General features: G+C 46.1%; 2 protein-coding genes and 1 long non-coding RNA gene across 6 annotated transcripts; all 3 read left to right on the forward strand.

Moving 5' to 3' along the window:
* The first annotated feature begins 2318 nt into the window (after positions 1-2318).
* KAT2A (lysine acetyltransferase 2A) lies at positions 2319-290706 on the forward strand. Of its 2 annotated transcripts, none has more exons than XM_069634476.1 (18): positions 2319-2585; positions 64651-64774; positions 114818-114963; positions 122252-122341; positions 165588-165769; positions 166026-166217; positions 167615-167721; positions 168047-168154; positions 225157-225293; positions 226079-226287; positions 263638-263764; positions 264207-264317; positions 265573-265716; positions 266405-266519; positions 266836-266872; positions 287997-288060; positions 288690-288774; positions 290169-290706. In XM_069634476.1, exons 1-18 carry the CDS (start codon positions 2355-2357, stop codon positions 290360-290362), a joined length of 2403 nt encoding a protein of 800 aa, XP_069490577.1. In that variant the 5' UTR covers positions 2319-2354; the 3' UTR covers positions 290363-290706. The 2 variants fall into 2 exon arrangements, with proteins under 2 accessions (XP_069490577.1, XP_069490578.1); XM_069634477.1 differs by having other exon boundaries at positions 168050-168154; positions 290169-290496.
* On the forward strand, positions 159695-161349 carry LOC138520641 (uncharacterized). Its single transcript, XR_011282832.1, has 3 exons — positions 159695-160480; positions 160572-160682; positions 161104-161349. It is a non-coding gene; the product is annotated as an uncharacterized lncRNA (long non-coding RNA).
* Positions 290707-471872: 181166 nt separating the features above from the next.
* DHX58 (DExH-box helicase 58) lies at positions 471873-545332 on the forward strand. Of its 3 annotated transcripts, none has more exons than XM_069634478.1 (14): positions 471873-471993; positions 475840-475920; positions 489490-489669; positions 494447-494651; positions 498355-498545; positions 499655-499771; positions 504416-504545; positions 514757-514948; positions 517089-517345; positions 521940-522089; positions 524168-524329; positions 526488-526678; positions 530337-530430; positions 540353-545332. In XM_069634478.1, exons 3-14 carry the CDS (start codon positions 489502-489504, stop codon positions 540527-540529), a joined length of 2034 nt encoding a protein of 677 aa, XP_069490579.1. In that variant the 5' UTR covers positions 471873-471993; positions 475840-475920; positions 489490-489501; the 3' UTR covers positions 540530-545332. The 3 variants fall into 3 exon arrangements, with proteins under 3 accessions (XP_069490579.1, XP_069490581.1, XP_069490580.1); XM_069634479.1 differs by having other exon boundaries at positions 471895-471993; positions 475843-475920; XM_069634480.1 differs by lacking the exon at positions 475840-475920 and having other exon boundaries at positions 471886-471993.
* The last annotated feature ends 31384 nt before the right edge of the window (positions 545333-576716 follow it).

The raw sequence follows: 576716 nt of genomic DNA on the forward strand, positions 1-576716 counted from the left end.
GGATAGCAAGATGGGGGCTCCGTCTGCAAGAGTACAAATTCATCATCATGCACAGACCTGGAAAAGATGAGAACCCGGCTGATTTTCTTTCACGGCATACCCTTGACAGACTACAAGCGACGAACAACAGGGCAGACGGTCACATCAACGATGTTGTTCATCATGTGGTGCCCCAAGCCATCAAAATGGCAGAACTCATAAGGGCAACCGCAGAGGAAGCGACATTGGCCCTTCCGACCTTGTGCATCCTCAATGGATGGTGGAAATCAGCAGGGGCATTGGTGGGGAGTAAAAAAGCACTGCAAAGCACTCGAAAGGTCAAAAGATTAACTGTCGCTGTCTACCTCAATGCTAATAATCAAAGGAGATTGGATTGTGATACCGACTCCCCTCCACCAACGGTTAATAAAAATAGCACATGAAAACCACAGTGGCATTGTATCTACAAAACATATGCTCCGGCAGAAGGTGTGGTTCCCTGGCATGGACAAATTGGTCAAGTCAACACTGAAATCATGTCATATATGCCTCAGTTGGCAACCCCCATCGTTCCCTGAACTGCTGCACATGACGTTGCTCCCGGAGGAAGTGTGGGAAGAGGTTGCTATTGACGTTTGTGGTCCACTGAGATCTAGTGAATATGTACTAGTAGTACTTTACGAGCACTCAAGTTACCCGGAAATAGAAACAGTACCTTCCACAGTCGAGACAACCTTGATCCCGGCACTCGACCGAATATTCTCAGCATACGGGGTGCCCAAAGTGGTCAAGTCCGACAATGGGCCTACGTTCACTGGAAGAGACTTTCACAACTTCTCTGGTTACATGGGGTTCCACCACAGGAAGATTATACCACTATGGCCCAAGGCGGATGGGGTGGCGGAACGATTCATGGCAAATGTCAAAAGGGCCATCAGGATAGCAAACATCAATCACATGCCCATTGAGCAATCATTGTACCAGCTAATGCGGGACTACAGGAAGACCCCCACGACTCCAGAGAGTATGCCCGGAAGAATTAATGTTTGGCCGAACCATGCGCTCAAACATACTTCACGAGAACCAGCGAAAAGAGATGAGTCCACAAGAGCAGGAAGTAAGGAGCAAGGACTACAGGTCCAAAAGCAAGATGAAGGAATACGGTGACCACAAGAACCGGGAAAGGCAAGCAAACTTAAGTGTGGGAGATCATGTCCTTGTGCGGCAGAGTCCGTCCCACAAGGACATGCCACCAGTGACAATCACAGACATGAAGAGATCGATGGTCACCACCAATAGAGCAGGTTGGTCAGTGACGAGGAAGTTAATTCTTCAGGAAAGTAGATCACAGCACATCTCAGGTTGACGAATTTGGAAGTGAAGCAGAATTGCGATTGTGAGAAACATTCGGATACTCAAGTGATGAAGAGGAGTCGGAAACAGAGGGAGAAGTATTGTTGGTAGGAGGACGAGGTGAAGAGGAACAACCACACGCTGAGAACAGGGCATGCCGCACTATCCGAAAGCCGAGAAGATGGATTGAAGAAATGGGGTAGGACAATATGATTTTCACGGGAGATGTAGCGTTGCACGTGACCAACTGACCTCAAGGGACACGCTGGGGCGCACCAGGTCTAGTCACATGATCAGCACCAATGTAGGCATGCAAAGCGCGCAAATAAATGAGTTCATGTTTAATACCCTACCTGTGTGGGCGTGTCTTCTGTCCCGCAGGCACACAGCTATCCGCCCCTTGATGGGAATCTCATAGTAGAGTTAATTGGCAACATTTATTAAAGTAAAGCTGTTTGTAATTTAGTTCCTGATTCACTGAAAACATTTAGATTTTGTTTGCATTTGGGATACACTCAAAATAAATGTATCATTCAAAGATGGCTACCACTTTCGCAGTTCAGCTGAAAGAAGGCTGAAGTGTACTGTCCAAGCCTGGTCCCTAAGAGGCTAACAGATTTTATTACCACTACAAACGTGCCATGCTAACGTTCTGGAAAGTCGAGATTCTATTAAAAACACAGTGACGAAGAATTCTGTTCCCTGACATTAAAGTAAGAGAAGCATAATACGAGCCTCCCGTTTTGAAGAAGAATCCAGTTTAAAGAAACTGATCGGATGGGATTGTTCACGTGAAGATAGCCGCCAAACGGACTTTCCCCACCACCTTCTCGGCGAAAAAGTCCCCTGGTTTTATTGTAACGGTTTTGTTAAAACGGGCTGACAGGGATCCTCAGTTATGAACCACACTTCCCAGCATGCACATTTACTTGAGCGCAGGCGTACTGAAACAACCAGGCCTTGGTTCAACAAAACAAGGAGATCTTTATGTAAACACGTGTGTGAACACTGACACCGTTCCTATGGCGGACGCAGCGCAGGCCTCTTCGGCCCCGCGCGGACTGCAGCCCCTGCCCGGGGGAGGGGCGGCCCTGGGGAGCGCGAGCGCGGGGCCCGCGGCCGCTTCCAGCACTAGTGACCCCGCCAGGCCCGGCTTGAGCCAGCAGCAACGGGCCCAGCAGAGAAAGGCGCAGGTGCGGGGCTTTCCCCGAGGACGCAAGTTAGAGAAGCTCGGAGTCTTCAGCGCTTGCAAGGTGAGGGGGCGGGGCAGGAGGGACGAAAGACTCTGGAGATTAAAACGGCATGAGAGAAACTCCCTGGGAGACGAGAGCTCCAGAGGAGCAACTCTGACAGTGCCCTATTTAATGGGGGAAGAAGTCAGGCTCTTGGACAGGGCTTGTGATGTTCGAGTAGGGGACCTGCATAAGGGATCTTTCGGAGTGTCCTGGGAGGACAGCAAGTCAATTGGTATACGGCAGATGATGCGCTTTACTTGAGTTGACACAGGCTCCGCCCCATTATTTTTGAGGTGGGGAAATCAAATCGGCGGCAGGAGGATTGGGCAGTGTCACATTTAGGTGTGTTTGTGCTTGACATTTTTAAATGAGGACTAAAAGGTGACCATATTACAGGATCTTTTGGAATGTTTCCTTAAGGAGGAACGTGTACAGAGCTCTTTGACCTTTCCAGTTGTTAGCTAGCTACTCTGTCAATACTTGCCTTTATGGTCACATCACCTTGCCTTCTGCTTGTTCAGGAGTTTGCAACCAGAGCTATCTGTAGGATGTGCGGGGCCCTGTATGTCAAAAATGTGTGTGGGCCCCCTTATTTCCATAACTAGTGATATTACATAAAATTATATCACAGAATTAGTCTTTTAATACGCAAAGGTATCCTGTAAAGTAAAATTAAAAACGTTGACAACACGGTACGAAAAAAACGATGACGTCCTGTGTATATATGGTAAAAGATTATTTATTTACATGCCTGTATGATTTGTTACTATTAACAATCCATATGGAATCTTGTATATGAAATATTAGTAGGCGGCCTAGTTTGCAAGAGATGATCTCTTGCCTTAGCTGTCCTGCCACCCTCATCTTGCCTGTCCTGGCATCCTCATCTTGCCTGATCTTTCTTATGCATTATGGAGGGTGACCCCACTCCCCCCTGGGTACAAGATATACCCAAGTGAGGATTCCTTCCACCTCAAATTCCCCAATGTTTGTTGGTAGTATGTCTGTTATTATAGGCAAAACCAGCATATATCAGCAGGCAGAATCGGGCAGTACATTAACATGTCCACAGTTGAGCAACATATCTTTACCCAACTTATCCCAGTAACGAGTCAGGTGCTGTGCAACATTTTCTAGAACCCCCAACAAACCGTGGCCAACATGTTCCCCCCCGCCACCCCCATGTATATGCTCATATTGGTCATCCTGGAATGTTGGGCCCCAATAGTGCCTTTACGAAAGGAAGGCTCAAGAAGCGAAGGAACAGTGGGACAGAGGGCTGGAGTGTTACTGGATTCTGAGAGGGCCGGGTTCCTTGAATATCTCCTGCTTACCCTTATCGTCAACCAGGCAATGTACAGTGCTCGCTGTGACCCACAGCTGGGGTCTGATTAGAGCATGTCCTTGAACCAGTCATCTCTGCAAGCGGTTGGGGTACAATGCATCCTCTCACTCCTGTTCTCCCCCTACCTTGCTCCCCAGCCCCCATTCACCTACCACCCCGGCCTATAGCTAGTAGTAAGTAGCATCGTCATAGGAGGGCTTCCGCCCCAGCCTTTCCTAGCCTGTTTTGGCAGATGCCGGATGCCGGATGCCCGATAGCATGGTGTCGGGAGCCATTGTGAGATTTGCGCCGTCTGTGTTAAACCTGGCGGTGTATCATGTGCCAATATCGAGCCAATTTAGGGCAAGACCACAAAACATGACCCATGGTTCCCATCCCCATTCTGTACATCTTGGCTGGAGTGTAGTACAGTTGTTGTATAATTTTGATTGAACTTCTCTGTTCTTCAAATTTAGGGATACCCCCAAAATATTGGTGAAATAGTCATACATATCACTGGTATCTATGGTCACCCCAAGATCACTAGACAAAGTGGTCGCTAAGGGGTGGTTCCTACCTACGTTGGTGGGGGTTAGGGGACACACATAGTGTAGAACGTCTGGAGACGCGGGAAGGTGGTCAGATTTTGCTCCATTTCTAACTTGCACGCCGGATGGCTGGCCTGACGAGTAGCCTCTTAAATATGTGTAGTGTAATGATCACGACTTTCAGCGTTCTATAAGCCTGTATCTACACCCAGTACCAGGCGTGCCGCCTGAAACGTCATTAGATTCTCCCCTTCGCAAATGTCCATTACCCGAATCTGTGGCCACGCTGTGTCTTGTCTGGGGTGCAGTTTATGATTCAGCCCCAAGGTTAGTATCGCCCGTATGCTTATCCAAGATGGGTGCCTCCTTTATGGACATGCCCGGCAGGAACCGAAGCTTATACCATTGTGTGATAGGCGGCCCTAGTATTGGCTGTGCCCTGTTCTGCGATGGTAGTTTGGCCGGCGGAATAGCCATGGCCCCCACCGGGGGGAGAGAGGGGCCATTCTAGAGAGTTCCATTGCCTTCCAGCTTTTGTCGTATTGTCACAGTCCAGCCACTGCTTTACCCAACCAGTGACGCTACAGGACTGGAATATAGCAGGTGAATACGTTTTATAAACAGCAGTGGAAAGCCAAACTCTACCAAGATAAGGAACATGAAATCCCATTGTACTTTATCAAAAGCCTTTTCGGAATCAAGAGCCCGGATTTCATCGTCCGGATCCCCAGCGAGAATATGCAGTAGCCTATGCACGTTGTCACACGAATGTCTGTTGTGAATAAAGCCTGTTTGATCGTTATTGACCAAAGATGGGAGGATCTCCTCTATTCGTTGTGCTAGGCTTTTCACCAATATTTTGGTGTCTCAAGTTAAAGAAATAGGGCGGTAGGAACTGCATTACTCAGGGTCTCGCTGCTTCTTATAGAACACAACTATATTGGCAGTGAGCATCGTGCATGGCAGATGGCCACGTTCTACCGCCTCCCCGAACACCGGTTCCTATCTGGGTGCCAGTGGGTCAACCATTGATTTATAAAAAAAGATGGGTAGGCCGTCGGGACGGAGGCCTTCGATGGGTAAGGGATTGGATCGCATGTGCTATCTCGGCTGCCGTTCTAGGGGCGTTTATCTTCCTGGGGGGAGGTGATCTTAGGCAGAGCGATGGAGGAAATTAATTTCCGTAACCTCTGTTCCGTGCAGCGGACAGCTCCTGATAATCCGCGAAGTGGCAGTGAATGCGATTTATCTCTTGTCAGAAGGGACCAGTGGCCTGTCGCCTTCCAAGTAGTATGTCTGGGCCCAGCTCGTGAAGGACTTCTGCACACGAGCGGAGGATACATGCTTGATTTCTGCCTGCAACTTGCTTAAGTGAGCATGGGTCTGAGGGTCACGCGTTTTTGTGTGGTGTTTCTCGGCGACGAGGATGACCTATTTGCCTGAGGTCCGAAGTTTGTGCGATCACCGCGAGATATTGACCGTGTATGAACGCTTTAAAGGTGTCCAAACGGGCGTGTGCAGTGTATTCTGGGGTAAGGTTGTTTTGCCAGAACATGTCTATATCTTCCCCTAGATGTGTAAGAAAGTCCAGGTATCCCAGCGCCCTCAAGTTGAGCTGCCACATCGGGCCCTGCGTACTGTATTAGGAAGTGTCAATCGTAAGCGTACTGGGGCATGGTTCGATAGGGTTGTGGGGAGTATCGTGCACATACGTGTCATGTATAGGAAATTGCGCAGGATCATCCAGTAATCGATCTGAGAATAACTGGAGGGCCGGTGAGAGAAGAGGGTGCAATCCCTTTGTCCCCTGTGTGTGCATCTCCACACGTCTTTTAGCCCTATATTGTCTAGTGGGGCATTAAGGACAGCACGCATTTTCGGGCCGTTGGGTGTACTATTGGCCGTGCTCTGACAATCAAGTGTAGGGCAAAGGGTCACATTGAACCCTTGCCCCCTACAATTGATAGGGTCCTTATGTGCCACACGCAAGTCATGAATGGGTGAGTACAAAATGAGTGTATCTGCTTTGGGCGCGTAAACATTTAGTTGGGAGATGGAGTGCTGGTGGATCTGTCCCTGCAGGAGCACGTACCTGCCCTCTTTATCCTTGACGTTTTTCTGAATGTGTATAGGGACCCGGTTATGGATTAAGATGGTCGCTTCCTGCTTACCCTGTCAGGGGGGAATGCGCAGCAGCGCCCACCGACCCGCGCTCTCATTTAGCTGATTCTGTCCCATTCAGGTGGGTTTCTTGCAGAAATATGATGCCCCCTGCAAATTTCCTCATATCGTTTAGCATCCACCTACTTTTAATAGGATGCCCCAGCCCCTGGATATTGATCTTTATCGGTGTAAGTGTAGCCATCTCATTCTATTCCGGGAGCCCTTCCCATGAGGGTTTAGCATCACTACTGCAAGGTCCCCTGCTTTTCAGCATACACCTAAGATTGACACCCCCCCCCCCCCCAACTAAACCAATATCCCAAACCAAGCCAAAACATGAATTGGGATATCTCCCAATACACGGCTAACAGAGCCCATACGTGGAGTTGGTTGGGAGAGGTCCATGGCACGACTCCATTCCTCACGTATTCCACCATTTCCTCCTCCCTCCCCTCCCCTATAGGGTGCCATGAAGAGTTTACTAAATTGGTACTTTGCTGGAATTGTGATGGAGCAAATGAGGCCGTGGATGATGAGCAATGCAACCATGTTCCTCCCCTCAGATGGTTTGCAATTAAGGTTCGCATTTATGCACCACAACGAAGTTCAGGGTGGGGCGAGGGCCCCTCGGTTGAATGTCAGTGTCTGAAGTCTCCAGGCTGTGCTCTGCAAAGCTGGAGTTAAGGCCATCCATGCTGTGTGATGGTCCAGAATGGTATGTCTTGGTCTGGGGTCTGCTTAATGATCACTTGACTGCCCTGCCGTGTCCATGCTCCGGGGCCCTTTTCCTGCTTTTTGCCATCTTCCCCCTCATCTTCGAGCGATGTTAAGGAGGTGGTGATGGCCATTCTGGCCTCCCTGACCTCCCTGTGGCCCATGTCTGTGGTCACCAGACTGCGCTGTTGTAAGAACCACCAAGCCTCTTTCGGCCCTTCGAAGGAGTGCCACTGGCGCTCGTGCTGCAGACACCACACTGCTGGAAACTTGAGGTAGTGCTTGTGCTCTGTATCATTCCGTCGCCTGACCAACTCTAAGGAGTAGTCATTGAAGATCCTAATGTCCACGTTGTCAACCGTCACCATTCCTGCCGCTCTTTAAGCATTCAGGATTGCAAGCTTTTGCACCCTCATGGTGATTTTGTTTTGCAGAAAGTTATAGATGTACGTCTCCAAGTCTTTACCTTCTGTTTTCCTGGAGGCCCACCGGCCGGAGGTCTTTCCGCCGAAACCTGTTTTCCTGGTCTTTGATTTTAGCCCCCAGGTGTTGTACATCTTTGATAACACCGTCCAGATCTGCCGCCACCGCACCATGGTTATCTTATAGAGTCCTGATGCACTGTTTGTTGTCTGTGGTTCTCTCCGCCTGTGCTTTCAGTCTAGTGTGGACATCCTCCAGATCTCGTTTGATGTCCTGGATGCTAGTATTCGTTCCTTGGTCAGTTGCATGATAACTTTCATCTCAGCCAAGATGGCCTGAGCTGCACTTGGATTTCCATTTTAGGTCGTCGTCTGGTGTAGCGGGGTGGTCAGGGGCCCTGCGTCTATAGTGTGATCTCAGTCTGGGTACGGTTTTGACTGTGGCCTGCCACTGGAGCCCCCCACGTCGCGGTGAGAGAGCTGGGATGCCGTTGCAGAGTGTAGACACACTTTATCTCCTCCCCACTAGAGTGTCCGGGGTCCTCGGCGCCGCAATGATGGTGTGTTGTATCGGTTGGGGGCGCGTATTACCTCCCAGTGGTGCGCCTTCGCACTTTCCCTGCAACAACCCACCAGTGAGTGTGCAGCTGCGTGGGCCACCACCTCGTTTTAATCTGGGTCTCCCTGGAATTTGGCAAGCGCATGGTCCAGTTAGGACAGTTCAATTTAACTTGGCACGGTACCCTGGACATTTCAAGCAGGTACAGGGACCCTTGTGGATGACTTGGTTCCTGATCTATTTATATTGCTGCCTCTTCAGGAACACCAGGACCAAAGGAATCTTCCTTTCCGTTCCAGGGAGGAACGGAAATGCTGCTGTACACCAACAGAACAGAGGAGGAGAGAACCAGCCTGAGCGTCAGAGATGGCATGCACGGACTGTGTGGCTGAGGAAGACGTTCCTGCACAGGAGATGGCAACAGCCACGCGGTCGCCATGGTGGGTGGAGACGTAAGGAGCTCTGCTACTTCAGAGAAGATATGAGCCCCAACCAGACAGAAACTGCAGAAGAACAAGGCGTAAGTGAATGCAACGGGACACACTGAATTCCTACTCTTAGAGAAGGGAGAGGCAATGTGGAACGGTCCTGAGTGAAATGTTTGTTTTTCTGTCATGTCCCTTCCCCACACAAGTGCACACAGGGGCTGCTATGTGGGGGAAAGTCCTATAAATGATGTACCTTTTTTTAAATTTTTTTTATTTATTTGTCGTAGGGATCGGGCAGGTAAATGTCAGTGCATTTGTGTGAGTGGGGGAGCATGAGGGGAAATTACTTTGCTGCGGAAGGGAGGCGGCAGGGGAAGAAAAGAGGGGGCTGGGGGTAAAACCCCCAATTTCCAAGAACGTGCCGATTGAAGCAAAAGCAAGAATGTGGATTTAGAGACTGCCTCCACTACAGAGCAGTGGCAGCATCAGATGAGCTGCTGGAGCATGGCGAGGCCCCTACCGAGACCATGCTGGGTTGAGCATACAAACCCTGCAATTGGGTAGCCACAGACCATATCAGGCTGAGCAGGCCCGAAACCCATATGGAGCCAACTACATTGTGCAGGGGTTGGAGTGACAGAAATAACCACACAAATGGGGCTAAAGAAGCCCACACAGGGTTGAAAACCAGACTACCCTGAGAGGGGGTAAGAGAAGTAACTGCACAATCTGGGCTGACCCGGCCCCTAACCCACAAAAGGCTAACTATCCGAATACCTTACAAAGGGGAGAGAAAAGTAACAAGACAAACGGGGCTTGGACGGCACTTAATCCATGCCAGGTTGAGAGTATGAACACCCCAGGATGGAAAGAGAAAAGCAATGGCCACCAGAGGGCTGAGCAGGCCTTTAGGACACCCGGGGCTGAGAACCATTACCCCTTGATGGCAGAAGGCAATTCGTGGAGCCTACTCGAAGGCTAAGAGTGTGAACAAATCAGGAGGAGTAACAAGTTAACTTTATTTTTGTAATTGCCGACCTATCCAGGTCAACAGAACCCCTTGCAGGAGAAGGGATTAACCAGGGACTATACAGACTACCTGACGAGACCATTATTTAAACCAAAGAACTATTGAAAGATGTTTTTTCCATGTTGGGAGCATTCTTAGAAACCAAAGCAACTGTGAGGACTCGTTTGGTGGCAGACAAGACACCAGCCACCATAAAAGGGGTGTACACAATACTAAACTGAAGATTAGATTCTTTCTTTTGATTGTTGTAGGTTAGCGTAGGTTTGGACAGAGGACCACGTTTATTTGTGAGACATCCTAACAAGCACACCTTTGTTTGTTGTTTTTTATTATAAGGTGTGTGTATGTATATGTGTGCGTATGTATATGTGTATGTGTAGTGGGCGTGTAGTTATGGTTAAGTTGCTGTTTCCATAGGAAGAACACTTTTTGGGCGGCTTATAACTTCGCTCCCCCTGAACGAATCATCACCAAACCTTGCAAAAAAAGTATATGCCCACTCTGAATTTTTGTTGCAAGGTTTGGTCCGGGGGGGAGGGGGAAGTTACAGTGGGGGGTCCCAAAATGTCTTTTTTTTCCCCATAAACATAATGGGGGGAAAAAACTTTGCTCACGCCTACAGCCCAAACCGCTGGACGGATTTACACCAAATTTGCGGCAGGAGCAGCGGCTTGGTCCCGAAAGCGTGCTTTTGTTAATTTGGTGTAAATCCGTCAAGTAGTTAAAATGACCAAAACGTAAGGCGCAAAAATTAGTGATATCTACGTCCGCCTCGCGGACACGGATGGCCAAGCGGCTTGCTTGATGTCTGCGGACATATGACGTGCTCTCCGATTGGCTGGAGTGAAGCGTGAAGTGCGTCAGATTTTTGAAGACGCCCGCCATCTTGGATTCTCGTCCAGTGTCCACGGACATCGCGGCAAAACATAAAAAAAAAAAAACATTGCACTCGTCAAACTGATCAAATAATGTTTGGGAAGGTGAGGGGGGGGATGAGGATGGTTATGGAATATGGCTGCAAGAAGCACAAATCCGAAAGCATGTAGCGGTGTAGACCACGCTCACGCAGCAAGGCGCATGCGCAGAACTACTTCACCCGCTCTTGACATACAACGCACCAGTCAAAATGCGCACACACTTTCTTTTTCAAACTCACACGTGTGCCTCACGCGTTGAAGAAAACGCGCAGAAATGATGACCGTGCACAGGAGTTAACGGAAAACACGTACTAGTGAAGAGCGTGCACACGCGCTGTAGATAACATGTAGCTGCAAAGACCACGCGCTGGCGCTTTAGATAACACGTAGTTGCGAAGAGCACGCACACATGTTGTAGAAAACACCTAGCTACAAAGACCACGCACATGTGTTTCCGAGCTCACACGCGCCTTATCCAAACACGCACACGCGTTGAACAAAACCGCACACAGGAGTTAACGGAAAACACGTACTAGTGAAGAGCGCGCACATGCGCTGTAGAAAACGCATAGCTGCAAAGACCACGCACACGCTTGCACTGTACATAACACGTAGCTGCAAAGAACACGCACATGCGCTGTACATAACACACAGCTGAGAAGACCACGCACACGAAGAAAAATGCGCAGAAATTACATGAATCCATGCTCACACGTGCCTCATTTCTACATGCACATGCGCTGTAGAAAACACGTAGCTGCGAAGACCGCGCACACGTGTTGTGAAGTGAAGAGGGGCCCTGTATGGAACCACGCCTTCCCTTTCCATGGTGACCATCTTGTTAAAGGATTTTCCTGCCTACACCGAAAAATCTTTTTTTTTTTTTTTTTTTTTTTTAGCAGCACCCCGGGTTCCCGCTTTGAAAACCTAGGGTGGTAATGCTCTTCATCCTTTTAAAAGGACGTTATGGTTACGTTGCACTAATAAAAAAACCTATGAAATTCAGTTAAAAAAAAACTTTAAGGGGACAATATGGTTACAAGTAAAATCGAAAAACCCCTGAAATTCGCCAGTTATGGTAAGCTAAGCCACCATAACTCGTGCCACCACCCTGCACTGCTAAGACTAACACCCAGGACATCAAAGATGACATCACAAATATCATTGATGACATCGCATGTCTGGCTCCTTCTTTTTTGTTTGCGGACATCTGGGCCAGGACGTTTTTTTCACTGAGTAATGAACGGAAAATTCAAAAAGGTACTATATTTGTAGACATTACCCTTCTCATATGTTCTTACACTACTTTCCTTAGTTCAGTCGCATCATATGATGCATATACATAGGGGAAGAAGCAGGACTGAAACGCAGCAATCATTTTTGTGCATGAATACAATCATGTATATAATACACAGTTGCTAATGATACTGCCTCTTGTATGCTTATTGTACTCTCCATACATATGCCCCATATTTGTATGCATTATACTGTATTTATGTTTTGTGTGTATTAGTAGAAATATGTATTAAGTGATGCATTATTAGCTAATTACTACATTTCACAGTACGGAAAAGTCTAATACAGAAGCATTCACTTTTTTTTTATATATAACTTTGCAAAATTACAAATATAGCACCTCTGTGGTGTATGCTGCAGCCAATACCTACATTCCTGTATGAATAGGTTCCTGAACTAGAAAGCACACTGCAATGGAATGTTCTTTAGAACACTACATTGCGTAATGAACTATGTAGTGTATTACACATCTCCTGATAATCCCTGATAGTTTTTTGACATTACATTAACAACCCCTTGTATGAAATGTAAATGCACATGTGAGGTCATCAGTGATGTCATCAATGATATTTGTGATGTCATCTTTGATGTCCTGGGTGTTAGTCTTAGTAGTGCAGGGAGGTGGCACGATTTATGGTTGCTTAGCTTACCATAACTGGAAAATTTTTAGGGGTTTTTCGATTTTTACTTGTAACCATACCGTCCCCTTAGCAAAGTTTTTTTTTTTTGTTTTTTTTTTTACTGAATTGCATAGGTTTTTAGTAGTGCAACTTAACCATAACGTTCCTTTAACAGTGTTTTTTTTTTTTTACTGAATGAATATATATATATATATATATATATATATATATATATATATATTTTTTACATTTGTATAGCACGCTTAACTCTTAGCTGTCTAGGTGCTTGTGGCGTCTTGGTGAGTTAGACAGTTAGCTGGAATAGTGCTGCTAAAGTGGACAGCTGAAAATGTTAGTCTGGTGCTAGTGAAAGAGGGATTTCGGCTTCTAGTGGAACACAGTGTAGGAAGGCTCAGATCTCAAGGCGGGTGGAAGGGTGTTCCACAGGGTAGTGGCAGAGACTGGGAAGCTGGAACCTCCAGCTTTAGTCTGCTTGAATCTCGGAATACAGAGGCGGTTGGCATAGGCTAAACGAGTTGGCCTAGTTGTGGGTGGTTTGGACAATCTTTTGTTAAGGTAGCCCAGGGCGGTGTTGTCAACGCAGTGGTAGGCGATGTTGAGGATCTTAAATTTGATGTGTTCATTGACTGGGAGCCCGTGTGCTGCTCTCTTGGCTGTGGTGATGTGATCACGTTTGTTGAGCCCTAGCGTGGCTCTCGGGGCATTGTTCTGTATTCTGGTATCAATCGTAGAGATTGGGGACTGGAGGAGGTTTTCTTAATTTCTGTAACAAATCTTTGAACAAAACATGTTCTCTTGTCTATATCTGACTTGCCGCAACCTTTTTATGACACAAACTCAATGACTCCTTTTTAGTCTACTCCTTTTTTTTGCGTAGGCTAAAGATGAGCAGGGAAAACACACCAAGATTCAGCAGAGCTTTGCCTCGGCGGCACTATGCAGCAGCCTCCCCTGTCCACGGGCTGAGGGGCCCTATTCATTCCGATTTTCCATCCTGCACCCACTGCTGGCAGTACAGTTCCAGATGGGATGTTGCCTTGGGCGTGATTCATAGTGTTACAGTCAAATTAGCCACATAACCTTTACAAGGTATGCCAAGTCCACAGGATCAAAGACCAGCGCCCCCAGGGATCTCCACTGTCGGGGCTTGTGCAGCTGTTGGGCAGGAAGCAGGTGTGGTGGACATTCCAAACACCAGTTTTCAGGGAGGGGGCTCTGCGCCCCTTACTGAAGGGGACAGACATTGCTGCACAGAGGCCTGGGCTTAACTGGGGAGGGGTGACTGGTCAAGTAAACATGGACCAACACCAGACTGGCAGACTGGGCAGTGGTGACCGGAGCACGTCATGGATCATGACAGGTTACAGGTGATCATAACTGACGAACCAACACATCTAGTGCAGACAGGAATATTCCATTCTACCCCACTTAAACATTATGCACACCGAGATGTAGGCTTATACATGTGCACACACAGTATCAGCCATTCGTTAGTAAGACGGACGTTTCCACAGCCTCTTCTTATATTGATTTTTATCAGCGAGGAGGTTTTGTCTTAACTTCGTGATTGGTCTGGTGCTATCAGTTTTGCCTGCCGGTTTCTAGATTGGCCCTTTTTGTTTTATTTATTTATTTTTTCCAATTTGTTTTTATTGACCACATACATATAGGGCTGAACGAAACGGTCCGTTCCACCAGTAAGGCACAATAATAGGAACTAGTTGTCGTTTTTTCCAATAATAACTCCCTTCCCACCACCCCACTCCCACCCCACCCTCGCCAAATTTCAACATACCAAGTTTTGAGGATTCCCGAAAAATAATAGCTCTGGGGAGAACGATTGCTTGCCAAATACCAATTAGACAAATTACTTGACACAGTGGGTTCAGATCATGAATTAACCGGTTGGGAAACAATCACAGTCTCAAGGAGGCATGGAGATGGACATCTTATGGAAACAACCTAAGATACATTCTACAGGCGCATAGAAATACAATCCTCATGGAGAAGAACTGCAGTCCATTCTTGCACAAAGTCCGTCATGGTGTCGTTCGTTATTGCGGTAAGCTTTTCATATATGAAGATTGACCTGAGTTTGCAGAGCCGTTCCTCTTTGGACGGGGCCAATGCATTTTTCCACTTTTGGGCGAGCGCTAGTCTCCCCGCTCTCAACATGGCCCCAATGACCTTAGGGAACGCATTCAGTTCTGTCTCCGGCGTGGGGATGCCCAGGAGGATTTCCAATGGCAGTAAGGTCGGGCAGAACCCCTCAATTTCCTTAATCCAACTAAGTAGTTCCGACCAATAAACCTGAATGACTGGGCATTCCCACCACAGGTGAAACCATGTGCCTCGTTGGCGACAACCTCTGGGGCAAAAGGGGGACACATCCCTAAACATTTTGGACAGGGTGGCCGGGGGGCGGTGCCATGAATGGAGAATTTTGAAGCTATGTTCCATAGCAGCAGTATATAGAGAACCCGTGAAAATGCATTTAAAGATTGCCCTCCAAGTATGGTCATCCAGGGGCATGCCCAGCCTAGCTTCCCAAATCTTTTTGAAAGGTTGTCTGCCCTCCAGGTCCGCTGTTATCAAGACACTATAGAACATAGATAAGGAGCCCTTCTGAGTTGTGCTTTTGGCCAGGATAGTCTCGAAAGGGATGAGGGGGTGTTTGAGATGATCGGCCCAGCGAGGGTGGGTCAGGATCCCCTTCAAGCGTAGGTATTCGAAGACCGAGGGAGGGTTGTCTGCCAATGCTTCGGTCAATTTGTCATATTCTATAAAGCCCTCCTCCCGATACAATTGAGAGATTCTCTCCAGGCCCATGTCTGACCAAGCTTGGGTGTCTCGGAATCCCTTGGAGCCCAGATCAATGGGGGGCCCCAGAGTGAAATCAGGGGGGATGGCCAAGAGGATAGCTGTTTATTAGCGGCGTTAGGCTTCAAGCCGCCCAGATGGCCGCCAAGGTGGGATGTGTTCTGAGATGTGAGGGGAGAGCCCTGGGGGGAGCCCACAAAAGGTCTCTAACTTTTCTCGGGTGGGCATGAATGTCCTCAATATATGTCCAATATGTTCCCATGTCATCCCTCATATGTTCCAACATCACTCAGAGCTGGGCTGCTTTATAATAAAGCCTGAAGTCCGGGAGACCGAACATCTGACTTTGGAAGGGTCAAGGTAGAAGTCTTGACTCTCGTCCTTTTGCCATTCCAGATAAATTGAGCACCCGGGACTGGAGTACCTCAAAAAAGGCATCGGGTATCACCACGGGGAGCGCCGCGAAGAGGTAAAGGAGGCGGGGCAAGATATTCATCTTCACTGTAACCATGCGCCCCAGCCAAGAAAGTGTAAGGGGAGCCCAACGTTTAAGGTCACTGCTAACCTGAGCCAAGATCTACGGGAAATTGCATTGGTATAGTTGGGAGAGGTCTCTGGGGATGGTGGTGCCCAGGTACCTGGTGGATTCCCGCTCTATTCTTACCCCCAGTATTTCGGTGTTGCCCTCAATATCTTGTTCCCCCGGACTCATGGGCATTATGCTAGACTTGGACGTGTTTACCTTCAGCCCTGAGAAGGAGCCGAAATAGTGTATGAGATCAAATAACCGTGGTAGGGAGACCTGGAGGTTAGGTAAGTAGCCCAGGATATCATCTGCGAATAAGGATAGTTTAAAGTCGCAGTCACCACACCTTATCCCCGTGATTCCCTGGCCTGTCCTGACTGCTACAGCCAGAGGTTCCATCGCCAAGGCATATAAACGGGGAGACAGGGGACATCCCTGTCGGGTGCCCCTGGAGAGGGAGAACGGTTCCGAGGTGTCTCCGTTGTAAAGTGCTGCGATCCACCCACAGAAGTTATCTCCCAACCCCATCTTGCGAAGAACTCTGCCCATGTAAGGCCACTCGACACGGTCGAAGGCCTTTTCTGAGTCTAACGAAAGAAGGTAGCCTTCCACCTCTTGTTTTGAAGCCTCATACATGAGATTGAGGGTTTTCCTAATGTTGTCTGATCCCTGGCGCCCCGGAACAAAACCCACCTGATCGCCATGTACTAGGGAAGGGAGGAGTTTCGCCAACCTATTGGCTAGGAGTTTAGCCAGGATTTTAACATCAGTGTTGAGAAGGGAAATGGGGCGATATGATTGGCAATAGGCGGGATCCTTTCCCTCCTTGGGGAGAACTACAATAAAAGCCGACATCATCGTGGGTGGGAGGGAGCCCTGATCCAACGCAGCATTGAACATCTTGGCCATGAATGGGGCAAGCGTGGACCGATACATTTTATAAAACTTGACTGTATAGCCATCGTCCCCTGGGGCCGTTCCGCTTTTCAGCGAGGATATTGTATCTATTATTTCTTGTGGGGTTATGGGCAGCTCCAGTGACTCAGCTTTGTCGGGAAGAAGGCCCGGGATCGGGAGGGAGTAGAGAAAGCTGTTGACCTCGTTCACATCTCCCACGTATTCCGAGCTGTACAGCCTTTCATAATATTGCCTAAATTGTTCTGCGATTTTACTATCCCTCACTGTCGAGTCCCCCTCTGGGGTGTAGATGGAATTCACCTTTCTGCTGTTTCTGAACTCACAAAGCCTCCAAGCCAATATCTTATCCGCCTTTTCCCCCTTTTCCATATATTTCTGTTTTAAGAAAGAGAGCCTCTTTTCCAACTGTCCCATGAGGAGGTCCGCCAACTTGGTTCGTAACCTCTGCAATTCCTCCCATTTCCCAGGGAACATCTGTGTTTTTAATTTCCCCCCTGGTTGTATAGATTCTATCTTTTCCCTTTAATGATTTCTCCTTGCGGTCTCTTTCCCTCTTTTTCCCCGACCCTGTCCCAATGAGGGTGCCTCTAATAGTTGCCTTAAATGCCTCCCATACTCCCATGACCCCAACCTCACCGTTATCATTGAGGAAGAAATAGTCCTCTATGGCCACTAGAAGGGATTGGCGAATCTCTTTGTCCTGTAGAAGAAGGTCATTACACCTCCACCGGGAACCTGCTGCTGGGGCAGGGGGGAGACCCAGTCTAATATTTACCATGTCGTAGTCCGTCCAGGGGACAATCTCCACTCCTGAGTCAGTGACCTCCCCCTGTAGCGAAGTTTCAGCCAAAATGTAATAAATACGGGAGAAAGCTGCATGGGCCCTTGAGTAAAAAGTATAGTCGGGATTCCGACCTTGCTTGGAGGTACATGTGTCACTCAGGCCCAGTTCCCCGTTCACTTCGCGAAAGGCCACAGCTAGTCTCTCGTGAAGGCGCATGTTCGGGCAGGGTTTAGCAGATTTCCTATCCCTCTCGGGACATAGAACCATATTAAAATCTCCGCCAACCAATAGGGTACCCTCCGAGAATATTATTTCTTTCATTCCAACCCAGAAGGCATCCTGTGCTTCATTCGGGGCATAAATACACACCAGAGTAAACAGCCGGCCCCGCACCTCCCCCTTAACCATAAGATATCGTCCATCTGGATCTGATTTCAAGGCTTTGAACACAAAGTGGGCGCCGGGGGATACCACCAAAGCTACTCCTCGCTTCTTTGCCTGAGAAGATGCTGTGAATACCTGTTCAATGGTTTTAGCTCGGAGCTTTGGTTCCTTGCCCCGAACCCAGGGAGTTTCCTGTACAAATAAGAAGTGAAGCCGGAGCCTTGCAAACTCCCGCACCAACAACGACCTCTTTGTAGGCGAATTGAGTCCACATACATTTAACGATCCCACTGTCAAGTATTGAAGCAAATCATCCATTAGTACTCTGATAAAGGCTCGTAGCTCCCCTCGACAAACAGCAACGGTTCTTGCTCCCACAGTGCTTGCCCACCCCATTAGAGGCTTGTGAAAGCCCTGGGGGTGCATAGACCCCAAAACTTGGCGTTCCATAACTGTAACCCCAACAACCCAACCCCCATACTCCACACCCCCCCTTCTCACTCCCCCTCCCCCCTGATCGCCTGGCAGGTCTTTGGTGTCATCATATCGCCAACCAGGCCACCATTGTCTCCCCCTCCGGGCTCAATAACTCTTCATTAATAACAACTGGAGTCCCCCCACCCACCCCCAAGGTCATCCCTGGGTATAAACAATTATTTCCCCCATCCACTCACAAAGTCAAATACGGGCTTTTTCATTGAACACCACGAGTCCTTTCATGTGTCCGGAAGCTCTGGGGATGCCGGGGCCACTCTCCTGAATTTCCTTTTGGCCACGAATCCTGCGTCTTTCCCTTGGGGCCCTGGTCCCTTTTGGGCCTGTCGGAGCTCGCTCACCTTCCTGGTCACCCAGTTCCATATTCGGACCAGCCAATAGTTTGCCTAACACCCTCTGGATGTCGTCCTCCGTCACCAGGGCATACTTATAGCCTTCAAACTCAAAAGAGAGTGAAAAGGGGTACCCCCACCTGTCTCGGACCCCCTTGGACTGGAGCATTTTTGTCAGCGGAGAGCATAGGCGGCGCCTTGCCAATGTGAAAGCTGACAGATCCTGATGGACTGAAATTTGGGCCCCCTCCCACTCCACTGGGCCTGTCTTGCGAGCCAATTCGAGAATCTTGCTTTTCTCGGCAAAATAGTGAAAGCGAACAAGAATGGACCTGGGGCCTCTGGAGGATGCGCCCGCTCTGTGGGCCCTGTCGATGGTGGGCTCATTCGTGTTGGCCCCTCCGAAAAGCAAACCGACCACTGCGCTAACAGCTTAATTGATGTCCGCTTGCGTTTCACCTTCGTGCTCCGGGAAACCTAAAAAGCGCAGGTTACACCGACGTTCCCTGTTCTCTAAGTCATCCAACTTCAAGGAGCATTTCTCTTCCCTCCTTTCAAGCTCCGCAAGGCGCATATCGAATTGGGTCTCGAAGATATCATTGGAAGCAGTGTTATTCTTGAGCGCGAGAACTCCATCGTCTATTTTGTCAACTTTCTTGTCCAGGGTGTCCAGTCGCAGCGCTATATCTGCCCTGAAGCCTCCGATTTCCTCCAGGAGGGCCGCCATGCCCCTGGTGACAGTGCTAGTGTACTTGGGGGGGGCCCGGGGACAGACGGCGAAATCTCTGTAGTGGCTCCTTCCAGCTCATAGGCCCCCCCCGGACATCTCTGACTCGAGGGGTCTGCCTCCAAAAAGTGCGTGTTCAGGGGGCCTCACCGCCGGCTTCGCTAGGGGCAGGGGCTGATCACTCTGGAGGCACAGGGAGCGAAGACGCTTTGCAGGAGGTCCTGGTCGCTCAAAGGCTCCCCCTTGCAGGTGCAGAATGCACCGCCACAGGTCTTCCACCTCGACTATCGCCCTCTATCCGCACTTCTGCGTCTTTCCTTGTCCTGCAAATGGGGTCTCCTGGTGCATGCGTAGAGTCTTGACGCACCACCCCAGCCAGGCGGGAGATGCCTGTAGGATTGGTCGCGGGGCCTCTGCCAAAGAGTCTATACTATCTATGGCTGGCAGTTTTCCCCGGGGGGGGTCCCGCGGATGCCAGGAGGCTCCCTCAATAACCCTCCCGGTTCAATGGAAGGAGTAGTGTACCGCCCCCTGTGATACTCTGTTTCCTCCCACAATCCTGGAGGCCCTCAGGGTGCCGTTCGGGCCCCACCATGATCTCCTCACCTCATGGGCTCGCTGGTGCCACCCCGTAGAGTTGATGCCGCATCCGATCTGAGCGGGCCAGGGGAGGGCCCCGCCCGCTGTCCTTGTGCCTTGGGCCCCGGTCCAAGCTCTCCACTTTCGCGCCTCTCACGGCGCAGTATGCCCTCGGCGGGGGCTCTCTTCCTCTGCCCGATCTCGCTCTCCACGGGCCTCGAGGCCGCTCTCCAGGCACAGGGGGACCCAACGGCGTCGCTCCGGGCCCTCCCCGGACGTTGCAGGGGGCTTGTGTCCGCCCCAAGGAGAGCGGGCCCAGCTACTTCTTAGGCGCGTCCTGCCACCACTAGCTCCCTCCAGGGAGAAGGGGGAAGGCGCCAGCCAGCATCGCTCGGCCTTGCCACAGGCCGCTCTCAAGCCTGGGCTCCGCGTAGCTTCTCGTGGAGCCGCGGCGCCGAAGGGGGGAGGGGTCATTATCCCTCCAAACTAAAACGGGTCGCGGTTTCACGGCGGCTCCACCACGAAAGTCCAGATTTCGGGGTCATGTGCCCACCAATGATGGCAAGGTGGGGGTATGGTCTACTCCTCACTCTGGGGTTTCTGGGGGGGGGCTCAAGACCCTCAAACGGTGCCCTTCGGAGGAGACGAGCTGAGATGCTTCATCACATCTCTGCGCCCCCTGGTAGATTTCCCCCCCCTTTTTGTTTTTACCGTACCATATGTACGGTTCTGTCTTCTCAAGTGTATCCCATCGGGACCTTGGATTCACCTCTTAGCTTCTCGCATGGTCCCTCAAGGACCTTCAGTTCAGCTTATTTTGCTTGATCCTGCCATGTTCTCAAATGTTTTTTTTCCAATCTCTCCTTGGGACTTGGGTGCAGTTCTATCTAACATCTCAAGAGTTCAGTTACTTCTTAGCTTCTCACTTGGTCCTTCCTTGTCCTTAAGTGCTGTTGTTTCTCAAGAGGGGTCCACACAGGAACCTTGGATTGGGACACTGTTGAGGGGTATTTCTAGCCCTCCCCCCGCTCAGTTTTATTTTTCCTAGCCAGTCTATATTCTTGGTTAGCCCAACTTCCATGGACTGTGGATTCTTCCCTGGGGTCTTAAGGGTGCTGGTGAAGGACTGGGTAAGTGGATGCCCTTGAATTCCCCAAGGTACTGGAATGTTTGCCAAACAGCTTGCCGAGCCTCATTAATCAGAAAGTGGTGGTAAGATTTCCTTTGCGCTTACAGGCTGTCGGATCCTCGCCAGTAGGAGCAGCCTCTCTTCAGGATACCATCTGGGGTGGTAGCGGGCCAATGGGAACCAGTTTCACCCAGCCTCAGGGAGGCATATTATAGGGGTTGAAATTGGAATTCGTGGAGCAGGAGCTGATAGTAGCTTATGGGTCAGGATTCGTAACGACCTAGGAGTTACTATTCATGAACCAGGAGCTATTAAAGGCCATCCTCCTGAATAGAGTGCCTGAAAAAGAGCAAATCTTGCTTTATTGCCAAACGGTGGCATGCACCATTCCTTGAACCGTTCTATTGTTACTATGTCTTGTACTTTATTGCTGTCTGTGTATGTTGAATCTTGAGTCTCTTGCCATATTGCTTTGCATCTCTTCACTTTTTATGTTCTCTTTAAATTGATTTCTTATGTTTTTCATTTATTTTTAGTCAATTGTTCCTTCATGCTGCTACCTGTGATTTAGTCTTTACCTATGTTTGCAGCTACTCCATAACTCTGCCACTACATCTGTTACTGGATTAATCTTAGTTCTTACTACAACAATTGTATCTCTGTTGCCACTGCTTTTCTGTGATGCGGCTCCTGCAGAATGAAGTGGCAACACGTAGTATGTAACACCTCTAACTTCAAGTAAGATGCAACTATAACTTTGCGTTCAGTACATATGACCATTCATGCTTTAACTGTCTTCTTTGGCACATTTAATTCCAATTCCTAAATCATAGTTGATGTCAGATGGGTATATTTGTATGGCACTAAGTTGGGTTAGGGAGCCAAACGAAGACCCTGCTAGCTGTTGGTGTCAAGCTAACTGGGCTTACTAGGCCCTATCCAGGAGCTAAATAGCTCCTAGCCCCCAGCAATTTCGAAATTTTATTAGGTAGCAGCCGAACCGACTCCATCCCGAGCAGCCCTCCACACCCACATAATAGTATGGGTAGGACAAGAAACTCAACCATATTATGCCCATAGCTCCAATACCACGTTTTTCTTTCAATCAATATTGCTGTTTAGCAGGCAATATCCCTTTACAGAGAAAGCTGCCTAACCATCCCTCACAGGTGCAATGTTGCAATGCTGGCTCTTCAGTAACTGCTTCTTTTAATTGGTGACATTACTGCTCCCAACAGAAAGGTGGCGGTGTAGTGCTCCCTTTCAACCTTTCTGTGCAGTGACAATAGGCTGAATCATGGGACACTAGGGCAGCACAAATGGAAGAATTAATGACAGAACAGTGGGAAGTAAAAGGAGGGTGCAGCCTCCTCCCAGGAGCAGCAAAAGGTGTTCATCAATATGTGCTGCTCTCATGTTCAAAAACTTTTTTATTGAGTTTCCTTTCCTTGAGGTGATGGAAGAAGTGTGTTGCTCACAGTTCTCGATGCCCGCTTCCTGAAATTGTAACTTTTTTTCTTCAAGAAATTTGCAAATGAGGCTTTTCATCACTTAATTGATACTATGGGAGTCTATCCCAGCAAGCATGATTGTGTATTCAACGTAATACGAGGACAATACATTGTTCCAACCCCCACAACCTTTTCCACAGAAGTCTTGCATTCCCGTTTTTCTTCATTATTTCTTAATTTATTTTTTCTGATGTGTTTGTTTGTTTCATAATCATGTTGTGCTATTGATAATCCTTAGGTGACTTGTCTTTTCACAGAAATGTCATGCTGCTTTGTACAGGGGTGTCAAGGGCTCTGAAGAAGCTGAAATGTGACATGTAGCACTCAAATAATACACATAAGTGACACTCCATTCATGAAAAGGGATGCAACCCCCTAAGTAGATATGCAAATGTAAGTAGTCTCTCCAACCTTTCTGAACCTATGGTTCCCCTGCTGCCCCTTATTAACAAGATAAGTTACCTGCAGCCCTTATTAAGGATGCTAGAACAGGCTGGATTTTGCAGATCCACTCCAAGGAGAACCCAATCACAGCCAAGAGAAATCCAACCTCCCCTACCCCTGCTACCATCCTCTTAAAGCTCCTAGCAGGCCTCGGAAATTCAAATTACCCGTTCCTGGGCCTTGCTCACAGAGAATCCACTGATCAAAATCCACAATCGTTTGAGTGCCGATAATTTCCCCTAGCCTCATACAAAAGATATATCGGTCGTCCCTTAAAGCATGAAGTGGATTGGGACTAATGTGAGAAATATTTATATGCCAAAAATATCCACTCTGCTGAAATGAAAAAAGTTTTTTACTAAAAGTTTGTTCAACCAACGTTAATATTGTAGTGGAAACAAGGAAATCACAAATATTATTTCGCCACAGTATTTATGCTCTGAAAACATTCCTTGTTTTAACAAGATAATTTAATTTGTATTATCAAAAAAATATATGGGTTAATAAATACAAAGGTTTGGAATTGCAGTTTGAAATAGTCAATTAAAGGTACAAATGCAAATTAGAAAGAGGTTTAACAGAGAAGCGAATTGATACAATTCTTGCAAGTAGATGAATGCAAACAATGAGTGAACCAGTACTTATTGGAAATACAAAAACATATATAATGACAAAGCAAAAAAAGGAGGCCAACTTCCCTCAACTCGAGGGAGACTTTCAACGGCCCAAATTTCAATATATAGGTGCTGCTGCTTTAATAAATAAATGAATGCAGGTCTGCCTCTAAAGACAGAGAAAACAAAAAGAAGGCTATATCCCCTCAAATAGGGGGAAACTTTAAAGCAGCCCACATTTCAATATACAAGTTCCACTGTTTTAATGAATAAAAAGATGGAGGTCTGCTAACGTGTATGTGTTTGATAAGAAGGAAAACTCCTAGACAAAGGCAAAAAAGTGGTCGTGCATAAGCAATGTTTCAACACTAGTTTGGAATCCGACTTCAAATTGAGTTCCAAAATCGAGTTTTCCAGTCAGTAAAGAAGGTTCAAACATCCATATCGCGTTTCGGATCTGCCCCCTGCTGGGCATGTGCATTTATAATGGAGCCTTCCTCAGGGCGAGAACATGAAGAGAAAGGGAAGTCAAACTTGTCCCTGTATGAAGGCAGACAAAGAAAAGAGGAATATCACAAAACAGATTTTATTTTAAGGAATGTTTTCAGCTATAGTGGCATAGGTCTGAATCAGAAGAAAATTATTTGCTTAATGATTTTGCAACAACAATTAAAAAACCCTAGTGGGAGCGTAGTCCTTACCCTGATTCTGGGCATGGACTGAATCAAGAAAACCCACTTGGCCTGGGATTGCGGTCTTCCACAGATAAGAGGGACGCAACTTGGAACACGAGGGCCCCAGGGCGCAGCTACCCGTTGTTATGTTGGCAATTAACTGTGGCAGGGTGAAAAGAAAGACCAGAACAAAAAAACAATGGGTCTGTCTTTCTAGCAATTCATATGTACTTGAATTGGAATACTGGAGAGAGATAAATAAAATGATTTTCACATACCCCTTGTGAGCAAGAATCTTGTCTGGGTGACTCTTTCTTCATGTGTAGGGCGTGAGGTTCAATTGTAGTTGTGGTAATGCACAAACTAGAGGAGCCCAAACCAAAATGAGGACGAAAAGCAGAATCTTAGATAGTTGCGTTATTTTAAAGTTACGTTTTACTGTGTCTTTAGAAGCCTCACAACAGAAGACTTGGTGCGGGTTTCTAACTGAAAAACAGACAAAGATAGATGCGGTCCATTTAATACCTTGATTTGGAATGGTTCGTGAAGTGTCCCGTTGCAGTGGAGATATCTTGGCTGTAGCCGTGAGTCCACGCTTGTCAGGCTGTCACAGCTAGCTGAATGCTGAGTCATAACTAACGAGCAAGCAGCGCCGCTGTTACTACTGCGGTGTGGCTCGTCAAGCTAGAGCTTGATTGGCTGGGTACGGTCCTGGAAGACCCTGCCTGATGGGTAAAGTGAGGGCGCAATGTGATGAGTGCGCTCGGGCTGTCAGTCAGCCAGTTCTGTGGGGGTGTGTTCCTCCAGCATTGGAGCTCGAACGGCAAGCAAAGTGAAAGCGTAATGCGCAGTCACCATAGGTGGAGTAAAAGCACAATGCAATAGGTGCATTAGGGCTGTCATTCAGTCAAGGCTGTGGGGGGTGTGTCCCTCCATCATTGGTGCTCGAGCGGCAACCTCAGTGAGAGCGTAATTTGCTGTCACAGCGGGTGCAGCTATCAAAAGGTGAGTCATCGGGTGTTGATTCAATTGAAAACGCCAAACACGGCGTTCATTCACAGTAAAGGAAAAACCACGTGTTGGATGATTGCTTCTCACACGGCAGCAAGGAAGGCAGCCGGATAACGTAAAACAGGGCACTGGTCACTCCGCTAGCTGTCAAAGAAGGAGGTCCTGGATACTTGAAAGGGTCCTGGGTGTGCTCTGGGAGGCCAGTCCGTTAATCACAAGAAAACAAACCCATTTAGGACATGCATCTATCCCTGACTGTCACGTTAGAAGAGGTATGCCCATTCGTGATGCTTTAAATTAAAGGAACATATTCTTCATTTAAACCACTCTCGTGACTCGAAAGTCTATGGATCCACCTTGCTTCTTTTTGCTGGAGACTACGTGGTATGCTGGCAGATCCCTTGACTACGTCCAAAACCCACCACTTAATGTCATTGGGGGTGTGGTGTTTTTTTAAAAGTGGTTCACAAGAGGTGCTGATGTGTTTTTGCATCTAATGCGGGATCAGTGCTCTGAAATTCTGGTGTTCACTGATCTGCTTGTCTGGCCTACATACCTGAGGCCGCAGGGGCATTCGATGAAATAAATAGCTTGTTTTGTCTTGCAGTTGGTCATGAAGTTTAGATGCCAGGTCTTAGTTCCAATGTCGAAGTTTTTAATTTTGCAAGTGAATTGACGCACTGAGCACGAGCCACACGGAAAGTGTCCAATGGTCGTTCTGAGGTCCCAGAGTCCAGTTCTGGGTGCTGGTTTTTTAAATTTCGAGTGTCACGTATGTGTTTTGCCCTTTTAAAAGCAAACCGTGGCATTGGGGAGTCTGGCAAACATAGTATTACAATAGGCCAATATTTGTGAATTAATTTCTTAATCCGAAAGGTGTGGGGGCCATGTGTGATCACACAAGTTATTTTGTCAGTCAGGGTGTTCCCGAGTGGTGTTATTGGATAGAGACACTCTTCTATCTGTAAATCTGGCTCGTTTCTTTGAGTTTGAATTCAATTTTTTGGGGTAGCCTCTGTCAAGCAGACGGTTTGTCAGGTCCTCAGATTGTTGGTAAAAGTCTGCAAGATTGGTACAGTTCCTCCTTATTCTGAGGAACTGACCGTATGGTAAATTTTCACGCAGGTGGCGTGGGTGATTGCTTGAGAAGTGCAGGAGGGTGTTCCGTGCAGTGGTCTTCCTGCATTTCAAGATGCCATCTTCGTGCCTGATTTTAAGATCAAGAACCCAATCACAGCCAAGAGAAATCCAACCTCCCACGCCCCCGCTACCATCCTCTTAAAGCTCCTAGCAGGCCTCGGAAATTCAAGTTACCCGTTCCTGGGCCTTGCTCACAGAGAATCCACTGATCAAAATCCACAATCGTTTGAGTGCCGATAATTTCCCCTAGGCCTCCTGTCTGTAGAACCTGGCTGTTCATGGACTTTGGAGCAGACAGAAGTGTGTGTGCACGCTCCTTTTGCATTGTGCATCGCTTGAACACACATAGAAAGTGCAGCGAGGACTCCAAACCTGTGCGTACGTTGCCGGACAGTCTCTGCATGCAGGCCTTCTAATGGACATTTGCCTTCCTAGGGTGTGTCTTTGATTATTGAAGTCTCCATTTACCTAACTAGCCTGTCATACATTATTTTACTAATGTACCACTAATTATGTTCTCTTATACTGCATACTAGGATAACACTCGACCTTTTCTCCACCTTAGGCCAATGTTGTATGGCTCATTGTGAGGGAAATTGTGCCACATTCTCCTTTTGTGTCCACCAGCACACATTCTACAAACTTTCAATTCTTGGCTCTGTCACCTCAGTCAGCGTGGTTGGCTTTACCAGAACCCCCTTCTGGCTATCAGCAAGAGGAATGCAATATGATTTTCTAGTTGCTAGCTTCCACGAACCCTAGACACTCGGGCAAATCTCTAGGCCATCGTGTGCCCACCACGCGGCGTAATGTAATTTTGGCACCACACTATTAATTTCCCCCATGAAGGTTCTGCTGGCCAGTAAGGGAGGCTCTCTCTTAACTTGATTTAATTTTGGTCAAAACGTCCAAAACTATACATGCATTCAATGACTATCACTTCTCTTACTGTTTTCCTTTATCAGCACATTGCGAGTCAATCTGTGTGTTTTTGTCAAAAACATTCTTCCTTTTCCATTTCTCCTTGGCGCAGTTTCCTTTTCACCCCGCAGACCATGGTCTGGGTTCAACCCTGTGCGTAGTCACAATTCGCCTCTAAACTTAACGAAAACGATGGTGGTGGATTGCACAGCATAAAAGACTAATAATGTAACGCCAAGCATACAACATTTTGAGGGATTGCTCTTTAAGTTCTCTTTAACAAATGTTAATATTCTTATATAATCGAAACCATTTAATTTCTTATCTTTAACAAGCAATCCTACTAAATTCTTCTAAACATGTACATTTACTACAGGGCATAGTTTCCACTTGCTACTACTCATTGGTTATTCATAATTGACGCTTGACAAGTAAGAAATTGTGTGCTGTCAGTATGTATAGAATTGAAGTTGTGATTAACTTTTTATGGCTGGCTGGTAGCTTGAAACGTTTGCCCCTGCCTACCATGAGGTTCTCTACCAAATTGAGCGCTTTTTGTTTTTGTTTTTTAAATTTCCAAAATGACATTGGAAGATTAATTATTCTGTATGGCTTTACCGTTTTGCCTGACCTTCCGAACATCATTCCTTGTCTTTAAAACTAAATGTCTAACCCAATCCATAAAAAGTGAAGATCTACTTTGCTCATTGTTAATTAAATTCATTTGACAATAATAAAAGGAATAATCTGAACCACACACTGTATTACCCCTCCCTAAGCAAAAATGATTTGTAATTGTAGTACTTCATCTAAAATGTACTGGAGCAGAATTTGACGAAAACTAACAAATTAAAAAAGAGGGTTTATTGAACATAAGACTGAACATAAGACACCATTAGCTAAATCTAGGCAGTTTGTGTATCCAAAATGATTATAGTCTCTTATCGCCTCCTCCTGAGAAATGTCATGGTCACCACAAACTCTTGAAACTGAAGTTGTGGGATAGAATGTCCAGCATTTTTAAGTGAATTTCAAATGGTCATTTAGAATGTTAATTCTGCGAACATTAATTATATGTTATCTTTTTGTACGTTTTATGGCGGTTCAACAAAATTATACTAAGCTAAATGGACATTTTGATAAAGTACACCATAAATTATGATAGTCATGGGTATTTGTCAAAACGGCACCAGGATGACTCGGGGTGCCCTTGAGGATTGTATACTTTCCTCTGGACCGCACCCCTGCAAACAGATATAATTACACTGCTGAGAGGAGTGGTCTGAGGGAAAGCAAAGGTATGATGGCACATCTCTCCTAGGCTGAAAAGGAACAAAGGTTAATGTTACTCGCCGATGTGGTCACACAACTCCCTCTCCAACCTATTCCCTTATCCTACCTTAGAGATGTTGATTGCTGATTGGAAACCTATATGCCTCACAAACTTGACCTGTTGCTGCCTGCGTCCAAAGATCCGATAACCTGCCCAGTGTCGGTCTGAGACCGTGAGGAAAAGGCTCCCAAAGCAAAGTAGTCCAGAGGGACATAACCGGGACGGCGCAAATATGGCAATGTAAGGGAATGCAGAAGAACGAAGATAAACCACACGCATCCAAGAGAATAATCCAGAGAGTGAAAGCTAAGTCAAAATGTGATGTTCAATCCAGATGTTGTAAACCAGCGTGGAAATCCAATGTCAAAAGTCCAATAAACACAAGCCAAGTCATTATTCCAAGGAACGCCAAAACACCAACCATAGCAGAAAGGGCTAATCCAATCTCTTAATCCAAAACATACAAATTGGGTCGAATCCAGGGAAGCAGCCTGCAAATCGCTGTAGCAAACCAGGTAAATTAGTTTGACTGGTCGAGTATGTAGATGAGAGGGATCCAAGCAAGCCGCCAGAATACAGAGTCAGAATGAAATGCTACTGTCATGTGACGATTCCTGATTGCGGACCTTGTGGTTGCCGCAATGCTAGATGTTTATTTCTGCATTGGTGCTTCACCTGGGATTCGCCATGGTGGATTGGCCGAACATCACTGAGCGTGATGACACATTGGGCACCATGGGACCCTCCAGGGCTGTCACTGTTGATGCCCGCCTAGCGCAGAGCAGTGCCGGGGCATGACCGTATTTCTTCCCTCAGTTTTGGTTGTCTTCCCCATTGCACCTTTTTAATGCTGTTCTACAAACTTCATGAATGAGCTGCAGTTTCAGTGCGTATTATGCTATTTTTAAGGGAGATTATCTTGGATATGTATCGTTGATCGAGCATACTTCTGCTCGGACAAAAGTCTTGTAGAAACTTTACAATCTGAAGTGGGGGCAGCGATCAATGGCACAACCAGTCGTCTAAGGATCCCTTAATATAATTATAACTGGACTTTGAGAGTTTACATTTTGTTTTCAACAAAGCACTAGTGGTCTGCATCTCACTAACCTTCTGGTGGGAAGCTTTGATTTCTTTTTTTTTTTTTAAAATGTCTGAGAATTTTATATGGATACAGAACATACTTTGATATGATGGATTGGAGAAACGCTACACAGCAAGGTTGATATCGATTTATACTATAAGGTTCATGTATCAATTGACATAGCTTACTGATAGCAACATCTGAAAATTCTTTCTCTTCAATGTGTATACTTTCTAATCTTATTCCTTCTTACATTTTCTGTAATGTTTGAATAAAACTGTTAAAAACCAACTGAATTGTTTTTGTAAAAGTGATCTCAAATATGTTGTGTACACTTTGGTATATGCTGCTTTTTGTATACAACAAATCTGTTAACCAGTTTTTGCATAGTGCTTTATGCCCCAGTCTTTCAAGCCCTGTAATAACGTTGCTATTGAACAATTTAAAAATAGTACATTTTTCAACCTTGAAAGAACAAAGGGCTTACCTAGATTGCTACCTGTGACTTCAGGGTGCACACAGACTTGGGATGCAAGTGCGTAACTTGCTGAGCTTTCTTAAAGTTGTTATTGGTTTGCAGTGATAAATAAAACCTACATATAAATACACAATACAGATGCTCCTAAAATACCTGCTCTGGTGATTCTAAATTATCAGCAGTACCTATGCAGCTGTTGGATGCTCGTTGCATTACAGCTAAAGGTAAATCTTTTTAGAAAACTAATGCGCTGACAAACCTTTACTTGAAAAGATGCAAAGGAATTGCGCGTGATGTGATATCATTTCCAGTGTGGACCGCACCAAAATGGATAAAATATGACCATCATTGTGTACTTAATGTGTTTGCATGAAAGTCATGGTTTGTGAATCTTTGTAATTCATTCTTGATTACTCAATGTTCTGTCTATTTCCTCGAAATATTGATTCTCTCCCTATACCTAACATATGTTTCACACTTGGTGAAACAAAGTCTTCAACAGTGTGTGTTTCTTCAGGGTCTAAAAAAATGAAGACCTTTTCACATGCTAATTAGTGCTAATATTTAATCAACAATGTGTTCCATATCAAAATTGTTTACATACTTCATACTTTCCAATAATATTTGAGATGAAATTGCGCTTAACTGAATTTGCATTTGCTATGACAATATTTGCATGTTAAAACTAAACTTAATATAATATTGTATGATCTAGTAAGATTTTTGTCTTCAACTGAAAGTTACCTCGTTCACTTGAGGGGAATTGAATCTGAAGTGGAAATATCGTCCAAGCATGGGAACTGGGTAGGTTGTTAAATTGGCTCTTGCCGTTTCATTTGATGCAATTATCAAAGGCAAACAGGTATTTTACCCTGAGAGAAACATTCTACAATTTGAAGTGTGTTGAAGCTACCACTGGCATCAATTGTAGATCTCAAATCATCACTAAATGTTCAATCTTACCTGTCCAATACAGAACAACGCTGTACGGTTGCCGCGTGTCTGTTTCTTGGTGCCAGCAGCTCTATTTTGGAAATGCTTTTAAATAGTAGAGACAATTGAAAACAAAACGTGGTCTTGATCTCATTTTGTTCCGACAACATCTTTGTTTATTGCATATATGTTTAAAATAGAAATGCACTTATTTAATCATTAGCTATCTACAGCCACATAAAGTATCAAACGGCGAATCACTGGAAGATCTGTAGACTGGTGGAGAAGCACCCTTTATGTGGAAGCTGGCCAAAAGCTATGGATTTGCTATTGGAAGGGGGTAGTGTCCCTGAAGGAAAATGGTCTCGCGATATTCTGTAGTGCAAGATGTTTTCAGGTTCTCTTCTCTAAACTCATGCCATTATCGGTTTAACCTCATGTCCACCTTTATAGGAGACTGAAATGGTGTGAGAACGCCTGGTGCACAGGGGTTCACAGCTCTTTTGATCAGATGTGAGAGCAATAGCTTGCTTTAGAGGGAATAAATTGAGTGGATTTCTGAGGAGTTGCAAAAAAATATTTCGTTGTGGGCCTATGACTCGCCAATACTTAAGGAACGTTTAAAAGACTCCTACCCTATGCAACTAAACGCAGGGCCTAAAAGACGACGTTTAGTTTTTGCACCTGGCATGAAACTGTGCAAAATATTTTTCAAGTCGGGTTAAAATAATCTATCCACAGCCAAAAAATAGAGAAAATGTAATTACTCATATTAAAAAAATCAAAACCGAACTTCAGTCAACATTCCTGTGTAAGTTCTAATCCTTCAATTCTTTGAAGCAATTCCCTGGAACTTGTGCTTAAACCATTCTAATGCCTGGACCTTGATGTAAAATCTTACATTCTCTATACTATAGTTACCATTCAACCTATAACTAAAGAAATAATGTAAAGCCAAACGTCTAAAACTGATGTCATAATCACCCATGTTTAGAATCGCATCTAGTCGGCAAGCGCTGTGTTGTCACTTTTCATTCATTGATTTAACACTGCTCGGGTCAGGGTGCCATGCAGAGCCCTAACGTGAACAAGGCCGATTTGGACCCTGCTAAGGCTTAGCCCTGGCTTGCTTAAAGCATCTTATGCTGTGCTGATCCAAGGTAAGGCAAACATTGCTTTATTTTACCCTGTGAATTCTTGTTTGCTCCAATGTGTGCAGGGTGCCAAAAGCCACACAAATGCCCTCCTTGAAAAGAAATGCTCCCCCATGCTTGCCCCCCCAAACTGGATGTCCCAGGACCGCAATGGGCGACTGATGTTGCAGCCATTTTACCAGGAGGATATCCGAATTGATGTTTATTGTTCTTAGCTACAATATTTTGCTATTTGGGTGAAAATTGTGAAAAACGTAATGGGCACCAAACCCAGTGTCCAGGAAGTGCTTGGTGATTCAGTCATACAACCCTTTTAGACCTATATGTCCACTGGACACCAGTATTAAGTGCTATTTCAAATAAAACTGTTAAAAAGCAGAAACTGCGAAAAGTAGCTAAGGTCAAAGTTACAGGTTTTGGGACAAGTACTGTAGTTTAATGTTGCTGTCCTTTGTCCCCTGTGATGAGAAGAACATTGGGAAACATTTACCTCAAAAAGGGACTCTTTACAACACACCAACCCAGTCCTGTGGCACTGAGCACATTGCATCCAAAGAACATACAAAATAAATCTTCACCAAGAACGCCCTCCCCATCCCAAAAAGGTTGGTTGGGGGAGGGGGCCGCAGTCGGCTAGTAAAGCAATGTGAAATGTCTCAATAATAGAGGCCGCACTAACGGGCCTAGAAACTTGTTAAGTCATGTTGCGGAAACCACTCTCAAACGTATCTGGAGGATCAGCTATGTTTTATGGCCAAGATCCTTTCGGCTGAACCAATGTTCCCACAGCTCATACCACCACATATTGGTCTGCAGGCCTTCTGCCGACTTCCAGCACCTGGCTAGTTACTCTAGTCTAGCAGCAGCAAGTTGTTGAGTAATGCCAGTCGCATTTGCACAGGGCATCCGATACACCATCTCTTGGATAGAACAACCATCGGGTCTGTGGATAACAAAGCCCCTGTTGTCTTTTAATACGTATCGGGACCGCCTTCCAGTATATTTGGGCTTTCCCACAGGACCACCAAAGGTGCAACAAATCCATGCGGGCTCCACAGTTCTGCCGTCATAGGGGGGATTGCAAGATTGAACTTTTGTAGCTTTGCCGTGGTCATATAACACCTATATAGGATTTTATACCCACATTCATTGTTGGTGACGCAAGTAGATGAAGTGCCCACTCTGTGCCAAATCCGCTCCTTTGAGACTTCCAATAGCGGACCCTGTAAATCCCTCTCCTATTGCTTTATAGGGAAATTTCTCAGGCGTGTCTACCCCCCAAGAACGTATGCATCATAGACATTTACTGCCCTGCAAACCCCTCCCTAATCCTAGTTTCTTGGCTGGCGTGTGCTGGCCCCGCGTGTAACTGGGTGAGAAGCCTAATGATGCAACTGCAAGCAACCGGTCGGGTTCTGTGTAGTGAACATTTTCTTTTTGCTCAATGAAGGTCAGAGGGACCCTTTCCTGGTATAATTGTAATAGGTGAGCAAGACCCCCAATATTATCCAGTCTGTTGCTCCCTGATATGAATCCAGTCTGATCAGGATAATTATTGGTCAGGAGCACCCCCATTAATCTGCGAGCAAACACTTAAGTGCAGATTTTTGCGTCACATCGAGCAAAGAAATCGGCTGATACGAATCTCAAACTGAAGGGCATTTCCCTGGCTTCGGGATGAACGTCGCCCTAGATTTACCCCACAGTGCCCGGTGCCCCAACTGGTCCCGGAAAGCCTTATAAAATGGAGCCGAAAACCATTGACCCTGGTGCCTTCGAGGGAGGAAGGGATCGGATAGCACTTTAAACCTCCTCTGCGGAAATGGGGCTCTCCAGGTCATCACCCACATGTTCATCCAAGGGTGGTCGGCCTCCTTGATTGATTCAGACTGTGGCTTGGAGGCGAGGGTCTCTGTGGTCAATGGGTTGTGATAGAATGCTGGACAGTCATCCAGCTTTGCCCCCTCTTTAAATTGTAGAGTGACGTTTGTGTCCATGATATTCCTCCCCAGTGCTCCAGATAGGATTTTGAGGTGGGAGTATTTTACTCCCTATTTTTAATCTTTGAGGGTAAATGTGATTTTTAAGGGTAAAAATTACTTTTCTCCTTTGCAAGAGTAAAATGTTTGCGACATCTAGCTGACGTGTGCAGAAACTGTATGGAAATCATAACTATGCGGCAGCTTTCTACATTTACAGAATACACCTTTCATTATTTCTCTAAGGTCTGGCCATTTGATCTCTCCTGTATATATTTAAATGTTGAAATCCCAAAATCCTAGCCAATTACATAGAACAGCAAACATGAATTGTAATGTGTGTTTTGAGGTTCGATAGCAGAATTTTCTTTTGATGTTTAACGAAAGTCCTAATTTCCTGGAGCTATTACTACCTAATGGTATGCCAATGTCATGATACATCAGTGCAGAGAGGCAAGGACTCCATGCTAAATTCTATATCGAATCTAATGGTCAAAAGGTTATTTATATAGTGCTTTTGGCAAAGCGCTGTACATGGAACATATTTATCGCAATTCTCAACAAAGCCGGTACTCCTTTATCGACCTTAAAAAGATTAAAGGCTGAGTTGGCATTGTTGGGATTTGAACCTGCAACCTACAGATTGCAGCAACGTGTGCTCAACCAGCTGAGCTATCTTATTGGCTAACATCCTTCAGAGGTCGTTTAACTGAGTATCGACTGAGGTATAATACAGTACCTAGATGTAGGACGAATCATTTATGAAACGCTACATAAAGTTAAATACCTATCTGGATTATCACAGGGACAGGTTTAGCTGAGTTTCTATTTCAATTGCCAATGTAACCCATTTGTTTTTGAACAGCGCTTGCACTTCTGAAGAGTCAGGTTTTGAATGTTTTAATTGTAGTCCTTTGGGATTTGGGAGACTAGAACGCCTGTGGTTGATGTAATGACAATCACTCACACTTGAGCAACGACTCTGCTTCCACTTACCATTTATAGTAATGTACCAAATTGGCCAAGGTTCAGTGGATGTAAACCAGACTGTGCATAGTCATCATTTTACACACTGTTTTTATAATTGGTGTAAATTAAAGTATTAGTGTACAAATGATCCACCTCTGCATGATTATGCACACAGCACAGGAACTGGTTTGCTTTCACTGGAAAATATAATTTGTTACAAAATATGAATTCTCAATTGCAACTTAGTTTTCCAACATATTAATTTAGACAATCCTAAAATTCTATGAAAATAAATATCCAGGGATTCCGTTTGCTTCATGAGCATCAACATAGCAGCAGCTGAATGGAAAGAAACCATTCCTTTTAATCAGTGTGCAGTTTCATTTTTTGAAAGGCTTCAGAGAAATACATTCTGTTTCAGTGGTCTCTTGCAATTACATCCACGTAGATAAAAATCAAAAGAAGCCTTCTGGTTTCTGTCAAGTAACCTGACCTTTGCGCTGCCCTCTGCTCTAAACCTTTGTGTAAATGTACACAAGAAAATAATAAAGCTGTCGTATTTACAAGATTTTCATGCGTAAAAAGGCCTAGTATGCAGCTTATCTGGAGGCCTGTTCCTCCCACAATTTCTTGATTCGAACCGACATAGCTTATATGCCAAATCCTTATTGGCCTTATTGCCTTGCGAATAGTAACACTTAGTTGGGAGGAGCGATGCTGCTGTATTCACCGCCAGATCCACCCATAGCCAATATCTCCCCCCTAGCCAATATCTCCACCCTATATGCCCTTTTGGTCCCCACTTGTGAATTGATTCTCTTTCCAGTGAATCTCGCCCTCCAGGCGTTGCCTTGCCACCCTACTGGAAATTCTGAGTGGCTGATCATTTTGCCTCTGACCACTGCCTTCAAAGCATCCCAAACCATTCCTGGGAAGGGGGGTGAAGCGAGTCTGCGTTAGCGTCGAGCCAGATCCTGAAGAGGAGGATCATCTAATCGCCCCTCTCTGGTGGGCGTATCACCCTTTGAATTCTAATCAAACCGGTAAGCTACGTGTGATCGAATTGTGGCCAAATAATAACTTCATCTTCATATGGGACCAGGGAGGAGGAAACAGGAAATGATAAAACTTGGAATTACCCCCATGCGTATGAGAGTAGTGTGTATAATCCCTCATGTTCCATGAGAAGCGCCAGACCTCCATCAAACCTAGTTCTTGCAGCACTCTTGCCAAAGCAATTGCATTGCTAAAATCCAACTGAGGGGGGGTGGGGGCAAGGTCTTGTCCAGAGTAGGGTCAGGAACGATGTTGAAGTCTCCCCTCATAAGACACACTCTCAACAAGAGGCTAGTGGAGGAAACACAAAGGACAAATAATCACTCTTCCTGCTCATTCGGGAGATAAATGGGTATCTGGGTCATCCGGTGTCAAAACAAACGGCCCTTCACTGCTAAATACCTAGCTTGAGGATCTCTCAGCATGCCTGACATGGAGAATGAGGTAGTGTTAGAAACCTGTACACTTCTTTGTGGAAAAACCAGAATCGAAGAATTGCTTCGGAGTATCGGCTATAGAGTCTTTCCATCCATCGTCATCGGGTGGGTTTCTTGAATACTATGTCCACCCCCCTGTGTCCGAACCTGTACAACAACAATGTCTTCTTAACCGGGGAGTTCATGGACATTAAGGGTAGTTAACAAGGTGTCAATCTGTGTCCCTGCAAGCTAGCCATTCCTGGAGCTAACCAAGCAAAATATCCCAAATTAACAATTTCCCCAACCCAGAGGCGGCTTCCTCCTCGCCCAAATCCCCAAGTGACATTTTACCAAACTAACAAATCCCCATTTAGGTGAGCTCTCAACAAAAACACCTAACCAAGCTACCAATTGCCTGTTGCAGCTCGGGGGCGCTGCGACAATCTAACATGTGGCAACCCGGGAATGCACCCCTCCTCACCACTCCACGAGGGCCCCCCCAACCATCCCTTAAACTCCCGTCTCGGGACCCCAGCATAGGCACAGTGCTGCATCGGTGTTAGCTATGATTAGGCTTTTATGGCTTGGAACCAGTGAAAGCAGGGCCAAAGTGCGAAGGATATCAATGTTCTGTATCACGGGTTGGGGCCTGCTGCGATGATCCTCAGACCCCACCAGACCTTTTCCGGCCTTTGGACCTGCTGACTCTGGACCAATGACCCACCTGCGGTTGACTGGCCCCAGAGGACTCCGAGGCGCCCAAGGTGATGGTTCCAGATTGGTGCAGAGAGGCTTCTATCGGTGTGGGATTCATGATCCGCCTAGCCTCCTTCATGGACCTGATCACTCCATTGGTGGCATAGATCACAGCACATGGAAACCCTCATCTGTACTATCTCTCACACAGACCTGTTGTGAAAGCACAAAACTCCCTCCTCTTTGCCAAAGTCACTTGAGCCAGATCTTGGAGGAACACCAGCCTATCTCCATTGTACGAAAAATCACTCTGCGAGCTGTATTACCTTGCCCTTTATCTCATAAAAGTGGACCCTCATCAGGACATCCGCAATCAGATTATTCTTTTGCTGAGCTGCTGAACAGATTTGGTGTGTATGATCCAGTTCCTCTACCTTCGAACCCTGGAAATCGGAGCTTGCAAGGATGGCATGGAATTAGTCCTGAATGCAAGACTGTAGGCCTGAGTCCTTGAAAGAGGACCCCTGAAATCTGTTATTCCTCCCCTCCGAGACCTATTCTCTACGTCGTCCTTGCACTCCTAAAATAGTCTGCTGTTCTCCGGCGCAGAAAGCCTGTTGTCAATGAATGAAAAATCGCAGCTCGCCTCGCATTGGTCCTTGACTTGGCATCCACTGCTATTTATCCATTGTTGAAAGTCCCTTGAGTGAATTCCACAACCAAGCTCTGAAACTCTTGTTTGAATTCAGCCAACATCTTCGCCAGATCCTGCTTCATAACCAGGGCATTATGGTCCATCGTCTCCTCCGAGCACACTCCGACTGATATTTCTGTGGAAGATTCTGTCTTACAAAGCTTTTCTTGAGCGCACATCATGGCCATCCCGTCCACCGTCCTTCCAGCCTTTGCGCCCTTGGTCTCTGCTCCCTTAGCCTGTTCCTGCTGTAGGAAAGTGCATCAGGACAAGCCGATGTCGAAGGGCCTCATACACATAGAGGATGGCCAGGTCGAGATAATAAAGATCCAGGAGGTGCAGGTGTTCGAGGCCTGAATTCCACCTGTGCCGGATGCATCCTAATGGTCCCCCCCACCCCTGCCCAAACCACACTCTTCATCCGATAGCCTTACTTAAGAGCGGGGCAAGAGCCAGAACCCATTACAAATCACTGTGGACAAGTTGGCTCCAGATCCCTTACATTGATTGCTAAAGGATGCCCCCCACCCTGAAAGGGCGAATCCTGCTCTGGCTGATGTGGTCCACCCAGATGACTCGGCCGTCCTCCGTCATGTTGCTCTACGTCGTTCAGAGAAAGTGGTCGCCATCTTGGTCTGCATCTGTTACTCTGATCGGGAGTCCCTGACTGCCTTATGCAGCTGCCCAAGCGCCTGGGGCGCGTCCCTCACTCTCCCCTGCATCTGGGCACCGGTGTAGAAGCGATGTGTGTGGGAATGGAACTCCATGGACAGCCGCGGGAAGGCTGCCATAACTGGTCTTCACGGAACTGGCATTGAGCATGTCCTGCTTGGCTCTAGGCCTAGCCATGCCTCTGTTGCGTCCCTTTTTAATGAGAGGTTTGGTCCTGGGCAAATTACCTCCGTTCCTTTTCTGCCTAATGTTTTGTTTCCTATTATTATAATTTATTAAAAGCCTCAAGTTCATACTCCTGATGGAGGCCTGCAAACCTCCATGCTGTCAATTATTTTGAAAGCCAGCAATTCTCATCGGCCCGGCACTATCTACAAGCAGTGGTGGACACAAACTGTTTGTACCAGTCATTAAAACTGTTAGCTAGACTGCCTTACATTTATTTAGTCGATTAACCCCTGCATGTTTTTTCTTACCTTGTGCCATCCCTTTTCTCACTGTAAGCCTGCACTCGAAGGGTTGACCAGCAAGAAACATTTCCCACAATGTGAAATTTCCCACAAATGTGTTTGTGGTGTGGTTTACACACCGAGAAGTAGTGACCGTTTGGCAATGAGATGCCTCTGGAGTAGTCTGGTCAGTAAGAGAAAAGAACTGGAGTGACCAAAAGTGTCATGTCTTAAATGAGGTAACAATGGCTCCAATGCAATGTTTCAAGTTGAGGTGGCGCAAGACAAGGAATTAATTTGGAGGGGGTTTCAACGCCAGTGGGCAGTGATTTTATATTCATGTGCATCATGGCTAACTTGTTCAGCATCGCAACCGGGTAAGAGTAGATGTGGGTTGGGTGCATTTTAATAAGCATAATTGGATAAGTGCATTTGGTTAATAACCATTCTTGGTAGGAGACCACAAATGTTCGCACTAGAAAAAAAGAGAAATAAAAAGGACTCCATGGTTTCTTGTAAAAGAAGCTAATGGAAACAAGCCCCAATCGGGTTTATAATTATCATTCAAGTCTTGGTATGTCTTTGCACTGCTCTATAGTTGTATTTTAGTGGATTTAAATTGGAGGATGTTTGATATTGATTGTAGATGATCCAACGTTATGGGCAAATGTCAATTGGGATTCAGAGATATCCAGTGTATCACACAACGATGATTTATGGAAGTGAAATATTTCATTTATCTGATGTCGTATTCTATCCTATAGAATACTATAGTTTAAAAAAACATATTTTCTCAGATGTATCTTCTGGACGAGACCTGTAACATTCTAATTAAGACTTTTAGAGACTACCAAGGTTGCAGAACCGTAAATTGAATCGATGTTGTGCTCGCACAACAGTATTTCTCCTTTTATGCAACAGTTGCTGCCCTAAGTGCATGGACTCTTGACAGATGGGTCCGATTTGATTTTCCTGATATGAGCATCTTCCTATTGGCCACTTTTTACTTTTCTCGTTGAATGCTTTGTGAACTTTATGGCAATTTACTGATTTCAGGGCATCTACATTGTCGCGCAAATTGTACAGTGGCCTCAGACTTTCCCAACAGTTGCCTTTGCTCTGGCTGCTTTGTTTTTGTGAATTACAGTAGTATATTACTGTATCTCCTCCAGGGCCTAACGTTGTTTCGTTTGCTGATGTATATTATCAAACAAGCTATTAAGACCTGTTCAAACGTTTAGTTGAAAGGTGGCTGCGAAACTGTTTTGGGGTGAGTAAGCAGCAACTCGGATTGCTCGATCGATCATGTTCACAGTTCATCCAGTTGGGTTTCTGCCCGACTGTGATGTGCTTGCCTTATGCTAAGACTGATTTGATGACTAAATGAGCAAGGCAAACTAAGAGCTGACATGCTGTACCCCCACCTGCTGCAATCAGTGGGAGAAGGACACAAAACCCCTGAGCTCCTGCAGCCTTCCTAAACCCGCAGCACACCTGCTCCCTTCCAGTGCTCCAGACAAATATTTTAATGAGGGAGAATTTGACTCCTTATGTTTGTTGAAATATAATCATATTTTTGTTCGAAGTGAGTGTTTTAAAAAAATCATTTAGGCAAGTAAATGTATTTACCTCTGTAGATGTCTTATTGTAACTCATACAACTTTATAGTAATTCACTCAAATTGTAAGTTTAATATATTGGAGCTCCTTCTTGTAGCACTATATTCCTCCCTTCGATATTGGATTCTTAGAACTGATGGGAGAAAGACATTCGGACTTGCATCTTACCAGGTTTAAGGGAAACCAGGCCCCATATTCTAGAGCGGCACAGGCTTTGTCACGGGGGGGACTGTGCTGCCTGCCTGCCTCTGCAGTGGCACGTCCCCCACTACGCTATTTTCCTTTTGTTGGAAAGTATCATGGAATAAAGGGAGCCGGTGGGACATCGGAAGACTGTCCCAAACGGCACTCGTTATTATGCCAACAGCGTACACCACTGCCTAACGGGAGAGGAGTCTTTCTTGTCAGGCAGTGTTGCTACGTCCCCAGAGGAGGGGAGGGTCATCCAGTCCTCACCGTGGCTGCATGCATGCAGGCAAGGTAAGTTTATTTCTTTTTTAAATTGAATGTGTATGGATGCATGTATTGTACGCATGTATGTATGCATTTTTGTGTGTGAGAATGTTCTGGTCAAGTGTTTGTGTTGCATGTTTCAGCCCCCCACCCCTAAATGTACGGGCCCCAATCAGCGCAGCCCTTGCATTTAGGGGTTGGAGCTGCTCTGGGCATGGCATTCTATTTTGATTTACCCTGGATGCACATGGTACCGTGCATCCAGGGTAAAGCAAAAATGGTAAGGGAAGTGTTATTACGTGGATAGGCTGACCTCATTGCTTTACCCTGGATGCACATTTACTGTCCATTAAATGTAAAGGAAATCTGATTTGACTAGATTGGCCTACATTCAGGGCCATCTTTGGGCGTGGACGACCTGCACAGTCACCCAGGACGCTTAACATTTACATAGGGCGCAATAGCCTCTGCCACGTGATAATGGAGGAGCTTTTAAAAAGCTCCTTTGTGCTGGCGCGGCTGTGGCACCCTATTTTAATAAAACTCCCTCCCACCCCCGATGCTGGCGCTCCAGTGGTGGCCCAATTAGATGAAAAGTCCCACCCCTGGGAGGGGAGCTTTTCACTTACTTTGGGTGCAACTGCCATTCCAGCATGGGGGGCAGATTTTCTATTACAAAGGGTGCCGCTGTTCCACCATCTCGGGGGAGGTGGTCAGTGGCTTATCCAAGCTGGCGGGACTCTAAGTGAAAAGCTCCCCACGCTGGTGCTGATGCCAGGTGCTACAGCACGTTAGCGGGAGCTTTTAATGACTAGGGCGCCGTTGCCATGCCGGCACAGGGAATCCTTTTGAATGGCTACCCAGAGCTGGCGTGGTGGCGGCCTCATATTTAAGTGAGCAGCTCTCTGCTCCCATGCTGGAGCAGGAAGCTTTTCACTTCAATAGCAGACTGCTGCCACACCAGTACAGTGCAGCCTTGTCAAGGTTTTCCCTGAGTTGTGGTGGTGTAGGGCCAAGTGAACAGCTCTCTGCTACAGTGCTGGAGCAGAAAGCTTTTCACTTTAATATGGGTCAGGTGCCACACAAGTGCAGAGCAGCCTTTGAAAGGCTTCCCGAGCTGGCGTGGTGGCAGCGCCCTATTAAGTGAGAAGCTCTCTGCTGTTGGAGAGGGGAGCTTTTCAGTGAAATGGGGGCCTGCTGCCCAAAAATAAAATACTGGTGGGAGGAGGTAGGCGGGCAGAGGGTTGTGGCCAAACCTGGCATTTTGCATAAATGTAAATGGTAGTTTGCTGACGTAATAATGTCTTATTTTCCTAAAATGCTCTTTAATATTATGGGCATTCATGTTAAGAATGCCCACAATATTTGATTTGAAACCGGTTTGATACATATTATATAGATATATAGATATATAGGTATATAGATAGATAGAATTATACCAATTTGGACAGGATGTGAGGCTGGCTGATTCTGCATTCAGTCTCTTGCCAAGTCTTCTGAGGCAGATCTGGGAGTTACTTGGGGCAGCCCTGGTCCTGAGGACAGAAAAGCTTCCAGTGCTGGTGCTGGGAGATTTTATTTTACATAGGGCACCTGTGAGGGGTCAGTAATGCGAGGTGGACAACTGCTTGAATATTTATCAAAATATGCCATTTAATTCAAGAAATATATAAAGAAAATACCTTGCTTGTTTAACTCTACAGAGGAATTCCCTACTAAAGGATAAGGGAACATTCTCTAGCGTGGGGAAATCTGGCCTTCCGACTAACCAACAAATATTCATAAGAAATTATATAGCAATATTAACAAAATGTCTGAATGGCCTTCTCTTGTCCTGGGTAAGGTCCCTTTCCCAGGATTCAAAGTTAACTCCAAAAGGTTCAGCAAAAGAAAAAAGGTTTTGAATGAGCTCTTGAAAGTTCAAAGTCAAAGAAAAAGGTTCATCAAACAAAAATCCACTGGTAACCAATATGTTCCTGGATGAAAAGATTGCCTTCCAACTTCAAGAAAAAGAAATGGCACCAACAGTAATCCTGGTTATGATGGATTGTCTCTTCCTTCAGATGAATGGTCACAGTTCAAAAGAAGGTGTAATACACAATTCTTTAGGATTTCTTCAGTTACAACTTTACATTTGGTATGTTTGTCAGCATGCTTTCTCTGGGCTGTTGCTTTTGTTTTCAACAACCACACTTCTACTTTTGGTACTATGAGAACAGCCACTTTTGTCCCACAGTACGTTACTGCTTCAAACCACTTCAATGTGACACCTGTCAACCTAATATAGCACCCCAGTTCAAGTATTACTACTACTGCTCAGTACTTTTGAATTGTTAGTCAGGATTTGACAAGCCACTTCAACCTCTTCAGGTAGGCAAGGCACTCTTCCTTTTAATGACTTTTTGAAGGGGCAGCCTCTTTGCATCTTCTGTCTGTCTGATTGCCACAGGAACAATCTGCTTCTGCCCATAACTCCCTTCTTTCTAGCATCAACCGTCTTTAGCACCATAGGTTGTGTTTTACTTCTGAATATCCTTCACAAGCAATTAACTCCCCTTCCCCAGCTTTACTCGCACCTTTCTGCCAGTTATCAGCCCCAGTAATTACCCAGAAGCCTTGGTGCCACTCTCGGCTTCAGGTAACAATGATATTCTTGTTTCTTAGGCCACTTAACTATTCACTTTACAGTGTAGTTGGATGTCTCCTTAGCTCTTGGCAAGACTGGTTTCACTATGAAAAAGGCCTCTTGGGTAATGTTTGTTCTCTTCATTTTAGACCCTTTATTTCTTTGAAATGAAAGCCAATTCTGGATACAGTTAGAGTTCAGTCTTTCTGGTGTAAATGCAATTGGGCACACACAACATCCATTTTAAAGTGAATTTCAAGGTTTTAAGTTGAATAATGAATTGTATTCCCGTGCTGTCTTCCTTTGGGAATTACAATTAGGCGCACACCGCCTCCCTTTTAATGTAGTTTTCACGCTTTGTAACTTATAACTCGTATATAGACCATGTTCGATATTGGTTTAGGGAGTGTTCTCTCGTTAATTATGGACACGCGACCACTGTGTTAGGCATGCGTTCAACAATGGTTTTAAATGATTTTAGTTTCTCACTGCAGTGTGGATCTTTAACTTTATACGCGAGTGCTACAATTGCATTGTTAATATGGTTTCAGATATAACTAACAGCCTTCACTCGCATTAAACAATATGCAAGTTACTTGGGAGCTGGCTACAGTTACCGGCAAGGTGTGTGCAGTGTATTTGAACGACATGCTTCACTCACTGGCTTCACACTGGTTTGGCGGGTTGCAATACTTTTCCCTACTTTCTTTACCACTTCCACCACTTCTGGCTCGGTGGGAACCCACACCCTTCTCTAGCGCGGGTGATTTTGGTCCGGCCACTTGATTTGGGAGTTCCCTTTTCCTCCTGAGACCCTGAACTTGCCTTCTGCTTCTGGCCTTAGACACAGCTCTGGAATCGCAGCATTCTGGCTCGCATGTGGAAAACCTAGTCTCCTGGACGTCTTCCGTTGTGCAGCCTCCGCACTAAAGATTTTTGGAAATCGGGACTCTCACAGTATTTGCACGTGAATCTGCTGTCTCCACTTTCCAGCATCCCTTCTGTTCTTCCACTTTCTTGTGATTTGCCAGCCTTGTGCTTCTACTCTGCTGCTACTGTGAAAGCCAGCATTCCAGCCCGCGCTCCTGCTGCTTTTGCTTCTTCTTTCCTGATGTGGCCTTTTATGCCTCACAGGTTCAGTGCTTGTATTCAGGTGTGTGCTAATATTCTTAATACAGCAATGGGTACTAGGCTTAATTTCCTGACTACTACATCTACATGCCTCTTCAGCCCTCACTCGGGTCTCAGTACCTCTAGGAATCTTTTTCTAAGGGGTGGCTGGTTGTATGCTTTGTAAGCTTGTCATTCTAGGGATTAGGGTATTGATGGTGCTTGCATGGGCTTTTGTCCTGTGCCACTGTATGTTTGCTACTGCCACGTTAATTAATGTTTAAATGTAAATAGTCTGCTTTCACAGGTGTTAAATCTGGTAGGATCTTGGTAGCACCCATTTCCCATCAGAGCCCAGAGCGTAGCGTAGCGCTAGTAAATAAGGCAGAGTGCTGGCTTCATCCTGCAACCTCCTTAAAGTGAGCGGCTTAAGCCCTGCCAAGGCATGGGCTGGCGCCTCCCTATTTGAGTGAAGTGCTCCAGTCCTGGTGCCGGGGGTGCCACATTTTGTTTTGCCCTCGGTGCTGCCAGAGCTAAGGCTGTCCCTACATATATTGAATGTAGGTCTGTCTAGCCACGTATTAACACTTGTCTTTGCTTTACACTTGATGCACAGACAGTTACTTGTGTATCCGCGCAGGATTGACTTTCAGAATTTAGCATTTATTTTTAACCCAGACCCACCAATACTTTGCATCCTTGACTCCAAAGCCTGTTTTTTTTAAGAGATGCGACAGCAAGGGTATACACTTCTGGGCTTCAAAGACTGCCAACCTCAGGTCAAAGCTGCTCATGGGTTTTTTGACAGCATAGCGGTCTGGAAAGATTTTTTTTTTTTTGCAGGCTTTGGGCTTTAGTCGCGCACGCGGCAAAGTTTACAAAAGTCCCAGTGTTCTATGATGGACCCGACGCGGGGATCGTATTTATTATCCCCCAGCCTTGGAGAGAGAAGGAAGGAAGCTGCGCTGGTAATCAGAATAAGACGGGCCTATGCTCTGCTCAGAGCGCAGGAAGCTGGTCTGTGAACGTGTGGCATGCTGCCAGCGGAGAGACAGAGATCCAAAATATGAGCAAAATCCAGGTGCATTCTGAAAAATCTCCTTTTGGTATCCTTGCATTGCAGCTCCTTGCCCCGCCGTAGAAAACTATTCCATGTGCAAGACCCCTGGGGAGTACGGGAAAGAGAAGGCAAGAATCATAAATGACTGGGAACTTAACGGCAATAATCGTACTCTGATGTGCTTACCTCTGTCATCGTTTAGTCAGAATTGCTGTGTGTCGGTGCACACTTAAACTCGTTTGGGGCACGGTGTGCATCAGAACCAGAGTACCGCAAGTAAGAAGTTTTAATGAAAGTTTCATCATACCGAGGATGTTACAATCCTGGAAGCAGATCGAGTCCCGGGGCTCGAGAGGCGCGTTGCTAAACACCATGGGTAAATGTTGCTATTAAACGAACAGAGCTCTAAAGCAAATCGAGACAAATCGTTGCATTGAGGATCAGCATCGGCATTAGGAAGCACGCATTGATGTGCAAAAGGAAAAGTCCGGCCAACATGCCATTCGGCAGAATAAGGAAGATTTGACAACCAAGATGGTTGAATAAGCTGTTTCTAGCGCAAAGTATGGAAGCGTAGGTCATTGTAATTGATTGAAAATGAAGCGTTGGTAAGTACTAAGGGGCCCTGTTACTATTGTGGGGGGTGTGCATCAAGCCAGTCCCATGGGTGCTATGGACATCAGCACCCTGGAGGCCCAGTGCCTCGGGGGGGGGGTTGCCGGGGAATACCTGGTCTTGGGGCAGGGCAGACCATGCGGACCCCATCCACCTTGCTGGCACGAGGGCCCCACCACATTATAGCCTGCAGGCCCCTGCTCACATGGTGTGGGCATGGGCAGTGCCATGCATGGGCTTTGGAGAGCTAAAGCCCCCCCCCCTCCCCACTTTGGCGCAGCAGGCATCACTCTGCTGTGACGCCCAGCCCGCGCTCGGTGCTAGAACCCGTCACATTTCTCTCCTGAGTATTGTATTTACTTACTTTTAAGTAAGCAAAGACACTGCTCTCCAAGGTGAGAAAACAGCCATTGGAGCGACTAGAGGCAGAGGACAAAAGCCTGCCCAGCGGATATTAGTAGACGCCCTCCTCCCCCTATGTTGTAGGTAAACGGTTAACTGCTGGCTCAGCTTTTACATGGCCCATGCTTTCAATAATTGACTAACAAAAAAAAAGTGTATTTGTGGGGATTTTATGCATGCATGTATGCGTGGGAGGGAGTGTGTAAGCGGTTATATGTTTGTATGCTAGGAGGTGTCTCCAAGTGCACACATATGAATGCAGGGTACATGGGCGTGGCTGTGCGTGTTTGAGTGCTGTGTAAATGTTCTGGGTGCATGCTCGTGTGAATGACGAATCAGCTGTGTGGGTGCGTGACTGGTGGGTGAATGTCTATATCTCTGCATCTTCGTGTGTGTGTGTTATGTAAGGAACTCATGGTGGCAACAGTAAAGACAGATACAGGTGATCACAGTTCAAGGGTGTTTATTAAATTCTATAGGAAGGTTGGAAAAACACCTAAATCTAAGATGGGAGCAAGCTACACACATTGTAAAAAGGCAGCCTTGGTGGCGTCTTGTCCTGGACGACTGGCTGATCACTGGAGAAACTGCCCATATTTGCAAACAAAACGCACACTGAACCATAGATCTTCTCTTCTTATTGGGCTTCTCGATACGAGGAAAAAGTAGAAAACACATTAAAACAGTTCCTAGGAGCTGTTATATACAAGAACAGGCTTAGCCTTTCCTACCATGGAAAGAGTTCAGGACATGCTTTGGCAAATACCCCAGTATCAAGCCGGTCTCCAGATATGCGTACGCAAAGCAATGCGTTTTGCTAGGTATGATGGCATTGTGCATATACCTAGTCCCACGTCTGCGCATGCAACCAATGCAGGGGTGGCTGGCGAAACAATGGTCTCGGGCAAGTGGTCAGTGCGACGATCCAGTGGTCGTTTCGCCGACACTAGTACAAAGCCTACGCTGGTGGTCAAGAGAAAATCTGTGGAAAACCCTTCCACAATCCCGAAGCGCAAGCGATTGTCACCACAGATGCGTCACTCTCGGGATGGGGGGGGGGGTCTCACTACCTTCACAACACAGCGCATGGTCTGTGGACTCAGGTCACAGCACAAAACCATATCAACCTAGTGGAACTACTAGCAGTACTTAAAGCACTGCAAGCCTTCAAAATACTACTATTGAACCATGCGGTTCAGGTTCTAACGGACAGCACAACTGCGATGTTCTACATCAACAAACCGGGGGGCACACACACGCTCCAAGTCTGTCCAAGTTGGCACAGAAAATATGTAAATGGGCACTCAGGCAGGGGATGTCCCTATCCTCCCAACACGTTTCAGGGGTATATAACACTTTAGCAGACTGAGCAGAGATCCCCCTACCAGAGGAACAAGAGTGGCAACTAGATTAAAGCGTCGTAGACCACATCTTCTCTCAGTGGGGTTACCCCACACTAGACCTGTTCGCCACAGGAGAAAACGAGCAATGCCCAGACCTTGTCATCCAGGTTCCCCCAGCCATGAGCTGGTCAGGGAAATTTGCTTACGCTCCCCTCCCTCCCCCCAGCCCAAAAAAGCTGAGGAGGCACAATTTAGTAACTCTGAGGCGGATGTCAAGGAGCTTTTATTGCACCTCAAGGCTGGTATAGGCAAACTGACATGAAGCTTGAAGCACTTACTAGTAAAGTGGTCTTGCTACAAATGGGCCTTGATAAACATGGGGCCAGACTGGATGAGGTGCAGACCCGGGTTTTCGGATTCCACGCCAACAACTGCATCCAGGCTTCGTGCATTGGCAGAATCCCTAAAGGTCATCTCGGCGAAAAATGAAGATTTGAAACGGTGCGATCGGCAGAATAATAGGCCTGTCTGGATACGAGAAGTGCAATTGATGTCGCGAATAGAAGTTTGTCAAAGCTTCGCAAAACGGTATTTGATCCACAAGAGATCTCCTATGTTTGTGGTGGAACATGCTCACAGGATTTCCTGCGTCCCGACCCATCCCTGGGGTCCCTCCTTGTCCAATAATTGCACATCTCCGGAACTATTTAGACAGAGATGCTAGCCTGAGAATGTCGGGCTAAAAGGGGACCTGAATTACAATGGGGATTCTATCCAGATCTTTCCAGACTTCTCTGCGGTCCAAGCGTCCCGGAGGATATTTGCTGCAAGACCATAACAAGAAGTATTCCAAGTATTCTCTGCTGTTCCCCGCTAAGCTCAGAATTAAAAATGCAGGAGCCTAATGTTTTTTTTTATTTTATTATTTTTTTTTTCTTCCAACCAACCCTCCCTCTTCCCCACACGTCACCGTTGGCAGCCAGTGCATTTTTGGAGAAGATTAGAAAGGAGTCACCCAGAGGGAAGGCAAGGCCTAGAGATGGAAATGATGGCTGCAATCACAACGGCAGTATAAAAAAAATGAGATCTGAACGTTGGTGCCGTAAATCTGGTTGATGGGTGGTGGTCTATGGTCAAGAATCTGCTCTTGAGGACTAAAGATGTATGATGGGTATGGGTGTTGTGAGAAACCAGAAGGTACTCTCAACTACTCCCCAGGGATCTTTTGCTCAGGTGACCAGGGAAAGGCAACGCTTTTGTATCCCGACCCTGGGAGTGGACAAGTGATGGAGGATCACCTGGGTGGTGGATGGTCCTTGGGGATTGGGGAGAGAGTGCTGGATGGTGAGACATGGTATTCTCTCCCCCCCCCCCCTTTCCTGATATAGACCCATCCCTCCTTCCCTCTGCTTTAGGGCTATGTCCACTCATTCCCTTTCTTTCAGTGCCGTAAAGGCCAACCAAGTACTGAGAAGAGGAAGAAGCAACTAGGATCAATGCACACTTCTACTACAGACACCACTGTAGTGCTGAGACGAAGAAGAGAGGTGTAAAAGCATACAGTACTGAAGGTCAGGCGCGTCCCACTAATTGGGCTCATTATAGCCAGGCAAATCAAGTCAACAGCACACACCTGAAATCCATTCATGGGGCTCAGGTGTATAAAAGGAGAAGCGACCACGTGCAAAGTGGAGGAGAGAATCCGCTGTGTTGGGACAAGACCAGGAAGTCAAGATGCCGGCAACGATCCTGGGAGAACTGCAAGCAGGACTTTGACTGTACATAATAGGAGTGAGAAAAGCTGTCCACTCCCAAGCCCGGGTGCAGTTTGAGCTGTGGAAGCTACTGGGACCAGAGGGGACGCGGACCACATGTGGAGTGGAGCAGAGAAAATGGTGTGTGTGCACAGACGTACCCAGTGAACTGACAGTCTGTTTCCCATTGGGGAAGAAAACAAGCAGGAACAGTGGAAGCCGTCTGGAGGAGCTGCGAAGAACCGATAAGTGTCAGAGGACACGGGGGAGACGGAGCACTCCAAAGGGACCGCAAATAAGTACCGGTCCACGAGCACAAGCTACTTCTACATCATATTGAATACTAAACTGAATGAAAAGTGCTATGACTGAAAACCAATAGCATTGAATACTGAACTGAATGGAAGCTGCTATTTTTCATTACGAACAAGTGATATTGAATACCAAAAGTTAAATTGACATAGTGAATAGTGCACTGTGTAAGCAACGTTATGAACAGAACGAAAGCATATGGCAAAATTGACGAAACACTTAGTATTTGAACCACAAATGTGAGGAAGACATATGAGCTTGTGGCAAAGCACTGATGCAGTAAAGGGTTGCACTAGCCAAAAGGAAAGCCAAGTGTGGAAAACCCAAAGCCCAAGGCAATCTGAGGGGGAGACTTATGGTTGCATGACCTGTAATGAGTGGACCGTTCGGTCTGACAACTGCGCCTAGACCAAAGAGCTCTCTGCTCTGAATATCAGACATTCTAAAGCAAGCCAAGCGGGGTTCCTGGTTGCGTGACCTGTGATGGATGGACTGTGTGGTCTGAGATCTGCGCCAAGACCAGGCAGCCCTAAATGATGATCAGCAAAAGGACATTGTGAGTAAACCACAAACACTGTATTGAAATTTTGGGGAAGGGAACCCCGAGAATCGAGTCAAGAAGTGTTGTCTTGGGGAAGGGAAACTCAAGGCCTGGTTGAACACTGGTGAGCTGAAGAGGGTTTGGAAATATATTGAGCCTGAGATTGAAAGCCCAAGAAGAACCTATGCTGAGAGCAGCTGAGACTTTACTTTTTAACACTGTTTTTGTTGAGAAGAAACCCCTACACCCTGTTTATTTCTAGATGTGAGGGCAAGCATAGGTTTTGACAGACTTTTTCTTTGGACTTGCAGACACGGACTTCCCTTAGTTTTCTTTAGGCAGGTGAAATCCCTACCTTAATTATAATGACATGCCTTAAACCATCCTGACATTTTAATAAAGTTCTTTGAAACCTGAATTCCGTTGTCTTCTCTCTTGATACCATGCCTGTCGGTGTCCTTGCAGGGTCACTGTTTAATTTGGACATTTCTGTGGAAGAATAATGGGAGGTGGCTTTAGTCCGAATGCCTATTTTGGAAGCATTGGTGGGGTAGGGTGTGCTGGTGTTGGGGTGAGGGGAATGGGGGGGGTAGGGATTCTGTTGTGGGCCAATTGGGTTGTCCCGTAAGGGATGATGTTATGGTATCGTATTGTATTGTTGGATTTTTATTTTCATTTCGAGTATGAGGATGGTTCACTGGATGGCTTGGAAGGAAGACTCTATGTGGGTACCCTCTTATGGAACTTGGAATTGTGTGGTTCAGGGTATGGTGGATATGAGTATTGTCCATGCCCTTGGGCACGGTGAGATACCGGAAATCTTATTAAAGTATATACCTGGAATATCGGGGGGGAGGAGGGGTGTAATCACCCTATTAAAAGCTAGGAAAATACTTCTGTACTTGAAACAACATGATATAAATGTTGCATTCCTGCAAGAAATCGTAATATCTCGCAAACCACTAAGACGGTTCATAGAACTGGGGAAATTGACTGCGCTAGAGAACTCTGCACTCTGTATGCAATGCAAAACTCACGTCGCCCAATGCTCCTAACACTGATATTGCCCACAATACTCTGGCAGGAATCCCAACGCACAGCTTCAACGAAAGTGTAAGAACTGATGTCACGGACGCCGAGCTAAGTCAACTCGGGACTTTCGTGGATTTGCAGTGTGCAAAACCAGTTCAAATAAATGCCAACGGATGTGAGTGGTGGCCAAAGTGATGCTGATGCCGACGTGACTAACTTTAAAGAGACTGCGGAGCTATATTTTGACTCGGTACCTCCAACAGTCATTTCAGCTACACCTATAACAGTGGATCTTCCTTCACATACTTTAATACCCCCAGACACGATCTCAGTTGGAATTCAACACGACCTACTTGGGGAGTTGCCCCAGGCTAATCTGTCTTGCTTTGGGACCTCAGAGGGGTGTGCCGTAGGCTCGTCTGTTGGCTAGGCGATCTGAGAGTTAGCCGCTGTCCTTGGCCGGGGGGTGGAGGGGTGTCAGTTGTATGGCAGAAACGAAAATGATTGAGGATGCAGTTTTAGGGTCGAGCGAGACACGGCCCGAGATAAATAAGAGCCAATTGAGTGCTGGTTCTGCTAGTAAGGTGGACGATCGGGTTCCGAGTGAGCTCCAAGTGAACCTAAACGAAGGAGAAAAAAAGAGATCACATCTGAACGGTGGTTCATTGGAATTCTTCAAGACAGACAGACAGACAAACAAATATGAATATATGCAGGGAATTGATGGACGCCCCACGAATGTGTGAAAGGGGGAAATTGTTCCCCACGAAGAAAAGAGCGCACAGTTCATTCACTATCCAACAGCGGAGAACTGGGTGATAAAGAATTTCTGCTCAGAATGCCGGCAGTAATTACAGACTCCTTAAACATTGTGCATTATTCGTTGAATGAAGATATTTCAATCAACAACGATGAAGATATATGGCTGGAAGACGAAACAACGGACAAAGAAAGGAACAAGTTTGGATCTAAACAATCAAAACTAACTATGAATTCCATCAATCACGTGGGAAAAAGAGCAATAACATGATCAGTCAACTCTTGAAAGAGTCAGTGTCTACCCCGCTAATGGGAGAATGAGGGAAAGCAAGAAATAAGTCTACACAAAGTATATATAGCAGAGGAAATTCGGGAACTTGAATGGCGAGACAGTTTTATAAGAAAGATGAAAGCCAGAAATAACATAGGCACAAGTAAACAGCATGATACGACCGCCAATGCTCATTTAAATGCAAAAGAAGGGAGTAAAATAACATCGCGACCAGATATGGTTAAAAGCACACATGCAGGCTCACAAAAAAATGCTGGCGATAAAGCTCTGGTTCATCACTAATGTTCCATTCCGGCATGGACAATCGCGGCCCATTGTTTATAAATATACAAGATGAGAGACGGAAAGAAGAGGGTGAGAAACAAAATACCACAGAAGCTAACAAAAATAGACGTGGGTAACTCATTCAAAATACCTCGACGGTTGCAAGCCATGTCCAGCGAGCTAAGGCAGCAGAGGAAGATGAACAGCTGTGCGAGATGAAATGCTGTCAACCAAAAATGTTCATACAGATCACAGTAAGAACCTGACGAAACCGCTGCCATTGAAGCAATGAAATGTAACCAAGAAGGGTCTTTACTCGGTATTCAAAACAACTGAAGGACCACTCTCTGAAGTTATAGCTCTCAAGGAAAGAACCTCGGACAAACAGATTGTTCAAAGCAAGACGATAAAGACTTGAGTTAAAAAAAAAAACACATTTTAAAATGGGGACACAGAAAAAGGCATCCAGATCCAGAGGCTTTTAAAGAAATATTCAAGTCTTGCAACCTCCAGAATTGTTTGAAAGAAAGAATTCAAAGAACAAGCGATAGTCGCTAAAGTTGTTATAGCGACCTAGAACTGTACAGCTGCAAAGCTATTCGGAGGAAGAAAGCGATAAAAACACAGACGAGGAAGAAATGGAAGTGCAGCACGATTTAATGGATGACGCTTCTTTCTATATCGAAGAGGCCCAGTCCGATTCAGACATTGATTCTTGCATACATAAGGGGAAAACCAGAGCGGTGACGTTAGAAAAGGTGCCAATTCAAAAACAAAATAATGTGATTGTGATCACGGACGAAGAAAGTGGCAAAGAGAAGATGATGTCCACTCATTTACAATGATGGAAGAGAAACTAAAAAGAAGGCATTTGCCTGAATCTAAAAATAAAGTGCCCCAGGAAGCTAAAACGAGGCAAATAAAAAGCCCAAAAAATTGGAATCCCAAACAACCAGCTGAACACACAAATAAATTACAAGAAAGCTCTTTCAAGGAAAGAAACGTTACTTCATCAGAGGATTGTAAACCAAGAATTATGATTTAAAACATCCTAAAAGAGAATGAAGACACCAATCTGAACAGAAAAAACATCCATTTACTTCACTGTGTGTCATCTCATAAGGGCATCATGTCAGATGAGATCGCGTTGGTGGAATATAGGGATGAAAATAGAGTTGATCAAGTGATTTTCTTTTTTTTGTTTTTACACCTTCTCTCCTTAAAAATAAAATCTTAAGTATACAAGTGAACTAAGAAAATTGGGCTAGGACATCATGACCACAATCTACTTCCAGTGGAGAAGATGAAATCAAAAATAAAAAATAGAAGTCAGAGGGATGATGAACATAAAGAGCCTAACAATGATGCCCTTGTGCCCACGATAAGAGATATCATAAGGTGAACGGTCAAAACCACCAACCAAGACCATGAGCAAACGAGGTTGCCTGTGAAACAAAACTCTACCTCTAACGACGACTGGACATGCATACCAAACGCCTTGACAACTACAAAAAAGCATTAGCATAGAAAAAAGATGATTTGAGGGGTGGGAGAAGGAAATGCTTATCTCATGGAATACCAGGGGATTCCTACATTTATTGAATTCCGTATATAAAGATCTGAAGGATGCTTCAATTGTTTCTCTAAGAGACCTGGATCCGGGAGTTGCCTGCATGTGAAAACTGAGGTCCACATAAACCCTGGTCAAAAAGGCAAAAATGGAAGACCGTACGGTGGCCTGCTGTTATTGGTTAAGCAAGGAACTGTATTTTCAGTAATCGACCAAGGGAACCCAAACCGATCAATACAATGGGCCTTATTAGAATTTAAAGAGTAGGAGTCGACACACAAACAAAGACTATTATTAATCAATCTATTGTAACCACCTGAAAATTACGACCTAAGCACTGCTGAAGATCATCAAAAATCTAATAAAAGACAGACATAAAGAACCTGACTTGGGTATCATCCTGAGTGGTGACCTGAATATCAAATGTTTGAACACCCTGGGACTAGCAACAATAGACACCTTGAGTCTGGGGAACTCGGATGCTGCAAAAGGGGTTCAGGTGGCCAATGAAAATAATGTAATCAAGTTGATTGGGCACGTGAAAGGGGACATCCCAGCAAAGTCAACTTGGATTATTGGAGTGGCTACTCCGTTATTAGACTATATATGGACATCAAAGAATATTCAACATCAGATCGAGCGTTTGAAGATACCACAACAAGTGAGCGATCATTATATCTTGCGGTTGACTTGGTTGAAGGAAATGAAGCCAGAGATAATGAAACATTTTAAACCTCTAGAACTAAGTCCAGGTGGAAACCTTTTGAGAATAAAGAGAACGGATATTCATGACCTATTGGTTAAATGCAGAGCTCAAACCTCAGACAAAACGGATCTTGCTTTTGACTTACTTCTGAAGATATGCGAAACAAAAAACTTGGGATCTAACTTGCATCAACTGATGCCAAAACATCAATATAGTTTTAAGTTGGTAGCCAGAAGGAAACAGTTAAGAGGGGAAATCTGACAAATAAAGAGAACTCTTGGCGGTGAAGAGCAATTGAAACTGGTCAGAAGCAAGATGCAGCAATACAAACAGTGGCTGAACGAATTTCTATACTTAAGAGATCAAGAACAGGGGGAAACAATGTTATGTGCAATGACCCAATCCACAACAAGAAACATGTGGGACATTATCAATAACAAAACATTAAATCAACATTGCCGTCTCATAAGTGGAGTCTCCGAACAGCAATGGATGAGGCATTATGAGCCGGTATTCAGAATTTCTGATGCGTTGACAAGTAGCACATCTCCAGGCAGGATCAGTCCATGGATCATTATGAAAGATGAGACATTCATTGAACAAATTATTAAGAAGCTGAAAATGTCGACAGCTGCAGGTCCCAATGGCTTTACTAATAGGCACTTGAAAACAATATTCAGAAAAATGGTGCAAGTTGATCAAAATTATTTTTTAGAACATTGAAGCCACAAAACAAATTCCTGAATCATGGATTAAAAGCATTGTGCTCCCGATATTTAAAAAAAGGCAAGAGAGATGACCCTTTTAATTATCGGCCAATATCCTTACTTGACACAATAGGAAAGTTATTTGCAGTAGACCCTACAAAGAAGAATCGGACTGGGCAGATGCAAACAAGATCATAGATACTCGCCAGACAGGATTTACTAAGGGTACTGGCACAGATCTAAACCTGTTGATTATGTTGATCATAAAACTTAATACCATCAAAGCAAAGGAGAAATGTCATCTAGCCTTTATTGAGTTAAGGCAAGCCTTTGACGGAGTAAACCGGGAGTTACTATGGCAAAAATTGAGATATGGAATTGCCCAGATGCGCTATGGCGGCCGATAAAACACCACCAACATACCTCAACTCGGATAAGGATTAATAACAAGGGCAACCTATCTGCAGTTCTTCAAATCAACAAAGGAGTGAAGCAAGGGTGTCCACTTGCGGCAACACTTTTTAAGCTCTACATTGCCGATCTGCCAGAGGCCTTAAAATACACAAGACATTTGCCCCTGAAAATAAACAATCAAGATCTCCATGATTTGTTATGCTGATGATCTCGTCTTGCTAGACCGTACTCAAATTGGTCTCCAACGGCTACTAACTGAACTTCAGAATTATGACCCAGAGCCAACTAGAGATTAATATCAGCAAATCAAAAATTCTAATGGGAGAATCAAAAAATTAAGTGAGAAGGTTCACTTGGAAAATTGGAAAGGATACAGTGGAAAAAGTAAAAGTTAAGTTATTTGGGAATAAGAGTGAATCAATCAGTCGCTGAGAAAGACTGGGAAGATGAACTACTCTCAAAAGCAAGAAAGTTGAGCGCCCAAGGTTCGATCTTAAACAGAAAATTTGGCGAATTCTCTTTATCTTCGGTTTGATCGTTTTACACCCAAAAAGCAACTCCTATTTTAACCTATGGTTGAGAGGCAGATTTGAACCTCTCGTGGACAATATGGGCAAGATTGGAATCATAATTCTGGAAGTCAATATTAAAGGTGCCGAGATGTACCCCAATAGCTGCAATCGGAACAGAGCTAGAACTCCAATCTTTGTACTCAATAGTAAAATGGAAGTCCCTATCATTATTAAGGAAGATCTCAGTGGATACCCCAGTAACTGGATACCAAGTGCTCGTATCACAAACCGAGTGCCACCTTGTTAAACTCATGGAAAACAGAATGGATAAAACAAATACATTCAACACTGCAAGAACTATTAGAGAATCCAACTTGAGTAAAAGAAAAACTCAGACATGACTAGATTCTCACAAGAGAGGCTAGACTTGAGTGCAAATCACAAAATCCTGCGGTACATGAACACAGAAAAAGACAATCCCGCAATATGTAAAAAGATTTCCGTCCAAAAATCTTCGTGAAAGGCTAATGCAAACCAGGAGTGTTGCCAACAAACAAATTTCAACATAATACAGGCAAACGTGGAATAAATGGAGTTTGTAGATTCTGGAATAACTGGGAAACATGTTATTAACTCTTTCATCAATTGTAACATGAAATTCGTAGTTTTTTGCATATGCAGTTTATTTGCGATTGGCAGTACAATCAGGCCGTTAAATATTTGCATTCAAGAACATCTGTCAACAATTTCAAGTCAGGAATCTAAATACCCCTTGGCGACACACTGGCAAACCTGTCACCAATTAGACAACACAAATGACATTCGGTTTACTGGACTAGCTCAGGTTTGCCTCTCCAAAAGAGGTGGTAACCTTGAACTTAAGCTAAGGAAATTAGAAGCGCGTCTAATCTGTAAACATAGAACGGTAACTAGGGGCCTTAATTCAGACAATGAATTCCATGTATTTATTTGAATCAGGATGTTTAGTCAGATTTTCTGTTTCTAGCTAGATTGTTACATACGTGGTATAGTAACAGCTGGCGAATGGCTTGTACTTACTGTCATGGTATATTGCAATGGCAATTCATATTGTACTCATTGCAAATGCTTGGATCTTGATAATTTGGCGTTTCTACCTAGTTGAACAATGGACTTTAAATGATAATAATGTGTAACTGATAAAATCTACCTGCCAGTGATCTGTTGCAGTCATACAGTGCTACTGCTTATTACCGCTTAAAAAGTAATGGAAACGGGGACAAGTGGTTCTGGCATCTGCGGTGCCCCATGCTTGTCTGTTAATGTGAGTCCCTGCTAATACCAGCAGTAAGATTATTAGTGCATTGCGCGCAACATGTTCAATTATCTGTTGTTTTTTGGCAAATTATATCTCCTTTAATAATGCTTTGGTAATTCTTAAATGTGTAATTGCAACTATAATAAGTTAATTCATATGCCTCTCGATGGTAATGTACGGTTTGGCTTTGGATACTGCATATGTAGGTGGATGCTTAATAGACATCCTCACCCAAGATGGCGGTACGAGCATCACAAAGCTGTACCTTGCAGCTAACGCGGCAGCGGTACCATATAACAAGGACAGACGCGCAATGTGCTCTCCCGAAGACAGTCAGATGCCGAGACGCAGGTAAAACTGAGCGCTACTAATTGCTGATAATGGAAGCAATTGGGACCCTAATACTAATTCGTGGCCATTATCTTGCTCTTTATCCATATAATTATGCGTGGATGCGAACTTGCAATCAACCACGTAAATCCTTCACATAAGCGTTTTTTTGGACATGCTGCAGTTAATTAAATCAATGTGAAATTACAAAATCAGCACCTGGTAATTCCTTAGTGCAATGTTTAACAATTCTTCTTTTCTCTGCCGAATATCCAGTTTAGTTACAATTGAAACAAATTTTGCAACTTTTCCCTTTCTTTTTTTCTCACGTTATAGAATTAAGTTATTCAGTTTATAAAATTGTTTAAGCAACCTAAGTTGTAAGTGAATACCAAATTAGATATATATAGTTAATCCTGACATGTAGCAATAATTAAAACCATGTGGTAAGGTGCAATAATAAATTACTTACTCTTAGTGTCCTTAACAGAACAGACCAGAATATTTGGTAAATATACAATATCTTTCCTAAATTCAGGTGCAAATGTGGTCGCACTGTAGATTATGACCGTGGTTACTTATATGCCTCCCATCGCTAACAGACGGTTATTTTTACTTTTGCTTTTTCGGTTCTGGACTTTCCTCATGCCACAACTTCAATTCGTAACACGCATGGTTAATTTCCTTTATTATCTAACAAATATGCTGAACTAATGTATGCTTTGTCCTGGACTATATATAATGGTTTATTAACATTTAACCATGACTGTATGCAATTGGAACATGTTTTGGAACCCCTAATGCTACCTTAGTTTGGTCTATCCCAAATTCTTATGGGAATGTATATAACTGTCTATAACTATTTTGATCAACTGCAAACTAAAATGTCTTAAATGTATCCGCCTCAAAGGAAGAGCCAAGCTTGAAACACGTGTCAGGCTGAATTGAAGAATAATTAAATATTGTGCAACTGTACACTTTGAATTATATGGTCTGGCGCAATGTAATTGTTTACAACCATCTCAGTAGATTCTGCAATATCTCATATAGTGCAGAAACTCCAAAACATCTTACTTGAATGAACCGAATTGAGAGTAGAAAGACTGCTACATCTTGAGTCATTTGGCATTACACAAAGAGAGGTCTTTGGACGTATGGTGGGAGCACTTTATACTGGACGGAACATGCGATTTACCTGCACTGGTATAATGTTTTTGGATAGCCTTCTAAAGAAACAAGAACACAGTTGTTCTGAAATGAATAAAAAAAAAAGAGTTTGACTATGTCAACCAAAACAAATCAAAGTTGATACCAAAGTTCTGGTCGCTCCGAAATAATAATTGAGGATTATTTTGTATGATTTATGATTGACTGAGATGAAAATGTTACTGGTCAATAGAGATTGAGAACAATTGGGCACACCACGGTCATCAAGGTGGTGGTGTTGCTGAGATTTCTCTCTATTTGAATATTTTGCTTTATCTCCCATTCGTTTTTTTTTTTTTTTTTGCCAGCTTCAGGGGATCCTTACGGAATTTCTATGGGCCAGTAAACAGGCCAGGGTCAAATGGGATATGCCATCATAGCTCCTTGCCAAGGGTTGGTGTTTCCGAACTTTGAGAGGTACTATCTGGCAGTACAGGCACTTTCTTTTATCCTTTTGGTATACTGTACAGTCAGACCACACATTCAAACAGAGAGAGTCTGTGGCTGTTCTGTTGCAGATGGCCATTCTGGCTGGAATTAAACATTAGCCTAGCGCAGTGAATGCGATATCCCGTGTTTGTGAATCCTGGTATAAGCTAGTGGCTAAATTAGGAGTCCTCTACTTAGGAGTAGTCCTCTACTCGCAGTAGATGTGGGAGGGGGAATCGCGCATGAGTAGATATACGTACATTTAGTAAATAAGCTTGCAATTGCTAAAGTTGGGAAGTATTGTCAATGGAGGCTTTCAGGGAAAAGAGGGGGTGGTCACCGCCTCTGGACATCATGTACTTTTGTATCGGTAACACATTTAAAGTGCGATTCTCTTCCTTTACACTACAACCGAAGACGATTGTGCTCTTGCATGATATACTTGATGCACGAGGTGAAGGGGGATTGGCATCACGGATATATTATGTTGGATATTCTGTGTGGGGGTGATGCACCCAAGAGAATGTGGTAGAATCGGCTGGGGAAGGAGATCCCGGATGGTGATTGAACATATATAATGGGTCAAGTGCTTCACTGCTGGCTCACTATGCAAATTGGGCCACTGAAATCTGTACTCCTATGATAACTTGGAATATTAGGACCTTGCTGTGCTGACTGGGTATAGTGTAACCTGTGCTTGGTGCTGTTGAGTCCTTGTTGTCCTGTAACTAGATATACTGGTATCTGTCCTCCATAGGCTCGCTAACTGTGCATAGCGGCAGTGTTGTACTGTACTATAAAGGCCCACTGGAATCTATCTGGAAATTCTTGAAACTAGACTCGCTGTAATAACTGAATATGCTGGAATCTATATTTATGGCACGAACTGACATACTGGGATGTCTCTGTTCTAACTGGGTATCCTTTACTCGGGCTGCACTATATTAAGTGAGCATTCTGGGACCTGCCCTTAATGTTGTTGGGAAGCGTTGTGGCGATTGTCCTAGGCCCCCGAGAGGTTGCAAATGCGGCAGAGGCCCAAGAATGTGCTGTAAATGCTTGGGGAGGCTACGGAGGGGTCGGGACAGGGGGGGGCACCAATAGAAGCTGTGTTTTGGGTAGGTTATTTTGGGACTGGGTGTAGATGGCACTAGAAAATGAAACGCCATGTTAGAAAAGAGCAGCCATCTTGAAATCGTGGCTTGGCGCTACACTGTAACCTGGATAGGCAAGGGCACAGACCATAGAGATATGCGTGTGAATGTAAGAACGAGTTGCAGCCTGGGCAGCAGTGGGGGAAAAGCCAACCTGCAGGGATTCTTAAACCTTTAATTGTCTCCTACTATTAGCACGTGTAACCCAGAAAGAATGCACCCTGCAAGGCCATGAGGGGGCCAAGAGCTCCATGGGCACAGCTATCTCACAGGAAGGTGGGCACAAGACTGACTTACCCTCACCCAAACCTTAAGATATAGTGTCCAGACGCTCTCTCACAAGACCCTAGCGTTCCAGAGTACCAGACAGCCTAAGACCACCGACCATAAACCTGTTAGAACACCCATTTCTCAGAATGATCATAGCAGAATATCATGGGCGCGTTTGATTTGTGCTGCAAGGTGGGCAAAGTAACACATTTAATTCCAGGGTGGGAAGAGTTGTAACAACGCTGATGTGTCTGGAATCGAGCTGGGGTTTGTAAAATAGTGTAACCTCGGAAGTATCCTCTGCGCCCATGTCTTCAGTACCAGGTGCACATTAGGTTACTGATGGGGATGCTGTGATTTGTGCTTTTGAATTGGCTATTGGGGACTGCTAGGCCTATGGCGTGCAAGGAAGAACCCCACGTGGAAGATGGACAGGAGATGCTGGGACCAATCACCTGGCATTCCGTATGGAGCAGGCTGCCTATGTATAGGGTCTAGGGTCGCACCAACCAGCGATGTGTAACCTATGCAGCTGTGACGTTCCTAGCCTTTATAAACTAACGTCATTGTTGATTTTGTCAGAGCGTTCCTTTTCTGGTTTGTTTTGTTTTTTTGGAAATAAAGCTTTGCTCTGCATTCAAGAGGTGTCCTGGGCATTATTCCCGAGTGAGTTTTATGTTTTTTTTTTTTTTCTGGTGTGAGCATTGAGGGGCTTCTCTACAGTGTGCAAATGGGTCCATGGAATATCTTAATGGTAACCTGACATACTGTATTTTGCTATACTGTGATGACTGGGCATATTTTAATCTAGCCTTACAGTGGTAATAGAGCATTTTGTGGTAACCGGGAACACTGGAAAGCTTACATTTTGTGTGAACTAGGTAATATAGGAATCTCGCTATTACTGTGCTGAGCATTGTGATGATTTGTCCTCGTGAACTACTTGGGCTGTTGTGATGTTTGGCCTCTGGGCTACCTTGGTTTCTGTTATGTTTGGCCTTGCTTTGACAGCTGGCCAGGCCATACGTGAATTGGCACTACTGTGCCAACCTGCCATGTATACGTTTGCCCATACTGTGCAACTGTATATTTTGAATGCTTCTTTGCTGTTCTAATTGCAATCGCTAGAATCTTGCATTACAACTCTTGTGGCTTCTCGGCTTATGCTAAAAAGGAAAACTTTAATTGGACAACCCGTTTCCACATTCCTGTAATAAGTGGCTTTAACAGACTTTGGCACTGCTGTACAAACTGGGAGCAATGAAAACTGCCGGTATTGTGCTATTGGGGGATTCTGGCATATAGTTCTACAGCCATAGCTGAAAGTAATGGCATCTGGCCTTTCTGTACTTATTGAGCATAATTCTTTCTGGTGCTACTATATTGACTGGATATATAATCGATCCCTAGTATATATACACTATTTGGCATACTGGAACCAGACACTGCTTTGCGGAATGAGTAATCTGGTGTCGTGCACTGCGGGCATAATAGAATCTAGCCTTACTCTGCCATATGTTTGTTGAAATAAGTCCTTATTTTGCTAGCTGGGCATAAACGAAACTGCATGGCTGTGCTAATTCGACATCATTTTGCACTGTTGTGTTAAGTGAGCAAAATGGAATCTAGTAGAACTACTTTGCAAACTAGTCTTAATTGAACCTGGCTATGTCTCACGAACAAGCCATATTGCTTACAACTTTCTGAATAGCTAGGCATTGGATGTGAATGGTTTGAATACCTAGGGTATTAATGGTGGCAGTCCTTGGGCTGCCAATAACATAACCTGGGCATTGATACCTAGGAATCTGATGGCAAAACCGGATATTTGATGGCAATATCCACCGTATGATGTCATTAACCAAGTGTATCTTGCCTGTATCCAATAAATGATGGCTGATAACTGCATTATTTGACAAATTGTGTAAATACCACGTCCTAAGCCTCTAATGGCAATACCTGATATCCTATACAATTCCTCTAAATCAGTAATAACTATTGTATTGGTCAGTGCTTGTTTTATAGATGAGGCTGCAGCTGTTTCTTTTCCTGGTGGTTGGTGCTCATCCTGCACAGGAGGCATATCTTTGGTCCACATGACAGTGGGTTGGTATTTGCTTAATCCTGTTTTCCTGTCTAAATATTTTACTGCATCAAATCTGAACTAAACGCCAATGAGTTCTTGTCTGTGATGTCTGGGCAGGTGCAAGCCGGCCTCCTCTAAAGCAGGTTCTGTATGGCAGGTTTTAAGAAAAAGTGGCAGTTTGATTCAAGTGTGATGCAGCACATTTACAATTAAATTCATGTTACGTTGTTTGCTGTTCCTCTTTTGTCCCAAGGCCAATGAATCGTGCAAGTGCAATGGCTGGAAGAACCCGAATCCGCCGACCGCCCCGAGGATGGACCTGCAGCAACCTGCCACCAGTCTCACCGAGCCTTGCCGCAGCTGCGGACATGCACTTGGTAAGCTTGCAACGCCTTTCTTCTTGGCTGCCAGTGGCTGATGACACATTCCTTGTGCTTATATTGCAGTGTATTTGAAGTTATGCGTGTTCTGGAGACATTATTTTCATTTTGTGCTATTCCACAAACTTGAAGGTATACGTTTTACAGTTGAAGTTATGTAAAACACAGTACTGACGAGAGTTGACCACCGGAAAGAGTGGTGGTATTTTGACAATGTTGTTGAGATGTGATGGAAGCAATTCTTTCAAAAAGAAACATTCTACTGGCTGTCTTTGGCGGGGGTGGGTGGCTTGGAGGGGTGAGGGCTGTTGAGATCATGTTTTAAACCTGTGTCCATAGAGACAGGTAATCATTGAGCATCAACACCTTCGTTATTGCTGGCATTTGAATGGTTGCATATCCAAATACTGAATGTATGTAATTGACATGTTTTTCAGTTGATATACATGCTTTAGATGTGAGCATCTAAGTCCTAAACTGTTGAGGGGTCTTAAACAGTCACCTGCCCCGGCTGGTTTGACACATTGACACATTCATTGCCTTATCTGTGAAGAGACTAAGATGCTTCTCGATCTTCTGCTCCCTCCGCCCCATACTCTCCTCCCTCGCTCCCATTGCACCAGATGAGATCTCTAGAACTGCCCACTCGATGAAAGTCTGCTCTGAACAGGTGCTACCCTGCTCCTCCAGGAAACCATCAAGGGCAACATCGACACTCTCGCTCTGTTCTGCAACCACTCTTTTGCCACATGCACTTTCACTCGAACCCCTCAAGCACTCTCCAGTACACCCTCTCTCCTAAAAAAGCTGTCTACTGACCCCGCTTACCTGGCTAACTATCGACCTATCTACATCACCCCCTTGTTGGGCAAACTCGTGGAGAAGCTGGTCATCCCCCCAAATCACCATCCACACTGAATTGCCGCTGAATCGCTCTCATGAATACCCGAGAAGACCTACACTCTTATCTGGACTCTTTACACTCCTTCTGTTCTGATCCTCCTCACTCTTTCCTCTCCTTTTGACACTGCCATCCACTCCATCCTCATAAACCGCCTCCGTGATGCCCTGGGGATCATGGACAGGGCACTGGCGTGGCTTAACCTCTTTCCTCTCTAACAGACCCTCCCAAGTGCAAATGGGTCCTTTTCTCTCCTCCGCCTCACTCTCTACCTGCGGTGTCCCTCTGGGCTCTATCCTATCACCGTGGGTCTTCAACATCTACCTGGCCCACCTGAACACCACCTACTCCCCTCACTTTCAGTGTTATGCAGACGACACTCGGCTCTTTGCAGCTGCCTTCCCTTAAAACCACCAACTCCTCTTCCTCCCCATACCTGACTGCTATTCAGGCATGGTGCTCTGCCAATGATCTGTGCCTCAATGCCGGCAAGACAGAGCAGATCCTCATTGGGATGCCTGCTCCTGGCTTCCCCTTCACTTTCTGTTCAGACTCCTTGGCTCCCCTCTCCTCACCCACTTGTGAGGCAAAAAAATTTGGGATAATCTTTGACTCCTCCTTCTCTCCACACATCAAGGACCTTGCCAAAACAGTTCAATTGTCAGCTTCATCTCCTCTGGGGCATTCCACCTTTCCTCACCTTCCCCCAGAAGTTCTCTCTAGGCTTGACTACTGCAATAGACCCTTCCTCTTTCCTCCCTTCGCCCCTCCAACATATTTAGAAATGGACTGCAAGACTTCTCCTTTGCCTCAAGCCCAGGGACTGCATCACTCCAGCCCTAAAATCTCTCCACTGGCTCACCGTGACTGCAAGGATCAAATTCCAGACTCTCAGCATCATCCACAAAGCTGTCTGGGGCCTGGGACCCAGCGTTATCTCCCGAAATATCTCATAGCCAGAGCACTTCGGTCTTCTGGCGTCAACTCTGCAAGTCAAATGTTTCTCAAAGCAGAGAGTAGGTAGGAGATGGATCCCTCTCCCCTGCTGGTGCTTCCGTCTGGAAACAGCCTTCCCCCCCTCAGACTCCAACCGGATCTTCTTTAGTTCCGTAAACTTCGCAAGACCTTCCTTTTCACCTCTTCCTTCACTCTCCCCCTCCGGTGCGAACTCTCCCATCTGCCGCTGGACTGGGGCCTACTCCCTTTGAAGTCCTACAAGGGACAGACCTGTCTCTCCCCCAACCCCCAGTATCATCTGACAGCACTTGCCCCTGAGCTCCCTTTCCTGGACTATCCCAATGTAGTCCTCTTGTCCACTGCACTCCTCCTCCCCTCTTTCCGCTGCCACTTTGCCACCTGTCCAAACAGCACTTGCCTGCCACCACCCATGGGGGCACCCCACTTCTGCACTTCTCCCTCTTTCCGCTCCCCCTTGCACTTTCACTTCGTTCATGCATTTGCACATTAGGATTGTCACAAGACCAATATAACTGTTTCTTTGTTTGTATTCTTATGATTTCCCATATCCCCCACAATCCTCTTGTTTGTCTTGTGGCATCTGGAAACACCGGTGTATAGGCATCATACAAATGTCCAATAAATAAAGTGTCTCGGGGTTAGGATGTCCCAAAGACAGAACTTTTTTCTGTGCAAGCAACCTTGTTCGCCCCACTGCTAAATGGCTGTAATTTCCCTATGCAAAAGACCTGGGGAATTCAGCTTGCTGTATCCAGTGTTCTGCTCTAGAAGGTTCCCTTGTGTTGAAATTCGGTACGTAGTCGCACAGCTAATTTAAAAAAAAAAATGTTATTCCTGGGAGGGATTAGGGATGCGGGTGTTTAAATTGGCGAGGAAAGCTTGATCTTTTTGCAATGTTTCCTCATCCAATGGTCACATAAGCCTCAGCAGGTTATGGTAATCTGAGTTTCCACACCACCCCTCTCCCTCTTCTGCCAACACACAGATGCTGATTTGGTTCAAGTGTACAATGTATCTATTTGAGAGAGAGTAAGAGATAGCCTTACACTACACACAAAACCCCACCCCAGGCCCATTTGTTGGTGCATCATTAGCCAAGCTATGATTAGGCTCTCCACCTTAACCCCGTTCCACTATCCCGCGTCAGCAGCTAATCCAATCCAAAGCATTGTAGTCCTTCAGATCCTGGTGCTCTTCCCTATGGATAACAACATACTGACTAGTTTCTCTACCAAACCTATAGAAAGCAGATTGGCACTCGGGGACTGGGTACTTCCAACCTTCACCCAACAACACCACAGGTTCTGTGTGTGCCTTTCCCACTAATGTACACCACCCCCCTTTTTTTTCATCTTACAGAGCCAAGGCAGCAAGACCACCAATGGTGGCAGACATGCACTACACAAGTCTACTTGCATTACATTAACTTCAATGGAGTCTCCTAATTTGGATTCTGACTGAGATGTTATGGTGAGGTCTGTGTAGCCTCACTCCCCTTTTCAACTTGCATTGTTCAGTGTGCACCGTCAGCGTTTACCAGTGCAGAAAGAGCTGCCCCATTTCCTCCCTTCCCCCCCCTAACCCCATCTTCTATCTTCTATGGAAGCACCAACCACCTTAAATGGAATGCTGCAGGGACATATTGTGTCCCCTTTCCTTTTCTATAAATGCATTTTATTTTCAACCCAAAGAGGAGGATCTGGAGAAATTCTTACTCGACCACTGGAGTCCACTAGCCCACTCTGACGGACAGAGGGCTGCTGCTACAGTCATTGGTGATGCCAAAAACTGTAACACAGCTCTGGGAAACCTCTGGAAGAGGTGCCTCCTTGCCTTGTACTGGCACAACCACTACAGAGTCCTGCTACATTTAAAAACAATTGGTTTGAAATTTCATTAAATTATGCCTTTTGAAAGGTTTTTCATTTGATCTCATATCGTCACCTTTTTGAATATTTGGCAAAATGTTCTAAGTGCAAGTATGCTTGAGTAACTCTACAAATACATTTTTTCAAAACTGCAACAGGAATGCATTCTTTGGCTGTGTTTACTTGGTAATCACAGAGACAAGTGTTTGTTAAATAAGGTCAGACTTCGGATTCGTAGCTAACCAGATCTGGCTGGATATATGAATGGGTGTCTGGGATTCACTTCTAAATCCTCATCACAAGTGTTCGTCCAGGAAGACATGACTTTCGCAGCCATCCCTGATTAGGTGGCTGCAAATGTTTTAATGATTCAGAGGTTAGATATGCATGCAGTCCTGAGAACTGTAAGAACAGGGCAGCTGCACCAATTCTTTGTTAATCACAGGGAGTCCTCTGAAGCACCTGGAAGAAGCACTTACCCAAGACAGTGGCTACGGTCCTTAACAGTACAATCAGACTTCTGCTGAGTCCTGTGCACACCAGATCCTATTTAAGGACCAGACGAAGGCACATCGTAGCTCCCTTTCCTTGACTCAGCAGGCCCATTCAAGGTTTCTACCTCCAAGGCTCTGGCTTCGATTTGAACAGCAGTTTCTAGTCCTTTGACTGGATTGTATTCCGCTCTCAAAGGCCCATCATTGAATAGAGACTGGAACCATCTATTGCTAGGGACCTACTTACTTTAAACTGCTTGGTCCATATTCACACCACTTTGTTCACCTAGGTTGCAACATCCCTGCTACCGGTATAGCTGCACCAAAACACAATATCTTGCCTGTACACTATCTCAAATCCAAGAGCCCTTACAGCTGTACAAAACTACTATTACTAAAGACTGTTTTATGCATACCCACATTTCTGCAGCAGACCACAAGCCCTGGGAACGTTTCTCCATTATTAAATCTGTGTTTTTGTTTTTTCCCAAAAGTATGCCACAAATGCCTACTTGTTGTCTTTCTTTATTTTTGTTTTAGTTGCGCATGCAACATTTCAAATATATCATTTTGACATCATTAAAAACAGGGTAATATATTACATGAAATATAGTCCTAGCTTCTTACATAAATAATTTCATGCCCAGCCTTTTTCAGTTGACAAAGTTTAAAATATAATCTTATCCTCTAAAGAGTCTTAAAATTAAGATTTAGTTGAGAGCGAATTCCCAGTTAGCCGAGCTACCAACTTACTGGAGCATATCCTTTGAACAGTTTTCCGTCGATGTTCAATTTCGCTAGGAATTTGATTGTTAAATTTACGGATATCTTGAATTTTTTTTTTTGTGTTGACTGACTGTTTCAACCTTTCAAATTAATTTCAATTTCATTTAAACGACATTCATACAATCAAATCCATTTAAAATATTACATAATGGTTTCATCAAACAATAAAGTGCAGAAGTATGAAAACAGTTGAAAACGAAAAAAGAAATACAGGTTGGGATCCTCAATAGAAATTGCAATATAAAGACAATATATAAGACAAGGTCCCAATCACATATAAACTCAACAATAGAAATTACACTATAAGAGACCATGTAAAAGACTTGGTCACATCTATAAGGCCGGGTGTTGTACAAGATGGCTCAGTGGACAAGACCACTTTAAACCCTGTTAAACATAACATTGAGCAACATGATGTGCAAGTCATTAATTTGTCATTTTAATAGAATTTCATACAATAGAATTTAAGGCTATTTTGACTAGGACTAGCTTGAGTGAGGTTTGACATAGATATATATATATATATATATATATATATATATATATATATATATATATATATATCTGGTAGATACAATTAAACAGTCCGGATCTATACATCTGAGCATCATCTTGTTGTACCTTCATGATCAGCGTTTGCAAATCTGCCTGCACTGAATTAATTGTCCAGGGTGGATGGAATTGGATCTTTGGCTTATCATCTAAGTGAAGGGTATCCAGGAATTTGATTTTTGCTATTCTAACTGCAGTCAACTTTGTACAAAATAAAAGCTGCATATGGTCTCTGGCAGTATTGATGTAAAATCATCAAAAAGGTGTTTCAAGTAGAGATTGCATTCTTTTGTCAACATGAAATACTCTTGTCAGAAAATGTTGAAGCGTTTCTGTTTATCCTTTTTTACAAAAACGACATATGTTATCACATATGGCAATTAAATTGCACTGGGGCCATTATGTCCTTTTTGTGTGCCATAAATTCAATCTGAACCTTAAATAGGCACTTCTAATATGGGGTGTAGGTGCCTTTCCCCGTTTTACTACGTGTGAGAGAAAAAGAAATGAAGTAACAGGCAAAACCCCTTGTGGGGGAAAGAGGCACTGAGACCCGGCTGCAAGAGTTCAAAGGATGGTTTATTTTTCCAGCTAGGAAATAACCCAAAAAACTCCCACCCTCATTACATCAGTACCAACATTTATATTAAAGTAACTAACAAAAAATATTAAATGGACCCGATTGGCCAGCCGGTGTGGTGCTGTAGGTGTGGGTAGCATCTCTTCCTCCTGGTTGGCTGAGTAGCTGACGGACGTCAAACATCTTGTGCTTCATGCAGGTCAGGGCCTGGTCACTGTGGTCACTACCTAAGCTAGTATTGTTGCATACTAAATGACAAATTATTTCAAACATTTTATGCTAGTTGTCACATTTCTACATAAGTTACACACAATGATTGTCAGTACAATTGGGTCATTTGTGGCTTTAATTGAAGGCCTTGACCTTTATTGTGCATGCAAAAGAATCAGGCTATGTTTTGCATCTTTTTCTAGGTTTCAAATTCATTAGTGCAATTAAAAGCATATATAATAATAAAAATGCTTAACGTTAATAGTGGGTGTGTTGGGTGGGTTTCGCAGCACAGGCGAGGGTCTGGCACTTGAAAGAAATACCTTACAGGGGGTGCAGGGTCAGGATGGTAATAAATTGTTCAAATGGGGGTGGGTGGCTTGCACGTTTATGAGGACGAATCGAGCAGAAAATGCTTAGCTCATCTTGGTTCACATGCCGGGTCTCAAACGAACAGTGATCACAGAGGAAGAAAACTGTAGCATATTGATTGTTGCAACTTTTCTCCAGCTTCAGCGTGAGAATGGAAGCGCAGAGCTTTCCTTCGCAGGGGGAGTGCAAGGGTGGGGGCCAGCCAGCTGCCTGCGCGCCTTGTGTGTGTCTGTCCTTGGCTGCTGCGGTGGAAAGGGGAGTTGAGGAGCTGAGCATTGCTGTACTATCGCATTGAGGCCTGTTTATTCAAGATGGAGTCGAAAAGGGGCACAAAAGATGGATGCCCCGTGTCCTGCTCAGTAGTCCCCTCTATGCAGTAGTCAACCGTAGTTAACTTTACATAAGGGCAAGGGGCAATTCCACTACCGGAGGCACGTGGTCCAAGCTTTGTACTGAGGAGCGTATGACGCGAGGGGGCCTGAGGACCCCTCGCTCCCATACATTCCCCCCTTTCGTTACATCTAAAGTAACAAATTACTTTATCTCGTTCTTTCCGTTCTCCCTTCGGTAGCGCTCAGCTTCAGCCACAGCCTCATCCCAAGCAGGTGTACCCTTTATTGGCATCCATGCTTTACACACACTTCTTAAGCTGTTTCCTCTTCTCGCATATTCTTCTGGGGTGACCATTAAGTTTATCCCACCATCCCCATCTAAATCTATCCATACCTCGTTATACCACAGCACATTTTTCGGTTCTCTAATGGTAGTGTAATGTAGATTATCAACCACGTCCCCATACTGCCTATAGATGGCAGTCATCCTATACTGTGGTGTGGTGTATTCTCCGGTTTGTACTTGGGCATGTATCATGGTAGCCACTGTTGTCTGTCGGCCCACTGTTACCATCCTTGCTGAATTAGGCATATTATTTTCACAGCATCTTAGTCCCAGTTGGCGCACACAGAATATTAAAAGAAGAAAGACTATGATGGGAATGAGTATCTTTGCTGCAATGTTCACCCACAATGGTATCCAGCTGAACAGATCGTCGAACCACGTGTTGTCTACTCGGCCTTCTGCTCTCATTCTTTCTCCTAAATTATGCACTGCTGTTATCACATGTGACAGTGTGTCCCGTTATCAGCATCGGAAATTGGTACGTGCAACACGTCCCCCCCCCCCATTTTATTTACAAACCCCAACGTCCATCGCTGTGATAAGATCTAAGACATATCTGTTTTGCATCGTCATCAGGCGCAGTGCACAAAGCTCTATTTTTATGATGTTGAATCCTTCTTCAGTGTCGTTGGCCAGCTGGATGAGCTCCCAGCGTGTTATCTGCAGCCATTTCGCGTTTGCCCTTGCTTGAACGCCTGGTGCTAGGGACGATGCAAAGAATGTTTCTGCAGATGAGAAAAGCTTATACTGTTGTGGGATTTTAGCAAGGAGTTCTGACGATTTGGCCGAAATATAATTGGATATTTTGCTGCGTGACAACTTGGTTTTCAAAGTTTATTCTGACAATAGTTCGTATGCTGGGGGCTCTGTGATTGTCTCATCGGGCGATGTCGATGGTTCAGCCGATTGCCCTGCTGCCGATGTGGCAGTCGATTGGCCTGCTGTCGATGTGTCAGCCGAAGGCCTTGCTGTAAACTGGACGTGGCTCTCTGGTATCACCATAAGTGCTGAGTGAAGTGTGGCTAGGGCACAAGTGCCCCTCCAGGATGCTGGGAGATGCAGGTAAGCTCATTTGCCACAGATCCAGTATATGTCCATTAATGCAGCAGTGCCTTTTTTCATGACTGGCATTATTAAAGTCTTATTGCACTGCCGCACCGTTCCCATGTTCACCTTCCCTTCTCCATGGAAGCAAAGTTTGTGCGGTATTTCCTTTTGAATCTTTATGGGTCTCTCCAGGGGTGTGACCCATGTCAGCTTGGTGATATGCTGTGTCCAGATGGGGATGCACGTTTCTTTTGCCCATTCGTATGTTTCATCTGGCAGCCCTCGAAGCCCCTCAGGTTTGCATTCAATCGTTTCATCATGCCACTTGTCATCTGCATATCTTGTGCCTTTTATAACGAAAAATGGCTCCTGGAGGCAGATTACTCCTTGTCTGCTGGTGCAAGTTTGTTCGTTTTCCAATTTTTCCATAGTGACTGTATGTGCTTGAAATGTCTTTTATTCTACACAGCATCAGATGAATCAAACATTGGGCCTCAGACAAGGGTACTTCCTGTGGGATTAACATTTTTGGGGTTGCAGTTGCGTGAGGAATAAGTGAGCAAACGTAACAACTTTCGTTACTTGCTTGCTTTGCTGCGGTGCTCATGTCTGAATACCATTTGTTTGATTGATCAGGGTGTCGGGGGTCCTCTATTCTACTGGCCCTAGTGGCATCCCTATTTCTATCTAACATTTCAGCTTGCTCAGCCATTTCGGCGCATTGGCTCATGTTGAACCTACGTGGGCGAGACAAATTCATTAAGCCATATGAAAAGAAACATAATTGCAATTATTCACTCTTTCATTTCTTACTCGGTTAGGAATATAACAATTCCTTTTCATTTCATCATGGAATAAATGAGGAAAAGATAGAAAAAACAACACGATTTATATGAAAAGAAAGGAGAGAGAGGGAGAGAGAAAAACAAAAATATATAAAACCTTTGCATTTCCCATATGCTTTCCCTATCTTAAGTTGCAATTGCCATCATGTCAACCTGTGCCAGTAATGGCATCCACACAGTCTGTTTCATTTTGTGGAGGTGTAACACTGTGTGCCCTTCTTATGTCTGAGAGGTGCACCCAGTATTTCAACCCTGTGACCTTGACTGCAGTTGGAGTGCTGTACACCACTGTATATGGACCATGAAATCTTGGTGAATTCCACCTTCTTACAAAGTTTCCAATACGAATTTGCTCCCCTGGCATTAAAGGCCCCTCTGGGCTGTCTGCATGGAGGTGTCTGTTGCTACATCATCAGTAAATGGTGAAACAATTTGTTTTGCTATGCTGCGTACTGCGCGTGTTAGCTGTGTTAGGTATTCCTTAAACTCTTCTCCCAGCACTGTGGCAGCCCTGTGTGCATCTGACGCCCTCCTAACAGGGGAGAGCGGCGTGTGCATTCTTCTTCCCGTCACGATTTCGTGCTGGCTTAAATGGTGATCCTTGCATGGTTGGTTTCTGAGTTGGAACAGTGCTAGGGGTAGACAATATACCCAATTCTTTTTCAACGTGCTGCATAATTACGATAAATTGCTTTTGAGGAGCGCGTTGATCCTCGCCACAATCCCATTGGCCATTGGATGATAAATCGAACATAGTTTGTTTCACCCCCAGAAGGGAGGTTACTTCTTTAAAGAGGTCATTCACAAAGTGCGTGCCGTTGTCTGAACGGATCACGTTACAGATTCCCCACCGTGAGAATACTTCTCGCACAAGGAACTTGGCAGCACATTTTGCATCAGGATGGGGACAGGGGCCCGCTTCCACCCACCGTGAAAAGGGGCATACCACCACAATCCAGTATCTTGCTCCGTTACATCTTTCTCCCATATCGGCGTAATCGATATGTAGTTCTCTAAATGGACCTGTAGGGCGTGGCAAAGTGTTATGGGTATGGGCTTGGCATTTAACCACCTCTACTACCGATGGTTCTGCTAAAGCTTCTATTAGTTAATTTAGCAATGTGGCATGTTGTACAGGGGACCCGTCTGCTCTTCTGAACCCTCTCCTTCGCCAACGTGATAGCCCTGAGTGAACTGTGGTGGTAACATAAGCTGAATCTGAATATATGGTCACGGCACAACCTTTGGCTGTGTGTAACTCGCTGATTAGCGCAGTCAGCTTGGCTGCTTGTGCAGAGTAATGTGAGGGGAGGCGTTTTTGCACAATCACTTCGTATGTGTCTTCTCCATGCGCACTACCGCCATCCCCACATGTTTTTCTCCTGTCTCTGAATTTATGGATCCTGACCAGTCTATGAAATATATTTCACCTTCTGTAAGGGCGTTTTCGCTTGCTTTGGGAATGTCATCGCCCTCTCCCTCGTATGTGCTACAATTGTGTTCCTGTAAATCCTCAGTTGTGCATGGCTATGTAATGAAGGTAGCTGGGTTCACTGTTTTGCATCTGACCGCATGTACATTTGGACTTGATATTATTATTTCATAAGCAGAGGCTCTGTGTTGTGAGGGTAGATTTTGATCTTTCCAAGATAGCAAATGAGTGTTCCGCTTATAGCGTCACTGAACATCCCATTACGATCGTGGCACCTTTCTCAATGGCGAAGGCTGCTGCAGCGAGGGCCTGTTCGCAAGCGAAATGTCCCTGCATTACTGGGTCCAATATTCCACTGTAGTACGCTAATGGTTTGTGGCCTAGCGATGTCTTTTGTGTCAATACTGCCGTCATCAATGTTCCATTGCTGTGTGAAAACAGGAAAAATTCCCTTTCATAATCTGGATTTGCAAGTACTGGGGCGTCTGAAATAAGGTCTTTTAATCGAGAGAATTCAGCAATTGTCTCCTGTGTCCATTTTTATTGGGGCTCTGTTCTTGTGCTTCTTGTAGTGCTTGTAGCATTGGCCGTGTGTATGCTGCATAATCGAGCATCCATGCTCGGCAATAGTTACATATGCCAAGAAATTTCTGCATGTCCTTCACTGTTTTTGGTATGATAATGTGTCGAATGGCTGCTGCTCTGTCTGGTAATATTCTTTTTCCATATTTAGATATTTGCTGGCCAAGATACACAACATCAGTAAGGCAGTATTGTAATTTTCCTTTGTTCACCTTGTATCCCTTGGCAGCCAATACGTTAAGCAGTGTTATCGAGTCTACTCTACATTCTTCTTCTGTTTTACTACAGACGAGTAAATCATTTACGTACTGTATAATGGTGCTCCCTACATCTATGTTGCCAATGTCTTCTCGTAGTACTCTGTTAAAAATGCTTGGGCTCTCGCAATACCCCTGTGGGAGTCTGCGATGTTCATATCTGTTTCCTAATGTAAAAGCTGTAAGGTACTGCGACTCTGGTGCGAGTGGCACAGAGAAAAAGGCATTTTTCAGATCAAGGACAGTGAAGCAAGTTCTCTTTTGGTATACAGCACAATATTGATGACGGGTTAGGCACTAAAGGGAACTCTTTTTGGATGACGTCATTGAGTGGGCGGAGGTCCTGGACCATTCTCCACGCCCCTCCTTTTGCTTTCTTAATCGGAAAAATCGCTGTGTTGCATGGAGAAGTTGATGGCACTAAAATCCCTTGGCTTAGGAGTGCATTCACTGTTTCTCTAATACCTTCCTCTGCTTCTTTGGATGTTGGGTATTGTTTCACTCTGGGTGGGAGTGCACCTGGTTTCAGTTTTATTTTTATGGGAGTTGCCTCATGCAACAATCCTACATCGTGTGGTCCTGTAGTCCAAATTTCAGGTGCTACCCTGGCCATGTCTTCTTCAAATATTGTCAGTGGGGCCTTTATGTTGGCCATGAGTGGGTTATGTATTTCTCTGTATTGAATCATAATGTCAAATGGTATGCTTATTTCCATTATTATTTCTCCATCCCCTTCGTAGTCCGTAAACAATTCTTCATCAGTAATATCTTTTAGCATTATGTTTGGCTCTATGCATAGCACACTTCTCCACTCGCGTCCTTGCGTGTCCAGGCCTATGACCACAATGCGTTTGTTGGAAACTTGAACTGCCTCAATGTCTATAGACATAATTGTACCTGGCACTACATCTGTTGGTGTGATTGGGCGGAATATGAAATCGGATGGTATTCTCCACTCTTTTTGTGTTATTTCAGGCACTACTCGGGCTAATGCCTGTATTCCATAGACGGACATATCCATGTCAATGGGAATCCCTCTTACTGCAACTTCCTTTGTAATCGTACTTATTAGCAAGAGTGCCCATACGGGGCATACCCCTGGCGTTGAGCACACTATTCCTCTTTCAGTAAAGGCTATGGTCATGTTTAACTTACTGAGTAGGCCTCGTCCCATCAAATTGATTGGCGCGTCTTCGTAATACAATAAGGGTGCACGCACTGTTCCCCCCCCACTGTTACATCAAGATCTTTTGTATAAGGAACTTTTAAAATAGCCCCAGAGAACCCCTGCGTCTCCAAATTTCTTCCCGAGAGCTGAAACCGCCCTTCTGTGAGGCATGATTTTTCTGCTCCAGAGTCTACCATAAAGATAAACTGCTTGTTTCCTATCTCTGCCGCCACTAGTGGTTCCTCATTTGCATTTTGTGTGGTGGATGGGACTGGACACGCAAGTGCTCCCTGTGGGCTGTCCTAGTCTTGGTATCTTTGCTGACCTGGCATTGAAAAAACGTTGTCACCCACGACCGTTACGCCGCAGTATGGGGCACCGTTTGCGGCCGCTGTAAAAAGGTTATTGTTTATGTTCCCTACTGGGTTTTGTCTCGCCATGGGCTGTAGTGCGTTTTGCTGTTGTGGCTGCTGCTGCTGCTGCTGTTGCTGCTGCTGTGGTGGGGCTGGCTGTCTCTGTTGCATTTGGGGGTCATAGCAGTATTGATCCTGTTGTCCCCCCCCCCCCCCCTCCCCATTGGAGCTCCACAAGGGCTACCTGGGTGTGGGCAGCCCCACCCCTGTTCATTGTTCATGGGCTGTTGCTGTTGAAAATACCCTGATGGTCGCATTCTACAATCTTGTGAATAATGTCCCCATCCTCCACAATTCCGACACAACCCTTGTTGTCCTCCCCTTGGTCCTTGCCCACCATACCCTCTGTTTCCCATTCCTCCATATCCTCCCCTTTGCCTGCGGTACCCACCTCTTCCTTGTGCCGGCCTGTTCTGCCACTGCGATCCTTGGCATGGCTGTTCCTCTCCGTTCCACTGTCCCTGATCTTCTCCAACCCACTGTGCTGCTATCCCAACGGGCCTTCCTCCCGCGTTTTCCTCTCCTTCGTTTCCTCTGTCTGCTGCTGTACTGGCAGTAATGGCGGCAACCTTCACTAATTTCGTCTGTACCAATTTTGCTTCGTCAGCCAGCCTCTTTTACGTGACCTCCTTTTCCTTCTCTTTGATCCTCCTCCAGTGGTGTACAATTAAGCTCTGAATTTCAGGCCACCCTTTGGCTTCGATCCCAGTTATTTTGTCCAAGGCCTTCTGCACCTCTTTCGGCAACCCCTTTTTAATGATAAAATAGAATAAAGCTGTTGAGTGATTCCATGCCGTACCAGTTTCACTTCTCCATAAATCTTGCACTCGCAAAATGAATTGCGCAGGATCCTCGTTCTCCTCCATTGTACACTGCATCACTGCATGTAAATCTGGAACGTCTGGAAATGCACGCCGCAATGCATCCCACACTTGTGCTCTAACATTGTTAAATGGTGATCCATCGTGTCGGTCACAGCTCATCGTTACTCCCGGGAACCCTGCCCTTTCCCAGATTGTGTCTGCTTGGTCCCCGATTGCTGAAACTAAGACTTTTTACATCACCTATAGCTAACGGCACACCTGCCGTGTTTTTCTCAAATACATGTATCCACTTACCTGCCCCTCCCATCAGCGGGGGGAGGAGTTTTAACAAGTTGGTTTTGTCCATTTGGGCCCACGGAATGTAATTTGGCCTACCTGCTCCTTTATGTATCAGTGACATTTGTAGTTTTTGTTTTTTTCCCGTTCTGCTTGTCTTCCCTTTTTTCGCTTTACTTACCAATATGTTTCCTATCCTCCCTGTTCGTTGTCTTAATCTACCTTGCCATAATGGTGGCGATAGTGTGTCTGGGTAACGGTGGTTCGGCAGTGGGGAACCCTCTGCGGCAGCTGCCTCTTCGTATTCATCTAAATCGTCCCATATTTCTTCTATTTCTGACTCTAACTCGTTATTATCCTCCCAGTTTTCCTTGTGTTCACTTCCTTGTCTTCCACTCTGGTCTCCATTTTGTTGACTCTCTGGTGTATCTGGGCGTATAATTCTCACTGGCTTGTTATTCAATTGAAACAGGAACTGTCCTGACTGCCACTCTTGTTCTTGCCTCTGTTGTGATGACGTCCCTTGCGATACTATAGACTGCCCTGATAACGAGGCTGCTGGGGTTGCATTGCTTGCTGCCCCGATCGGAGGTGTGAGATCTGCCAGTGACAGCAGGGGTACCTCCCCTCCCCCTGGTAGCATTTGCCCTTTGTCACATAAAGCTCTTAACCGTGTTATTTCCATTTGTGCGTGTGCTAGCTGACGGTTCAAATCCCCTGTTAAACATGCTATATCCATGGGAGGCGCACTCGTGGGGCCATACAGGCCTCCTTTGTCATATGGTGGAGGTTCGGGGGTTGTTGCCCCGCTCTGGGCAGTGGCGGTGGGTGGTATATATAGGGGTTCACTAAACCCTACCGCTGGCCTAGTCATTAAGGGATAGATTTTTGTTACTTCGTTTTCGGTTGTAGTTGTTGAGCATTCCCCTTTTGGTGTCCCACCTACTTATTCAGGGTTTTTCTGCTTTTCTGTCATTCAGTTTGTACCTACCTCTACCGTGGGGGAAACTTCCTCAAACATTCGTCATACATCTAACACTTCTCTCCGGTTCTGTAACCGTTTCCCTTTGTATCGGGCTAGCTTATGTGTTGATACTAAGTCCAATACTCTTTTGTCAAATGATCCTCCTTCTGGCCAAATTGGTGTAACCCCGTCTCTCTTTATCTCAGTGATCCACTGATCGTGATACTTCTGTATCCTGTCGCTATAAAGTGGAAGGTGCTGGCAAATATGTGCCAGTGGTGTTACTCCCCCCATGGCAATGTTTCTTACCGGTGTATTCTAGTACCTTTTGAATCCCTTCCCACCTCTTACTTGGTATATCAGTTACAATATGTAGAAATAATACGTTCTTTATCAATGCTCACAATTACCATATGTCACATTAGCTTTCTGAGATGTGTTACCTGATCACCCCTCACAGTTTTTCTTCTGCTTTACCTTATATCAATTACAAATTACTTGTGTTAAAATACTTTAGCGTGTTCAACAAGACATATACATAAAAGCAGACCAACGAACATATAATCATGCAACATACACATGCACTGCCTGCGCGCGTTTGTTCTTTCCCTATTCCTGTTACTGTCCCTGTTTTTTCTTCTTCCCTATACTACCTACTATTTCGCATTCACTCCCCACCTCTTTCACCTTTATTATGTCTCAAGATTTCTTACTTCCACGGAAAAAGAATATTCTAAAAACTACTCCGAGCCTACACGAGACCCCTACTATTTTTCTCTTCATCTCTATTCTGCACTTGGTCGGGACAAATGCTACGCGGCGCCGCTTTCTACCCCCTACGGTCTAGGATACCACTTCTCTTCTCCTTCTTACTGCTTACAACACCTAATGGCCATATAAAGGATGGATCAGAAAAGCCTCACCGTCACTAACGCAGACCCTATTCTTGGCTACCTTTCCTTTGTTGCTAATTCCCTTCTTCCCGTATTTGCCCCTTACCTTCCTTTGGGGTCTTTGCAACCGGGACTCCACATGTTCAGTCAGGTACTCCGAGGGTCGCTGCTCACGGCCGGACCTCGCTCAGGTCCGTCCCCCAACCAAGCCGTGGCCTGCCTTTGCAAGCAGCTTTTTTCGATCGGGTATTCGTCAACCGGGAACCCTTGACCCTTTCTTCTTGGTGTGCAGTCTGGTCAACCGCGGAGGCGATGGTTCTGCTGGGGGGCGCCCTGGATCTCGCTGCCGGGCGGCGCAGGCCTCAAGGCACCTCTGTAATTCACGTCGCGGGGGTCACCAAAAATGTAGGTGCCTTTCCCCGTCTTACTACGTGTGAGAGAAAAAGAAATAAAATAACAGGCAAAACCCCTTGTCGGGGAAAGAGGCACTGAGACCCGGCTTCAAGAGTTCAAAGGATGGTTTATTTCTCCAGCTAGGAAATAACCCAAAAAACTCCCACCCTCATTACATCAGTACCAACATTTATATTAGTTAAAGTAACTAACAAAAAATACTAAATGGACCCGATTGGCCAGACGGTGTGGTGCTGTAGGTGTGGGTAGCATCTCTTCCTCCTGGTTGGCTGAGTAGCTGACGGACGCCAAACATCTTGTGCTTCATGCAGGTCAGGGTCCGGTCACTGTGGTCACTACCTAAGCTAGTATTGTTGCATACTAAATGACAAATTATTTAAAACATTTTATGCTAGTTGTCACTTTTCTACATAAGTTGCACACAATGATTATTGTCAGTACAATTGGGTCATTCGTGGCTTTAATTGAAGGCCTTGACCTTTATTGTGCATGCAGAAGAATCGGGCTATGTTTCGCATCTTTTTTAGGTTTCAAATTCATTAGTGCAAGTAAAAGCATATATAATAATAAAAATGCTTAAGGTTAATAGTGGGTGTGTTGGGTGGGTTTCGCAGCACAGGCGAGGGTCTGGCACTTGAAAGAAATACCTTACAGGGGGTGCAGGGTCAGGATGGTGGTAAATTGTTCTAATGGGGGTGGGTGGCTTGCACGTTTAAGAGGACGAATCGAGCAGAAAATGCTTAGCTCATCTTGGTTCACATGCCGGTTCTCAAATGAACAGTGATCACAGAGGAAGAAAACTGTAACATATTGATTGTTGCAACTTTTCTCCAGCTTCAGCATGAGAATGGAAGCGCAGAGCTTTCCTTCGCAGGGGGAGTGCAAGGGTGGGGGCCAGCCAGCTGCCTGCGCGCCTTGTGTGTGTCTCTCTGTCCTTGGCTGCTGCGGTGGAAAGGGGAGCTGAGCATTGCTGTACTATCGCAGTGAGGCCTGTTTATTCAAGATTGAGTCGAAAAGGGGCACAAAAGATGGATGCCCCGTGTCCTGCTCAGTAGTCCCATCTATGCAGTAGTCAACCGTAGTTAACTTTACATAAGTGCAAGGGGCAATTCCACTACTGGAGGCACGTGGTCCAAGCTTTGTACTGAGGAGCGTACGACGCGAGGGGGCCTGAGGACCCCTCGCTCCCATACAGGGGTGACAGGCTTTTTGCTAAGTAATTTGCCATTGTGCAAATTGTTTTGCAGCCAAACAGGTTGGTTTTAATGTCCATGTACATGTTGCATCTCTGTTGGGTGCTAATCCAATCTGCTTGGTATAACTTGAGCTTCGCACGAATGGTATTGTTAAGCCACGTGTTCAGTGGTATATCTACCAACTCAAGGATGTTCAGAGTCCCTTCCTTCCATACGATTGGGAAGTGGTGTTCAGATTTTAGGAGGTAGGCTGCTAGTATATTAACATATTTGAAGTTGTTGCTAGAATACATTTCCTCATAATGGCAAATAATTTCCAAGCATGCATTGCATTTAGTGATATTAGACCCATTTCAAAACGTAACATGGCAACTGGCAGTGACTGTGGTAAGTTTAATACGCAACACCAAAAACATCCTTCTAAACGATCCCCAGATTCTTGTTTAAGAATGTGTTTGGTCTACGCGCCATAGAGAAGGACAGGTACCGCTTTGATTATATTACGTTACTGCTGGATTACATGTAAATTTGCCATATTTGTACAATATGGCTGTTGTCTGTGAAATGGCTGTATTAAGTTTGGTTTCAATACTTGCTAAGTACGGTTTGTCATTATGTTGGTTGTTTATATTAATTCCTAGGTATGTATATTGTGATACCGCCTGGAGTTTTTTTCTCTTAAGAACCACATAGGCTGTTTCTTGATTCTAGAGGACCTCTTATCACAAAGCATTATTTTAGTTTTTTCAAGTTAATCTGCATGTGGTTTAATTCGGCATAGGAGCCCAACCCATCATGTTATCTCTGGAGACCTTTAGGTGTTTAAGTGTAGAACAAGGTAATCTGCGTAAAGGAGCCAGCGGATGGGTTGAGCTCACGTTTTCGGAGCGTCTGTTATGATGGTGGCAAACTTATCTTGAATATGTAGTATAAAGAAATTAAAAAGAGTGGATGCCAAAATGCACCCTTGCTTGAGGCCTCAAAGTGGGAATAGATGGAGATAGACCAGCTAGAGTCATCCGAACTTGAATAGATAAGCAAGTCAATAAAGGCGGTGATGGAAGCTGGACATTTAGCTTTCTTCAATTTATGCAGAAGCAATACTCTTGATATTGAATTGAACGCTACAAACGCTCAAAGTAATGGTTGTTTTTGTAGAAAGCATTGTGTTTTGAGAGCATTAAGTGCCTAGGCCTGCCACAAAGCCATTTTGAAAGCTATCTCAGTGTTTTGTTTTGCTGTCCACTCATTAAAATCTCTTAATATAAAACGGGCCAAGGTCTTGCCTGGAGCATCGAGAAGGGGTATTGGTCTATAGTTTTCTGGTTCTTGCTGATCACCCTTCTTAAAAATTGGTATAATCAGTGTGTCGCCAGGTCGCTGGTATTTTACTTGTGCAAATGACTTGAATAAAGATGTGTAAAATTGCGGACCATGCCTCCGGATGTTGTTTAAACATCGCGTTTGTTAGTCCGTCAGGTCCTGGGGCTCTTGACTGACAAGATGTTTGTATGAAGTACAGGATGTCGTCTTTTGTAATGTGAAGGTTAAATGGTTTCTGAAAGACCGCTCTCAAAACGCTTTGCATGTTTTGGGGAGCGTATAATTCTGAGAAGTGATACACCCACTGTTACTTTGAGACTCCATTTATTTGAACTGGCAGTTGTGAAATAAAAGTTGCCTGGTTAAGCAAAGACCAGGTTTGCGCTGCGTTTTTATTGACAATAGCCTTCAGCATTGCTTCTCCAACATTTTGAAACATGTAGGCTTTGCGTGCTTGCAGGCAGTTTTTGTACCTTGTCTTTATGGTTTTAAGTGCTGCAAATCTCATATTTAAAGGTAGCAGTAGGGCACCTTTCTTATATTGTCGATACTTAGTTTTCTTATCTTTTATAGAAGCATCGTATGTGTGGATGTTTTTATAGATTATTTTTTTCTTTTCTCCTTTTAGAGTTTAGTTTAGTTTATTTTCTTATATAGCGCACCTCATCCAAGGGTTTCTGGGCGCTTATACTTAGACAATGAAGCAGAGTTACACACATCAAAGATACAAATCAAATACAAAGCCCGCCATGCGGGGAGGAGGTGAGTTACAGTTCACCTTATTGCAGAAATGGGTGCTGGAGGTGTGTTACAGATCACCTCGAAGGCAGAGTCAGCGAGCAGCAGATCCGAGCATAGGCAAGGTAATGGATTTAAACGAGCGGAGTACTGAGCTGGTTGATCAAAAGGCTAGGCAAATTACAATATGACTATCATTTTCAATGGTTACATTATACATAGAATTGGAGCATTGGTAAGTTTATGAAACCCAGCAGTGGACCACACTTTCAGGGCTCTAGGAGTCGTTTGGACTGAGGAGCCAGCCTGCTTTTTTGCTCTAAAGGTCAAAAAAGCAGGCTCTACTCTGTCGGATGGGAGGGAGAATTTAGCAGTCAGGTACACTGGAGCTGTGCTGGCTAGGCACTTATGAGTGATGACCAGTGAACGGAGAGTAATTCTGTCTCGGATAGGTAGCCATTGAGCTTCTCTTCTGAGTGAGATGTGGCTCGAGGGCTGATCTAAAGGCATTTTTTTGCAACACCTGGAGTTTAAGTTCTGAGCTGAGGTGCCAATGAAAAGTATGTTGCAATAGTCGAGCTTGGAGAGAATGAATGCTCTTGCTAGAGTGGTACAGCTAGATGTAGATAAGAAGGGCTTACATGCGTGGCTGCATTCGGTGAGAAGGCGGCTGCTGATGTGTGTTGTGTGAGGATTTCATGGTCAACCAGGTCGAAGGCAGCTGATAGATCCAAGAGCAGGAGAATGGCAATCTTTCCTTTGTCTTGAAGCTCATCCATCTGTATCTTGAGATCTAGCAGTGCCGGCTCAATACCATGTCTAGGTCTATATCCAGATTGACGGAGGCCTAATAAGTTATCTTCAAGGTGTTTTTGTATTTGTATATAGGCTCCGTGGTCCAAGATCTTTAGGAGAAACGGGATAGTTGTAACGGGCCTGTAATTTGTGGGCACATTGGGGTCTAAGTTAGGCTTCTTTAATAGGTGCATGACCCAATCTTCCTTGAGGTTGTTGGGTGCTGCACAGTTTTTGAATGATGCATTTATCAGAGTGGTGATAAATGGGGCTAATTCTCTTGCACTGTCCTTGATAACTGCTGCAGGGCATATGTCACCCTGACAGAGAGTTTAATTCCTAGAATAATATTTTCCACATCTTTGATGTAGACTTGGGAGAATAGAAAGGGGGCACACGGTGGAATATTGTGCTTAACGTCTCCGAGTGAGTGAGAATTGGGGAGCAAGTTTTTTTTTTTTTGGTGTTGATTTTGGATTGTAGGAGTGCTATTTTGTCTGAGATGTCCTTTTAGATGTTTGCGCATCAGGTCTCATTTTTGGAGCAGTCGTCGATGATGGGAGCAGGGGACTCTAGTTCCCTCAGGATAGTGAAGAAAGAGTTCCTTAGTGCTAGATTTAGCATTCTGGATTCTTTCATTATAGATTTCCTTTTTAGTCTTAGTGATGGCTGTTTTGTAGGCAGTGGCAATAGTCATGTATTTTTCTTTATTAGCTGGAGTGGGATTTTCTTTTCCAGAAGGTTTCTGCTGAACTTTTTTCAGTCTGGAGTAAACCAATTGTTTAAGTTGGAGGTGGGTTTGGCTTTTCGTAGTTTAAGCGGCGCAATCTGGTTGCTTGCTTCATTGTAGTGTTGAAGGTGTCAACTAGATCTGAAGGGTTAGTATCAACGTTCAGAGGAGTATTAGTGACAGGAAGCAGCAAAGAGAGAAGTAAGTCAGGTGTAAGGTTATGCTTATTTCTTACTAGTGTGGGAGGGACTGTAGTAGTATTGGAGACAAAGGTTTTTTTTTCCAAGGGGGCTTTTCCCTGAATGGAAAATGTGATGCAATGGTGGTCCGACCGTGCACAAGGTTCGTTATTGAGTATGGTGGTGGTACCACTTATATCATGTGTAGGTTTGAGGATGCGAGAATTAAAGCCAATTTGAGAAATGGCGTTGGTGTCTTTAAGATCATGGAGGCCTAGATTCATGTCTCCAAGGAGAATGATCTGAGATCCCGGCTTGGTATTTTGGGTGAGGAGGGTTGAGATGTCTTCCACAAAAGAGGAGATGGGGCTGGGTGGACAATATGAGGTGTAAGAGTGTAGTACTTGATTGGGATAGGGGTAGTTTGACTGAGAGCAGTTCTGCAGAGGGGGAAGTGCATACTTGTAAATTCTCAGTCCAAGGCGGGATTTAGCAATGAATGCTATGCCGCCTCCTTTCCCTGAAGTTCTGTCTGCTCTAATAATGGTATAGTTGGCAGGGAGGGCTAGTGCTAGAGCTGGCTCTGATGCCTAGTTGAGCCAAGTTTCAGAGATGGCTTGAAAATCCAGTTGGTTGCCGATAATTAGGTGAGCAATATTGGTGGAATGGGCTACTAGAGAGCAGGCATTGATCAGGGCTCCTTTAATGGCTGGTGAGGCAAGTGTGTTGTTTGTGCATTGCAGTGGGAGTGATAGCTGGACTGAAGGGCAGTGTGGTATCTGGAGGGTGTTTGGTGGGTGGGGGGTCGCCTAAAGCTGGACCCTAGTCTGGTATTTCGTGCAAGGGTGAGCATGGCACAAGCGGTGTGGCGAAACAGCGGATCCATTCTTCGGGGGTGAGGTGGCTGCAGGTATCCAAGTGGGGGGATGACCCATAGCGGAGGTGATGTGACTGCAATGCTTTTGAGCGCTAGATGAAGGAGCACAAGCGTGAAGGCTGCAAGGTGGGAACAGGCCATTCGGACGTGTAGCAGGTCAGTGGTAGAGGAGATGATCAGCGCTATGCTGTGGTAGACCGAGACAAATGGCAAGCAACTGGGATGAGGTGCAGGTGGGTGTGGATAGGGGTAGTAGTCAAGAGAGCGTCATGTGCAGTGAATGCAGTAGGTTATGGCCAAAAGAAATGCTAATCACACATATAGTAATCGCACACTTGGTAATGCTATAGGATATTGCGTGAGTACAGTACGGTAATTGAGCAGTAGTGGGTGCTAATCAAATATACATAGCATATGCACATCCGTTGTGAAACCCAGAAGATCAGATCAGGCAATCGGGTCTACTGGACAATAGGTGGAGCCTGAAATGTTAACGTTGCATGAGCTAGTAAGTACAGCGTATACGGTTTTACATGCAAATTACGGACAACAATATTTATACTACAATACATTTCAGGCGCAAGCAAGGAGCACTATAGTTGGTGGAGATACAGGAGGGTTCTGGATCCCTTCGCGCCATGGGGAGGAAGGGGGCTTCTAGTGCAGAGTTCAGTGCCGTGGTCCTGACGGTCCTGGACAGGCACGGACAGGTGAAGGTCTTGTTCTAGAGGCCTTTGCCTGGGGAGGCTGGCTTCCGCCTCCATTTGCGGGCAATTGGCAATAAAGCAGTTGTTCCATAGGTTGCTAGGCAATTGGTATCAACAAATTGGTTTCCTGTTAGATGTTGGCCATCTTAGGCTGCGGGATGTACGGGGACGCACCGCATGAACGATTAAAGGGCAATACGGCCCAGACGGAGGTGATGAGGGTGGTGTGTCAATCCCAGCTGTAGATGCAGCCTATGAATGCCACAGAGGGCAGCAGACATTCTGATTTAGCTGCGGAGGGGGAGCTGTCGTTGTGCTGACCCTGCAGCTCTGATGCTGCTCGGCAGTCGCGTGGAGGGCACTGCTCCTGCAGCACTGGATGGGTTGGAGGGAGCTTGGGGTGTCCTGCCTGGATGATGGCCCGTCGTGCTGCTTAGATCCTTAAGAGGTGTAGCACATCTTTATATGGGAGCTCTGCCGGATTTATTTGCTTGTTGACTTTATCATAGGTTTGCATCAGGGAATAGTTCATTATTTAACAAGTCTTCAGACCATTTAACTCTGTTTTGTGTTGAGCATTAGAGCTCCTGCAAAGTTTTTATTCTTATCGGACTTGATCACTATTACTGGCCATGACCATTTAAGGGTCAGTATTTCGTGATCACTTTATTTTTGAGCCTTAACTTAAAGCTATTGGCTAATTCAAAGATAGCTTGATAGATATCTATCTCTCTCCAGAGAGGACACCATTAACCATAATCATATTTCTTTGTTGAACGAAGGAAGACCATCTTAGAGTTCCTGTATCTGTTTGTTCAAAATCTTTAGATAAAAAGTGTAGATTTAAATCGCCAACAAGAATCGTATGGGTGATGGACGGAACTATTCCTATTAGCTCAAATATTGAATCTAAATCATTAAGAATTGGTCAATTGAGATACCAACAGGGTGCCAGTAGATCTTAATTAGTGCAATATGATAAGTATGGTTTTGGATCCTGACTAGCGGCATAAATAAATTTGGTGTGGCCCAAGGCTGAATTGTTAGGTCGGAGCTGATTTTGATGGCGGTTAAAAAACCAGACATTGGTCTTCCCTTAGGGGCCGTTTTGTACAGTGGAGTGATATTATATGGTTGTTCCACAGAGGAATTTCAGTCAACCAAGTCTCTTGTAATGTGATCATATCATAGGCGTCTAGTTGATTTTCAGTATTGCCCAGTAAATGTGCAAACCCTCTCGTATTTCAACTAGCGAGGGTTATAGTTTGAGAGGCTGTGGTTATTGGGAATTATCCTTGTTCCTTGGAGCAAGGGCGAAAGGTGGCTCTAGTTATGTAGCCTTGTGGTGTTTGTTGATTGTGACCTCTGTGATTTATAGAGTTTGGGAGCATCCTGTGCATTACAGATGGTTGGTTTGCAATGGATTGTTCTCCGTATGTTGGACCTGCTCTAATAGGTGTATCCTGCAATATTCCGAAGCACAAGGGGAAGAGTTCCGATTTAGCTTTCCAAATTAAATTGAGGACAACTCTTGATCGTAGCCATAGCCTGGAGATCGATAGGTTGTGCTCGTTGGGTATTTCGATTTGATCGATATCTAGGGAGCTCACATCTTCTAGGCTTGGGATGTCGGCAAAAATGGCCAAAATACTGGATTTAAGCCATAACTTATACACGGTTCAGCATGACATTTCATAACGAGCTGAAAATGATGGTGAGAGGGAAGTTTCGCTCGGATGTCTTTTTGACGAATATTTTTGTTATAACTCTGTTGTGTTCAAGGGAAATCCTTTGTGGTAATTGCACATTTTTGTCATGGTTTAGATTCTGGGGTAAAATTAGTTATGTAAGGGCTCACTATTGCATGTAAGAGGTATTGTGTTTGGTTCATAGTTCATGAGCGTTGGTTGAACTTGTTCAGAGGCCATTGTTAGGCAGAAACCTGTGCAGTTCCCTTTGGGACCACTGCAACAAGTTTAAGACTGCAGGAGTAAGCAGTAAACCCAATTGGTAGCCGTCTGCACCACCTAGATTTACCTGGTAGCTGTGGCTGAGCAGTCAGATTTCTCTCAAGAAGAGTTAGGCAGTATATAGAGTATACACAATAGGGCTAAAAGTACAGTAGCACAAGCAAACACTGACCAGAGCTTTGGTATAAAAGTATATAATTATTTATTTGAAAACACACTTGTAAAAATATACTGGCACTAATATGTCAAGCAAGCTCAAACATTCACTATAAGTATGTACACCTCCCTAGTCAATTATTCGACAAGTCTAGGTTAAGACACCATTTATTTAGCAAAACAGAGGTGAGCGCGTAACCGTAGATGACACTCCAATAATTGATTTTTAAAAAGGGAGAGAAAAGGCAGAATAGGAAAAAAACACAGTACCAACACTTTTAAGAAACCACAGCAAGTCAAGAAAGGCAGGGTCTGCTGTAGAGTAAAAAGTTCATAGGCCAGGCCCACTCTTGGAGGGAGCAAGGCGGAATGTGCCCAAGAACACACAGTGGAAATGCACTCGGAAGTCTTTGCAGAAAAGTCAAGAGGTTGGATCAAGTCAGAAAGGTAATGTTAGCAGGTCCGAGGTCACCCCAGGATAGAGAGTCAAGGATTTACGGGACACCTTGGACGGTCTGTTGCAAGGGAGACCAGGCGGGACACAGTACCTGAAATGGTGAGAAAGCTCCAGCGGGGGCAGTTGTTCCTGGCAGCGGTTGCAAGTCGGGTCTTCGTCCAGGGGAAGAGATGATCTCGACGTGGAGGAAAGCTGGGGATCGTTGCACTGCCAGGGAAGAAACCAGCCGAGGAGTTTCCCGGTTAAAAGGTACTACCCTTTTATTCGCGGTGGTGGTGGAGCGTGGCTATCCGGCCGCCGGGGTGCTTGGCACGGGCGATTCGACCACGAGACGATCCAGGAAGGCGAAAAAGGCGAACTGGTTGGTCCCATCAGCTCAAAGGGAAGAAGATAGGGGAAGTGGTGAGTTAGTACAGCAGGGCTCCACCGGTGGTGTCGTTGTTGTAGATGGCTCAGCTTCTCCCCTCTTTGTATACTTTAGGTCCTGTGGCGACTTCTGAAGTTCCAGTCCCCAAAGCCCTGCTTTTATGCAGCAAAACCCCCATTCATCAGCCTAGCTGTCACTCAAATATGCTAAGTGGTGAGCCGGGCGGCTCACCACTGGGCCAATCACACAAGAGTGCGACTTGAGTTGCCAAGGCAACTCAGTCCAGGGTGCCTAATCCCCCTCCCACACATCCTGTTCTCTCCAGACAGAGTGGCACCATTTGGAGGGCTTCTGTGGAGAAGCCCGCCAAAAAGTGGAACAAAGGGCTCGACTTGGGTAGAGTTTCAGAGGTGAACACGGACGCCATTTTAAAACCGAGTCCTGGCAAAAAGACCCAACCTGGGAATAAATATTAAATAAATAACCCGGCGGTATCTTTAACATTGCACCAAAAAGTGGTGCGTTTAAAATCAATGGGAAAATCCCATAGGAAATATTCCGGTGGAATATTTTGCGTGGTATCCATTGCCAACAGCCAGAAACTCGACAAGGGTGGACTGGACAGTGCCCCCTTGGAAAACGGACCCAGGGGCAATCGAATTACCCTTACCAGTACTTCCACAATATGATGGTTTGTACTGGTTCTGTTCACAATTTGAGACTAGTAAAGCCAATGGTGACTTTACATGCCCTGGGAGACAGTAGTCAGTCCCAGGGTATGGAGTCTATGTTTGGGGGTCACTATGACATCCCTGTGTTACTGCACTGAGGGTGCTGTGTAACACATATACCAAAAACGCATGAAGCCCTATGGAGTAAAAGACCCCATAGCCCATAAAACACATTCACAGTCAAAGGACATACTCGAGTCATGCCTAAGAGTGGGAGAAAAAAAGTCTCACTCTTAGCAGGAGAAAAAAAGAAACCCCAAAAATCCAGCAAAGCTGCTGGGGGACTCACGAGGTTTGGGAAATTAGCCTTACCAGAGAATTCTCCCTAACAGCCATATAGGCATCAACTGCTTTACGGATTTCCGCTGGTCTCCAGGCAATAGTCTTGTTCTGTGTTTACTAGCCTACTATTGGTAGGCTTTTTAGAGCCAATGTGCACCTTTATATGCTGGTTGGCTAAATCTGGTTGTGAACCGCTTGTTTTTTAGCAGCTAAAATTAGATCTAGAGGAGCGTAAGTTAAAACCGACTCGCTGGATTTCTTCGGATTGTCTATTTTTGTTTGTGCTATTTTTGAATATTTCTTTATTACAGCTGCAGAGGCTCTGAATGTTTGCTTTTTAGGAATCGTGATCGCTTTAAAGAATTGTTTCGCAATTGTATTACAAACATAAGTTATTCCGGTGACTACATTTTCTTTATAAAACTTTATTTTGGGTAGGAGACTTTTCTGTATTTCATATGGACTAGGGAGCAAAGTATTTGCGTTTTATACTTTAGGTCGTTTTTTTATATGGGACATCTGTTTTGTTGTCTTTCATTGACCATTTGTCCTAGGTATTTATACTGGTGTATAATAGCAACATTTTGGGTTCCCATCCTTCAGAATATTTCTCCAATCTACTTCAGGAATTTCACCCTGAACATCATTCGACCAAATTTCTTGCAATCTAGACCACGCAACTCAGAGTTTCTCATCAATAGGCATGAATTGCATATAAGTACGCACACCGTATTCCTGACCCTCCAACATCTCTGGTTTCTTTCCAATAGAACCATCAGCCATTTCCATCCTACTATTTATCATAGTCACTAAAGACAAATACCTATTCCTTTCACTTCGCCTCAAACTGAATCTATCCTGTAATTCTACAAAACTCAACAACCGGTCCAACGAATCCAATTCAAACATTTATTCTCAATCGGCAACGCTCCATTATACCATAAAGAAGCATCAGGACTGAAACCATAACTCTGTCCCTTGTCTCTAAAGCACGCCCCCATTACCTGTCTAGTTGCCACTATTGGAGTTAACTTCAATCTCCTAACTGGTAATTTATCCATACTGTATACATTCCCTAGGTCAAATGGAGCACAAATTTCCCTCTTCATGCGCCACCAAATTGGTTCATTTGCATTCCAGTCTCTAAAGTAATATGAGCTTTTTTTAAGCAAAAAGGCTTCGTAATATTTAAATCACGGAATCCAAATCCCCATCCTCAACCTTTTGTACCAGCATGTATTTCGGAACCAGAGGTCTTTTCCCAGAACCCCACAACAAAGAAGACATTTTTTTTTTCAATATGTAATAACTGTTTTTTATATAACCACAACGGGATGGACTGGAGAACATATAAGATCTTTTTAATCGCATTTATCTTTGCCCACAAATTCAATGTCAATGTCAATCTTTCCCATCTCTTAATCAATAATGACATATTCGCAGTTACCAAGTCCAAATTAAATTGTAGCAATTTCTTCAAATCCCCAATAATAAATATTTAACCCACCCCCCGGCGACCACTTACAATTCCACAAAATCAAAACATTACAATCACAGTGGCTAGACAAAGGAAAGACCTCAGTTTTATCCCAATTCACTTTCTGTCCTGATAAATCACCCACTTCCTGAACATTTTTAATTACCTCACCACATACTTCAGGATTAGACAACATAAGAAGCATGTCATCAGCATACGATAAAACTTTAACTTCAACTTTCCCAACCACAATTCCTTTAATAACCTCACATTGTCTGATATAAGTAGCAAGTGGTTCTAACGCCAAATCAAACAAAAAAGGGGACAACGGACAGCCCTGTCGCGTGCCCCTCAATAACTGAAATGAATCCGATACCCGGGCCCTAACATCTCTATGAACACACTCTACCATTGTCATGAAGATTGGGCCAAATCCCATTTTCATTAAAGTGTATTCCAGAAACTTCCAGTTAACCCTATCAAAGGCTTTTTCAGCATCAAAAAACCCAATGACTTCATTCGAGACCTTTCCAAAACGCTCACCAACCACATTTAACATAGTTCTGATATTGTAACGCTCACCTGATTCCCACGGAGGCGCTGATCCCGGCTGGGCTGCTATCGTTTCTTCAATTGAGAAGTGTAGAGCTCGGACGACTCTCAGGACTGGGCTTCCTCTTATCGAATGTCTGACTTGCAGGGTAAGTTTTCTGCAGGTGGAAGAAAAAGGGTTAATCACTGTTTGATGGGATTCCTTCTCCCACCAATCGCCAGTTTCTCCCACAGCCTAGCTTTCTACTTGTCTCGGCGAGCTCTCACCTTAGGCGTATAAATGCTGAGCTCTCCATCCTGCGTCTGGTGCAGGGGTGCGTGGATTCCAGTTACGTCACTGGATGAGTTCAGTGTTGAGGCTCAAGTCTTTTGCGGCCTTAGTTGTGGCACTGGTGCTGGGATGCCGAAGAGCGATGCCGCCGTTACTGCACGAGGTGATGCCTGTAAGTATACTGTAGTCTTTAGGCTTTAAAAGATGGGCACCTCAATAATGTCCCTTTTCCTTTGTTTCAGGCCTCGGGATGCTGTGGTCGTAGTTTTCCGTTGCCGCTGCACGTGCCGATGCACGTAAGTATAATGTTCGTTGGCCGCTTTTAATGGCACCTCTAATAATGTCCTTTTTCTAGTTTTCAGGTGCCGGGATGCTGCGGTTGATGCGGCCGCTTCTGCGCGTGCAAAAACTGGTAAGTTAAGATGAATGCGACTGCCTTCACCCGAACCCCTTTTTAATTATGTCCTTTGCCTTTCAGGTGCAGAGAAGCTGCCGAAGAGAAGGCCGCGGTTAGCTCCGTTGCAATCACAGATGGATCAGGTAAGCGGGCGCGGCTGCGAGCGAGTTGCACTTTTCTAACCTTATGTTTATTCTTTGCAGGTTTTGCCGGTGACTGGATTCCGGGATCTGGTAAGTATTGTTCTGTGTCTTTCTTCATCCACAGGTTGCTGCGCGGAAGCTGAAGATGACTCTGGACCTGGAATGCAGGAGCCAACTCGGTGAGCGTCCTGTTGCTGCTGCTGCTGCAGAATAACGCGAAGCACGTGTTTTCCTTCGGGCGTGGTTTAAATAGCAGAGAAGTGCTTCCAGTGTGTGTTCTTCCACCGGTTCCACCCAGGTAAGAAAAGAGTTCCTGAATGGAGGGAATAGTTCCTCCCAGCCCTGATGGCTGGGGACTTCAACCAGACTGGATTGTTCTGGGTAAATATGCAGCATGGTCTGCCTCAGGTAAGTCCACCTAAGCTTTATTACACTGTTTATCAATATGAGCCCGGCACCTATGGCGCCGGGACTGAAACCCTTCATGAGCCTGGCGCCAAAGGCTCCAGGACACGGTCCAAAAGGCCCCCTGTAGGGGTCTGCTGGGTCCGGAGTAGTGGAAGACGGGTCTGCTTCCGAGGGCGCTGGGCCAGTCCTGGCCCCTCGGGAGTAGCGCCCATGACAGATATTGTCATAGCCATACCGCCTTGGAATGAAACCCACCCGAGACCCATCAATCAGATCCACCACACAACCTCAATCTGTTGGCCCAAATTTTAGTGAACATTTTAAGATCTACATTCAACATTGAAATAGGTCTGTAATTTCCACACCTAGTATGATCCTTATTAGGTTTCGGGATCACAACAATCAATGCTTCTTTCATTGATTCACACAGCATACCCGATGCTATAAATTTGTTCTAAAGTTCACACAAAACAGGTGCTAATTGAACCTCAAATTCTTTATAAAATTCCGAGACTATACCCTCAGGACCTTGCGATTTTCCATCTTTCATCTGTGATATAGCCATACTAACTTCAGCAACCTCAATTGCAGAGTCAAGTAAAGTCCGCTTCTCAAGAGCTGGTTTAGAGAGTGACATTTTTTTCAAAAAACATTTCTAATCTATCATCCGTTGGGGGCACTGTCCTCCCTATACAAAGATTCATAAAAATCCCTGAAATATTCACAGATGTCTCTATTCCTATGTAAAGTAATGCAACCATCAGTTTGAATAGTAGAAACACCTGTATCAGTCACCATCCCCCTAAGTTTATAAGCCAATAATTTGCCATTCCGATCACCAGATTCCCAAAACCTCTGTTTCGAATAAAACATACTTTTACTTGCCAAGTTTTGTATGAGTCTTTAATTCCACTTCTAATTTATGCAATTTGAGCTTTTTCTGACCCGAAACATCATTAGCACAAACCCTCTGTAAAGTCTTGATCTCCGCCTCCAGATTACTAATCATTTTCTGATTATTCTTCTTTGCATGGGCAGACCTACTTATTCTCCCTGTAATACTGCCTTAAAACAATCCTAGACAGACTTAATACCAGCTGAACCAACATTTTCCTCAAAGTAATGTCCAATAAAAGCATCTAAACCCTCAGTAACCAAGTCATCATTTAGTGCGTTAGCTTGCATTCTCCATCTCCTTGATTTGGCACCCACATTGTCCTGAATGAACTGCAGATCCAATAAAGCATGATCAGAGATACCCCTTTCCAGTATATTTGTGGACACTGTCTGACTACTCAAGGTATCACTAATTAAGAAATAATCAATTCTGGAGAACGAGCCATGAACGGGTGAATAAAACGAGAATTCTTCATCGTGATGAAGTTCCCTCCATATATCTACAAGTTTATATTTATACACACGCCTTCAATTCCTCACTAAGCTTCTCATTGTAATATCTACATTCTGATTTTCGATTCAAAATACTATTCATCACTAAATTAAAGTCGCCACCGAACACAAATGACTCACCCTCCATACCATTCAGCAAAAGGCCCAATCGTCTAAGAAAAGACACAGCCGGTGAGCACGGTGCATATACAGTACCAATCGTCATTTTTTTCCCCATCATGAAGTATGTCAAGCAAGCAATAGGATTCTACCTTCCTCATCCGCAACCGTCTTTTCAATTTTAATCAGTAGGCCCTTTCTAAACAATATACTCGCCCCTCTAAATCTAGATTCATAGCAATTCGAGACAACCTTAGAGTATTTGGAATTGGTCAAGTATTTTTCAGTTTGTTCATCCAAGTGTATTTCTTGAAGGAAAACCACACCAGCTCTACTTCTCCATAATCGTGCCAAAACCTTGCATCTTTTCACAGCATTACCAATTCCCTTAACATTCCAGGAAACAAAAGTCAATGCAACCATAACCCTCAATTCAGGTAGGTTCAATGCATATAGTATACATCAAGTTCAAAGGCAAGGCTCCAAAAAATGAAAGGAACAAGTAAGGATAGGATAGACGCAACAACAAAAGACACAAATTCAAATGAACAAACATACAGCATAAGCATTGCACAACATTTCCAGACCGATAAACATCAGTCTTAAAATAAGCATAAATATATACAGCAAGTACAACATTCTGAACTATACCCACCAGAAACGAAACTCCATGCCCAAGTATCATAAATGACAAAGAAAATTGTTCCTACAATATTAATATGAATCATGTGAACTTCCTTATCCCTACTAACTATTCACGCCAATTCCAAATAAATCTATACCAATGGAGCATACATAAAATGAAATGTTTTCACACCAAACACAACCATTCAACTCACCTCACAACTGTCTAAAAGCAACTATGAAATACAGATGTCTCTAATATCCAACCTGAATCACCACCTCCTGAACATAGACAAAATATGTACACAACCCCATAACCACAATCCCAAGGCCTTCACTATTCTAACCACTAATATGTGATACTCTCACCGAAATAATCCTGCAAATCCACCCAAGTGTGTTTAAACAATCAGTTGCCCCCATGCCCTGCCAGACATACATTACCTAATGCATTACAGCACATTCCAAGTACAAGTAAAGGCATATCCTAACGTATAGTTTCCCCATCTGTCACAATAGTACCCTCCCTACAATACAGTACAGTAATCTTCAGCCTTCAGTTTTGTACAGGAAAACATGTCACCCCCCAAGTCCATCACAGAAAGAATCATCCGAGAACCTCTCTAAGTCATAATTTCACAAAGACATAAGCAAGTATATCATGCATATAATGACTGCACTTAGGTCAAACCTAATAGATCTATTGAGTCAAACATATAATAACATGTAACAACTGCAGACATTACCAAGGAGCCACCCCCCATGGATTATGGGGTATTGCAGACTAGTGTGTTCAAGTTCCTATTGCAGCCGTTAAAAGCAAAATGACATTGCAAAGTCAATCATCTTTCTTTCTTTCTCCCGAGCCCTTTTGTGCAAAGCCACAGGATGAATTTAACACAAGCGATGATGTGCCAGTATTGGTTCATTCATTCAGAAGCTTCCATATCTGTGCACTTGATTTTGATGCTAAGGCTGTTAGCCTTCGTTAATTTGCTTCTTGTGACTGAAGTTATTTGTGTTGTTTTACAAAGTTATTATACTTAGTACAGATCTTGGCGGCTTTCTTTGTATTCCTTAAAGTTGGCAGTTTTAATATTTTTTAATTCAACCCTCATTTTCGCTTTGGTGTTTTTGATAATTGGATGAAATGGATATTTGTGTATATTCCGGTCGAGGGGCGATGTCTAAAGAGCAATCTTCTTTTTGTAAATTATCTAGAAGACCTTTTAGTTTGTGAGCAGTCCATTTAATTCTGTTACAGCCTTCTGTGAGTTGGAACTGGGATGTATAATATTGATTTTTATAAGTGTCTGGTTTGAACCAAATTGTCTCGAGTATATTATGGTCGCTATCTGTAGTAGGCACGATTATGAATTTAGCTACAGAAGAGATGGCTTCTGCTGATATAAAGACATAGTCTAAGATTGCAAATGATTTGTCTCTTTTCCATGTCTGCTGCGGGGGAACATCACAGTCAACTGTTATTTCATTAAATTAACCACCTATGTTCTCATTTTTAAGATGTTATTCATTTGAGAAAAACACTACACATAAGATCTCCTACTACTAGAATTGTATATGGCGGTTTTTCAAAAGTAATCAAATCAAGCATCTGATTTACAAAATCGAAAATGTAATGATCCAATAGTGCTGGCTTCCAGTAAAGGTTTAAGATGGCAGTGTAAGTTGCCAGAGGACACATAGCATTTGGCAATATAAGTTTTGTCAATTGAATGCAAGGATGTGGGGAGACCCAAGCTGTAAGGCTACCATTCATATCGAATTTAAGGGCGATCAAAAGGCCCGCCATTTGGCCAAGGTGAACAGCCTAGAGAGGTCGTAATTTGGCCATGAAGGTTGTCGTTATCCACATTTCTTGTAGTATGATTGTCATAGTGCCAGAGGGTGGTTGTTATTTGCACACCTACAATGTTTAAACCCTCTGGTGTTCCACCCGGCCATCTTTACATACGGAGGGGTCAAGTTTGGTTGGCATTAATGGTTTAGGTTATGCTTTGTCTCCTTAATAGCATTCTTAAGCCACATCCATGTAGTTTCCTGATCTGCTTGGTTGTTATCAATGTACACTGCCCAAGTTAGCTGGCTTCTGTTACCCTGTTACCCTCACAGTGGATGATTAGTGGATCTACTTTTTCTGGACTGGCTGCCATTTTGTTAGGGGTTTTAAAGTTGAGATTTTGTCTGTCCGCTTTTGCACTTGAGCTTTGTGTATTTCTTGTGGTGTTCCATTGCTTGGTAATCGATAGTGTGAAACCTTTGTGTGCTAATGTATTTTTTTCTCTCTAAATAGTTTCTTTAACTATTTATGAAGGAGCAGTTAAAGTTACTGTATCCATTTTACGTGTTTTCTGAAAATAAACGGATTCAATATCATGGGAATCAATTTTTTAAAAAATTTTGGATGTTCTTAAAGACAGAGTTGTTCTATTGGGAAAAGTATCTAATTTTTGTCTCATTCATTTGTAAGTTTAACGTGTCATGGCGGTGTAAATTTTTTTTCTTTCGCCTTTGTGGAAACCCTCTTTGGAGAAGATGGTACGTGTGTGTTTGGTGTCTCCAGTACGTGAGGACCATCTCAATTCAGCGGTTTGATTTCTTTTGGGGTACCTGAACAGGATCGTGCGTGTGCGTGCGTGCGTGCGTGTGTGTGTGTGTTAGTGTTACGGCGTTTCTTTGGACTTACAGATGGTTTGTCCTTTGCTTGATTGTGAAATAAAAGATTGCTGTTGCAGCAGTTTGCAATACGTTCCCTTTTTTGTTCCATGGTGGCAAGTGTCATTTTTTAAGCGAGATATTTTCTGTCACATGATCGATCTACCTGGTCTTGTTCAGGGTCAGCTTTTGGTACCTTTTTTCTTCTTGATTTATTGCCAGTTGTTGAAATTGGTTACTAAGATATGGGTTGAGAAGTCGTTTCTGTTGCACGAGGTGGAGTTATCAACACATCTATAAATCTTTTAGATTTAGTATTGGATGTTTTGTTTTGGTTTTCTTTTCTTCTAGATTTCTGATTTCCTTATTTTTTTTTACTGTGTGGTAATTGAAAGACCTCGTATACTGGGTCTTGAGTCGGGTATTTCCATAGTAGAGGTCTGTAAAGCCAAATCTGATTTACCGTTTTTGTTTGCCGGGATCTCTAATACATCCCTTTTCTATAGATTTTAGACTCGCCCCGATAGTTTCTTCACGTTGCATGTTTTGATTTGAAATGTCATATGGTCGAGTTATCGATGGCAGAATTATTTGGTCATTTAGATAGCTAAGATTTTTCTGTTTTAATAAGGCAGCTATCCAATTGATTTTTGCAGAGTAAATTTAATAAAATGGTGTGCGTCTAGTTTTTTTTTTTTTTGTCCTGGGATTTATATATTTTAGTTATGGTATATACGCCATTATTCATTGACGTTAAAGTAGTTTCATGATTTGAGAGGGGTAGTTGCTTTAACCCAAAGGAAGGTCTCGGATGGGTTTTGCAAAAGACACCGCCGAAGATGCAGAAGAATTTATAGAGGAGTTAGGTGAATCTGGGTACAATATCAGCAAGTCAGACAGGTTTGTCACGTGCATCTTTGGTGATAATGTGTTTCTGGAATTATATTGCCATTATTACAAAACAAGGTAACCACTTCCTTCAGGGGTCTTCACTGCATCAAAACAATTTTAGGAATATAATTCATAATATTTTGGCAATTCACCAGGGATTCCATTTAATTTGAAGTTTGAAGATTCTTCAGGTGAAGATCCGCTACAGTTAATTCAACAGTCTCCTTGGGTAGGATATGCTAAAGGGTCTTAATCAGTGATTTGTAAACAGTTGTTTGTTGGCTCCAGCGTATCGTTCTGACAGTTGGTGCTTTTGTAGAGGGCAGGAGGTCTATTGCAGATTCGGCATCAGCTGTTATCATAGGATTTGAGTCTTTGGGTGTTCGCTGCCAAAAAATCCTAATATATATGTTCAAAGATTTCGATTGCTTGCTTTTCCTAGGAGTGATTTTGCACTGTTTCCCAGGTGACCTAGACAGTTCTTGTTACTCTGCGCAAAGAGAAACCTATTGAGTTCCAATTAGAATATTGGCATGGCTGGCCATAGCTGTTTTAGAGTATAAAGAGCCTTGCAATAGAGAGACAGAAGCACAAGCCAAGTAGCTAATTTAGAGCGACAGCGTTGAAAGCTTGAAAGAGAAAAAAACAAAAAGGGATGGGGGTGTAGAGTAGTGGTGAGGCTGATCAGCTCCTCAGCTGAACAGCCAACAACACTCTCGAGCACTCCCATAATGCGCGCACGTCTGAGTTAAAATAGGATTGCTGGGAAAAGTGGACGGGGGCCTAATCAGCCGCTGTAAGTGAAAGGATAGGCTTTGTTTAGATACTGAAGCAGTTTTCATAAACTATATTCAACGTTGTTTAGAATGATTTTAGATGTCCAGCGCACCACCAGTAGAGTATATGCAGACATGAGTAGATGCAATATACATATTTTCTCTGGTCAGGGAAGCAGGAGAAAAACAAAGATGAAGGGAAGTCCAAATAGACCAACACAAACAGCAGTCTAGAGCACTTCCACGATTGTTCTTTATAATAGGCCAATGACTTTAATGATTTTTTTCTGTGGCCAAGATTAAAACTGACCAACACGATCTTCAGACTGCAGCCCAGTTGTCTCCTTATGAGAAACTGGGAACAATGTCTATGCCAACTCCTTCAGTTGGATTCCTGAAAGTTTGAGGACCTTATCAACCCTTTGTCTTATCAGGTCTTAAACCTACCCAATTTAAGTTTCACAACCTCACTGCTATGACTGCATGTCAATTTGCAACCACTATCTGCTGCACTTTCTAATGTTGCCAGGCTCCTTTCATCTTTCCTGTATCCCCACTGCATTGATTTCTTCTGTACTAATGAAAGCTACCCTCGATCCTATGCTCTTCTCATCGGACCGCTGGCTCGGCGTGAATTGCCAAGATTGTAGAAAAGTTAGCAACTATATAACGGCAAGAGTATGAAGCCGGTCCAGAATATGATTCCATTCTACAATTTGGGTTTGGCACTTGCATGGGATCAATCTGCATTTGACTTTGCTTGGGACAATATTCTCTTTGCTGCAGATGACGTGTCATGATTTACATCATAACATGCATGCAAAGGCCTAACCTCCTCCCCAAAGATGGCCTAAATGACCACCTGGGGCTCTGGTGGGCTTTGCTGCAGAGAAACCTGCTGTATCCAAATCAAGTTTCTGTTGAAAGTTTGGGTCTCTGGTTTAGTGCAAGGGAAACTGCTACCACTGAGCAATTTACAGGCTTACTATGGGACAACAATATTGTTGAGTCTACCTTCTGGGTGAATATATGCATCAGGTGTTATTACCCTTGTGATGATGTACAGTACGTTATATGCTATCTAGGTCTTCCCTACTGTGTTATCACTAAACTAGCCAGTGTTTGCACTTATAATGTATAGTGTCTTTTATGCTTGAAAATAGAAGCACATTAATAAGGTTCTCACTCTCTTGGTTAGCATGTATGTATGGTCTCTTATAGATTGTGAGCATTAAAAATAGAATAGTTAATATACAGTTTCTAGTATTGGCAATTAAGTTCAGTAGATACCCAGCATCCTACTCTGATTTTCCCTTCTAAAATGTTAATATTCCCTCCACCAATTGTGTGTGGCCATTGTAGCCCACTGACAAGCCAGGGGACAGGCGACTTTATATGGGCCAACCTCTGGATAATCCTTTAGGTGGAACCTGTTAACTCTGTCAAAAGATCCATTGCTTGTATGGGCAGTTAACTAAAAACAAAAAGCGAACTACAAACATGTATAAAAAAAGATTACTGGTAAAGCATTTTAAATCCCCCTGCAAGGGATTCTTCATGCCCTTCCTCTGGGCTTTGATGGCGTCACTTATCGTAGCCAAAGCAGTAAGAGGGGCGACACATGTCATATGTAGTTGTGCCGAAACTCTGTACAGTGCTAAACTCATTGTTTCACCAGCACATGGCAAGCTGAAAGGCTAACCTAACAAAATACATTATGGTTTCTCTTAACTGCTCTCCCGTGGGAAAGAAAAATGTGTTGATAAAATGGGTACAAATGGCTCATTCAAGTTCCCAAAATATAGAAATGGTCCAAAAAAAATTCAGTTGGGAATAATTGGCAACACGTTAATTTGTAGCCCCATATGCAGTTTGTCTCTGGGGAAAGGCATCTGAAAGCTGTTTTCCGCTTGTTTCCAAGTCAGTACAGCTTTGTAATTTAGCTCTGCCTCCCAAGTTTTTAAAGCAACCATTACATATCTGAATTTGGATGAATTGGCAAAGTGCCAATGTTTAAGCTCGTAGACTAGAATTAGTCTTGACCTAGTCATTAAAGTGTCTGCTTGCTGCTTTACCCAGGCAGGGTCAAGTCTTGTGGCCCCGCAGTTGTCCTCCAGGCTCTGCCCCTCTGTGTCCACTGTTGTAGCATTATGTGAAATTTCAGGTAATCATCCCAGCCTGCTAAAACAGCTGTTTGTAAATGATGAGTCCCTCCCCAGTTTCCCGATTTGCCAATCCTAACAGATGATGATTTCATGCATGTAATCCTTCGAACTGGTCATCTTTCGTTACATTTGAAATTAAGGTAACTTTTCATTGATAATGTGCATGTAAACTGGCATTGTTTTGAACAATGACCTTTGCCAAATGTTACACGACACCACTGCTTTATCAAACGTTTTCAGCCATCAGTTTGTCCCAATTAGGCTTTGGCATTTGGTTGGTGTTTCATCTATATTAGCTTGGATGGTTTGCTTTTGTTGTTGTTGACAAAAGCAGCTTAAAATGTGTATATATGTACAAAAATCCCTATCCTGATATGCATTCCATGCTGTGCATGTTTTGCAGTGTCTTTTCAAAATACACATCTTGTGTTCAACAATTATCAATTTTGCATTGTTGCACGTGATGGTGCTGTATTTTAATGCTGATGACGGTGCTCATTATAGCAGAGCTGAAAGACCATTTGCTTGCAAAGCAATCTATAAATCGCATGCATTCAAAGTGAGGTATTTCCTTCAGTCCAATGCTCATCTTGTGCTTTTCCTATGAACAGAAAATGCATTTCTTTTAAATACACCAAGCTTTTGTGGCTTCCGGTGAACCAGTTGACCGCATCATGCTCTCTGTATGGTTCAATAATGTTTTGTGTACATTATTATTATTATTATTATTATTATTATTTTTTTTTTTTAAAGGAGGGACATTTGGGAAATGCATCTTCTGTCCGCCAATAAAAAGGTTACATTTGTGGCTGCAGGCCTTTGTGGCCTGGCTTGGATTGAAATTATAGGTATTTAATGCAATTTATGGCAGACGTCTGGCTACATGTCGTTGTTGATTGTTATCGTTTGCTTTCAATACTCTGGACCCCATGATATTATAATTTCTCAGGCATTAATGCATTACAACGTCTAAGGCTGAAGTTCTGCTGTTTGGTACCACACATCATTACCATCTACAATCTCCTCCCTCTGACCCTTTTTGGTCTCTCCACTTCTTTCGTCAGTATTGTTAGGAATTTAGGAGTGGTCTGGGAGCCATACATTGCTCTTACACTCAAGATGAACAAAGTGGTCCAAAAAGCATTTTCCCTCTTTGGTTGCTCACAAGTCTCACCATTTTATTCCAAAAGATCATACAGCTGTAGTGTGGGCCCTTTAAATTCTAACTTGGATTATGCCAACTCCCTGTACCCAGGTCTCCCTGACAATGTTTAACTGCCTCCATGCAGTTAAAAAACGCAGCTGTTCGACTAATTTCCAGATTACCCAAAATCTCATTGCTTTTCAAGCTTGCTTTCATCTATTCATTGGTTTACAGTTCATCAGCGTATCACCTTCCAAGATAATTATGTCTAGTTTATTTTTAGAGCCTACATTGTTTAGCAACTGGCCACCTTAATGCCAAGATTCAGCTCTCATTAGTCTAAAGCATTGCCATCTTTGAATAAAAACCTATTTGTTGTGCCTAGGTCATGCTCCATTTCAAGAGTCGATAGACCGTTTTTCACTGTGAGCTTGAGTTTGGAACCTTCTACCGTTTGAGTTGCGTCATCTAGACTCTTTCTGCTGTATTTCGTTAAAAGAAGTTTCCTTTATTATTTATGGGAACTTTTTTCTTTTTTGGGTCCTTCTCCATTGGTCGCCAATTTATGATATGTGCCCAAATGCAGGTTTCCCTGCCTAGTTTCCTTGGCATATGTGTACTACGAATCTACCAATACAACTTTGACAACTTTGAACCAGAGGGAAAGCATGCAACGCTCACCTGACTCCCACGGAGGCGCTGGCCTGGTTCGTGCTGCTGTGACCTCTTCTAAGGTGATGCGCAGGGTTCGGAAGACGGACTGGACCGGGCCCCCAAATCTGGCTTGTCTGGCTCTCAGAAGTATCCTTCTGTAGGCGAAAATAGGGGATTAACTGTCTGCGGGGTAATGCAATCGGCCTCCCGCTTTTCCCTCTCACCCTCCTCGAAACCCTTCTGTGATTCCCCGTAGCGTCTCACCTTGGGGTCTGGAAGGACGAGCTCTCCATCCTGCTTCTGATGCAGGGGCGCGTTGGTATCCAGTTACTTCACTGGATTTTCGGATTGGTGAGAACCAAACTTGCTTGGCTTCCAGGTAAGTTTTTTGATAAGAGGTTCCCCTTGTGTCCATGCATTAATGTACTAATGCTAGCGTCTTTTTCCCCATAGGGGCCGGGGTACGGAATGCCGGGGAACAGGCACTGACCCGAGATGAGATGTGAAATCCTTGTAGAAATCAGGTAAGTCTTTAATGAGTGTTTTTTGGTAATGTCTTTTCATTCGCTCATTAACGCTGATGTCTTTTTTTTCCCCTTAGGGGCCGGGGTCCGGAAATGCCAGGATGCGGCGCGGACCCGAAATGAAGAGGGAATGAATCAACAGGTAAGTCTCTAACATGGAGATTTAGCTTTCCTTATTCCCTTCTCTCTCTCTCACCTTTTGTTCTTGTCTTTTTCTCCCTAGGCGCTGGGGCGTGACTACGAATCCGGATGATCGCTGCTGAACATGGAGACGCCCTGTAAAGGTGAGTGGAATGCGGCGCTGCAGCGATCGACGCAATGAGCTTTTAAATAAGTTTTTTCCTTTTCAGGATTGTCGGCAAGATGTCTTCGGGATGCGGATTTAGCAGGTAAGGACTTTTCCTTCTTCTGTTCTCTTCTTCTCTTCCTTTGCAGGTGATCCAGGATGCTGGCAGGCGTGGCAGAAGTCAGGATGCAGGAGCAGACACGGTGAGCGTCCAGCTGCTAGATGCAGATCAACGCGAAGCACATGTGGCTGTTCGGGTGGGGTTTAAATAGCCTTGGAAGACGTTCCAGGTATGTATCCTTCCTCCAATCAGGTATGTATCCTTCCCCGACCACGCCCGGATGGTAAATTAGTCCCACAGGTAAAGTAGTTCCTTTCAGGCCTCAAGGAGGCTGGGATCCTGCAGCATGGTCTGCATCAGGTAAGTGCACCCAAGCACTCCCATAATGAGCCTGGCGCCCATGGTGCCAGGACACTGTCCAAAGGGCCCCTATATGGGGTTGCTGGGTCCTTCCTTGGGGACTGGATGTCCGCTTTCGGGGACGCAGGGCTTGAACCGGCTCCCCGGGAGCTGGCATCATGACAGCACTCCACCCCCCCCTCTCTCCCACAAGGCCCCTCCCAAGGTTGTTCCCTCCGGGGGTTTTGGTTTGTCTGGGAAGAGTCGGTGGAATTTCCTGACTAATCGAGGTGTATGCACATGGTCGCTGGGTTCCCACGACCTCTCCTGAGGTCCGTACCCCTTCCAATCAATTAGGTAGAACAGTTTTGACCTAAACATTTTTGAGTCTAAAATGTTCTTCACTTCGAATTCGGGCTTCCCATCTATTAGAATAGGTTCTGGAGGTTTGAGTAGTCGGGTTCCAGGTACCACTGGTTTCAGAAGTGACACATGAAAAACAGGGTGAATTCGCATACAAGCTGGTAAATCAAGCTTAACAGCCACTGGGTTAATTATTGCCGTAATAGAATAAGGTACCAGATATTTTGGGTTAAAGGTTCGAGGCCCTTTGAGTGGTAAATGTCTGGTAGCTAACCACACTTGATCCCCAATCTGATACGGAGGTGCTTCACTCCGATGTAGATCAGCATTCTCCTTGTATTTTCTCTTGGCTTGTTGTAAATGCGTAGTTGCCTCTTTGAAGGCTTGGTTAATTGTAGAATGCAGATGTTCTACTGCAGGCATTCCGAGGTTCTGAGGTGAGTCAAGGTTTGAGGTTCGAGGGTGATGCCCAAACAAAGTATAAAAAGGACTGTGGCCAGTTCCAGAGTGTACCGAATTATTATATGCGTATTCGGCTATCCAAAGAATGTCTTTCCAGTTGCTTTCAGATTGCTGTAACATACACCGTAAATATTGCTCATGGGTCTGATTTGTCCTCTCGGTCTGACCATCGGTCTGAGGGTGGTGACTGATCGATAATCTTACGTCGATCTGCGCCATTTGACAACATTTGCGCCAGAAGTGGGAAATGAATTGGCTTCCCCGGTCAGAGATTAGTGTAGATGGGAATCCATGTAGCCGAACGATATTTTCGAGGAATTCTTTGGCTAGGACAGAAGCTGAAGGTAAACCTTTCAAAGGAATAAAGTGGGCCATTTTAGAAAACAAATCCACAATTACCAGAATAGTATTGTACCCCGAACAAGGCGGCAGGTCTGTAATAAAATCCATTGATAGGGTGTGCCAGGGTGCTGGCGGTATGTCTAGAGGTTGAAGGAGACCGGCTGGTCTTTTCTTTTGACTTTTATTTTGGGCGCAAACACAACAGGACATCACAAAAGAGTTAACATCTTTTCGCAAAGAGGGCCACCAAAATTGTCGTTTCACCTTTTCCTCTGTCTTGGCAATACCGGGGTGTCCCTCTATTAATGCATCATGATAACCGGAAATAACTAGTTCGTGTAATTCCTTATGTGGCAGGAATAAGCGTCCTTGGAAATAAGGTAAACCATTATCTATGGTAAAGTCTGATCCCTTTTGTATCCAATCCTGTAAGGTTGTAGGGTCCAGGAGTTGTTTCACTCTGGCTTGAATGTCTTCAAGCGTCTGTAACGAAGTCATGCCTAGAATCCTCTATTCGGGAATTATTGGTACTGGTTCTGAGTTTGTATCCGATTCTCCCATTCCAATTCGGGATAAGGCGTCTGCTTTGCCATTATTGCAGCCAGGTCGATAGGTAATCACGAAATCAAATTCAACAAAAACAAAGCCCATCGGAGCTGCCGTGATGACTGAGCCTTGGCGGTTTTCAAATACTGTAAATTCCGGTGATCAATGATCACTGTGATGGTATGTCGAGCGCCAAGCAGATAATGCCGCCAGGCTTTAAAAGCGGATTTAATGGCTAACAGTTCTTTGTCAGTGATTGCATAATTAACCTCTGGTGCCGAGAATTTTCTGGACCAAAATGCTACGGGATGCAGTTGGTTGGTTTCGGGATCTCTTTGGGACAGGACAGCTCCCATGGCTAGGCTGGATGCGTCAGTCTCGACGACATAAGGGAGATCTGGACGCGGGTGTTTCAATATAGGTGCGGAGGTAAACTTAGCTTTTAAATCCTGAAAGGCCTGCTTGGCTTCTTCAGACCATTCAAAACGTTTATTTTTCCTCAAGAGTGCAGTAATGGGTTGTACCACGCGTGAAAATTCCGAGATAAACCTGCGATAGAAATTGGCAAAGCCGAGCATACTTTGAACCCCTTTTACAGAGCTAGGTGATGGCCATTTGAGGATGGCATCCACTTTTCTTGAGTCCATTCGGACTCCTTTGGGTGTCGGGATGAAACCTAGAAACTCAACTTCTGTGGTATGGAAAACGCATTTCTCCAATTTAGCAAATAGTTTGTGTTGGCGCAGTTTTTTAAGTACTGCCCTGACGTGTTTTCTGTGTTCAGATTCCGAAGAGGAGTACACCAGAATGTAATCGATATATACGACAACACAAACATCGATGAGTTCCCGAAGGACATCATTCATGAAGTATTGCAAGGCAGCCGGCGCGTTACACAATCCGAAAGGCATCACCTGGTACTCGAATAATCCGTATTTAGTACGGAAGGCAGTTTTCCATTCGTCGCCTTCTTTAACTCGTACCAGATGATAAGCCCCCCAGAGATCTAACTTGGTGTATATGCAAGCGTCCTTCACCTGGTCAAGGAGTTCAGGGATCAGAGGCAGAGGATAACGGTTTTTAACCGTTATCTGGTTCAATGCGCGGTAATCAATACAAGTTCTAAGGTCGCCTTCTTTTTTGGGCACAAAGAACAAAGCCGAGGATGCCGGGGACTTTGATGGGCGAATAAAACCATTAGCTAGGTATTGATCCAAATATTGTCTCAAATGTAGGTTCTCAGGTTCGGTAAGGGCATAAATCCTGCTACAAGGGGGTTGTGCACCGGGCACCAGATCGATTTGGCAATCGTACGATCTGTGAGGAGGTAAGGTGTTGGCCTGTTCCTTTTGGAAGACGTCCTGAAAGTCTTGGTATTCCGGAGGTAGTTGCATGGAGGCAGAGGCTACAGATGCTAGATTAATCTTCAGGTTTTCTGGGTAGCAGGTTTGTGTACAATCCGGGAAGGTTATTCTCTTAGCTCGCCAATCAATTTGAGGATTGTGTCTCTAACCAAGGGATTCCAAGGATAACCTGAAACTGTGGAGCCTTGATTACATCAAACACACCACCTTCCCGATGGCCGTCGGGACCAATAAGAATCACCTCAGTAGTGGAATGTGTTACCGGTCCAGAGGCAATTTCAGTTCCATCGACTGTGGTGATGACATCTTTGCTGGTTTTAGGGCGGAGAGGGAGGTTAATCCTAGAGACCAATTCACGATCCACATAGTTTCCAATAGCCCCACTATCGATGTATGCCTTTATTGCATGCAACCGCTTAGGCTGTTCTGGATTTATGAGAACCATTGGCACAATGAAATGCTAGGTCTGAGAGTTAGTTTTCATGCTCGGCAAGCGGACCCCTACGCTTGTCGGGCGGAGTCGTTTCCCGAAACAGTCTTCATGGTTTTTATCAGCGGCTCCTACCGCCTTTCGGGGCGGTTTTGCCGGGTGATCTCGTAGAAAGTGTCCAGAATTCCCACAATAAAGACATAATTTTAACTGCCGCCTCCTTTCTCGTTCCTTTTGAGTTAAGGGTCCTTTAACCCCTCCAATTTGCATAGGCTCAGAGACATCAACTCCCTTGGGATTAGCATGGGACTTGACCAACACCCGGGTCTCAAACCTGGACCGATCTGCTTTTCTGTTTCGAAGTCTGTGATCCAATTGGACCACTAAGTCTATATACTCTGTGCATTCTTGGGGCGGATTTACAACTTGGGCCAAGACATCTTTAAGTTCTCCGCGTAGGCCTCGATAAAACAACGTGACTCTTTTATCCTCTGGCCATCCCATTTCCACAACTAGTCTATTAAAGGTTGTAATATAGGATAGGAGGTCCTGATTGCCCTGTCGCAGGGATAGAAGTTCGTCATCCAGAGCCTGCCCCGGAGAGTGTCGAGCAAATAACCTTTCCATGCTTGCTTGAAACCCTTGAAAATCACGGAGAATCGGGTCAGCTTGAGTAACCAGTGGAACTGACCAATCGGCAGCGCAGCCGCTGAGATATGACAATACAAAGGCTACCTTGGTCTGATCATTAGGGAAGGCCCCAGGTCTGCATAGGAAGTGCAAACGACACTGATTCATGAATACGGCGAATCGTTTGGTGTCCCCATCAAAGCGTTCGGGTGGGGCCAGCGGCATGTTTCCAGGTAGATTAATCTGCACAGGGTTACTGGAAACCACAGGAACGGGGTTCCCTCTGGGACCGGGTAGAGGAGTTTGCCCAGCTTGACCTTGCAAAAGCTGTCTGGCCAGGTCATCAGTTCTTTCCTTTGATATTATTAATTCCCTCCTGAGGGCATTAGTCTCTTGACGAGCGGCATGTACTTCGGCCCGTAATTCCCCCAGTAATTGGGCCAACTGATCAGTCTCAGAACTTTCCATAGCGCCTGGGTGGGAATTTGTAGGAAGGCTTCGCGTTCTGTAACGCTCACCTGACTCCCACGGAGGCGCTGGCCTGGTTCGCGCTGCTGTGACCTCTTCTAAGGTGATGCGCAGGGTTCGGAAGACGGACTGGACCGGGCCCCCAAATCTGGCTTGTCTGGCTCGCAGAAGTATCCTTCTGTAGGCGAAAATAGGGAATTAACTGTCTGCAGGGTAATGCAATCGGCCTCCCGCTTTTCCCTCTCACCCTCCTCGAAACCATTCTGTGATTCCCCGTAGCGTCTCACCTTAGGGTCTGGAAGGACGAGCTCTCCATCCTGCTTCTGATGCAGGGGCGCGTTGGTATCCAGTTACTTCACTGGATTTTCGGATTGGTGAGAACCAAACTTGCTTGGCTTCCAGGTAAGTTTTTTGATAAGAGGTTCCCCTTGTGTCCATGCATTAATGTACTAATGCTAGTGTCTTTTTCCCCCATAGGGGCCGGGTTACGGAATGCCGGGGAACAGGCACAGACCCGAGATGAGATGTGAAATCCTTGTAGAAATCGGGTAAGTCTTTAATGAGCATTTTTTGGTAATGTCTTTTCATTCGCTCATTAACGCTGATGTCTTTTTTTCCCCCTTAGGGGCCGGGGTCCGGAAATGCCAGGATGCGGCGCGGACCCGAAATGAAGAGGGAATGAATCAACAGGTAAGTCTTTAACATGGAGATTTAGCTTTCCTTATTCCCTTCTCTCTCTCACCTTTTGTTGTCTTTTTCTCCCTAGGTGCTGGGGCGTGACTACGAATCCGGATGATCGCTGCTGAACATGGAGCAGCCCTGTAAAGGTGAGTGGAATGCGGCGCTGCAGCGATCGACGCAATGAGCTTTTAAATAAGTCTTCCTTTTCAGGATTGTCGGCGAGATGTCTCCGGGATGCGGATTTAGCAGGTAAGGACTTTTCCTTCTTCTGTTCTCTTCTTCTCTTCCTTTGCAGGTGATCCAGGATGCTGGCAGGCGTGGCAGAAGTCAGGATGCAGGAGCAGACACGGTGAGCGTCCAGCTGCTAGATGCAGAACAACGCGAAGCACGTGTGGCTGTTCGGGTGGGGTTTAAATAGCCTTGGAAGAAGTTCCAGGTATGTATCCTTCCCCGAACACGCCCGGATGGTAAATTAGTCCCACAGGTAAAGTAGTTCCTTTCAGGCCTCAAGGAGGCCGGGATCCGGCAGCATGGTCTGCATCAGGTAAGTGCACCCAAGCACTCACATAATGAGCCTGGCGCCCATGGCGCCAGGACTGATGTCTTTTATGAGCCTGGCGCCATAGGCGCCAGGACACTGTCCAAAGGGCCCCTATATGGGGTTGCTGGGTCCTTCCTTGGGGACTGGATGTCCGCTTTCGGGGACGCAGGGCTTGAACCGGCTCCCCGGGAGCGGGCATCATGACAAAGCATTGGGCAACGCATGAGCTCCACCATACCCTCTGCTGACTGCTAGTTTGGCTGCTGCGCATTTCCCTAACCATGGCGATTCACTGTTGACTTTGTACTATAGGAATGGTGTGGGTTTTCTTAACTTTTAAGAACCCATATACTAATCGAACCCTATTTTAGGGACGACGGAACCCATCACCTTTAAAACACTTAGGAATGGGATCTTAAGGGCAAGTAGCGGTTTCCTGTTAATGCTGGGGTCCTTCCTCTCTGACATCTTTTTCTCTACCTGTGGTGTCCCCCAGGGAATCTAACCTCTCTCCCTGGCTGTTCAACCAGTATCTGGCACTCCTTGCCCACCACATCGCTGCTCTCTGCCCCAACTTTCAGTGCTATGCGGATGATACCCAGCTCATTCTCAGGTTACCCTCAGCCTCCTCTTCGCCTTCCCTCATCTCTGACTGTCTTTCCGCTATCCAGAAATGGTGTGCCGCCAATTACCTCTGCCTTAATGCCAGTAAGACTGAGATTCTACCCATCGGCACACCCATTCCCTCCTTCCCTGCAGCTCTCTGGCCGGCCTCTCTTGGCCCTCTTCCTGCTCCTACGTGCAAGGCTAAAAACCTCAGGGTCATCTTCGACTCCACACTCTCCTTCTTTCCTCACATTTCTGACGTTTCTAAGAAGTCACACTACCAGCTGCACCTCCTCAGAGGTATCCTTCCTTTCCTCTCCTTCCCCCAGAAGCTCACTGTCTCCAGAGCCCTGGTTCTCTCTAAGCTAGACTACTGTAACAACCTCTACCTAAATCTGCCTGCCTCTACTCTCCGCCCTCTGCAACTCATCCAGAACAGGACTGCGAGACTTGTCCTTGGCCTCAAGCCCAGGGACCGTATCTCTCCAGGACTGAAATCACTACACTGGCTCCCAGTGGCTGCGAGGATTAAGTTCAAAACCCTCTGCATTGTCTACAAGGCCTTCTGGGGACTGGGGCCAAAATACCTTCAACTCTCTCTTCCCAAATATCTTCCTTCTCGAGCTCTTCGCTTATCCGCCTCCAACTCCCTCATGGTCATCCACTTCTCCAAGCAACGAGCAGGGGCCTCTCTCTGGAACAGCCTTCCTGTCTCCCTGAAACTTGTGGAGAACCATCTCCGGTTCCGGAAGCACCTCAAAACCTTCCTCTTTGCTTCTGCTTTCTCTCCCCCTCTCCCCTGCTAATGACTGAAACTGCACTGAATCTGCAACTGGGCCACTCACCAAACTCGGTCCGTGGCCCAGCCTCTCTCCCCTGCACTGCATCCCTGGCAACCCCTGCACTACGGGACTGTCTCTGTATCCCTACAGCCCCCCCTTCCCAGTACTTGTCTGCACTTATCTTGCACTTGCCACCAGCTGGCCCTTATTATTTATCTTGTATTTACTAACCCTGTACTGCACTTTCCCCTCTCCCTTTCCCACTTGCACTTTTCCCTTCCCCTCTACCCATGCATTTGCGCGATCTGAATGACACTTGGCCTAGTAGGATCGTTGTCTGTCTCCCCTTGTCCCCCCGCCCCCACCTCGTCACGCCTTGAAACACTTGTGAATAGGCGCGTTACAAATGCCAGATCATATCATACTTCTATAAAGAGTATAAACCTACTGTGGATATTTCCTTATTGTGGTGTTGCATGTTACCATGCACCCACCAGCTCCTCTTTTTAGTATATCCTTGATTTCTTTAGCACGTTTCCCCCTGAGAAAGTCGGGTCATCTACAGAGAAGTCCTGCAAACTGTGTTGATTCATTTCCTGAACCCTAATGTCTAGGAATATCATTCAAGCACCTGAGTTTGTTTTCACCTGAAGAATGCAGTAAATTTCCAAACCGAACAGAAAATTCTCTGAAAAGTAAACCTAGTTAAAAATAATCTCATCGTAGCCTTTACAAGGAGAGGCATCTTATATTTTGTGGATTCCACTGAACTGCCTTGTGGGAATGGTTTGGAATATTTTTTTAAAAAGCTGTGAAAGCTAGAATGCAGAGTGAACTCTAGATCAACATGTTGATATTTCCGTTTATTTCTTTATCCCATGCTTAGCTGACCATGTTTCCCACCTGGAGAATGTCTCTGAAGACGAGATCAACCGGTTATTGGGTATGGTGGTGGATGTGGAGAACCTCTTCATGTCTGTTCACAAGGAGGAAGATACAGATACAAAGCAAGTTTACTTCTATCTTTTCAAGGTGAGTTACCACACAGAGAGGAATGACTGTGCGTTTGTCAAAGCACCAAGTTTTAGTCCCATTCAGGTATGTTTCCACTCATCTGAAGAAAGTGAAAGGAGTACTGTTGAATTTAATGGATAATTGCTAAAATATGAATGACTGTGGGGGATTTATAGCATTTTGGTCTGTGTGCTTCTACGAGTGTTGTGGGCCTAAAATGAGGATCTCGAAGATGTGTTGAAATGTTGGATTATGCAACCTGATGTTGAGAGAATTGGTCAGAGAAAGGTACCACAAAAGTTTGCATTTGAGACTTGAACATCATCAAATGATTGCACTGGGCACTCAAAATAGGGAGCAGGTTTCAGGCCCATTCACAGCCAGAGGTCAGGTCCTTTTTCTTGCTGATAACCTGCAGATGGTTGGAGTCCGCAATAGCACATGCAGAATTTAGTGTGGCGCTCTGGCCATGATACAGTATGTGTTTTTTTTCCATCTTGAAAGGAGTGTGTGTGTGTGTGTTGCGTGTTGCTTTCTTTGCAGTTTGTGGCTGGGACCCATGTTTGGTCCAGAGAAGTAGTCCAGTATGAGTTGGTAATGACCCTGATATTGGGAGTATGGACAAAGGTACACCAAAATGGACCAGGCCATAGGTGCAACATAGGCTTTAGGATTACGGTTTGAAAAGTTACAAAAAAATATCTTGTGTTCAGAGACTTGCATGTATTATGTCTGTAAGGTTTTCAAAGGCCATGATGTACAAGTAGACATGGGTGTTTGGTGGAGTATAGTGGTGTGTCTGATTGCTAGTGTTGCTTGGATTGTTGCAGATATGAAAAACTGAGGGTGATTTGGATTATGTTAGTGGAACAGCTTGTTGGGCATAAAAGGATTAGCGCATGGGCACAGACTACCTCCTCATTGACAATGGTGTCTCAAGGATATGAGTGTATAGTCCCATATGTTGATTTCTTTGCTCTTTAGATTTAGAGGGTGGTCTTTGCAAAGCACTTTCTTCCTGTGAACCCTTGCTCTCAAAATGCCAATCTGTAGGTTAGGACAGTTATTTTCTGACGTGCTTCCCAACTTCATCAAACCAATTGATTGAGGCAGTACAAGACTCCACTCTTAGTATAAGGCTGTACCACCTGAGTACATGGTAGCGTAGACGGAGCAGCCAGGCTTATCTTAGGAGGAAGGGACGGGTGTAGAATCAGTACAAATGAAATTGTAAAACAAATGGTCCAAAGAAACACTGAAATACTATGTATGTAAAAATAAAGGATTTATTTAAATACAGGTAGGCCTAGATAAATCTAGGGGTAAATAAGTACTAACACATTATATGAAATCACAATTATAAAAACACAACACTATACTTGAAGGTACACAGACCAAAGTATAAATCTTATTTGGGACACCTAACAGTAGTTCTAGGAAAGTCAAAACCTTTTCATACACACTCAGTATAGGTCACACCTATTCTTGGGGAGTAAAAATCGATGGTTACTTTCACAATTGCATTCAGTTATGCAAGCGCAGTAGACCCTACCAGTTGTACAGTGACTCTCAGTACAAATCACATAATCAGTCAACTTTTTGTGAATAGTGGAACACTTATTCCAGGTACAGTAAAAACCTATAACTACTTTTCGGACAACGCACAGTTATACTAGGTGAGTAAAACCTAAGGAAGTAATATTCAATTAAAGGTGCTTTTGAGATCAGTGAAACAGAGATTGAGATGAGCAGTAACTCTGGTAACATATTTTTGGATGGCACACAGCTAATTTACGGTAAGTAAAACCCATACTTTTTTAATCTCACAAGAAGTTCAGGTTAGATCTCTCCCAACTATACAAGTGACTGATGTAGGACTTATAAGGGACAGCTAGAACCACAGACTCTGGGTTAGATAACCCAGGGAGAGTAAACCCTAATGTTACACTTTACTGAATGACTTAGTTATTCTAGGTAGGCAACAACCTAATACAGACTTATGCTGGATAGGCTAACAGCAAGTCGGGGGAAGCAAGCACCAGTTGGGGGACCCTCATACAATTACCCTGCAGGAATAATCTGGTGAAACCAACACAATACTTTTGGGAAGAGGCACAACATAATCACAGGCGAGTAATATATCTTCACATCTACTTTCTATTAGAATGGCAAAACTGTTTCTAAGGAAAGAAAGATGTTAACCATACTTTTACGAATAGTGCATTACAAATCCAAGGTAAGTAAGAACATTTGTAACTGTTCACTCTTAAGAGTTAGTTACCAACCAACTGTTACAAGTAAGTAACTTTTAAACACTTATTTTTTTTCTAGGCAAAAGGCCCAATCCCTTAAAAGTCTTTCCCTTATTCTTGGAGCATGAGTGTTCTCAGTAGCAGAACGGTGGGCACTAGGATCTTGTGTCCAAAAGACAGTGTCAGGATAGGTTCTTAAATAGCATAAGTCAGAGTTCCTTAGGAAGACTGGGCAAACCGATGAGTACTTTACTTCTGAGTTAGAAGAGGGTCCAGGGGCTTCACAGAAGACACCCTAGCAGGATTCTAGCAGTGGGACTGGGTGCACTGGATGAGAGGCCACCCCATCACAGAAAACACCCCACAGCAACACAGAAATCATAAGACTTAAGTACATATTCAAGCCAACACAGTACCTCAGCATTGAAGATTTTGCAGCAGGAGGACTTCAGGGTCTGCAGCCAAATACCGGGTCAGTGGATTCCTTGACGTGGTGACTGAAAAAAAGACACCAGAAGGAACTTTGCAGCAGGGATTGGTGAAGAAGGCTCTAGGCAAGGTTTTCCGCATGGCTGAATGCGGTTCTGCAGATTTGGTGCCTTTTCAAGGAGCTCAGAAGACAGAAAATCGTGGTCGAATTCTCGTCGTTACAAAGGTCCAGCACTCTAAGAGGACTTTTCAGACTTGATTAGTGTCTCTGAGATCCACCAGGAGGCCCACAAAGTTTCAGCGAGCTTCGGAATTTCGGAAGACTGCACTGCACAGTGGCTTGAGGTCCCAGGGTTTTGCGTTTTCAGCAACGCAAGGTCGCAGCAACGCATGTAATGGCTCAAAATGCAGGACTTCTTGAGTCTAGTGGGTCTCACCAGGCTCTGTGTCACGGTTGTCGTTTTCAGAGTTCCTAGGTCGATTGGAAGGAAAGGCTACAGCGTGCTCCGGTTACACACCAGGCTTTCCAGTGGATGGAAATCGTTTCATCCGCTTTTCCTTAATCATCCTCTTCGGTTTCGGTTCCAGTGGTCGACTTGTCTTCAGCTTCCAGGTTTGCAGTATTTAACAGGAACTAAGCACAACTTGTGCATTCTCTCCTTGCATTTTTCAAGAAGGGGCGGTCTGGTTGTCCAATCAGGACAGCCAGCCCCCCACTGGGATTTGTCCCCACTCAGGCAAGGAGGAAGACAAAGGGCTGCAGAGTTTTGGACTCCTCCCTTGCTTCCTGCCCTCCCAGACAGACCGGAGCCTGGGCGAGGGGGTCCAGAGGACTCCAGGAGAAGTTAAAAATCACACACAGGAATTTCCCGCCCTGGATGTCAGGGGAAGGAACAAGAAAGGACAAAAAACACTAAAATGGGTAAAAATGAAGACTGGGCCGTTTTGGTAAAATGAGCACCCTTAGGTGCCTGTACTGCATCAGTGAACACAGCCCGCGGTAAAGGGGCACCAAATTGATACAAGGTATTGCTGCCACTAGCTATTGAAGGTAAGCTTGTCCCCAACAGAATTGTTAGTTTTAGCTTGAAAGGGGATACATTGTCTCTCCCCAGAACTCCACATAAGGTGGGGTGTGCTGGTTTCACAGAATAAAATGTAAAAGGGATCCAAAGATCTTTTCTACCTTTGGGAACTGTACTTCTCTGAAGTTTAGCAAAAGAAAGTTTACAAGGGGAGCCCCTAGGGCAACCCAGCAACAACAAGCACTTATTGCCAATAAGTTGTTAAAGAGGATAACTTTAAACAGACTATATGGAGAGTTTTAAAAAAAACATAAAAAGAGAAAAGATTGTGAAAGAGTTTGGAAAAAGGTTCTCACTCAGAGGTATTAAGGAAAAATAATGTCCTACTAGTAAAGCAAAAGGTTCTGGGGTTGACCCAGGTCAGGAAGATATACAATTTCTATGAAAATCTTACCTAACACTGTAGTTTATGCCGAGCTTTGCAAGACTTAATATCATATTGCCACCCAAAAGGTATTGGTATTGCGAAGGCATTCTGAAGTAGACACAGACAACGCAATTCAAGTTTGGGTTATAAACCTTTATGTAAAAGAACAGAAGATTAGAAAAAGGCTTAACTTTCCCTATGCCAAGCTTCTTCGTGGTGTTTTAAGGGGTTTTTCCATAACTGGGTGTACAGCTAAGAAATGTCAGTGCACACCAATATTAAGGGATCAGAGTTTGATTATTTTTCTTATTCTTTGAAGAAGGTGCAGGGTGGGGGGGGGGGGGGGAAACTGTGATCCTGGCACAAAACCACCACATAATGCAAAGAAGAAAAGACAATACGAAAGTAGAATCCTCCCGTCCCCCGCACACTATCAAATGCTGTAAGAAACAGTCAAAATTCCTGTTGAAAAACTTTACATTTCACTGAAATAATTCATCAAAAACGACATGCCAAGTAGATTATAGTAAAATAATGTATATTTGATTTTGTATCCACAGTGTTGTACAAAAAGAAGCAAAATTGCAATAAGTCTCACTTTCCTGAGAAGTCTATGAAGACAGACCTAATCAAAGAGAGACGTATTGCAATTGGGCACAAAGGATAACCCTCTGTTAATGGTATCTAATTGGCCACTGGTAAGTATTTTTTTAGAGATGTTAATGACCAGATTTTCACTACTTATTTGTTCTTTATTTTTGTTTTTCCTCCCTCTTTGCTCTTCTCTTAGGCCTAAAAAAAACTGAGTTAGCGATTTCATTTTTTTGTGGCTCAATATTAACTCCTGGTCCACTACCTGATGCTTTGCTCTGCTTATTGGGTATATTGTTAGGCTGTTGTGGTCTGTCTTTTTGAATTGGTTCACCTATGCCGCTGTCGCTACTGTTTCCAGAGTTTGCTGAACCCGGTTGTTTTGGTCAGCCCCTGTTCAGATTCCTGTGGTGGTAAAATTCCTGTCAGTTATAGATAATATCATTGAGATAGTCAAAGGTATCTCGTTTAAACTTCCTCCGCTATCTGTTCAATTTTGGATTTGTAGCCAGACAGTTTGGTGTTCATTTCTTCAAGAAATTCTGAAAGTTCTTGTGCAGATTTGAATTTTGATAATTTGGTTTTAAGGGTTGTAATATCGGAATCAATGGTGGTGAGTGACTTTGACAGTTCCTCTATCGTGAGTAGGATGAGATCCAATGAACATTTGTTCAGGATTTGATCCCACTTGGCTACAAATGCTTTGTTCTGACAACAGAGTGTGGGTTTCGGGTAAACTCTCAGACCTCTAGGGATTTTGTGTGACTTATAATGCTCCACTAGTGTGGTGGCGTGGAGATTTTGGGAAATCTCACGTTGTATGAGCTTTTCTAATTTGAATATCAATTTGTCTGGATTCTCTTGACTTTGAAGAGCTTGATCAGTGTCCTTGATAGTGATAAAATGCGATTTGCCTCCTCTGTAGTGAATGCTAGCGTAGTCACATGTTTATCGGTAAGTTCATTAATTCTGGAAAATGACATCTTGTTATGATCTACTCTAGACCCAGTTGTTGGACCACACGGTCCACCCATTACAGGTCATGCAACCGACACACCTTATTTGCTCCTTCTCCGCTTCGTCATTCGCACGTTGCCACTGTCCTCTCTACAGTGGTGCTGGGTTTATTCATTTCACATCCTCATAATGCTTTACCATTGCTTGTTTTGCCCCCATGCACTTCTTGCACTCACATACGCTCAAGGCTCTTGCCAATGCCTGTTCTCTCAAGCTGTACAGTTCCTTTATATTGTGCGATTTCACTAAACTTTCTTTCAGAATGGTATTTAACCTTACTTGCTTTCATTCAGTTCGGTATTCAAAATGCTTGCTTTCATTTAAATTGAAATGCCTGCTTTCATTTAGATCGACATTCATTAACTTTTTTACAAGTCTTACATGCGCGCCTGCTGTCCCGGTGTCCCCCCTTCCCATGCTGACTCACCGGTTGGTGTTGCCGGCATTCCAGCGAGGCTTCTGGCTCCCACAAGCTCTCTATCTCGTGCAGTGCCTCGGTCTGTCTCAACAGCAGCTATCTGTGGCTTCGCTCCCACCACTGATACATCGCTTGCAGTTTGGGCCTCGTTCGCCCGCTTTGCCTGCTTCCTTTAGCCTTTCTTCTCGCTGCATACACTCTGCATCGTTCAGGGTTCCTCGAGCCCTCTGTCTGCCACACTGTGTTCCTGGAGAGGTCTGCTCTCATCCAGCAGTCCGTGGACCTGCTTCCACAGCCGACTCCATTCTCACCGTTCTTGCTGCTTATAAACTTCCCGCCAGGTTGATTGGTCCAAAAAGCACTAGACTGCTCATTGCCGACTTGGAAGTTATGCATTACTCTTGCTTGTCTCCACCTCGTCCCAGTACATAGTGTGTGTTTGTGTGTGAGAGTGTGAGTCAATAAAGAGAGGATGTTGGCTCTGGTTTGTCTCTTCCTCGTCTCAGTATTTGATTGTTGTTTACTCGTGGATTATCTATTGAAAAAACTGAGAAGGCACTGGAAATAGCCTACAAAGGATGTCGGACTCATTATAAAAGGTCAATGGGGGATACTGTGTCTCACCTAAAGGTGCCTCATCCCCATTCCTCGAGTCTCCTCCACCCAGGTGATCCTACCTCGCATATCCACACCCATAGTTAGAATCTGATAGCGGTAAGCCTTTCCCTGGCATGCTGGGAGGAGGATATTTTTGGGAAAGAAGTTATGACTCAAAGTATGTAAGCCCAGTGTTCTACTTTTATTTATTTTTTCTTCATTTGATAAAGGTCTTTAAAAATGGCCTTCAGCTGAGTCTGACCTATATGTTTTTGGTAATCTTTTTTTCTTTTCTTTTGAGAGATGGGTGAGTGGCTGCCACCATAGGTCATTGGTTCCTCCCCTTGCCCTGTTCCCTGATTATTATTTTTTAAATGTCCATTCTCATCAATGTATTTAAGTCAACTCCATTTTGGTTGATCTTCAGTAGAAGGGAGATTTTGAAATGATATTATGACATCTTTCTTTCTTCACCAATGTTCAGTCATATTGTTTGACCAGATTGCTGACTGTACCTTTTTTTCTTAACGATTGTTTTGCGTTTCTTTAGCTGTTGCGGAAATGTATTCTGCAGATGAGCAGTCCTATAGTTGAGGGGTCCCTGGGCAGTCCTCCCTTTGAAAAACCCAATATTGAACAGGTAAGCTACCTAGAATTGTTGCCATCTGATGGGTGTTTATCACTCATATTCAGGCTTTCTTTTGTTTATTCTTTTGAATTTGTATTGCAGACTGTTAAATGTTTCTTAACTATGTATTTGACATTCTAAGAACCCTCCACAATTGTTCCCTGACAACAGTGGCTTAATTGTTTGGCAACACATTTTCTGGATAATGTGGTTACTCAATCATGATGCATTGATAACGCCTGCTGTCCATAACCCGGATGTTGTAAACCCTCTATACAGCCATGAGGAAAAGCCTAATGAGCAACAGTGTTTAATTTTCTCCATATTTTCTTTTACTTGCTTCAGCATTTGAAATCCAGAACAGTTTGTTACCGTTTACATTCAATCATTTTATGAGCGCTCATTTGGACCGTTACCCTTTAATCTTTGCATTCAACGTGGGTCAACTACCCTGTATTTATATACGTGGTTGGAGATGCTTTGAACACATCTAAGAAAATGTGATTAATCCAATCCTGCCTCAAATGTGTGCTGCAACCTTGCTTCCAAGAAGGCGCTCCGATTTGGGGTTACAGTTCCAAGATCACGATCTCCCACATAGCACCCCCATGATTCAGGGTTTACTGACCTGCACAGGTCTTGTGGCACCTGGCAAGAGAAATAAATGTGTTTACACCTTTCAACATTTAATATGGATCACTGTGTGTGCTATTGTTGGTATCAGGTGTTGTTGTTTCACTTCAGGCAGCCAATCAATGTTGGTAAAGACTACACCATGGGCCTTCTTGGTGGGGGCTGCTTACAACGCTGGTCTTTTGGGTCAAAAGGATGACAAATAAAATGGTCACCCCCTATGTGAATGGCCTGGATGCAGTCTGCTCAGTTAGCTGTGTTTGGTAAAATGGTGTTGCAGGATTGAAGTGAAGTGCCACCAATGGCAGAATGTGTGTGCAGGTACACCAGAGCATGCTGAAAGGAGTAGCCACTGTGGGCAAGGTTTGACCAGCAGAGTTGAAGCCCCAAGCCATTGTGACATCAGAGGATCCCTGGTTGAAGAATTGACTCCCGGGCCAGAGGAGTGGGCAGTCCAGAAGAGGAGCAGAATGTACGCGCTTGTCCATGCCAAGCTTATTTTGCAACCCTGGGTGGAGGGAGATTAGGGAAGGAGTCAGCAGAACACCATGAAGCAGGACCACCTTGTGTATAGAGTGGCAGCATGTCATGGGACAGAGTACTCCTTTTGTAAATGCATGCGTTGCAATCCTTCATTCAGCACAATAAAGTGAGCCTGCCCAGCTGCCTGGTAAAATGTGCAGTCCCCCAAGCCGCTACTGAATGGAGACTGGTAGTAGGTGCAGATCATGACCGACTGTGGAAAGGATACAAGTTACTGGAGAAAGCCTTGAGATAACCTCCCTTTAGCAGGCAGACATTAGTTGAGGGTGTTGGGGCCCATAATGTATATTTATGTTTGTAGTAATGTTGTGTTGCTTTTAACTGACATTTGGGAAAGTATTGGCATTCGCTGTTGTGAGATGTAGTAGAGATATCCCACCCTCCCCTTTGGTTCAAGGCTGATGTTGCTGGATCTTGGTAATGAACTGGAAAGGAACTGGCCAGCCCTACTGCAGCCTCATCCTCTACTGCAGCCTCATCCTCTATTGCACCCACCCAGGCCCATTTCACCACCAAAACAAGACATCATGTCCTTCTGCTCCCCTGTCACAACTGATGAGGTCTCTAGTGCTCTCTGGTGCTGCCGTTGTGCTTTGGGACGGTATACCAGATGCCCACAGCCGGGCACATCACCTCCAACCTTCTGGAATTCTTGCTGGTCTGTGTTAAAGCTTTTCCCTACCAGGGAGCCCCGGCGCTGTGCCAATACCTCCCAGAAGGGAAAAGCTGTAATGCAGCCCATCCATAACTCCAGGACGGTGGCAGGTGATGTCCCCAGCCTTGGACATCTGTTTACCATGTGGGTGTACTGTCCCTAAGCACAGCGTCGGCTCCAGGGAGCATGTGGTGTTGGCGGTGTGTTTCAGTAGTTTCCAGGTGAGAAAGGTCTGAAAATTGAGGGGGGTGGGTTTCCCCTAAATTTGGGACTTTGCCAGAGCTTGTGGGTAATACATTCTAAGGAGCAAGTCAGACCTCTGTGAATTGCCACGAGTTTCCCTGTTTTTCCTTGGTGACTGCGACACCCCAGGCCCAAATCTCAGCCTAGTATGTAGCGCACAACTGAGATCCCTTTCTCTATATTTTTTGCGGATTCAATTTGAGATGGTATACAACTCATCTCGCACCCCCTTTTTAAAATACCCGGGCCACAGTGGACATGAACCAGGCTGGTTGGTGAAAATGCAATATTTTATTTACATTAAGATTCAAAGGAAATCATACAGTTTTAATATGGGGCAGAAATCGCCAATGGGGTGATAATTACAATAATAATGGAAGCAATGCACTTGGTTAACCTTCTCCTAGAACATATACAAAGAACAAGTGAATAGGAGCACTTTTTGAATTAGGATAGATGGCACCCAAGGTAAGGTTTCCCCCTGCAACGTTGATTTTAAACCCTTTGCAAAGGCATGAATTGACACTCGGAAATGGACAAATAATTAATGCGCGGTTAAATGTGTGAGGCAAATATGATTTCTCCCAACAACAGGAGTGCAGAAACACTAGCAATCGCAATGCAATGGATCAACAGGAAGCATACAACTCGAAAATGTGTGGAAAGTTAGAACATACTGCAGCCAAATGACACTTTGCAAAGTTGCAATTTTCTCAATTCCTGTTAAAAATGACCCACACATTTTTTTTTTTAATAAAAACAGGTGTAATACTGAAAATCGCAATGCAGTTTTCTGTCAGGGGGACATATGTATGTCACAGGGACAATATCAAAGTCAAAGAATGGTGGTAGCTGAAGATGTGAATGATATTTTCAGGGTGGAATGGGGTTCAGTTTTAGGAAAAATAGAGCAGTTAAAATGAAAACTTCGGTTTTGAAAGAAAGGCAAATGTTACTTAAACTAAATTGTCTAGACTACATTGTTAAAGAGGATCACAGTAAGCTCCAAGGTTGATTTGCGAGGTCAACCATATCACCCCAGTGCTCAACTTTAACTGAAAATGAGTTTGATTACTCAAAATATAACTGAGGGTTTAGGATTTACACCAGACAGAAATGATGAGAGATGGTGCTAGCACTTAGAAATCAAGGACAGGGTGCACAGAGAATTCTAACAGTTTTAACAAGTTACCAGGGTATAAGTAGGACTGCTAGAGAGTGTAATACAGACAAAAAGGTCAAGATGGAGAGACTGTGTTTCTCTGTGATGGGGAGATACTCACATTCCACAATTACAAACCTAAGCGTGGAACAGCCAACTAGTTCTGGTAACCACACGGTGGGCACGCCTTACAGCAAACAGCTGGGCAATTCTGGTCACTGGATGGCAAGGACAGCTCGATGGCAGGGTTGCAGCAGGCATGCAAGTAGTGGGCAGGAAGCTGGTCTGATTTCAGGATGCAAAAGGTACCACAGCTTTTCCTTTTTTTAATGGGATTTTAGTGTTTTTTTTCTGGATCAATGGCCATGATGGGAAAGGATCAGCAATGCTTTGGCCTTGTAGTAAAATCGGGAATCAGCTAGATGAATGGGGCAGATGAGGAACACAGTCGCAGGAAATTCAGGAGAGAGTGTGTAGAGTCCTGTCAGGGACTCTTATTTATAATGCATAGTGACATCATAGAAGTATATGGTAGGGCAGGTTTAGCTAAGCATACCTATAAAGTACTGGATTGGTCAGGGGTGATAGTTCCCGCCTCACTCTCAGCTGGTTGGATTTCAAGGGTAGGATGTCAGATTTATGATGTGAGTTTTACAATGTTCAAAACCTCCCACGGTAAAATCCAATTTTCCCACAAATGCTACATTTATACAGTTGAAATATCTTAACAAATCACATAAGCAGGTTACATATTTTATGCAGAACATACCAGTCCGACTCTGCAATCTGTAAGACATTATTTCGCCCTTCTAATACTTTTTAGTCATTTTGAGTATGAAATATTCAGCCTTAAAATTCTGTAACTTTACACGCGTGTCTGGATTATCGTGAGGCATGCAAGTATTAAAATTTGTAATGGCATCATTGATACTTTCCTTACAATACCCAATTGTGTGCCATTTCTATTCCCCATGTGTCAGTGAAGTCTTGCATCTTAAATTAAAGCCCATAAAATCCCATTTAAACGGATAGCTTTTCACAAGTCCTGCTGCAGAGTCTTGAACATTTTTATTAATAAATAGTCCTTGGAGGCAAAATCATTATTGTTCCCCATATTTGGGCATTCCTTTCCAAGGCTACCCCCTCAACCAAGGGTTGTCAGTGAGATTTCCTTTGAAGCTTCTGGTAAAAGTCACGAGGAAATGTGATTATTTTTCTTTTTTTCTTCACTTCGCACATCCATGTCCTAGAAGTTCCATTGTAAGATGGCTCAACCAAGACCCAAGTCTGATCAGTATGTGAAGTTTCTTTTTCTTGGTCAAAGTTTTCCAACCTAGCAATTATCATCCAGGTGTCCTGGAAGTTTTTGGTAGTTCCCTGTTAGGGAAAGCCTTAGCTCTGACCAACTGGAATAACCTTTTTTGGGAGCTTGCAAAATCCAGCCCATGCAGTTTAACAGTTTTATTTTAATTGTATTTTGTCCTGAATCAAAGCAAGCCTGTTGAATAAAACAGCCCATATATGTTTCCCCAGCAACAAACCCCTTTACATTGCTAGACACGGATAAGCTTTCATTCAACATTGTACTTGTTTTTTAAACAGATTTATTTTTCCTTCGGCGATACAGTATTCCAAACCTAGTAAGTGCAACATAACATTTCTTACAACATAGTCATATTTACTCTTGTTGCTATATCATATTTTGTCCTGTATCCCCAGGGTTTTCCCCTTTTCATGTTTTATTTTGCCCCCCTAGGTCTCCCCCCCCCCCCCCCCCCCCCCACAAACCCCCATCCCCCGTGGCCATTCTTGCTGGGTTCTTGAGTCCTTTGCTGTCTCCTTCTGGTTTTCTTGTTGTGCTCTCTGGTATTTCCCTCTTCTTATGGCAGTTACCTTCTCCTTTGCCATTACTCCCCATATTTTCACCCACCACCATGGTGTCGTCAGTCCCTCTAGCGTTTTCCACGGTTGTGCCAATGTCATTCGCGCTGCTGATAATAAGTGTGTTATTAGGGTGGCCATGTGCCCCGATGCTGCGTATAATCCCTCTCCCACCACTCCCAACAGGATCACCTTAGGTGAGAGCATTAAGTCCCTGCCAGTAATGTCTTTGATGTGTCCCAGTATCTCCTTCCAATAGGATATTGCCCTGGGGCATGGCCACCACATGTGGAATAGATCTCCTCTCCCTCCACATTGTCTCCAGCAGTTTGGGGGATACTCTGGGTTTATTTTGTGTAATCTGTGGGGAGACATGTACCATAATTTATATGCAGCTTCTTTAATTGCTGTACATTTGGAGGATCTATGGGCTCTTGTCCATATCTGGTCCCACTATTTCCGTTATCGACTCTCCTACATCTTTTTCCCAGTTCTCTTTATATATTAGGTTGTCCGTTGGTTGTGCCCCATCAAGCAGTCTGTAGATTCTTGATATCCCCTCTTTAGTTCCCCCTCTTGCATTGTTAGTTCCAAGCCTGCTGGGACTCTTGTTCCCGCCCTACTACTACGTCCCGTCTCCATTCCTCCATACTTATGGGGCATTCCTCCGTCCTGTGGGACGGGACCGGAGCACTTTGTAAAAGCATCAAAATTTTGCTAAAATGTTAGTCCTTCCTCTCTTTCTACGTGGGGTACTGCACGCTGCCGTAACCCGCCCATTTTAGCTCTGCATCGCCCATCTGTTCTTTTCTCCGCTCATTCGAGACTGGACGCACTTTACATCGGCGGAAGTTTTTTTTCCTTTTTTTCCTCCTCTCTAGCTCTCGCTAGCGTTTGCGTGATAGTCCGTCTATGACGTTTCAGCTAGACTTCCCGAATTGTTCTTCCCATCAGCGACGCTTCGCTAGGGCTGATCCCCATCCTCTGTGTTTGGAGTGTCTGGATCCAGATCACCGTTGGGACTTGTGTTTTTATTGCGATTCCCTTCAGTCCGAGCACTTCAACGTCGGTTAGAGCGGTGGGAGGAGGTGTTTCAGCGCGCTCCTCCTATGCATTTTCAAACCTTGATTGACGAAAAGAAGCAACGCCCGGTAAGTTCCTTACTTTTTAGGGCACCCCGGCCGGGGGACTCCTTCCCGGTCTCGCTTCTACACGTGTCACAGTTCAAGTGCTGTTGGCAAAATAGCGGCCGTTCCCGCCAAGACAACAGCAGCCATTTTTGATGCATCCCTTACAACTACGCCAACGGTTTCAGGTGTAGGGATTGGTTCTGTAGGTTAAAATCGGTTTCCTTGTGCACATCCGTTTGTCCAGTTTGACTGGAACGCCCGGATGCCCCTTCCGCACAATGTCTTGCTGCCTGTGGGTTCGGCACCTTTTGATTTATGTGGACACCGCTTGGGATGGGCCTTCTTGGCAACCCTCTCCCCTGCATTCCTGGAATTACCCTCCTCATGAGAGGCAGCCTCTGGCTGCTCCAAATTCATCGGCAGAGGACGCCAAAATGTATGCGTTCCCAGCCCATGAGGGAGTGTTTAAAGGGTCTCTTTAGGGAGATATGCCCGTCTGCGCTGTCGGTTCCTCCTGCGTCTTCAGTGGTTCCGCCGGCGCCACCTTTGCCTGTGGGGCCTCCCCCCTACCCTTCCGCCCTTGCCTCCGTTGTCCCCAATGGACAAGGTTGTTGTGGTGCCCGATGTCGTTCAGCAGGACCCTGACCTGTCGTATGTCCCGCAGGGCGTTCAGGACAGCGAAGACCAGCCCCGATTTATTAGAGCCTTTCATGACCTGGTTCTGGACATGTCTGTTGGATGTCCCAGTGCCCGAGGCACCCGCTCCGCAGGATGGTGTGCTTTCGGGGGCGTTCACCTTGTCTCGTTCAGGACGTACCAGCCTGTTCTTGCAGAAGGACGTTTTGGCCGAGGTCCGTAGAGTCTGGGAGAAGCCACACTCTGGACTGTTCGTCATTAAGAAAATTGATGCGCGCTACAGGCTGCATTCTTCGGAAAAGGTGGCCTTACCATCTTGTCTGCCCCCTCCTCCGCGTTGGTGGCTGCGGCCACCTTGCAGTCCAGGCCTGCAGCACCCTCTTCTACGAAGGCTGCTCAAGTCCTGGGGAAGGCTTCTCGACTCCCTTGGGAGGAAGATTTTTGCTAACTTGGCCCTGCAGCTACGGCATGCTAACGCAGAACTGGTGTTAGCGGGGGTGAATATGAAGATGTGGAAAGGTCTGTCGGAGTTCGAGGAGTTCATTCCTGTTGAGAAACTGGAGGACTTTAAGGCAGGATTGTCGGATGCCAGGGTCCTGGCCCAGGATCTGCTGAAGGCTGTGGCTCATCATGTTGACACTTCGGCCCGGGGCCTTATGCTTGGAGTTGATACCTCTCTGCAGGCTTGGCTACACGCCACCAAGTTCTCCAAGGAGGTGCAGGACAAGGTTTTGGACCTGCCGTTTGACGGCATGGAGCTTTTTCATTCCTCAACGGATGTGGATCTGACCAAAACGAAGGATAGCACCCAGCGCCAAGTCCTTGTCCGTCCTGGTGAAACTGCCTTTTGGGACACAGACAGTTGTAACAAGCCCGGCCCTCCTCTGGATTCAGGGGGTTTCTAGATCGCAAATCCTGCAGAGTGGATACCCCTTTGGGAAATTCCCGCCAGAGGCAGCAACGGACTGTTTTTCTCCCACTCCTCAGCCTCCTCCTCAGGTTCAGGTAGTAACCCCACCGGAAAACCTGCCAAATGAGGGTTCTCCACGCTCGCACAAGACCCCGGCTGCAGGACGCATTGCGTCTCATTGGGAGGCGTGGCAGACCATGACCGAGGACCGGTGGGTCTTGTCAGTCGCTCGGGCGGGCTTCCGCTTACACCTACCCCCCTCATCAACCCTACTTTCCAGCAGTTGGGTTCGCCCTCCTTCAGAGCCGAGATTCAGAAGTTGCTGGACCTCAGAGCAGTGGAACCTGTTCCCCCTAGGGGAGCGAGAGGAGGGTTTCTACTCCCGACTGTTTACGGTGCCCAAACTCAACCAGGCTGGCCTGCGCACCATCCTAGACCTTGCCCAGTTCAATCTTTTCCTACCCCAAGAGAAATTCAAGATGATCACGCCTGGCCAGATAGTCCTCTTTGCAGATGGGCGATTGGGTCAGCGTAGTGGACCTTCATATACTGATCTGGAATCCACACAGGAGATACCTCTGTTTCTCTGTGGGAGAGGAGCATTTCCAGTTCTGAGTGCTTTCTTTTGGCCTCATCTCAGCGCCGCGTGTCTTTACGAAGATGTCGGTGATTGCAGCTTATCTTCGTCTGCAGGGTATCCATGTGTATCCGTATTTGGATGATTGGCTCTTACGCAGCCCTTGCCTGTTGAAAGCCGCGTGCAATCTTCAGTCTCTACTCCAGCTCCTGCTCCATCTCGGGCTGTCGGTGAACTGGTCTTCCATGACGGTCTCTCAGGACTTGATTTTCCTGGGTTTTCGCTGGAACATGATCGACTGCAGAGTTTACCTGACCGGGGACAGAATGGCGGATCTGTTGGCAACGTGTCAGATGTTTGAGCAGTCGGAGTGCATGTCGGCCTGCTGGTTCCAGAGGCTTCTGGGCCTCATGTGTTTTGGCTCTACCTCTCGCTTGTCTCAAGATGAGGCGGACTCAGATGGCTCTTCAGAGTTTTTGGCGTCAGGCTGTGGATCCGGACTCCAAGTTGATATTGATTCCGGCTTCCATGAGAGCGGACCTGGAGTGGTGGTAGTCTCTCAGCAACCTGTCGGTGGGTGCGGGTTTTCAGGACCCAGCCCCGATGGTAACGGTCACGACATACTCCTCCCTTCTGGGGTGGTTGCGACGTTGGATCTTCTTCAGGTTTTGACCTTTGGTCGCCTCGGGACAAGTTCCTTCACATAAATCAAATGGAGCTTCTGGTGATTTTCCTAGCGCTCAAGGTGCTCAGACAAGTCATTGCCAACAAAGTGGTCCGTATCCGCACGGACAATGTGGTGTCAATGTGTTACATCAACAAGCAAGGGGCACCAAGTATCCCCCTCTTGTGGACCTGTCCATCGAGATTTGGGAGTGGGCGGTTCATCATGGTGTCTGGCTGGTAGCAGTACACATCCCAGGCCAGTTGAACGTTACGGCAGACACCCTCAGTCGTCGGATAATGGTCAGCTACGAGTGGGAACTGAAGGCGGAGACCCTCTCATGGATTTTCCTGCGTTGGGGCACTCCGGAGGTGGACCTCTTTGCAACGTTGGCAAACAAGAAACTTCTTCTGTATGCCTCCAGAAATGGTCTGGGTGCCTCCCCACTGTGGGATGCTCTCGAGATTCCTTTGCACAGCATGAGGGCCTATGGTTTCCCGCCTCTGATTCATCGGACGATCTGCAGGCTGAAGAACACTGTGAACTGTTCTCTTCTGCTCATAGCCCCGTGGTGGCCGGCCAGGTTCTGGTTCTCAGAACTTCATCACCTGTCGGTGTGTGCACCGATCAGGCTACCAGTGAGTCCCGATCTGCTTCACCAGGGGTATCAACAGCTGTGGCACCCCTCCCCACAATCGTTCAGCTTGGCGGCATGGTGCCTGAGTTCAGGTCCTTAGAACATCTCAACCTGTCTGTTGATAACATGTGCATTATCCAAGCAGCCAGGAAACCCTCAACAAGGTCTCAGTATAGAAGCAAATGGCTTAGGTTATGTCATTGGTGCTTAGACAAACAGCTGGACCCAGGGGCGGCTACGATTGACACCGTGCTGTCCTTCGTATCCCACCTAGCAGAGTCGGGCATTCACGTTCTGTCATGCAGAACTTATCTTTCGGCGGTAGCCGCCTACCTATCCACGGACCAATGCTCTTATTCTCTGTCTAATCTGCTAATCCAGTGATTAGGAGACATTTCGTGGGTTTGACGCGCCTTTATCCCCCGGTTCGCAAACCGCACCCGATGTGGGATCTGAAAGTGGTCCTTACGGCGTTGTGCCATAAACCGTTCCAACCAATGGCCATGGTGGACCTTAAGCACCTTTCGGGGAAGGTGTCTTTATTGGTTGCCGTTACTTCAGCAAGGCGTGTGAGTGAGCTCCAAGCTTTGTCGTTGGAGCATCCCTTCTTGGTTTTCCACAAGGATAAGGTGGTCCTAGGGACAAATCCTTCTTTCCTGCCAAAGGTGGTCTCCGATTTCCATCTGAATCCTGAATCAGTCAATCTCCCTGCCGGTCTTCTTTCTGAACCCTGCTTCAGAAGCGGAAAGGGTTCTGCATTGTTTGGATGTTAGAAGGGCTCTTAAATTCTATCTAGATAGAACATCGGAATTTAGGAGCTCTTCTCAACTATTGGTGACTTTTGGTAATCCACAAGGTATACAGGCCTCTAAGGCGACTATCTCCAGATGGATCGCTGCTTGCATTACGGAGTCTTACACTGTCCAAGGGTTGCAGCCTCCTAAAGGTATTCATGTACACCTGGTGCGGGGCAAGGCAGTTGCAGTTGCCTTTCAGAAATATGTCCCCTGGGAGACCATCGCAAAAACGGCTACATGGGCCTCCCCATCGGCTTTTTGTAAACATTGTCTTGACTTGAGCTCCAGATCTGATGCTCAGTTTGGCCAGGCTGTGCTGAAGAACCTGTTTCAGTAAGGGGTTTTCCATCCACCCGTAGTTCCTATAAGGAGTGCTTGGGAATCTCCCATAAGTATGGAGGAAAGGGGACGGGACGTAGGAGTATAACCAGGTTACTCACCGTAGTGACCACCTTACTCCTAGTCCATAGTCCCCTTTCCTCCATACGCGCGGCGTCTCCTCTAATAAGGTTCCTCTCTCATTGCTTAAAGGTCTCTGACCTGGTGATAGAAAAGGACTGATGGGCGATGCGTGGGGCGGAGCTAAAATGGGCGGGGTTACGGCCGTGTGCTGTACCCCGTGTAGAAAGAGAGGAAGGACTAAAATGTTTGCAAAATTTTTATGCTTTTACAAAGTGCTCCGGTCCCGTCCCACAGGACAGAGGAATGTCCCATAAGTATGGAGGAAAAGGGACTATGGACTAGGAGTAAGGTGGTCACTACGGTGAGTAACCTGGTTATTTTCACTGACTGGTGGGATTTCCAGTGTCGTACTTGCATGTATCTGAACCTTTCCTTTTCCCTCAGATCAAATTTCTTTTTGCATTCTAAGAAGGGGATTGGGTTACCGTTTTGGTACATGTCCTGCAGTATCGGGGTGTCTGCGCCCTTCCATCCCTGCCAAAATGTCTTCAAACCTGGGGTGAAGTCGATGTGTGCTATTGGGGATAATGGGCCCAGCCCTCGTTTGATCTTTTTCATTTGCATGGCGTTATCCCAGCTACTCAGGGCTGTTTTAGTGGCTTTCTTTTCGGATGACCGTTCCCATTGGTTGTTTTGGCTGCTAGGTGTGCTATTTTGTGGGGCTAGTTTTGGTTTGACTTTGTTCACCCTCAATTTGTAGTAGCGAGAGGCCTTCCTCACATGTACTGATCCTCCTTTGTTTCTCTTTCCAGGAGAAGGTTAGTCGAATGGGGAATGTCCATCTTAATGCGATTTGTTTGGCTTGTATCGCTTTTGTGATCGTTTGCATAAGCTTCCTCTTATGTAGGGTGACTAACGCTAGGTCTTGGTACAGTTGAATCCGCCCTCCATTGATCGTAAATTCTTTGAAGGAAGACATCTTGAGAGCCGCACGTACCCACAGACTATAGGAGGCCATGGCGATGAGAACATCTCTAGGTCTCACTCCTGGCTCATTCCTTTTGGGGCCAACATTGTACTTTTTAAAACAGACATTTTTTTTCTCTGGTTTGTAAAAGCCAGTTCTGACACGTGGTGAAAGGTGGCATATTCCTTTCAAATTCGGTTTTGCTCTTCCATCTGGATTCCAACATGGTTTTGTAGCTGTAGTCCGCTTGTTTTACACAACAGTCTGTACAAGGCAAAAGTCTTAATGAAATTGGCATGTGCACAGAAAGCCATGATTTTCTTTTCAAGCAGTGATTTTAAGTGTTTCCCGTGTAGCTGAACAAAAGCTTTTGTTGATTTTTCTCAGGTTTGGCAGGCACAGCCTGTCCTTCAGGAATAAGGCTCTTTTCTGATGGAGCACGATGTGAATATGCCTGGGCATGACAGGGTCTTTTTGATAAAAGCAGTTTGATGAAAACAGTGAAAAATAGCATCAGAGCTGCATCATTTTAAAGGTGAAATAAAATATTCCCTTTTTCAATGAGAATTTTGGGCTTGCAGCAAAACGGCGCTGCCTTTTCCCTCCTTTCCTTTAAGACAAACAAGAACACACCCCTGTAACCTTTCTCTGGTGGCTCCCTGTTCCAGCTTGCCCAATGGCGCTTTGGCAAAACAGTGCAGCCACCCTTTTGTCGCTGCAAACGCAGTTTGGGTGCAATGGGGCTCACAGGAGCCAACGCAGCCATTATGCTGGTTCTGTTGAAGTGCAGCTTTGTGATGTGGGGAAGACTGCTGAGTGGGTTAACATAATCCACAAAGTCCACAAGAGCAAAATCCCACAAAATGTGCTCTGCCGCAAGACTTGGGTTTACCAGTGGTTTAGCCTTTTCCCTTTGCTCCCAAGTAGGTGCAGCCCCATATGTGAGGTACCTTTTCCGTCGGGCACCTGTGGGAACGTGAGAAGGTAAGACATTTGTGTTCTCTTAGTTTTCATAACGTTTTCATACATTTACTGCTGCAATTTGTCACACAACCCTTTAATTGCCCAAATGTGAACTACATTTAGTGTACCATAGCTCTGTTTTTGGCTTGTGGTATAGCTTGTTTTGTGAAACATTACGAAACATGTGTGATTTCTTAACGGGAAGAGTCGGGGAATGTAGCAGGGCATTGCTTTTCTCAAAATTCATCGAAGCCTTTGCCTTAAAGGGCCAACCATGTCCACCACATACCTTTTTTCAGTAATTTTTCCAATTTCTAACCCCACTATGGGAATTTTCCCTACATAGTTGTTGCCTGACCTGTGCAAACCACCTCTTAACTTCGAATTTTGTCTACTTTTCAGAAACATTACAGCGAATGAAAAATGCCCTATATTAGACTCACTGCAGTTTCCTCACAAACCCTGGATGTCCATGATGTGTTCAAGTTGTGCCATTGTACATATCTGGTACTATACCGTGGGCTGCACCACCACAATGGGCCTTTTGTTTTTTGGTTAAAATGGCTCTGTAGTACTTACTTCATTTCACTAATGCAAGGAACACCAATCTGTGACACTTGCCGCAGTGGCAGTTTGGCCATAGCCCACAGTTAAAGTTAACTGACATTTTGAGTGTTCAAGGACGCTGCACCGAGTGACAAACGCCTAGCACCTGCCGCGGGGTGCACTTGTCCAGCAGAGTGCAATAAGTACTTAGTTAATAGTCCCTTTGCATTTGTTGATTTACCTGCACATTGCTGTGAGGGTGCTAAACGGCATTTGTTTCAGAATGATTGCCTCATGTAATGGGCACTGCACGAACTATGAAAAGTGTTTGTGAGTTTTTAAGTGTTCAGGTACACTGCAGATGACCAAACGCCTATTAATAATCATAATCGTGTCCCTGAAAAAAAATAGTTACACCACCATTTTTGCATTATAAAGAAACACATTTGATTCTTGAAATGTAATTTCTCACCAGAGAGCTGTTTTCTAAAGCCGGCCACTTGACCACCAATAAGAGCAAAACATGTGTATTACATATTTACAGTAAGTCTGGCTCCGTTTTTTCTGGCCCATTTGCCATAAATCTGACTTATGTTGAGGAGATTAAGCTTAGCCCCTTCCCTTGCCCTCAGCTGTTCCTCTTCCTCTGCACATGTTTTCTTGATATTCTTTTTGCCTCTTTGGCATAGTGCTCTGCCGCCAGCCAGGAATTGCGAGTGTAAATTTTGCAGTCTAGATTCACGTGGCTATAATGTAAATTTCACATGAATTCAATAGTAGCTATAGTTCGCATAGCAAAACCTCGTAGCGCAGCATGATCAAAAGTGATCACAACATTCAACCTTTGAACGTAGGATTTAAAGCGATCACAATGTGTAATCTCTGAGCGCAGCAAGATCCAAAGCAGTGGCAGGAATCCATACAGCAGCAAAATCTGTGAGCGCAGCACGACCCAAAACAGTGGCAGGAATGATGATTGATCTGCTGATGGAAACAAGGTGCTGGTAGATGGGGCTGGGGGGGGATGTCCATCCTCTCGGGATACATAAGAAGCCTTTAATAATATAAGCATTCCTGGCTCGACTTCACTGTGCTGCTTTGAGATCCTGGCATTTTACAGTGGATTCCCTTGTGTGTGGAAAGACATTTTCCTATCTCTTTCCCAAAATATGAGGAGTCAATGTTTTTTCTTAATCCCCTCTTTTGTTGTAATTCCATAACAAGACTTTGTTTTTTCTGTCTTGCTGTGATTGTCATTCATTCCATATAACAAGAAGAAAATTAAGTTTGACAGGCGCTACTAATGTCACTCCACTGAAGCCTGTCCATGAGCGGATTCCCTACCTGGGTAGAAGAGTTGGAGCTGAAACCAACCAGTGTCACAGATGGCCTAGAGAACACACCACCTCTCGAAGACAGATTCAGGGTTTTTATTACAATGTTGGTATAGGGTCTCACTAAGGACAGCCCCTCATCTTCCGTGGGCTTTGACATCCCTAAATATCAAGGTGTTGACTAGATATTGGTAACCCCCCCCTACTATCTAAAGGCCTGGTTGTCCAATGCGGAGGGCCCAAAGGCAACCACCTTATCTCTCACTCCCTCCAGGGTCAATATAGGTGGATCCTAACCTGGAGCCCCACAACAAGAAAGGTATCAGTAAGTCGTGCCAACTCTTGTCTCGCACACACTTGTGTTTCTTGCTCTGATATTTCCTTCCTTTCCCTTCATTCTATCCTTCTCATCTTTCTCCCACTCTTCTTTCTCTCCCTATTTTTCTGTCACTCCGATGTTCCTACATCTACCGCTACTCTCCATTCCCCTCTCTACTACTACTCTATTCCTCTGTAATATGCTCTCTGGATGACTGCTCTCCCCACACCAAAGTTACCACCAGCTAAAACCTCACCTTTCACACGCACTTCTTACTTGTACCTTCTGCTCCTCTAGGGGATGGAGTCATGCAGGGGAGAGAATTTGGTGCCCCTTAATCCCCCTCCCCCGCTTCTCAATCGCGGTCCACCTGTGTTTCAGGATGGCAGGCCGCAACCAAAATAGTCAATATCAAAGTCTTTAATCAGGCGGTTGAAGCGTCCTGTGCGTCGCTCTGCAGTTCATTCTGATCGTGTACCTTAGCCGCGCCTTTAGCTGCTGGTGATTTTTTTTTTTCATGTTTCATCCTCCACAGCAAGGACTTCTGTGCTCTGCAGTCCTAAAGAAGAGAAATACTGAGGAGCATTTTGATGGCAGGTATTGGGCGATCAAACTTTTAACCAGGCTTATGGAAAGGGGGCAGAGACTTCCCGACTTCCTCACCACGTCTCTTGGGCAAGACTGTCTCTATCAAACACCCCAGAGGGCTTCCTGCCCCAAGTTGAAAGGGGTCACCATCCCCTTTTTACAGTCAGGTCCCTGATCCCGTCATATAAGCAACACTCAAATGTGATCTTGACTGTAACATGATGCTTTGCACCTTTCTGGTTTTTAAATGCAAAAATATTTCTTTAATGTTTAGCATGAAAATGGATGGTCGCATCCTCGGACTAAATTTAATTTTATTTCAGACATATGAGGGAAGACCATAACTGGGCACACTATATATATATATTTTTTTTAAACCTTTTATTCACTAAAGAGAATATAAAACAAGGAAATACAATGCTTGCTGCACTACACACAGTGCAGACCACTGCCCTTCATAGAACATTCCTCCATATTTGTAAGCTGCCTATCCCATTGTAGAAGTAAACCAATGGTACCTGTGCAGTTTCCACTCACTGCCCACTAGGCTCAATTCCTTTCCATCTGACTATGCTCTGACTAATGTGCAGTTAACATCAGTTGGGAAGGAAGTGTGGCGCATAGTGCACTATCGACTAGCAGTATAGTTGTCACAATGATAAATAAGTTGTGTACTCCCATGTCTTGTCTCCGTGCTTGTAGCAGAATCTAAAGCAAGAATCAATTCAGATGGGTTGGTATTATGAGAAACCAGAAGGTGTCTCATTGACTATTCCCTGAGGATCTGTCATCCAGGTGGCCAGGACATGGCCATCGCATTTGGAACCAGTTCCTGGGGGTGGACCGGTGCTGGAGGATCACGGTACCCTCCATAACACCTTTTACTCCATTCTACCAGGTGGATACTAACTCGCCACGTCCCCCCCCACTACCCCCTCCACCCCCTTCCATACACAAACACTTTCACACAGACCTCCTGCTCTGGGAGAAAACTCATACCCAGAGCATTCTACCTGACATGTCCCACTACTATGGTCGGGCAAAGTCAGGCAATTACTGTTAACTCACACCTGACTCCCATTAAGCTTCCCCACATGTACAAAAGCGGAGCACGAGAGCACACTCTGAGCGAGGCAAAGCACACGAAGGAACAGCGTTTTACAGGCAGCAGCTGAAGGAGGGGAGAAAGGCGGCAAACCGAGAAGGGAGAGCAAGGAGGGAGATGATGAGAAACTGTTACTTTCCAGAACCCTTCAGATTAAAAGGTGGAAGGGCAGGAAATCAGACTAAAAAGGGAGATAATAAGTTCCGAGCCCCCGATCGAGGGAGACCAATTGTGAACTTGTGTTTAAGGGGGTCTGAGCCCGACTGAGGGAGACCCGGGGTGAACAGTAAACCTGAGAACTTGTGAATGTGTAAATCCTGATGAGAAAAGAAGTTTGGTTCTTGTTTGTTATGCCAGGCACACTGCAATAAGAGACTTTTATTGGGAAAGAGACTTTGGCGCAGAAGGCCCAGATACCTTTGTTTTGTACTGCATCCTCGTGTCAGAGGAGCCAGAGTGTGTGCGAGTGTGCCACCTTGTACTGTGCTGAAAATGTGGGGAAGGGAAGCTAGCTGCTCAACTATCCTGACATATTGTTTCTTGAACACTTTTCTTTTTGCATACATAGTTTCCCCACAACATTAGTATTTAGAACTAAGGATTGGCAATAGGTTTATTAGTATAAGCCCTTTTATTTTAACACTAGGACTGTGTTATTATTTGATGGCCGTAGCTTGCTCCCACCCTTAGATTTAGGGTTAGATAAGGGTTCAATCAAACCATTGAAGTTCAATAAACACCCTTGAACTGTGATCACGTGTATGTCGTGAGCGGGGTGTTGCGGCCGACACCCCTGCAGTGTTTTTTGTTTTTTTTAACATGCATGCCATCAAAGCTCCGAACTTGGTGTTCAAACCTTTGGTGACCTGAATTTATGACCTTTTTTGTGTAGGTCGAACCTTTTTTCTGTAATTTCTACCGATTCCTAGTTACTCAGTTACCTTGAAAATCAGCATAAAGACAGGATGAATTCAGTATCCCGTTTGTCTTTTTGTGACATAACCTCCGGACATTATCATGAGCCAGCCAATGCTTTATAAATCCTGTTTTGATCTGAATTTATTAAAGAGGTAAAAGGTCTTCCATCCGTTTGGCTAGTATACATTTTGGCATCAACATGAATTAAAGCAATCTGATTTGTGTAGAAAAAAGAGGGGGTGAGGCACGCACTCGGGTTCCCTTTTTTGTATACCGGATGCAAGTGGTAACAGGGTTAAAACCCATCTGCTGCAGTTCAGTTGCTCTTCTTCTCCAAGCCCTTTCATGTCTTACAATCTTCAGCAAGGCAGCCTTTTCAGGTGTTACTAATTAGTCTCAATTTAGGTCTCAGGGAATTCTGATAGGAAGACCAATCGTTGTAGCCTTAAAGGCATCCCAAGTTACCCATATCGCTGTCTTCCCCTCTCCATTAATATCAAAGAATTCTCTAATATGTTAAGCAATACTCCCCCTAATAACTTGATCTTGTGGTAATTCTGAGGGAAATGTCCATAACCTCAGCTTTTCCTTTGCAAGTTTCATCTCCATGATAATGGAAGCATGGTCTGGTATTGTTATGGTTTGTGTCATGATTTGTGTTATTCTTCCCAAGCGCATGAGAGAGGGCCAGATAGTCAATACGTGAGAATGAACGATGCATGTGTGAGTAATATGTGAAAACCCTATCCGTCCCTCCTAAGTGCCAAACGTCCACTAGGGAAAGTTGTGTGAATTTCTGTTGTAAGGCCCGGGGGGCGGGGGGGCTGTGTGGGTTGAGTATAGCTCGTTTGAGTGCTACGATCGCGCATTGGGTCCCATGTTATATTGATATCCCCTAACAGTAGTATTTCCCCTTCTGCAAACTCTTCAGCTGCCCGAGGGTGGATTTCTAAAAGCCTTCCTGACCTGTATTGGGGACATATAATGTGGCCACCGTCAACTTAACGCCCAGTTGCAAAAAGGAAAATCTAGAACTGCCCTCCTTGTGGATCCTAGAGCGTAGTACTTTGATTAAAGGTTCCACTCCTAAAAGCTATGAGCACCCCTGTGACCTTCTCTGCATTTGCCTGCAAGACTAATGGATAGTGACGCAGGCAGAGTTTACCTCTGACCCTGTATGTGGGTCTCTTGTAGCACCACCAAGTCCAGTTTATGGCACCCCAATAGACCTTCCAACTGCCTATGTTTCTGTGGGGTATTAAGCCCCATAACATTCAATGATCAACACCTGAATTACATGTATGTGGATCGATCTTCCGTGGGGTCGCTATATGGACATGTCTGACTAACATCACATTTACATACTGCTACTGCACCCCACATTACCCCCACCTCCTCCATTCCCCCACCTCCCCTTTCACTTCCCTTTTCCCCAACTTACCCCACACCCTTCCCCAAAGAGTTATATGGTGTGAACCTAGTGTTTGGGTACAAACCCCTGGGTGCGAGTGACATGCTACCCCAGGGGTGAGTTCAGGGCAGACTACCACCCTCATCTGTTACCTGAAAAGATGAAGTCCAAGATGTCACGCGACGTCTCCATTCCAATTAGTATCTTTGCTAGCAGTTTTAGCACAGTGTCAGTAGAGTCCCTTAAATGTGCCCTCATTTCGCTGTTCTCGGGGTTGGCCCTCGTAGTCTGGCTCTCCAGTCATCTGTCTGTACGCCTTTTGTTTCCGCTATCGTTTATCTATTGTGGACCATTCTCCAGATGCAAGTTTGATGTGTCTTTCCGCCTCAACCGTAGCCAACGCCGATGTACCCATTCCAGCTTCTTCCTCTATTTGAAGCAGCCCCATACCAGATTCTCTAGATGTTAATTATTTGCTGCCTGCCATCCAACGTAAAGAGTAGGCCAAATGGAAAGGTCCATTTATACATGATTTCACGTGCCTGAAGAGTTATCAATGATAAATCTTGATTGGCTTTCCACTCCATTATGTTGTTGGTGCAGACGATCGTGCTGCTCATAGTATCTGCTCCTTCTATGGGTATGAAGAGCAGGCTGCCAGCACATCCCTGGGGCGATTGCCAGGTTCCAACCTCTTCGGCCCTGTCCTGTGGACCCCGTCAAGTGGAACAGTTGTTGTTGCCTCTACTTCTATGAGGTCTGCAAAGATCCGTGATACTACCCCTTTAGGTTCTATATCGCTCACAGATTCCAGGAGATTCTTGAGGCGAATATTAGAACATCTGGATCGGTTCTCCAACTCAATCTCGAGATTGTATAACCCTGGCCAGTTCTTCTATTGTGATGTCTGATTGTTTACTGTCCTCAACCAGGCCCTGGATTGCCCTCTCGTTTGCATCCACTCGGTCCCCCAGTATGGAGATTTCTTTGCCAAAATCAGCCAGTGAGAGTTTGATTTCCGAAGTGAACAAGGTAAATTGAGTTTGAAAAGAGGCAGTGAATTTATCTTGGAAGTGCTGGAAGCTCTTGGTAACGTCTTCTCTTGATGCTGCCATATCTGGGTCCGCGGTAGATGGGGGCGACAGGAGTGTTTGTTCTGATTGGGACGTGGATTTAACAATCTCTGGATTCCTTACAAGGAACCTCTCCAGTGGATTGAGCTGTTTGAGATCTGATAGTACTTGCCCCATGGGGGTCTGCTTCTTCCTACCGCCTGCCACTTGCATACAGCTCTTAATCCTACACAAGTCCCACAATGCATCTGATGGCGACTTAATTTTCAACTCCTGGTTGAAAAGCCTCCTTTCCACAGACTGATCGCTCTCGCAACCGGGCCAGAGATTATCACTGGATTCTTAAGAGGAGTGTTTGCAGCTCCTCTTATTCCGCTTGCCAATCCCAGCACTTACTGCTTGTTGTCTTCACCAGGGGGTCTGCACTACTAATTTCACACAGGAGCCTCCCTCGTTGTCCCTCACTGACAGTCTCAGCATCTGCAGCTTTCTATTACAGGCGTTGGCCCAGAGAGGACCTTTCAGGAGGCCATTTCTGCTGTGGGAAGAAAGTCTGCTCTGCCACCAGGACAGCACCCAGTGGCATTTCGCTACCCCGTTTTATTGCTGATAACTATGTGCCACGCCCAGTGCCGGGGCCGCTGTCCTCACCAGGTGAAGAGGTGACTGCATCTCATTTAGATCACCTCTACGAGACTGCTAGGGGGGGGGGTCCCTCCGACATTCCCACCAATTCTGCACCAATGCCTTTCCCAGCTCTGCTATAACCGAGTGGGAGACGGAGAGCCCGCTCGCACAACCTATAGTGTGGCGGCCATCTTGGATTTGGAATCATTCATTAGCAGACATTTTTAAGTGTGTTTCAGCTTGCTGTATCATGAGGGATATCAAGAGCCGGGGTCTGCAACCTGAAGGTCTCTAGATGTTTTGGACTCCCCCTTTCATTGAATTAGCGGACTAGAGCTGGCAGTTTATCAAAAACATCTGAGGAGCGTCTAGAGGGTGCCCCAGTGCTAAAATGCAGTAATGTCACACATCTGAACTTTGTTCATGAGAAGTGAATCGGACACAGATGTTGCCATGTTTGTGAATGGATTCTCTCTGCCTGTGAATGGCAAAGGCAACATAGCCAACATCAGATTTGTCCGTATACCTGAATTATGGCTAGATAATTGAGGAAAATACTCCTCTTGTGTGAAAGCTTCGGAAGTGTAAGGGGAAGTATGAATGCAATGACTCCAGTGATTCTATAGCTGCCAAAAATGTGGAAAGTATGCATTCTTGTGTTTCAAAAGTTTTCACTGTGCTCCCAATTTTCCTATGTAACCTAGGAGACTTCGCCCATCCCTTTGTCTAACGCTAGTGTACACGGGAAGACTATGCCAATCAGAAGAGGGCTGTAGAGACGTTCTTCTGTATCCTGCATTTCTAACTGCAGAGCTTTACCAGTGTCTGAGGACACCAGGTTTCTCAAGAGATCAGAGGAAACTAGGTAAACGAGTTCTCTTTTTCCTCAACCCAATGGGACATATCTAATTGGAAGCCCCTTGAATTATTGCTTTCAGAGTGCGACTTGCTGCCTGTCCACTGCACACACACAAGTTGGAGTACTGGATGCCCTGATCGCCAGTTATGAACAGCAGCAGATGCCTTTTACAAAAGCCAAGCAACTACCAAGGAATCTAGAAGTGTCTTTGGCAGTTTGCCGTGTCCAAGTCTTAGCTGAACTGCAACTGCTGAACACGGATTTCACCTCAAGAACCATACTGTGCGATCTGTGGCCAGCTGCACTCTCCCCCAGCTTGTGCAGTTTTTCATCTCTGCTGAAGCTGCATCTTCTCAAGTATGTTTTCAGTCACCCTGCTTTCCTGTGCAACCTTGTCGTTGCCACAGGAACTGTTCCCATCTGGAGGCAAGGCCTGCTACAGTTGCCTTTTTATTATTATTTTTCTTTTATAACTTGCTTAATACCGGAGACCAGTTAGTAAGCGCGAGACTGGGATTAGAACCTGTATTGCTATGCGTTGTCTTGCTTCCTACATTGCCTGCATAAAATCACCATCTTAATGCTGCAGTGTCTTCACCCCCATCAGAAGCCAGTGTGCCTTTCCCATGCATTTCGATGAGATGCCCAAAAACGAATGTCCAGCCAAAGTTCTATTTAATATTAGGATACTTTAATAAAAATACAAACCCACCCAGCCCTGTAAAACAAGGGACAGAATATGCAGAATTTGTAATGAACGGGGGGCACTCTGGTTCGGAAGACAATGGGTACGCAGGCAATAATTTCAGCTAAGTCCAGTTCATTGAAGGCTTTTTTTTGGGTCTTGTGGAGACACAGTTGAAACAGGTCGATTAGATTGCTACCAGCTGGTTGAGTTGGTGTTCGAGACTCGATAGTTTCCACTGCGTCGGGTCGACTGTAGCGAATGATCAAGATGGATCCCAGCTTGTCCAGGTGGTGTTGAGATGAATTGGAAAAGTGGGGAATGACTGAGGAAGCTCTGGGTGCTTGCATTGGTTCGAAAAGCAACTTGAAGCAGTCAAGTTGGCGCAGCAGCACAGCTCAGTAGGCAAATCGTGCCCTAGGATGACCCCATCTAGGTTCTCCAGGGGCAAATTGAACCCTTGCTTTGCTCTTCCCCTCCAGAAAGGATGCCAGAGAGCACTTGCAGGGACTGTCTGTTGCAGTGTGCAGGTTCCTGGGTAGCCTAGCCCACAAAGATTACTCCCATTGTTCCTCCAGGCTGGTTAAGAGAAAAGGCTTGCTTGTTTCCTTGAAGTCTTTATCTTTACCTCTATGGCAGCAGACTTGTTGTGCAGTCTCCTCCCCCACCCCCCAGGTTCCAGGTGGATGACTTCTCTAGTCCAAAGAGGGTTCCTCATGGGGGTGGGAGGGTCTTGTGCCACAGCAGGTTGGCCCTTCTAGCATTCTGTAAGGGTTCCAATCCTGGCTACTGTGTTTATTTTGCTAGGCGATGTCCGTCCAAAAGTGATTTTCTTTTTTTTGCAGTAAGTGTGGGAGCCCTGAGAGATCCAAGAAGGTGAAACGCTGCTGTGGACTAGTATTCCTCTCCGCTACTCCTCTCCGCTACTCCTCTCCTCGTTACTCTAGCTCTACCCTCTGTTTGCATTGCTTCTAAATATGGCCATTACCGGGCTGGTGTGAACTCTGCATTGTCCTGCAAGTGCTTGCCTTTGAATTACTGGTTCCCAGTTAACCCACCGACTGCCAGGGACGTCATTTCACCAAAATGCCAGGGGTCGCGGAAGTGACATCACAATGTCACGCCCCATGAGTGATATCACAGGAAGTGGCATCACATAGCATTGTTTCTAAGTACACTACGAACTATATGGTCACGATAACTCTGTAAATTTATGTACATTTCATACAAGAATGGATCACCATATGTATCGTTAATATCGGTGCTTATTGGCCCATATTATCAAATCACTGTGATTGCAAGCAGATGTCCTAAGCCAAATGATAATGATGTTTTAATATATAGCACTTAAGCTTAGCAGTCTCACGACAGATAGAGCACAAATCAAGCACTTTCTCCAACGCATTGCTTTTTAAAAATAAATATTTATGTTGCTACTCGCCACACACAGCCCGAGCACGGTGGCACTCGGCAGCGCAGACCAGCCTTCAAGCTCTGCTGCCAGCTGCAGTTGCCGAAAGCCGGGCAATGCTCCGTGTCCCGGTGCGGGTGCCCTGCTTACAGAATATGCAGGAAACATAGCGGAGGCGAGGTCGGACAAAGTTCATGGTTGCTAGGCAACCATGACCTCGAGTGCCAGGCCTCCAGCATTTGAACACAGTAAGTAACCCTTGAGCGGCTGGGACAGGAAGAACCTCCCGCAGGCTTAAGCCACGTAGCACGTGATCTGAAGGGCCTTTCAGCACTCTGTGACCGAGATTTCTGCTCACTGGAAAGCCCTTCAAAAACACGCAGCAAATAAAACATATAGCGGTGACACTTGGACTTCTGCACTGCAGTCCGGGTTTCCTTCTGCTCTAAATCGAAACAAAGCATTCATAGTGTTGATATTCTCCCCAGACTCGTATGTTTAGCTTTGTTATACTTGCAAAGCGCCAATAGGCCTGTGGCCTCATAGCACTCATCCCGAAAGACCACATAGACTGATCTCCTCATGATAGAATAATGACACCAATTTCTGGCACACCCCAGAGCTGTCCAGTCATTTCAGCAGCGGCTGCACGTATGGTGGTGGTGTCTGCACTGATTGAGCTGGAGGCACTGTGGGGCGGAGATGGGGGGTGGGGGGGAGGTGGCGATTTGTAATGGGCATACAAGTAAACCGTGCTCCTTTTTCCCAAAGCACTGCTGGGTCAGTGTGGGGCTGTGCACTCGAGTCACATCCTGAAAGGACTTGCACAGCCAGAAGTGTAAGGTCAGAGTGACCCGTGGACTTGCTACTTACCTGTACAATTACCCCACAAGCCTCGGTAGCGTCCCCAGTCCCACCCTCATGTTGAAGCATGCAAACCTACCCCAGAATTGCACAGAGAAACAAAGGTTTCCAAGCATGCACACCCTCCATATTTATATAAAAAGGCACTTACCTAGAACATTGCTTCCCCAAAGTGTGGATACACTGCGTCACAGGAAGAAAGCTACTTACCTCACGCAATAGTACAGTTTTCCGTCCGTTCCTACGCCTTCAAAAAAGACCTAGTGGAGCCGCGCCCGCCCCCCAGGCTGGCATCATGGAGCCTGCCCAGCAAGTCACACGTGCGATTCAGCCTGCCAGTGACTTGCCTCATAATTCTTTTTAAAATAATCAGAGGTTGAAGGCACTGGCAGGTAGACTTGCGCGCACGGTTAACCCGCAATGCAAGTTCCATGACCTCTGCAATCTTTTCGCGACCCCTGATTATTTTAAAAATAATTATGCAGCAAGGCCTTAATCAGCGGTCGCAAAAAGATCACAGAGGTCGCAAGTGAATCGCTAGAGGTCGCAGTTGCAACCTCTGGCGACCCCCAAATGACGTCCCTGCCGACTGCCCCCCATGATGAGTGTTAAGACTGGATTTCTATACTCTGGCCTGGTGGACAGATGTATAGCAGGCCAACCTAGTTGATGAACAGGGACAACTCTGGGAGATGTAGCCAAACCAATCGCGGTTGAATGGATTGTGGTAAAGGCTAAGTCTCAGGAAGGGGCGAGCCACAATGAGTCCACAAGGTAAGTATTCAAGGATTAGAATTAGACAAGTAGTTATAAAACACTGTATTTATGGTCACGAAGCACTATAAAAATGATTAAAGCAGGTAGTAATATCACAGAAACTAAGAATAAAATACAAATATACAGCCCCAGTAGCCAGTGTAATGTATCCACAATACTAAAGGGAAAGGTAATGGTGAGATTGGCAATGGCAGCCCACAAGATTATCAACCATAACTTTAAAAGTCCAACACTAATTGACTGGGGCCTTGTTTCTTGAAAGTTCACAAAGTTCCAAGTAGTTTTGTAAGGCAGAAAAAGTTAGGAGGAGTGTATTGTGGATGGGAAAGCAGTTCCAGAAGTCAGGTAAGTGTCTAGAGAATATAACTGTCCCCAGCTTTCAGAGTGCTTGCGCGACCAAGCAATGGCAATGCCAAACTATTGTAAAAGTTAAGGTAAGTACAACTGCAACTCTCCTTCCACCCCTCTCGTACTCTGGTTTTTCTTGGTACTTGCAGGTCTTCAGATGATTGTCAGAGGTCTTGTTTCCCGCCAGTTTTCTTCTGGACCTTGGTGACCATGAGTTGCAGGATCAAGAGAATCCCTATTCTCCACAGATGCTAGTGCAACGAGTTCCAGTTGAAGAATGCAGTTCACTCGGGTGCAGGCCTCCACTCAGCATATGACTTTGTTTTATTTCTATAGCACACCTAACCCTGAGATATCTGGGCGCGTTGGAGCAAAAATACAATTGTTAGACATGGTCACAGTTACACTTACACTTGTTGGAAAGGTTTACATTCAAAACAGGGAAGTTTCCAGAGGCAGAGACACACGTAGGACAAGACAACAGATTATAAATTACATCATGTGCATCTAGTTTTCAGAGGCAGAGATACGTGAAGGACACGGCGACAGATTATAGGTTACCTCGTGCAGGAGGTTCAAAGAGAGTATAGTGGAGATGTTTATCTCATGGAGGCATAAATAGTTCTTACTGATCAGCCAAGAAATAGATTTTCTCCTGAAGTTGGTGAAAAGCTGGGCAATTTTAAGGGCAGGTGGGAGTGTTCCACAGTTGGGCCGCCATGGAGGGGAAACTACTGCCCTCTGATTTTTTTCATTTGTATCTTGGGACCACCAAACAAGACGTGTTAGCCGATCTGGTGACCTATGTGGAATATCTGATGGTGAATTCTTCAGTTAGGTAGGGTGGTGCTGTATGATACAAGGATTTAAATGTGAGAGACAAGGTTTTCAGGTCAATCTTTTCCCTTATGGAAAACCATTTGTATTGTCTTCTTCCTGCAGAGATGTGTTCTCCTTGGGATATTCAACGCAACCCGGAGTGCGTTATTTTGCAATATTTTAAGTTTGTTGAGCACAAACTTACTGGCACCCAAATCGTCTGTTAACAATAGTCCAGTTTGGATACTATGAGTGCTCTGGCTAGAGTGAGGCAACTTGCCGTGGAGAGCATCGGTTTGCAAGCCCTTATTAGTTTGCCCATAGAGACAGTAGCTGAAGCAATCACGTTAACTTGTTTGATGTAGAGTCCAGATAAAAACCCAGTGTTTTTACCTCTTTGGCCACTGGGATGTTGTTCCCATCTATATTGAATGAGGCATAGCTTGGGTTGAGCTTGTTCAGGTTGGCTGATGAACCTACAAGCAGGAGTTCTGTTTATCATGATTCAGGCAGAGGCCATGGGTGGGTATCCATGCCTGAATGATTAGATGCATTTTGTTCACAAGCCGTACATCAGAGTCATAGACATCTGTTAAAGGTAGGAGGATCTGGGTGTCATCTGCATAATTCATTTAGGTGACACCCAGACGGTCTAGATCGTCAAATAGCGGCTTTGTGAAGATATTTTACAGAGTTGCAGACACACAGGTACCCTGAGGTACTCCACATGTGATGGGGGTCTGGTCGGCCGCTGCGGACGTTGAGAAGACTCGCATGGTCTTGTTTAGGAAGGATTTGTTTGAGGGAATTGGGTCCTCCGACGTATTCCATATCTATGACAGGTAATGTCCACAGCTGTGCTGCTTCGGAAAATCTTTGGCGTCTGCGTCCTGCGTCGATGACGTCGATGCGCCCTCCCCGAGGACCTCCTCCGACGGCCAACGTCACCCGATGTGATAAGTAGGATGCACAACGCCCATAGCCTCAGTTCCGTTTTTTCCGCAAACGTGTTCGCTTCGTGAATCTCGGTACGCCTCGACTCGTTGGAGTTTGCTGTTTTCAATTCTCGGTTCGTTGAACCTGTTCGGTTTGTTGTGAAGACCTGTTTGTGGCGATGTCTTCTTCGTCTTCAACCCCGCGTCCGGGCTTCAAGAAATGCGGGGACTGTGGGTCCAAGATGTAGGTCACGGACTCGCACGACGCCTGCCTCTGGTGCCTCGGGGAGGCCCACGATACGGACTGTCGACTGGCAGTCGCTCACGGCAAAGGCCTTGCGGGAACGCAAGAAGAAGCTGTCGGTAGGTCGGGTGTCTAAGCCCCGGAAGTCGAGGTCTGCAGGGCTTTCGACGGATGACTCGAGGGGCGACTCTTCGCGTCGTTGGATGTCCAGTGGGTCTCCTTCCAGGAGTCGGTCTCGCCACTCCTCTGCCTCTTCGAGGCATTCCCGGAAGCGCCGGCATAGGTCGCCTTCCCTGTCCTCTTCCGAGGACTCCGCCCGTCGGCGGGTCGCTTATCCCTCCATGCAAGCGACACCGGAGGAATGGGCTTCCTTCGGGAATCGCAGGGCACCGGTCCGTCCGTACCTCCGAGTGGGGGTCGGTCGGCACCGGTCGAGAGACACCGCTCGTACGCCTTCGGGCTCGGGTGGTCGGCAACGCTCGAGAGACACCGCTTGTACGCCTTTGGGCTCGGGTGGTCGGCAAGGGTAGCCGTTCTCGCCATGCCCGTTCCAGGTCCCGGTCCTCGACGTGCTCGAGATCGCGTGATCCTGTGCCGTCGACGATTTCTCTCGAGGCTCGTCGCTGCCTAGGACGTCGAGGGACACGCTCGGAGCTCCGGCTTCGAGGCCTGTGTCGACGCAGCCGAAGCTGGCGGCGCTGCAGCTGACGTCGACGCCTTTTCTGTCGACGCCGACTCGTTCGGCGCCCTCGATGCCTTTCGAGGCAGTGGTGTTGGAGGGGCCCCGTGGCACTGGGTTTGCCCCTAGAAAGGCTCTGGCTAAGGTCAGGCACTGCTTTGGTCCCCAGAGGTCTTTCTCTCCCCGCCTGGAGTACATTTCAGAGGGTGATGAAGGCTCTGATGGCGGCTTGGTTCCGGTTACGGTTCCTGATGACCTTATCTCGGGTCATAGCCAGTTTGATGACCTGCGGCAGTCGCTGCATGATGCAGTGGACTGGACACCTCTCCGGAGTTGGAGTTTTGTAGGCCGGAGCCTGGCACTCATTCCGATTCTTCATATCGGCGCCTTATGTCTCGGGTTACCGAGTACTTGGGTTGGTCAGCTCCCCCAGGGGAGTTCGTTCAGGATGATCTCACGGACATCCTTGATCTCGGTCCACCCACTGACCCAGTTTTGCCTTTTCATATTGCTCTGCAGAGAAGGGTGGCGGCGGCGGCTTGGACTGCTCCGGAAAGTCTCCAGGCAGTGGGCAAGTCTTTGTTGCGAAAATACCGTTCAGCCAGTAGCGACCCCTGCTATTTGTCTAGGCACCCCACCCCGGAGAGTTTGGTGGTGCAGGGGCTACGGCCCCGACAAAGCAGGCGTCGTATCCTACCATCCCTCCGGATAGGGACGACAAACGTTTTGACGGCTGGGCGAAGAAAGTGTTTTCTTTGGGGGGGGGGAGGGTATGGCGCTTCAGGCGGCCAACTCCATATGTGCCTTGTCTCGTTTCACACACATACTCTGTGGAACTCTGTTGCATTAGCGGCTGATCATATTCCCAAAGGGGACGAACGGGATGGTTTCCTTGCTATGGTTCAGGATGGCAAGGATGCTATGTGTGAGGCCGTTCAGTTGGGTTTGGACTTGGCGGATTGTGTCAGCCGGTCCATGGCGGCGAGCACCGTAATGCGCAGGTTTGCGTGGTTGCGGAAGTCTGGGTTCGCTCCTGATGTGCAGTCCCGGCTCCTCAACATGGCTTTTGACGGTGAACACCTTTTTGGCAGCAAGGCTGACGAGAGCCTTGAGAGGTTGCAGACCTCCAAAGCTGCAGCGAAGTCGTTGGGCGCTGCAGTTCGCCAACCTCCGCCTTTTCGTCCTAGGGGACAGCAATGGAGGGGAGGTTCCTTTCGCTATTACTCGTCCTTCAGTAAAGCGAGGGGAGCTAGCAGTCAAAGAGGCCATCGTAAGAGTCGTAAGAGTGCCAGAGGTGGAAACAAAGGTACTCGAGGTGCCAAGGCCACTCGGGCAGTTGCCTCTTTGCCCTCAGGCAACGCCGCAGCCGCTACCACTCAGTCATGAGGCCAGGTCCCATGGTTCGCCGGTTGGGGGAAGGCTGGCGCAGCATCTTGTAGAGTGGCAAGCCATTACTTCGGATGTGTGGGTTCTGTCTTCCTAACCCACGGCTACTGTCTTCCTTTTCGGCAGAGGCCTCACGACAATCCACCAGGGAACCTCTCTTTGAGGAGTCCGGATCCGCTCCTTGCGCAGGAAATTCAAGCTCTGCTGGAGAAAGGCGTCATAGAACTGGTGCCTGTAGCGGAGAGGAACAAGGGATGGTATTCCCCTTATTTTTTGATTTCGAAGAAAGACGGGGGATTGAGACCCATCATGGACTTTCGCGGTTTGAACAAACTCCTCAGGAAGGACAAGTTCAAGATGGTAACTCTTTCTCAAGTCCTCCAGGCCCTTCAACTTCAGGACTGGTTGGTGTCTCTCGACCTGAAGGATGCTTACTTCCATGTGCCGATCCATCCCAAGCACAAGAAGTACCTGAGGTTCGCGGTTGGCGACTCGCACTTTCAGTTTCGGGTCCTGCCGTTCGGATTGACCTCCGCCCCAAGGGTTTTCACCAAGCTCATGGTGGTGGTGGCAGCGCATCTCAGGAAAGGAGGGATTCACATCTACCCCTACCTGGACGATTGGTTGATCAGGGGTAGCTCTCCCGAGCAAGTCCTGGATCATCTGTCCGTCACCTGCCACTCCCTTCACAGGCTGGGCTTCTCCCTCAATTTAAAGAAGTCCCATTTGACACCAACGCAGCGGCTCCAGTACATCGGAGCAGTGCTCGACACGTCCCTGGGGCAGTGTTTTCCTCCTCAGGTGAGGGCTCTTCACATTCAGCAGATGGTGCACAAGTTTCAGCTTGCCCAGAATCTCCCAGCGTCCGAATTCTTGCGACTGCTCGGCCTCATGGCATCCTGCATTCTTCTGGTGCCAGAGGCTCGTCTGCGGATGAGATCTTTGCAGTGGGCACTCAAGCTCCAGTGGTCTGTCCTCCGGCAGGCTGTCGGACCCTGTTCAGGTGCCGCCCTCGGTAGCCCGGAACCTTCTGTGGTGGGCCGTCGAGGGCAATCTGATGAAGGGGTCCCCATTTTGGCTGCCCTGGCCGGAGGTGACAATCGTGACGGACGCATCTCTCACGGGATGGGGAGCTCATGCCAACGAGTTGCCAGTCAGCGGTCGTTGGTCTCTATCGAGTTCAGACTCCATATCAATCTGTTGGAGCTGAGGGCCGTCAGGCTAGCCCTGAAGGCTTTTCTGCCGACTGTGCGCGGGAAGAGTGTCCTGATTCTAACGGACAACACGGTGGCCATGCACTACCTCAACAAAAAGGCGGGTGGCAGGGTCACTTCCGCTGTGCAGGGAGACGATGCAGCTGGAGTTCTGGGCCATCCAGCAGGAAGTTTCGATCTCGCCGGTTCATATGGCCGGAGACGACGACGAGACGGCGGATGCTCTGAGCAGGCAGAGCACGATCTCTCACGAGTGGGAGCTGGCTCAGGAGATTCTCCTGGAGATCTTCACCCTTTGGGGGACCCCTCAAGTGGATCTCTTCGCCTCCAGTGTCAACCGGAAGTGCGAAAGGTTTTGCTCGCGGGAATTTCCTCCAAAAGGAGCCTTGGGAGACGCGTTCGTGGTGGAGTGGTCATTCCCACTGCTGTACGTGTTTGCTCCAGACCCCGTCATCCCGCAAGTGCTGCAGAGGTTCGGTTCCCGGATGATCCTCATTGCTCTGGCGTGGGCCTGGAGGACGTGGTACCCGGACCTTCTAGACTTGTCCATCTGCCCTCCATGTCGTCTTCCCTACCGAGAAGATCTGCTCTCACGGGAGGGGGGGGTCAGGTTCTCCATCCAGAGGTCAGATCCCTCAATCTTCACGCTTGGCTTCTGAAAGGTTGAGGTATAAGGATTGGGACCTCCCTGAAGACATGATGGAGGTGTTGCTCTCGGCCAGGCGGCCGCAACTAAGTCTCTGTACCGTTGCCGTTGGAGAAAGTTCTGCGACTGGTGCAGAGTTCAGAATGTGGATCCTTTTGAATGTGACATTCCCATGGTTCTGTCTTTTTTGCTTTCTTTGGCCCACAGGGGCTTGCAAGTGGGGACCATTAAAGGTTACCTGGCGGCGCTGTCCATATTTAAGCGCTCGTCTGAAGAGTGTTCCTATTTTAAAATTCCTTTAATTTCGCAGTTTCTGAAAGGGCTCACTAATGTGTTCCCTCCGTCACCTTTTCTGGTGCCAGGCTGGGATTTGAACCTTGTTCTTAAGTTTCTTATGGGTGCTCCATTTGAGCCTTTACATTCTTGCCCCTTGAGGCTGTTAACTCAAACTGTGTTTTTGGTTGCGGTTACATCCGCTCGCAGAGTGAGTGAGTTACAGGCACTTTCAGTTAAGCCACCCTTCACTGTGTTTCACAAGGACAGGGTTGTCCTTCGAGTTCGTCCTTCTTTTCTTCCAAAGGTGGTTTCGGAATTTCATTTGAGCCAGAAGGTTGTTCTTCCGGCGTTCTATCCTCCTCCACATCCTGGTAAGGAAGAGGAGAGGCCCCATAGGCTTGATCCTCGGAGAGCGTTGAGCTTTTATATTTCGCGCATGTCCCGGGTCAGAGTGGACGATCAACTTTTCATTGGTTAAGCTGGAAAGCGTTTGGGACAAGCTGTGACGAAATAGACTGTCTCGTTGGATTATTTTTGCTATCTCCGAGTGTTACCGCTTGGCGGTTAAGGACCCTCTGGCTGGCTTGCGGGCCCCTTCTACCAGAGGAGTGGCTGCGTCTACTGCCCTGCAGAGGGGAGTTCCTATTCGTCACATCTGTGATGCAGCCACCTGGGCTTCAGTACATACTTTTGTACGTCACTATTCCCTCGAGTCCATCAGAGGGCAAGATCTGGCCTTTGGCAAGGCAGTTCTCTATTCCGCAATTTGTGTTGGGCATGCTAAATTTGTATTCTAAATTCTTTCCCACCTCCTTGCTTGGTACTGCTTTGGGAGTCTGTCATAGATATGGAATACGTCGGAGGACCCAATCCCCTCGAAGAACAAGTTACTTTCTTACCTGGTAACATTCTTTCGATGGGATGGTCCGACGACGTATTCCATATCGCTCCCCCCCTGCCTTCCCCGCTGCAGAATTTCTTTTGCGATTGCAGCTTGCGTTCCGCAAGGCTTTGTGTGTCTGACTGGCAGAAAACTGGTGGCACACGTTCTGGGAAAAAACTATAACTGAGGCTATGGGCGTTGTGCGTCCTACTTATCACATCAGGTGACGTCGGCCGTCGGAGGATGTCCTCGGGGACGGCGCATCGACGCAGACGCCAAAGATTTTCCGAAGCAGCACAGCTGTGGACATTACCTGTCATAGATATGTAATACGTCGTCGGACCATCCCATCGAAAGAACGTTACCAGGTAAGAAAGTAACTTGTTCATCTATGTGATTGTATTCTGGGTGAAATGGGCTGCTGTGGCGAGGTGCTTACAGAGAACTATGTCGGTCGACCAAGTCAGAAGTGCCCGATATGTCCAAGAGGAGTAGAATTGCAATTTTCCCTTTGTCTTTAAGTTTGTCAATCTGGTTTTTAAGTCGATCAAAGCCGTTTTCGGTACTGTGTTGAGGTCTAAAGCCAGATTGTCGAATCCCCAAAAGCTGATTGGCCTCTAAATAGTCTTGGATTTGCACATAAACAACCTTATCTAGGATCTTCAGCAGGAATGGGACCGTAGTGATTGGGCTGTAGCTTGTAGGAATGGTGGGGTCCAAAGATTGTTTTTTGAGTAGTGGAAGTGCCCAAGATTCCTTTAGGTTGCTGGGGACAATACTGAAGAGAAAGAGACATTAATTAACTTGGTCATGAAAGGGGCCAGGTCTCTAGCGGCATCTTTGATGATCTGTGCCAGGCAGCTATCTCCTTGGCACCTAGACTGTTTCAGGGAAGCAATTATTTTTTGTACCTCTGGTACAGAGACATTCGAGAATTTTAAACCTTGGGAAGGTTTGGTAGGAAGCTCTTGAGTAGGGTAAGTTGGAGCTAGGTTTAAGTTATCCGTTGTCCGCAATTTCCGTTTGCAAGCTAGTGATTTTATTGGAGAGAGCATTATGAATGTTCGTACACCAGAGTTTGTCTTTTAGGCATGAATCAGTAGGTGGGTTAGGCGTCTCCATTTCTCTCAAGATGATGAAGAGCTCTTTAGTGCTGGAACTAGCTTGGTTAATTCTGTTATTATACGTCTTGCGTTTGGTAAGGATAATCTCTTCTTTGCATTTGGCAGAAAGGTTAGTTTTGTTCTCTGTGGATGGGGTGTGTTTCCATAGGGTTTAGAGTTTTTTGTTTTAAGACTGTAAAGTTTTTAACTCCGGTGTGAACCAGGAGTTTAGGTGGGCTCTTGGTTTGCCTTTGCGCATTTTTAGGGGGGCGACAGTGTCTAATGCTTTGCTCATTGTAGAATTAGAAGTGTCCACTTGTAAATTACGGTCTGTAGTATTCTGTAGGGAAATTAGGATAGGAATCACAAGTGGCATAATGGCATCTGCGGTAATGTTTCGTTTGTTTCTGGTCAGGCAAGGAAGTGCTGAAGGGTTGGATTTGATTAACGGATTGTTTATTGCAAACTCAAATGAAAGAAGGTGGTGATCCGTCCATGGTTGCGGTGAGATATCGGTAATTGCAATGTCGCAGTTTAGATCTGCTACCCAGTCTAGGGTCCTCCCTTTCTCATGAGTAGGCTGGGTAACATTTTGGTTGAAGCCATGTTCAGTAAAAGTGTTGGCTAATGATAATGCTTGGTGGTCATTGGGATCGTTAAATCCTAAATCAAAATCAAATCTCCTAGTATTAGAATTTGCAGTGAAGTTTTGATATTGTCAGATAGTAGTGTCATCATGTCTTCATCAAATCAGCCGATGGGCCCTGGAGGTCTGCAGATTAAGTGGATTGTGATGGTACTTGTATGCGATACCGGTAGTTTGGCTGTGAGTAGTTCGCAGGAAGAGAGTGAAGGAGCAGTGGCTCATCTCAAGTCTGTTAGTTTTAGAAATGATGGCAATGCCCCCTCCTGTGGAGTCAGGTCTGTCCACTCTGATGATGGAGAAATTGTTTGGTACCGCGAGTAGGAGTGATGGGCCAGCTGCTGCGTGCAGCCAAGAGTCTGTTATGGCCAAGAAGTCGAGATTTTCGGTTCAAATAATGTTGGGTATGTCGGTTGCATGAGCTATCATAGATCTAGCATTTATTAGTACTCCCTTAATCATTTGGGGAGTATCGTTGGTGGTAGTGACAGTTGGTTTGAGCTTTTTTTATTTCTTATTTTGTTTTTTTTGGTTGCAACTGTGCTCTTAGTCTGGGAATTTTACTGGTAGTTGGTGTAGGTTTATTGTAATTGTCTTTGGTCAAGGGCTGGAGATAGGTTGCTAGTCTGGATCGGATCTGTAGTTTCTGTCTTAAGTATGGCACAGGAGAATAGTAAGTAGCCATGGTGTAGGGTCCAGAGACGTGCTCATTAGTTGGTGGTACGATGGCGTTAAATGGCGATGTCTTATTAGGGCATATGGGGTTTGGCCATAGCTTGGGTAGGAATTTAGTAGGTCTGATTGAAGCATTAAGTAGGTCAAGTTTAATCGATGGGTGGATGAGTTGGGAGAAGAGATTGATTGTGTCTGTTAGCAGCGCTGCTGTGAGAATACCCGGTTGGTGAGTCTGGATTGGGGCCTTAGAGCATCACAAACAAAACTGCTCTTTCGATCAACTGGGCACCTGCTAGGTTATTTAAGAGACAACTCATGGACAATGAACTCTGTTTGAAGTGCAAGGGTGCAAGAGGATCCCTCAGTCATCTGATCTGGGTTTGTCTTAAAACAAAGACATTCTGGGAGTGTGTATGTGAGAGGTTGGGGCTGGTTTTGAGCTGTACGATCCCCCTGTCAGCCACTTTATTGATTCTAGGGGACATATCATTGATAGATGACTTCTCTTTTGGGCAGATGACTTGGCTACTCCGTGCCAGTATGGTTGCTAAGAGGATGATATTGAGCTCATGGAAGTCAAACAACTCCTTTAACATCGCTGAATGGGTGGACGAGCTTTTAACTATTTCAACCTATGAGAAAGCCATCTTCAAGAATGCTGGTGATATTGAGACATTCTGGGACATTTGGAACAGGTTCCTGGAGGTTTACAGTTACATTCAAAATCCTTATACAGGATGTAGTGCCTCTGAATCTGATTAATGCTATTGCTATATTAATTATTTTCAAAGTTTGATCATTGTTATTTTTTGATTTTGGATTTGTTGGCTGGTAAAAATGCTTTCTGGTTCTCTGTCCTTTCTCGGTTTCAGAGTTCCTTTTTTCCTTCTATTCTGTTTTACTTTCTTCTTGAATTCTTTCAGTTATAGATTTCATTATTGTGTACAATGTTGATTATATCAACTTCAAAAAGCTACAAAAGTCCTCTTTTTAGGGGCTGTGAGGGTGAGGACAGTGAGAACCAAAATACAAAGAGTCCCACAATACAGCTTCCTTCCCTTGCTGATCAGAATGAGTCACCATAGATGCATGTCAACTTGCTTGTGCTCGCCCCTTACCCAAAAAGTCAAGCGGAAAACCATGTACTTATCAAAAATATACACCTATTTTAATGCCTATCAAAAAACACATCACATTCACAACTGAATTTTCTTAAAAGTAACACATCATTGTGGTCTAGACACATCATGAACCACATATATCCGTGTATACATATTTAATAACTGGCATAGAGACTGATACTTCCAGAGAAACCTTTTCTATGCCTCTATGTGGTGTATTTTTATGTTTTATATTTTAGCCACCGCTATTATTCATGCCCTCCTTAGTTTCTACGGGCACCAAGGCTGTGCCAACACTTCAACAATGTGTTTCTAGAACCAACATAGAATTGAACATGTGAAATATACATAGAAATTCATCCACTCTGTATATTCTGTTGGTGCTGTCCTCAGGGCACTCAGTCTTTGTATATGTTCTGGTATTCTCCCATCACATTTCAGTTTGCCAAAATCTCAACAATTCTAAAAAACAAACAAACATTGATACTTAAAAACATGGTTTCTATTCTTTTGTGCATCACAAGTAATACATAGCATCTATTCCAAATTCATCTCTATTTCCCATAAAAACCGCAGGGAATTATGATTTTGGGCTATTTCTTTTCTCATTTTTACTAAACGTTTACAAGTTTTGCATATTTCAATTTTCTTGTTACAACATTATTTAGACAAAGTGTTTGGCCAATTTACCTCTTTCTACACATTTAGTTTATTAATCCTAAAACGGGAGTTACCAATGTCTGTCTCTCAAAGATTTTTTGTAGACTATGCACTTAATTGCTATCTCGATTCTCCTGAATGGATTCTATAGGGAACAATTCTCATTCTGTGGTTCTCCTCGAGTAATGAGAAAGCAACTATCCCAACGATCACACTAAGTAAGAGTTTACCTATTGGGAACTCTGTAATTATATCCCTCTATGATCCTAGCTTCGAAGGATATCTGCTGTGCTTTTACAGCTGGATTGGCGGAGGAGTCATCTATCTAGACACCTTCACCAATCTATTATGACAAAACGAAAATGCGTTTTGAAAAACAGGGTTTTATTCCTGAATAATGCTGTAATTATACTTATTAACTCTTGGGGCTTACCTCTTAATTATTCACCCATAACCCTATTATCGGGAAGAGATATTAGATGACCCACTGCAGACTACGATATTTTCTTTGCTGCAAAGTCTATATGTTTTCACAAATGGCCTTAGAAAAAAATCGGTATAAATCGATAGAGGCTCCAAGATAGAGCCAATCGCTGCCACAATAGGACGTCCAGGTGGGACCTCCTTGTCTTTATGGATTTTGGGTAAACAATAAAACGCAGGTGTGACTGGATGTTGTTGTGTCAAAAATGCTTTTTCCTCAGAGTCGATCCACCCTTCCATTTCCGCATGATTCATAAGACTTTCGATCTCTTCACGGATTCTCGGCATTGGGTCACCAGGCAAGTTAAGTAAGCAGTGTTCCTAGTTGATAAACCCGCTCCAGCATGGCAGATGTAAACACTATAACAACATGGCTGCGGGTCACGTGAGCGGCACATATATGCTACTACGTGCGGACGCAAGTGAACGAGGCTGTCTATTTAAGACGGTGGAGGGCAGGTATCATTTGTTCGACCCCTCCGAGACGAGAGCTATGTGTGCGAGCTTAACTGCAAGGACACGAGTGAAAGTGCGAGGTAAGACGGATGCGCAATAAGGGAATACTTACTAACGTATCGTGTAAGGGAATCTAATAATCCCTGTTTTCCTTCTTCTCGTTTCTGGCCATATAGACTTTGCAGCAAAGAAAATATCGTAGTCTGCAGTGGGTCATCTAATATCTCTTCCCGATAATAAGGTTATGGGTGAATAATTAAGAGGTAAGCCCCAAGAGTTAATAAGTATAATTATAGCATTATTCAGGAATAAAACCCTGTTTTTCAAAACGCATTTTCGTTTTTGTCATAATAGATTGGTGAAGGCGTCTAGATAGATGACTCCTCGGCCGTCCCAGCCGTAAAAGCACAGCAGATATCCTTCGAAGCTAGGATCATAGAGGGATATAATTAGAGTTCCCAATAGGTAAGCTCTTACTTAGTGTGAATGTTGAAATAGTTGCTTTCTCATTACTCGAGGGGAACCACAGAATGAGAATTGTTCCCTATAGAATCCATTCAGGAGAATCGAGATAGCAATTAAGTGCATAGTCTACAAAAAATCTTTGTGAGACAGACATTGGTAACTCCCGTTTTAGGATTAATAAACTAAATGTGTAGAAAGAGGTAAATTGGGCAAACACTTTGTCTAAATAATGTTGTAACAAGAAAATTGAAATATGCAAAACTTGTAAACGTTTAGTAAAAATGGGAAAAGAAATAGCCCAAAATCATAATTCCCTGTGGTTTTTATGGAAAATAGAGATGAATAGATGCTATGTATTACTTGTGATGCACAAAAGAATAGAAACCATGTTTTTAAGTATCAATGTTTGTTTGTTTTTTAGAATTGTTGAGATTTTGGCAAACTGAAATGTGATGGGAGAATACCAGAACATATACAAAGACTGAGTGCCCTGAGGACAGCACCAACAGAATATACAGAGTGGATGAATTTCTATGTATATTTCACATGTTCAATTCTATGTTGGTTCTAGAAACACATTGTTGAAGTGTTGGCACAGCCTTGGTGCCCGTAGAAACTAAGGAGGGCATGAATAATAGTGGTTGCTAAAATATAAAACATAAAAATACCCCACATAGAGGCATAGAAAAGGTTTCTCTGGAAGTATCAGTCTCTATGCCAGTTGTTAAATATGTGTACACGGATATATGTGGTTCATGATGTGTCTAGACCATAATGATGTGTTACTTTTAAGAAAATTCAGTTGTGAATGTGATGTGTTTTTTGATAGACATTAAAATATGTGTATATTTTTGATAAGTACATGGTTTTTCGCTTGACTTTTTGGGTAAGGGGCGAGCACAAGCAAGTTGACATGCATCTATGGTGACTCATTCTGATCAGCAAGACAATGTTGATTATATGCCAAGATCATTTAGGTTTGTATTTTTATGAGTATTAATGATATTTGTCACGTTTGTATAATATGTCTTGAAAATAAAAATGTGAAACATGAAGTTTAATCGATGATAAAAAAACTAGTGGCTCTAATCATAGGTGCATGGATATTAGTATTAAACATATTTGTACAAGGCTAGTGCCCAATAGTTTGGTGCGAGGGTAAGGTGTACTAGTAAGAAGCACAAGTAGGATCTAGCAAGAATAGCAGTAGTGCAATCAAGGTGTATATGTTGTACACTACATGTTAATCCGTAGTGGCGTCTGTTAACTAGTGTGCGTATAGGTAGCATGTGGAAGAGTAGGGTCTAGTGGTATTCACTAGCACTATTGGAAGATCAGAGTGAATACGGTAGGCTGTGAATGGAGTGACTAGGGTATAGCTAAGCACATAACAGTTCAAGGTATACATTGAGGAGTCAAGTTATAGCAAACTTTGAAGTACACATGTCATTCATCTAGCAAAAGTGTATAGACCTTAGATGGAGATAGCTGTGCAGTACATGACTAACATACAATAGACCCAGCAGTGATGTAGTTGAACAGCAAGTAATCTGAGAAGGCCGAGTGGTGCAAATGTAAGCTAAGGAGTACTTTGGAGCATTGGCACATTACCAGTTGATACAAATCTAGCCAATGAAATCGGGTCAGACACTGATGGCCATTGGTTCGGAGTGAGCATAAGTTAGCAAAACTTGCAGAAACAATGGCGTAATGGGGCATTCAACAGGTACATAGTATTCATCTAGCAGGTAGCCTCAAAGGCTCATGCACTACGGTGGTCAATGGTGCATGCAAGCAGTAGTTCATAGCCATTGATGTTGAGAAACGTTTACGTGATCCTAGTCGCCGCTTACGTTAACTGAGGTGTGGTTGTTTTATGGGCAAGCTAAGGCGACAGCTGCTAGATACGCAAATTAAGCAGGCAGGTAACATAAGGGTGTAGGCTTACAGACAGCTGACGTTGCTAGGCGATTGCGTATAACTCGTGGGATATTGGGTATAGGCATTAAGCAGGTATACGAGAGGAGGTAGCCAGTATAGTACAATAGTCGTTTGGATCCCGGTCTCACCGTGTTAATGTATGAACGTTCATTGAACTATTCAGCAGACACCGGATTCTAGGTCAAGCTAAAAGGTCATAGGCTGTTGACCAGAGTAGCAGGTACACTTGTGAGGCTACAACTGGATGTGGGAAAGCAGTTACTGGTGATTACCTTTGCACAGCGACAGGCGGGGACACAATAGTCAGTCGGCGTCAGGGTCGTATTTCGGGTCTCTTAGATACTAACACTGACATTTCGCAGAGATGACTCTTGTAGAATAAGGTGGCAGTTCCTAAAGTTGTGGGCGAAAATACAGAACGGCGGCGTCTGCAGCGCGGTAGCCCAAAGTTCGAGCTGGCCAGCCACTGGATGATCCATGGGCACTTCTGAGAGCTCTTCTTCACCAGATACGGTGCCAATGTCGAGAATGCTTGGTTCCAAGGGTCGAAGCTCCTCTGAAGGACTTCTAAAGATCACTTGCCCTACAGGGCTCCCCCAGCACAGCAGCAGAAGTTGTTTGCCAGGCCTCCTTCAGACCGGTCCACGATTGCTTCACTCATCTTCAGCAATGCAGGATACTTCACTCCTTGCAGGATTTCTTCCAGGAACTCTGAGGCACGGTCTCCTCCTCCTCTTCAAAGTCAGATGAGTGTTCAGACTCAGTCCTCCAGTGGCATGATCTGCTCCACTCTTATGATCCAATCAAGGACCACTGTGGATCTCGCACAAGCATACCCACCAGACAGTCAGGCAAGACTATGCCCCTGCACTAGCGCGCGAAAACCAAGGCTTTCCTGGGCAAGTGCATGACCCTAAAAGGAATTGCCTGACCTGGCAGGGCCGGAAGAAGGCCACAGGACAAGATGGCGAAAAATAACAAACAAAAACCTTGTGGTACGGCCATGTTATGACACTAGCCATAGTTGGTAGCCAAGCGCAGTAAACGTATTGCAAAAATAGTCAAAATGCAACTGCTGTCACTATCTTGTTTTTTAGGCACACCAAAAGTAACCAGAAATTCCTTCTAGGGTCCTACAAAAAGTAAACCCATTGATATAAAGTTACACAAAAAATTGATGATATGTAACAAGAAAAGGGAAATTTTGTTTCCCAGTACGGACAGCCTTAAGGACTAGTCTGTTTCCCCATAACAATGAGCAAAAGTGCAGTGGAGTGAAGCTGAAGACTTCACTGTAAAGTCAGGGCATAGTTTAAAAAGCAAAATGTTTGGGGCTCCATGGAAATGGAGGGAAAGTTACTAAAAATAGAACATTCCTAACACTGAGCCAGACGAGCCTTCCAAGAGAGATCAAAGCAGGGTTTCCTGGTATCGGCCGGAATTGTTGTTTTGGGTGAAACCCAGTCCCAGACCGCTGATACCCATACAGCTCTAATAGTGAAGGAGTCTTTACAACCAAGCTGATAAAAAAAGTTACACCAAAAGGTGTTATCCCATTTAATGTGGATTCCTAGAGGCCGCCATGTCTATACTAGACATGGCTTATGCTTTTGATTGTAATCTGCCACCAGATGTTGGAAGCGCACAATTCCACAATGTTGGATCAGGATTGGCCACAGTTAAAGGCAGTCCCTGGCTGTTGAAACTTTGGGTTCCATCGGACTGTTGGCAGGACTGCACATGTCACTCAAACTGCCATGTTGCCAAACTACAAGGCTGCTGTTTCGGTGTGTCAGACTGGGTCCCGGGTATTAGCAGAGTTTGCGCTATACCTTGCAATATGAAAGTGGGATCTTATTAGCAGGTTTCACTTTCAGAGACCATTTACACATAATTTCATATTAAATATGAAAAATGCACAGGCTTTTCCATCACAGATGGCATTCTAATCTTTGAAGAGCACTATGCCTAAAGCACTGTCCCTTGACATCTGTTAAAATTGTACTGATTCTCAGTGTATTATTTTTTTGGGGGGGAGTGAAGGGCATTGTTGTGTTACTGTCCCTTGTATTCCTTCTGGTTAGTCCTCACAATCCCATTAGAGAGGCATGTTACTATTGAACCCCTATCATGACATTGAAGAGTTGCTCTTTCATAAGTATTGTACCATTCTGTTGATCGGTGGAGGGGGGTGTTGGTTAGTGGTCCTTGCATTGATCAGTCTTCTGTTTCCACTGATCACCAGAATTTCATGACGACTCCTTTGTTTTCTTGCATGAGGCACTGTGAAGATGCATGCTTCGCTTTATTTTCTGGACCTCTCAGTCGAGGGCCCTTTAGGAGTTTGTCCTACAAACGGAAAATACTTGGTTTAGCACTGCATTGTGTCAACCTTAGCCGCAAGTAATTGTAGAGTGAAAGAAGGGCTCAAACTTTGCACTCACCATTTCTGACACTTGGCGAGCAAGAAATGTTTTGTTGCGTTTGTGTAGAATTGAGGGGGCCAGTAACTTTTTGTGCTGGCGAGCAACATGTCATTCTTACCACTGGTGAAAGCACGTGTCCTTTAGTGGTTTGATCAACTAGTTCCAATAAAGCAATAAATGCCTGGTGGACACTTTTCTTTTATTTTTCTTTCTTGTATGCGCTTGCTGTGTGAACTATGTAGCATACAACAGAAGTTATGTAGTACTCTTTGGAAAAGGTCTGTCGCAAAAATCTCCCAAATTGTGTTACTTTTTAGCTTTTTAAATTGCCCAACATGGCATCTATTAATCTTGTCAACCTTCTGTATTTGGCTCTGCAGAGTAGGGTCTTCTCGCCAAAGGTAGGCGTGGCAAAGGCCCCTTAACTGACCATTTCGGAAAAAGATTTGAACAACTTGATGAACTGTATTTACATTGGTCTAGAATTTGCCTGCATATGTTTAATGTTCACTAGTGTTTTTTCTTTATTGCTTTTTAGGGTGTATTAAATTTTGTCCAATACAAATTTAGTCACCTGGCACCCAAGGAACGTCAGACCATGTTCGAACTCTCAAAGATGTTTCTGCTGTGTTTAAACTACTGGAAATTAGAAACGCCATCCCAATTTAGACAGCGAGCGCAGAATGAGGATGTGGCAACGTATAAAGTCAATTACACCAGGTAACCTCCAGGGCAAATTTCCACTTGAAAATGTTTTTTTTAATCTTTGAAGTGATTAAACATGTACTACTAAACTTAACATTCAAATAATGTCATGCCTGAAGGTTTCATTTGGAGATGGCTGATAAAATTAAGCAGCAGTCAATGTGTTGCAAATATGGTGGGTTATGATGTGCAGTGATTTTTTTTCTTTTTGTTTTTTTTCTTTTTCTGGTCATCTCTTCCCTTTTGATTTTGGTGTTGCTTTGCTTTTCAGGTGGCTATGTTACTGCCATGTCCCCCAGAGTTGTGACAGTCTTCCTCGCTATGAAACCACCCAGGTCTTTGGCAGAAGTCTCCTTAAATCCATCTTCACGGTTACACGCCGGCAACTCCTTGAAAAGTTCAGAGTGGAGAAAGATAAGCTTGGGCCAGAGAAACGGACACTTATCCTCACACACTTCCCTAAGTAAGTGTTTTTCACTTTTTCTTTCAATTTACTTTGGAAGGTTTGCATCTTCACACCTTCCTTGCATCTATCCTTCGTGGTCAGATATTCATACAGTGCAACCATATATTGGTATCTTGTTCAGTTACATCTTGAATTTATGTCCCTTGACTGGATGCATCTGGATTAGTAGTTTGGCCCTTAATGTTGTCTACTTTGGATATCTCTGCATCCCCAACCCTCAATCCCTAATCTGTAACCTATCGAGATTAAGTTCTTTTGTCATGATTGGTACTTACATTGCAGCTAAAGCAACCTTTATTCTGATTACATTTTATTTTGATACATGTTTCCTCTTATGCATTTATGTAGCTCTTTTGGTCTGTGGCACCGAGTGTTGACTTTACAATGTGGGAGACAATCTCCATGTGGAGCATCCTTCACCCCCACAAGGTTTGAATCTCCTGGTTGTAGTGTTAACCACTAGACTGTGGCCTGTATACTCCCACATTGATGACCGAACCATCAGAATGCCCCTTTAATCGATGAAATGCCTACAGAGAACTGCAGCAGGAAACCATGGTCTTTATCTTGAGATACTGAAGCCCTGTGCATTTGACTAAACTGGATGAACTATTGGGGTCAGTGGTGGATCCTGGCATGGTTATGCCATGCTGCACAGATTCAAGTTACAAGTTACAAGCTACTAGCTAGCCATAAGTCTCTCGCCACCTCAATTCTATACATGCAGCCCGTCATATCTTACTCGCCAAAAGTCAAATATCACTAGCCAATGGCATATTGGCGAGTGCAAATGTGCACCCTGGTTATGCCATATTGTCTGTGCCTGTCAATTTATTAACTCATATATGACTTTGCGGCCATCTAAATACATGCTTCTCTACCAAGCATATCTCGAGAGCCAAGTTTCAGTTTACAGGAATGTTCACCTGTTTGGCCAATATCTGGCTTGTCCTCTCACCAGCCTTCACTGCTTTATAATCTCTTCCTGTTCGGTGGGAGTCACGAGGAGAAAAATAAAGGGATTGGAAGCTAGTTAGCTATGTTACATCTAATACATAGATTGCACAGTGCATCATGTGTCCAGTTTCTATGATTAAACTAGCACTGTGGTAGTTCATTTGTGTGTTTTGTACCCTATTCCTTACTCCCTGACATTTGCACGGGATGTGAGGGGCAAGAGCCATGCATGCACTTTGGGAAAGGGCTGCAACCCACTGGCCTCCCAGATAGTCAAATGCTGAGACCCAACAGACCAATTCCAGTTCTGCCTCAAGGTTTTGTGTAATTGCTAACGCAAAGGAGTAAGACTAAGAACTCAAAAGTAACTTGGACTCACTGTAGGTATTTTGTTTCCTTATTTTCCTTTGGTTTATTTGTTAACTTGTGTTTCCCAGGTTCCTGTCTATGCTGGAGGAGGAAATCTATGGCGAAAACTCTCCTATCTGGGAGTCGGATTTCACTGTGCCTGCCACAGAAGCAACCCCGATTGTTACTCGTCCAGGTGTTGTTTTTCATTCTTATATAAGTACTGCCCTTAGAATGTCTGCAATTATCCTGGGTGTTCACAATAAACTAAACTGAGGGAATTGTTTCTGTGGTATTACTTCATCCTGATTTAATCTGGTTTTAAAATCCATCCAAGTGCCCCCTCCCGGTCTAAACATTGTCATTCTATTCCTTGATAAAACTTGTACAGGTGGAGTATTTGACCTAATTCGTTGTATGAGCATACCATGACTATTCAAATGGTCTCTTATTTGGCTGCTATCATTTTGGGATATACTGCGATATTCTGTGATGTCTGTCCATGTATCTCTCCTTTTCAGCAGCAGTTACCTCGGCTGCAGTCCCAAGTGCTCCTTTGTTCAGCAAAAATATTACTGCCAGCTCCCCCATATCTTCCATGGATACAAGTACTGCAGAGCCAACGCCTGGTAAGGTTCCATATAAACAGTTTCTGGTTTTGGCCATTCAGCCTCGGGAAGGAAGAGGATTCTGTTTTGTATTTGCATTTTCTACACCTTTCCTGCGATATGTGGGATGGAGTCAGACTGTGGACATTGTAACTGTTAAAACTATCCAAAACATTGTATGATTCGGCTTATTGAGTGGCTTAAATGTCCTGTGATTGTTTCCAGCTAGTGTTCCGCCAAAAGGAGGGGAGGAGGGTAAGAGGCAGGCATTATGCTCCAGGGATCTACTGCTTTTTGATACTTAACATCTTTATTCCTCTACACCCTACGATTTTGGACCTGTACGATTTTGGACCTGTAATCTGACCATGCATTAGTGAGTTGTTTAGTTTTTCAACATAAAATTAGTGACTGCACTAATCCATTGTCAAACTACAACTTATGTTGCTTAACTGCTTTAGTGCTAGCTAATTTCCTTCAAAAAAGGCATTTCTAACAAGGTACGACTTTTCTCCGTTCAAGAGGCTTTTCTAGTTCTGTTTCTTCCCTTCTTAGTTTAAAATCATGCACCAGATTGCTCATTCTTGGTATCATTAATTTTGTTAATTAATTTCAGTCAAACACTTTATTTCAAAATCTGTTTATTGGCATTTGTTATAAATGTAACAGCAGGATGAACAGCACATCAAGTACCAATAACACAACAAACATTGAACTAGGTGTTAGGGAGACTTCTCAATTCTGTGTTAATTCCCTTCTCCCTTTGAGACCCCCAGCTCTTCTGCTGGACTTTAGGACTTTTTAATTTTTATCCTGGAGTGAGTGAACCCCTTTTTTCACTTGCTCATGTATTTTTTATCTGATTAGTTTCTTTTGGTTTCGGTGTCTGACAAACTCCAGCGGCATAATCTTTTTTTTATTGTGACGCAGAGCACCCTCGGTGTCACAGAGAAATCCTTTCTGCCAAGGTTTAAATGCCTTCTCTTTAATGAACTGTTTTCAAGAGTAGTAAAGTGAAATTGACCTTACTAACGGGTTTCTCTTTGTGAACCCAGCACACACTACATAGAGTGCTGGAGGGGTTACTTTGTCTACCTTCTCATGTAACATTTTTTGTTACTTTCTACAATTAATGGCTGGTGGCACTGGTTTAATTGTCCTACTATTGTGCGTTTTTACCGCAGGCTGAATGCTCCGCTGCATTGTTACACCCATGAGTGCCCATTTCGTCAAAATGCTGCTGGTCTTTTTTCAACATTTCTTGTTGGAAAGGTCCTCCTTGAGATTTACTCTGCGTGCCAAACCAGGTTTGGTCCTTTTGTTAGTTTTGTCTTTGGCGGGATTCATTGGCGAAGCCCGCCTCTGGCTCCAGCATGTCTGGCAGGGCAGAACGTGAGGGAGGTGCTCGAAACGCCCTGTGATTAGTCTCCTTGGTTACAGGAATGCACCCAAAGGTGATTGGCTGGCTGGCTGTCCTTGCAGAAAAGCCACCCTTCTGGGTAAGTGACAGATAGGCTGTGAATGAATGGGAACGACTTGCATAAAAGGCGAGGTCCTTTGCAAGGAAATCAGGTGACCACTGGACGAAAGAACCGAAGAAGAAACTGGAAGAGAAGCTTGCTGCACCCTCCTGGGCCGTTGGTTTGCCTGGTGAAGCCCTGCTGCAGTGCTGAAGCTCCGAATTTCTAATCGACTAGAGAAGCCCGGAAAGGACGACTTTTTCACCTTGGATTGGTAGGACCAATCGGCCCCAAGACGAACTTGCCTGGAAACCTTCTCTCTGCTGGCTTTACTTCTTTGCTGCTGCAGGAACAGAGTGCCAGGGGGACAGAAACACCAGGACGAGTGCATCGCCTTTAAGCCGGACCCGAGCTCCAGGAAGATCTTCCGACTGCCTCGAAGCAGGACCAACAAAGCCTGAGCCACCTCCACAGTGCTAGACCTCAGAAGCAAGGAAAGTCCACAAGGTGTCCAAGAACCGCAGGGGTGCTATTTGCGAGTAGCTGAAACCGCAAAGTGCCGCTGATCTGAAGTGTGCCCATTACTGCCGCTGACCTTCAAACCGTAGTGCAGGAGTCTCAAGACGTCCTCCCTCCCACGACTGAGGCTCAGGAAGAACAGGATCTGTAGGACTACAACAGAACCCATCTGGAACCTTTTCTTCAGACTCAAGATACTGTGTAACCAGGGGTACTTACCTATTGTGTGTAGTTTGCTTGCTCTCACTGGAGACTTGCATTTGCTGCCTTTGCAGAGTTTCTTGCATCTTTGCTTTTTTACAAGCTTCCTAGCTTTTGGCCCAACAGTGATTCTTTTACTACACAAACTCTCTTTAACATTGTGCAAGACATTTGTGCCATCTTCAAGAAGTGCCTCAGCTCCCCTAGACTTTGCTCAATTGACATTGGCTGTCCTGGCTCCCTGAAGACTCTTCCTACCTTCTGACATTGTGTTTAACTGTCCCTCCAAAGTCATACATACCTCACTTGTATAGCTGGGAAGGGTTAACCTATATTTCATTAGGGGATTGTGAAGTACTTCTGTTGGGAGAAACTGTTAACCTTTGTTTCCTTCCCTAACCTTTTCCTTTTTGCCAGAACTTCAGTAGTGCATTTTAAGTGTAAACAGTGATATATTAACGTCCAGTGTCCTAGCAATTGAAGTCACCTCAGGGTGTATGAAGTGTCTGTGTGCCATCCCAAAAGGGTATCTACTTAACTTAACTGAAGGAGTTTATCATTGAAGTATATTTAAGTGTTGCATATTGCTCCCTTCTGAAGAAGCCTTATTCTAAAACTGACAGTTAATGAATACATATTTAATTAGGAAACAATGTTTTATTTGAATACCTGTCACTGTGAAACTCCTGTTACAATCCTACAGCTCTTGAGATGAGCCTGACTGCTCAGTCACTCTACCAACTTGTGTAGTATAGGCCTATACCAAAGATTGGGTTAACCATTGCCAAGAGGACAAGGCTGGTGTAGTCTCCCACAGGGTTATTACATGCATTCTTGCCTAACACTGGGCAACTGTATTTAATCGCAGAAAGCATCAACTGGTGCGTGATAGAAGTGAATCATACCGGCATTCACTATCCGCAGGGGGCAGAGAGCCGTAATGGCTACCACGACAGGGTGTACTGCATAGAATCTAAATCCCCACACAGGCAATCTTGCGGTTTCCCCTTATCCATGATCCAAAAAGCACATATCGGAGCATTCATCTAGGAGTGATCATGGGAGTTTGTTGTGAGAAGGGCCAAAAATTGTCAGCGTGCATTCCATCCCTCAATATACGTTGTGGTCTCACAGAGACCGCTCCTCATGGACCTAGCCCAAGCAGCCGTTTCAGCCATACTCCATCGTTCCAAGTCACTCTTCCACATCAAGTAACTAGGGCCACACTTTCTTTTCTATGCCATCGTAATTCGCTCTTCACAAGGGAACACACTAGGTCCATTAATTTGACAACCTGCTTACGTTTACCTGGTCTGTGGTGTATCCCCAGCAAGCACTCCATCGGGAACAGGTGTAGCTACTAATATTAGCTTTATCAACCATGAGTTTAATCTTCCCACAGAATGTTTGCACCTTCGGGCAGTGCCATAACAAATGTACGACGTCCGCTGTAAGGTTCCCACACTATGGACACTCAGGCTGCATGTTAAATCTAGCAATTCTACTGGGGGGGTCATGTATGTTCTATGTAGTACATTAAATTGTAGCAACTGTGCGTCCTACAGTGTACACACCAGGTCTCTGTCCCATGCCATCCAAATCTTACTCTCTTGAGCGCACACAAGTGATAACATGCAAGTGATGACATGCATCCATAGACACCGTGAGCACCTGCTAGCTGCCCCTTGATAACTGCCCTCACAGGACTCCGTCCCATTAGCATCCTCTGCAGTACACCTGCAGCAATTCCTGATGCACTAGATGCGAGAGTCTGCCGACCCTCACTACAGTCTAACCCACTCCTATAGTAACCCAACAACCCTTTGACTATATAGTCTAGTAAGTGGGACATCACCACTTAGCCTACTTATCCTACCGACAACCATGTCCTCTGCTTTAACAATATACCTGATTTACATAAGTCACATTATGACCCTCTCTAGCATCAGTCCATCACCATTCCCATCACAACTGATGCCTACTCTATTCAGCCTACCCGCCTCACATTCGCAGCGCTCCATCAGAACCTCCCGATGCTTTATGACGAGCACTAGCTGAGAACCAGGGCAGCCATGCATAGTCTCCACCCCACCAACAGCTGCCAGGCCCACTGCTATACAGAAATGCCAACCTTGCTACCAGAACCAAATCAACTAGAGACACAACAAGCACCACTTCCCCCACCACCCTCAAAAAATTCACATTACATTCCGCACAGCCCGAAATCTCACCCACCCTCACCAGCACACCCAACCATACAATTCGTGGAGCTCATCAACACCAGATCACTCCCAGCCCATGCACTAGATGTTGCAGACATCACATTACACAATCTAGACTTCCTAGCCATAAAATAATATTGGCTCCATGCTGCAGCGGGCCCTGCCTTCTCACTGGCTGTCCCAGACAGCTATTCCATATGTAGGAGGGACAGGCCTAATGCCGAAGTGGAGGAGTGGCCATCATAGCAAAAACATCCCTGAACTTGAGAGAGGTGTCTGCAACACTCCTTACCTTCTGTGAACCTCTATCGGTAAAAATGTCACTATCCGCAACAGCTACATTAAACATCCACCTAACCTACAGACCTCCCCTCCCCGCCTTCCCCCCCACCCCCCGGGCCTGTATTCTCATTTGAGAACGAGGTCGCACAAATCATCTCATCCAATGCCAAACCCAAATCTTAAACCATCATTCTGGGTGATTTCAACCTAGGCCTGAACGACCCCCTCAACAACCATGCTCTATCCTTGTCTAACACCATGTCAGCACTAGGATTCGTACACAGGATCCAGAATCCCACACATGTGAAAGGTTGTATAGTCGACTGGCTTGCAGACATCGACTGCAATTCCACCATCGCATCTAATTCTCCCTGTCCGTTGTCTGACCCCACCTTATCACATTCAATGTCTATACTAAGATCAGCCAAACCAACCTCCCTACACTAGCCCCAGAGGCACCTTCTAGAAACAAAAAGAATATCACGGCCATCAACCTGCTCCCTCTGTTGCAACCTGCCCTAGTAACACCACCCGATGACGTTGACCCAACCAAACTTTACAATGACACATTACAGGCCGCCATAAACAAAATATCCCTGTTAGTTCTACGTAAAGCCAAACAACCTCCCCACCTCAATGGCTGGCTCACCCCTGCGCTAAAAATGCTAAGAAAGGCTGAATCACTCTTGAAAAAATCACCCACAGTAACTAACAAAAATGCTTTTGACAACGCCTTCAATGAATACAAACAACAGGTACTCCTTACAGAAAGTAAACTCTACAACGATCGAATCTCTAAAGCCAGCTCTAACACAAAGAAATTGTTTTTAATCCTTGGAGTTAGATCCCCTGATCCCTCCAGTGGAAAGTTGCAACAAAGATGCAAGTTGGCATGAGAACATTAAAAAAAGAAAACGCTCTCCAAAACAAAATTAAGCACTACAATCCATCATCGTAGGAAAAAAAAGAACAGCATAGCCAAACTTCCCGAACCACCAACTTTCCCTGAGAATGCCACAATCCTCAAGGAAATACCACAATTTGAATTTACAGAGGTCACTAACTTAGAAGTCCTCCAAATCATCCTAAATCTTAAACCATCAAGGTGCCAAGGCGACTCCTGCCCACCTACTGTCATTAAAGACTGCGCACCCCAACTCGCCCCCTTCATTACCAATCTTATTAATGCCGCTTTCAAAAACAACTACATCCCCACGGACTTAGAAAACAGTTGGAGACTACCCCTGCTAAAAAAAAAACCTTGACCCCCCAACACCACAAATTACAACCCAATAACAACTGTTCCGTTTCTCTTGAATATTTTCGATAGAGCAGCATACTAGCAAATTCAGAAGTACCTTGAAGCCAATAACATCCTGGGGCTACGACAGTCTGGATTCTGCCCAAGACATGAGACGGAAACGGCACTCCTGGATTTAAAAATACAAATGGACAACCTTAGGGATAAAGGGAAACTAGCCTTGCTTCTTCTCCTGGACCTCTCTGCTGCTTTCGATCTGGTGTACCACAACATACTGTGTAAACACCTGACCTCAGCAGCACACTTCTCCACAAATGCTACACAATGGATGAATCTTTCCTTGGTGACAGAACAATGAGTCTTCTCCACTAAAGCGGAAGCACCGCCCACCATAGTGTAGTGTGGAGTACCCCAATGCTCGTGTGTGTTCCCAACTTTGTACAGTATTTTTACAAAGCCTCTATTTGATCGTTTGGACGACCTGGGTGCCACCTACACGAATTACGCAGGTGACACCCATATCCTCATCCCAATATCCGGGGACCACGATGCCGACAATGGCACCCTCAATGGCATTTACCTCACCATCCAATATTGGATGGCGCAACACAGTCGGTTTAAATGATGACCAGACAGAGTTGCTCCTCATAGGCTCTCAACACAGGCTCGCCAAACTAAATGCTACCGTCAACTCCTTCAACATTGACGGCAACACCTTTTAAAGTTACCAACAAGGTTAAAAACTAGCTTTCTACCTAGACTCCTCACTCACCCTCAATAAACAAGTCAATGCCACAACCTCAGCCACTACCTACACATGCAAACTCATCACAATTCCTCACACCAGACAGCTGTATGACTCTGGCCAGCGCTTAGGCCTGACCCGTCTAGACTATTGTAATGCCTTACATGCTGGCACTAAGATCTAGGATATCTGGAAGAAACAGGTCCTTCAAAACAACTCACTCAGAGCAGCACTGAGCATCCCAAGAACTGCTCACATATCAGCTCTAAGACCACAACAACACTGTCTACAGATACATGAACGCATCATGTTCAAATCACTCATCTTAACCCACAAATGTATTCACCTGCATACGTATCTAACAAAATCACCATGACATCGTGTGAAAGACCTACCAGAGCAGCCTACCAGTACCGCCTTGCTACTCCCAGGTTCAAACTTCAAAATGCAGGAGGTAGCAGCTTCTCTACAATTGCTAGCAAACTATGGAACTTGCTGCCGCTCCCACTCATCGCACAAGAATCCTTCAGGGTTTCCTGCAAACAGCTCCAAACGCACCTCTTCACTCTAAGCCTGGGTAACTAATGTACACCCTCCACATCTTCAGACTTCACAGCATACAGTTAAGTACTGTAATTGTAAATATTGTGTATATTGTTTCTTATCTGTAATGTTAATACCATGCATTAGGTCTGTTCTGTATTTGTCTATCTGTGTAACAGCCCCAACTGTAACATATGTATTCTGTAAGACAGCACCCAGATGCCTTTGGGCTCGGTACGCTATATAAGCTTCTAAATAAATAGAGGCGAAACACTGGTCTCAGTCATCTTCCAGATAATACATCAGTGTTACGAGCTTGTTTGGTATTGGTTCCGCAAGCCAATCGGGCAACTTCAACTTGGCGAATTGAGCAATTCTAAAATATCTCAGGATTTTACCTTTGTGTAACTACCAAATCTTCAAAGTCCATGAACAACCCATTTTTATACATATTCCCTAACAATGAGAGACCAACATTGTCCCACTGCCTAATACTCTCGATGTCATCTCGACCCAGACACTCATTAGCCGCCAGAAGCATGTGCGGGCAATAGGCATTGCGGATCTTAAGGATTCCATGAAGTCTACTCTAGATCTGCCATCCCAGTTGCAACATATGCGATTGTTCTCAAACCCAATTCACTCCAATGCAGAGGGCTTCCTTGAGCGTGCCCAGTCAGACACCCTCTGAAAACTGGTTGTTCAATGTCACATCATCTGCCAGCCAATCAAACACAAATCTTAGCTGAGTAGTCAAATAGTACAGTTCCTGAAGTTGTGCACCTCATCTGCATATCGCCGACTGTGCATAGTTCAAGTTTCCGCCTAGCATTTCCCCAAATAACACTCCCAGTAGCAGACTCTAGTGATTGAAAAAAATCTGCTGGTATGTTGAACTGCACATTAACAAAGTATGAGGCGAGGGAGAGCCATCTTCACCAGCGCCTTACGCCCTATTGGCGACGGTGGATGCTGTGTCCCGAATTTTGTAGACCGATGAATACAGTTTACAGCTCTAGCTCCGTTGTGGGCGGGCATATCCTCTGCCGTTTGGGAGATGTGCACCCCTTGAATATCGAAATGTGTGCATCTCACGCGAGTCCAAATCCGGCAGGCCCGTAGAATTAAGGTGTTGCATCACCCCTAATGGGAAAACGCATGACATTTCCATATTAAATGAGATGCCAGAGAGCCCAGCAAATTGATCAAGCACCTCAACGACCAATGGCAAATTGTGTTCCGGTTCACAAAGCAATAATAGCACGTTGTTTGTGCTGAGAGAGAGATCAGATATTTGGGGAGGCTGGCATAGATATAGCTGGGTCCAAAGTCACTTCTCAAACAAACCGCTAGCAGTGCCATTGCCAAAATGTACAGCATTGGCAAAAGTGGGTGCCCCTTTTTAATGGCCCACAGCTGCAATGTGTGCCGTCCAGTACGCACCCTAGCCCTGGGGTTAGAATACAGCAGTTTCTCCCAACAAATGAAACCCTCCCCAAATTGAAGTCCCTGCAGAGTTGCATAAATCCATTCCCAATAAACTTAATCAAATGCCTTTTATGCCATTGAGCAATACTACTGCATAAAGGGCTGTTTGGGAGTTTGGTCTCTTTATAACGTGTTGCAATCTACGCAAGTTCAGAGAGTTACTTCTGCCCGGGAACAAAACCAGTCTGATCCTCGTATCAGGGAGCACATTACATGTTGGGTAAGATTTTCATAATTATGATTAATCTTCCTGACCTGTCAACTTCAGATCTTTTTGCTTAGGCTTGGTAATTATTTTCCTTGACCTAGATGAGTGGGAATCTTTTCCCCCTCTGATCTAGTCTTTTACTCTTTTTATGGGTGATATTTTTTTTGTCCCTCCATAGTGTATGATTGGAGTTAGTTTCCTATAACTTTGGACTGACTGACTGTACTATGCCAGCACACAGCATTTATTTTAAATGCAGTGGCTTCCATTTAATTCTCATTATTTCTTGGGTGAACTACTGTTTCCAAAAAGTAAAGTGGAAATCACATCCCTGCCTCTTCAACCAATACCTCGCACTTCTTGCCCACTGCATCGCTGCTCTCTGCCCCGACTTTCAGTGCTATGCGGATGACACTCAGCTCTTCAGCCATCTCTTCTCCTTCTATCATCTCAACTGTCTGTCCGCTATCCAGGAGTGGTGTTCTGTCAATGATCTCTGGCTTAATGCCAGTAAGACTGAGATTCTCCTCATCGGGACCCCCATCCCCCTCCTTTCCTGTCACTCTGGCCGGCCTCTCTTGTCCCTCCTCCTGCTCCCACCTGCGAGGTTAAAACCCTCAAGGTCATCTTGGACCCCCCTAGCCCCCATCTCCTTCTCTCCTCACATCTCTGACGTCTATAAGAAGTCACGTTACTAGCTGCACCCCCTCAGGGCTTTTCTTCCTTTCCTCTCCTTCCCCCAGAAGCTCACTGTCTCGAGCTCTGGTTCTTTCTAGACTGGACTATTGCAATAGCCTCTTTCTAAATCTGTCTGCTTATACTCTCCGCCCTCTGCAACTCATCCAGAACAGGACTGCAAGACTTGTCCTTGGCCTCAAGCCCAGGGATTCTCTCTCTCCTGGACTGAAGTCTCTGCACTGGCTCCAAGTAGATGTGAGGATTAATTTCAAAACCCTCTGCATTGTCACAAGTCCTTCTGGTGCCTGGGGCCTCAATACCTTCAACTTTTTCTTCCTAAATATCTTCCTTCTCGAGCTCTTTGCTCATCTGCCTCCAACGCCCCCAGGGTCAGTTGCTTCTCCAAGCAACAAGCTGGTTGTAGATCTTTCTTCGGCTGGGTCCTCCATATGGAACAGCCTCCCTGCCTCCCTAAAACTTGAGGAGAATCATCCCTGGTTCTGGAAGCACCTCAAAACCTTCCTCTTTGCTTCTGCTTTCTCTCCTCTCGCCTGCTGAACTCCTGGCTGAGACTGAAACTGCACTGGTTACCTGGCCAACCTCTGATCTCGGGCCAGATCCCCTCCTCCTCCTCCTCCAGTTGCACACCTGCACTGCCTCCCTGGTAACCACCACACTTGGTGACTGTTTTCTGTATCCCTACAGTTCCCTACCAGCACTGACTCCTGAAGTCTGCACTTACTCTTGCACTTGCCACCAGCTGGCCGCACTTTTACTTATTGCTTATTTATATGCTATCTATCCCATGTATTGCACTGTCCCCTCCCCACCTTTTCCCTTTCCCCTTCTCATGCACTTGTGCGATCTGAATGACACCTGGCCTAGTAGGATTGCTGCCTCCGTCTTCCCTCTGTTTCCCGTCCCTTGCCTCGTCGCGCCTTCAAACACTTGTGTATAGGCACATCTATCAAACCATTTCTTGTCTGCCTGTTTCTAAGGTCTTCCCCTGACAGTTTAGGTGGAAATGACCTGGGTGGAAGTTTGGTCTTCGGCGGGAATCTTTTGTATTTCCTGCCAAGCCTCCAGAGTGTCTGAGAAGGCAGGAAGCGAGGGAGGAGTTAAAACAAAACTCTGCAGCCCTTTCTTTCACCTTGCCTGAAAGTAACCATGTCCCAATGGGGGTCTGGCTGTCCTGATTTGTAAACTGCAGGGAGAGTTTGCGGAAGTTGTGCTGTAGTTCTTGATAAATACTCTGAACCTGGAAGCTGCTGACAAGTCGACACTGGAGCTCAATCCGAAGAGGAAGATGGAAAAAAGACTTCAGTCGGTGGAAATTGCTACAGGAGAGCCTTCTGTGTAACCGGAGCCTGATGCAACCCTTCCTTTCAATCGACCCGAGGGTCCCGAATGCGATGACTCCTAGCCACAGACTGGTGGGATCAACTAGTCTCTAGAAGACCTGCATTTTGAGCCATTCCATGATGTTCTGTGATCTTGCTGCGTTGCAAACCGCCAACATACTGGGAACTTGAGCTGGAGTACAGTGCATGTACTTCTGAAGTCCAAAATGGCCTAAAGCTTTGGTGGACTCCTGCTAGATCTCCAGAGACACTATTCGAATCCCGGAAGTCCCCTCACCACAGTGAAGGGAATACGACCAGCAATGTTCGTTCTTCATCTGGCTGGTGTAAAAAGGTGCCAGATCCAGAGCCGTGAGAATCTGTGAAGAAACCTTTGCTGGAAGCCTCTTCTGCCGACTGCTGCTACAAGTTCCCATCCAGTGTCCAGTTCTTTCGTCTCCAGACCCAGAATCCTGAAGGCGTCTACCCAGAAGCTTTTCTTTTCTCCTAAAATACTGTGTGGTGTAAGAAAGACATGGTATCAGTAAGACACACACAAGTGACCACAGTTGAAGGGTGTTTATTGAACTTCAACAAGGGTATGATAAACGCCTATCTAATCCTAAATCTACAGATGGGAGCAAGCTACGGCCATGAAATAACGCAGTCCTAGTTGTGTCTTGTCAAAATAAAAGGGCCTATACAAAAAAAAACCTATTGCCAATCCTTACCTGTAAATACAAATTGTGTGGGGGTAGTGTTTATGAGAAAGAAAAGTGTTCACGAAAATATCGTGATGCTCAGACCGTTGGCCTTCCCCACGTTTTAAGCACAGGACGAAACGGCTCACTTGAGCGTGGCATAATCTCTGGCTTCTTCGGCACGAGGATACAGTTCAATCACTAGCATCAGGGCCTTCTTGTTAGGAACGATTGTATGTAGTAACCCTGTGGGAGATTACACCAGTCTAGTCCCCTCGGTATTGGGTAACCCACTTATTGGTAAAGGTCTGTACTACACAAGTTGGTAGAATGACTGAGCAGCCTGACCTATCTCAAGAGGGGGTAAATGTGAGCTGTAGAGCTGTAGCATCGAAATCCACACATACAAGTATCCAAATAACACTTACACTCAAGGTTTTCTAGTAAAATAATGATTTATTTAATGGTCGGTTTTAAATAAGTCTTTAAAAATACACTTCATAACACGTTCTCAGAATCAAGATAAGAAGTAGATACTGGTTAGAGATTCTTCATACACACTTCCTACACCCTGAGGTGACTTCAATTACAAGGACAGTATTGGCATTTATGTATCACTTTCTGAGGTTGTGAAAAAGGTTAACAGGTTCTCAGAGCATGTGAGCACTTTTTCAATCTCCGAATGAAGTCTAGATAGGATCTTTCCCAGCAATACTTAGTTAAAACACCTCTGAGGTACGGTTAGAATCAGTCAATGGGTTTGAAGAGTCTGCATGAAGCCAGGACAGCGAAAGTCAATTTGAGCAATGTCTATGGAGCTGAGGCACTTCTTTGATAGCACAAACGTGAGAGTTTGGAGAAAATCACTGTTTGGCCTCAAGCTCTTAGGCTTGTGAAAGTCAGAGCTGAGATCAACATTGCAAAAAGCAGCTACTGCAAGTCTCAGTGAGATAATGCGAGCTACAGAGTAAAGAGGTAAGAACCCTTAGTCAGCACAGTTCCTTGGGTTTGAAGAAGAGGATCCAACTGGCTTCTGTTCTGGTTGCAGTCTTGCAGATCATGAGTCTGTCGTGGTGACAAGAGCGAGGACGTCTGGAGGACTCCTGCAGTTCGAAGGTTGGCTGCGGCTATGGGCACTTTTTCTTTCAGCTGCACTTTGTGGTTTCAGCTACCGGCAAATATCACCACCATGGATGTTGGACGCTTGATGGACTTCCTTCACTCCTTGAGTCCAGCACTCGGATGAGGTGACTCGAGCTTGGGTGGTTATGCTTCGGGAGGGTCCTCCGAATCTTCCAGGCGCTTCGGTCCGGCTTAAAGACTATGCACTCCTCTACAGCTTTCTCGACCCCTGGCATTCTGTTCCAGCAGAAGCAAAGTACAGCCAGTTGGGGGAAGGTCTTCCAGCAAAGTTCGTCTTGGGGTTAGTTGGTCTCACCAACCCAAGGGAAGAAGTAGTCCTCTCCGGAGCTTCTCTAGTTGATTTGAAAAAGCAGTTTCAGCACAGCAGCAGGGCTTCACCGGGCAGTTCAATGGTCCAGCAGGATGCAGCAAGTTTCTCTTCACGATTCATTTGTCGGATTTTTCGTCCAGTGGTCGACTGTCATCCGTTCAAGAAGGCTCGTCTTTTATGCAGGTTTCTCCCATTCATGCACAGCCTGGCTGTCACTCACACAGCAGGGTGGCTGTCCTGCAAGCACAGCCAGCCAATCGGTGCTTAGTGCATTCAGGTAACCACAGAGACTAGGACAGGGAGTTTCAGGCACCTCCCTCGCTTTCTGCCTCGCCAGACACACTGGAGCTAGAAGCGGGTTTCAGCACTGAAGCTCGCCAAAGGCAAAATGAACAAAAGGGTTAAACTGGTTTGGCACGCAGAGTAAAACCCAAGAAAGGCCTCACTAACAATGGCCAAAAAATTAAGACTGGGGCTATGTTGACACAATGGTCACCCATGGGTTTTATACTGCAGCTGAGGATTCAGCCTGCGTCAGAAGCGCACAATGGTAGAAAAATTACTGCCACCAACCATTAAAAGTAGTTAGGGTAACATAGAAAATGTTACACAAGTAAGTAGAAAAAAAGGGACTACTAAGTAGCCCCCCCCCCCGCACACCACATAAAATGGGGTGTGCTGGATCTACATAGGAAAAGGGTAAGTAAAGTCAATTTCACTTTACCACTCTTGGGAACAGTAGTTCACCCAAGAGAAGGTATTTCAACCTTATGAGAAATCCAAAGGAGTTCTCTGACATTGCACTGAGGGTGCTGTATGTCACTATACAAAAAGTAGATGCCTATGTAGTTTGTCAGATGCCAAGAACGAAGGAAATACAGAATCCAAATCAGATCAAAATACTTGAGAGAGTGAGAAAAAGGACTCACTCACTCCAGGGTAAAAATTTAAAAGTCCTAAACGTTGAAGGGAATTGGCACAGAAATGAGAATTCTCCCAAACATGTCTGTGCCCAAGTCTCTTTACTTCAGTCTTTTGATTGAGGGCCTGATGTACCAAAAAGTTATTTTTCTCTTCAAAGTACTCAATTCAGGTTATTCACTCTTCACACTGGATCCCCCCTCTTCTGGGCTCAGATCCTCTTTCACAATGTTCACAGAATATTCATTCTCGGGTCACTCACAGTTCACCTTGGATCCCCCCTCAGCCAGGCTCGGATCATTCCTCTTGCACAATTAGTCTCCTTCAGCAGGGTTCGGACCAAATTCAGTTAGTATCAACTATCGAAGACTTTCCAATGTGCACAGGGTTTAGTTTGACCTGTTGCAGTACCACTTCGGTTTCACAATTCCTCTTTGCATTTGCAACCTCGAGTTGGATACCTAACTGAGACCTTCGAATGAGCACCCACGTGGTGCTGGACAACTCTGTTTTACGGTATCTACCTTTGCTTCAAAAGTTCAGTCATTTATCTACTGTTTAATTATTTGCGTTGCTCATCACATACGCTTCACACACTGTTCTCTTCAGATTTCTCTATACAATGTTGCTACTTGAAACCTTGGCTCTAACACAGACCGGTCTGGTTTCAGTCTCCCCGACTCACTAACTGTGCTGACTTTACTGGAACTGCTTTGTTATAGGAGCCAAGGACCGTATCCACGCCTTGGTTATCGACGCGGGAGAGCCCTGGGTACTTCTGACCTATAATGCAGGTTTCTTCAGCCTTGATTCCAGGTCTTATGTTTCTTCTTGAAGGATCATGAAAATAACGTTCTTTCGCTGAAGTCAAGGGCACTGCCCTCCTTGCAGCCCTCTCCGGTCTTGCCGTCTTTCTCATTTTAAACTGCCATCTTGGAACTGCTGCTTCCTTGTGTGCTTTGCCTTGCTCAGTGTGCATTTGTGCTCCGCCTTTTATCCGTGTGGGGAAGTGTGATGGAAGTCAGGTGTATAATGATCAGTAATTGCCCGAGTCTGCCTGACCATTGTGTTGGGACATGTCAGGTACAGGGCTTGGGTGTTAGTCCATTTTCTCTCACAGTGAGCTGTCTGTGAGAAAGTGTTCGAGTCAGGAAATAGGGGACCGGGGGGGGGGGGGTTAAGTTCCTAAGTATCCTATGGGGAAAAGGTGTTCTAGGGAAGAGGATACTGCGTCTCGCCATCAGGTGCCCCACTTCCACTATTCGAAGATCCCTCATGCAGGGGATCCTCCCGTATTGGTCCACCCCGAGGAACTGGATCCAAAAGCAATGGCTGTGTCCTGGCCTCCTGGATGACAGATCTCGGGGGATTAGCAGGTGAGACACCTTTAGGTTTCTCACAGTGGACTTGGGTAATATTTAACTTAAGTCTGGTGTTCATCCTGTGAGGCTTAATGGGTGATTTGTGTGGCTGAGAATTTGCCCATACCTCTTGCCTAGGCCTAATGCTGGAACACATATAGGGAGCCTTCTGAAGTCCCTGAACACTTTAAACTAACTCTGAAGCTAATACTTACTTGTTTAAGAAGAAATCCTCTGGAACTTTGACTTTCCAGCAACTGAAACCTATCCTGACCTGCCTGCAGCAGGCTCCTAGACTACTAGGGTATTTTGTATGCCTCTGAGACAAATCATGCCATAAACTAGTATAAGATGAGGATTCTGTCTTACACTTATAAGAAGTGTAAACACACTTGCTAAAGAAGTTAGTGTGGTAACTATCTCTGTGAAAGAAGAAATTACAAAGTAACATTAAGTTTATGCTTACCTGTTGAGTTGCATTCTGCCCCTCTAAAAAGTATATAACTTTGAATGGTATTTCCCCCTTCTGAAAAGTAATAAGTATTGGTACAGTTTTATTTTTCTTAACTGAATGAGTGTAAAAGTTCCCAATAGGGGTTCCCTACTTTGAATAGCAGTGCGTCATTCTTGAAGTGTATAATATGGGTTTTGCTTTCCCTGCTTGCTTTATATAGAGCTAAAACAGTCCCTGCTTTAATACTTCACTTTGTGTTGCTGATGGCCCCTCTTAAAAGTATATAGGTCTTGCTCACCTTGATTAGCTGCTGCCCTCCTAAACTTGTAACCCTGGGTTGTGCTTCCCTGAATTGCATTGGTGCTATTGTAAAATACTTTCATAAAGTTCTTACTTTAGAAACTGTATTATACACTTCTTAAAGGTATACTGGGTATAACTATCTATTAGATACCGCTAGTTATGTACCAATAGGTAAATTACTTGACTTTGAAATGTATTGTGTCTTTCTTAAAGCGTAATTGGGCTTTGCTTGCCCTGATTTGCTTAAGTAGTTATTGAGTGTTCATACTTATCATTAAGTAGCTTATGGCCCCTTCAGATAGTATGAGTTGTTTTACTAGTTCTGAACTAAGTTCTAAAAAGTAATGTTGCAAGGTGCGTCAACCGTCCTGCCTTCTGCATCCATATCCACATCTATCAACTTAAAAGGGGTATCACCATCAATCCATACCAAGACGTCCCTTGCAAACTTCAAATAGTTGGATCCATAGCCCACTCCTCCCAATCATTTCACCACCCGGTGTTGTGCCTCAGGCAGCAAATATGTCTCCTGTAATAGTGCTATTGGTATTTTATTTCCTGCATAACTAGGATGCAACCCTTTTACGCCTCAAGTGTTTAAACCCCTGACATTCCACGTCAACACCTTCAGTAGCGCCATATCACACAGAGGTTAGTCCACTCACCATCCATGCATCGCCTCCAACATCAGTACAGCACCACCATCTCTGTCGAGGCAGAACCAGGAGACACAAACATTTAGTAAACCAGTTTCAACCCACACAAGGCCTCATGTCCCCAGCTTCAATATGCCATACCTCACTTAATCTCACCATCGCAGAAATGCCCTACAAATAACAAATCAAACGTATGTAAATAAATGCAAACCAAGGCCCCAAACCTAGGGCCTCCTGGCGCTATGCGTGCTCAACAGCAACTTATCGCTCGATCCAGTCTGCCTCCACATGGTGAGGTTTCACCATTGGGTCAGCAGGCGAAGGAACCCACAGTGCGGTTTGCTCCTGATCGGTCAAGTACATCGGGTCGCCAGGCAGTTCCACACCTAGCATGGTCTCAAAGTGCCTCATATGGAGACTTCGGTGCAATCAGGTCTCTAGTGTGCCATTATTGAAGTTCTCATTCATGCTCCATCCAGCAACTACAGGGGCTCTTAGACTTTTTTCGTGTAGCCATGTGTGAGGCCTTCGGTGGTTCCAGTCACCAATCCAGTGTTGCCCATCCAATTGTTAGCATCATCAGGCGTTTCGCAAAAGAGAGCCTTCCCTTTCTAGATCACCTTGAGCTTAGCAGGATAAATGAGCATATATTTTAGCCTCAGTACACAAAGCCTCTTTTGACGGGACAGACATGTTCCTCTTTTCTGAGTCATCAGGGTGTAGTCAGGAAATACAGCAAGGTTTGTATTGTCATGCCGCATCAGCCCTCCAACTCTAGAATGCTGGAGAATCACTTCCCTATACCAAAAGTTAAGAACATGCGCTATGATAGGTTACGGGTTAGCGCCAGGTGGCTGTCTAAGCTGCAGCGACCAATGTGCTTGCTCGGTGGTTAAACACTGAGAGCCACTCCCTGGGCCAATTTCCTGGAGGATCATGTTTTCAATATACATGGTGGGATCATGCCCACCGGAAGGCCCAGCACACGAATATTTTTGCGTCGGGATCAACCTTCAGCCGCCTCCGAAATTTGGTCAGTACCATTTGATCAAATTAAATGGAACAATTGGACTAATACGTACCGAGCTTGTGGAGCAGTGGTGTCCCTCGCTCCCTATATTCGGTATGTATTTGCCTTGGGAGGGGTTGCAAGGGGGTGTCCCCTGCTTCCATAATATTGGAAGTGGGGGACCAGAGAGAAAAAAAAAAGAAACGGACCCTGTGGCATCAGATCCGATCAATGTTAGAGGGAAGGATCTGTCGCCTCAGGGTTGAAGTGCACCAGGCAGGCAGGAAAGAGGCAAGTACAGAAGGGGGATGGTGGGTGGGTGGTGCTGGGTGGGTTGGTTTAAGCGGGTTTCATCATATGAAAAGTAATCGCATGCAGTCTGTTTAAAAAAAAAAAAAGTTATCAGTTTGCCACATCACTTTTCATACAATTAAACGCCCCCAAACCAAAAACGCCATATCTGCATGCGCAAGGGCAGTATTGTTTCCTCAGAGTATGGAGGTAAACACAGTCCGGCCAATGAAGGAGAGAAAAAAAGAAAAAACAAATCAGCTGGCAGTTCCTTTAGCCCAGAGGTTCCACCCACTGTCCGTTCCAATGTGCTTTATGAATATTATGGTATTTCACAGCCACTCGTGAAGAGCACTAGGCAGGCAGGCACACCAAATCAAGGTTCTGCAAATGTGAGGGATTGCACCAGTGCCGTCCAGGGAGCCTTTGAAAACTGGGTCAGCACAGCTACAGGGCTTCACTGGGCACTTTGTGGTCCAGGAGGGTGCTGCTGGCGTCGTCTTTCGTTCAAAGCCCTAGGCTGTCAATCGGGTGGCTGTCCATTCAGGACAGCCTTCCGGCCAATAGGAACTCGGGCACATCTAGAGACAAAGGACAGCGAAGATTCTGGACACTCCCTCACTTCCTACCTTTCCAGACACACTGGAGCCTGGGCGGGCTTCAGGGATGAAGCCTGCCAAAGACAAACTACACAAAGGACTCAAACCTGATGCAAACGGATTATAAGCCTAGAAGAAACCAACAAGAAATGGCGACAATGGTCACCCTTGTGTGCAGCACTGCAGCTGAGGTATCCGCCTGCAGATACATGTCACTAGGTAGTAAAAAAAGAAACCACTGCCACCAGCCATTCAAGTTAGTGTAACAGAATGTTACATGAGGAATGGGTTAACAGAATGACTAGGTAATCCCCCAGCACTCCACATAGGTTGGGGTGTGCTGAACCCATAAGTAAAGGTAAGACAGACGGGGATCATCTTACTATTCTTGGGAACAGTAGTTCACTCAAGAAAATGTAGTTTAACATTGAGAGGTCCAAGGGACTTCTCAGCGGCACTGCACAAAAGCTGCTGTGTGTCACAATGCAAAAGCGGATGCCTATGGAGTTTACCAGATTCCATAAAGCAGTAAGCAACCTAGAAAATGAAAGCCTGGAAAACTGTGGAGTGAATGAGAAAATGGTCCCACCCACTCAGGAGTAAAATTTTAAAAGCCCAGAGTCCAGCAAAAGAGCTGAAGGTCCCGAAGGTTGAAGGGAATTGGCACAGAAATTAAAATTCTCCCCAACATCTGCGTCGGGTGCAAGGTCCGACTCACACGAATGGAGGAGATGGGGGGGCGGGAGGGGTCGTATAGGCACTGGAGCGCTCTGAAAACTTCTATGTACCACACTGTGCCCCACCCAAAGCGCTGGAAGGCAATTCAGGATGGCGGACACTGAAGGAACTGTCTCTATGGAGGATCAGGGCAGGAACTCACTCCAAGTAAGTCCTCGGGGCATGGTCTCTAGCCATGCAACCCCTTCCGTCCGACACTTGGCTTTAAACATGTACACTCTCCAGTGGTTTATCCAAGGTACTGAATGCCCTCAGCTAGACTTCAATACATTATTCAAATTCATTTTTGTTGTTATAGCATTTTGATTCATCACAGATGTTAAAAACGATACAACTGGAACCAATCTAATGTTATCCTTAATATAGCAAAATCCAGTGTCTGTAGGAGTTGCAAAATGTCTGAGCTGAAACTGGAATAGCAGGATTCTTTTACAGAATTTATTTTGCAGCTTCTGTGAATCGGCACCTGGAAACTCTGCATCCGTGGCCATATAACACAACTGACTTCGCGTTGGCCATATAAACAAGCAGCATATGTTTTAACGATTTGTTTCTTGTGTTAGCAGCCGATGAAAAAATACCTCGTATGGCCTGGGACATTTTGGTGGCATACGTCTCCACATAGGCATTCTTATTTAACGTCTCAGAGAAGATAACACCATGATACTCATATAACAGCCAGCCCTTCTGCAAAAAAACTTCGAATTTTCTTTGTGTGCCTTTTCCAAAAACTAAACATGCTGATTTTCCAATATTTTCTTTAAGGGAACAGTATTGTCTGTAGCATTCTACAGAGAGGACTTAACAAATCTGCCATGGTGGCATGATTTGTGAGCTTTCAAAGTCAAATTGGTTCACCCTTCAATTTATTCTACCCTATTGAGAATGCAAGGTTTAATGCCACGACAGCTTTTTATCTCTTGTTTCATTCATCCGAAACTCGCAGGCAGTATTTTTTTTATTTGGATGTGGGCTAACATGCATTACATGCAGTCGGGGTGGGGGGGGATCTGCATTGTTGGATTCATTACAAATACATCTGGACTACACCCCAATACTGGCTTTGCTGTGTTGACTGGACCTACCGAAGTGGCTAGTGAAAAAGAAAAAAACTCAGATTTTAAGTTTTATTTTTTTGCATTTATTTTTTCTCCATACATTTTATTTGCTTTCATGAAGCCCTTTCTAGCAGGGCTGCTTCAAAGCACCCGTCCAGGGAAGGACAAGGAAAAGTTGGGCGTGGCAGAGGGAGCTTCAGACTGTGATGAGAATTGATAACCCTCATTAATGAGGATCATTGAGAGAAGATGAGGGTAAGCGGGGATCAAAGAGGGCAGCAGACACAGGCGGCTATGCTGATTAAGGGTAGAGGCAGCCAGTAGCCACAAACCTGTGTTTAGGGGCTGTGAGTTGATTGGAATAAAATGACTTTCAAGCCTCTCTTGTGTGAGCCTTGAAAGTGGAGCAATCTATCCCCAAAATGTTGGTACTTTACTGAGTGAAGAGGACCACTTGGATAGCTGGCTTTAGTCGGTTACAAACAAGTGGACACCATAACCTGGGCCTCCCTCGTGCAGTGCTTTTGCGTAATAGAAAGTTTTGAAGGATGACGACTCCTTTATCAGAAGCCAAAGTCGGGGTTTCAGTGACAGAGAAGTGGAGTTGATTTGTTTGACTACATATCAGGCTTGCTGAATGATTTGGAGCATGTTGTAGATCTTAAGCTTACTTGGCAGTTGGGGTGATGTGCAGGGTTGTTAGTTCAGACACAACCAAAGCAAGGACTAGTGGTATTAGTTGGGCCATTTTGCTTTCACCGCTCACCCTCCAAAAAGTCCGATTGAAGAAGGCATTTTTTGTTGCTGCTTTTGAGTTTTAAAAGATGGGGACATGCAAAAATTCGCACGTTGGGACCCTGCTGTAGGTAGAGGACAGGCCAATGCAGACCAATTAAGTTAACTGTGTTTAGGTTGCTGATCCAATGAGCATATCTTGTTTTGTCCGGGTTTAGACAAAGCCCATGTAACTTCGTGTAGATTGGGATGAGGGCAAGGCAGGCTGCAGTGAGACGGTGACTGCCCTAGTCCGTTTGTAGTTTGATATAAATTTGGCTATCGATGGTGTACTGATTCCCGATTTCCTGATTGTCCAGAATACCTTCCAGAAGAGCAAAGTACATGATTTGCAGGATAGATGATGGAACCAATCCTTCCAGTATTAAGTGAAGTTGGAAGAGTGCTTTTGTGCATATTTAGTTGGAAACCTTGAGTTAAGCATGCATGGAACCGTGACGAGCATTATACCACACTTAATCTAGCCAAAAAAACTTCTTGTTGGGAGCCATTTTAGAATTAATATGTGCCCTCTGCAGCACATTTTCAAAGTAATTTAAAAAAATAGATTTAGTGGAGGATTGACAGTGGTCCTATATGAAGGTCCACAGTGCTGCACTGTACTATTGCACAACACATTTAAAACTGAAATTGGCCCTTGTGCCTAGTCCGTCTTTCACCCATTTTCAACCTCAGTATAGGCACATTTCAGCTTCACTGATAGTCTACTGTGTAAGCAGTGATGCAAAGTATTTGTTTTCAAACTGGAAGCACAGGTGTAGACTGGGACGGGCCTGAGCAACAAGGCCCACCCAAAATATGTAAATGCCCACTCTGTTGGGCATTTACAGATGTCAATGCCACTAGAATTAGCCTGTCTGCAATACTTTCAGGCATCACTTGTTGGACAGTCCTGGCTACGCCTCTGGCCGGAAATGACTTCAGATGAACAGTGACGGGTTTCAGCCCAGTCTTACCTTTGTGAAAGGTGCTGCATAGTGGTCACGATTAATTCTAAAATGGCTCCCCATTAGAGTGCATTCATTTTGGTTGCTAACTTGAATATTTAAATGTCAAATGCTAATTTTCAGGGTGACCCCCATGACCATCTTAATTCAACATACCATTCCTTTTATCAAGTGATGTGTCTTCCAGAAGACATCAAGGCTTCAAGACCCTAGTCTTTGGCTTTAGAAGTTTCCCTTTGAGGGCAGTGCTTTCCGTCCTTCGTGAGCCATCAGTAACTTGCTGAGTAAGGTTTCTGAAGATGCAGTATTGCTCTAAATCAGAGTTGTATTGTTACATTTATAGAGGGCTGATTAAGGCTCGAAAGCATCTAGGCGCTAAAAGGGGCACACAGTCCAGAAGTACAACCACATCATAAATATGTTAAAGATGTGTTTTCAAGACTTTGAAGAATTGGCGGTAGTCTCCAATATTAGGCACTGAGACTGTCAACTTGTTCCACAGGGTCGGTGCGAGAACTGAAAAAGAACCAGCGCCCTGCCGAGCTCTGATATCCTGGCACTTTTAACAAAACCGGACTCTGAGCGGAGCCACCTAGTAGGTAGATAATGCTCCAGCTTATTTCTCAAGTGAATTGCCCCAGTGTCATTCAGGGCCCGATGAGCGATACATAAAATCTTAAACTGCACTCTAGACTTTACAGGCAGCCAGTGCTGCTTCTGCAACATGCTTGTAGAAGGAGAAAGTCTAGGGGCATATAAAGTCAACATGGCTGTGGAATTCTGAAGCACCTACAGCCGCTGTATCAGTAATCCTGGGAACCCATGATAGCTGAAGTAACCACTTTAGCACTGCAGTCCGAAGGGAGAAATGGAAGGATCTTTCGCAGCACATTAGGTCTTACAAAGCCAGACTAAGGCTACCGATATGTGGGAGCCTGTCGAAAGAAGCCTGACAATGAGACTTTTTGCACAGGTACTAGGGTGGGCACAAGTTCCTTTTGCAATTTAAAAAGTCCTTGTGTAGAAGAAGCATCATTAGTGATACGGTCTGCAAAAAACCTGGCTTTTGCCTCAGCATTCGTTTATCGTGTTCATACATCCTGATCATATTCAGTACACCATCGGTGCTCAAGGCTACAGTATGCTTGTTTATAGGAATGCAGTTCAGCGGTAAACCAGGGTGCAGAGGGCTTAAATCGACATGCCCGTGTTTCCACAGGGGTGAAGTCTGCTACTTCGGTGGGAGCGTTTAGTAAGGCGGAGCATGGTCATGACCATCATGCGCCACAGCCTGGTTAGTAATAGTCACCAGACGTTCTGCCAGTATGTCAGTTCTGGTCCACCTTACTCCAAAATTGGTGGGTTTGTAACCCATTGGAGGACTTATGAGGGCCAATAGGTGAAGTGATGGCAAATGACAAGAAAATGATCAGTCCTAGCCATAGAGGATTAAATGTGGCAGTGAGTGCGTTTTCAGAGAAAACTAAATGGTGCATCACCACCACAATGAGTGGGAAGGTGATTTTGCAGATCCATCACAATACCAGCAAGGGTTGCAATAGATTCTGTGCATTGAAGTCTGCAGGATCATGAAGGTAAACAGTAGTCACCCATAAGGATCAGGTTAGGATGTTTTAAAGCCAGATCTTTACCAAACTCAGAGAAATCATTAAAAGAATTGGCTAACTCTTGTGAGGGTGCACAGTAAATCAATAAGATATGAATAGATATTTCAGGGGCATGCTGCAATCTTACTAATAACCCGGAAGGCAATGAATGTTCAATAAGGATTGAGGAGTATTTAATGGAGGCCCGGTAAATAGCAGTCAGCCCCCTCACCCACACACTCACACATTAGAGGGTCTATCAAGGCGCATTAAATTGTTGGACTCGGGGAACACCTGTTGCACATCCGCATCAGAACTTGCCGAAAACCATGATGCAAAGAATATCAGGTCATGAATATTATTACGGTGCGGACCTTCCATTCACCTAAGGGCAACTCCATCAAAGATATTCCCCTTATCTGATATATGAGCTTGACTTTTCTTATTAATATACAACAGGGGATTACTCCCTTCCTGGGCAGCTTTCAGTAAGCCCCCAGGAAAGACCGATCAATTGGGGCATACTTAAGCAGTTCAGCTCGAGTATACCGGATTAGCACGTTCTGAGAATCTATCCCAAATAAAACTGAGTAGAGTACTTTATTTTGGCAAAGATCAGGGGCCCACGGCTCCTCCAGCACCCGGTCGTAGCAATTAGATTGGTTGGAGAAAAGTAGGAATATTTGAGATGGGCCTGTACTTCAAAAGAAAAAAAAAGTAATCAATTGAGACATAAAACCAGGCCTTGTGATGCTTTTCTCTGGCTTCATTTTGACTCCTTTTTAATAACTTCAACAGAATAGAAACAGTTGTGCAATGCTGACATGCCAATGCTAAAATCATCTCATGTTCTGCTCTGTCCTCCATAATCTCCCCGTTTCTTTGCAAGGGGTGTATGCAGTGCATGAACATGCTCGAATGGCTGGACTGGAGATGGCTAGACCCTCTATGTTGGCCTACAGAGATCTTTACCCAGATGAAGTGCAAATTCTGCCCTGGATTTTTGTAATAACTTCAAGAGTGTGTTGGGCTCTTTCTGCTGGTGAAAACGCAATTTCCTTTTTGCTGGAGCCTTCCCTCTGGTTGGCTGAGACCTCCTCCTTTGCAACATCTAAGGCTAAACATCTGCAAAGAACACAATCGGGTTCTTATTGTAACGGACTTCCACTTTCTGTAATGTTTCATTTGTTAAAGCAGTACTCTGTTTAATCCCTTTATTGGTAGTCTTTTGCAGGCTACATGAGCTGAGGTTAAGAATATAGAAAATAAATCGGATGAATTAATCTTATCTGATACTCCAGGACCTAAGGCTTGCAGGGATTTGAAGGATCTTTACCATCTTTTGCTTCAGAAACAGGTTTGAACTCTGAGAAGATCTGAGCATGATGTTTATAATGTGTCGTCTTCTGCTGTTTTGGAGGTTTTTCACAAAGCTTTTGATGCTTTGGAAAGCACACCATTTAGTGTATGTGCAAGGTATCGTAGGGTCAGACATTTCAACATTCCCATTAACCACTAGTAGTGTGTTCATGTCTGCTCCCCCTGTCTCCCAGGGTTAGTCCAGCCCTCCAATCAACATCAGTGCTCCTTCCAACGTTTTGGCAGTCATCCAAACCGAAATGCCATCCAAAATCTACTTTCATGATCACAGATGGGGGAAATCTATTGAAGTGTTCCATTCACTCAGGGTTGCCTTTTGTGAGCTCTGCTCAAAGCTCCTTAAGACAAAATGACCAACATGACAGTTCTTTCATCTTAAAACAAAAACAAAAGGACCACCAACACAATGGCTGGGTCATGAAACAGACAACACCCCTTTGTTCCTATGCAGGAAGTAAGTGGCTACTATTGCAGTAAAAAAACTAAATGGGTTTGTGGCCAGAAGTTAAATAAAACGGCTGCATCCAGCCTACAGCACAACAACTTGCCCCTGGACAAAATGGGGTTCTCTGGGATTACCACTGTCCAGGTAGCCATATGGGCTACTAAGGGCAGCATTCCAAAATAATTTTGCTCCTTTCAGGGAGAATTCTCCAGGGGGCACCCCTCTGGTAGAAGATAAGTTAGGGCATTACTTTCTTACCCAGCACTTGGGAGAGTTGCATTTTATGCTTCGGGTTCTTGTCTAGATGTAGGTTTTTTTTTTTCTTTTCATGCTGCAGCAACTTGTGTATGTTGTGCACGCAGAAGGCGAGACAGCTGGCTGGGTAGTTTGGCTTTCTCCATCTTTTTCCAACACACTCCCTTGATATTTTAAGATTTGTAGTAATTGTGAATAGCATTTTAGAGGTTCAGGCTGCCTAATTTGTCAGTTGCTTGTGTATCGTCAGAGGTAGGGATTCTGGGATGGTTGTGGAGCCGGCTGTGGGTGGGTCAAGACTGCAAGAATGAAGTATTTTCGTCAAATAATATTTTTTTGGAAGAAAGGGGCTACAATGATTGAATTAGTTTATGATTTCCGTTCTGTAATGTAGCAAATCACACAGGGGTTGGACCAATAGATGGGCATAAGATCAGTAGTGTTCAAGTTGAATATCCGATTGAAGAGGTGATAAAGTTTAGATGCAAGAATGGGCAGCTTCTGCTGCCAACTGCATATGGAAGAGATCATCACGATTCTACTAGGGTGCATGATTGCAGAATAAAAGTTAAAACCACCTCTGTTTTTATTCTATGTAATTATATAAAAGAGGAGATCCTTTCTTCACAGAAGTAGAACATGCATTTCGTTTTCTGTGAACGCAGTCGAAAGGAAAGCATGCTGTTTCACAACACCTTTAACAATTGTGTGAATATTATTTGACTGTATACCGGTCTACAATCGAACCCTTGGGTCTAGGACTCTGAAGTTGCTCTGTGGGTAAATGTCAGTTATCGCACCTATAGAGAAAGTCTTTGACGGTGTTAGGATGTTGTTTGTGGAATAGGCTGCCCTTTAGATCAGGGATTGCCCTTCTACATGGTGGATGGCCCTTCCTCTGAGAAGTTGGTGTTTGGTAAATCATGTACACTTACTAGGAGTACCCTGAAGTAATGCAATCTGGATTCAAATGAGGGTTTCCTGATGTTTTAGGGTTGGATGCATTAGTATGTTTATTTGTGTATGACAGTGCTTTCTGGAGTGTGTGGTTTAGCTTAAACGCATGTATTATTGTGATGTAAAATTGTGTCAGTTGTTTAATGTACAGCACCTAGAAACTGGTTTCCGGTATTGTTGCGCTTAATACATGATTTTACAACTAACTTTGCGCAAACACCTAGTTGCTGTTCATGTGTTATGCCAGTATGTTTGATACGCAAGGTCTACCAGTCTCCTCTCTTCAGAACATATCTATCCTCAATAATTGCCTTGGGAGAATCAATGTGACGCGCTTCTTATTTCTGAAAACTCAACACTTCAAGACATTGATGCAGCTGTGTTTCTTTTCTAAACGTTTTCCTTCTTCTTTCCTTCCTCCACTAATCGCTTGATGAACTATCAACTTGTTCTTCTACTGCAAATTGGCTTCCTTTTATTTAGTTTAAACTAACACGATCACTTTTATCTTAAATCAAAGGTTATATTGGTGTTTCTGACTCATTCATTCGTGTCAACACTGAGCTCCATTTTTGAATAGTTTGCCAAAATCCACCATCACAAGTCTGATCCTGCAGCCATGTTCATTATGGGGTCAGTTAATTTGACGAGTAGGTAGGCAAACCTAGTTTGTAAAGGCACTGAATTGTGTTCCCGTCCTTAAGTTAGTTAGGAAGAAGGTCAATACACCTTGTCTTGGTTGCCAAATTTCTGTTTTTTATTGTGCACGTGAGCGCTTAACGGTTATCTTAGAACGTATAGTGCTGGTCACATGTGAGAAGCACCAACACATGTTTTGACCGAAGTTTATCAAGGCTGTACATGTCTGGTGATGTGCCAGTGTATGGTGATATGGTGAGTATGGTACGACGCAACACATACATGAAAAGAGCAGACAAAATTGGTATATACCTTGTGAGTGGTGATAGTCATCGGGGATATGTACCAAGGAGGAGGAAGAGGAAAAGAGATACAAAGTGGGTTTAGCTTGACATCAACTATAATAGCTGTTTATAAATTATTGTTTAGAAGTGGTCCTTACCAGAGTGAACAGATTGAGGAGGCCCTTGTTAAGGAAGTGAAATGCCACTAGGTGGTTAGGATATCTGGTTCTGCATAGGTGAGGCTGGCAAGCCACTGTGAACACAGCGAGAAGGGGCATCCTTTAGGGGTGGCTCATGGGTGCTGGTACATGGCTAGTATGTGTGCAATGTACTGGGGTATTAGCCATCTGTCTATGAGCTGCGGTGTGATGGGCTGAGCTGAGAGTGTGGACTAATGGCAAACGGATAAATCAGTTAGGAGACCTAAGGCGGTGTTCTGGTGTGTTGATAATGGCATGATGGCACGCTGCCATTGGAGAGGCCATGCCTGGGGTAGGTGACCCCCGCGTAAGGGACAGGCAGGAAAAATGCTGAGGCATGGGAAGGTGTGGAGGCACTCTTGTGTCGATGGACAGTTATGCAAGGAGAGGGAAACCTAGTGCGATGTCCTAGTGCGTGCATAGTGGTATGCTGGCATCAGAGAGGCCAGGCGTGGGGTTGGTGACCCCCGTGTGAGGGCCTGGCAGGAGAAGGTTGAGGCACCGGAGTGTGAGGGGGGCACTCCCGTGTCGCTGGACAGGTATGCCAGGAGATGTGGTCTGTTTGAATTAAACATGCTGCAGCCAAAGGCGGTGGGGGGGCCTACTAGTATCGGGGAACGTGTGGGGTGTCAGGGGGAGACCGCATGGGGGTTGCAGGGCCAGGTTGGATTGCAGTGTTCGCTGTTGTCTGCGCTAGAGCTCCTACATGGGGCGGCATGCGGGATGGAGAGCATGGTTAGATAATGGTGCTGGCTGTGGACAGGGCTTACTAGCTGGATAGCGGGCAGAGGTGGGGGGGGTTCTGAATTGAGGAGGGGGCAGGTCGAAAAGGCGGCCAAGGTGTGGGGGGCAATCTTAAAATCAGCGTGGACGGACTCAGGGTGTAAACGGTGCTGGCCGTGCTAGTGCGCATACCGGCGTGAATGATGGGGCACAACCTCTCATAATTGCATGTGCAGATGGTGCGTTAAGGGTGGGGGGGGAGGGTGGTGCCAGGTGGTGGATTAACAACGGTACTTACCTGGGGATCCAGAGGCTACCTGTGAGCTGCGCGTTGGATGCGCTCTTGGAATCTTGTTCACTGTGCTGGAATGGTTCATATACAACAAGCCCAATGATGGGGTGATACAATATGTCCATTGACCGAGACAGGTTGCCATGTAGGTGGCTGATTGGAGGTTGCCAAGGAGATGCATCGGACCTGGACAGCAGATGGTGCCTGATTGCTGTGGTCCGGCGAAGCCAACAGGCCACGAAACATTAATTAAAATTAGACCAGTGTAGAAGCCGTCACGCCAGGGTATGGCAGACTGGTCACAATGGGATCTGATTCCCTTACTGGTGGGTGGTCGTTAAAGAATGACCCGACCCAGGTGAGAGATGTGGAGTAAACTGGCATGGAGAGGATCGGTAAAGTGGGGAGGGAGTGTTGTTAACTGAGGTAGCAGGCAGTGCCAGTACCGCGTCATTACAGCGGGAGTGGAGAGTCAAGTGGGTAGGAGGTGCCTAGGGGCACGAGGCTCTGAAGTAGAAAGAGGAGAGCTGGCAGGTATCTGGACTGACTGTATCATGTTATGGTGCTGGGGCATATTGGCAGGTGGGGGCCATATCTGGACTATACCAGTGGCATGGTATGGCGATGGATAGCAGCCCGTAGCAGTGAGAAGGGGAGGGGGGCAAAACCAAGAAGGAGAGGGAGACACAGGAAGGGTCAAGCTGGAGTAGTCCTCGGTGATTTCAAAGAAACGCATTCAGTTTGTGATCAGAGTTGAGCCCAAGGCTGACACATCTATATTTGTAAAAGAGTTTTGCTTTGCGTTGTCTCAGGTTCAGTTCTGTCTCCTCCCCTGGGGTCAGGTTGGACGATTTCAAGTCCCATGAACATGATGTTGTATGTTCTGTCGAGCTGACAGTTTTCCTGCCACTGCAGGGCCAGAGGGTATCTTGCGTCTTGGGAATTCAGCAGTCCAAGGTGCTCTAATCCTCGCTCTTAGTTCTCTTACAGTGCTTCCAATGTATTTGCGGTTGCCGATGATGGCATAAATAACTAATTTGGATTTGCAATTAATGAATTGTGTGACTTGCTTTTCATTGGTGTCGTTGAACATTAGTGTCTAAGCATTTCTCGCATGTGAACACATGTTGCAAGTTCCACATTTGTGAAAGCCCATTGCTTTCTTGGAGCTGAGCCAGGATTTTGTGGTTGTTGCAAAGGGAGCCATATAAGATGGGCTCAGCATTGTCCGCTGTGTGTGCGCCTTGGTGTATGTTAGTAGTGGTCTCGGGGGGATGTGAGGGGGTATCCAGCTCTTGATATCTGTGTCTGTATTGAGGAGATGCCAATGCTGCTGTAAGATTCTCTGGACATGGTAGCTGTTCTGATTGTACCTGGTGATGTATCTGATTTTTCCATCAGCAGGTTCCCCCCTGGTTGACGTAGCTTTAGGTGTCAATAGGGTCCTGCATACTTTCCTCGATGCCATGGAGATGGAATCGATGGATTATTCGGGGTAGCCCCTCCCAGAGAATCTGTGGTGCAAGAGGGTGCACTCTGCTTTGAATTTTTCATCGCTGCTGCAGTTCCGTTTTGATCAAATAAATTCACCTTTGGGGATGTTGTTAATTACTGATCTTCTGTGACAGCTGGTGGCGAAGAGCACCGAGTTGACCTCAGTCGGTTTTCTGTATGTTGTAGTTGCTATTTCTGTATTGTTGATGCTGATCGTGATATCCCAAAAATCGATGGAGCCATCCCTGGAGGTACCTGTTAGTTCCAAGCCAAAATTGTTGTCATTGAGGTATTCTTTGTAGAGGTTAAGTTGCTCAGGTGTACCCATCCATAAAAAGAGGTCGTCAATATACCAATAACATTTATGAATCAGGTGATTAAAGTATGGATTCGATGAGGTATGGACCTGTTTGTACTGATTCATGAAGAAATTAGCCATGGAGGGGGGGGGTATATGTTCACCCCATGGCTATCCCCTTCGTTTGTTTATAGTACTCTTTGTTGAATCGAAAAAATAGTGTTGGTCATTGAAAGTTAAAGAAATTCTTTCGTAAGTTTAAGGTGGGAGAAAAATGAGACTGAGGCCTTGGCGAAGGTGAAGTCTATGGCCAATGGCTGTGTAAAGGACCTTGACGTCAAGTGTCACTAAAGAGTAGTGAGGTTCCCATATAACATCCTGTAGTACGAGCAGGGTGTGCATTGTATCCCTCAGATATGTGGGGATTGTTGGAACTTCCGGGGTAAGGATGTTTATATATTTACCAAAAGGTTCGGTGATCCATCATATTGCACTTCGTATCAGTCGTCCCTCTGGGATATTGAGAAACCTCTTATGGACCATAGGTAGAAGTAGATGGTGGGCATCCTGGGATGCTTGGGGGTACTTGTGCTCTTCATCATTTGAGTCCTTGTGTGTGCCATTTCTTTAGGAGTTTGTTGGCTGATTTGGCAATGATATTGGTAGGGTTGTTAGGGAGTACTTCGTAGCATCCAGGTGTTGCCAAATGTTTGAGCCATTAGTCGCATCCGACTATAATCTCAACATTGCTGCCCTCGTCGGCCTCCTTGATAATAATTGCCTTATCTCGTGGTACATTCAAAGTCAGTCGTGAGTTTGCCATGTCTCTTGTCTTGTTTTATTCTCATGTTGTGTTCTAGAGAATGCAAGCCACGGGTCACTGCTTGCTGGAAGATGTCGATGGCATTGTCTCCTTGTAAGTTAGGGGTGAAATTCTTTTTCCTCTTCATTTCTGATATTTTCAGATTGCTTTCCTTGATATTGATCTTTCAAGATGTCTCTTTTGGAGTGAAAGTTAGTAGCATTGTTGTTCTCCAAGTTGACTAGCATGTGTGTGATGTACAGATTCTCCAGGTCAATTTGGCCGATTGCTGGTTTGGTCTTGTTGTCAGAACTCCATCTTACTTATTTTGCAAAATATTTTTGAGCTTGAGCTTCCTAGTGTATTTATACAGGTCAATGTGTGCTTCAACCAGGTTGACTGAGGCTGTGGGACAAATGAAAGTCCTTTGTTGAGTACACTGGTGTACATGATTGTCAAAGGTTGACTGGAGAGGTTCATAACAAAATTGGGTGCCTCCGTTCCCTCTGCTGTAGCTGCGACTGTGAGCGTGTTAGTCTGATAGCGCTTTTGTATTCTTCCGTCGCGTTTCTTGTTCGCGCCTCTCGTCTCTTCGCGTGGTTGTTTTGTCCACTAGAGGTTCCTGGAAGCGTACGCGTTTTTGATTTGTTGTACGGGTTTCCTTTTTGTAGCATTGTATTTGATCAAAAAAATTGTAACCAAGGCTTCTATTGCTCGGTGTTGGCTTTTGCCTGGTTGGTTCTGGTTTCTGATGGTCCGGCCGCTGCTTCTTTTGCTATGGGGTCTGGGTCACTTTCAACATCTGAGTTGGCAGGGGAGCTGTTTGGAGTGCTATCTCTTGAGCTGTTGTTCGCCAAGTAGTAAAATTTAGGTTGAAAAGTAGAGACTTGGTCTTCTCTGTAATCTTTTGTCCCTTGCACATTTTCTACATTTCCTGATCTTTACTTCATCTTGATGATTTTTTAGGATTTCGTACATGAGTTTGTAGTTCCCGTCCTTGGTAGCAGCAGGTGAGTTGGTTGCTTCAATATCTAGTTTCAGGTAGTATATCTCTAGAGTGAGTCTTTTGTGCTCTTTATCAGCATGTTCGCTCAAGAGTTCAACATTACTTTCGAAACCCATGATGTTTTCTTCCCATTTTAGCCACCAAGTCGGCATCGTCTGGGTTATTAAAATCAGGGAAGAATATAATTCTAAGCACACAAGGGATTTCCTCTTGTCCGATATCAATTTGGAGGGTAAAATGTATTAATCTCCTTGGTACAAAGGCGTTCGAGTCTTATACATTTCTGCAGTCCCCTGCGCTATTGTTCATTCTAGTCGGAGAATTGGTTGCATCCTGCAGGCGGGTACTTGGTTTGCTTGGGAAAAGCTCAAAAATTTCCAAAGGTAGAAGTTACACAAGTAGGTAGGCAAACCTAGGTTGTAATGGCGCTGGATTTTGTTCCCGTCCTTAAGTTAGGGTTAGTTAGGAAGAAGGTCAATACACCTTGTCTTGGTTACCAATATTTTGTTTTTTATTGTGCACATGAGTGCTTAAGTTATCGTAGCACGTATAGTGCTGGTCACATGTGAGAAGAGCCCACATTTCGACCGAAGTCTTTATCAAAGGTGTACATGTGTGGTGATGTGCAAGTGTATGGTGACGTGGCGAGTACGGTATGACGCAACAGGTAAGAGCAAACAAGATTGGTATATACATTGTGAGTGGTGAAGTGCTGGGTGCAGTGACAGTAACAAGTGTAAATGCCAAGTAACCGGCTGCAGGATGCAACCAATTTTCTGACTATTGACCGAACAATAGCAGAGGGGTCTGTTATTCCTCCAAACTCTCAACCCTCCTATGACAGTTAAATTAAGCATAGTTCTCTCGTTTTAAGATTACTTGACCTTTTCCTTTTTTAAAAAAAAAAAAATGCCAGAAATCAGTTTGAGATCTCCTGCATTGATTACTGTTGGGGTAGATTTTCATTTTCATGCACTCTTCCACATGCGAGTCACCCAGCAATTTTTGCTGGACTTAGGATTTTTGGTCTGTTCCCCTGAGTGAGTGCAAACATTTTTCCACACTCACTCATTATTTTACCCTATATTTTGGGATACTTTGTATTTCTTTTTATAACTCTCTTGGAGAAATGCTTTCCTCAAAGTTTTATGGCATCTGTCTTTGAATTTTGCTACACACAGCCCCAATGGCTTCCCTTTTTATTCATTTTCCTTGTGAGACCTTGAGTTCCCAAGAGCAGTGGGGATATTTAGTATTCTTCTAACTTTTATATTGTGAGATGAGCACACTCCATTTTATGTGGAGTGCTGAGGGGTAACACGGTAGCCCCTTTCTCACTGCTTCTGTAACGTTTTGGTTACTGTGACAAGCGCATCTGAATGGCTGGTGGCAGTGGTTTTATCCTACCTTCTTTTGTTCCATTTTTACTGCCAGGCTGTACTTAAAGCCACGGTAGTGCACAGAAGGGTCACCATTGACCCAGGATGGTGGCGGCTTTTTTTTCTCCATTTCTTGTTTGTCCCTTCTTTGTCCTTCTGCCATGAAGGGTGGGAGAGGTCCTGGTTTGACTTTTGCAGTGCATCGTCTCACGAATATGGAATCTTCTTGAAACTTTGGTGTACTCCTTCCGGACCTCCAGATACAGGATTCCTCTCCTTTAAAGTCCCCTTACCAGAGTGCTGGTCCAAGAAAGTGAAAACAAATCGACCAGGCGGTAACTGTTCTTCATTGGTGCTTCGGAAAAGGTGCCAGAATACCAGAATTCAGAACAAATACTTTGCGGAGAGCCTCTGCACTCGACTGCTGCCACAAGATCCATTCCAGTGTCCCTTCTTTTGTCTACCTGACCAGTAATCCTGTGACCATGTCTACTGCTCCTCGTCACTTATAGGGTACTGTGAAACTCAAGGTAAAACTTACCTAGAGTTGTTTTGATGCTCCTGTGTTGCTGGAGTGCCAACTTCGTGTGTTTGGGAGTTCGCTCCGCCCTAACACCTGTGTGCCTTCAGGGAGCATTCTCGGAGTCCCCTGAACCCTTTTTCCAACACAAACTTTACTTGCTACTGAACCCTCCTCTGGTACTTTGGAACTTTCTACAGCTTGTGCCTTGCCTGTTTTGCCCTCCAATTTACTTTTAGACACTCCTAACAGGATAGGGGTGGACTTCTAAAGTGTTAGGCCTCTGTGAAAATAATTACAACAATGGATCTGCTTTGTTGGTTTTGTTTCATCCATTCTTACCTGAAAGATATTCTGAAAAATTACCAACATTTTACTTACCTTTGAATTGCATTGTGACATTCTAAAAGTAGTACAAATGTGATTTACTTACTGTAAATATGGATTGGTTCTTCTAAGTTACTCATTGTGTGTTAAAGTACTTAAATTTACATTTTTTGTGTCTGTGTGTATATATATTTTGTTCTTTTATGAGGCTTGTGCAATCTGCTTAGATCACATGCTGTGCATAGGTCGACATCTAGAAGAAGCTGTATTACAGTTTTTGTCTTCGAAACTTGAAAAGGGGCGTCGACAGGGCGTGCCAGTAATATAATCCCTAGTGTGTCGTCCACTGTACCCATGATCCTTCACGCGTCGCTCCCTCAGGTTGTTTTTTTCCTCCATTCTAGGCGGATGCTTATAGCGGAGTTCCTCTTTCGGCTTATAGCCATTTACTATTGTCATATTACCGATAGCTTCTTCTTACTATCCTTTATATCACTGACTATCGAAACACCAGATGCTGGTGAAGAACAAGAAAAACGACTGTCGAAAGACTCCCGCGACGGATCCGTTTTGGCTTTGGAAGACAGCTACAGGCTTTGGCCCACACAGTAGGGACCAAGGGGGGAGGTCATTTTAGAACGTAAATGTATATGCCCCTTTCCTTGCACTAGATACGCCTAGCTGCTGTCATTACGTTATGGACAAGACCCCCCTCTTTAATTTTTAAATAAGTGCAATAGGAAATTTCTGTGGGTCGATAAACACATTGTGTGTAACCTGTGTCTCCCGGGAGACCACGTCGAGGTTTCTTGTCGAGCGTGCAGACTCTTCAAGCCCAAGACTTTGAAGGACCGATCTACTAAACGCTGGGCCCACTACACCAGACAGCTGGAGGCCATGGAAGTAGAGGGTGCCTTCAGCAACGGTGGTGTCCGAAGGCGACGGGGTTACTCCGGTTACTCGTGCACAGGCCCCCGACCCCGGAAGACAGGCCGGCAGTGGAGAAACTTTGCTGAAAATGTTGGGGGGGGGGGACATGACCTCTGAAGAAAAGGTGCCCCATTCAAATGAATGGGGACAAAATAGTGTGCCGTGAAAGTTGGGGGGACAAACACCCCCGTCTCCGCCTAAAATTACGCCCATGCAGGCCGGAAGCCTTGTTATGGGCACAACACCCGGCGGCGGAAGCGCTATTGCTTCATCCTCCACTAAACACATAACCCACGGCTGAGATGCGACACATGTGTCGAGCAGATGGCAGCGCACTACGTCTGGGGAGAGGTCCGTTGAATCTCTGTCTTCCGGGCACTCTCGATCGAGATTGCCACATGACGGGCCCTGGCTGTCGAAGGACGGTTCAGACGTCGCGTGAAAAACCCCCACTGGGGGCCGATCCTCCACGGACGAGGCTCCGGTTCAGCCCGCACCAGAAATTTGACGTTCAGTGTCGATTCAGGTAAAAGACTCCATATAGTCGGGATTAGCCCACTTAGGCAACAATCGGGCCAGGGTAAAGAGAGGGAGTCCAAGAAAGTCCTCGAAGATCCCTCAGAGGGAGAAATCTCAGGGTGTTGGGCCCATTCAGAAGAGTAAAGAGCCTGTATCTCGTGATTCTGTCTTCCACCCTTAAAAAGAAGGCTCCTCCTTCTACCTTACTGCCTCCCACAAATGAAGATTTAGGGCTCCCTCTCGACCACTGGTCATCCCTAATTCTGCCCACTGGTCAGCTCAGGATGTAGACTGGGTCATGAGGAGGATGTCCTTCATGGCCAACTTCTATGAAAGGGACCCGACTCTTTGAAGAGCTTCCACTACACCCCTTGCCCCCCAACTACAGCACCCTCTGGGTCGCAGATCACTGCTCAACCATCTGCTAAGAGGTCTCGTCCCGAGAATCCAGTCCAAAGCAGTCATTCATCTCTGACCCACACTCAGATTATGAAAACCTCTCTGTTCAGGATGCAGCAGACCCTTATTACAGGGATGATTAGGAGCCTGAGTTTGACCCTGAGACAGATATGTATGTCATGGATGGACTCACCCATTGACAATCAACCCCTGCTAAATGAAGTGCTTGTCAAGGCAGCAGAGCATTTTCAGATGGCTACTTAGGAAGAACAACATGATACAGCTTTTGTAGATGAAATCTTAGGAGATGAGAAGGCTGTTACTGGTTTATCCCTCTCCTCAAGTCCATTCAGCGAAACATAAAGCCATCGCTGGAGACCCCTAATCTTAAGTGGGCAGTGAACCCCCGCATAGAGAAACTGTTTAGACCTGCCCCTTCTTACCCCTGTATTTTCAGAGGGCAACTGAAGCCTGATTCATTAGCTGTTACCACAACAAGGAAGAGGGTTGGTACTCCCCCTAGCTTCCTCTGAGGCCCCACCTGACGAGGTAAGCAAGAGACTTTACACAATGGGCAGAAAGGTGGCCTCCTCCGCGGCATTCTAGCCCAGGATTGCTAACAATTCTAGCTTGTTGGCCAGCTACAACTCCCACAAATGGGATGAGGTCTCGGCCTTACTATCATCGGCCCTGGAACCACTTAAGTCTCAGCTTGCCCAGGTGGCTGCAGAAAGCAGGGCAGTGTCAAGCTGCTTATTGAAAACCAATCTTGATGCCACGGGCAACGCAGGCAGGATAATAGCAGAAGGTAAAATTATCAAGCGTAACGCTTGGTTGCGCCAATTAGGTTTTAAACCAGAGACGCAAGCTACCCTTATTAACATGACCGTTGAGCCCAATGTGCTCTTTGGCAAGGCTGTTGAGGACGCCTTAAAGACCGCCAAAGAAGAATACAATGCTCTCAAGTCGATTAGGCCAATGCCCAATAAGCCTACTGGCCAGAGGGGAAACAGGAATTTTCGTCGCTCACGTGGCCAAAATTCAGAGTGGTTCGACCTATAACCAGAGCGAAGGTACTGCCTGGGGAAACAGTCAGGGTCAGTCCTCCCAGAATTACCCTAGAGGAGCCCGCAGTCGCTGTAGGGGCAACTCCTCCCAAGGTGGCACCCCACCTCAAAAGCGGTGACTATCCGCTCCAGGTGCCATCCCTTGCCTCTCCAGTTGGAGGCCGCATATCCAGCTTCACCCACACATGGGAGGAAATCGCCACAGACAGATGGGTGCTGTCCACCGTAACAGGCGGATATTGTATAGAGCTCCTCGACCAACCCTAGAACCACCCCCTATGACAAAAGACCCATTACAAGGAACACCAGCGCATCCTCCTCGAGGAAATCGCCACACTTCTACTAAAGGACGCCATCGAAGTTGTCCCGGCCAACCAGGTAAACAAGGGTATTTATTCAACTTACTTCCTTGAGTTAAAGAAAGCTCTAACAATGCGCCCAGAGTTAGATTTGCGCCCTGCAAACAAATATGTCTAGCCACAAAAGTTCTGCATGACTATGCTACAAGAGGTAATCCCTCTACTAAAGGGGGAATTCATGGCAACACTTGATATGAAAGATGCCTATTTTCATATTTCAATGTTCAGAGCACACAGAAGATGCTTGTGTTTCGAGATGGCGAACCAGCACTACCAATTCAAAGTGCTACCCTTCGTAATAGCATCTGCTCCAAGGGTATTCACGAAGGTACTGGCGGTGGTGGCAGGACACCTGTACAGGGAGGCAATCCCAGTGTACCCTTACGTGGACGACTGGCTGATTACAGGGGAGTCTCCTGTAATTTGCATGCAAAACATTCAAAGAACTATCAACCTACTCTTCCAATTGGCCTTTTCCTTCAATGAGAAAAAATCAAGCCTAGTGCCAAGCACAACCAAGCAGCTCTTAGGAACTATCATAAACCCACAAGAGGGGTTGGTCTTTCCATCAGAGGAAAGAGTCCAAAACATGTTACTGCAAATACCACATCATCAGGCCGGCCCGCAGATAAGGGTGCGCAAAGCGATGTGTTTGCTCGGCATGGTGGCATCTTGCATTTACCTGGTACCTCACGCGCGCCTGCACATGCGACTCATGCAGGAGTGGTTGGCGAAACAGTGGTCTCAGGCGAGTGGTCAGTGGGACGATCTGGTGGTCGTTTGCTGGTGGACAAAAGAAAATCTGTTGAAGGGGAAACCCCTTCTACGATCCGGAAATACAAGCGATTGTCATGATGGACGCCTCACTCGCTGGGTGGGGGGCTCATTACCTTCACCACACAGCTCGGGGTCTGTGGTCTCATGCGGCAGCACAGAAACACATCAATCTGCTAGAACTACTGGCAGTATTCAAAGCCCTTCAGGCGTTCGAGTCTCACCTAGCAAACCAATCTGTGCAAGTCCTGACAGACAGCACTACAGCGATGTTTTACATCAACAAGCAGGGCGGGTACATGTTCTCCAAATCTGTCCAGGCTTGCACAACAAATTTGGAAATGGGCACTCAAATGGAAGATATTCCTATCATCACAAAACGTTCCAGGGGAACTCTATTCTCTCGCAGACTCATTGAGCAGAGATCCCCTACCAGAAGAACACGAGTGGCAACTACACGCAGGGGTCGTAGAACACCTCTTCTCTCAATGGGGTTTCCCCACAATAGACTTGTTTGCTACAAGCGAAAACAGGCAATGCCCAGACTTCACATCCAGGTTAGCCCAGCCAGGCTCCAAGGGCAACACCCTATGGATGAAATGTTCAGGGAAATTTGCTTAAGCTTTTCCCCCAAATCCTGTGAGGAAAATGGTGAACAAGATCCACAAGGAACAGGTGACGCTCATCCTAGTTGCTCCTATCTGGGCAAGGCAACCCTGGTAACCACATCTTCACAAACTGGCGATCCCATCAAACGCCTGTGCCCGTACAATCTTCTCACTCAGCACAGGGGAATAACAGTGCATCCTCAACCTCACTCAATGAACTTGGCAGCATGGCTCCTAAAGTCATAGAGTTCGGACATCTTAATCTGCCACAGAGATGTATGGATATCTTGAAAGAATCAAGAAAGCCTAAAACTAGGCACTTTTATTATGACAAGTCGAGGGGATTTGTAATTTGGTGCCAGTCTAAACAAATTGAACCCATAGAATGTACTCCTTCCCACATTCTAACTTATTTGCTCCACTTGCTAGATGCATGGTTAGTATTCAACTCTTTAAAAGTCCACCTGGCGGCTTTGTCAGCCTATACCACTTCACATAATAAAGTCTCATGGTCGAAGGTACCTGTCATCCAAGCATTCATGGAGGGAGTAAAGAGACTCCACCCTCCAATTTCACAACCGCTGCCAGGATGGGATCTCAATGTTGTATTTGCTATGCTCATGGGACCCCCTTTCGAGCCAATGCACAAATCTAGTCTCAAACACCTGACTTACAAGACTGCCTTCTTAGTGGCTATCACTTCCATAGGAGGAGTTAGTGAAATACAATCATTGTCCGTGCAGGTTACTTTCTTTGTTATACTGAAAGACAAGCTGGTTTTACGTACTCACCCTAGGTTCTCCCCTAAGTTAATCTCAAATTTCACATAAACCGGTCTATTGAGCTAATGGCTTTCTTTCATGAACCCACACCTCAGCTGAGGTAAAACTCCAAACACTAGATGTGAGGAGGACGGTCCTCTACTATGTAGACAAGACCCGACCGCTAAGAATAACAGATCAACTGTTTGTCTCCATAGCAACGGGCAGAGAAGGTGACCGCATTTCAAAGAATGCTATCTCTAGGTGGATAGTAAGATGTTTACAACTGTGCTATTCCCTATCAAACAAGACACTGCCTTTTACAACCAGAGCTCACTCCACAAGGAACCACTCTTGCTTTCATTGCAAATGTCCCTGTAGACCGCATTTGCAAAGCAGCTACATGGAGCTCAATACACACTTTCACTCAGCATTACTGCATTGACACTCATTCCAAGACAGATACACAGGTGAGACAAGCAGTTCTAAGACATCTGTTCGCCCATGAACCTTCTCACATCCTGCCACCTTCTAACACTTCTCGCTAATCTGTGCACAGCATGTGATCTAAGCAGATTCCATAAGCCTCAGAAGGAATATATTACTCACCGTAATAGTAATTCTGATGCTTGTATGTGCTTAGATTCACATGCGCATAGCCTTCCTCCCCTCCTAGATAAGGCGCATGGATGCTTATGAGCTTGTGTGATACCTATCTGCTTGGATACAACTGTACTCGCGCTACACTTCATGCTACCTCCTGTCAGAAAAATAACAATCTGAGGGACCTCGACTCGTGAAGGATCATGGGTACACTGGATGTCACACTAGGGATAGTATTACTGGCATGCCCTGTCGACACCCCTTTTCAATTTTAGAAAACAACTGTAATACTCTGCAGCTGCCACTAGATGTCTGCCTATGCACAGCATGTGAATCTAAGCAGATACAAGCATCAGAAATACGATTACGGTGAGTAATGATCATATATATTATCTCTTTAGTGTGTCAGTGGGCCTTTGTATATACTCTGTTCTTTGTACCACCTACATCCCTTACTCCCTCCTAAGATAAGCCTGACTGGCTGCTCAACCATTGCCACTAAGATACTTGTGTGGTTCAGGCCTATAATAAGTGTTGGAGCCCTGTGTCCCAAGTGTGAGTCTTCTAAAGTCCTACCATAGGTGGACTTTTGTCAAACTCCCTAACAATTAGAAAGCAGATCAATTCCAATTCTGTTCGGCTACTAAATTGTAGTTGTCCGGAGATCTTGTGGTTTCAGAGGTCTGGCTAGATTTCTGTCGGAGGTTCCTACATTAAATGCCCACCATTTCTAGTCATGAATTCTTTGCATGTCCTGTTTTCTACTTCCCAATTTTTGCTCATTAGAGGTGGCAATTTACCCTCCTTTAGAAAATGGTTGAAAACCTGACTTTGGGGAGTAAGCGGCAGGTTAATTTGTTTCTCACCCTTAACCTTTTTAGTAATTTTGGCTTGCTTTCAGTTTGTTACTTTATAGTTTATATTTTAAGATTTGTTATGTAATGCATAAGTGCCGGTATTTTATAAATGTCTGTAATTTGTGTGTGTGTGTATATATTTTTCTGATGCTTGTGAATATGCTTAGAATGACATGCTGTGCATATAGTGCAACATCTAGTTCTAATCGCGCGTATTACATCTTTTTTTCAAAGATCGAAAGGGGACGTCGACATGGCCGGGACTGTAACACTATCCCTAACGTGACGTATAGCATACCCAAAATCCTTTATGCGGCGAGGTCCCTCAGATGGGTTTTTTCCGCCAAACTAGTTGATTGCCTTATGCAGAGCTTGCAAGTGTATATATTGCTTACTATTGTCCCACGACCTACGGTTGTCTAGTCTCCAGACTATTTCTTTTCGACGACTGCCTCGTGGGCTTTCTGCTCCCAAAGACATCCACAACTGCTCGGCGACTGGTGAACTGCTCAATGTCTGTCGTCCGCGTGGCCTCGACCCTCCGGCCAGGACCTTAACAGTAGGGAGAGGGGAGTCCTGGTTTTATTATTTTTCAAGAATGCATTTCCTTTACCCTTCTCTTTCCCTATTTGGTCTGGCTGCCATCACCCTCTGCTATGGAGAAGACGCCTTTTACATTTTGGCCGTCGTGTAACGCTGTTGGAATTGGTGTCTACCTCGAGACCACGACAAGCATTCATGGTAATCCTGCAAGCACTTTCATCCCAAGACGTTAATGGACAGGCAGACTAAACGGTGAGCAGCCTACGTGATGCAGGCCGAAAGCCATTGTCCCCCACCCATGCCCCCCCCCATTGGTGCCGTTGCTTTGGATGACGAGGAACCCATCGGCAGCCATGGTTCCCAATTGGAAGCCATCAACATTTTGGCAGAACCCTCAGGCTCCCAAATGCCCGTCCCTAGCCCTGACAGGCCACCGGCTCTGTTATGGGGAGTTCACACCCTCGTGAAAGTGGCCTCAAAAGACAGTTCGGACACTGCGCATAATCAACACCTCCTTTCGCGCGTCGAAAAGCATGTGGCGAAAGGCGCATCAGCGTCTCCCAAACATACGCTGTAAATGCATGAACTTATAAAAAAAACATATCCTTGCTTCCCTTTTAAAGACAAAATCGCTGAAAAAAGCAAAATACCAGACTCCTTTGTCTCTCCAGACCTCGGGCTCTCAAGGATATAGGTTCCTTCTCCCCAGCAGATACTCGCAGGAGCTGTGCAACCCAAAGAGCAGGCACCCTCCCATACCACCTGTATTCCTTCAGGTTTTCCACCCTTCTATGAGTGGACCCCTGATCAATTCAACAAGATTATGAAAAGGATATTGTGCTTTGACTTCATGGGCAAGTACCGTAAATAACTTTCGCCCAGGAACCTCCAGCCTCCCTTTATCAAGACTCATCTCAGGACATGAATGCTATCAACCCCTCGGGGGTCACAAGATCCCGGCTCGCAGGGGGAGACCAGGGAGATGAGTACTGTCATACTGTCAGGACCAGTACTACAATGAAGACATCTGTCATCCAGTCACCTGACCACCACGATCAGCCAGTAGCAGATTCACCTGTAGATAATCAGCTTCAATACAACAAACTGCTGCTGAAGGCTCCCCAACATTTCAATATTGACACCCAAAAAGCACAAGGAGACAAAAGACTTTGTGGAGGACAATCCGCCACTATGTTTATTCCACCGTTACTATCCATACAAAGACATGTAAATCCCTGCTTTCTTAAGCCTAAACTCACATGGGCGGTTAACCCTAGAATTGAAACATTATTCAGGCCAGCGCCCAAACTTGACTCACTTTTCGTCACTGCTACTAGGAAAAGGGCTGGCACTCCTCTGGCATCGGCTGAAGCCTCGCCAGATAAGGAAAGTAAAAAAAATCTACACTTTCAGAAGGGAGGGTAGCATCCTCAGCAGCATATCGGGCTAGAATTGCAAATAATTCCACCCTCCTACCTAGTTATGGCTGTCATAAGTGGGATGAGTTGGTGTTAGGTAAGAATTGATGCAGTCACACTGTGTGAGACTACACAACACTTACCTGCTTGGTATTAGGAAACCCACTATTTGGTATAGGTCTGTACTATACAAGTTGGTAGTGTGACTGAGCAGCCATGCCCATCTCAAGTGGGGTCAATGTGAGCTGTGGACCTGTAGCAATGAAATGCATAAATACAAGTAACACACTCAAGGTTTCTGTTATAAATAATTATTCAACATCCAGTTTTAAATCTTTCTTTAAAAAGGGAATTGTGTAACAATGTAAATACACTTTAAAAGTACTTGTCAGATTCTGAAGAAGTTAGTGGATAATCTTTGGATATGCTTCTTGCACAATTCCTACACCCTGATGTGACTTCATTCATAAGGACAGTAATGGCATGTATATATCACACTAGTTAATTTTCATATTGAGATTGCAGAAAGGAAAGGTTTAAGGAAGGAAAAAGGTTAAACATGTTCTCAGTATCTGTTAGGACACTTACATCTTCCAATGAAATCTAGACAAGCCTTTCCCAGCAGTAACAGTCTAAAACAAGTTAACACCTATGAGGGACAACCAATATCAAAGTCAATGGGCTAGAAGAATCTGCAGGGAGCCAGGACAGCCAAAGTCAATTGGGATACAGTCTATGGAGATGAAGCACTACTTAGAATCAGTCTTGCACAAAGTTAGAGAGTTTGTAGAACATCCCTTGTAGGGTCACAAAAGCTGTTAAGCCTGTGTAAGGAGAGTTAGAATCAACTCTAAAAGTAAGCCTCTGCAATTCCCAAATGAGAAAAGCACAGCTAAAAGACAATGAGGTAAGTAGCCCAAGTTGAAACAGTACCTCTGGTTTGGTCCAGCTGGATTCTGTCCTGTTACAGCGGCGCAGACCCTGTGTTCCTGAGCCTCAGTCGTGGGGACAAGAGGGAGGAAACCTGGAGGGCTCCTGCGGTGGCAGGCTCTTTTCGGCCCAGCGGCACTTTGCGGTTTCAGTGCTTAGTAAACGGCACCATCTCTCATACCGGTTGGGCTTCCTTCACTCCTTGGGTCCTGCACTCTGGTGAGGGGATTGGAGCTCTGGTTGTCCTGCTTCTGGAGGGTCCTTAGGAAACTCCTGGAGCTTCTGGCTGCATTTCAGACATTGCACTGAATTCTGGATTCCTCAACCCCCTGCACTTTATTATTGCAGCAGCAAAGAAGTACAGCCAATCAGGGAAGATGGTTGAGTGGAGTTCGTCTCGGGGTTAGTTGGTCCCACTAACCCAAGGGAAGAAGTCATCCCTTCCAGAGCTTCTGTGTCGAATTGAAAAAGGAGTTTCAGCGCAGCAGCAGGGCTTCACCGGGCAATTCAAAGGTCCATGAGGACACAGCAAGTTTCGTTCACCGTTTCTTCGGTGGGTTTTCCTCCCAGTGTTCGACTCTGCCTCTAGCCCCAAAACCGTCACCTTTTAAGCAGGTTTCTCCCATTCATGCACAGCTTAGGCTGTCAATCACACAGCAGGGTGGCTGTCCTGAAAGGATGGCCAGCCAGCCAGCCAATCGGGACTGGTTGCATTCAGGCACTCTAGAGACGAGGACAGGGGAGTTTCGGGAACGTCCCTCACATCCTGTCTTTCCAGACACACGGGAGCCAGAGGCAGGCTTTAGGGCTGAAGCCCGCCAAAGGTAAAATAAACAAAGGGCTCAAACCTGGCCCAACACGCAGAGTAAAACCCCAGAAAGACCTCACAAACAGAAAATGGTAAAAATAGACCGGGCCATTTTGACAAAATGTCAACCATGGGTGCTGTACTGAGGATTCCGCCTGCGGTAAAAAAAGCACAATGGTAGGAAAATTAAACCACTGCCACAAGCCATTTAAAATAGGTCGGGTAACATAAATGTTTTACATGAGAATGTAGAATAAGGGGCTACTAGGTAACCCCAACATCCAACCAACCAAACCTAAGATGGTGTGTGCTGGACCTACAAAGAGAAAAGGTAAGTAAAGTCAATTTCACTTTACTATTCTTGGGAACTGTAGTTCACACTAGAAAAGAAGAAAATGTAGTTGCAATTTATGAGAAATGTTAAAGGATTTCTCTGTGACTCTTCACTGAAGGTGCTGTGTGTCGCCATACACAAAGTAGATGCCTATGTCGGACTCCAAAAATGGTGAAAACTCATAATCCAAAGCAGGTCAAAACACATGAGAGAGTGAGAGAAAAACCCCTCACTCACTTCAGGCTAAAAATAATAAAGTCCAGCAAAAGAGCTGGGGTCTCCAAGGTTGAAGGGAATTAGCACAGACATGAGATGTCTCCCTAAAAGTTGGAACACTAAATGTAGGCGGTCCCACAACCCCTACTAAGGCGACTCAGCACCATTTCAGAAGGCAAGCAGTTATCTAACATATTGCAGAGGGCACACTTATCAAGTGCCGTACCTGCCTTAGTCTGGATTTAAATTAGAGACACAGGCCACCCTGCTTAACAAGCCGGTGGAACCTAATGCCCTCAAGGGCAAGGCTGTGGAAGATGCCCTCAAAAGCGCAAAGTAAGAGCATGATTCTCTGAAGTCCCTCCAACAACTAACCAACAAACACTACATCCAACAGGGTTCCCCCAACTTCAGGAAGTTTCGGGGACAGGGCATGTAACACTCTTCTGGATACAATCCGAGCAGCCGGTCTTCGACATGGGGTCCCTCACAAGGACAATCTTCCTCTTCTAAGCGGTCATAAAGGATCTAGAGGAAGAGGCAGAACCTCACCTGGGAGAGCTCCACCCCTCCCAAGCAATGACGCACCACTACAGGTCCCCTCTTATGCCACTCCAGTAGACTGTAGCATTTCACACTTCACCCAGGCAAGGGGCGGGGATAACGTCAGACAAGTGGGTGTTGTCCACTGCAAAAACCACTCAACTGCCCTCCAAGACACAGGAAGATGACGCCAGAAGATGGCACATACTATTGGAGGAAGTAACAACCCTGCTGGAAGAGGACGCCATGTAGATCGTCCCAACAAATGAGGTAAACAAGGGTGTTTATTCAACATACATTCTTGTGCCAAAGAACCCTGTGAACACACAGGTTTTGCATTACTACGCTTCATGAGGTAATCCCCCTCTTAAAACAGGGGATTACATGGCAACATTGGATGTGAAAGATGCATAATTTCATATTTCAGTGTTCCCAGCGCACAGAAAATACCTGTGATTCAAAATGGCGAGAGCTCACTACCAGTTCAAGTGCTCCCCTTTGGCATAGCCTCAGCCCCAAGAGTATTCACAAAGGTGCTCACAGTAGTAGCCGCACACCTCTGCAGAGAGTGCATCCCTGTTTACTCTTATCTGGATGACTGGCTAATCACTGGGGCGTTGTCTCAAATTTGAAAACAAAACACCCAAAGAACGATAAACCTTCTTTCCCAATTGCGTTTCTCCAACAAGAAAAAATCAAGTGTACTTGCCAGCCAAATAAAACTATTTCTGGGAGCCATTTTAAAAACAGGGAGCTGGCTTTCCCGTCAAACGAAAGAGTACAAAACATGTTGCAAGTACCTAATTACAAGACCGGTCACCAGATAACTGTTGTAAAGCAATGCGCTTGCTGGTGGTGATGGCCTCATGCATTCACTTGCTTCCACGTGTGTGCCTGCGCATGTGCCCAATGCAGGAATGGTTAGCGAAAGAAACAATGGTCTGCAGCAAGTGGTCATTGGTTTAATCTAGTGGTTGTTTTGCTAACCCTGGTAGTCCAGGGATAACCTGCTAAAAATAAAATCCTTTTGCATTCCACCAACGCAGGCGATCCGGACTACAGATGCCTCACTCACCGGTTGGGGAGCCCACTTCCTCTATCACACAGCCCATGGCCAGCGGACTTACACTACAGGCCAATATCACATCAATTTCCTAGAACTTCTGGCAGTTCTCAAGGCTCTACAAGCCTTTCAGCAACATCTTACAGGTCAAACAGTGCATTTTCTCACAGATGGCACCACTGCCATGTTCTATATAAACGAGCAGGGATGCCTACACGCTCAAAGTCTGTCCAGGCTATCCCAGAAAATCCAGAAGTGCGCACTCAGGCGGAACATATTTCTAACCTCTCAACACGTTCCAGGGGAACTCGGTGCTCTGGCAGACACCCTGAGCAGATACCCTCTACCAGAAGAACCAGAGTGCAACTCTACAGCGAGATTCTAGATGGAATTTTCTCCCAGTAGGGGCATCCTCTGTAAAGACTTGTTTGCCACAACCCGAAACGCACAAGCAGCAGCTTCAGGACAAATAGAGTAACATCAGAGAAAAATGGCAACCAGAGTACACGAAGTTCAAACAACAGAACTAAAAAACAAGGAGAAGAAAATGAAGCAGCAAGGTGGAAATGGTTGAAAAACCTGATTGACGACAAAATGAACACTCAATAACAAAAAACTTTAAAAAGTGTGGGTTTGTGGAGCCTTGGAAGCTGGAACACATGAGGCTCCAACCACCTTTTTACTAACGGTGTGCTTCAAAAAGAGAACTTTAAAGTGTTGTGCCTACAGGAAACATGGCTGTTGCAACCACCTACACTAGAATGATACGTGGTACTACTAAATCCAGCCGTAAAAGGCTTAAGAGGAAGACCGATGTCAGGTCTACTAGTAGCCATTAAAAACGACCTGAATTGGCAAGTGCTGGAGGTGGTAAACCCAAATCCATTTGTCCAGATGGTAATGATACAGCCAGATAAAGAAGTCAAGAGAGTACTAATACTGATCAATATATACTGGAATCCAGCCAACACTCTAAATGAAAATTTGCCGGATGAAATAGCAGAACTAGTAGATGAACAGAGAGAGAATTGGATTGATCCATCCTACATATTAGTTGGTGATCTAAACTGCACCTGTTTGAACAAGGAAACTCAACCATAGCACGATACATTAACAGCAACAGTGAAGGAAAAAAGAGGAACAAGGTGGAATTGTATGTTGCAATCAAGAGACTGCATCATACTAAGCGGAAAGGTGAAAGGCGATCTCCCAGCGAAACCAACTTGGAAGGGGGTACAATAACAGAGATCCTGGATTACATTTGTATCTCAAGCAACATGTCAGACAACATCCAGACCTTGGAAGTAATAACAGAAAGTGACCATAACTTGATGAAACTGATATGCAAAAACATCATCATCAACAAGATCAGTAGTTACAACCAGGACTTAGTCACAGACCAAAGAGGAACGAAACTAAAGATCAGACCGGAGAAAACTAAAGAACTAAACCATAAACTAAAACATATGATCTTGATGCTCGAAAACGAACAAGATCCACAAAGGATTGACTATACACCACTCTTTAGAGCCTTTGTTATAGAAGGAAAGCCTGGAAGCAACCATTTAACTAGGAACCACCAACATCAGTACGATAGTAGAATATGAGAAAAGAAAAAAGAATTAAGGAGAAACATCAGACGATTAAAAAAGATCAAATTCAACAACCCTAGTAAAGAGATAAATAAACTAAAACGGAGGTACCGAAACTGGCTCCACTTACACAAGAAGACCATGCTAAACCAGGACGCAGAAAGAATGTTAGAAAAAATAATAACAAAAAATACTGCTGAAATTTGGACAATTATCAACGATTTGGAGAAGCCTCAAGAGATGAGCCAAATGAATCCAATAAGCGCCACAACATGGTGCGAATATTATACACAGCTGCAAGGGGAAGTCTACAACGAACCCAAGAGGAAACCATTGACAAATAAAAAAAGAGGCAATAATAGACATTCGCATTGAGGCAATTGAAAACATCTTAAAGAAACTAAAAGATTCAAGAGCCCCGGGCCCTGACGGGCTGACGAACGTAACATTAAAAAGCAATGTATGTGAGTGGGCAAAGTTTCTACATCACTTGTTCAAATACATATTACAAACAGAAAAAATTCCGGACTCCTGGAGGAAAGCGGTAGTGGTGCCGATCTTTAAAAAGGGTCTGAGAATATCAGCAGACAATTATAGACCGTTTGCACTACTGGACGTTGTGGGGAAGGTCTTTGCGTCTACACTACTGAAAGCTTTGTACACCTGGGCAAAGCAAAGTGGACGACGTGATCCCTGGCAGTCGGGTTTCGTGAGAGGGAGAGGCACTGCCCTTAACATCTTCCTGATTAACCGAATGAAAGCAAGAACACAAAGGAATAAAAATCAAGAAATCTACATAGCTTTTGTCAAAAGCCTTTGACACAATAAAAAGAACTAAGCTGTGGGAGAAATTGGAGAGTTGGGAATGTCCGTAGACACTGGTGGAGAACATCAAAGATCTGTATACAGATACAAGCATCAGAGTCAGGCTGGACAAAGCAGGAACGCTAACAAACCAAATTTCGATAAGAATGGGCCTAAAACCAGGATGCACGCTGGCCCCAGAACTTTACAACTTGTTGACGTCAGACATTGACGAGTCCTTTGAGTTTACTCGCTGCTTTCCACCTAAAATCGCAGGGACTCCGATAGGGAGACTGCTATACGCAGACGATATCGTCCTGATGGACCAGACTCAAATTGGTTTACAAAGACAGCTTACAACATTACAATCGTATATGGATGCAAATGACCTGGTAATAAATCCAGAAAAATCCAGGATTCTAAAGCTACGTCCAGGAGGCAGAAAAAACAGACCTAAAAAATCAAGCTGGTCACTGAAAAACAAAATCTTGCAAGTGGAGGCGTTCACCTACTTGGGAGCATGCATTGATAACACGAAAAACAACGTGCCAAGAATAGAGGGGCTAAAAAGGAAAGTAAACAACTTATCCGCCCAAGGGAAAATACAGCTTAAAAGTTACTGCAGATTTACCTTAACACCACTGGTAACCTTTTACAGGATGAAAGTTGTGCCCATACTAACATATGGTGCCGAATCACCAATGCCCTTATCGCCTCAAACATGGTCAACTTTGGAGAGCCTGTTTTGGCGAAGTATTACAATTGCCCAAATCTGTTCCAATACAGCAAATAAGGAGAGAGCTGGCTTTAACCTCACTTAAAACCATAGCGGTATGGAAAATGTTAAGCTTCTACCGAAAATGTCTAGAGGAAAACACAACTGGAGGTTTCAGTGTGCTGAACAAAGCCTTAAAAGAACAATCCGACGCAATCTTAACAGAGTGGCAAAAGATGTGTCGAGTGACCTTGGTGAACCTTAACGAGTCAGAGGACGATCTATGGATCAATCCAGACAAAACCAAAAAAAAACTATACATGGCAGACGGCGGGATAGAAACCCAGGAAAACAATTGCAAATACAAAGGCTATGAAGACTTCTGGGCACAACCACGAAAACTGAACCAGATCCCGAGTTATCTGACCTTATTCCCGAACTGGTACTTCCGAGACCTTTTTCTGCGATTCAGACTGAACATCTTACCGACGGGAGAAATATTGCAAAGGAGAAAAAGTTTGGACAGTCACGAAAGCTGCAGAATGTGCATGATAAAAGGAGAGAAAGAATCTCTGAAACATCTTACACTATATTGCGTCGGATTAAGGGAAGACCGTGAGCAGTGCTTGGGGGAAGTCCTGAGAAGCTTCACGACAAGGAGCGCTGCAGAGTGGTGGAGGACTCAAGTGGAAGGAGAAACAATGGAGACGAACATAGCGCTCTTAAGACTAGTGATGTTAATACTTAAGAAATTGGAGGGGCTCAAAAGCGGGACGAAGCTCGAAAAATATTAACAGGCCCAGAAACAGACCAAGCCCGGTAAGTCGGACAATGCAAATCAAACTGTCGATAAACTATGGAAAACTGGACATGATCAGGTTAAAGGTTTCAAACATGGAAACCATACAATCTGTGTAAATATTTTTTTTTTTAAATAAACGCACAATTCCTAGGTTTCACCAACCAGGGTCCAAGGGGGAACGCCCTGCGGATGAAATGGTCAGGGAAATTTGCTTACGCTTTTTCCCCCCCAACACCACTTCTGAGCAGAGTAGTGCACAAGAAGTACCAGGAACAAGCTACTCTAATCCTGGTTGCTCCTATGTGGGTGAGACAACCTTAGTTTCTACATCTGCTCAAACTGGCAATGTGCAACCCGATCAAGCTCCCATACCCATACAACATGCTAACGCAACATAAGGGACCATATCTTCAACCTCGTCCTCAATCTATGCTTAGATCACATGCTATGCATAGGCGACATCTAGTGCTAGTCACAGAGTATTACATTATTTGTTTTTTTAAACTCAAAAAGGGATGTCGACGGAGCATGTCAGTAATACTATCCCTAGTGTGACGTCTACTGTACCCATGGTCCTTCACGCACCGAGTTCCCTCTGATTGTTTTTTTCCGCCATCATAGTCGGACGCAAGTTGCAGAGTTTCCTTCTTGCTAACAGCTTATTATCCAAGTTTAACTGTAGATTTCTCTTCATCGCTGTTACCACCGAAGATCTCTTCAACGGCTTTCGAGGACGGAAGCCGCGTCGACGACCGCATTTATCGTCTCGATGGACTTTGACTGCGGGGCTACACTGGGCTTCACTGGGCCTCAGCCCTTCACAGTAGGGAGAGTGGGGGGAGCAGGGGGGGGGGGGGAGTCCTAGTTTTCTTCTCTTCTGTAGAATGCCTAATCTTTCCCCCTATTCTGTTCCATCGCTGTGCTGCCATCACCTTGTATTATGGAAAATGCACCTTTTTAAATTCTGCCCTTCCAGTAACGGGAGGTTTCCCAGGAAAGATTCACACAAGGTGTGTAATAACTGTCTTCCTAGAGATGACCCCGAAAAAACACTGCAAATCCTGCCAGTTATTTCAGACCTAAAGGCCTAAAGGACCGTAGAACCGAACGCTGATTTTAGGGAGAATTCAGAAATGTGCGAATTCCCTTCTATCTTAGAGAGCCCCAGCTCTTTTGCTGGACCTTAGGACTTTTTATTTTGGAGAGAGTGAGACCTTTTTCCCACTGTCATGTATTTTACTTTGATTTGAACACTGTTTCTTTTGGTTTTGGAGTCTGACAAACTCCATAGGCGGCATCCTTTTACATTGTGACGCACAGCACCTTCAGTGCAGTGGCACAGGGAAGTCTTTCAGATTCCCCAAAAGTTTAAATACCTTCTCGTGGTTAAACTACTGTTTCCAAGAACCATAAAGTGAAATTGACTTTACTTACCTTTTTGTAACTTTGTAGACCCAGCGCACACTATCTTATATAGAATGCTGGAGGCGTTACTTAGTATCCTCTTTTGTCTACTTTCTTATGTAACATTTTTATGTTACCCTTTCTAAAATTAATGGCTGGTGGCAGTTGTTTACTTTTTCCTACCATTGTATTTTTACAGCGGGCTACAGTTGCAGCTACAGTAAAGCACCAATGGGTGCCCATTTTGTCAAAATGACCCCTGTGTTCTTTTTTCGCCATTTCTTGTTGTAAAGGTCCTTCTTGAGATTTACTCTGTGTTCCAAACCAGGTTTGGTCCCTTTTTTCATTTTGTCTTTGGCGGGGTTAAGCCTGCCTCTGGCTCCAGTGTATCTGGCAGGGCAGGAAGCAAGGGAGGTTACCGAAACTCCCTGGGCTTAGTCTCCTTGGTTGCAGGAATGCACCCAAAAGTGATGCCGGGTGACTGTCCTTGGAGGACAGCCACCCTGCTGTCTGAGTGACAGCTAGGCTGCGAATGAATGCGAGAGATTTGAATAAAAGGCAAGGTCTTTTGCAAGGAAGGCAGTCGACCACTGGACGAAGGAATCCGAAGAAGAACTTGGAAGAGAAGCTTGCTGCAACTCCTGGACCGTTGGTTTGTCCAGCAAAGCCCTGCTGTAGTGTTGAAGCTCGGAATTCGCCTCGACTAGAGAAGCTCTGCAAAGGATGACTTCTTCCTTTGGGTTGGTGGGACCAATCGACCCCAAGATGAACTCATCTGGAAATCCTCTCGAAGCTGGCTGTACTTCCATTGCTGCTGCAGGAACAGTGTGCCAGGGAGAGGACCACCAGAATAGAGTGCATAATGTTTAAGTCGGACCCGAGCTCCAGGTAGATCCTCTGGTCTCCCTCGAAGCAGGACTAACCAAGGTATCCAAGAATAGCAGTGGTGCTATTCGCGAGAAGATGAAATCGCGAAGTGCCGCTGATCTGAATTTTTCCCATTGCTGCCGCCGACCTTCAAACCGTAGTGCAGGAGTCCCCAGATGTCCTCCCTCTTGTCCCCACGACTGCGGACCAGGAACAACCGGATCTGCCATACTATAAGAGGAACAGAAGCCATCTGGAACCAATTTCTTTAGACCTAAGGTACAGTGAACTAAGGGGTACTTGCTGTGTAGTTTGCTTGCTTTCAGTTGAGCCTTGCATTTACTGCCTTTTGTAGAGTTGCTTGCAGCTCTGCCTTTCACAAGCCTCCCAGTTTGTGGCCCAACAGTAATTTCGTTTTCAACAAAAACTCTCTATAACATTGTGCAAAACTTTTTACTTACCTTCAAGAAGAACTTCAGCTCCCCTGGACTTTGTTCGATTGACATTGGCTGTCCTGGCTCCCTGATGGACTCTTCTAACCTCTGACTTTGGGGTTCGATCTGTCCCTCCAAAAAGCCATACATTCTTTATTTGTATAGCTGGGAAAGGGTTAATCTACATTGAATGGGGGGGTTCAAAAGTGCTTACCTGTTTGAGAAACTTGTTAACCATTGTTTCTTCCTCTAACCTTTTCCTTTTGACACCAAACTCTATATTGCTCTAAATGTGCCAATATCATCAATGGCTGCAGTGTCCTAGTTATTGAAGTCACCTCGGTGTGTGTACGAAGTGTCTGTGTGCCATCCCAAAAGGGGATCTACTGATTTAATGAAACTGAGAGTGGGTATTTCGAAGTATATTTAAGTGTTACATATTCTTGTTCCCTTCTAAAGAAGGCACCACAAACAGTCTGCACCAACGGAGGGTACCCCTACTCCTCACACATGACACCCCTGTTCCCTCAGTGGTCCCTAGCTCCACCCATTCAACCCCAGAGTTTTTACAAGGTGATGGAGAGAATGTCCTCCTTTGTGGACTTCTTTGACCGCCACCCTGATGCACTTACTAGCCTCAAAGGGCCCTCACAAGGGGAAGCATCTAAAGATCAAACAGCTGCCAAAAGACCACGGTCAGACACCACAGTCCGGCTGGAGCCTCCCTCTGGAGCAGCCTCCCTGCCACTCTAAAACTTGAGGAGAACCATCTCTGGTTCCAGAAGCACCTCAAGACCTTCCTCTTTTCTTCTGCCTTCGCTCCCCCTCTCCCCTGTTGATCTGTTCTCTCTTGGCACCGTGCACCTGGCCACCCTCTGTCCTCCGGGCCCAGGTACCTGCTCACCCTGCCGACCTCCTGCACTGCCTCTGTGCCACCCCTTGCACTGGGATCTGTACCCTACAGCCCCCCTTTTTTTCTTCCTGCACTTATCAGACCTACCCTGTCTGCTGCCTTAAACCGAGCACTTGCAAATTGCTGGCTGCACTAAAACTGTTTGTTGCCTTTATTATTTATTTATTGTTATTTATCTGTTTCTCCTCTGCTTCGCACTTTCCATTTCTCCCCCCATGCACTTTTCCCCTCCTCCTCACCCATGCACTTGCGCGTTCTCAATGTCACTGGGCCGAGTAAGATCGCTGTTTTGTTCTCCCCTGTTCCCCTCCCTTGCCTTGCCGCGCTCTGAAACACTTGTGTACGAGCGCAATAGAAATAAAATATCAATATCAATCTCACTCAACCCAGCACCACACAGGATGCCCCTCAGGACTTGTATTTCATAGACGCTTCAAGTTCTCAAGATGCTTGGTCTCAAGGGGACCAATATGATCCAGATCAGTATTATGACAGTGACGACGACTGTCATTCAGTCACCATACCATCAGGATCATCCAGTGGTTGACTTCCCTGTAGATAACCAGCTCCAGTACAACTAGCTCCTTCTCAAGACTGCAGAACATTTTAAAATCGACACACAGGATGCCCAGGTGGGGACAAGCAGTGCTAAGACATCTGTTTGCCGCCGTACCTTCTCACAACCCACCTCCTTCTCCAGAAAGTGTTCGCTAGTCTGTGCATAGCATGTGATCTAAGTAGATCCACAAGCCTCAGAAGGGATACATTACTCAACCGTAATTGTATTTCCGATGCTTGTACCTGCTTAGATTCACATGTGCCCATCCTCCCTCCCCTCCTGAAGTCGAAGGTGCATATGTCTTTTCTGGCTTTATTTCTATTTATCTGCTTTATTACATCTGTATTTGCGCTATACTTCACGCAACCTCGGGTCAGAAACCAAACAATCTGAGGGACCTCGAAGCATGAAGGACCATGGGTACAGTGGAAGTCGCACTACAGATAGTATTGCTGACATGCCCAGTCGACCTCCTTTTCGGATTTCGAAAACCAAATAATACTCCACGACTACCACTAGATGTTGGCCTATGCATAGCATGTGAATCTGAGCAGATACAAGCATCAGAAATACGATTACGTTGAGTAATGTATCCCATATACACACGCACACATCTGTAGTCTGTCATGATGTATTCTTGTTCCCTCTATGTGCTTGATAAATGTTTCCTTTCAGAGCGATTTGAATAACTTCAGGTTGCTATTACGCACTTCATGCCTAATTGTGGTTCAGTGGACTAATGCATCCACCACAGGAGCCTGTGTTTGACCTCGTCACAGGTTCGAATCCCGGCAGGTCCACTCTGCCCTTCAACATAAGTACCAATAAACATCTGTTATGTCACCACCTCACAGATACCCCTACAAATACACATGTTATGTTACATGCACCCTCACCAATTCTATACAGCTTGCCTACATATTGATGCTGCCTCTGGATGATACAAACAACCTATCACTAATTAAATGCATGGGACTAATTGTGTCACAAGAAGATTTCTTTTGTTGATGTCTGAGAATCATCTTTACTGTAAGAAATGTTACTCTTTATACCCATTGGTTCTACATTGCAGCAGGATACATGTTCATCATGGGAGCACACTGCTAGTAGATCTAGTGGGTCATGGTCCATGGTCCCGAAACTGTACGGCAATTAAACAGTATAAATAATTGGAAATTATTACCTTTTTATTTTCCTTTTCTATAGCAGGTTTGTTTTTACTCCTTCGGTGCATCTCCTCCTCACATGTGAATAACTTAATGTTTGAGGTGCATTAGTAACCTTTTTGCATTTAAATTTGGCATCTACTACTGTGGGGAGTTGTCTGACAGTCACTAATGAGCACCTATACTGCAAACAGGAGAGAAAAGAAAGTTTGACGAGAGTCTCACTTTAGAGGATGCCAAGAGGATCCGTGTGATGGGCGACATTCCAATGGAGCTAGTCAACGAAGTTATGCTGACGATCACAGACCCTGCTGCAATGCTGGGTCCTGAGGTAGGCAAAGTAGAGCAATCTGGCCACCATATCGAAAAATAAATATCTTTTGTGTCTGAGTTGCATGATGAGAACCTTATTACAGCACACGAATCCCAACCCCTTTTTCCTCGTATCTTTGGAATGCAAATAAATGGGAGGCAAGACTGTATGTGTTACTTCATTAATAAAGGATTAGTCAACTTGACAGCATTTTTCAGGTGGTATGGCTTGGCATAAAGATCCCATTGGAGATTCAAGCGTGTTGCACTTACTTTGATGCTTTGACCACTATGTTACAAGTTTGCATACAGTGAGACCATGCACATTTTACGGGTGGTGTGTTAAACCAAAGTGACAGATCTGGTCATTGGCAAATGTCTGAACCCTAATGTGTGCCGAAATAGTGGTTTTCTGCCATTTACTTTATAAGAGGCAATGTTCTGCCTATGTGGTAATGAGCTTTTTTCAATTGTGTTTAACATGGAGGTAGAGGATTTGGTGAGTTGGAAAATCGTCCGTTTTGGTAAGACGCCTTGTTCTGGAATGTCCCCGAACCTGTTCAATGAAACACATCATTGCTCACCCGTAGCTTGCATATGTTGCTTAGGTTGGGTCTATTGGTTTGTGTTCAGAGAAAATGAAGATGATCTGCCAACTAAAGCTTGTCTCCCACTCCTTTAAAGTCACTGGCTATTTGGAGGTGCTTTGAGACTGCAGTGGTGAGCTTGTGTTTTTCCTGATCAAATTGTACTTCCTTGGTTTATTCATTGTCCTTGTTTGTTCCTCTCTTTATTCTGTGCCAGACCAGTTTACTGTCTGCCAATGCTGCAAGAGACGAGACAGCTCGGCTAGAGGAGCGCAGGGGCATCATCGAGTTCCACGTCATTGGAAACTCCCTCTCTCAAAAATCCAACAAGAAGATTCTCATGTGGTTGGTGGGGCTGCAGAATGTGTTCTCCCATCAGCTGCCACGGATGCCCAAGGAGTACATCACCCGTCTGGTCTTTGACCCGTAAGTATTTTTGGATTTATCCTAGTCTGTATGATTGCTCTACTCCGATAGAACCTTTCTGATGCCTTATTAATCCTGGTTGCATGCATTTTAGAATATCTGACTCCTTCCACTTGAACCTTAAATTTCATATTCTGTGCAGTGACTGGTCACCTGTATAGAGACTGTAGAGTCTTTTGCACCCAAAGCTTTCCCTAATGCTCCCTCATACAGGCGGCATATACCTTCTGATCTTTTGGTAAAGAAGGGCAACTTTGAGGTTGCTGTAACACATCCTTTTGTTGAGTGGTATAGAGCCTGGAGTCAGGTTTGAGCTTTGAGTCATTGACTGCTGGGTGATCATTTTTTCAGTGCCAGAATTTACTTGTCTCACACTGTCTAGGTTAAGCAAAGGTTGCCTGTGTTTTTTTTTTTTGGCTGATGAAAAGGATTTTTTTAGGGAGTTTTCTGTTTTACGAGAGTTTAATCTTACTCATCTTGTGAATAGCTGAATTTAAGCCTGTATCGTCCCCTGTGTAACACTGCATGGTGCTTACTGTTTTTCATTTGGAGACTGATAATGATGGTTCCTTTCATCAGTAGGAAGGTTGTCAATGATTGTGTAAGTCATTTGGTAATTTGTCTGTTGGTAGCAGGCAGACTATTCCAAAATTTTGAAGCCCTAAAACTAAAGGTGTGACCACCCATATTTGCCTTATGAAACGTATGGATGGTAAACCGAGAAGAGTCTTGGGATCTTGGCGAGCTAAATAGTTGGCAATCTGTCAAAGATTGCCTTGGTGGCCATGTACAATTTTTGTTATGGACAGGCACATGCACATGGACATAATCCTCTGTTTGACAGGCAAACAATGTAAGGCACCCAGTTTGGGGGAATATGTGATCATGTTTTCTCAAGCAAAGTAAAAGTCTAGCTGCTGCTTTTCGCCATGCTGCAGCCTAGAAACATATTTTTTATGCAAAGGCCAGGGTAGTCCTTCTTACCAAATCTGACCTAGATGAAAGTAACCAATTGATTTATTGAAATGTTATGATTAAGGTAAAGCTTTGCTACATAGCGTTGGCTTAAAGAAGCCGAACTTGACACTGAGAAAACCTGTTGTGTGAGAGACCAAGCCAAATCCCAAGAAATTCCAAGATTTTTCACCTGTGATGTTAGCACTTGGCAGGGCCCAAACATCTCGGGGCAGAACGCATTATTCTGGTAGAGGCACTGGTATTAACCGTTAATACCTCAGTCTTTGTGGAAATGTTTTTGAGTTAGTTTTTGAGGCACTTTTTACATAGGCACATTTGTGTAGATGCAAGCATTAGCGCATTTAGTCTGTACTAAAACATTTTCACTCTTCCATCAGCTCATCCACTTGCACTTACCGGTACTGCTAGTTAGTTTGCACAAAGCCTGAGCATTTTAGCAAATTCACAAGCAGGGTTGCTTTGCCAGTTTAAGTCTTGGTGACTTGAATCCATTTGTTTCCATGTGCCCACCCTTCTTCCCCACATGGAAGCTGAAGTGCAAGCACTCACTACTTCTGTTGCTCACAGGTCTGAAAGAGAAGCTATCTGAGAAAGTTCATGTTTTCATCATCGTTGGTAAGTGTATCCGTAGAATAGGGCTAGTGCGACAGGAGCGCCAAGCTCGACAGAATTTTACTTTGATAGTAAGCAACTTGTAATACTCTGGACCAGCCACTAGTTCGCAGCCTAGGCAAAGCATACAACTCTAAATAAAAGCGACAAAAAGACTGTTACTCTGTAAGGTATGTCTCCCAAATACATTTACTATTGTAATAAGATTTAAAAAAAAATTAAAATAAGTACTGTACCAACAAACACAAGTACATAAATAGCAGTAATGACTTACACATTTATCCATACTCGCTCAACCGGAAGGAGGTTTAACAGGTATGGTATTAGGCGCGTTATAGTGAACAGAAGATGGCCCAGGGCAATGTGCTGGTCTTTGAAGCAAGACCACGCAGAGCAACAGGTTTGAATCCCTGATCTGTGCTTAGAAACCGGGTATGTTATTGGGCGTGTTAAATAAAAGAAAATGTAAAAAAAATTTAATAAAATGGGGAAACAAAAGGGCAATACATAGCAAATCAATAAAGTGGTTTCTGATGCTTGTTAATCTGCTTAGATTCACATGCTATACATCATAAAGTAAAGAGTGTTGTTGTGCCATGGGTTTGTGTTTTAAGAAAAACCGGGTGGGTAAGTATTATTCCGTGGCCTACCCTTTGTTAACCCAAAATTGTTGCAATAAATGCTGCAGTAAATATCACATCTAATCCTTTTGGCTAAACAGGTGGGATACCTGAAGTAAAAAGGAGGACACACAGTTTGTTAGTTTTGTATTAAAGCGTAAAGTATAAAGCAAAAAGATTTGATTTGTTATCCTTAAAGGCATACACAGAAAAAACAACAAAAAAATCAAAGAACAGTTGAAGAAAAACACACACCTTATACATTCATATTCCTTAATCATATGACCTGAAGGGGAAGCATGCATAGAAGGAAAATTGAGTGATAAGCTAAAGTAGCGAAGAGAGAGTATAAAGTCGTGGTGGCAGCAAAAAAGGTAAGACCGTCAATCCTGTCCTAACATAGTTCTACAAAAAAATCATTAGGCTAAACAATAATTTGTTCAGATTAGGTTAGCGAGTATCACTTTATTGCTCCCAATAGAGGTCTAAGTTGAAAATGCCGATAAAGTCCCGATGGCATTTTATTCTTCCTCGGATGTGGCTTCGTTTACCGAGGCTTGAATTTGCATTTGAGAATCGCATGCTGTGCATATAGTCCAACATCTAGTGGTAATCGCAGAGTATTGCATCTTGAGGATCGAAAGGGGACGTCGACATGGGCGCTACCGTAACACTATCCCTAACGTGATGTGTAGTGTAACCAAAATCCTTCACGCGTCGAGGTCCCTCAGATTGTTTTTTTCCGCCCAACTAGTCGGTCGCCTTATGCGGAGCTCGAAAGAGTTATTATTGCAAAATAGTTATTTCATTGTCCCATGGCCGATGGTCGTCTAGTATTGTACGACTTCGTCTGCTTCGTGGACCCATGCGCTGAAGACATCCACTGCTGTTCGGCGACTGGTGCTCGACCGACTTCTGTCGACAGTGTGGCCTCGGCCTGCCGGCCAGGCCCTTACAGTAGGGAGAGTGGGGCCCTGGGTTGATAATTTTCTAAAAATGCATTTCCTTTTCCCCTCCCTTACCCTTTCTGGTCTGGCTGCCGCCTTTTACCTCTGCTATGGAGAGGACTCTATTTAAGTTTTGTCCGCCGTGCAACGGTAAATACCCCTCGAAGGACACCAATCACAAATGCAATTTCAATGGGGCCTGCTCACTTTCGTGGTCTGGCGATTCCTTGCAACAGTCTTCTCGGCATGCGACTGGACATTCTACTCATAAGGGCATTTACACCATAAAACACACCAGTGCCGACACGCCATCCAAGAGCGCGTCAGCTCCTACGGTTTCGACGGAGTCGACAACTGCAACGGCGCCTAATGGCATGTCGAAATCCATCATACAGTTGCCTAAATTGTGCGAGAGTCACGCAGCTATTGTTTCGACAGCGGAGCGGCCTAAAAGCACCCCCTCCTGTCAAGAGGAGTACTCTGAAAGCCCCCAGCCCCTTTCTAGGGCTTTAACTGGTAAATCCCCCGCTCCCCCCCCCCCCCGAAGAGCCATTCCCTCCTTCAGACCCCTATGCTTCATCCTTATGAACTAGGCAGAGGTTTGAAAATGATATGGATAAAATGTCACAATTCATAGACTTTTCAGAAAGATTCATTACTCTCAAGAGACCTAGAGAGGACTCCTCCTGCCACATCAACCAAAGCTGCAGAAGCTCCCAATTCAGGCACAGACTCCTCAGGAGGAGGTATTCCAGTTTTTTGAGCCAGAGGAAACATATGAAGATCCTTTTAGTCATGAGAACAATTCCTTTGGTCAGGACAGAACTGACCAGTACCCAGACTGCGGTCAATATCAACCAACAGATGAAGGGTCTTGGATCTCACCCACTCCAACCCCAGACTCTGACGTTATTTGTCTGGACCTGTCTTCCTCAACTCAACAGAGGCAGCCATTGCCCATTGTTGATCATCCTTAAGAGGGCCGTGGACCATTTTCAAATCTCCACAAAGGAAGCTGTTCAGGACTCTGATTTTGTCAAGGATATTCTTAAAGAAAAACCTCCAAGTCAAGCTATTCCTCTGCTGAACTCAGTAAAGAAACTCCTTGCTCCTTCCTTACTGTGTCATTCCCTTACAAGGGCTGTCAACCCTCGGGTTGAGAAACTGTTTCGCCCTTCCCCATCTGACCCTATGTACATTTGAAGCCATACCACACCAGACTCTCTGGTTATTAAAAACACCAGAAAGAGGGCTGGGGTGCCACGATCTACGGCAGAGGCTTCCCCTGACAAGGAATGCAAGAAACGTTATGCCCTTGGCAAGCCCATTACCACGTCTGTAGCCTATTCTACCAGGATTGCGAATAAGCCCACCCTTCCTGCTAGTTACAGCGACGTACAATGGGGCCTGCTCCAAGAAGGCCTCCAAGAGGTCCGTGAAGCCACGCGATCACGCCTGCTGGCGGTCGTCTCAGGTTAGACAGGTGACCCACAACATCCTCAAAAACACACTGGACACTGCTGAGACTGCGGGACGTACTCTGGCACAGGGAATCTCCTCAAGAGACATGCTGGGCTGAAGAATTTGGGTTTCAAACCAGCGACTCATGCCTCCATGATAAATAAGCCTGTTGAAGAGACTAACTTGTTCGGTAAGGCTGTGGACAACGCCTTGGAAATGGCTAAAAAAGAGCATGAGACGGTTAAGTCCCTCAATCAGATCACAACCCAATGCCTTTCAACAGCGGGGCGGTGCAAACTCTCGCGTTCCTTTCAGGGTCAGTCCTTCTCCTGATCTCCACATGGGCAATATGGCACAGGAGGTAACCCACGGTCCTCCGGGCAAGGTTAAGCTGTCAATAGGCAATATCAACAAAGGGGATAGCGCAGAGGCAAGGGTAGAGGCCGAAACTCCACACCTAGAGGCTCCCCGGCCTAGGCATCAAAATGACTCGACATTCCGGGTCCCGTCCCATGCCTCCCTGGTCGGGGGACGGCTGTCCTCATTCATTCACGCATGGGAGTGGGTCACTTCAGACCAGTGGGTGCTCAAGACCGTCACCCACGGTTATTGTATAGCGTTCCACCGGCCACCTCGATACCATCCACCAAAGAGCAGACGCCTATCTCTAGCACACCTGCAAATCCTACTGGAAGAGGTGTAGATTCTTCAGGAAAATGGCACCATAAAGTCGTCCACATTCATCAGGTAAACAAGGGTATTTATTCAGTGTACTTCCTTGTACCCAAAAAGGATCTCACTATGCACCCTGTGTTATACTTGTGCCTAGCGAACAAGTATGCTAAACCGCTAAAGTTCAGAATGACAATTGCAGGAAGTAGTCCCAGGTGCAGGGGGATTACATGGCAACATTGGATATGAAAGAGGCATGCTTTCATATTTCAATGTTGCCAGCGCACAGAAAGTACCTAAGGTTCGTGATGGAGAACACGCACTATCAGTTCAAGGTTCTTCCCTTCAGCATTAACTCATCACCGCAGGTGTTCAGGAAGGTACTGGCGGTTTTAGCTGCTGACCAGCACAGGCAGTCCATCTCTACCCTTACCTTGTCGACTGGCTAATAACAGGGGATTCGTACGGAACATGCCTAACAAATACCCAAAGGACGGTAGATCTCATCTGGAGTATAGAGTTCTCGATCAATGAGAAAGACCAGCCTAGACCCCAGCCAGGTAGAAAGGTTCTGGGGGCTCTAATTTGGACCAAAGACAGGTTTGTCTTTCCCTCCACGAGGGATGCTGTTCCAGATCCCTCACTATGTAGCTGGTCGTGAGGTGACCTTACGCAGAGCCAATGCGATTGTTAGGGATGAGGGCCTGGCATTTACCTAGTTCCACATGTATGCCTGCGCCCCATGCAAGAGTGGCTCTCGAGCCAATGGTGTCAGGCCAGCGGACAATGGGACGATCTAGTGATTGTCTCGGGAGCCCTCGTTCAGTGTCTCTACTGGTGGTCATGGGAAAACCTTCAGCAAGGGAAAGCCTTCACCAACCCCAAAGTAGAAGCCACTCTTACCACAGGCACATCTCTGACAGGGTGGGAGTTGGCAGAGGGATGTCCAGGGGGGGTCACCTTCACCAAACAGCACACAGCGTGTGGTCCCCAGCGGTAGCATCCAACCACATAAACCTGTTGGAACTGCTAGCAGTGTTCAAGGCCCTGAAGGCATTCCAGACACACCTCCCAGGGGGAAGACAGTCCTAGTCCTCACAGAAAGTACTGCGGCCATGTATTAACTAAACAAACAAGGGGCACTCACTCTCCAGGGCTATCCAAACTGTCACAGAACACATGGAAATGGGCTCTCGAGCACAAGATGTTCCTCTTGTCACAACACGTTCCAAGGGAACTCCATCTTCTGGCAGACATACGTAGCAGAGACTTCCCACTACCCATAGAATACGAGTGGCGATTACACAAAGACATCCTTCTCAATGTCTTCAAAGATTTGGGCTTCCCAGAGATTGACTTGTTCGCAACTCTTGGGAATGCACAATGCCCAGATTACGCCTCCAGATACCTGCAGAACCGCTTCAAGGGGAACGGTCTGTGGATAACATGGTCCGGGAAATTTGTCTACACTTTTCCCTCCGACTCCCCTGCTCAACAGGATAGTGCACAAGATGCACCAAAAACCAGTCGGGATGATTCTGGTGTACCCGATGTGGGCCCGCCAACCTTGCTTCTTCCATCTCATGGCAATGTCAGTCTGCCCTCCCAGGAACCTGCCATGCCCTTACAACATGCTGTCGCAAGACCGGGGGGGGTGGGGGACACTACAGCCATGCTCTCAAACTCTCAATTTAGCAGCCTGGCTCCTGAGGTCATAGAGTTTGGGCACCTCCAGCTTCCTCAGAGATGTATGGACATACTCGGGGAAGCATGGAAACCCAACACCAGGCATTGCTACTCCAGCAAATGGAAACGCTTTGCCATCTGATGTAATGGCAAAAACGTCAATCCGATTGAATGCAAACCTACGCATATTGTCCTGTACCAAACTCATCTGCTAGATTCAGTCCTAGTTTTCAATTCCTTAAAGGTCCACTTAGCTGCACTTACAGCATACACCAGGTCCCAGAAGGTCTCCTGGTGGAGAATTCTAGTAATAGAGGCATCTATGGAAGGGGTAAAGAGAATTCATCCCCCTATTTCTAACCCAGCTCCCGGACGGGACCTGAAGTTGTTGTTACTAGACAAGTGAGGCCTCCCTTTGAACCTATGCATAAGGCTAGCCTTTTAGCACTCACCTACAAGACCGCCTTCTTGGTGGCAATCACATAAATAAGGAGAGTTGGTGAACTGCAAGCCCTTTCAGTTCAAGAACCATTTGTCACAATTCACAAAGACAAGGTGGTCGTGCGCACCCACCCCCGATTTGCGCTGACATTTATTTCAAAGTTCCATCTGAACCAATCCATAGAACTACCCATTTTTTTTCACGAGCTCCACTAACGTGGTTGAAAGAAACCTGCACACACCAGATGTGAGGCAAGCGGTCATCTAAAACCTGGAAAAGACACGACCACTAAAAAAACAGTTTTTTCGTTTCAGTGGCAGCTGGTAGAGAAGGGAACCCTCTCTCTAAATCAGCGATTTCAAAGTGGTTTGTAAACTGCATCACACTGTGTTTCTCCCTTGCCAAGAGAGATGTGCCCTTCATGCCTAGAGCACACTTTACTCTGGGCACGACGGGGGCTACCATAGCATTAATTGCAAATGTTCCTCGAGTCCATTTGTAAAGCAGCAACCTGGAGTTCTGTACACACCTTTACACAACACTACTCGATAGATGCACTCTAAATGCACTTGTGCCCCGCCTACAAACCTTGGGCCTTACCCTCACCCGCATCCGCTGCCCCTTTATCCACCTCTGCTCCACTGTGATCAGCGTTGCTTCAACCTTCTGGATCTAGTTCACGTTACTTGGCTGCAGAATCTGTCATAACCTACCTATTTCAAATGTCAATTCTCTATTCTTATAAGAAAGGTATTCCCCCTGTTACACTGTATCTGTTTATACTCCAACTATCCCTACCATTCTGTTACCTGCACTCACCATGTCCCTTGTATACTATAGGATGTAGCTCCCCGTAACATGAGTAGCTTTCCCAATCTGTATATCTGTACCTACTATGACTTCTGTATGCAACCTGATCTAGCTCCCTGTAACATGAGTAGCTTTCCCAGTCTGTATACCTGCCTTGTCCTATGTATACACTTTCTGTAACTAGTGCCTAGATGCCTCAGGATTTTGTGCGCTGTAATAAATGATGAATAAATCTGATTCTCAGGCAGGACAAGCTGTGCTAAGACATCTCTATTCTACTGTTCCTTCACACATCCCACCACCATCTCTGGGTACTGCTCGCTAGTCTATGCACAGCATGTGATTCTAAGCAGGTTAACCAGCATCAGAAGACCTGCATTACTCACCGTAATAGCATTTCTGAGGATTGTATCTGCTTAGATTCACATGCGCCCACCCTTCCTCCCCTCTTGGAGTAGAAGGAACATAGGCATCTTACACCTTCTCTCTTCTGTACTCGCTCACGCTGACCATAAGGCTCCCTCACAGCAGAAAAAAAACAGAGGGACCTCGACACACGAGGGATTTTGGGTACACTACACGTCACGAATAGTGTTAGTCACGCCCATGTCGACAGAAAGATGCAATACTCTGAGATTACCACTAGATGTTGGACTATATGCACAGCATGTGAATCTAAGCAGATGCAATCATCAGAAATGCTATTAGGGTGAGTAATGCATGTCCTAATATTGGGCAGAAGGGTGACTCACTTCACCCAAAGAAAGGAAACCACAACCATGATTTGCTTGTGTAAAACTATTCTATGAAACATTCAAAGAGTAAACTGCAGTGATTCATTACTAAAATGTATATAAGGTAACTACTACTAATACGCAATAGAGACTAAAGGGGAGTTTAACAAAATATAGGAATAATCCCCCTGTAACTAAATATAAGCACGCTAGTATTCCATAGGTTATGTATTGTGGACCAGCTTGCAGAGGAATATAAAACTTCAGAATCTTACTGCGTCTGATTCAATGTAAATGTTTGTCATTAAACAGTCTTGCACTGTTATTACAACATACAAAAAATGTTTTATTCATCACTGTTAAATACAAAATAGTTTTAAAATGTTACAATCTCAGCACAATCATTATTGAACATGTTTTGTGGAAAAAACAGCAGTAGTGTTCAACAAATGATAGCTACCAATTCTACCATTTCACCTGTTCATTAAAACTCTTCTCTCACTTTTTAGCGTGTCTTTAGGACATCAGTATGTAGTTTCCCATGTAGCTGTTACTGGCTTACCTGTGCCAACCGCCGAGTGTGTGATTCAATCCACTTCCACTTCTTTAAATTTTCCTTATTTCCTGATTTGTTTCTTGCAGCTCAATTATGCAATATATGTAGGGTTGGCTCACACCCTTATTCTTGGGTAGCTGTATCAACGGTTTCCTCGTATTGTTGCCGTCTTGTCTTCTCTGCTACGAACCAGTATAGTTCAAATTTTGCCGCTATATCAGTAGCACGTGCTTATACTATTCCGTCCTCATTTGTAGGTAGCTCTCATCAGATTCCTTGTATTATAGCAGTCTTGACTGCACAGCAATAACGCAGTGTTGTCTTTTCCCCGCTAGGTCAATCGCACGTTTTCACAAGCCCAGTGATCCATGGCGTCTCAGTTTCACCGGCGTCTCTTTCCATCTTCTCATGCAATGTACATAACTGCTACCTTCTTCAATTATACTAACTTTTCAGGAAACTCTTGGGACCCAACGAGGTCCAGGAAACCTATTCTAGTGAAGTACCTATAGGAGTTTGCAAAGTTTCAGAACGTTTCTCCTATTTTATTTTACCTACAGGTTTCAGCATGCAAACCAGCTAGGGAGTCTAGGGAACCTCTACAGAAAAGATCCAGTCTAATATTCCAGTTCCAAGAGGCTGGGGTGGCTTTCTACAGTGTGTATGCAATCATGAGGCTCGACTCATTTGAGTTGCGATGGGAGTGTGGGTGTTGGGGATGTGGAAGAGGAGAAACCCCCTCTGCACCCAGAGCACCTGGTCGCAGTCCAATTAACTATGGGATTGGGTTCCAATGACCAAGGGATGAGTAATCTATGCTGGCTGCTCCAAAAACGGCCCAGAAATGGTGGGTGCACTGGTGAGTTTGTCTATAGGGGTTGGGGTCTGGTTAGCAGTGGTTGGAGGTCTCTGGTTGGTGTGACCTGAAACCATGGCACTGCAAGGAACCAGATGGGGCGATTACAGGAAACACCTGGGCGAATGGCCCACAGGATGGAGAACGCTGCACCGTAGCAAAAGGTGAACTCTGGAGGGTCTAGCAAGGATCACAGGTCATCTTAGAGGAGCACTAGGGTAAAGGCAGTCTGGAAGGAAAACTCTTCCGCACTGGCAGAAAGTCACACATGATGTACTATCGCGGAGCTGAGATGGAGTAGCAGGCTGCCATTCCCATTCCAGGCATACGCAGGAGAGGGGCTACCACCTTTAAGTGAATAGGTTGGAAGTATTTATCTAGACTTCTCAGGAATTGAATGCAAGGAGTCCAGCAATGACGGCCTGACCATCCAGAAATGACGCCTGGTGAAAAAGACTGAAGTGCCCTGCACGGGATGCCACCATTACAGAGCAAGGATGCAGAGGCATAAAGACACATGGCCAATGCAGTGTGGTCATTCCAGGATGCTAAACCACTGCACATGTTGGAAGCAGTCTTCAGGCGAGTTCAGGAACGAATCAGAGGAATGAACATGGTCTCTAACTGATCTACTCCTTCCCTCTGGAGCTGGTTTAGCCAGCCCACCAATCTACAGGCCTCTCTTCTGAGACTCTGCAGTGCTGCTTCCTTACCACATCAACTGAACATTACACTCTGCAATGCTCGGTCTGTATGCAACAAAACATCCTTTGTCACCGACTTTCACGCCATTACGAAAAGGTTCTCTCTCCTCCTTCACACCCTATGCCTTTTCCACCAACACTGCCTTCTCCAGATTCCTATCCCTGCTATATGAATCATTCTCTTCACACTTCCCACTGCTAACTTTCACCCTTAAGTCTCTGCATCCTCAACCATGGGCCACCCTGTTCATAAGCTTTCTCCGCACAGACCTGTCGGCAGCTATGCAAATGCAGGCGTACCCAATCGCATGAGGACTACCTTTCTGCTCTGAATTCTCTAAAGTCCTCTCTTGGAGTGGAAACTGATTTCTACTGAACCCTCATTGACTCACTCCATCCAACCTTGCCGGCTACAGGGCACCCTAAACTCACTCCTGACCATCAACTCCACTCTTACAGCTAATGACCTAGCTGAATACTTTACTGCACACATTTACAAAATTAAAGGGACTCTCCTATTCTTACTCACACTCCCTCCTTCTACATTCATCTACTCTACCATCATCCGCTGCCTGCATCTCCCACTTTAGTCACACTTATACTGAAGTATTCTCTACTGATGAAGGCTAACTCCTCTTTTGCCCCATGAGACCCTCTTGCTCTTCAGCTAGTCAATCCCCTTTAATGGCCTCTCACCTCGCTGAACTCTTAAACCTGTTCTGTTGACTCTGCTTGCTTTCCCTCCGTTTTCAAAACAGTCACGTTCATCCCACTCCTAAAAAAGCAAGGTCCTGACCTGAAGCTACCGGTTAACTTTCGCCCTGTGTCTAGTTCTGCGCTTCCCTAAAATGCTCAAAAGGGTTGTGTTCAACGTTTTACCAATTTCTTAGACATCCCCAAAATCCGAAACCCATTCCGTCACTCCACAGAAACTGCTCGCATGAATGTCTCTGTAGAAAAGCAGCTTTAAACGTCACTCGTGGAGCCCACCCCCTCACCTCTGTCATATTGGAAGTGTTAGAGGAGTTTTCATGAAGTCCTACTGGCAGTAAGACTTGAGTAAGCTTATTTTAAGGGGAAGATGTGAGCTGTAGGTAAGAACACTGAATCTTAGCTAAACAGGCCCAACGAAGAAGCCCTTAACCATTTTTATGTAAAAGATATATATTTGTATTTACACCAGAACCACTTTAAATACTTCTGACGTTTACGATAGAACACTTAGGAATACTAGATAATACACTTCAAAGGGCACTTTCACATGTGTTTGTTCGCGGTTACATTTGTAGCAACGTTAGAAAGGGAAAAGACAAGGTTATCCTATTATCGGTTTCTATGCACTTGTGCGGTTTTTAACAGGTTATACTGTAATGTATTTACTCTGCAAACGCATGGAAAAGTCACTTAAAGTGAGAAAAATAAGTGGTTAGTGCAACATGAGCTTAGTTGAAGGTTCTAGAGATGGTTTATTCGCCTGGCAAGTCTTTTGTCCAAAAACACAACCCTAGCTAGAGGCAGTTCAGAGAGGGCTTGAAGTCTTGACAAACACCAAATTATGAGGAGTTCCTTTGGATTTCTTCAAGTGTCTAAAATTATTGAAGCAGCAAGTTAGCAACTAACAAAGGAGACCTGAAAACGGACTTGAGAAGGGGACTCGAGCAGTGGCTTGGGTCAGAGGTAAGAGGGGCTTGCCCTGACACCTCTTTGTGCACTCCAATGCTCTGGAGCAACTCCTTGGAATCAGGCAAGCACTACCCTTTTCCCCACAGTACATTTTGGTTTGAAGAAAGTGTTTGTGTTGGCTTCTCCGTAATGCGGCAGCTCTGGACCCGACCTCCTGATTCCTTGGTCTGATGACTGAAGGCAGGACTGTGGATGGTGTCTCTCGGAAGCAGTCTTGAGGGAGGACCTGTAGAACTAGTTTCAGCGACTTCTTGGTTCACTCTGCGGTTTTGGCGCCTTTTCAGCAGCACCAACAAAGGACATGGATCGCCCGGTCAATCTTCACTTCCTGCAGTCCCACTCTCTGGTGAGGGGGTCTGGGTGAGTTGGATCGGATCTCTGGAGTGTCCTTACGGGTTCAGCAAAGATTTGGACGGGTTCGGCCTTTCCATGACCATGCACTCGAAATGGGCAGCAGGTCTCCTGGTATTGGCGTTCCGCAGCTCTGGAAGCTCCCAGGACCTCGGGAGATGGCTTGTTTCAAACTTAGTCTTGGGACAGGTTGTTCCCACCAGATTAAAGGAAGGAGTCGTCCTCTTCGGAACTCCTCTTTCGCATAGAAAACGGGGTCAGGACAGCAGTGGTCGTTTCAGTCTTGCAAAGGGTCTGTAGGCGTCTCTGGTAGTCTTCTTCTTTGGTTACTTCTGTTTCCTGTGGTCGATTTGAAGCCTCACTTTTTATACAGTTCCAGCACACACTCCTCTGCAAACTCTCAGCATTGTACAGAAAGCAGCGTTTGGCTATCCAATCAGGACAGCCAGACCCCTGTGGGAGCTGGACCTATTCAGGCAATTGGGCAGATACAGGTCGCAGGGGTGGAAGACTCCTCCCCCACTTCCTGCCTGCCCAGACACTCTGGAGCTTAGGCGGGGATACCTACTGCTTCCTCCCAAAGGCAAAGCACACACGGACCTCCCCCTCCCAGAAAGGTGGAAGAAGGGTTAACAAATAACCATGCTAGTAATGGCAAAAAAAAGAAGGGGGGCCCCAAGTTGGTACTTGGTTGCCCCTATTGTGCACTACTGAGGCTATGGACATAGCCTGCGGTATATATGAAAAGAAATAGTTGGTAGAACACATCCACTGCCACAACTACGTGATTAGTCACATAGACAAAGTCACAGGAGCAGAGAGAAGGGGATACTAAGTATCCCTTCGCACTCCACTGAAGGGGGTGTGTGCCAATCTCTGACTATAGAGTTTTGGGAGAGATACTAAACTGTAGTTACTTGAGGATATAGAAAAATAATCTGAGGGTCCCCAGCAACACTGCCCATAAGGAGCTGTGTGCTGCAATAGTAAAACAGATGCCAGTGGTAGAAGGAAGTCTGCGGAAACCATTGGACGTAGAAAAACGAAGTAAAGTCTGACAAGTGTAAAGTGACATCATAAAGAGAAGGCAAGATGGCGCACTGAAATGATATACAAATACTTAAAGAATAATGAAGTAACAAAGTAAACGAACATGCAAATGCGAAGAAATCATATATACTGAGACGATAAGTGGGAAAGAGATGCAGTAGATGTATATATGCAGAAGCTCAAGATAGATGAGACGGATGGAAGCTTGCTACAGTAGAACAAATAACACAGGTAAAGCAGCCATGATGAGAAGATAGATGTCAGTTTCGTATAACAGTAAGCTGAAACCCCCAAGGAGAGAGACTGCGGCAGAAGAGCTGACTGGCACTGAAGTACAGATCCATGCAAGAACAAAGAATGTTTGTTTGGCTAAAGATCAAGGATGCAACAGTTAGAAGCAACTGCAAGGTACAAAAGGAGTCGGAGGATAAGCAATGCCGGTCCGATAGCACAGCGAGTAGAGCGCTCGCTTTGCCATCTCTGCAGAGCCAGCTGAAGTGGGTTTGAATCCCGGTAGGGCCAAACTCAGCCTTTCATCCTTCCGAGGTCGATAAATGAGCACCACACACAGTGGGTAATAATAATCAGAGCTCAGATGCCTGAGGGTTTGTAGCGCTATATAAATGCAAAATTATGTAAGACCTATTTCTCTGCGATTGAGCAACGGAGTAAATATTTGTGTGTACCAAGTATTGGACAAAGATGCAGAAAGCATATGCAAGACCGAGCATCCAAGCCTCCAGAGCCAAAGTGAGTAATTGCACCTAGCATAATTGAATTAATTGGTATTAAATGGGAGGACAAAATTGACAAATCGTCTCCTTACACGTTAGGTAAGACCAGAAAACAAGGCCTATTCATAAGGTTCCAGACGAAGATGGCAATGTGCCTTCGCTCCCTTAAAATTTGCAGAGAATGGAACAGTCATCAAGGTCAACTGCAAAGAAGAGGCTTTGGCTTAGGGCCCAAATGATGAGAGATGGTAGGTTAATTGTCCAAGTGGGCAGTTTTCTGACGTTGTTCCCCGCACCTGGGTTTCGTTTTGCCAACGTGTTGCTAACGAGCCGAACGTCCAAGGTTGAAATAGGGTACCAACCAATCAAGATATCCTATGCGTTGATGAAGCCAATCCTCTGCTGATATTCTAGTATCTGTATTATGCATAGTTGGAGATTGTTCCAGGCGTGCCTATTTGATAAGGGGCAACAAATGTTGTTCCTAACACCTAAATAAGATCTAGGTAGATATGTTCCCTTAGCCTATCCCTCCGCTGATAGGTTTTTACTATTTGATGCATAGGATGACATCATAGCTGGCATATATTGAGGTTTAAAGCCTTTGTGTAACTGAAATGTATTGGAGTGAGTAAGCTGCGACTTCTGCTTGCCTGATTTCCCTACTTTAAGTTGATAATAGAGTAGTACTTTGCCATATTCATTGAGTCGGTCTGGTTATTTGGGCACAAAATCAGTTATTGTGGTAATCCCATCCAGCCCTTGCTACGTTCCAGGTACTACTGCACATTTTGGGAGCAGTGCAGATGGTGCACGATCCAGACTCTCAGATTCTTGACTTCTTCCACCATCAGCCGGAATACTGCAGCGTTTCCTGTGGAGAACAGAGAGGAACACTTGTAACCAGAGACGGTCGGCAGGTGCCCCTTTGAAGAAATTCCTGTCTGGTTCCTGCAGACTCACGGTGGACTGAAGGGAAAAATAGTTGATTGGTGAAGAGTCGATACCGAAGGGCTCGAACTGTACAAACAGATATAAGTAGAAGCATCGAAAGTGGCAAATAAAATTGGAGAAGTTATATTTTTATTTTACTGTTTTTATTGGCATTTATATATAACAGTCGTACATACATCGGTTATTCCATATTGTGCAGCTTTTTCCATGTACACCTATGTACTTTTATGTACCAAACAAATAAAGAATAACAATCAAAAAAACTTTCTTCACTGGTCAAGCAGCATATAGTGTCACTATGTTGCAGGTGGGTGGGAGTTTTATTTGGGACAGACATTCTTTTCTGTGGGGTGGTGGGGGGGGCAGGCCAGCACCTCCCATGTATTGTTTCTTCCAGTGACCTTCTCGGGCAAGATATGTGCATGTTCACAGGGATTTATCGTCCGAGGGATGGAACATGTCCCAAACCAGTGACTTCCAAGCTTCAAAAGGATCACTTGGCGTTCTCCCCAGACCGAGCTATCCCTTCACCCCACACTCTGGTTTCCGCCTCTGCCCAACGCTCAAATTAATTTTGTCAGCTTACGTAATGCAGGCCCCCAATTGATTTACAAGCCAATGCAATGGTCCTCTTGGCCAGTATGCACGCCATGTCCATGAACTTAACCACATGCTTAAATTTGCCAACTCTGGGGTATACGCCCAGCAAGCATTCTTTCAGGGTCCAACCATATCTTGCTATGCCAGCTCTCCTGCAAGCCTGTTCAATTCTTGCGCAGACCCGCTGTACACATCCACAACCCCAGAACATATGTATCAGTCCTGCTTCCCACATTCCACACCAGGGGCACAGTGGCTGCTTGTTGCGGCTGATTTTAGCTATCCTGTGTGGCGTCATGAGGGTGTGATAGTAAATGTTCAGCTGGATTAGCCGAAATCAGTTTATTGACCCTTCCCAGGGGTATATCAGTACCCTCTCCTTCTGTTATGTCCTCCCCCAGGTCCTTTTCCCATCGCCCTTTCAGTGTTGTGCTTTTGGGGTTTGGCCTGTCTATCAATAGACCATATAGCCTGGACACTGGCCTCCAGCGTCGCTCAGGTTGTGCATTAGGGTCGTCAGGGGTGGGGGGGGTGCTCCGTTGGCTCCTCAGGCCACTTTTCCCTTTTGCCACCCTCTGGACCCTTTGGTACCACAGGAACTGCCCCTTAGGTAGCCCTTCCTTCTCCTGTAGGGAGTCAAACTCTCTGAAGACACCTTCCTCATACACATAGCCCCAAGTGTAGATACCCCACCTTTCTCAGTGCTTCACCGCTGCCATATCCATGCTGTCTTTGCAAACGTCAGCAACAATTGGAGTCTCGGGTGAGGGGGTGCGGATATTTTAGCAGTCACACAACTCTATGCCACTCCTTCCTTCCCAATGTTACGATCATGGGGACTCTTCCCAAACAACCCATAGAATCTCCCTCAGGCGTGCAGGGGCTACCAGTTGCCCTAGCAATACTGTTTCCGACGTTGCCTTGTCTGAAAACCATCTAGGTACAAAGCTAAGCTGTGCTGCAAGTTAGTATATTTCCAGGTCTGGAAGTTGTACACCTCCCTTCCTCCCTATAAGGTAGGCATAGTGTGTTGAGTGATCATTTATGCCGGGACGTGCCCCATAAGAATTCTTGTAGCAATACTTCCAATAAGCGAAATAAGTAGGCTTTGATGTAGCAATGGATGTTATTGAAGCAATATAAAAATCTTGGCAAAATTATAAGTGAAGGGGTTATAGTGTGTGTGTATATACTGGTGAACGTAATTAGATTTGATAGAGAGATGACTTGATTCCTAATCTCAAGGAGAATAGAAGGGACCGCATCAAACTCTGGAACAGTGTATTATTTAAGGGATTCCTGCGACTAAGAACGAGAGAAGGGTGCGCGACACACTCCAAAATGGAGTAAAATGGACATGAGCTACTCTTACTAGAGAAAGTAAGTTGATTTATTAGGTATTAGTTGTCATAATATAGGTTTAGGCTGAAACTTTAGTATAGTAATACGTTTGACTGGTTATTAGACCCTAAAAAAACAATCGTTTGGTGCCTATCCATCATAGGAGGGTAGCAGTTGAGCAAAAATAGAATAAAGTAAAGATTCTTGGATTGTCAATAAAAGCAGGATAGTAAGAATCGATAGAACTATAAACGAAGAAGCAAAAAGAATATTGTGTAGGCTTGCAAATTGTTTAAAGAACTGTTTTGGAAATTGGCAGCGATTGATGGTGCTTGCCCATTTGATGCGATGTCATTGGTTAAAGTAGTAACGGAACAAAGGAACTGGTAAGTATTGACAGTTAAAAATGACTTGTCATTATGGGGGACTCTGCCCTTTTACACTTGTGCAAAACACTACCGAGATGTGCATCTAAGATTAGGAAACACCAAGCTTAGTGGGTAAAAGGCACAGCTGAGATAATTTTCATGCTTTGGCCTCAAGAAGCTTCACTCTTAAGAACAGTATTGCAACACATGACAACATACTTGCATGCTACATAGTCAGGGAAGGGGTTACAGAAAAGGTTAGCTGTTTAGCTATGGAAAATCTATCTGAGCGAGAGAGCTTTTACTGCGTGTCATGATCTCTGCTTCCAAAAGGTCAGGGTTTTCCCAACTCCCTTGGAAGCAGATTCATAACCCAGGTTCCGAGTGCCAACCAGTCCCAATTGGGACCTTTTGGACCCAGTCCTGGCGCCAGTGGCACCAGGCTCATAAATATGCCCAGTCCCAGCACTGGAAGCACCGGGCTCATAATGCTTGGGTGGACTTACCTGCAGCAGACCATGCTGCTTACTTGCCTGCCAGTTGAGCCTCTGATCCTCTTCTGTTTGGAACTACTTTTCCTTTTGGGTGGGGCAGGAGCCACTCCCTAGGTTCAGAACACTGGAACTCTTCTGGAAAGCAGGAACTCTTTTCTTACCTAGGCGTGGCTGTGGAAGGAGACACCTAAGCACTACAGGAGGCTATTTAAACCACACCCGATGGATGAATATTGCTTTGCGTTATTCTGCATCCTCTGCAGCAGAACGCTCACCGTGTCTTCTGCATCTGATCCTGGGCCTAAGGAAAAAGGCTTACCATCCTGAATCCAGTCTTCAGCAACACCTATAAAGACAAGAAAGAACAGGTTAGCATTACGGTCTTCAGTGACAGCTCTTCACTTACCTGGGCCATCGGCTGTCACCAACGCCTCGCGCTGCATTCTGAAAGACAAAGGCTTACCTACTCTTCGTGCGCTCCGGAGGTCTTCACACTGCATTCCGGCATCTGAAAGACAAAAGCTTACCAACTCTTCGCACGCTCCGGAGGCCTTCGGCGCTGCATCCCGCATCTGAAAGACAAAACAAGGTGCGTTTAAAGACATTGGGGAACTTTAATACTCACGTGCCATTACTCCTTTCCACATGTAACCCAGTGGGTATTCCGGCACCCTGCAGCCGCTCCGAACTTGTACCTGCAAAATAAAAAGACAGTTAGAGCGCATCGTGAAGCAGGCAACAAGCGCTTACTTACGTGCTTCCAGGCGCTTCTATTCATCACACGGGCTCCATCTTCAACTCACTTCAGCCCGTCATCCACCATCGCCGGAACCCTGCAAAACAAGAGTCATCATTACTAAAGACTTTAAAGACATTAGAATTACTCGAAACTTACCGTTCGTGCAGTAAACGACGGACAGCAGTCCTCTGAAGTCAAGAGGCCTGCTCCCCTTATCCAGTGAAGAAACTGGTTACAGCACCCTGCCCCGAGGCAGATGGAGAGCACGGCGTTCACTTACCTAAGGTGAGAGCGTTAACCTTCGGGGTTCTACAGGAGAAGAGAAAGGGAAGAAGAGAGAGACATTCAATAACCCAGTTCATTAATCCCATATTTTCTATCTGCAGAGATCTTACCCTTTGAGTCAAACATACAGTGCACAGAGGTCCAGCCCAAAGAGCCAGCCGTGTGTTACACATCACCTTTGAAGATACGGTATACGCCCAGTCAAGACCGGCGCCTCTACGGGAATCAGGTGAACGTTACACTGCGTTTTGCCATTTTTCTAAGAGTTCTACTCTTTTTTTTCTGGTCAATCGAGCCTCAAGTTCCCAACGATCGTTCTTCCGAATTTTCGGATTCTTCAGCGCCCCTCAAGGGCGATTTCTCATTGAGTTTCTTCTCGGAGGATTCCAGAAGCTTCTTCAAGGCCTACCCCGCATGGAGATGGCAGAGAAGGACAACTCGACGCCCCTGTTCAGGATTTGTCCAGGATGCAGCCTACGGAACATCTACTTCGACGATGGGAACTCTGTGCCTCTACTGCCTGCATTCAGACCAAACGCACGTGGAGGATGACTGTGCGTTTTGCCAGGATATGGTCCCCCCGTACCATGAAGGACCGGCGTAGGTGCCTCACCGAGTGGCTCCAGGCCAAGGCCCCTGCTACAGGTGGGTCCCGGCAGCATGCCTCCCCCAGCCGCAAGAAGTCCCGGTGACAGGGGCCCAACAGAAGGCCAAGCACTGCGAGTCAGCGGGAACCGGGAGCGCCGTTGCAACGGGCTCCCCGGCGGCCAGGGTGGACACAGCGTCTCTGGCACCTTCGACCACGAGCTTCGGTTCGGCGAAGAAGAGGAAGTCTGATCACCCGGGAAGCCCCAGACGGACCAGTCCCAGAAGGCCAAGGGGGAGCGGGGCGCTGACCGACCCCCCCCCCCCCTCAAGGTGAAGGCCCCTAGCGCGACCAAGGTCGTGCAGGCCCACATTCACCCGGTGAAAACTTCCAATCAAAGGCGTGGTGGCGTCCCTAGCGAAAGCCGCTGACGTGGGTTTCGCAGGGTACAGTCCCCAAGGTGCGATTTCCCCTGCCTGCCAGGAAGGAATAGTCGTTTCAGCCCATAGAGAAGACGCCGGAGAAGGCGATGCCCATCATCTTCCCGAACCAGTCTACCCTGGTCGAGAAGAAGGGGGGAGGGCACGGTAGTCCTACAGAGCACGGACGACTCCTCTGAGGCGGAGATTTCTACTCTCAGACCATTTTGGAGGCTAAATTCGTTGAGGCCAAGGCCTATGGGAGGGATCCCGAAGAGGGAGATGTTGAGAGTGGCGACGAGACCAACAAAGAGGAGCAGGCCGTATAGTTTTTGGAGACCCCTACACCGCTGCCTCCATTGCTCCCACCTCAACCCCCAGCGGAAATTTCAGTGGACGTTCTCCAGGCACTCCATACCTTGTGTTCAGTGATTCAGACGAGGATGCCCCTTCCGTCGACGGAAGATCCCGCAGCCCCGGAAGATCCTGCGGCACAGGGTCCATCAGGTGCGCCGCCTACCAAAAAGAGGAGAGTTCACCCTCCACTGCCTTTTCACCAGTCAATTGTCCCTCCCCCCACCCCCTCCTCTCCCCGAGGGATGATACAGACCCGGGCACGGACGACGACGGCAGGTTAAGGGACCTTCCGTCTCCGCCGCCCAGAGCCTCACTGCCTGACCAGATCGGCTCGTTCCATGCCATGTTCTCTAGGGCCGCGGACCTGTTTCAGCTGACCACCCGAGGAAAAGAGGGTTTCCTGTACCAACGCCACGAGGCAAAGAGGAAGACCGTGCTGTCGATTCCTCTGTTGGATGACATTTGAGTTTAGGGGCTGTCCCTTATGAAGAACCCGTCCTCGGCCCTGGCAAAGAGGGACCGGTATGAAAAGAAGTACAGGGTGCTGGACTCTGCAACCAAGTGTTTGAGGTCCCAGCCTTCCCCGGATGCAGTAGTTTTGGCGGTGGCGAGGAAGAAATCCTCTGGCTCTGCTGCGTCAGCGACCCCCCCCTCCCCCCCCCCCAGCCAGCGAGGGGAATAAGTTGGATGTGATGGGATGATGAGTCATCACATCGGCAGCGACGACCATCAAAGTGGCCAACGCCCTCGCCATTGTGGCATGCTACGACAGGGAGCTCTAGGTTTAAAATTGCTCGACTTCCTTCCCGATGACAAGAGATTGGAAACGCTGGAGATCCTGCAAGCTGGCGAGGTGGCATCGGACCATCCTATTACAGTGGCCACGGACATTGCCGACACAGGATTCCGCCAGATGGGCAACAGCGTTTGCCTTTGTCGGCGGGGATGGTTGAAGGCCACCAACTTTCGCCAGGAGGTGCAGTCGAGGGTATTGGACATGCGCTTCGGGGATCATTTGTTTGGAAAGACCGTGGACAAGTCCCTTTAGGACATCAAGGTGGACACCGAGACGACTCGTGCCTTGGGCATGCTTCAACAGCAACGGACCTCCGGAGGGAAATCCCAAGGTTTCTTCAAGGGCTTCGGCGGAAGCTCAACGTCTTACTGGCAACCGTCTCGTTCATCGGCGGCCCAGGAGGCCTACAGGGGCCGCAGCAAGTCCGGAGGACGACGTCGTTGCCAAGGTCTCCAAGGCGGCGCCTCCATGGCGAGGCAAGATTGAACCGGCTGTGACATCGGGCCAAAACCCGCGCACCCCGGTGGTGGGCTGGCTGGCGAACTTGGTCAGCGTGGGGAAGTCCATCTCCATCTCCACCGACCGTTGGGTGCTGGATGCTCTGGCCCACGGACACACCCTGGAATTCTAATGAAAGTGTCTGCGCATACCACCTGTGGCCAGGCAGGAAAACCATGCTTAAGAAGGGTGCGATAGAGATCGTTCAAAGGAGGCTCCAAGGCTCCAGAGTTTACTCCCGGTACTTCCTCGTCAAGAAGAAGACTGCCAGTTGGAGGCCCGTCCTGGACCTCTGCCGTCTGAACAAGTACATCAGATCCCAAAAGTTTTGGATGGTCACCCTTCAGCACGTGCTGGAACAGCTGGAAGAAGGGGATTTCCTATCATCGCTGTACTTGGAGGATGCCTACTTTCACATCCCCATTCACAAGGGACACCAAGTTTCTGCGCTTCATGGTTCAAGGGCAACATTATCAGTTCAAGGTCCTTCCCTTCGGATGGAAGTTGGCGCTAATGATCTTCAAGTGCCTGGCGCCAGTGGCGGCACAGCTTCATCTACGAGGGATCCATGTTTACCCCTGCCTGGACGACTCGCTCATCCAAGTGAAATCGTGGGAGACCGCCGTCGCACACTCTACGGAAACCGTCCAGCTGCTGACAGAGCTGGGGTTCTCAGTGAACTATGCAAAGTCTTGCTTGGTGCCATCGCAAGACGCACTGTTTCTGGGGTCTCGACTCAACACGGTGTCTTGCCTGGCGTCTCCGTCGGAGGAGAGGATTGTGGCCATCCTGGGCAAGGTACAACAGCTGTTGACCCTGAAAATCACAAGGGTGAGGTCCACCAAGTCCCTTCTCTGCATATGATGCCATCATGCATATACCTCATTGGGCTGTGCAGGCTGCGGATGCGGCCGCTGCAAGAGTTCCTCGATGCTCGTTGGATCCAGGTATCAGGAAGCTTTGAGGACAAGATCTCTTTCAACAAGGATTTCCGTCGAGCGATACGGTGGTGGGGAGTCCGCACACATCTGTCGGCGGGTGAGGACTTCCAGACTCTACCTCATCAGGAGACGGTCATGACGGACACCTCCCTGTAAGGATGGGGCATGCACCCCGGAGGTCTCCACGCAAGAGGCTTGTGGCTACCGGAGGAGAAGTCGTTGCATATCAACGTACTGGAGCTATGGCAGTGTTTTGGGCCCTCAAGTGTTTCCTTCCGTCCCTCAAGGGCAAGGTGATACAGGTCTTCACGGACAACACCACCACAATGTTCTACATCCGGAAGCGGGGGGGCACCAGATCCCCAGCGCTCTCCAGAGAGGCACAGGACCTATGGCACTGAGCCGTTGCCCAGGGGATGTTCCTTGTCCCGTTGCATCTTGCAGGAGTGAAGAACACCATCGCCGACTCCCTCAGCAGGGAGCTGCGCTCTTGCCATGAGTGGGAGCTTCGGCAGGACCAGGTGGATCTTCTGTTCCGTTGACGGGGAAATCCCACATCGATCTGTTTGCGACGGCAATGAACACCAAGTGCCGGAGGTTCGCCAGCATGTTTCCCCAGACGGGAAGCATGGGGGACGCGTTCTCATTCCCCTGGGACGCCCTGTTTCTGTATGCGTTCCCTCTGTTGCCATTGCTTCTACAACTAGTCATTTAACTCGGACAGTCCCGGTGCAGGATGATCCTCGTCGCACTGGCGTGACCGAGATTGTACCCAGACCTTCTGGACTTGTCAGCGTCCCCTCCAGTCAAGCTTGCAGCAGCTGCAGATCTTCTCGCCAAAGAAGGAGGTGCGATCCTGCACCACAAGCCAGGGTCACTGAACTTGCAGTCCTGGCTCCTGCAGCGCTAGCGTTTGGAGGATACAATATTGCGGTGGACTGCAAGGAGGTGCTGGCCAAGGCCAGGGCTTCGTCTACATTAAAATGCTACGGACATAAGTGGAAGAGGTTCGCCGTCTGGTGCTGGGCACAGAAGATCAACCCTCTACGGATTACGGCTCCACAAGTGCTGCCCTTTTTGCAATCGCTGGCCCAAGTAGGGCTGGCTCATGCTTCCACCAAGTTTTATCTGGCGGCTATCTCCCGCTACACCAGAACTCTGGGACGGTTGTCGTTATGGTCACACCGCCTGGTCAAGGAGTTCATCAAAGGACTTTTCTGTTCGTTCCCGCCAGTGAAGGCTCCAACCCGGCGTGGGAGCTCAATGTGGTGCTGACTAGGCTCATGGGTCCTCTGTTCGAACCTATGCATTCTGCGCCACTGAAATTTCTGTTGTGGAAAACAGCGTTTCTTGTGGCCATCACCTCCGAACGACCAGTGGGAGATCCAGGCTCGATCTTGTAAGCCACCTTACTTGACATTCCACGAGACTAGGGTGGTGCTACGGACGCACCCCTCCTTCATGCCCAAGGTGCCGTTGGACTTTCATCTAAACAAGCCCTTGGTGTTACCTGTGTTCTTCCCGATGCGTTTGTCGCCGGCTGAGAGGACTTTGCACTCGCTGGATGTGGCTAGAGCGCTGAAGTTCTATGTGGACCGCATGAAGAGTTTTCGGAAGACGTCACAACTGTTTGTGAACTTTGGCCCTGTGAACCAAGGGAAGGCCCTCTGCAAGCCTCCCATTTCCAGGTGGCTCTCCGGCTGCATCTCCCATTGTCACCGGTTGGCAAACACACCATTGCCTGTCCAAGATCCCATTTGACCAGAGCGATCGCTGCAACTACAGCGTTCCTGTCTGGTGTGCCCCTGCTGGACATCTGCAGGGCTGCTACGTGGAGGTCGACGAACACCTTCACGAGATTCTACTGCATCAACTGCGATTCCAGGAGGAGTCCAGAGTCGGCCACGCAGTGCTGTGCAACCTGTTCGATTGAAGGTGAGCCTGGTGAGGAGGCATGCTTAATGTTGAGATGCTTAATGTTGAACCTTGCCACCTCCCGTGGTTGTGCATGAGTGTACTGCTATGTATTCTTTATTCATGAGCATGTGAATCCATGCCAGACGCCATGCTGGAGAAGGAACCAGTTATTTGCATGGCTCTGGCATTGATTCACATGCGAACCCTCCTGCCTACCCCTCTGCGGCTCTTCACTTGGTCATACTGCCACTTAACGTGCTACCAATTCTGAAGATGGCTGCCAGAGGAGGGGCTTAGGTAGAGGGCAGTCATTGGCTGGGGGTAGTATGAGCCAGAGACCGTTCAGAAGTGAAACAATTTTTTCTTTACCGAGGATTCCCAGCCTGACGGGGAATATTCATGAGCATGTGAATCCATGCCAGATCCATGCTGGAGAACAATAGTTACAGGTAATTAACTTATTCCTTATCATATTTTATGTCCGAGACTGCCCAAGCCAGTGCAACAGCAAATGAAGGTAAGGATGGAAGCAAAGCCATGGTAGAAATACAGTTGACTATTGTGCATACATCATTGTCGATTATTACAAGGGAAGACTAAGAAAAAAGCTGAGAATAGAGAGGAGGAGGGAGCAAAGTTAGTTCAGAAAAAGTTTTGCAAAGTTTGCCATAGAAGGAGCAGTATTGACAAGTGGTGATGGTGTGGCCACACAAGTTAAAACCAGCGCAGTCGAGCAATGCAGGGTACTCTACAGATAAAGGTGGGTAAAGTTGTGGCCACAAGGTAGAGGGAATGGTCCTAGAGGGTGAGGCAGATTTCAAAACCCTAGGGGATTTAATGAGGACAAAACTGCAGCAATGCTGGAACTGTGGGAGGACAGGACATATAGCGTGCATGTGTAGAAGTATAAGGGGCCTGCAGCAGAACTGGCACGCTCCAAGAGCGTGGATGGGCTATTCTCCAGCATAATACAGAACTGCAGGTGTATTCAACCCAAGATCACATCAGACACGCACTCTGCAAACGCAGCAAATCCTGCTGCAAACAATTGCCACAAGGGCAACCACTGGAGCGCCTATGCAAACGCAAGTATTCACACAGCAACCACAGTTTCGATGCAATTAACAGTGCCACAATGGAAGGTGAATGCAGAAACCCCACAAGTACCCACGCCCAGGGTAGAGAGTGTGACTGTGGTGGGAGGAAATCCTTTTACAGGTACAGGGATAAATTTATACCCATAATAGGAGAGCCCACAGAGCGACTTGATGTGTTCAGTACTATCTGCAACACCAGACCCGCAAGAGGAACCCAGGGTAGGGTAACGATAGGAGGCATACCTTTCCGTTCCTTGTAGACACAGGGGCAACTCTGTCCTGTGTTTGTGAAGGAACGTTACCAATGCCTGGTATTGACATGAATGCACAGGGATTCTCTAAGGCTACAAGTTTGGTTCCTTTTTTTTTTTTTTTAAACTTTGGTTTTATTTGCATTTTCTTAATAAAAAAACAGTTGGGCCACCTGGAAATAAAGAAGACAATCCGGAAACCCAAAGCCCCCCTCCTCCCTGGGCAGAGTTATTTAGCTCTCCTATCCTCTGGGTCCTCCCCTGCCATACAAACTCCTGCACCGCCTTCTGTAACTTCAGAAAGGTTTGGTCAAGAACGCATGATGGGAGTGCTGTACAGAGGTACAGCAATCTCGGCAGGATATTCATTTTTACCGCCGTCATGCGGCCATACCAGGACAAGATCATCCCATCTCCTAAGATCCGATGTTATCCCTACCAGTACAGGGCCATAATTAGTTTGGGCAAGCCTCGAAAGGTCCCTGGTGAGGACCACATCCATGTATCGAATAGAATCTTTCCCCTCAACAATCCCCTTATACCTGTCCAAAGGATCCAGCCTCGGGACCCGAACCGTTATGGGGAGAAGCACAGACTTCGATGTGTTTATTTTCAACCCCGAGAAACGCCCAAAGGTTGTCGGCAAGGAAAGGAGAGGGGGGAGCGAGGAACTGGGTTCTACCAAGTATGCCAAGATGTCGTCAGCAAACAGGGAAAGCTTGAACTTCACCCCGCCTCTTATAATCCCTTTGATCTCAGGATGGGCTCTTACCACAGGGATTCCATCGTAAGAACATATAACAAGGGGGAGAGAGGGCAACCCTGCCTTGTCTCCCGAGAGAGGGAAAAAGGCTCTGACAACTCTTTATTCACCTGCACCCTAGCCGTTGGGGCTCTGTAAAGCATGGACACCCAATTCCTAATGTGGACTCCGAAACCTATTTTCTGAAGGAGGAGTTCCATGCATCTCCATTCGACCCTGTCAAAAGCTTTCTCGGAGTCCAGAGAAATCGGGGATGCCTCAAGATCTGACTCTTGAGCATAATGCACCAGGTCTATCGTCTTGCGGATATTATCCGAGCCTTGCCTTCCCCTTATGAAACCCACTTGATCCCGTGTACCAGGCTAGCCATTATCCCTTCCATTCGCCTTACCACCACCTTGGCCAGAATCGTATCTGTGTTGAGAAGAGATATCGGGCGGTAGGAGCATTCCATTGGGTCCTTACCCTCCTTGGGCAACACTACTATTATAGCCCCCATCATAGATTCTGGAAGGGTCCCCCCCCCTCCAACACTGCATTGAACACCCTCACCAGGCGAGGAGCGAGGGTGGAGCGAAAACTTTTGTAAAAATATACAGAGAAGCCGTCCTCACCAGGGGACGTCCCCACTTTCATTCCATTAATCGCCTGCTCCACCTCATCTTCTGTCACCGGACCCTCCAAAGCTTCCGCCATTTCTCTAGTCGGGGCCGGAACCTGAATGGAATGCAGAAAGCCCTCAATCTGGGCGTCGTCCCCATCGTATTCTGACGAGTACAACTGTTCATAGTATCAACGGAAGGCCGCTCCTATAGATGGAGTATCATACCTCACCCGCCCCCGTTCAACCCTCAAAGCCTTCACCATCTTACTTCTCTGAACCTCCCTCAATCTACAGGCTAGAATTCTGTCCGCTCTATCCCCCTTCTTGTGGTATTTTTGTTTCACCAGCTGCAGACTCCTCTCTGTCCTATGTAGTACAAGGTCCTTCAATTGAATCCTGTAGCCCTCCAAGGTGGACATCCGCTTTCGTTCTAGGGGCTCCTCTGGGTGACCTCCCGGTTGGAATTGGGCTATTTTCTCCCGCAGAGCCCTCTCCTGGGCTTCCCTCTCCCTTTTTTTCTGGGCTCCCATTTTAATAAGAACACCTTGTATGGTCGCCTTAAAAGCGTCCCACAGAATGTGTGCCAACCTCACCATTGTCATTTAGGTCGAAATACTCATTTATGGCCCCCAACACCTCCTGTGCCATGGCCTCATCTTTCAGCAAAGAATCATTACATTTCCACCGCCCTCTGCGATTCCCCCCGCCATCCCTCCGCTATGGTAGCCCGGACCAAGTCATGGTCAGACCACGGGACTGGGTCGACCATGTAGCCAGAAACATTTAGGCGCAAGAGCTCATCTACTAAGATGTAATCAATTCGAGAATAGGAAGCATGGGTTGCAGAGTAGAATGTAAACTAGGGCTCTCCCGTCCTGGGGCTAGGGATAGTGTCTACCAGGTGCAGTTCCACGTTGACCTTCTGAAAGATACGTGCTAAGGCTTCGTCCGTGGCCCTAGTAGGCTGGGGTCCCCAGCGTTTCCTATCCATGACTTGGTCCAGGACCATATTGAAATCACCCTCCACCACCATTGCACCATGGGCAAAAAGTTTCAACCTGTTCCTTATTTCCTCCCAGAATTGAGCTTGGCCTTCGTTCGGGCTGTATACCACCGCAAGAGTAAGAGAGCCCTGCAAGGAGCCCTTTACTAGCAAATATCGGCCCTCCGGATCCTTCAGGATGGCCTCCTTCTCCAACCCCCTCCCTCCCCCTGCATTTTGGGCTCTCCCCTGTGCCCAGTGAGTCTCTTGTAGGAAGAGTAAGTCCAGTTTAGCTCTTCTAAATTCCCTACAGACCAAGGATTTATTGGTGGGTGTATTCAGACCCCGCACATTGAGGGAACCCACTCCCAGGGCAGGCAGAATTTCAGCCATTGTCTAAATTTCCTTTTTTCTTCGTCGGCCCCCACACGGCACCACATCCCTCCCACCCTGTTTGAGACATGCTGAGTGCCCTTTTACCCCCCCTTCCCTCCCCCTCGGGCGGGCCATAAACTTTTCCCCCTACTGCCCCCCGGTCCCAACCACAAAACAATGCCCTCAGAGCCGCCATGAGCATCCCTAGAAGAGACCATATATCCCACGCCAGACATGAAGCACGGTGGCTCCGGGTCAAAGACCGTATTACTCTGAAAATCCTCACCCTCACTCACAGGTGCATCAACAAAACCGCTCCAGCATACCTATCTGAAGCAATATCAAGGACCACATCCACTCGCCGCACCAGAGCTCAGTACACCAACCAGCCACACACGCATAAAGAGAGCCACAGCAGGAGGTCTAGGCTTCTCCTATATTGCACCGAAACTCTGGAACTCACTCCCTGCCACCCTTAGAGCTGAAACTTCCATCTGTCTTCCGCAACAACCTCAAGGCCACTCTCCTCAACTAGCAAGTGGAGGACTGCCTCCTCCACTTCTGCCATGTATATTGTAATATAACACAAATGTAATATAACTATATTGTAACCTGTAATATAACTATATTGCAACCTGTGTATATATTGCTAATGACCATGTAATGACCATGTAACTAAGCTTTGTACTGTAACAAGTGCCACAATGTCCTTGGGCTGTTGTGCGCTATATAAATACGAATAAAACAAAACAAACAAACAAAACCACAAGTTGAACAACCCAAACTTTCCCATAAGCCCCCACCGCACCCCGGCGTCCAGCCAAGACCGGACCACCAGCTAGCCGCCCTCGCCAGGCCATTATCAAGATGCACTCCTCTTTGAGCCCCCCCCTCCCCAACAGATCGCCTCCCTAGAAAACACCTTATACTTGCTGATCAAGGGGACCATACCCGCAACTGGACCCCCAAATTTCCAACTCCCACATCCCTGTGGGCCAAGGTGACCCGGACCACCTCATACAGGGTCATGGCGCTCTCTGTCCTTCGTCAGTGACGGCGTATTCAGTTTTTTGAATTTCCTGGAGCCAGTTTTCCTTCTCCTGTCTCCCTGGGGCGCATGGCCCCCAGCGACGCCCACGGCCATCCCTGCAGGGCCCCCACGGGGGGTCGGATCAGTCACATAGTCTCGGATGGCTCCCCGTATGTCGTCCTCCGTGACCAGGGTCAACCACTGGCCCATGTACTCAAACGTGAGGGAGAAGGGGTAGCCCCATCTGTAGCGCACCCCCAGCCCCTTTAACATCTGCGTTAGGGGCGACACATTCTGCGTTTGGCCAGAGTGTACGAAGAGAGATCCTGGAAGATGGAAACCTGGGCATTGTTGTACGTGATCTCCCGCGCCTTCCTGGCCTCTTCCAGCACCTTCGCCTTTTCCGTGAAACAGTGAAATCGTACCAGGAATGACCGGGGACCCCCCGCTCTACCTCCCGCCCTGTGCACCCGGTCAAACATTGGTTCAGTTGTCATCTTGTCAGCGAAAAGGAGTGCGATAATCTCTCTCACCACCCGGACCAGATCTTTCTCTTTCCCCCTCCATCTCCGGGACCCCAAAAAATCTGAGGTTGTTCCTCCGTTCCCTATTTTCAAAATCTTCCATTTGCCTAGCCCTTTCCTCATCCCTTTTCTCCAGGGCCGACAGCCTGAAGTCCGTTTGTATCTCTTGGGTCACCGAGGAAGACTAGTTGGTCTCTAGCTGTAATAATCTGTCCTCAACCTTGTCCACGCGTTGGTCCATTTTTTCCAACTTCTGCGCGATGTCCTCTCGCATATCCCTGATCTCCTGCAGGACTGTGGCAAAGCCTTTTTCCATCGCTGTGGCGGACGGGGACTCCTTCTGGGCCATTCCACTTCCTCGGGCCAGGCCACAATTTTCACTACTTGCCTCTTGGTATCGATATTCTTGCAGAGATATATTCCAACGCATCGGTGGGGAGGGAAATCAGGGGGGCCCCCCCCCACCCCAAATCCCACTGTCCGCACGACACCCGACAGGGGAGGACGTAACCACCTCTGGGCGGGCACACCCCCCACCAGCCTCAGACTGGGGCCTCACACCCTGGCCGTTCTCCCCGCATCCCTCTGGGTCCTCCCTGCACTCCCGGGGTGTCCGCTCCAGGGAGCCCTACCGTCTCGCTCCCCAGGCTTTTCCGGTTGATTAGGCTTCCCCTTGATTGTTAGTAGGTGGGCACACGCCCTGAGAGCCAAGCCAGGGGCCACCACCTACTCAGAGTCCGGGCCTCTCCACTTTATTCTCCCCCTTCGACCATGGGGTCCACTTTCCACCAAGAGCCCCTAGGGGGGTGAGCTGTGATCCACACAGGTGGGGGGGGTGTACCACGGACCCTCCCGCGCCCCAGACTGGGTCAGCCCACCGGCTGGAGAATGTCATATGGGATGCCTTTAAGGCCACCGTGAAGTGGGTCGGGGGGGGGGCGGAGATCTCGTAGCACGGAAATACCAGAGGGATAGACAACTGGGCATTCTGCTAAAGGAATTAGTAACCAAACTCAAACAGGTAATGGGAAGAATGGTATATAACGTTGGGAGTGCGTTGAGGAAAGAATACAGGCAGATAAGGGTCCAGTTGGATGTGTTGCAGACTAGAGCCACAGAGCGTGCCTTACTTTACCTCCAACAGTTATTTTGTGAAGGTGAACAAGGCGGACCGCCTCCTGGAACGTCAGGTTAGGAAGGAGGCATCAAGGACGGTACTCAAAATTAAGAAGGGGACAGGGGAAATTAGCGCTGCTGTGCCAGACATAATGTTGGCGTTTTAAGAGTACTACACCGCCTTATACTCTTCAGATTTCCCTGACGAAGCTGCCCTTACTGCTGGGGAAAGCCCCGGGAGCTTACTATTTCCCTGCAATCTTGTACAGGACCTTTCGGGAGGCATTGATCCAATCGGCTAGTCTCATTGTAGAACTCCTTTGGTTGATCTGGGCAAATCACTCCCTCCATGGAAGAAGCTAAGGTTTTTTACTCCCGAAGCCTGGCAAAGAGGCTACTCTATAGGGCTCTGCCGCGCTACAGCACTTATTGATTCAGACACGAAAATCTACACTAAAGTGTTGACAACACGATTGGAGAAACTCCTGCTCGGGCTGATCAACCCTGACCAGTCGGGTTTCATTAAGCAAAGGCAGACCTTTAACATCTGGGGGGTGTGCCGCCTAATACAGAAGGTCAACAAAGCCAAGTCCTCTGTGCTGATGCTAGCTTTGGATATGGAGAAGTCATTTGAGGTTGAATGGTCGTTCTCTTCCATACAATTGAGACCATGGGGTTTGGTCTAATTTCCCTTCATTGGTGAGCGCTAACTACCAAACGCATCTCCTACATCTGGCGATTAATGGGCACCTCTCCCGGGGAATACAAGTTTTCAGGGGCACCAAGCAGGGGTGTCTGACTTGCCGCTATTGTATGCACTCCACCTGGACCCACTCCTGGAGAGAATCAGGGCTACTCAAGACATTAGAGGGATCATCTTCGGGGGTGAAGAGCAAAAGTCACTTCCTTTGCAGATGACTTGCTCCTCCTGATCTCAGAGCCGGATACAATACTCCCAGCAATCTCGAGGTAAGCTGGGCTCTTTGGGGCAGTAGCAGGGCTAAACATTAATGCTCAAATCAGAACTGTTGGGCTTGTTCAACCAATCCCCCCAGGGCTCAGGGACTGCAGGGCTGCGTTGCTTACAGGCAGCCCGAAAACAGTGTAAAGTATCTGCGGGTACAAATTACAGGCCTTCTGTAGTCTCTCTACCAGGCTAGCTACATTCCTTTACTGGAGAGGGCGAGACAACTGTTAATAACCAAATGGAGCCCTCTGTCTAACTCTTGGCTGGAGAGGATTGATGTGCTTAAAATGGTGATCCTGCCCAGGATCTTGTATTATTTTGTGGCCTTTCCGGTGGCGGTTCTTCAAGAGCCTTCAAAAGCATGTGGGGCCTTCCTTTGGAACCATAAAAAACACAGGGCTTCCATGAAATGACTGATGGCTCCAAAAAAACGAGGCCTGGGGGTGCCAAACTTTCGTCTATACTACTTAGCTCAAATCAGAATGGTTCGAGACTGGTTTCTGGGCAGCTTCTCTAAACTCTGGTGCTGGATGGATGGGGCGGTGGTGGGTAGGTCACTGGAGGAAGGACAGACCTGAGAATATGTATTCAAGTCAGATAACAGCGCTTGTGGGGGACTCCGGGGATGCTCCGTTCAGGCAAGTGGCTCTCATGACTCTCCCGGCTAATGTCCCAGTTTAGGAACCCTCAGTTTAAGCAGGGCCAAGAAAAGGGAGCAACATCCCAAAAGAAATAAGAAACACTGAAGATCACCTAAAATTCAGGAAATCACTAAAACCTGGCTCTACAACACCACAGACTAAACCTGGAAACCAAAACTGGAAAAAGGATGACTAAACCGAAAAGACACGGACATCCCCGACCCGAGAGAGTAACTCCCACGGCACCTGGACGGGTGACACCGAATAGACTAGGAACACAGGCGGCATGCACGGAGACTGACTCAACTATCCCAAACAATCCCACCAACACTTTCGCCCGCCCCTTAATTACCGCCAGGTACCACAGTGGTTTGGTATCATCGAGATCTTGGCAATCACCCCACTACCTGAGAGGTTGTCATTGGCAGGTGCACTGGCCACAGGAGTATGAAGGGAGGATAAGGGGAGCTATCAGAGAGCATGTTAGAGATGGGGGCCAGAGGAGTAAGGAACCTGTATGCCAGTCGGACCCAGATCAGGGCAGAACCGCATCAGGGGAGACTACGCAAGCCGAGCGCATCAATTCAGGATAGAGACGCAAACTAACCAACCCTACTAACAATTTCCCTTTCTACATACACCTCTCAAACTCCAACCCAACCAAAACCTACATCGTAGCAACAAAACAAAAACACACATAGCCTTGCACAACAGTACACGACTACTGGCCGCAAACACCCCAGGCCCAGCCAACTGACCCATCGGGCTGAGGCCGCCAACAGCACATCACTGCTCTCTTGCACTTTTCCTGCTTCCTCCCACTAACTCAACCTCTCCTCCTCTTTCAGAGCCGCGAGGGGACCACTCCGGTGGTGATGGTGCGCGGTACAAATGTCCTTTAACATTAACATGTGGGAGAGGCTGCGGGCCATAAGCTATCGGTACTGTTTGAAGGTAGTGAAGTTAAACCCTTTGAACAATGCAAGCGCGATTTGGGGTTGGGGGAAGGCGACGGAACGCTATTCACAACTGAGACTTTGGCTCATGAACCTATTGATCAGAACCGTTGCTACTAGGGATCTCACTCCCCTCGAGAAGTGGGTCACGACAGATACAGGCAACAAACAACTGGTGAGAGCACTGTACAAAATTGTGACGGAGGAACCACAGAACTCAAAATGGCCCTACATGACCCAAATGGAAACCGTGGTGGGCCATCAGTTTGTGGGGTGCGGCAGGCTCAGCTGTGGGCATGTATTCCCAAACTTACAAGGGACATCCAAGTGCAGGAGCTGTAGGTTAAGGTGATGATCCAGTGGCACCTCACACCTGACAAACTGAACAAGCCTTACCTCTCAAGGTAAGTAGCAGGAACGAGCAGTCGGTTATCCCAATTGCGAACTAAGTCACAGTAATCCTAGACGTCTGGGTCATAGTATTTGGAAAATACAAATGCGCACCTCAATTGCTGTAGTACCTTGGAGGGGCGGGATCATTTCTAAAGCCCAATCAGAGACCACCAGAAGACAAGATACATTTAGGCTTAAAGCACCAACACATTAGACACCGTAGACATGGTGTAATCAAGCATTCACAATAGCAGAAGTGAAAGACATAACTTTAAAAATACATAAATCAGACTAAAATTCAGGTCGTTAGCCTTGAACTCGCTGCACCCAAACTGGATTCAGGAAAAATGTCCTAGTCGCTTAAGAAGAGTTTCAGATGAGATAATGTTCCCCATACAAATAAACAAGACCAAATCATAAAACAATCTGCATCTCTTGGGAGATGACAGGTAAGTCAGTTTTGCCCTACCGATGCAGGTTTGGCTGCATCCAAACTCGGAGGACACCGTAGACCGTAAGAGCGAGCTCCAGACACTGGTTTGAGAACCGGGAGCCCTGTGAGGAGATGAGGCAAAGTGTCATTTTACGGTGCAACATTTTCTGAAGCGTTGGTCCGGTTGAAACCTTGTGGGCATCATTCACGACCTGCAGTGACACTTTTCTGCTCCTGTACGTCCCCCTCAACGGAGTCGTGTACCGGGAACCCAAAGAGAAGTATACTGGATGACAACCGTCCCTGACACGAAGCTTGTGAAGGCCTCCAACGCACCAGTGCCGTGACGATTCACTGGTGGGCGTCCCACTGCCCGAGTGCATCAGTCTGTTTCTTCCAAAATTCCTCCTTCTGCCACCCAGGCCAAGAAACCCAAACCAGGGACAACTGTTGCCTCACCTAGGGGACCAACCTGCTGCACCAAGTTATTCATTCGAAAAGGTATTGTCTCGAGCTTAGGTGCTTACGTTGGTTTTGCTGCGTCGTTCTTGTGTTTGTAGAGGGCTGCAGTTAGGCGGTAACTTGCACCACGCTCCAGGGCACCTAGAGTACCAATTTTCTATGAACAACCAATTGGGCACTAAATTGCCAAACTGTTATGTACGAACCTGAAGTAAACCTTCTGTTGCTTTCCTGCCTCTTTCCTCCTCAGCCCTTGGTCACTGGAGCCCCAGTACTTCCCTTGACTCTGTGGGCATCATCTACTATAGGGATAGACTTTTAAAGATTGGCTAAGCAGGGGTTAATGGAAATTGCAAGAGTTGATCTAAAGTTTACTTATTTGTTTTAATAGTTTCTCACTTTTGTGTTGCCTAACATTTGATTTAATGTGTTACCTTTTCTACTGTGATATTACTGTGTGAATAGTACTTGCATAACTTATTCAAAAGCCTTAGTGTATATAAAGTGAATGACTGTTTTTAAAGAACTGCTAGTGTTTCCTTCAACTGATTTGTATGCTCGAAGTACTGGGTGCCTCACTTACAGTCCCTATCCCTCCTAGACTATACCTGGCTGCTCAGCCTTGGATACCAAACCTTTAGGATAGTTCAGGCTAAACCTAAGAGGTACAGCCCTGTCACCCAAGATGGCCTTTTCCAAGCTCTGCCTCAGACAGCAACTTGTGTAAAACTCTGTAACCTTGTATAAAAAGTACCTACAGTAGGCCCAAAAATGAAATTGCCTTAACTTATATCATAAAAGCAGCTATGAAAAAGCTTGATATCCATTCATTGCTATGAATGATGCGAAGAGGAACGACTTTAGGACACAAGTTGCTAAATATGTTTGCTAGGGAGTAACACATTGCTCTATTTGTGTGAATCTGTGTTTAGTCCTGAGCTTCAATTTCACGCAGTAGTGCATTTACTATCCTTTACACAAATGTCCCAGGACTGCAAACCTGTGCGTCCTAATGTCATGGCGCCATGTGCTCCATTTATTTTAGCTTGATGTGTTTTTTTTTTACATTTAAGTTGAATTAAAGAGTTCAAAGGTATGAAAACCCGGTCTCTTATTTATAAAAAGGTACATTCCTACAGCATTGTTGCATTAAGCCCTATCTTTTTATCGCTTCATATTAAGGTGTACCATATAGGGACTTAATATGCAGGCAAACCTGACCACCTTGCTTTATGAATGTTCAGAAAGTATGCTATTGGTGTTGGAAGTGGTTCTCGGGTAGTAGATTGTGGTTTGCACGTCATATCTATGTGACTGTCTTGACTGTGTCATTGGACTGTCCTGTGTCAGCCTTTTCCCAACAATGGGTCTTATTTGGGGTGGACTAGTAAATGTTGAGCTCTTGCCATTAATCTCATATTCTTGATATGCACCTTTAATGACCTTTAACCCCTTTGACTGAAAGTACCCCGACACATTTGGTTTTTGCTGTTAACCATTTTGGACACAGTCCTGGCAATGTTGTGTTTTTAATGAATCCATGTTACTTTGTCGTCCCTTTTAAGTAAGCACAAAACACTTGCTCTCATCAAGGATGGACGTGTTATTGGAGGGATCTGCTTCCGGATGTTCCCATCCCAAGGATTCACAGAGATTGTATTTTGTGCAGTGACATCGAATGAACAAGTAAAGGTAGGTGTTTGCCTTCAGTGCTGCTATGCGCAGCTTCTGATAATGTAGATTACAAGCTAAATGTGAACTGGGTAGGTGATGAAAACGGATCGTCATTTAACTCCGGCATAGCAATTTGCTGATGCATATCCAAGAGGATAATATAAATGTAATGATTACGAAAGCTGTTTTTGTGGAATATCTTCTATATACTGAGGGTAAAATGCATGAATGTGGCATGTCTGCAGGATCCAATCCCCCAGGTATTTTCTTTGTGGGAATGAGAGAAAATGGAAACATTCAATGCAAAATAACTAGTTCTCCAGTAACGGTGCACATCCCGTGTTTGCACAGAAAATGGACATACAATATAAAAAAATAATAACAAAAAGAGTCCAGTAAGCAGTTGCAACCTTGTTGCATGTCTGAGCTCACTACTGACTGCCTGTGGCTTCTTTTTCAGGGTTATGGCACTCATCTCATGAACCATCTCAAGGAGTACCACATCAAGCACAACATCCTGTACTTTCTGACATATGCAGACGAGTACGCCATTGGCTACTTCAAGAAACAAGTAAAGCTTTTGTTTTTCATGGTCTGCTTAGTCAACATTTTTGGGAAATGTCCGTTTTTATTCTAAAAATAGAGGTGACATTCTGAGCTTTTGCTTAAGGGATCGTTAAAGCTAAAACATTGGTTTCCCAGTTTTAATGTGCATGCCAGCCTTTTCTTTTCCTGTCTTGTAACATGTATTGGACTGCATAGGCTTATCAATGTTCTGCACAAAATGATGTGAGGAACGTAAAAGATTTAAGACTGGAACAAAAGTAAGATTTAAGACTGGAACAAAAAGTAACGAGCAGTAGTAGAATGAATTTGGAGGGTGAGAATTAACTTCCAAAACTTTTGAGCAAGCAGAGAGCGGAGAAAGGATGAGGAACCACTAGAAGGAATTGATATGAAAAGCAAATGCAGTGGAAAGGATTCTAAAGGGAAGTGAGGTTGGTAGGAGCAGACCACAAACAGTGGAATTCTAGTATAGCAGGAAAAATAACCCTCTGTAAAGTAGCGAGACGAGGAGAAATGCAGGGAAGAGTAGTACGTTGAAAAAAGACAGTTGAAAATTGAAGTGGAGGCAACAGCATTAGCAAGGTGACACAGCTGAACTGAGACTCATATTGACAGGGCTATTGCCAGCCCAAGAGAGAACGGATACGATGGGCATGATAGCCATGATGGAGCACCACCAGAGAAATTCCTTTAATAGAGTGCTGAGCTGGTTTGTGTTTGCTTTGAATTCCCTTTTCCTGCTTCTTTAGTCTGTGGGAAACTCTTCTTTGTATTAAGAGTGAGCCTTGTGCAGGGTGTAATCTTTAACAATGAAAGTCCTTGTATGCGGTTTGTGGGTTTGATGCATTTTTGGAAAGTAGGCTTCTTTTGCTCTCATCCTCGCTCCCAGACAGCCTGCAGTCTTCACATTACTATTCAACGGTCAGGTATGCTATCAATCTATAGTATTGGAGCAGGAATTGAACTCTGGGCATGTATTAGTTAGATGGCTGTCTGATTTAGCAGGGAGGGGGTGCAGGGGGGTAATCTTCTTGCTGTTTCATTTGGAAGTATTCAGTATAATTGATACCAGTAAAAGTTTCAAGTATTGATTGTCCGAACTACATCCTTTTACTTTGTGGCTTCCCCTGTTTCCAATCCCTAAAAATGATGTAAATGACTTTATTCATATGTGCAATGCTGACCAATACCTTCCATTCAGTGTACCAGTGCAGCGTTGACTCGTGCTAAAGCAATGTATCCATTGGTCCCATTCACAGGGGTTTTCCAAAGATATCAAAGTCCCCAAGGTTCGGTACCTGGGGTACATTAAAGACTACGAAGGGGCGACCTTAATGGAGTGCGAGCTGAACCCACGGATTCCATACACAGAGCTTTCTCACATCGTCAAGAAGCAGAAAGAGGTACGAGACTGGGGCGCTGTGAAGTGGCAGTGCAAAGGCTTGAGAAGGATGGGTTTATCTTAAAGTGAAGAGCAGCAAAGAGTAGTGTCCAGACCAGTGGGTGGGCATGAATGGGGTGGTCAGTGGAGTGTCTTGACTGTGTTGAGACGGAATGTGTTGGGCAATAAACCCACCAGTCAGCAGGGAGGCTTGGATACTTTGGGTATATAAACGGGCAGTCACTGTGCTGGCATGCAAGCGCTGTGTCTAGGTATAGGTGCCTGACTCACGCCAGCTTCTAGTCGGCGAGAAGGATGGGGTGAACTGGACAGGAAAGCATACAGCCGTTTCTGAAGATTAAATTGCAGATGTACAGCTGTTTATGCCTTCAGTTAAATTTGATGGAGTGGGGTTTGTATTTTTTAACTTTGATCGTTTATTTACCGACACCTCTTTTTACCCACATCATAAACATTTCGAGGGACTTTCTTCAGAGTCTCTTGTGGGGCCAGGGGCGTTACTTGGGCACAGAGTGAAGTGCCCAACAAGTCCCTTTCCGAATAGCATGTGAAAGCTACCTTCACAGCACTGCCTTGATCCTGCAGGGCGGTGTTCAATCTCTGGTCCAGCGAATATCAGAATGCAGGCAAAGATGCCTTGGCTCTGTACGTCTCCGTTCCTAAATACCCACTTTCTTGTCTCTAAACAGATCATAAAGAAGTTGATTGAAAGAAAACAGGCTCAGATCCGAAAGGTGTATCCTGGTTTAACGTGCTTTAAAGAGGGCGTCCGTCAGATTCCGGTGGAGAGTATCCCTGGAATACGTAAGTTGGGCCTAAAAGCACAGTGTCAGGCTGTTTCTCTCTAGCCACGTATTCGTTTTATTTGTCTTAAAGGTTTTTTTTCTGCCTGGCTCAATGCAGGGCAAAGCTACGTCTCTGAAGTTGTAACTCTGGATGTTTGCAGACGTACGTGCAGCTTCTTTTGCAGTAGCTTATCTACTGTCAGGGAAGTAATCTTCCATTTATTAGTGCCCCATGCACCACCTATCTGTGACCGCTACCTGGTCACCCAATATAAAACAATTGCTGTTTGAGATAACTTAGTAACGTGTCCTTGTCTCTTTTCCCCATTACTCAGGTGAAACCGGATGGAAACCTTTAGGAAAAGAAAAAGTGTAAGTGGGACGCTTGGCACATTTTGCATCAGAAATTGTAATGCAGCCAGCCACTGAAGTTTTGCAGATGTAATTTTCTTTATTGTAACAAACAACCCTTCATCTCCTGGTTGGGTGCATGGTATGACCAAACCTCCGAATTGGCTGCTTACATCACATTAGCGTGATGACATTAATTACAGCATTCTACATAAGTGTCCTATTTGCATACATGACATGGGGGGCTTGCAGCACTGGGAAAAGTGTAACTGGCGATCAAAAGGGAAGCTTGTTTACTGAATTATTTCCCAGAGAAGTAGTCTAGAGCTGCAACTATCATGATGGGAATAGAGTAGTAAAACTGTTTGGCATAGATGGGTCGATGACTGTGGTGCACTAAATTGAGGTGCAAAGGGGTGATATGAGAGTTTAAATATCACATGGCTGAGCGTATGAGTTTGCCTTAGCGGGCCATGCCAGACTACCCTCTTTAGAAAAAGGGTCGAGGGTACCAGAAAATCTAATTGCCCCTTCCAATCCCGACTAGTCTAAGTTTTGTATAACATACCAAAAAGTAACAAATTAGCTGCTTGGGTTTTCCAGGTGTCCACAGTAGCTGCCGTCTCTGCCAAGGGGGATAAAAGATCTGCTTGGCGAGACACTAGCTTCTGACAGATTGCAACATTGCTTGGTCCCAAGGTCTCTGGGCTGCAGTGGAGCAGGGTATCTTAGGGAGATGCGATAACAGATGGGTCTCTGTATCCTCCCAGAAGAGGGTTTCGCCTACGTGCAGAAATAGTAGCCTCTGAACTCTGACAACTTAAGCGGGAAGCATTTTCTCCGTTATTGGGGACAAAAGGTTACAGGGAAAGTAAGGGATTAGAGATATAAAATTACCAAAGTGATAATTTCATTGTGCAAAGTTTTGAGAAGGGTAGCACTTCTGCTGCCTTGGTGTGTATTTGTATGGCACTATCTGACTGTATTGGGCACACTGTTTCCAGGAGATTGTAGAACAGATATCATTGCTTCTAGTCTAGAAAGCATGTGGACAATCTTGCTGTTGTCGGGAGCTTGTAGTGACTAGCTCCTAAAATATAATGTGATTTGCTAGTTTTGTCTTGCCAGTTGTATTGTATTGGTTACTTATATAGCGCCTTTTCCCCATTTGTATGGCCTTAATGCGCTTTGTGGTGGGAACGCCCTCGGTGATTGTAGTCCATGTGCAGGAGGTTCTAGGAGTATAAATTAAAGGTGCTTGTTTGCATTTTGCTGTGTTAGGACTTAGGTGGGCTGGCTAGGCTTCAGTAAGCGGCCTGAAGGTCAGGCACGTGGGTGGGTGGTGGTGGTGGTGGTGTTGGTGGTTTAGGATAGAGTTCTAGTGCTGAATATTCTGTGTGCCCAGCCAGACCGAATTTCATTGGTTGTTGCTGTATACTAATGGCAGAGGTGTTGGTGTACGTCGGGGGTTTCAGTGAGACGGCTATATGTGCTGCTACACCAGAATACCATAGCCATAGCTTCATTCGAGGGTGCATGGATGGATGGCCAGGCTTTGGCCAGTTTCCAAAGACGTGCTGTAAGGTATATGTACCGTAGACTTGGCTGGAATTCGACTACAGTGTTCTATTTTTTTTCTTAGGCCAGAACGATTGGCTGGTCTCGCTGTTCATGGTCTCCCTGGAATGAAAATCTGAGTAGTGGGAAAGGGCCCGGCAGAATGAGGGTGCGGTGTGAGGGAGGACGAAGGTGTGTTACGGTGTACCTCTGCGAATGCTGCCAGCATCCTTGGGGTATTGTTGGGTAGAAGTATTGTTTAGTTAGAGAAGGGAAGAGTGTGTCAGTGTGCCGCTGCCTGCATCTGTGGGGTATTGGCAGAAGGGAGTGTTGTTGTGGTTGGATCAGTGTTTTCTGTGCGCCCATCGGGAGGGAGGGAAGAGCCAGGTTTTGAGGGCCTTTATGAATGCCGGGTGATTATGAATATTGTTCATGTGCAGGGGTAGGGAGTTCCAGATGATAGGTGCTTGGATGGAGAAAGAAGATTCGCTGATTCTGGTCGAGTTGCAATGTGGGACCTCCTAGGAGAAATGCTGTGCCAGATCTGGGAGTACTCGAGGGGCGGTAGCGGGTGACTTTGTCTTGAAGGGATTCCAACCCTGTGTTGTGTATGGCCCGGTGGGTGATGCATATGGCTTTAAAGCTAGTGCAGCCAATGGAGGGCTCTCAGTGTAGGGCTGATGTGTTTTCTCAGGTGTAGGTTAATGAGCGGGCAGGCTGCAGCTTTTTGGATTATTTGCAGTTTCCTTAGCTGAAACACTGTTGTGCCTAGGTAGAGGCAGTTTACGTAGTCTAAGTGGGAGAGGATGAGCGAGATGATGACAGAGAATAGGTGAGGTAAGGGAAGATATGCCTTAGGATGCGTAGGTGGAAGAAACAGGTTTTGGAAACAGAGTTTAACTTGTTGGGAGAGCGATAGATTGGTGTCCAGTGTGCATCCATGATTTTTCACTGAGTGTTGCCAGAGGGGGGCCCTAGGGATTGCGGCCAGGGAATAGGTTCGGGAAGAAGCAATATTTTCCTTCAAACTAGGGTTTCAGTTTTCCCAGGATTGAGGATGAGGTGGTTGGTCATCATCCAGCAGTCCATATCCGAGAGTCATGACAGATCTGGACGGTTGGGGCCTGGTGGTTTGGGATTTTAAGGATGATCCGCATGCCGTCTGCGTAGTTGTAGCAGGTAAGATTGTGGGAGTGGATGAGTGCAGGCAGAGGATTTAAATAGATGTTGACGAGCAGGGATTATAGGGATGCTCCTTGTGGGACCCCTTTTGTTACTGGTCGTGAGTCGGAGGCGAACGGGTGGAGGAGCATGATTTGTAAACGATTGGAGATGAGAGAAGATCCAAGAGACGGCTGTGTCTTTTGATTCCTAATGTGTAGCCTGTCTAGGTGGATGGTGTGATCGATGGTATTGAAGATGGCAGGGAGTTCAAGAAGGATGAGTACAGTGCAGCCTTCTGCATGAGCAGCTCTTTTTAGGTTGTCCTGGATGGACACTAGGGAGGATTCTGTTCTTCAGAGCGGTCTGAAGCCAGACTGTGCAGGGTCCATGAGGTTGGTGGCTAAAGCGCAGAGACCAAGCTTCTTGTATGCTGTGTGGTCCATAAGTTTGACCATGAAGCCAGTTATAGAGAGAGGCTGGTAGTTTTGTGGGAGGAGTGGGTCGAGGGTTGGTTTTTTGAGAAGGGGTTTGATGTAGGTTGTTTTTAGGGCTTCCAGGAAAATTCCCGATGTTAGGGAGTGGTTATGGATGGAGCATGCAATCTTTCCTAGTCATTTTGAGGCTAGGATGTTATTGAGGAGGGTGGGCGGCAGTGGTCCTCGGGGGAGCCAGATGGGGGGCTTTGTGCTAGGAGCGAGAGGAACTCCAGGTGTCTGATTGGAATGAAAGAGGTGAAAGTTTGTGACAAAGGGGGGTTTTGACAGGGGCGGGGAGGGCGCTTGGCTGTGGGTAGATGGGGTGAAGTAGCCTGTGTTCCAATTTAGAGAAGATGTCTCTCGATGGTGACCTTGTGGAAGTGTTCTGATAAGGAGTCACATAGGGATTTGGAGATCGGGGGGGCGTAGAGTTGAATTCGGAAATGATTCCGAGAGTTTACGTTCCTTTTCCCATAGAATGGTTTCTTGGTTTTTCTGATTTCTAGTTTGTATGCCCTGGTTTGTCTTGCTAGGGAGGTTTTGTTCTGGTTCATGGGGAAGATTCTCCAGGTCTGTTCCAGCCAGTGCTTGAGTTTTTTTTCTTTTTTCTTTTTGATTTTTATTGAACATTTGCCATTAGGCAATACAATGTGTTCCAAACAAAAGCATCAACAGTAGCATGCCCTTTTATCCGCCCCCCCGCCCCCTCAACCTCACTTGAGCTACCATGACCGCCTCTCCAGTGGGTCCTTAAAACTAGTAATTGAGTCCAAACCATCAGTTTTCTGGTGCTGTAAGCTCAATATATCATGATATCATGCCTGTGCACTACACATGTCTCCTTCAGCCTAGGAGACCAGTGGCTATACAAAAACCTGAACCCACCATTCATCTTAGAGCTTGAGACTCTTGCATCCCTCTTTGAGTAACACAGCGCGCCACGGCGTCAGAAAACTTTCCATATTATAGTTTACAATCACTGTCAACTTCACATACATAAAGATATTCCACTGTTTAGTTAACCATTCCTTATTGGGATGGGTTTGCTTTCCATTTTTGGGCCAATGCTACCCTTCCGGCCCTTAGCATTGCTTCCACAATATTTGGGTATCTAGAGGTTTTGGAATACCTAACAAGATCTCAAGGGGGCATAAAGGAGACACCAACCAGGTCCTTGATCCAGCTCAAGACTTCCGCCCAGTAAACCTGAATGGATGGGCACTTCCACCACATATGGTATCATGTTCCTCTGTGTCCACACTCCCTTGGGCAGAATGGGGAGGAGCCCACAAATATTATGGAGAGCCTCACTGGGTTGGGAGTGGAGGGGTGCCAAGAGTGAAGAATTTTAAAGTGGTGTTCCATCGCTGACGTGTACAGGGAGCCAGCGAGCATAAACTTATAAACCATCCCCCAGGTTTCGTCCGTTTTTTCTGCCCCAACCCCTGCCTCCAAGCATCGTCTAAAATAATGCCTCCACTCCAGGACAGCCATAACAATACTCTTCTTCGACAGGGCTCCCTTGTAGTAGCTTCACAGAATGTTCCCGAAGGGCGTAAGGGCTCGGGAAGCATCAACATACAACTTGGGGTCTGTCAAGATGGCTTTCATGCACAGGTATTCAAAGACAGAGGGCCTCTGATAATGCCTCATACTCGAAAAAGCCATTACACCTGAACAATTGAGCAACTCTCTCCAGACCCATGTCTGACCACTGCTGCATGTTGAGGAAGCCCTTGCTGCCCAGGTTGAGCGGGGGACCCCACAGCGAAGTCGGGGCGAAGGCCAGGAAGAGGTTAGAGTTTGCTTTATTACATTTCCACAGATCCCAGAGCACAGTCATAGTGGGGTGAGTTTTAATGTGGGGCGGGATCTCCTTGACATGTGTCCATAGGAGGTCTTTGACTTTTTTAGGATGAGTATGTTTGTCTTTAATGAATATCTAGTAAGTGCCCATGTCATCCCACAGGTCCTCCAACATTACCCTTAGCTGCGCCGCCTTGTAATAAAATCGAAGTCAGAGAGGCTAAAGCCCCCAAACTCAAGGGAGAGTCAGAGTAGTGTATTTAATTCTTGGCCTCTTCCTGAACTGGTACACCATGGCCTGTAATCTCACAAAGGTCTCTGTAAGGGGTGTGGTCGAGAGCCATGAACAAATCTAGAAGACAGGGGAGGGCATTCATTTTCACAGATACCATTCGGCCAAACCATGTGGGGGGTCCCCAGCGCAAAAGATCTGATCTCGTCCTCTCTAGGATAGTAGTGTAATTATCCTCTACTAATTTTATCAAATCTCTAGGGAGAATACCCAAGTACGGGAGACCTGTGCTCTACTCTCATGCCACCTACTACCTTCCTCCCTCTGGTCTCCCAGTCCTCTTCCCTCATAGGCATAACACTTGATTTGGGGACATTTATTTTCAAGCCCGAAAATCGGACAAAAAAACGATATGGTTTAGGAGTTCTGGAAGCGATGTCGAGAGATTAGTCAGCAGAAAATATCTTCGGCAAACAAGGACAGCTTAAAGTCTACCTCCCCACATTGAATTCCCGTAATCCCCTGGTTCAATCTAATGGCACTAGCGAGGGGTTCCATAACCAATGCATACAGCAAGGGGGAAATGGGACAGCCCTGCCTCATCCCTCTAGTGAGATGCATGGGGGAGGAGACAACGCCATTGACCACCACTTTTGCAGTGGGACCGTTGTATAGCGTTGCTATCCACTGCCTAAAATTAACACCAAGCCCCATTCTCTGCAAAACTGTACCTATGTACTGCTACTCAATGCAGTCACAGGCCTTTTCTGAGTCTATGGATATCAGGTATGCTCCCAGCCCTCTACATCCGGATTTGTGCATTAAGTTTAAGGTCTTGCTTATGTTATCTGCTCCCTGCCGACCCGGGATAAATCCCACCTGATCCCCATGTACCAGTGAGGTCATCTGACGAGCCAATCTATTGGCCAACAGTTTTTCCAGTATTTTAACATCAGTATTCAGCAGAGAAATAGGTCTGTAAGACTGACACAAGGCCGGGTCTTTCCCCTCCTTGGGTATCGCTACAATTAGGGCTGTAGCATGGACTGTGGGAGGAAGCTCGCCACCAGGGCACCATTGAACAGTTTGGCCATTAACAGCCCCAGGTTAGAACGAAATTTCTTGTAGAAGGACAATGTAAAATGATGGTCCCCCCTTTCATACCACTAATGGTATCTATTACCTCCTGGGCTGTAAGAAGCGCTTCCAGGGTTTCAGCGTTTTGCAGCGGGAGACACTGAATCGGGAGAGAGCCAAGAAAACAGTCAACCTCAGACCCATTCCCATCATATTCCGAGGTGTACAGTGTCTCGTAAAACACTCGAAACCCCTCCACTATCAGTGGATCCTCGAGGAGCCTCCCACCCTTGCTTGAACGGATCACGTCCACCCCCCAGCTATTCCTCCGCTCCTTCAACCTCCATGCCAGTATTTTGTCTCCCCTTTCTCCATATATTTTTGTTTCAGGAAGGATAGGATTCTTTCCGTTTGGCTGACAAAGAGCTTTCAGCTATGCTCTTGCAGTTCGGTCCATTTCCCTGGGAACATTTGGGTTTTCAGTTTACCTCCCTGCTGAATAGCCTCACTTTTTTTCTCTAAGGACCTTCTCCTCACAAGCCCTTTCCTTTTGTCTCCTTGACCCCATTCTTATTAGAACTCCCCTTATTGTGGCCTTCAATGCCTCCCAGACCCACGCTGTCCCCACTGTTGTCATTAATTTCAAAGAATTCTATGATTGCTATGAGGAGTTCATGGACCAGCTCTTTGTCTCACAGCAGCAGGTCGTTGCACGACCACCTAGTATTGTGCTGGTCCCTTGGGGGCACCTCAATGCAGATCCTCACCAGATCATGATCTGACCACAGGATTATCTCAACAGCGAAATCGCTCACTCGTTCCAACAGGGGGGAATCTACCAAGATATAATCTATCCTGAAAGTATCAAGTACATTTGAATAATATGTAAATAAAGGCTCCTGACCCTGTCCCCTCGTGTGGGTGTCTGACAATCTCAGCTCCGTGTTAACCTTCCGGAAATGAGCCGAGCATGGCTGCTGTGCCATGGTTTTGGAGTAGGGACCCTCTCTTTCTGTCACTCTCTGGGTGCAGAACCATATTTAAGTCACCGACTATTATTAAAGGTTTGACTTTTACCCCTAACCGATTCCCAGTACTGGTGTTGGGCTTCATTTGGACAGTAAAGGGAGATCACTGTGAGGGTACAGCCCTTTATCTCCCCTTTAACCATCACAAAACGGCCCTGTGGGTGAGCTGTGCCTTCGGCGCAGACTGTAGCCCACGGTTGGGCCCGACGCATGGTATACCTCCCTGATTGACCTGGCTTTCAACGCCGGTTCCCTTCCCCTTAGCCAGTGGGCCTTCTGTAGGAACATGAAGTGCAGTTTTAACCACTAGGGACCTTTTGTGAAGGGATTGAAACCTCTTGCATTCAGGCTCCTGGATTACCTGCAACATTGATCTTGACACTGGACCAGGCCCCCCCCAGCCCCCCCCCCCCGCACTCCCTCCCTCGATGCAGGAAACCCAACAGTGCCTCCCACTTAGGAGAGCTAAACAGCACATAGGGGCATTGCCCCACCATTTGGGACACGGATCGGGGTCAAAAGAAGCAGGAGAAAGAGTAACAAGAAAATAAACTAAGAAAACAGCATGTCCCTCAGCCCCTCTCTCGGTCAACTTCGTTTGATCCGCTGTGTCAAATCATGAGCACTTTCTTCTGACTTTCCCAAGAAGCACGTTGAAACACTTCCTTTGTGCACTCCCAAGAGGTCAGCCTCGGCCGTCATTGAGTGGCGGGAAATCCGGATTCAGTTTCTTAAATTTCTTGTGGCCACAGACTCCACGTCTGTCCACAAACCTGTTCGCCTTCTAGGATTCAGTCAGCTCTTCCCTTCCGGGCTGTGGGGCATTGACTGGAGTAGTTTTGCCCAACAGTTCCTGTGTCACCTTCTGGATATCATACTCTGTGACAAGGTTGAATTTGTATCCCTCATGTTCGAAAGAAAAAGAAAGGGGGAATCCAGCATTTAGCCATTTTGTTAGGTGTCCGCACAGCCGCCTTGTTGTCGGGATGAACGCTGAAAGATCCAGGTAAATCGTAATGTGCACATTTCCCCACTTATCGGGCCCCTTTTCCTCGCCTTGCAAGTTCCCCGACTTCTTTGAAAAGTAGTTGAACCTTGCAAGAACAGACATTTGCCCCTTAGAGCTCGATTCCGCTATGTGGGCTCTGTCGATGGTCGGTTCATTGGCGTTTCCCTCGTCGAGGAGCTTAACGACCACTGCATTGATGGCTTTCGTGATGTCACTTTGAGTTTCGCCCTTGCGCTCCGGGAAGCCGAAGAACCTCAGGTTATTGCATCGCTCTCGATTTTCAAAATCGTCCATCTTAAGGGCGCTCTTTTCCTCTCTCCTCTCCAACTCCGAAAATCTCAAGTGTCGATTGGATTTCCAAAAGGTCTACCAAGGTTCGGTTGGCTTCAAGATCTTGTGTACGATCGTCCATACTGTCTACTTTTTTGGTCCAGGCCATCCAGCCGCTTGCCAATGTCAGCCCGAAAGCCCCCGATTTCGTCCAGTAAGGCCGCCATGCTTTTACTTACTGATTGGGTCTCCTCTGTGTCGCAGCGGTTCCTGCTTACGTGTCTCCCTCATGATCTCTTCCCTCACTTGTGTAAGATGCACGACAGAAGACGGTATGGATGCTCAAAGAATACTTTATTCCTTTTATGCACAAAAGTCCTTGTTCCTTGCTTAATAAACAATAACTTGCTGGGAGGTAGTTCCTTCACTACACTCAAAGCCTTGGGGTTAGTCATTCTCTTTGTCTCCTTCTGTTCACATGAGCCCGGATAGGCCCACCATTCACCTCCTCTCTCCTCTTCTGGGGTCTGAAAACAACACACACAGAGGAACTTCCATTACTCCTTATATACTCTGTTATAGACCCAGGCCCCCACCAATCATAAGCACTTCCGCCTCCTCCCCAGCTGTGTCAGTTAGCAGGTTGTAACCATCCCCCCTAATCCCGTGTCTGTTCTGGCCTTGGGGCCCCTGTCGCCTCCCCACGTCTCCATTCCCAGTCGGGGAGGGTGGACTCCGGCCTACCGCCCCTCCCCACCTCCATCCGGTGTATCCCTGGCTCCGCCCTGCCCTTAATGGGCCGCTCTCTGGGATTCGCGGCGACCATGGAGGCCGTGGCCGCGGCATCATCGGGTGAGTTCTGCCGGTGTGGAGCTATTGGTGGGAGAAGGACCAGAGGGACTTCTCTCCCCGTGGCTCTGGTCCAGCGGTCAATGCAAGGGGCACTAACTCTCCCTGCTTGCGCCGGACCCCATCTGGTACGTAGGACAGTCCTCTTCTGGCCACCTGCGCCGGCCGCTGTGGCCGCGGCAAGAATGAATCCTGCTTCGCCTGCGCCGAATCCGGCCAACTGTCAGCTGCGGCCGTGAAGAGAGGGCGTCTCGCCCCGAGTTCGCCGCTCCCGGGTTACTTGATTTTGTTACCTCCCCGCAACCCGCCTTCTCGAGCGGGCCACCTCCCGCTCTGTCCACCCCATTCTCACAACTTGGTACAAGTGTACCCTGGTCAGGACATTCGGTGTGAGGTTTCTACTGAGTAGACATGACGAATACACCCAATGGGTGCAGTACTATTTCCCTGTCGCCTTCTCTGCCCAAGATTGATTGAAACGGGCAGCGCACATATTCCTCCAGATCTCGGTCCCCGATGGCTTTCGGGATCCCCTGATCCTTGTTATTCCTCCTTGATCGTTTTCTGTATCCTCCTGTTTGTCTAAGATATGTTGCATCTGTTTTTCCACGGCCTCCACACGTGACAGGATCTCTGGATCATGCTCATAAGTAACCGACACCAGCTCATCCACTCTCCTTTTTACTGCAATGACATTTTTATTAATGTCTGAGATAGCCTTTGTCAATTCCAATGTACTTTCCCTGATGTCTTTTTTTAGTTCCTTCAGCATCTATTGTAGATCCAATATACAGAGCGGGCGGGTCGTCCTCCATTTGGCGGGGTGCCGGAGGAGTATGAATCTGTGCGCTCGTTTGCTGTTACGCCCGTTTTGGAGTTCGGCACCCAACGTAAGTGTTTTAATTTCCCCCGATTGTGGGCCCTTGAGTTTCACTTGGTTTTTATTGGCCATGCTGACAGGCTGAGTGTGTTGTGACTCTCACTTTCTTTCCTTGGGACCCCAGAGTGGGGTTAACTGCTCGAGAAGGGCACTCCCACCTCCACCTCGTGGCCTTTGCTTCTGTTGGGCCTGTATGTAGACTTAAAGTTCTTGCAGGGCCCCCTCCAGAGGGGCGACAAGATTCTTCTCTCACACGCTGACAAGTGCCCATCCGATTGGTGCCCCTAGCACGGACACCTCTCCTCTGACCCTACCACCTCCATGTCCTTTCCTTTGTGTATTGCGCTTGCCTTCTCTGCTTCCAGGACTTGCGGGGGGGCAGCAATCCCCCCTTTTGTTTTCTGTGGCCGGGAGATGGGTTCCCCACCATTTACCCCCCTTCAGCTTTCACCTTCTGGTAAGGCTCTTAACTCTAGTTGCTCCAGTGGTTATGGCGCTTCACCACCCCCTAACCCTCCTCAGGTAGAGTGTGCGTGCCTCCCCGCCGCACTCTTTCCGTCCACTACTCACTTCGCTTTCATGTCTCATGGGCTCTTCTCCAGCTCCCCTCCCACGTTCCGGACGTAGCTTAAGAGTTGGTATTCTGCTCTTCCCAGGCTTCAATGTGGCCTGTTACTGAGGTCTCTTCCGTTCGTTAGGGCTTCCTTGCCGCAACAATCCTCCCCCTGTAACATTTTTAGTGGGCCTCCATAGCAGTCCCTATGGGTGGATCACTGCCTTGCGTCGTGATGAGTTTGAGTCCCCCGCCTCATCAGCGGGAGGGCTGCACTCCAACAACCTCACCGAACTGTTCCTTCGTGGTGTCGGTTCCTCCCAAAGTGCTGTTGCTCGTACTTTGGTGCCTGCTGGTCCGTGCCCTCTCCGACCCGGCAATTTACTTTCCGGCCAGCACACTTTTCTTTGCGGCTCCTCATCAGGGGCCCCGCTGGCGCAGTATACCCTTTTCTTCCTTGCCTTCGTCCCGATCTCAGTGGATGTGCTCCTCCTTTACCCGCGAGGTCGCGCCTGCCATCTTGCCTCCTCCGATTCACTGCAGGGCTTCGGCTCGCTGTCTGCTCCCTCACCGATATTCAGAATGTCCAAATTCCGGTCCACAAAGTCTCCCTCACTTGCGGAACCCACTCCTGCAGTCCCAGGGTTCCCACACCTCCAAAAGCAGGATTAAAATCTCCTGGACGGGACCATCGATCAGGAGCTCAGTGGAGTCGCATCTTGCAGCGTCTCTGGCTAGCCACGCCCCTACAAACTTTTTTTTACATTGTAACAGACAACGGACTAACAAGAGCCGTTTACCTGACATGTCCCAACATATGGGTCATGCAGAGTCAGGCATTTGACAATAACCAAGTACACCCTACGGTCCTTTACCTTCCACACAGTGATAAGGGGTGGAGCATTAAAGTACACTTTGATCAAGGCAGACCACACGACGACGAGGCTATCTCAAGTACGGCAGTTCAAGAGGAGGAGAAAGGCAGCGAGATCCAAAGGGGCGAGAAGGAGAGAAGCAACCTTGCCCTTTCTGACCCAGACCCACAAAGCCTCCCTGAAAGGAATCGTAAGACCGCGAACAATAGCCAGTGTGTGTTGCAGCAGATGTCAACGGTATATGGGGCCCTCCTCTGCTGATAACCAAGCCAGGGAGAGATACTTGCCACCATGGTACCGTCCTTGACGCCAGAGACCAGAAAAGCCAAGCGGTTCATCACAGCTGGTGAGTCGAAGGGAGAGCCGATAAGAAACCGAACTGTGTTGTATTTAAGTAGCAAACAGCTAATTTAGGAAAAGTACAAAAGTGTTATTACGAGAAGGGAAAACCATCTGCAGGCTAGTCCGGCACCATGTGGATGCTCACACGAGAAACTCTGGGCGATTTTTACCTATTGTTGAAACTACCGTTCCCAGAAGGCCTTGCGAACGGGGTGAGAAAGGATCAAAGTGGTTACACAGGGGTCTAGCAAAATCCTCTGTACAGTCGAAACTCTTTGACCGGCTGAAAATAGTAAAGCTAAGGGAAATGAGTCCTGCATTGTAAGAAAGTAGAAGAAATTGTGTGATGGGCAAAAGTTGGCAAGAGGGAACCTGATGGGCTAAGCCTAAAGTCCTGATTAACAGTGTGTTGACAAAGGTGAACCTAGCAGAGGAATATCCACAGTGAACTGTTTAAAAAGACCTTGAGATTTGTGAATGCCATAAGTGAAGTTGATTTGAAGAAAGCCATAGTGAACCTGACGGAGGGAGGCTGATATTCGAAAGGGTCTGAGCCCGGAAGAGGGGGACCCAGGGGTGAAAAGGCATCACCCAAAGTACAAGCAGGTAGGAATTGTTGATTATTTTGTGTCACATCAGCTCCTCGGAGGCCAGAGACTTTTTTTTATAGAAAAGACTTAACCACCGAAGGTTCGGGTATCTGAGAAGCAGAACTGTCTTGTGCTGGGGAAGGTCGAGCATGTGCTGTGCTCCTGTGCTGTGCTCAGGAGTCCCGCCTTGTCCCGTGCTCAAACCGTGGGCAAGGGAGACTCCCGGCTTCCACATCCTGACTTATTTGTGAACACTTCTTTCTTTCGTGTGAATCTTATCTCACTTTTTTGTATTTACTTTTAAGGATTGGCAATAGGTCGGTCTTAGTCTAGGCCCCTTTATTTAACAAGACGCCACTAGGATTGCATTATTATTTGATGGTCGTAGCTTGCTCCCATCTTAGATTTAGGTTTAGAATAGGCGTACTCTTACGTACCGTCCCCTGTCCTCCATACTGCATGGGAATCCCTTCCAAGGGACGCGGGACGGAACCTTTTTCACCAGAAAAAACATTCTTCCTCTTTAAATTTAGAGGCACGCAGGGGTGCGGCCCTGGGAGCATGCACTGCCCTGACTCTGCCCTCCGGTGCCACAGCTCAGTCCCATTTTCCACGTAGATAGGAACAGGCTGAATTCACCAGCGCTCCTGGGTTTGGCTTCAGCCATGTCATCCCATTTCTTTGTCTTTTTTGTCTTTTCTATCATTCAGGTACTCGGTCCTCCAGCGTCACGCTCCTCCCTGGCGCATGTCGACTTCCACAGGGTTCAGCAGGTGTCCATTCTGCGACGGGCTCTTCCCAACTTAGATCCCCACAGCCTCTGCCTACGTTGCCTTGGTCCAAACCACGGTTGGCAAGCTTGTATTGCATGCAATGCCCTGTCATCGAGTTCGCTGAAGAACAGACTTGGCAGGTGGAGGGAGCTCTTCCAGAAGTCACCTCCAGAGGACCTCAAGAACTTTGTGAAACATCGATCCAGGTCCAAGGTGGGGCCTCTATTTTCCATCGCTCCCCGCAAGGTAGACTCTTTCCCAAGGACTTGACTGCGCGGGTTGGACCGCTCAGGTTCTTGTACCAGCACGTGCACCGTGGCTGCTCCAGCTACCGGCTTGCAGGCCGAGGGATCCCTGGATCCTCGCGGTAACAGTGTGGAGGGACCGGAAGATTCTTTTACCAGGTCTTCACCCGAGGGGCTCCACCTTTTTACCGGCACTATGTCCGAGGGGCCACGTCCTAGTACCGGCAATACGTCTGAGGGGTTGCCTAAACGCAGCTCTACCGGCCTCTCGGACGAGGGCCTCAAACCTACCGGGTCTAGCCCCGAGGAGCAGAGTAAGCCTCACGATCCACACTCGAGAGTCTTGGAGGAGGCTGGGCCCAGCGAGCCGAGCAACACGACACAGGCACATGCTCGACAAAATGACTGCCGCGCCAGACATCGGCACCAGTCCGACGCCATTCCTGGAGTTCAGCGAGGAACAAGTGTCGAGGTGGGGCTTGCCTCAACCAGGTACGTGGCCTGCAGCCTATCCTTCATTTGCGCAGGGTAGGTTCCCGCTGCATCCGTACTGGCAGGGTATGCAGCGGCTCCAGCAGCCTCCCGCTACCCCGTCAGTATCCATTACCACGCCTCTGGCCTGTGAAGACAGGTTCCTTCAGAGGTTCCTCAGGCTCATGAAGTCCCCTCGGATGGGGTTTATCCTCAGGGATGCCATCGGGGATGCGCTCCCTCCAATGCTTCCGGCACCACAGGCCCCGGCACAGCCTCTGCCTCTGGCCCCCCAGCCGATTCAGAAAAAGAACCAGGCAGGCCTGAGATTTGTGCTGGACCTTTCCACCCTCAACCTCTCCTTAACGCTACAAAAATTCAAGATGGTTACGCCAGCTTTTATTGCGGAGACATTGTGCAGGGGAGACAAGATGTGCTCCCTGGATCTGAAGGACGCGTACGTACACGTCCCAATTTGGCAACCCCATCATTCTTTCCTATGGTTCAGGATCATGGGCTGCCATTTCCAATACAAGGTCCTTCCTTTTGGCCTCAACTCTGCTCCCAGGGTCTTTACCAGACTCATGAATACTGTGGCTGCCCTCCTCAGAGCGCAGGGCCTCCACATCTACCCATACCTCGACGACTGGCTCGTCAAGGCTACATCTCTGGAAGCGGTTCACCACTCTTCCCATGCCCTTATGAACACAGTGCAGGATCTGGGCTTTTTGCTCAATCTCAAGAAGTCGCAGCAGCAGCCCACGCAGACTCTGACATTCTTGGGCCTTATCTGGGAGACATGCTCCGAGAAGGTGTTTCCGTCGGAGGACAAGATCTCGGCCATCAAGAGGGCCACCGCCCACTTCCTCAGCACTGAGGTGACTTCGGCATGGTGGTACCAGCATCTCCTAGGTCTCTTGGCGGCAGTCCCACTAGCCATCCCACACACAAGATTGAGGAGGATTCAGCGGCACTTTGTGGCCTCATTGAACCAGGAGCGGGGCGCTCAATCCAAAATGATCATTCCTCTATCCCTCCACCAGGACCTCACACAGTGGTCAAGGGACTGCATCCTACGGACGGGCAAGCCCTTGTGGCCCCTCCCCCAGCCCCCCCCGGCAGGTCACCATCACCACTGACTCCTCGCTCGAGGGCTGGGGAGCCACCCTTGACGATCTCTCGGTCCACAGCACCTGGACTCAACAAGGGGCAGGAGTACCACATCAATTGGTTGGAGCTGAACGCCATCTGGCTAGCGCTCAGAGCATTCCTTCCACTTCTCGGGGGCAAGGTTGTCCTCATCCAGTCAGACAACTCTACCATCATGTACTATGTTAACAAGCAGGGAGGCACCAGATCCCCTCCACTGTGCAGATTGGCAATCAGCATGTGGGAGTGGACCCTGGAAAACATCTACCTCACAGCAGTCCACCTTCCGGGGGAATCCAACCTGGAGGCGGACAGGCTCATCAGGTTGGGAGCAGACAATTACAAGTGGCAGCTGAACTACTTCATTATTCTGAAGATCTTGAACAGATGAGGTCTCCCCCAGGTGGATCTCTTTGCCACCTGGCACAACAAGAAGTGCTCTCAGTTTGCCTCCTGGCAGGGACAGGGCCTGGCTCCCTCGGCGACGCATTTCGGATTCAGTGGAACGGCATGATAACGTACACCTTCCCGCCCACTCCGCTGATTCACAGTGATTTGCAAGATCCAGGATTCTCGCCAGCTCAACAACATTCTAATAGCTCCATGGTGGCCAGCCAGGCCATGGTTCTCGGAGCTGCTCAGCCTCTTGGAGATGCCACCCATTCACCTTCTGACGGGCCCAACATATCTTCTGGCGCAGCGGGCGGGGCAGGGTCATTGACCCCGCGCCACAGGAACTTGCCCGCACAACTTGGTTCCTGAGCAGGTAATGCTTAGGCACCCTAGCCTGTCCCAGGCTAATCTGGAAATCATACAGGGCGCAAGGCTACCAGGGCCCAGTATAAAAGTAAATGGACTAGGTTCTGCCACTGGGAAGACTCCAAGGAAATCGACTCCCTGGTATGTACTTTGGACGACGTCCTCTCCTTCTCTGGCACCTTGCCCACTCTGGCTTGCAGGTGGACACCTGCCACTTACCTCGCAGCCATCGGGGTTTACAGGAATTCAGAGGAGGGGGGGTCTTCTCCTCAATTCGATTGTCAAGAAATATCTGGCAGGGTTCGCAAGGCTCTACCAGCCCATCATGAGGCCACACCCTGTGTGGGACCTGAACATAGTCTTGGGTGCCCTGGCGCACAAACCGTTTTAGCCAATGGCGTCCGCGGACATCAGGCTGGTCACCATTAAGACTGCCTTACTAGTCTGCCTTCCTCGACTTGCAGAGTCAGCAAAATCCAGGCGCTGTTTGCCTCAGAACCATATACTACCTTTCACAGGGACAAAGTAGTCCTGCGGACACACCCAGCGTTTCTGCCTAAGGTGCCGTCTGCTTTCCATTTGAACGAGGAAATAGTCCTTCCTAAGTTTTTTGCTGATCCTAAAGACGAGGTACAGATGGTCCTGCACTGCCTGGATGTTGGGCGGGCCCTGAAATTCTTCCTTGACGGGACCAAGGAACTCTGCAAATCAGACACCCTGTTTCACTTTCGGAGGTGCAAGATCAGGCCTCCAAAGCCTCCATTTCCTGCTGGATGGTCTCGGCCATCAAAGAACCATACGAGGGCCAGCACAAGCCGCTTCCGGCAAACCTGCATGCCCACGCAGTCACAGCCAAGGCAACGGCCATCGCATTCCAGCGCCATGTCCTTTGGCAAGTCGTAAGCAGGGCGGCCACTTGTGCCACTCCCTCGGCTTTCTGCAAGCATTACTGTTTGAATGCCGGCTCTAGATCGGAGGCAGCTTTCGGCCAGGCGGTTCTCAGGAACCTATTTGCTTAAGGAGGGTCTCCTCTACACCCTGGGGCTACATTCAGTTGTAATTTCCCATGCAGTATGGAGGAAAGGGGACGGGACGTAAGAGTAATTATAAGTTACTCACCGTAGTGACTAACCTACTCTTAATCCATAGTCCCCTTTCCTCCATACGTCCCACCAACCTCCCCCCTAATAATACTGATGTCATTAGGCAATGTTAAATCTATTGTCGATGTGTCAATGGGGACTGAGTTGTTGCGCCGGAGGGCAGAGTCCGGGCAGCACATGCTCCCAGGGCCGCGTGCCTCTAAATTTAAAGGGGAAGGTTTTTTTCTGGTGAAAAAGGGGCTGTCTCCCGTCCCTTGGAATGGACACCCATTCCCATGGAGAAAAGGGGTCTATGGACTAAGAGTATGTTAGTTACTACGGTGAGTAACTTATAATTTTACATATACAGTTTAATAAACTCCCTTGAACTGTGATCACTTGTCTGTCTTTACTATTGCCACAATGAGTTCCTTACACTAGGCGGAACACTCGAGAAAGACTGGTTTCAATGGACTATATTGGTGCCCAACTTTTATCGGATCTGTTAGAACTTGCATTGCAACTGTTTTGGGATTTGATAACAGTGCTGGCTTCTTTCCTGTCAGACCATTCGCATTATGTCACACTGCAACCATTTATATCCAGTCAGAGGAGGCTTTCTTGTGTGGTGCAACTGTGCTCTGATCAGTCATCCCTGCTAACGCTATAACTTGCAACCTTGCAGACCTGATCCACTCTATTCGGCTGACAAATTAATATGTATTACTCGTTTTATAGGAAGGCCGGATTCAGGTTTGGAGAGGGCAAATATAGCGCAATGCTGTGAGTGCTTATTGGTAAGCTTTGAGTTGCATCTGGATTTTTAAATGTAGAGTGAAAGGACAGCGAAAAGGGGCATTGACCTTCTAGTAAAACCTTTCAACTGAGGCAGTATAAGACTGCACTCTTAGTATAAGGCTGTACCACCTGAGTTCAGGGTAGTGTAGACCGGACAGCCAGGCTTATCTTGGGACGGAGAGAGGGCTGTAGAATGAGTACAAATGAAATTGTAATACAAATGGTCCAAAGAAACAATGAAACACTATGTATTGTAAACAATTAAATACAAGTAGGCCCAGCTAAATCTTGGGGGAAATAAGTACCATCACAGGTCATATAAACACATTATAAAAACACAACACTATGCTTAAAGGTACACAAACCAAAGCATATAACCTTATTTGGAACACCTAACAGGAGTTCTAGGGAAGTCCAAACCCAGTTACTTTTAGATTACTTTCAATAATACCAGGGTAGTAGACCCTTTCAGTTGCACCGTGACGCTCGGCAAGAAATCACATATTGATATGAACTTGACAATATACTTTTATGATCTAGTGAAACACAGATTCAGGTAACAGTATAAACCTATAAAAGTGATTCAAAATAACAGTCTTATTCTAGGGGAGTTGGACCTTGTGGTGTAATATTCAATTACAGTTGCTTTTCAGTTCAGACTAAGGGAAGCAATAACTCTAACTTATTTTAGGATAACAGTTATGGTCAAGGTAAGTAAAACCTATACACTTTTACAGGATGTATAAGCAACTTAAAGGCAGGTATAAACGTAAGACTGGTTTTGTGCCTGTCTAAAACAGACCAGGGAAAGCAACGCCTAGTGTTACACTTCATGAATGACTCCAAATTATTCTAGGTTGGTCAGACCTAAGGCAGACTTATTCTGGACAGGCGAACAGCAAGTCGAGGGAAGCAAGACCCAGTTAGGAACACTCATACATTTATCCTAACAGGAATAGTGAAGTGAAACCAACAGCATTACTTTTGGGGATGAGGCACAACCAATTCACAGGTGAGTAACTTAACCTTATATTTACTTTTCAGAATAGTGCAACACACTTTCAAGGTAAGTAAGAACTTTTGTAACTGTGTACTCTGAGTTAGTTACCAACCAACTTCTTTTGCAAGTAAGTAACTTTAAAACATGTATTCTCTTTTCTAGGCAAAAGGCCCAATCCTTTAAAAGTCTTTCCCTTATTCTTGGAGCATGAGTGTTCTCAGTGGCAGAAGGGGGGGATCACTAGGGTCTAGTGTCCAACGGGCAGTGTCAGGATAGGTTCTTAAGTAACACAAGTCAGAGTTCCTAAGGAAGACTGTATTTTACTTTAGGGTTAGTTAAGGATCCAGGGGCTTCAGAGAAGACACCCTAGGAGGATTCCAGCAGGGGCATGGGTGGACTGGACGAGAGGACTCCCAATCACAGAAAACACCCCAAAACTACACAGAAATCACAAGAGACTTAAGTAAATACCCAAGCCAGCAAAGTACCTCAGCACAGAAGATTTTGCAGCAGGAGGACTTCAGGATCTGCAGCCAAAGACCTGGTCAGTGGATTTGTTGTCATCGTGACTGAAAACAGAAACTTTGCAGCAGGGATCAACAGGGAAGGCTCCAGGCAAGGGTTTCCACCTGGCTGGATGCAGCTCTGTGGATTTTGCACCTTTTCAGGAGCACAGAAGAAGACAGAATATTGCTGGTCGGATTCTCGTTGTTTGCAATGTCCAGCACTCTGGTGAGGGGACTTTCTTGACTGGAATTCTTCCTCTGGAGATCCAGCAGGATGCCCACGAAGTTTCAGCAAGATTTGGAATTTGGAAGACTGCACCGCATAATGGCTTCAGGTCAGAGTATTGGGGTGTTGCAGCCCTACAAGGTCACAGCATGGCATGGGATTGCTCAAAATGCAGGTGGTCTTGAGTCTAGTGGGCCTCACCAGGCTCTGGGTCAGAGTCCCCAGGTCGATTGGAAGGACGGGCTACAGCAGGCTCCGGTTACACAGCAGGCCCTCCGGTTTCTGGAAATAGTTTCAGCCGCACATTCTTCATCTTCCTCTTCTGTTTCGGTTCCAGTGGTCGACTACCTCTTTAGCTTTCAGGATCGGACTCGTATGCAGGAACCCAGGCAAATCAACAGCCTTGCAACATTCAAACCTGCGGGGTTCGCAATCCTTTCAGGACAGCCTGCCTTCCAGTTTGAACTGGAATCTCACAATCCAGCTGGAAGACAAAGGGCTGCAGAGCTTTAGACTCCTCCTTCGCTTCCTGCCTTCACAGACACTCTGTAGCCTGGGCTTGGAGCTGATGTAGATAAAAATCACACAAAGCAAGTTCCCACTCTGGATCTCAGGGGAAGGAACAAGAAAGGACAAGGAACACTAAAATGGTGAAAAAGCAAGACTGGGGCCATTTCGGCAAAATGAGCACCAATGGGTGCCTTTACTTGGGCTGTGGAAAAGGCTAAAGGTGCACCGAATTAATAAAAAGGATCACTGCCACCAGCCATTGAAGGTAAGTTTGTCCTTTTAACCTAAATGTTTCTTTTAAAATGAGAAAGGGGATACTCCGAATCTCCCCATCACTCCACATAAGGTGGGGGGTGCTGGTCTCACTTAATAAAATGTTAAAGGGATCCAAAGATCCTTTCTACTCTTGGGAACTGTAGTTCTCACAAGGTTAGCAAAAGAAAGTTAAAAAGGGAGCCCTTAAGGCAAACCAGCAACAATAGGCACTTATTGCCAAAAAGTGATCATAGGAGAACTTTTAAATGACACTATTAGAAGTGACGCCCATAAAAAAGAGTAAAAGATTCTGTGAGTGTGGGAAGAGGTTCCCACTCGGAGGTATAAGGAAAAATAATCCACCAGTAAAAGCAAAAGGTTCTGGGGTTGACACAGGTCCGTAAGATTTATCATTGCTATGAAAATCTTACCTAACACACAGTACTCTTGAATTACCAGTGGGGTATGTCCAGAATGTAACTTGACTGGTTCTGTACATGTGTGTTGAAGCTTTCTGTCCAATTTTAAAGTGCTTAGAACTTGTTTAAGTGTTGAGGGAAAAACAAAGATAAGTACTAAAGACCAAAGTGCAATTGTGGCAGGGAACAAATGTCATTGCCCGAAAGATTAATTGCTTACAGATATGTTTTGCTTTAATTGTAGAAAGGAATTTAAAGATCCAGACCAGCTGTATCTAACCTTGAAAACCCTGCTGACCCAAATCAAGGTGAGTGATGGCAAAACATTTAGTTATTCTGCAATCATTTGATGATGACATTTATTGTAAGGCTACAACACAGGTGAAATTTCACAGTGAAAGGAAAAATCCTCTTCCATCAGTGGCTTGACCCTCTTCATAATATACGCACTTGAACTCCTTTACAAATGGGATCTTCTTCCTGAAATTTAAGGCAGCCTCTTCTCCAAGATTGATATCCAATTGTTTGCTCTTATTCGTGTGCTAGTGCAGAACTTGAGTCTACTTTGTTCTGGAGGATACCTCGACACCTTTGGAAGTGATCATCAATTGGGGATTCTTGACTTGGTGGTACTTTTCTTTCACCCACGTCCTACCGCAGTAGAGCATGGGTTTGGTTCAGCGCATGGTGACTCTTAAGTTGTGCAGTTGGCAGGGTGGGGGCTGAAGGCCTGGGGGGAGCTAGTGAGCCCTAGCAGTACACTGATTTAGATCCAATGTGGTCCAGTGACAAAATGGTCTACTTGCCTCTGTTCTATTCAGACTGATGCTTTCTCCTAATCTCTAACATGCATTATCACTGATGGATATTGAGTCTTTTTTTGGGAGTTAGTTTTTATAAATGATGAACCTACTCTCTGTACGCCTCTTTCCGGCAGGCACATCCGAGTTCATGGCCTTTCATGGAACCAGTGAAAAAATCGGAGGCTCCGGATTACTACGAAATCATTCGCTTTCCTATTGGTAGGATATTTCTCTTTGTATGTTGAAAATGATACGTGATGAAAGGGGAGCTTTCTTTGGTTGCATTGGAAAGTATGAATTTACCAAGCTTTTTGCCTCCTCATGGTGGCATTTTTTCATAACTTGATTCTTTTATAACTTGATTTCATTACAAATGTGATGCCACATATCCTGTATGAAGCTGACGGTTTGTGCAAGAGATGGTCTGCAGCACGCACAGTGGTTGCACAGTTAACTTGTTAAGTAGCTGCTTCAGAATTGGCTGTAAACCCCATCTGCGTGCTGTAGACTGCCGGGCAGTTGGAAAACCATTTCACTATCGTGCTTCAGTCTAAATGCCTCTCCAGAACCTAGTTTTCTCATGTTCTCAACTCCATTTACCTTGCATTAGCACCCTGTCGGGGGGAGCCAGTTAATCCGGTGGCTAGGAACACAGGCTTGAGCCGCTGATGCAACCATGCGTTCCATGCCGCTCCCGACGGCCGACTCACTCGGCCGTCATCTCCCTCCCAGCACTTTTTTTTTATTTGCCCATTTCCCACCCCCACTATTTGTTGTGGCTGCTTCCCCGGCCGCCATGGCAAGGGAATTGGGGCTCAGAAGAGCCCCGCCTTCCCCTTCCATGGCGGCCATCTTGGAAAAGGATTTCATTCATTGAACGGGGCGCATTGCAGGGGCTGCCGGGGTGTTAACACCTACTCCTGCAACGGGTGCTTAACAGACACATTAAATGTATGATTACAAGTGCAGTATGCTACCATTTTTAAAGTGAGGGGTGGTGACCAGTTAATATGGAAGTTTGGCTCACAACATCAAGAGAAAAATGTAATGGATGAAGGAATGACACAGGTCTTCAAAAAGAACTCCAATAAAGAGCATATGTATTGCATGCCTTAGGAATTTAAAGGGGAAATATCTTGCTTTCTTTCTGTGAATTTTATTCCACGCACTATTCCAAACAAATGTTTTCTATTTGAAAACAACCTTAAGGGGAGTGATCACACTGCAATTATGTAGTGCTGGCGTGTGTCGAGCGTGCAGGGAGTGGGAGAGGGGGCCCTTCCCCCAGCCTTTGCAACACATAAAGCAACAGGCTGAAAAGCGGTAATCCCTGTGCAGTTTAAAAAACATGTTAACAAGTGAAAAGCTTTAAAGAGACAAATGTTTTATAAACTCCGTTTCTGTCTGAACCCATCGGTGGGGAGAGCTGTGTTTCCAGATATCCAGCCTCAGGATTTCTTTTGCCAGAAAATATTTTTTTGGTAGAAAAACAACTAAAACACTAGCTGAAAAAAAGTGTTATAACCACTTTCTGTGGTTTGTGGTAACTGCATCAGTTATGCCTTTTTTTTCCCGGTGCATTCTTTCTAACAGTTTTATTTTATTTATTTAAGACCTAAAGACCATGACGGAGCGCTTGAAAAACCGTTACTATGTCGCCCGCAAGCTCTTCATAGCTGACCTCCAACGCATCATCACAAACTGTCGGGAGTACAATCCGCCAGACAGCGACTACTGCAAGTGTGCCAACACACTGGAGAAGTTTTTCTACTTCAAGCTGAAGGAACTGGGTCTCATAGACAAGTGAAGAAGCGCAGATTCCTGTATTGGGATTAAATCGAAGCTCACAATCTCCTGGAGGCTTGGACCACTGTTAAGGAGCCCAGACAGGAGGGGCACAGTTTTTCTTAAACCAATTTCATTCCACTTTGTCCCTTCCCAACTGGGCCGATGGCGAGACACACAAAATGGTTAACCGGGAACTCCTTCATGCATGTGGTTTTCTGACCGATATGTATTTGCCATCTGGATGACATGTTGGAGCTGCCATACTTCCAGAAAAGGCAAACCTTGTTATTTATTTTTTCAGTTACAGCTTGAAGGACATTAAATTCGTATCCCAAGTGCTACTATGTTGGCGGTACCAAGGTGGTTAAGGTGTGATGTTTGTTGTCATGTAACTTCACACTATAAACTCAAGGATTGTGGCTGCTGTTGAGTGCCAAACATTTCAAAAACAGGATGAAGGGTGATCTTTCCACAGCAGTCTGCAATGAACACTTGAGGAGAATGTTTGTCATAGGAATGGTCTTATCCGTTTCTCCACGTCACACAAGACTGCATTTTTTTTAAAAGTTTGTTTGAGAATGTCTGTGATCTTTGAAGTTCGACAGGCCAGTCTAGTATATTTTCACATGCGTGTGGGTAACAGAAGGACCTAGGCACTATTATATTATATCCAAGATTTCCATTAGCACTTGAAATACAAACATTCGCCTGGGTACTTTTGAATAATCCTTCTCACATGCTCTTCAGGATATTAATAACATTTCTTGTAGCAGCCCACAAACGTCACTAGGAACTACTCATGATTTAGCAACATAATGTGTAAATGTTGCTGTAATCAAATCGATTGATGGTGCCAAGTAGCCGATGGCACCGTCGGTGTATCTAAACTTTTAGATTTTTAGGCTTGTGCCTAGGATTTCCATCTTAAAGCTACAGTGAAGACCAAATACATTTCTCTGCCTTAAAGAGTTGAAAGAAAGTAAAACATTGGGCAAGTACCATTAAGTGGGTGGAAGCCAGAATCAAAATGACCAAGATTGCCAATGTCACACGCTCTATGTAACTACAGGAGCTTCATGTCATAAATTGACCTATGTAAGACTTTGCAAACGTTAAGTGAACCATATACCTAGGTGGAAACACGTTTTTGCATGCATTCTACATAGTGTGCACATTTGGACTGCTTTCTTTCCACCCTGTTGGATTCACTAGCTTCGCCAAAAAAACAGTGTTTTGAGGGATCTTAATGAGGCATATCACATACAGTGGATTTCCATTACAAGAGGAATCCTCCTTGAAGCATAGCTTTCCAATTTTTTTAAGACATTTATGGGTTTTAAATCTTCAATGCCCAGTTATGGGTATAAAATCTTCAATGGTAGCCAGTCAAAGATTTGTGTTGCACTGATACCGATCTTATTTACTGCTCTTTGTGCGCCTACCCACGAAGAATCAGCACTTTATTTTTTGTAAGTTTTTTCTATTTTATTATTTTCCTTAAGCTTAAAACAGCAGCCTTTTAAACTTTCTTTTTTACTTCATGGAATTTTCTACAAAATAGATGTAGGCATTTCTTTCTCCACTGTTTGCTCCTTCCAGTATTATGCCTGTGTAATGCTGATCACGCGGTCACTTTAGCCCATTGCTTGAGACATCAGCAACCCACTTTACGCGACCCACAAATTCCCATCCCTGTCTTTATAGCTTGGGGAGGGGATGCACAGTCTCTTTGTGAGCATTAGGGTTTTATCTGCTTCACTACGACCCTATAGAAAACTAAATCCAACAACATTTTGAAGTGTTTTGTTAGCATAGCTTGCTCGGGCATATTCACAATTCAGTCCCTGCGTTCTTGTGAAAATTCCCCTCAGGACAGCTTTTAGAAGATAGAAGTTTTAAATGTATGTAAGGGGCACACAAACGTACTACCTTAAAACAATGTCAGGTATAATATGAAATATAAAGAGAGAACTTTAAAATTACCTCAGTGGGATTGATAGATTTTAGAAACCTTGAAATTCTAGTGTTTGCCTTTTATTTCTAGTATTGCGTCTTGGAAACCAAGGGTATGAAGGGAACCTTAACAGGTGGCTTTCTTGCCCATCAGTCGTGAACACACAGTATGAAGTTGAGATCCTCATGCATCCTCAATTTTTACTGCCTGTACAGTGGATATGTCCTTTTAATATTCTTCTCTTTTGCCTGAATCGAGCCACATTGTTTCGTCTAGCAGGACGATGTATTGCTTGCTCATGTTGTATTCATTCCTTGCTTCTATGTTTAGTTAGCCACTTTTTTCTTCACAAGAGTCATTGGCGTGAAATATCATTTAAAGAACAAGAGTGGAAAAACAATGTTAATTTTGTTCTTTCTTAAAGCTTAACGGGAACCTAGAATTGTCAACAGAGCACGTGCCATGTTGAGTTTGTTTATTTTAGCTGCACCTTTCTTGGTTTCAGAGGACTCTTTGAGACTGTATTGAAAAAAGCAACCACTGTGTGTGACTTCATTCCACTTCCGATGTCTCATGCGGCGGTGACAAGGTTAGTAGCATGCTCAATATAGTTTTGTAAACCAGAGATCCCTTCCCTTTTTGCCCAACATGTGCCATGTTGAAAGCAGAGCATTAAACAAGAAATATTTTAATCCATGCAATATTTGTCCATTAAATAGTCCTGCCATATTTTGCAAATTCTTTCCTGCTTAAAGGAAACATTGGATAAAAGATACATTTTGTCTTCGTGTTGCCTCTAACGTCCCGGTTTGATCTTTCTGGGGAAGGGTGCTTTTTTCAGTTTAGCAACAGCACAATTTCAGAAATGTACCAGAGGAAAGTAAAATAATGTTGACTGCTGGAAAAAATGCAATTGTTCCCCTTTCAAAGCTGGCAAATGAAAATATAAGCATGGACCAGTAAAGAGTAAGACCTCTTTACCTTGTAATTTGTTCCAATTAACGTTTGACTCTATCTTGCTTTAAAACACTTACACGCTTAATTTCCATCTTGCCCATTACACTATATTCCTTTTCATTCCTGGTTATCCATACAGCGTTTCAATGTGGATCGCTCTGCTGTGGCATTGTTATTTCAAACAATCGACTGCTCTGTCTGATGTGTGTCCCTTATGATTCATACGGAAGATGTTTAAAACCTTAAAAATAATGCGGCTTTTTCTGTTGGCCAACTGTTCATGCTGAACTCTGACCCCTATTGTGCTGACCAAGTACCTTTTAGGCACTCGTCTTTTTCCCTGAAAACTCCATGTGTCTGAACCAATTTATACTTGTTGGTAGTTTATGTAGCAAGGCCAGTTTTTGACTGAGGATGGAGAAGGTAAGTTCAAGTAAAGGTGAAGCCTATGCGCGGTGTCAGTAGGATTGACCAGGCATCTTGTCGACACTGTAGTGCTCTGCTTTTTTGATACGTAACGTGTCGGAAGATCTTAATCAAGCACCCTGCATGAGAGTTTAATGTCGACCTTTACAAAAGAATTTTCCCTGCAAGTAACTAGAAAAATCGACCTACATACCAAAAGCGTGATTTCTGTTTATTTCTATCATTCGCTTACGTTCCCAGATGCCGCACTGATGTAGGAAAGGTTATGTTGATAGATATATCTCGACTGGTGCATTTTAATCATAAAAGCAGAGCTTTTCCCTCTCTGGTCGCTGGTGTGTCTTTGGGGAAAAAACGTTTAATTTCACCTGTGCAAAATTGTATTTTCATCAGTGTTCTGGAATTAGTCCTGCACACACAGCCTGGGCAGGGCTGCGAAAAGGACAGTCTGGGCTGTTAGTGTGCCCAGTAGAGCCTGACATTTAGGGGAATTGAGTGTTATACCATTAACCAAACCACCCCCCTTCAAAACATTTATACATTCCCACCCTTTCAAAGGCACACCACTATAAAGTTGTAAAACATCAGTTTTCATTTTGGTATCATTACAAGTACTCCTGTTGGTGATTGACCAAGACCTCTGCAGCTCAGAGCCTGCTGCATACTAAACAAACCCCACTCTAGTTGTCTGCAAACAGCCTGCCACGCTTTACTGCACCTCAAACCCACCCTGCCCCCAAAACCCAACACCTTACCAGCATGGGTACAGCAAATACAGCAGGAATTGGTACTTGGCCACTAGCCCCCAAGACCAAAAACCCTAGATCACATTGCAAAAGACAAAAAATGCAATTGGCCAGAGGCTGTAGATCACTTCTGAGCACATGTAAGCATGCATGCTCATTCATGGCAGACAGAGCAGTTTACACTAGAGTGTATCCCTTATGCGCTCTGCGTTGGTTTATGGTCTACCATTTAGTAAAGGGAGTTGTTGGTTAATTACTGTAGTGTTGTTGTCAGTCTTGCAGTTACATAGATATGGAAACAGGTTTTGGTTTCCCAATTCAATGCTACTTATTTTGTTGACTGGAAGGATAAAATGCTGTGTTGGATGACGATTTCAGTACTGTGAGCATCAGGTTGCAAACAGATTACTACTGTAGAAGGCACATTACCCCACTGAGCTGTGCTGTTCTTTCATGCTGTAAAGATGTCATAGCTGACATTTCTACGCAGGATTTATTTTCTTCCACGAGAACCAAACCTTGAATTTGTGTCAGATCCCACAATCTTGGTCATTGATATTTTGGCTTTCTTTGCTGGACTTTGCTTGCCATATGTATATGCTGCTGTTTCTCTCTTTTGCTGGCTCAGTGTGTAAAATGTCATTGTGGTATTTACCAAGTTGGCTTATCCAAGCAGCACTGGGACTGTTGTGCGTGCCAACCATTGTAACATATGCACAGTAGCAACTTCCAAGCTGAGATTTTGTGCACACTTCTGTTGTATTTGTCCTAACATCTCTGCTACAGGAGCAGGATAATTGAGGGTCGGGAAGCTAGCCGTTATTGGCCTTCTGAACTCCTCTTCCTTCCGTTTTGGTACCATTCAGTTGGGGCAAGCGCTGCATAACAGCATTGTACTAAAGGTAATTAGCCAGCTAATTATGTACAACTGAATTCTGTTTTTTATTTTATGATCGAAGCCCACATTTGCGCCTGCTGTTTGGCACCTTTTACCCTGGACCTTCGTTTGTTAGCCTGCCTCCAGACTCCCGCACACGTCCATACACCCCACCCACCTTGTGTTGTTCCTCAGGGACACACCACAGGCTTTTACCACCTGGCATTATTGTTTGATAGATACATGTAAGGGTGTGCAGATGGTGGTGTGTGCAAAGGTGGTTTTTGAAATGCTGCTTCTGTATTCTATAGCTGTACAGGTGGGCATTAGATGTGATGGGCCCTAGCCTAGATAGTGCAGTTAGGGTCTGGTGTTATCGCACAATTAGCCCACCACACCACTCCTCTGATTCTGGTCCTGCAGCCTTTCCTGCTGCAGAAGAAGACTGTGACTCTCCTGATGCTGCAGGGGTCTGCAACCTTTTGCTGTCCAAATATTTTGGACTACAACTCGCATGACCTGCCAACATGGACTATGCTGGCTGGGGCTGATGGGAGTTGTAGTCCAAAACATCTACAGAGCCAAATGTTACTCTTGTAGCCTGTATAGCCTATGGTTACGGATCATGGGGAGCGGTCCAAAACAGCTGGAGAGCTGCTGATTGACTACCTCTTATTTCTAGTACACAGCTGGTGCAGATGGTCTGAAGCCATCAAATGATGTAGTCACTCTGCACCAATAGTGCAACAGAGCAGAAAGAACGTATCTAATTTGGACTCCACTACTGGAAAGTGTGAAACGTAATTGTCCATTTAGTGGCCCACGGTGCTCTGTTGCAAGGGCTATGGGATACCTGCAAGTGGTTCACCTATTCGTTATCCTACAGTTGCCCAATGTCTTTAAAAAAGATGTACGCACAAGTTCAGATGAGAAGTTTACACATTGTGATATAGTATTTCCTTTCTGTTTTGCTGATTGGTTTTTGCACTGCATATTGTGTGGTTCCTATGGAAACTAAACTAACACCTTTTTATATTTTTTTTAAGTGAACACAAACGGTTGTTAAGCGGGTTTAGACAACAGACTGCGGACCTCGCATGCTGGCTTTCTAAATCCATCGATCTCAAAAGAACAGATGTACGTTTTGAATTGCTCCCAGCATGCTCAGGTGCACTGACTGGTCTTGCTTTTTTTTCCTTTTGTTACATTGTGCTCTTAAATCAATGGTGTGCAACCAGTTGCGATCTAGATTTTTGGGACTCCAACTCCTGTGACCCTTTTCATTAACCATGGTGGCTAGGGCTGATGGAAGTTGTAGTTCAAAACTTCTTCCGAGCCAAAGTTGCAGAACCTTGTCTTAAATCGATGCATTTGTATGCACCTTGTGCACTTCTTGCTGCCTCCATGTGTCCCCTTGTAAAGTTGTACTGTTTTCTCTGCTTGTTCATACTTTTCTCATTGTGCTTTTCTTATATTTATCGTATTGTTAACCTCAGTCTATTAATTAACCTGAATAAACAGGATTTTTATATGAGCATAATTGAGTCCTGGTTCGTTGTTATGCCATTCTTCACCGGAGTACAGATTCAGTGTGCCTTGGCCACACCTAACCAATATTTTTGAACAGTTTCTATAAGCGAACAGGATACAAAGCTCTACGGGCAATGAACTTGCACTTCTAACCTGGCACAGAGAACATAATGCAGAATGCACTGCTTTCAATTGCTGGGTATTAAAGGTTGGAGGGGGAGGCGGACACTGAGGAAAACTGCAGAAATCTTCCTAGCACAAGATGTGCACCAGGTTTACAGGCACTATGATCTGTTTTGCTATTAGTTAAATAGTATGATGAATTGTTGAAATAACCTAATATTCAAACATAAGGTAAGTCCAGTCTCCTTTCCTACAAACTCTATTTCCCTGGGTATCTAGAAGGAACACTTGCTAAATATAACGTTTCAGCTACATGCCATAAGACTAACTCCCCTTACTCTTGCACTGCCTTATAAAGCATGGTTCTGACGACTCCTTGTGCGAATAACACATTTTACAGCTGTAGTCTTCTTTAACAGTAGACCTGTGCTAGGTCTACTGTTTCGGGACAAGGGTTGGGAGGTGGAGTATTTGCAGCTGCCAAGCTTGTGTGTCCTCTGGCTTTTTCTTGGGAGGATGCCAGGTATCTGCTAGAGCACTCAGACTCAGTACCCAGGATAGCAATTCTTGGGTGCTGTAAGTACAGAATAATTGTATGGGGTCAGACCTGATAGTTTTCCTCAATGATCCAATGATGTGTGGCCTACGATGCACATCTTTGAGGTGGAAACGCCACAATTCTGTCTCGGGTACGTTAGCCAACTGTAATTGGTCAAGTTGTGTTGTCTGCCACTTCCTATCCACTTGGGACTCAAAAACAGATAGGATATGGAAGTTTGGGACACCATAACTCAGTATTTATTGCAGACTTTGTTGTAAGTAGAAGGTAAATCAACTGTTGTATTTTAAATTTGGTAATCCACCTTTGCCTACTGACTTGTTTTGCGTGGATAGCTATGGGTGATGTATCGTTCAGCCGCTGCCTTATAAACCCCGGAGCTTGCTATAAGTTGTCATCATCCTTCTAATTTGGTGATTCTTCCACGACTTCGCTTTGGCTGGTCTTCTGGAGAAGGTCAGAAGCTTCAGCAGGATGTTTGAGCAGGAACTGGGACTGAACATACTTTTAAAACCCAAGGTGGCTTTTTCTTTCTGACATGATCTGGTAGCTTAATCCGAGACATAACTGTCACACTATCGTATCCCTCCAACAACACAAGATAAGGTCCGGCTAGATTTTGGAACTGCCAGAAGAAGAACGGCACAGTTTAGACTATACAGTGAAGAAGTGGCTTCACCTCTAGATTGACAGCCTACAAATCCCAGAGGCATGCACTGCTCGCACCATGCCAAGTCTTTTCATAGGGAAAGGCCTGTTGTCGCCTCTATACTTATGGTTGTCAAACATGATAAGGTGAAACGGGGTCGACTGTTGATGAAAGTTTGTTTGTAAGAATTTGGTGTGAGCACCTTTACCAAATATTATAGGTTCGTTTTGATGGAACAGCACAAATTCAGAGACCTGCAGCTTGTTCACATAAGTATGATTACCAAAAATGTTAAGCTTCCAATGTCCCATTATACTGGGGATGGCTTCTTGAATTGGCCCGTCAAATTTTTCACCGGCTGTCCGAAGATACTTGGGCTGTGGCAAAGGCATCATACACAGCAGGTTTCTCTGAGAACAGCCACAAACTCTTGAAATTCTACTCAGTGATGATTAACTTTGTACTACAATGGAATTGGCTGTTGCAGCTTTGCTCTACGAATGTCTTGTGAATTGGGTACACAAGTCTATTTCGCAGTCGTCTAAAATAAAGCTGGCAAAAATGTGCAATAACTGGCACATGTTCAAGTTGCTCTGAAGGCCGTTTGAATCCGTTTCACAGACCTCTTCTTTTCGAATGTTCAGTCCAAAAGAAATATTTTGGAAGTATCTTAAAATTACACTAGTTTTATTGGGTAATTAACAGAGCTGGTCTTGTGCATTCAATCTTTTCAGCAAAAGGATATACGTGAAAATAACTCATCTATCAGTCCAAATGCTAAAATATCAGATTTTTTACAATGACGTGCGAAAATAGATGTGGGGGGAGACCCCCACTTTAATAAATACCCTTATCCAACCCTCATCTATATTTCACATAATTCCATTGTAGAACATGCGATATTTTCGGATTTGCATTGTTGGTCTGTGCAGTAATGTGGTGATATCGAGCACTTTATCTGTGTGCCAAATGGAGTATCCATGTCCTTTCTTTGTTGTGTGAAATGTTGGTTGCCATTTGATGTGTTTATTCTGCTTTATTTGCTTATATTGGTTATCAATTTTCTTGTGCTCAGATTTCAGAAAAATAGTACAATTCTAGTTCACAGGGTGGTTTATTTTATTGTATGTAGGTGATTTCTGGCCGTTTACCAGGCCTTGAGCAAAATAAATGGCTGAACTGTCAGTTTTACTAAGATATGTGTGTGACAAATAGGTTGAAAATCAACTTTCAAGCTTAGAAAGTGTGCTCCTTAGTTTGCATTGCCACCTTTTGCAGCGTGTTGGTTTTCATTAACCAATCCAATTATTGGTGCTTTCCTGCCTACGTTGTAATTGATAACTTTAAAAACATGCGTTAAAGAAAAGGTAACGCTCAATTGGAACACTCCGTAGACCCCACCCCCCCATTGAAAAGTTAGAGCTCAATCACAACACAAGTCTCTAGACCCCTGCCATTTGGCCACGCCTCGCTGGCCAAGATATTTCCACTGTGTCCCCCTTGGGGAATACTTGGTAGTACCGCAGCTCTCTAGCCTGATGTTCAGAGGAGGGCACCTGCATACAAGTTTTGCTGCTTTGGGCACAGATTCAGATGGCTCCCCAGAGCACATCATTGGAGACCAGCATTTCCCTTGGGTGGTGTGGCTGGGGGATTTAGGAGCCTGTTCTGAAACCCACTCATTGTCTTGAGTACTGTCAATTCTCTACCTTAACATTTGCATCCGGTCACATAAAAGATCATCCCATTTTCACTTGGGACAGGAGTGTGTGGTAAAGTGGAGGTTGGAATAGTCTGTCCGGAACAGTTGGTCCTCTGCTGTCACTGTGTCCTGGTCCACTATATGCTGTACACCTTCCCTCCCCCAATGTTACCACTTCCTTCTTGACCCTTTTGGCTCTGACCACCTCTTCCTGCTTGTCACTGCTGCAACTCCTGCACCCTTGTCAGTCTCTTCAACCTCATGCTTCTTCCACAGCTCTCCAGCCTTCTCGACACACAAGCCTACTGCTCCTACAACTCATGCTTTGGCTGGGTTCTTTGTATAGTGTTGCCTCCTGCCCCTGGGTGGATTGTGAATTGTTGTCCCTTCTGCGTACATCTGAGGCTAAGAGCATAAGGGTGCGGGCTGTAGTTATGATTGGCCTGTTTGCCCTTGTGGGTTTGGATTTTTCCCTGCTCAATCTATTGCTGGCTACCCACGCTGTGCATAATGTGTCCCCAACATGTGATGCAAGGATTGGATTTACACTAGGTAAGCTTTTGGATCATTCTTTGTCTTTTATGTGGGATAAGCAACAATTTATCTCTGAGATATTTACTTGCCCGGAGACACTGCTGAAGTTTTTCTTTCCGTGCTGAATTCTAGTGTTCAGGAGTGGTAGAATTACAACATTGGGCCTCATTACACGGATGGCGGTAATGGTTAATGCCTTACTACGAGGTCCCTTAGCGGGTTGGTGCTTTAACGCCTGCTTTTTGCAGGCGTTAAAAACCAACCCGCTAAGGGACCTTGGTGCTAATTAAGGCACCGCAAAATTGCGGTGCTGTAATTGGCACCTTCCCCATTCCCATTATGCCCTATGTGGCAAAAATGGGAATGGGGAAGGGCAGTGGTGGAAGGGGGAATTACCGTCCCGCCAACCTTGGAATGGGGCGGTGAATCCCCCTTCCACCAAGGCGGTGCCGGTATTTTACCGGCATGGACCAAGGTGCTAGTAGCACCTTGGTCCATGTGCTAATACCGCCTTCCGTGTAATGAGGCCCATTGTTTCTGTATTCCACATAGTGCACCAAGGGTCCCATGAACCTCCGGCAAAGCGGTCCGATATGACTTGGTGCATTATAACAGTATCTAAGCATCTGCTATTGCCTGAGTGTGCAGAATCCCTCAGTCTAAGAGGGAAAGCTTCCCTTTCACCTGCCAGTGTTGGTTCTGCTCAAACTGCTTAAGGGCTCCTAGGGGGATACTAACATTACCCTTCATGGTTTCGGAGAGGATTTGGGCAGAAGTGGAGCTGACCGGATTGGGCTTCCCTAGCAGACTAGTGTATGGGTGTGGTCTAGATGTCCACTTTCTCAACAATGGTCTCTGTTACTTAAGACTTCCGCTAGGGCTGAGTGTAGCTTGATTGGGGAATGATAGTTAATCCCTTTAGCTCCTGGTGCACTTGCAGTTTTATCAGATGCCTGGCTGGTTAATCACATTCCCTCAGAACCCAAGCAATCTACAGTTAGGGGAAGCATGGGGGCATTTATCAATGTCAGTTTCAGTTGAGTGGTAGGGGTGGCCTCCGCTCAGAACTCGCTACCCACCCCCACCAAAAGGATTTGCGGGTGCTCGAACAATAGCAGTCACACGACAGAACAAGCTTTAGCTTGAAGCCTGATGCCATGGTCCTCACCCACAGCACATAAGTGGTCACAGAGCCTGCGGGAGAGAAGTGCAATGAGTGGAATAGCCCAATGAGTGGCCTACTAGCATTTACACTGATAACAATTCTGAGATGAGCTCCTGGCTTCTAAGGGATTGTCGAACCCCCATGCAGTGACAGTTTGGGCGGATTCCAAGTTCTGAACAAGTGTTTGAGGTATGCAAAGCAAAAGTAAGTCACAATTTTGAATTGACATTCCCAGAGCAAGAAGGGGATCACCAGGGTTCTGCTCGTCCTGGATGACAATTGCAGAGGGTTTGGGGTTATGAAGAGGAGATTGGAATGATAGCTGGGCTGAATTGGGGCATGGCAGCATTAGGCGAAGCTGTTATTTGGACATAATTTGTGGTAACCAGTTATCTGCATATTTGTTGGGGCCTCTGGCTAGCTGCAGTTCCCAATTGTACCACAAGCTCAGTCTGTATCACTTCGACAACATAGTCCACCCCAGTTTGCCATTTCAGTACCACAGTATGAGCAACCGTGCCAAAGTTACTTGGGCAACCCCAATCGGCTCCATTTTGGCTGTTGTCCTAATTGCTCCGATTGGAGTAACATCCTCTGATTATCGATCTCTTCCTCAGGCTCAGGAAAAACTGCATACACAATATTGTCATTGAAACCCAGCAAATCCAAGGATTCTAAATCCACCCCCATTAAAGATTTGATTCAGTCAGCAAATTGGAATAATTTGGACATGACGCTGCAGGAGGATAAGACCCTCTTGCCAAACAGATACACTGCATCAGCAACAAGAGGCAACAAAGCAAAGAATTAAAACAGGACGTCTCCTAAGCAGAAATTACGAGATTGTTTGACATGTGAACTATGTCAACGCAGTGGAAAAAAGTTGAAGAGCTGAAATTGACCTTCTGTGGGCAGAATTATAATGGTTCAGCTAGATCAACGTCCATGGATGCTAGAGGAACAGAACCAGAGCATAGAAGATGGGTGGCAATCTATCCTTCCTCCTTTAATAAGGCAACTATTATTCCTATTCTAAAGAAACCCCATCCTGACCCCTACCTACTGTCCTATCTCTCTCATTGCTTCATTCTAAGATTCTTGAACGGGTACTCTATACTCAAATCTCTCCCTAGCTCGACTCTAATCTTCTACTTCCACCTTCTAGATTGGGCTTTCGCCCTCTTCATTCAACAGAGACCGGTTTCCAACTTGACACTCCAAGCGATCCTCCGTTATCTTCCTTGATCCATATGCTTCTTTCAACACTGGATCATCCTACTCTTCTAACTACTTTCTTCTTTTGGTTTTTCTGGCTCTGACTTGAAACTGATTTTTCTCCTGTCTTGATGGTCGCTCTTTCTCAGTCTCTTGGTCCAGCAAAAACTTCCCTACTTTGCCTCTAATAAGTAGGGTTCCACAAGGACCAGTCCTTGGTCTTATCCTTTTCTCCCTCTATACCATTCCTCTATTGTCATTTCTTTTTCTGGGTTGTCCTCCCATTTCTATGATGATGTTGTTTCCTTTTCATCTTTCTCTGACTCTCCACTCAGCCATCTCATCATCTCTTCATGCCGTCCAGTCCTGGATGAATGATCACTTTCTTCATCTTAATGCTTCAAAAACGGAAATTCTCTTCTTCCCATCTTATGTCCCTCAGTGCCCCCCCATTTCTTTCTGCCGATCCTCTCTCCTTTAGTTCCTCCCCCTCAACTGTTGCCAGAGAGGGGTTGGGCGGATGAAAGCATACTTGCCAACCCTACTGATTTAGGCAGTAGGCTACTGCTTTTTAATTAGTACTACCGCCTACAGATTTGGGTGACCGATCCTACTGCTTTTTACAGGGGCAAGCAATGTATGTGACTCTAAGGCAGGCTGCTTGGTACCGGCCCAGGACAAAGCATGCAACGCAGTGCCTGTCTCTCGCCTGAAAGCTCATCTTGTCCGGAAGCCTGGAGGAGCAGGAGCTCTCTCCACCCACTGCAGGAGCAGTAGGCAACTGGATCGCTGCCCGTGCGCCCTTCCAGTTGAAAGGTAGGCCATATGCCTCCCCTAGCTGCATTCCTGAACCCTGCAGCGTGAATGCTTATTTTTTCAAAATCACAGTGATATAATTAATTATATCCGTGCCGCTCGTTGGATTGGCCCAGCTGCCCCTCTTGCACCAGGATTTGCCCCATATCTGCCCTGGAGGGTACAAGCCTCCATTACAAGCCACGAGGCTTGCCACCTTCCAAGATGGCCGTCCGCCATCCACACAGCCACCCATCCGGCCCCTCAGCTTTGCGCACGATGTGATTGGCTCATCTCACAGATTTACAGCCAACCACAAGCCGGCAGGCTGGGAGCCGGCCCACGTTCTAAGGCACACGATCGAAGGCGCAGTGCCCGTCTCTCGCCTGTCTACGCTGGCGAGCCCAGGGCAATACCCCCTACCCCTGCCAGGCCGTCCTTCAAATTTACAGGGTAAGCGTTGCGCTCTCCCCTACAACTTGACAATTTGCCTGTCTGCAGTGTCCTGAACTGCTCCCCAACTATCACAGAACCGCTGTACGTGCATCACCTAACTCTGCCACCGTTGCGCTCAGCATCTACTAAATAGCCTAATTGAAATTGCCATTTTCTGCACCCTGGTAGCCATATCGAATCTAGCCCATGCCTGCCTTGCTGCAGCTGAATTGTAATTGCCCATTCTCTGCATAATAATTAAGCAGCTTAGCCAACGCCGCATTTCCAACTATGCTCCCTTGGCTCATTGTCACCATGTTCCCTTTTTGCTTCATGAACAATAGCATTCAATGTAGCGGCAACAGCTACATACCATACAATAACGGACTAGCTAAACTCGGTTGCCCTAGGCACCATCCCATCCCCTTCCCTACACCCTTCCTACCCACCCTTCCCACACATTCACCAGCACCACACTGCTAAAGTTAGCGCCTCACCAGCTAACACCCCTCCCAACATTATCAAAGATGACCTCACTCCTAACCCTAACCCCACCAAACCATTAGGATACCGCCCCACAACCAACCCTACCCTCTCTGACCGTAACAATAGACTCGGCGCTAGACTCCATACCACAACCAGCGAGCCACCTGCCATACCCATGGCTAAGGCCACTATCAAGAATAGCACTAATGCCACCAACACGGCATCTCTAAAAGGAGCACTACTCAATGTTAGATCATTAGTAGCTCACCCCACTGAAATCGCTGACATCATCCTCTCAGCAGACCTTGACTTCCTTGCTACTACAGAAACATGGCTACATGAAGCAGCAGGACCATACCTTACTCTTGCCATTCCCGACAACTACTCCATCCTCAGAGCGGACAAACCCAATGCTCGCGGAGGAGGTGTAGCAGTCATATTCAATCCTCACTGGACCTCAGGCCCATCACTTCCCCCTCTCCCCCCCTAAAATCCTGCAAGCACCTCACCATCAAACTTCAAACTACCCCTAAGAGCACAATTACTTTGAAACTAATATACAGACCACCAGGCCCCACAGGCTCCTTCGAGGAAGACATTACCACCCTCGTAGCAAAGAACTCTAAGCCTCACTCCCAAAAAATCATTCTAGGAGACTTTAATCTAGGGTACAACGACCCTAACGACACTCCAGCTGCCTCCTTGGAGAACGCCCTATCTGAGCATGACTTTACTCAAGTCATTACACTACCTACCCACCAGAAAGGTAGAACTATCGATTGGGTCGCGACCCATAACTGCAGTATTACCTGCAAAGCCCCACAACCTCTTGTATGGACTGACCATTCCCTCATACTATTCGACATTAACCATAACAACCCTAACCCAAAGCAGCGTCCTCATGCACCAGCTTTCCCGACCAGAAACAAGTGCAACATCACTGCAGAGACCCTCACACCACTGATTCTCCCACTCCTAAACACACTCCCAGCCACCGCTGACCTTAACTTCCTAGTCCACGCCTATGATGATGCCCTAACTAATGCCATTGATACCGTTGCCCCACTAAAGCTACGCAAAAGTAAACCTAGAGCTAACCTGAACTCTTGGTACACACCGGAACTCAAAACCCTTAGAAAAAAGAAAGCCAAGATGGAATCCCTATGGAAAACTAATCCCTCAGCAGAAAACAAATCCAATCTCATGACCATCTCCACCCACTACAAGAAAGAGATAATCTGCACTAAAAAGGAAGCCTATAATGTTAGAATAAACAATGCACAATCCTCTGCCAAAGAACTCTTCACCATTCTAAAGGAATTAGAAAATCCTAACCCTCCGACCGACACTTGCGTGAAAGACAAGCCATGGTGCACTAGCATCTAAAGTGCCCTGGCCAACAAAATCACTGGCCTTCAAACTAAAATTGAGGCCAAAATACTACAACTCTCCAACAGCAACGCCTTCATACCCAGCACATCGCCCCGACCAACAACACCTCCGGCTTCACATTCAAATCTGTCACTATACCCGAAGTCCAAAAAATTATAGCATCCCTCAAACACTCTAATTGCAAAGGTGATAGTTGCCCCGCCAAGATCATCAAAGATGCTGCGAGAGACCTAGCCCCCTTCATCTCCAAACTAATAAACCATTTCCTTATCGTCTAACTCTGTACCCAACAACCTGAAACAGTCATGGGTTCTCCCCCCTTCTAAAAAACAATCCCTTGACCCCGCCATTCTCACCAATTACAGGCCCATTACCACTGTCCCCTTCCTGCTAAAAATCCTCGACAGTTGCCTACCTGCAAATTCAAGACTACTTAGAGTCCAACCAATTGCTAGGCCTACGTCAATCTGGCTTTCGTCCTCAACATGGAACAGAAACCGCCCTTGTTGACCTCAAAAGTCAGATTGATGACATCAAGGACAAAAACAAAGCAGCTATCCTACTCCTCCTAGACCTCTCAGCAGCCTTCAACTTGGTTGACCACAAAATACTCTGCAACCACCTTTCATCTGCTGCCCACTTCTCCCCCTCTGCTGTCCTATGCATTCAATCATTCTTAGCCAACAGAACCATGAGGGTTTTCTCACCTGTGGCTGCAGCAGACCCCATCAACTGTGGTGTCCCACAAGGGTCATGCGTCTCCCCCACCCTCTATAATATCTTTACAAAACCCCTCTTTGATACGTTGGGCCATTTGGGTGTCACCTACACTAACTACGCAGATGACTCAGATACTCCTCACCATTACTGGTAACTACGATACAGACTCCACCAGGATTAACAAAATCTTTGAGGGGATTGGGTCCTCCGACGTATTCCATATCTATGACATGTAATCACCACAGCTGTGCTGCTTCAGAAACTTTTTCCTGCGTCGATGACGTCGATGCGCCGTCGTCGAGGACCTCCTCCGACGACCTCCGACGTCATCCGATGTGATAAGTAGGACGCACGACGCCCGTAGCCTCAGTTCCGTTTTTTCCGCGAACGTGTTGCTTCGTGAATCTCGGTTAACGCCTCGACTCTTTGGAGTTCTGTTCTTCTCGGTTCTTCGAACCTGTTCGTTTTTGTGAAATTCCTTCGTGTAAAGATGTCTTCTACTTCGTCTTCGACCCTGCGTCCGGGCTTCAAGAAGTGTAGGTCCAAGATGTTGGTGACTGACTCGCACGACGCCTGCCTCTGGTGCCTCGGGGAGGCCCACGACACGGATGACTGTATCGACTGCCAGTCGCTCACGTCCAAAGCCTTACACGAACGTAAGAAGAAGTTGTCGGTATGTCGGGTGTCCAAGCCCCGGAAGTCGAGGTCTGCGGGGCTTTCGACGGATGATTTGAGGGGTGACTCTCTGCGTCATCGTTGGAAGTCTTGTGGGTCTCCTTCTAGGAGTCGGTCTCGCCACTCCTCAGCCTCTTCAAGGCATTCTCGGAAGCGCCGACACCGGCCGTCTTCCAGATCCTCTTCGGAGGACTCTGCCCGGCACGTCGCTTACCCCACCAGCCGTGCGACGCCGGAGGAATGGGCTTCCTTCGGGAAGAAAATGCTGGCGATTTTTGAGTCACAGGGTACTAAGCCGTCCGCGCCCCCGAGAGGGGTCGGTCGTGAGAGGTCGAGAGACACCGCTCGCAAGAGTGGTCGGCACGAGTCACGGGAGAGGTCCCGTTCGGACAAGGAGACTCGTTCTCGATGTACCCGTTCCAGGTCCAGGTCCCGGTCCTCGACGTGTTTGAGACCGTGTGCACCTGTGAGGCCTTTGAGGAAGACATCGACGTCTGAGGCATCGAGGGCGTCGACAGGCTTTCTCGAGGCTCCGGCTCCGAGGAAGTCGTCGAAGCCGTCGACGTTCAGGTCGTCGAAGGACACGCTCGGGGCTCCGGCTTCGAGGGCTGTGTCGACGCCGCCGATGCTGGCGGCGCTGCATCTGACGTCGACGCCGATTTCCTCGACGCCAATCCTCTGCGCCGATGCCTGTTCTCGCGACGCCGGCGCCGATTCGCTCGACGCCTTTCGTGTCGGAGGTACCCCGTGGCACGGGGGAACCCCCTAGGAAGGCTCTGGTTAAGAGCAAGCACTCTCGGGTGCCTTCTTTTCACCACCTGGAATATATTTCAGAGGTGGATGAGGATTCTGATGGCCTGGTTCCTAGTCAGGTTCCAGATGAAATTGTCTCGGGCCATAGTCAGTTTGACGATTTGAGGCAGTCACTGCATGATGCCAGTGGACTGGACACCTCTCCGGAGGTGGAGTTTTGTAGGCCTGAGCCTGGCTCTCATGCCGATTCCTCGTACCGGCGCCTTATGGCTAGGGTTTCTGAGTACTTGGGATGGTCTGCTCCCCCAGGGGAGTTTGTGCAGGATGATCTAACGGACATCCTTGATGTTGGTCCCCTAACTGACCCGGTACTGCCGTTCCCAATGGCTTTACAGAGAAGGGTGGCGGCAGCTTGGACTGCTCCGGAGAGTCTCCCGGCGGTGGGCAGATTCTTGTCGCGAAAATACCGTCCAGCCAGTAGCGACCCCTGCTACTTGACCTGGCACCCCACTCCGGAGAGTTTGGTGGTGCAGGCGGCCACGGCCCCGGCAAAGCAGGCATCGTACCCTACCATCCCTCCTGATAGGGACGACAAACGTTTTGATGGCTGGGCGAAGAAAGTGTTTTCTTCTGGTGGTATGGCGCTTCAGGCGGCCAACTCCATTTGTGCCTTGTCTCGTTTCACACATACTCTGTGGAACTGTGTTGCGTTAGCGGCTGAACATATTCCCGAAGGGGACGAACGGGATGGTTTCCTTGCTATGGTCCAGGATGGTAAGGATGCCATGTGTGAGTCCGTTCAGTCGGGTTTGGACTTAGCTGAATGCGTCAGTAGGTCCATGGCGGCGAGCACCGTGATATGCAGGTTTGCGTGGTTGCGGAAGTCGGGGTTTGCTCCTGATGTGCAGTCCCGGCTCCTCAACATGCCCTTTGACGGTGAACACCTTTTTGGCAGCAAGGCTGACGAGAGCCTTGAGAGGTTGCAGACCTCAAAAGCTGCAGCGAAGTCGTTGAGTACTGCAGTTCGCCAACCTCCGCCTTTTCGTCCTAGGGAACAGCAGTGGAGAGGTGGTTCCTTTCGCTATTACTCGTCCTTCAGTAAAGCGAGAGGAGCTGGCAGTCAAAGAGGCCAACGCAGGGGTACCAGAGGTGGACGACAGGGTACCCGTGGTGCCAAGGCCAGTCGGGCAGTTGCCTCTTTGCCCTCAGGTAACGCCACAGCCGCTCCCACTCAGTCATGAGGCCATGTCCCATGGTTCGCCGGTTGGGGGAAGGCTGGCGAAGCATCTTGTAGAGTGGCAAGCCATTACTTCAGATGTGTGGGTTCTGGAGATCATAACCAACGGCTACTGTCTTCCCTTTCGGCACAGGCCTCGCGACAATCCACCGGGGAACCTCTCTTTGCAGAGTCCGGATCCGCTCCTTGCGCAGGAAATTCAAGCCCTGCTGGAGAAAGGCGCAAAAGAACTGGTGCCTGTAGCAGAGAGGAACAAGGGATGGTATTCCCCTTATTTTTTGATTTCGAAGAAAGACGGGGGATTGAGACCCATCATGGACTTGCGCGGTTTGAACAAACTCCTCAGGAAGGACAAGTTCAAGATGGTTACTCTCTCTCAAGTCCTCCAGGCCCTTCAGCTTCAGGACTGGTTGGTGTCACTCGACTCAAGGATGCTTACTTCCATGTGCCGATCCATCCCAAGCACAAGAAGTACCTGAGGTTCGCGGTTGGCGACTCGCACTTTCAGTTTCGGGTCCTGCCGTTCGGATTGACCTCCACCCTGAGGGTTTTCACCAAGCTCATGGTGGTGGTGGCAGCGCATCTCAGGCAAGGGGGATTCACTTCTACCCGTACCTGGACGATTGGTTGATTAGGGGGAGCTCTCCCGAGCAAGTCCTGGATCATCTGTCCGTCACCTGCCACTCCCTTCACAGGCTGGGCTTCTCCCTCAATTTAAAGAAGTCCCATTTGACGCCAACACAGCGGCTCCAGTACATCGGAGCAGTGCTCGACACTTCCCTGGGGCAGTGTTTTCCTCCCCAGGTGAGGGCTCTTCACATTCAGCAGATGGTGCACAAGTTTCAGCAGGCCCAGACGCTCCCAGCGTTCGAGTTCTTGAGGTTGCTCGGCCTCATGGCATCCTGCATTCTTCTGGTGCCAGAGGCTCGCCTGCGGATGAGATCTTTGCAGTGGGCACTCAAGACGCAATGGTCGCAGTCCTCCGGCAGGATGTCGGACCCGGTTCAGGTGCCGCCCTCGGTCGCCCGGGAACTTCGTGGTGGGCCGTCGAAGGCAACTTGATGAAGGGGGCTCCGTTTTGGCTTCCCTGGCTGGAGGTGACGATCGTGACGGATGCATCCCTCACGGGATGGGGAGCTCATGCCAACGGGCTGACAGTCAGCGGTCGTTGGTCTCCGTCTGAGTCCAGACTCCATATCAATCTGTTGGAGCTGAGGGCCGTCAGGCTAGCCCTGAAGGCTTTTCTGCCGACTGTGCGAGGAAAGTGTGTTCTGATCCTGACAGACAACACAGTGGCCATGCACTACCTCAACAAAAAGGGGGGGGGCAGGGTCACTTCCTCTGTGCAGGGAGGTGATGCAGCTCAAGTTCTGGGCCATCCAGCAGGAAGTTTCGATCTCGGCAGTTCATCTGGCCGGAGAAGAAAACGTGACGGCGGACGCTCTGAGCAGGCAGAGCGCGATCTCTCACGAGTGGGAGTTGGCTCAGGAGATTCTCCTGGAGATCTTCGCCCTTTGGGGGAACCCCGCAAGTGGATCTCTTCGCCTCCAGTGTCAACCGGAAGTGCGAAAGTTATTGCTCGCGGGAATTTCCTCCAAAAGGAGCCTTAGGAGGTGCGTTCGTGGTGGAATGGTCATTCCTGCTGCTGTACGTGTTTCCTCCAGTCCCCATCATCCCACAAGTGCTGCGGAGGTTACGGAAGTTCGGTTCCCGGATGATCCTCATTGCTCCGGCGTGGGCTCGGAGGACGTGGTACCCGGACCTTCTCGACTTGTCCATCTACCCTCCACGTCGTCTTCCCTACCGAAACAATCTGCTCTCACGGGAGGGGGGGGGGGGGGGTCAGGTTCTCCATCCAGAGGTCAGATCCCTCAACCTTCATGCTTGGCTTCTGAAAGGTTGAGGTATAAGGATTGGGACCTCCCTGAAGACGTGATGGAGGTGTTTCTTTCGGCCCGAAGGCCAGCAACAAAGTCTCTGTACCGTTGCCGTTGGTGTAAGTTCTGCGACTGGTGCAGAGTTCAGAATGTGGATCCTTTTGCATGTGACATCCCCATGGTTCTGTCCTTTTTACTTTCTTTGGCCCACAGGGGCTTGCAAGTGGGTACCATTAAAGGTTACCTGGCGGCGCTGTCCATCTTTAAGCGCTCGTCTGAAGAGTGTTCTTACTTTAAAATCCCTTTAATTTCACAGTTTCTGAAAGGGCTCACTAATGTGTTCCCTCCGTCACCTCTCCTGGTACCCGGTTGGGATTTAAACCTTGTTCTTAAGTTTCTTATGGTTGCTCCGTTTGAGCCCTTACATTCTTGCCCTTTGAGGCTGTTAACTCTGAAAACTGTGTTTTTAGTTGCGGTTACCTCTGCTCGCAGAGTGAGTTACAGGCACTTTCAGTTAAGCCACCCTTCACAGGGTTGTCCTTAGAGTTCGTCCTTCTTTTCTTCCGAAGGTAGTGACGGAATTTCATTTGGCCCAGAAGGTTGTTCTTCCGGCATTCTATCCTCCTCCGCATCCTGGTAAGGAAGAGGAGAGGCTCCATAGGCTTGATCCTAGGAGAGCTTTAAGCTTTTATGTTTCACGCATGTCCCGGGTCAGAGTGGACGATCAACTCTTTATTGGTTACGCTGGAAGACGTTTGGGGCAAGCTGTGACGAAACAGACTGTCTCGCTGGATTATTTAGGCCATCTCGGATTGTTACCGCTTGGCGGGTAAGGACCCCCCGGCTGGCTTGCGGGCCCATTCTACCAGGGGTATGGCTGCATCTACTGCCCTGCAGAGGGGTGTTCCTCTTCGCAACATCTGTGATGCAGCCACCTGGGCTTCAGTACATACATTTGTACGTCACTATTCCCTCGATTCCATCAGAGGACAGGATCTGGCCTTTGGCAAGGCGGTCCTTTGCTCTGCTATTTGATTGGCTATTCTAAATTTTGATTCTAAATTCTTTCCCTCCTCCTTGCTCTGGTACTGCTTTGGGAGTCTGTCATAGATATGGAATACGTCGGAGGACCCAACCCCCTCGAAGAACAAGTTACTTTCTTACCTGGTAACGTTCTTTCGATGGGATGGTCCGACGACGTATTCCATATCGCTCCCGCCCTGCCTGCCCCGCTGCAGAATTTATTTTGCGATTGCAGCTTACGTTCCGCAAGGCTTTGTGTCTGACTGGCAGTTGACTAATGTCACACGTTCTGGGGGAAAAAAACTACAACTGAGGCTACGGGCGTCGTGCGTCCTACTTATCACATCGGATGACGTTGGACGTCGGAGGAGGTCCTCGACGACGGCTCATCGACGCAGGACGCAGACGCCGAAAAAAGTTTCCGAAGCAGCACAGCTGTGGTGATTACATGTCATAGATATGGAATACGTCGTCGGACCATCCCATCGAAAGAACGTTACCAGGTAAGAAAGTAACTTGTTCTTCTCCATCATTCAGGTATGGATGGCCACACACGGCCTCTGCCTGAATGATGAGAAGACTGAGCTCCTCTTGGTGGGATCCCCTCACAACCTGCAGAAACTTAGCCCTGAGTATTCCAATTTCATCATAGATGGCAACATCATCCCAGTCGTTAAAAACGTGAAAACCCTAGGCTTCTACCTTGACGCCAACACCAACCTCTCCAAACAAGTCAACATGACCGCCTCTGCATACACTGGGAAACTAATTAGGGCTTGCAGACCTTTCCTGTATACGAACAGCTGCCTCACTTTGGCCAGGGCCCTCATACAATCGAAGCTTGACTACTGCAACAGCCTCTACATAGGTGCCAACCAAGCTATAATTAATAAACTTCAGATCCTACAAAACAATGCGCTGCGAGCAGCGCTAAATATTTCCAGAAGAGAGCACATCTCCCATACTAGAATATCTTGCAAATGGCTATCCGTTCAACAAAAAATTGACTTAAAAACCCTTTGCCTTACCTACAAAGCCCTTAACCACTTAGCCCCCCCTTATCTCACCAACAAACTCACTCTGAAACCATGCACAAGAATCACTAGATCCTCCATTACCCTCTGCCTCACTGTGCCCAGATTCACCTCTAAAAGAGCTGGTGGCTCGAGCTTCACTGTCCTTGCCCCTCAGTTCCGGAACACCCTGCCACTGAACATCAAATCGACCAATTCCTTCCATCTGTTTAGGCAATTAGTCATTAGCTGGCTTTTGAATAAACCAACCCGAAGATGGACTAAGCACACTACAAACTGTATATATTGTACATATCTTAGAAATGTTTAATCGTGCGACCTAACTACCCTGCCTGTATATATTGTATATTGCATATTACCTCTACAATTGTATTACTGCATAATCTATGTATATTGTACCTATGTAACCTGTCCTTTAAGCGCCCATTTACCCCAGGGTCTGGAGCGCTATATAAAACAAATAAACATACTTGTAATTTGGGTGTCATCTTTGACTCCACTCTTTCCTTTGCCCCACACATCTCTGCTATTGCTAAAGCAAGTCGATTTCCACTCTATAACCTACTCCAAGCGCGTCCCTACTTATTTTCATATGATATGGCATTTGTAACGCGCCTATTCACAATTGTTTCAAGGCGTGAAGAGGCAAGGGAGGGGGAACAGGGAGAAGACGGACAACGGTCCTATTAGGCCAGGTGTCATTCAGAATGCGCAGGTGCATGGGAGGAAGTGGATAAGTGCGGGGGTGGGGGGACAGTGCAGTACATTGGATAAATAAATAGCAATAAGTAAAAGTATGGCTGGCAAGTGCAAGGGTAAGTGCAGACAACAGGTGTCAAGTGCTGGTAGTGGGACTTGTAGTGATACAGTAACAGTCCCAAAGTGCTGGGGTTGCCAGGAAGGCAGTGCATGTGTGCAGCTGGCAGGGGAGGGGACCTGGGCCATAGGTCAGAAGGTGGCCAGGTAACCAGTGCAGTGTCAGATTCAGCCAGGAAGTCTGCATGGGAGAGGAGAAAAAATGCAGAAGTAAAGAGAAAGGTTTTGAGGTGTCTCGGGGACTGGAGATGATTCTCAAGTTTCAGGGAGGCTGTTCCAGAGGGAGGCCCCAGCAGAGGAAAGAGATCTACCACCAACTAGTTGCTTGGAGAAGCGACTAACCCTGAGGGAGTTGGAGGCGGCTGAGCGAAGGGCTCGAGAAGGAAGATATTTAGGAAGAGAGAGTTTAAGGTATTGAGGCCAGACAAGGCCTTGTGGACAATGCAGAGGGTTTTGAACCTAATCCTTGCAGCCACTGGGAATCTTTGCAGAGATTTCAGTCCTGGAGAGATACGATCCCTGGGCTTGAGGCCAAGGACAAGTCTTGCAGTCCTGTTTTGTTTATGTTGCAGAGGGCGGAGAGTAGAGGCAGGTAGATTTAGAAAGAGGCGGTTGCAATAGTCCAGCCTGGAGAGAACCAGAGCTCTGGAGACAGTGAGCTTCTTGGGGAAGGATAGGAAAGAAAGAATACCTCGGAGGAGGTGAAGCTGGTAGTGTGACTTCTTAAAAACATCAGATGTGAGGAGAGTATGGAGTCAAAGATGACCCCGAGGTGTTTTGCCTCACAGGAAGGAGCAGGGAGAGGGCCAAGAGAGGCCAGCCAGAGAGTGACAAGAAAGGAGGAAGCGGGTGTGCCGATGAGGAGAATCTCAGTATTACTGGCATTAAGGCAGAGATCATTGGCGGCACACCACTCCTGAATGGCGGACAGTCAGGGATGATAGAGGGCGAAAAGGAGGCTGAGGGTAGCCTGAAGATGAGCTAGGTGTTGTCCGCACATCACTGAAAGTTGGGGCACAGTGCGGCAATGCGGTGGGAAAGAAGTGCCAGGTATTGTTGAACAGCCAGGGAGAGAGATTAGACCCCGGGGGAACACCACAGGTAGAGATAGAGGAGAGGAAGGCCCCAAGTTGAACCTGGGAGGGTCGATCAGAGAGGAAAGAAGTCAGCCATGCCAGGGCCTGACCTGTAATACCCAGGTTATCACGGAGACGGTTGAGCAGGATGGCATGGTTGACCGTGTCAAAGGCAGAAGAGAGATCAAGTAATGATGAGGACACAGGGTGTGTTGAGTCCAGGTTGGAGAGCAGGTCTTCGCGTATGTTCAGGAGAACAGTTTCCGTGCTTCTGGCAGCCCTGAAGCAGACTGATGATCATGGAGACAACCAACAGATTCAGTGTGAAGATTGAGCTGTGAGATGGCTAGCTTTTCCAACAGTTGGCCCAGGAAAGGAGTGTTGGAGACTGGGCGATAGTTGGCCGGGCAGGAAGGGTCTGCAGACGGTTTCTTGAGAAGAGGGTGCATGAGGGTGTGCTTCAAGGGGAAAGGGAAGGCTCCAGTGGCGAAGCAATGGTTGCAGAAGTCAGCCAGGGAATCAATGTGGTCCTTAATGGTTTTGGAGGAACAGGGATGAACCTGTTTTGACAAGACTTTCATAGATCGGACTTGTCTAGCAACCTAGTCTGGTGAGAAAAGGGGGAAGGAAGAAAAGGTGGGAGAAGAGGTGGCCAAAGAAGAGCCAGAAGAAGAGCAGGCAGTAAGGGGAGAGGAGGAGAGCGAGGACAGGATGTCCTGAGTTTTAGAGAAGAAATGAGAAGCCAGTGCCATGCAAAGGGCCTGGGAAGGAACGGGAGAGGTAGAGACTGCGGCAGGATTGGCCAGTTCTTTGCAGATTTTGAAGAGTTCAGCCGAGTTGTTAGAAGTCGCAGACCCACAGGCTTGGCTGTGAACTCTCTTCTTGGTGAGGATAGAGAGCCGGTATTGCCTTTGGAGCAGGCGACAGGCCAGTTTGTCAGAGGATGTATCTGAAGTACGCCATTTCCTTTAAGCCACCCTGCACTTGCGTTTAAGGGTGACTAGGTCTGAATCGTACCAGGAGTTGCACTTGGCTTTGGCCTTCAGGCGGATCCTCATGACGGGGGCAAGAGCATCTAGAGTTTCAGATATCATGTGAATAAACTTCTAATCTCTACTCTTGTCTTCTCTCAACTTGATTACTGGTTTTCCCTCTTTATTGGTCTTCCTTCTTTCTTGCTCTTCAGTTGAGATTTAATTCTGACAAACATACTCTGTTTGCTTCCTCCTCACACTTCTGTTTCCTCCTCGCTTCATTCACTTTCTTGACTGACTCTTGATAATCGTATACGCTTGCACTTTCTTACCATTGTGTACAACAGATCACAGTCTTGTTCCACCCAATATTTCATCTCTATTATAATTCCATATCTCCCTCGCTACCCCCCTACTCCCCCCCCCCCCCCCGAGGTCTCTTCAACATTGATCCTTTGGCAAAGTCTGTCCAGCTGAGAACTTTCCTAAGGCCCTTCATCCAATGCTGCCACCTCGGGTTCCTCCCTCTGCCCAGATGTAGGAAAAACCTCTACCGGTCCCAGTTCCGAAGGTCTCAGAACCAGTTGCTCCTAAAAATCCCTCAATTCCTCTCAACCTCAGTACATGGAGCAGCCTTGGCCTACTTAGCAATTTCAAGATTTGGACGAGTAGGTGAAAGACTTCCCCCTTGTCTGTCACATTGTTCTACAATTTCATGGCCAGCAACACTACATTCCTGGGTATCCCAACTCCCTTCAAACAGGAGCAGGATTAGTCTAGGCAGAGGGGTTGGCACTACAGTTGTCTGGATTGTCGGCACTCCTCTGCAGAAGGATTTACTGACCATGATCACCATAATTTGGGAGAGAAGCCACACTTGTATCCGACAACAAATAAGAAGGTTGAAGCCAGATAGCCTCTAGGTTGTGGCAGACTCATAGCAATGATCTACCCATCCATCCTCAGCCTCCCTAGGGGGCAATGGTGATGTAGCTTTGTTATATGGGAAGCCTGCACTGAGCTCCACTTCATTGCTGTGCGAGGACAAGTTACTGAGCATCTATGTAAGATGCTAATGCCACATTACAGCGTAGGTCAATGCAAACAGTGTTGGTGGTGGCTCCAAATCTGCATCCTTAATGGGAGACTGTTTTTATTTTACTGGAGCTCTCCTAGGACATACATAGAGCTTTAAGGTCTGTTCTGGTCTAGACTAAACAAGTAGCTCAAGACTAACTTGAATCCTACCATGTTGGCACAGCTACCCATAGTATGTGAATTGGTGCAGACAAGGGATGGTCGATGTAGATCTTTTCTGACTGATATGCCTCTTGTACTTTTGTGTCTTCTTTCAATGCCACTTACTTGGTTCACTTGTCTACATACTAGGAATTAAACCAGAAAAGACCAACTCCTTAACAGCAAAGTTGTTTGCAGTCTTTGCCAAGCCCACAAGCAAGTAAGTCTTTCCTTCAGCCATGCAAGATCAGACTTGAGGTCGGGCCATAAGTGGCTTCCGTGGTTTTATGTAAAGGTGGGCGCAGCAACTGGACAGGTCACCAAGCACATATCGCTGAACGTAAAACAGGCCAACAACCAACAGGGTTTACCTGCTCCCCTACTAGTGTGCTAGGCTGTCTGGGGCTTTCCAAAATGTTGCTAGTGTCAAACCAGCAGCATTCAACAGGGGATGATTAGCATGGTAGAGAGCCTTACCATCTGCAACTTTGTTCCCAAGTTGATCGCCAGTGGATTCATAGGGAGCTTGGCAACCAGAATCCCTGAAATGGGAGCCAGGATCTCTTTCCAGTAGCCTTGAGGAATGAGACCGATCCACCACATATGGTGTAGGTTGTCGATTTTACTACAGTTCCTCAAGCAAATTGGGTAATGAATCAGAGTACAGTCTGTGAAGCCTATTGGGGATATGTACCATCTGATTGAGTACAACATAGGCCCCGGTGTTCAAAATGAATGGTATAATTTACTTGGCAGAGGGAGTAGGGCTGCTGCATTTAGAATACAGGTTAGAGAAGAAATCTGGACTGAGTGCCATATTCACTGAAAAGGATTCTATTGCCATTTCCACCTATTCATAAAAAGTGGGATGTTTCACTTCCTACTTGTCCGTCTCTGATTCTAGGAAGACCTGCCATTGCTAGAAATGTCTGCTCTTCTCTTTTGGTCTAAATTGACCTCGGTCAAAAAGCACTGTAGTAAAATTTGGTTAGTTCTGTTTTATCCTCTTCCCTAAAATAACTGTTAGCATCTGCTATGTCACCTTTGAGATGAAATGCACGTTTTATTTTGGCAATTTGGCTATAGAATGACCTGTGCTGTGTAATTAGCTAAATAACGTTCAGATCAATTTCTGGCCATCCTGTGGGTCATTAAGCTTTTAGGGAACCATGTTTTGTCGCCTTGACCATGTCCTCTAGAGAATTGAGAACTGGCTCTTTTTATTTCTTTCGGTAGGCCAAGGCCGTGCTAATTATTTACCCTCACATGACTATTTTTTCAGCATCCCAAATTGTTCCCCACACCTGATATAAATGTAAAAAATATAATCAGGCGTGTCATTCTCCTGGAAGGATCGGGCCACGGCATCAAAGATGTGCAAATGAGCCCCATAGGTCCCACAGGATAATCTCATTCATTTCCCCTCTGCAATGGACAGGGCGAAGGCCTGAATCTGAGGGAAATAGAAGGGTCTGACCAATATGTTTGACCTATTTCTATTGCAGTGACCTGTGGAATTGGGCAGTAGGATACCAAAAACAGATCTGTTCTCGACTAATCCTTATGAATTAAACTAGCCAATGTAATTGCTCTAATCTAGCAGTAATGGACTCGTTGTGAGTAAGGAATGGTTTGTTGTGTGTTTGTATATAAATGATGTGGTGAGTGACTTTCTATGATTATCTAGTAACTTGACATTTTTACCTCTGGGTGACATACCTTTTAAAGAATTGGGTCTGTTTCTCATTGGGTGCATACAATGCTATGAAAATGAAAACTTGCCATTTGAGCAACCACTGACCCTGCATTTAAAAACCTCCTTTGTGGTCTCCCCGCCTCTTTCTTAGAGATTCATACTGCTACTAGTTAGATCCTTTGATATGTTTTTTAAATGTTTTAAATGAAGAGAAAATCAACCTTTCAATGTATACAAAACAGGATAAAAATTGTCAAAAATATAAAATGATCATAAATATAAAAATTCACCATTACATGAAATTTTAAACATAAAAACAAGCCATATTTCAGAACGCAACGTAAGTGTATCATAATTCCTTGGAAAATCAACTATTAAGAATGCAATTCGATCTTAAAGATAAAATCCTTTCCAATTCAGGGTACGATTTGTGTACATTTTTTTTGGGAGTTTTTACAAATCGAAATCAAGGATATAACATAAAAGATGCAGATGAATTGGGGTGGACTGAATTGGTCCAAGTTTAGGGACAACAAGAATTTGATATTCGCAATTCTAACACATGTACGTTGGCTCTTAAAGATTCTATACCACAAGGACTTGCATGTCAGAATTAAGTAGTCTCAAATAGTGTAAATAAAATATTTGTTTCTCTAATAACATTGCACAGAAAACGAGCAAGTGTTTCAAAGTTTCTTTGTATCTTGGCAAAATCTGCATATGTTACTAGATTTAGGCATGATTCTTGTATTTGTTAAAACACCCTTCGTTGACCTCATTCAGCCGGAATCGTAGGAATACATTCCTATACAGTGAACATGGAAACTTGATTACGATTCTGGGTTGTGAAAGTTATTTAAATTAAATTGTTCAGTTTTGAAATGTTAGGTGAATCATGCATGACTGTCGTGTGCAAATCCAATCATATTGCCAAATTTTCTGTTTGGCTCGGTTTGGATTGGTTAGTAGTAGCTCAGTGTCAAGTTGCCATAAAGTGATGTTTAGCAGAGCTCACATAAGTAGATGGGGCGTGTAAAAGAGAGGCAGAGTTTGAAGTTACCAAGCACTTCCAATAAAAGAAGCACAGCTTCCCAACATATGAGATTTAGTGACAGCAAGCCAAATTCATGCCTCACTATACACATTTGTTGACTCGGAGGCAGTGATCCAAAAAAGACCTAGTCACAGCCAAAATAATTTGGTTCTCCAAGCTCTGGTTTCAGCACCAATCATGATTATAGGAACTACCTTCTGGTTGTAGAATTTGAGTAGTGGTACAATAGAGTACCTAACGTATTTCACATGAATAATGTGAGCTTGGGCAGAAGCTGTCTGAATTTTCTTCCCTAGTTCTAAGGAGTAGGAGAGATCAGAGATATGATTGTTGGTGTTCAGACCGAAGTAGCAGTATTCATTGACCACTTGTATACATGTTCATGAAGGTGCCAGGTGTTGGGAGCATTTGTTAATCTGGCGCCTGGAGGCCAGATTAAAATATTTGTCTTTTCTAGATTGTGAGTAGGTTCGAATCGGCAAAGTTTTCTAGTGCAGTGAGGAGATTTTGTAAGCCCTTTTGGGATTTGGGATAAAAGGACCAAGTCATCTGCATAGCCCGGGCACAATTTGTTGCCCTAATTTTAGAGAGTCGGAGATGATTTTGGTGAAATGATGGCTCATGTTAGATATAAAGAAATTAAATAAGGCAGAGGCCAATATGCAGCCTTGTTTAAGGCCTCTAAAGGTAGGAATGGGGCCAAAGGTTTAGCATCTAATGGCAAACTTATTTGCATCGATGTATCTGAATGCAACTGTAGAATTTAGTGCTTGAATTATAGGTAGGGCATGCAGTGGTGTAGAGGAGGAGTAAAGTGCCCCACCACAACCAACTCGCCCATGGTGCACGTGCAGTACCAGTGAAAATAGTGATCCCTAGGAGAATCTGGGAAGCAAGGTTCCCATTGAGAAAGCCAAATCTACATGCACGACAGTATGATGGTCATTTGACTGAAATTCCAGAGGAAACGGGACAAATGAATGGCGAAGATTAATGGCGACGTCACACAACGCAAGACTGACGTGCATAGAAAAGATGCAGGGACGAGAGAATATAGGCAATTCTATAAGGCATCAAGAAAGTATCACAGATAAGGGTCATTTTGGGATCAAGATGAAGAAGCTTATGCAACAAAAGAGATGAAAATGTTAATGTTTACAGGTTTACAGATGCAAAGAAACGCAAGCAGACAAAGTATTCTTGAGGCTAGCTTTATGGTGAATAGATTGCGGCATGCGCCAATATACATTTCTGAGACTTGTGGAATCTGCTTAGATCACATGCTATGCATAGGCTGACATCTAGTGGAAGCTGCAGAGTATTGCAGGGACGTTGGCAGGGCGTGCCAGTAATACTATCCCTAGTATGATATCCACTGTACCCATGGACCTTCACGAGTCGAGGTCCCTCAGATTGTTTTTTTCCACCATTGTGAGTGGTCGCATTAAACGGAGTTCAATTTCGGCTAATGCCATTTGCGCCTGCAAAATTTAAAAGATAGTTTCTCTGTCTGTCCTTTTACGCTCGACGCCGTGCTTTCGACGCGGTGAAGAACAAGGAAAAGGACAAGCCTCCGTCGGACAAAGTCAACTTTTGCCAACCGCTTTTGGCCTTGGAAGGCCCAACGGGCCTAGGCCCTTACAGTAGGGAGACTGGGGGCAGTCATTATACAATGTATTTTTCCTCCCCTTGCCCTCATCGCCCGGCTGCCTTCCCCAGACATGCATAAGACACCCTTTAAATTATGTCCAAATTGTAATACCAAAGGTCTGTGGATCGACAAACGCAGGGTCTGTAACCTCTCTTTAAACCGCGACCATGACGAATGGCACTGTAAAGCTTGTAAGCTCTTTCGATCCAAGATGCTTAAGGATTGCTGAACCAAGTGCTGGGCCCATCACACCATGCAAGCCGAGGTCGCCATTGATGTGGAGGGAGCCTCCAGTGACGGCAGCGACGCTGCCTTTTCGGACGGTGAGGGTGATGGGGAACAGTCACGTTCCCAAGTGCTAGTCCCCGACCCCGGGAGACAGGCCGGGCGCTCTGTTCTGGGGACTACACCTGGTATCAAGAGCACTACATCTTCCCACCACACTAAACACACAACCTTTGGTGATGTGTCGGCTTCACCAGACAAATGCCGGGATTCAGTGTCTCTGGGCAGATCAGTGGATTTCCTGTCCTCTGGGCACTCCAAGTCACGGTTGCCTCATGACAGGCCCCATAAGACTAAATTTGCTGCCCAAAAAACTTCCATGCCGAATGTCAGCTGACGCGGCGAAGATCCTTCCCAGTGCTGAAACTCGACACGTTTCGGCAAAACCGGTTGGGAAACCTAAGGATTCAGGGTTATCACACCTGATTCAAAAACATGTCCCAGAAACCCTTATTAGAGGTTCTAATTCCCAAAAAATAAAAACCCAAATCATAAGGACAAGTCCCAAAAGACCAAGGTCCATAAAGAGAAATTTCAGCGGGTGGAGGACACTCTAACTGCCCCACAAGAGGAGGAAGAGTGTGTCCCACAAGATGAGGGGGAGGGACCATTAAGTCAGGCCCTACATAATAAAGATCCTACCCAAACACCTACTGTACCTTATTCTGGGGTCTTCCCCAGCTCAGCTAAGTGGTCATCAGAAGACATAGAGTTATGTCTAGAATGTCTTTCTTTGCAGACTTTTTTGAAAAAAATCCTAATGCTTTGGAAAGTTTTCAAAATACAGCTCCAACTGATCAGGCTTCAAACTCTCAGCCCAGGGCTTCCACTATTCAACCACTGTTTTCATCACAACCTCCAACTAAAAGGTCTTATACTGCAGACCTTTATGACATGCATGCAGATACAGAGGAAGATGAATACTATGATGGGGATAATAATGACGATGAGTCAGAGGTTTACACTCTTCTATTCCACAAGACTCCCCCTTACCCGATTCTCCAATGGATAATCAGCCTTTAATGATCTATTAATCAAAGCAGCTTAGCACTTCGGAATTGAAACCCACGAAACTCAGCAGGAAAAGGATTTTGCAGAGGATATTCTGGGGACAAAAAAGCTGCCACCCAGTTTATACCCATATTAAAGTCAGTTCAAAGGAGGATCCAGCCCTCTTGAAACGCCCAATCAAACCAGGGCAGTCAATCCACGAATATGAAAACTATTCCGGCCAGCACCATCTGATCCATTATATATCAGCGGACAGCTTAAACCAGATTCACTGGTAGTCACAACTACCCGGAAGAGGGCGGGTAGACCTCTAGCCTCTTCAGAAGCTCCCCAGACAAGGAGACCAAGAAGTTCTACACCTTGGGTAGGAAGGTGGCCACTTTGGCAGTGTACCAAGTTAGAATCGCCAACAATTCCACACTGTTGGCGAGCTATGAATGCAATAAATGGGACGAGATTTCGGCTCTTGGTGATTCTGCTCCAGATCCTCTACGAAGTAAACTTGCCCTTGTAGCAGCTGAAGGCAAAGCTACTGCCAGTAGTCTGCTAAAGAATAACCTTCACGCTACAGACAATGCCGGATTCATAATTGCTGAAGGAACCATTCTCAAGCACCATGCTTGGCTTCGCCAGTCTGGCTTTAAGGTGGAGACACGGGCAACGTTGCTCAACATGCAAGTGGAACCAAATGTACTATTCGGCAAAGCAGTGGAGGATGCACTAAAGTCAGCCAAAGAGGAGTATCAAACTCTCAAATCTCTTGGCCAACTTACCAACAAGCAAACTGGGCAAAGAGGCTGAAACAATTGTCGTTTTCATGGGCAAAACTCCCAAAGAGGATCGGGCTATGGTCAAAACCAGAATTCTGCATGGAACAGCAACCAGAGTCAAGCGTCCCAGGGCTATCCTAGAGGCCAGCACAGGGACCGTGGCAGAGGGAGAGCCTCCACTTACAGAGGTGGAGGAATGCCTCACAAACCATGACAACCCGCTACTGGTCCCCTCTGATGCCTCCCCAGTAGGGGGTCAAATTTCAAACTTCACCCATGCATGTGAGGGAATGGCCACGGACAAGTGGGTGTTTTCAACAGTAGCGATAGGTTATTGTGTGGAGCTCGTAGGAACACCATCAAACCTCCCTCCGCGCCAAAGGAAAACATCAAAAGAAGAACAACTCCTCTTAATAGAAGAGGTCAAGGTTGCTCCTCCTCAAAGACACCATCGAGATTCTGCCATACAACGAGGTAAACAAGAATGTTTATTCAACATACTTCCTTGTTCCAAAGAAAGATCTCACGATGCGCCCAGTATTAGACTTGTGCCTTTCGAACACTTATGTAAAGCCACAAAAGTTCCGCATGACAACGCTACATGAAGTCATTCCACTGCTAAAACGGGGATTACATGGCAACATTGGATATAAAAGATGCCTATTTTCATATTTCAATGTTCACAGCGCACAGAAGACTCTTGCAGGCCAAAGTAGCAGACCAGCACTACCAATGTGAGGTGCTGCCCTTTGGAATAGCATCAGCTCCAAGGGTATTCACCAAAGTACTGGCGGTGGTGGCGGTGCACTTGCACAGGGAGGCAATGCCAGTGTACCCCTATCTGGACGACTGGCTGATCACAGAAGAGACTCCCCACCTTTGCAGACTAAACATGCAAAGAACCATAGATCTTCTCTTCCAATTGGGCTTCTCGATAAATGAGAAAAATTCAAGTCTTGTACCAAACACTTCAAAACAATTCCTAGGAGCTATATTGGACACAAGTACAGGCTTGGCCTTCCCTTCCATGGAAGGAGTGCAGAACATGCTTGGGCAAAGTCAGTATCAAAACGGTCTCCAGTTAAGCATACGCAAAGCTATGCATTTGCTAGGCATGATGGCATCGTGCATATACCTAGTCCCACACGCATGTCTGCGCATGCTCCCAATGCAGCAGTGGTTGGCCAAACAATGGTGTCTGGCAAGTGGTCAGTGGGACGATCTAGTGGTCGTTTTGCCAGCACTAGTACAGAGCCTATGCTGGTGGTCAAGAGAAAATCTGTTAAAGGGAAAACGCTTCCACGATCCGGAAGTCCAGACGCGCCACTCTCCGGGTGGGGAGCTCACTATCTTCACCACACAGCAGGTTACCGCACAGAACCATATCAACTTGCTGGAACTACTAGCAGTACTCAAAGCACTCGAGGTGCAACTGACAAACCAGTCAGTTCAAATTCTGACGGACTGCACAACTGCAATGTTCTACATCAACAAACAGGGGGGCACACACTCTCCAAGTCTGTCCAAGTTGGCACAGAAAATATGGAAATGGGCACTCACACGAGGAATATCCCTATCCTCAAACACGGTCCCGGGGTACTCAATACTCTAGGAACATGAGTGGCAACTAGACTCTGGCGTCGGAGACCACATCTTCTGTCAATGGGGTTACCCTACAATAGACTTATTCGCTACAGGAGAAAACGAGCAATGACCAGACTTCGCGTCCAGGTTCCCCCAGCCAGACTCCAAGGGTAACACACTATGGATAAACTGGTCAGGGAAATTTGCTTACGCTTCCCCCCCCCCAACTCTATTAATGAGCAGGATAGTGAACAAGATACGCAGAGAGCAGATGACGCTTATTCTAGTTGCTCCTATGTGGACGAGACATCCATGGTGTCCACATCTGCTCAAACTGGTGATGTGTGATTGCCATCAAACTCCCGTTCCTAACCAACCTGTTAACTCAACACAGGGTAACAATAGTACACCCTCTACCACACTCAATGAACTTGGCAGCATGGCTCCTGAAGTCATGGAGTTCGGTCACCTTAATTTACCACAGCAGTGTATGGATATCCTCAAGGAGGCAAGAAAACTGAAAACTAGACACTGTTATTTGGACAAGTGGAGAAGATTCGTAGTTTGGTTCCAGTCCAAACAAATAAACCCCATAGAATGTACTCCTCAACTATATGCTCCACTTGTTAGACTCAGGGTTAGTATTCGACTCTATAAAGGTGCACCTGGAAGCTTTATCAGCTTATACCACCTCTCAAAGCAGGGTATCGTGGTGGAAGATTCCAGTCATTAAGGCACTCATGGAGGGAGTCCAGAGACTCCACCCTCCTATTTCAAACACACCACCAGGATGGGATCACAATGTAGTGCTAGCAAAGCTCATGGGGCCCCCCATTCGAGCCTATGCATAAATCGGGCTTTAAACACCTGATATACAAGACTGCCTTAGTGGCTATTACTTCTATAAGAAGAGTTAGTGAATTGCAAGCATTGTTCGTGCAGGACCCTTTCTTTATCATTCATAAATATAAATTTGTTTTGCCTACTCGTCCTAGGTTCTCCCCTAAAATATTTCTAAATTCCAAGTGAACCAATCTATTGAGCTTCCGGCTTTCTTTCAGAGATCAACTAGCTCCGCTGAGGTAAAACTCTACACACTGGATATGAGGAGGGCGGTCCTTTACTACATAAACAAGACCAGACCACTTAGGAAAACAGATCAACCGTTTGTCTCCATAGCACCAGGCAGACAAGGAGACTGCATTTCTAAAAATGCCATCTCCAGATGGATAGTAAGATGTATTCAATTGTGCTATTCATTATCAAACAAAACTCTGCCTTTTACACCAAGAGCTCACGCCACAAGGGGCACTGGAGCTACTCTGGCCTTTATTGCAAATGTCCCTTAGACATCATTTGCAAAGCAGCTACATGGAGCTCAGTACACACCTTTACTCAGCACTACTCCATTGACACACATTCCAAGACAGATCCACAGGTGGGACAAAGCATCTATTTGCCGCTACTCCTTCTCATGACCCACCACCTTCTCCTAACACTACTCGCTAATCTATGCATAGCATGTTATCTAAGCAGATTCCACAAGCCTCAGAAGGGATATATTACTCACCGTAATCGTATTTCTGATGCTTGTATCTGCTTAGATTCACATGCACCCCGCTTCCCCCCCGAGGGAAGGTGCATATATGTTTATGAGCTTTCTGACTATATCTGCTTGGATACAACTGTACTCACACTACACTTCGTGCAACCTCCTGTCCGAACAAAACAATCTGAGGGACTGTAACGCGTGAAGGACCATGGGTACAGTGGACATCACACTAGGGATAGTATTACTGGCACGCCCTGTCGATGTCCCTTTACGAGTTTCGAAAACAACAACTGTAATACTCTGCAGCTTCCCCTAGATGTCAGCCTATGCATAGCATGTAAATCTAAGCAGATACAAGTATCAGAAATACGATTACGGTGACTAATGTATCATATGTGTATATATATATATATCAGTAAAGAATGGATCTTTCCACTGCGTACAATAGCGGAGCTGAGCAAAAGAAGTAAGGCCTCTTTTCCAGTATGTCACAGTTACAAAAGCAAGTGAAATTGCACGCAAATCTCAGAAAGGCAAGACTGGATGAGCCAAGAAGCCAAGGCTGTATCAGGCTGGAGTGAGCTGACATTGGATACAAATTGTGTGAAAGAATGGAGCGCCTGTTCAGAAGGCATGGACAAAAACAAGAAGACATCAGAGGTTCATTAGAAAATAGTATTTTTAATACACTAGAAGCTTGATTTCATCTTCAGTCACGTGGGGAGAAATTGGATGAGCATGGTGGTCACACCTACGCACGAGGCCAGAGCGTGCCTTCACTCCCCTGAATTTCCCAGAGCAAAGAACACTCCCAAGGACAAGTTCAAAGTCCTAATTGATAGCAGACCACTGAGGTGATGATGGATGGATATATGAATTGGTGGGAAGCTATGGTTAAAACAAGCTCACCAGCACTTGGCCGTCCAGCCTGCGTGCTGCTGTACGTAGGTGGGAAGTTACTGACAGAGGTTAGAAACCAACCAATGACAAGGGGACCGCACGATCAAGGGTCCCATAGTTAATTAGCCAATAGAACGTTGTGTATTTAGTGACATTCATAGTGACCTGTTTGAAGGGAGGGCTTAGTTGCCCCACCTGATATTAAGAAACGAAAATCACCTTATTCTTGCTGTTCATACATTTTTATCGAGTTGATGGTTTGCAAATTGACCGCCTTACCCAGTCCTGGGACAAAACCTGTTTCAAATGGATCATGCTGATTTTGAGAGGCCATCCAGCAGTTGAAATCTCTTAGGATTAAACGGCCGAACAATTTGTCTGGAGCATCAAGTAAAGCGACGGTACGATAGTTCTCTGGCGATTGGCGATCACCTTTTTTGAAAATTGGAACAATGATTGATTTTCGCCATAAAGGTGGAATTTGATGACACTTCACAACATGGGAGAAAATGCTGTGCAGAACTCTGGCCCAAGCTTCAAAATGTGATTTTTAGAATGGCGTTACTAAGCCCATCAGGCCCTGGTGCTCTAGAAGAGTTTAACTTTCAGATGTAAAAAAAGAATGTTTTCTAGATTAAATGCAATGGTGATATAACTCTAGAGTGCTTGCCTGGAGTGTTGTCTGCAAACAGGGGTAGGGGCATACAGAGTGTGATAGTAGTGCTCCCAGACTTCTTCCGATACCGCCTTCATTTGCATTGGAGTTTGAGTGATGTGATTTGCCTGAATAAGAAGGCCCCAGATTAAGGCTGAATTGTTTTGGAGCCTAAAGCATGTAGCATTTGTTCGGCATCTTTCTGCATAACTAGAGCTATGCGTGACTTGATCCAGTTTTTATATTGAGTTTTGAGTTGCATCAATCTTAAGGATCTAGTTGCTGGCGGCAGGTTGGAAAGCTTTCTTTTGGAAAGACGAAAGGCGGTTTTCCTTTCGTGACGCCTGAAATCATATGCAGGTTGCAGTTTGAACATTTGCAAAGTCGCAATGTAAAGACCATCAGAGTATATTATCTCTGGATGTAATGTCTTCTAGGTTCGAAATGAGCTCATTTAGATTTTTCAGTGAATTTGGGGTCCATCCAAATCGATTTCTGCCACCAGACATGGCAAGAACAGGGCTATAAAATTGCAGCTGGGGAGGAGCTGAGGGAAGGGACCAGGTCCACATTAGAGATAGCAGCTCATGATCGCTATGTTTTTGGGGCTTTACTTGAAAACCTTCAATAACTGCAAAGAAGTCACGATCTGTGTAGACGTAATCAATGATAATTTTTTGATGGTCTCTTTTCCTAGTGTTTTAAGGTGGAATGTCGCCAGAAATTGCACCATTGAGCAGGATTAATTGTCTATCAGCCATCATTGAGGACCAGCGATATACAAGGGATAAATCTTGAGGGGCACCTTTGGACATACAATGTATGTTAAGATCACCAGCTAAGATACTGTGTTCTACTGAGAAGTCATTAATGATCAGATCCAGTATATATTCTAGACCTTACAGGAACGCATCTACCTCGATGCCAGCATGATTCTAGTATATGTTAATTAATGGTAACACTTTGGAAGGAGTCTTCATTTTTACTGGAGAAGCCCACAGTTCAAGTTGTAGGCCTGAGGCAGTTTTCACTGCTACTAGAAGACCAGCCATTGGTCTGCCTATGGATGAAGCTTTAGCTGGAAGTAGTTTTAGATTGTAGTTGTCCGAAATGGGTGGTTCAGTTAGCCACATTTCTTGAAGGGCAATGATGTCATAAGTAGTTAGTGGGTTTGAGGTAGTAGTCAGAAGATGCTTAAAGCCCTAGTATTCCAACTGGCAAAGTTGTAGGCATGGAGGGTATCAGCCTTGGGTTTTTAAATTCGCATAACACGGGTGTAGAGAATAGTTTGAGGTGGATTCTACCCGACAGAGAGTCTCAAATGCTCCTTGAGTGCAAGTTATTTTTAAAGGTAGAAGAGGCGAGTTATTATTATTCAGCGTGGTACACTCGTCTGAAGGTCCAGACCCTAGAGATTTAACCAGGGTTGCTAGGTAAAAAGAAAGCTCAATGGGGACAGTAAAGCTCTAGCATGCCATATGGTATTAAGTACTATGCCCGACTGTATCCAGAGTCTTGCAATCGACAAGTGATTGTCATGCAAGAACTCGATTTGTGCTATGTCAAAAGAGCAAAGATCTTCCAAAAGCGGAATATGACAAAATATGTTTAGGGGGCTGGTTTTATTCCAATCATAGGTTGGGGAAAAAGCCACCTCTGCATTGGAGGATTAAGTGATGGTAAGAGGAAGAGGTGTGTATGGCTTCATTGTGTTTGGGATCAAGTTCATGCAAAGGTCTCTGGGTCTGAATAGGAGCGATGTTGCTTGTTGGTAAGGATTGGGGCCACAGCACAGATTCAACTGGAGATGACAAAGGTTGTGAGTTGTTTGCTATAGCATGCTTCTGCATCGGTTTCTTAGAATTCCAAGTACGTACAGTTGAGTTAGTTTGTCTGATATGTGGCAAAGTGGTAAATAAGGCAATTAATTTAGCAATTTCAGAGCGCCTTTCTTCTAGAGTTAAGAAATCGTTACTGCAAAGAGGCAAAGGAGAGGGCTGATTGAGGGCACAGGCTCAGAGGCTTTTTTGTCGTCAAGTTCTACTTTTTGTAGAAGATCATCTAGTGGTTTGTATTATAAACTGTTGACAGCGGTCGAATGAAATTTATGATTAGCTAGCTTCTTCTGCGTTTCTCTCTTAGACTGAGCTAGTGTTGCATATTTTTTTTTAGTGATGGCGGACTTGGCTATCTCCGTTTTTTTGCTCACCAAGGTTAAAGAGTGAATTAAGTGCTGTGAGCCTGATCAATTTGCATTTGTGGAAGATTTCATGTTTTTGGTTTTTTTTCAATGCCTCTTGGGGTTTATTGAGTTTCTTCTATTTGGCGAAGATGGTGAATGCTGGTTTAGTCAAAGATTGGAGGATCAAGGGCTCCTCTTGAAATTGGGTATCCGGGACTATGATGAGTGAATCAATTAAAGTTGGTAATACAGCAGAGGTCATCTCGGAGGATGATGTCTCCCTCTCTCTCGGGGGATATCTCACTGGGGTCATCATTGAAGGGTAAAGGTCCATTAATCTGCTTCTGATGGAAAGTGGTTGTAGAAGTATGCGTGCCACGTTATAATTGCATTATCAAAGAGGTCTGCAAGCTTATTTTGGTATCTAAATTTTCAAAAAGCTTGGTTAAAGACAGTAGAGCAGTATTCATGGTGCTGAGAGTGAGCTCAACAAGAGGGGCAGAGGAGGCTCGAGGGGAAATGGACTGGTGAGTTTGCGAGAAGACGGGTCTAGGGGTTGGATTGGCAAAAGAGTGACGACAGATGAATTGTTGCATGGAATTTGTAAACATGACAGATGATTGGGATAGGTTGGTCAGACAGAAATTGGGAAGTGAAACTCGGTGATTGAGAAGGGACTACTATGTATGTGGGGATGAAGGGACGGGGAGGCATCATCAGTTAAATCAACAGCATCATGATAGGAGATAGATTCAGCAGCTAAGCTCTGAACAGCACTTGATTGATTGCAGCAATTCTGTGATTTTCGGAAATAGGTGGTTGTGAAGGACATTTATGCACCTGAGCTGTAGTTATGGTTTCGGTGCAAGCATCGGAGCTCATGGCATTAGAGTTGATTGAGACCTGAGGAGGAATGACTGATAAGCGCACACACATGTTGGAGGCTGAAATTAGTTTGCTGCTGACAGAGAGAAGCCAGCCACCAATAAAGAGTCTGCTGGTGTGAACAAATCATTTGGAGGCAGGTTGGCACCAGAGTGTTCAGTAGGAGGCTGGCGGTTGCTTTAAGAGTAGAGTCATTGCTCAAGAGTTTAGAAGTTGTCTTGATTGACAACGCAGATGTGCAAAATCCTCAGATGCCTGTAGTTAAAGACTGTAGGCCTCATTACAACTTTGGCGGTAGCCATAAGGGCATGGCTGCCACCAAAACCGGTCCGGGTTCCCTGAATGGGGAATTACCGGGCCATTCCAAGTTTGAAGGGCCCGGTAATTCCTCCTTCAGGGAACCCGTGCCCGGACCTTCCCCATTCCACTTGAGCCCCCATAGGGCTCAATGGGAATGGGTGCAGGGAGCGAACAACGGGCCGATTACGACCGGCCCTTTGTTAGCTCCCTGGTCCCCTCGCGGGACCCCGGTAAGGACGCCTGGTTTTACCAGGCGTCCTTACCGGGTCCCTCGAGGGAACCTCGTAATGAGACAGAATGGGTTTAACGGGTCCGCCTCCATTAATGGCACCCGTTAACCCATTCCGCTAGGGTCGTAATGAGGCCCTGTGTGTGAAGTCACGTGGAAGGATTACAACGTCAGGTAAGACTCAAAGTATGCTCGCATTGGAGTGTGTTTAGGTTGATTAAGTAGTTTGCTGATCTCCTTTGCAGGAGGCATCACCATTTTGTAGCGAATAGACGCCAGACGTGAAAACGTGCCTTGCAGAGTTAAAAGCACTGCAGCACAGCAATAGTTTGTTGCATTTTGGTAAATAAAATGAAAATGAGGTGAGAGGGGTACACTCACCAGCAATCGGCTGACCAGCTAAACAGCATTTGCCATAAGCACTCAACACAAATGCGCGCAACCTCTGTTAATGTAGGGCGTTTGGAACAAGTGGGTGGGGCGAAATTTCGTTCCTCAAAATGCTTTAAAAGGCTGTATAATGTCTAAGAAGTAAACCTAAAACCGGATCCAATTAGACTATTGTAAATAGGTGTTAATAGATAGTCCACAACATTCAGGGAGGCGGCAAGTTCACAATTGAATTGCCGTACCACTTCCGCTTCTGTAGATAGTACCAGAGCGAGGACAGCGAAACAGCACTTGTCACATGCACTTCACACATGCACTTTGTTCTTCTCCCTTGCCGAACTCCACGAGGAATAAAAAAAGTTATAGAAATGGAGAAATGAAGCAATAGTCCCCATCAAAAATGGCCATTTAAATAACACTGCTTAGTTACCACAGCCACAGAACACCCTTCTCCCCAGACCCACGATGGTTGCTGAATGTTACTCTTCTCCTGCGCCTTACCAAGGGGCATGGTGATGGGTGGTGCCTTTGGACATCAACGGGTTTCTAGAAGGGTAGCAACAACATGAAGATGTGTGGAGTCCAGGGTAGCTGCAGAGACAGGAGGATGGAGCTGGGATATTAGAGGCAGTATCTGGCAACTGGGCAACTTGTAATGCATATTATATTCAAGCAATTTTGCAGGGGTGGGGGGCATTATTGGGCCAGGTAATGCCCCGGAGCCATAGTTACAGGCCCTAGTGATATTTTTTCTCGAGTCGGGAAATGGCATGGGAACCGTTTCTCAACGTGAGGAAAAAAATGGCTGCCATGGATCTGGAGAAGGGACAACATGTAGTCCCTTCTCTTTTTCCATGATTGTCCTTCTCCGGGTACTAATTAAGCAATAATCCCGAGTTTGGGGGCATTACCGCTTTAGGTGATGCCCCAGGGCCCATTCACTCAGGATTAATGCGGGCCCTGGGGCATTACATGAAGTGGTAATGCCCCTTGAGCAAGGGGATTATTGCTTAATTAGTAACTGGCGAGGGATAATCAATATTTCCGCAGCGTTCAGTTCAAAGCACTAATAAGCACTCCAGAAAGTCCCTTTGTTTGGTAATGTCTTGTTGAATATGTGTCCTATTATGACCTAAGTAGAAGATGGAAGGGTGACCCAATTGGACACCGGTTTTCTGGTATATTAAAATAGAGGTGAGATGAGTCCGTTTGGAGAGAGGAGTAGGGGGTAGTCCACTTGCCCACTGCTTTTTAAGCAGACATGATCAAGAGCAGCCAGAGGGTAACACGAGAGATAAAACCAGTAAGAAGACAGTTTTATTGAGAGATGTATTTAAACCTATAATAAGTTAATACAACAATTATTTCAGCACATTGCAAACGGCACACAAGATGACTTCCCTAAAGGAAAAATATATATGCGGATTTGGAACTATGAAGGAGTGCGACTAAGAAATAACAGGGCAATGCATTATGTGAAGCATTTTACTGCTACAGGAAAAAAAACGACTTTGCGCAGCACAACCAAGTGTGTAATAAGTGAATGTATCAATTCTAGAACACCATATGTACGGTACTGTTATAATGTGTGTGTCTAATAAACATTCCACTGGGAGCACAATAATGCCCTTGAGAGAACTGGTGTCGGACCCACATGAAATGTGGATGAAAGGTAACTGATGGCATGACACTGGAAATCTTCAGATAAAACAATTATGGACATTACATTTTTCTGGGGTTTTATAATGTCAACAGACTCCCAAGAGGGGTAAACTAACGAAAAAGAGATTCTCGTATTCTTTGTGAGTGACCGACCGAAAAAGGACTAAATAGGCACTCAGACTGGTTTTGTATTCTTTTTTTTTTTTGTTTTTTTTTGTTTACAACCTCAAAGGTTTTTACAAAAAGTTGCTAGTTTCCGTTTAGATGCTTGGCAAGCTATGTAGCGACACCACTGTCAGAGGAAGAAGAAGCAAAATTTGTTACAGAATTAGTTGGAGTGTTGGTGGATTTTGATGGATTTGAAGTATGTTTAACGTGCGACTTTAGGCCGTGGAGACTTTTTTAAGAGCCACATCTAGGAATTTGGCCGCTGCCCTGGACCATCTGGCCGAGTCTCCTGCTATCATTCGACACCAACAAGTTTCTTCATCGAGGCTTGAAGACTGGCCGCTCAGTGGTGTCAAGAAGGCGTGCCTTTTCACTGTTAAAGCTGGACATGACATGAGGAGGTGGCGGATTGATTCCACTTCGTTTGATATTGTACAGAAACGGCAGTCTTGGGTCGGCGCAAGAGCTCTGATGTAAAGGATTTCTCTTGTAGGAAGTAAATTTAAACGAGCCTGCATGACATTTTTCCTTAACTCCTTTTCCGGGAATCGCTCACAGTATTTTAATGGGACTTTCAACCAGTTGTGCGATGTCGGTAGATGTTTTAGCGATTTGTAAGACTGGATTTTTTGAACTGAGTTTATCCAGTCTTGTTGCTAGAGTTTAATCTTTACTCGCCCTGGATTGTGTATTAGAGTTTCTTCATCGCACGCTACCTCTTCTAATTTCACTTGGATTTTTGCAACCCACTCAACTATTGGTTTACAGGATCCCTTGTCGATCTCAGAGGCGACAACCTGGAAAATTGGAGGTGAGTCAGGGCTCAGGATTTTTCGATACAACTGTGTAGCACTCTGAGTTACTGTCACCGCTAGTGATGACAGGCCCAGGTCTCTTCTAATCGCTGTCATCGGCGATGCTTTTGGCAAACCTAATACTGATTTCCAGTATAGACCTTCCAGCTGAGTCCATAGTTCGTCTTCCAGAGTCAAATTTGCCGCCATCCCATAAGTTACGGCAGGTACTACTTTGGATTTATAAAACAGGATTGTAGGGGTCCACGTAAACTTCCCAAACTTTGTCTATTGAATGTGCTTGTGCAGTTAAATTTCTCATTTTGTCCCAGAGTAATTTTTGTTGCGGGTTCTCTTTTAAGGAGTTGTCGAGCTGGATTCCCAAGTATCTGTATTCATTTACTTGCTCAATTTTTGAGTTTTCCATGGTCCAGGAGTTGTTAGTTTGTTGTTTCCTCGCTACTTTAGTCCATGTTAGGATTTTGGTTTTTGATATGTTTACTTTTAAGTTGTTACTTTCCATGTACGTTGCTAGGTTTGTTAATTGTCTTTGTAGGCCTATCAGTGTCTGGTCCATAAAAACCAGATCATCGGCGTACCACAGTCTTGAAACCTGATGAATGCCTACTTTCGGCGGAAAGGATCGCAATGTCCTTTCTGAGACTTGGAAGTCTCCAATGAACGCTATAAATAGCGCTGGTGCAAGTGGGCATCCTTGTTTGACCCCACGATCGGTTTGGATCTGATCCGAGAGCGTGCCTTGCCGGCTGAGGCGGACCCATTACTATGTTGAGGTGTGAAGGGCTATTATGGGCTCAAGTACCGGGCCTGGACAGTTCCACGTTGTTCGCTTCGACCAAAGTCGGTTCCGGTCTACCATATCGAACGCTTGGGATAGGTCCACCATCGCCAAGAAGACCTTGTATTAATTTAAAATGTAGATGAATTATTACCATAATTGTTAATGTTAAAGGACATTTGTACCGCACACTATCACCACCGGAGTGGTCCCTTGCCGCTCTGGCGGCTCTGAAAGAGGAGGGGGGGGGTTGAGTTAGTGGGAGGAAGCAGGAAAAGTGCAAGAGAGCAGTGATGTGCTGTTGGTGGCCTCAGCCCGGTGGGTCCGTTGGCTGGGCCTGGGGTGTTTGCGGCCGGTAGTCATCGTGTACTGTTGTGCAAGGCTATGTGTGTTTTTGTTTTGTTGTTGCAATGTAGTGAAGTTTGTGCGGTTTGTTGTGCTGTAGGTTTTGGTTATGTTTGGTTTGGAGTTTGAGAGGTGTATGCAGAAAGGGAAATTGTTAGTAGGGTTGGTTAATTTGCGTCTCTATCCTGAATTGAAGCACTTGGCTTGCGTAGTCTCCCCTGTTGCGGCTCTGTCATGATCTGGGTCTGACTGGCATACAGGTTTCTTACTCCTCTAGCCCCACCTCTAACATGCTGTCTCAGAGCTCCCCTTAACCTCCATTCATACTCCTGTGGCCAGTGCACCTGCCAATGACAACCTCATAGGTTGTGTCCTATGTAGATGTGAGAATGCAGACCATGAAAATGTGTTTGTAAAAGAGGTGTGTTACTTAAGCTGTTCCTATGCTGAAATGTCTTTTGGGCAATATTGTTTCTTCAAATTCCTTTGTCACATAGATGTAAAGTGAAGTATTAACTGTTGGAGTTTGTAATAAAATATTTGTATTTTCATGTCATTACTTTGAGATGCTGAAATATCTTCAGGTGACGGGTAGAGGTGAGCTGAAATTAAGGGCCACAGCATTTCCTTAAAACTCGTTCAGAAACACAATGAATTAAAAAAACTTCCCTGAATGCCAGGTTGCTATGAAGCTTTGGTAGCTTTAGTCCTCTTTCAATTATTATAGATCAATGCAAATCTTTTGGAATGCTGGCTAGATTTAAAAACCTTAACAAAATGGCAGGTTGCTATGAGAATTTAGTACCCAAGTCCTTGAACTGTTGTAAGAGGTCATGTTATGTTAATGTTAAAGAATATTTGTAACGTGCACTATCACCACCGGACCGGTGCCCTGGTGCGCTGGCAGATCTGAAACAAAGGGGATAGGTTAGGATTATGCATGTTAGTAGGACAAAGTTTGGAGAAGAGCAAGGGAGCTGAGAAGTACTGTTGGCAGCTTCAATTCGGTTAACACTGTTCGCTGAGCATATTGGTGTGGTATTCTGTTCCAGGTCCATCGTATGCTGTTGTGTCTGGGTCTGTGTGGTGTGTTTGTTACGGTGTGGTGTAGTGTGTGCAGATTGCTGCAGTTTTGAGAGGTGTGATTGTGTTTGGTTAGAGTGGTGAGGTTTTTAGTAGTTTTTGGAGTTGGTTAGTAGCTTTGTTGTTAGTAGAGATGCACACGCCTATTCTGTCTCCTTCGTGATTTAGCGAGGTTGTCTTCTTTTCTGCGATTAGGTTTCAGCAAGATAAGGATGGCTCATCTGTCATTATGCTAAGTCAGCTTCTCTTTCTGTTTCCCTCTTGGTGTTTGGCCCCCTTTATCCCAGTTTGTCCTTGCTGCAAGCCAGTCCTTTTGGATCGGTTTACTAGCGACCTATGCCAGTACCCTGTGTACTTTCTCAGTTGTTTGTTATTATTTTGTCCTCGTGGGGTTGTCACTCTCGTTCTGTTCCACCTAGGATCGTCTTTCTTGTAGGCGTTTCCCTCAGTCGGTCCTAGGTGTTGTCTGTGCCATCGTATATTCTATCAGTCTATTCTTGTGTTTTTACTGTTTGATTGTTTCAGTCATTTCAGTTTGGTTCTGACGTGTTGAAGAGCCAGGTTTTTAGAAGTTTTCTAAATTTTAGGTAGTCTCTGGTGTGTCATTTCTTTTGGGAGCTTGTTCCAGGTTTTTGCGCCTAGGTGCGAGAAAGGAGCCCCTAGTTTTTTCCTGACGGATGGTTTTGGTTCCAGGCGGATTTCATTGCTTGATCTGAGGAGTCTCGTTGGCTTGTAGATTGTTATTGTGTTTTGTAGGAATTCTGCTCGCTGTCCGCTGATTGCCCTGTGCGTTATGCACATTGTTCTGGACGTGATACAATGTTTGATTTGATGCCAATGTAGCATTTTTAACACTCGAGTGATGTAGTCTCTTCTGGATAGTTTGAGGAGTCTAGCTGCTCCCATTTTTGATGCGTTGTAATTTCTTCAGGAGGTGTTTCAGCATCCAGAGGTAGAGGCTCTTTGGGTAGTCAATTCTTGACATGATGAGGGCAACGATTGTCGTGTTCTGTGGTTGAAGGAGAGGAAAGGTAGGATTTTTCTTGTTTAAGGAAGGAGGAAGAAGCATTTCTTAATTATCGCATTTACTTGTGGTTCTAAGGTTAGAATGTTGTCCATTAGGACTCCCAGGTTTTTTACTACCTTAGATGGTGTGGGCGTGGTTCCCAGTTCCATTGGCCAGGGGATGTAGGAGGTGTTCTCTTGGTTTTTGGATATAATCATGATTTCTGGTTTCCTGGGTTGATTTTTAGGTTGGTGTTCATCCAGTCATAGATTTCTTTTAGACATTCTACTAGGGTTGAGTGATCTGCTAGTGTGTCTTCGATTTTGTAGATGCTTTGAGTGTTGTCTGCATAATTGTAGCATATAATGTATGTTTTTGAAGATCTGATTAACAGAGTCTAGTAGATGTTGGAGTATAGTGGTGATAGTGAGGATCCTTGGTGTACTCCACAGTCGTTAACTTGTGGAGTAGATTTGAAGGGTTTCATCCATACTGATTCTGTTCTGTCTGCTAGAAATGATTTAGTCCAGAGTAGTTCCATGTCCGTTATACCTATATATTCTAATCTTTTGATTATGGTGTCATGGGTTGGTGTTGAAGGCTGCCAAGAGGTCGAGCAGAATCAGGGCTGAGGTCGTGTTGGAGTCTGCGTTTGTTTTTAGGTTGTCCCAGATGGAAAGTAGTGCTGATTCTGTTCCTCTTGTGGGTCTGAAGTCAACTTGTGCTTGGTCTAGCAACTGGTGTTTTTCTACATGCTCTTAGGTTACTTTTTATACGTAGGTTTCTAGGAGTTTTGCTGGGTAGGGGATGTTTGAAATTGGTCTGTAGTTGAAGAGGTCTTCCACGTTGCAACTTGTGGTGTTTGGAAGTGGTTTAAAGTATGCTGATTTGAAGGATCGTGGTACAGTCCCTGTTGAGAGTGACTGATTCAGGAAATGTCTGTAGTATTCTGATGGTGTTCCTTGTGCAAGGCTTGATTTTGTAGATGTCAAGGGGGGCAGGGATCCATGGGTGATCCCGCTTTCTTGCTGTGTTTTACCAGCTTCACGAATGTCTCTGCTGAGATTTCCGGGAAGTTTTGGAATTTGTGCTGTGGCTCCTCGTCAGGTCCGGTTGGTTGAGTGTTAGGGTTGGTTGGTTGGTCTGTTTTGTATGATTTGTCGGATTTTGTTGATTTGTTGGTATTGGAGTGTTGTCGCAACCTGGTGGGTTTCTAATTTCGTTTGTTGTTGAAAACTTCTTTTTTTGTGTTGGCGGCATTGGCGGTTCTGTCATCATAGTGCCTTTTCTTTGCCTTTTGAATTTCCTTCTTATACGGTCGGATTTGTCTCTGCAACTGGATTTTCTTATCTTGGTTGTATTCTTTCCTCCATTCTAATTCCAGCTTCTTGTTGTTCTTTTTCATGGTGCTTATTAGTGAGGTGAACCATTTTGCCATTGCTCTTTTCCTTGGGGGGATAAATGGTTTTTCAAGGGAGATGTTTTCAATTGAATCAGTAATCCATTTGTGAAGTAGCTCCACTTTCCCGTCTAAGTCTGCCTTCTCCAGTTCTGCTGTTGAAGGTCTGGTCATCTCTAATTCTAATAGGCTGCTTGGTTTGACGGTTTTCCAGTTTCTTTTTGTGGTAGTTAGGAACTTGAGGGGCTGAGTGTTGACTTTTGTTGGTAGTGTGATCACAAATGGAATGATTAGGTGGTCGCTAAAGAATTTGTATAAGTAGGACAGTGGTGCAGGTTTTTTCTTGGCAAAAATTGCATCAAGTGTGTATCCTGTCGAGTGTGTTGCCCCTTTGACCAGTTTTTGTAGTTTCATGGTTGTTAGCTGCCTGATGAGTGAGTTTTGAGTTGGCGCCTTCGAACCAAATGTTGAAGTCCTGCAGGATTATCAGATGTTCCTGTTGAATGGCTATGTTGGTAATGGCTTCTATAAAGTTGTCGACAAAGGTTGCATCATATGTCGATGGCCTGTAAACCAGGATTAATTTAATGTTTGTTTTTGTATCACCGATCAGTGTAGGACCATGGATTTGCAGTTCACGATCTTTAGAGGTTCCTCCGTTTTTACTTCAGGTGATCTTTGTGCTAATGCAAGGCCGCCTCCGGTTTTTGTTTTTTCTGTTTAACTGAAAGCATTTGAAGTTGGTGGGGAGGCAGATTTGGAGTTTGATTTTGTAATTGTCGTCCAAACATGTTTCTTTGATGAATAGGATGTCAATACCGTTGTCGCAGAGGATAGCGAAGATCTCTGTTGAGTGTTTTGACATGGATCGTGCATTTATTAAGTTGCAGTGGATTTTTTTTTTTCACTTTATTTTATTTAGCATTTTGTTGTAACGCACCAAAAAAGAACATGGTACAAACTGTTTGAACAGCAATTAACATACCTTCCCCTGTTAACCCACCCCCACGCCACGCCACGCCGCCCCGCCCCCGCTTTAACACTACCAAGCACAACCGATTGTTGGGGACAAGTAACACCAAAGTAATGAGACCAAGTAATCCACTCGAGACTGAGATGATGAGATCGACAGTTAACACCAAAGTAAATACAGGTTTCCAAGTCTCGGTGAACCAAATGGGTTTTACAGGAGCAGACTATTAAAGTCTCACGGCACTGCATTCCTCGTTCCAAAGGACCATGTTCCTATTCAACAAGGAGTCCATATTGTTATGGTGGATTGCTGAATGTTTCTCATACGTAAAGATAGCCCATAACTTAAAGAGTGTTCTGGACTGGGTAGAAGAGTGCTTCCATTTCTGGGCAGGGCCAATCTCCCTGCTCTTGGCATTGCCTCAATCACCTTTGGGAAGGCGCTCAATTCCGAGTCGGGGGACGGAGTGCCAAGGAGAAGTTCGAGGGGATGTAAGGAGGGCGAGATGCCCACAGTATCTTTGATCTAACTCAAAAGCTCAGTCCAATAGATTTGGATGGACGGGCATTCCCACCACTTGTGATACCAAGTTCCACGCTGGGCACATTCCCTAGGGCTGAGAGGAGATGTCCCTGTGATCATCTTTTGAGAGTCTAGCAGGGGGGAAGATGCCAGGTGTTAAGAATCTTAAAATTGTGCTCCATAGTGGAGGTGTAAAGGGTCCCTGAAAAGTGTACCCCATAGACTGCCCCCAAGTTGCCTCATCCAGTACCGTTTCCAATTTTTCCTCCCAGAAGTGTCTAAAATTCTTCCTACCTTCTAGATTTGCTGTGATCGGAACTCTGTAAATCATAGACAGTGACCCTTTCCTCACAGAAGATTCCACAATTATTTTTTTCAAAAGGCTTGAGGGGGCGAGTATGCTCAGCGCACCATTTGGGGTTAGTAAGAATCACTTTGAGGTATTCAAAGATGGTAAGCGCTTTCTCCCCCATGACTTCAGCTAATTGGTCATGCTCAATGAAGGCATTCTGGCGAAATAATTGGGCGGCTCTCTCCAGACCCATATCCGACCATGACTGAGTGTCATGTAGACCTTTATTACCCAGGTCGAAGGGGGGGGCATAAGGAGGACAAGGGGATGGCCAGGGGGACCGGATCCTATTCGCTTTATCACTCTTCGAGGAGGTCCAAAGCACAGCAAAAGTCGGGTGGGTTTTAAGGTGACAGCGGAGGTCTTTAATTGGGGTCCACAGGAGGTCTCGCACTTTCCTAGGATGTATGTGGGTATCCTCAATATATGTCCAATAGGTGCCCATCTCGTCTCTCATGTGTTACAACATTACCCTAAGCTGGGCTGCCTTGTGCTATTGCCTAAAGTCTGGGAGACCAAAGCCTCCAAAGGATTTCGGGAGAGTTAAGGTCGCATGCCCATCTTTTCCCATACCAAATAAATCGTTGGAACAGACCTTGCAGAGTCGAGAAGAAAGTCTCTGGGATAATGATGGGGCGGGCTAAAAAAAGGTAGAGGAGGTGGGGGGGAATATTCATTTGGATCAAGACCATGCGGCCAAACTATGAGAGAGTTAGGGGGACCCAGCGTAAGAGATCTACTATTATCTTGGCTAGGATTGGGGAGAAGTTCAATTCAAAGAGGGCTCCCAGGTCTCTAGGAAGGAGTATTCCCAGGTATGGGGAGGCCTTATGGCCGATTCTCATTCCCCCTAGTTCTTTCACCTGATTGCCTGGTCGTTCACCCATGGGCATTAAACACGACTTGGAAAGGTTAATCTTTAGACCGGAGAAGACACCAAAAGTGCGTGTCAGGTCGAGGAGGTTAGGAAGTGAATCGTGTAAATTGGTCATGTAGGCCAGGATGTTGTCAGCGAAGAGTGAAAGTTTGAAGTAATGGTCCTCACAGCAAACTCCAGTGATCTCCTGATCTAGCCTGATGGTGATGGCCAGGGGCTCCATCGCCAGGGCATACAAGAGGGAGGGGAGACTGGGCAAACCTGTCGAGTTCCTCTTGAAAGGATGAGGGGGACTGAAACAGAGCGGTTTTCTGCTACTCTTGCCGAGGGGCCATTGTACAATGTTGCAATCCACCCACAGAATTTGTCACCCAGGCCCATCTTTTGCATTCAAGACCTTACCCATGTATGACCATTCTACATGATCATAGGCCTTTTCTGAATCTAGCGAGAGTAGTGAGGTCTCCAAGTCTTTACTTGAAGCTTCGTGCATGAGGCCCGTGGACCAGCAATGGGTGGTTCTGAGCTAACCTGTTAGCAAGTAGCTTTGCTAAGATGTTCACGTCTGTGTTTAGTAGGGAAATGGAGCGGTAGGCTTGGCACAGTGTTGGATCTTTTCCTTCTTTGGGAATAACCACAATAAGGCCTGACAACATGGATTGGGGCAGGGATCCTGTTTCCAGGGCTGCATTAAATAATTTGGCCATAACGTAGCCAGGGTGGAACAGAAAGACTTATAGAAGCCAACCATGAAACCATTGTCTCCCGGCGTAGTGCCTCCTTTCAGAGTTCCAATGGTGTCTATTACATCCTGAGGAGTAATGGGCAGCTCAAGGGGGTGAGCCTTCTCAGGGGGGCAGACGTGGGATTGGAAGGGAATCAAGAATGTGGTCAGCGTCGGTCCCATCTTCAGTGTATTTCCGCCTTGTAGAGTCACTCATAATACTGGCGAAACTGCTCTACTATGAAGGAGTCATTTATACATTTATCCCCTCCAGGGGAGCGCAATGAGTCTACTCTCCTATTTGTTCCTAAGTTCCCTCAACCTCCAGGCAAGGATCCTGTCTGCCTTCTCCCCCTTTTCCATATATCTTTGTTTTAACAAGCTGAGTTTCCTTTCTGTCTGTCCTACCAAGAGAACCCACAGTTTCTCCTTCAGCTGTTGGAGCTCTGCCCATTTACCTGGGAACATTTGAAATTTTAATTTCACCCCCCGGATGGATAGCCTCTATTTTATCTTTAAGGAATCTCTCTTCTCTTGCCTGTTCTTTTTTCCTCCTCGAGCCCATACCTATAAGAACGCCCCTGATCGTAGCTTTAAACGCATCCCAAACTCCCATTACGTCCACCTCCCCATTGTCGTTGATTGCGAAATATTCTTTTATGACAGCTAAGAGGGTTTGCGACAATTCTTTATCTTGCAGCAGAAGGTCATTACATGACCATCACAGGGCTTCGGGGGGATTCCTATTCGGGCCCTAACTAAGTCGTGGTCCGACCACGGGATAGGCTCTACATTGAAGTCAGATATTCTTTTCCGAAGGGAAGGGTCAACCAGAATATAGTCTATTCTGGAGAACGTGGCATGAGGTTTAGAGAAGAATGTGAATAAAGGGTTGTGTCCCTGCTGTGTCGCATGCGAGTCAGAAAGTCCCAGTTCCTTATTGACCCTTTGGAAAGTGGCGGCTATCTTTCTCTATGCGTGTGTGTCCACGAGAGGGCTCCCTGACCTCCTATCGCTCCCAGGGTGTATGACCATGTTAAGGTCTCCACCCACAAGTAACGTCCCTTCTGTGAATGCCATGATCTCGGTTTTTGTATCCTCCCAGAATTGGTCTTGAGCCTCGTTTGGGCAGTAAATGGAGACCACTGTTACCATGTTGCCTCTGATTTCCCCCTTAACCATTAGGCAGCGCTGGGCCTTGGGAGTAAAATGGGCCCTGTAAGACACCACGAGTGCTACTCCTCGTTGTTTAGCTGTGTATGGATTTGGCCCTAAGCAATGGTTCCCTCCCCTTCACCCAGAGAGTTTCCTGGAGGGGAAAGGAAGTGTAGTTGAAGCCGGTTTAATTCTCTTACCACCAGAGATTGTTTGTTAGGGGATTTCAACCCACGTACATTTAACAAGCCCAGTGTCAGTGCTTGGTTTGTGTCAGCCATGAGGGTATTGAATTTCTCTCAAGGACCCTCTTGGGGTGCACATATTACCCCATCCCTGCATTGTCTGAGTAAACATAAATTCTGCACAAAAGGACCTGCCCCCATAAAGGCCCAATCACAGCTTGATAGTTGGAAAAAAACATAACCCAGAAACAACACGAACAGAACCCCCAAAGAACCCCTATACCCCCTGAGCGCCTGGACTGTCTGCGACATAAAGATTGCCGCTGGGCCAGGCCACCAAGGTCTACCTCCTCCAGGCTTTTAGACACAATACATTACTCTCTGTGAGTCCCCCACCCCCTCTGCATTTAAACCAAAACATTGTACATTGTCACCTGCTCCTCCTCCCCACTGGAGAAGCTCCTGACCATCTCCATTCCCCCACCAAAAGGGCCAGCCCTGATCAGGGCCCAAAGTCCCACCTCGGAACCTCCGGTGTGGATGTTGAAATCGGATCTTCTCAACAAAGCCAACCAACACGAGCCGAGAAGGGGACACGGTTAGTCATTGGATGATCTGGGGGAGGCCAGAGCTACTCTTATGAATGTCCTATTGCCACAAACTCTACAGCTCTCAGTGAAGCCATTGGCTTTTTGGGATTCAGTTAACTCTTTCCCCGGGTTCGTCTGCTCGCTCCCAAAGATGAGCTTACCCAGGAGTTCCCGGGACACCCTGCATATGTAGTCTTCTGTGACTAGAGCATACTTGTAACCTTCATATTCAAATGAGAGGGAGAAAGGGTATCCCCATCTATATCTCGCTGCCTTGGATTGAAGCATTCTTGTCAGGGGGCCACATAGCCGTCGTCCTGCCAGGGTGATGGCCGATAGATCCTGGTAAATTGAGATTTGCGCATTCTCCCAGTCGAATGGGCCTTTTCTCTGTGCCGGTTCCAGGATCTTGTTCTTCTCTGAGAAGTAATGAAATCTCACTAGGACCAACCTGGGACCCCTGGTGGAAGCCCCCGCTCTGTGTTCTCTATCAATCGTTTGTTCATTGGTGTTGCTCTCATCAAAGAGTTTCCTGATCACGGCGTTGACGGCTCTTAGGATGTCTGCCTGGGTCACGCATTCCTGCTCCAGGAAGCCCAGGAACTTCCGGTAACTGCGGCGCTCCCTGTTCTCCAAGTCGTCCAACTTGAGAGTACACTTCTCCTTTCCAATTCGGAGAGGCGCATATCTATCTGGGTCTCTAAGAGGTCTACCAAGGCACTGTTCGCTTCCAGGGCTTGGACACGGTTGTCCACGGTATCCACTTTCTTGTCCATGGTATCTACTTTCTTGTCCATGGTATCTAACCTTTTGCCGATGTCTGCTCTGAAGCCTTGGATTTCCTCCAGCAGGACCACCATGCCCTTACTTACTGATAGAGCATCCATGGGTTCTGACTGTGCGGAGGCGGACATCTTGGGTGACACCAGTGTCGAAACTGCTGTGTGACAAAACTTTTGTAGGGATTCAGCCCAGCTCAGGAAGAATACACCAGTGCCAGAGACCACTCTGGTTGACCTGTGAGCTTCATCTGTGGAGTGGCCCCAACACCCGGTGCGGGAGGCAGGGGTGAAGTGAAGAGGGTCCCCGGGGGAGGTCCCACAGTGATCCAAGTAAGGAGGGGCTATACAATTTTCAACTGGGGCCGTGTGTGAAGGTGTCCTATGTGGCAGTTGGTAGCTCTCACTCCTCACTCACACAGAGAGAAGCTGCGTAGAGACCTCTCAGTTCCCTGGCTTAGATAGTTTATAGCGTGAGTAGGTGCCCCTTTCTACTCACTTCAGGGGGGTCCATCAGTGCTTGCCACCGGTCTAGACGCTGTGCAGAGCGAGTTCCTGTTTCTGCGCTGGAAAGCGCTAAGTGAGGAGCGGGCCGATGACACCGTCCGGGGAAGCGGGTGCCAGGTGAGGAGGGACATGAGTTTGTGGTGAAGGGTGCAGGACACAGTTGCGGTGCGATGAGGGCCCTTTGCGATGATCTGCTATTGTCGTAAACCTGAAGCAGTCGTGGAGGCACGGCGTCTGGAGGCTAGTTAGGTGTGCCGCATCATGCGGTGCCCGTGCTTCGGGTAGGTATGGCAGGAGGCAGCCAGTGGAGGCATTGGTTGCCTGAGTGGACTATTAAGAATTAAATTAACAGCATTGAGTTTGTTTGGGCCCTTGTGTGTCCTGGGGCCTAAAGGCAGGGGGTCAGGCTATGAATAGCTGGTGAGCACCATCTCCGGGGTAGTACTGGGTTGTAGAAATCACCAGTGCGTGACTGGGCTCCCCGAAGGCAGAGGCGCAGCGAGAGCCTGTAGAGTGGGACACCCCAGTGCAGAGTCCTGTGCCTAGGGCTCGCTTTAAGGACTTGACTGCCGAGAGAGTCCGGAATACAATTCAAGGGGAGAGCAATCCGAGGCCCTGCAGACAAATGGCGAGATCAAAGCCCCAGGACCCCCTGACCCCCGTAAAAGCTTCATGACAAATGGGGCATTCGCCCTTTCTGTTCCCCCTGCGGCCCTCCCTATGCAGGCACATAATGTGTATCAGTGCGGATCGCGCGCCGTGGATCCGGCGCAGGGATGGCATCAGCTCTGCTGCCTCTGTCGTTCTCTTCCCCATTCTGCGCCGGTGATGGAGGGGCGTGTGGTCCAGCAGGATGCGGCTGGGAATGGATAGTGGGGCACTGGCACACCGTCCTCCTCAGCGGAAAGCTCTTCTTAGCCCACCTTTCACCGTGAGCTCCTAAGCATGTAGTCCTGAGGTTTTGCAGGGCCCAGGGATCAGTGGCTGGGCGGGCTAGTGTAGTGGATTTTTAGGATAAAATTTCGATTGTACCTCATTGTTTGTGCTGTCGTCTGGCTGGTCTTTAGGTTTCCTTCCAATTCGATCTCTAGTTAATGTGTTAATGCAATTGTGTCTGTGTTTTTGAAAAGCTGTTCTAGGTGAAGTCTTGGGTTTTTGTTTTCCTCCAGCTCTTCTGAATTTTGTGGCTGTTGAGTGGAGGGTCCTCTTGTTTTGGTGATGTAAGGGGTTATAGCATCGAATATGTTCTGGTTATCTCTAGCTTTGTCTGTTCTTCGTCTGCGTGGTTGTGTTTGGTAGTTGGTTGTTCTCGATTTGTACGTTGTCGGTTCATTCCGGTGGGTGGTTATTTGCAAGGTATGGTGTTAGGTAAAGGGATTTCTCTCTTCTCTTTGTGCTGGTTCTGTTATCGTTCTTGTCTGTGGGAGTGTATTCTGCAGTTGTGAGTCTTCTGTGGTATTCAATCGGGTTTGTTCTTTCTGATCTTTGTCTTACCTTTGGTCCAATTTGTTTTTGTGGCCTTTTGAGTTTTGAGCGTTTTTCTGGTTGGTTTTGTTCTGTTTGTTGTTGTAGAGTCGGTTATTTTGTGCTTTTGGTTTGGCTGTCTTGTGATGTTGGGCTGGGTGTGGGGGATTGTCCGATACTAGTTTGGCCTCTGTCTGTTGGGGGGTGGTCTAGTCGGGTGAAATTGCCAGGGTGATTCAGTCATTGTCTCGAGTTTGGGCTGTCCAGTTGGGGAGGTCTACTAGGGTTATATCGTTAGGGTATTTCAGTGGTAGTACCTCATGTGGCTCTCCCTGGTAGAGACTTACATCAGCAAACAAGTCTCTGTGGTGCGACGCATGGTACTGTTCATAGCACCGTCGCCGAGTGCCAGGGTCAATGATCACAGTACCATCTCGGCACTGCAGGGCTAGTAGTCGCAGTGCTGTCCTGATGTGGTACCCTCTAGATGTGGTTTAAAGGCCTTCTTAGCAACTCTCTAATAGTGCGATGCAGCCCAATAGTCACAGAGCTATCCTAGTGTGGCACAGGCTAGTAGTCACGTTACTATCTCTGTGTAGGACAGGCTGATAATCACTGTGCTATCCTCGGGTGGCACAGACTAGTAATACAAGTACTGTTCTTATTGTGGTGTTTTCTAGATGTGATTCAATTTAATATCCACACATCTGTACAGGTGCTGCAGAGGCCATCAATCACTGTACTGTCCCAGAGTGGCACAAGCTAAGAATGCTGGTATTATCCTAGTGGGGGACAAGCTGGTAATCACAATGCTGCTCTGATGTGGTGCTTTCTAGAGGTGTTTCTGTTTAATATGTGGTAATATGTAAGGTTGCGGCACAGTCTAATAAACAAAGTACTATCCTAGTGAGAAAAAAGCTAGTAATCGCAGTACTGTCCTAGAGATACACATGCTAAGGCTCACAGTACTATCCTAGAGGGCAAAGCTAATCATTACAGTACTATTCTATTGTGGTGCTTTCTTGATGTGAATCAGGTCAGTGCGTGGTAATCTCTAGGTTGCGGTACAGTCTAATAAACAAAGTACTATCCTAATGAGAAAAAAGCTAGTAATCACAGTACTGTCCTAGAGATACACATGCTAAGGCTCACAGTACTATCCTAGAGGGCAAAGCTAATCATTACAGTACTATTCTATTGTGGTGCTTTCTTGATGTGAATCATGTCAGTACGTGGTAATCTCTAGGGTGTGGCACAGTCTAGTAATCACAGCACTATCCTAGATGCACCCGCTAATAATCACAGCACTATCCTAGAAGGCAAAAGCTGATAATCACAGTACTATCATAGAAGGCACAAGCTAATAATAACAGTACTGTTCTCTTGCAGTGCTTTCTAGATGTGATTCAAGTCGGTATGTGGTGAACTCTAAGGGTGCAGTGCAGTCTAATAGGCAAAGTACTATCCTAGAAAAGCACACGTTATTAATCACAGTACTAGCCTAGAAGGCACCAGCTAGTACTCACACCACTGTTCTAGTGTGGTGCTTTATAGATGTGGTTCAAGTCAATGGGCCTCATTACGACCCTGGCGGAATTCGCGGTGCTAAATGCACCGCGGAGCATGGCGGAAAGCCGCCGATAGCGCCATGGGGGTTGGCGGATTTACCACCCCATGCCGACCTTGGCGGAGCGGTAAATCCCCAATCCCCATTTTACCCTTCCCCATTCCCATTCTTGCCCCATAGGGTATAATGGGAGTGGGGAAGGAGTTAATTACGCCGCCGTAAAGTACGGCGGCGTAATTAACAACGAGCTCCCTTAGCGCCATGGTTTTCTCCGCCCGGTAAAACCAGGCGGAGAAAACCTCCATGGCGCTAAGGGAACTCGTAGTAGGGCGGACGGGTCCGCCGCGATTACCGCTGGCGGTATCCCACTCCGCCAGGGTCGTAATGAGGGCCAATATGTGCAAGACGGTAAGGGTGCGCACCCGTCTAATAAACGCAGTACTCTCCTAGAGAGGTACAAGCTAGTAATCACGGTACTGTCCCAGAGATACACAGGGTAAGACTCACCACACTATTCCAGAAAGGCGCAAGTCTCACAGTACTATCCTATAAGGTAACGGTAATTATCACTGTACTATTCTATTGTGGTGCTTTCTAAATGTGATTCTAGGCATTATGTGGTGAACTCTAACTCTAAGGGTGCAGTGCAGTCTAATAGGCAAAGTACTTTCCTGGAAGATACAGGCTAATAATCACAGTACTATCCTAGAAGGCACAAGCTAATGATCACAGTATGTGGTGAACTCTAAGGGTGTGGTGCAGTCTAATGTTCAAAGTGCTATCCCCGAGGCACAAGCTAATGTAACTAATTGAGAGTGCTGACTCTTAATTATGACTTTGCTGAAATCTTTTTAGTAATACAGTGAATACATTTTGGGACCGTAGCGGAATAAAAGTATTGTAGCTCAATCTTTGATTTAACAATAACAGTGAAAGACTGGTCCTTAAAATGAGCGGCGCTTGAAAGATGTACTTAACATTTTTCGAATGTGGTGGGTTACGGAAAACATTTAAATCCCTTGTTTATTTTTACACACCGCGCAGAACCTCAACATGGGCAGTGTTTTGGGGGCAGGGGGTAAACCCTGCTGAAACATAGGAGAGTTCACATATGACGACAGCACCAACGTTTTTGTGCTCCAAAACAACGATAATGTAGAAGGCCTGCCCTTCAAACCAGTGCATTATCTAATGAGCGTTTGCAGCAGGACATTTGGAACTTAGAACATTCAAGTATTGATGTAGAGCAGGGATTTGCAACCTTTGGCTGTTTTGTTCTACAGCTCCCATCTACCCTGGCCAGCAAGGTCGATAGTGAGGAATTACGGGATGTGTAGTGCCTGGACTCATGTGGACCTAAGGTAGACCTGGTGACACCACCAGGTTATGATGACTTTGGCAAAAATCATGGAGTGGCGGAGAGTGACAGTCCTGCGACCTGTATTTACGGTCTTCCTACAGTCTCTCTACACTCTCTACTATTGTTGGTGGAGGAAGTGCTGACTTGAACTGCTTGAAAGCCCATTCTGGTGCGGAGCGGACCGGAGTGGCAGCCCTGCAGCCATGACGGCAAAGACTGCAAGGGCCCTGTAGCCTATCCATGACCTTGCTCCGACATCTGAGGATGAGGCAGGACAATGCCTGAGGAGCTCTCGAGTTCGAACAGATTCTACACGTGACTCACAGCAAGCACTGTCAAACACAGGTAAACCAGCTGCTAAACTTAATGATCGTTTGCCGATCTCTAGGAGCCCACAGACTGCTAAAACTGTTTTAACAGCGTCATTAATTGATTTCTCAAAAGACGTAATTTTGTCAAAACACATCTATATTGAAGCGTCCGTCAACCAAAGGTCCACCTCTCTCTCGCTTTACAGCGAGACAGCCGTTTTACTGAACCTGCCCGCCCCTGCCCCAGCTGAGCCTTTTGACAAACCCGCTGAGCAAAACTCACTGCGATTTCCTGGAGAGGGGCTGGCGTTGAGTGCTACTGCCAGGGGAGTTGCTAGGTCTGGAAAAGACCCGGGGCTAATCTGATGTCCGAACTGTTGGGACTGGGGGCTAGCTAGTCTTTTGGCTGTAGCTCCTGAGATTCTATCCGGGGCTACAACCAAAAGATCAGGGGCTATAGTCCCCTTACTCCCCCCCTAGCAACACCCCTGGCTACTGCTCTGCAGTCCTCCACACAGATGGCCCTCGGTGGGGGTTGGGCTCCTCCTCTGTGTGACGGCCCATTGCAGGACTCGGCGGCGGACCACAATGGGGCATCAGCTTTAGGAAGAGGGCGAGGTGAGCCGGAGGAGGGACCGCCCGCCTGTGTGCCCCCGGTGATGGACCCCCAGCGGGTGCTGGGAGGCGCTGCTCTGGTGGTGCTATGCGACCTGGAGCCCTTGGAATCGACGGCCCCGCCCACAGGCATGGTGTCTGTCGCGGCACAGATCCACGCCTCTCCAGCGAGTCCCACCCCTGAGACAGGGGTTTCGGATTTGGCTGAAAAACAAAAGGACTCCTTACTAGATCCTTACCAGGATGTAAACACCTCAACAAACATGAAAAAAAAGATCAAGATCCTCAAGAGACTTTCCTGACTCAGCTGATAAAAATGTGACCGGTACAAAAACAACTAAAGCTCCACCACGGCGAAGAAAAACCGGGAAATCTGTTAACAACAAAGAAAATCGCCGGCTGGGGGACACTAAAAACGAAAAAAGTGCAAAAACTTCCCAGCCTCCATTCAAACTCCTGTCTGACTTTTTTTGTAAAAACTCAAGGGCGATTCAGGCCCGATGTGATGAACCCACGGACGCTGAAATACTTGAGGCAGCAGAAGAAAACACGCTGCCCCACAAACAATGTAAGACCATTATAGCTAGCAGTAAACTACCTTTACCTCGATCTGGAGAAACAAAAGCTGCCCCCCAATAAGGGTGGGAGTTCAATAAGGACCCTCTTGGTTCAGGTCTGGACCTAATTAGATCTTTGCCGCCGCCAGAAAAAGAAACTGACCTGACCAGTTCCACCCTGTCTCCTTCAACAACTTCACTGACCATTCCAGGTCCCAGTGAACAACGTTACTCTGAGAGCTCAGAACAGAATGCCCTCCCAAGCCATACTACAGGCATGCAATTAGTCATTCCTCGAAATAATCTTCGATCCAATGATAACACCCTTCCGGAAAGAACTGTTTCAACAAAGGCCACAAAGGCTCAAGCCTGTGTTCCGTCTCAGGCTCATAAGAAAGTACATTAGATGGTAAAAACCAGGCAATGGAACATAATTTCAGACAATTCTTCAAACCCAATTAATGACGAGAACTCTGTTCCAAACCCGGTTAAAGAGAGTACTAAAACTACCAACAGACCAGATCACTTACAGTCAAGACCCCAACTTCCTATGACTGTGAACTCATCTAGGAACAATACTCCTAGTCGCAAAACTTCTTATGAGAAACTGGCTGCATACAGACGTTCAAATTCAGTTTTTCCAACTTTCCAGGAAGATCTTTAGTGGATCCTCAGAATACCTCCCATGAACAAGAGAGATCTTTTTCATCTTCAAGTCTATCCTCACCGGCAAAGGCTAGATCCAATTTTTCGGACCCGAGCCTAAAAAAGGATTTGTCATCTAAGAAACTGGACATGTGCACTTTGATGTCAGCAATAACAATCGGCTTAACTCCCTTCACCAAATTATGAGACGATGAATGACACGTTAAAGGATCACACATCAATTCAAGCAATGATGCTAAGTAAACTAATTTTTTTGGAAGGATTTATTATGGCCAGGGACACAAAAGATAAATCAGTGCTCCCAACTACAGATTATCATCTAGCATCTGCTTCAAATCTGCAAGCATCATCGTCAACTTTTGACCATCAACCCATCATCATCAAAACATATAAGTCTGAAGGCTCACAAACCTCACCATTCATAGACTTGACAGCAACATAAATTCACTGATGCAAGGAAAACAACCCGTTAACAACAGGTTTTCTGCTAACTTAATATCATGCGACAAGCCTCTTTTTGAACCGATTTTCCAACATCAAGCGGCTACAAAATGTAAAAAGATGACTCCAGTGACTCTTTTGAAAGTGCCAACGACAGAGTCCACACAAAAAAAACACTAGCAAGGATAGTCAACCGCTTCAACAGAAGGGGCTCGTCTGTTCGAGTGGTTTGCCGATTTCAACTGAATACTTCCTAAGAGACACAGTGATGATGACTATCTCTCTTCACCCAATGGAGATTACTCATCTACCTTCTTTGGACTCCATCGTCGATACAGTTCCAAAAAATCAAACGGTTGCTCACTCTCAAGAGACAAGAAGGGAAAGATCGTCCCCAGAAGCAGCACCTTTCCGTACTCTTGAAGAAAAGCATTGCCTTAGAATATGTAAGCAAAACAAAAAGCCTTCCGAAAGGAAAAATTCTTCATCTGACTATGCCAATATAAAATGATCTGTCGGTACAAAAGACGACGGAAAATATCAACGTAAAAGATCACGAGTCTTAGAGCCTGAAACTAAAGAGTTCCCAGCAAAGCGAGCGTACCCACGATTTGAGACTTCTGGATATAAACATCAAGGAGCAGCTGATAAGTCTTCTCCAAGTACGCACTTTAGGTCAAGAACAGAAGCCCAACAACTAACACTGTCTAAAGATACCCAAACCAAATGGATACTAAAATTAGAACAGATACCGGGTAACCGAGATGGTGTAATACTGAACAGAAGATCAGTTATCAAACTATTCCATCACATTCCATCATTATGCAAGCTAAGGACATCTGATCTGAAAATTGTGGACCCAAGTCACCATCATCAGAAGGCGATTTCCCATCGTCACATTAATTCATCAACAGTGAATAATCTACTCAGAGCAGCAACAGAAGAACTACTCAGATTGGGCTATGACCTAACTGAGTCGACTAGAAAGATTAGAAAATGTTCATCAAATGATCGGGAAAGCGACCTAAAGATTCAACAAAGGGTCAGCTGTCAAAAATCCTCTTCAAGGTACCTAAAGACGTCAAACAATCACGTTAAACATCTGTCTGACAGGCTTATTATCAGACCTAAAGAGTGCCAAAAATCACCGGGAATCGGTGCCACATTGGAGGGAGGGGCACGAGCAAATCGTTGTCCTTCTCAAGACAAACCCAAACCTAATTCTATTAGGACCCTTGCAGCAGGTGAAACATCACCAACAAGCGACCAAACTCAAGCACCATTGACAAAATCTTCACTGAGATTAACAAGGCAAGTACAGAATGATCCTTCAATTGCAACCTCAAGTACGGAAAGCCGTCGATCGCTTCAAACCATGTGGTCATGGCTTCCAAAAGCATTGTCCCTCCATCATCAAAGATAGCCACCCAAGATTCCACAGCACATCTCTGAGCCTGACACCCGACTCGTCCCGAACCAACAAATGATCAGGATGTGCACATGGAATACTAGAGGGTTTTAGCACTTAACTATGCCAGGCAATATCCAACTGGGAGATTATGACATTATTTGTCTGCAGGAGCCTTGGCTTTTACAAATAACGACCCGGGACGGCTACGAAATCAGTGCTGTACCAGCAAAAAAAGGCATTGCTGGTCGACCTACCGCTGGCCTTCTAACAGCAAATCGAAATGGTAGTGGCATCACATTAACACAAAAACTTGAGGGAACCCAATTGATGCAATCAGTCAAATTAAATTGGTCAACAGCAAATGCCAAAGTGAAAAACACCACCACAATCAAATCCATTGTAATTATTAACATTTATTGGAATCCTGCTGCAACAGAAACAAAGAAATTCCTTACAATGGTGGAGCACAAAATTGATGAAGCCCAGGCCACTTACCAGGCTGATCATATCATCATGGGCGGAGATTTGAATGTCCAGAAACAAAAAGAAGGAGCTGGAACTACAGTGACTGTTAAGAAAACACCTTCTGAATTACAGGCTTTACTATGGATGAAGCTGATGAAATCAAGAGGCTTCCTTTATCTTGACTCTGTTTATCCCAACCAAAGTTGAATCCCATCTTGGGAAAGAAATGATTAATACTCAACGATTGATCACGTTTTTGTGTCAAGATCTTTACTTCAATCAATTTTAACTTTTGAAGTGGTGAGGACTGCAGCGAGCGACCATAACCTCCTCCAAACAACCTGGGCTTCACAAAGCGCCTTATATGCGAAAATGCCTACCTGCATCGCAATTAACAACCAAGGAACAAGGTTAAACTATCGGAGGGTGCAGTAAGATCCATGACAGTCGATTATACCAACTTAGCTAATAACGAAGATCAAATTCGGGTTGATTACACCCCATTATTAACAGCCTACAAAGATCAGCAGGGGAAACCTAACCAACTAGACATACCAACAAAACATGCCTTTGACAAGCTGGTGGTAGAGAGAAAGCGATATTTAAGGAGGTCTTTGACACTCGCCAAAAAATTAGACCAAACCTCCGCTTCAATTTCTTCTACTGAGGCCAAAAGAATCTACAAAACGTGGTTTAGAGCTCATCGAAGCGTACTATACCAACAAGACGCCAAAAGCATTCTTAAAGCGATAAATGGTAATCATGCTAAAAACGTTTGGTCTTTGCTTCATTCGACATCATCCAACCCCTTACCTTCACTTCAGAATTGTATAGGTGAAAGAACATGGGAGACCTACTTTACAAACCTTTTTTTACCACCAAATACGGAGTCTAATGAATACAAGAGCACAGAGTCGCTCTGTATACGACTAGACAATAAATTAGACAACTTGGACCTAATAAAAAAATTACAATCTTCACGGGCTCCGGGACCCGATGGTATAACTAACCTCGAACTGAAAACCCACCCAGAAGCCTGGGCTGCTCTACTAAGTAAGATCATTGGTAGATGCACGGATTCAAGAATGATTCCGTCGTCCTGGAATACGGCAAACGTAATTCCAATTTACAGAAAGGGTTACAAGAATGATCCAGCGAACTATCGCCCCATCGCTCTCCTAGACCCAATAGGCAAAGTATTTGGATCCCTACTCCTTTGCCATTTTACAACTTGGGCCTCCAACGTTGCTTGCCAAGACCACCTCCAAACAGGCTTCAAAAAGAACATGGGCACGGACGCTAATATTCTCGTTTTGAGCACCCTTAAAAGTAAGGTCCTAGAAGGCGGTCCCAGACTGTTTGCAGTTTTTGTGGATATCTCTCAGGCCTTCGACCGAGTCAATAGAACAAGACTATGGTTGAAACGGTCTTGTTGGAAGTGCCCTAATAACATCTTGGAGCCAATAAGAGCCTTATACTCAAACACTTTGATGCAAGTTCGCATAAACCACCAAGGGTCCTTTTCGGCGAAGATTACAACAGCCAGAGGAGTGAAGCAAGGCTGCCCTCTGGCTCCAGTCTTGTTTTGGACCTACTTCGGCGATATTCAAGAAGCAGAAAAACTAATACGTTCCTTCCCTCCAAAAAAAACTCTACACTGACGACCTAATTCTCATAGATTTTACACCAATAGGTTTGCAGCGCCAACTGAATAATTTACAGCTATATATGGGCACGAACAACTTGGATATCAACGAAGGCAAAACTAAAATGATGAATCTGGTCGTTATCAAGGCGTGAATCCAGTAGTAAAATGAGCAATTGCTTTAAATGATCCCCATAGTAACATTAATGTGTATACCCTCACTATGCGGGTATACACATTAATGTTACTATGGGGATTGGACTCTTTGACTGCTATTTTCATCTATGCTATTTCAGATTTCCTTACCATTTGACTTTTTCTAAGATTTTACCAATTGTTGGTATTTATCCTGCTTTACTACTTTCTAATCATTTAAAGCAATTGCTCATTTTACTACTGGATTCACGCCTTGATAACAACCAGATTGGTCGAAACACATGTCGGCTGTTTATGACCAATAAACCCTGCATACAGGCAGATGCAGGGTTTGGTTCCATATTCTGATGTGATTGAGTATCTTTTGGAACTGTGCATTGGATATACCTTTTATCTCATTGTTTCTGTATTACGTTTCCTGGTGCTTCCTAGGGGGCGCCAGAAAAAGGTTTCCATCGCAGCTGATCCACACACTTATATCAATTAGTGGTATTCACTAGCGCACTCCTACCTTACGACCCCCAGGTTTTTCTGCTGCATATATTTTTTAGGACTACAAATGGATTCAAGATCCCCAATATGCAGGAATGAATGAAAGAATTGAAATTGTTTTATCTTCAGCTTCTCTTTTTTGTAAAAATCTACTGTTAGATTATAAACATTTTTTTTTAAAAAGAATTGTGAGCAGGGCAATGGTGGGGGTGTAGCCATTATGACTAAGAAAGAACTTCACTTTTTTTTAATCCGCCATGGACTTCATTCATTTGAAGATTACCCTGAATGATAATTGCTGTGTGAATATTATACTGCTATGTCCCCTGTAAATAAACCAATCTGCTCTACCATAGTACTAGGTGACACCTTCGATAAGGAAGCATTAAATCTAGAGCAGTACCTTAATAACATGCACATCGTAGTACAAAATAAAGAACCTACCCATGTACAAGTTAACATCCTTGACTGAATTGCATGCCGGAACATTACCATAGAGACTGTTGACACAAAACCATGTATCTGGTATGACCGCATTTTTGAAGAATGCCTTCTCCAGTTAAAGCAGTACAATAAAGTAGCAACCCCAAGAGAGTTGCCAGTAGGAATCTAAACAAGATAACATCAGAGGACCTAAGCAGCTGCATCAAATTAATCAGGGATGCTATTACTGACCTTGATACCCCAAGTATGCTGGTGAATTCCTATGCTATGCACTTGAACACACTCATGGACAGAATTTCCCCCATGAAATCAAAAACCATAAGAGACAGTGTGTGCCATCAGAAATGGTTTACCACATATTTAACAGACCTTAAAAGAGACGGGCAGAATGAGCCTGGGCAAAAAACAAGTCTGGTAAAACTAAGACAGTTGGGAAACCACTGGAAAAAATGTACAAAAAAAAATATATGAAACAAAAAAGAACAACTTTATTTTTTTATTTTTTTTTATTTGAAATAACTACCGTTTATGCACAAGGCACAAACTTTTGTTTCAAAAAAAGTTCATCAAAATCTGCAAAAAAGAGAAAAAAAGAAAAAAAAAACAGTGAAGAGTACAGCGAAATGTCCATGCTGAATTTCATGACGTTCAATAATTTTCTCCCTCATTTCTTACACCAGGAGCATCAAAATGACGTCTGCTGCCAAAATCATGTCCAGATAATTCACAATTGCACAGACGAGTTTTATGTTGTTCCCAGTGATGCTTCTGGACCACCACTCATCCGTGTTGTTGTTAACGGGGGCAAACTTTCCAAGATGTAAAGAACGTTGTTTTATTGTCTGGGTGCATTCAATCAGCAGATGTTTCGAGGATTCAACACATAATCCACAAAAACGACAAAGATTGTCTTTAATAGATTTATCTTTTCTCAACTAAAGAATTTCTTTTGTTTTTAGAATGTTTATCTGAAACCTCAGCAATTGTTCGCGATGATGGCGAGATGGACAGTGCAGTAGATATCGTGCTTGATTGTTTAATTCTTTTGGATCGTTTCCCAGGAATGTTATTGGGTGCATTATTTGACGCTTATTTTGATTTGCGATCCAAGCCCAATTGTCAAATTTCTTTTTTGCGCATTGCGGGGGGTTTAAGATCTCTTGATTATTTATATCAGCTGCAGCCAAAAATGCCAGTAGTTTACGAAACCACAAGTTAAGTACATTTTGATTGTTAGGTGCATACTCGTTGGCAAAGATTTGATAGGCCCGCTCCGGAGACTTTGAGGCCATCTTGCGCATTGTCATAATAGAGTTCCAAACCACTCTGCTATGTAGCGAATTTAATGATAATTCATGTCGCACTATCGTCATTGATGTTGACTGAGGTAGCGTTAACGCATGTTGCCAAAAGAGCACTTCCAGCATTTGCCACGTTTGTTCGGATATATTCCATCCTGCTTCGGCCCCGAAAGTTATGACTGGAATAGCTTTTTGGAGGTAGAATCTTAAAACAGGTTCCAGTGAGATTTAGTTCCTTGACCCAGTGATGCTCGCAAATAAAGTTGCCGAATTCAATTCCTAAGTATCTTATAGAGTCCACAGAGGCGATGTTAACCTCAGCGATTTTCCATCTGAACGCCTTATCTCTCTTAGTTTTTAAATTTCCAATTGATACGATTTTTCTTTTTGATGTATTTATTACCAGTTCGTTTGTAGTCATATACCCCTGCAGCCTTACAAGCAGGCGTTGCAGACCTATTTGTGTTCTATCTATGAGTACCAGGTCATCAGCATATATGATGCATTTAATCGGTATCCGGTTGATTGTAGGCGAGAAACAAGGAACCTGCTCAAGATGGAGTGGTAGGTCAGCCAAGAATAGTTTAAATAGCTCTGCGGCAAGAGGACAGCCTTGTTTAACACCTTTGTGAGTCCAGATGGTATTGGATAACAGGCCGCTGTTGTTTAGTCGCACTCTATAGAGGTTTGATCGTGCAGGGCAATTATTGGTTCAAGAATAGATTTCGGACATCGCCATTTTGCCAGTTTTGCCCACAGCATGCCACGGTTCACGCTGTCAAAAGCCTGTTTCATGTCTATAAAGGCAAAATTAATTTTTCTATTTGCCCTTAAAGATTCCAATTTCAGAATGGTCAAAATTAGCAGATTTACATCCACTCTGACACCTTTCGTGAAGCCGGTTTGGCGCATGTCCGTGATCAGTGCGACTCTGGCCCAATTTGCAAGTTTTTGTCTTAGGTTTGACCCAAATATTTTGCTGATCGTATCCAACAGGGCAATTGGGCGATAGTTGTTTGGATCATCCCAATTGCCCCTCTTATGGATTGGGACGACTATTGCGGTAGTCCATGAATCAGGCAATTTTTTCAGCGCAGCAATTTTAGTGAATAGGTTCTCAATAAAGTGTGCCCACTCACTCAGATGTTTTTTAAGAGCTACGTTTGAAATTCGATCAGGTCCAGCTGCGCGCGAGTTTAATGCTTTTATGGATCTTACAATCTCATTGTGCGACATCTCTACGTCCCACTGCGTATCATCGGCAGTAGTTAGTTGACACGTCGCAATATCAGACTTTTGGAATACTTTGGAAAAATGTGAGTCCCATGCATCACCAGAGATTGTGTTCATTAACATTGGAGTATATCTTGAAAGGTCTGTATTCAGGATCCGCCAAATTTCGCGAGTATTTCTTGTTAGTAGCAGATGTAACAATAATTCGGCGCGATCCTGCTCAATGACGATTGCATGTGATTTTGCCCAATTTCTATAGATCGCACGTCTTGATTGTGTCGCGACTTTAGCTTCTGAACTTGGAAGGCTTTTTCCTATTGCTCTTAGGTCTTTGCGCAGTTCTTTTTTTGCTTCATGTAACACTTTACTGTATAAGTGTTGATGCGACTGCCCATAATGCGTTGACAATTTTACAACGGAGGTAAAGTCAGTTAACAGTGGAATGTAGTTATTTCCTTGAATAGCTACGGTCTCCTTTAGCCTCATTCCAAGCCCTTGGATCTGTTTTCCATTCAGTCGAAGGCAATTGCCTTTGGAATTTGTTTCCATAGCAATCTGGTGTGAAATATTAACTAGGGTCGTTGCCATCATGCAGCTGAGTTTCAAAAGGCAGTGGTCGCTGTGGTTCATTTTCATGACTTGGAGGTTTGACATCTTGGATTCAACATTTCTAGATACCCAGATATAATCGAGTATGCTGTGCATTTGTTCACGATGCCACGTTGATTTTGCAGGGACATCACCCTTTGTATTGCCATTAAGCATGAATAAATCACGCAACAACATTTCCTTCTGCCATCTCTGCCCTCTGGCTGCAACATCGACATCAGGTAGTCGCTTATGAATCTGCAAAGCTTGATCGAACTGGAACCAAGAGCAATTTAAGTCTCCAGAGCAGATTATTGACAAGTTATTATGCGCTAACATAGCGTCATCTATTAACTCTAAGATAGCATCCATTTATTATCAGTAAATGCTTTCTTCCTTGAGAGCTTTTTGCCATTGTATGCATGATTGTTCCTTGCACGTATGGATTTGGGTTTGTCATTACAGGAGTTGACCAAGTTTGTATTATTCATACCATTGTAATGAAGCCAGAACTTGGATGTCCTTTGGCATTTTTTTCCGCCGGATTTAGCAGGGTGGTAAAACCATCGCACATTGGGGCTTTGCGGAGCCAAGTTTCCTGTAGACATATAACTAATACATGTTTCAGTGGGATTTTAAAGTCATTGAATAAATGTTTAAACCCACGTGTGTTCCAAGATAGGAACTCATACAGGACCTCGTGTTCTATCAATCATGGCTTTTGGGAAGGCCAGTTTCTGCTCAAGTTTGCTTTTTTTGTTGAGGAATTTTTTGCCGGATTTCGTTAATGTTTTTGGTTTTGACTGGTACTCATAGACTGCCGTAACAATGCCGAGTCAGCCGGTTTTGAGTTGTTTTGGTTTGACTCTGATTCTTTGTTCTGTCGTGAAAAATCTTCATGATCCGGTTCAACCGAAATTTCGAAACCAAAAAACAAGAGATTATTGCTGGCACTTAACAGAGTACTTCGAACACCTGCTGAAATAATGTGTAGAAGGACCTGGTTCGAAGATTTTTCTGTAGGATATTCAACAATCTTTATGTCGTCTGATTCGATTGTACGCAGAAGTGGAATGCACTTGAACAATTTCAAGATGTTTGTTCGATTTAAATTTACTTCTGTGTCGTCACTTTGAATATTTTGTAATCGAAGTTTCCTGCACGTGAATGCCCCTTTGTTGTGTTTATTTTCATGAACCCGTGTTTTAAAATGTACATGCTGATTGCGTTGATTTGATGTGAATTTTGAGTTCAACAAGGGATCAATGCCCAACGCCTGGTTTGCGTTTGCTGCAAACACTGATTTTGTTGTATGTTGCATTTCTATGGATTTCCTTGCAATAGAAGTTACTTTACGTTCTTTCATCAGGTTGACCTGATTTGTCACTGGTCGATGGCAACTAGAGGATGAAGACAGATCATGCTCCTCAGGATTCGAATAAGTAGATAAGCCACATAGATTTATTGAGTCAGATGCACTTGAAGGGCCACTAGACTCAGAGTGAGAGATTATTCTTCGTCTTTTTGACGCTGGTTTTTGTTTGATTTGCATGCAGGAAGCATGAACCCCTTTTTTTGAGGCATTCTCTGATGGTTTGTTTGTTATTCCTTCATCACGTGTAAATAAACTCTGCTTTAACGGAGAAGATAAGTTCCTTATGAATTTCTTGGTTTTTGTGTTGTTGGCCGATTTGCCTTTCTTTGCCAGACTCCGAGCAGCGGCTTTATCGGCTATTTTGTTTTCAGCCACCATAGATGCGGTAGAGGTGGTTTTTGCAGCACCAGTGAAGATTCCAAACGATGAGAAAGGACTTTTGGTCATGTTCTTTTTTGCTTGAGTATCGTCTTGGCAAATTCTGTCATGTACCGCATTGTTTCCCTTATCACTGCATGTACTTTTCGAGCCACTAAACGATTTACCCTTGCTGGTTTGAGGTTCCTGCGCAGGCAAGTGAGGAGGCATATAATCGACCAAGATTGTAATGGAGTTTTTCAATATCGGCCGTAGGTTGTTTGTGCATGCTTTGCTCAAAGCGACATTGCTGGTCCCGGCCACGAGCACATTCGAATCAACAGTTTCTTGTGGCGTGTTTGAAGCATTCGTATCGTCTCTAAGCAGGCGATCTCCATTTTGAAGGCTGGAATTTGCGTATAGGTGTTCACGCATCCACTTAATGGTGTCCATCATACTTTCAAGCAGGAACTCACTTTGTCTGCGCTGTTGAGTGGGGATCTCGTGTTGCCTTTGTTGCCACTCAGCTGTTTGGGCGGCCTCTGGAAGTATTTTTTCTTTCAGGTAAACATTGAACTTTTCAGTTTGTTCCATTTTTTGGTTTAAATTTAGCAACATTGCACTTTGATCTTGAATCCTTTCATTTAATGCTTCGTAGAGTTTCACAAATGGTATTAGGGCAAGGGATGAGGCAGCCATAACGTTATTATGAATCTGCATTGCAGCAGCCGATGATAGACTGGCCTTTGCAGGTGTGTGGCCATAATTCTCTGCCACAGTACTCGTGTTTCTCAATATGTCATCAGTTGACATATGAGCATCCACTGCTTGTACATTATTTTGAATTGACACTGGTCTTTTAGTGTTGTTGCTTTTCCTTGACGATACCATTGGCGTACTTGTCTTGGACTTTGGATGCTCTAGCACTTGGGAGGGCATTACAGTTCCTAAGGAATTCATTATTTGCACGGCTTTGTTGTTTGGGCTTGCTTTTTTCTGGCCAACTGCAGGAGATTGAAAAGCCACATCCAGTGCAGTTGAAGCAGTAAAAGAGGTCAGTGTGCCGGTGCCAAGTGGAAATTTCAGTAATAGATTAGAGGAATCCCGCTTTGAGGGGATAGCATCCGATTGTGGATCAAGAGTTGCAGTACCCACGGAAGTCTGCGTGTGGTGAAGATTCTGCTTTCTAAGCCAGGCATCATCATATGCATTGTTCACACCGCTTTCATCCGGCAGTAATTCCGAGAGGTCTAAGATTTTTCTTATGGACTTATGATGGGTATCACAGGGCATCGCATGGAATCGTAGTGCCTTAGACCTATCGGGCACCAAACCCTCTTCAGTAGCATGTAATTGAATAACATGAGAGTTTTTTACGGAAGCGATTGACACGCCATGTTTGTTCCCACTGCATTCAGGCATAACATCAGGTTTATTTGCTGGATCGCTAGAACCAACATCTTGTAACAGTTCTGATGGGGCTCCATAGGGACTTTCAACTGCCCTGAAAGCAGCCAATAAACTTAACTTTTGGCTCATACATGTATGTGGTGCACAATCTTTTGGACTTTTCATGATGGTTTTTTCCGTATCATTCAGAATAAGTTCATTGTTTGGAACTGCCATCAACTCGGCATCAGTGATGTCAAAAGGCGAATAGAAGAGCTTGGGGGGTCCCTGGACTAGGAATGGACTCTTGTAATTCACATATCAATTTGGAAACTGGTTCCAAATTATTTAACGATAGCATTGGAAATTGTGGGAGCTCTGGTGCAAGCAGCGTTTCTAGCCTAGCTGGTTCGCTATGATTTCCGCTGACACTGTTGGGGCTGCTGTTTATTGCAGGCGTCGTATCAGGGAGTAATACAACTTCCGACAGGACAGCCTGTGGGCTAATTTCAACTAAATCAGCCACAACAGGCTATGTGCTGTCAACAGTGGTTACAATCATTGTCTCAGATGAAAAGCCAAGCGGTAAGGCAACAATCTGTTTGCTTACCTTGCACTTTCCGGCTGCTGCCTTATTTGCGACGGTCCAGGGATTCAGCATCCGTCGCTGTTGCAAAGTTTTATGTCTGGTCTGTGGGCCGGATTTCTTTAGCGGACAGTCAGGCATGGAAACGTCCTATTGCGGACTGCGGCAATGCAGCAAACAGCCAAACAGCAGGGTACAACAGAATTCGCCCTTTACGCGGCCGGGCTTCACGCCGCAAGGGTTTTTGGGTCCTTGTTTTATGCCCGCACTTCCTGGATGGGCGGGGCTTCACTCCACGGTGCAGAGGCGGTTCTCTGACTCGCTCGAGCTCTCACACGCTGAGCATGGGAAGCAAGGGGAACACGCCGATAGCCTCTGGAGAAGGAGTCTGTAGAGGAAGGATTGGAGAATAGAAGTCACAGCCAAACAGCAGGGTACAACAGAATTCGCCCTTTACGCGGCCGGGCTTCTTTAACAACCAAATCGAAAGTGCTGAGAACAATACAAAGAAACTCTTTGAAATCTTTAGAAAAGTTGAAAAGCCCAATACCCAGTCACAACTCGTTGTTCCCTACAATGAGGATTGTGCCAGGGTCGAGCAGACCTTTTTTAGATGGTCAACCTGGCTCGTACCAGAATAGTTACTAATGCAAGCAGGGAGGCAGAACGGGAAATGCTGGAGGTTGAGGAAAGCATAGAACAACCGAAGTTCCACTTTAAACCTGGTGGCAGAGATGGAGAGAACACTTAAAAGTATGTGTTGCACCACTTGATGTGTTTCCATCCAAACTTTTTCTGAGAAATGTAAAACCATTCATCCCTTTTCTTAGCATGCTTGTCAATGCATCCTTTAGCAACAAATCAGTCCCTGGCACAATTAAAGAAGTTGTGTTAAGCCCGCTGATTAAGAAACTGGCTTGAACCCTAAAGGAGCAACCATTCTGAGGCGCATACCAACACCCCCTTTCTCTTGAAGATTGTGGATAAGATCGCTGCTACCCAGCTTAAGGAACGCTGGGGTATTCTCCACCCAAAACAATCGAGTTTTTGGGCAGAACCATGGGACAGAAAGCGCCCTGTTTGATGTCCAAACACATGTTGGGACAACTTGGACAGAAGCAAAACTGGGCTGCTAACATTGGACCTATCAGCAGCGTTCAACCTTTAAGATCAAACGCCTGTTGAAAACACTTGCAACCACAGGAAACTGCTCAAGGGATGTTTTGGACAGGATCTGCTCATTCTTGAGCAATAGATGGTCTAGAGTGTGTTGGGGAAATGCCACCTCGAAATGGATGAAATAAATTGTGGAGTTCGGCAGGGTGCGTGCCTGTCCCCAGCCTGGTTTCATGAATACATCAGACCTCTCTGTGACCAACTGGTAAACATGGGGATATAGTTCACAAACTGCGGATGATATTCAACTGCTGATGGAGTTAAGCGGTAATTACATCAGGGACTCAGATAGGTTAACTAATATATATGAGTCTGTTAAGAACTGGATGTCAAAAAACTGGATGTGCTTGAAAAGTGCTAAAACCGAACTTATGATCTTCGGATGTACACAAACCAGGGCAAAATTGGATCCAAATGCTCCAGTCTGGATACCTAGAGCAGTTGTATCCCTGTGTAGGATAAGGTTGAGACCCTTGGTGTCTTCTTAGAAGCCGCCCTTGGAGCTGAAGCACAGGTGGATGGGGCTGTAAAGAGATCCCAGTACCATTTCAGAGTGCTGAGGCAAGTTAAACCGTTTATGACGCACAAGAATTGTAAAACCTTGGTTAGAGCCATCATATGCCCACAATAGACTATTGTAATGCTTTATTCATTGGTGCCAGAAAAGTTTGCATGCACAGGCTCCAGGTGATTCAGAGGCGGTCTGGATCGTCTGTTGTGTTCCAAGAAGAGAGCACCTCTCCAGCGTTAGGAAAGAATTACACTGGTTGCCAGTGGCTGCACGGGTACGCTTTAAAGTAATTGCCTTGATCCACAAGTGCCTCTCTGGAAATGCACCGTCTTACATCAAACATAGTCTTGAATTATATGAACCATGCAGACCTCTGAACTCAAGTAACATCCAACGCCTAATTAACCCTAGAGTTAAACGAGCGATGGGGGATGGGCTGTCCTTCCTGGTTCAAGTGGCTCAGGGCCGGAAACATTTTCCCATAGGCCTCTGCCATGAACAACACTGAAAATTAGTCTTCCGAAAATGCTTAAATCCTCTTTTTGAGAAATGGGCTTTCTGTGAATTGATCTCGTCATGTCCCTTTCTCTGAAATGTTCTTGTTTTGAGGTGTGCACTGATGCCTGCGGGCTATGGCACATGATCATAAAAAATAGTCCATAATATCAAAACCACCACTGGTAGCAGATTTGATAAAATATTAAATGGATGCAAACTATGTGATCCAAAAAACACAAAAAGCTAATTGGTTGAAAGTATATAGTGTGATGCTCGTACTACAACACAGACTTGAAGGCTGTTTGTAGATGCACACACTACTGGAGATCTAGCTAACCTATACATGCAAATTAATATTGCTGCAATTGTGTATTTGGTTGAATTAGCCATGACAAAGCATTTCAATACTAGCGAAACAGGTGTTGGCCATTTCTTTGCAAAAACAAAGGGGGTTCTGGGAGTTTCTCTACTACCGGCCTATATCCCAGGTTAGAGTCTCAACCAGAGTCTTTAGCTCACCATCCTTTCACAGAAGAGAAATTTCCACTACATATCAGCCTTTGTCCTGCCCTGGGGCAGTCCAGCACCGAAATGCCTGGCAATTCTCTTCTGAACAAGAGTACCAACAGCAACCCCAGACACGTGTTTCAGCCTGGTTCGGCCTCATCAGTGAGGTGGAGCTGTGCCTCTCTAAGAATAGTGAGCAACGGTTCCACGCCTGGATGCCCCTCATAACTTAGGTTTCTTTGCTACATGATCTAAAACAAAATGTATTAAAACACAAGACTCAGAAGATATGATTGAAGTAAATTAAATACCTGAATATAATAGGATTTGTGCTTAAATGATTTTGGTGTCAATTTTAAAATAAACAGTAAATTAAATGTGTGGTGCGTGATTTCAACAGGCTTTCTTTGGGAGCTTGTGGACTGCAGTTTAGCAATTGGGGGTTTGTGGTGCACCATTGACCCATGAAATAACCTAAACACAGCAGTGTGGCAAAATTAAAGGCTCAATCCTGTGATGTCAAAGATGGAGTGCGAGTCAGTCGCTTCCTGCAGAAAACTGTCGTCTGGTCATTGAAGTTGCTCCTGCGAGTCGGAACAGCATGTCTATGCATAGGCTGCTAGCCACACGTAGCAGTCGCCGGTTCTGGTTTGTGAACTGAAGGAAGGTGCACAGGGGCAAATGTGCACAAACATGTCAACAATGATGTAGCACTCCCATCAACCAGGATCCAGTGCACACAAAAATCAATTTGGATTGGAGGGCTGGTATTGAATTTGGTTTTCCTGGCAATTGATAGGAGGAGATACAGAATTTGGAACTAAGAGACGGGCTTGAATCCTGATGTCCACAGACCATCAAACTCATATGATCCTCGTCTAATCACCTCTTTGTATCTCTAGCCACTCAAGCGGCAACATTTGGTTAGCATAAAAAAGGGACCCCCTTCCCCCACACTTTAAGAAGTGCTAAAAAATAAACCAATAGAACTGTAATGTTGTGTTTCTGTCTGGGCGTGTTTACTACCGAACTGCAAACTGTTGAGCCAGGGAAGCTTGTCTCAAATTCCAGACGTCTGATCCTCAGCAAATCACTTTATTTGCCTCGTTTCCCCCAATGCTAAAACCTAGAAGGGATCAAGGTCCACTGGCCACCATTTCATGCCGACACTCACTAATGCCAGACTGTTATTCCACTTACCTTTGTTTTCTAAGGCCTGCGTCGGGAAACGCAGGCAGCATTATTGCCAGCGCTCTCCCACTGTGCCCTTGATTCATGTTTCCTTTTTTGGGGGGGTGGGGAGGGCTCTCTTCCCCGCACCTCCTTGCACCGCCTCACTCCCATCTCAAACCCATCCTTTCCAATCTTTCTTTGCCCCTCATTCACTGTGCCCTTCTTGCTGGACCTGTCTGTGAGCCCTTTCTCACTACCCTCAAAGCTCCATGTGCCCCCTGACGACCATTGTCTTCCTCAGCAGCTTCTGCTCCTCCTCTGTGGAACCTGGATCCCCGAATGCTGCACAAGACTACCGAGTCTGGCGTAGCGCTGCTCCTGGCATTCCCTCCAATGCGGACTTCTGCCTGCTGGCAAGAGCCTTGGGCTGCGGATGCGTTCCCACTGGCAACCACGACTAGAGGCCCTGCAAGATTACAGTATTGAGCTAGGCTTCAGTCTCCTCACTTACACCGAGGGCCGCGTTTACGTAGAGACATATGTGTAAAGGGAACTCCAGGGCTGGGCAAGCCGAATGCACACCGACAAGGATTCCCAGCTGTGCAGAGGCTGCAAGGATGGGGCAGCTGATGACATGGCCCTTAAGACAATATCGATTCATTATGAGGCCCTTGCCTCACTTAATCGGGCACTTTGTGGACAACTCCCTTGTCTTTTTCATTTTTCTTAAAGCACTGCTCTGACACTTAGAAAAAGTCTACCACTGGTAAATGTGTCTGGCTAATCAAATGCTAAATTCAAAGAGGCAGACACATTTAAAATGGTTGCACATGTGCCTGTTGGGCTTTCACAGGACCAGCCTATAAGTACTGAAAATTTCGGGAGCTTGCAAGTTGCAGTCAATTATGTCATTATACGCCTCAATTCAGTAGACTTGACAGCACTGCTTACTGCTGGGTCTAGCCTTGAACGGTTCATTGATTGAGTCCCACAGATTATAATTTAACCACGCATCCCTCCCACTGGGAGGTGTGGGGGTGTAGAAGCACTACCTGCTAAGAGCAGGGGTACCATCAACTATTGCTCACATGGGAAGAAATGAACGCATCATGGCGCTTTGCCGTCTAATCCTGGAGAGCCGGCTGATTAGTTTGCTCCTTACATTGTGTGCAGCCGGGTTGCATGGACCATGCACTGCAGCCAGGTCCACACATCCACTTCTATGGCCTCCATAACCAATGGAGGGTGCCCTGGGTGACTGACCTTTGCTAGAACTTGCAGGATTACTTTGACAGACACCTGCCCAACCCTGGCTCACCTTAGACATTCTGGCATCATGCAATTGCTGTGAGACTGCAGGGCCCAGTGAGAGCGGGGATTGACAGGAGCTACCGCACGATAAGTGACTGGGCTGATTCAGGCAACTGGCTTTGACTGAAGATTATATGGGATGGGGAGCCACCTGCTGTGCAAATAGACGCCGAGCATACCAGCAGGTTGACTGATTCCAGGTGCAGACCATTTCGTGCTTGCTTTTTTAAATCCTCATTTGCCAATGGTGAGTGCAACTTGTATGGCTGGTAAGAATCCTCTACAGGAGCAATGCTTTGTTTCTCTGGTTTGCATAGATCAGCTTCCGCTCTGTTCTACGTGAAGAAGCCTGATCGCAGATGCGGGTCTACATTTACACCCTTGCACTGATGACACTGAAATCGGTCCCTGGCTGAAAAGAGATTGGCTGAACTCACTGATGGACATCAGTTCCTCGGCGATTGGATGGATCATAGTGGGCTTATACAGAATGCCTCAAGTACTTAGGGCATTTTGTTGAGATCCAACTCTCTACCGCAAGGATCCATCTGTGCCCTGCCCCCCCACGCCCACCGACTACTTGGTTTTGAGACTTGCTTCAACAAAGCGAAGAAACTGTGCGGGTTCTGTGAATTGTATTTAGGCATGGATGCTCTGCTCCACTCTGATCTACAAGGAGTGTCTTTCAGACTTTCTCAACTCTGTTACACTCGTCCCTTTATTCCTGGAGATTGTTAGGAGCCTGGTGAACTGATGGTTACACTACACCAATGCCTTGTATGATGAACTCCCTGATGACGCATTAAAATGCCTGCACTGCGCTCAAAATGCTCTAGTGCATTTGGTTGTCAGGCGGTGGTGTTGAAACCATGTCTCAACTACGACATTCCCTTCATGGGCTGTCAGAAATCTCAATGTGTTTAAGATTTAGCATCCGACCTTCAAATGCATTCATGGCCTTGCCCCAATATATTTGTAGAGATGAGTTTGTTGTGGATTTTAGAAATCAAATCATATAACCGTGTGTTGAATGGCTTACACCCTCAGTTTAGGCCTAGTATGTGTAGGTCTCTTTTTTTTTTTTTTAAATATGTGAGCTATTTACAGACTAAGCTAAAAGGGGTAAATATTGAGTTTCACACATTACACACACAGATTATGGCTTTCAGGAAATGTGTACTTCAGGTTTGATGGAATCTGTTTTCCGAATAAACTTTATACTCACTGACTGAATGATATGTGACCAGTTTTGAAAGCACTACTTGGATAGAAAATCATTTTCTGAAGCATAGGCTTGGGGTCTGCAAAATGACATTTGTCTGCATAGCCATGCCATGCCAAGCCAAGAATTGGTGTATTCATTTGAAAGAATCTTGCCATGGCCTAGTGCTGTCCTGAATACCACCTGTGAATGCAACTGATGCCTGCATGATTAAAGGCAATGCCTTTCACTTACACCACATAATGCAGTTAAAAGCAATTCTTATATTTTGAGTTCAAGTACTCTAATTCACATTATTCATTGTAAGAATACATTAAAGGGTGGTTAAGTTTCTTTGCTATTTTATATGGTAAATAGACTGGGTAACTTTTTGCGAAGGTGCGGTTATTGTTTTCGTTTTCCTGTCAATCATTTGATTGTTTACACAACTCTGCATGTTGGGTATAAGCAGTAAACTACCAGGAAGTTTATGGGAGGGTATTATGATTTTATTGTATAACATCACGATATCGATCACTTACATTGTTTACATGAGGACCCATACTAAAATATAGGCACGATCAGCCATTCTCTCAAAGAGAAAAGGACAGAGTGACACTACAGACCAGGACTGGCTGTTAAGAGACATTTATTATCACATACACCTGAGACAAACCTATATAATACGTTTTAAATGGTTGTGGTAAAGGCAGACCTACCTGAACTCGTGGCGCGCATCCTTCATGCGAGGCAGAACTGAAACAAGTACTGGCTTGGGTAAGGAGATGGCAGCAGCTATTCTAATATAGTGCCCAGTCTTCCTTTGGTTTCTAAATTGTTGGCACTTGGTCACCTTTTCCAAATTCAAATAGTATTCTTGTTTCTGTATTTTGGGGCCTGTAGGTGCCCTTTTAAACCATTTCTTTCACATATTTTATTTTCCATGGTGTTTGAAAATCAAGAATTGGTGTGATGTAATTTTGCGAGGTTAGCTCTGAGCTGACATGGAAAGTAGGTTTAGGAACCCCGGTTACCGTGGTGCTGGATGAGGTGGTTGCCAGATGGTATGTTAATACCCTGTATTATGTCTCCAATAATTCAGGAAAGCATTGTAAGCTTGAGGTTGGTCGATTATTAATGGTTTGATGGTTTAGTTACGATATATGCTATGTATTGGCAGACATGATTGTGCACAGATGTATATACACATTTTGCTGTCAGGAGACAGGAGCCGACGCGTGTGATTGAGATTCTCTCTTACGTGAATAATGGGATCAGATCCAAGATTTAACTACCATAGGAATGTGTAACGACACCTCAAGAAATATGATTTTGCCCTGATTTGAAAAAGGCTACTTTCAGCTGAAATACATGTCATCAACAGGGGCACTACGTGCTACATGATCTCTAATACATTTTGAAACCTTAAAATTACTGGTGCAGATCTCCACCAACTCCAGTGAGACGCGACACACAACGTTCAACATAACCACGCACTTTGCAAACTAAGTTGGGTATTTAAGGAGTCGACAGCTAGACCAGCCTCAAGAAAAGCCAAACTTTGTGTAAAAAAACTCTTTCCTTACTAATCACCCTTCCCAGCTGCAACTGAGCTCTTTCTCCTCCACCCTCTCTACCTGTGGCGTCCCTCAGGGCTCTATCTTATCTCCATGGCTCTTCAATATTTATCTCGCCCCTCTTGCTCACCTGATCTCCTCCTTCTCTCCCCATTTCCAGTGTTATGCCGATGACACAGCTTTTCTTCAAACTTCCCTCTACCTCCTCTCTCATCCCTGACTGTCTGTCTGCCATTCAGGCATGGTGTGCAGCAAATGATCTTTGTCTCAATGCCAGTAAGACAGAGTTCGTCCTCATCGGGATAACTGAGCACTCTTTTCCTCCAACCATTTGGCCACCCTCTTTGGCCTCCCTACCCTCACCATCTTGTGAGGCCAGAAATCTCGGGGTCATCTTTAACTCCGCTCTCTCCTCCACCCCTCGCATCATGGACCTTACCAAGAAGTCTCACTTTCAGCTCCACTTCCTCAGAGGGCATTCTTCCTTTTCTCACTTTGCCCAAGAAGTTCAATGTCTCCAGAACTCTGGTCCTTTCCAGGCTGGACTACTGAAACAACCTCTTTCCCAATCTCCCTCTTTCCTCCCTTTGCCCCGTCAAGCTAATTCAGAATTGATCTGCAAGACTTATCCTTGGCCTCAAGCCCAGGGACCATATCTCCCCAGCCCTAAAATCTATCCACTGGCTCCCGGTGGCTGCAAGGATCAATTTCAAGATGCTCTGCACCATCCACAAGACCTTCTGGGGCCTGGGACCACTCCCCTGCTAGAGCCCTACGCTGCCCTAACTCTCTGACTGTCAAACGCTTCTCCAAGCAAAGAGTGGGGGGCAGGTCTCGGGTCTCTCTCCTCAGCTGGTGCCTCCCTTTGGAACAGCCTCCTTGCCCCTCTCAGACTTAAGCCGGACCTCCTTAAATTCCATAAACTACTCAAAACTCTGCTCTTCTCTACCTCTTCCCTCTTTCCCTTCGCTGCTAATTCACCCTACTGCCGCTGTGACCGGTGGCCTGAGCCACATGAATCTCACAGGATCCCAGGCCCTTCCTCTCAGTCGATACCAGCATCATCCCCACTGCACTGCCTTGCAGGCCCCTGCTTGGTGGTTCCACATCCCACCCTTGAGAGTCGCCTGTACTAGCACTTAGCCTGAGGTTCTCCTCCTTGGCTTCCTTAGCACTTCCCTCCCATGCCCTCCTCCAGCACTTGTCCACTCCTCTGCTCCTCCTTCCTTCCCCATCCCCTGCACTTCTCTTCAATGCACTTGCACGTCCGAATGCCAAAGGGCCTAGTAGGACCACAACTGTACGCTTACTGTTTACTTACTGTTTTTGCAATCGTCATTATTTCCCCTCCCATTCAGCCTTGTGTCACTTTGAAACACACTCCTGTTGTATACAGCGCCTTGTAAATGCTAAATAAAAGAAAATTAAAATAAATTCTTCACATCTGGTCGATATGTTTTTTCGTCGCTCCTAGGAGAAATTACATTTGTAGAGCTCACAGTACAAGCTTTTTCATTTCATTTCAGTCTGTTGGAATATCTGGGAACACGTTTTCTTTCAGAATATCGGTCCTATTACGGCCCAATGTGATTTGGGCTGAAAAAGGTAGAGCTATAGAAACTAGACTACTTCTTACTCATTTCACACAAGCCAAGGCATCATTTTATGCGTTTCTTTAACATGTCCCTGTCGCCAACATTTGGACCGACCTCTAAATGGCATGGAGAGGACTGGTTCCTTTCAGAATTACATGTGGTTGACCCCCCCCCCCCTCTAACCCGTTACTCCTTGGATGTCACATCCAAGGCCAGTGACCACAATGGCCAACTGATCTCTCCAGCGGGCTTGCTTGCCCCATACATGTCACAAGCAATGGCAAATGCCGGCTGCGTTGTCTGTGCATTGTGCACAGCATTTGCATGAATCCCAGTGGATTCCGCCTGGTCTGAAAAAACCAAGAGGATTCCCTTGTAGATGTCACTCTCCCTCTGCCTCAGTGCGGGTTGTGATGTATGTGCATTTCCTGCATAGAGCGGATGCTGACTTTACGCGTCCCTGCCTGCCCCCAACTCTATGTAGAAAATGCATACAAATTGCATTAATTGTATTTTTTTTTTATCACCCACTGCCCTTTCGGCCATGGCTGATATGAGCCCCATAGTGGCCAAAATAAGGGGAGATGGTTATTTCCTGCTTGGGTAAACTGAACAAAAATGCCTCGAAGGTCTTGAATGTATCATAAGCGCTGACATTGCGCTGGGTAAACCCCTTGGACCGTTGTTCTTCAGCCTGCCATGCCATTACACAAGGGTGAAGACCATATGCAAATCAGGCTTGCTTCCACCCTAGAAGGGGCAGCCAGCCCGATTCACGCTATGGCATCGCTTCTGCACGAAGCAGCAGCAAGAAACCTCAGACATGTTCCACTATCATCAGTGAGGTGTAGTGTCGCTGGGTTCTCCAGTCACTGCGGGCTTGGGGGATGCCCAGACGTTGGTTCCCTGCTTGCTGCACCATAGGATACCAAGCTTCACCCCACTGACGAAGTTCAACAAGGCCACAACACGTCTGGAGTTGGTTGGACTTCTGTGCAGTGGGAGCGTGGCCTAGCAGGCCATTCTGGTTTGCTCCCTTTGGTGCCGGTAGAAGGGATGGTTTGCCCCACTGTAGAAGGAGACCAGCCATATGCAGGAAGGCTAAAAATGCTAATGTGGAAGCAAGCCCAGCTCAAGGAATTTTCATCTGGGTGGGCCAGGTTTGTGATCAGGGAGGCCCAATTTCCATTAGGTGTGACTGTAGGGGTACCCTGGTGTTGAGCAAGATTTTTGTGATCCAGCAAGAAATGTCTTGGCAGATCTGGAAAACTCACAACCCATATTGTTAGGACCAGGGGTGAGGCACTTACCCATAAGGCCACTTAAGTGTCTAATCCGGATTCTCATTACGTTATGACTTCTTGTAAAGCGCACGGTTGCCCGAAGGCATCATGGCGCTAGAGAGAGATGCACATCCCAGCGGACATCGACCAGCCTTTTTAACAGAAAAGAAATGTTTTTAAGGCCTTCCTAAAGGCCAGATGGTTATGGATATTTTTCATTTCCGCAGAAAGCTTATTCAATAGCTGTGCTACTGCCACAGAAAAAGCACGTCCACCCAATCGAGAACGGCGGAAAGATGGTACACACAGCAGGCCAGCTGACTCAGATCTCAAAGAGCGCCTACGTAAATAGCCAGAAAATTTGACACGCAGATATTCCGCTCCTAGACCATGAAGCGCCCGATGTACAATACAAATTGCCTTAAATTCGATACATTGTGGCACTGACAGCCAATGTAAGCGGCGTAGGACTGGAGAAATGTAAGCACCATGCGGTGATCCAGTCGCTACCCAAGCTGCAAAGTTCTGAAGGCGATGTAATCGATGGATCAGCCCCTTAGGCTGTGCAAGATACAAAGAATTGCAGTAATCCAATCGACTGGCAACCATTGCGGACACAACCGGTGGCCGCAAGGCAGGTGGTATAAGATGTAAGATTTGTCCAAGTATTTTCAAATGGAAGAACCCAGTCTGGCAGACTGATAATATCTGGGCTTTTATCGAGATAGTAACTGTCATAATAACTCCCAAATTCTTTACCTTCGCTGCAGGCACAGTAAGAGAACCCAAGGAAGAGGGCCAGAAAGTTGAGATCCAAAGAGAAGGGTCCGGGGGGAGGGGGAACTGTCATGATCCCTGTCCCTAGCCCGCTTAGGCAAAACAATGGAACCAGGCCACAATCCCCAAAATGGTCCTTAAAAAGGCCTCCCCTTCTCATCTGAAACCCACTTGGCGTCAGACCTGGCGTCTGTGACGCCAGGCTCATACATGGCTCAGAGGATAGACTTGGCACTGGACTTCGTAATGCATTTTGGGCAATATGGATGCCCCCACATAACTCAGTTCGATGAACTGAGCTATGCGGTCTAGCTTTTTGGGTGTGGTTCGACCTAGGGATGCATGGGATACCTGGAGGCTATATAAACCGCCCCAGGCAGAGAAACACGCTTTGCGTTACTCTGCGCCTGCAGCATGACACTCACCGTGTTCGGCTCGGTCTCCTGAAGGCCTTCGCCTTTCCTCTGCCTCCCACATACCTGAAAGAACAAGAACAGCATTAACATCACACTTACCTTGAGGAGAATCCTGCTTCCATCCATCGCTCCTCCGGTCCTGTGGACAGCATTTCGGAGGTGTCTTCTCCATCTCGGAACGCCGCACCCTGGGAAGAAAAGAACAAAGAGAGAAGACATTAGTAAGCATGCTAGTATCCCCGATTCTTCTAAAACAGCAAGAAGAGTCAAACGCTTACCTGAACCCTAAGCCGCACAACACCATCACCGACCCCCTCCAATACCTAAGGGAAAAGAGAAGACATTATTAAGGAGCAAGAGACAAGAAAAGGACAGTTCACCAGGAATCAACAAACCTACCTTGTTGGGCTGGAGTTACAAGCCCAGACACATTGGGCCTGCACCAGTGAAGCAACTAGGTCGTGCAACGCCCACATCTACCGATGCACCCCTGCTCCGAAGACACAAGAAAACAAGGTGAGGAGAGGACATAGGGGAAGGTTGGTCCCCAAGGGAAGTGGGTGTCAAGCAACCAGAGACAATAAAGTTAAAATATGGAAATCCTGTATTTCAGGCCCAGTCCCCAGTCGAACAGATTCCAGGGAAGGGTTTGAGATCGTGAGTGGTCCAGACAGGCTGAGTGGCGGCTCCATGGATATCAGGTGAGCGTTACAGAACGCAAAGCCTCATACCATAATCCACCTGGACGTCATGGAAACGTCAGAAACCGACCAGTTAGCCCAAATGCTGGGGCAGTTACGTGCTGAAGTACATGCAGTCAGGCAGGAGACCAATACCCTGAGGAGAGAGTTGATAGTCACTAAAGAACGCACTGACGACTTGAGCCGGCAACTTCTCCAGTCACAAGCGCGACATGCACCGTTGCCCGGTAACGTGTCATCAATGCCAGTACCATCAGCCAACCCTGTACAGATAACCCTTCCTGGGGCAGTTCCTTTGGCCCCACCTGAACGATTCACGGGAGACCCCAAGAAGTATGGAACATTTATGAACAAATGCTGTCTGCATTTCCTTTGTAGGCCTGGGGCCTTTCCAAATGACTAATCACGGGTTGCTTTCGTGCTATCCTATCTGTGCGGCAGTGCTGCAGACTGGTCTGTACACTTTGGCAGTCAGGATGATCCGTTGCTACAAGACTTCAGGGGTTTTCAGCAGGAGATGGAGAAACTCTTCACTCGTCGTACCCATTGACAGACATTAGATAACAAACTTTTTTCCCTTCGTCAAGGAAACCAAGACCTATTAACATATATAGCAACCTTGAATAGACTCGTGGTTGAAGCAGGATGGTCGGAGGAGAAGGGAACCACGTTATTTCATCGGGGTCTACGGGGGGAGTTAAAAGATGTTCTTGCTCAAGTGCTGGACCCTCCGAAAGACTGTGCAGAGATCATTAACCTTGTGGTTCAATTAAATCATAGGTTGCAAGACCGAAGAGCAGATCGAATCAGACTGGACTGGAATCAGACTGGACACTCGCCCTATGTATGTACGATCAAAGGATAATGTTTCATGAACAACAGAAAGTTCAGGGGAAGCAATGCAGATCGGAGGGTTCAGGGCCCCCTTGACTAAGGCTAAAAGGGACAAGAGAAGGCAGCACCAGTTATGTTTGTACTGTGGAAAGTCAGGCCATTTCCTTAAAGAGTGTCCAGTAAAACCACCAAGGACCATAGGGGCCACGGACAAAGAAGATACCAACAAAGAATCGGAAAACTATCAAGCCCGGCAAGTGTAGGGGTCCATTTGTCGAGCAAAGAAAGTGAACTACAGACCTCCCATTTTCTATTGTCTGTGATCTTGATCAACCACCAACAACCATCTTGGATGCATGCCCTAAAAGCGTACATAGACAGGGCAGCAGTTGCAAACTATATGGACCAAGATCTCGCAGCAAAGATGGGGCTTCCTTTATGCCCTAAGTCAACCACTGACACTGTCACCACTGTTGATGGTACGGAAATAGCTTCTGGTCCAGTATCCCAATGCACTGCAGTGTTAACCCTTCTGTGCCAGGATGGGCACCGACAATCTATCGCTTTCGACCTCATCAAGGCGCCCCAGTTGCGGTTGATTTTAGGAATGCCGTGGTTGGTAGCTCACAACCCTCGAATAGATTGGCGTGCAAAAGAGTTGGCCTTTTCCGAAAGTTGTGCTCATACTTGTTACCATCAAGGGAGAAAGTCAACTGATACTGGCACCCCTGTTCATGGAACTCTGGGGGTAACCGGGACCCTACCAAGTGAATACCAAGACTTTCAAGATGTATTTCAGAAAGAACAAGCTAATACCTTACCACCACACAGACCATACGATTGCCAGATCGACCTGATACCTGGCGCACAGATCCCTTGTGGGCGAATCTACGCACTCACAGAACCAGAAAACCAACATCTAAAGTCCTACTTAGATCAATACCTGGCAAACTGATTCATCCGCCCCTCGAAGTCGCCCGCAGCCTCTCCTCTATTCTTCGTGCAGAAGAAGGAAGGGGATTTGAGGACTTGCATCGACTATCGTGCATTAAACCAAATCACTGTGAAAAATCACTACCCTCTACCACTCATTCCAGAACTCCTAGACCAGGTCAAAGACGCCCAGATTGACACCAAATTAGACCTTAGAAGAGCATACCATCTCGTTCGAGTGAAAAAGTGTGATGAATGAAAAACTGCTTTTCGTACCAAATATGGCCTGTACGAATATCAGCTAATGCCCTTTGGCCTTTGCAATGCTCCCGCTGCATTTCAATACTACATGAACGATGTCTTAAGGGAATTAATCGACGTCTGTGCCCTAGTTTATATTGACGATATCCTGGTATATTCCGCCTCAAAATAGGACCACGTCAAGCATGTTTGATCTGTTCTGGCAAAACTCTGCCAACATCAGCTCTATGCCGAACTCGAAAAATGCTCATTTCATGTCTCTGAAGTGGAGTTTCTTGGTTTCATCCTCACCCCAAAAGGAATTAAAATGGATGTACACAAGGTCGATGCTATCCTCAATTGGCCATTACCAAATTCATTCAAGGGAGTCCAGAGCTTGTTGGGTTTCGCAAATTTCTACCGCCGATTCATCCCAGGGTTTTCGCAAATAATGCATCCAATAACATCATTGCTAAGAAAATGCAATAAGAAGTTTCAATGGACAGAAGAAGCAGAAAAAGCCTTCCGGGAACTCAAGGTAAGGTTCACTTCTGCCCCGATTCTACGTCATCCTCGCCCAGACCTCCCGTACGTGGTGGAGACGGACGCCTCAAGTATGGCAATGGGAGCTGTTCTCTCACAAAAGGACCCAGAAATGGGTCAATTACACCCTGTTGCCTTCTGTCTGCATAAATTCATACCACCCGAGCTCAATTACGCTATCACAGACGAAGAACTCCTAGCCATCAAGTCAGCCTTTAAGGCCTGGCGACATTATCTCCTAGGTGCCCGACACACAATCACCGTAATAACTGACCATCGAAATCTACAGTACCTAAAAACAGCAAAGGCTCAATCTTCACGGCAACTACGCTGATCCCTTTTCTTCGCTGAATATGATTACGTGATCACGTTTTGACCGGAAGTTAAAAACGGAAAGGCTGATGCTCTTTCCCGTACGGGTATTGACGAACAGGTATACAAGACCCCCGATCCAATAGCCATTATTCCAAGTGACAAACTCCTGGGAATTACAGCAACCATGACTCAGAGCAAGTTACATGAAGAAATCTGAAGCTTGATGAGTCCCAAACAAATTATAAGAGTGGAGTACACAAGGAGAACATCACACAATAAAAAACCAACTACTAAATGTTTGTATTAGGTAGCACTTCAGCCGGGTGCTAATTGATCTAATCACACCTTTTTTCTTTCAGTGCCTTGCTGGAGCCAAAACTCTAAAGATGGGAAGGGCCAAAAGGAGCATTTGAAAGAATGAGTAGGCACACCATAGTCACCCTTCTTTTACATCACAGCGTGGTTCGATACCCTCACCGTATCAGAGAGCATCTGTTTGCCCAAAACGCTCTGCTATCAGGAAACACAATCCACGATTCTCCGTCTGGCAGCGGTGGCAGTTGCCATGGAGAATATCCACCCGGAAGAAGCAGCGTGCCACATGACTTAGCAGCCCGTTTCAATCTGTCACGTGACTGCAGTAGCCACGCCTCTGAACTGTTCAAAAACAGCGTCGGCAATTGCTCGGTGCTTCTAATTGTGGCGTTACTGACTACAGTGTGTTCTATTTACCTGACTACTGCTCCTTGTTATCGGATTCCTCTCTGCTCGACCCTTGCCTGTTGTGACGCTTGGACTTAGTGCTGTTACTTCCTTTCTGCACTATCCTTTACCTGTACTCCCTCATTGCCAACTTCGGACTGTGTAACAGACTGCTCCACCTTCCGATTCTGCTCCTGATTGATTCCTCGTTACCAACCTCGGATTACGAAACAAACCTCCCTGCCTGCCAATTTTGCTCCTGGATTACCGCACGGACTTCCTTGCTACTGACCGTGCATTTGCTTCTTGGACTCCTCGTTCCCTGACAATGTAAGCACACCTTTCCTTTTCATTTCCTTCTGCCTGTATCCTGTTACTAGCCAGTTAAGTGTGTGTTTTCCATTCAAGAACCACTGTGTGGGATTATTCACGTGCAACTCTTCAGAACCTTCATTTCGCTGCACACTATATTGTACATTTGGAACAATCTATCCTGTGAACCCGGACTCTTATACATTGCCACCAGTGCACTTCTGAATGCTCTGCTGTCCAGTGCACCAACCCATACCTAGAGCGTCCCTCGTGCCGCCCGGGTTAGTCACCTCTACTAATCTCCCTTTTTTTTTAATTTTAACCCAGTCGTTTATCCTTCTCTCCTGGACCATTTATACTATCTCTGAGGGTAAGGCACTGTTTCTCCTATCTCATTCCCGGAAAATAGGTTAACTCTCACAGGGTCTTTATTTACTATTGTTGTTCTTTAACAGGTTCTGTTTCCACAGGCCCCTTCACTCCAAATAACCAGGTAGAGCTATTCTTGTGTCTGGGGTGTAAGGTACTACTGTTCATTGACCAGCTATTCGTATTTGTGTGGTTTCTTTGCAGCATTGGTTTGGCAGTGCGCATGTTCCCTGCTCTTTTATGCGATCAACACCTCTGTCTGTCTTTGCTAGAATAGCAGAGGGGTAGATCGTAAAGAAGAGTAACCTCAAGTTGAGGGGGCCTTTATCCGTGCGTCTTGTCGGGATCCAGGCTGAAGTGGTGGTCCGGAAGGTCTTAATTCACTACTACACCAACACCCTGAGCTGATTCGGTGTGGTGAGTAACACCTTCACAGTGATTGTATACATGCATACTATACTTATGGGCTAGTTTTAGTTCTACAGCATTGGATCTTTCATAGATTCACATACTCTGACTATTCCCCGTCAGGCTGGGAATCCTCGGTAAAATAGAGCGGGTCTATAGTTGTTTTGGGTCATACTGCCCATGGACAATAGGAAACACTTCCTTAGCTCCTCCCTTGTCGGCCATCTTCAGATTTTTTGTGTTGGGAGTCCTCTAAAATCTTCTTCTACAATTTTCTATGATAACTTTGCATTTTCTACAAAAAAGAAGTGTTTTCTTTGACATTGTTTGACCGGACGCCAAAGTTCCCACTCCCGGTAAAGGTCGAAGACAAGTCAGCTATGCAGTTGGGCCTACCTCATGACGGAATCCATGATAAAGTGCCTGTTAAGGGCGTGTGCCCGTTGTGGGCTGAACGTTTATGTGGAGGATTACCACAAGGAATGCTTTTATTGCCTGCACCTTCGCCCCCAACATGTCATTAATGACTGTGAGATCGGCCAGTCTTTCTCGTCCAAGACTCCGAAGGACCGTCACCGCCGTGTCGTCGCTTGGCTGGAAGACGCCGGCGAGGCCTCTGACTTGGCTTTGTACGGGGTCATGCCTCGTTACGGCAGAGTAGGACGGCCCAGCGAACCACCTCAAGCCACACCACCAGACAGCCCACAAGCTTGTATCGGACAAACCCCACCTCACCCCAGACTAACCCCATGAGACAGCCAGACTAAGCACAAAGACCTACCCTGTGCAACGACAGCACCATGCCCACAATCATACATGCAAGGAAGCGAAGAACTGAACGAAACCAATCAGGAAAGCACGTACAACCATACAATCATAACAAAACCGAGCAAACAAGCAAAGCAATGCACGTGGGCTACCGCCCATGCAACCACAACCTCAACCCCGAAGGAAACTCAAAGGAAACATAAACCAACTACTTTACAAGGAACCTGACCCCGACAGCCCCAAAAAGAAGGGAGAAACAATTCCAACAACAACCCCACAACCTATCACCAAATAACACAAAAATATCATGAAAACAAATAGGACCACGAGATAGACAAATGGGAGAGGGAACAAACTCAACTGAACTCCACCACAGCTGCACAACTGTGGAACACACCCCCATCAACAAAATATCGAAAACAGAACTAATGCTGACAGAAGAGGAAAGTCCCTATACCTAACACCATACCTCACAAACAACCACTCACTGGAACAACAGACGAACAAATCAAGAAAAGCTGACAACAGAAAACAACCATGCAGACGAAGAATGGACAAAGCTATACCAAACAAGAACACAATCAACGCCCTAACCCCATATATCACCAAAACAATAGGACCCACCCTTCAACAGCCACAAAACATAGAAGATGAACCTGAAGAAAACAAAAAACCTAAGACTTAACCTACAAGAGCTATTCGACGACACAAACACAATTGTACCAACACCACAACCAGAGATCTACAGGGAGGCAAACCAAAACACCAAACGGAAGACAACACCGATAATAAAGAACAAACCAAATTATACAGTAAAAATCCACGGCAGCCTAATTAATACAAGATCAATGTCCAAACACTTAACTGAGATCTTTGACCTGCTATGCGACACCGGTATCGACGTCCTATTCATCACAGAAACATGGCTGTACAACTACAAAATCACACTCCAAAGCTGTCTACCCATCAACTTCAAATGCCTACAGTTACACAGGAAAAAAGAAAAAGGAGGCGGCCTCGCAATAGCATTCAAAGAACGACTGAAAATAAAAACAGATGAACATCTAAACATTGATAACTGCAAATCCATGGTCATACACTTATCAGCAAACCCAAAAACAAACATTAAATTCAAATTGGATTACGGACCACTGACATACGATGCAACCTTCGTCGACAACTTCGTAGAAGCCATCACCAACATAGCCATCCAACATGAGCATCTGATAATCCTGGGGGACTTCAACATATGGTTCGAAGAAAGACATGCCAACTCACAAACATTACTAATCGGGCAACAATGAAACTACAGCAACTGGTCAAATGACCAATACACTTAGCAGGGCACACACTTGATGCAATGTTTGCCAACAAAAAAACCCATCACCACTGCACCGCCAATACAGATACTTAGGAGCAACCATCTCATCATCCCATTTGTGAAGACCCTACCAACTAAAGCTCCCAACCAGCCCTTCAAACTCCCAACCACCACAAAAAGAAACTGGAAAACCGCCAAAGCAAGCAACCTAATAGAACAACTGGAGCTGACAAATCCATTCGTGACCAGATTAGAGAAAGCAGACCTAGAATGAAAAACAGACCTACTACATAAACGGATTGCTGACACAATTGAAAACATTTCTCTGGAAAAATCCCATCAAGAAAAAGAGTGTTAGCAAAATGGTTCACCCCACTAGTAAGCTCCATGAAAACGAACAAGAAACTGGAACTAGAATGGAGGACAGAATATATCCCAGGCAAGAAACCTCAGTTCCAGAGACAAATCCGATCATAAAAGAAGGAAATTCAAAAGGCAAAGAAAAGTCAATATGACGCCAGAATCACTATGTCATTATGATGACAGAAGCCCCCAACACACAAAAGAAAAGTCCAACATCATAAACAAAATGAGAAACCCACCAGGTTGCAACAACATTCCAATACCTTCACAAAAACTATGCAACAACCTAGCAGACCATTTAAAAAATAAAATCAACCGCATCTGACAAATCATACGAAACAGACCGACCGACCCTAACACACAACCAACCAGATCCAACGAGGAGCCAGAGCACAAACTCCAAACCTTCCTGCAAATATCAGTGGAGACATTCGTCAAGCTTGTAAAACAGAGCAAGAAAGCAGGCTCGCCCATTGATCCCTGCCCCCCAGACATCTACAAATCAATCTGCACAGAAGGAACACCATCAGAACATTACAGAAATCTCTTGAATCTGTCGCTTGCCACAGGGACCGTACCACAATCCTTCAAATCAGCATATATTAAACCACTATTTAAGAACACAAGTGGCCACGTGGAAGACCTCTCCAACTACAGACCTATCTCAAACATCCCCTACCCGGCCAGAGTCCTAGAAACCTAGGTATACAAACTAACCCAAAAGCACGTAGAAAATCACCAGTTTCTGGCCCAAGCACAAGTCGGCTTCAGACCTGCGAGAGGAACAGAATCGGCACTCCTATCCATCTGGGATGACCTAAAGACAAATGCTGACTCTAACACAACGTCGGCCCTGATTCTGCTCGTCCTCTTGGCAGCATTCGACACAGTAAGCCATGAAACCCTCATCAAGAGATTAGAAGAGATAGGTATAACCGACTTAGCATTACTCTGGATAAAATCATTCCTAGGAAACAGAAAATTAACTGTCTGGATGAAGTCCTTCAAATCTGCTCCCTGAGTTACCGATTGTGGAGTACCACAAGGATCCTCACTATCACCACTGTACTTCAACATCTACTAGACTCTGCTAATCAAGATCTTCAAAAAATACAATCTTACATGCTACAACTATACAGATGACACTCAAACCATCTAAAGAATCGAAGATGGACAAGAAGAACACTCGACTTTAGGAGAATGTCTTAACGAAATCTATGACTGGATAAATGCCAACAACCAAAAAATCAACCCGGAAAAGACAGAAATCATGATTATATCCAAAAACAAAGAGATCAATACCTACATACCGTGGCAGACAGAATTGGGAACCGCGCCCACACCATCAAACATAGTCAAGAACCTGGGAGTCTTAATGGACAACGCACTAACATTAGAAACACAAGTAAACACAATAATTAAGAAATGCTTCTTCCTCCTTCACTCAACAAAAAGAATCCTACTATTCCTGTCCTTCACCCACAAAACACTGACAATCATCACCCTCATGTCAAGAGTCGACTACTCCACCATCCTGTAAAAAAAGGGGAGGGGACCGAGAGGCGCGCACTCCAGTTCCCAGTCAATTATACCTGTTGTAAGAAGCAACTGGGTTAAATCCCAAAAATGAACAAGTATTAACAGGGTTGAATCCCATCTGCTGCAGTTCAGTTGCTCTGTTTTTCTTCTCCTCCAAGCGCTTTCTTGTCACAAACAATCAGGGAGGCTGCGTTTCATTGCAGGTGTTACTAATTCGCTGTTCTGTCAGTCCTTTCAGTTAGGAGGGGTGTTGGTTCCTGGTCACCTGATTTGGTAACATGTGAAAACTACAGCTACCAGAATCCCCAGAGACTATAAGAGCTGCTAATTGGAATCACATGAATACCAGCACAGCTTCCCTGATGATTGATTGTGACAGGAAAGCGCTAGGAGGAGAAGAAAAATAGCAACTGAACAGCAGATGGGATCCAACCCTGTTAATACTTTTTCAATGTTTTGGGATTCAACCATGTTAATACTTATTAAATTGTTTTTGGGATCTAACCCAGTTACTTTATCAGGTCTAATTTGACTGGGAACTGGAGTGCGCACTTCGCCATCCCTTTTTTCCCCCCTTTTTTTTTACTCCACCATCCTCTACCTTGGAATGCTGGAACACCTGCTGAAGAAACTACAGTGCATCCAAAACGCTGCAGCGAGTCTCCTCCTCAAACTATCGAGACAAGATCACATCACACCAGAGCTAAAAATGCTACACTGGCCCCCAATCAAACAATGTATCACGTTCAAAACAATGTGCATAACACACAGAGCAATCAGTGGCCAGGGAGCAGAATTCCTACAAAAGAAAATAACCATCTACAAGCCAACGAGACTCCTCAGATCAAGCAATGAAATCCACCTAGAACCAAAACCATATGCCAGATAAAAACTTGGGGGCTCTTTCTCACACCTGGCGGCAAAAACCTGGAACAACCTCCCATAAGAAACACCAAAGACAGCCTAAAATTCAGAAAACGACTAAAAACATGCCTCTTCAACACCTCGGAACCAGACGGAAACAACTGAAACAAAAAAGAAATGGAAAGAGAACCTTTTGACGGAACCCATGACGATACAGATAACACATGGAACAGACAGAGAGGGAGAACACCCACAATGACAAGAAAGACTATGCTAGGTGGAACAGACCACAAGCAGCATCCCAATCAGGACAGAACAATAGCCAAAAGGCTGACACAAACAACAGGCACAACTATCAACCCTTACCCACTACCATGCATCCCCCCTGACAGACATGATTACACAAACCTTCTGTTAACCCCAATCCCAACACAATTGTGCATCCACACTATCCAACTACTACTTCACGCTCACAGGACAACCATCCTCAAACCAACCCCTCCACATAAACTAACCCGCAAGCCAAATGAGACCACTATAGTCACATTAATAAACGTACACTGAAGAAAGTGAGTAGAAGACTGAATTCACTGGATCAATATACACGATACCCTAGCAGTACTCCTGGAGATTTACTGACTTACTAAAGACTAACCCAAACACAAACAACATAATTGTCAAAGACATAGGCATGGTTCTCCACGTGTGTCAATCCAGGCACCCTGGTAAAGACTGAACTGTACTGCGTCACACTCGAATAGAGCTATGGACAGAGGCATAGGTCACAACTAGATGGATCGGCAGAGACCAGTTACAGCAGGCACAGATTCGGATGTAGGGGCTGGCCTGAGTAGGAACAAAGATAGAATTGTATAAATTAACTAACGCAATGTATGGACAAAGAGATAAGAGACAGCCCTGTCTTTCTGAAACTAGTTCACTATAAGGAAGAAATGTTGTCTAAATCTAGAAAGACACACAATATGAGTGCACGTTTCTCTCCAGAAAACAATGCCAATAACCAAACCTTCTAAAACAATACCCCTCTTCACACACACCTCAAACGCTAACTAAACACAACCACATCTCTTAAACCACAGCAACCCGCACACACTTCACCACATTGCAACAACAAACACACTACACAGAGCCTTACACAACATCACACGATGGACTCCGACTGGATACCGCACCCAAAAGCTCAGCGAGCAGTGTTAACCGAACTGAAGCGGCCAACAGCACATCACAGCTCCCTTGCTCTTTCTCCAAATGTTGTCCTACCAGCACGACCTAAACTACCCTGCTTTCTTTCAGATCCACCAGAGCGCCAGGGGACCACTATGGTGGTGATAGTGCGCAGTATAGATATCCTTTAACATTAACATCAAGTAAGATGTACAGATCGCACGATGACCAAGCCGTAAGTGGGAAAAGGCAGAGGGAAGCCTCAGGCGATGGCTCGAGGTCGTCCCACAAGGACCGGGCCTCCACAAAGGTCAGTCACCAGAGAGAGGTGGGAGAAAGACCGAAGCCCTTTCCATCGCCCCAAGCATCTACCTCTAGGTCCAGCTCCAAGTCTGGTGAGCACTCCTCTCTGACCTTATCACAGTCGACTATGAAGCTGCCTTCATCGCACTACAGGGCATCTACACCAAAGTAATCGACCCCAACTTCCTCGTCGGCAGCTAAGTCTGCGAACTTATCATCATTGGCGATGAAACCATCTCAGACATAGTCAGCGATTAAATCTACTTCATCGCCTACAAGGCTGTCAACACAAGGACTGTTGTCAAACTTGACCTCAACCTCGATGTCTACAACCATGAGCGCTTCGTCGACCATACCAGGGGGTTGGAGACCCATACTAGACCTAAGGGTGCACAATAGGTTTCTAAAGGCACAAACCTTTCGCATGGTAATATTGCAACAAGTACTATCCCAGCTGCAACAGGGGGATTTCCTAGCGTCCCTTGACCTCGCAGACGCATACTTTCACATTCCTATTCGCCCTTCACACCAGCGCTGCCTTAGTTTCGTGATGGCAGGAGTGCACTATCAGTTCAGCCCCTCCGGTGTTGACCAAATGCCTCGCACTAGTGGTGGCACACCTGCGGTGGGGAGGAATCCAGTCTTCCCATACTTTGACGACTGGTTTTTAAGAGCCCCCTCCTACTCTCTTGCGGAGTCCGACACCGCCGTCACGATCCAATGTCAACAATAACTGGGGTTCTCCATCAACTTGCCGAAGTTGCAGCTGGCCCCCTCTTGGAGGGCCCTCCTTGGGGCCCTGCTAGACACCAGCACTTGCAGAGCCAGGCCCTAGGACGAGAAAGTGACGGCTCTTCTGCAGAAGTTGCACTGCTTCAGCTAAACCCGGTCAACCACAGTTTGCAGCTACAACTCTCTGCTGGGGATGTTCCCCAACTGCAGACCATGCATTCTTGGATGCCAGATGGGTACAAGCTTCAGGCTCCTGGGAGGACTATATTACGCTGACTACAGCCTTCAGGAAGGGCCTGCTCTGTTGGTCAGCGAGAGAACACATCCTGCAAGGTGCCCCCTTCAGACTCCCAGATCATCAGATCACCGTCACTACAGACGTTTCCTTGGAGGGCTGGGGAGCCCACTGTCAAGGCCAGCACACCAATGGTTTGTAGTCAGAGAGGGAGAAGACCCAGCACATCAACCTGCTGGAGCTACAGGTGATATTCTGGGCACTTAAGTCTTTCCTCCCCCTGAGCAGGGGGAAAGTGGTTTGGATTTACACAGACAACACAACGTCAATGTTTTACGTCTGCAAGCAAGGGGGGGGGGCAGGTCCCCACAGCTTTCCAAGGAGGCTCTGGCATTGGGCCCTGCAACAGAACATGTTCCTTATTCCCCTCGATCCGCTGGGTATCCACAACACTCTGGCGGACTCCCTCAGCAGAGAGTTGCGCTCTTGTCATGAATGGGAGTTGCACGAAGACCAGCATGCACCTATTGTTTCAGGAATGGGGCATCCCAGAGATTGAGCTGTCTCCCACCTGCGACAACAGCCGCTGCAAGACCTTTGCTAGCCAGTTTCCCGACCCGGATTGTTTGGGGGATGCCTTCGCGTTCCCTTAGGAGGGGACATTTCTGTATGCATTTCCCCCAGTTCCCCTGGTGTTGTGAGTCCTACACACTTTCACACAGTTTTGGTGCAGACTGATATTAGTGGACCCTGCATGGCCGAGACAGTATTGGTACTTGAGCTCCTGGCTATTTCGGCGACTGCTCAAATCAGACTGCCCTGGCACCAGTCGCTCTTGTCCGGGAACCAGGAAACGGTGCTGCACCACGACCCAGCCTCTCTCAATCTGATGGCCTGGTTCCTGTGTTCGGGACCCTTTCCCTGCCACAGGCTTGCCAGGAGGTGCTGGCTAAGGCAAGAGCTCCGGCCACTCTGAAAGGCTACAAGAGCAAGTGGAAGCATTTCCAGGTGTAGTGCAGGAACCATCCACTGCGTCCCCAGACCATCAGGCCAGAGGAGCTGCTGACGTATCTCTTGTCTCTGACAGAGTCAAGTTTGACACACTCCTCCATTAGAGTGCACCTGGCTGCAATCTCCACATACTGCCGGTCCTCGGGAAGGCCTTCCCTCTGGTGTCATCGGCTAGTGAAAGAAATTCTACATGGACTGTTTCGTTCATTCCCTCCAGTTCGCTGCCCCGCACCAGCCTGGGAACTCGGTGTACTGCTCACAAGGCTTATGAGAACCCCTTTTGAGCCCATGCACTAGGTGTCCATCAAGCAGCTGTCGTGGAAGACAGCGTTTTTGGTGGCAATTACTTTGGCAAGACGAATAGGGGAAATTAAGGCATTTTCTTCAAAACTGCCTTATTTGATGTTCGACAAGCGCATATTGCAAACTAATCCAAAGTTCATACCTAAGGTAACTTCATGCTTCCACCTTAACCAGCAGGTGGTGTTGCCACTGTTCTTTGGTTCTCCTGCATCTCCGGCGGAGCACACCGTGCACACGCTGGATGTGGTGCGTGCCCTCAAGTACTATGTTGCCCACACAAAGTCATTCTGTTTAACGGATCAACTGTTTGTCACATTCAGATCTACGGGGCCCAGCAAGGCTGTTTCCAAATCTTCGATTGCTAGATGGATTGCGGCCTGCATCTCATTCTGCCACCAGCAGGCGGGCAGACTGCTCCTGGGTAGACCCCGGGCGCATTCCACTAGAGCAGTGGCTGCGACAACTGCATTTCTCTCTGGGATCCCGCTGCCAGACATCTGCTGCGCAGCCACCTAGGGATCGATGCACACATTCACCAGATTTTACTGTGTCGACAGGGATTTCGCAGAGGAGTCTAGAGTCGGTCAGGCAGTTCTATGAAACCTGATCGCATAAGGTTGGTAAGTCTCCTGTGGTTAGTGATATGGGGTGCTACTCCACCCTTGTTTATTGGTTATTTTTACTGCTTTGTAATCTATGCACACCATGTGACTCTATGAAAGATGTAATGCTGGAGAAGGAACAAATTCGTTACCTGTAACTTCTGTTCTCCAGCACTGGTATCTTTCATAGATTCACATGCGACCCTCCTTCCGACCCCTCATAGCTCATCGTTTGGCTTTTACTGCCACTCATGTGTGCTTGCCAAATCTGAAGATAGTCGACAGGCGAGGAGCTAAGGGAGTGTTTCCAATTGGCTTTGGGCAGTATGACCCAAAACGACGACTATAGTGATTGAAATTTCTGTTTACTTTAAACTGCTCTATTTTACTGAGGATTCACAGCCTGACGACGGGGAATATTCACAGCATGTGAAGCTATGAACGATACCAATGAGGGAGAACAGGAGTTACAGGTAAGTAACTTGTTCCTTACTTGGGCCCTGCCCAACAAGTGACACTTAAGAATGCAAACAAATACAAACACTGCTATTATTGAAAAGTTTCTTTTCTGGTAATGGTTTACATAATCATCTTTCATAGACAATAAAGAAAAGAAATGGAATAGAGAACAGATATACATATTTTTTTCAAGTGCGTCTTTAAGTGTTTTTCTTGTCTACATAACTTTATTTATTAAAAAGGCAACTATTCAGCTCCGGCCGAATACCTGTCCAACTATTCAGTATTCGGCTGAATACCTAAATCTACTATTTGGTACACCCCTAGTAGAAATGTGCTGATGTTAAAGGGTAAGGGTGTCATTTTGTTTTGAATCCTAAATTGCACAGAGAAGACCACTCTTGTTTGCACTTTTTTGCAAAAGGGTGTCTATAGACAATTGTAATGCTTTCCACCAAGTATTGCAAAAGTAAAATGTAAAACACAGGCAAAATCGACTTTGCTTTTCACTTTTGCCCTACGTGTCTGGAAAACTGTGAATCCCTCCCCCAATTAATGATTGTGGGAGCCATCTACCATGGATTCCTTTGGAATCTGCCCGCTTTTACCAGGTGTAGACATCAGGAGGATTCCATAGGAATCCATTGGTTTTCCACCAGCAAAAGGATACATGCTGGTGGAAAACCAATCGGATTTGGTAGGGGGACCTATATGATGAGAAGAAGGCGTTAAATCCGCTCTACTCTCCAACTTTGCCTGCCAAATCCTACAAAATCTTGCAGCACATAAAAAGTGAAATTTTTATAGAGAGATCAAAGGTGAGTTCAGGAAAAAAGATGATTTGGGTGTTCTCTGCAAATAGTTGGTACGAGAACCCAATGGAGGAGATTAATGCAGCAAGAGCTTAAGTGTAGAGTTTAAAGAGTGCACACAAGACAGAGCCTTGTGGACCACAAAACGTTCGAGGAATGAGTTGAGAGGTTTTGTTGCTCCAGAAGACAGAGAATTGGTGAGTTGCAAGGTAGGATTCAAGCCAGGCAAGTGCTTGATCACAAATCCCTAGAAGAAAGAGAGTATTAAAGAGATCAGAGTTATCGGCAGTGTCAAAGGCAGCAAACAGGTCAAGGAGGATTAGGATAGAGGATAGATTTGAGTGCTGAAGTTGCACTCATTCATCAGAGCAGGAGTGGAAACCTGCCTGCAGGGGATCTCAAAGATTATATAAGTCTAAGAAATTAGTAAGACGGTTGAACACAACCCTTTCAAGCACTTTAGAGTATTGCGGAAAGGAGAAACAAAGGGTGAAAGTTAGCCGGTAGGTTCGGGTCAGCCCCTTGCTTTTTTAGTAGATGGATGACCATGGCTGTTTTGAAAACAGAGGGAAAGCAAGCGAAGTTAAAGGGCAGGTTGAAGAGTTCAGCGAAGTTAGAGGCCACTATAGGGGAATAGGGTTGACTAGCTGAAGACCAAGAGGGTCTAATGGGGCACAAGAGGGGTTAGCCTTCATCAGTAGAGATAGCACTTCATCAGTATTAGTGTGACTAAAGTGGGAGATGGAGGCAATTTGGGTGGGTGGGAGCAACCCTTCCATCCCGACCCCCTGCCAATGGTGGGATTCCATAGTACATTTCTGTTTCCGGCACAGCCTAAACACCCAAGAGTTACATCATAGTTTCCAAGCAAAACTCACAATAACCATTATATATTATGTTTGCATACATACTCTGTTATTAGTTACTCAAACTGTATGAGATTTTCAAGTCAGTACTTATCCGTTCGAATCATGAAAAGTTCTGACAGGCCAGGCTAGCCTTCCAGACAAAAATGCATTCTATTTGGTTTGGAACCCCACTGCTAAATAATCATGAGAAGAAGCTGAAAGTGGTCTATACTCCCCATCCTAGCCTTGAAAGGTTCAGGCAGGGCCATGTTGGACCAACTCAGTGAGGTGCTGCTTGATTCCCTAAGCGAAGCAAACAAGTCACCCAAATCTGGGCATATGCACTGCCAATTGGAGAGTCAAACTGAAACCAACACGCATTGGCAAAGCCAACAGTTTGGGCTTTTGAGTGGGCATGGCAAATGCCTGTCTAATACCTATACAGAAGCCAAAATCGTTGCCTTTGTAATTACTTGTTTAAATCAACTACTTGAAGACACACATTGTTGAGATATTGTTATTAGAACAGGAGCACATTTACAGAGGCAATTAGGTCATTAAATACGTTTGGTGTTCTTTGTGATAGAGCTTGCTCAAAGAGTACCCAAGAGGTTATATTTCAGCAGTGAGGGCAAGGTAGTTGGTGAGAATGCCACAGGGAATGGGTGGGTACATTATCAAGCCAACCCATAGGCAATGGGTTGTGTGTGACTCGCCTCAGATCACATCTACATCGTATCTGTATTCCAATGTAAGAGTTCTGGCTTACACCGAACAGCCAAAACTAAAAAACACAAAATAAGGATGGGTGTAAGTCTCTGTATCAATCATAACCACTGCCAGTGCGCAGGTCAGCCGTCCATACCATTGTTTGCTAATCAGCCTTGCCCTTGCCACTAATGTGAACAGCCCTGTCCAAACTGCTGGACCACAGGGCCCATGGATGCCCGCTTGGCTTGTGTTCCATGCACACACAACATGGCCAAGCCATTAGGATTGACCTTTATCTTTTGGTGACAGAACCAAGGTTCATTTGCTAATTGTTCCCATCTGTGATGACATAGTAAAGCATTATAGCATGAAAGGTTGCCCAGAGCAATGATACTGGTGATGTTTCATTCAAAGCCATGCATCCATCACTTTGATTTGACTACACACTCTCATCCAGAAGTACATTTATCAAACGACCAACCATACTTGTTCATTTATATTGAAGTAGTTAATGCAGCAGAACACATACTTTGAATGTAATTTGCAAGGGTCCTCAGTCGGTTGATGCACCTGCAGCATAACTGTATGCAAGCAACATCAGCTGTCATTTATTGTTGGACACAGTTAACAATCTTATTATGCCTGATGTGAACAGCAGCTACATTCCCACAAAATAAGCAAACATTAGAGGATAGAAATCAACTTTTTTAGGTTTGAGAAAATAGCTGGGCAGTTAAAAAAGCAACATATCACCTTGCTAGATCATTGTAGGCAGCATGCTTCAGCAAGTGTGCTGCCTCGCTTATAGGTGTGATTGGCTCTCCACCTCCCATGTCATTTTACTTGCCTGGCTTTGGGGCATAAGTCATTGGGCCTCATTCCGAGGCTGGCGCAAAGGGATTACGGGCACCGGTATGGACACCGGTGCCGGTAATCCCTTTGCGCCCTTATTCCGAGGTCCCTTTGCGGGTCCCGCTAAGGGTCCAGGGAGCAAATAACGGTACCGCAATTTGCGGTACCGTTATTTGCACCTTCCCCATTCCCATTGAGCCCTCAAATGGGAATGGGGAATGGGGAATGGTATTTTCAATGGGGACTTACTGGTCCCGCAAAGGTCCGACTAGACCGGTAAGTCCCCATTGAATGAGGGCGGACTCGGTAACGTTATTGGAGGCAGCCATGGTGCTATTAGCGCCATGGCTACCTCCAATCTCGGAATGATGACCATTGTCCAGGACAAGCAAACAGATGCTTGCTGGTCCTCCCGCATTGCAGCCACTTGGAATGCTGCAAGTGTAGAAAGAAATCTGCTCTGCCTGCCATACCCGCCTACTCCCTTACACCCAGTGGTGGTTAACGCCACTAACAAGGGCCCTCATTAGGACCTTGGCGGAGAACCATGGTGCAATTTGCACCATGGTCCATGGCGCTAAGCTGCCAATTCCGCCATGGTGGTTGGCGGACTTACCGCCCCATCCCGACCTTGGCGGGGCGGTAAGTCCCCAATCCCCATTTTGCCCTTCCCCATTCCCATTCTTGCCCCATAGGGCATAATGGGAGTGGGGAAGGCGTTAATTACGCCACCGTAAATTACGGTGGCGTAATTAACAACAAGTCCCGTAGCGCCATGGATTTTTCCGCCTGCAAAAAGCAGGCGTAAAAATCACCATGGCGTTACGGGAACTCGTAGTCAGGCGGAAAGGTACGCCATGCTTTACGCCGGCGTAAAGCCCTTTCCGCCAGGGTCCTAATGAGGCCCAAGGTCTCCTTTCTAGACGGAGGCTGGCCCCACCATGCTGGAGCTGGGCCTGCGTGAGAGGCTGTCCCGAACATTGCCAGCGGTTATGATTAAATCCAAAACCTTTCACCCATCATATGTTTGCGTAGATGTCCTGCTCTATCATAACAAGGTGGGGACAATGCCTCTGATGCAACTTTCTGAATGTTTACAGTCGAACGGAAATTCAGAGACAGCGCCTTTGTTTTCTGAGTGCACCGAGAAGAAATGAAAATGGAGCTCTTTACAGTTGCCAGTGTGCTGCCTGTGTGCCTTGGAAAGGCTTCGGAAAGTTAGCGATGAAGGGCCTTTGTGTTGCATTGTATAAAACGAACTGCCAAAAGGAAACAAGAGCCTTTGTTTAAACTAGCCTTTGCACGACAGGCAAATAAAATAGCTGTGTTTGTAAACTGGAATGTAAGTATTTCTCACACTTAATGTTGTTGCTAGATCTGGAAAAGATCTTGGGCTAAGCTAATGTCAGGACTGGCGGGACTCGGGGCTAGCTAGCCTTTTGGTTGTAGCCCCTGCCACACGCACGCAGGCAATTCCCCCCCCCCCTTTCCCTCCCGAAGGCCCCCTCCTTCCAACACCCAACACTGTCTGTGACTCAAGTGCTTTACGCCTTTACGCTGTCTGTACGTTGGCCCCCACCTTGTCAGACTGCCGTCCATGTTCTTAAGCTTGTCACTCAGCATACCCGAGTTCTGCTAAAGTCCCTCACACTGCTCGTCCATGTAGCTCAAACCCTGTTCATAGGCCCATAGCACAGCCAGTCGGGCACTGTTCTACCCCCGCCCCCCAAAAAACATATCCCACAATTACACTGTAGCTTACTTTGTAGGAATAACTAGGGCCAGATCAATCTCGTTTTATTATGGCAAAACAAGGCTTCAGTTCATTATGACATTTACAACCATAAACTTCCAAAAACACACATACATTTTTTAATAACACGGATGATCAGCAGCACCATTTGTTTGGTCTTCCTCTTCATCAGCACCCCCTTTAACCTTTGGTCTCTTTTTACTCTTCTCCAGTCAGCTCTCTTTTTCTCATTATCAACTCTTTACTAAGCATACTTAGGTCTCACTCCCCCAACCCACCTGAGCCCCCCGAAACCCCTCCCCCCCACCCCCCCCCCGCTCTGGGCGAATCACATTGACAGCTCCCTCTGTTAGGCTGCAGGGTGCACCATGCCAAGGCTGGAAGCTGACAACCAAATGGGGGCTGTACCTCTTTATCCAACCTTGCCACCCCCGCCGTAGTAGGCTAACGGGGCTACTGCCTCCATTCTAGTCCTCCGCCAGGAGGTTGGTTTTGGCACTGCTCGATCGTCTGAGTAACCGCATGTGACAATACAAAAAAACAGATGAGAAAACCCGAGATAGAAGGCATATTAGAGTGTGGTGGGTGGGACAAAGTTCTCTTTGCATCAGGGGGCGGGGGGTAATATGGAGAAAGAGATCACTCCCCCCTCTGCATCCCCTACATAGAGGCCTCTGATGTCACCTGTTGGAGGTGCAAAGATACTTCACCTCCAACAGGTGACATCAGAGGCCATGTTGGTGGGGTGGCAGGATGCCATGTATGCAGCTTGCGTTCTGGCTGTTAAGGAGTCAGGATGCCAGGTATGGGGACTCTGGTGGTGGGGAGGTAGGTTGTCTGGTATGGTGCATGGATTACAGGTGTTGGGTGTTGAGGGGTCGTGGGGGAGAGATACAAGGTATGGAACTTGGGCTCTGGTGGTGGGCTGGCAGGATGCCAGGTATGAGGCCTGGGTTATAGCGGTGGGGAGGCAAAATGACAATTTTGCAGCCTGGGCCCTGGGTAATGGGGGGCAAATAGACCAGGTTTGGGGCATGGGCTCTGGTGGTGGGAAGGCAGGATACGAGGTATGGGGCCTGGCCTCTGGTGTGGGGGATGTAGAATGCCAGGTATTCGCCTCTGGGGTGAAAGGGTGCCAGGTATGGGTCCTGGGATCTGGGTAGGCTGCATGGTGGGTGTAGAAGGATGCCAGGTAAGGGGTCTGGGCTCTGGAGGTAAGGAGGCAGGATACCAGGTATGGGGCCTGGCCTCTGGTGTGGGGGATGTAGAACGCCAGGTATTGGGCTCCTGGGGGAAAGGGTGCCAGGTATGGGTCCTGGGATCTGGGTAGGCTGCATGGTGGGTGTGGAAGGATGCCAGGTAAGGGGTCTGGGCTCTGGAGGTAAGGAGGCAGGATACCAGGTATGGGACCTGGCCTCTGTGTGGGGGATGTAGAACGTCAGGTATTGGCCTCCGGGGGGAAAGGGTGCCAGGTATGGGGTCTGGGCTCTGGAGGTAAGGAGGCAGAATACCAGGTATGGGGCCTGGACTCTGGTGTGGGGGATGTAGAACACCAGGTATTGGGCTCCGGGGGGAAAGGGTGCCAGGTATGGGTCCTGGGATCTGGGGAGGCTGCATTGTGGGTGTAGAAGGATGCCAGGTAAGGGGTCTGGGCTCTGGAGGTAAGGAGGCAGGATACCAGGTATGGGGCCTGGCCTCTGGTGTGGGGGATGTAGAACGCCAGGTATTGGGCTCCGGGGGGAAAGGGTGCCAGGTATGGGTCCTGAGATCTGGGGAGGCTGCATTGTGGGTGTAGAAGGATGCCAGTTAAGTGGTCTGGGCCCTGGAGGTAAGGAGGCAGGATACCATGTATTGGGCCTGGGTTCTGGTGAAGGGGAGGTAGAATGGGAGGTATAGGGCATGTGTTCTGGGTGGGGGGTAAGGAGGCCAGGTGTGGGCCCGTGTCAGTTTGGGAAAGCATACTAATAGCATTTTTATAGGTGGCCCCTGCTACTTTTGCCTGTGGCCCCCCTAAATTTGATTCCTGGAGTCGCCACTGGCCCCAAACTCTTCATATTACCTGTCCACGTGCCGTGAGCTGTCCCCTAAACGTCGATCTCTTCATGCTGCCTATGCAAGGCTGCTCAGGTGGCTGAAACGAGGTTTATGATTTGGGCTCTAGCAAGAAGTCCGCTTTGGAAGCTATCCTACCCTCACCCGCATATGAAGAGAGTAGCATCCTTGATTCCACAACCTGCACAGTGACAAGGATCGCCATCACGTTGCTGCAACATCCATGAATGACCTGATATGGGAGAAATGGTCTACCGGAAGTAGAAACAAATCGAAAATATTTGTTCTTTCCCAATGAAAAATGTGGATCTTGGTAGTACCGCCACTTGTAATGCTATGCAGTCTTTGCAAAGCTCCAGGAACTACCATTGGGAGGCATTGGACGCCCTGAGGCAATCAAGAGGTGTGTCACAGTAGATGCTTTTTGTGGTACTGAATTACAAAATCTTCAGGATGGTGCATGACGTAGACAAATGCAGTAGCAGAGATACGCCTTTGCAATAGGGATACAACTCTGTGTGTCTGGTTGGGATGGACTGTGTATTGCCTGTTTGGGTTTTGGTAATTGATTGCAAGAGGAGCATAACTGAACTTGTGGTTCAGTGGTGCTACGCATACACATGATGCATGTGTGGTCAGTTGACGTTGCACCTAGCTATCCTAGTCCAGCTGCATGCTCTGGGCAGGCTCGAAATGGGCAATGCCCAAACCAAAAACGCAAAATGTGGGTGTGGGCACTTTTGTTTGGGACAAAGTGTGCCACTTTTATGGCCAATGTGAGTCGGTTTGATGAGTTACTTCACTCTGCAGCCATTATTGGAAAATAAATATTCTTTAAAATGCACAATTTGCATCACATTTTATCCAAAAAAACTCAGCCTTGGGTACCCCTCAAACGGTCCCTCACAAAAGGGATTCATTGTCATTTGCAACTCTGGGACACTTTTTAATTGGTGCCTGAGACAATGTTATGCCCCAGTCTGACCCTGGCTCTGGGCACTTAGAAATCTCATTCAGTTGGATCTAAGAACTGTGATGGGGTCCCCTGCCTTGTCCTGGGGACGGCCAACGGAGTGACTCTGGCCAGCCTGGACCCAGTGTATGTTGGGCCTGGGGTTGGTCTATGGAGGATCTCCTGTTCAATATACAATAGTCTCCTTACATAGCAGGAGACCATCACAGTGCCTCAATACATGCCGCCACTGGGGGCTTGCATTCTTCCAACTCAAGTCTTCAGTTAGAACAGGCCAGCCCAAAAAGTCCTGACCATGCCCAACACCTTGTGAGGCCTTGCAGAGCAGGAATACAACACCCACTCCCCAACTGAGAGAGTCTGAAGCTCTCTGTGAACAGACTAAAAACTGCTGCATGAAAAGAGACACCTTCCCCTTAAAGGGGAAATGGTTTCCCTGGACACAAGGAATGTCCTGAGAGAGACCCAAAGGTTCAGTAGATCCTGTAAGGCCGCGTTACCTTGGTTGACTGAAGGCTTGGCGGCAATCAGGAGAGATGCTCACTTCTGTTACAGAAACAATGTCAGAGCTACCTACCCCCAGCAGAGTAGAGAAATCAGTGAGGCCGCAGAGGCTGTACCAGTTCCGCTGGGGGTGTCTGCCACGCGTGCTCTGGTGTGCATGTGCAGGATCTAGCCGAACGAAACTGTGGATCTATCTTTTAGCGGTCTGCATAGTGCGAAGAAACCATTAGACACAATAATATGACCCCGGGTGCAGAGCCTTGGAATTAGCCTGGCTTGGGGTGAGGGTCCAAAGGCCCACAAAACGCGGAAGGTCATGGGCGTGGGGTGTTTGGAGTCACTCAGGCGAACATTCCAGGAGAGTTGGAGAGCAGATCGAGCAGGCTGGGTAGGAGGAGTAAATATCGAGATTGGGAAGAGTTGTGAGGATGAGGTCTGGAGGAGCAACAGAGGGGAGAAGGAGAAGACTGGCGATGGAGAAGAGGAGAATCTCTGTATAAGTGGGAAAGACTGGACATAAGAAAAGTTGGAACACATCTGTAGGTCCCCGGAACAAGGCAGGGACTTCACCACAAAACGTACAGACATTTCAGCTTTCTCTCTTTATGTCTTTCTCTCGTCACACCTAGAATGGGTGGAACCTTCCCTCATGTACTCGTGGAAGCTTCCCTCACACAGAACAGATATAGCAGGGGCGGAATCAACAAAAGGTTCACTCAAGCACATGCCAGGGGCAACACTAGGGTGAGCACATTCCTCGTCACCCAGAAACCACTTTTCAAGCCCCTTCATTTACTATTCATTGGTATGGGTTTATTTGGAGTTAACGAACACTACACGTCCCAGAATGCATTATTTTATTGGGTGAAACACCAGTACTTGGAAACCTAATACAGAGCAGGCAGCAGCTGCCCAAGCTTCCCTCACATAGAATATGTAAAAGATATTTGCACCTGGGGAAGGGCACTCAGCCAATCAGGTGGCTGGAACAGCGGGTGAGAATACACAATCCCTGGCCAGTGTCCCAGCCACCCAATGCCCTTTTTTTCATCGTTGCAAGGAGGCAACAGTGAGCCTCGCCCTGTTGCCTCCCCACCCCCTCCACTTACCTGAGGGACCGGAGTATTACGCTCCGGTCTGGCCGCCATAGAAATGGAAAAGAGACTTTGAGCCTCATTAGGAGTTACCGGCAGACCTGCCGCCAAACTCCCGAAAATATCCGGCACCCGCGAATGGGCAATTGCTGGGGTATTCCTGCCCCGCCGGACCCGGTAATTGCACTTTCGTGGGCGCTGGAACCTGTAGATCCCCATTCCCATTTGAGCCCTATACGGCTCAATGGGAATGGGGATTCCAGTAGCACCGGCCCGGTTCATAACCGTGCCGGTGCTACAGGGTTGCTGTGCTCGCGGTTGCCTTTCATTCCGCCTGGTCAGACCTCGCGGAATGAAAGGCACCCGCGAGCACAACTCGGAGTTTGTCGGTCCGGATACAACGGTACCGACAAGCTTACCAGTACCGTTGTATCCGGACCGGCAAACTCGTAATGAGGCCCTTTGTCTCTTTTCCATAAAACAGCAGCCATCTTTTTTATTCTTTTCATTTTTCATCGGGAGATCGGCGCTAGCAGCGCTGATCTCCCATTGAAAAATGTTGAATGCCAGTCGCACCCCCGATGAACCCTGCGGTACGAATGGCTTTCATGCCCTGTCAGGAGGGCGGACATGGCCTTTAATGGCCCACAGCCCAAGCTGAGGCCGTTGCTTTGTTCGAGCCTACCTTAGCTCGGGCTGGTGGGCCGTTAAAAACCATGCCCGCCCTCCTGGCAGGACATAATTCATTGAAACAATCAAAATATTTGGTTTCATGTAGTGACATTACCAGCTTCATGGATAAAACAATGGGTGATCATGTGGTTTCAATCAGAAGTGCATGTATGCTAGAAAATATACAAAAATATGTTGCATATTTTGTGAAGCATTATTAAATACAAATTATTGTCATCTAAGCCGTAGTGGTCCTATTTCACCATGTATATTTCTCTGCCTGTTGCAGTACCATCGCTCTCTTGCTCCATCTATTTACTCACATTATGCATTTTGCAATAATATTTAAAAGAATATTGTGTGACGAATCAACTTCTGGGGCACCAGTTGCCCAGGGATGAATATCGGTTTCTAAACCATCAATCAGCCCCACACCTCTAGAACACCAGAAGGGATCTGAACAGATTGGAACACAAGTAAATTATAGACCTCCGATTTTGGTAACATGGACGGAACGGTAGCCTTATCACAGAAAGGTCGTAGATCTTTGGTTAGTTGCAGCACAGTGAAAATACAATTACCCAATAATATAAGGGACTGCCCAGTCAAGGTTGTCTAAAAATATCTACTTTGTTATTATCACAACAGACAGTTCTAGTACACAACGAAATACAACCCACCCTGTAAAGGAATGCAGAGGACAGTTTCAAAGAAGGAAAAGGGATGCACTCTGGATACTGACAGGAGGGTAGTTGATATAGTAAATAATTCTAACAGTTCAAGGATACTTGGTTTCAACAAAAAGGGAGCAATGGGTCGTAAAATGTCACTATGTGCCTTCAGAGAAGGACCAGGGGGACAGAACCACAATGTACCTTGTGCTGTAGGAGTTCTTGGTGCTCGACAGGGTTGAGTCGGTTTCAGGGCGCTTTGCAGCTTCTGCAATAAAGTTCACGCTGGGAGACCGCTGCGGGTATCAGGCGACACGAACGGCTGCAAGCTGGCCTACACGGCGGCTCAGGGTCAGGAATCGTTCTTTCAGTGCTAGTCGGTGGTTCCTATGGACTGGGTGAGGTGTCATAGACGGCTTTAGCAACCGTGGCGTAACAACAGTCAGCGGTGCAATTGATTGCAGTCCGAGGGACTTGACTGCCTCGAAAATGTCCTTTAAGGCAAACATAGGTAGATGCTTGTTGATGCACCCGTTCTAGTTTCTTCACTGGGTTTGTGCCCTCCTTTAATGTGCAGGTCCCAAAGCTGAGGAGAGTGTTGAAGGCAGCTGCCTTGTCCTTGGTTTGGTTCAGAAATTATTTGGCCACCTAGGAAGCTTGCTGCAGAGCCTAGCAGTGCATGCTGTGTGCTGGCTGTGTACTGGTTCTGGAGCTGCTGGAGGGTCTTCTGGATTTGGTATCTCCCTCTGTTCCCTTGGAGATGTTTAGGGGAGGGATCTTGCTTCCCTCTTGGAGATCCTAGCCTTCCGTCGCTGTTGGAAGATGTAAGGCAGGCTGTACCTTCAGTCAGGGTCCAATGCTCAGTTCTTCTTGTTACTTCTGCAAAGTTTTCAGATCTGCTCAAAAGAGCGGCTCAGCCTTCTTTTAAAGCCAAATGGACCACAGGGATTGGTGTAGGCTAAGCCAACCTTAATGAACCAATCCTGGGTCCCCATCAGCAATCTCCTGTATATGTGAGGTCTTAACCAAAGTGCTTTGCAACAGAAAAGGGAAAGGGGTGAAAACATGTAATGCTAAGCCCCACCTATCGCTTCCTGTCTGTTGTGGCTCAGAGGGTCTCTCTGGTTAATGGAGCTCTCTGTGGTTCCTGATTAAAGCAGCAGGCGTCCTTTGAAGCTGTGATGAGACCAGACTTTCTGGCACCCCAAAACAACATCATCGTACCTTCTGAATGGGTTCCCCTGCAGGTATGACTACCGTAACACAAACAGTCCTAGACATGACATTTCACGTTCAAACGATGCAGAGGGCCGGAGCTGGCTTCAGGTTGACACAGTGCATATTAAAGGGTGTTGGGGTTTCCTGTCTCCTTTGTTAACCTCTGCAGCCAGGCCCCATGTGGGCCTGTTTGAATTAAACTCTGGTTAGTATGCAAATACTGCCATCAGCTACAGAGATCCACAGAAGGACAAGGCAGATCCATGGCACCTTTGTTAGTTAATTAGGCTGGCCACGGCAGGGGGAAGGTGTTGCCCTCCCCCTTCTGGAGATGCACTGTGTACTCCACCTGTCAGATCCCAACTAATTATGACAGGGGGGTCTGCGCCTGTAGGCTGTGTCCCCCCAGAGTGCACAGGTCTGTGCATATGTCGTGCGGTGAGCATAGGAAAATGTGTACAGATCCGCCCACACATTTTCCAGAGGTTGATCTACCATCATTCAACTTCATTTACAATTTCCAAAAAAAGCCCCGGCAAGCACACATCCACCGTGCGGATGGTCGAATTCCTCACACATTGTCACAGTTTAATGTTTTTCGGTGCATTATTACCAAGACACATGCTTGGTGGACATCTCTGTGGACCAAGAACACAAACCCACAGGCTTCCGATATCTAAAAGTCCTTTTTCACCTTGGACAACCTCTGCAAAGCAAGGCCTTCTTGCCTGGGAAATGGTCTTAGGCGCCCACAAATCCCCATCAGACTGGACACCCATTTTAGCCGAGTGTGCACACCAGCTTTAATCAGAGACTCCAAATGCAGTCAAAGAGTTTCTTGAGGAATTCATGGGCCCATTACAAAATGCTCTGCACGTGCTTAAACACAATTCTACCTGCTGGAGATGTGCCATAGGTTCATCGTGTGCTGCATCATCACAGACTGGTTCTTCTAGTATCAGGATGGACCTTTACACTGGATTTCTGTGTAGTGACCCTGTATGGCTCATGCATAAAGGAACAGGCCTACTGAACATCTGTCCGATTGCCAATAGCGTGCTCTGCACATAATGGATTATTCTATGGACCTAGAAGGACAGATCCTCCCTAAAAATTGAAGATTGGCCATTGTGCCCCCCATGCAACAGGCCCAACTGGAGAAAGTGATCTACAAAAGGAAATACAAGGAAGAGTACTTCCGAGGCGTCTGGGAAAACACATTGACTTGCATGAACGAGTAGTTTTCTCGGCCCCCTTTATCCAGCATAAGTTGCCCGTATTCAAGAATTTCATTTTTATTATTGGCAATGTTTTGTACCCAACCGTACCGTTCTACTTACTACTAGACACAGTCATAGCGCCACTGCATTTACAAACTTGTACGTACCACTCTCCTTGGACTTCTGTCTGCTGTGTGTCTTCTTCTATCTCTAGTCTACTTATCTTGTAGCCGGCCACATCAATTGGTCAGTCAGTTATTATTATCCCCTCTTTTATATAGAGTGCCTGTTATGCGTTTTCCCCCTACACTGGTGTTTTTTTTGTAATTCTTTCTGGTGGAAACGAGTGGTCGAAGTGGTTGGGAGCGGTGCTCGTCTACTTTTTTCCATTAAGTTTGACTCTTCCCATAAAGAAACCGTACTGGAATGGTTTAGTTGTAAAATAAACGTGTAGGAAGACGTTGAAACTTGCAGTTCAGTGCACTGTACTGCAGGTGTATATGTTTGGGGGTCTGGATTGTGCATGGGAGGAGGCGTGGCGATGGGGTTTGTGGGGAGCAGGGGTTGCCAGCAGGGAACATAGTTCCACTACTTCTTTTTCGTACATGCAGTCTATTAGCTATCGGCACAAGGTGATTGGCATTGCCAATGCTTGTTTGTTTCTAGATGGCCGCTTGAGCAGTACAGGCCCAAACTGCTAGCGCTCCTGCGCATATACTCCAGCATCAAGCAATACTTGATGCCGGATATCAGTATCAGGTCTCCCTTGACTTCATGTGGTTTCTTGGAATGTTAGGTAGGACAGCTGTTTCCACCCACCACGCTGACCCTTAATATGTATGTGTTCCATGGTCCAAGACAGGACTCACAGTGGCACAGGACATCATGGAAGCGACAGTGGCGCACATAGATACCGCTAGCAGGGCAATCTGCATGCCGACTGACATGAGAAGGACGGCATGACTCAAGGTGATCAGATTCAACTCTGATGTTCAGGACAGAATCCTAAACCTACCTTTCGAGGATGGTAACTTGTTCCACTCCCCCACCGGCAAGGAACTCGATAAAAAGAAGAGCAGCTCTCAGACAGCCAAATCCCTGGCTATTCTCACCAAGCCAGCATCCAAAACCTTCACACAAGGCCACTCTCGATGAGACAGAGGGCGATCCTTTGGCAGTTTCCAGAGTTTCCGGGACCGCCGGGCCAGGCAACCAGACAGGTCACCCAGCCAACATAGGCGAAAACACTAGAAGCCTCTGGACAAGGGCTTTTTCAGTCTCCCTCCCAGTCATCTGCCTCTAACCTAAAAAAGCAATGACGGCTCTGCTCAGATCCATTGCACCACAGTCGGGGTTAGGCTGGCCCTGAACAGTCAATCTTGGCGCTCGTGTTTTACTGACTCATGGGTGATTTTGTTAGTCTCCTCAGGCTTCCGGCTTCCCCTGCAAACCCCCCTCACAGATCGGGGCTCCCTCATTCTTGGCAGAGATACGTTCCCTTGTGGAGAGCAAGGCGGTGGAGGATGTTCCTCTCCCTCAGCAGGGGCAGGGCTTTTACTCCTGCATCTTTGCTATTCAAAAGAAGAACCAGGTGGGCCTGCGAGTGGTCCTAGATCTTTCCTTTCTGAATCTGTACCTACCTCTGGAGAAGTTCAGAATGGTGATGCCAGCTCTTATAGTGGAGAAGCTGTGTGGGGGGGACTGGATGTGCTCCCTGGAACTGAAAAACGCATATTTACACATCCCCATACTGCAGTCTCATCAGTCCTTCCTCAGGTTTCCGGGTCATGGGGTTTAACTTTCAATACAACATACTGCCGTTTGGCCTGAATTCAGCACTGAGGGTTTTCACAAGACTGATGAACGCAGTGGTGGCTGTGGCGCTGCCCGATGACTGGGCGCGCACGCGGCAGCGTGACGTTGCACGCCGCCGCGTGCAACATAAATAAACGGGGCGTTCCCGGGTGCGTCTGAGCAACCGGGAAGCCCAAACCGAGAGGACGTCTCTGAGTGAGTCCTTCGGGGTCTGGGGTTTACGGAAGGTGCTGGGGGGTCCCGACCAACCCCCAACAGTGGCAACGAGTGGGGGAACAATGCCTGGGCCCGGCGGTGACTTGACCGGCAATTTTTTTATTATTGCAGCAAGGTCGTCTTGAGACTTCACTCCGGCCCGAGGCCGTGCGTTACCCACGCGGCTGGCGGCCATTTTGTGAATCAGGCCGTGAAACTTCTCCGAGCTCTGGTTTGAGCGGAGAAGTGCATCCAGGCCTAATTTTTGGCAATCCTGTCAGCAGGCAGTGATACCTGCATGTAATTATGCCCAGTTGGTGAATTTACATTTTCCTGGGTCTACAATGGCTGGGCCTGCACAGCCCACAGTTCTTTCTTGTCCTAATTTCTGGAGCAGCTGGAAGCTGAGGCTTCTCTTCATCTTCTTCATCATCAGACTGGTGGCCCCACTGATCTTTCATCCTCTTCATCATCACAGAGGTGTGGTGCAGTAGCTGTTTCTCCAATGGTGCAGGCTGGAGGTATTTGGACTTGGTGTTTGAGTTGTGGCCCCTGTCTTCCACACTGGGGGTGCCTGTGTGCTCGAACTGATAAGTGATACTGAGGACCAGGATGGAGTGGCGGTGCAGCAGCCTCCATGTGCGCCAGCAGCACCTCAAGGTTTGCTGCCTCCAGTGCAGCCGCCACAGCAGCCTCCAGGTGGTCAGGCAGGTCTTCAGGGTCCTCTACTTCCGGCACAGCCTGTGGCAGCACCTGTTGTTCAGCAGATTCCCCCCGCTATGGCTCAGGTACGTGCACAGGCGGCTCTGCAGCCCATCCCGGAGTTTGATGTATCGACCCACCTTCCAGTTTGGGGCCCAGATGGAGGAGGTGGGTGGACCGCCTGGACATGTACTTTCGGGCTGCCCAAGTGGTGGATGATGACACCCGGCTGGCAACTATGCTGTACTCGGCAGGTCCATCTGTCCAAGAGACTTTTGAGTCGCTTCTGCCAGGGGATGGATCCTACGATCAGACGAAGGCCGCTTTGCAGGCCTACTTTCTGCCTCTCGCCAATGCGGATTATGAACATTTTGTCAAGCTCTCTGCCAAACAGAAAGACGATGAGACTCTGGACACTTTCTATGGGCGCGTAAGGCGTCTCTCGCTGGCCTGTGCTTGGGGTGATGCTGAGGACATGATCAGGACAATGCTTATCCAGGCTTGTTCATCAGGCAAATTAAGGCGCCAGGTGTTAAGGGAGCCTGGAATCACGCTTCAGCGCATCCTTGAACTGGGGAGGTGCCATGAGGTGTCGGAGGCAAGGGCAGCTAGAATGGAGGCCGGGTCGCGCCCCATCAAGACCGAAGAGGTATGTGCGATGTGGCGAGGTGGCAGGGGCACCCGAAGACCTGGCAGCAGTCCCCGGGATCGAGCCGGGAGGGCAGGAGAAATCTGCCAAAAATGCGGGTATGACCTGCCCCACCCAGCTGAATGCCCTGCGACTGGAAAGACCTGTGGACGGTGTGGGCTACCGGATCATTTCTCGAGGGTATGCAAAGCAGCAATGCCGGTGCTGGTACCGAGAGGCCTGGGGTGGTCCAGTCTCAATTGCCAGGGTCGACCATCCAACGTCACTCAGGTGGATCAGACTGAGGAGGATGCACAGGTGGAGGAAGCGGAAGAAGAGGAGGAAGAGAACATCTTCTTTGTCTCGAGTGTGGGGATCCTGAGAAGTAAGAACAGGAGACAGCCAAGGTGCGTGGTCAAGGTGAATCGATCTCCAGTCCCGGTGCTCGTGGACACTGGGGCGTCAGTGAATGTAATGGCCCGTGGACACTATGATGCCATGGACCAGCCCCCCAAGCTGGCTGCTCCCAAGGCCCGCATCTTTGCCTTCGGTGGTGTTGACCCCATCCCTCTGGACGGTGTGTTTGTGGCAAAGGTAGAACATGAGGGCTCCCAAATCACAGCACGGTTCTACGTGACACCGGTGAGCACCAATACGTTGTTAAGTTCTGCTGCAGCAGAGGCCCTCGGCATCATCAGGTTCGCATACTCTGTCTATTTAGAGGACATTAATGACTTGCTCGAGAAGTATGCCGCACTGTTCAAGGGGATCGGGCAGATGGACGGTGACCCAGTAAGGTTACACATTGATGAGTCGGTGCACCCCATTATGCTGGAAGATCCAAAGTTAGCCTTGTTGGACGTATGGAGGAAATGTATTTTTCCTGTTACCAGAAGCTTTTTAGAGTAAATGGTGGCCAAACGCAATATTGCCAAGTAATGGGGAGTTGGGGACTTGCCTAGGATTGGTCAGTGGGAGCAGGACCTAGATTATTGAATGTCACTACGGCAGTGTAAAGGTAGGACCCTGGGATCACCACATAAATTCACCAAGATTTGGCATGCATGCAGAGTCATGGTTATTTATCAGTGTTACTGTATTGGATTGTGGAGGCCACGAGTGTTCTTTTATATTAAATATGTATGTGTAGTTCATGTTGCTGCTGGTTGTACGCGCTATGGTGGATGTCAGAGGATGATGTATTCTTGTTATTTTCACCCTTTGTGCTACTAAACATTTTGCTTTGAAATGTTTGAGTTCTCTGATCACCATGTCTTGGTTACTATTCTGTTCTTGTCTATCATAAAATCGATAAAAAGATTTAATGAAAAAAATACAATAAAACTAGATTTATCTAGAAGGGAACAGGTGTCTTCTGTAGGCTTCAAGTCTATACTCCACGACCACAAAAAAGAGCTGGGTTGAGAGAAGCACTACACCCACAAATACTGATAAAAAAAGGTGCGGCTCCAGTCAAGCACAAGGTGTGACCTATTCTAGTGACAGCCAGGAATTAATTCCTAACTTAGATGTAGGGTGTAGAAGGGCAGGGTACCATTGAGGCCACTGAAGCTATGAGTTGGCTTAGCCCCGTTGTACTTACAAAAAAAAAGAAAGAAAATCAGGAAACTGCACTTGTGCATCGATTTGAGAAGCCTAAATAAAAACATTAGAACTGACAGCTACCCTCTTCAAAACATATCAGAGCTCATGCCCCTGGTGGGAAGTGCGGTAGTGTTCACAAACTGTACATGAGAAATGCGTATCATCAGGTTCCATTGAGCGATGACTCCAAAAACCTAACAACATTCATAATGATGGTGGGGGTTTATCGATTCACCAGGATGCACTACGGTCTCTCACCGGCAGCTTCAGTATTTCAACTCCACTCAAGAAGATGTTCTAATACCCTGTTCAATTAATTTTATCCTGTCTAAAATCGGGGCCTTATTTTTGCTCTGCTGAAAGATGGCAGCTGACCAGCAAACTCTCAAGATTACAATCGCTAAGGTGGCTGAAGCCATCATAACCAGAAGTTAAATTATTAACCCCGTGCCCCGGGTTTCACCCGGTAATGGGGGCACATGTACAACCCAACATGATTCTGAAGGAGGACCCAGACCCAGTCTATCTAAGTGTGCAGTCCTCCTAACTGGAAACAAAAATCGATTCAAATCTTGTGCTTCGAACGACTTTCTGCGTGTTGAGGCAGTAACAGAGGAGGATGGTGATCAAGGCTTTACGAGTGGAGCAGCTGATTTGCGCCGGTACTCCGTGTGGGCGTCAACTGCGGCAGGTTCATTCCCCAGCCTCTTATATTAGGAAGAGCCACACAGAAATCCAGCCAGATGAGGTGGTATCTTCTGTGATATCATCTGGGGTGGCACTAAGACAGACGCTGCTGTCTCTTCCCCACTGTGGCTCTCCTCCTTTGAGCTCACACCAAAGGACTATCACAATGGACCAGGGGATGGGTCAGCGAAACAGGTGATCCTTCAAGGCCCGCGAACAAGCCAGGTCCCATGTGTTAATCCAAATCCCCCCAGCAACCAGCTGAATCAAAGTTCTATCCAGCGTGTTAGCGAGATCAACCCGGCACTGGACGGCTTGACGTTCTTGTTTAGGCCTCCATATAGAGGGTCGTTCTTTAAACCTACCTTGCATAAACCAGAAATCACAGCCTCATGAGGCGTGTTCCATTGGTGCCCACAAAAACCATAATGAGGCACAGGTAAACTATCTGCTTTCCAGGTCTGTGTGACTGGAGGAGCTTGCATCAAGATACGACAGTCCGTTTTTGAATCACTCTTCATTGTTGTCGATCTGTGGGTCTATTTCACAGCTATCCTCAATGCGCAGTAGCGACATAGCGTGAACCGAACTACCAAAGTGGAACATCACCCAGAATTGGGCTTTAATTGAACTTGTTTCACCAATGGCTGTATCACTATTATCTATAGCAGAGGAAATGTATTGTCAATGGGCTACGTCCTTTCAGTCTGCCAATTGCGGTCCTCAAATCTTTATTCCCCACAATGGCATGTGTGCAGCAGGAACGGAGGTCGGCTCCCCAAGGTGCCCCACCATACCTGCCCCGGTTTTTGTGTTGAGCCATTACCAGCATGTGGGGGAAGACCAAGGGAGATCTGCCAGTGAGTGCCTGTTGGCTACCTTCAGCCCTTGACCCTGAGCCAACCTAATCCAGAGGAATTTAATTGACTCGATCAAGGCGAGTGCTGTGAGAAACCTGAGGGTATTCTCCCAAGCAAACCTCGAGAATCCCTGATTCAGGTGGCTTGGGAAGGGCTGGCGTTCTCAGATCCCAACCCAGGGGGTGGACGAGCGAGGGAGGATCACCTGGGTAGTTGAGCCTGGGGTTATGCTTGGGGGAATGCCCCGGATGAGATGTAGTATTATACCTGAGAGAGGGACGAGGAAGACGAGGTCCTTGAGGCTTTTATAGGCTGTACCAACTCGGCCTCCCTTCCACCCAATGAACCTTCTTTACCAGAATATAACATCCCCTCTGCATCTGGTAAATCCATTAGAAAACCTTTTGCACTCGAAAACTATAGCTCCCAGAATCCCTGTTTCCCTGTTTCCTACCCGAATACTCCCAGTCATTCTTATCCACATCACTCTGATTATTCTTTCCCAAACTCCCAGTATACTTTGATAAAACATACCCTTCCCACAATCCCCCTATTCATTTTACAAACCCTATAAATCTCACCTTTCTGAGTTGACCAACCACTCCCTTCCTTATGCCATCTTTTCCCCATCCTACCCCGTAGGATATCTAGAAACTACCCCATCATTTTCCAACACAAACACTTTCTTACACTGTGTCAAACAATGGACTAATGTCAAAACTGTTTACCTGACATGTCCCAACCCAAGGGCCAGGCAGAGCCAGGCAATTACCAATAATTACACACACCTGACTGCTTTTTCCCTTCCCCACAGGGATAAAAGACAGAGCATAAGAGTGCACTAAGAGTGAGGCCGAAGGCACGAGGAAACAGCTATATCGGACCAGCAGTTCAAACGGAGGAGAAAGGTGGCGAGACCTGGAGGGACGACAAAGGGGGAACTGCCCTTGCCCTTTTCAATTCAGACCTGCGAAGCCTCCAAAAGGGAAATCATAAGACCGGGAAGTCCAGCAGGTGTGTGGTGTGACTAGTGTCAACGGCACCCAGGGCTCCCCCACGCTGATAGCCAAAGCGGGAGGAAGCGCTTGCCGCCGTGGTGCTGTCCTTGACTCCAAAGACAAGAAAACTCAGACAGTTCAGCACAGCCAGTGAGTCGAAGAAGATAGATAGTAAAACCGAGACGTGCTGGGCCCAAGGTGGCAGGTGGCGACCTTGTTGAACAAAGAACTTGTGTAAATGAACTTTAACCCCTTAAGTGCCAAGGTGGAGTATGTTCCTCCTTTTTGCTTAGACTTGCATAATAGCATGGCAGTTAAGGGGTTAAAGAAACCCCAGTAAAAGGTTCAGAAGCAGAGTGGTAAGGCATTGTGGTGCGCTCATCCGAAGGACTCTAAGTGAAGCCTTTTTTTTGGGTTATGTTTTGTTCTGTTGCTATGAAGGCCTTAAGAGAGGCTGGAGAGAGGTGTCAAAGTGGTCCTGCAAGGGTCGAGCAAAACCCCTCATGCACTCAAAAGGCATTGACATATTAGAGAAAGGTGATTGAACTGTGAAACTGGCAAACGTGAATCTGACAGAGGGATGCCAACCTGAATGAATTGTGAAACTGTCTTATGAACTGTGGCAAGTGTGAACCCGACGGAGGGATGCCAAGAGAAAGCTTGAGCAAGAGAACCCGGCTTTCTAATTAGATGAGCAAATCACGAACTGTGATAGTAAGGCTATGTGAACTCGATGGAGGGATGCCAAGGGGAAAGCTAACTGGAGTAAATTCCCCAGTGTGAGAAAACCAAGTGAACTGTATATGTGGCAAGAGTGAACCCGGCTGAGGGATGCCTGTGAATTTGGGTGAAGAGTAACACACCCGTGAGCATTGTGTTGATAAAGAGTGAACCCGGCTGAGGGTTGTCCACAGTGAATGGTTGTCTAAAGATTTGATAATTTTGAAAAGAAGGCCGTAGTGATCCAGACTGAGGGAGGCCCACGTTTCATGAAGAATCTGAGTCCGGCAGAGGGGAACCCTAAGGCAAAGAATAATCGCCCTGTAAAGATCTATTGAAAGAACTTTCATTGTTTTTGTTGATTGTGACACATCACGTCCTCTAAGGCAAGAGATCTTGTGTGAAAGAGACTTGGCCGCAGAAGGCCCTGATATATTGGAAACAAACTGCAACCTAGTCCTGACGATGTCCAGGAGTGTGCTGTCCTAAGGTGTCCCGCCTTGTCCCGTGCTAAAAACATGGGGAAGGGAAACCCAACCAAACCATCCTGACTTATCATTTTGTGAAATCCTCTTTCTTTCCTGGTGAACATTATCCCACACTATTTTGTAACTTAACAGTAAGGATTGGCAATAGTTTTTTTTTTTTAGTATAGGAGCTTTTTATTTGACATGACGCACGCCACTAGGACTGCCTTATTATTTGATGGTTGTAGCTTGCTCCCTTCTTAGATTTAGGTTTAGATTAGGCGTTTTTCTCACCCATTATACAGTTTAATAAACACCCTTGAACTGTGATCACTTGAGTCTGTCTTTACTGTTGCCACCATGGGTTCCTTACAGTGCACAGAGGGAGGTACCCAGGGATTCCGGCTGCTTTCCTGGAGTGAACAGGCAATTGGATCATCCTATGTGGACTGGTTTTATTGGTGGTTTTAATATAATGGCCTTGCAGGAGATGTGGGCCCTGGATCGTGTTATGTTATATGGCTTTCAGTTCTTCTGTATCCCGGCCACTAAGGGTCTGAGAGGCAGACCGAGGGGGGGCTTGTTGATCTGAATTGACTCTTCTATGGGTTGGGAGGTGAAGAGCATAGACACCCTGGCCCCAGATGTTCTTATGTTATATATTAAACTCAACTCTACAGAGACGCTATGCCTAATTAATATTTATAACAGACCCTCAGGCATAACTCGAATGACCTGTATCGAATCTGTTCAGAAGGCACTAGCTGCCAGTGAAGCTGCAGCGTGCTACATTCTTTTTAAATAATAGGGGGTGACTTTAACCTGCAATTGGAGCCGATGAAGTTGCTTGAAGGGCTGTGGCCTGACCAAGACCAAGCCTGGGATATCCCTGACTTGGTGGCACCCGGTCCAATCTCAGTGTACCCCTTGGCAGCTAATACTTTGACAATGTTGCATAATCTCTCGCTTAGAGCTTGCAATGGAAGGCTTCTTACCGACCAACCAACCGGCCACAATATTAATCTCAGCATCAGCCTGGGCATGAGCAGGTGAGCTCAGAGTTATTGATAGGTCCGAAAGTGACCACCGCCCGATGGCCATGCATCTAAAATTGGAAAATCAAGAGTCCGGAAGGAATGCCCCCATGTAGGGTTCCCATGGGGTTAATGACCCTGTACGAAGACCGGCGAAATGAGCTAAGATCGGAACCCTCGAGTTGAAGCAGAATATGTATGTATTCATTTTAGCTAATGTTAAGGTAATATCTAACCCAGAAAGTGGGTCTACTATGGTTTTGGATGAGTTTGAACCATTTAGAAATAATGTGCAACCGTATGTTTCGGGGACTGGGGCGAAACATAGGAGTAAACCAGCTGCAGGGGGGCATGGTTTGATGGCCACTGTAGAGTGGCAAAGAGAGATATCACAAAATGCCTCAAAGATCACTTGGGGGTTGATAGGCCCCTGCTTCATTTTTTTGAGAACCTATTACAAAAACCTACTCTATGATAGAAAGACCAAATATCCAAGAGGGAAATGGGAGGGACTGTATAAAGCTGTCAATCGAGGGATAATGTTTTGTTTTGGAAATTGGTCTCTGATATTGATCTTAAGGGGGACCACCAAAAGACAGATAGATGGAGGGCCCATTTGTGTGATTTTTATGCAGCAGACCTTCCTTTAATCCAACCCTTGATTATTGAAGGCGGAACATGTACCAACCCTTTGTATATTACTCTTCAGGATGCGGAGGAAGCTCTAGCCTCTTCCAAAAATGGTAAGGCGGCCAGTCCAGACTTAATACCATTGGATTTTTATAAGGATGAGAGTAGTATCTGGGCAACTACTTTGCTCCAGGTATTTAGGACAGCGATATCTACAGGCAGGGTCCCAGACTCAAAGTGCAGGGCAGTTATCATCCCGGTATACAAGAAGGGTGGCAGGGATAGCCCGGCCAACTTTAGACCTATATCCCTCTTGGACGGGGCTGGGAAGCTGCATGGAAGAATAATCTTGAAACATCTCCAGACTTGGGTGGACCAGAAAGGGATAATAAGTGTCCACCAGGCAGGGTTTCAAAAGGGACGTGGTACCATAGACCAGTGTTTTACGTTATTTCTATTGCAAAGGTTGGGGTTTTGGTGTGCCAGCTATTTTGGGCCCGGCGCCTTGAAAGAAGTCATGTTGATTTGGTGTTGCAGGAGTGTGGGAAAAGGGGAAAGAGGCGCAGACCCCTACCTCTTGTTATGACATGGAAGGAAACATTTTCTCACACTAAAAAACTGTGCCACACAACTGTTGAGATGTATACATTCCAAAATGTTTGTCATAATATATCCACATTAGCAAAAAATGTAAGAACAAAAAAAATGCCCAGTCGGATAACACGTGTTTTGACACTGCAATTGTCTTTTTCAAATCAGGGCCAGAGCTTCAAGGTCAAACAAGAAATCAAACCACAAGACAAAGTAATAACCATATATATATATATATATATATATATATATATATATATATATATATATATATATATATACATAATCCATTAGTCAATCATGGAACAAATGAAAAGAATGAAAAAATATAAAGCATATCACAGAGATATGCATTAGAGCTTTATCAAAGGCAGGCGGTCTCAGCTGCCCTCTATGGTTCAGAGCTATGGGGTATGAGAATGTTGAGACCCTTCTGATTGGGGAAAATAACTTTCTAAAGAAATTGTTACAATTACCGCCAAGTGCTCCGACTGCACTAGTGCATTTGGAATCTGGCACACTCCCACTGAGTCTAAATATTATGTATCGGCCGGTCTCCCTCTGGGTTAGACTTTGGACAAGAGCAGCCCTAGAACCATGTAGGGAGGCACTGGTATATATTATGTCACTTGAAGGAGCAAGTGGGTTTAAATTGCTCACACACATAAAAAATGTACTATTCTGTCTGAAAATGGGTGAGTTTTGGAACGATCCAGGCAGACTCAGTGATTTGAGCTGGAATCAAATGAAGCCTCTAATAAAACAGAGAGCCAGGGAAATGCTCCTTCTTGAGGCTTCAAAGCTAACGTTGGGAGCTGCTTACTTAGCTCAGAGACACATAAATGGCTTTAAGTCCTACCTGGATCAGATCAGGCCCGTCCATTCAAGATCTCTATATATGAGGGTAAGACTAGATATATTGCCTATCACCACTTTTACGTTTGAATTGAATGGCCTTGGTTCTGCTAGATGCCCCCTGTGTGGTACCCCGAGGAGACAATATCACATGTTATGTTATTTTGTAAGTCCTTCCAGTGGATAAGGTTCTTATACGAGAGCCCGTCCTGCTGGAGGTAGGAATTAAGTAATGGGGCAGTGCCATGAAATTTCTGGTTCACTCAACGGTGGATGATGTGGCCTGCTTTTTGCATAGAGCATGGATTTTGAGGAGGAAAATGGAAGAACTTTAACTGGGCAACAGGCTGCGAGTATTTCTCTCCTGTTGTCTCAGTAACCCCTTTGGGATAGCCAACTGCCATCTTGTTATGATATCTGTGGCCATGTGGCGACATGTTGGTATATTTTCTTTTAACAGTTATGTCATCTGTTTTATTCACCTTCATGTATTTGTGATAATTGATTGTGTGATTTTAATGTATGTTATTCTTGAAACACTTGTGTATAGGTGCGTTATAAATGCCATATCATATCGTATCACATCATGTAACCTGATTAATGCATGTCGAATAAAGGTTTAAATTAAACAAATGTAAAAAGAATTTCAACGCCTTATTCACCATATCCTTAAGCATATGCTGTCGTTTTGAAATGAATGAAATGAAATTTATTTGTACCGCGCTCCACTGACCCTGAGGCTTAAGGGCGTCGACATACAGACAAATAAAGAAGCACATTAACACAAACCCATATACAAGCATAAATAAACAAATAAAACAGTTACAAAGGGACAAGGACTTAATCAAAGTCGATGCTAGAACCAGAAATCAGTTTAGAACAATTCTTAAGTTAGTAGGGGAGGATGAGTCTTGTACTTTTACAACCTTATTCAGGAACATAGAGAGATTGCTAGACCCACAGACTATGATTATACACTTGGTGTTATCAATGGTGCACCAATTGTCAATCACAATTCTGTGCAAGACTTACAGGTCCTTAGTTCTAACACAATTGGGCCCCATTTTTGAATTAAGTCAGAATAACATTTTATTCTTTAGAGATTCCCTGGATTCCGGATGCTGAACTTGGCAACGTTGGTAATAATCATGTTCCTGGAGTCCAGAACAAAACGGCGTAAGTCTGGGTCCAAAATCCTGGCCATAGATCCTTTTCTTTGTCGAATATCCTTAGGCAGAGAGGGGGCCAGTAGAGCGGCCACTTTAGAACTGTGCCGAAAACCTTCCGATAGAAACTCACCCACTGGGCTATGAGCAGGGACTCTGGAATCTGCCTCTGCCTGCATGGCCAGCCCTACTACAAGAGTCTCTATGGGATTAGTTTGACAACCCACTTGGGACCTCTTCTGAACTGATGTTTGGGAGGCCTTTTCCAATCTTACAGGTACTTCTTGACAAGTCTTCTGGAAGGTTGACTGAAGGATTATTTTGGCCTAAAGAGTCCATCCATAGCTGAAATTCCCCCAGATTAGCACATTCTGCAAGGTCCATCAGCATCTGATTTTTACAGATTCGCCAGTTTTCAGGTGTCTTCGTGTCCACCAAGGGACTATCCAGACTTTGTACCATTTCTTCTCCTGCATACTCCCTTTTACCGCATAGCTGTACTAGCTGGATTTGGGCCCCCACAGGAACATTAACTTATTGTGTCACCTCCAGTATCCCTTCATAAGAATCTGGTACCTTTGGCAGTACTTGCAGGGAGATAGGCGAAAAGAGGCGCACAACACTCCCAAGGTCTGTTTTAGTTTACGGGAGATTAGTGAGCAGAAGTTGCTCCTTCTGGACTGTAAGTGATTTCAACCCAGCACTTCACTTCACCAATGCCTAGTGTGGGATGCACAATTGAAACCCTTAATTATATATTTTTGCCTATAAGTTCTTTTATTTCTGAATGATGTACCCTTATATCACGCCCCTCTCTTTGAATCCTCCCCGGTCTCACTGAACCAGGAAGCAGTCTGTTTTGCAAAGTTAAAAGATTTATTTTATGGATTTCACAATATATAGATATCACACTATTTAATATTTACACAAGGATCACCAATGGGGTGATGTTACAATCAACAAACTCTTTAATCAGAAGGAGTATGGATAAGAAAAATAATGCAGCATAGAATAAAACTTTGTTTGGGTTCAGTCAAATGCAATGTCACTCTTTCCCCCTGCACACTACTCAATCCCCCCCAATATACAAGATAAAGAGATGAAAAGAGAGAACACAGGTTTCAGGAAATACAGAATTCAACACATACAGTTCAATCCCAATTTCCCCCAGCAAACTCAGAGAGAAACAGGAATGATTGCAAACAGGTCAAATGCTTTTGAATGTGGCTTTGAATTAATGGTTAAAACACAGAAAAATAGATTGAATTCAATAAATTGGATTCAAAACTAGTGGGAGCCGCTTTGTATGGTATCAGATCAACATTAGCAATGATTATTGAGTCACTAGCAGATGGAAAACTTAAGTCTGAGGTCTGATGCAAAGAACAGCTGTTTTACACGTGATGAAATTGAGCCAAATGAAAAATGCGCTGCAAACTTTTCCCCGCGTGAGAAGCGCGTTTGCAGAAAAACTAGAAGGAATGGATTTGTTGGAAAGCTGAGGATGTTAGCTTCAATTTGACACTTACATTTCATTTCTAGCATATACGGTACGGATGTTATGGAGGTTTTAGTAGAGGTCGGTTTTTCTCAGAAAGAGTCAACATTTTCAAATGAAAGATGCGCTTTTGAATCTACACACAACATTTTCTTTACACTAGGGAGTCTATGAAGCCCCAAGCTACACGACAGCACAGCCACCAATCCAGCGATGTCTTCGGATGGTTTCTACCTGCCAAGACGCTTGTCTTTCTCCAGCAAATATATTAGCGCAAAGATGATTTTAACACTACTATTATCAAAGGACTATAGGGATGAAAGAAAGATTCAGGAAAACAAGAGAGGTTCTACAATGCAGTTCTGGATATGATAGAATGGGTTTGGATAGGATTACTTAAGGATAAGATACCTGCTAATGATAATTCTATGCTATAGCTACTCACTACTCCTGTTTGGAATGGGCCGGTCAGGAATCTGGTCAAAGATTTCTGGACTGGAATTCTGCTAGCCCACCGGACGGGATTCAGGGCGCTCGGGTTCTGCAGTCAGCACAGCACTCTGGACACTGCACGGCACTCTGGACTGGATCTGACAGGTCGGTTCTGGTTCACAGCTATCTGGTTACAGCTTTGCTCTACTGGTTTCGCTCACTGGATTCTAGCAAGAATTCTTAGCAAGAAAGCAGAAACAGCACAGCCAGGCTGTTTGTTTTGGTGCCCCTTGGAGATCTGGGGTAAAATCTGGTGTCAGGATTTTAAAAGGCCAGCTGAGAAGGGTTCAGCTTTGGAATTGGGCCTCTCTGCTTTCAAAGTTCTGGAGCCTTGGATATGGATTTTTCTTGCAAAGTGCTTCGCCAGCAATCAGTTGATGGGTGAATGTCTGTGTCCTTCTAGGTCCTAAACTCTTTCTATTTATGTATTTCCCAAAGGAGTGGGTGGGCTGAGTTACACTAGGCACACCCTCTAGGAATCCTATTGGTTAGGGTCTGTCCTCTCCCCTGATTTGAGAAGGAAATCTGGTGTCCTGACGATGCTGTATTTTACAATCCTGGGAGGACCTCCCCTTTGTTTCTGCACAGTAAATCTATTTTTCACATAAAGCATATTTACAATATTACCAACTTGCTAGCAATAACATATTTACATCACAGATTTAGTGGAGCAAGTATCCGTCCGAGTTCCATCTCGGTGAGAGCTTTAGTTCAGATTTCACAGTTTTTCGCGTTTTTGGTTGGGTAACCAAGGTCAGATTTGTCCACATTTTTATAGATGTATGCACATGACATCTGGGCATAATCCTGTGAAGTTTCATATTTCTAGCATCATCACAATTGCTACAAAATCACAAATTCTGTAGTCATGTCCCTGAACATAGCACAGAGTCCTGAGTAGTTTCAAAATGTGACCAGGATTTTCATGTTAACAACACTATATTTTACAGATTTTTACAATTTTGCGCAGCTCTCTGTGAGTCTTTTTCAAAAAGATACTTTCTTGTGGTTTAAGGATACACATATCTGTCTGGCCCGCCCCCAAAGTTTTGCTGGGCCAAGAGCAATCCAGGACTCTCTTCCTGCTGGCAGGGGTTTCTGTTGACACTTGAATTTTCATACCCTTTCAGTCCATGAAGCCTATTGTCTCTCCCCAGAGAAGCAGAGCAAAATCCCCTCCCCCTTCCATTAGCATCTGACTAAGAGTTCATGGGAAAGAGAGCAAAAAGAAGGCACCTTTGTTTGGGGCACGCTGTGGACTTTGCCTTTGAAGTTCTGTCACTGGCATCAGAGGTTACTTTAACACACTTTGTTTAAAATTGCCTTTGCTGAAATAAACTTTACATTTTCAAAAATAGACACACAGATCTCTAATTCCAGTCTTTTTACAACATAGAGATTGAATAGTGGCAACCTATATTGTTTTTGATGGCAAGTCACTGCTTTTCCACAATTTGATTTTAACGTACAAGTTTAAACTCCCAATATAAGTAAATGACAGCTTTGATACAGGCGGCCAGCGGTACTGCGCCCATATCTGACAGATTTTCCCAGGCAAGCACCTTTTTTTAATGTGGATATTCTTGTGATGAAATCTGCTTCTCCTGACATTGTGGGCTTATGGGGATTCCTTAAATAAGGTGATGGTTAACACCCAACAAGGATGTTGTCTCTTTTCTGATGTTTGGGAACCATTATTTTGCAATTTCAACGCCAAGGAAAAACGGATTTTAGAGCACTTCTGGGTTTCCTTGCAATGAAGCACTGCCTTTTCAGGTAGTTCCATTTCCCTCTGCGGGCAGCCCAAATGATAGGTTTTGGCAATGTGGTCTCCTGTTCTACCACTGACACAGGCAAAGTAGATTGGCAGCCAACTTTTCCGGTTTTACTGTGCAATTCTTCAGAGGTTTAGCGTGCAAAGGGCTTTTTGCAGCCATTCTGTCGCAGGGCAGAGCATAGTGCGTCAATGCATTCCACAAGCCCCCCCTCGTGATTTGGCATTAACCATCCGTCAAGAGAAGTCACGAGACTGGGATGATCAGTTTCTTTTCTTTCTGGTCCAAATGTCAAAATTTATCAGCTTCTCCCATCAGTGGTGGATCAACCAGTTCCCCTCGCCAAGTCCTGATGTGAGTATGGAGCGATACCCCGGGCCCCTTGGATCTTTCCTTCCGGTCCCTGGGTGGTCCTCCTTGGTTTTAGTCTCCATGGTTTCCAATTCTAGGATGACAAAGCAAAAGCATATTTGTAGACATTTCCCCACCACTATTTATGTAGTGGGGCGGACACATACATTTTGACAAATCAGGACACATTTTTCTATTTGCAATTTATTGACTATCTAGATGGAATATTTTATAGTTGGAATTCTAGGGAGCTGGAGTGACCCCCTCTGGGGTTCCAGAAGACTCCCCCAGTTGCTGCAGAGTGTGCTTAAGATGCCAACACTTCAGTTGGTTGATATGGACCCACTTATCTTCCCCCTCTGCCAAACCGCCTTTGGGGATGCAGATTTTGTAGGCGACTGGTGAGATTTTGTCTACAATTTCAAAAGGTCAACTCCAGCTAGTCAAAAATTTGCGCTGTTTGGCCTGGTTCCTTTGGAAATTGTATAAGTAGACCCAGTCTCCTACATGGTATTCTTTTGTAGTAGTCTTTAAGTCATAGTGGGTCTTCATGCTGTCTGCAGATCTCTCTAGATTTCGCTGAGCATAGGCAAAAGCATGTTGAAGGTGTTTTCTCAGATTTTCCACATACTCATGAGTTGTGGAGGCATTGATCAATGTCTGCTCTTGGGTTCTGTAGAGCAGATGCTGGGGAAGCACCATCCTGCGTCCAGTCATCAGCTCAAACTATGACATTTTAGTTGCAGATGAAGGGGTAGATCTGATGGCCATCAGGACAAGAGTTAATCGAATATCCCAACTTGGTCCAGAATCTGCCACAAACTTTTTCAATATGCTCACAATGGTCTTGTTGTATCTCTCTACTGCACCACTAGAGGCTGTTCGGTAGGCAATGTGTAATTTCCTTTTGACCCCAAGTATCTCCCACATCTTTGTCATTACTTCGCTAGTAAAGTGGCTACCTCGGTCTGACTCGATCCTTTGGGGTAGTCCAAAACGTGAGAAGATGTGGTTGATCATCATCAGGGCAGCTGCTGTTTCTGCCTTGCAATTTGGGGCCGGGAGACATTCCACTCATTTAGTAAACAAGCATGTCACGGTCAACATGTACTTATTTCCCCTAGAGGAGCGAATCACGGGCCCGATAAAATCGACTTGCAAATCTGACCATGGCAGTGTCATCCCCCTCTTTTGGAGAGGCGCACGGTGTGGGAGGGATGTTGGTAGAAATTGTGCACACACAAGACACCCCTTCAAGTATTGGTCGAGGTCCTGCCACATGTGTGGCCAGTATACAACCTCTCTTAAGATTTAAAGCGTTGTATGAAACCCCCTATGACCGGCTCTGGCCGCATCATGGGCGTGACTTAACATCAGGCTTCGGAATGAGGTAGGGACCACGGACTGATCATTGCCAACTAGGGATCTCCTTACCAACAAACCGTCTTGGATTCGGAACATTTTTGGACATGTCATCAACACTCTGAGGTCCTCTTTCCCTATGTAATCGGTATCCGTCAGGGGCAGGTTCTCAGGGTCCTCAATGTGTTGATAAAACTTACCAATTATTGGATCCCCTTTTTGAGCCGTAATCAGCATCTGGGGTCTCCTTACACCATTGTGCAATTGAGAGCTCATGTGAGCATTTGTCTGGGACCTAGTGATAGCAGTGACCTGGATTTCCCCCAACAGGGACTCAATCTCAAGTAGATCCCCTTGGGTGCTCCGGTTTTGGCCAGCTGATCAGCTACGTCATTTCCAGTTTTGTCTGGTCCCTCTACTTTAGAATGACCCTTGATCTTTTTCCAGTAGATGGTCATCCCATTCGAGGTGGCCAGATCATCAATATTTTGAATTCATTTTCCATGTTTCAATGGTTTATTATTAGCACATAACATGCCTCTGGTTTTCCAGTTAACCAGGTGCTCCACGAACCCGTTCCGTACATAATCCGAGTCTGTGATTATGACCAGTTCGCAGAGTTGGTTTTGGACAGCAGTGTGGATGGCTTGATGCACAGCCATCAACTCTGCCACTTGACTACTTCGGGGACCAATGTTGTACCGAGCGGAGGGTTCTGGGGCCTCATTCACCCATGCATTCCCTATGCCGGCCACAAGTTCTTTTTCCCCGTTGTTGTCAACATGGTAGGAGCATCCATCCACATAGACAGTGGGCATTCCCTCACACTTGTCTTCTTCAAAGACTTTGTGTGGGGAATTAAGGTATGCCTCCATGTTGTCCTTGATTTTAAGACTTTCGTCCTCGAGACAGTTTTCTCTGGCACAATCATGCAAGTCAGCTAGACCTTGCGCGAGGGGTCTCTGTTTTGGCCATATCTGACCTCCACAGGAAAGCCTTGCATTGACAGCATCCAGGAAGTAATTCGAGAATTTCTTACATTTCCGGCCCAGATTCTGTCACTTTGGAGATATTGCAGAGGCTGGTGTGGAGTCTCCACTATGATGTGTTCCCCCTGTATAAACGGGCGGTAATTCTTCAATGCCCACACTGTTGCCAGGAGTGCCTTCTCGCAATCGTTGAATTTTTCCTCCACAGAGGATAAAGTTTTACTCGCGTAGGAGATTACTTTATTGACCTTGTCATGCTTTTGATATAATACTGCAGTCAAGCATGTATTTGAGAACCCTGTCTCCAAGAAGAACTCCTTATTTCTGACAGGGTAAGCTAGGCAAGGCGCTTGTGAGAGGCTTCTTTTGAGCTGTCTTACTAGCTCGGCGTGTTCTGTACCTCACTCCCATTTGACCCCCCCCTTTCAAAAGATGAATCAGGGGTCTTGTGATCTCTGCGTAGTCCTCAATGAACTTTCTACTGTAATTAGTCAGTCCAAGGAGGCTCCTTAGTTCCCGCAAAGTTGTGCGGTCTTTCAATTTCTGGAGTGCTTCCACTTTCTTTTCCTGGGGACAGAGACCCTGAGGAGTAATCTCATGCCCCAAGAAATTGACACGGGTTCTACACCACTGTGCCTTTTGTGTCAGAATGTAACAGATCTCTGCCATGTGTTCCTCCACAGTTGAGCTTTTGATTAAAACATCATCTACATAGGCCTGGTTACCCCTTTCACCCAGGTCGGGCATGGCCTTATGTAGAAAAATGTTAAATTCATTGCCGGAGTTGATGTATCCGAAGGGAGTCCGGGTCCATGTGTACTGCTGCCCCCCAAAGGTAAAGGCCAGATTGTATTAGTCCTCCCTACTGACAGGTACAGCCCAGTACCCATTGGTCAGGTCTATTGCAGTGAATACCTGTGACCCCTGGATCTCGGCCAGCCCTTGGTCAATGTAGGGAAGAGGCCATCGGAAAGTATGGACTCGTTTGTTGAGCTCCCTAAGGTCGGTGCAGAGTCTCCACTGGCCGTTTGGCTTCAAAATCCCCAGCACCGGATTATTGAAGGTGCTGTGTACTGGACGTATTATTACCCGGGACTCAAGGTTCTTAATTATTTCAGTAAGGGACTCCATGGATGCGAGAGGCAAACGATATTGCTTCACAAACACTGGAGTCATTCCAGGGTCCGTGGGAATTGTTGTGGTGTGGATGTCGGTGCGACCACAGTCATATGAGTCTACCGCAAAGAGATCTTGGAAATCCAAGAAAACTTGTTTCAACTTTTGCTTCTGTTCCAGAGTCACACAGGCATCAGCTAGGTTGACTCTCTCTTCCACCATCTGCCTGAAGCCTGGAAAGACTTCTGGTTTTGCTATCTCAGCAACCTCCTCCAGCTGGGTGGAAAAGTCCCTGGTCAAAGTGCTGATTTGAACTGGTGGCTTCAGGTGGGGAAGGCAGTCCTCGCGGGCTTGGAAAATCACCTCATCCCTCCTGAAGTCACAGGTCACATCTTCCTTACCATAAGGGCAGGAAGTGTACACCAGGAAGTTCCCCCCATGCCGGGTAAAGATCATGTCTGGTGTTGTGTTGTCATCACTATCACTGTCAAAACAGTCCTTGGGGATTGGTCCTAACAGTTCATTGCCTAAATCTATGGAAAAAAGTCGGTCATCAACCGCCATTCCAATAATGGTGCCTGTGGCTAGAGTGATACTCTTTAAGTCGCTGTTATCCACCTCTATTGGAATGGTGTCATGTTCTATATTGACTAGTGGTGTTGGGTTTACCCCCAACCCTTGCTGTTGGAAATAAGCATTTAGATGAATATAGGCATCAGGGTTTTTCAATTTCTGTCCTCTTTTAACTTTCACTTCCAGGGAGAATTGTCGGGTCCTCTCCGGGATGGTGACTTCCTCTCCAATCTGAATTTCAACTGCATTAGGCAGCAGTTGAGCTGACCTAAATGCTTTCTCTGGGTCATCAAAGCCCATGGGATTATCTGCTAATCGGGACCAAGCTTTGAAGTTTATTAGGTGCAAACTAATGGCAAAGCGATTGAGTATGTCACAGCCTAAGTAAAAGGCGACAGTGATGTCTCGCACGACCCAACAATTATGGACTATGCTCTTGTTGCCTATGGAGATTTTGAGCATACACCTGCTTTGCAGCAGATGTTTGGAATTGGGTGTTTCCAGATCAATTTCCCATTTGTCTATCAGTTTAAATGTGGGAATGGCTGGATCTTTTGGGAGTTTGCGGAACATGGCTTCGCTGATGAAGATCTTACTGTTGTTCACACACACTCGGGCGAGAACAGAGTCCTTCCCTTCATTTAACTGAATAGGGATGAACAACTGCTTTCTAATTTGCTGATTATCAGCCAGGCTTTGAGCTGATTTCTCATCTTTCTGGACTATAGGAGTGGGAATGTCTGATTGTGAATTTGTAAAGAATTTCAGAGTGTTTCCTTCCAGTGTGGAATGCCACCTTAGACTGGAAGGAAGGTTGATTTTCAGAAATAGAGAGGAGCCCCCATCACCAATTTGTTGTCCTATTGCTATTACTGTCACGTCTGGGATTTGGTTGTTCTGGAAGTGAAATTCTACTTGGTCAGATTTTTGTTCAACCATGTGACAGGGGCCGTTTAAACTAACATGGTTGAAACTCTGTTTTAATTTTATCGGTCGGCTAGTCTGGGTCCAGAGGACCTTGTTTACACAATCTATTAGGGGTGACAACCTTTGCAGGAGGTCATTCCCTAGTAAACAAGGGGTGTCCTCTGGAGTTACAACTATGACCGGGTGCTCCACCTTGTGTCGCCCAATTTTAATATCCAAATCCGCAGTTCCCTCGACGGGAATTTCCTTCCCGTCGAAGTTCTGAAGTTGTCTAGCAAGGAGGGTGAGAGGAATTTGGTCATTCACCCCCCTTCCACAATTCAGTTTATCAAAGGCCCTTTTTGACAGAAGGGTAGCTTAGGATCCAGTGTCCACCAGTGCTAATATAGTACACTGCCCCTGTATCTGGCCCGGGGCATAGAATCTTCCCTCCTTATCGTCAAGGGGGCACATATAATGTACATGTTTGGACAACTGGTGGGTTAGCTTTCTAGCTTTGGACAGTGATAGAGAAGAGATTTGGGCAGAATTCTGTGGGGAGTCTTGGGAATCTGAAAAGAAAAGGTGACAGCTAGATATGGGGGATGTTTTGGGTTCCCCTAGTTCCAGTTCTTGCCCCCCCCTTTTTGGAGGCAGTCACCACAATGGGTTTGAACCAGGGGATTTTCATGTTGTTGGTTCTGGGGTGGGTTGATGGGCGGTGCTAACTCCGTCCTACCCAGTCTGGATTTGGATCCTTGAGGACCCATTTTTCTTTGGGAGGAGTTCCCCCATCTCTGAAGGAGAAGATCCTTTCCCCAGGATCCTCTGAGGATCCCTCTCCATCAAATTGGAAGATTTGTACCTCCTCCTAAAAATGGGTCTGTTTGGGTTCTTTGTTTCTCCTACGCCCCCCTCTGCTCCTTGGGTGGCAGACTTTCGGGGGCAGGAAATTTTGGTTCCGGTTACTGGGTTTCCAGGGGCTTTTTACAAGTGGGTAAGGAGGCTTCCTCCAAGGCTTTACACCCCCCCCCTGTGGAACCGGTGGGTTGTCGGGGTTCTGCCCCTGTCATTGCTCTGGAGCACCAGGTCCTGAGTTTGAGGCATTCTGCGCTGGCATGCTCATCTGAGGGTTCTGTTGAGCCCTCAGCATAAGACCCAGATCCTGTGTCATGTTTTGGACCTGGCACTCTAGTTGTGACACCTGCTCAGGCTGATACAGGGTTCTGTTGTCTCCCCTGGGCTGATCCCGGGAAGGGTAGCTATCCCTTCTCTGAAAATACCCCGGGTTTGGAAAATGTGGGTACCCCTCCACCCTTGGCCTCCCCTCTCCCGGATTAGGTTGTCTGGGCTCAGGAAAGTGGGGAATGAAGGATGGATTGTTTTTGGGTTGAAAGTTTTGCAGGTACATGGGAAGAAGTTCTGTCCAGAATTTGGGGAATTACTGCCCCCCTGAGGGAAGTGAGGAGGGAAGTTCCCTGGGTTACCTGCTGTTGGGTTGGATCCCCCCTTTGGCTGGAGGAGTCCACACATAACCCAGGATGGGTCTGTTCCCCTTGTACTGGGGACTTATGTAGTCAGGGGAGTGAGGGGTCCCATTTGTGGGACTACCTCCTTGGCTCCCTGTTTGTGACTGGCCCGAGGGCCTTCTGGGCTTGGGATTATTCTGATTCTGTGCAGGCAAGTTTTTAGGCCCCCCCATCTCCAAATCTAAAATGGGGGCAACCTTCACCTCTGCCACCTTAGCAGCAGCAGCAGGGGTGTTGGTTGGTTTGGGGCTTTTAGGATTATTTTTGATCTCTATGGGCTTTTGCACCTCATAAATTTGTGTGGCCTGTTCAATGACCCAGTCTAGTGATCTTTTCTCGTGAAAATCTCTCACTAGCTGGGTCATGATGTACTTGGGGAGAGCGTGGAAAAAAGTATTCACAAACTCTCTGCTGTCAGTGCGCACCCTTTTGGTGGTCTGCGCAAAGGCACGTTTTAATTCCTGAACAAATTCTTGTTTGGCCTGATCTTCCCCACATTGCAAGTTGTAGGCTGCCTTGTGAGCCTCCTGAGGGTTTCTGTGCACAGAAAAATGCTTCAAGATGGCCGCCCTATAGGTAGACCATCTAGAATGATGTTGGTCCTCCAGCCCCGCAAAGAAGCTGGAGTATTCTGGTGAGAAGGTCCATTTCACATATTGAATACAGCTTTGGCTGTCCTTCAAATGGAAAGTTTCCATCATCTGCTCAAAGAGCTCTAAGTACTCCCAAACAGAATATTTTGCGTTCTTATTATAGGGCGTGATGACGCTCCTTATCGCTTTGATTTGTTTTAGGGGATCCTTGAGCAATGCCCTTTTTTACCTTATTGGCCTTTTTGGTTCGGCTAACCCTGGTCCACTCCTCCTTTGACTCAGAGGCACTGCTCCCAGAGGTGCCCGTCTGGTCTTCTAGGCTCTCCCGGATTCTGCGAGCCTGGGAATGGCTGGCAGAATGTGGGGACCTAGTCTCCTGTGTCCTGGGGCGCTCAGAGGAGTCTTCTGATTCCTTCTTGCTCCCAGGATTCAATGAGTACCCCCCCACTGTCCTAGCTGGGCAGTGGTTTTCAGGATGCCCTTAGTGGGCCTATTCTCATGGAGTTCCCAACTAAATTTTACAGTACTTGGGAACCCATACCCAGATGCCCGGTCATCCATTCCTGGGAGGTGCTGGTCTATGAGCCCTATACTCCTTATTGGATTGAAGTCTGCCATCCCCGTGGCCCTTTGCTTATGTGCGCCAGTGGACATGGGGGTGGCAGAGTCCAGGGACTGGAATAGATGAAGGCCTCTGGTACTAGGTTTCCTGAGGTTATGCCCAGGTGTTTCCCTTTCCCAGCGAACCTCATCTCCCTCAGCCCCTGCTCCCTGTTGCCATGCAAGAATCTGAGCTTTCTGTTCCTCTATCAAGGACTTGCTGGTTTCTATCAAATTCTCCTGCATGGTTACCTGTCTGTGGAGCCTGTCATTGTTCTCACAGAGAGCCTCATTTTCTCTCTGTGCTTCCTGTGTTGTTTTAGAGTACTGGGCCAGTCTTTGCTGCAGGTGGGTTACCTCCTGAGTCCTGTCCATACTGGCCTGGTCCTTCCTTGCTAGCACATCTTCCACCCTCCTGGTGTGCTCTAACAATTTTTCATGGTCTTTTTGGAGGTCACCCAGTCCGTGAAGGGCCAGGTGATTTTCTTCTATCTTCTCTTTTAAATAACAGACTTCCTGGCCTAATGTGTCTCTTTCCTGAGCAAGAGCCTGTCTCTGTGCAGCCAGGTCGTCCTTCTGTCTTTGGAGCGCACCAGCTTTCTGGCGCTCTTCATCAAATTCCGCCTGGGTGTACAGGACTTTCAGGATTTATTTATTACTCTCTTCTTTTTCTCTGTCTAGGTGGCTTTGCAGGGTGACTACCTGCTCTGCGCATGCCCTGTTGAAATTTATTTTCTGTTCCAGCTTTTTTTGGCTCTGCAGTAGAGAGTCCAAACTTTCTTGGTACTCCTTCTGCAGGGCCAGCATTCTGGTATCATGTTCTGCCTTTTCCTGCTGCAGGATACCCATGTCTTCTTTTATTTTGGTTAGGTACTGCCTACTTTCATTTTCTGATTCCTGGCTCCTCTGTAGCCTCTGCTCAGAAGAGTCCAGATCAGTTTGGGCCTTTTCTAATGCCTACAGTTGCGTGTTTACCAGATCTTGGCCCTCAGCATATTTGTCCTGTATTGCTCCAATATGTAGGTATAGATATGCCACTATTTTGGCAATCTTGCTTTGCTCTTCCTTTGCCTTAGGGGCCATATATAGTTCACTCAGGGCCACATGTAATGGACCCTGGTCTTGTCATATGTCTAACCCTGTTGCAGTGATCTGTTCTGTGATTGTCTGCAACCACATATTCTGATCCTGCTCTGTCCATTCACCCCTTAGAAATAATTTATGCAGTAGGTGTTCTTTAGCCATATATATTCATTTCTACCAAAGTCGCCATTCTCGGAATATTAATTTCCTTCCTGACTTACATAATTTTATTTTATTTTTGCAAAACAGACCAATTCCTTAGAGCGTTACTATTGAGGGGTGCTTTTCACAGTGTAACGCAGCATGGTAGCCCAATAGGGATCATATACCCGTCAGTTAGCACACTGTATTAGACTGTCACAAGTGGTATATCTAATTCAGAAATCCTGTGATGAGCCCCCAATCTTGTAAGTGATTTCAACCCAGTACTTCACTTAAGTCAATGCCTAGCGTGGGATGCACAATTGAAACCCTTAATTATATATGTTTGCCTATAAGTTCTTTTATTTCTGAATGATGTACCCTTATATCACGCTCCTCTCTTTGAATCCCCCCTGGTCTCACTGAACCAGGGAACAGGCTGTTTTGCAAAGTTAAAAAATGTATTTTATGGATTTCACAATATATAGATATCACACTATTTAATATTTATACAAGGATCACCAATGGGCTGATGTTACAATCAACAATCTCTTTAATCAGAAGGAGTATGGATAGGAAAAATAATGCAGCATAGAATAAAACTTTGTGTCTGTTCAGTCAAATGCAATGTCACTCTTTCCACCTGCACACTACTCAATACCCCCCAATATGCAAGATAAAGAGATGGAAGGAGAGAACACAGGTTTCAGGAAATACAGAATTCAACACATACAGTTCAATCCCAATTTCCCCCAGCAAACTCAGAGAGAAACAGGAATGATTGCAAACAGGTCAAATGCTTTTGAATGTAGCTTTGAATGAATGGTTAAAAACACAGAAAAATAGATTGAATTAACTAAATTGGATTCAAAACTAGTGGGAGCCGCTTTGTATGTTATCAGATCAACACTAGCAATGATTATTGAGTCACTAGCAGATGGAAAACTTAAGTCTGAGGTCGGATGCAAAGAACAGCTGTTTTAAGTGTGATGAAATTGAGCCAAACGAAAAATTCGCGGAAACCTTTTCAGCGCGCGAGAAGCTAGAAACTAGAAAACTAGAAGGTGTTGGAATGGAAAAACACTTAAATTTTGTTTCTAGCATACACAGTACGGAAGTTACAGAGGTTTTAGTAGAGGTTGGTTTTTCTCAGAAAGAGCCAAAATTTTCAAATGAAAGATGCGCTTTTGAATCTACACACAACATTTTCTTTACACTAGGGAGTCTATGAAGCCACAAGCTACACAACAGCACAGCCACCAATCCAGCAACGTCTCCGGATGGTTTCTAACTGCTGAGACGCTTGTCTTTCTTCAGCAAATATAATAGCGCAAAGATGATTTTAACACTAAAATTTTCAAAGGACTATAGGGATGAAAGAAAGATTCAGGAAAGCAAGAGAGGTTCTACAATGCAGTTCTGGATATGATAGAATGGGTTTGGATAGGATTACTTAAGGATAAGATACTTGCTAGTGACAATTCTATGCTATAGATACTCACTACTCCTGTTTGGAATGGGCCCGTCAGGGATCTGGTCAAAGATTTCTGGACTGGAATTCTGCTAGCCCACCGGACGGAATTCAGGGTGCTCGGGTTCTGCAGCCAGCATGGAACTCTGGACACTGCACGGCACTCTGGACTGGATCTGATGGGTTGGTTCTGGTTCACAGCTATCTGGTTACAGCTCTGCTCTACTGGTTCGGATCTCTGGATTCTAGAAAGAATTCTTAGCAAGAAAGCAGAAACAGCACAGCCAGGCTGTTCTTTTTGGTGCTCCTTGGTGATCTGGGGTAAAATCTGGTTTCAGGATTTTAAAAGGCCAGCTGAGAAGGGTTCAGCTTTGGAATTGGACCTCTCTGCTTTCAAAGTTCTGGAGCCTTGGATATGGATTTTTCTTGCAAAGCGCTTCGCCAGCAATCAGTTGATGGGTGAATGTCTGTGTCCTTCTAGGTCCTAAGCTGTCTCTATTTATGTATTTCCCAAAGTGGTGGGTAGGCTGAGTTATACAAGGCACACCCTCTAGGAATCCTATTGGTTAGGGTCTGTCCTCTCCCCTGATTTGAGAAGGAAATCTGGTGTCTTGATGATGCTGTATTTTACAATCCAGGGAGGACCTCCCCTTTGTTTCTGCACAGTAGATCTATTTTTCATATAAAGCATATTTACAATATTACCAACTTGCTAGCAATAACATATTTACATCACAGATTTAGTGGAGCAAGTATCCGTCCGAATTCCATCTCGTGAGAGCTTAAGTTCAGATTTGACAGTTTTTTTGTGCTTTTGGTTGGGTACCCAAGGTCAGATATGTCCACATTTTTAAAAATATATGAGCATGACATCTGGGCATAATCCTGTTAAGTTTCATATTTCTAGCATCATCACAATTGCTACAAAATCACACATTCCGTAGTCATGTCCCTGAACATAGCACAGAGTCCTGAGTAGTTTCAAAATGTGACCAGGATTTTCATGTTAACAACACTTTATTTTACAGATTTTTACAATTTTACGCAGCTCTCTGTGAGTCTTTTTCAAAAAGATACTTTCTTGTGGTTTAAGGATACACATATTTGTCTGGCCCACCCCCAAAGTTTTGCTGGGCCAAGAGCAATCCAGGCCTCTCTTCCTGCTGCCTGGGGTTTCTGTTGACACTTGAATTTGCATACCCTTTCAGTCCAGGAAGTCTATTTTCTCTCCCCAGAGAAGCACAGCAAAATCTCCTCCCCTTCCATTAGCATCTGACTGAGAGTTCCTGGAGCAGAGAGCAAAAGGAAGGCACCTTTGTTTGGGGCACACTGTGGAATTTGCCTTTGAAGTTCTGTCGCTGGCATCAGAGGTTACTTTAACACACTTTGTTTAAAATTGTCCTTGCTAAAATAAACTTTACATTTTCAAAAATAGACACACAGATCTCTAATTCCAGTCTTTTTACAACATAGAGATTGAATAGTGGCAACCTATATTGCTTTTGATGGCAAGTCACTTCTTTTCCACAATTTGATTTTAATGTACAAGTTTAAACTCCCAGTGTAAGTTAATGGCAGCTTTGATACCGGCGGCCAATGGTAATGCGCCCATATCTGACAGATTTTCCCAGGCAAGCACCTTTTTTAATGTGGATATTCTTGTGATGAAATCTGCTTCTCCTGACATTGTGGGCTTATGTGGATTCCTTAAATAAGGTGATGGTTAACACCCAACAAGGATGTTGTCTCTTTTCTGATGTTTGGGGACCATTATTTTGCAATTTCAACGCCAAGGAAAAACGGATTTCAGGGGCACTTCTGGGTTTCCTTGCAATGAAGCACTGCCTTTTCAGGTAGTTCCATTTCCCTCTGTGGGCAGCCCAAATCACAGGTTTTGGCAGTGTGGTCTCCTGTTCTACCACTGACACAGGCAAAGTAGATTGGCAGTCAACTTTTCCAGTTTTACTGCGCAATTCTTCAGCGGTTTAGCACGCAAAGGGCTTTTTGCGGCCATTCTGTTGTTTCTGGTGAAAACAGCACACATTGATGTCGCTGGGCAGAGCCTAGTGGGTCATTGCATCCCACAGGAGTTTCTGTCTCCTTTTGGTGCTGAAATCCAAAACTTCAGATATGCGGCTGCCGCTTCTGTAGCTGCCCCGGGAGCGTGATTGTGGGGAGAAATCAACCCTGCCCGCAACATCATGCTGTAAACAGGCAGTCATTGCCATGTGTCCAGAGGCATTTTCAGGGGTAATGGGCATAGTGTGCGACATAATGCCAGGAAAGCAGATAAAACAAGTAGAGGCACTTAACATCCGTAGCAAAAGGCAACAAGAGGCTGTACAGGGCTCTCTCTAAGAGGATCGTGCGAACATAGGGCAGAGGCAAGCCCCCTAAGTACGGCTTGCAGAGGGTGTCCAGTTAAAGTACCAAATTCAAAAGGATCGAATGCCAAAGGTGAGAGTCAATTTGACCTACAACAAAAGAGTCGATTTTTGTTTTTCTTTTTTTTTTTGGGGGTTTCCGTTTAGGAAAAAAAAGTGGTTTATACCACAAAAAGGGTTAAAAAAATAAATCAATAAATAAGTTCGACCCTTTGGTTTTCGGTCCTTTTGATTCAATCCTTTGGTCATTCGATCCTTTGCATTCGAAACTTTGACCTAGAACCCTTGCAGAGCTCAAGTGACTCAGGCGGTCGTGCAGTTCACCAACACCGGCACTACTGCTGAAGCCGGCAGAAGTGGAAAATCACAATGGGGGTTGAGAAATGGTGACTACGGGTTCACAAGATGCCGAGGATGTGGCCAGTAGTAAACCTCACCGTCCTTTAGGTCATTTGTGCCGTCCTGCAGAACCCCCAGCCTCATGGCAGAGCTCGGTCGCGTCTTTTCTCGATTTCACTCCTCCACGCTGCGCGACGTTAGAGGAAGGCAACCTACACTGGGAGAAGGCTGCGTCAGGCTGCACCGCCTACAACGGCCGCCTTCCGACACCTTCTGGCTTCCGGTGTCAAAAAAAAGTACTTCGTTTAAACTAAGTAAACTACTGTGAGGTAATTTACTTTGTTAGAATTACTTAGTGGGGAAATAATTCTATAGATGTAATTAAGGGTTAAGGGCTGTAGGGCACTGGGGGCGATAGTGGGAGTTTGGAGCTGGGGACTCCCCATTAAAAATAAATTGGAAAGAAAATTCACAGTAATTTTGACAAAGTCAATTACCACAAAGTAATTTACCTCATTACAACTAGAACCATCCTAAAGAACGTCAACAATGTAATCTACTTTCAGGATGATGTCCTGCTATTTGGTGAAACAATTGCACTATGAGAAAAGCTGTCTTTGGGTACCAATGAATGAGTACTTGGGGTATACAATATCCAGTGAGGGCATAAGAACGAAAGAAGACCTGGTATCGGTGATCAGACAAGTAGCAGCTCCCAGCAACAAGGATCAACGTAAGTCACTCATGGGGCTGCATGAATACTATTCCAAGTTTTGGGAAATGCCTCAAGCAAAACAAAACCGAAGGAGCGCTGGCTCCAAAAATGGGGTGCCCTTCAACTGGACTGACAAATGCCAGAGCTCATTTTAACTGGCCAAGCACGAAATAATGGCTGTTCACTGTGCATTAAGCCATCAACACAAAACTTTGAATCGATGGTCACAGTGGACGTCAGCTTCTATCTCATTGAGGCAAAAGCCATAATATGTTCTTCCTGACCTTTTTGTTGTGCAAGCGTGTCCCCAAAGTCTGTCACGAAATCCAAATGTAACTATTCTGTCACTGGAAGTGAGATGCTGGCCTGCATGTGATCAGCGAAGCATCTCGGATACCTTTAGGGGAGGAAATGTTGCTTACTGACCACAATCCGTTTGTCAACATCTTGCAACCAGGAGGCCAGAAACCCTCAAATCCAAGATTAGCTATACTCGCTGGCACGATGCAGGAACACTCTTTTGAAGTGGAACATATCTCCGAATGGAAAAATAGACAAGTCGATTGCATATCACGGCTGCCCATTACAAATGCAGTCAGCAACGCAGTCTTCCTCAACCATGAGTGGATAGGAGCCTCTCTACAGGCTCTCTGAGAAGAATGGTACATAGACATTAGTGAAAATGCACGGAGGCATCAGGACGAGGAAGATCCTGACATGGAAATGATCCGGACCTTCTCGACCTCCCAATGGCCTGATGAAAGGCATCTACAGGCCAAGGGAAATTCGTCATGCACACCGACAGATTAATCCCACCCATGGCATGAGAAATTGCATCAAAGGCTCATGAAGATCTTCTCGGAGCTATGCTAAGAGAATAAGGGAAGGCTACTCGTGGCATGGTATGGACACCGAAATGGACTTAGCAGACAATAAGTGCCACAACCTTGCCATTAGTGACAAGAAACTGTACACCAGGCATGGGCCACTGAGAAGGATTGAAAGAGTAGGGCTAGATTTCATAGGCACACTGGATAGAATCGATGACGATAGCAAGTACGGTGTTGTGGCCATGGACTATATATCCAAGTGGATTGCGCTGAAATTCGTGCCAGATACCACTACCCGACCCATTATTGAGTTTACGGAATACATATCCAGGAGAGAGGGATGCCCTTCCGAATTAGTTACGGACAATAGGGTCCAACTCACTTTTTACAACAGCCAGAAAGATAGACCACATGGACTATATCTAGAGATTAGAAACAAAGCTAACAAAAAACAGGCAAAGAGAAAAAAGAGGTACAACGCATGTATTGCCACAGTCACCCCCACCATACAATCTGGGGATGTAAAGATCAAATTGAACTACAAGAGACCTGTGTGTGTGGAGAAGATGGTCACTGGCTATGTGATTACAGAAGATGGAAAGCCTTGGAACGTCTAAAGAGTGGCAATATTAATGATGAGACAAGATGGAAACACACAAACAAAGCGACAGTCAGCTTAGTAAAGCACAAGATCACCCAGCATAACAACCAGCAGAGATACGACCTATTGACAATGAACCACATGAACAGTAGCTCATGAAGAGTGTGAGACTCATGAGGGAAATAACATCATCTTTCCTCTATAAAAGAAGCGGAGGATCCTCCTGCGGAACAGCTGAAGTGCCTGAAGATCACAGATGGTCACAAAGGAACATGAAGGCTCCACTGAAGCTAAATGACTATTAACTTCCTTATTGTACCCAAGGCGATGTGCGGAGCGCTGTCCCCTTTCACGCTACCCTGCACACCAGCACGTCCCGCACAGGTGATGCGGAGAACGACGGAAGAGAGAAAGTGTGCCACAGCAGGATCATGGAACAAAGAGGAGCAGGGCATGTCAGAGGATCTCTCTGGTGATTCTTCCAGTACCTCTGCCACCCCCTCAATTATTATATAAATAATGAAAGTTCTTAAAGTGTACCATCAACTCGTATCAAGGAGCTTCATTTGAAGTGTTAGTGTGTACTTCATACTGCATGAGGTGATGGGCAGTGTTGGTGAAATCAGTCAAAGCTCTGAAAAAATATAACCCTAGGTTCCTTGGTGGTTCAACTGATTTTATGGAGTGGGTGTCAAAGTATATGACAAGGGGGGAGCAGGAGACTTCTGTATGCAAAAACGCATAGCAGACAATCAGCTTTTCTGCCATTGAGGTATACATTGTTGGATCTACAATCTTGGATTGTATAGGAGATACAGGAAAGAGCCCTCTTTGAATAGTTAATATAGGTATTCCAGATGCAAGATGGCTGCCGTTTTTGCATTCATCAGTGCTGGAATAAAGGAGCAAGGTGCACACACGAGGAGTGAGGAAATGTAGGTTCCCGAGCAGTGTGACACGAGAAACCAAGTGCTCATTTAAATGCAACTTTGCTCCTAATTTATCCTCATAAGCACCTTAAGTCGGAGGTGCCAGAGTAGTCACATAAGTGCCTTGTAGGCAACAAGTCTGCATGCCTCCCAACCAATGCTGGAAATGCAAATGATTAACTGGGGATCCTACCATGGATAGGGGGACGGGGCATCAGGGAGTTGGCAAACTAAATACACATTTTCATTTCAGGAAATCAATTAGTTATTAACATCTGGAAAATAATCCAAATGAGAAATGTTTCCTATGAAGCTGCAAGTGGGTATAAAATGTGTGCACCTTTTAAACCTGCAAAGGGAGATTACATTCGTTATGCAGCATGCACTACTAACTGGGATATTCACATGTTTCCTGGCAAGAAGTTGAAGTGCTCCAGTGGGAAAGTCTTTCGAGTTTAATCTGTGGCCCGGCTTCAGCGACAACAAAAGCCAAGGTAAAAACATTGAATTCTTTGAAGGGCATTGTCATGTCATGGTCCTTCGACGTCGTTGTGTGGGAGGAGCCATGCTTGGGCGTAAAGGAAAGGGAAATGATGAAGCAAGCCCGTGGAAATAAAGTGTTGATTGACCAACACCACTTATGTCGGTGTCTTTTCTTACAGAGTGAGACCCACTGTCTTCACGTGCGTCCCAACGCTACCGGGATGCTACATTGATGACAAACCGGTGTATACCCCATGTGGAGTGTGCAGGGCCTGTTTTGTGCTCTGCGTTCAGAGTCTGAGCCTGCCCCACCTCACAGCTATGTATGATCAACAGTCCGCGCCGGCAGGATCGGACAAGGATCGACAGGAGCCTGCAACTCGCCCCGACACGGCACGAACCGCAATGTGCGGTGGCAATGCCTTCCAGCGGTGGGAGCCACGACCGGCGGTGTGCACTCCCCAACGGTGGTAGTCTAAGTGCCCGGCAGCCACCGGCAACTAGGCACGAAAAACACACGAGCGCAGAGCTTGACTCATGACACACAACCTTCAGGGGAGCAGAGGTACTGCTTAAAGGCGTAAAGCTGGGTTTACCCACCAGGGACATCACCGCTGACCCAGCGGGGTGTGTAAGGGAAGTGTCATAAAGGAGGCCTACAGTTGGCAGGGCCTCAGGAGGGCTGAAATTAACCCAACACCACTGAAACACACCATTACAGAAACCCAAATTGTCTGGGGACTTTATTCCAGCAACAGTATCAGCAAGAGTATCCAACTACTTTTCAACCAATAGTCAACAATACACCTACCGGCAGCGTTTGACATGAAGAAACCAGCAATTTGGGACCTTGCTGGACAAGATGGCTTTGCGACTTCAAGGTTTATGTTGGGGCTACTGGACGATGAAGGAAAACAGAATATATTCTCACTTGCAAAAGGGCCTGCAGTAAGGGACATCCTGGATGAACTGTTAAATACTGGCAAGGCATACTTCAAACCACACACCAATGTCGATTACGAGGGGCACATATTTCATACAACAAAACAAGGGTGAAATTCTAGACAATTTTGTGACGAGGCTCCGTATCTGTATCAAGCTTTGTGAATTTCACAGATACTCAAACAATGAGGCTCTATGATCACAGGTGAGCGTAGGGTGCGAGTGTCCCACATTCAGGAAAAAGCTACTACAAAAACAAAGATCCCTAGAGGAGATTCTAGTCATGGCTCGCACAGAATCAACCATTGAGTGCCAGATGGAGAACATGGAATACACCCACCTACAGCCACCGCCTAAAGACACAGACAACGTCAACAAACTAGCACTGACACCAATGGTACACACCTGGAAGACAGAAAAATCATGTTTCAACTGCGGATACAATTATCCCCATGACAGACTCTGCCCAGTGCTGCCTGTGGGAGAGAGGGTCACTTCCAAGCAGTGTGCAGAAACGTGGCGACAGGCAGACATGGAAACACATCACCTAGGGAAGGGAGACGGTACATGTTCCACAAAAGCAGTGGACACAAGCAAGTGGGGAGTCCAGGAATCATCAACAAGCAGGAGGAGAACCGAACAAACCCCACACCAGGAGAGATCACCACTCACCTGACAGACAGGAGCACAGGCGCCCCAGAATGTACGTGCGCTACAGCAAAATACAGTCACTGTCTGGAAGCGAATCTACCTCCTTGGGTGATGAACGCAGGAAGAAAGGATATGTATGGGCTTTAGGGTACGACACTGCCAAAGAACACAGCCCAATCCCAGTGATCAAGTCAATGGAAACCTTGCTGAATTCCTCATAGATACAGGAGCAACAGTGAACATACTCCGCGTGAAAGCATACAATAAGATGTCATACACTACAGAACTGAAAGCATCCAGTATAGGCATCTACTCATATGGATCAACCACCCCTCTACCATGCTGTGGGAGTGTTAACCACCACATGCTTATTCCAGTCTCATTCCGCACATATCGAGTTACACGTCCTCAAAACTGAGACTGACAGTGGATACATTTTCAGTTTTCAAACACCAGTGAACATGGGCCAGGATCATGTACTATATAAAGTCATGGCACACAAGTCCATGGGGACAGAAGGTAATGTTGAAACAACATTCCCAGTGTTATTCAAAGGCATGGGCAAACTATAAGACTGTAAAGTGAGACTCCACATTGACCAATCAGTGGAACCGGTGCCCCAACACTGTCAGGACATTGTGAGAAACCAGAAGGTGTCTCACCCACTAGTCCCTGGGGATCTGTCATCCAGGTGGCCAGGACACAGCAATCGCTTTTGGATCCAGCTCCTGGGGGTGGACCAGTGTGGGAGGATCACCTGGGTGAGGGGTTTTCGGGAGTGGGACACTGGATAGTGAGACGCAGTATCCCCTTCCCTGTAACACCTTTACCCCATCCTACCAGGTAGGATATTTAGGAACTCTACACCCCTCCCCCTTATACAACACAAACACTTTCTCGCAGACAGCCCGCTATGAGAGAAAACAGACTAACACACAAGCAGTAAACCTGATGTCTCCCAATACAATGGTCAGGCGAGGTCAGGCATTTACAGACCATCACACACACCTGACTTCTATTAAGCTTCCCCACACGGATAAAAGGCAAGCACGAGAGCACACTCTCAATGAGGCAAAGCACAATTTGCGCCTTGAAACACTTGTGTATAGGCGCGTTATAAATGCCATATCATATCACATGAGGAAACAGCAGTTTCAAGACGGCAGCTGAACGAAAGAGGAAAGACGGCTAAACAGAAGGGGATCACAAGGAGGGAATTTCCCTTGACCTTTTCGACAAAGAACCGTTCGTTTCCAGAGACCTTGAGAATAGAAAGCCTAAGACCAGGAAACCAGGCTGATGAATCCTGCATTGTGTGTCGGACAACAATCGAGGCAGGGAGAAGCACCAGCCACCATGGTACCATCCTTGGCACAAAAACAAAGCAGTGTCAGTGAAATCAACGGAGCCGGTGAGTTGGGCAGACCAATCCGAGACCGGTCTGTGTTGAAACCAAGGTTGCAAGCAGCAACATTGTATGGCGAGCCCTGGAACGAACATTATTAAAACGCATGTGATAAGAGACGCAAGTAAAGTTGAACTGCTGGTGAGTGATTGAACTTTAAAAGCAAGATACAATACCTTTGACAGAGTGGTCCGGCACTGCGTGGGTGCTCAATTGAAGGTCGCTGTAAGGCAACCAGCTGAGAGGTGGCAAAAGTGAACTGAGAAAAAGGTTATATCAAGAAGAGAACGAGCAATTGTGACTCGAAGTGGTCCTGAGACTGGTCAAGCAAAATCCTGCGCACAGTTGAAAGTATTCATGAAGTAGAGAAATATGGTCAGAGCCCGGCTGAGGGAGACCAATTGAAGGTTTTGTGTTAAAGTGTGTCTGAGTCCAGCGGAGAGGGACCCAGGGTAAGCAATAAATCACCTGAGAAGTTGTATATGTGAAATACTAAGAAGAAAGGAATGTCTGCCATGTTGCATCAGGCCCCCTGAAATAAGAGACTTTGAATGGCAAGGAGACTTTGGCACAGAAGGCCCTGATGTTGAGGTTTTGAACTGTATCCTCATGCTAATTGTCAGGGCTGGGGCAATTGGCAGTGTTTTGGGGGTTTTGGGGGGAGTTAAGAGGGCTCTGGGGAGTCCAACCACCTTGTCCAGGCGTGTTCTCCTTCCATTTTGCAGAACAAAGGCCCAAGGAAGGAGAACCGCCCAGAGACTACATTGCCCAGCAGGCCATGCGCTTCACGGGCCTGCTGGGAGGAAAAGGACCACACGCGCGCTAATGCGCATGCGCGAGCCGCGCCCAGGGAGGAGCGCTCGTAATCCTGGCCATCGGCGAGAGAGGACGTGTTTCCCTCGAGCTCCTGCAGGCACGCCTACGCGGGGCACCGCCCGCCAGCTCTACCCCCGGCCCCGCGTACATGAAAGAGCTAAGTACAAGTCTTTTACTTAGACAGCTGATTTCTCCCGTGGGGAGTGAACGTGTTGCACGCTGAGGAATTATACTGTTGACGTTTTCGGAGGCACGACATTATTGCATGCAAAGCATGATACTAACCCAGAGTTGGAGTTAGCTTGGCGGTGAAGCAACCGCACCATTAAAAGATCTTTAACCCTTAGGGAACGTTCCGTTGGAACGGCAATTCCGCACGCACGTGCCCTGACTTTGTTTTGCTATTTTCAGCTCATTTGCTTGATCGGATCGGTGAGACATATCACGCCTATCAACCACCCGAAAAGGCCGAAGGACCTAGAACTCCACAGAACATTGAGCTAAGTGCTTTAGCACCTCGTGTGCATGCTATTTGTTTGTTGCGACTTTGCACAGGGTGTGGTGGGGAACATGTAATCTGCATATTGTTGGGGAGGCAACCACGATATGATGTGAGGTTGGTAGGGTTTGCCTTCATGAAGTAATGAGGGCACAGTTCATGTTTGCGAAGGCAGTGTGAAAATCAGTCAATACTAGAGAACACTGTTCTAGGTGCAAGCTGGTCAGAGGCTCCAGTACAAAGGCCTTCAAGGAGAATTTCAGTGAGAGTGATGTTAGTGTGAAAGTGTGTGTGCGAAGTCAACGCCTACAACCATCCGCAAGAGGAGCCTTGGAGCCGAGGAGCATGTTTCCCTGAAACCCCCTTTCCCATCCATTGTGATACCCTAAACCTCTCTCCGGTTATCCTGAACTCCCTCTACCCATCCATTCAACGAACCCTAACCCTCTTTCCCCAGAGGGTTGCGGTGGCCTGCGGTTATCATTTCCCAGGTGCCAAAACCCAATGGGGAGGGAGGAGTTTGTGCTGCCTCTGCGCCTGTCAAGAGGAGTAAGGATCTGACACTAATGAAGCCAGAGAGTGTGCTAAGCTCGAGTGTGCCGCCTTGTCCCGTGCTGAAAACATGGGGAAGGAAAGCCAAAGGCTTGACTATCCTGACATATAATTTCTCGAACACTTTTCTTTTGCATAACATTGTTTCCCACACTATTGGTATTTAGAAGTAAGGATTGGTAATAGGTGTATTGGTATAGGCCCTTTTATTTTGGACAGACTCGACTAGGACTGCATTATTATTATTTGATGGCCATAGCTTGTTTCCATTTATAGATTTAGGATTAGATGGGCATTTTTCAAACCCAATTGAAGTTCAATAAACACCCTTGAACTGTGATCACTTGTGTCTGTCATACTGTTGATACCATGCCTTTCTTACAGGCATACCATTTAATATTACCAGCAGTAAGACCCACCCCATGGGTCTCCCCCATAGTACCAGTCCCAAAGAATACAGCTCATGGCTCGATAAGGTTAAGTGTGGACATGAGAAGAGCAAACTAGGCCATACAACAAGAGATATGATATGCCATTTATAATGCGCCTTTACACATGTGTTTCTAGGCGCGACAAGACAAGGGAGGGTACGGAGGGAGGACAGGGAGGACAAGACAAACAATCTTACTAGGCCTTGTGTCATTCAGATCGTGCAAGTGTAGTATCATATAAGTGCAGGGGAACGGGGGAAGTGCAAGGGGGGTTGAGGAAAGCATTGCCCTGAGTAAGTGCAGCCAGGGTGAGTGGAAGGATGCGGGGACTGTTGAGTTTACAGTTACAGCCCCTAGTGCATGACAGACCCGGAGGCAGTGCAGTGGAGACTGGTCAAGAGGAGCCGGGTACCCAGTGAGACTCTGAGGGTAACCAGGCAACCAGTCAGCACAGCAGACAGGTAGGTCAGCACGGGAGTGAGAGAAAGCAGAGGAGAAAAGGAAGGGTTTGAGCTGCTTCCATAACTTCAGGTGGTCCAACTCATGTTTGAGAAAGGCAGGGAGGCTGTTCCAGAGGTAGGCAACTGCAGAGGAAAGTGATCTGCCGCCTAATCCCTGCTTGGAGAAGCGTCTGACCATCGGAGAGTTGGAGGCAGCAGAGCGAAGGGTTCGAGAAGGAAGACATTTAGGAAGAGAGTGTTGAAAGTAGTGCCGGCCACTGGCCCCAGAAAGCCTTGTGAACAATGCAGAGGGTCTTGAACTTTCATCCTTGCAGCCACCGGGAGCCAGCGGAGAGATGTAATGGCTGGAGAGATACGGTCCCTTGAGGCCAAGGATAAGTCTTGTAGTCCTGTTCTGGATTAGTTGAAGAGGGTCCGGAGAGTAGAGGAAGGCAGATTGAGAATGAGGCTGTTACAGTAGTTCAACCTTGTGAGAGCCAGGGCTCTGGAGACAATGAGCTTCTGGGAGAAAGTGAGAAAAGGAAGAGTGTCTCTGGGGAGGTGGAGCTGGTAGTGGGCCTTCTTGGAAAGTTCTGTGATGTGATGAGAGAAGGAGAGAGTGGAGTCAATGATGACACCAAGTTTTTTTGCCACATAGGAAGGCGAAGGAAGCAGGCCTATGCAGGGCCGCCAGAGTGAGAGAGAAAAAGCAGGAGTAGGGTTCCCAATGAGAAGGATCTCTGTCTTACTGGAATTAAGGCAGAGATTGTTGGAGATGCACCAATCCTGAATCGCAGATAGACAGTCTGGAATGTGAGAGAGACATCAACCACCCAGAATAAAATACATGGGGCCTCATTCTAAGTGTGCCAGTCCGGAAACAACTGTGCCGGTAAGCTTACTGGCACTGTTGTTTCTGGATCGGCACACTACAACTCTGTGGGCAGGTGCCTGCCTAGCCCGTCAGGTCAGACCTGCTGGGCGGGACGGCACCCGTCCGCAGAGTTTTCACGGGAGCACCGGCACCATTAGCAATGGTGCCAGTGCTCCAGTGTCCCCATTCCCATAGATTCCTATGGGAATCTATGGGAATGAGGACTAACGAAATTACCGGCACCTGACTTCCCGGCCGCAGGACTTGGATTAGCCTGGTGGCACCGGGAAATCAGGTGCCAGTAATTTTTTCACCGGAACCGTAATGAGGTCCATGATCCACCTCCTGCATAGAGCGACCGTCTTCTTCAAACTCAGTCTTAACAAGGGCTATCATCACCACATTTGTGACAAACTTGGGATTGTACTGCTAAAAGAGACTAAGCTTTGGGGTATTGTCAGCCGCCAAGATTTTCCAGGAGGAGATGCACAAGGTTATAAGGCACATACCCCACTGCTTAAATTATAGTGATGACATTCTGGTGTTTGGGAAGTCGATGGAGGTACATGATGCCACTCTACACAGTCTCTGCATGGCACTCGAGGAGCCCCGACTAACACTAATCAAAAATAAATACGAATTTCACAAGAGGTCTCTCAAATTCTTCGGAAACATTTTTTCTGAGCAAGGCATGCAATCAGACCCCGACTAGGTAGCGGCCTTAAACGAGTCGCCGAGACCCACCAACGTCTATGATTATTCCTGGGACTAGCGAGTGACTGCTCCAGGTATATACAACCGTAAGCGCCCCTCTGAGAGATCTCACCCAAATCAAGCGAGAATTCTCGTGGACATCGGAGTGTCAAACTGCATTCGAATGAGAATTGCAAAGGTCGAGGACATGCCTTACTTCAACGAAGACAAAGAATCGGAAGTAACCGTGGACGCCAGTCCGGTAGGTCCGGGTGCAATACTGACCTAGCACAAACTGCAGACACCCCACATCAGATCGGTGGTGCCATATGCCAGTCGCAGTCTATCTGGAACTGAACAAGCCTAGTCACAGGCTGAAAAAGAAAGTCTTCCTGTGGTGTGGGCCTGCAAGCATTTTCATCTATTCTTGTATGGCAAAGATTTTACAATAGCCACGAACCATCAGGCTCTCTCCTAACCATCTATGGGAATCCAAGGCAAGAATGCCACCCAAAATAGCGAGGTGGGGGCTGCGACTTCAGGACTACAACTTCAGGATTAAATACAGGCCGTGTAAAGATGAAAACTCTGCTGACTACCTTTCTCGCCACCCTACCATATCGAACGTGACAGAAACTTCCATAGCGGACACATATATCAATTACATGATACACCAAATTAAGCCATTGCCGGTCAACTGGGACATACTACAGAAAGAGTCAGGCCAGGATCCGGTACTTGCTATCATCATCATCCAGTGCCTCCAAAGTGGAAAAATGAAGCGTGCCAAGAACTTGGTCGAAAGACCTAGACAAGAGCAGTCAAGAAGAGATCCACAACCTCATTCTCATACAAGATGAACTTAACGTGAATGATGACAATATCGTCCTCAAAGGGTGCAAGATAGTGCTACCATGAGCTCTCAGGCAACAAGTGATTGAGCTGGCACATGAAGGGCACCTCAGAATAGTCTCAATCAAAAGGCTATTACCTATATACCCAGAAACTGATCTATGTGATGACTGAGCTGGTTTTACTGTGCCAGCTGAAAATGTTGACTTTTTTTATTTCCGACCCCCTTTTCACTGCAAATATATGCGGGGGGAGACACATCACCCCCCTATTTCCCATATTCCCCCCAACATTAATTACTGTACCCATCCCCCCACATATATAGTGAAAAGGGGGTAAAAAATAAAAAGGTCGACATTTTCGGCTGCCACAGTAAAATCGGAACAGTAATGGTATGATACCGAAGAAACAATACGCTAGTGCGCCACATGCTCTGTAGTGGCACCACCAACTCCACACAGCCCTCTGCAAATGTCACCAATGCCAGAAGGAATCTGGGAGGAAATAGCAGTTGATTTCTTTTGACCAATGAGGGACGGCAACCGCGTAGTTGTGGTATTCGATAAACACTGTAGATTCCCAGAGGCACAGATAATATCATCAACGGCAGCCACCTGTGTCATCCCAGCCCTCAGTCGCATCCTGACAGCCTACGGATTCTCCAAAGTCCTCAAATTGGACAACGGGCTGCCGTTCACGAGCCAGGACTTTGCAGACTTTGCACAGTACATGGGCTTCAGACATGGGAAGATCACACCACTCTGGCCCCAGGCGAATGGTGTGGTGGAACGCTCTATGGCCAATGTTCAGATGGTGCTATAGATTGCTTATGTCACTCAACGACCATTTGACCAAATGCTGTATCAACTCCTGCGTGACTACCGTCACACACTACATAGTACCACCGGAGTGTGCCCTGTGGACCTCATGTTTGAGCAGAGCCTCCGAACTCGGGTACCTCAAGGACCCGACATATGTAAACGAAATGAACTGGAGCTACAGGCCCAAGACAATGATGAGGCCAACAAACAGAAGATGAAGAGACATTCGGATGGTCCGCGAAAGGCAAAAGAAACAGACTTACAAGTGGGGGAGCGAGTAGTGGTACAGCGATAGAGACACAGGAAGGAACATCAACATTCAAGCCTGAAACGTTAATAGTGTCAAGCCGAAGTGGCAAAATGTTCCCAGCAGATGATGGAGGCCTACGTTCAATCACAAGAAACGAGTCTCACTTTAAGAGATATCCTAAGGGAGAAGGACACTCAGAAGCACCCTTGTACAGTGAAGGAAGAGAGTATGACTCTGGTAACTCATATCTCGGAAATGGGGGGGGGATTCAAGTGAAGTATGGCAGGGAAAACATTTAACAGTGCCCCTGCGACTCTGGAGCAACACTGTAATGGCAGACCGGTAAGAGCTCGCCTAAAAGCGGTGAGCCTCATTGAAGAGATGGTGTAACAAGTGGGACTCTTTATTTAAGAAAGGAGGAGATGTCATGTCGTGGCCTTCTGACCTTATTGTGTGGGAGGAGCCATGTTCAGGGGTGAAGGAAAGGGAAATGACGAAGCAAGCCAGTGCCAGGTCAGTCAGAAATAAAGTGTTGATTGACCAGCACCACCCGTGTCTGCGTCATTCCTTACAGAGTGAGGCCCACTCTCTTCAGGTGCGGCCCACTCTCTTCAGGTGCGTCCCCGCGCTACTGGGACGCTACAGGCATACATCGATTTCACTTCGAGATCGGGGTGTCATCTGCTATATAGTTAGTCGAGTCACGGACAAGCCCCTTACAGTGCCCAAAACAAAATCTACTGTTTTCGCCCACCCTACAAAAGGTTGAGAGCTATGAGCCTGCCTGACTGCAGTCCCGTCGCCAGAGAAGTTGTTTGTATGTAGGCCCATTAAGCAGTCTGTTCACCCAGGAAATCCCCGGGCCTTGATGACTCATTCTCACTCTATAGATATTTATAAACAGGAGAAGCCACGAGTTCCCAAGCAACCCAAGTGCCTATTGTTTTGAAGGCCGTTCTTAACATACCTTCAATCTTTACAGCTGTCAGCTTTTTAGGCGTGTCTGCCATTGAGGAAACAATTTGTCTTGCGAAAATAGAACGAATGCTGTGTTGGATGCTGTGTTGGAAATACAGCAGTTTTATGAAGGCTAATGCTTTTGAACAGGGGAGTTGCTAGGTCTGGAAAAGACCCGGGGCTAAGCTGATGTCAGAACTGTTGGGACTGGGGGCTAGCTAGTCTTTTGGCTGTAGCTCCTGGGATTCTATCCGGGCTACAACCAAAAGATCAGGGGCTAAAGCCCCCATAGCCCCCCCTAGCAACGGCCCTGCTTTTGAAGTTGTTCACTGCATTTTACAGTTATAGGAATAAGAACTGGCAAGTTCAAAGGCTGCGTCATCACGTGACCTATTATGTGAGCTGTTCGCCTGCTGGCAGATTAAAGACTTCTGGTGTAGTGCCTGCTACTGAGGCCCATCACTTTTGATTGTGGTACCAGCCAGGGGCGTTGCTAGGGGGGGCTAAGGGGGCTATAGCCCCTGATCTTTTGGTTGTAGCCCCGGATAGAATCTCAGGAGCTACAGCCAAAAGACTAGCTAGCCCCCAGTCCCAACAGTTCCGACATCATCGTAGCCCCGGGTCTTTTCCAGACCTAGCAACTCCCCTGGTACCAGCCCTCATGGTATTGTCAACAATGCAAAAACACACTTCCAAGGGGCATCCATGATGTCTAACAAAATGACATTAATCTAAAATGTAGGTCCCTGTCCCAGTTTACCAACCATGCCCATGCAAGGAAGGACTCAACATTCATGTAAACAAGCTAGTTAAAATAGATAGTAAGGAAGACCCGATAGCGATATGTCCATTTCTGGTCGGGAAACATTTGAAAACGGTTCACATTTTAACATTTACCTCTGGGACAAAAGAAGCAGCTGCACTTCTCTGGGCTTTCCAAGCAAGGCCGGCAATCGTGGAATCTAGAAACACCACGTGCATATACATAGGCAGGCTTAAGGGTTTGCTGTTCCAGCATAAAAGTGAAATCCATGTAGATGACATCACATTTCATGTATTCAGCATCCAGCCCCTTGCCATGCAGCCTGTAATTCTTTTTTTTTTATATATTCACATCTTCATTAGTTTTACTATAATACAACAATACATCAAAGTGTACACAAGCACAGGCCGGGCCGGCCAAGCACAAGTCCATAAATCATATTATCTCCAAGAACCTCCCCCATATTCCTTCATACAGGTTCATTTTCTTTTGTTTGCCAAGAATGACCCTCTCCATCAGAGCCATTTTACTTTAATCATCGATTCAGGCAGACCTGCAAGGAACGGTGACACTTCTCCAGTCCCTCAGAATGATTTATTTTGCCGAGAGTGCTGCCCTAAAGAAACAGCACCTTTGTGGTTAACTCAAATACTCCAAGAGGGTATCATCCCCCAAGATTACAGTTTGGAAGTCAAAATAAATATCTGTTATCAATGCTCTATTGATTGTTCTAGTCACTTCCAACCAAAACACCCTCACCTTTGAACATTCCCAGATCATGTGCTCGAATGATCCCTCCCTGTGGCCAAAGCCCCAATAAACATCAGCATCACTCAAGCCTCTTGCAAGCATCTTGACGGGAGTCCAGTATACATTGTTCAGTATTTGGACCTGACAGACTCTCTCCCCAAGACTCTGGGAAGTCAATGAAACATTCCCACACATTCTTTCCCATTTCCCAGTCGTCATCTCCATACCCAAGCAATCAGACCAAGTCCTGAGAAGCTGTTCGTTTGGGCACCTTCAAGTCCTGAAGAACTTGTACATACCAGAAGCGCAATGCCCTTTTGCTTTCAGTGTCATTAGATGTCTTTTAAGAACATCATCTTCCGACACTTTCAGCTTGCTAAATGCCAGTCTTAATTTGTGTTATTCACCGTAAGTGCAAAATCAGAGGTTTTGTTGGCAGCCAAAGTGTGGAAGGGAATCCATTTATTGTCCTTGATCAAGTCCCCAATCCATTGTGCTCCACCTAAGAACCAGGCTGGCAAGAACAGCGTTTTGCATCGACTCGTCCACTTGTGTTCATCCAAATAGCTGACCTCGCCATAACTGTGTCTTCCTCCCTAGCCAATTCCTCAAACTCCCGCCACTTTTCCTTACATAATCCTTGGCCGCCAGCACTGTATAAGCTTTAATGTGTATGGATGACAAGAGTGCCCGAGGAGACAGTGGCGTGCTCAGACTAGACTACGCCCTCGCTCACTTATTTGGGGATTCCTCCAGGCACGGTAACAAGTGCACTGCATAGAACAAAAGATGTTATAATGCAAAGTCAGGAATCCCAAGACCACCTCTTTCGCAAGGGACTTGTAATTTCCACAGTTTAAGTCATGGCTGTTTGTTTTCCCACAGGAAATGTTGCAGCAAGCCATCGATTTCTTTAAAGATTTTCTTCTTAACATGTAGTGGTAGCATACTCATCACGTAATTGATGCGTGGGGCAGATGATTTTGATGCCATTCATTTTCCCCCAAAGCGATAACTTCAATTCTGTCCATCTGGCCAATTCCAACTTCAATTTTGATATTATGCTCTTCGTGTTAGTATCCACCATTCGATGCAACATTTGTTAACCAGCCCCTCAAATATTTAATTTTCTCTGGACACCAACAAAATCCGAGCCTTGTGTCAAGATGTGCGTCCCTAGGACGCTGCGTACCTGTGTTTCCTGTAGGCTTGCGTGCCGGGGTCGCCAGGACGTTGTTTGTAGAAAAGAAGATGACAGAGTAACGCCAAGAACCGGCCCAGGTCCCGTCCTGATTACAGGATTGAAAATGGGTCCGATTCCTAGCGCCACGGATGGACACTTCCCTGGATTTACGTGGCGCCAGAACAGTGCGAGCACTGGACAGGGAAGGCCGGTAGATGTAGACAGCGGGCTTGAGTGCGTAGTTAGGATACTGCAGGAATCCTCTGAAGATGGTGAGTGAAGGCAGCCGAGACTGAGGTAGGGCAGCAAAGGCGGACAGCGGAATAGGCAGAAAAGGCACTGGAGGCACTGGCACCCAAGCACTGGGCTGAGAAGAATTCAGGCAAGGGGAGGATATGGGCAGGAAGGGAAAGGGAAGGTACCGGAGGCACAGACCAGGACCGGACAAAACCCCAACCCCGGGAAGCCAGACCCTAGACCTAAGGAACCAACCACCAGGACAAGGGAAGGCAGGAACCAGAAGGAAAGCAAGAAAGGACAATGAATCAGTAGCGAGCGGGAGGTCAGGACCAAACCGCGTTGAGACGCGGCGAGTACTGATCCGGAAGCGCCTTTATGGTGGCTCGGCATGGAAGCGAGGCTGACCCGCAATCTGAGCCGGCGCATGCGCGGAATCTGGCATTCACGGAAACGAGGCTTGAACCACAAGCCCGTTCCTGTTGCTTCCGCGTATGCCTGAATACACCCCGACTCGCCCGGGGTCGGGCACAAACCCCAAATGAGTGATGCGCACGGAAAGGGCGCCCACGGCCAAGGCGAAACCGCGGGTACAGCCGCCAAGCATCTCCCCGCCCACGAGGACACGGACGTTCCCGATCCCGGGTGAGTGTCCTAACACCATGCTCCCTCCCAGAAAGACCCGGGGCCCCCGGTTTACAAGGATGGCGTAAATAGAACTCACGCACCAAACGAGGAGCGTGGACATTCCCAACAGGTTCCCAAGTGCGGTCACAAGCCGAATACCCCTCCCAATCCACCAGGAGCTGTAATTGGCCCCGATGGAAACGAGAATCACAGATCTCCCGGACCTCATATTCAGGAACCCCCTGCACCTCAATGGCCGCAGGACGAGAGCCCGTGCGCCCATAGGGGTCATCCAGATAAGGCTTGAACAAAGAGACGTGAAACACGGGATGTACCCGCCAGGACGGGGGAAGATCTAGTTTGAATGCCACCGGGGAAATCCGTTTAGTTATTCGGAAGGGCCCTAGGAAACGGGGAGCAAGTTTCGTGGGTAGGTTGCGAACAGGTAAGTTCTTGGAAGAAAGCCACACCTTCCCACCAACCCAGAATATAGGTTCCGGGGTACGCCTCCTGTCTGCCTGGACCTTCATGTCCTCAGGTGCCTTAACCAGGGTGCCAGTCGCCTGAGCATGTAGTCTTCGGATTTCTAGAATCAGCTGATCAGCAGAAGGAACCGTGCTAGGTCGTACAGGAACAAACGGAAAAAGTCTAGGACTGAGTCCATAGGAACAAAGAAAGGGGCTTAATCCTGTCGCAGAATGGACCGAGTTGTTATAAGCCACCTCAGCTAAGTCCAAGTGCAATGCCCAGTTGGTCTGAGAGGCGTTGGAAAAACAACGCAGATATTGTTCCAACGTCTGGTTGGTCCTCTCCGTCTGTCCGTTGGACTGTGGATGGTAGCCAGAACTAAGTGCTCGATGTATGTCCAGGTGACGACACAACTGTTTCCAAAAGGATGAGATGAACTGGGAACCACGGTCCGAGATGATCTTATCAGGTAGTCCGTGTAACCGGTATATGTTGTGCAGAAATGCTCGGGCCATGGAACTCGCAGAGGGAATCTTTGCGAAGGGGACAAAATGAGCCATCTTGGAAAAACAGTCAACAACAACCATTATGCATGTGAAGCCCTCGGAAGGTGGTAGTTCCACTATGAAATCAGTGGCTATGGTGTGCCAAGGATAGGGCGGTGTCTCGATGGGTTGGAGTAGACCGAGTGGTTTCCTTCTGGGTGTCTTTACCTGTGCACATACTGGACAACATTCCACGTATAGTTTGACTTGTTTAGCCAATCCTGGCCACCAAAATTGTCGGGCGACAAGTTCTTGTGTTGCACGTATGCCTCGATGGCCCCCGATCTTTGAATCGTGGAATGCTTGTAAGATGGCAACCCGAAGAGAGATGGCGGGTACATACAATCTCCCACTGAAGAAGAGCAACCCCTCGTTCTCACTAACTTGGGGTAATTTCAATAGTTCCGGTCTATCAGGATCTGCCAATGTTTCCTGTAAGAACGTATCCAGGCAATGAGACACAGAAAACAAGAAATGTTCTGGGGCTAGTAATAGCTGATTCTGGCCGTCTTGCTTGATGTCTTCCAAGGAGCGAGATAGCGCGTCAGCCTTCAGATTCCGAGCATTAGGTATGTATGTGATTGTAAAATCGTAATGGGAAAAGAAAAACGCCCAACGGGCCTGGCGGGAAGTACGACATTGAAGAGACCGTAGGTACTGCAGATTCCTATGGTCGGTACGGACCTCAACAGGAAATCGACCTCCCAAAAGGTGATGACGCCATTCCTCAAAGGCTAATTTGATGGCTAAAAGTTCCTTCTCGATCACGGCATAGTTCCGTTCACTCGACGTCAATTTCCGGGAAAAATAAGCCACTGGGAATTCCACATCTGACTGCGGGTCCTTTTGTAGCAGAACTGATCCAACGGCGAAATTAGACGCATCTGCTTCCACAATGAATGGTCGACTCTCATCGGGATGATGTAGGATGGGAGAGGTGCTGAAGACGTCCTTAAGATGTTCGAACGCATTACTAGCTTCCACGTTCCACACAAACAACGTCTTACTGCTGGTTAAACTGGTTAGAGGTGCTGTGAGACTGGAAAAACCAGGTATAAAGCGCCTATAGAAATTGGCGAATCCCAGAAATCGCTGAAGGGCCTTCACATTATTAGGACGTTGCCATTCTTGAATTGCCCGTGACTTGGTAGGGTCCATCTGTATGCCAGAACGGCAAATCACGTACCCAAGAAACTCAATCTTGTCTTGATTGAAGAGACATTTCTCAGTTTTGGCGTATAAGAGGTTCTGACGTAAACGGTTGAGAACTTCTTTGACATGTATGATATGTTCCTTCTCATCTTTCGAAAAGATCAGTATGTCATCTAGATATACCCATACTGATATTCCGTATAGATCCGAAAATATATCATCCATCAAACGCTGGAAAACGGCTGGGGCATTGCATAGTCCGAAAGGCATTACACGATATTCATAGTGCCCCAAGGGTGTCTTGAAAGCCGTTTTCCACTCGTCTCCAGCCTTAATTCGCACCAGGTGGTACGCCCCTCTTAAATCCAACTTAGAGAACACACAGGCAGAGTGCAAGGATTCCAGGATATCACGTATTAGAGGCAATGGATATCTGTCTTTCCGGGTAAGATCGTTTAACTGCCGATAATCCACACAGGGACGTAACGTACCCTCCTTTTTCTTAACGAAAAACAGCGGAAATCCCGCGGGAGACTTGGAAGGGGTGATATACTGTTTCTGAAGACAGTCGTTTAGATATTCTTGCAAGGCTGTTCTTTCTTGTGGGGATAAGGAGTACACTCGTCCATGTGGAATCACAGAATCCGGCAATAGATCTATGGCACAATCAAAACTTCTATGAGGAGGTAATGGAATGTCCCCTGGTTCCGAAAACACTGAAGAGTAATCAATATATTCAGGAGGTATGGTAGACGTTTGGCATACATAAGACGTTCCGTTCACCTCTGTCTGTGTGGCGATAGTGGATATCCCAACAGATATTCTTGAAGAGGAACATTCCAACAAACAACGATCCGAATTAAACGTCAATGTCCGGTTTACCCAATTTATTTTAGGGTTGTGGTACAACAACCAGGGTAAACCCAACACAATCGGATAAGATGGTGACTTAATCACATCCAATGATATGTGTTCCAGATGTTCGTTGATCCATAACTGCAGGACTCCGGTGTGATGCTGAATGGGACCAAAAGACAAAGGTGTCCCATCAATGACCTCTATCGGTGTAGCTTGCTTCTTTTTAAGTAGAGGGATCTGGTTCTTCTTGACGAACTCAATATCGATATAATTGCCAGATGCTCCACAATCTAGAAGACCCATGATTACAGTTGACTTATCCTGCCACAGTACTTTAATTCGGAGGACCAAAAGGGCTGCTGGTGACATGGGCAGTAAGAAACCATCGGTATCCGGAAGGACTGGTTTGAACGATGGGCCTGTCATTGCCTTCCTTACATCTGACAGGCCAATTAGTTTTCCGACTTCCTGAGTGGACGTAAAGGACAAGTACCCAAATAATGCCCGGAGGCACCACAATATAGGCATAAGTTCAAGTCCCTTCTGCGTTTCCTCTCTTTCGCAGACAAAGGTCCTCTGAGTGCCCCTAATTGCATGGGTTCCGGACCCGGTTCCGGTGTATTGGAAGCACCAGCAGGTGGTGTAAAAGACCTGGAGTACGACCTCTCCAACCGACGTCTTTCTCCCTTTCGCTCAGCCAAACGGTGATCAATTCGAAGGACCTGTTCCTGGAGTACCTGTAAAGTATCCGGTTCTGGTATATGAAGAAGCTCGTCCTTGTACTCCTCTCTCAGACCTTGCCGAAAGAGCGTCTTTTGTGTTACTTCCGGCCATTGAGAGTCCGCCGCCAATTGGCGGAACCGACCGATGTACGAGATCAAATCACTTGAACCTTGCCTTAAATCCATTAATTGATTTTGTGCGGAGGCGGCCAAGTTGGGTGACTGGAATACTTCCAGAAACGCTTTCTCAAAGGCGGCAAAATCACCCAGTATTGGACTGTTTGCAGAAACCAAAGGAGCTGCCCATGCAAGCGCATTTCCGGTTAGATTCCCTAGAATATACCCGATCTTTGCCTTCTCATCGGTGAAATGGGAAGTCCGGAACAAAAAATGAATCCTGCAGTGGTTACAGAATTCGGCCACTCTTCTAGGATCCCCGTCGAACTTCATGGGTGTCGTCTGTGCCATGGCAGAATCAGCCTGAGTTGTGGTGCTAGTCCTATGCACCATCATCTGACGTAGAGTCTCGTTTTCTAGACGAAGTGCTGTCATCTCAGCCCTTAAAGACCTGATTTCGTCTCTCAAATCAGAGGTTCCCTCCATCTCTGGGTCCGAACCGGAGGTTAGGCGTCTCAATCTGTCAAGATGTGCGTCCCTAGGACGCTGCGTACCTGTGTTTCCTGTAGGCTTGCGTGCCGGGGTCGCCAGGACGTTGTTTGTAGAAAAGAAGATGACAGAGTAACGCCAAGAACCGGCCCAGGTCCCGTCCTGATTACAGGATTGAAAATGGGTCCGATTCCTAGCGCCACGGATGGACACTTCCCTGGATTTACGTGGCGCCAGAACAGTGCGAGCACTGGACAGGGAAGGCCGGTAGATGTAGACAGCGGGCTTGAGTGCGTAGTTAGGATACTGCAGGAATCCTCTGAAGATGGTGAGTGAAGGCAGCCGAGACTGAGGTAGGGCAGCAAAGGCGGACAGCGGAATAGGCAGAAAAGGCACTGGAGGCACTGGCACCCAAGCACTGGGCTGAGAAGAATTCAGGCAAGGGGAGGATATGGGCAGGAAGGGAAAGGGAAGGTACCGGAGGCACAGACCAGGACCGGACAAAACCCCAACCCCGGGAAGCCAGACCCTAGACCTAAGGAACCAACCACCAGGACAAGGGAAGGCAGGAACCAGAAGGAAAGCAAGAAAGGACAATGAATCAGTAGCGAGCGGGAGGTCAGGACCAAACCGCGTTGAGACGCGGCGAGTACTGATCCGGAAGCGCCTTTATGGTGGCTCGGCATGGAAGCGAGGCTGACCCGCAATCTGAGCCGGCGCATGCGCGGAATCAGGCATTCACGGAAACGGGGCTTGAACCACAAGCCCGTTCCTGTTGCTTCCGCGTATGCCTGAATACACCCCGACTCGCCCGGGGTCGGGCACAAACCCCAAATGAGTGATGCGCACGGAAAGGGCGCCCACGGCCAAGGCGAAACCGCGGGTACAGCCGCCAAGCATCTCCCCGCCCACGAGGACACGGACGTTCCCGATCCCGGGTGAGTGTCCTAACACCTTGTGACATACGCGCTGGAGCAGGCAGACGAAGCCGGTATCCCTTACGACTTTGTCCAATTGATCTTACACCCAGAGAAAGATTGAAAATTCTCAATTTGTCACATCACCACCGCCAATGAGGAGTCAGGGGTCTGTAGCACTAACAACATGTCATCTGCATATAACCACATCTTCTGTATCACATCTCCATACTGAACTCCTTTGATCTCCTCATCACACCTGATCTTCACCGCTAGGGGCTCCATCACCAGCACGAACAGCAGAGGCGATAGCGGGCAACCCTGCCTTGTCCCACAGCCCAGTTTGAACTCTTCAGACGACCATCCATTTGTATTTACAGCAGCCATTGGATTTGAATAAAGCAACACAATCCATTCTATGATATCTGCACCACATCCATAGCATCTTAGTAGAGCATGGAAACTCCACTCGATTCAGTCAAATGCAATCTCTGCATCCAATGAAAATACAGCCGTGCCGTGGTCCAACTTATTGCATTCTTTCAGCATCAATGTCAATTTCCGCATGTTAGATGAAGGGTTCCTTCCTCTCACAAAGCCGGACTGGTGTATGATAGATCCCTAAGTATTTGAGTCTGTCAGCCGCCCAAACAAAAGGAGCCTCATGTTTCAAAATGCTCAGATCCTCTACCCCACATGAAATATTCAGAGCCTCGCTTTTGCTAAGATTTACCTTAAACCCAGATACTGGGCAGAATGTGTTGAGGATCTCAACAGCATGGGGACTAAAGTTTCAGCCCTCGCCAGTGTCAGGATCACATTGCCCGCAAAAATTGCAATTGTATGTGCCTCTCCCTTAAAGGGAATGCCATAAATGAGTTCCTCTGCACTAATCCACGCTGCAAGCAGCTCCAGCACTAGCGCAAATAGTAGACACAAGATGGGACATCCCTGGCTTATGCTTTGAGAGAGCTTAAAACCCTAAGCCATCCCCCCATTAGCAGATATCCGTGCTGTGGGATAGGAGTACAAAGCAAACACTTCCTTGATAAAACCATCACCCAAGTTGCACCTCCGCAAGACCTCACGGAGAAAAGGCCAGTCCATGCGGTCAAACGCCTTCTCAGCATCTAGACCCAGCAGTATGGCCGGTGTGCCAGTATGATGAGCCACATCGATGAGGTTTGTGATTTTCCGAATTGTGTCCGCCCCATGCCGACCCCTTAAAAATCCCACCTGATCCTCCCCCACCATGATTGGCAGCACCTTATCCAGCCTCAGAGCCAAAGTCTTAGCATATATCTATATATCATTATTCAATACCACTACTGGGCCTGTATGACACGCACAAAGTGGGGCCCTTGTTCGGCTTTGCAATGAGGGTATCCTAGCCTGGCCCATGGTCTGGGAGGAAATACCCTGCGGGAACATCCCATTGAACAGAGTATGAAGGGGTGCTACGAAACTCCCAGAGAACCTCTTAAAAAAGGACGTTGTTGGGCCATCAAGCCAGAGGACTTCCCCACCCTTAGCGATGAGATTACCCGCAGGATCTTCTCCTTGATGATCTCCCTCTGCAGCAGCTCCCGTTGCTTAGCGGTCAGACGGGCCGGGGGCATTGATTAAGGAATGTCCCCATGGCGGACTGGTCTGGCTGGTCTGAGGTACATCATTTTTTGTAGAAGGAATAACATTCCCTTAACAATTCCAGGTTGCCATTTAACAACTTACCTGTCTCATCTCATCCCTGATACCGGCAATCCCACCCGAAACAGCTTTCTGTTTTAGCTTCCATGCCAGGATCTTTCCCGCTCTGTTCCCTTCTTCAAAATATGTTTGCTTAGCCTTCAAAATGCTAAATTCCACCCTTAAGGACTCAAGCATATTCCCCTGCCTGCACGCAGTCTGTAGGGCCCGGAAAGCGTTGCGCGTACCCGTTTCTCGATATTCCACCTCTCTATTCTTCACTTCTTGCTCGAGCAAGGTGGTCTGTTCCTGATATACCACTGCGGCCTTAGAAATAAAGACTGACTTATGTAAGCCTTGAATGCATCCCACCAGGTCACCTCCAGGACTTGTACTGCCGGTTTAGTCAGAAACAACTCTGCAATCGCCTCATTAACCTCTTCCCTCACTAAATGATCATTTAGGAGAGCGTGGTTAAGTTTCCAGCCCCTGTGACTTGCGTCTTCTGGGGGGAAAGTAAAACTCATAAAGATTTGGGCATGATCTGAGAAATCAATGTTGCTCACTTTGGAGATTGATCCCTCTCCTACCCATAAATAATCTATTCTTGAATATATATGATAGGAGTGACAGAAGAAGGTATAATCTCTCTCTGTTGGGTGTAAGTGGCGCCATGCATCGACTAGGTGCGAGTACGCAAGCAGCTTAAAGAGAGTGGCCGAGGGGAGTATAGATCCTCAATAGTCTTGCTTAGAATCATCCTAATTGGGGTCGATAACCAGATTAAAATCCCCCCCCCAGCATAATATGGCCCCTGGAGAACGCCAACAACTCCCCCACCACTGAGCAAAGGATGTCATTCTGCCCAGTATTAGGCCCATATATGGCAGCAAGCGTAACTTGAGATCCCCCCAGGAGGCCCGTTACAAAGAGCTACCTCCCTTCCACATAATATTTCCCCCCTTTAAGCTTGAAACGTGACCCTCTTTCTAATACGGATGCCCACACCCTGTTTTTTGAAGCAGTGAGTGGAGAAAAACTGCTGAGGAAAATCCCTGGTGCGTAGCCTGACTACGTCTAGTCTGTGCAGGTGCGTTTCTTGAATAAACGCGACATTGACCTGCGTTCGCTTCAGTCTGTGCAACAAAGTACTTGGTTCCTGGGGGAGTTCAGGCCCCTGACATTATGGGTCATACATCTCAGCTCCATCCCCCAGAGGAACTATCATGCTACCTGCAGTCTGCCCCGTAATACACCCAGAGAGTGACTTACCTGGGTTCAGCACCCATATTGTGACTCCTCCATCGTTGGTAGTTTCCAGAACAATATGCCTTATTGCACCCCCTTTTAATAAATCAGCAAAAAATAAAAAAACAACTGCAAAATCCAACCAATCCACAAAGTGTAGAGGCCGAGATGTCCCATAAGGAACCATTCCCTATGCCCCGACTGGGGCCACTTTTCCCAGTCGGGCAAGCCGCCTCCCCTCTCCCGGCCCAAGCACCCCCAACAGAGCCACCCATAGCTTGAGACCCAAACCAACAGAGAGGGCGGGACGCCCATACATCAAGCCCACGCTGAGGGAAGATCATCAATCAACCTGAGGGGCACTGCTCCAGAACCCCCTTCCCTTTCCAGCCCCTGTCTCGCACTTGCCTCCATCGTCTTTCAGCATCCTCATCCACAGGCCACCCCAATGTGATCCCTAGGGTCCTAGCAGCCTCATCCGGAGCCGTGCAGTGCCACTGCTTCCCCTCCCACGTGAAGAGCAGTCCGAAGGGAAACGTCCAACGATATGGTATCTGTTCCTGCCGAAGTTTCCCAGTCACATGCATGAAATCGGGCCTTGAAACACCTGTGTGAAGGCGCGTTATAAATGCCATATCATATCATATCATGAACGGGAGGTGCTTTTGGAGCATAAGGGCAGCCAGATCTTGGAAAATGAGAATTTCCTGAGTGCCATAGGAGATCTCCCCCATCGATTTAGAGGCCCTTAGGTTCTCCTCCTTGACCGTGAAAGTGAAATTTGACGAGGATGTCTCTGGGCTGGCCCTGCGAGCCCTTCCGGAGTGGACCAACCATGTGCACCCTTTCCCGAATTATGGGATCTGCAGAGATTCCAGGGAAAGTATATCTTTGAAAAAGCGGAAGACCCACTCATTCAAGTCCAACCCCTCAGCTGCTTCTTCCAGGCCCCGTATTCAGAGGTTCTCTCTCCTATACCGATTTTCTAAATCTTTGATGGTGGAGATCAGCTCTTCTATCTCCTGCTTGGTGCCAGCAAGTTGCCCCTGCAGATGAATGACATCTTCCGAAGAAAGTGTATGGAGTCTTCTGCATCGCCCACTCTCGTGCTGATTTGCTTCAGGTCCTTTGAAAGTACATCCAAGGACATATGTAGCCCCTTCGTCGCAGATGCAATCTCCTTTCTGATCTAGGTGGAGAGCTTCTCCTCCAGGGTGGCCATACAATCCAACAGGTCCTGTTTCGTAAGAGGCGACGCCCCTGTTCCCACTTCCTTTGCAGCAGCCATCTTCTGCCCAGCCAGCCTACCAGTCTACCAGGGCCACCTACCCTGTCACGCTTAGCCACAGGGGACCACAGGGACATCACCAACCTTAGCTTCTTCTGAGTTCTACAGGGCGACATGCAGGTAGAGAAATGTTACAGTGCCCCCACATCTGGGTAGAGTCACCCCCAAATGTTGTGGCTCCCAGGGTGGACCCACAAATCTTCTTGGCGGCAGACCCTCCAAAGCTCAGGAGGCACTCTCCTTACTGAACTAGGGGGGGGAAGCAGGAATCCCCCACCCAGGTTTTTACCCCAGTCTCATGGAGACCTCAGTGAAGGCCATCAACATCATTGCAATTAGAGCCGGCAAACACTAAGCTCATGGAGCCTGCTGGTGCTGCTCTTCCACCAGCGGGTCTGTCCGCCAGTGCAGGTCCGTCCAATGAAGCTGGCGCCCTCTGCTATGGGAGTGCTGGGACTTCTCTCCCCAAGCAACAGAGGCCTATAGGTGCCACCACACAAGCAGCCATTGACAGCCCCGCGGACCGAGACGTGAGCTGCAGGCCGCACAATGGTGCACCACTCGGACTGCCACCCCGTCGTCCGGGACCCCTCCCCCCTACTCACCGGAGTCACCGACACCTCAGGATGGCATCCGGGTGGCACAGAGCCCCACTGGCGAGGGCGCTCCGGGATGCACTGCAGCTGAGGTTGGAGGAGTCCCCCCCAGCACGCGGCCATCTTGGTCGCCACCGGCCGGAAGTCCAGAAGATGAGCCTTTAAGAGACAAACTGTTATGTGAATCTGATGTCTATGGTTTATGTACTTTAAGTTGTTAATGGGTACCTTACATTAATACAGTATTTTTTCTATAGAGTCTTTAATGTAAAGTTTTTGAGTTGATTCATTTTTTTTCTATCTTTTGGAAACCATTCAATAAAGCTTGATTGTGATTTTCTTTCAAGACCAAAAAATATTATTTTTATCTTTTGTTGCGGAGCCCCTAGAAGGAGTGGGGCCCATAGGCCGGTACCTACTTTGCCTATTGGGTAATGCGGGACTGGCTATGCCAGAGACTGAATCTAAAGGACAGAGACTATAACTGTGAGACTGACTGTTACAGACTTTACATAGAGAGACTATAACTGTGACTATAACAAGGACTGTGACTATAACAAGGACTGTGACGAGGGCTAGGTCTGTGACGAGGGCTATGGCTGTGATGAGAACTAGGACTGTGATGGGAACTAGGACTGTCACGAGGACTGTGACAAGTACTAGAGCATGAACTGAGATGAGGAATGTAGCAATAACTGTGATGAGGACTGGGAATATGACAATGAATAGGACTGATGAGATCTTGGACTAGCACTGTGATGAGGGCTGTGTGTGACAAGGACAAGCACTGTGATGAGGGCTGTGTGTGACAAGGACAAGCACTGTAATGAGGGCTGTGTGCGACATGGACTAGCACTGTGATGAGGGCTGTGTGTGACAAGGACTAGCACTGTGATGAGGGCTGTGTGCGACATGGACTAGCACTGTGATGAGGGCTGTGTGCGACAAGAACTAGCACTGTGATGAGGGCTGTGTGTGACAAGGACAAGCACTGTAATGAGGGCTGTGTGCGACATGGACTAGCACTGTGATGAGGGCTGTGTGTGACAAGGACTAGCACTGTGATGAGGGCTGTGTGTGACAAGGACTAGCACTGTGATGGGGAGTAGGAGGGTTATGAGTACTAGTAGTGTGATGACTGTGATGAGGTCTAGGACTTTGATGGGACTAGGAATGTGATGAGGAGTAGGAGTAGGGCTTTAAAGAAGACTAGGATTGCGATAATGGTGAAGACGGGTGATGAGGACTGTGGCAGTTATTAGGACTGTGGTGAGTAGTAGCACTAAAAAGCACTATGATGGTGGTGAGTGCTAGGGTGTTGATGAGGTATAGGACTGGCCATGACTAGAACTGTGAATTTCACTGAATCTGAATGACTACGACTGATTAGGACTGTAACTAAGAATGTAAAGCGGACTAGGATTAGAACTTTGGTCATGATTAGGAGTATGGCAAGGCCAAGGTCAGGATTAGGACTATGGCAAGGCCATGGTCAGGATTAGGACTATGGCAAGGCCAAGGATGAGGACTGTGACACAGGCGTGGTCTTGAGGAGGACAAGGACAAGGACGAGGACTAGAACTTTGGTCAGGATTAGGACTATGACGAGGACTAGGACTGTGACATGGACGAGGACCATGAGGAGGACCGTAACATGGGCAGGGCCAAGGAAAGCAATGAGGACTGGTACTGTGAAGAAGTATAGGGCTATGATTAAGTGCTCTGAAGTTTTATTTTTCTTACTTGTGCTTGTACTGAGACATTCTGCCAGAAGGAAGCATGGTGAGCATCAGGACACATATGATAAACTGTGATGTAGCTCATGCATGCCCAACGCATTGCCATGGCAACTAAATATTTAGCTTCTCAACACACTTTCCCTTCTCTGTAGCCTTGTTTTTTGCCACACAGAGGTGCTTTATCTGTGCCAAAGACAAAAAAACTATCAGTTAGGGTCATTTTTCATTACTCAATGTTTTCTATTTGTTGCAAAAAGAAATCAAGTTCATAAAAAGAGAAGATTTGTGATCAATAAATATAAAGGCTGCAGAAAAAAAACACCCAGGTGAGTGTGACAAATCAGAGCCATTTAAGTGGAGAAAAACATAAACTATTTGTGCTCTGCCTGTTAAAGTATTGATATGCTACGGAGCAACAGGTGGGCTCTGTGTGTGGTAGGAGGCAAAGACCTTAAGGTTCCGAGTGTCCCACTCTTCCTTCTCTTTATCGTCTTTCTGTATGAGAGTGAGTCATATCCAGGAGACAGGCTGTGCTGTGCTATCCTTTAAAACGTACCAAAATAAAATCTTTAGCCCCTCCCCCTTTCCTGGGCCCAGAGCACCAGAACAATCACCCATAATCCTATTCGTCTAACCACAAAGGACCCCAGCAGTGTAAGCCACAGGACTGCATGGGGCGCGTGGGCGCAGTGGCGCAGGGGTGCGGAGGTGCTGGGGCAAGTCAATCGAGGAATATGACTGGGAAGAGTACCAATAACTACAAGTAATCAGAGTGTTACCGGTTTATCCCTCTTCTTCGACACAGACCTTATATGGGGATGCGTCGAGCAGAGCCCAGCCCTCCATCACCCCACTTGGTAGCTGGTAAGGTGTCATGCAGCAATCATGACCCATGTGAAATACCTGTCCCAGTAGATGCTAGGCAGGAAAGGGAGTGAAATAACCACCATCAATTGGGGGCTAGACAGCTACTTCCCCCATAAACCCTAGTAGTGTAGCAATGACTCTGCTTCCCTCAGTGGAACAGTGTAAACCAAGGTGTGACGTAACATCCGGAGCCTATTCAAAGGAAACTTGGAGGTGGCAAAAAAGCACACAGACAAGACATATAGGCTGCCACCGAACCCCATTTAATATGAAGGAAGCAAGACCGCAGAAAACAAGCCCAGAGCTGGCAGGCAAACAAAGAGAACTAGAGAAAAGCATACAAAACCCGCAGAACAGAGTCACTGGGGCATGCAAGCAGATTGAATAGGTTAAAATATATTGTAGGAAAAAGAACCACCAGGTGAACTTGTGGGGCACAAAACTGCAAACCTTAACATTTCCAATATAGGGGAGAGGACCAACCAGTGACAAGCAATCCACCTGACCAGGGAAAAAGCAGCTTGCCAAATAAATCCAACAATACATGTGACAGGGTCAGGGGCTTGACCATGTCGGAGGGAATGAGGTCCCCTTCGAACCTGGCGGCCTACCAAGGTCAGATGAAGAACGATGGTCTGGAGGGTTGCCCCGAGCAATGTCAGAGGTTAAGATTCATTCTAAACGTTCCAGCCATCACCTCTTTGTTTTTGCTTTGTCACCCCAAGTGGGACGGGCATGCCCAGACTTGGATCCCATGCCTGCTGGGCCTAAACACCCAGGCTACTCCTCACTGATTAGGCCCAAAAAGGCCAAAACATGTTTTAGGATGCTTGTTGTGTTGTGCAGAAGGGATGTGACCTAGAAGTTCGGGCTGGACTGCCCCTTTTGGGGTGGGAACAAGCCTGATTTGCATATGGTCTTTCCCCTTCTGTATAATGGTTTGGTAGGTGAAGAACAATGGTCTGGAGGGTTTCCCAGAGCAATGCCAGAGATTAAGATTCATTCTAAACCTTCCAGTCATCACCTCTTTTGTCATGCAACGACCAGTGGGCAAATTGGGCTTTAGTAGCCCCCTCACACGAAATTGTGGGTTACCTTGACTTGCCCATCATTCACATAAGGGCTGTCGGCGGGCAGGACAGGACACAGATGATAAGTGGTGCCTGGGGCAGCCCGGCAATTACTTCTGTAAAACACTTCATTGCCAGCAGCAACTGTGCTTTTCACCTGCAGGCGTGTAGAGGTTGGAAGTGTTAATGCCACAGCAGCTTTATTTGCATAAAGTCTTGGAGTTATCTTACAGGCGATCCTTAATTCACCACACCACAGGTTCTTCTACGCTGTGTGCGGCTACCTAGGTATGCCCTGCCCTCCCCCCACCTCCTCCCATACCGTCCTCGTCCGGTGGACGCCTCGGGTTGAGCCCAGCCCTTGCTAGCAACTTCTCTCTACCCCTGGCCATTTGAATGTTCCCCTTGTGTCATACTTCTTGTCATTCTCAACCCCTTTTTTGGTTCCTATACAGACACCATCACCGGTGTCCCAACACAGCACATACCCCACATGCTTGTACTTTCTGGCCGACACCACCTTCCAGTGCCGCCTCTCCCCCCTTTTGCTCTAAGGTACCCATTGGTAATCCCCCCGCCCCAAACGCTCGTCACTGTGCCCCGCGTCTGGTTCTAGGTAAAACAGGCAGCCACCCGGTGCCTAGCTATTATTCAGGTTCCTATACAGCCACCATCACCGGTGGCCCAACACAGCACATACCCCACATACTTTGTACATTCTGGTCGACACCACCTTCCGGTGCCGACTAACACGTTTTTACCTGCCTATACAGTCATCGCTTTGCGATGTCCAGCTATCCTAGCGCACATTTCTACACAACTTTGTGCTCCCATCCCCAACTGTGCTGCTTCTACCCTAGCCCGACCTCCAAGCTTCAGGCCCCAGGGGTCCCCATTCCGGTTTGCTGTCCCCCGGCAGGACATCACCTTAGTACCCATGCTCCCAGTGCCCCCCCCTGGGCTCTCCTCCAAGGTTTTACCCAGCGCCCTCACCCCCGTCAGGTTCTGTAATCCTTAGCCCTAAACCTTTGATCCCCCCGACTTGCTCCTCCCCTCTCGAGATGCCATGTTCTTTTGCATTGCCCCCCCCAACAGTTCCCTGTGCTCCGTTCACCCCGAAGACTCCCACCCCCGTTCTCTCGTTTTCCCCCCAAGTATCCCCATCTGTTTGCCCCCCAGCCTTGCACTTGCCTCTCCCTCTTCACCTCCTTGAACCTTGTGCCCCCCCTGGTTCCCTCTTGTCACCCCTCGAGCCCAATGTTGCCCCTCCACATCCCCCTTTGTATCCTTCATTCCGTTGTCCCTTCCCCCCACCTATTTCTTTGGCAACCCTGCTTGTGCCACCATACCTTCATCTCGGCCCCCCCCAACTTCCCTTGTAGACCTTTGTTTTCACCTTGTTTTCCAATTTTTTCTTTCCCCCCCCTCCACCCCCGTATTGTTGGGGCTGGATGGCTTCCAAGCCCCCTAAACCCTCCCCTTTTTTCCCCAGGGCCTGCCCCAAGTCTGTTACTCTTGGGCGCCGTAGGATCTAAGCTGTTGGCTGAGCATTCCCCTATGGGCCTGCCAGTACTTTGCTAAAGGGATCGACCTGTGACTCCTCCAAGACTCTTTGCTGGAAAACCAAAATGCATTCTCGGGCGGGGGCAAGTAGTGAGGGATAGAGAGTGTGGTGCCTGTGCCCCGACCCTTTATAGGGCCCCCTCCTCCCTCGGTTCCTGCCCCGCCCTTCTTCCGGCGACCCTCCCTGCTTCATCCGGGGGAGGGCTTTCCCCCTGTTTAAGGAGCCCGCCCCCCCTGTAACCAAGGAGGAGGAGGAGGTTGGCTGGGCAACCCCCACTAAGGGGCGGCGCCCGCCATGCCTCCTGCGTCGGCGCGTTCGCCCGCCCGAGTCTTCATTGTGGGACTGTGACCACGGCCTGTGTTCCAGCCTCGGCCTGGGTGCTCACAGAACCGAGCCTGATCCCTGCTGGGTGCCCTCAGCACTGGTGTAAGGTCTGGTGCTCCAGACCTTTAATGGTGTCCCCTGCAGTCCGCTCTGCTGCGTGCTCGCAGCCTCAATAACCGGGTGATCCTGGTAATTGTGTGTCCCGCTCCGGTGATCCGGGAGCGGGCCATTATGATAATCAGTAGTTGCTTTCTCAGATCCCTTCAAGCGTCCCGTGCAGAACTGCCTCTAACATGTGGTGTGATTGAAGCTTGCGCTGCTGATGTGCCACAACAGCTCCACGGCTGAACCCCCTGCCATGATGCTGCATCTAGCGTAGATGTGGTAGTGGAGAAACCCGGCCCTTCAGCTCTCAGTGCTGTGTGACTATTCTGTGAGGCTGATGTTTGCACCGTTGTTGCCTGTACTGGAGCTGTTGTGGGAGGGAAGCTTGCAATGCTGTTATCTGCACTGTCTCTGGTGTGTGTGGGACACTGGCGCTAGCTTTTCTGTGCATGGGAGCCCGCTCTGTTGTTGCTTGTGCTGGATCAAAGGTGTATACACAGTTTCCATTGCCACTGTATCTTCTATGTGTAATGCAGGCGGGAAGGAAGGCTGCTTCTTGTGCTCTACTGAGTGTCTGCAAGGACGCTAGTACTGCTAATAATGCGTGAGCTCGCCCCCTTCAACGGGGGAAGTGTATACTGCTGGCGCTGTCTGTGCTTTGGGGAGCGATTGTACTGTTGCCTTTGATTTTCTGGGGGCTTTGCTACAAACCTTTAGTTCAATGGTGCGCTCAAACATGCAGCTCAGTAACAGAGGTGCCCAGACTGTCACAACTGTTTTTGTTGTGGGCGGGGCTCTTTTTTCTATCCCTGTCCTGCACAGAGGAATCGCGGCTCATTCACTTTCTTTTTCCTGGCTCGGAACAGCTGATTCGCTTTCGGTTTCCGAGTATGACACAGCTGCTGGGGTGCTGTCAGGGAGGTTCCAGACGGACGCGCCTCAGTGCTCACCTCGCCCTGCAGAGAATTGTAGTCCTGAGAAGTTATGATAATGTAAACTATTACAGCGAGATGTGGTGGTGTAAGGGAGAAGAGTGGGGAGGGGCCCCTGTCCCGTGGGGTGGGGGGAGTCAGAGAATTCTTGGGTGGAGCCGATTCAGAGGATTATCTTGTGAAAATAAATCTGTGGCCCTTTTATGCCAACAAAGAATGAAGACATGTCTCATTCTGAACCTTACTGGGTGGGATGTCGAAAGGGGCAAAGAGAATGAGCAAATGTGTTGGTACAAAAATGGACAAATGCCCAGGTTATGGCTTGGCTTTAAAAGAAGCCAAACATGAGCTGAGCAGCAAAAGACCCACTGCTTAAATCCTGTCTCCCCCACAATACAAGACCCAGACATGGCATCCTGCTTCCCGAACCAACAAGAACAAGGCCAACGCCGCTCGTCCGGCTTCCTGAACCCCACAACACCAAAACAATGTACCTAGCCTCCTGCCCCCCCACAATACAAGACCCAGACATGGCATGCTGCTTCATGAACCCCCAAGAACACAAGGCCATTCCACACATTACATTTGGCTGCAGATATATGTGGGGGCGGGGGGTTCCTCGCACCACCATCCAACTTCCCCCTATTTTATTTATCACAATTACCCACCACCCACATTTATTTCTGGCCAAATTCGAAGAAAGAAATGCGACAAATTTGAATTCCATCAAATCTCCTACGTTGTAATTTTCCTATCCACAATACAAGCTATACGTTGAATTCTGCTTCCTGAACCCCCAAAAACACAAAGCCCATTCCCGGCCTGCAGCCTTCCCACTCCCCCAACACAAAACCCACACCTGGCATCCTGCCTCCCCTCACCGACACCACACAACCCAAACATGGCACACTGCCTCAAAACCCTCCATAATACATATAGTCGGCCTCCCACTTTTGGTATCAAAGACACAGGTGGAAAACATTATTTGCCCAGAATGATTGCCTTTACTACAAATACAAACTTGGTGTATGTATTTAAAGAGATAAAATAATACTCGATCTATAGAAAGATGACATGAAAGGTACACAAATCACATTGTAAGCCAACCTGACAAATATATAAATCGTTCTGTTACTGTGCATGATGTAAATGACAATGTGACACTGCGCAAGAACCCCTGGAGACCATGCAAATAGCAGTGTTGTGCGGTATACATTCCATTAACATTACATAACATAACAAAACAAAACAAACAAGCAAACCCTTTCTTCTTCCGAATAGCCCACTTTTTATGCAGATTATTTGCTGACAGGTGGCCTGTCAGGAAATAGACAAGGCAATGAAGCAGGAAATCATGGAGGGATTGCTGAGGTGAGGGACAGGCATAGGTGGGGAACCAGGATAAGGTAGGGGGTAAGAACGGAGCGGGGGGGCAGGAAGAAGGGGGGTGGGTGGATGCCTGGGGTATGGCTGCAGCTCGTGTTTTCCAGCCAAGCTCCAGTTAAGCCAGCCAGCTACTTGACTCACGGCCCGCTAGGCTTGTCAACCTCTTTTGCAGCAGTACAGGAAACTGCTGGTAAAGAACACAGCCCTAGTGGAAAGCTGGTTCAGTAGCCCAGCGATGGTTTTTCCTCTAGAGGTGTGCAACCTGCAGTCCCAGTTTCAAATTCCTTCATCTTCAAGTTTCCTAAACAATGATCAGCAATGGGTAATTACATGTATAATTACAAATCGCAGAAGTCTGCTGAATCCCGTCTTGGCACTCTGTGTAAGTAGGTCATAATATCCCTGAGTAATAAACAGAATAAACTGCCCTACTGAGAAGCAGAGGTGACGTTCTGCAGTACTATTAAGATGTGACAGTAAAACGTTTTGGACTACAGCTCCCATCCGCACTAGCCAGCATATTAAAGCCTGAGGAGTCATGGGAGTCGAAGTCCAAAACACCTGTAGAGCCACAGGTTGAAGGCCCCTGACCTATTGCATCACAGCCAAGAAGCCCTAGTAAGGTGCCCAGCTCTCTGAGAAGTGCCAGGTAAAGGCACGGAGGCCCACTGGCAGGTACTGACAAAGTATTGAAGCTGAACTCAGATCTGCTGTTGAACTATTCCCAGCGTTCTTAGGAAGTGCTGCCACAGTACTGCAGAGCCCTTCTGGCACGGGATGCATTGCAGTATTAGTAAAGTAATGGGTTCTGCACAGAGGTTCTAATAAAGTACTTGGTCAAGTTCTGCAGCCCCGAGGACACGTGTTGTCCAAGTATTGTAGTCCTGTTGAAAAATGCAGGTCAAGTTCTGCATCCCTGGCGAGAAGTGCTGCAGAAGTAGTAGAGTCCTGCTGAAAAACGAGATGCTGTGGGAAATTCCAGCAAGTATGGGCCCCCAAGACTCATTGTTGACTTGAGCGCCGTGCCCCGCATCGTCTCGCGGTGCCTGCTTGTTACACGTCGGCGCACCCCCTTCCTGGGTGGGCTGGGCTTGGAGACATCCTTGGTTTCACTTTCGTGACCAGAAGGAAATTGCTGTCAGCGCCAGGAACCTTTAAAGGCTGGGGAGAGGCCAGTGCTCGGGGAGGCGTCCCGGTAGCCGAACACAGAAAAGCAAGGTAAGAGAAACGATGGCAGACTGCACCCAAATTCACCCAAATCCCCCATGACCCTCCTGCCGTCCGCTGCTGGGCATTGCGGAAAGCTGGCACTGGTGATTAATAAGCTGACAGCGGCAAGCTGGCACGGGTACGTGCTAGGAGCTAGCAATGGGAGGCAGTGGGAGGAACTGGCGCTGTAGGGTAGAGAGCTGGCACTTGTGGGGAGTTTGGGAAGCTGCCTCTGATTGACAGTGGCAGTCTCTAGGACGGGAAAGTGGCAGTGTGGTAAGCTGCCATGGGGGCAGAGGCAGTGTGAGGAACATGCGCTCAGGGGCAGTGTAGAGAGCTGGCACTCGTGAGTGGGAAGCTGGTGCCGGTGGCTAGTGCAGAGGGCTACACGTGTGGGTAGCGTGAGAAGCTGGCATAGGTGCAATTTTAGGTGTTATCAAATGGAGGCAGTGTAGATGGCTGCTGGCACTTGTGGGCAATGTGAGAAGCTGGCACTGTTTGACAGTGGCAATCTCTGAGACAGAGAGTTGGAGGTGTGACACTGACAAGCTGGCATGTGGGACGTTTGGGTAGGTGGCATGTGACGAGCTGGCATGGGGGCAGTTTTAGGAGCTTGCAATAGGCGGCATTGTGAGGTACTGGCGCTGGGCGGTAGGGCAGAGGGCTGGCACTTGTGGGCAATGCGAGAAGCTGGCATGTGGGCAGTTTTCGGAGTTAGGAATTGGAGACAGTGTGAGGAATTGGCGCAGGGGGAAAGGGGGAGTAAAAAACGGGCACTCGTGGCCGTGGGCAGTGTGAGAAGCTGGCTTTGGATGACTGTGCCAGACGGGTTAGGAGGCACTTTGAAAAGCGATGGGGGGAATGGGGGCGGGTGCTGGAGCCTGGTAGCTGGCTTGCGTGCCCCCCACACGCTTATCTCCGGTCTCTGGTGATTCAATGACTGTGTTTCATTACAGCCCCCGAACTGCCCTGCCCCCTACCCATGGATACCCCCGTGCAAGGTTCCCCACCCCCCAGCCCCTTCCTCACGCGATACTTAGCCTTATTGTATACTGGAAATACAGACTTGGGAGTAGGCACGGGCAGCGTGCAGGGACTATGCACGTTACACGTATAATGTGGCAGGAGTTTATTATCCATAGTCTTCACAGTCCCAGTATATTCCCAGTTTGCCAGTCTCATAATTCTGCCAGTTTCACACCCCCAGTAGATAGTAATAAAGAAAGAATCAGGGTGTGAGATGGAAGAACAACAATATCTGTGGATTAATTTATTTAATCTCAAAATGGTAACATAGTGTTAGGCATTGCTTATTTTGAAGCAAGCAGATAACGGACAGATTTAACAATTGGACAAATGGGGGTACTGCTGCGTACCAACCTCTTACATATTGAGGGTATTGGCCTCATATTCGTGCACAATCTCTAGAAGACAATTCAACATTACAAATATAAACAAGAGTGAGTGCTGCCCAGGGCTACTGATGGTCCATGGGTGTCATAAAACAGAACACACAACAACAAGTGTAAACGAAAAAGATGGGATACGCCGTTGTGTCGTAGATCGACACTGGAGTGTTTCGGCCACTTGTAGCTGTAGATGGGAGCTAGTTGATGGCGTGGCCTTCTTCACGATGGGGGGTGAATAGTGACTTTGTCCGTATGGTATCGTCAAATGGAATGATGCAGCGGTAAAACTATTGAGGAATCTCCCTCAGCGTAGTATGATGGAGACTGCTGGAGCTATATAGGACATACACTGCTCTGTGGGTAAGAGTGGTGGACACTCTACAAGTTCTGCGGCCAATTGGATTGGCTCCGGTGTGGCTGCGCCTATTAATGGCTCTTGGCTCTATTAGTAAACTTTTGCAGCGAGTCCAAGCTTCATCGCGGTCCGTTCAAGACTGTGGATTTAATACGCCATTTATAGGCGCAGCCACACCGGAGCCAATCCAATTGGCCGCAGAACTTGTAGAGTGTCCACCACTTTTACGCAGAGAGCAGTGTATGTCCTATATAGCCCCACCAGTCCCCATTATACTACGCTGAGGGAGATTCCTCAATAGTTTTACTGCCGCATCATTCCATTTGACGATACCATACGGACAGAGTCTCTCTTCACCCCCACCCTGAAGAAGGCCACGCCATCAACTAGTTCCAATCTACAGCAACAAGTGGCCAAAACACTACAGTGTCGATCTACGACACAACGCCTTATCCCATCTTTTTAATTTACACTTGTTGTTGTGTGTTCTGTTTTATGACACCCATGGACCATCAGTATTCCTGGGCAGCACTCACTCTTGTTTATATTTGTAATGTTGAATTGTCTTCTAGAGATTGTGCACGAATATGAGGCCAATACCCTCAATATGTAAGAGGTTGGTACGCAGCAGTACCCCATTTGTCCAATTGTTAAATCTGTCCGTTATCTGCTTGCTTCAAATTAAGGAATACCTAACACTATGTTATCATTTTGAGATTAAATAAATTAATCCACAAATCTTGCTGTTCTTCGATCTCACACCCTGATTCTTTCTTTATTACTAATTACCCCCCTGGGCATATCAGGACATAGCCAGGCACCCTATTTTAGACATTTCACACCCCCAGTAGATACCTGCTGTACGCCACTGTGTCACTCTGCTCTCAGTGTTCACCACACCAGTATAATACCAGTCCTCTCCCTCCCAGTTCATACACCCTGCTATGCTTCACTGTGACAGCCGCAGTGTGGCCTCGTAGCGCACAGGCCCGCTATAGCCGCGTTTGACAATCTCAGTTTACTCCAGGTTTGTAAAATGCCAATATATTCCCAGTTAGACAAACCAAGTATAACTCCAGGGGTGAAGTTCTAAACATTGAAGTGGGGGTGGGGGGGGACTCATGTTAAATGTGAAAGGTATTTATATCACGTACCGTCACAGCGTCACCAACGGTTGGTCCCCAGGCGCTGTGGTGGATCTGTGTAGAAAGCGGGCAGGGTTGGGTTAGTTGGGAGAAGAAGGAGTAGGAGAGTGAGAGAGGTGGTGTGCTGTTGGCGGCTTCAGTTCGTTATACACCGTGCGCTGAGCTTTGGTGTAAGTATGGGACCGGGGCGAGACCTTGTGTGATGTTGGTGCTGTTTATGTGTTATTGGTTTGTTGTTGAGGCGGTGTGGTAAAATGTGTGCGGTTTGCTGGGCGAGAGTTGGTTGTGTGAATTTTCGGGTGAGTTAGGTATGCAGAGATTTGGAGGTAGGGTTAGTGGGTGAGAATCCTGGTTGTGGCACATCCTGTTTGATTCAATTTGTACTACTATGGGTGGGATAAGTTGTTACTGACCGTTCTTGACCGTCTAACTTTTGTGGGTGTTAGCGCGGCGCACTCCCTGCTGTATTCTAGTGAACTTTGTATAATGTGATTGGGTGTGTCTATTCTCCTCCTTAGGTGTCGGAGCTGGGGGTTGGGTGGTCCCTATTCCTTGCTATCTATGTGAAATAGGTCTGTCGGAGCTTGGGTGTGGTTCAGGGTCAGGGTGCTTTTGATGAATCGTCCAAGTGCTTCCGTCTTGGTCAGCCTAAGTATCAACAAACGCAAAGGGATGTGACATCGCCGGGAATTAGAATATCAAGGTGAAATATGCACATTTCAATAAATTGGCTTTGCATACGCACCCAAATTGCACAGGACGAATGGCATTTTCCTTTCATAAAATCAACACACACAAAACCAAAAGAGGATATTTTCTTCTAATAGTGTTTTTGAAAACGTTAAAAGGTGTGCATGTTTTAAACTCCAAGAACCAATACAAATGTTCTCCCTGGGACATGCAGTACCGAAATGGGACATTTTACCTTTAGTTTTTCTTTTGTCAGCAGGTTGTATAGTGCAGTGGTGAAGTGTCTGGCCTACAAACCTGGCGACTGCGGTTCGAACCCTGAGGTCGGCTTTAATTCGTAAGTTCAAAGAGGACATTCAATGTTTCTCATTTTAACTGGGGGGAACTGAGTCCATTCTCTGAAAAAAGTGGGTGGACTCCATCCACCCCCGTGTCCCCTCAACTTGAGCTCTTTAATATACAGAGGTTGCCAAAAGGAGTGCACATTGATTTTCAAAGAGGTATATAGTAGGACGGTGATACTGGGAATATATTAGGATTGTCAAAAGTGGGAATGTGAAAATAAGAATATACTTTTCTTTTTTAAACCTGGAGAATTCTGGCATGGTTTATCCGGCACTAAAACAGGACTATGAAAATGCAATATATTTGGGTTGCCGAAATGGAGTAAGTATACTGGCATTAACAAACCTGCACAAACTAGGGCCATAGTAGGGTGGTCAGAAGTTTGCATCTAGGGCCACTTTTGTGGCAGCCCAACCTTGATGGTTGTACCACCAGAGCAGTGACCACATTTGTGCTTGTTTTAGAATAGTAGCGATGATTGGATTAGGAAATTCTATGTAACTTTGAAGCTTTCCTCCCTCTGTAACCAGCAATGAATATCTGTAACAGCGCCACGATGCCCAAGGGCTGACGAGCGCTTTAAAAATACGAATAAATAAATAAGGAGGACTATTACGCCAGGCACAGTGATTACACCTGGGCTCCTCAGTTCTGGCGGTTACAACTGTGCAAATGGTGTTTCTGCATCAGGGCTAAAACGGTCCATTGTGCTGGGTCTACAACAGGGCTCTACAAGGTTGGACTCTCCAGATGTTTTGAACTACGGTGCCCACGGCTCCTCACCCTTGACTATGGTGGCTAGGGATGATGGGAGATGTAGGCCAACGTATCTAGAGAGTCAACTGTTGCAGATCCCTGCACTACATCTGGCAAGGTGGAAGAACCTAATGTGTGTTGTCTTAGTCTTTGCACAAATACAGGAACTGTGTGTTTGTAAGGGTAGGCACAATGACCAAATGTGTGCTGCAGTTCAGGGCAGTGCTAAAACCAGCGGATGTGGACCAATATGCCAGTGCTTCCACAATACAAACCATGCCACTGTGCCAGAGTCAAAACGCCCAAAATGGGGTCATTTCACTGGTGCTAAAACCTGGGTGAGTCCAGCCATGGCTACAGATCTAACAATATTGCACATCAGGTAATTGCCACAGCTCTACGCCGTGGCAAAAAATAGTTGCCAGTTTAAAGAGCTGTTAGCATCCCAACCTATACCTTCATGCTATTGACTCGCAGAATGGCTGGTTCGTGCGGGCCAGGACAGACAGTCCAGCCCATCCAAACTAAGCCGAAAGCACACACTGTCCAGGGTGGCGCCATCTTTAGTGGCGTGTTCACCACTGGCTTTAGCTTAGCATTCTACCAGGCCCTAGGCCACCCTGAAAACTAGAACATCATTTCATTTCCGGTACCAGGTAAACAGAGAATAACTGAAATGCACTGACGGCATAATAGAAACGACCAACTAGTGCTAGCCACATTTATCTATTCAAACTTCCAGCCACCCACATTTCAGGTGGTTCAAAAAGTTCAAACCAAAGTCGAGCTTATGAAATGTTTGAACCACAAGTTCAAACCTGCTGGGTATACAAGTTACATACAAAACCGTATATATACATATATAGTCATACATACAAATGTGTTGTTTTCTATATGTTCTGGTCCCAGAAAAAAGTATGTTTTTTCTTTTCTTTTTTCAAGATTTTTTTAAAACTAAACATACAGGTGTTACTAGACTGGGAGGTTGGTGGAAACAGGGCATCAATGAAACTAGGACTGTGCACGGTGAGAATAGCATCCATTGGTGAGAGGTGCTACCTGGGTACTGGTAATCATGGCCTAAGTGAACATAATGGCAACACAAATTGATCTTCTAAGTGGGCATAATACAATGCAATAACTGGGCATAATGTACACTGGTATGATGGAATAAGTATTTTTTTTTATACAGGAAACAGACAAAGAACTCTCCACGCTTAAAATGATGTTAACCACAGATATACAAGAGATATGTTTAATTGAAGACATGGCAAAAAGCCAGAGTAGTCCAGTTGTAGCACAGTATTGGGACTGCCAAAATATGGTAGGATACGAGCCACATTTGAATTAGCAAGGCCCAAGACCGGCTCGCTCTTTATTTTTTAAACTGAGGGCAGGCATAATGGGCCTCATCACGAGTTGGGCGGTAACGCCGGCGCTATTAGCGCCAGCGTTAATAGCCCTACCGCCAACCCCCCCGGCGCTAATAGCGCGGGATCACGGGTTTGGCGAAACGGTATTTCCCATTCCCCACTGAGCCCATTCGGGAATTCCCCATTCCCCATTGGGCTCAATGGGGAATTTTTGCGCTCTTACCGCCGGCGGATTTCCCGCCAGCGGTAATAGCGTGAATTTTCGGCGGATTTCCCCCCAGCTCAGAGCTGGGGAGAAATCCGCCGAAGCCCTGATTTTGCGGACCCTTAAATCCGGCGGTAATAGCGCTACCGCCAGATTTAAGGGTTACCGCCATACTCGTGATGAGGCCCATAGCAGCATTCACGGTAGCCTGGGGGACACGTGGGACTGATCTATGTCCATCCGCATTGTGATAACGTGAGAGAGAAAGAGAGAGAGAGAGAGGGAGAGAGAGAGAGAAAGTGAGAGAGAGAGAGAGAGGGAGAGAAAGAGAGCGGGAGTGAGAGAGAGAGGGCGAGGGAGAGGGAGAGAGAGGGAGAGGGAGAGACTGTTATACGCTTCTTATTGTTTTGTCCCAAGTACAAGGGCCTAAGAAGATATTACTTAATACCGGTTCTGAGAGAGGCACATTTAGGTAGCCACCAACATGCCACTTATTTATACTGTAAACAGACAGTGAATGTGGCTTTTCCTTTTGCAGTAATCACTTCTATTTGGAAAGCCTGGTTGCTAAGGGAAATAGTGATGTAAATATTCTTCCTGCAGCTAAATCAAGACCACTAATAAAACATGTTTTACGGTTTTTATTCGCAAGTGTATATGTTTACAAGCCTTAATAAATGTTCAACCAATTGTAGAGCTGTAGCATATTGTATTTTAAATTGTATATTTGTCATGTTAGAGGTTTTACAATATAAATCTCATGAACGTCATCAGATTATGCAACTGATGGGAAATTCTAGTGTTTATATACAGATTTCGTAAGACAATTAATTTTATTTAAAACTCGCAAAAGTCCGCATACTTCACACGTGTTCTGTTGACAGACTTGATAACACTCTCATCAATTGTTGGCAATCACGGAGCAGACGTGGTGGGGTGGTGAGACTTGGCACACTGAGCATGATGGGATCTTCTGTGTGTTCTGCCCACCTGCCCCCTCACCCTGGCGCAGTGCAGTATGTTTCAGTGAGCGGCGGTGTGCAAATATCTCGGAAAGGTGCGTCGTAGGGCCTTGAAACCTGGTTTTCGAGGTCCTACAGGGACCTTCAAGTTCTGTTCCTCGCGTCCAGACGCTTGAAATGAGGTCTGCCCGGTCCTTCTACGACCACCTTGATGATTCGCTGCTTTAAGGCAACCGTCTCATGTGTGCAGGGGCTGAAATCTGAGAAAGGGTCCGGTCTCCACATGTCATGTAGCCAGCGACATCCGGAGGGTCCTAACAGGTAACTGTGCAACATTTGGTGCAGATTGGTGGAACGGTGTGGAATTGTATGAGGCATAGACAAACAAACATATTTCAGTTTTATATATATATATATATATAGATGTTTGTAAATTAGTTGGCATGACGCTCAATTCTTTTAGGTTTCAGTAATCCAGAAATTTAATATTGCAGTGACGAAGAGTTGGGAATGTCAAAGTCACCATTTTATGTAATTTGGCAATTTTTTTAATTGCATGGATTATTGGCAATGTTACTTTTGTATCATATCCTTACAAAGTAAGTGTATTGAGGACATGTTTACTTTTTTGGCAAAGTTGCCGAAATAAAGTTTATTGATTGATTGACAAATATGTGTTAACTAGTCATAATATGCTAGCTTCTTTCAAATTGTAACAAACCTGAGGGTATCCTCACACCTACTCCCCTTGGATCCTCTACTCAGGTGGCCAGGGAATAGCCATCACCTTTGGATTCTGACCCTAGGGGTGGAGATGCAATGGAGGATCCCCTGGGTAGAGGGTCCTTTGGGATTGAGGAGAGGATATCCACAGGCGAGAAATGGTATGCCTCTTTTCTATATGAGAACCAACATCACCCTCCCCCTGCCTTTATAGGTTGTTGTAAACCCTCTCTCTTTAATTCCTCCTATTCATTCCATTATAGTACCGGGACGAAGAAGAGGCGACTAGGAGTAATGCACAGTAACAGATCCTTTCACCTTTCTAATACTGAGACGAGGAAGAGACTGGTGTAAGGGTCAGGCATGTCCAGAATGCTTTACTAATTGGGGTCAGGCAATTGGGCCTGAAGACTCACACCTGCAACCTGTTAAACAGTTGCAGGTGTATAAAAGGTGTAGTCAGAGAGAACAAAGAGAGACCAGCAGGGAGGCCTGCAGAGGTAGAAATCCTGTGTTGTATGAGGCAGCCGAGGGTGGTCCTGTCGGGAAACCAGGACGCTTGTGAGAATCAGGAGAAACTGTGGCACCGGGGCCAGGAAGGGCAAGGCAAAGGCCACCGTATTGGGAGACTCATTGCTTGGTGCCTGCATCAGGAGCTGTGGGCGGGAGAAGAAATCCAACCATTGCAAGTCACCGGCAACCTCCGCGGAGTGCAATCAGAGCTGCCGTCAGCCCACACAGACAAAGAGAGAGGAGCAAACTGCGAGAGGGGCACGCCATCCACCGAGGACATTTACGCGGAGCAGCGCAGAAGGTGACAGACGTCCGGAAGAGACATCAAAGACGGGTGAGTGAGGAAACAGGATCACTCAAACTAGGGCGCTCCGCCGACTGTTACATGGCAACAGGGAATGCCAAATGAACGAGAAATAGGGTGCGCGATACAGTGAACCAAAGTAAATGGTTTTTGATGATTACTGCAAAGTGTGGGCAAATAAGAAACTGGAAACTATTGAATACCGAACTGAATGAGAGTTTTTGGTGAGCATATGAAAGCTTTTAAGAAACCAATGTGCAAACAACAAGTTAGCGTGAAGAACGAATACCACACATTGCAAGTTACGAGCAAATCTGATGAAACGCAATATAAAGCAAGTAGTGAACATTGCTAAAGAGTGTGAGAGTAACATGGTGAAGGGAAAAGAGCGCCACAAAGTGAGCTGCATATCTAAACTCATGGTGGCAAAGTCCAGAGACTGGCAAATATTGAAACACGTTGTGGCAAAGCTAAAAGGCTGGTAAAGAGAGAGCCAAGTGAGTGTGAACCAGAACACAGGTACAGCTACAGGAGATCCTTTGTGGGCAAGCAAGCCTAGGGTGACAGGTTGCGTGACCTGTAGTGGGTGGACCGTGTGGTTTAACAACTGCGCCTAGACCGGGTATACCCTGTCTATGAAAGCTAAAGAAATTACAGAAAGTAATTACAAGTGCCTGAAAGAGATTGCTGAAGTGAAGTGGAAGAAAGCAATCTGTATAAACTGTAACTACCTGGAAGGAGTATAAAGTCGACCCGGAACTGGTTTTTCAATATTGAGAGACTGACCTTATGTACAAGGTGACGAGCTGAGCAAGCTGGTGTCTTGGGGAAGGAGAATCCTGAGACTCATTTTGAACTGTGTTGTTTTCTTGGGGAAGGGAACCCCAAGATCTCGGTTTGGAACAGTGTTATCTTCTTGGGGCAGGGAACCCCGAGATTCCTTTTGAGACTTTGCAGAACTGTCCTGAACTTGGGGAAGGGGATCTGAAGAGTAAGCCAGAAGAATGAAGAAGCTCAGAACTTTATTCGGAACACTATTTCTTTTGTTATTGACATCCCTGCACATTGTCTAGCTTTAGTTGTGAGATAAAGTGTAGGTTTTAGACACAGACCGACTTTTAAGTTGAACTTCCTGACTCAGACCTTCTTTAGTTTCTTTAGGTAGGGAAATCCCACCTTAGTATAGGGCAAGTTAGGCCATCAACCATCCTGACATTTAAGTTAATAAACCATTTTTATTTGAAATTTGAATCTGTTGTCTGTGTTTTACTTCATGATGCCTTCACAAAATATCCATATATTAAAACTAGCGAGAATAACATTTAGTAGTCAAGACTTTTGGTGGCATTGAGAATTGCTTTAAACTTAAAAAGAAATTCAAACTTTCTGAATGGTGAAAAAAATCAAATGCAATTTTTGAGCTTTTGTACTTTATGTTAGGGAGATGATCCGTAGCTCCTGTGGATTAAGGACAAGAGGTGCTCAGCGGTGTAAATTCTGTTTTCAGGACACATTAACACTAAGGGCCTGATTCATTGAATTACTTGCATGGGAAATAGGGAACTTGCGCACAAAACTGTGTGCGAAATCCTGTTAGCTGATTCATGGAATCGAATACGTGGTACTCTTCCAGAACTTGCGTGGAGTTTGCACAGGCTCGACACATCTCTGTGAGCCATCGAGCGCCTTGCACGAGACACCACGCAGAGCATGGGCGTGGCTTGCGCAGAGGGCTGGGTAGCGGGCAGAACATAGAAAATGGGGAAGAACCTGCAAAAAGTGGGTGTTACAAGGAACAGGCCACATGCAGTCCCTTGCACACCCAGAATTGCGCCAAGAGACACGTTTTCATGGAATCACCCGTGCAGCCTCTCGGCAGAGAAATGGCAATGCAAATCTTTTGATCTCTGTGCCACCCGAAGGCAGGCAAAAGGGCACTTACGCATCGGAATCGCAACGTAGAGGTGGGTTTTCATGTCGAATTTCGGGGTGCATGTATGCAACTGGGGTTCTGATCTGACTTAGGGGTGCGTGTACACAGTGTAGCGCGGTGCAGGAACGGTTTACTGTGGGGTTCGCATGCAGATTCTCCAAGTTTTACCAGAGTTACAAAGTATCATATGCATGTTGTTGGGTGCCGGCAAGAGTTACGGGCGACCCTTCGCAGGGTTCACCGTATTTGCAGGCCTGCTTGCGCAGGACCCCACAGACTGAAGGGTGGAGCATGCAAAGGTAGCTGTTCTGGCTGTTTGTGCATTGCGTGGGGGCCTGACGGGTGCGTTCGCGGCGCGACTTGTGAATATGGTTACTTTGCGCAGTGAATTCCATGAATACGTGATGCGCGCATTTTTTATTCAGCGTGCCGACTCATGCAATTTAGTTCTCGGTGCGCAGCAATTTCAGGAGACATGCACACTTTTCCATGAATCGGGCCTTAAGTATTGAATACCAATGAGAGATGGCCGTACAAAGTGTTAGAAAAGAGATTTACCTACTTTGAAAGTATAACTATACAAAATCGAAATGTTCACCGTTGATGCCTTGAACAGACTCAAAGTTAAAACACTAAGGGCCTAATCCACATATGCTTTTTGTAATGGCAAAACCCCCATTGGAAAACGCTCTGTGAATTAGGCCCTAAGAGAATTATGTTTGTAAAGGGAACTTAGTTCAGCTGGCAGAGAGGCTGAGCTATTGGAGGCACTTTCTCAGTTCCAAGACCAGTTCTCTACAGGGGAGGGTGAATCCTATATCTTGTTCCCCAATCTCTGCCAGCGACATTGAATGGAGGACATTTGAGCTAGAGCACTTGAAGCTCAAGGATAACAGAGGAGAGAATAAAGAAGAGAAAGAGAAACACTGGGACAGAAAAAGGCAAGAGTTGACAGAGCCAGAGAGCTGAAACTACAACTACAAATCAAGGAGTTGGAACTTGAAGCAGCAAATTTCAAGAGCATCTTTCCCAGCAAGACATGTGATGCAAGAAGTCAAACCCTTCTCTTAGAATTCTCAAGGAGTTAGTGAGTGAATACAAGGATGGGAATGATGTCTTGTTGTGGTTAAAGCCCTTTGCAGAATGGCTGTCATGTCTGATTATGATCAGGCACCATGCGTGACATGCACACTGCCTCAAAGTGCTTTAGAAGCACTATTGGAACCGGGTGTCTCTGAGCAAGAGAATTATGAATGATTGAAAAGCAGAATAATTGCGAACATTGGTAAGACTCCCCTTCAATACAGTGAGAATTTCAGGGAGTATAAGGGGAAATACTGTGTGACTTGTGCTTTTCGGAGGCTGCTTCCTTTAAGGATATGGCCAGTTCGATAAGAGGTTACAAGGTGGACACCTTTGATGGTTTCAGATATTTGATGAGGCATGAGGACATGTAAAATGCTTGTCCCATGAAGCTACATCAGCACCTTGCTGACTCAAAGTAACTTGAATGAAAGAAGCTGGCAATAACAGCTGACCTCTGGGTCTCGCACAGAGTCTCCAGGAATGGGGCTCCTCAGAAGGCCGAGTAGCTCAAGCTTACCTGTGATAAACATCCCCCAAAACATGTCTGTAAAAGAGAAGCTGGTTAGTCCCATGGGGGTGTTAATAATGTTAGTGGGATGCTTACCCAAAGGTATGAGGTCGCAAAGCCCTTCCCTGGATGTCCACTTCACTGTGGCAAGTGTGTGTCTCAGGTCCAGGCCACAAGCCTCACTTTCCTGTCTGAGCCTGACTCCAATTGGACCTGCTATCAATTAAGCGTAGCCTCCCTCAGGGCCTCGGAAACATTCTCTGCCGCTGCAGCAGAAGTACCAAGGAATACTAGGCAATACACCCAGAGGGTCTCTATCAATGGCCAAGCGACCACTGGTTTTAGAGACTTTTTGTCTAGAATATAAGACTCTGATCCAGGCTAAGGACTATCTACCTATCAAGCCTCATATCACCAGACCTGCCATTGGGCCTCCAAGAAAATTCCCTATTGCCCAAATAACTGTATACATGGCTGCATTATCTGTTCTAAAAGTCCGTGGTGTATCCAGGAAGATGTCATACAACTGTCCTGTGGATGAAAGACCTTGAAAAGCTTGGCCCGGTGCGCCCAGGTCACCATTGATGCTACAGTGGTCATAAGATCATAAGCAGGAACAATCTAACAAGTTTGTCGCCACACCAAAAGGGCATTAGCCCTCTTAGGTATCAAAGAAGACTAAGGGGAAACCGAAAGCCCCCTGGAGAAAAAAGGGAACTTCATGTCATGTAGCTAAGGCAAGGCATGAGCCAGCACCTAGATAAGGGTGTATTCCCTATGGGGAGGTTCCCGAGTACCCTTTAAAGACAGAAACATTTGACATTGGAAACCACCCAGAGTTACAAAACCTTTTACAGGGTTGTCCAGCTCCAGGCCACAAGGGCCATAACCTGTCATATTTTTAGGATAACCCTCATTAATATTAAAGAGATAAATTTGCATACAATGATTCCAAATGGGGAGAAAATTAGTCTCTTCTAGACCATCGCCAAAGCAAGCCCAAACATGGCTCAGTGGAAGAAGCAACTCTTCAGCAGCAGGGAGATTTGAGAGCTTTGCTCCAACAATTCTCCACTCTGTTCTCACATAAACCAGGTCTTACATCTGTGCACCAACATGATATAGATGATGTGGACAGTAAGCCTGTTCAACACAGGATATACAGGATGTCTCACAAAGTAACGAGAGTCCAACCCAGGGCTGAGGTCGCAAAGATGTTGGACTTGGGTGCAATAGAGCATTCTAACAGTCCTCGTTCCAGTCCTGATGTGCTATCACAAAAAGCAGGAACTAAGGAACTAAGATTCTGCGTGGACTACCAAGCTCTCAATGCAAACACCAAGACTGATGCACACTGTCCAGCAAGAACTGATGAGCTGGTAGACAAACTAGGTGCTGCCACCTTTTGAGCACCTTTGACCTCACTTCAGCTTACTGGCAAATAGCCTTAACAGACGTTGCCAAGGAGAAAACCACATTCTCCACCCCAAAATAATTTTACCAGTTCAGGGTCTGGCATTTTGGCCTAAAGAAGGCACCTGGTACTCTTCAGAGACTGGCAAACTATACCCTCAGTCATCTTGAAAACGTCTGTATGCTTACCTGGATGAGATAGCTGTCTTCAGGGACTCATGGCAGGAGCATATAAACTACCTCACTCAGGTGTTGCTGGCTTCAACAGAGCCCAATTTACCATTTAGTTTCAAAGTGCTAGATAGGTCATAGTACAGTGGTCTACTTTGGTCACGATGTTGTGGCTGCAAAATGTAGCCTCTGCCCAGTGAGGTCCAAGTTGTCCAGGACTCGGAAACCCCAACAAATCAGACTCAATTGAGAGCCTCCTTGGGCCTCACTGGCTACTATAGGAACTGCATACCTGACTATGGCACCAAAACTGCCCCTTTGACTACTCAGACGTTCGTAGTGTCCCAGGCAAGGTATCCATTCTCTCTTACTCACATGGCAACGACTAGTGGTGGCTTTGTCGCCTGTGTAAAATGGTGTCAGTGGGTGGAATCCATTTTACCTGGCCTAGGTATTATGATCCCCTCCTCATTTCACCAAAATGGAGGTTTTCTTTGTTGGCTTCGAGGGGTCATATGACTATCCTTTGTTCCTTAGAGTATTTGCAAGAAGAAGTGGTCATCCTGTGCCACTGGATGCCTGTATCCCAGGATGGGAGGCTCTAATCTGAAACCATTTCTGCCATATGCAGGCTCTTGTTCGGGATAGTGTGAAGTCATTCCTTTGTGTGAGAGACCCTTCCAGAATGCATGAGCGTGTTTGGAAGGATCATCTGCCATTGTTTGACAACCCCTCTGTTTGAATGATTCATGGTCTGTGATTGGGTGCTGCTTTCAGTCACTGCCACCGGAGGGTGAAAAAGCAAACCACCTTACTCACTCACCTTGTATGCTCCTGGAACTATGTACCTGCATTCCTGGAAAGCCTGCTGCTGGAGGAAGGACCAAAGCACATGGAGCAGCATAATTTGGTGCTCTGGATAATCAGACGCAGACGATCTTCCATTCCAGAAAGACCAACGGAAATCCACTGCAGTGCTCCTGCTCGAAGGCCTCATCTCCCTGAAGCTCATGTACTTTCCAGCATTACTCCTTTTACTGCCAGAATGCTGAAGACTATCTGTGTCAGACTGACCACAGAATCATTGTCCCAGGACATCGAGCAAGCACACTGAAACCCCATATCCTTAAGTGGAGGCTCCACAGCCTTTGCTTGCTGCGTCCCTGCAATTCACTTCCTTGACCTTGTTACGTGGGTGACTCCTTTCCGGTGTGACTTCTCCAGCTTTTCTGCAACATTCGTTCTTTCGAGGGATCTCTCCAAGCCAACCCGATTCTCAGAAGCAAAATCCTCTGCCTATGGATGGCGTGGGGACAACTACCACTGACATCAGCTGACTCGCGTTTCCACACTTCTGGCCCAGACCCTCAACCTGGGAATCACCACCTCATAAATAATCAACCTTCTCAAGGTCCTCGGGGTAACTCAAGCAGCAGTGTGTCATCGCTGGAACGCAAGGTGGTTGCCAAGCAACGTGCACAGTGATCGCTTCTGGAAACCACCAACCACTTGCTGCAGAAATGCTTTTATCGGGCCCAGGGTGTTGTTCTCCTGGATCTCTGGAATTGCTTGCAAGCCACTTCTGTGTCTGTTTCTTCATCCTTATGCCCCCTCTTCATCATCAAGAGATTCCTGTGGGATTCTCTCCAACAGAACTGCAGAAACTGCTCCTAGGAATGCTTTCCCACCAAAGACTGCCTCGAATCCGCATGACTTGTGTCCCTTGGTCTCTTGAAACCTCTTGGCCTAGATTCTCCAGGCCCACACGTACTGCCTATGCCAGCCGCCTACGCTCTCCCTGCTTTAAGCGTGCCAAAGGCTTCCCTGTCTCCGCTGCCACGCTTTGGAACTCCCTCCCCCTGCCTTGAGATCCGAGACTTCCCACAACCTGTTCCGAAAAAGACTGAAAGTCCACCTGTTCCATTAGCAACATCACCGCCTACTAACTGTTGTTCTATCTGCATAAAATGTAACAAGCGCCTAGACGCCCACGGGTTAAGTGCGCTCTACAAATGTATAAATTGTCTTTTTTTTAAATAAATAGGAAATGTGTGTTGTTTACCTGCTACTGCATTTTCTTTTCTAGTAAAGACAATTTGACCAAACTCTGAAAACTCTTATTGAAACATAATTAGCATAATTGACCTAAAAACATTTGACCTAAAACATTTGACTGAATTTGTTTAACCTTTTTTTTCAGTCAAATGTAATTAAATATATATATGGGGGTGGGTAAGGGTATAGATTAGGTTGAGGCGAAGTGGAGAAGAGGGTTGCGGGGGGGGGGGTCTCCCCCTGCATTTTAGACCGAAAATAAAGGTCAAATGAATTCGATCAACTGTAATTAGGTCAAAAATGTTAGGTCAAATAGACCCAGACCGTTTACTTACTGATATATTTCGTCATTTTTCTTTTACAAAGTTTACTTACATGTAAGTGATGTGATTTTCCTCTTTGCCTTTACTTCCATAAATGTTATATTTTGTTGAACAAAATGGAGTGTGCAGACATTCTTTCATTGGGTTTAAATGAAAAGTGTGAGGAATGCACTTGCTAACCACCACACTCCTCCACATGAAAGTTAGGCCTCGGCTTCATGACTATCACTGGGGGAGCTTGGTGAGCTTGGAGAGCTTGGAGAGCCAGGAGGATACACCTAAAGACTATGACCACCGGGCTTAAGGAGAATATTCCTAAATTTTCCATACTTAGTGTTTTCAAACTCACACTTTCTCCTTTCAACTTTTATTTGTTACACTTTTTACAACCAAGTGCAGATTTCAAAACCGTGGGTCGGTTAACCCGAATGTTCTTCTCGCAAACCTTGAGAATAAAAAGGTGCAGAAGTATAAATCTTGAATGAAACATTTGAATCTCAAAAAGCAGAACTGCTCTGTAGTGAATTATACAACCACAAATGTCAAATTGGATGCCTTAAAACAGATTAAAATAAACTGCCACGTAATTAGGTTAACAAAAGAAATATCACCTGCAGTAACATTAAATGCAAATACATTTTATCCAAACAGAAGAAATGCAATTCTCCTATTTGAATAATTGCAGTTGAACAGGCCAAGTCACCAATGCATGAATCCATCATACATTGTCTTGTCTGCCCTAGGGCTGCTACCGCCTAACAATGCTGTTCCTAGCTGTCGCGCCGCCCTTCTCCCAACCTCTGGATCTGGATGTTCATTTTATAATTCAACTTTTGTATTCTGGATTTTGAAATTCGAGATTTTGGCGAGTCACTGTGTAATCTATTAAGTTATAAGTATACAAAAAATATTGTATTAAAGAAAGATGAATATTTACTACGTTTCCTTGGTTTACAAATTAAATTGCACATATTTTATTCCAAAGGAAAAAATAGAACCTCAAGTAGGATTGCATTTATAAATAGAAAATGTGCTCTGAAATTATTACCAAATTGGAAACAAATAGCTCCATATATGGCCAGGTTATTTGTGGATTTTCTGAAGTACTGCTGCTTTAAGGCCCCCCACGGCGTGGGTTATGGGGCAGGTTCGATGATAGAGGTGGGTTTGCACATATCCAAACAGACACATATAATAGACACCACTTGCCCTGATCTCTGTTGTGAACCCCTGCAGGCTCTTGTGAAGATGGATCTTTATGATTACCAGTGGGAGGTGATTGAGCCGGCTCTGGAGGGCAGGAATATCATTATCTGGTTGCCAACAGGCTCCGGGAAGACCAGAGCAGCGGTGTATGTGACCAAGCGGCACCTGCAGAACAAGCGCAACGCCAAGGTGGCAGTGCTGGTGAACAAGGTAGGTGTGATCACTGGTCAAGAAGTTAACTGTGCAGGACTGATTGCAAGACTGGCAAACCAGTTGACTGTGATTCTTGGACACTGAAGTAACTCTGATTGCAGGTCTGATGGACAAGGTAATTGTGATTACTAGTGAACTAAGTAACTCTGAATAATGGTGAACAACATAACTGTGATTGTAGTACTGGTGAACAAGGTAACTGTGATTACTGGTGAACAAAGTAAATGTGATTTCCGTACTGGTGAACAGGTAACTGTGATTATCAATGGCCTCATCACGAGTTGGGTGGTAACCACGGCTGTATTATCACTGGGGCTATTAGGGTTACTGCCAAACGGTAAGTCCCATTCTCCATTGGGCACATTCGGGAAATCTCCCTTCCCTATTGGGACCAATGGGGAATGTTCGGTGCTATTACCGCCGCCGGAAATCAGCTAAATCGCAGCAGATGTGCCCTGAGCTCAGAGCAGGGGGTAAATCCGGCAAGCCCATGATTTGGTGCACCCTTAAAAGCGGTGGTAATAGCGTTACCGCCGTATTTAAGGGTTACTGACAAACTCGTGATGGCACTAAGCCCATATGGATTTTACCTTCCTTTCATTGTGATCTTAGTGATGTTCTACTCTTCACACTTTGCCTTTTCCCCATTGCTGCACAGGCGCTGTATATTCTTTTGTTCATAAGCTCTTAGAAGTAGGCGTCCATTATGACGTTATGTAAAACACCCTAAAGAAATAAACAAGCATACACCCACTCCAAGACTCATCTGACAGCGAGAAACATGCCGGAAAGCAGCAGATGTGTTGTGCTGCCAGGTGGAAGTGTTGAGCTGACCAAACCCGCATAGCAGAGTTAGCTGAAGACCAGGTATTTCATCCAAGCCCGGCATGGGACATAGTTTAGGTTGAGAATTACTTGGCCACCTAACCTTACGTGGTGGGCTTATGCTCTGGGCCCCTCCAATAATTGACCTGCAACCTGACGATGGCTGGTTTCTGCCTTCTGTATTGTTGTTTTCCAAAGGATTGCCCCTGAACGCCAAACCCACAAGGCGCTTCACTAAATGAAGACACGGAGATGGAGCAACAAAATAGAGGTCTTTATTCTTCCTCCTCTGTCATGTCACTGCCCCCTCTTGCATCACTTCCTCTTCCACTGGCCCAAAACCCGTCCCGACTCCACCATAACGAGGAGGACGGCCTAAACACTTTTCAGGCACGACATTACAACCTACCCATTTTTAAACTAACAGACCCTGGTCACCCCATTTCTTCAATTAGTCTTCTGCACCTGGTTCTCGCTCGCTGAGGCTCCATGTCATAGACTTCGAAGGATCAACCTCCGTGACTTCACCATCACCTATGTTGGGTATGTCCGACTCATAGGCTCTTAACAAGGGATTCCTCTGGTGCTTCCATCACCCACTCACTTCCTCCTCGTCTTTTAAATTGTGATGAGTTTCTAGTCATCTGTCGCTCTCCACTTAGTGCCGTAACCAAAGACCCCTTCTTCTGGATTACTAGCAGCAAGGTCAGCATGGGATTCAGTGGTGTATTTGCGTGTCTTTGGTTGGTGAACCGATACATTGTCCCCTGTGGGCAAGGTCGACTCCTTCCACATGCCTCCTAGCATCCACGTACAATTTCATCATGGTTTTTGCTCTCGTTTCTCTATCTCTTAAATCCTCATCTTCCGGGAAATGTTCATTAGGCCCTGTGACATGAGGTATCCGTGTCCTGTTGTTTCCTCTGAACATTACTACGGATGGACATTTCCCTGTTGTGCTGTGAGGTGTATTCAGTTTGCGGAATTGTATGCCAGCTCCTGATTCCTGCCTGATTAAAGCACGGCAGGAATCAGGAGCTGGCATACAATTCTGCGAACTACGTACGTGAGCAAAATAAAGATATTAAGTTTAAAGGCACCATGTGTGCTGATAATAATGGAAACAAAAGAAAATAGAAAAAAATAGATGAAGTAGTGGAAGGAAGATATCTACGGGTATCCAAACAAAGAAAACCAGTATTCACCAAGATATTCCCATCCCGAATAGGGAGAAGTCATTGGAAGGAATTCTATTGTATGACCAGCAGCCGATTGATCCATAGATAAAACACAACAGGATCTGAATTTGGTCCTTTGACTCCATAACTGGATGACAAGACTAAATTGTTTACGTTAAAGTGCCTGTGAGGGATTGATCCCATTATCATCTTCATAACCTCCGTTAATCACACATGGAGATGGTGTGGCTCACTCCAGTCTGTTAGAAGCAAGAGACAGTCAGATCTTCGCTTCACTTCCTGATGAAGGTCTAAGTAACAGATGGGCATGATTGTTCATGCCCAGCATTTTATGACCGAAACACGTGTTGACCCAGAACACTGTTCCTAATTTAAACGGACAGACATTGACATCTGTACTAGAGAAAGTGCTTGAAAACTAGGTTAAAAATGTTTGTTTTAAAGATGGTGATATTTGAGGTATAACCTGTATAAGAAAGTCTAGAGTTGGTGTGTATATGAGAGTGTGTGTATGAATGAATGACGGGAAAATTGATTGTGAGTCAAAAATTGGTCTATAATTTGTGCAGAAACTGTTTTAATAGTGTTGAAAAATATTGCAGAATAATAGTTTGAAACATATATACATTTTTGTATTGATTAAATAAAATTACATGAAGAAACAAGAATAGAATTAGTGAATTATGTTATCCTTAATCTACTTGTCCATTATGTTTATTATATATATGTCCCCTTCTCCTTATACAGATCTGGATAGTAGCTGGCAAACTCTTCAGTGATATCTTCCCCCATCGGAGACAACTCCCCCCCCACTGTGCGGATTCCCTAACCCATCTGGATCCTTCCTCCTTTTTTTCTAGCAAGGCCAGCTGTCTCCAACATGTATCCCCCACCTCATACATAAACTGGGTATCACCGGTCAGGCCCTGGCATGGCTGACTTCTTTCCTCTCCGATCGACCCTCCCAGGTGCAACTCGGGTCTTTCCTCTCATCCATCTCTGTCTCCACCTGTTGTGTTCCCCAGGGGTCTAACCTCTCTCCCTGGCTATTCAAGCTATACCTGGCACTTCTTGCCCACCGCATTGCCGCGCTCTGCCCCAACTTCCAGTGCTATGTGGATGACACTCGGCTCATTTTCATGCGACGTTCAGCCACCTCTTCTCCCTCTCTCATCTCTGACTGCCTGTCCGCCATCCAGGCGTGGTGTGCCACCAGTGATCTCTGCCTTGATGCCAATAAGACCAAGATTCTCCTCATTGGAACACCTGCGCCCTCCTTTCCTGTCATTCTCTGGCCGGCCTCCCTTGGCACTCCTCCTGCTCCCACCTGTGAGGCTAAAAACCTAGGGGTCATCTTCGACTCCACACTCTCCTCCTCTCCTAACATCTCTGACATCTCTAAGAAGTCACACTATCAACTGCACCTCCTCAGAGGTATCGTTCCTTTCCTCTCCTTCCCCCAGAAGTGCAGCGTCTCCAGCGCTCTGGTTCTCTCTGGGCTGGACTTTTGCAACAGCCTCTTTCTAAATCTGCCTGCTTCTACACTCCACCCTCTACAACTCATGCAGAACAGGACTGTGAGACTTGTCCTTGGCCTCAAGCCCAGGGATCGTATCTCTCCAGGACTAAAATCTCTGCACTGGTTCCCAGTGGCTGCGAGGATTAAGTTCAAAACCCTCTGCATTGTCCAAAAGGCCTTCTGGGGCCTCATTACCTTCAGCTCTCTCTTCCTAAATATCTTCCTTCCCGAACTCTTCGCTCATCCGCCTCCAACTCCCTCAGGGTCAGTCGCTTCTCCAAGCAACGAGTTGGTGGTAGATCTCTTTCTTCGACTGGGGCCTCCCTCTGGAACAGCCTCCCTGCCTCCCTGAAACTTGAGGAGAACCATCTCCGGTTCCGTAAGCACCTCAAAACCTTTCTCTTTGCTTCTGCTTTTTCTCTTGCGCTCCCCTGCGGACTTCCTAGCTGTTACTGAAACTGCACTGGTTACCTGGCCACCCCCTGATCTCGAGCCCAGGCGCCCCCTCCTACCCTTTGCAAGTCGTGCACCTGCACTGCCTTCCTGGCAACCCCCGCATTTAGGGACTGTTTCTGTAGGAATCGTACAAAAATGTCGACCTGGGAACTGCAACGGCCGAAAATCCCGCATATATATGTGGTGTAAAGGGTTAAAAAAAAGTCTGCATTTTCGGCTGGCGCAGTGATCACATAGATCCTTTCTGTATCCCTGCAGTTCCATTACCAGCACTTGACACCTGATGTCTGCACTTACCCTTGCACTTGCCACCAGCTGGCCGTACGTTACTCATTGTTATTCTTTATCCCATCTACTGCACTTTCCCACTCCCCCTTCCCATGCACTTGCGCGATCTGAATGACACCTGGCCTAGTAGGATCATTGTCTGTCTTCCCTCTGTTCCCCCGTCGCGCCTTGAAACACTTATATAACCTTGTATAGGCGCGTTATAAATGCCATATCATATCACAGTGACTTCTGTTCTCCCCACTTGTTAATGTTCCCCTTATTGCCACCATTTTCCATAAAGTGCAAGGTACCCGGCAATAGGATTGCTACCGACATGCTTTGTACTGTTTGCAGTGCTTTTTGTCAAAACACGCTCTGCCGCCCTTTAAGAATTGTCCACAAAAATACAACCTTGGCTGCCTAAGTTGGCCTTCAACAGGTCTTGTCTTGTCTGATTAGCCCAATGCACACGATTGGAATACTGTCTCTTTCCATCCTTCTGCAGGTTCATTTAGTGGACCAGCACTACTCGAAGGAATTCCACCCGCACCTTAAGGACCAGTTCGAAGTAGCTGCCATCAGCGGGGACAGCAATGAGAAGTTCTTCTTCGCTGATGCCATGAAGCGCTACAATGTGATTATCTGCACTGCGCAAATCCTGCAAAATGCGTTGACGGCCCAGGACGAGGAGCGGCACGTGGAACTGACCGGTAAGGGAGCGTTGCACGTAATCTTTTGCCGAGAAGAATCATAACAACATCACCTTTCAACATAGCATCTCATGCTGGATTCCTCCTGCTGCCAAAGGCTATATTGTAGGTGTTATTGTTAGTATCCTATTTAATAGTACTCAGTTTGTCAACCTCAGGATGATGGCGAGCTCTGTCAGCCCTGCTGGGATTCAAACCTGGGAGTATAAGTTGCACAGAGATCTCTGATGCAAGTTCTTAACCCACTGGGCTATCCTATGGACTTCAGGACTCTGTGAGCTGAAGGACAGTTTACAGTCTCATGATTCTTTTCTGCTACTTATTCTAGATCAGAATGAAACCATATACCATAACATGCAATGTAATGTATGAGTTACAACAGCCTTTGGGGCACAATGGAGTTTGGGAAGTAGACAAGGCATTGGCCAAGCATTTCCAATAGGACTCCATGGATTGGGTTTGCCACAATCCCCGGCACCGGTGCTATCGGTGCAGGTAATTGGGGCAATTATTTGCCGGTAGGGGCCTGAATTCCCAGCAGGTCATGCCAGCCACTAGTTCATTGCCCCTACCAGCAAACTCGGAGCATGCCGGTCTGGTACAAATGGTGGATCTCGCTGCCATTTTTACCAGACCGGCTCATTCGTAATGAGGCCCAATGGGTTATGAAGGCCTGGTGGAAAATGCGTGTTTTTAGAAGCTTGTGTAACTGAAAGAGGAAACAACAGTGTTATTCATTACTAGGATGGCAGTGTGGTAAACAAGCAGCTTTCATGGAATTACCTCCACTTTTTCCTTACCACATTAGTACAAGGTTGCAGGTGATGTGGACAAAGCCCTCCGGGACTCCGCTGGAGATTTCTCTTGGTCACCCCTAATAGAGGATTCACTGCAGGCAAAATTGCCAACAGGGGTGCTTTTAGCGCTCGGCAAATGGGATACACACATTAAAGGCCCCAAAGCGTTCTAGCCTGCATGTAAAGGTTATCCCTTTTAACTGCAAGTGGAACCCAACCACAGCTTGTTTCATTTCAATGTCAATTAAAAGATTCAGAAGGGCTGTTTCTTCTATTACATAATTACATTATAACAAGAAAGGAAGGATTTGTCTGAGCCAGGGACAGAATTTCAACGTTCATCTCTCCAAATATTTCTAAATCTGTATGAAAGAAAACATAGCTCGGTTTGGACTATCATTTCCTTTAAAATACATGCAGTCTAAGTTCCCTTTGGACCAGGTGTTGAGGAGGTGTCAAGTGAGGTAATGAGATACTGGAGAAAGTTAGATGTTTCAGTCAAAACTCAACATGAACCATTTAAAATAGGTTATTGTTGTACATTGAAAGATACTTAAATGATCCAGCCCTGGCCCTGAAACCTACTAACGGATGCATACTAATTGACCTTTTCACAAATGACCTCAGGAGAATTGACCTCGGGAGAATTGACCTAATTTAAAAGGTCAATTAGGACATATATGGGGGGAACCCCCCCACAACCCCTCACCCAATCCAAAAACCCCCGTAACTCCCAACGAATCCCCTGATATTATTTTAATCCAAAACCAACCCAATACATGTATAAAATAACTAAAATAATATAAAGGTCATTTGTGCAGAAGGTCAATTAGGACCACTATCATCAGGTCAATTAGGACAAAAGGTCAATTGTAAAAGGTCAATTTGGGTAATACCCTACTAACAGCTTCTTGCGTCAGTTATCAGGGAATATAATTAATTTCTCTGTTTTTAACAGAATCATATCTGTTTTTAACAGAATCATATAGATTTTAGTTTTGCAGTGAAACACACTTCAACGCAATTACCTGTCCAGAGTAAATGTCTTTCTTTCCATAATCAATGCCTCCCTTTCTGTCGACAATGCAGAGTTTTCATACTTTCGCATCTCATATACCTTCAGGGTTGGAATTTAAGATTGGCCAGGCAAAGGATCGAGGTAGCTGCTGTGTACAAAGCATCATTCTGTAAGCAGAAGCTACCTTTTTTTGCAAAACATCGATATAGCCTTTACAGTGTTGTAAATCTAGCTTCCACAACAGATGCAAACTATCACTTTTTGTCCATTATATGCAGCCCATTAGGCTTTAGCCATCTTCTTCATGCGTCCAGAGTTAATGTTGTATAGATAGGTTTGCATGGCACCAGTTGGCTGTCACAGTCAAAAGTATCTCATGGAAGCTGTTGGTGTCAAGCTAACCAGGCCCATTTACATCACAGCCAGCGGAGGAAAATAGCTCCCGAGTGCCTACTATCAAGTCATCACAGTACCAGTAAAAATAAATCAACTCACAGTTAAAGCGGCACATTTATATATAGAAATCACAAGTCAACAATTATTCCAACATGCATAGAAGACATTTTCCTCAGGTTCTTCATGAACCCCCAACATATTTCAGTCCCTAATTAATGAATGCAATCTTCAGGGGATGGGGAGGAGAGAGGACACCTTGGTTTCAAGTCATCCATCTCATTTCCGGGTGACACTCTTATTGGAATGGACTTGGAGTGTAACCTATACATGGAAAGGAGAGATTCATATATGTAACATAACCAGGCAACCTTATTCATAGCTTGAAATCTTTAAAACCCACACAAATGACTGAATTTGGGAGTACATGCCTGGTTCAGGAAAGCACCCACATTGCATTTTGTGTAGTATTTCTATTCCTGCGGCTATCTCTGCTTTCATCTTCTTGGACTTAACATAAATATGGCTATAAACAAGTGCTATCAGTTAACAATATTGCATAACTCCAGGCGTGTCACTTGAAATTTAGATAGCTGACTGGAACCCAAAATCATTTTAAAAAAACATCTATAGTGAACCTTGTTTAGAGCTTGAAATGTTTCCAACCCATAGAACTGATCAGATTTGGCAGTACATGCATGGGCCAGGAAAGCAGACATACTAAATGAAATTCAGTATGTTAATTCCTGCAGCTACCTGTACTTTTATCTGTCTGAAATGAATGGAAAGTGTCAAACAAAACCTATCAGCTAGCAATATTGCATAACCCCATTCCTGTCACTTGGAATTTATATGGGTGACTTGAACCCAAAATGTCTCCTGAAGAACTTCCTTTATAATTAGGGACTGAAACGTGTTGGAGTTCATGCAGAATCCAAGAAATATATTTAAATAGTTATTGATTTGTGATTGATAAAACGTGTACATTTAAACATGAGTGACATTTTACTTTATTGTATTTGCAAAGTAGGAAAACTATGCATAGAACACAGATAGTCCTTTAATTGGAAAGAAGAAAAGTACTCTGTGATTAGTGGTGTCGAAAAGTGCTTTAATGCATAACCATACTTTAACAAAACAGACAAATAGATAGTATCCCCTATAACTGACATTAGAAGATACAATTTGTAGTTTTGAGGAGCAGGAGTTGGGTAATTATTTTGGTTTTAGGTTCATGTGATTCCTTGTTCCCAATACACCCATCTTTATTTACACTCTCCGAAGAACTATTGCGGTACCTTGAAAGGTAACCATTAGTCAGCAAATGTGTTCACAGTGTCTTAATGTGTAGGTTCTCTAGCTGATCTGGTTATGACCTTGGAACTACCGGTGCTACAGGCTATTGATTGACAAGTGGGCGGGCAATGCATGCATGGCAGAGTTGTTCAACCAATCCTGTTACGAGGAGTTCTTATATTTCATTTCCTGCCGGTAGATTTCACGCTGCTGGTGATTGATGAATGCCACCACACCCACAAGGACGGCGTCTATAATAAGATCATGGAGATTTACACTGAGAAGAAGCTTCGAGGGGACCGGGAGCTTCCTCAGATCCTGGGACTCACAGCCTCTCCTGGCACCGGCGGGTCCAACAAGTTTGAAAATGCCAAATTGCACATATTACAAGTGAGCCATTGGTGGTTGTACTTTCTCAATACACTCACGTCTACATACCTGTGCATTTTCACAATCGGCCAAAGTAACTTCACAAAGAAAACGCACGGTCAGAACTGTAGCCTCTCCTGTCTCCACTCCTCCACCAGTGAACCTTCAGAATCCTTATTTTATTTGGCCTTAAAAGGGAGTAGTCATGTGACCTACTTGACAAATGCATGCATTTTGGGACTCTCATGTGTCACATTGTGTCCACTTCATGGCACCAAATTCTCTGTTGGGTGTGGAATTGGACTTCAGAAAGGTCTGGCCCACCCATGTCTGTGCCAAGGACAGGGGGGTCATTCTGAACGCTACTGCAAAGTAGGACCCTGGCCAATCAATTCCATGGCATGATCCTGTGTGCTTGATGGGGCCTTGACTCTCCTTTGAGGATGCAAGGGTGGGGCCCGCTGGTTGGACATAGTTGTGTTCAAGACTCAGCTGAAGTTGGGGAGGTTAGTGAGGGGCTGGAGATGCATGTGTAGGGCACTCCAGATGCATGACCAAGATGGGTTTGCCCCCGCCACCTACCCATAACTCTAGTGTCAGAGATCATTACGCAACGCCTCGTGAAGTTGCAGCTAGTGGATGTATTTAGCTGGCCAATAGAGGGCACTGATACAAATGGGCCTGTTTCTGGACTTTAATTACATAGCGGTTACAATTGTATCCATACGTAGCGGTCTGCAACCTTTGACTCGTCAGACTACAACTCCCTTGATCCCTCACTATATAATAAGCTTCCAGGGGCTGATGAGAGTAGTAGTACAAAACATCAGGCAAGCCAAAGGTTGCAGACCCCTGAGGAGACTAAAATCAAAATCGCAAGCTAGAATTTTGTAGTATACTGCAAAATTTGGAGAATCAAGATGGTGGACAGTGAGCGAGCTTTAAAAAATAACATCCACAAATACTTCATTGCTTTGCCTCCTGTGAATTGTTTTTGCGCTTTTTTCACCTGGTTTGTACTAGGCAGTAGAGGGAGGGTAAGCTCAGGCATGGGCGATAATGTCTTTCTAAACGCATCAGCAGTCTTCTTGGTACTGACCGCCATATTTAGTGACGTGTCTCTTTTTCAGATCTGTGCCAACCTTGACGCGAGAAAGATCATGTCTCCGAAAACCCATCGGCCTCAATTGGAGGAAAAGGCCCCTCAGCCGCAAAAAGTGTTTGACCTGACGGACCAACGGGCCTGGGTAATGATGTGGACAGCACAGAAAACTGTGCGGTAGAACGTAAACCAATCAAATGCTCTAGACATTGCCTTGCAGTGTTATTGGTTGCTCGTACAAATGAGTCTTGGCTCCTAAGGAGGGAGAGGGAAATGAGGAGAAACCCCCATATATCATGGATGAAAAACTGGGTAATTGATGTTAGCCAATGGGAGCGTTTTCTGCTAAATGAGAAAAATAACCAAATCTTTAAAGTGCTCGTGTAATTGGGGCTTATTATAATCTTTATCATGCTTTCTTTCTTTGTTGCAATCTTTATTTTGTTTTCAAAAGATACAAAATCAGTTCATGTACACATTAATACTACCTATTCTATATATTATGGTATACATTTTCCGTGGCCTATGAACTCTCTGCGCTTACTAGTAGCTCCTTGTACGTGGCAAAATATTTTAAATGCATCATCATTCAACGTCACTTATTTAGGATATTCAAGGTAAATTTGTTTCAATTAGCGTATAGTTTAATTTACCATACATGTTATGTTATCCAACATTTATACGGCACCCATCGCTGGCGTAGTGGTATTACGGAGCCCGGCCTTTGTCTGAAAGTTGCCATATTGTGACCCTGCCAGGGTGTCGCCAGACCTTATGAAAAAGAAAACAAAAATAGTCAGAAGGGGTTGGGGGGACTAGAAAGAAGCGGGAGGCAGAGAATAGGGAAGGGGGGCGTGAGACTGGAGTCAAATATACTGTTCTAGTATTGGGTAACCACATACAGAACATCTGTCAGGAATATTGTTCCACAGTGTCCACGTCGTCTCATATTCTTCCAGCTTGCCCTTTATGTGTGAACAAGGCTTTCTCTTTGGCTGCTAGAGTTGAGATGTCAAAGATCCATTGCCTTAGTTTTTGACTTTTTGTTCGACTTTTGAGTTTTGAACATAGAGCCCTGTAAACTCACGAACCATTAGAGGCGGGAAGGCTCTCAGTGCACAATGCAGGTCACGGAGGCCGGATGGGACGCACAAACGACTGGACTCAAGGGTTGAGTATCAGAGTCTTTATTACAGAGCACAAAGGATCCACACAAAGGGCAAAATAGTCAATGGAAAGGTCTCCAGAATAGCCAAGTAAGGTCTCTCAACCTGGGTGCTTGGACCTCACATTCGTGTGGGTTGTGGTGCAGCTTGTTCTGAACTAACTAGTTGCAAGATTTCTTGGGTCTCCTATCCAGGACCACCGAGCACCAAGATTCTACACAAAGCTCTGGCCCTCGTTGGTTTTCCTTTTGTGCCACGTTGAGGTACTTCTGTGCCTCGTTCATTAGCTGGAGATAGACATCAAGCTTCTCAAGAGATTGGAGCTGGGGCGAGGGGTCCTCACTATCCATTTCTACATTCTTGGGGGCACCTCCACTTTCAGAGATGTATGTCTGGATCGCCTCTCAGCTCGACTCCTCTTTAGTCCTGCTTAGGTCTTTTACCACCTTCCATCCTCTTGACCTTCCTTGGGCTGACTTGACCTCCTCATTCCTCCCTGATCTTAATACATTCCACACCCCCTTCTCCAATTGATACCACCACGTCCAGTTCTTCTCCAACCCCAGTTGCCCTTCCTCCTGATCTTAACCCCCTTCAGTGGTTACCCCCGCAACCAGATGTTTACCACCTTCTAATACCTTCTCCAGCTCTGCACCGCCTCATCCTATTATCACCATCTCCAGATCTTTGCCACCTTCTTCAACCATCTCCTCCAGATCTTCACCATCTTCTGCTGTCACCTCGTCCAGATCTTCACCATCTCCTGCTTTCACCTCCTCCAGATGTTCACCACCTCCTGCTGTCACCTCCTCCAGATGTTCACCATCTCCTGCTGTCACCTCCTCCAGATCTTCAACGCATCCTTCTACTCCCACTTCCTTCAAATCCTCACCACCTCCTACAGCTATCACCTACACCCGGTCTTCACCTCCTCCTTCTCCTGGTCCCTTCTCCACAAAGCCTCCACTCCCTCACCATTTCCATAACGTGCTTCAAATTCCTGCAATTGCCATCCACAACTTGCTCCAACAACCCACACCCAGCAACTGGGGCTGCTCGGCTTAATGCTCTGCGTCACCTCCCCCTGCTGAGTGGACTCCTCAGTGAGGATCTGCACCTGGGCCAGATGGAGGCTTTGGGGACTGTGCTGAAATTACACGAGGCCCAGACACCATTTTTGGATTTTCTTTTACCTGCTCCATGCTTCCCATTGCTAAATGACCTGGACTGGGGCCTGAGGAACAATCCTTACATTAGGCCATCCACTTATTAGAGGTCATTACAGGTTTTCTGGTATGCCGCCGGTATGGCGGGATACCGGCAAACGTAATTAGCATTCCTTCCACCATATATCCCGGTATTTCCTGGATATTACAGGTTTGCGGGAATGCTCTGAATTCCTTATTCCATGGACTTCCATTGGACTCCATGGGGGGAATTACCCGAATTACCAGCACTAGAAGTTCTTTGCAAGGGAGGGGCCTGATTTAAATCAGGTAACCCCCACTGGCAAACCTATAGTTTGGCGGAGCGGTAAAAGTGCTGGTAACTGATTTACCATAATCTTGACCAGCACTTTTACCACTCTGCCAAACCGTTAAGTACCCCCATTGTGTCTCAGAGAGAATTTGCCAGAAAGAGTCTCTACTGCCCCACATCAGTGGCAAGTTCATCTTCTATGTGGATGCAAGTGGGAAGAAGGCGCCATGAAGTCTCCCTTAGGGAAAGGCGACCTGCAGCTCTCCAGATATGTTAGCCTAAAACTCCCATGATCACTCTCTGTTGAATGCACTGGCTCTGGCTGATGGGAGTTGTAGGCCAAAACATCTGTACATCTGGATATTGCCCTACCCCTGCTGATTTTCGGATATTAGCATGCAGCCTCACTGTGGAGGGCTGGGTGTTGGGTACTGTCAGAAAGGGGCATTACTAGGTAATTCATAAGCAACTACGTAACATGGCCACCCTGCCAAATCTAGGACATGGAAGAGGAGAAGAGAGTAAGTACACTTGGGGTCTGAAATGTATGGATCTCCAAATGTATTGGACTACAACGCCCATCAGCCTGATGCAGCTTAGTCAAGGGTGAGGGATAATGGGAGTTGTTGTCCAAAACATCTGACGAGCAGCAAAATGCGTGCATCTGCACTGCCCCCAGAAATGTGCAGGCCACTCCCGGGAGATCACCTTTGTGAATCGGTTGACATGCACACTTGTTTAAGTCACAGAAGTACGAAAAAGTGCCTGCTTTGCTTTTTGACTTGTGTGGCTTATATGACTGCAACACGATCTAGGAAATTAAAGATACCCCCAGCCCCCAGGCAACACTAGACCAAATTTACAGCAACAGCAAAATTAAGAGATGTGCTCCCTTTGCTCCCATACTTATCCCACTTCTTTGCATCACATGTTGGATTGGGAACTGCTTAGTGGCCATAACCACTGCAAGCACACCGTAGCCATGGCAACAGTACACAACCGGAGTGCCTGCACACCTTTGGTCTCCTGGCGAACCCCACATTTCTCCGTACACTCCTCCCGCCAGCCTTAACATGGCACATGGCGCAAGAAAAAGGCCCCCTTTGTGCTCCTCATGTCGAAAGCAACAAGTCTTTGGTGGTCATGCATCCCGTGTCACAATCCATGGAGATAGGTGGGCCCATTATCCAACAATGACCGCAGCAGAGGCTAATAGGCCTCCCGAGATCACTAATCAGTGTCATATTATAAAGAACGTCTACAGGCCTAAAGCCTTACCTAACAGGCCATTTAGAAACACAAACCTTGGCTTGATAAAGACCCTTGTGTGGTCGAAACACCCGTCGGCACCTGGAGCAACACTAAAAACCCAATGACAAAAACTTTGAGCAAGAGTGCTCTTTATTCATTGTGACAGAGCAGTCTCAAGTATCTGAGACTACTTGTAAACCTGATACACAGCTCCAATCACAGGGGATTCCCACAACAATTCCCTCGCATCCATGAAGACTGATTCCTTTTCCACCTATTGAAGCATTTTATATATCCTTCCTATGATTGCACCAGGTTCAAAGTCTGTGTTATGTTATGTAGTCAAAGGTCATGTGATGTCATTTCTTTTGATCTGAGCTCCAATGGTGGGGTGTAAAAAGTGCACAGTGGTTGTGCATGCTTGGGTTTGTAGGGTGCTGCAGTTGCTCTCAGATGTACTATATCTAAGAGGGAAAAAGGTGATGATAATGGACCTGTGCCCCAACTACTGTAAAATAAAGACTCCAGTATTTGTGTGGTGTTTATTCCTCTGGATATATCTCTCCAATATTCACCCCATTTCTCATGTATAAAGCTGGCCTTCATACTTGTCTTAATCCTCCGCCCCTCCCGTCTCACAGATTCCCTCTGCATCAAGACCTTGACCTTATTTCTGACATGTGGACTTTAGGAACATTGAGAGAGCAATAGATTGATGATGTTTGATGTACTGCAAATTAATGTTCAATCAAAATTGTGATAATGGGCATTGCATATAATGCTTACCTCTATACCCCAAAATGCATGTTGATCATCGTTTACGCCAGCTGCTTCCATTTTTTTAAAAGTATTCACTGGACGATTTCTAAACGTGTGGTGCCTCGTTCCCACAGGATCCATTCGAGGAAAAATTGAAGGGTGTCATGATGTCGATACATGAATACCTTGATGTCCCTGGATTGTTCGGAACAGAGCTCGGCACCCAGATCTACGAGCAGAAAATTGTTGAGCTGGAAAAGGAAGGTAGGTGCCTTTTCGCCAATAGGAAAGCAAGACCCATGTGATCCTCGACATGCAAGTGGGGAGGTCACATCTCATGATTGGATCGAAGTGCGAAAAAATGGGGGTGAATACAGAGAGAGCAGTAAACGCAAGGAACAAGTGCGCGTGTGATGGGGTAAAGGTGCTATATTTAATTTCTTCTTAATTATCGCTTTCAAGCTTCAAACTGCACATCATTTCCCAGAATTTTCCTGGGAAAAAGAAAGCATTTTTGTGAAACAGAGTTTGGCTAAAATGTCCACTTTCAAACCTTAACCCCATCAGTTTTCTTAGGATACATATATCCAAACATACATATTTCCTAATGGCATAGCAATGGTGTGGGAGTGTGTGTGTGTGTGTGTTGTGTGTGTGTGTGCCTAATGGCATAGCACTGGTGTGTGAGTGTGTGTGATATATGGCATACATGTCTTACCGTAATCGTACATTCTGATGCTTGTATCTGCTTGGATTCACATGCTTTGCATAGGCCTACATCTAGTACTAGGTGCATAGTATTGCACATGTTTTTTTCGAAGTTCAAAAAGGGACGTCGACTGGGTGTGTTTGTAATATTATCCCTAGTGTAATGTCTACTATACGCATCGAGGTCCCTCAGAAGGTTTTGTTCCTGACATGAGGGAGTATGGAGTGTATGCGTGGAGAATATGTAAGCTGTGATGAGGTGTGAAACATCTCTGATTTGCCCTAGAAGCTTCAACCCCAAAAGAGGAGGAAGGTTGGGCACATGTGAATCTAAGCAGATACAAGCATCAGAAAAACTATTACTGTAGGTGATGTATGCCTTATGAGGCTTGTGGATTTGCTTAGAATCACATGCTTTGCATAGATTCATGAGCAGTACTTGAAGAAGGTGGTGGGTTGTTAGAAGGTAGAGTGGCAAACAAATGTTTTAACACTGCCTGACCCACCTTTGTGTCATCTTTAAAATGTGTATGTAAACAGTAGTGTTGTGTGAAGGCTTGAACATAGCTCCAAGTGACAGCTTTGCAAATAGCATCCAAGAGGACATTGGCAATGAAAGCTAGAGTAGCCCCTGTGCACCAAGTTGAGTGTGCTCTGGGCTTGAAGGGCAATGTTCTCTTAGCAAGAGAATAACAAAGTTGTATGCATTTGATAATCCATTTTGAGATAGCCGATTTAGAGATAGGACTCCCCTCTCTCCCTGCGGCTATATATACAAACAAATGGGCTGTTTTTCTGAGGGGTTTAGTCTTTTGAAACTAATACATGACAGCCCTTCTGACATGTAAGGTATGTAGACTTCTCTCTGCTGCATTCTTTGGATTTTGAAAGAAAGCAGGAAGTTCGATGGACTGATTTACATGGAACTTTGAGATGAACTTTGGAGAAAAACCTGGATGTGTGCACAGTACTACCTTGTCTCTGTGAATAATGACAAAAAGATCTTGTACTGAAAGGGCTTGTAATTCACTTACTCTCCTTATTGATGTGATAGCGTCAAGGAAAGCAGTTTTATATGTAAGATGTTTAAGATTGGCTTTGTGCGTTGGCTCGAAGGGGTCCCCCATGAGCTTTGTAAGTCCCAGTCGGGAGTTGGATTTGCAACTGGTGTGTATCGTTTTTTAACACCCTCCATAAATGCTTTCACCACAGGCACTTTCCACCAGGAAATGTTACTTTGTGATGTGGTGTAGACTTAGAAACCCGCTAGGTGCACTCGTAGAGCATTAAAGACTAAGCCTGTGTCTAAGACATATAGTAAATAGTGTACTATCTGTGAAGTTGAACAGCCAATTGGGTTGCTGTTATGTGCTTTACTCCATAAAACAAAGCGTTTCCATTTGTTAAAGTGTCTTGTATTAGGTTTGCGTGCTTCCTTTAAAATGTCCATACATCTTTGGTTTAGGTTTAAATGACCAAACTATATGACCTCAGGAGCCGAGCTGCTAAATTCAGCGTCTGAGGGCATGGGTGGTGTCCCTTGGTTCTGTGGCAACATGTTGTATGCGCATGGCAGTTTCATTGGAGGCCAAAGAGACATTTTCAACAGGTGTGAAAACCGTGTTTGTCACACCCACATAGGAGCTATTAGGATTAAGGCTACTTGTTTCTGGTATAGCTTGTGGACTATCCTGTTGAGAAGTGGAGTTGGGGGAAACGCGTACGCAAATCTTCCTGACCAGTTCATTAACAGTGCGTTCACCTTTGATCTTGTATGGGGTAACCTGGATGCGTAATCATGGTATTGTGCATTCTCTTGTTTAGCAAAGATATCTATGTCTGGAAGCCCCCAGTCTGTGAAGATGCTGTGTAGGACATTGGCATTCAACTGCCACTTGTGTTCTGACAGGAGTTTTGCACTTCTGTTTAGTACGTCTGCTAGAGAATTTAGTTCCCCTGGAGCATGTGGTGCTGTCTGTAAGTATGAGCACTTTTTGTACTAGCTGTTGTTTGAATGCTTGTAGAGCCTTGAAGACTGTTGTAGAAGGTTGATATGCTTTTTGTTTGGTTAATGCTTGTGTTCACACCCTGTGCACTGTTTGATGGAGAAAATGAGCTCCCCAGCCTGTTAGCGATGTGTCTGTAGTGAGAGTGGCTTTGATTGCTGGGGTGCTGAACGGGTTGCCTTTTTAAAAAAATTCCACCACTGCATAGATAGAACCAGAGGATGCAAAATCACCACTAGATTGTCCCATAGACCATTTGCTTGCGACAATTGTTTAGTTAGCCACTCTTGCATAGGATGCATGTGCAACCGGGCGTGCGGCTCAAGGTAAATGCAGGAAGCCATCATTCCCAGAAGGCGCATGGCCTTTCACACGGTTACCTGATGACCGACTATGTATTTAGGGATTTGAAACAGCATGTTTTGTAAACTTTCATTTGAGGGGAAGACTAAGCCGTCTTCTATTCGAATTAGCGCCCCCTGAAATTGGGGGGGGGAATTGTTTTACTTGTCCGGTTGATGAAGAAACCTAATTGAAACAGCAGATTGACTGTTTGTTGAGTATTTTGCTGACACAACTGAGGTGTTGCTCCTGTTATTAGCCAGTCATCTAGGTAAGGGTACACTGGAATGGATTGCCTCTGTAGGTGTGCGGCCACCACCGCAAGGAGCTTGTGGTGCTGATGCTATGCCGAATGGTAGCACTTTTAACTGTTAGTGACTTTCCCACTTTGAATCTTAGGTATTTTCTGTGCACTTGCACCATTGAAATTTGAAAGCATGCATCTTTCATGTCCAATGTTGCCATGTAATCCCCCTGTTTTAGTAGAGGAATTACTTTCTGCAGCGTTGCCATCCTGAATTTTTGTGGCTTCACATACGTCTTTGCAGGGCGCAGGTCTAAGACTGGGCGCATTTTTAGATCTTTCTTTGGAACTAATACCTTGGGTTTCCTCCAGAGGTGGAACTAGCTCTATGACTCCCGTTTGTAGTAGTGTTAAAACATTTTGTAAAATCAAGTGATGTTCCGATGACATTCTTCTTGATCGAGGAGTATGGTGGCGAGGTGCTTGTAGGAATTCTACTGAATAACCTTTGGCCACAGTTGTTAGCCCCCAGCGATCTGACATTAGCCCCTCTCATGTGTGGGTGAAAGATGTTATGCAAACCCCTACTGAGGAAGCATGGAAGTGTACCTGAACCAGAGCCTAATTTGTTGGAAGAGCAGTAGAGCCTCTAGAGACTGCAACTCTGCTCCAACCTTTACCTCTCCTAAACCCGCTTTGAAAAGAGGAGGATTGGCTTTGGGGAATTCTACCAAGAAGATGAGGAGGATCCAAAGCCAGACATCGAGGACCTTGAGAAACCCTGGCTCTGAAATTAACACTGAGCATTGAAGGTGCCTCGATGGATAAAGGGTTTATTAGAAATTTGCCCAAGTGTTTTTAGGGTTTCATGCTCCTTGTTGGTGGAATCTAACTGGTCGTCTACTGCCTTTCCAAAGAGGATGGAATCTTGAATAGGCATACTTATTAAAGTTGCCTGAGTTTCGGGTTTGAACCCTGAATCCCGGAGCTATGAATGGCGTTTGAGCCGCGTGCTCTCAGCTATTGCTCTACCAGAAGTATCTCTGGAATCTAGAGCATGTTTAAAAAATATTCCGGGCTACTTGTTTCCCTTTTAGCTGAGATTTTGAGTAGGTGGGACGTAACTGGTTTGGGATGGAAACCTGTTGTTTGTATATTTCATCCCACTGAGTATTATTATAACTTGCAAGCAACGTAGTATTGTTTGCTATGCAAGTCAAATATGCCCCAGAAGCGGTTACTCTCTTGCCCACGGTATATCATCTCTTACACTCTATATTAGGTATTTAGCACTACACCGTGCACAGCCACCCTTTTTCTAGTGGTGGTGACAACTAGTGTATCAGGCTTTGCATGACCTTTAATGTAAAGAGGATCTGAAATGGATGGCTTAAGAAAATGTTCTATCTTGGGATTGAATGCACAAGTAATTGAAGGTGTAGTACGAGATGGGGTAAATCTCTTTTTTATAGACTGCAATAGAGGAATAGCCAGACTGATGGCTTTCCTCTCATTTAAAATAATATCTACGAAGTCAGGTGTAACATCAGGAGGGTCTATAATGGTGACGTCAGGGTCATCCTGATCATAGTTATAGGTATCATTTGGGACATCATACCAAACGTCTTGATCTTCCTCACCCCTGATCTTGATAAGAGTAATGAGAGACTTGAGTGTCAAGATGTGGTTGCTCAGGAATGTCCACAATAGTATGTGTGGGAGAAGGCCGACTCCTTGGGGATTTAGCTAAAGGCTGCCCCATTTAAGTCTAATGTTTTTTGCCTAATTGGGTACTTTTCTGTGAAAGAGGAGACCTTGTTCATAGTGGCCTCGAGACATTTTTTAGACCAGGAACCTGTCTTGGGTGTTTCATGTAGAGGGAACACAATAGATTCAGGGTCCTCCCTGGGCCTTTTCTTTGGAGAGACAGAGATAATTGGGATGTAGCCCCAGTATATTCTGGCACCTTTTGTGGGACAGTAGGTGTGTGTGAGATCTCTTCCTGAGACTTTACATGGTGTTTGTCCTGGCTAGAATGAGTTTTGTGTGATTTCGACGTGTGTTTCAACGTTTGTGAAATATCCATCGAGGGACTTTGATGCACGTCCACTGGTACCTGTTCACTGTTTTCCCCTTGTGCTAGATGCGGGTGCGGAAGCGCAGCCGGTTTATGGCGCTTATGGTCGGTAGGCTGTGAGGTGTCTTCTGCCGGAATGCTGCTTTTGACACATCCATCAAAGAACGGCTCATTGTTGCATGCTTTTTAAGTGTGTACGTGTGAGAGTCTTTGTCGCCAGTAGCCTTCACCATAGCAGAGTACTGCAACTGCCTTTTGGGGCTGGGGACTAACACACAGGAGCCAGATGATTCCCTTGAAATGTCTTTGGCTTCTGAAATGGAGCTGTTGCTGCCTTGGCCTCCAAGGCCTGACTCAAAGGTGCCACTTGGGGTCTCAAACTCGTCCATCATGGCGTGGGCCGCCCACCATTTGGTGTGTCGTGCTTTAACAGTTTTGGGCATAAACAACTTGCACAACGCACAACACTCCTCTGGGTGGTCTTGGGAAAGGCAGTGGTTGCACACTCGATGGGTGTCTTTCCACAGGTACTTCCTGTTGCAAGATGGACCGAATTTAAAAGGAGTTCTCTCTATTGCTAAATATTACTGAAAAGGCAGCTAGACAAAGGCAGTATATATGGGAAGTGGAAGTATGCATTCTCTAAGAAAGGTAATCAGTCCCCCCACTCTCCCCACTGCAAGGCTGAAGCCTGGTGTAGGCAGAAGCCTGTCGCCGGATCAGAGGACTCATCAGATTCGGCAGTCGGAAGGTGTTTGAATGTTCGTCGAAACGTGTGTCAAACTGCGACCGTCGAAAGAAGTTGAAAAGTAGCAGTGCTACAGACTGCGTGTAACACGTCCGACCACAATGGCAGAAAAAAACTATCTAATGGACCTTGACGCATGAGGAATCATGGGTATAGTAGATCTCACACTAGGGATTATATTACAAACAGGCCCAGTCGATGTCCCTTTTTGAACGTCGAAAACAACATGCGCGATACTCCACACCTACCACTAGATGTCGGCCTATGCAAAGTATTGTAAAGTTAGATGCTGGCTGAAATGATGACAGTTGAATTGATGTAGTTCTCAAGAAGTTTATTCCAGCATCATAGCATGATTGCGGCCAACCTTTTTCCAGGGGCTTCTCTCAACTGACTCAGGAATACTCAGTACTCATGTCACAACAATTCTACTGGATGTAATACAGATGGCACTACATTCTACATTCTAGGAAGATGAAACCTTTTCACAGATAAAACATGTTAACTATGTACAATGAGTATTACTTGACTCACATAGCAGAAAGTAATTAACTTTACAACACAACGCATGTGATTCTAAGCAGATCCACAAGCTTCATAAATATATATATTCACAGAAAACACTTTGTTAAAGGGACGTTATGGTTAAGTTGCACTAATAAAAACCTATGAAATTCAGTGAAAACACTTTGTTAAAGGGATGTTATGGTTACAGGTAAAACCGGAAACCCCCAGAATTCACCAGTTACGGTAAGCTAAGCATCCATAACTCACGCCTTCACAGTGCACTGCTAAGACTAACACCCAGGACATCAAAGATGACATCACAAATGCTTGCCTCCATCCCAAAATCCTAGGCCAAACACGCTAAAACACGGAAAAACACATGTCGAGGGAGAAACTGAAAGAGGGAAAAATTCAAATTCACATAGAGATTTAAAACTCACCATGGGACTCACTAAGAGATATTGTGAACTAATATCAAAATCAAGTCTGAATTAAGAGAACAAGAAGATGACAAATCAGCCATTTCAACAATAGGATTGTGAAATTGAAACAATACCTGGCACTTCTTGCCCCCTGCATTGCCGCTCTCTGCCCCAACTTTCAGTGCTATGCGGACGACACTCAGCTCATTTTCAGGATCCCTTCTGCCACCTCTTCTCTCATCTCTGACTGCCTGTCCGCCATGGCTCATCGGCACACCTGCTCCCTCCTTTCCTGTCGCTCTCTGGCCGACCTCTCTTGGCCCTCTTCCTTCTCCCACCTGTGAGGCTTAAACCCTTGGGGTCATCTTCTACTCCACTCTCTCCTTCTCTCCTCACATCTCTGACGTTTCTAAGAGGTCACACTACCAGCTGCACCTCCTCAGAGGTATTCTTCCTTTCCTCTCCTTCCCCCAGAAGCTCACTGTCTCCAGAGCTCTGGTTTTCTCTAGGCTGGACTACTAAATCTTCCTGCTTCTACTCTCCGCCTTCTGAAACTCATCCAGAACAGGACTGCAAGACTTATCCTTGGCCTCAAGCCGAGGGATCGTATCTCTCCAGGACTGAAATCTCTGCACTGGCTCCAAGTGGCTGCGATGATTAAGTTCAAAACCCTCTGCATTGTCCACAAGGCGTTCTGGGGCCTGGGGCCTCATTACCTCCAACTCTCTCTTCCTAAATATCTTCCTTCTCGAGCTCTTCGCTCATCCGCCGCCAACTCCCTCAGGGTCAGTCACTTCTGCAAGCAATGAGTTGGTGGTAGATCTCTGGGGCCTCCCTCTGGAACAGCCTCCCTGCCTCCCTGAAACTTGAGGAGAAGCATCTCTGTTTCCGGAAGCACCTCAAGACCTTCCTCTTTGCTTCTGCTTTTTCTCCTCCTCTCCCCTGCTGAACTCCTAACTGAAACTGCACTGGTCACCTGGCTTCCCTCTGATCTCGGGCCCAGTTCCCCTCCTCCGCCAGCTGCACTCTTGCACTGCCTTCCGGGCAACTCCTGCACTTGGGGGCTGTTTCTGTATCCCTGCAGTCCCCACCAGCTCTTGACACTTGATCTCTGCACTTCCCCCTGCACTTGCCACTAACTTGCTGCACTTTTACCTACTGTTTTATTTATCTTTTTTATTTAACTGTTGATCCTATGTATTGCACTGCACCCTCTCCCTCCCCCCGCACTTTCCCTTTCCCCCCTCCCCTGCACTTGTGCGATCTCAATGTCACCTGGCCAGGTAAGAAAAGTTAATGACCTGCCGTTCCAGTTCGCTCTGATGTTACCCCAGTGGAGCAAAATAACTTCCAGCCATACATGGGAGAGAATCAACACAGAGACGTGGGCTCACAAGCTTCCTCAGGAGAGTCTAACAATCATTTTCATTGCACCCATGTGGGTAAAAGTGTGGTACCCTCACCCCATGTGCCTCACACATGGCAATCGAACCACTGATCAAACTGAACCCAGTGCACAACCTGTTAACACATCTGGGTCAACAGGTAACACATCCAAATCCACAGGCATTGAACTTGACAGCTTGGTTTGACTCCTGAAATCATAGAATGCGGGCACTTAAACTTTCTTCATCATTGTACGGACACACTTCATGAGGCACAAAAGCGCGATACCAGAGCTTGTTCCTTTAACAATCGGAAGCAATTTGTTATATTGTGCAAGACACGCCAAGTGAATCCAATAGATTCTTCACCAGCAGACATTGGGCTCTATCACAACCATGGCGGTATGCCGTTGGTAAACCTGCCGGGATACCACCAATGCAAATAGTGTAACCGCAACTCGATCTGGCGCTATTAGCGCCGGATCCCAGGTTGTGGTAAGGCTGTTACTCTCCATTTTGTTACGAGTTCATAGGACGCTATGGAGCATGTTTGGCGCTATTACTGCTGGCGCTAATAGGGCTGAGGAAATAGCACTGCAAATGGGCGGAAAGTGGAGACTTTTACCTCCAGCAAAAAGCTGAAGGTAAACTTCCCACTTTCTGTCCAAACCCGGTATTGGCCGAAGCAGTAATGCGGCGGTAATAGCGTTACTGCTGCATTTTTACCGCTCCACCCAACCCGTCATAACCCCCATTGTCATTTTTCTACTTTACATACTGGAATCAGGGTTAATGTTTAACTCTCTCAGAGTGCACCTAGCAGCACTGGCTGCAGATGCCACCAGTTGGTAAGAACTGCTGGTTAATCTATGCACAGCAGGTGACACTAAAGCTGATTCATGCGGAAAAAGGCCAATGTTACTTACAACAACTGAATGTTCTCAGCCTGTCTCTGTTTTACATTCACATGCACCCTACCCGTCCTCCCCAACAGGTTTAATACAGTTGTTAAACAAATAAAAGAAGTTATCAGTTGTGACACAAATGTTTAATTTGGTATCTATATGTTATTTTCTGTGTAAAAAAAAAGCCTTTGTTTTATAGACATGTCGATTTTTATTTAAGTAAGTGTTTAAAATGTACTTCCTAGTGTTCCATAATGTAGTACACACACATAGGTGTAACCATTTAGTCCGGTGATGGTGCTTGCATATAAGGGCATTGTAGGGGACATATTGATATGCAGGTATCTAATTTCTTATACATCAATGCTGATGCCTATTTTTAAATTTGAGAAAGATTAAGTGAAACATTTTGGACCAAACGCTAGATAGCAACCTAAGCGCAGCATGCAAGTAGTAAAACAGACATAAGCTGCAAAAATACTGTTACAAGTAAGTAATGTCTATGATATAAATATATATATACAGATATGCATATTTATTATAATTGACATCAAGATGATATTTGCGCTTTCTCTCATAATACCATACATATGGAATGTATATAATTTGGCATGCTACTGATTATACACAGTATTATTGTGTTATAAGTGCATTGTAGACACATTGGCTTTGCTCTTTGTATCTCGAAAGTCTGAAACCAAGAACATAAATATTCTTTCAAAGACGCCTTAACCACACTGACACTTTGCACTTCTGTGGTGGCCATGGTTTTCAATTTGGAAGGCACATACACAGGCAGAGCGCATTGCATTAGTAACAGGAACATGCTTCATGCACTGAAAACATGGCACTCTCGTAGGCGTCATAGGTGGTACTAATCCTCAAGTCCACAGCTGAAGGCTATACCGGCTCTGGCACCTGGCCTATTAGCTTGGGTTTCCAGCTATAGCTACAAACTGCATCTACACACAATACGACTGTTCGCTGGTATTCTAAATTAATTCTGAAATAAAGCTTTATAGTCATTAATGGGCACATGATTTAAAGGTCCTCTGTTGCAGCACTAGAGCTTTGAGTCTTCAGCCTGTGAAATTACTTTGACCATGGATATCTTGTGTCTGTGCTCCTTAGGGGCAGTGGAGGCTTCCAGAAAGAAAAGGGTGTGTGCTTTGCACCTGCGAAAGTACAATGACGCCCTCCTGATCCACGACACTGTGCGAATGTTAGATGCTTTTAAGACCTTAGATATATTCTACACCTTGGAGAAGATCAGGAAGACCCAGAACGACCCCACCGAGCAGTTCCTCTTCAGGGTATTTGATGGTAAGGAGGTTTTCAAAGTGGACATTGATTGTTTTCAGCGTTTCACCAATTGCACATCTGCATATGACTGCAACTACTAAATGCTAAACATCTGCAATGTTTCTGAGAACACTGTTTACCCGGCACCATTCGTATTAAAAAAAACCTATAATGGTCATTCTTTAGGGGTAGCATCACTGCTATTTTGTTGATGCACCCAAATCTGGAATATTGACATATGAATTGCATGTTTGCCTTTAGCTTTTACTTGTTCTAGTAGCTAAATGCTTGCGCCTAAGATCAGTCACTGATTATGAACATGATGCGTCCTCAAGTTTCGAATAAAGATTGTTTTATAATACACATGGTGACATCATCACAGTGAATTATCAACTGTTGCCACTTCTTGTGGGCTTCTTAGCACTTCTGTTACTCCTATAATGTTTAGGAAACGAGACTTCTTGAACAAACTCCAAAGAACCCTTGCCTTAGTGGCTGCAATAGAAGGTATAATAGAGATGAAAAATCATGTGTAAAAACTCTCTGGAGGATTTTCTAGTTTCTTTCAATCGAGACAGGTGCATGGACCATAATTTACATGCTTACCATCTCCACCCCTCTTGCTTGTCGGAAACAAATACTTTTTGATCAGCATCTGATCTCCATGATGCCGAAAAAGAGTACAGGATAGTCAAAAGTTATTTTTATAGCTATAAGACCAAATAAAAAAAAAATAACAGGATTCCTATAGAATCTGCCAGCTTTTTGCACCTGCTCAAAGCTAGATGGCTCCCATTGCGATCCATTTTAAAATCCTTCCACCATGTGTACGTGAATGGGAGGAATTTACATTTGTTGCCACTACAAAGTGCAAACACTGCATGTAAACGGTACCCAGTCAATTTACCGAAAATATTTCAGAGTGGTACATTTCACCAAAGACCATAATACTGAAAAACACAGAAAATATTTAAAATATATATATAGGGTAGTGGGGTAAGGGGTTGGGGTGGCGTTTTAAGTGTAGAAAATCAGCGGGATTGGGAGGCCTCTACCAAATTTTAAAAAATCTTTTTCGGTATTTTGGTCACGATGAAATGTACCACTCTGAATTTTCTATCTGTAAAATCACATATAACCCATGTAAACGTGCTTCTACCAGGTTATACATACATTGTGTACATTACATAGTTAAAACAATGAACATTGCACAGTGGGGACTGCAGTGCAGAACATGATGGTGGTTCCCTCTGTGCAGTTTGCACCTTTTTCCAAAAGACCCCACCTACCCCCCAAATGGAACACTATTGAGGTGATTTTATAATCAGCGGATTGAGAAATGGAGACGTAAAAACGAAGCATAATGCTATCATGCCTCTCTATCCCACTGCGGCCCATTTTCGTGACCACGTGAGGTGGAGGAGGGCCAATGGGGCAAAGATAAGAACTCGGATTTGCTGTCCTCCCCCTATACCCCACCCCCCCTTGTGTGTGCACTTGCTTTTACACTTGCATGAAAATAATCAAACAAATGGACTTCTATCGAATCTGCCTCAAATTAGCACCTGCTAAAGAGCAGGCGAATTCCATAGGAATCCATTAGTAAACGCCAGCTGCACTGGGTAATTTGCAGGAAGCGTTTACTTTACTCGTTTACAAAATGGAGTATAGCAGAGAAGAGTGAAGGCATTTTCGTCTAGTTTTATTCTTGAGTTTTGCAGTTTGCCTTGTAAATGTGGAAAATTGCACGTAAGTGCTAACGTTGGTGGTCCCCTGCATGAAATTTGCATTTTTTGAAAAATGGAACCCAATATATATTAGCACTTTTTCTTGATAGTGCAGATGGGGTTAACTGTAGTGAAGAAGGGCATCAGGCCTAGTAGGCCCTAAACGTCCCACTGGAGTATGTTTTATGTGGTTGTGAATTGGGGTGGTTAGGTTAAGCGCCCACTACCTCTCCTCCTGATAAGGTGTCTGGGAGCCCATTTTCCCACAGATTTGTATACGTCTAGTTTCCTTTCTGGAGCTCGGGCACTGAAACAACAGGTCTCAGTGGAATCAGTGGGAAAGGCAAGAGTTTTGTTTGGCGTATGAATGACTCCTTTTAAAATCTGGAAAAGCAGCAGCCATGTCTTTTAAAACCCCTTTCTCTTTTTTCAAGAAAACCAGGGAACGCTGCGTCAGTTGGCGATGGACAAAACCAACGAGAACCCTAAATTGCTACAGCTGGAGAAGACTCTTTTGGAGCACTTTGGGGCGTCCGCAGATTCCCGCGGTATTATTTTCACCAGGACCCGCCAGTCCGCGCACTCGCTGCATGAATGGATGGGCGCCACTGGCGGTCTAGCCCAGCTGGCTCGGAAGGCAGCCGTGCTGACTGGGGCGGGATCTAGCAGCCAAACAAAGCACATGACGCAGGTAAAATTGGCGGTTTATATTTTGATTTTACTCTGCTCGTGAATAAAATCAACCAAAGAAAAGTCAAAGGTATAGGCAGCACTGCGGGAATTCAAGCAGGTGATTTACACATTGAACACAGCACTTAACTTACTGAGCTATGTGACCAACAGTTAATAATTAAGGGCTAGATTCATGGAATTTCTTTGCACGGTTCACAGTGACTGCACTGCTGAAAAGTGACTTTGTACTGTGACACAAACCCTGATTCATGGAAGTGTGCAAAGTGTATTTTTGCAGTGTAAAGTCAGTGCAAGTGGTCATTTATGCAGTACAAAATGACTATGCTCTGAATCGGGCCCTATTTGTTTTCCTGGCTGCAAGCCTGTATTAACTAGACATGTGCATAGATCAAAGTAATTTTCTCTTTATGGGGCGTTTGATTCTGTTTAGATTCACATGCTATGCATAGTCCGCCATCTAGTGGTGGTTTGGAATCAACCTTTTATTTGCAGCAATATTTACAGTGGGGCTCATTTTCGAAATCCCGAAAATTGTACACAAGAGGCCCGAATGCATTTACACTTATGTGCAAACTGGTTCCATCCATTCAATTTATGTCATTTGCACCACGAAGTGCAAAAAGAAGGTGTGAAGGTTTGGGAATAGACAAAGAAGGGTGCCATCTTGAAGAGTGAGGAAAGAAGTACCACTCGGGAAGCGAGAGAAGAGAGACTGTGAATAAGGGGGAGCTTTGGGGTGTTTGGTGAGAAAGGAAGTGTTGGTTTGGGAAGTGAAGTGAGCGGTAACATCAGGGAAAAAAGGCAAAAGTTAGATTACACTAGAGGGACATAGTAGGGGGAAGGTAAGAGAAGAGGACTTCGTAAAGCTGAACTTGTCTGTCCAGAGGGGAAGAATTGTGAGACAGACAAAGGGTTCACTGAAAAGACCACTGAGAGGGGAAGGACTGTGAGACTTGTACAGAGCGAGAGAGAGAGCATTGAGAGAGGACTGTAGATACAAGGAGACAGAAGGATACCACCGGGAGAAGAAGAGAGTGTAGGCACTGATAGGCAGATGTATAGAATCTGAACATTTCAGACTAAAAGGAGAGTTCACCTCCCGTGGAAGAGAGGTAGAGGCAGGGCCTAGGATTAGGCAAGGCATGAAAAGAACAAGGAAGTCTCTTGGGATGGGAAGAAGGGTGTGAGTGAGGATACGGCCAGGCAAGCCTCTCGATCAACTCTACCAGGGTCAGCCAAGCGCCCCAGAAAGCAGGATCCTAAGTCTTTGGCAAGTAGGTGGCTCCAAATCCTGTACCCCAGGAGAATCACCAGCAAGTGGCATAAGAGGCAAAGATCTGGTAGACACAACACCAGGCTGCCTGTAAGCTACGGGTCTTTTGCAGGGGACCTCCCGAGGGACAGAAAGAGAACTGTAGCAACAGACCACACTACTCTTGGAGTCGCTGGAGGGAGGACATATGACCTTCTTGAAGACAAAATATGTGCTTTGAATCCTTTTGTTTTGAACACTGGGAGCACTTTTGTTGCCGCCGATTTTGCTTTGGATTGAACCTTGGAAGCCGAACACGTTTACTGAGGGTCCCATTTGGTGCAAGAGGGGAATCTCTGTTCCTTAAGATCCTTTTGCTAGATATGGTTGCCCACCACTTCAGACACATAGGACCAGATTCTCAAAACTATTTTTGGTGCAAGTGATGCTCTAGCGCATCTCCTCACTTGCGCCCAAAAGTAGAAGCCCAATTCACAAAGCGCCTCTGAATGAGCGCATCACGGATGCGCTCATTCAGAGGCCGTTTCCCCCTCCCCCTCCCCCTTTGCACATTGGCCCAAATAATGGAGCATTTCAGGGAATTTAAAAATGCATCCTGAATTCACAAACGGGATGCACTGTTGAATGTCCCAACATAATAGTCATCCCCCTGCACCTTTCTAAACACGTGCAGGTGGAGGCTTAATCCACAGAGTGCACACTTGCATTACCAGCCCCCAAATAGGGATGGAAATGCTTTTTGTCCCTCTTGCCCTTCAATTGGGCCCTTTAACCGCCCTTCTCAGTGAAATGTGCTCTCAGAAACCGCGTGGTTGCTGGGAGCCTGTCATACATTAGTGTCGGGGGCTGGGCAGCGCATCTTTGCACTATTGTCCAGCTCCTCCTGAAATGCTAAGGTCACCTTGGAGAATAAGGTGACTTGAGCATTTCGGTCATGAGCGCAAATGAAAGGAGTGCATTCTCTGCAATCCCTTCATTTCCACTTATTTTTGAGAATCTAGCCCAGACACTTTACTTTTGACCATCCTTATCATCCTGACATCTTTAGAAGTGCTTTTGGCAAATCATCCTGATATTGTTATGTTGGGTAAGATTTTCATTTTAGTGCTAAATCTCCCTCACTTGTGAGACCCCCCCCCAAGACTTATGGATCGTTGTTCCTTGTTCCCCAGTGAGTGGAAACCTTTTCCCATACGCACCCTTTCTTTTACTCTTTTTATGGGTGTCATTTTTCTGACTCTCCACAGTGTACTTTTGATTTGATCCTTTTTGACAACTTTTTGACATCTAAATGTTATTGTTGCAGCACACAGCACTTTCTGTGCAGTGTTGCTGGGTTGCCCTTTTTTATTTTCTCTGGCTTACCTTCAGTGAACAACTGTTCCCAAGGGTTGAAACGATATTTTGATCCTCTCTGCATTGTATTCTGTGAGACCAGCACACCCAAACCTTATGGGGAGTACTGAGGAGGTATAGTGTATCCCCTTTATCACTACCCCTGTAACATTTCTGTTACAGTGACAAGCTTAATCTAGATGGCAGTTGGCAGTGAACTTTTTACGAATTCAGTGCAACTTACTCACAGGCTGTTTCCACAGCTGTGGTAAGGCATCCTTCGGTGCCCATTATTCCAAAATGGCCACTGTCTTCTTTTTTTGCCATTTTTCATTTGATTGTCCTTTCTTGGTTCTTCCGCTACTCTCCAGGGTGGGAAAGTCCTGTGTGCAAGTTTTGTCTTCGGCAGGAGACCTCGGGCAAGCCCGCCCAGGCACCAGAGTGTCTGTAAAAGGCAGGAAGCGAGGGAGAAGTCCAGAACTCTGCAGCCCTTTGTCTTCCAGCTTGCTTGTTTGGAACCAGTTCCAATTGGGAGGTTGACTGCCATGAAAGTTGCACACCTGTTGATTGGCTGGGTTACTGCATTAAGTTCCGATCCTGGGAGCTGAAGAGCTAGCCGACCACTGGTACCAAATTCGAACAGGAAGATGAAGAAAAGCCAGCTAAGGCAATTTCCAGCGACCGGAGAGCCTGCTGTGTAAGTGAGTGTATAAGTTCACCAACTGGGTTTTGCTTCCCCTGACTTGCTGTAAAGCCTGTCTAGAATATGTCTGCCTTGGGTTTTACCTACCTTAAATAGCTGTGTGCCATTCTGAATAAGTGTACTGTGGGCTTTACTGACCTTGGACTGCTTTGTGCAATCCTAAAATACTGTAAGGTGTTATTGCTTACCTTAGTCTGTGTTTCACTGATCTGAAAAGCAACTGTAATAGGTTATTACAACATAAGTTCTTGCTCACCTAGTATAACTGAAGGTTATCCTAAATGTAGTTGTAGGTTTATACTCTTCCATGAATTTGTGTTCCACTAATCAGAAAAGTATATCTGTAACAGGCTTGGTTTACTGTGTGATTTCTACAACTTAGTGTCACAGCATAACTGGCCGGGACTACTACCTTTGAATTGCTGAAAGGAATCTAAAAGTAACTTGTGGTTTTTCTCCCCCTGAATAGGTGTGTTATATTCTAAATGTGTATAATTAGGTCTGACTTACCTAGAAATACCGTTAGTTATTCTGAACAAGGTCTATGTACCTTAAGCATTGTGTTGAATTTTTATACTATGTTTATGATTCTATGACACATGTACTTACCCCCCAAGATTTACCTTGGCCTACTTGTATTTATAATAATCCTTTGTTTTGTATAATACGTCTGGGTGTAAGTGTTTCTTCGAAACCGTTTATAAACTACTGGTTCTTTGTCCTTTGCTACAGCCCTCTCTCCCTCCTAAGATAACCCTGGCCGATCTGTCTAGCTACAAAATACTCAGGTGGTACAGCCTTATAATAAGAGTGGAGTTTTGTACTGCCTCAGTGCACAGTTTTGTGAAGCCCTTAATTGGACTTTAGAAAACCGGCCCTAACGTGTTAGTATTTCCTTTGGAAAGCACCTTGAAACTTTAGGTTTTTTAAGCACATGTATAAACAAAACCTTGAACTGTATCCTTGTCCCCATTCTGACAACACAAGTGACAAGGCAGCAAATCCACAGTCCACAGTCCACAAAGTGGGGACCATTCCTTCCATAAACACAAAGGTTAGGAGCACCCTCTATTCTAAACATGCCATTGCATTAATTAACTGCCTCTATTTGGAATAAGCCAGTTCTATGCAAACAGCTAGAGACTGCAAAGTCCTGATCTTGGTTGCAGTCTGGTTATTGGTGCCATTGCAGGAACATTAAACAACAAACATCAGCTATATCTGCAATGAGATACCAGCCTGGAACCGTAGAATAACATGCAATGGTTTGCTTTCTTCTAGAATGAACAGCAAGAAGTTATTCAGAGGTTCCGCCAGGGCGAGCTGAAGCTCCTGGTCTCCACCAGCGTGGCTGAGGAGGGTCTCGATATCCCAGAATGCAACATTGTCATCCGCTACGGACTGATGACCAATGAAACTGCCATGATACAGGTACCTTACTGTTTGGTCATTCTTTAATCCGTAATCCTTCATCCTCGGTTCCGTCCCTTGGGCTCTCACCTTCCATTACCATCCCAACACACACACATCTCACGTATGCATGGGATCATGCTATGTTACTGGGACTTATACCATTCATTGCTACCATTTGCTTGGTCTCCAGTTGCTCCAGGGGATCTGAAAGTGGTGGGGGGTGGGTTTGGGTAATGGGGAAAGAGTGAAAATGCAAGATAGCTTTGCTTATGTGTGGATGCTTGCAGTTCGGAAGTAGCAGTATACTGCGTGCAGGCCTGATTCTAGGTCGTCTGTGCCGAGAGCATAGAGGCATTTGTGCCCAGATTGTAGCCTTGTGTGCCCGTGATGGTAGGGTGTATTGGCCGGGACTTTGTTGAGCTATAGAGATCTGTTGTTTGATGTCTGCCCTCTTGTTTGATGAAGGGCTCTTTGGGGTATAGGAAGGGTCAGCTATATGTTTGTATTTCCCTTTTTCTGTGTTGAGTGCCCTTTTTTCCTTGCTGATGGGTTCGGAGGGCTCCCACAACCTGTCTTTGCACTGAATACTTTCTTTTTTCCCCTATGCTAAAGAGAACTATCATAAGGCCCCCCAAGACCTAATGCCTGTAATTTCACGTCTCTTTGGATACACATTTTGGAATTCTCTCATGTTGAGGGCCTTGCTCTTGTTTTGTTTGGCACTTTAGAATGCTATAAATATTGATAAAAATAAAAAAAAGATGATACATTTATTTCAATATTTGTTTAAGCCTTCCAATACCTGAATGTTCAAAGAGGGCCAAAAAGGAGACATTCGTTCCAACAGTTCCTTGTGGAATGTTGCGTAGAATAATTTCTTAAACAAGGCCAAGTTTTCAAATGCATGCATATGCATAACTTAAAGCATTCTGGTACTTCGTCCAGACTAAGGCCCTCATTACGACCCTGGCGTTAAGGGATTACCGGTACCGGTAAAGGTACCGGTACCGGTAATCCCTTAACGCCTGATTACGAGGTCCCTTTGCGGTTCCCGACCTTAACGGCTGGTCTGTACCGCAAAGGGACCTTGAAGGTGATTACGGAACCGCATTTTGCGGTACCGTAATTACCGCCTTCCCCATTCCCATTGAGCAGCCTACAAGTCTAAGAGGAATAGGATGCAGAAGTTGCTAGAGTCTCTAATGGAACCCATTTGGATTTTAAGATCCAATAGGGCTGTTTCCGGACTATGGCTAGGCCGAAAACCTGATTGTATAGTTCCTAGTAGATTATTGGATTCCAAATGGGTTTGGATTTGAGAATAGGCATTTTTATCTATTATTTTCAAGAGAAAGGGGACTGTGGTAATGGGGCAGTAGTTGGTGGGTACTGTGGGGTCCAGTGAGGGTTTTTTCAGAAGTGGTGTGACCCAAGCTTCTTTAATGTTAGTGAGGACTACATTAGTTCTGAAGGAGGCGTTGACAAAATTGGTGATAATGGGAGAGATCGTGGGTGCACACAATTTGATTAGTTGGGCGTGAAAGCAGTCTCCTATTTACCCCTGGTAAACAGCGGGGGGATTCCATTGGAATCCATTATAAAATTCAGCCTGCAAAATTTATTTGCAGGCAGTGTTTTATTTCTCACAAAGAAGAGAGTAAGAGTGAAGAGTCATGGCCGATTTCTCCTTGATTTACTCTCCTGGTTTACACTCTGCTTTGTGAGTGTTGAAAATTGCATACAGCAGATCCAACAGCACGCAAATCCTTTAGTTGGCAGTGCCATGCATGCAATTTGTATTTTTAAGAAAGTGACTCTAAAGACATTTTCATGAAATGCTTTCAAGCAGTGGAGGGCAACTTGTGACCCTCTAAATAGTTTGGTCTACAACTCCCATCAGTGTTAGCCAGTATAGTCAATGGTGGTGGATCACAGGAGTCGTAGGCAACATCTTCTAGAGGGCTGCAGGTTGCCCACCAATGGTGTAAATACTACCGAAATGAATGTTGGTGGATATGACCGGGCACAATACTTCTTCAATGGTCATTATGATTTTGATTGCACCCTTTCATTTGTTCTGGTCTGCTTTCTCGAAGGCCCGAGGGCGTGCCCGAAAAGAGACCAGCACGTACTCTGTCTTAGCCAATAGAGGTGGCAAAGAGGAACGTCGGGAGCGCACCAATGAGTGTTTGGAGGAGCTGATGATACGTGCCATCAAAGCCGTGCAGGCCATGCCAGAGGCTGAATACCTGCTGAAGGTAGAACTATGAATGCAAATACTTCTTATTTCAAAATGTGTCAATACACGCTCATGACATCTTAAGGTTGGTGATAATAAGACCTACCCGTGTAGGGGAAACCTTGTAAAAGGTTTGTAGATTCCATTTTCTCCCCTGCACTTTTTTATTTTGATGTACAGACACTATTCTGAAATGCACACAACTACCCCATAAACCATTACTGCACATGGACATGGGTGTGAACTTAAGGTCAAGAGCAGACATCTAGTAACATATCAACAGCCTTTGGTCGGTTCATTGTTGGGACAGTTAACATGGCCAGCCCACCTTAAGGGGAGAACCACCTTAAAGGAAGAAGAGGGCAGCTAGGGACCAGGGGAGGAAGGAGGAAGAGGAGGGGCTAGTCGAGCCCGGGAGGCACAACTCTGTAGAGGGAATAAAGAGCGGTTAGAGATCTCCCCGTCTCCGTGTGTTGTGTGAATTGTATGAGGGGCCTAGAAAAGAGGGACTCCGCAAAGTGAGGCTAAACCAACCACAACATTCATCTCCCCCCAATTCCGCCTTAGCGTGTGGCATCATCCTAAAAGCTAGAGTGGTTGTTTTAGTTTCATCCGAGGCAAAGTCTCTGAGTTTCACTGAGGGCCTCTTGAGGATGCTCTCGGCAAATGTAGAGTTACAAAGCCGCAATACTTTAAGCACCCTACATACAAGTTATTATTATTAGCTATGGTAAATATGGGTTTAAATCCAAATAGCAGTCTGAGGATGATAGAAAACAGCGGTCTGCAGATTTTTTGGACTTTAACTCCCATGATCCCTCACCATTGACTATGCTGGTTACTGATGATGGGAGTTGTAGTCCACCAAGTGCGAGCATAATTCAGACCCTATATTCGTAATGGATGTGGCACTTTAGGTGCAGCGAATGACATTCGGTCACTTTTGGGTCATTCTCATGCCAGTAAAGTAGTGGAGCTAAAATGAGTGAGTTTGGCTTTTTGTAAACATCACACTGAGAAGCACTTTGGTGATTTAAGGTGTGTGTTAATGCTTGGGAATGGCATCAGATTGAAGCAATGGAACACGTGTCTTGCTTAGCAGGGTGAAGCTTCTTCCACGGCTCCTCGAGACTTAGCAAGCCCACTCGAAACACTGAAGGGGAGGCTGAACCCTCAACCTCGTACTGCATACATGCCAACATTCCGACCCACCTGGGAGGGACATTTCATCCGAGAAATTGGGAGACAACATTTTTGCCATAGGGATGCATTGGGCAGAGATTTATTTTTGGCTGGAGAACGTGAAAAATAACAATATTTTTCATGGAAAAATCGGCAGTCTCCCGCCAGTCGGGAGGGTTGGCATGTATGATACTGCATTCCTCTTTGCTCCCCCTCAGAGGTTGTCAATAGGCATCAAGGTTTGGGGGCCAGTTCCTGGGGGTGCTGTGTGGAAAGCAAGTGCCTTTTACACACAGCGTAACTGCTCTTCTGTTGCACTGACTGTATAGTTTTGGGTATCAGGTGGCGTTTGCGCCACCTATAAGCCAAAACTATTGCATTCAAGTACAGATAGGCAGAAATGGCGTATGAGGAGGGACACAAAGATAGTAGGTGTTGTTTGGCCACCCATTGTCTGTCCATGGCCAGGCTAATCTCTATTGCCATGTCCACCCAGTTCCTTCCCCTCAACTCCCAAAACACTGCCTCATCGAAACTCTTTGAGCTTGCCTTACCATTACACTTTGCACTCAAAGTGTTTCTTCAAAGCAGTATTCTGAGAGTTCATTACTTAATTGGAGCTGTAAACGTGCTTCTGGTGTAATAAAAATGTCTTAACCAGGACTGCCTTTAGCCACTCATTTTTTAAACACTATGCGTGTCTTTCAAAGTAGTCCTGTTAAAACAAGCATTGGCAAAGTCAACCCTTTTGACTTGTGTACAGGTATTAGGCATTTGCTAGGCACTACTATTAAGTGCCCAGGTACTTACACCTTTTTGCTACTGCTATCATCAATGGCCAGTGAATACCACTATAGCAATGCCCGCAAGTGCCTTTCCCATGGCTATACAAAAGCCCAAACTGCTGGCTTGTTTTGAATCTTGGTGTATGTATGCTGCTGTTTTGCGCATGCGCTGCACATTTTACAAACCGGTTGGTGACATTGTCTACTTAGATCGGGGAACTTCAGAGGGATTCCATCATTTCCAGGAAAGTAAAGCAACAGAAACTGGATGATAAGAAGAACACGTACCGCGCACAGGACGTCCGCATTCACTGCAGGAACTGTCACGAGCCCGTGGCCTATGGCGATGACTTGCGCACAGTGGAGAAGTCTCATCACGTGAACATCAAACCAGACTTCAAGTGAGTATCCCCCATAAGAGATGGCGCTAATTATGCAGTTGGCAGCTTTTTTGAGAGAATTTCCAAATCCAGTAATTGCTTTTATCACATGCGGTAATTCTGAAAATCCGCCTGATTATAGGTATACCGCCAATGTGGCAGTGATGGTTGATGATTTCCTGAAATACTGCATGCCTTATTTCAGAACCACTGCATCATTATTTTTGTAATCCATTCCACCCTTCTTTTGAGCATGACAGTGGATTGGGTACAGTAGTGTATCCTATGCTACTGTACCATGCTTAACAATGCACAGAAGGATAAATATTAACCCTGCTCTGAGTTACATTTTAAAGGCAGCGAGATCAGAGATGCCTACTTTTTCACCCCCTTAGGATCAAGGGCAGGAAAGTCATTTCCCCAATGGGTGCCGGAAGTGACATCACACAACTCGTGGCCGCTGGTGATAGCACCGGAAGTGATGTCATTTGACCCCGCCCCGAGTGACATGACGGGAAGTGATGGCACACAACCTTTCACACTTTGACAAAACAGGAAGTGGCATCACATAGTATTGTCCCTCAGTACACTAAGAGAAATATGGTTAGGATATCACTAATATGATATACATTTCATACAAGAATGGATCACCATATGTAGCATTAACATCAGTGTGTACAAGCCCATATGACCAAATTACTGTGAATGTAAGCAGACGTCCAACAGAACAACATGGACTATTGGACATCACTCGGGCTAAACTGTAAACAGACAGAGCATCTCGAAGAGGCCTAAACCCCAAAGTGCAAACATCCAGTGTCTGCCAAGTGTCCGGCCACAGAATGGAAACAGCAACTGACCAACACAAGTCCAACCAGAAAAACAATGGTCTGGAGGGTTGGCCATAGCTGTGCCAGTGGTAATGAATGATTTGAAACATTCCAGCCATCACCTTTCTGTTATGCTTATTTTGTAAGTAACCCACTGTTTTTTTGCTAGATGGGAGATGGAGGAAAAAGATGTGTTGCAGGTCACAGTAATTGCTGTTTTTTTAATTTTAAAATGTAAACACCAGCAGCTCCATGACATCACCCCTAGAAATGGGGTCCTTTATATTTTTCTTAGTGCCAGCCTCCTCCAACTTCTAAGCACTGGAACAGGAACTGCACCCATGTTACACTGCATCCTCTTGTTCCCAAAGCAAATGCGTTTCCCTGAGCTATCCTTCCAAATATATATATTTTTTGCTTGAGGAAGCAACAAATGCAGGGCAACTTCATGTACATTAATTATCTCACCTTGCGTCCATCTATAGTGTGCCTGTGATGCAGGTCTGGCAGATCAGGGTCAGGCCACACAGTGCACATGCTAGATTGGTGGTAAAAGCCACTGGGTCACAGCCCTCTCATCACAGGCCCAGTGGCTCGCTGGATGTGCAAAGCAGACAACGAGAAACACTAATGAGATTTTTGTTCATGCTGTGCTGTCACTGAGTACTGCTGTCTACTCTTACCCATTCCCAGCTAGCTAGACCTAGCCCCCATACCCTTCCTGTTGCTACAGTACTGCGTATGAGCTGCACAGACAGCCCCGCCTCTGAACCCAACCATCTAGGCATTCTTCACTAATGGACTTCTAACCTGTTAGTGATGGCGGCGTCATGGTTTGTTTCAGCATCCCTGTTATTTTCCCAGCTAACAGGATCTACATTCCAAGTGAAAACATCTCTGGCACATTTAGCTGCATTTACAACCGCCTTTTTCAGGTGCAACACAGATATCAGGCTCTTGGCACTGCCTCTTGTCCAGTGGCCCAGGGGTCACAAGGTTCGGTCTAGGGGTAGCAGAGGGGAACCCCCAAATGACGTCCCTGATCCAGGGGCAGCAAACACTGGCAGCAGTCTGAAATACAGTTTTTACCATTCTCACCAACCTCATTTTGGGGCCCAAGTGTGCGAGCTAAACCACCCCCACAGGATTAGTACTTGCTTGAGATAAAATATTTGCAGGAATGTAGCATTATTTGTAGCGATATTTACTTGCAGGGGGAGGGTTTAAGGAGGGGTGTTGATGCTGGATGACTGCAGAGGAACAAGCGCATTTATGACCCTAGATAGTGCGATAGGAGGTTCCAGTGGAAAGGGGCCAGCAATGTGCAGACACAAGCGGCAGCAGAGTGGGTGGGGCCCAGATAGATTCAGCAGTGGCAGCGAGAGGGTGGTGGTGAGGGAGTATCACGCAATAGAGTTAGTCAGATGCTGGGGGATTTAAAGAGGAAAAACAGAACTTTGAAGCGGCATTAATAGAATTTAGACACAAAGCCTGCTTGGAGGCTGTGGGTGAGGGGGTGGGTAGTCTAGAGGGTGGAGTAGCAAAGCTCAGTACTTTATTGAGAGGAGCAATGGAGTAGAGGGATAAGCCCAGGAGCAGGTTAGATAAGTAGTGAAGATGACTAAGGTCAAGGACACAGAATACGAGGATGAACGGCTGGAGTTTGAAGCCACCGTCGATGAGAACCCAGAAGTTGTGAGCCTCAGGTTAAGGCATGAGGAGATCCGGGGAAAGAACACAACTCCCAAAATCATCTGACACATGGGGTCTCATTACATGCCTGGCGGTCTGGAAATGAGGGTGCTGGTAGCAGCGTACCGGCACCCTTTCCGGACCGCCAGACTTCAAATATGCCTGCAGGGGCCATTGCTCCCGGCAGGTCTTACCTGCCGGGGCACCGACGCCTTCGGGCATAGTTTTCACAGAAGCACTGTTAGCAACGGTGCCGGTGCTTCTTTGTCCCCTTTCCTGTGGAGTTGGGACTCAATGGGAATGGGGACTTACACTTTCCACTGCAGGACATCCCGGGCCATGGTGGCACCGGGATATCAGGCGGCGGAATGGTGTTATGAGTTTGGCAGTTGCCAAACTCGTAATGAGGCGCTTCCCCAATGAGAAGCTGAGGCTTGCTGCCACATGTTAATGAATTCAACAGTCTGGCCACTTGCTGCCACATGTTGAATGCGTTGAAAATTGCAAAATATGTGCCTTTATGAAAACCCTGGTACATCCCATTCAATTGTGGAAGATATAATTGTAATTGGTTATTTATAACATGCTTAATACCCAGAGGTTTCTAAGGTCGGACTGAACCTGTGGGGCTCCATGTCATCATGCTTCCAAGACGAGCGAGTTGCCCCTGAGCTATCCTCCCGAGGTTCATGATGGTAATTCTTTGGCCTAGTCACAGAAAACCTATTGATGCAGTGTTTTCAGATGGCTGTAATAGTGTCCTCTAATTCTATGGTAAGGCTGATTATTTCACGAACCCATAAAGGAAGATGACAAAGGAAAGGGGGTGAGTGGACAACATTGCAGTAAGGGCAATGTTCATTTGCAATCGAGACGGAATGCAAGGAGTAAGGCAATGCCCAGAGTATTGCCTCAAAACCAATGGGCTCTTAATCCATCAATGGTTGGAAGCAGCCTTTGAAGAAACATTCAAAATGCCTTCGTATGTCATAGAGTTGCACTTTGGGAAACTGGATAATCTGCTGGACTATTTGGTGTATCTGGTGGGGATTGCCAAACCCTTGCTTTTGCTGAAATGGCTTCCTCCAGCCCTTTGAAGTGACGCTCCCCATTCACGGAAAATTCATCTAACGGATGTATTGTCGCTCTCTTTGCAGAATCTACTACCGTGTATCCGACACGCCAATCGATTTTGGAAGAGAAATGATAGACTGGACTCCTGGTGGATCGATAAGCTGCCACTGTGGTCAGGTGAGTTCCAAATGTTGGAATCAAGAGCAACGAGCATGCATAATCCATGGACTTTGTATTTTGCCACATCCCGGCAGGGGTATATAAGATACCGTCTCAGGGCCGAGACGAGGTCAATAACTATTTCTCAGCATGGTTTGGGATTTATTTTTTATTTCGGTAAAGGTAGTGGCTGGGGTGTTTTCTAGACTCTCACAATGCTTTGCCTGTCCAGATACCCTTTTCAAACCTCATCAAATGACTGCCATTGAACTTTGAGTTTATGCTACATTGTCGTGTCTGATCTGGTCATGATCTGATCTGATCTGGTCATGAGGCTTCTACACTGAATAATTAATGGGCCTTTGGCCTGATTTCCAGTTTTTCCCCTTGACAGTTTTTCAGGATGCCAGAATACTTGAATGAAGTCAACTCTGTCTGGCATAATCCCTTCTTGTGCAGCGGTCCCTCTAATTAACAGAAACCATCACCAGCATTGCCTGGTCCTGACATCTAGTCCTAGACCAGATAGCACTTTGGAACCTGGTTGTTGCTACTGTAGCAAGTGATCAGTCATCTCTGATACCGGCTTACCCTCGCACCCTCGCTACCTCATTCATTGAACCTACTGTGCTGCTGGCCCAATGGCACGCTATTAGCCGACTTCCAACTGCAAGTCTGGTTCTTTAGCCTAACACAGCTTACCCATTTCACCTATGTCCTAAACTATGTTTACCAATGTAATGCAGTTCTATCCAGTTTTGTACCAATCAGATGTAGGTGACCAGGCCGGTGTCATCTCGATAATGTGTTACTTGCTTCCCTTAGCAGTAAGTATGCCACTTGCAATTTGGACTCTATCCAATTCAACAACTAAATAGCGAGCGTGTATTTCCAGTATCCTAAGTGAAACATCTTATATGGTCAGTGTAAAGTCTATGCTTCAACATATCCTACAAACATTTAGTTTGATTGTCCTCATGCAAGGAGGAGAGGGGCGACTTGCCTCAGAGCTTTGTGATATAAAGGCTATGACACATTTTTCATTGGAGATAGGATGCTTCTCAGCTTAGGCTAATGAAAATAATCAAAACTTTACTGGCCTCCGAAGCACAGGGGACAATCCTTTTCATTGCTAGTTAGTAATGCTGGCCACACCCCAGCTGCGTTCTACCTCTCCATCTACACGCCTCCTCTCCACCCATCATTTCTTTCTAAACTGTACTTCCACACATGACTTGTGCAGCACTGCACTCTACAGCTGTTAAACTACTCAATTCCAGATCCAACCTGTGACACCCCCACCCTGCATTACCACAAAGACACTGCTCCACCTACCACCATCTGCTTCTTGAGTTCTAACACTTCATTGTTCAACACTACCTCTAATACTAGATTCTCTTCTGGTCAATCCTACCACGGTTGGCATTGCAGCCTTCCCAACCATGCACTTCCTCCAACAAAATACTACCCCTCAACATACCTCTATTCGTTTAACCCACAGCACTTCTTTGCCCTGTGATGCTGCTGTCCCTAAGGTGTCACACTGCACACAGTACTACTTTCTTCATCTCTATCCTTATAAAGTACACAGTGAACATACCTCAGCAGAAATGTAGAATATTAAAAAAAGAGGTAAACATAACTTCTGATACGTCCCGACACCTTTCCTCCATCCTTGTGGGTGTCCCCCAACATGGGGACGGTACCAGAACCTTTGGCAGCGCCTCACCTCAGTTCCTTTTTCCGCATTGATGGTGTCGGACCTGGCAGCCAGCGCATAAACCTTTTTAGCTTTCTGCTTGCTCCCTGTTTGTTTTTTCCGATTCATATTTATCTTCCTTTCGGTGCCTTGCCTCCCATGGCGCACGTCGACCGCATGAGGCTTCACGAGATGTGCCTCATGCGGCCATTCATTCCCGGCACACTGTCTTGAGTGCTTGGGGCCCAACCACTGCTGAGGCTCATGTTCGGCTTGCAGCTCTCTTGGTCAGAGCGCACTGAAGAATCGTTTGTTGTGGTGGAGGGAGATCTGCCATACTTCTCCTCCACCCCACCTTAAGGACTTTGTCTCCAGGACCTCTCATCAAGACAAGGTAGGCCCTCTGCTCAGCACAGCTCCACAGCGCAGCAACTCCTTCCCCAGGGTTCCCACGAATTAGGGTTCCTTATATTCAGGTTCTGGCAGGCCGAGGCCTCTAAGGCTACCGACACCCAAGCTGAGGGGCCCAGTGCTCTTCCGGGCAGGACAGGGACAGAACTGATGCCTTCCAGGCTCCCAAGCTGAGGGGCTCAGGGGCCCTACCAGGCTGTTCTCGTGGGACGATCAGGTGTGTCCCCTTCTTCTACCCCAGGGGGTAAGTGATTGTCGAGTGCCACCTCCAAGAGTCTGTCCTCGGCTAGATCCAGCACGCCTACCGGCACAGGTGCCAACGGTTCCCATCCTACCAGAGCTCCCTCCGAGGCCCTGAATCAGGGTATTATGATTACCGGCCAGCCGGCTGAGTGCTCAGGCCTACCAGAGGCATCTCTGAGGTTGACGCTTCTGCTTCGAGTGCAAGACCCAATCTGTATCCTCTCGTGTCTGAGGCCTCTCTTGGCTCAGGGCCTTCATGCCCTCCCAACTAGGGCGTGGCGCAAGGCTTCAAAATGGTGGAGCAGCACATGGCAGAGCCTACCAGGTAGGTGGCCATCTTGGTTCCAGCTCAAAGCCCTCCAATGCATTCGCTCATCGAATGGGCTTTACAGGATGATCCAGCCCCCTTGCCTCTGGAAGCGGCAGCAGATCTTATGGTGCAGATTTTTGGTCTCAGAGGGATACATCTACCCATCACAGCAATATAGGCTACAAGCACCAGGCGCTTACGTGCTTTGACCAGGAGCAGAAACCCAGTACCTTGAAGGGCCTGGCCCCTAGGGACCAGATGACTTTTGAGGACCGTTTCTTTGAGCGCTTCCTCCTCCTCATGTGTTCCCCTCAAATGAAGGGCCTCCTGAAGGACATTGTGAAGGAGGTCATACCGCAAGTGGTGCCACCTCGGCCCCCTCCTATGGGTACTCCTCCCGTTCCTCCAGCGCTCCTGGTCCCGGTGCCAGCCCCTCCTCCGGTTCAGGCCCCACCGGTTGTTCTGACCTCCCCACCTCCTCCTGTACCACCAACGTCTTCCCCTCAACCGCCGTTGGACCTGACTGCAGCTCTGGACCTGTGGGGACTTTGCCGGCACCTGTGTCCCAAGCCCTGGATTCCCCTCTGTTAAAAAGAAGGGGGGCGATGGAGACAATGACAATTAATCCTCGGCATCGGTTAAGGTCTTTCATGAATGCCTTCAAGGCCTGGCAGAGTTCCTTGGGGTCCCTCTTCCCGAGAAAGTCCCCCAGGAGTCGGGGGTGCTAGCAGAGGTCTTGGTAAAATGCACCACTTTCCAGTCTGGCATTCCCTCCAAAAGGATGTCCTGCAGGTGGCGCAGAAGGTCTAGGAGAAGCTCAGGGCCAACACCCAGATGGACAAGAAGTTGGACAGCTGGTTTAGGCTGATGGATGGGGAGCCAATCCTCCTGGCCTCCCACACGCAGCCCCATTCCTCTCTGGTGGCTGCGGGTTCCTTTCCTTATATTCTAAACCATTGTCTTCGTCGTCTTCGTCATCTTCCTCCACGGGAGCAGCCTCCAGTTGCCTCTCCAAGGAGGACAAGGTCCTTGGATCCTTGGGAAAGCGCTATTATTCCAGCTCAGGACTGCAGAAACCACTTATATCTTCTTGGGTGCGGCTAACCAGAAGCTGTGGTAGCAGCTTGGGGAATTTCTGCCCGACCTCCCTTCGGACAAGCAAGCCTCCTTCAAGGCCAGTCTGGCTGATGCTGCGGCCATTGCGCATGACCTCATGGAATCCTCGGTCGCCCGCATCGACACAGCCAGCATAGGGCTGTGCCTTGGGGCCGAGATGAGAAGGACAGCATGGATGCACGCCACAATGTTTTCGTCTGATTTGCAGGAGCGAATCCTGGATCTGCCCTTTAAGGGCATGGACCTTTTTCATTCATCCACCGATGAAAAATTAACGAAGAAGAAAACCTCTACTCACACCCCCAAGTCCTTGGCCATCCTGATAAAACCAGGTCAGAAATCCTTCCCTCAATCCCAGGGTAGGACTGAGTTCAAACCCAGTGCTTTTTCCGGCTTCAAGGGATTCCGAGACCGTGGGACACAGAGGCCTGACAGGTCGCCCAGCGATAACAGGAGGAAGCAGCAGAGGACGTTGCGCTGGGTTTTCTGCTCCCCCTCCTTTGCCCCCACCTCTGATGCCAAGAAGCAGTGATGTCAAGGCCGGAGAACACAGCTCGCTTGTGGGGGGCCATTTGGCCCTGCTCCAGGACACCTGGAAGCATCTTTTCAGTAACCCATGGATCCTATCCATAGTCTTCACAGGCTTCAGTCTTTCTCTTCCTTTGCCTCTACCATCCTCTCCTGCTCTTCGTCAGATCGGTTCCCTTGCTCTTTTACGGGAGCTCCTTTTTCTCTTGGAGATGCAGTTGATGTAACCGGTTCCTCTTGTAGACAGGAGCTTCGGTTACTATTCCAGGATTTTTGCAGTACCCGAGAACAAGGCTGGCCTGAGAGTAGTCCTGGACCCATCATTTCTAAACCTGTCTTTACCACTGGAACGTTTCAAGATGATTACTCCTGTGCACATAGCCGAGTGTCTGTGTGCCGGGGACTGGATGTGTTCCCTGGACCTCAAGGATGCGTACCTGCATGCACCCATATATCAACCGCTTTCGAAGTTTCTGTGGTTCATGATTATGTCGTACCACTTCCAGTACAAGGTGCTGCCATTCGGCCTGAACCCGACCCCTAATGTCTTTACTAAGTTAATGAAAGCAGTGACGGCCCTTCTCCGCTTGGAGGGCCATCATCTATATCCTAATATGGACGACTGGTTGGTGAGAGCAGGGTTTCCCGAAAAGGTGGTGCACTCCTGCCAGAGATTGGTGGATACCCTTCATCAGCTGGGGATTTCCCTCAACCAGAGGAAATCACAGTTATGCCTGTCTCAAGAACTGATCTTCCTAGGGGTGCGTTGGAACACTACCATTCAGCAGGTGTTCCCCACGCCCGAGAGGTTTATGTCCCCCTTCGCAAGGCAGTGGGACACTTTATGGCCAACTTGACCACCTTGGCATGGTGGTTCCAGCACATTCTGGGCCTGATGGCCTCCTGCATGCTCACTGTACAGCACGCCTGCCTCAGGATGAGCTGCCTCCAGCTCTACCTGGCGGCCATTTGGGTTCAGGAGACGGGGTCTCAGTCGGCCACAATCCCAATACCACTGCTCCTGCTGCCTGATCTTCGCTCGTGGCTGGTGGCTGATGGAGGGCAATGCCTCAGTGGGAGCCCTCTTCACCTGACCGTAGCCTACCCTGCTGGTGACGACGGACACCTCTCTTTCCAGCTGGGGGCTACTCTGGAGGGCAAATGATTCATGGTGCATGGTCCAGGATGGAAGGCCTCATGCATATCAAAATGCTCAAGCACAGGCCATTGGGCCTGGCCCTAAACGCATGTTTGCCCCTGATCAGGGACAAGTCGGTTATGGTCAGGATGGGCAACTCTACTACAATATTTTACCTGAACAAGCAGGGAGGCACCCGTTCCCCCCTACTCTGCATGGAGACGGTTTCGATCAGGGAATCTGCCCTGATAGAGGGGATTTGAATCTCTGCTGTCCACCTCCTGAGGGACAGCAATGCAGAAGCAGACCAGTTGAGTTGCTTGTGGTTCAACACCTTCCAGTTGGAGTTGAACAACAACTCCTTGTTGACCCTGTTCGAGCATTGGGGGTTTGCGGACCTGGATTTGTTCACATCCCCTTGGAATGCCAACTGCCCATAGTTTGCTTCATGAGCAGGTCAGGGGTCACTGGGAGATGCCCTCCAGATCTGTTGGCATGGCTGCCGGTGTTATGCATTCCCACTCACCCCTCTTCTCCTATGGACTCTCTGCAAGTTCCAGGCCTCTGTGGGTTGCCCCCCACTGGCCTCTGAGACCCTGGTTTTCAGATCTGCTACAGGTGTACATCTGGACCCGGCAATACTGTCCCTGACGGCCTGATTCCTGATCAGCTGAGCCTTCAGCACGCTCAACTTTCAGATGGCAAATGGGACATGATTCAGCAGGCCAGGAGGCAAGCCTTTCAAGCTAATTGCTTCTGCGGACATCCACTTTGCGAAGTTAAAGACTGTTTTATTGGTGGCCCTCACCTCTGCGCGCATGGTTACTGAGTTGCAGGTGTTGTCTTCGTGAAATCCATTCAGCACATTTCACAACAACAAGGTCATCTTGCGCACTCACCCAAATTTCTTGGCCAAGGTGGTTTCTCCATTTCATCTGAATCAGGAGATCTGCCTGCCAGTGTTCTTCCCAAACCTTCTTGAGGTCCTGCATTCCTTGGACCTCAAGAAGGTCCTCAAGTTTTATCTCTCTCGGACAAAATCCTTCTTCAGGAAGCCTGAGGCATTGTTCATGACTTTTGGGGGCTCCTCCCCCGGCTCTCAGGCTTCCATCGCCCATTGGATGGTGCAGGCCATTTTGGAGCAGTATACGCCCATGGGCAAACCTGTTCCTAAGGGGATTCATGCTCATGCGATCAGAGCCAAGGCCACGGCCGTCGCATTTCAGAAACACGCTTCTTGGGATGTCATCAGCAAGGCGGCTCCTTGGGTCACTGCTTTGGCCTTCTGTAAGCACTACTCTCTGGACACCAGCTCGATGCGCGATGCAGAGTTTGGTCAGGTGGTTCTGAAGAACCTTTTTGCTTCATCCTAGTAATGAGGCAGGTTATCACAGTTCGACCGTGTGTTTCTTGTTCGGTGGAATCACTCACACAGATGGAGGAAAAGGGGACGGGATGTATGAGTAATTAAAGTTACTCACCATAGTGACTGGAGTACTCATAGTCCTTAGTCCCCTTTCCTCCATACGTCCCACCCACTTTCCCCCACTAGTATGCCAAGGGCTAAAATTGTATAAGTGTAGCCAGGTATCTAAGCGTCCGATGTGTTCAAAGGGGACTGAGGTGAGGCGTTTCCACCCCCAAGGCCACGCGCTATACTAAATTTAAAGAGGAAGCTCAGTTTTTCACTGCCAAAGGTTCCGGTGCCGTCCCCATGTTGGGCGACACCTACAAGGATGGAGGAAAGGGGACAAAGGACTATGAGTACTCTAGTCACTACGGTGAGTAACATTAATTTTTACTGTCATAAAAATCACAAACATAAAAACAAAACTTAAAACAGATCAATACCCAACAGAAAACATTTCTGTGGTATGGTTACAGCAAGTAAGAAGTGCCATTTTGAAACTGTAGCTTCATGGTTGGAAATGAGAAAGTGCAAATATTGGGGTGCGGGTTGAGCTAGAGCGGTACAAGTAGTTTCTGCCTATACTACCAAACCAACGAGAAACCAAAAAGCCATTTTTAAAACAAAACACATATATTTAGAGTGCATTTTCTTTTTTTGTTGTAAAAACTAGAAAAAAATAAATGTACTTCTTTTACTTTCTTTCTTTAATCTTACTGTATATATTTGTTTCAATGTAAAATGTGTTGTTGTTACCTCTTCATTTTCCCCACTTCATTTTCAGTCTGTCTAACAATTTCAGGGATGTTATAATACAAGTGTTTATACACTGTCACATAGGGGATGAGATCCACAGACCAGCAAGACCACAAGTATACAAGAACTGTTTTATGATTTGTTTCTTTGTTTGTGAATTGTACAATAGAGTAACGGTTATTTTTACCTTGATTTTGAGTGTTCTTCACTTTTACTATGTGCTGTATTTAGGGTAAATGTAGAAATGTGTGGGAAAAATAACAAAGGAAAATGGTCAGGATGGGTCTATTCTCCGGGTCCGGATACTGTCTCTCGAGTTCAACCAAAAGAAAACATCTTTAGGGAAGAAATGTGTTCAGCAAAAAGGTTTCTAGTAAGTCTGGGACTGGAAATTCTTTGGTCGTCTTTTGTGGGTTTCCAGGGGTTCCCAGACCCTTCTCTTGAGATGGACTCCATCTTAGGTTTTAGGGCTCCCACGCCCCTTCTTTAGGCTTTCTAGGTAGGTCTATCTCTGACCTGGCAGTTTCACCAGCCTCCTCAAGGGGTGAGAGGTAGAGTTTAAGTTGCTTCTTGATGAAAGTATCCACCTCTATCCGTGGTATCTCACCTTCCCAGGGAAGCTGGCTGGTCCCCTGGTGTTCGGCAGAGCCCAGTAGGAGCTTTCCAGAGAGATGGCTCTCCTACACCTGCCTACAGATCTTCCTTTCCAGACCTTCCTGGTTAAGGTTTGGAAGGCTCTCTACATACCACTTCTACCATTCTATTGAGTTTCTCTCACTTTTTTCTTCCTCTTGGCTCTGACCTCATTATTTTCTCTACCATCCTTCCCCTTGCTGTATCCAACCACTCCTTATTATCACCAACATCCTCCTGAGTATCTCCATATCCTCCTCATATCACCAACCGCTTCCCTAGTATCACTAACCTACTTCACAACCACACCGTCCCCCCTTTTATCTCCCCAAACTCTTCCATGCTCTTACTGTGCTCACCACTCCCCTAGAAAATACTCTCTCCAAATCCAGCACCTTCTCTGAACTCCACTTACTCTCTCCAAGAATAAACCCCTTCTGAATGTGGTCTCTGGGTTTTATAGTGCTGTTCCTCCTCTTCCCCCTGGGCTGGGCTCTTGGTGAGTGTCTGCGCCTGTGCCCTTTAATTGGAGACAGCGTCGGGATTGGTTGCTGCTCTTGGGTTCATCTGTACTTACTCTGGGCTATAGGGACCGCCCCAATCGTTTATCTGGCCTGTCCGCCACCTTGGGATCTATTTCCCCCTCTCAATTAGTAGTGTTTAGGACTGCCTAGGAAGGATACAGCCCCCCTACTTTTTCAGCTAGTAAATATGCAGTTGGTAAAACCTCTGAATTTCTTTCTAACTCTCCTGAAGGTGAAGGAATTTATGAATGCCGGTATCATTGTAACTTAATAGCTGAGTGACTGTTCAGTCAATAGATAATGGGTTGATATATTTGTATTACCCACAACTTTTCAGGGCTTGAGAAATCTTTCATAAAGCCTTTGAAGTGAATTTCTATCTACTGTGGGAATGTTTAGGTTTTATGTGTGTGGCAGAGTGTATCTCTATTTCTCTAATGTTAAATCTAACTTCCTTTCTACTTCCAAGGGTTTTACATCCATACCAGTAGCTACTCTTTCCATGAATTATGAACATATTTGTACTGCTAAAGGGTTGAAATGATAGCAGCATGAGTCTTGAGAGGTTCTTGAGGACAAAGCTGCTTGTTCATAAAGAACATGTTTGGTTTCTCCCCTTGGGGACCTGTGTTTAGCCATATCGACTTTTATTTATTCTATCAATTGGAGACTTGTTCCAAAGCAGTCCTGTATCTAACTGTCCATTGCTACCATGGGATGGTGACCAGAGGGTCCTCCCTAGATCGCCTTAGGGCCAATCATCCACTAGCACTAGGAGGTACCCATTCCCCAGAGTCACCATTTTGGTGATCCGTAAAACAAAGCAGGGGACTTCGTTACAGCACTAAAGTGGCCCCTGTGTGTCCTGCACCCGCCAGCCATCATTAACTGCGTAGCCCGTCACACTTCCTGTCATACCTCTTCCTATAACCTCATACCAGCTCTGCTCCCTTCCACCTCCTATATCACTCATCTCACTAACAGCCCTTCCGCCACTAAGCTCAAACCTCCACTTCTCTAGTGTTTTCTCAACTTGTGTTTAGATGTTGTTGTTTTTCTGCCTAACCTGTCTTGTACTGCATTGCATTGTGAGGTGTATTATTTGGGCCTGGCACTGTATTTTATAACCAAGATGAAGCCCATCTCTCACAACCTTTGCTTTTTCATGTTGCAGGAATGGGGCATGGAAATGATCTATAGGGCAGTCACTCTCCCTGCCATCTCCATCAAAAACTTTGTCATGGAAGCATTGGATGGAAAAAGGTTTACACACAAGAAATGGAAGGATGTGCCCTTTGCCGTTGAAGAGCTGGACTATGCAGAGGTGTGTGAGATGCACTTTCCCGAGTAGGCCGACATTTGACTGATTTGAGGTTTACTCACAGGAATGGTATAACCCGCAGAGGGGGACACATGCCTTCTGTTGGCACAGCTCTGCCTTCCTTGCCCTGGAAGACGTAGATCCATTCATCTGTGCATGGCCATGGTCGCCAACCCTGGAAGGAGGTGGATACACAAGAACCTTTCCCCAAATACACTGGCATACACTTGGCTGCCGCCGGGATGGTGACGCAAAATACCAGCTCCTACTGCAAATGAATTAATCGATGTAGCATGAAGAGTCATATAGATGCAAGGAGAAGTGACGATCCTCCACCATTGGAAGACCTCAAGCTCCAGCTTTTTTTCCCTCGTCACAAGCAGGGTTCACAGAAATTCTATCGCAACATCTGTATGCGCCTCTTGTCGTTGCAACGTCTATTAGTCATCAGGGGATATGTGGACTTTGGCAGCGTGAGACTTCTCAGGTGCATGTTTCTTGGCCTCCATGCTACGAGAGCAAGGAAAGGATACAACAGGGAAGCTGTGGAGAATATGTAATCCCCCTAAAACAGGGTGGTCCAGCTCCCGGCATCACGGGCTGGAAACCTAACGGGTTTTCAGGATATCCCTCATTAATATTCATGATCAAAAATGTGCATACAATTTGAATCATTGTATGCAAATTTATCTCATGAATATTAATGAGGGGCATCCTAAAAATCCAACATGGATCTGGCCCTCGAGGCCTGGAGTTGGACAACCGTGCCCTAAAACGTATCAGAGCATCTATTGGGTTTTGATTTGTTTCGTGTGCACTTCCTCAAGATTGGTAAAGCTGCCTCTGGGGGTTTATTCCTAGATGTCTACATGGGATGGGTGGCTTTTTTCCCAGCTTCAGAGTTGATCAATTTATTTCTGTCATTTCATTTCATCGCATGACTGAAGATAGACCCAGAGCGGAGAGAGAAATCTTGCCCAGCTAATCTTATAGACTTGCCTTGGCTGCTCACACACCTCATACTTCCGCGTCTGCCAAGGTTGATCTGGAGCGCCTGTGTGTCCCGTGCTTGATGCACAGCAGGACAGGCAGAATTTGTAAAACCTGTTTTTCATGTGGCTGCTTTGGTTGCCAGACGATGCAAACATTCGAGGGCACCTGTTAGGCCGCTGCATTAGTTACAAAGGCCACAGGTCTTTTAAATGGTCTCCCGCCACTTGCGATTCTTGGGTCGCCTCAGATATTTCTTAGGGCCTGCCACCAAGCATTGTTTTGCGGCTTCATAGGCCCCCGTTTGAGTTCTTATCCCAATGAAAGAGCTGCCTGCCTGAACCCCACATATGCCTAGCACCCCGATCTCGCTTGGCTGGTAAATGCGGTCTGACCTCGGATTAGAAATGGCCATATTTTAAAGACTTTGATGTCTGGATCAATCGCCCACAGGCAAGGCCAGTGCAAAGGATCGAGCCGCAGTTGGCAAGTGACATTTGTTTTCTCGCCGTCACACAACGCAAAGGCGATATTTCCTTCTGGTGGCAACCTATTGGCCTCCGAGCCTTTGTTTACCCCAGACGTGGTGCTCCTGGCTGAATCCTACAACATGCTGGGAAAATGTGCATGACTTGGGGTAGACAGGAGTGGTCCCAGTCTAGTCGGGGTAATGGCCTAGTCAGCCTTGCTCCTGCAGAAAGGGATGGCTCCTCTGACTGAACCCTCTCATTTACAGGGTGGCGCCCCAGTTAAGCCAATATAATTGAATCAATTCAGACGAGCACCTTGATGCAGTCCTAGCTTTTTATCCAATGGCTCGTTGCACGACAGGATTTGTAGTATTGCGTTTTTCCTTCGAAACACCAGGTTACATGTGGTGCAAAGTGCTGTGGCTTATGATATGATTGGCCATTTATAACGCGCTTCATACCCAGAGGTTTCTAAACGCGGATCGAACCTGTGTTGCTCTGTGTCGTCTTGCTTCCAAGGCGAGCACGTTGCCCCTGAGCTATCCTCCCGGGCAAACTGGAAGGCTTGGTTAAAAGCGCTCCTGGTGACATGGATATAGTCAGCAACTCTGTAGATTGAGGGCTCTAAAATCACGGGCTCGTTCTGTTGGGAGAGGCCCTTGTTTGGACTCAGCGGCTTGATCCCTGTTCAATGGGGACCTCAACACCTTGCCATAAGGTCAGCAGTAAAAATAAATGGATGAACCGAAAATCTGTGCATGATCCCAAATCTATATTTGTTGTTTGAAGCACTTCCTCTGAATGCACACATCTTTTCTAAGGGAGGAAGAGGGAGGGGGGCAACAAAGAAACAATTAAAGAAAAAACAATGAGAGTAAAACATGGGAAAAGTATGGGGTAGACTTAGAGAATGAGCAGGGCCTTCCAGTGATATAATATTGGAGGAGATGGGTAAAGTAGATGTGATGACTGGTAGCTCTTTAATAATAGTGTGCTATATACCTTGATATATGGGCTACCAGCGATGAGACAGTGGCACGCAGCGGGATGTTGGGCACTTGTTTAAATTGGCATCCTTTACCAAACTAGCAAGGGCCTGATTCACAGAAGCTTTTTATAATGGTGCAATCCCATTGGAAAACGCCCTGTGGCTCAGGCTGCAAATGTCAGCTATTATACAAATAATTCATGGAACATAGCACCCTGATCATCATCTCCATGGCACATCTCAACTATACAATATGTACGAATTCTCCACTTGTGATGCTCTGTATAGGGGGCAGCTCTGGTAACACCTTACGCACCTCCTAAGGGACTGTGCCCATGTGCCTTCTTGCAGACAGCTGCACTTTCTAAAAATAAATCTCCACCCTTACCAAGAATCCAACATTTTCCAAATTCAATGCACTCACTGACTGCTTATAATAACTGTGCTTGTGTTCAATCGTTAAGTGCTTTTTAAGTGCATGATAATTCCCCTTGGGGTCCTATTACTGTATAAAGCACTGGGCCTGTGGTCTTGTTCTTTACCTCACACCAAACCTCTCGTGAAGTAGAATAGCCGAATGATGTACAGTTAAGGGTACATTATTCTGTATATTAGATGCACAATAAATATGAATTCACAACGTCTGGATAATATGCCTAGAAAACATGAGAGTCATTCTACGACATTCCTGCTCTTTAGCATCCCACGTTTCCATTGCAGGGAGCGAACATGAGACTGGATAAGCAGGAGCTAAAAGCAGCTCCTGTGTATCCAGCATTAGCCAGTGACCAGGAGTCACCACCGTGGGACAAGGAGCTAATACATAGTGTTCCAGTTATCTAATTTCCACATAAGATGTAAACTTATCGTGTTCCTTATTTATGACCCATCATACTTTAAATGTCCTATAAATGTGTCCTTATGGTTATTTAATTCACATAGGAGTGCTTGTTCAGCATCAGTTGGCCTGAGGAGCCAAAAGTAGCTCCTTGTTGCTGTTGGTATCAAGCTAACGAGGCTCTTCTAGGCAACAAGCAGGAGCTCTATAGCTCCCAGCTCCCCTCAATTTCGAACCTGCATTGTTTTACAAGGTTACATAAAAGTACAATTGTTACTGGCACTTCACCGAATGATGGTGGCACTTTATTTGTATCTATGCGTCTGGATCCATATTTAGTGGTTTACGAAGCCTTGTAGTGGTCTTAAATCCGTTTTAAATGCTTAACCACATTACAGGGCCATTTTCCAAGTCCCTGCGGCATAAATAAAGGTGCTAAAGACAGGCGTCAGTGTTTACGTCTTTCTTAACACCTCTACTCATCTCTTCATTGATCATTTTTGTGTTTTTGGATGCAGGAGGCATTGGGGAATAACGGGATCACATTTCCAACTCCCTTTCTCCCTCTGCTTCCAAAACCACTTGGCTTTATGCCTGTTTGACATTTTCATGCTGGCGTAAGTTAAATGGATTCCTATGGAATTCGCCAGCTTTTTACACCAGCTATAAGCAGGCGTATTGCGTGGACAACTATTGTCAACACTTCCTGCCATGCATACGTGACAGATGGGGGTTTCTATGTTTGCACTGTGAAGTGCAAAAACAGAGCTGCTCAGGTGATTATGCCTGCATTTGCATTTTTCTTTTGTATTTCAAAGTGCAAATGACGAGAAGTACTCGAAGAGGACCTGTTTGCACCTAAGTGCAAACGTAACAGATCCCGTCCCGGCAATTTGCACTTTGTAGCAAAATGACCTCCGTTGGTTTCTTAAATAAGTACAATAAATGTGTGGTTGTTGCAGTGAGTGTTCGCTAGTTATTATTAGAGTTGAGAGAGACAGAGAGAGAGAGAGAGAGAGAGAGAGAGAGAGAGAGAGAGAGAGAGAGAGAGAGACGGTGCGCGCGTGAGTGTGTATGTACGTGTATTTACGCTGATAGTATATATGAATTTGTTGTTAATATTCCATCCATTATTTTCTACATTGAAATACGCACCTTGGAGTCTGGTTAAAAAAATTCTGTTATTCTATAGTGTTAATTGGTCGGGTTATGGCCAGATTAAGGAGTGTAAATACACATTAGGGTGAGGGTTGAGCATATAAGAAGAACATTGAAATGAGTTTTTAAATAAAGATTATATTTGCTAGCAAACTTCAAATTCCCCTCCTCTGTGCCCCTCTGTATCTTACCCCCGCTGTATATCTGTTCTGCTGTAACCTCCGAAAAGCGCTCCATTATGCGTCTGTACTGTTTTATACCTCTATAGAGCGCTCTGTTATGTAGCTGTATTGTTGTATACCTTTGTAAAGCGCTCTGTTGCTTCTCGAAGCTACGTCTGCACTCAATAAATACAATAATAAAAATAAAAATAATACAATTAAGAGTTCTATGTTAGTGTGCTATTTAATTCTTTCTTCAGACTCCTCACAACAGTGCACATGCAGAGCGACCACCATGTCATGCAATACATTTTATACTGCAGCCAAACGCATAATAAGTCTGTGCTGGTGGAGTAGATGTAACCCAGTGCACACACGCAGATGTTAAAGATATGGGTACATAGCCTATATAGAAAGAACCAACATGATAAAACACGGTTAAGAAAAAGGGCATGACAATAAAGCTGTCCGTGCACCGTTATACAGCCTCAGCAGTGAAAGTTCAAATGGAGTTTTTCATTACGCCTTTAGAGGGCAGCAGATACGCAGAGATTATCATGTTTATGATTTTTTCTTTATAGCACCGCAAGCAAATTCACTCATGGGAATCAGCCTACGTGCAGAATGCAGACATGAGCTGGTGTGCCACGGAGCAAATTGTCTGGGTGGATAGCTCACGAGTAAGGAACAAGTTACTTACCTGCAACTGTTGTTCTCCAGCATGGGTCTGGCATGGATTCACATGCTCATGAATATTCCCCGCCGTCAGGTAATGAAAGAAAGCAGTATTGCTTTAAAAGCTTGAACACTGCCTTTCGTCTCATTATCCAATTACTGGAGACTGGGTCATACTGCACCCATCCAATGTCAATCGTCTCCCTTAGTCAGAGGTCAAAGTGGGTGGGAGCGGTGCTCCCATACTTTTTATTTTTAAGTTTCACAGTTCCTATACTTTTATTTTAAAAAGAAACTGTTCTTGAATTGTTTAATTTTAAAATAAAAGTATAGGAAGAAGTTGACGCTTGCACTTCAGTGCACTGAGCTGCACATTCACATAAATAGCAGGTGTGCTTCTTTGGGGGGTTTGGATTGTGTGTGTGAGGGGGCGCAGGGATGGAGTTTGTGGGTAGCGGGGCATACCAGCAGAGCACATAACTCCACTACTTCTTTTCGTACACCTCGACCACTGACCTTAGTTCCACCCCTGACGGCTATCTTCAGATTCAAAGCATGTGAGGTGCCTGTACTAATCCGAAGAGCCACAGCGGGGAAGGAGGGAGGGTTTGCATGTGAATCCATGCTGGAGAACAACAGTTACAGGTAAGTAACTTGTTCCTTCTCCAGCTTGGGGTCTGCCATGCATTCACATGCTCATGAACACGATTATACAGCAGTAAACACATACACAACCACAGGAGGTGGCAAGGCTCAACAGAAGTACAACACTTACCCCTGGAACGAACTCACCTCAAACAAACAGGTTGCACAGTACAGCTTGGCTGACTCTGGACTCTTTCCTGGAATCCCAGTTGACACAGTAGAACCTTGTGTCGACCTCCACGTAGCAGCCCTGCAAATGTCCAGCAGGGGAACCCCAGAGAGAAACGCTGTAGTTGCAGCAATGGCTCTGGTGGAATGAGCTCTAGGCTGGCCCAGGAGTTGCCTGTTGGCCAGACAATGACAGTGCATGATGCAGCGAGAAAGGCACCTGGATATGGAAGCCTTAGACAGGGCCTTCTCTTGATTCACTGGACCAAAGTTCACAAAGAACTGTGAAGTCTTTCGGAAATCCGTTGTGCGGGCCACATAGAACTTTAAGGCTCAAGCAACGTCCAGCGTATGAAGTGACCGTTCAGCAGCTGAAGCAGGGTTTGGTAAGAAGACTGGAAGCACCAATGGTTTGTTAAGGTGAAACTCAGATGTAACTTTAGGCATGAAGGATGGGTGAGTACGAAGCACCACCATAGTAGCCTGAAAAGACAGGTATGGGCGTTTGCAGGAAAGAGCTTGAATCTCCCTGACCCACCTGGCCGATGTGATAGCTACCAAGAACGATGTCTTCAAGAAAGAAACTTCAGAAAAGCCCGATGCAAAGGCATAAATGGCGAACCAGGAGCTTGGTGAGGACGATGTTGAGCTCCCACGTGGGGCAGGAGACCTTTCATAAATTCCTTGACAAGTCTGTGGGACCATAAGGATGACCTGCCCGGCGAGTGGGTGTATCAAGAGATAGCTGCCAAATGCAGGCAAAGCAGGCCCCCGATGAAGGCAACAGACAAAGGTTCCTCCTGACTGAGCCTGACCGAGCATTGGTCGTGCTCGCCGTGCTATGGTGCTCGCGTCAACCAGGTGAGATGCTCACCTACTCATACGCCCTCCTGTTAACCTCCCACCACCTTACAGTAAGTCAACACATTGTGCGCGTTGCTTGTGGCCTGATCCCCACCCCTCCCAGCTACAGCACAGCCCCACTCCCTCAAGTGACTTTCTTCACTGCCAAATAGCACACAAGCCAAGTACATGGCTGCGGGCGTGTCTCCCGCAAAAAAACCAAAAAAAACTCCTCCCTCACCAACCCCATGCATGTACGCAAAACGAAACTGAGTCCCGTGCTCCACCAACGCCCGGTACTCCAAAGGTACCATATGCTATCGTGCACGGATCTAAATGACATTTCGCACTTTGGACATGCTAACTTGCCCATCATATGCGCATTGTAAGTATAACTCTTCATGCCATGCCTTGCCTCCTCATCGATGTTGAAGTGTTTTACCTGTGTAGTGATACACAAAATTGCAACCTTGCCAATCAGGGCTTAGATGACAGCATTAGCCGCTGAAAGCCAATAGTGTATTCAAAGTATGTGCTAAAAATGCTGACAGTAGTCTGTTGTAGCACTTCCATTATGCAGTAGTGAGCTACAAGGAATATGCAGGCCTAGTATGAGTGATAGGTCACATTATGCATTGTTGATAGACAGGCAGGGAGATGGCCCTAGCTCTGTAGCTAATAGGTATTTTTGGAGTGTTTGGAACATCATGGCACCTATATAGCGCTTAGATAGCCAGTCTTAAGTGCTATAAACACTAAGCTATGAGTGCATGCCTTTTAGAGCTTGCAGATGGGGTTAATACATCCCTGCTTCCCTTAGAATATTCTGCCTCACTAACGGTAGCCCTGCATGGCCCCAAGCTAATCTTCCTTTTCTCTGGGAAGGCACTGATAAGACATTCCTCAGCTTTCGCGCAGATGGGCCAGGGAGGGGCTCAGAAGAAGCACAGTGGAAATTAACAGAGCTGGGTTTTTTCCATGAGCCAGCCTATATTTTGCACAGGGAAAGTTCTGGAACTGTGCGTCACGGACGGGCAGCACGAGATTATAAAATACACATGCTCACATGACTCGGGTGGGAGATCGTCCTGTGGACTTGGTTCGAGCAGATCAAGTGCCCGGAATTGGAGCTCTGACGGCACTCCTTCAGCTCTGTCCTCTGAGCGGGGCTTGACAGCTAGCTTGTGAGGGCCAAGGTCTCCTAGTGCTGATTAAAGGGGCGTAAGACTGTGTTTCTCTATATTTCTCTATGTTTCTCTATGTTTATCTAAGTTCCATGTTTCTCTATATTTTGCATTTCTCTAAGTTTTATGCTTTGTAATCATCTCTAACTTGAATCCCAAATGTATATGAAATTCACTGCTTAGAATAAAATACTAAAACTTATTGAAGGTGTCATTTGTCACTAGCATGAGATCACTGCTCAGCACAATAGAACCTGTATTTTGGGCTGAATTGGGTATTTTTTGCTCTTAAAGGGCTGGCCCCGAGGAAGATTTTGCCCATATCAAGACACTCGCTTCGATGATGGCTAGTGCTTCTTTTATATCTCAACAGCTTGGTGCAAGGCTTGGGAAGTCGAAGAAGGGTGATGAAGACAACGGACCAGTAGACACACAAACTCCTTAAAGGGCCTCTTCTGTACCCCGGCGACCGGGTATTTCTCAAGAATTTCATGAGGGCATGGCACAAACCTAATTTTCTAGGCCTGTATACAATAGAGCAGGCAACTGACAAAGCAGTTAAGTTGATAGGAAGAAAAGCCTGGAACTATCTCAGAGACGGCAAGCTCTGCAGAGGTGAGGCTGCCCAAGCCCAGCTCGCAGATGATACACCACAAGAAGAAAAAGAACCACAGTGACAGATCCAGACCCGATCAAGAACGAGAGCTAGACAAGAGAATGTTGAAAGCTAGATTAGGCACACTGTCTTTCATCACACTAGATATTCATTGTGAACATTTCAAACATACTATTTTGCAAAAGGGCTAAACCTGTGCATGAACTTTAAAGAACACTAGTGGACTTTTTGTATCCCTTAGACAAATGATACCCACAAGAATCCTCTTATATGCTTTTATTCTCTACAATGCTCAAACCTACCCAGCACTGACAAGAGGGGGCACCCCTGCTATTGCACTGCTCAACAGCCCAAAAGTATGATTTGTTTGGGAGAGATTGTTTCTTGCATCATTGGCTCAGTATTACCGCAGGAGAGCTTGATTACTCTGATGAGGGACAACCATGAGCTTTAAGGGTCTTGGGAAGTGGTTGTGTGGAATCCAAATACAAAACAGGGGGTGTACAGCTCTATCAGATATGGACGTCACAGCTAAAATGATTGTGTTGTCATTTTGTGCATTCTGCTGGCTCTACCTCTTTACCCTTTTCACATTAGAAAAGGTTGAATTGTCTCACACACACGTTGAAGCCTATGTTAACATAACACCAATCCCTACTACTACTGAAGTTACACATGTACCAGTCACCAGTGTTGCCCAAGAAGTAAAAAGAAACAAGTGAAGCACAGACACAGATGTTGAACATGTAAATGCCTATTTAGCTGATTCAGCCCATGTGCCCAATAATGTATGGTAAAAACATATGATCCAGATGGGGAGAGAGGCAACAAGGGAAAGCTGCTACGTGTGTTCTCTCATCCCCTAAGCCATGAGAGCTCCAGAACATTCATAGCCACAGATGTTCCAGCAGCCAGAGCACAGTACCTTATGCATCTAGCACTCTGTTCTATGAAGATCTGATTCCAAGGGAAATGGCCCACACTGCGATGGATGTCACAAAAGACTTTCCCGTATGAAGAAAGTTCCATAAAGATTAAGGTAATGATAGATGACTATTGGAGCTCAGACGAGACAATTGAATGCATCCTGGATGGCCCAAAATAAGAAGAAGCAAGGATAGGGACTCAAAATGAGCTGCGATGTCCAAAGACAGGGAAAAAAGAGATAGGAGGACTACCAGGATGCTGGGAGAGACCTCGGTTGCTGGTGTAAGGACAAGTGTACACAAGAGAAGGAGGATGGAAGGAATGATGGGGAGCAAAGCACATACACCCCAAATGGTTCCAGTGGAAGTGATGCAGAAGGAAAATGATGATTGTCTCAAGGAATGGGCGTCAAGTGCGAAACTGCTCACATAGGTATAGAATGAAGCTGGTACTACAACAATTATACCACTTGAAAGTGCTTCCTTGTGCTTCCAGAATGATGGCCCTGTAAAGGTTGGGGAAAATAAAGGTTCCAAGTGGATATCAACGATACCGGGAATGAAGGTCGGCACAGCAGCAATAATGGATCACTATTGGGCCTGCGGTTCCAAGGCCTACATGCAACTACCACCCAGCTGGGAAAGAATATGTTCCTTAGTGAAGTTGAACACACCAGCATTAGTAGTGCCACGAAAAGACATAAAAGTAGAAGGATTTCCCAAAATGAATGCACACCAGAGGAAGAAGAGATCTGCAGAGCTGACAAGAGTAAAGAAAGGGAACTACATATCACCAAAAATGGAAGACGCACTGAAAGCGATACCACCAGAGCACAGACTGTTTAGCAGAATTGAAATTTTCTCTATGTTAGTAATTCCAGGAGTTCACGCCAATATGAATGCCAACATGGTCCAAATTACTAGGTGGGAATTGTTGCAGACAATAAACTTGACAGTGAAAGGGTTCAACGCTATCAAAGAAATGAGCAGTGCACATTGTTTATGGTCCCATCTCTTTCATCGTCGATGTACCGCAGGCGCAGGTGTGGGAAATGCTATTCACTCAGATAGCCATTCAGACCATACCCTGATGGCGTAGCTGAGGGCATAGGCTTGCAGTCAATGGAGCAGATCAACTGACTGAAACCATGCAGGATCTGATGACATCACAACAGGTCTAAGACAGATGCGTTAGACATGAAGCACTTAAGCATCTCTGCACAAAGCTACACAAACACTTTAGATCAAATTGCTGGCAGACTCAAAGAACATGCTTATGACTCTCTTAGATAGAGGATGCACACATACTTTTGCTGAGCAGAAACTGCAAGTCACATACACATACATATGACCTGCTTGCTGACCCTAAACGCAGCTAACATGGGCAGCCATGTTAATTAAAATGGAGGCCACAAGCACATTGATGTGAATGGGAGACGCTGAAAGGATTCAAGAATACAGAGAAAGGCAGATGCGCTGATTCCGCTGAGACACGCAGACCATTTTTCCAGTGCAGTTACTGAGCACAGCGTTGCCAGGGACACTGAAAGGGAAATGTTTCATATTAACAGACAAGACAGGACATGCATGAGAAAAAGCCAAAAGTCCTCACGAATACAGACGGACGAAAGTCAAATTTGCGGTCCACGCACACGTGATCGAGACCTGAGAAACAAAGTCTATTCATTCGAGTCAGATAGGGGCAGTTGTTCCCATCCAACCGAAAGTAGGGTGATACAAACTAAGTACCAGGTTCAATGCTTAAATGTTCTGTCTCAAGGCCTAGAGGATTGGAGATGGTAACTTATCAGGAACATGCAGCACCTTCGGGGTCGTTCTCACTACCTTGAATGGTTGCACATAGCTGGTGACTTTCCACAGCGCCAAGGCTAAGAATACACTCTCTGACTAATCCTTTCTCACCTTTTACGTTAAGCTCATACTATGTTGCAGTGCCCAATTGCAACACACTAACCTAGTTATCATAGTTGAAACATTTAGAGGGTGATCACAGGAGGAGCCACCAGATATGTTTGTTCAATCGGTTAACTAACACCCTATATAACATATACATCACTGACCCTACTGACCAATCCCTCTCCATGTTAGGTTTTTTGGTGTATCATTATTTTGTGACTTTATACAGTAACAAAAATGACTGACGAGCTTGACATCGTTGGAAGAAGGCATGGCAAATTGCTGTATTGTCCATTGCTGAACCCCTGCATGAGAGCACCCTAATAGAGCAGTTGAACTTTGTTACATTGTTGGACTTTTCTGCTCTTGAATGCAGGGGATTTCGTCAGGCCCAGTTAATCTTTCGGGTAATTAGGGAGATTAACAAATCCCTTTCTTGTAGTTCACACAAGTTAGCCAACTACAGGCATTGTCAGGAGACAAACCCATTTGTCACCATCCACAAAAACACAATGGTGTTCAGAACACCTACACGTCTTTCCAAAATACATGTCAGAGTTCCATGTAAACCAATCAGTTGAACTGCCCACATTTTATCAAAGGACAGAAACAAGGGCAGGAAGGTCCTTGCATTCACTTGGTGTATGAAGGGCAGTAATGTTCTATATGGAAACAACCAAGGGAACACGAAAAACAAGGCAGTTTGTCATGTTGTTTGCCACAGTGGAAGAGTGCAATCCTGCAACTAAAGCTAGCGCAACTAAGCCAAGAGATCATTCAACTTGGGAAACAGAGGCTATCCCAATCTTTATGTCCAATACTCCCCTAGTCACCAGGTACAAGTTACATGGGCTTCCATACAAACATTCACCTAACAATATTGCACAGGTATTCAAATAAAGGCAGATGGTCAAGTGTGTCAGGCCAGTCTAGTTATTTGCTTACTGGTCATGTATCATATCAGTGACAGGTATCAATGATCAACAAACACAGAAAAATGAAAGTTCAAATTGGTTTATTAGGAAACTATGACAATGTGGGTCTAAAATAATATACAGTAGTGGCATACAGTGTAGTTTAAAATGTCAGGATAAATCAGTCATTTTTAACAGAGCAAATAAAATGTCCTGTAGCTTTAGAATGTGCCTGGGCTTACTTCCCGGGTCAACAGTTCCTTACAAATAAATGAGTCCTTAAGCAAAGTCTCTGGTTATTCAATCTCTGGAACTTGCCTTCTCATGGATAGTCCTCAGTAATACTGGTTTTCATGGGGATGTCTCTTCTTTCTTGTGCCTCTATTTTCTTGTCCTGTTCTAACTGGCCACTGGTCTTTCATGTTACTTCTGTGTCTCAGGTTTTCGCACCTTAAGGCACTCTACCTCTGTGGCACTGTACCTCAAAGCACTCTACCTCTGTGGGTGCCGTTGATTCTTGGGTGCAGGAAATGGTGCCTTGGGGAGCAGGTGTGGTAGGCGCCAAAGTGATGGATGTGGACCAGGATAGCATTGTAGGACAGGAGGGTGGCCAACCTATCTGAATCTCCCTTTACCTCTTGCCCCCCTCCCCACCAGCCCTTACCCAACTCCTCTTATCCTCACATTCTCTCACTCAGAACTGGCCTAGCTCCTCCTCTAACCATTTCCAGACTTTTGACTCCTCTGTCTTTTGTCTTAATTCCTGCACCAAATTCTTGGGTTCTCCTAATTATCCTCTAGCTCTCCTCCCCTCCACTTTATTTTTCAACTCCTGTACCAGCTCCTTTTTCGTTTTCCTCCAGTTCCTTCCCACTTCATAACCACATCTCACTGCTGCATTCTCCTCTCCATTCTTTATTCTCCTCCATGACATCCTCACCCATCTGTCACCACCAGTCTTCTGATTGGCACTCTCCTACTCACAATGGTCTTTTTCACCCCCTTAACTGCTCTGGGCACCACCCTTCACTTCAGAATTCTTCAATTGCCAATTAGTTTATACACCTTCAGCCATGTGTGCACCACCCCTCTCCTAAATGGTCTTCCCTGACTCATTATTGCCTCTCACATCTTTTCACCCCTATGACCACCACCTCTCTCCTCAATCATCTGTTCCAACACACAACGATCTCTTGGACTGTCTTCACCCATCTGGGCACTGCCCCTCTCTGGCTACCTACTTACTATCTTTGGCTACCACTCCCTCGCTCCTTACCAGAAGCCCCAATTCCTTTGGCTCTTCACTTTCATTTCCTATGCCTACCCTCTAGCTCCAAGGCTCAACTGTGGCTCAACCCTCTGGACCTCTCCTCCAGCCTCCTGGGCTCTGCTCCCTCTCCAGGTCTTTTGGATCTCTCCTCCATCTTGCTCCCAAACAGCTTTGGTCTTCTGTGTCTGGTCTGCAGCTCATACTCCAATGTTTTCTACTCACAGACTGAGACCTTGGGCTTTATAGGGCTTTATCACCTGCCTTCCAGCCTCTCCATCGTGAAAGGGGATTTAGGGGAGTCAGCTATAATGGCGGTTGGACTCTGCCCCTTGGGATGACTTACAGCTCAGCTGTTGGACTTAGAATGCCCCACGCCTCTCTCAGATGGCCGACCCTCTGTCTGCCATTCCCTGCTCCTGTCTTCTAGTCTCTCTCTTTTGGGAAAGAGACACAGGTGTGACTCTTCAAGCAGCTGGTGTAGGCACAGACTTATGGACTCCATCCCTGAGGAAGGGTCCCAGGTCTGATGTGAGATTTTGGGCTGGCTAGTCCCTCGTCGTGGGTGGTCCTCTCTTTGGTTGTCATGGCTGAACACTGACCCCTGCTGGACTACCTGGGCCTGTCTATTCCTAAAAGTAAAATAGTCAGGCAATGGTTGGCTGTTTGACTGCCAAGTTTGTTCTCCTAATTATGACTCTCGCTTTATTTCTATGGATGGCATTTCTGCACCAACCCACATGAGGGGAGCTGAGTGTGCAGCACTGCTGGTGTACCCTTACTCAGTTACCTTAAAGGGCCTGTAGCGATAGAGCCTTCGGCTTCACTAGATCTGAAAGAACTGTACTATGGGACGAGTAGAGTCACATTTCCTGGATTCCATATGGTCTCTGCTTCCAGGGTGTAGGAGTTATGGTCCTTAGAGTGACCTTGTTCCTAGTTGATGCAGTGCGACTGTCTCCTACCTTAAGACAGGGACTGAGTGAGGGTGAGCAGAGCATCCACCCCCTAGTGATCCCAGGCCCATCATTACTAACTTGATGAGGCATCCAGTCCCATTAGTCACCTCACTAAAGGTCCCCAGAGTAAGTCACCCTTGCCACTTACACACCCACGACAAGGAACATATACTGCCTGCTATTTTATGCATATCATCTGAAACTATGCTGATTCACAAGTCCCAGAAGACAAACGTTAATTGCCCCATAATAGTCTTTCTGGTGCTTGTAACTGTATGTTTATGATAGAGTCAGTGGCAACAACTACATAGTTATGGGTAAGTTGGTATTTTCATAGGAAGAGACATTTTGTAGATGTTTAGTGCGCTGATGCTATTCAAAATGCTATTCAAAAGATCTCCATAAAACCTTGCAAAACAAAATGTATACATGCCCCTTTAAATTATTTTTTAAAGGTTTGTGAAGTTCTGGCAAGGACGGGCCATAGTTAAGGGAGATGGTCTCAAAAGTTGCATTTGCCATTCAAACACCCATAGGAAAATGTTGTTCTCACCTTCTCACCTACAGAAAAAACATTGCATGGATTTGCACCAAACCTTTACAAGGAGCTTTTGCCTGGCCAACTTGAGTGTTTTGCTGGAAATACATTTTTTTTAAACCTCCAATATCTGGAGCATTTTTACTTGTGTATATTTTGGCAGATGCATTTGCGGATCCACAACTTTGAACCAAAAGCTTGAATTTGATTGGTTATATAGAAAATAATTCATTGTGATTGGATAGGCGCAAATCTGTGTATAGCTGTTGGAATCCACAGTATCAGAGCATTGGTATGAAGGCAGATTCTGATTTTCTGAGCTCCGACTGGAAATTTTGAAGTGGCCCAGAGAGTCCACAGATAAGTTCCATTCTAGTGGTTGCTAAGGATCTCCTTGGTATTTTTACCAGGGTAGGTTTTCCTAAGGAGTTTATCTCAAACAGTGGGACCAACGTTATGTCCCACTATATGCAAGCCATGTGGAAAAACTGTAGAGTAACCTACAAGTTCTCAACAGCCTACCATCCCCAAGCCAATGGGTTGGTGGAGAGGTTTACAGAACTATGAAGAGCATGATTGGTACTTTAGAGCAACCCCTTAGAAGAAAGTGGGACCTTCTACGGCCATGCCTTCCCTTTACTTATAGAGAAGTCCCTCAGGAAGGGGTTAGTTTCAGCCCCTTTGAGCTCCTCTGTGGTCATCTGGTTAGAGGTCCATTGGCCCTAATCAAGGAAGGGTTGGAGAGTGTTCCTTCCCTCAAGCCAGTGAGAGTCACTGACTATGTGTTAGGTCTCAGAAGGAGAATGACATAAATGATGACTGCAGCTTCAGATAACTTGAAAGCAGGTCAGGCTCTGGTCAAACATTGGCATGACCAGAAGGCCAACATGGTGGAGTTTACTCCAGACCAGTTAGTTCTACTTATGGTACCTAGCAGAGGGACCTACAGGACAAATGGTTTGGGCCCTTCAAGGATGTGGGCAAACCTGGAGAGGCCAATTATTTGGTGGACTTGGGCAATCCCAAGGAGACCTCCAGGATCTTTCACACCAACCGCCTAAAGGCATATGTTTCCAGACCAGAACTAGGAGCTCTGCTTTTAGCATTTGATCAAGAGGAGGAGGAGAGTGAGCCTCTACCTGACCTCCTCAGGGGACAACCTTTACATGGAAAGATAGAAGGAATTAATCTATCTTCTGATCTGATTCTGATGCAACAGGAGGAGTGCAAAGTTCTGGTGAATCAGTTTTCAATGACACCAGGCTTGACCCCTTTGGGCCAGCATGATATACTCACTGGTGACTGTCTCCCTGTCAAAGGCAGGGGTTACAGGATGTCAGACCATGTAAGAACCCACATAAATGAAGAGGTCAAGAAGATGCTTGATCTTGGGGAAATAGAGCCATCTGCAAGTCCATTGGCTAGTCCAGTTGTACTAGTGCCAAAGGCAGGATCCAAGTTTGTTTGTTTGTTTGTTTGTTTGTTTGTTTTATTACTTGTATTGTGCACCAGACCTATCGGTATCAGGACGCGTTGCATAAGAAAACTCACAGCTTAGCTGCACATAGCATAGTAACATTTACATAATACAATTAATTGTACATCAAAAATATATGCATGTAACATTTACATAATGCAGGAGTTGAGATTCTGTGTGGACTATAGAGCTCTTAATGCAGCCACCACGACTGATGCCCATCCTTTACCTAGGACAGATGAGCTGGTAGACAAACTTGGCTCAGCCAAGTTCCTCAGTACATTTGACATAACATCAGGCTATTGGTAAATAGCTCTGACAGACATTCCAAGGAGAAAACTGCATTTTCCACGGCAGAAGGCCACTGCCAGTTTATGGTTATACCTTTTGGACTACAAAATACACCTGCTACATTCCAAAAGATGGCGAATCATGTTCTGGATGGGATGGAGGACTTCTGCGTGGCATACTCGGATGATATTTGCAGTGTTCAGCCCTACATGGGAAGAACATCTTCACCACCTAGGATATGTTTTGCAGGCTCTTGAACAGGCCCATCTGACCATAAAGGCAGGTAAATGTCAAATTGGTCAGAGTAAAGTGGTCTATCTTGGACATGAGGTAGGAGAATGTGAAATAAGGCCATTCCCTAGCAAAGTACAAACTGTACAAGACTGGGCCACCCCTACTACTCAAACCCAGGTGAGAGCCTTTCTAAGTCTCACAGGTTACTATAGGAACTTCATTGAAATCAGAACTATGGGACCATAGTTCCTCCCTTGAATGTGATCTCCTCCTCCAAATTCTCCAAGAAGGTCAGGTGGATTGAGGAGTGCACCAAGGCATTTGAAGGACTTAAGAAAGCCAGTTGTCAAGCTCCAGTCTTGAGAGCTCCTGACTACAACCAATCCTTTATTGTACAAACTGATGCTTCAAATACAAGAATAGGTGCAGTTCTGGGCCAGCTGGATGAGAAAGGCAGGGAACACCCTTCTGATTCATCAGTAGGAAACTGAAGGACCGTGAGACAAGGTGGACAACTATTGAATGTGAATATTTTGCCATTGTGTGGTCTTTGAAGAAGTTTAGACCTTACTTGTATGGATCTACTTTTGTAATTCATTAGACCACCAACCCTTGAGATGGTTAATGAAGATGAAGGGGGGCATCCTAAATTGTTAAGATGGTCAATCATCCTTCAGGGGTTTGATTTCACCATAGAACACAGGTCAGGGTGTAATCACCAAAATGCTGATGGTCTCTCCAGAAAGTCTGGGGGGACGAGTGTCATGGAGAATTCTCAGAAAGTGTTAATTCCCTTCTATCTTAGAGACCCCCAGCTCTTTTGCTGGACTTTTGGACTTTTAATTTTTATCTTGGAGAGAGTGAGACCTTTTTCCCACTCTCTCATGCATTTCTGTTTAATTTGGACTTCTTTTGACTTTGGAGTCTGACAAACTCCATAGGCATCATCTTTTACATTGTGACACACAGCACCTTCAGTGCAGTGACGCAGGGAAGTCTTTCAGATTTCCCAAAGGTTTAAATACCTTCTCTTGGATAACTACTGTTTCCAAGAGCAGTAAAGTGAAATTGACTTTACTTACATATGTAATTTTTCTAGACCCTGGGATTCACTAGTGAAGCGTGTCTGAAACTCCCTGTGCTTAATCCCCTTCATTACAGGAATGCACCAAAAGGAGATTGGCCAGCTGGCTGTCCTTGGAGGACAGCCACCCTGCTGTGTGATTGACAGCTAGGCTGCGAATGAATGGGAGAAACCTGTATAAAAGGCAAGGTCTTTTGGCTTGGAAGGCAGAGTCGACCACTGGACGAAGGAATCCGAAGAAGAACTTGGAAGAGACGCCTGCTGCAACTTCTGGACCGTTGGTTTGCCCGGTGAAGCTCTGCTGCAGTGCTGAAGCTCAGAATTTGCCTAGACTAGAGAAGCCCTGCAAAGGACGACTTCTCCCCTTGGGTTGGTGGGACCAATCGACCCCGAGACAAGCTCATCTGGAAATCCTCTCGGAGCTGGCTGTACTTTCATTGCTGCTGCAGGAACCGATTGCCAGGGAGAGGAACACCAGAATCAAGTGAGTGTCTTTAAATCAGACCCGAGCTCTAGGAAGATCCTCCGGACTCCCAGAACGCAGGACTGACCAAGCCTGAGCCACCTCAACAGAGTGCTGGACCCCAGATGTGAGGAAAGTCCATAGTGATATCCAAGAACCGCGGTGGTGCTATTTGCGAGAAGCGTGAGAAGCTGAAACTGCGAAGTGCCGCTGATCTGAAGTTTGCCCATTGCTGCCGCTGACCTTCAATTTATAGTGCAGGAGTCCCCAGATGTCCTCCCTCTTGTCTCCACTACTGAGGCCCAGGAACAAAGGATCTGCAGACCAACAACTGGAACAGAACCAGCTGGAACCAATTTCTTCAGACCTAAGGTACTGTAAAGTAAGGTGTTGCTTACACCTTGTTGTGTAGCCGTGCTAGATCTCAGTTGAGACTTGCCTTGGTTGCTTTTGCAGAGTTGCTTGCAGCTTTGCCCCACACAAGCTTCCCAGCTTGTGGCCCTACAGTGATTTCATTTTCTACAAAGACTTCTAAAACATTGTGCAAGACTTTTTACTTACCTTCAGAAGAACTTCAGCTCTCCTAGGCTTTGCTCAATTAACATTGGATGTCCTGGCTCCCTGATAGACTCTTCTATCCTCCGACTTTGTAGTTTAGCTATCCCTCACAAAAGTCACACATTCTATAACTTTAATTTACTTTGCATTGGGGGTTCAAAAGTACTTACCTGCTTCAGAATATTTGTTAACCATTGTTTTATTCCCCCAGCTTCTCCTTTTGACATTAACCTCAGTATTGCTCTAAATGTGTCGGTGATATATCAATGTCCACAGTGTCCTAGTTATTTAAGTCACCTCAGGTTGTTGGAAGTGTCTGTGTGCCATCCAAAATGGGAATCTACTGATTTATTAAAACTGAGTGTGTTTGTTTGAAATATATTTTTGTGTTACATATTTGCTCCCTTATAAAGAAGGCTTATTCAAACTAACTGTTAAATAAGAAAATCATTGTTTAATAAAGAAACCTTGAGTGTATGAGTTTATTTGAATACTTGTCACTGTGAAACTCTGTGTTACACACCTACAGCTCACACTGACCTCTCTTGCGATACGCCTGGCTGCTCAGCCACACTACCAACCTGTGTAGTACAGACTTATACCAAAGGTCGGGTTACCTATTGCCAGGAGGACAAGGTTGGTGTAGTGTCATGTCCTCTGTCATGTCCAATCGCTCACCTGCTACTGTTCCCAGTTCCCACAAGCACTCCCAACGGCAGCGACAGCAGCAGCGGCACAGCCGCAGAGGTTTCCCGGCTGGCGGAACAGTGTCTTTACGCCCCTTTCCACGCTGGCGGTTGCCATGCCGACTCCTTCATGCTCTGCGGCGAAACAAGGGCGTAGGGAAACCCATGCGTCACATGCCCGGAAGAAGCAGCTGCGGTCACGTGACCGAGTCACACGACGATGCTCGTATTGAAAAAGGGCGAGCAAACACGGAAACATTGCTTCACAGCTTCTTCACGGAGAACTGCTTGGCGTTTGGATTACTCTTGTTATGTACGTACTACCTTGATCACGGAACGTTTGCTTGGACTGTCTTTGGATTTCCCCTACCTGGATTTTGGTGTGCTCTCTGATCATCTGGACTTTTTGACCACTGGCTTGGATACTGGACTTGGTATTTGGATTTCCCTGTCTCCAGTTCTGTCTCTTTTCTCCTGACCTCGGATTGTGTTTTGGATTGATCACGGATTACGTTCTTGTTCCATACCTAACTCAGGTGTCTCCCAGAGTGCCATCAGAAGACCTCAGCCTGCTGCTGCTGTCAGCATACTACCTGCCTACGCCTACAACTTCCCACCTGTCCGCTATAGGTAAGCTGCTGTTACATTGTCACTACTGTCCTTACCATTGTTGTCAATTATCCCTGCTTAAACATAACCCTTCATTGCCTTACAGTGGTCAGAGGGTTCTTCTGGTGTTCCTGGTTCCAGGCTGATGACGGTCTACACCTGTGGCCTCAAAGATTGCTCGAGTAGTGTTTTTGCTCTTACTCATGCGGTACTTGGAGACGGAGGTATTATTTATCTATACGACCATCAAGTCAGAACATGTAGTCTCCGACAGGGTCCTGCATACAATCCTGCCTAACATACTCCTTTGTGGGTTTGGGGGGGGACAGAAGTTACATTCTGGACAGTCTGGACAGACCTTCAAATGAATCATTCAAGCTACTCTTCACGCTCTTATGATGGGTTCAATAACGTTATGATCAGTCCACTAGTATGAAGCCCAGTGCATGATGCCCCAAAAACATTCATTCTGGAACCGCTACGATGCATCAGAAAAGGCGATTCATACAGAATAATATTGTCAATAAACAAAAACATCAAGCTTTCTGAGAACATACCGGCCAATAGGATCACCAAGAAAATAAATAGATTCATGAAGATGACAAAGGATTTGTACCGATAAAATCCTTGACAACCCTAATACGCAAGTTAATAAGTGCCTTAGATATTGCAGGAACCTGTAAACATCCATTAGCAATTTTCGCAATCGACTCAGAGGAAGTATTCAATGTTGTGAATTGCAGGTTTCTAGGGGAGTGTTGGGAAGGTTGGGCTTTGGGGAGAATATGATTCCGAGCAGTCTCTGGGAATCCTCTTGCCAGAATACCAGTACCCAAAAGTATAGAGGTACTGAACAGTCCACTGCACTGTTTGGCACATATATTGTGCCGTTTGACCAAAATAATCAAGATAGCTGTGGAAATGATGCCTTTCCAATAACACAACTGGACTAAAAAAGTGTCTCTTTGATGATGTTGCAATGTAAACAGAAAACCCTGCAAAAACCTTTCCGGGATTAGTAAGGATAGTGGATATGTTTGGTGAAATGGCAGGATATCTTAGAATAGTACGAACATGGATATACTGAAATGTCATATGAACTATGATGCCCAGATTTAAAGACACGGCTCAGAATTGGAGGTAGAGAGGCTGTTGAGCCAATGGATTGGAGTGGTATCTATTGGGAATATCAGCACTTTTACTGCACCACCATATTCCAGTTTTGTATGGAAAGTAGAGTACATCCAAACAAACTCTAGCATTTGTTTGGATGTATTTCCTGCATTTCACCATCAAAATTCCCAACAGAAATTTACGGCTATCAATAATTCCTCCAGAAACACAATGGAGTCCGCTGGGACTCCATGAATGAGTAATAACACCGCCTTACCACTACTTGTAATTTGACAGATTTACCAGCAATACCAGTGACATTAACTGAATATGGCAGTATTACAACTGGTAATGTCAACATCCTTGTAATGAGGTGCAAGGTTTGAATTTCTCTATTACAATCATGAGCAATTTTTGTGGTACTCACCAGGAATGTAGGAATGCCTGAAGGAAGGTTTAAGTGCCCCCTTCACCGAAAATAATAGAGGACCTCCGAGATAATGAGGCACTAAAGTCCTGGGTGAGTTTACGGGACTTGGAAAATCTATTGAATTGTAAAATTGGAACTCAAGTCTAAGATGAAATGGCCAAGATTCAGTTCAGAGGCAACAGGACTGGAGGTGGAAATCATTCAGTGGGACAATCTTAGACAAGAGTCATTGAGCTGGTAAAAACTATTGGAGGAATTTGAAGAAGACAAAATTAATTCACTGTGGCAACCATAGCGGCGCACTCATTAACGGCGGAGCTGCCAGACCTATGGCACGCATCTGTAGAGCTGTTACAGTTGATCAAACATGCTGCCCAGAAATGGAATATTTTTTTTGACCAAAAAGAGGTTATTTTGGACGCAAGTAAAATTGTCCACATTTCGAAGAAGCAAAGTCCCAATAAAACACACGTGCCATTGAGAGGAGGCCTATGACATCACATCCACATGTCCTTCACCTGCTAAACATTCAATACTTCTGAGAGGTACTAAGTGACTTTTCCCCTCATTACACATTTGCTTGTATCTGGCAGGTAATTCCGTCAGGATGCAGGAAAATCGTATTACCGGGATATTCTAGGTGCCTGCAACGGCAGGCATTCCCCATTGCATGGAGACCCAGAGTACTCCATGGTGGGGATTGCAGGTATACACAGCACCTGGGATACCGGTGCCAGGAAGACAAGCTGTTTTATGCGGATGGGGGCCTGATTTACCTACAGCTCTTGGCTGGAGGTTAATCAGTGACCCCCACCTGCAAACTTGGACTTTTTTGGTGCGGGAAAAGTGGCAGTGATGGAATTACCACCACTATTCCCGCTGCTTTTCCCGCACCACAAAATTTATAATGGGGCCCAACTTCTCTTGCAGATGCTCTCTGTAATTGGAGAGGCGAGTGACACCCTGGGTATTTCTGGGATTCATGTAAACAGGAAAGAGTATGAAAGGGACGGATTCTTTTTTTTTACTTGAAATTTGTATGCAAAGGGCCAAAACTGTGGTTTGCACAGGAGACAAACCTCTCCAACTAATGGTTTGCCTGAGTGAAAAGATCATGGAGTCTAGGCCGAAAGCCAGGCCCAACGATTGATCTAGCCTAGCTCAGATTCCAAGGTTTGGTGCCTGGTACAAAAATGGTTTCAGCATGAGGAAGTAATCCACATGGGGGCAGATTTTACTTCAAACCGAGAATTACTTGTGGCCTGTCACTCGTCGAATAGAAGATTGCGTCTCGTAAGTGACAAGAGATGAGCGGTTCAGCTGCTGCGCCCCCTGCATGCCCTCTCTCTGCCGACACAGTAATGAGGACAAGAAATAAAAAAGACGACGTCACAGCACACACGCCAAGCGAGAGACTGTTCATCCGCTTTCCCTTGGAGCTGTAGTTCTTTCACACCTCGACATGAAGACGGGAAACTGAATTAACTCTGGTCCCTGCTGCCAGCAGGGGCACCGGGTGGGCCCAGGAGGAGCGCTTCACCGATGTCCTGTTCTCCAGAAAGCTGCTGCCCTTCCTGCACAGGAAAGGACTTCCCATGACTAATACAATGACATGGCCTCATTACGAGTTTGGTGGTAACTCGTCATTAAATCCACTGAATTACCGCCAAACTCTATTTCCATTATCGCCATTTGCACCAGTGGAGTTACTGCAGCCTTACAAGTGGGTAATTCCCCACTCTGGTGTCCATAGGACTACAGAGCCCTCATCATTGGGTTGTGGGAAAACACACCGGTAGGCATGGGGTTTCTGGCAACCCCCTAACAGCCGTACCGTTGCCTGATATCCAAGTGCCACCAGGGTATCACAAGGGCGGCTGCAACGGTTACTCCCCATTTCCATGGAGTCCCATAGGGCTCCATGGAAATGAGGTCACAGAAGGACTGGCACTGTTAGCAATGGTGCCGGTGTTTTTGTGACAACCATGCCGCTAGGGGCCTGAAAACCCAGCAGGTCAGGCCTGCCGGGGATCTGTGGACCCTACCGGCATCGTTGTAGTAAAGAGGTCCGGAACGGGTGCCGGTACGTTGCTACCGCCACACTTATTTCCAGACCGCCATACTCAGAATGATGCCCCACGTGTATTTTTGGCAGTTTATCACTAGCAGAATTACTGCAGTGTAAATCTGCCGATTTATGGAGGTAAAGTGGAGGATTTTTCTCCGGCAACAGCTGGAGGGGAATCCGCCACTTTCCTCCAAAAATCTGTGGATTTACTGTGCAGTAATTCCACGAGCAGTAAATCTGCCAAAAATCATAATTTGGCAGTGCAGGAAAAGGGTGGTAGTTCTGTTAGAAGTAACGGAATTACCAACAATGTTTTCCTGCGTCGGCAAACTTGCAATGATGCCCATGCTCTTTTTTTAAATTACATTTTTATTGATTTTCTAACTTGTAGATGAAGACCCTTGAAAGGTTCCCAACACATGTATACAGTATTAACACCCCAGTGGGGGTGTCAGACAGCCTCCCAGACAATCAGAGAGCTTGGAGCATGGGCTTTGCCATATGGTATTGCCCGTGTTCTGAGCCCCCGAGCAGCAGACAGCATGTAAGTGGGCCTGCACCTTTTTCCCCCACTTCTTCCAAATTCCACCTCCTCTTCCGCACTTAGCTACAGCTGCCTCGCCCCTTGCCGGTGCCTGGAACCCTTATTGTTCTGGCACTTCCGTGCCACGGCAATGGCTATCATGTAAAGGGAGAAGGCACTATGTGCAGTTCCCTTATCCCTTGCCTATGTTGACCATCTTGTTTTGTAATTTCTTTAAATTAAAAGTTGAGAATCGGAAACCACTCTGTTTCTCAACTTAAGAAACTAAACTATTAGCACCCCACAAAAGCATGCCATGGTGCATTATCAGATAATGTAATGGCCTGGGGCCAACGTTAAGGCCTTTACTTCGCTCAGGGCTGTAACTCGGTGCATGCCACTTATTGCTTAATTAAATATAGTGGTGTAGTGTCAAGAGTAAAATCTCACAGATAAGAGAATAGGACATGACCCATGATTGCATAGGGGACTAGTAAACCTAAGACAGGGGGGCAAATCAAACATAAAACACCACAGAGCCTGCACCCACGGGACAGAAGGGGACAAGAACGGAGGAAGGGAGGAGGGTTGTCATGGGCCAATTAATTATGGTGAGCCTGCTTGTATTAAGAGGCGTACATCTTCAGAAAGGCAGGCCAGAGTCCCTCATACTTCTCAAGATGCTATCACTCAATGCCAATCTTCATTGAAGGTTTGCCAGTCTTAAGAGGTATGGCAAACATGTCTCCATACAGGGCCATCTCCTTCTTTCCTAGTACCATAACATCTCCCTTTTGTCACTTCTTTAGCATCCATATAAATGTGGCATGACCCAAATTATCCACAGAGAACTTCAATCCCAGAATGGCAAACTTGGTATTGATCTCAGGCGAGTGTCCACAAACTGGCCTATTTTGGGCATCACCACCTCTCCTCTTTGCACAGTCCCATTTCATGGAAGCAAGTTTGCAGGCAATGTAGTAGAGTTCCAGCATTCACTAGACCTTTTTTTTTATCCCAACCTTACACATTTTTTAGGGGACCATTATACATGGTCTTTCTGCTCCATTAGTCTTATTTTTGGGTCTCTTGAACACATCCTGGCATTGCCCAGGATAAGGTCCCATTCCCTCTCTGTAGTTTTGCAGCCAAAGCCCATTCCCCACTTCCATTTCAGGGGCGTGGTAGTATTTTCTAACAAGTTGGGCATGAAGCTAAAGTAGTTGGGCCCACCCAAGGGGTACCACAGAGGAAAGGGGGTTTGTTCTGCCCCTGAGCGAATGCGAAGATGTGACCAAGCTTAGCGAGGGATGACAAACCAACCCAAGGTCGCTCAGTGGGTTTCTCTCCCCCATAAGAACATTTTTTAAATAATGGGTTAAAATGGTGGATTTTACAGAACACTTTCTGTAACAAATTGGGTAAAAAGTCACATTGATTAGCATCAGTTTTGCAGGGTACGACATTAAAAAAAATCCATTTGATGCCAAGTCACAAACACTGCACAGGAGCGTTTTCTAACTTATTTTCATAATGCCTTTGCCCAGTGTATGTCAGCACTATGACAATGTAAAAAAACAGTTTCATGCTGATTGTGCCCAAATATGCCCATGCTGGTGCACCTACTTATGCCAGTATTCCCACATAACAACACACTTAGGCTTGCTTTGCCCATACTGCAAGTAATGCTTCTAAAACAAAACATGTCCATGCTGGCTCTGGCAATATATGCCAGTATCCCCACATAAGAACATACTCTTGTTGGAATTGCTTTAATGCCAGTGTAAATGAAGCCATGCCACAGTAAGAAAACATGTCCTTGCTGGCTACACAAATGCACTTCCCCAAATATGAACACTAATCACGTTGTATTTGCCCCCTAACAGCAGTAAAAAAAATACAAAGCCATTGTAAGGAAACATAGCCTTGCCGGCTGCACAAATGCCCTCATTTAAGAATGCTCATAAAGTTTGCTTTGACCTTGACCTCAGTAAAAAAAGGCCAAGGCACAGTAAGGAACATGCCCTCACCTCCCCTATGTAAGAACAATCATCATGTTGGCTTTGTACTTGATGCAAGTACAAAATTCTATGCCACAGTATAAAAACATCCAGGCTTCCAGCTGCACTGTAGAGCCCTCCCCTCTCCCCCGCCTCCTCCACGTAATAATATCCATCATGATAGCTTTGCCTTGTCCACAAATGGCTGTAAAACATGCCATGCCCTTGACAAAAAATGTTAATGCTCCAAAGCCCCCACAAGGCCCCTCCCAAGCATGCGTGCGTGCATGCACGCACTCTCTCTCTCTCTCTCACACACACACACGCACACGCACTTGCCCACTGCATTTATTTATATGTGTGCATTTACAGACACTTTCTTGCGTACATACATACAAACATACACACACTTACGCAGACACCCCCTCGCATAAATGCATGCTGTGAAGGCATCATGAAGCAAGACACAGACAGCAGTTTCAACGTTCAAACAGAAATGATTTATTAAATCAAATGTCAGGATGGTAGAAGGCCTGTAGAAGGCCTAAATTGCCCTATGCTAAGGTTGGATTTCCTTACCTAACCAAAACTAAGGGAAGTCTGAGTCAAAGAGTTCAACTTAAAAGTCTGTCTATGTCCAAAACCTATCCTTGCCCTATCCTTGCCCTAACTAAAACTAAACAATGTGTTGGGATGTCAATGATAAAAGAAATGGTGATCAACAGTTCTGAGCTTCTTCCAACTCTTGGCTTCCTCATCAGCTCCGCTCCCACAAGTTCAAGATAGTTCCCCAAAAGTCTCAAGATTACCTTTCCCAAGTTCAAGGCAATATAGTTTCACACAATTCTCGGGGTTCCTTTCCCCAAGTTCAATGCAACACAGTTCAAACGAAAAAGGGGTCTTGAGGCTCCGTCCTCAAGACAGTACGTGCAGTTCATCCAGTCTCAGGGTTCCCTTCCCCAAGACTTCATTGTAGCAACTTGTACTGGTTTCAGTCTTTCAAGTTTCAACACTATCTAGGACAACTTGTTCTTCCTTCTGGGTTGTAATTCCAGTTTACTCACAGTGCTCCTTCTTGGCTTATTTCACAATGTTTTTAGCTTTTAGAATTCAGGGCTGCTTTGTCTAGGTGCAGTTGTCAGACCACACAGTCCACCCACCACAGGTCGCGCAACCAGGAACCCTGGGCTCTTCACGCTACACAGGTTTTTCTGTACTTGCCCCTGTGTACAGATCCACATTCACTTGGCTTCTCCTTGTTGACATCTTGACTTGATGTGCAGGTTCACACTCTCCTGGCTTCTTCTGGTTAGCCTCTTGATTTTTGCCATTATCTGTTACACATCTTATGCCAGTCTTTGGCCTTGCCCGATTGTATCCATTCATACAGTTTACTTTAAGCTGGTTTTTATGTATTCCCCACCTTTCTGTTACACTCTTTCACACTTGCACTCTTTTCAGTAGACTGCTTGCAAATGGGCACTTTCCCTTTTGGCTTTCACCAGCTATTAGCTTTTGTCCATAAATTTTCATTCAGTTTGATATTCAAAAAACGTAATTTAGCTTTGTTTCAAGTTTTCATTCAGTTCGGCATTCCACGTGCACGATTTAGCTCCACTTCATGTTTTCATTCAGATTGGGATTCAATATGCACAATTTTACTTTGTTTCAGGCTTTCATTCAGTTTAGGATTCAATATAACTCATACAGCACTTTGGTGCTTATACGTAGCCCCATAGGAGTGCCCCGCCACCAAGTGCCCTTCCTTTGCATTCACCGGTACTTGGCATTCAGCTACTCTGCTTCCAGTCAGCTTCACAGGCTGGCGGGCCGGTCTCTGCGAGCCCCGCTTGCTCTCCGGGAGGTTTCTGACACATGCCGGCGGCTCCGCTTCTGCTCCACAGACGCAGACAGCGTCCTCTCCCCCGCTCCCCTCTCAGCTCCAGCTGCTTTCCCTTAACCATGGAGGCTCCCACACTTGTGGCAGCCTAACGGCCTGATTCGGTCTGAGCTCCACAGGATCTCTGGGACATCTGCCGGTGTCCTGGCTTCTCCTCTGGACCCACCATCGCTGTCTCCTCACGAGAAGGACCCCTGCTGTTCTCTTCCACGCAGACCTCCCCGTTGCTCCTCTTGATGCTCCTTTGGTCTCCATTTATACACCTACAACTACTTGATAGGTTACAGGTGTGGACTCTCAATTGGGTTTGCCTGACTATATTTAAAGGGACATGTCTGACTTTTAAAGCACTCTGCACACATCTTCCTCGTACCAGTACTAGAGTAGTGAAATGAGGTTATAGTGTTCATTACTCCGAGTCTCCTCTTCCTCGTCTCACTATTGTTAGAGGTAAAATGTGTGGAAATGAGGGGAGAGTTTTTACAACAGCCTATAAAAACCAGGGGAGGGTTAGGTTGGTCCTCAATAGGAAAATGGGGATACCATGTCTCGCTTGTGTGTACCCCACTCCTAATTCCCATGGACCCTCCACCCAGGTGATCCTCCCTCGCTTCTTCACCCAAAGGGTCAGGATCCAAAAGAAATGGCCTTTCCCTGGCCACCTGAGAAGAGGATCCAATGGGAGTAAGTGTGAGGATACCCTCAGGTTTCTCACAATGCATACATTCATACATACATACAATCCTCACACACGCATACGCACAGAAAAATATGTTTTTTTCCTTTCCGATTCTCCCTCCAGACTCGACAAGACACCACCTCCTTAGCTGCTCTCTAGGCCTCCGGCTTCCACGCTCCACACAGACAGGAACCAGGATGCAGGTTTGTGGTTCCTGATATGCGCATTGGTGCCGGATAATACTCCCTGCTAGCGTGTACTTAAATCCTGTCTATTTTATGGAATGTCCTCTAAAATAAACCATTTGCATATGATGTTTGCAAATATTCTTAGGGCAACAGCATTATTAATATTGATTGGAAATCAACAAATGGTGGTTTATCTCAGCATACTTCACACTATTTTACATCGATCTCAATTCGTATATTCCATATTTGTTTTCTTGTTTTACCAGGGATCACAACCCTTAAAAATACATTTCTGCATGTGTGCCTGACTTTAAACCTATGAAGCTAAATTCAAATACAGAATAACATCTGTTTAAAATAAAATATTGTATTGTTTTTAACCATAAAACAAGACTGAGCACTGTTCTTTCAACAAGCATTTTAGGTATACACATACAGTAGGTAATCAAATCGAATATATGACCATACCATCCACTTCCAGAGGTTGAGTGTGTAGATAGACTTTCAACTGGCATCCTCCCATTTATTCCAAATTTTATGGAACTTAGCGGGGCAACCCTGTTCATTATAAACTCTCTTCTCGAGTAACATACATATGTCCATGTCTAATACCCACTTGTTATACTTGGGATTCTCTGGGAGTCCCCACATCATGGCAATATTACGCTTTATTTGAAAGATAGCAGCAGACAGGAATAGTTTTTCTAAACGATTAAAAGAGGTTTCACCCCATATCCTCAAAAACAACAATTTCAGTTCATATGGTTTGGCTGCCCCCATAACCGTTTCCAGTCTATCAAGGGTCAGTATCCGGAAACAGTGTTTCCGTGGGCATTCCCATAAAATATGGAAAAACATTCCATCCAAACCTTTTCATCTGAGACACACCAGAAGAGCAGCATGCGTGGATAGTATATCAGATGTAGAATTTTTAAATTGGGCAAGGCAGCATTTCAACAAGACCACCACCTCTCGCGGGAACATCAATGCCTCCATTCATCCTTCGGGATCCACAGGGCCTACATCTGTTTCCCATTTAGTCCTGAGTTTGGATAAATCTTGTGTTGTAAAAGAAGTTATAACTTGGTACAATGTAGAAGTGACCTTTGAGGTGATCCGCTCCGGTAGAATGTTGGTCTCGAGAGGCGAACAAGAAGGGACCTCCTGATAGTCCCTCATCTGTGTGTTTAGGGCATGAGAAAATTGGACTTAATGGTATTGCTTGTTATCGGGCAGTCCATATGTGTACTGCAGATCATGAAAGGAAATGAGACATCTTTCGGAACAAGGGGATTGCATTGAGTCAATACCCTAAATCTGCCTATCTTTTTAATTTCGGATAACATTGCATTGTGCCACAATGGTTGTGCAAGTGTAGGTCTGTCACCCCATCCAATACTTTTGGACACTTCATTCCATCTCCCAATGATGTGTCATGTTGTACCAGGCAGGGGAAGGTCTCAAGTCCCCCGTACAGATCCTGGAACACCATGAGCCATTTCATCAATGCCCTTTCAGCCTTAATGTGAGGTAGTCGGGGGTCACCATGTAGCCAATCCTTTACCGCCACCAATTGGCTCGCCCAGTAGTATCGTCGAACATTGGGTAACCCAATGACCCCCTCCCACACTGAGCATTGAAATGTAGTCAGGGCAATTTGAGGCTGCAATCCCCCTGCCATAGATTCTCTAAGAGCCGAGTAGACCCTATTGAATTCCAATTTAGGGACTTTATGAGGAGCATTAAGCAAAACATATGTGTATCTGGGTGACATCAGCATTTTAAGTAAAGTAGTTCTACACAGCACTGTTATCGGGAGAGCCTTCCAATGTTTCACATCTCCGTGATGGGATGCAGTTTACGAGGAAGAAATCGTGTCTGATCAAGTTTATGTGAAGACCCAAATATCTGAATCCGTCCTGTGATATATATGATAGGGGCAGTCAAGAGGAAGTGCAAGATCTCCCCCTTGTTTTGGGAAAAATATTGATTTCTGCCCGTTGACCTTGAGCCCACTGAATATCACGTAATACTGAAGTCTTGGTGTGACTATCGGGCAAGAGTGTACCGGGTCTCCAAAAAATATCAGGTCATCCCCATAGAGTGACACTTGGTCTTCATGCTCCATCAGCCAACGAAACCCTGACCATGTTGGATCTGATCTCAATTGTATAGCAAGTGGCTCTACAGCCAGGGTAAACCAAAGGGGGAGAGTGGATATCCCTGCCTAGTTCTGTGTTCTAAGGGAAGGATCTAATCAGATACTATCACACTATTTAATCCCTCTGTTGAACTGATATCTCACCTGAATCACATGTAATCTCTAATAGAGGGTGTAATATACAAAAACCAACCAGGTGAGCATCTCCAATCTTATCTTTCTCCAGTTCAACAGAGGTGTTTTGCCAACAGTTAAATAGCTTATACTCAATCTGTTAATAACGGCTTTATAACCCAGTTCTCAAATTGTTTTGTAGTACGCCTAATCCATATATTGGAACAAGATTCCGACCTTACTGGAAGCTCCAAACCAACTACTCGACGGGGGTGAGTTGCCAAAGAGAAAATAATATCAGCATTAATTAATGGTGGACATGTCCTTAATAAGATGTTGCATTAATGAATAGTCCCTAACATTTATAATTGAATCAGCATCTGCTATAACTTGATCAACCAATATAGTTGACTTGGCAATATCTCTGTTGAATGTATAAGAGAACACAAAAGCATTCACTAATATATGTGTTAGTCACTAGTGCTCCTGGGGTTATCCGAATAATGAGTGACTTTGTGCATTCTTGAATCTTCGGCCCGTCATATTCACAGGGATGAGGAGGGCATTCCTGGGATCCTCTATTCAGTCCCCCCTCTGGTTGACATGTCGACCAATCCTCCATACTTTGTCACTCTTGCTCTTGGTAGCTATATCTTTGTTACTTCTTCAAGGTGTCCATAGTAATTTGCATGGTCATCAAAACTCCAGGTCAGCTGCACTCTCCTTCTGGGTTGCACCATACCTATTTCCCGCTGTATCTGTTATTGTCGAATGGATTGTCGAATGTTATCATTTCAGTTGGGAACATCGGACATTCCTTTATCCTTGCTCTTAGGCTATTTCTTTCTTCCATATCTTGTCATTTTGTTCTTCTCCATTCACATTGTGTAATGCAGATCTTCACTACACACAGTCCCACTAGTACTAATATTAGTGTTCCTACTAACACTTTCAGCCTATCTGCTACCCATGATGGCATCCAGGACCATAAGTTTGACAACCAGCACTGGTCCTTCACAGCACCTCTGGCTTCTTCCTCCATCTTGGCATGCATTTTTGAAAATCTTGTTATTGCTTCTGTCCATGTGCTGTTCTCTCTGCCATTTGCTGGGCCGAATGTGCAACAGGAACTCCCGATCTTGGCACAAACTCCTCCTTCCTTTTCTGTGAGAAGGTCCAGAACATATCTGTTTTGGAGTGTCATTAACCTTACTGTTCTGAGCTCTTCTTTTATTGCATTGAAGCTATTTACTGTAGAGTGTATTGTCTGCATCAGATCCCATCTGGTTATCTGTTCTGCTAAACAACCGATGTTCAGGTGGTACATCATCTAGTGACGCTTCGGATTCCGATAAGAAATAGTTGCCCTTCACTTCTACTGATCATTTCTTTCTTCCCTTTTCTTCCCCTTCTAGCAACCTCTTCCTTCTTTTGTCAGTCTCCATCTTAGGGAAGTCGTCTATCTTCACGTCCTTTTGTGGCACTACCAGTGCTGGCATATTGATGTGTACCAATGAGCAAACGCATCACCAGTTGGGTGGCAGCTTCTTGTATGCCTTGGAGCCACACGCCCAATAGTGGTCCATTAATACTGCTGTGCCAGCCTTTTGTTGCTGGATGCTTCTCTGTGTATCTACACTCTGTGTTATATCCAACCTCAACTGCACCTTCATTTTGGTACCAAAATGCTGGTTTCTTCAGTGGTATTATGGGCATTGGCCCGGCTTCATTGTCTACCCAGGTGATCAACTTGGCACTCGCATCCCATTCTTTCAGGCACTTGTTTTCTACTTGGACTGTGTTTACTGGTGCTTGTACTTGGGTGTGTGCTTTACTTCCTACTTCTCCCTCTTTCCATCCTTCTGCTGTGTATACTCGGCCATAAACGAGCATCTGTGGTCTTTCCCAGCATCCTGATTCTCCTCCTATTTCCTTGACCCCTCTAACCCCTTTGGGTATGGTAATTACTTCAGTATTATTGTTCTTGTCTCTCCGTTCTGTGGACCATCCGTTATGTATTGGATAGCTTGGTCTAATTGCCAGTAATGTTCATCATGTCAACAGTCTTTATATAACTGTCTTCATAGCAGAATGTTGCCTGAGACATCCATCTCAATGCTGCGGTTTTCACTTGGAATCTTCATTGTGTTGTAACCATGGATAGGTACATAAGGCATTGTGCCCTTACTGCTGGTATTTCAGTTGTTTTAAATATCCTGGAGGCAATCATGGCAGAGGGGATTAGTGATCAGACATAGCAGCTCTCCCCAGTGGTTTCTTTACCTACTTTGGGCATGTGCGTGTACCACTTATTGTTAGACACTCAAGCAGTGTCAGTGAGATATAAGTCCATCCCTCTCAGGTCTTTATCAGCACTGTGCTTACCTCTCTTTACTGTGCTTACAGTGCTCCCTTGGACACCTGACATGGTTGTACCACCTTCTGAAGTTGGGGTAATGTTAGTAGAGGATATAGTGGTATCACTGGCTAAAAAGGATATTCGCCAAAACAATAATGCAAAACATCACTTGGAAATAGGAGACAAGACAAGATAAGCATATTTTTAATAATTCCCCCCTTTACCTGTGCTGCTTGGATCATGATGCAGCTTGCAGATATCAGTTTCCCATCTGAAATACACAAATATGAGCGTTAGTGTGTTAATGTTGTAATAGTTCAAGCCCCGTTAATCATGTAATCTGTCATAGCAAAATTGAATAGTGGTTCCCACACAGCCCAAATTCTAGGGTCTCTAAGGATTGCAAGGACAGATGGGTCTCTCGTTCTAGTTGTGCGTAAGCTTGGGTCAAATATGCTATGAAGACATGATAATACACATTAGGAGGATGTGCTTGGAACCTGTTGGACTTTCTAATGAATTGTACAAAATGATATTGGAAGGTATCAGGTTGATGATCAATGGGTAGCATCGAAGAAATGCAATAAAAGGCAGTCGCACTTTCACGATGAATGTATGTGGAAAGAAAAATAACAAACAGACAGTGTACCCTCACTCTGTATGTCTAGGAAGTCCTTGCTCTAACTCTGACCAAGTAACAATTGGTTGTCCTCTGCTCAGCAGTGCTGCTTCTAAACTGTCTCTTCTTGTTGAGGATCATTGGCCCTGTCAATGTTGTTGCCAGGTGAGGCCATAGCTTTGTAGGGCTTGATGTCTCCCAAATGATGCCAGACACTCTTGACAATTAGTTTTATAGCTCTTTCAGTCACTGTTTCTACTGTATGGGGACCCGTGAACCTGGGTGCATCCCAACGTCTGGTAACATTTCTCAGGAGGAATTGATCCCCTGGGTATACAGGTGGCTGCTTAATTAAGTTCTCTTGGCTCTGAACATTGTCGCTGTTTCGCCGACTTCAAGCCCCTCCTGGTGTCTTTGCAGCTGGCGAGAAATAAAAGAGGCACTAGCAATCAAGGAAGTCGTGCAATCATACATTTCCTTTTATTTATGTATTTATTTATTTATTTATTTACAGTATTTACAATATTATACAGCAATGACATCAACACAACAGGCCAAAATTACAAAAGAAAAGCCTCAGACAAAATCAAAAGAAACCATTAAACACATTCCAGATCTTCTCATATGAAGACAACTTACATTTCAATTTGTAAATCAACTTTTCAGTCCTAGACAGACCATGCATATCCTGGACCCACTCCTCAAACGAAGGAGGAACCCGACTCTTCCACCCACGAAGAATCAGTCGCTTAGCTACAATGAAAGCTCTAAAAATCCACTTTTTAAGGGATGAACTGACATCAGCCAATTTGGAGTCATCATCCAAAATCACCGTTCTAAAATCTAGGTCAGACCCTCCACCCGTAATCCTGTCACACACATCACAGGCCATATTCCAAAAATCCCTGACACGCACACAACTCCATAGCATATGTTCCAATGACCCAACTTCTTGGATGCAACCCCAACAATTATCAGTATCAGTCATACCTCTTCTATGTACTGTTTCTGGGCACCAATACACGTGATTTAAAATCTTAATCTGTCGAGACCGTTCACTCAGATTCAGCGAACACAATGAGACATTACCACACATATTCTGCCAGGCCTCAACCTCAATTTCAGACCAAATTCTCTCACTCCAAACTCGCCGCAAGTTGTCATTACTCTTATAATGTGATACAATTAACTTGTAAAGTTTACTGGCCAAACCATCCCCTTTTCCATTAGAATCTGGCAGAAAAATGTTCACATCTAAAGAGTCCGACCAATCCACCTCCCCCACAGACCTCTTCAGGCATCTATAGGATGAATCGGACAATCCATCAAAACTCCACTTCTCTATCAATTCAACAGCCGTCAACAACCTAACATCATTACCCAAATCGGAGATCTGTTTAATAC

The sequence above is a fragment of the Ambystoma mexicanum genome, chromosome 13 (genome assembly GCF_040938575.1).
Source record: "Ambystoma mexicanum isolate Mex_15411 chromosome 13, UKY_AmexF1_1, whole genome shotgun sequence".
NCBI lineage: Eukaryota > Metazoa > Chordata > Amphibia > Caudata > Ambystomatidae > Ambystoma > Ambystoma mexicanum.

Coding starts and splice junctions, on each gene's coding strand:
- DHX58 (XM_069634478.1), top strand. CDS start 489,502: ATGGATCTTTATGATTACCAGTGGGAGGTGATTGAGCCGGCTCTGGAG. Junction 489,670..494,446: donor TGGCAGTGCTGGTGAACAAG/GTAGGTGTGATC, acceptor ATCCTTCTGCAG/GTTCATTTAGTGGACCAGCA. Junction 514,949..517,088: donor CCTCTTCAGGGTATTTGATG/GTAAGGAGGTTT, acceptor TCTTTTTTCAAG/AAAACCAGGGAACGCTGCGT.
- KAT2A (XM_069634476.1), top strand. CDS start 2,355: ATGGCGGACGCAGCGCAGGCCTCTTCGGCCCCGCGCGGACTGCAGCCC. Junction 64,775..114,817: donor CAGCTGCGGACATGCACTTG/GTAAGCTTGCAA, acceptor TCCCATGCTTAG/CTGACCATGTTTCCCACCTG. Junction 165,770..166,025: donor TATAAAGTCAATTACACCAG/GTAACCTCCAGG, acceptor TTTGCTTTTCAG/GTGGCTATGTTACTGCCATG.